Here is a 576,716-nt window from a genome sequence, read left to right as displayed (position 1 = left end):
AGCTGATGCGGTATCAGCTAACCTTTTCTCCATAATCGCTGCTTTGTAGCTGAATGTCATAAGCTTAATTTGAACATGGGGGAAGGGCGCGTACAGCAAAAGCTGACAATTAAAGATTCAACTTTGGAGCCGCTCCAACTCCCTTTTCTTAAGATACAATGTCCCGGGTACTGATAGGACAAGGGTTGGGCCGCTGGATGAATAATGTATGGATCGATGGTGCACTGAATCTGTGTGTGATTTCCGTACTGAACTTAAATGGAAGAATCCAGTGACTTGTAACAATAGGCTATAGAAAAACATGGACGTTGTGATGGATACGGACCTCATAAGGTTTTTAAAAGAGAAACTGTGGTGCCTTCTGCTCTGGGCCAAACAAAGTCCAAATTTGGGCAAAATCAGTGAATCTTTGTTGTTAACGAGGCGAGACAGCAGCACGGCTGAAGGCAAGCAGAAATGTGGCGTCAAACATGCATAACCCATATTTAATATTTCCTTAAAGGGACAATTATTCTCAAAGTTGCTACGAGAAACACCAACTAAAAACTTGCTATCAAAGCGGTAACATCATGAAAACTTCATCAATGTAAGTGTTGCATCTTACTTGAAAGAATCATTTTAATTTCCTAGAGAAGAGAAGCATTTGCACACAAAAAATTATGCTCAAATTGCTTCATATTTTATTCATACCTGTAAAAAAAAAAAAAGCTCACATTTCCCACGGCTTCTTAAATATGTGCCGGATTTGTCCCTACTGAATGCTTACCAGCACTGTTTTCTACTGGGAATATACCACAGAGTCTTAACTTGTTCAGCAGTTGTTTTTTTTTCTTACAGATTGCAAAGACTTTAAAAATGTATTATGTCTCCTCTGGGGAGGGGCTTCCTGGTGGTCTAAGATTTACGCTATGTGGTTGTCACATACCAAATTTTGGCTGGAGCTGCAGACTTTGGAACATTTTCTTTCTCATTCTGTAGTTCTTGAAGCTCTAGACTGGCTGTCTCTTAACACCAAAGTACCAAATATGTCTTGAAAATCTGCATTAAATAAAAAAATAGGTTATTTGCGACAATGGAACAAACCTTCACTACAGACGGTCGCTGGTATGGTCGGTGTTGGGGGTGACAGTCTTCTTCGGTATAAGCAGAAGGTCAGGATATTGCCTCGCCTGAACTTGTTAAAGGGGTTGGCCCTTTTTTTTCTTTTTGCGGTGTGGCTTTTCTCGGTGCCCCCTCTCTCTGCAGTCTAGGGAATCGCTGCCACCTTCAAGAGCAGCAAATCCTCAGACGTAAGTGTGTTAAGCCCCGTGTGCTTTGCCGAGGGTGGAAATGAAGACAGGCTACCCCTATGAAGAATGATGGCTCCTTCAAGAGGCAGCTGTCCTATTTTAAGCAGGCGACACTCACCACAATGTGCTGCCTAACTCTCCATTTCTCTTCCCTCTGTTTTTTCTTTTGTTCTTCTTCCTCTTTCCCCCCCCAAACTTCCGCCATCCCTGGCATGGCGAGGAAAGACCTCTGAGATCGGAGTGAATAAAAGTCCCAGGATTTATCTGTAGTCTGTGAGAAGATTATGTGTAGTCCTCCTCAAACATCTTCAAGGATGGAAATGTTATTGATGCATGTAAAGTCCTCGGGGGGTTTCACTCAAAGGACATTTGGGGCCTTTCATCCCTGACATGAAGGTGGAGGGAAACATTATTGAGGCTCCACAACATGACAGAGGTTTCTTCTTTCAGTGGGAGGCTTGAAAGGGAAGAGTCTTCTTCCTCCACCCTTTGAGAGAGAAACCACATAATTGGCTGAAATAGCTGCTCTTTTCTTCATCCCTGCTTCTTGAGGTAATTGGTATTTATGAAGTATTTATGGTCCATCTTTGCCGGTGTCAGCTCCACAAAGAGCCGCATATATGTTTTTTTTTCTTTATAGAAGGGAAGCTTTTCCTTAAACTTTTTTTTTTACCTTCCATACTAGAAAAGTGTCCCTTTTTGTTTTGCCCATTTTTACATATTCATAAATTCAGCAGAGTCACGCATTGTTGCACTTTTATAACAGCCTGAGCAGGACCAAGGGGCTGTTATTATCATGCGGCTTCGACCCAGGCTGCCGCCCCATCTGTGATGGTAACTAGAGGGATATGTAGACATCGCCTCTGCCAATGAGGAGATTTTATCATGCGATTGAACAATATAAAGTGATAAAAGTAAATTATCTGTAGCTTATGGAGCTTTCCAACACGGATTCAAAATCTATTGGATGGATTACCAGGATATTAAAAGGCAGCCGATGACTTTTGTGACTATTTATTTTATTACAGCGAAAGATTGACATTATTTCTTATTAGTAAAAGTACCATGAATTTAAACGTCCTAAAATCCTGTTTTTAACTGTTGTCCAGCACAACAATGCAATAAAGCTTCATATTCATATTGGAATTTGTAGAACCTCCATTGATCGATTGAAATGTAATGTATTTACCACCTGTTCAACTTAACTCGGCAGAAATCAGCAGAAAAAAGCTCTGAAGTCGGGGAATCGGCTCGTGGCTCTGCTCTCACTGGGCAAGTATAATCAGTCGTAGGACCAAAATTCATCCCACCAGTCGGGAGCCGTTGATCGGGTCGTGATCAGCTGTCATGACACTCTCTCTGCACTGCACGACAAACAGGGCTCGATTTGGCTGAAATTCGACTCGACTTCAGAATCAGTTGTGCGACTCAAAAATGGTGTCTAATTTAGCATGAAACCATACACTGTACAGTGTATAAAACCTGACATTCTTTATGATCTGACATTTTTTGCTCACAGTTTTGGTTAAATGTAAAATGGTTTGATAAACTTGGATGAATTCTGTTTAATTTCTAATGTATTTTCACAGTGCAGCACCAAAATGACTCCCTTTCCATCAGTTGAGTCCTACTCATAATTCATGGGATCCTAAAAATGGAAAGAAGGAAGTGAGTCATTGCTAATGTATTTTGGTAAGCTGGACGATATGACAGCGATGACAATGCACGCAGTCCAAAAACAAGTGTATCCCATCTTTGTCGGGTTCGGTGGGAACAAAAATGTAGTTTACTTTGTCAGCTCTGTCGCCTCTTTGTTCTGGAGCCCGTACAGTTAAGGCTTATCTCCCCTGCTTTCCTTTCCCTTTTTATTATTCTGTTTATCCTACTGTACGGCTATATCCACATTCTGAGTGACTGAGCTAATTGTTCCTGCTCATGCATTCTCTGCAGATTCAATTATACGCCACTCTGGGCACTCTGAAAAAAAAAAACGAGGGTGGGAAAAAAAAAAAAAAAAAGGGATGTGAGCTGAAAGTGTGGGAGAGTGAAAAAATTAAAAGGTAAAAAGTGAAAAGGAGCTTGAGAAGGTCGCAGATAAGAGAGGAGGAAGTTGAGAGAGAGAGAGAAAAAAAGGAGGATGAGAGCCAAGAAGTAGAAGCAGGAGGGATAAATTAGAGAGGGGAGTAGGAGCAGTCCCTTGAGTCATATATTTATGTAAGGGGAAAATCAGCTCACTGGAGTGTACACTGTAATGGCACCCCTCTGTATAATGATTGGCGCTGACCTCCCAAATAAGAGGATTAGTTTGTGCTTGAGCTGCCCAGAAATAATGGACCTCACCTTAGCTTAGCCGCAGTTTGACACAGCAGAAAATAGGAAGAGAAATAAGAATACCTCAGCAGCAGGAGGCTCGCCCCAAACCTCGTTCATCTGCATCACCATTGTGTCAAATTGGACATGCATTCCCCCGCATATCTGCCGGGTTCATGAACAGATGGCATAAACGTACTGGACCCCGTGTGCACTCATAAAATACTGCAGTAGACATCATGGAAATAAGGTGCAGTAATTTATTTCCTTTCCCCTGTAACAAGCTGTGCAATGAGTTACTGGTTCTGTTATTTACATGCTAGCTCGTCTGCAGGAAACAGGCTCTTGTTATTGCAGCTTTCAGTCAGGGCACAGTCTTCTGCTCGCAAGAATATTGTGGCTTAACAGTGAATGTTGTGGCTAATGTCTTACTGCAGGGCACGCTCTCCTTTTGTGTGCTCTGAACCAGCAGGATTAAAGCATCCATCTTGCTCTCCTGCTTCCCCTAATGGTATTAGGAAAAGGGTGGATAGGTTTCAGTATTCCGTTAAGGAATATCTGATATGGGGACTGGCTGATTCAATTAAGTAAAAAGCACGGTAGGAGGGAATGAGTACTCGTGTAATAGCCACTGAGCTCAAAGTGGGGCATTTTAATCTGGAAAACTCCTGCTTTACCAACCCCCACCTATAAAAAAACATATATATTATACAGTCATTACCAGAGGACAGTAAGGGGTCAGCATGCAATTTCTGCCTCAGTGCAAACCTAAGTCGTTCAGTGACATGAATAACAACAAATCGAAATAGGCACACACAACATTCAGCTTTTTATGGTGTATCCTGGGAAAGACTCCAGCCTCTCACTATTTAAAGTAGGAGAAACAGGTATAGGTTCTAAATGACTCTTGCAGTTAAAAACACAGCCCTTTTTTAACCCTTGTCAGACCTCAAAGGTGACATATTCTCCTCCTTTTCGACCAGTTTAAATGAATCAGAGCTCCGAAAAACATGCCTGTTGAGTTTCTTGTTCTAAATCCACTGTGATCCTGTATTTGATCATGCCTATAAACCCCTCTATTTCAGCCCTGCTCAGAACAGGCTGTTTCTGTGTCTGTATCTTTAAATGCAAATTAGCTGTGTCTGACCACGCCCCCTCTCCGGAAGGGCTTGGGTTGCCCTGGCTTCCTTGCACCATGCCCTTTTCTTTACCGTGAGAAGGCAGACTCAGAAGGCAGAACAAACACCTAGCTGTGGGAGTGTCACCCACTTGGAGGAGGGGTTACTGCCCTTTGTGATGTCACAAAGGGAAAATCGCCAAATGGCCTGTTTGAGCACATATTTTCTGAAAAGTTGAGCAGGCAAAAGACGGAAAGGATGGACTTTCCTATAATTAGGATAGTACTTTATTGATCCCCAGAGGGGAAATTCGGGGGGTTTATAGGCAGACTAGGGATATTTATTAATTTTTGAAAAACATACGTTGCATAATATGTGACCTTTTATAACAATCTTTCGCTTCCGTCAGGGTTTCAACATCTTGCATTTTACGTTTTTTTAACAGATTAATTAAAATATAGAGCTTAAATCATCCTTAAGAACATCTTAATGCCAGATTGCTCCAAATTACAGTAGAAAATCAATCAAGAGAATCAACTACAACTGAAACATAACAAAGGGTTTCAGGGTTAAATGCAAAGAACCTGAACACAAGTTAAGTAAAAAATAATAATAAACAAATGAAAACAGTGGAAATAGCATTTGGGATACTAGACTTTGACGCTATAATCAGCATTTTTAAAGTTATTTAGCAGCTACGTTCATGTAAAAATTGCCAACCAAATATAATGCTATAAAGTAACATAGACTAACTGTTCAGTGCTTAATAGTTCATTGGTTTATTGGTTTATCTTTTCAGTGAATGAATGAATAGAACCTTCTTGCCCAGATTGTAATTTGTCTTGCACCAAGAGCATTAAAACATAAAACATTAATATATTCATGACAAAAAGAGCAACAACCAAAAAGGACAACATACAACAAACGAGACTAAAATCAATATGACTGAGCATGGACAAAACATCACATCTACTGAACATGGACAAAACTTGTATCACTCTACATTCAAAAATAAGTGCTGTAGTTGTTCAGTTTGCAAGTTACAGTCACATCCAGCTTAAGAAGTCAGATCTGTGTTTCCTCTCTCCGCCAAATTGGAACGTTTGACTATACGACTTGTAAGCTGGCGATCAAAACAATACCTCAAAGGAGTTCCAAATAATAGCCTGTCTTATGGTGGCATATGGGAAATGTTTGACACTGTGAACATATTTTTCACTGCCTTTTTCACATTCACAGTTTGCAGGGTGTGAACAAGCTGCATGTGAAGTTGAAACAGGCATTACTGTTTCCTTGTATTGTTGGATCACAGAATAATAAAGCGAAATAGAACGTTTTTTGTTTTTTTTCACAGAATGAGACTGACAGTAGCATTTATGAACTCCACACTTCTCTGGTGCGTGAAAAACAATAGCACTATGTTTGGAGCTCCTTTGTCACAGGCTGTCTAAACACACCAATGTGAAGAGCTGGGTTTTGGTATCGCTTGAGAGATACCAGTAATCACATGTTCTCTATATCAAAACTCCTGACCTTTCCAGTGAAACATTCAAACTTTTAACCCTGAAAACTGCATTTGCTCTTTCCCGCCTTAGACTACTTTGGAAAGCAGTCGTTTCTGTGTTGACATATCAGGCTAAACTTAAGAGTCCCCATATCAGATGCTTTTTGACCAGTTTACTCGACATCTTCACGCTCCAATGCCCCCAAATAGATTTCTAATGCATTACATTTAAGTGTACCACAGTGTGCCTCTGGCAGAAAAAAAAAACCCAAATCAGTTTTCTCAACTTCTTCCACTTCATACAGTTGAGTGGTCAGGTTATCACACTGCCGTTTGGTGTCTTCACGCCACCAAGTCCCAAACCCGTCTGCAGCCGTTGGGTTTCCATTACCGCAAATCCATTTCACTCATTTAAAATTAATGGCTGTGGACCTTCCCTGACCCCAGAGATAAGGCAGGCCAAGTCTTTTTTCTTTGGAGCACCTCAGGGATAAGGCTCTCTCTCCATCTGCCTTTGAGTAGATGTATAGCTGGGGCATGACAATTTTTGGGGTAGTCACTTTGTATTTTGTAGATTCATTTCTCATATTTAACATTAGAAGAAGAAAACTAGTGGAGTTTAATACTGTTACAAGTATGGAAAGGGTTAAACTGCATTATACAAGGATTCAAATATTTTTGTCATTTTTGTATAATTCTATTATATAGGAATCAAACTGCCAACCTCCTGATTGAAAGATAACCAACTATGTTGGATACAAATGTGTGCTTGAGTTGTTCTATATTTCATTCCTGCCTTAGGTAAAAACTGTATGATGCTATATTTTCATGTAATACGGACACACTGGGCGCGTCCTTGGCTCGGTGTGCATTGAGCCATGGCTCCAGGTAATGGACTCAGTTGGGTGAATGTACAAACATGAGCGTGACACGGTGTTGGATTGTTTGAAAGGTTAGTTTAAGTTAATCTGTTTATGTTGAATCATTGTATTGGATCAGTGGTACTTCGATAATGTTGACCATTGGTATCCTTGTATATGTTGGGTTAATCAATGGATTGGTGTATCCAAAGTGGAGAAACAACTTTGGTTTATCGCTTCGTACAGGACAATAACCAATGAACTACTTCCTCAGTGGCTAACTTCAGTATGGATATTTGCAATTCATATCTTCTGTGAAGGACAACTCTGCCATCTTGCTGTATTGTCGTCTTGTCAGGGAAAAAAACACATTCATCAACAATCTTACAATGTTCTCCAATCTCTCCTCAGTCTGTTGAGCTCCAAGCTGAATGGTTTCAACTGAAGCGATGTGTACATTGACTGTAGGACAATATATAGAAGATCACCATTTAACTCCAGGTAATTTAATAGTAATGCAAGGCTTACTGTATGCAGCATATACAATGGTAGACTACAGCTTTTCAGCTGTGTTATAATTACATGAGATTACTCTCAGTATGAATAACCTGTGCTTTATCATTTTCCCTTTCATGGTAGTTGGGTTGAAATTGAGACAATAGAAGCTCTCAGGAAATGAAGCTTATCCACATTTGAGCACCTGCATTTGTCCTACATTTCCAGTGCTAAGTGTACACAATCTAGCAGATGGTACTGTAAACACACTCTTTAGAATGTAAAATATCGCTCATAAAAAGGGCCCTTGATGCATAATGTTACACTTTTATAGGCTGAGCTGTATTACCTTTGCTCATTTCTCTGGCTGCTCTTATCCACCATGAAAATTCAGGCCTATTAGTCGCACAAGGCACTGTATTCAGCCACCACCCATGACTCGGTGGATTGTAAGAAAGGGTGAGGATCAGGGTTGTTGGGGACATTACCCTGGGCTCTTTTTCCTCCTGCACCCTGAGGACTCAGCCATTGGTGGTTGGGGGAGGGAGGGAGGTTTCTCAGCCTTATCAGCAGGACAGCACCCAGCGCTCTAATCGCTGGGTCCCAGAGACAGCCAGAGGTAAAGGCAGAGTGGATGGCTGAGCAACATCCAAGGAGAGAGAAAAAAAAAATCAGCAGGAAAGGGAGAAGGAAAAGCAGCAATGTTTATACCGCTTAGGTTACATCAAATGACAGCTGCTTTACAGTTCAGTGCATAACTGAGTAGAAATCCTCTTGGTGAGACGAGACGAGACGAGAGTAGATTCTGTCCCCACGGCACATTGTTGGTGATGAAATATAGAGACTTTTCAGTTAGATCACAAGTCTCTTAGCAACCAGAGCAGGTGCCATCTTGAAAGCATCCTTAAGATGAGGCAATATGCCAAAAATCCTGAAAGGATAGTGTCCGCACTAAGTCCAGGTCAGTTCACAGAAGAGTCTTCAAACGAAAGTCATGGTGGGACTAAGTTGACTGTCCTACAATTGACCCTCACTTCTTCTTTTAGCTTAATTCCAATAAGGGATTTAGGGAGGTTAATACAAACTCCACATTTAACTCTTGGCACAATAAATGAAAAAATGCAAAGACAGAACACACTGAAGTACAATTTCAAGAGTTATTAATTAACCACCATTGGCAAAGGTGAAATGGTGCAAGGTCTTGTGTTGGAACTGACCTGGAAAAATCAGGTTCAGATGCTTAAACTAAAGTCCAACTAGTATAATTGCAAAATAAATGCACAGCATCCTATTATTTGCCATGTTAATCTGCTGCCTTCACAGAATCTGCTTTTCTGTACAGAGATGTGCTTGGTTCAATGTTTTGTCATGCTATTGATTGGCCTGTAGAAAAGCAGGCCAACATAAGACTGTGTGGGCTGATCTGCTGTGTTTGATTTTCATGTCCCAACTGATTATTGAGCTGCATAAAAATTTGAGAGTGATGCTAGACAAAGAAATAAAAAAACGTTATTTTTAAAGAGTAGAAAATATGTTTTCATTGAAGTTGTAGTAATTTCAGAAATCGAACTGGCAGACAACAGTTGAATTTGTAACTTTGACTAACCACTGGCTTCACTGGGAGCCTCGAACATTGGCGGTCGCTCACAGAGGTATATTGTCGTCAGAGGCAGATGAGTTCAGAAATGTTGTTTTGCCAACCAAACCAACCATGACCTTATTTGCTGTAAATGACCTTTTCGCATAAACCTTGTTTTCTAAAGGCTGATGACAGATGTTGACATTGTAGGGTGGGGGTGGGGGGTGTCATTTTATTTATTTGTAATGGCTTTTTGTGCCTTTATTGGCACAAAAAGTGGCCGCCCCGCTTGGAGGACTATGGCCTACGTACATGGGCATGCACACTAACCACTGCCCAACCTGCGCCCCTGTGTGTCAGTTTAAAAAAAAAAAATCTTGGCTCAGACCATCAACTCTATACAACATGGATTTACAAAGCCATATTATAGTGGCCATATTGGAAATGTATCTCCACCTAACTTTTGACCAAACTAGACACAGACAAAGTAGTGGAGGTGAGGCCGGCCTTAAGCCTCCTGGCAAACAGCTACTTCGCACCCACCTGTTAGTCAACTGAGTTATAATTATGCAAATGTGTGCATAACACTAAGCCTTCATAAAAGCAGAACATAATAATTATAAAAAGGTGACCACTGCATAGTTTTTCACTTGAAAAAAGAGTAACTCTCTTTTTAACCAGGCTGTAATCCTGACGATTTCTGATGTGAAAATGGGCATTTTATTACGTAATAGGCAGTCAGCCTTTTTTTGAGTGGTGGGGTGGGGGTTTCCCACATAGGCTTCATAATTTAACATTTGATGGAACCTGGAAACTAACACTTCAGTGTTGAGGTCAGTGTTTTGTTGACCCTGCTTTCCTTCACAGTTACTTAACCTAAGTTATTATTTTTTCAATATCTCAGAAAGTAAGACAAAAGGGAGATGACCTTAAAGTTGAATCAATAGTTTTCTTCAGGCATATGGAGAGGTTTGGCAAATAGAGAATGCTTGTTAAAAAAACAAACACTTTTCTTTAACAGTCCTACCTTAGCACATGTGAACGACACAATCCAAGAAAAACATTTCTCTTCATTTCCTCGTAAGCTGTGAAGCCTTGCAGGTAAAGCAGCTTCCCTACTGGCAGCATTTTTGTCAACCCTCCATGAGTGTGCAACGCAATAAGGAAGTGCTACAGGCAGTAAATAATAGATTAATATGTTATCAAAAAAGCCTTGAAGCAGCCACAATCCAGGTATGGTTGTAACCTCGGAGAAGGAGTGTGATGGAGCACATAGTGTTCCATTCTCCACACTTGATTTACCGCTGTGACTGCTTTAAAAGAAAGACAATAGGATTTGTGCTATTGATAATTAGTTTTTAATGTGCCACACTCATCATGTCCAATTTCATGCCCCTTAGGCAGCTGATCACAGATTTAATCAACACATTATTGCTTGCTATACTTAAACTGACTGCAGGGAGGGCTTCTCTGTTTGTGTGTGTGTGTGTGTGTGTGTGTGTGTGTGTGTGTGTGTGTGTGTGTGTGTGTGTGTGTGTGTGTGTGTGTGTGTGTGTGTGTGTGTGTGTGTGTGTGTGTGTGTGTGTGTGTGTGTGTGTGTGTGTGTGTGTGTGTGTGTGTGTGTGTGTGTGTGTGTGTGTGTGTGTGTTTGCTGTTAGGAGTGTGAAGGTGGGGGGGAACACAGTGTTAGTTGTGTTTGTGTGATCGAGGAGCGAGAGAGAGAGAGAGAGAGAGGTTGTCAGCATGTGCATCCATCCCAGCAACGTCCGTCTTTGATAGACATTGAATATGTGTTCCAGGCCATTAAGCAAGAGCTGCGTTTGAAGATGACGCGCTCGGGAGCGTGCGGTCCTGCTGTGTGGAGGGAAGCTATTGTTATTATTGTGTTTCTAGAGAAGAGGAGAGTGTCCAGGCCTCCCTCACCTGATGAATACAGATGAAAGCAGAGCTGTTATGTCTGTGGGCCTTGTTTTTTTTTTTTTCAGACCACTCTCATAACACCTGGGACTTGTTAGTTTTTTTGGTTACTATGTGAGGTTTGTCTCTTTTTTTAAATGTGGTTTTGGATGCTGCAGAGCAATTGACTAATGCTCAGGTTTTCAGTGAGGAGACATCACGGAGCATGTTGCTTTGGATCCATTGCAGCATATCAATATATTGTTTACTATAATACATCCTCTTTATGGTTTTGTCTCTGAGTTATGATTCCAAACTGTGCTGTCCATTACTCGTCTGTCTACCAACAGCTACTGCAGTGGTCTTTGTTTCTGATATTCGAGCCCCGCTCAGGTTGATTGGTAACATCTTTATTGACCTGATCGTTTGACTGCAGTCAAAACATTTTTTGACAAACACACATCTAAAGTGTCCATTAAATTGACTTGAGCTTGTGTTGCGCTTTAGTCTTCTGACTACTCAAAGCGCTTTTACACCGCAGGCCACATCTACACATTCACACACTGATGGTAGAGGATGACATGTAAAGTGTCCATCAGTATTAACTAATCCCATCCATACACACTTATCTGCCACCAATGAATCAGCGGGAGCAACTTAGTTTGAAGTGTCTTGCCCAGGGACACATCGGACATGTGGCTGCAGGAGTTTAGGATCAAGCCAAGACCATCGCCACCATGAATCGGGCGCGCGAACCAACCACTGCATGACTCTTACCAGTGTCTATGACTCTACCTGTATCATACACCTGTGATTTTCTCTGTGAAGGCTAGAATGATACCCTTCCTTCTGTCTTGGTTTAATTCACATGGAAGACGTAGAAGAGTCACATAGCTGATTATATATTGAGACGATACTGTTGAACAACCTGCGGGTTTATTTTTATATTTTTATTAATTTTTGGGCTTTTCGTGCATTTATAGGAGAGATAGGACAGTGGATAGAGCCATAAATCAGGGAGAGAGAGAGTAGGGAATGACATGCGGGAAAGGTGCCACAGGCTGGATTTGAACCTGGGCCGCTTCCATACATGGGGTTGGTGCGCGCCAACCACTGCCCCACCAGCACGCCACGGGGGTTTCAATGCAACTCAAAATAGACCACTGCCACAATTCTCGGCATACAAACTATGAATCAAACAGTGTTTTATAGATCTATGGAAGCCCTCAGAGGACATGCATCCATACATTAAATTTTACACCATTTTCAAACTTATTTATCTGATTTGAATGGATAGCAAGGCTGGTTTTCCCACGATAAAGAGTTGGCCTCGTAATGTATAGCTCTTGTCTCTCAGGTTTGATGGCCTTTACTCAGTCAGTTCAACTTGAAGATACATGTAAACATCTTCGCCCGGCGTTTGGAGAACAAATTGATCTTTCTTTTTTCTTCGCTTCATTTTTGACATTTCCTACCTCGAGTCCCTGACATCTCTGTGCTCGACTGCAGCTTGTTCTGTGTCTGACAAGATCTCCTCAAGTCAAGTCTTGACCAGTGCTCACCATGAACAGACTACACAACAAGTTTTCAAGCTTTAAAAGTGAGTGTATAGTGGAAGGAGGAGGAGGAGGAGGAAGAGGCAGAAATTCAGACGACTGGAGCCAGAAGCAGTAGTGGCTGTGTTTATCTTGAACCACTCAGCTCCCTGGCTGTGAGTCAAACGTGGAGGGAGAGAGAGAGACAGACATGGGGCGGTCGTGGAGGCCTTCATTAAATGCAGCTCAGGCTCTGGTGAAACCCTGGTTAATGTCCCTATCATCTCTGGAGTGGTCCAACGTCGAGCTCTCCGTCCAAATGACTCATGTTTAATGCATCTCCGCAGTCCTTGTCACTTAACCTCACCTCTGGAGGTTGTAGGTCGGAGGGTTTGGATAGCGCACACTCCCGCTAAAAACCCACGAGGGGGTTAAAGTTATTCTTCACCCAGCTCTCCATTTACTTAACATGGGGGGGAGCCTCTCCGCGTCTCGTCTATTGCTGTGTAATCTCCCACAAGCTAACCCACCCCCATCACCCCCATCACACTGCCTGAAACTGAACTGGAGGGTGGTCCGGGTTTGACTATGTGACTCTCTGAAGAACTTACTCTGCTTCCCGTGTGCCTCAGCTGAATGCTAACGCAGGGGACCAATGGTGCTATGTGGAGAGACTCTGAGATGTAGCTGTTAGCACTCCAGTCTGGAAACCAAAACCACAACAGCCTTCTAAGAAATGAATTTATATATAACTCCCAAGCATGAAGCGTGTTTCATTTACAGATGAGCCACGCCCACACAGTCTGTCCGGCATAATGAGCAGTATTTGTGGAGTATTTACACTGAATGGCCTTCTGCACTTCGATGTCATTATGCATGTTTTTACTTTTTGCAGTCTGATTTCCAGAGGCTTGATGAAAGTTTTAGCGGTGACGCTGAAGGCTGTCAAACTCCATCAAACTTTAATATTTTTCGTCGGAGCTGCCAGAGATTTGCTAAGATTGTATTCAGATTGCATGAAATTGAATTTGTCATGCTCATTAAACACTAAACAGGTTTAAAATGAATGCAGCAGCTTGGAAATGAATGTAAATTCCCCTATTTACGACGTGGTCGGACAACACATTATGCGACTGTTTTGAAGCCTTTTAAGCTGGCAGAGATACGTGTCCAGGGGGGGATTTGGAAGAAGCAAATCAGCGGTGATTCAACAAGATGTATCTCGACCACATATGGTGACTCTGTAAGAAGATGTAAAAAAAGAAGCTGATATTGTTCTCTTTGTTTCATTCGGTCGTCACGCATGCTTTCTCCTCAGATTTTCCCCGCTTATGTGCAAAGACTGCCTCCACTCTCTCACACACTCCTCTTCTCCCTCGCTCGCTCACACGCACCCACTCAATGCCTGTCTCTCTCTCTCTCTTTCTTTGCTCTGGATAATGGTAATTAGAATATCACCATGATTGAGATTTGGCAGAAGTTGAAGAGGAAATAGGTTTACTAATCAAAAACTGCCTCGTCGCTGGAATCCTGATGCTCACTTGGCTGGAAAAAAATCTTCTATGATGGGGGGCCGAAGTGGTTGCCAACTGTATACTGTGGGCCAACGCTGCTCGTTCCCGCCAATGATGGATTTCATGCAGATGTCCCAGTTCATACATTTGAGTCAGTTTTCACTCATTAATTTAGTTTTTGTGTCATTTTGTGTACTGTCTGCACCGATGGTAATATACAATGTACACAGATACACTGTACACTTCTTGATCTTTTGGTGTGCAGTGTTTGTGTCCGTCTAAAGGCTGCTTCACACATTTTTTCACTCTAAACAAACATCTTGGACGCCTCTTTGTAGAATTTTTAGCATACAAATGGTCAAATTCAGAATATTAAGACGAAGTATCAGCACTTTTGATTCACTGTTTTCAGCAGCGTTTCTACAAAAGAAGAACGTTGTTTGATATTTTGGGTAATTTTGTAAGTTGTTGTTTTTTTTCTAGTGCAGAAAAATAACCCCAAAATATCAAACAACATTCTTCTTCTACATAAATAGTGCTGAAAATATAACCAATAGTGCTGATATGTCAACACAGCTGAGACATTCGTTTCAGCTGATAGCAGGTTTCATGCTGTACCTGTTGCATTAAAGGAGATCTATTCTGCTCTTAAAGAGACAGTATCTGAAATGAAGCGTTTCAGGCAGAGGCTGAAATGAGGGATTTTAGAACGCCAGTATCAGATAAATAAGGAGGTTTTTGAGCTACACATCTCACAGTGCAACTCAATAAGTGTCCCAGACTGACACCATTAATGGTGAAAGAGAGTATAATTCATCTCCTTTAATACAGTACATTTACTATCCTGTTTCTGTTGACCTGATGCATTAAAGGTGATAGATAATTACTCTGTGCTCTAATGCATTTTGGTTTATCGCTGTCTGAGTGCAGCTTCTGTTATTGTTTTTCTGTGGACATGAAAGTAGCTGAATATAGCTCTAGATTTCCGCTCCTCTGAAGTTTCAAACCTCCACATTTTGGTATAAACCTCAGAAACATGCAGATCAAAGCCTTTTTCTTTTTCGGAGCCAACTGAATTTGCATTTAGTTCTAAACTTTATACTCTTAACTTTTGCAACTCTGTGTTTCTGAAATCAGCTGTGTTCCTTGGGTTGATTGTTTTCTTCTTGCAGAGGGGAGCAGCATGTGTGACTTTTCTTTGCATTTGAAACCTGCCTTCTCCTGTACTTTACACGCATGTTCCTCTATGCACACGCGCAGATGGGGGCCTTTTAATTTTTAAATGGGGCTTTAAATGCTAATCTCCCTTTCTGTTTTTTTTCTTCTCCCTCCCCAACCTATCCTCCTCCTCCTCCTCTTTCAACAACAGGAGCTGCACAAGAACCAGGTAAGCCTTTTCCCGTGTTCCTCCGCTTCTCCTCACCTCATCCTATCACCATTTTTCCAGCTTCTGTCTCTCTTTTTTTTCAGACATGCTTCCTCTCAGCATTTATAGTGTTTGTGTATTGGGACGTGCAATCTGCAATCTGCAATCTTTCTCCATTTCAGCTTCTCTCATTCTCTCATACATTGTGCTTCTATTTGCCTCTCTTGCATTCTCCACAGACCATTTCTCCCAAATCTCATGCGGCTGCTGTTGCTGCTGACTGATGCATCTTCAGTGTTGTGAAGAGAGCTGGTCGTAGCATTGTAGTGTGCCCTGCAGTTACCCAGATAGAGCTAGGATAGAAATCAATGATCTGAAGGCTTTTATTATAAAAAGCAAAAGCATTTTTTTTTACCTCAAAATAACTAAAACCATTTAGATGTAAAAATGACATTTTCATGTTTTGATATCTGTGTTTGCACTAATTAAGGTTATTTCAGGCTCCATCAGACTGATATAAAACACACAGTTATTTAAAACAAGCAGAGTATATGAAGAATTTACTGCTCAGGTTTTACTTTTCACTGCTTCTTCATTTTAATTGGCTTCGATGGAGAACATATTTCACAGTTGATGATGAGAATCTTGCTTTAGAAAAACACAATTATAATTTTTGTTAAGTAAACCTTTCTGCATTTTGAACAGGAGAAACAAAACTGCTTTGACAACCAATGACAGCCAAGATCCTCTCGATATCCCGCTCTGTTGATTTGAACTTGCAGCAGTTTGTCCATTGTGTTGTTTACAGTGATGACTTCATCAGAATGTCACACAGTCCTTTTTAACTGTCACTCCTGAATGTCACAGAAAAGCTCTGTCTGAGAAAGAGCTGGTCTCTTCTTATTGGCCAGGTAACTAGGTTTAAAAATGAATGTTCTTCTTGTTTATGTGGCTCATTAAGTTGCTCATTGTTTCACGTGTGTTAAGGTAATGTCTAGATTATTTTTTATATTTAAAGACTGCTTGGGTTGATCAATTTGGTTTCAAGGGTGGGGAGGTGGGGGGGGCATGAAACCCCATGCCACCCCTATGGACACGCCCCTGTATGTCAGAAAAAAAACACTTCCTGAACTAATGTTTCAAAGTGTTTTTTCATGGGGTTGCATGTGCACCCCTTGAAATCAAATTAATCACCCCAGGAGCCGCCCAAAATCCTAAACTATGATTGGCTGCTTTCCTTTTCAGAGGAAATCAACTTGTTGGGCTGCATGTCAGCGGGCTGCTAGTCGTTTTCTTTATATCTCAGTGTATCTTCTTTTTTTTGTGTTCGTACATGAAATGATAAATTAGTACTTTGCACATCCATTTCTTAATACAGGTACATAGGGAAGGATAAAAAATGAAACCATAGAAAATTGCAAGCAAACTTCTGCAGGCTGTCAATGAACTGAAACAAAATGTATTTTTGTGTGCAGGAAATCTTTAAAATAATTTAAATTGACACTTTGGACTTTGTTCTTTTTGAAGAAGATGTATGTGTTGCTATTCTCTTGCGTTACTTAAAAGTGGATATGATTTGTAGAGATAGCAAAGGTCAATAACTCAAGTGCATTTGTGTGTGTGGGTGCATGCACACAAATGGCATCCCTCCATAGGTCACAGCCCCTCTTGGACCATCTCACTGACTAAGACTCACCATTCCCCTGCTGACATAGATGATGACAGGGATTTCTCTGCCCTAATCAATTGAGGAAGTAGAAATGTCTACTGCAGGCAACAGGTTGCCTTGAAGGACTTATTGCATCAGCATGACTGGCAAACAGCATCAACAGAAAATTAGAAGTAGCCTTTGGAAGAAAGAGTAATACGGGAACATCTATCTTAAATATGTTAAAACTGATAATTATTCATTAATAATGGGGCAGTCGAGCTAAAATAAAGTCATGCCTGCATCATCCATCTTAAGTATGTTGGTTAACATACGTTAAAACACAATTGAGAAAAGTGAAACTTACTTAAAAAAGTACATTGTTTTGTCTGGGTCAGGATGTGAGGATGTACTTCCAGAGATATCCTCATAGAATAAATAAAATATCCTGTTGTAAATCAAGCTAGCTGCCTCTGTAGCCTCCTCCACTCCCTCCCTCTCTCTCCCTTGTCTCTCCTCCACCCAGCCTTTTAATCCAATTAGCAGAGCCACTGACAGTTATTTATATGTACATGAATTAGAATTGAGCAGTAAGAGATCCTCCCTCGGGGCCGATTGGACGGAGCCCAGTCCTTCACAGGTCTGTTTCTCGGTCACAAACTTATGCCGCTGCCACCGAGCAGCGGTGCTCTCTGCAGCCCGCTGCCAACACAAGCAGCAACGAAAAAGTCACACCAACATGCGCTGCCAATAACAATCATCATCTCGTCTGAATTTAATGTGGAACTTAAACCAAAGCAGGCTCTTTATCCTGGGTAGTGAAATAATTAAGAAAATAAAGTCCCTTTTCCTAAACTGCAAATTCTTAAGAAGCATTTGATGAAAATGAAGACACTTTATAAAGCTGTAATCTCAGAGTTCAGGTTAATCTCAGATCTATTGCATTAGACAGAAATAGTAGTTATGCCAAATGAGACTGTGAGCTGCCAAATATGGCTCTTTTACCTTTTTGAACTCTCTGCCAATGATAGCAGCACTTCAGAGGGTTTCGAAAAAAGCCATCGTTGGTTTTTGAAAGGTTTTGAATTACAATGTGTCTGAAATGTCTTTGACACAGATTTTTCCAAAGTTGGATTCATTATCGTTGCCCTGTTGAGCAGCATTCATGTTTAAAGTTCTCTGCAGAGTCACAGGCAAAATGTTACACTTTGAGTCCATTAAGAGGCAGTTTGATAAAAGCATCAGAAAGCATATTTTGGCTTAATGAATACAAACCAACTGAAGAATTGAATTAGCTTCTCATTAGTTTTAATGCATTGCTACTTTGGAATTAAAGCCCTACTGGTACAGGAATGACTTTTTCAGTAAAAGAAACCAAATCAACAGTGTGAATGTCTTGAAAGCATATTCAAGATTCAAGATTTGTTTTTGTCACATGCTCATACAGATGTGCAGTGAAATGTAAAGACTGTTCCGCAAGGTCATGCAATAAACACTCAAATTACTAATACACATAAATACAGTAATATAGAAATATAATGTAAAATTGAAAAAAAGAAATATTTGAATGCACAAAATATAAAGTGTCAAAGTGCATATGATGAGCTCCAGACCTCTATATATATATGACTTAAAGTAAAGTCAATGTTTCTCCTCATTATCAGTAAAAAACAGTCAGATGGGTTAGCAAGAGTCTCTGTGAGATCCACCACAAACCTTTCCAACAGCCCTACAAAGATATACTAAAGACCTGTAAAAGTCTCCTGCAGGGATTAACCGGCATTCCGTCCAAAAGAAATACCTGCAAATTTGGTGTTATTATGTGCTGCTGGAGATTGCTTTTTAACAAGTCTCTCCAAGAGAATCCCACAGGCAAGCCTGGATTAGCAATTCCCTGACACGCTTTAGACTAAAATATAAATATATGGATCAAGAAATGAACAGACAAAAGGGTTGCTAATTAAGAAAAAGGCTCAGGGGGTCAATTGGAAAAATGGTGCGTGGAACCACCTACCGAGTTAATCTGGCCATGCCCGGAAGGTGTTCGTGTTGGCTTCAGATGTAGTGACTCTGGAGGCCATAGCATAAGGTTCTCTTCATTTTCATGCATCAGCAGCAGCCCACTCAGCGTGCCCCCCTGTTCTCTGTGTGGAAGCATTATGTACATTTACCATGTTTACCGGCTTCTTTATTCAGGTTTTTTTTTACTCTCATTATTTTGCCTGTTTGTACTTTTGTGCTGTTCGACACAACCTTATGTAACATGCAGAGTGAATATGGCAAGGTTAAGCAATGCATTCCTGTACTTTGTGAGATTCTCAGTTTGTGTTTGGCCCTTTAGTATAAACTGAAAGAGAATATAAAACTATCTACAAATGATAGACTCAAACTAAATTAATGAATAGCAGTAGAAGAGGTGTTAACAATATCCGTACAGGAACAGGCATTACAAAGGTACAAGTTGTTTTTCTAGGAGTAGAAGGGGAAACAATGGGACTGTAAGAAGTGGTACAAGTGCTGCTTTATGTCCTTTTTAGTTGTTTCGCACCAATACGCCAAGTCAAATTCCTTGTATGTGTAAATGTACTTGGCAATAAACCCAGATTCTGATTCTGAAGTAGAAGAAGAAGTTAGAGGAGTAGTGAGCGTATTCCTACATTTAATAGTAGAAGTAGGAGTTATAATGGAGGGGTGTGGTGGTGGTAACAGTACTTTGAGAAGGTAGAGCATTAAGAGTCTTAAACCCCTTTTTCAGAGCTCACCACACACTAACAGATTCCAATCACTAACAATCAGAGTCCAGACCCTCAAAATCTCACAAAATCTCTTGCAGTCGGTCGTGACTTCAGCGTAAACAAACATGGTGGACAATGGGCAGGAATTTCAGAGTGTGATTCCACGACAGTGTAGTAACAAAGCTCAGCCGTCACCACATCTTTATACATTCATATTGATTCCAGAAGAGAGTAATATTGGCGCCCCACTCGGTGAATTCACATTGGGTTACGGTGTTGTGGAAGAACGACATGTAGAGGAACACTGGTAGCTCCACATACACACACTCTGTTCTTCCTGCTAGTTCCGCTGATCGAGGTCAAGTCCCTTAACGCCTCTGTTACCTCCCTCCGATGGCGGTACAGGGGTCAGATCACCTCCCCACAGACGTCGCAAGGCGTAAACATCAGGCCTTGAACTGACAGTCGTTAGTCAAGTGATAATTGTAGGAGTAGTAAGTGAAATGACAGTGGAGGTAGAAGCAGTCATAAGAGAAGTAGAATAGTAGTACTATGAGTAGAAGAAGAATAGAAGTAGAGCAGTAGTTGCCTCACAGAAGACTCTCCTGACTTATGCTGAACTTGACGTCTTCTGAATATGTTTTTCTTGTCCTCGCTGGAGTAAACCAGAGCGGAAAAACTGTAGGATTTTTCAGAAAGTATTTTCTTGTTGTCAAAGGTCACAGTGCTTTTTTAGCTGACCCACCACTACAGACATGACTCGAGCTCTGCTGTGTGGGTGACTGTGTGTGTTTGTTCTGTATGCCAATCAATAGAATAGAAGACATGAGCACATGGAGGTGGGCTGAGGGACGCAGCAGTTAAACACAGGGAGTCTTATCCATGTGTGCACAGAGAGAGAGGCCTCTTTAAACACACATTTATGTACGAGCGCAGGCACACACACACACACACACACACACACACACACACACACACACACACAGTACAACCCAGATTAATGACTAAATCAATCACACGCGGATGCTGTTTGCTTGTCATCCCGTGTGCTTTTCTTTTATAACACAGGTTCAATTTCCCAGGCTACTGAAGCTCTATCAGCGTTTCCCTTCCGAATATGTATTCAGCAAGGTCATCTCTCACTGCACCCAGAACATTTCCCCACCACCACAGGATGTGTCTCCGCTATTGCATTGTCAATAGTCCCCAGTCCAATGCATTGCAATCTACATTTGTCAATACGTGAGCTGCTTAGAGCGATAGTGTGAGCTGAGGATGCAGCTCGTTTATTAAAGAGACCTTGTCTTGACTCGCGGTGACTCATGGGTTCGTTCAGGTAATTACTGGACGGGTTCTGAAGGTGATTTAAAATAATCACTACTGATAGAAGTGGCTGAGGTCCAAATTTATAAACTAAACCAAAAACTATGTCATAAAAAAACGATCAAATCTATCTTATGATATATAGAGAGAGACAATACAAATCTAAAGAATAGCCAAGCTTCATGGTATTCTACTAACACTTTACAGGAGGCGGAGAGGTTGAACTCCATGCCCTCATCTGCAGTGAAGGGACTTGGAGAGCTCAGTTGAAGAGATTTAACGTAGGCAGCTCCATCTGCTCACAATGAACTACAAAGACGGAGTAAAAGCACATTATGAAGGAGCAAAGGGGCAACTGCAATTGTTTAAACCTTCTGTTGTTGTTGTTTTTTTGATTTATGTGATATTTTTTTTAAAAGAAAGCACCACATTTAGCTTTGTCTTCTACTGATATTTAGCATTTTAAATAAGTGTTTATATAATTACTACCAAAGATGGGAGGGCTTCACAAAAATCAAGTAATATCACTATTACTACATGGCTATTTAGTTAAAGAACCAATGTGTAAGATATCTACTGACTGAAATGATGAAGTGAGCTTACTCTCTGATCAGACATTAAGGAAACATGCTATGTTGAAGTGCTGGCTTCTCTGACAACAATGCAGCAGCCAGCATGTCCTCCTTCTAACTTTAGATTCTGCTCCTGAATGCTCTGGATTTGTTTGGACCAGAGAAGGTAGGCGGTTCTAAGGCAACCCCCGCCACACGGCCGTTTTGGACGCCCCTCAGTTTGTCAGATATGAGAGCAGTTATCAGGTCAACAGGTGTTGCAGCGATGGAAGCGGTCAAGAGAAGTGGTTCAGATAGAAGTGATTGTACCCGACCTAAAAAGCCTCTGCATGTTTCTAATAAGCTCCACGAGCAGAAACGTGCTCAAACTAGGATCAATATTGGAGATGCTTTTGAAAAATGGAGAGAGGTTAGAACACAGAAAGGTTTACAGACCCATGCAGAGCTGGATAAACACTGAAGCTTCAGAGTCCACCACATGGTGACCTGAGTGAGCATCAACTCTAGAGAGGAGGTGGGGGGGGGGGGGGGAGACAGCTCTCACAAATGGTTTAAAATATGGACTGCAGTACTACTTTTAAACACTAGGTGATTCAAAAGATTGATTTGTTAATAAAGTTAGGCCGATGTGTTGGAGTTTGTTCAGGGGCAAAGATTATTTTCCTAATTAACACAAATGACTGGCTGTTTCCAGGTAACCAGAGTCAGACTTACAGCAGAGCTGCCAAAACAAGTTAAGAAGGCGAATAATCTGTATATGTATATGAATTTAATTTAATTTAAAGAACCCCAGGATAATATCTTTGACAACATACAAAACAGCTTCAACTGCAGAAACCTTTTTAAAACATCTGTTTCCTAAACCTCTGCCCTCCTGCTTTAAAGACAAACTCCTCTCTGTCGGGGAGTGTTTGTGGTTTTATCTGCTGTTTTGAGAGTGTAATAAAATCTCAACGGTTGACCTTTGACCACAGTCACGTCTTCCTCATTTCAGCAAACGACACAGTTGTTTCAGCTATGATCATCGCTAATTAATGTGTCACAATGCAGGCGGTATCTAACGACAGAGCCAGTTTAAAGTGATTATCTTTGACATTTGGAGATGAATAAACTTTTTGTTTTTGCTGCTCGCTGTCACCTCCTGATGAGATAAAGCAGTGATTTAACTTAAATGTAGTCAATCAGTCGTGACCCCATCACTGTGAGCGACTCGGTGGTAAGATCCATCTTCGCCGACACGTTCGCAGTAATATGATTTGAAGGAAGGAAGGATGGAGGCGGTAAAGAAGCGAGTGTAGAAAATTTTCCTAAAAAAAAGCCTCTCACGTTGTGCTTCTGTCAAAAGAAAGGAGAATATGATTAATTATAATGAAATAAAATCAGGTTATAGGGCTATGCAATCATAGTTTGGGATAATTTAACATCAGCTGGATATTTACAGTACGGGGTGGCATTAAATATTCATTCTTTAATTAGGGAATTTAATAAAATGTGGTTTCTCAACAGAGGGTGACACTCAGTCATTTGAGGATGATTAAATCATTTGTTTTAATTAAACCATCTTAAAGTTATAAACCCCCGTGTGCAGCCCCTCGTTTGATAGTTAAGAGAAGTGTGTGCAGGTATCAAATGAAGCAGACCAGCCAATCAGAGTGCAGCAGGTACTGTACACACTGGGGGCGGCTGTGGCTCAGTTGGTAGAGATGTCATCTCTCAGGAAGGTCGAGGGTTCGAGCTCCTGCAGCAACATGTCCGATGTGTCCTTGGGCAAGACACTTAACCACACTTAACTTAAGTTGCTCCTGCAACTTTGAAGGCGGTGTATGAATGTGTATGAATGGATAATTTAAGACTGATGGTTTACTCTACATATCACCCTCTACCAACGGGTGTCAATGTGTCGTTGTGACCTGTGGTGTGAAAACGCTTTGAGTAGCCAGAAGACGGCAGGCGGCAGTAACTCAGTTCTTAGGGATTTGGGTTTGGTTACTAGCTGGTTCAAGTCCCGGTGCGGACCATAATATGGAAGTTGGTCTGGTAGCTGGAGAGGTGCCAGGGCACTTTTAGAGTTCAGTGCCCTTGAGCAAAGCACTGAACTCCCAACCGCTCTGGTGCGCTCCGCTCTTCACAGTAAATAAAGACTTTTATTTTGTTAAGTTCAGGAGGATTTAAGGTTAAGCTTTGACAAACAAAATGATTCTTACATTTATAAACATTTCGTAAACATCGACACAGTAACAACGTTTACTGTTTTTTTGGGGGGGTTTTTTGGAGCAGGAAACAGGAAGAATTAACTTTGCAACTTCAAAATAAAAGCTCTGTGTAGCAGCCCCACTTGAACATGTCCTGTTTGTGCATGTGTGTGATTTGGGCCTATGTGTGTGTGAGAAACATGTCTCTAAAATAACAGAGTGTAAAACCAGAACTTCCCCTCAGGGATTAGTAAAGTATAACAAATTCAATTCAAAACACTAGAAAAGGGCAATACAAGCTTTTTACTCCATTTACCATTTTCATTGTTAAAGGCCTCAAGTCATGTCCGTCCACCCTTATAATAAACTCTGACTTAATGTTCTAGTCAGCCTGGTTGAAGACTTTGATGGTTCTGCTCCACACATCTGGCTTCATGGTTAATTCCTTAGTGGACCTCTTGTAATAGAAAAGCCTGATCTGCTGGCCGATGTTCATCCCATTGTTACTAAACTCCACGGCTCGCTCCATTTGCACAGGAGTCCTGATTGCTGTTTTACTCAGTACCTCTGAGCACACGGGAATGTAAAACCAGCAATAAGATAAGACAACAGGCATGACTGTGTCTAAGCTATTAATTTTCAGAACGCATGTTTTTGCAGACAGACAAAACTCCCACCAGCGTTTCTCCCTCCATCATTAACATCGTCTCCTGAGATTGCCAAATGTCACTTTTTATTGTTCTGTTTTTCCCCGCCTGCCTGATGTCTTCCTGTGATAAATTGTGTCCCATTTTTATTCATAAACACAAAGGTTAGCATGCTCTCTTTCTAACACAAGTGTTTAAGAAAATACTCTATTTCTCAAAGACAATATTTCCACTATGTTTTCAAGTGTAGCTGCACAAATTAAGGCCCAAAAAAGAACCCATCAGTGATGGAGCTTTTCTACATGTCTTGGATACCTGCACTGCCTGCAGGCCTGGACGGGATGAAGGTTTGCTAGTTTACAAAAAAGCATCTGTTGCCTGAAGCTCTAACCAGTTAGCTCCTTCTTTTGCCATCCCTCTTTTAAATTGATCCACAAACAAACAAACAAACAAAAAAAACACCAAACATTCTTTTCTATCACGCTGTGCAGTTCACACTATGTTCTGTTGCTCCAACATCAAAAGACCTTTCTGCGGTTAGCCAGCAAAAAGCTCCATATGTGTGTAGGCTACTCTATATTAGATGGAAAAGACTGAAGGGATACAAAAGAAAGCAGAATGGGTTTTCAAAAATATCAGTGGACTAAGGCCAGACCCAGAATCCCTCCTCCCCTAATAACACAACAAATCGGCTAGTGGATGGCTGTGTCGCAAATTATGTGACGCCAACTTCTAAAGCCTAATCCACACTATTCAGGAGTCCAGTGTATCAGCCTGATGTTAACTTCAGTTCAGAGCTTTAGTGGATCCAAAACTGTGCAGACATCTCCTGGAGTTAAAGTCAACCTTCAAATAGAGTGACTCCAGCATGAGTGATATTACAATTGTTAAACTTGTGTCAACATGTTGTTGATTCATCGTCAACTTTCGAGTCAAGATCGGGAAATGTGTCTTCTACTGAGGATGAAGCAATAAGCACCTGGACACTGGTTAAAGAAAAAAGTAATGACGTGGTTTAATACATATAAATACCTCAAGTGACAACAGGAGTCCTGGATTATATAAAACTTTCATTTTAACCATCGCCAGCAATTAGTAGTGCATAAAAACTAACACACTGGTAGATTTCCCCAATAACCAACCAGAGTCCCGGCTCTCTAAACTGTTCTGTTGTTTCCTGTTGGAGTGTCACATCGCACCGTTTTCACCCCAACGCCCCGTTTCTATTTTCCTCGCTGTCACTCGCGTCAACGGTGAAAGGAAGGAGGGGGCTCTACAAGGCGTTGACACTCCCCTTCTCACTCAACAGAGCTTGGTAGCTCATCTTACAAAGTGGAGATAGAGGTGCATCGATAATATCCAAATCTGTTTGTTGAAATGTTTGTTGTCAACACCTGAAAATAAACTTTTTTGTCAGCTCACAGTGAGCCATTTACAGACGAGCCTTGTAGAAGAGTAAATGCTCTTCAGACAGAGACGTATGGCTTGTGAATCGAGGATCTGTTTATTTCTCTCGGAGCAGTTCTTTTATAACATCCCAATCATTCCGTTATGGGCGATCATCACACTGGGCAATTACAACATGTGTGCTATATAAAGACCATTTCCTACAAATTTCTTGGCCAGACAACTGGTGTATTACCAGGAAAGGGTGTGTGGATATTTGTGTACGAGTATCAGAAAATGACCTTATGACTTGGCTAAATTCAGAGGTCAGATAACTATTGGTTTGTGCCTGTTGCTGTCCGGATTGTGTGTTTCTGTTATGATTCAACCTTTCAAACTACAACAGCCTCTGCGTTGTGATTTGAGTCAGCTGCTCGTCGACACTTCCTGCTTGACATCATCACGGCAGATGTCAAGCAGGAAGTGTTTGCGGTAGTTTTTGGACTCCTTTTGAACCTGAGCTGTAAGAGAGTTAAAACTGATTTGTGACAGTTGTGTTTCATTCTTCAGTCAGCTCGCTTCCCAATTGGCTATCGCTTTGATTTTTGTGACTATCCATATAGTGTGGGCTTGGCTACCTTCGATGCCCCCCCCCCCCCAACACAACAACAGACAACAGTACAGTTAATCAATCTTTAATGTATCTTAATCAACCGACTCTAAGGAAGGACGAGGCGCTGTCTGAATAATTCAACTTATGTACGAGTTGCATATTCTTCAAGCCATCAAATACTTTATAGTCAAATGTGTGAATCACATGACACCATCGGGGGCTTTTTGTTTGACAAGGTAGACTGCATGGCTGTGAGCTTTTCATTCCTGGAAAGAACTTCTCCGTCATCAGTTGTCACTTGGCGAGGCCGCTGAAGAGTAAACCTGCTTTGCCCAGCGTGTGTCAGGAGATGATGGGAAGATATCCCCCCTTTTTCTGCTTTCTCACGCTGTTCTGCAGCTGCCTGACTCGACAGAATATACACACGACTTGCTGCACTGTTAAAACGGTTCAGTCAAGATACACAGGAGCCACCCTGAAGTTGTCTCCAGCTGCACTCCTTATTTTGGAGGTGACTTTACAGCAGTTAGCAAAGTCGCACATTTAGCATTATGTTCAGTTATTCAGCCTTACATGCTGCTTTCAAATGATCTTGGATGCTTATTGGTCAGAGATAACTCTCTCCTGGGTCTGTTTAGAGAAAGATGATTGTTCAAAGTACTATTTTGTTTAAGGTAGGTCATTCATTCTTTAAAGAAACATGTATCGACTATAATAATGAGCTGTATCTGACCGGGCGTCTGGTTACTGCAGCTGCAACGATGATTTCAACCTAGCTTTGCCAGGAACACGACTGCCAGTGAAGCCAAGTGCTCAAGTTTTCTCAGGAACTGACTAATTCAATCAAACGGCCAAACAGTTTTAAAAGAACTCTCATGGTACAAGCAGTCATCTGAAATCTGGTACTGACAGACCCAATTAATGATAACATCTCTTGCTTCTAACACAACATTTAATGAAACTGGCTATGACTTGATTGAAAAGAAAAACTGTTTTTAAATGTTTGTGATTGATCAACTGAAACTCAATGATGAAAACTTTATTCATGTAGCACTTTTCAAAAACAAGTTACAAAGTGCTCTGCAATTAACACAAACAAAAAATTACCAGACAAGAGTTTGAAAGAAGATAACTATTCCCCAATCAAAGGGAACAAGCGCCCAGTTAAGAAACCACCCATCCCAACCGCATCACAACCCAAACAGTCCCGCCATAATCAAGAGACCCACCCCTGAAAATGGCCCCCACCCCCCTCTTGATAAAGTGATCATATATACAATTGGGTGTCTGTACATTGTTTTATTTTGAAATTGATTTAATGCTCTATGCCAGTGCTTCCCAAAGTGTGGGCTGCGGCCCCCTGGTGGGCCATGTGGATACTACAGGTGGGTATTGAGGTTGTATATCAAAGTGGACCGCGGCAGTTTTAAGTTTGGGAAAGGCTGCTCTATGCGTTCCCTTGTCTGACTTCTGGTCTGGGTCAATCTGCTCATTTCAGCACGACGCCTGTATGCAGTGAGTTACCTCAAAATTAGACTTGGAGTGTATTTGGAGTGGAGTGGCGCTTCTGGCACGCGCCGGTGAGTGACTGCGTCGCATGTAGTGGAAACACAAGCGTTGACTAGACAGGACGCGTTCCCCCACCGAAGTGCAGGACTTGTACAGAACATATCTTGTGGAATCTGCCCATAAGAGTTACTCATAAATATACACAATTATTGAAGTGACTGAATGGACTGACATGTTTAAAAAACTTCTTCACATACCACTGGTGAAGTTAGTTAGACTACGTCCATGTTTTATACACATAGTCACATTTTGAAGCCAAGTTCCTCAGACCACATAGCCACGTTTGACACATTCAGAGAGAGAGAGAACTTGTGGACTTGACAATTTATACACATAAAAACTGGCCAAAGCTTGGCTACAATACCCGAGTTTTAATTAACCATAATTATCTTCTGAACACCTCCCAGTCATTGTTGTATTCATTATCTGAAAGCTCACAGTACATGGAGGGACTGAAGACACATTGATGCTTAAAGGAGACACTAATGAGTGTTGATATAATAGAGGACAGAAGGATGCTGCAGTGCCCTCTACCTCCCTCCTCTACTCTCTAATTCTCTTTCTCCTTCACTGCCCTGTTCGACCCCGGTAAAGGCTCTCGGCTTTTGTTTATCTGGCAGGGGATATAGAAGCAACTCCTCCTCCTCCTCCTCCTCCTCCCTACTATCTTCCTCCTGCTTTCTTTTTTGAAATATATTTCCAAATGAGTGAGCCCAGACCACAGCTGCCTCTCTGACGCATTAATCACTTGGCTGCCGAGCCCTCCGAGCCCCCCCCCCCCTGTACTTCTGTAACATGCACGTTCACAACCACACACACACACTCGCGGATAACCTGGTTTGACTCGGCATGCACCGTCATCGAGTAATATAAACACATGTCAACACACACGACCTGAGCGGGTGGACAGAGAACACGCGCGCACACACGCACACACACATATATAAAACATCCGCCCACCACTCAAGTGATTTTGACTCTTCATACCACACCAACTCCCTCTCTCTCCATCCAGCCATGGTTCCCACATGACCCTCCATTTTCCTCATCATTAGTGGCGCCGACCGGCAACCGCACACCATCCATCGTTCCCATCCTGCCTCCCTCGCCACTCCTCTGTTTACTTCCTCGATTTCTTTATTTGAATCCAGCTACAATACCCTCCCCTCTGTCTCCTCGGAGCAAAGAGGGGCATGAACGGTGGGGGGGGGGTTGTGAGTTAGAGAGGGGAGGACGGCCTGCTTTGGATGTTAATTTGTAGGAAGTGGTATGTAAAGTGATGCACGTGGTTTATGTAACGGCCCGGTGGGAGATGAGTGGAGGTTGTTACACATGCTGACAGTGAAACCTAATGAGGCCAATCATCAGAGGGGATACCCTGACTGATGTGGGCTGTTGAAGGTTAGAGCGATATAATTACTTCTGAATTAAGACTATCAATATCTGTAAGACATTGCGGTAATTTTCATAACACTGAAAGCTACACTTACAAAAGTTTGCAGTATAAACATTTGTACTTATGAGTCAATTAAATCAATGGATTATAAGGCTTCATGTAATGACATAACAGTGTTTTTTTAATCCTGAGCCCCCCCAAAACTTAACCCCTCTGTTGTTTTAGCCCATTGTGTTGGTTTTCCTGTCTGCCACCTTTTCTCTCTGAAACCTTGTTTTCAATATACATGGAGACTGCTGTTGTAAATTCATTCTTAAAAAAAAAAAAGCAGTCAGTGCCAGATATTGTTGTTGTTAAAGTTGGAGGTGAAACTAGAGTGAAATCTAGCCTGAAAGCATGAGTATAACTTTTTAAAGTTTTCCATTGTGTCTGCTGGACGTTTGTTTTTTTACAGTTTGTTGTTGACATTTTTTGTCATTAAACATTTACAGCTATAGGGCAAATTTCCCTGAACCCAGATATCTCAAAACAATCATTCACTGTAAACCAAGTAGTGACAACCTCTGGTCAATACAGAAGTGCACAAAAATAAGTTTCTCGATTGTCCACTTGAGGCAGGCTGCAAAAGACCCCAAAGTTCCAATAAGACCCAAATTAAAAGACACATTTTGACAGCATGTTTCCTGTCTGGTACAAACTGTACAGGGTGTAGTTTTTTTTATACAGTATATCTCATTTGTTTTCATTTCCAATATGGCGACTGCCACTGCTGGGCTTCAAATATAAAAAATATTTTTTCAGAGACTACGTCCATGTTTATACATGCTATGCTTCAAACACTTTAAATTGATGGTCAAGATGGAAAATATCAAAATTTGTTCCTATTTTTGTTTGAAGATTAAAAATAACGGGCTCTACCTTTTCATATTTTTTCTGAAGTTGAACAGGAGATTAGCTGTTCTTTTAAGACCACAGATGCGTACAGACGGATGTAAAACTGATCGATACACACAAAGTGGAAACCAAAATCCAAGAACAATATATTCCCATTATTTGTCAGAAACAAAAACATCCTTTATTTTATGTTACCTTTACTGACCTTTGCTTAAATCCATTAAATTGGAGTTTTCCTCCACACCTACAAAAGCAAAGAACTTCTGGCTCTGTTTAATTCCAACACTTTATTTCTGCACGCATGGCTGCAGCAAAATCAATCCCAGTCCTCGTTTAGTATCTTCCATTAAGTGAAGATGCAAATATGGAAAATTTCACCCTTTTATGAAGTTGTTCTCAAAGTAAAGCTAATTTCCGTGGAGTGTCACAAGTGACACGATCGTGACATTTCGCCTCTGTATCAGGAGACCTCATTGCAAAGCTTTTCTGAGCTGCAGTTGTGCCCTCTGTATTTCAAACAGCAGGCACTCTTCAAGTTAAGTGGCTTTTGGGGAGCAAGAGAGCATGTAAATGAATCTGAAAATGCAGCTGAAGCAGTGCCGGCTTAGACTTTATGGAAAACACAACGCACTGAATAAAATCAGTGTACGGCCACTGGGAAAGAGATCGCCTATTTTTATAAATATCCTCATCTTCATTATCACCTGTTAGGTTGTAACTACGAGGACTAAGTGATATAAGTAACCTCCAGGGTATTGTTTGTTTCCTGAGTCTTTGTTTGGTAACCATGGGGCAAAGCTCAAAATGAATGCTAACTAAGTTTTCTATTATCTGGCATTTAAGCACCTCATTTCAGATCAAGATATCTGTACATTAGTTATGGGATGAGGGATTGACATTGGTGGTATCCAGAGGACGACTTCACTTTAATTTGATGACTCTGACATTTTGTTTTTAAAGATGAAACTTCCCATTGGTCAATGCAGGTCCTGCATGTTGTAGCTTTGACATTTTGCTCAAATTTCGATGAAGATCAATGCAAATGGTAAATGGACTTGAGCTTGTATAGCACTTTTCTGGTCTTCTAGCATGTCACACCTACACATTAACACTGATGGCAGAGGTTGCTCTTTAAAGTGACCATCAGAAGTAATACATTCCAATCATAAAAAAACCTACACCCTGAAATTTGGGGTTAAGTGTCTTGCCCAAGGACACATCACACAGCCGCCACATTTGGCTATTCATGGTTCCATGCAGATATGTCTCACTGTATTTGGTATCCCTTGGTTGGCCTTGAATTTGGTGCCACTGTAAGGAAACGGTCTCTACTTGGAAGTTGTTGATGGAATTTAAAAACCATGATGATCATCCTTGTTCCTGTCCTCTAAATCTCCACATCCTTCAAACTCATATAAGTCTGGTGTTTGTCCCGTCGACCTCTGCGTCCTAAAGTTGGAACAACAAATCCACCAGTGAAAAACTTTACAGCCGGCCTAACAACAGGAAAATCTTCTGCAGCTAATTTAGAAGGAAAATAATTTATGGAAAGTATTGACAGGAAAGAAAAAAAAAAGCCATAAACATCGTTACAGGTTTTGTAAGTCAGCACACAGAAATTAATCAGGTTGTTTATTTCTTGTAGTAAAACAAAAAAAAAGCCCCAAGCAGCAGCTATTAAAACTTATATGTTGGCCGTGTCCTGCACAGATTGGTCCCTCACTGCTAATTGGATTTGGTATGAGAAAACAAAACAAACCCCTCCCGCACAGAAAAATGACTGTCCAACAATAGATGACAAAAAAATGGACATAATGGCATCTCAGTGTGATTGCTTAGTTAACTCTTTGGATTCAAACCTTTTCTTTGTGTTGCTCTCAGGATAAACATCACATTTCTAGATCTCTTACATCTGTGGATGTGATGAATTCCTCTAAGTTTTGGTGCAACCTTGTGGTAATTGTATTGAATTCTTCAGAAAATCCATTTAGCTGCATGTTTGAAACAACACTCTGACATCAGTCTTGTACCAGCTGTTGCATATTTATCAATAATTACTCCATAATTGCCTAATTTTTCAAAAGACTCATTTACATTATAAGAACACTGGACTAAACTGATGTGCATAGTTTGGCTCCGGGCGTTTGCAGCTTTGCTTATCTAATGAGATCATTTCCATGAAGCAGCAATGCTTGAAATAAATGTTTGTATTTCACTCGCAGGATTTCAGAAGCTACAAATTCTGGTGAGGGAAAAAAAAGAATCTGAATAGAAAGGGCAGGAAAGCAAACATACAGCACGGAGCTGTTTGACATAAAATGTAACAGAATGCAAACGAATAACAAAAAGACAAATCTTAACTCTGGCTGTTTTATATTACCGTAAACAATCCACATTGTTGCAGCACTGTAAAATCCTGCAGTGAGATCCCCTTTTTTTTTCTTTTTTTTTTCACTGGCATTGTTGAAATTAGCTTTGCGCTCATTAAAACCAAACAATGAGATAAAGGCGTTTTGTTCAGCATACAGCAGCAGTGGTAGCACAAAAGCCACTTACATGCTCACTGCAAGCATGTAACACCCTAAAAAAGCTCTTCACACCCCGGTCTTACATAATGTGTCACAAATCCACTGTTCCACCAAGCAGCAGAGGGAGAGGTACAGAGTGTGTGTGGTGGTGGGCTATTGGAATATAGCTGTGAGAACTATACTGAATAATTACTGTTGCTTTTTACTTAGAGTAAGACAAACCTATTACATTTTAATCAACTTTATTAACTATGTATAGGGGACTTCTCTGTCTGAATGTCAAGATAGACTGTGTATCAAGATGGACGCAACAGCCACCTGGGTGTGAAGCCAAAAATATGTAGAGCTCCCCCTGCTGACTGGCAGCAGTAAAGGTGTCCAAGTCTTCAGTTTTCTCAGAAGCTTTGTTTTAATCAGTTGTTTCATGCAACAACAAAAAAAGCGGCTGTAATGTCATGATTGACAGCTTCGTTGATAAATGCTGCGTTCTCATCCAGATTAGCAGAGTAGAGGAGCAAAGGGGAGAAGAAATGTATCTGACATCACTGAGGGTTACAAACAAATGTAGACTTATACTTTCAGGACTTCTTGTTGCTTTTTCCTGTTGTACTAAACATGTACCAAACCTTGAACTCTGTGAACCTTTACAACCCTTGTACATAATAAAATACATTATTCATAACATGAAAAAAGCTTTCTATATAATCTTTATAAACACTTTTTCTTGTCCTTCATTTAACAGCATACATTCAGGCTATAATGGTTTATTGTTCTTTCTGCAACAGAGGGAGCATATTCAATGTGACACTGACAATATATTCAGAAAATAAGCCTTTAAATCTTTTACAAATTCAAGGCCATGCCAATGTTTAAATATTCAATCACCTCTGTAATGGCCTCATTGCTGTAGGAATTAATTTACTGCACTCAGGATTATGAATTTGAAAAAAAAAAAAAAAAAAAAGCTGCAGCTGTTTATTTTCAGTAAATGACAAAAATGCTAAACAGTCATCGAGTATGATGCATTGTAATGTGCCACCCACCGGGGCTATATAAAACCATTCACTGCTCAGTAAAACTCATAAACACATTAAAAGATACACAACACATCAATAATAGAACAATGCAAATTTGTGAGCAGCTCTGTGGTGACTCAACAGAGAGGATGAGGAACGGATAAAATGCTGTGTCTGGGGTTTCCTGCAGTTCTGATTATCTTGTGCATCTCAAACCAAACCACAGTGCTATAATCTGCCATTTCATCTCCTTGTATCCTGATTGGAACTTTAGGTTTTTTTAGTACTGCATAAAGTATGCAAATATTGTTATAAAATGACAGATTTATCATGATATAATCACATATTAGTGCCATTATACTCCACCAGCATGCTGTATATTCAAAAAGAACCTTCTTCTGACACCATCAGTGACTTGTTTGTGCAGTCTGATCCCTGAACCGACCAATGGGATCATCTCCCACAAATTCTGTGTGCCATATCTTTGAGCCTCCTTCTGAACAGTCGTCTACACACAGATTAGCTGAGCTGCCTCCTTCAAATCCTCACCAAGAGGGATTCCGCTGTTTGAAGTGGTCAGGCCATACAAGGATCTTGACCTTTTTCCAGCTGCCTTTAGCTGTCAAGTCGCCTGCACTATAACACAGCTTTCACACGCCATTCACCAAGAGTTTTTTTTTTCTTCTTAAAGATTGTGGTTGAAAGAATGTAGTCCGAATGCAACTCTGCAGCCATTTACTGCATCAAGTTTGTATGGAAAAGCAACCTCAACTTTTTTATTAACCTATGAAGCCACACATTACTTAAATACATTAAACGATAGTTCAATCAATGAATCAATCATTATTTGTACAGCGCCAATTCATAACAACTGTTACCTCGAGATGCTTTACAAAGCCACACTTTCTTACCGCTGAGGTGGAGGTCAGAGCAGGACGTGCATGAATGAGGACGGTGGTGGTTGTGGGGAAAACTCAGTCTGATGGTGGAGCTCAGCCTTAGTTCTAATTTCTTCTGTGCAATAAGTCTTGTTTTCTTAGGTATAGAAAACTGTTCGGCTAACTGTCCTGACAGTTGAAATATGAATAAATTAGATAATGAAGTAGGGAAGCATCTCTAAACATTTAGATCACTACACATATTTTAGATTAACAACACTATACCGATCTTCTTTATTTGAATAAAGAGACAAGTAACCCCAAAAATGAGGCTCATAATCTCTTCCCACTGAAATGTAAGAGTACATGGATGTACAATGGATGTATCCTCTACTTTCAATCAAAGAGAAATTGCCTTTAACATAAATTCTTTCAAATGGCCAGCAGGGGGAGACTCGACCAGTTGAAAAAATAAACCCAATTGTACGAAATCAGACGTGAAAAGGAGCCCAGACTGTGACTCCCTTATTGATAACTCCAGAACCGTAAAGCATGATATCTATGGAACAGGGCGAGAGCAGTGCTGGGTGCTGAAACAAAACACCATCATGGCAAATTCCAGTTCAGTTCTTTTAATAAACCAACTCATAATTAACCTTTGATTGTGTTCTGGTCGGCCATCGAAATATTTTGGCCCGAGGCCATTCTTACTTGCCTGCCCCTGCCCTAGGGCCTTGGACCTTTATATTTAATGGGGCCTTGAACCCTGCACATTGTTGCATCTTAAATAAATGAAAGATTCTCATAAAATACAAAACATATTAAACAACAAGATCCATTAAAAAGTAATAAATACCCAATAAAAAAACAGAAACTCAGTCTTTAAACGGTAAGCCTCTCCAGGACTAGGTTGTATAGCCATGGCACACATTTCTTTCAGTCCAGACACTCCTTGTCTCTCTCTCTCTCTCTCTTAGGTCCTTTCACTGACAGAAAAGAAAGAAAGCGTTATTGTACACTTCTCATTTCACTCTTCAGGCAGAGCTGTTGTTCATCACGCTGTTAAAAGAAGCGGAATCACATCAGTGCAGGGGAAAAGAAACACAGAAATCTGATTTCCCATTTGCAGCTGATCACAGTGCAAGGTTGACCCGTGGACACTTTTATTTCTTCAGGATTCTGTTGCACATCTCTTCTGGTTGATTATCTCTATAGCCACTACTGTGTTACTGAAAGGCTCACAAAAGAGTTGGTTCTTTATGTAAGGGTTAGTGCTAATGGTGTCAATGTTAAGAGAGGGGAAAAGAAGCTGTTGACACAATATCAAAGCCTTGGAGGTTTCCATGACATCTGTGTTGCCATATCTGTCTGGCTCAGTTCAAGTTGACATCTTTAATGCCAATTGCGGAGCCTAAATTTACATCACTCCCACAGCACATGGATCATTGGCAGCGTGCAGAAGCTGAGCTGCCAATATTGCATGTTTTTCTCCATATTGACTTGGTATCTATAGATTTTCTAAATGTATGGATCCATTTTTACCACGGGTCTACAGACCATGTTGTACTGTGTGGCGCATTTTGCTCTGAGACATTTGCGAAATAGTTTGTCAGACTGGAAAACTTTTCAAGGCTCCAATAATATTCTCAAAACTGACAAGGCTTGAATGCTGCCAATCAAAGCTTGAATACTGTATGACGGATGTGGGTACAGACTTTGGCAGACAAGAATTGGGATTTCAGTAATTCCTCATCTATTCTCAAAATGTTTGTTGTCTGAATCTTGGTCTTGTTTTTCAGTTTCAGGACATTTTGTGCTGTAATTAGGTTTTCTATATGTGGATCTACTTGTTTGTAGTAAAAAAATAAAAAAAAGTTATCATAAGATCCTCGTCTTCCTTCTGCTTATCCGGGGCCTGGTCGAGGTTGCAGCAGGCTAAGCAAGTTGCCCCCAGACTTCCCTTTCCCCAGCAAAGTTTTTCCGGCTCCTCCTGGGGGATCACAAGGCGTTCCCAGGCCAGCAGGGATATGTTATCCCTCCAGGGAACTCTCAGTCTACCCGTTGAGGCTCCTCCAGTTGGACATGCCTGGAAGAACTCTAGAAAAGTAACCAGGATGCATCCTGATCAGACTGGCTCTTTCCGATGCAAAGGAGTAGCAGCTGTACTCCGAGCGCCCTCCACATGTCCGAGCTCCTCACCCTATCTTTAAGTCTGAGCCCACCCTGACTCCCTCCCCACCCGGAGGGGGACCAGATCTGGGAATACTGAGGCAGCAGTATCGATTCCTTTCCTCACAAAACAACAGTGACGTACAAATAATTTGCAAGAGAAAATATTTTTGAAGGAAATTAACACCATATTACAATTTTTACCCCCCGCCCCCAAAGAAAAGCTTGTTAGTGAAGCAGTTAGTGCATCTGAGAGGTCATTAATAAGGGTCCGTCTGAGAAATAATTTCACCTCTTAACATTGTTATCATTGGATTGTTCTGGAGCATCATGGTTTAAAATTGTCACCTTGAAGTTCTTCTGAGACGCTTCCTCGTACACAGCAACGTTGCGTTTTGTGTTCGGGCTCCATTATTATGGTAAAGAATGCCCTGCTGTGTAACAATAGTAAACTCTTACGCCTGTTGAGAAAGATTACTCAGAAATCAACTCCTTTGCGGTCAACACAGACATACAATCAGCCGTGCTCACACGCATCCGCGAAAACATGCAATCAGACGAGTCTGGGCTGCAATCAGACATTGGCAAAAACACAAACACGGTCACTGTGATTCACTGTTTCTCAAATACTTACACTCACATATACAATGAGACTGACCGGGTGCACAAAGATTTGATATTTTATCAGCAGGAGACCCACCAAGAAACAAGGAGAAAATGATTGCACAGTGTTCTCTAAGTGTGCACTCAGACGCACACGTTCTTTGAAATGTCAAAGAGATATTATCTTTTTTTCTTCTCCTGCATTAATGGGAAACAATGAGCAGATCAGTGTTGATGCAGAAAGCCAGGCACATGTAAAGTACATGTATTAAGAAAACAAACTGTGTGTACGATTGCTAATATGTTTCATCATGTTTCTGATTGAGACAGTTTGTGAATAAATGCACGTCTAACAGTAGAACTAATGCAAAATGCAACAGTGGTGCTATTACTCCTAATAACACTACTGGGAGAGCAGGGATTTACAGAATGAACAACGACAGACTGACGCCTGGATTCATATTTCTATTACTACACAATATCCAACCATCCTGCTTGTGACACGGCTACTTACTCAGGAAATGAATGAACAAAAAACAATCAATTGATCGGGAGATTGTTTTGTTTATTGGAAAAAAAAGTTCTCATCCGATGAACAGTCTGTTGGATCTACAGTTAGAGCTGCGTCCACTGCATAGACTGTAAATATTAAGCCTGAGTGACGTCAGACATCTGTTCCTGCAGGGGGCTCCGGAGGCTCATCGGCAGCAGCCGCCATGCTGGTGATTCTTTCTCAGCCTAACGACAGTCTGACAGCTGGAGCTGAGGCGGGTTGTAAGCCTCTTGATGAACCCTTACATGTTTGTCACAGTGTGTGCAAGTGATGACAATAACTATTCGGACCATATTTAGTTTTTTGTATGTGACTTCAGGTGTTCTTGGAGCCAGCCTCAAGTGGACACTCGAGGAACTGCAGGATTTTGCACTTCCCCATTGGCTTCATTTTTAGTTACTGTTCACTCTGTAGCCTTCATAAAAGGAGCTAACGTGCTGTTATTACTCACATTGAACTGAACAACTAATAGTGAAGAAGTGAGACAAGGTGAACAGATCTGCATGAATCAGCGCAGCGGCTGGTTAAGATTTTCTGCCTTGGGGCGCTGGTGGCCCGGTGGTTAGTGTCATTCCCTACTCTCTCTCGCACTGATTTCCTTGGAAATGTCGCGACGGCACGTTTCGAAACTTAGATTTGATTCTAGTAAAAATGAATACCTGTTTCATTTGATGATTTCCTTTGACTCTTTCCACTGTCCTATCTCTCCATTAAAGGGCACAAAAAGCCCCAAAAAAAAAATCTTAAAAACAAAAAAAAAAAATTCTGCCTTGTCATGTTGGAGTCCGGAAAATACTCTCAACGAAATACGAGATCTCTTTTTCAAGAGAGTTCTGCCCAAAGCAGTGGCATAAAAGTTTCAGACAGAGAACAAAGACAGACAAAAGCAGTTATGTGTTCGTGTTAACATCATGTGCCATCTTGAGTTTTATAGATTTCTCTGTCATAACCTGCAGCTTTTGAGCTCCTTTCTCTGTTGTTATCCTCTTTTCTCTTTCTCCCACAGTAAACAGACCAATATCAAATAAACCAGACTTCTGTCTTCTGATATGATTACAGTTAGTCCTCCAGAGTCTGTGATTATAGCCCTGTCCCTAGCAACCGTCAGCTTTTCCTTAGTAACGTTTCGTTCTCCTTAACAACGGTCTTCTATCGAGGGAGAGCAGACCGTTGCTATGCGTAGTTGAGCCAATCAGAATCAAGTATTTAACACAGCTGTTTAATTTGTATAAGATCAAATCTAAAACTTCTGCTAGCGAGTCATAGCAGTCTGATGTTAGCTCTACTGCAGGTTTGATTTCCTTATGAGGAGAGTTCTCACTGCCATGTTGCCCCCGCTGTGTGAGCAAATTTAATATGCATACACTTCCTACCGAATCAAATGGAAACATGCAGGTGCTACAACCGGGAAATGGAACATGGCTGTTTTATTTCCTGTCCGATGCAATGCAGTCTTAGTGAGTCTGGCCTCGGGCTAGCTTTGTACGCTGCAGTGTGGAGTGTCATTGTCTGACAACCTTAATCTGGGATTGGCTGCTTCCACTTTTGACATGGTTGGCCAAAGGGTGAAATGTAGCCCCCCCGTCCAGTGCCATGGGCCAAATTTGCTGCTGGATATAGGAAAAAACGTTGAAAATATCAGAGGTACATGACATTGGATAAAACTTAAAAAGATAAACTTTGACAATGTTGACCTTATCTATCTGTATAAATGCTAGCATAAAAAGGCTTAAATGCACAGTAGTGGACAATCGTATCATATCGTATTGTATGCAAGGCTCTTTTTTAAAGTACATGCAAAGTCACCCAATCACACCAAACTCCCACACCGGCTGAAGCAGAGGCTGCCATGTAAAGTCCCATCAGTATTACCTCATCCTGCTCATACACAATCACACGCTGCTGGTGTTGCCCAAGTACACTTTGACATGTGGCTCCACCACTGAGCCACAGTAGGTTGATGTCCGGTGTGGTCTTTGTTAAGAAACATTTTAAATCACTTGATGTAATGCATCTCTAATGACTGGCATGGTTTGATTTTTTTTGGGATACCGTTACAAATATAATGAGAGGCACAACACTTAATTAGGTACATATTTAAAAACATTGTCACAACTTAAAGGCTTTATATGCAATTTCTTGATCCAGCAGATGTCGCCCTTGAGCACCAGCATGAAACCAAAGCAACTCGCGCTGCATTGTTGTGTTAGCATGCTAATGCTAGCGATCTTTATTATGCTGGTATCTTCACACTGCATGTAAATTGACCTGAAATGAGCGTGATCTAGAAACACAGTTAAGCAGTGAGTACAGTATGTTATTCTTCTTTTCTCTAGTCCCTCAATTAAACAACTTTTATACACGAGGGGAGAAGTCAGCCGGCCGTCCCGGCGATGTAAACAAAGTGAAGATAGGACTCTGAAAGCATCACAGACAGTGGGACTTGGGTGTTACACCCATTGTAGACAGTCATGACTCACAGAGTTATTTTCAGAGGATATACTTGATTTCTATCACATTTAAGTGTGAAATCACATAGAAAGCCTTTAAACATTTACCATTTGTTTCCCAGAAAAGCTTATCCAGTGTATTTAAACAGTTAGCACCTGCAAGTATTAGCATTTTTAGTTGATGTGACCAAGAAGCGAACAACTACAACGAAGCGAAACGTCCCAGTTGTTAAAGTTTTCCTTTTATCTATAAAATGAAAGGACATTTCTAAAGAGCTGCTGTGGTTTTAGACTTCAGAGTTTGAGAATATCAGGCAGGGCAAGGAGGGTTTTTCTCCCCTTATCCTCGCCTTACAGTGGAGAGCCTCCTGGCCTAGAGTGATGCATATTATCAGACTTTTCCCACTCTGCAGGCAGTATATAAAGCTAGGAGAGATTGAAAAAGATGTTCCCTTCAAGGCTTTGCTTGTGCTAAATTTGCACCTCCGACTGGTCGGTATTGATAAACTGTATTTTTTAGTTAAATAATGTTTATTATGTTCCGAGTCTGCTGTCACATTGTTAGCGTCCTCGTCCGTCCATCAATGGGTGATTATGGTGCGTCGGTGTTTGTATGAATGCGCTCGTCCATTTGTGATGGAAAAACGACAAATTAAGAGATTGATTTACACAATTGGACGAAATACATTAAGAGTACCTCAGACGAGCGATCATATATTACTCCCGGCCTCTCTGATGTGTCATTATCATAATGTCTGTTTCAGTTATGACACTCTATCTTCTGCTGCTCTCATGCAGGACTGTCAGCTGTAACTAAATGCATCTCACTAAAAGCATCAGCGTCGAGTGTTTTTGTTGTTGGGTTGGAGAGTGTTGTTAGTCCCGTCCTCCTGCCCCTCAGACGGTAAACTTGATGCGCCGACACATATTGATGAGCTGTCGCATATGAAAAAGGCTTATAGGCAGCTTCCACAGAGCCTTCAGAGGTATTGAAGAAGAACACAGTGAATGTACCCAGCTCTGTTTGAAAACCTTAAAACAGAGCATCACATCTTACAAAGGCAGCAAGATGACATGTAGGTGGTTGTTTGTCATATTGTGTCTTCTGGCTCTCATGAAATATTCATGATACGTTCACAAGGATGCATTCTGACATCATTTGAGTGGAAACGAGTTGTCAGATTCATGGTTGGGAGTCTGCTGTGATGAAAACATACAACATTAAGTTGTATAAGTACAAGGAGCTATATGTATCTCTGACATGTAGCATTTTAAAACAAGTACTGCAGTCCAAATCAAAAAACATTGTAGAGAGCTGTCTCCATCCTCCCGAGAGCCGATGCACTCGTGGGTTGCCATGTGGTGGACACTGAAGCTTCAGTGTTTAGCCAGCTCTGCATCGCTCTGTAAACCTTTCTGCGTTCTAATCTCTCTACAGTTTTTCAAAAGCATCTCCAGTATAAATTCAAGTTTTGACGGTTCTGCTCGTGGAACTTATTAGAAAAATGCTGAAGCTTCTTAGCTCGGGTAGAATCAGTTCTATTTGAACCAGTTCGCTTGGCCGCTTCCATGGCTGCAACACCTGTTGGTTTGCCATGATCAACATCAACATTAACAATGCATACAGCAGCTTGTTTAAAAAAATACAACTGATGATGGAACTTTTTGTGCCTGTGAGTTGATAAGGTGATGGGACTTATGATAAGGAGCCTTTACGTGGTGTTTTACTTTGAAATTGGACTTGAACTCCATGCGTTCCGTTGTCTGACTTCCTGTCTGGGTCAGTCTGCTCTGATTAGCTTAATGTATGCTTGCAGAAGGCTCCGTCGACAATAGACTCGGCGTGTATTTTGACTGTGGAGTGGCGCTACTGGCAGGAAAAACTAGAGAGCATTGACTAGAGAGGACATGATCAGCCCCAAAGTGTGCAGCGCTGACAGAACGCAGCGTACACCGACACTGTGGAACCTGCCAGAAACAAGGCGGAACCAAAAGAGGACTTCAAAATAAAAATTAATGGATGGATGGATGGATTGAAACCTGCAGAAGGAAAACACTCACATTTCTTAAATATGCAGGCATGGTTCTGCTTTAGGAAAGGACTCTTTGTGAAGGTACTCATAGGTCATATTTAATAGACACGAGGTTACACAGTTAAAAGTGTGTCCAATAAGAAACAAGCTGCTCACAAGCTTTGGCTCTTGTTGTTGTCCTTTGGTTCGTAAAATTGGGACTCTGACACATCTAACCCTCCTGACTTTCATGTCAAAAAACTCTTTGAAATTAAAAATGAAAAAAAAGGCTTCATGTTGCAGCTTTAAACAAGCCTTTGCCCACCCAGATGTCAGTTGTGTTTTTTTCTGAAACACCTCTGACAGTGTCCTAGGAGGCCTTGGCACATGGTTGTTGTGGGCCATTAATTAGAGAAACCCCCCCCCCGCCCCTGCCTCCTCCACATAGCGTCCTCCAGTGTGTCAGAGTTGTTTATTTAGCACAACAGGAACAATTAAGCCGCTGACAAAGCAGCCACCGTTTGAAGTCCTTCCTACTATACGTCCACTGGCCTAAAACACAACTTAGCAGACACCTTGCAGCTGCCTTGTAACCTTCAGCGGATGCCTTGAAATGCATTTTGTAGTGTGTGTTAGCGCATTATCATAACCAGATGCCCACCCCACCGCCCACTCGGCACATGTTTGAAAAATGAGGCTCGCTCTTGAATATTAAAGATGCTGAGGTTCATTTATTTAGGGCTGTGTTTGGGCCGCCGAGGAATGCTGATTTGAATCTCGTTTGTTAAGCTGTCTTTCCTTATCTGTCAGCATCAGAGGATGCAATTTCTCTCTTCCCACCTCGTCCCCCTTGTCTCCTAAATGGCAGCAATATTTAGAGGTGCTTGACAACTGAGGCATGCAAATGAGCAGTTGATGTTTCCTGCGTTTCTGTAGTTTTCTTTCACTCCCCCCCACCCCTCTCCACCCCTGAGTTTGGGCCTTTTCGCCTCTCTGAGAGGATGATCTTATTTGTGATGCTATTTTTGTAGTTATGTAGGAGGAAAGTATAAGGGGGGGATTACAAAGACTCTATCCATAAGTTTTCTCTCAACATCGATTGAAAGCTCAGCTGAAGAGCAGCTTCTTCATATATGTGGTTTATACTTTTTCTCTGTAAGCCTGCACTTTGAACCAAAGGGCTTAAAGAGCAGCAACAATGGCATACAAACATTCCTCTGCTCAGTTTGTGTGTTCAGGTATGAACTCTTGTGCATGTGTTTTGTACGAGGTGCCAGGGCCTAATGCTCCTCCCATATAAAGCCAGCTTCTTGTGCCACACTATTTGTCACCCCCCATTTCCACAAAGTCTGTGTGTGCTGTGTTGTGCACTCTGCCCGACAGCGTCCATTTCTGGAGCGTGGATAAGTGGTCTCGAGTGCGTAAATACCCACCATTTCTTCCATTCTTGAAATATTTCTTATTATTACTACTTACTACATAAAAATAAGAGCGTTTCTAATACTAAGATATGAGAAAAATTCTGTCAGATTTTAAGAAACCCAGTTTGATTGGACATGACGCCTCTGACAGTCACTTCTGATGAAGAGTTTAAAGGGTAATCTGTGAATTAAAAGATTAAACAGGTAACTTTCCACAATCGTTAACCCTATTAGCAGGTTTAAGCTCCATATTGAACCACCTGGTTATAAATATTGACATATTCATAAGGTGGGAAGGTGGGATGCTGGTGCAATGTGATCTTTTGCCTAATGAAAACGAATGAAGAGCAGCAGAGAGTGAACTCACCGACTGTTCCGTCTATACTCAGAGCCAGGACTGTTTTTTTTTTAACACCGCTCTCAGGTAACACCGATTCAGACTGAAAAAGATCTGATCTGGAATAAATTACTAGACATTTTTATTTTGCATTATCATGCTTTAATATTCGCACATCAAGACCAGTATCATCCTCAATCAGTGGTTCTCAACTGGTGGGTCGGTAACCAAAAGTTGACCGCAAAGCTGTTTTTAGTGAATTTCTGCTTGGGGAAAAAAAATGGTGTCACAAAGTCTGCAGTGAGAAGCGTTTACTTTCTTTTTGTTCTGTCAGATGTTTTATACCATCTGAGATCAAAACTGTACCATTTTAAATTAAAATGAATTTGACTGATTGAAAAATATCAGACATTTTTGGGTGTCTCTGGAAGGTGATGATGTCCTGAGGTCCTGAGGCTATCCAGTTAAGAATCACTGACCTAAATGGATGGGACGTGAAGAACCTGATTTCTTGACATATCCAGTGAAAGACACTACATTACAAAACAACAACTCAAACACAGTGTCAAAACAAAACAGAGGAAACATTCTCCCTTTCAGATCAATATTCTCATCATCAGATTTGAACTTGATTTTATGTCTCAGTCTCACAAGTACGATGTGCCGTTCAGTCAGCTTGGCACAGAAACGGCGGAAACAGAAATGTCCTTCACAGGGCTCCTTTTGTACCTTGATACTCAGAGTTTTTAGAACCTATTATTTTTTCTCTTTAACATTAGAAAATCCATTGAATCACTACGTTTCCTTTCGCCACTCTTTTTTTTCCTGTATTTCTCTTTAGGTAAAGAATTTTGGTCATACTGTATTATTCCTCTGACAGTGAAACATAAGACCATAAACATTTCAGATAAAGTCAGCTGCTTTCCCAGACTGTTGATTTGATTTCCCACTTAGACTGCCTGCCTGTTTGTGTTCATCCATGGCTCCATAGCCTACAGCATGTCTGCGTATGTGTGTGTGTGTGTGTGTTTGTTGTGTATCACAATATATAAATGATTGCACTGGGGAGCGACATAACTAGCAGCCACCACTGGCAGCCTGCCATGCATCGGCTCTGTAGCGATCATTTTTAAACCAAAGCCACTCAACGTTTAACCATCAAACCTGAACAATGGAAGCAACCCTACAGCAAAGTCTGATATACTATTACTGCTGTTTTTCCATCTATCCAGCCATAAAGATTACATTTATCATGTTGCCAACAGAGATATTGTTTCTGAAAGTGCAGCAAGCGGCGTCTGATGACCGATGACAGTTAGTTTCAGCCCACAGGCTCGTTGAGCCCTTTCCCCGAGTCGCTCAGTTCCTGTTTATTCCCACAGACACATTAAGGAGTTTTTTGGTCAGCCACCTGCTGCTCTCATTACAGTTTCAACTAAAACACTTCCTCGAGAAAGGACAATTAGAGGACTTTAGTGCTCTTCATTGTGGTGGGAAAACAAAAACAAACAGAGGTTTTTTTTTTTTTTTAAGTAAGCTAACAAAGACACAACAGTCACAGAGCCGACTGCCATGTTTGTGTGTGTGCAAAAATGTGATTATACAAGATACAGAGAATCCAGAAATACATCAAACATGGTGTTAGAGGGCAAGAAACAGGGTTAGATGATCAGAAATAATCAAGTACAATCAGAAGTACTCTAATAATAATCAAAAAGAAAAATGTGAAGAAAATAAGCTCGCTAAGATTGACTTTGAGAATGTTGTGATTAAAATGTTGGTGGCTTAAAGGTACAATATGTAGACACTAAAATATCTAAATTAATTTAAAATCTAATAAACCCACGTTATATATACTTACATTATCTCAAATATTTCCAACAGTTATCAAAGCCAGAGAAATCCTTCATTTTTTAGTTGTAACGCGACATATCTTGTCTTGCCGGCCGCCATGACAGAGTTTATCGTTGCCATGGAAACACCAGATGTTAAGTCAAAGACAGCTACATAAGGAAGCTTTACTTGCTACTGAAAGCTGCGTCTTGCTGTATGTGCTGCTGTTATAAAAACGTCATGTAAATTATACTTGGATACATCGTCGATAAACATTTTCTCTTCCTCAGGTCGGTTTCGTCCGGTCGTCTTGACTCGGAGTCAACTCGGAGTATGTTTTCATCGGGGGTGGGTGGGGGAGTAGCAGAGAGAATCACTCCAAAAATTCCCGATCAGCCTCGACGTCATCTTTTGTTGTTGTTTTGATTGAGCGCCCTCTGGTGGCAGAATGTGCATACTGCAGGTTTAAGTGCCTTCATTTGCAGTTATGACTTGATGTCGATAGGGGTATTTTCACATATCTATTAAGATTACGAGCACCCTTCTGGTTTTTTTTTTCAGGCGTATTTAAATTCCTTCACAGATAATAATTATAGAAATCCTCAGAAAAAAATCAATGAGTCAGGAAACCTCTGAAGAAGTAAATGTACTTTGGTGTAGCACAAACGTTTGAGTGCTCTTCTGTTCTGTGAATCATTTTGGTGACATCTGTGACATTTATCTTGTGACCCCTCGAGAGGCCCTGACCTACAGGTTGATAAACACTTTGAAAAAAATTCCATCCCTGTTGAGTTATAGATTCTACCTTGTTGAGTCTAAGGCTCAGTCAAATAACCAAACTGTCAAAATGTTTTGAGTTTCTGTATTTTGAATATGACCCAGGAGTAACTGCAGTCCCTCTTGATTAGTTTGTGTAGTTTCTCTGTAAAGTCCGGCTGGTATTTATACTGTTCACTAACATTGAGATTTAGAAACAGTCTCTGTTGGGTTGACCTTCACCTTGTTTTGTCATTTCTTCTACGTTAGCTAATCATTTTTTTACCCTTCTGCTCTCAGGTTGTCAAAATGTTCAATACTTTTTGAAACCAGGTGTTTTTGGAACAATAGAATCTCCTTTTTTCAATGAGCGATAGTAATGAAAAGTACTGAAGCTTTAATAAAACAGGTGCATAGAAAATGATCAAACAATCAAAATGTATTTGTAAAGCCCCCAATTCATAACAAATGTTATCTTGAGACACTTTACAAAAGAGCAGGTGTAAGGCCTTACTCATTGTTATATTATCTATACATTAACCCTAATACTAATCCATCATGAGCACTAAAGACGTTAACCCTAACCCTAACCCTAAGTTACATTGACAAGAAAAAACCTCCTTTAAGAGGCAGAAACCTCGAACAGAACCAGGCTCTTGATGAACAGACATCTGCTGAGTCTGAGTTAGGCTTTGAAAAGTTGGATAGAGGGAGATGCAGGAAAAAGAAGGAGGATACTCTAACTGTCCAAATTTCACAAATCCATAGGCCACATCTCCTTAAATGTTGCCAATGTATTTGTGCAATTCAGACATTGTGCAGGAGTTTGCTTGCAATTTTTGATTCATGAAAACAAGAAACCACCCAATACTTGGTTAGTATTAGTTATTTTTATTCTTGTTGCCATGGTATCAAACAGGTATCCATATTGTTTGATTATAAGTAATAGTCATATTGAAGTTTAAAATTCTAGTAAGTGAAAACCTTACTGCGCTCGAAGAAATACACAAACAGATAATGATAGTGCTTTGTGGAAATCTCTGCTTTCTTTATTTTTGTACCTTCAAGAAGTTAACTAAATGTGTAGGTGTACTGACCAAAGGTATTAAGGCCTAAATGCTCTTTCATGTGAAAACCTGTGTATGTGTTAATCCACATGTTCTTCTCTCTGTCCCGTCTAGTGGTGAGTCAGAACCTGGTGACGGACAATGTGTCGGTGGTGGAGGGCGAGATGGCGATCATCAGCTGTCGGGTGAAGGACAACGACGACTCGGTCATCCAGCTGCTCAACCCCAACAGACAGACCATTTACTTCAGAGACATGAGACGTGAGTAACGCACCACTTTATGACTTTCATCAACAGTCGGCGGCTGTCGAGGTGCGATCAGGGGTTCTTACTGTACGAGTGCTAACGTAGGTACTTTGTTCACACACCTTGTTTTGACTGGAGAACAAAGACGTCGACATGGAACTCAAACGCCTCTCAACCACAGGCGCACATTTAATCACACGTTTCACTTAAAGCCGGGACTAAAGCTGCTGATTTTCACCTCAGTTTGAAGAGTTTGCTCATTCATATTGCAACAATGCAGCGTGCATCGAGGGTGTACTTTGGTACAGAATGAGACGTGAACTTCACATTGCTCAATGGGGGGACTCTTGTTTGTGTGCAGTGTATTCAGGCTTTGTTTCCCACGAGTACTTTTTATATCTGGTGGGTTTTGTTTGTTTGTTTGTTTGGTGTTGTTCTGTGCCAACACCTGAACAAAGGGTCAAGGTCCATTCAACTAGAAAAATATAACAAAGTTTGAAATGTTTTGGCATAATATGCTGTGTGGTTTTCCTCTGCGCTTATTATCTCGATTTAAGTTCCACAAACTCCAAGGTTATGTTGAAAATATTTATTTTTACTATTTTGCCCACACGGCTCGACTGCAGCAGTATAACTATAAACGATTTTACGATGAAAAATCTGATTTAAAGTCGAGTTGATTTATACGCATTTTATCATACAAATAGATTTAGATTATCTCAATGTTTTGTACAAACAGGATTCTTTTATTTTGAAAAAAAAAAGGTGAAAGCAACACAAAGGGACTCCAGGAAGAATAGCTGAGCTCTAATGGGGATCCTGACAAATAAACAGATAAACAAAGGCAAGACAATAACAAGAAAACAAAACATTGTGAAAGTAAAGACAACAGGGACAACAGTCAGACAACAGGGATTAAACAAAGTAAGAAACAAAATCTAAAAAAGAAATGGAGAAAAGAAAGAGGAGAAAAAGAAAGAAGGGAAGAAAAGGTTTATGTTTGATGGTCTTCAATAAGCTGACGAGATGGGGGATGGTTGAATAAACATGTATGTGTAGGTGTAGGTGTGTTGTAGTTGTTTGAAAGGTGATTGTTGTTGAGGAGGGGTAGCGTAGCGGTTAGTGCGATGCCCAATGTACAGAGGATGTGGTCCTCCAAGCGCGCAGTCTGGGTTCGAATCCAACCTGTGGGTCCTTTCCCACATGTCATTCCCCCGCTATCTCTCTCCCCGATTTCTGACCTATCAACCAGTCCTATCTCTCAAATAAAGGCACAAAAAGCCCCAAAATAAATCTTTTTTTTTTCAAGTTTTGAAGGGATGACACCTTCTAATATGAATATGAACTTTTATGAAAGAAGAATCTTTCCCATGCTCGTCTTAAAAGACCGTTTCAGACCTTAAATCGACATTAAAGTTTGCCCTGTAACTACAATTTAAAATGCCAGCTAACCGTCCTGCAGTGCAATGGACAATTTAAATCGATGAGACAAAAAATTATATTGATATGCCATTTTTGTACCAGCAGAGGGCGCTTTCTGCTCTGTGCTTCTCTTTTTATAAATATTAATTTTGGGGCTTTTGTGCTTTTACTCAGAAACAGGACAGTGGATAGAGTCAGAAATCAGAAATAGAGAGAGAGAAAGAGAGAGAGAGAGAGAGTAATGACATGCAGGAAAGGAGCCACAGGTTGGATTTGAACCCGGATGGCTTGCTTTTGGAGGAGCCGATAGCAAGCGAAGGTGTTGAAGTGGTGAAAGCGCCGCCTTGTTTCCAAGTGGGGTGACATGATGCTGGGAAGCGGATTTTGAAACCTGTTTTTGAAAAAAAAAAAGCAAATTTGAGGGGTAATAACATAGCTGTCAGTGGAGAATGTAGGCTGAAGCTGGAAACACACACACTCCTCTGAGAGAGAGAGAAATCAGTCAGCACTGCCGGGTCTCTGTGTGATTGATAGGGCACGTGTTTAATTAGAGTCTGAAGAAGTCTGATGTGATAGGCTGACGTGGAAATCAATCCCAGTGAGGCATTTATTTATGTCAGTTCATTTTGCAAGCCGATATAAAATGATACCGACCTCTGACACATCATTTACATTTTGTAAAAATTGTAGTCAACCTGCACTCGGGAGCAAGAACCTGATAAATGAACCCAAATGTCACACACTGTGTAGTCTCAACCGAAGCATGTGAGGCGGAGCCGGCAGAAAAAGTTGTATTACATTAATTAATATTCTCGTACATTACTTGCACTTGCAGGGGAGCTGCATTAAGTTTGACCCACATGTCTGCAGCAGGATTAATGCAGCATGAGGGTTAATACAATCAGCCAAACAAGCCCAGCTTTTCAGCATGTCTGATTTAATAAAAAGCTGCCTCATATCCCTAAACATTTAATGACCTGTTGTGTTTATTCTTATCCTGCCCAATTATCATGTCACAGCTCTAATTAGCTGTGTGCAGCCGGACACTCTGTTCTTTACTCCGTCTTGGCTTCATTTTGTTTTTTAAGGCCCTGTGTGTAAAAATGTTCACCCCAGTAGATTAAACTCTGAAGCTATAAAACTGCAGCATGACACAGGAAGTCCAATATGTGTAGAGATTTGTTTTTCATAAAACCTACAGGTATATAAAGTCTTGTAGTTTGTTGTTTATCGCCCTCCTTTCCTATCTCCTAAAAACTGTTATATCCACATACCTGTATGTATACAAATTTATTTTTCATGCTTTTTGTTGTTTGATTGCTATATTGAGTGTCTGATGTCCATCGGGGTTCGTGTTTAATTGATTGGATTTCTGTATCCTACTCATGACTGAAGAAACATTTCTTCATTCTTGTAATCAGGATAGGATAGAATTCGGGCGATGTAGCAACACAGACAAGTAAGGTCAAAATACAAAATACACATTAAATAGAATAGATTAGATAAGATAAATAGAAATGGGGGTATATACAAGTACAAAATGAATGAATGATGAATTAAACTGCAGGGAATTGAGACAGTATGTGCAGAGAATGGCAAGATAAAGTGACAAGTGATGAATCCTGTGTTTTCTAAAGAACATAGATCCATTTTTCTACATGCAGCGTTCTTTATCTCAGGATGCTACTGTGATTGCGGTAGCATAAACTCGCCAGCCGAATCGATGTCAATAATCCTTTGTCTTATGTAGTCAACGCTGTCGCACAAAGTAACGAGTAGCGGCTGCTTCGTAATGTCTGTAATTTTAACTGCGTTGTAGAATTTGAAAAGTAAATAAATACTCTACTTATCGCAAATAGTAACTCCCAACACTGTTCATAGCTAACCAAAGACTCCTCACAGGAGTATACATGTATGTATGTATGTACTCTACTTTTCTCCCTTTGAATAGATAATAGAACACATGCAGCACATTCACCATAATGAGCTTCATCTCTCTCTCAGATGTTCTGACATACATGAAGCTGTTGTGCCTCTATACATCTTTAATATGTTTATACATTTTTCTTGAATAGACTTCAGACATTGACATAAACACATACCGCACATGAACTCACCACTTACTTATTTCTACATTTCGATCCCCCGAGAGAGACTCTGCCTGCTGTGAGGTGAATGTCAGGCCCCCCCCCCCCCCCCCCCAGACATGTTCCCCGCCTCACAAACATATACCTTCTACATACGGTACGAGGGCACACTTAAAGAAATAAGCCCCGCATGTGTATGCTAAACAGAGCTCGGTGTTTATCTGCTGTTGTGCCAACTCCCACACGCTGGCTGTCAAGGGCGAGATGTTTTTTTTCTTTGACGGAGGTCTCCTTGATCTCCTGTGACACCTCACAGGCAATTCGCCGCAGCTGCCCTGCTTCATTATGACACGAACTCCACCAGGTAGCCTCAGAACAACATTGGCCTCTTTAAACTATCACGTTTGACATCTATGTCTGAATCCACTCTGGTGGATTATGTGAGATGAAGGACTAGAGAGGCTGAAGACATGAGGAGGTGATTGGGCTGAAGTTATGTCCGAAGAGTAACTTAACTACTGTCACTCTGGACATCCAACAAAAGTTGTTCTGTGGCATTGTTTAAAGAGATACTTCACCCGTTGAAACATGAATCTGTATTGACATTGGGTCATATATGTAGAAATGTGAAATGAATTTTGAAGTTGGAGCCTTCTTGGCCGAGAAAAGGCAGAAAGTGTCTTTTTGGCTCATGTGGATGAAAGACACCAAATCCCAGAATGCACAGCACCGCAGGCCACTCCCACTAAGGTCCTCTATTTCAGAATCAGAATCAGAAATATGTCAAAAATCGTCATTTTGCGTCACTGGAAGCTCCTTTTAAGATTTAGAAACACAAAGATTTCCCATCTCGGGAAAATAAGGGCGGGATGCACGACCATTCAAAAATACTACCAGGTTTCTAATGATACAAAGATTAATGCAAATGGGTGAAGTATCCCTTTAAGAAGGGCAATACCCTAAAGTGTAGCCAACTTTAAGAAAACAGATAGCATAAAAGAAAACATTTTATTTTCCAATCTGGGTTGTTGCAACGTATTTCCTTAAATCCTCCCTGCCTGCTTAAAAAAAACAAAAAAACACATTCAAAACTCCTTTGCTCACAACTGTTGTAAATTGGAGTTGTAGTGCTTGTAATGAAGTGCTCACTTATTCCCAGAGCCAAAACTGGGATAAGTGCTAATTCCATATTAAGCAGCCATTTAAGCAGACCTTGAGGAAGCATCTCCACAGCCACCGGAGAGACTATACAACAAGCTGACTAATACTCTGTTTTTTTAAAGTTGGCCGAGTTATCCTGTAACTTCTTACTTTGCTGCTGTTTGTCTCAGCGTTTAATGACCTTCAGTCCCTCGCGTTGCCTTGAATAAACAGCACTGTATGTTCCACAGATGTTCCAGCAGAGAAAAAATAAGTTCGATCCTGCTGGGTCGCCATGTTCACCCCACACTAAGAAGCAGCAGTGTACTGCTGTGACAAGACAAACATACGACGCTTCAGTAGGTTGTTGTTGACGCTATTGTTACTGGCAGAGTCTGCACAGATGGCGATGTTTCCATTGCACAATGACCTGTTTAATATGTGAATACGGTTGTTCTCTCAGAGTCAGAAAGAAGTAAATATACATCTGCTGTGTTTAAGCAAAGCTCTCAAGCTACCATATGTTTTACAGATTTGTCCTTAACCACAGCAACTGTTTGTCAGATTCCCACTTTTAGTTTTTTTCTGAATTAATTGTGAGTTATAAAACAGTTGATATATATGACAATCCATTCTTCCATCCTTTAGGTGACTGTCAATGAATATTTATGAAATTGCATTTTAATGTCATTTAGCAAAAAAAAACTACAACCTTGTAGGCTTGTTTGTAGACTCTTAAACTGTGGCTGATAAAACATGTGTTGTTATTTTCACAACTTACTGTGTCAAACGAGGGATGAAGCAAGCAAGCTAATTTGGATACCTTTAATCATGCTTGTGATTCGTTCGCCTTCATCAAATGAAAGATATTAGAGCCCACCCACTGAGACAGAAGATGTGATTGGTCCATTTTACCATCATTTGAAATTCTTCTCTCTTTGACTTAGAGGCTCTCTGTAAATTCATAGCGGGATCACCAATAACAGAGCTGGAGCTGTAGCATTGTTCTGCCTAGCGACAGCAGTGAGGGAAAATTCTGATAGGGTGACAAATTGGCCCTTTTTTCATTTAACCCTATACATGCCAACCAAATAAAACCGAACATGTTTAAGGGATTTATTTTACATTAAATGTTTTTTGTTTTTTTTTATGTGTTGGTTGTCAAATTATCAATTTATGAAATAAAATTTGGACCTGTAACTTTTTGAATAAAATCATACTCAGTCTTCTCTGAGGGCCTAGAGGGCCCTGATGGTTCCCCTCTGGTTTATAGCATTATCAAACATCTTGAAATCTGAACTACCTCTTAAAATTAGAAAAAAGGTTGACATAATATCCACTATTTCATTTTCGAATATCTTGTGTCACATCTTGTCCGTTTCCTTCACATGTGTTAAATGTTTGGCCTTGCAGCATGAATAGGTTGATGAACAAAGACACAGGAACATCATGTGACACTGCAGACTTCATTCTGGAGGCTTTAAGTAGATCTCTTCTGATTTCTGAAGTTAAAAAAAAAGTTTAAAAAAAATTGAGCACAGCTTTGTCGAAGTCGAAGGCCTGGTTTACACCTTGGGCTGCCTCATCCTCCTAATTCTTTTTAATACACTTTACTATTGACATGAGGAAAAATAGAAATACATGTTGTATTTGTTGGGTTGTTTAAAACGACTAAGAGGGGCGTTCAGGCACTTAAACACAGACACTGTCCTGGCGAGGAGGAGATGCAGCTTCCGGTGCCGTGGGTGATCCATCCACTGAAGGCTGGTGAGCTTCAGGGTAAAAGTTTATATGAAAACATATAAATGAAGAAGCTTTGAGAAAGAAACATTTTTATATGTTCCAAGATGAAGGACACAATTTGACTGATCAAGGACTTTAGCCAATTTTCTTTATTAAACTGAAAGTATGAGTGAAATATGTCTTCTCAGCCCAATCCCACCTGAGAATACCACATAGTGGTGCAGTAAACTGTCATGTCATGCGTCATTCAAAGCGTGAAGCAGGTTTTTTTTTAGCTCCATCTGGGTCTAAAGTGATCTATCTTCATGCATGACCCCTATCTATAACAAGAAGTTACTTGTTCTCAGATTCTCACTTGAAAAGGGTCGATGCTGTTTAGCATCAAGTCGAAACAGCGGGAGGGAGTCCAACTGGAACATGCCGGCTGAGATGAAGAAGTCATTAAATTCACTCTTGGTTTTGAATATTTTTTTCAAAACCAGCTCTTCATCATGTGGAAAGGTATTTGAGAGAGAATCATTTTGTTGGACTGATCACCCGGGTGCAAGACCCTCTAAGATATAGAGCCCTGATAGAACACTATCTTATGATTGTAGAGTTGGCCATCAGTTTTCTTCTTAGACATTCAGACAAAGAGAACATTTAGAAGGCTTTGAAGCAAAGACCCTCTGTGATAAAAGTGGGTCCAGAAGAGAAGCTAATGCTAAACAGCAATCCTTCAAGTGACCACCAGGGGGGCAACTGCAATGGTTGCAAAATAATTATTATAATTGTATGGAAGCAAATAAAAATGTTAGCCTATTTAAATATTTTCCTGATGAGGCCCTGGATGCAAAGGCCCTGGATGTCCCATTAACACTCATATTAAAATGGCCATTTTATCAGAAAAGGTGGTTTGCCTGCGTATCAACAATAATCTTCAAGACGTTTAAATGAATTAAAAACGTTTTTAAAAAAGGGCCGAATGTCTTCTTTAGAGCCAAACTCGTTGAATCAAACAGAGCATGTGATTGACACTGCCATGATGTGAACATGACTCTTGGAAGATTTTCACAACGATGCTTGATGTTAACGATCACTACAAGGAGCATGGTTGGTCGTGACCAACTTGGCCGTTAAGAAAAACACCTGTGAGTTTTAATGACGGCTAAACCTTTGAATGTTGTTGCCATACTTTTGGATTGCACTGCTGTATATGGAGCACGGTGAATCTGCAGCCTGGACTTCACCCTGAGTGGGGAGGAGGCTGGTTGTAAGAATGTAATTACCCTCGCCCCACCCCGTCTCACCCACTCTGACACCCAATAATAAAACTTTGATGTGCTCCTCTCAAAAAGTAGCGGCAGCCACTAATCACAATTGATTGCAGCCACTTAGGCGAGGCGCACTCATCATCTCCAGCTCTCTCTCTGGATGGTAGTCATCCTCTGCTGACGCTAGAGAGAACGAGAAAAAAGAAACATTCAAATGAAATGCAGAGAAAGAATGAAGATGAGACAAAGAGAGAAAGAAAGAAAAAAGCGAGATGAATTAAGTGGTGCAGTTAGGAGAGGTGAAAAGAGGGATGAAGAGCCATCAGGGAATATTCTGATCCCAATTCTCTTATGTTTGGTTTTCATCTGTATTTTCAACACAGGACTCTTTGCATCTTAATTTAGCTTCACTTTGTGCTATATTTGAATGGTGACATCATGGCGGCTTAATGTATGATAACTTGTGTTTGCACAGCCTTTTTCTCTGAGGACCATAACCAGAAATAAGTTATTTTTCTCATTAGAATTTAACATTTCAATAAAGAAATCAGGTAACCATGTCTAGACAGAACTGAGGGAGTAACAGCCTGTCCTGACAGCACGCGACACGAGCTAGCATCAGCCATCTATTGCTTGCTATAGGAGTGTCCTATCCGCGACGGTTTTTTTACCCCGACGCCCCGTTTCTATATTCCTCTCTGTCTCTCCCATAGACGGACGAAGAACGAGGAAGGAGGGTGCTCTACACGGCACTGACACTCGCTTTTCTCACTCAACAGAGCTTGTTAGCTTGTTGTACAAAGGGGAGATAACAGTGTATAAATAATACTCACATCTGGGATTGAAATGTTGAGCTTTGACTTGTGTCAACAACACCGGAGAAAAACTTTTATTTCACCGCGAGCCGTTTATTGTGTTGTGATCTGAGTGAACAGCTCCTAAATACAAAGCACCACACTTCAGTTTGTCCACCTTCAATACAAAAGCACTAGATTGTCTTTTTTGCAAGGGGAAACTGAAATTAACCGAGCAAGTGTGTGCTGGACATAAGAGAGAGCTTTAAATGTGAGAATAAATTGTAGTAATTTTTTTGCAATAAGAGCTCAAATGCTTAAATAAAGGGGTGTTGGGGTTCAAGTTTTCAAAGCCATTCATCATAAAATCACACACATCAACTAACTTTTAACTTTTTCCCTAAATAGTGACCTCTTTCTCGTCATGCAAATTTTTGAGTGATTCCAATTACCTGATCCTCTTTTTCCTCTATCTGGATGTCAAAGAGTCCTTGGGCTGAGGCACTACACCTCACATTGTCCGCTACGAGCAGGTGTATGGCAGCTGTGTGTGAGTCTGCGTGGGTGCGTGAGAGGGTTTTGGAAAGCACTTTGTCCAGCTCTACTTGAAAAGTGATACCTATATTCAGTCCTTTTAGTATTTAAAACTGTGAGTGCTGACAAGTAGGATGAGATGAGACTGGTGATTCTAGGCCGACAGGTTTGAATGGAGACGTTCTGGGACATGCAAGTGTATCTTGAAAAAAATCTGAGCATATTTTGTGTCTGTTAAAACACATGTTTGTTGCTGTAATACCTTCTGTCCATACTAGCGGGGGAGCTGTACCTGTGTAGATTCTCCACATTGTAAAATAGGGATGACAAAATCTACATTTTAGCAAGAAAAAAAAAAACACACAAAAGCTTTTATATGAAGGTTCACGACTCCGAGTTAGCCCAATCACAGACTGTGATGCCACATTGTTTTGCTGAAGCCACAGACCTTCATGCAAAGATGAACTAACAGCATAACTTTTGGAGATATCTGCTTGATTTGGCCCGGCTTGCTGAAATCTTAACACGTGTTTTCAGCAATGTGTCAATTTGCCGGTAAGTTTACCGCACTACTGTTACCCTCTTTATTACTCTTGGACTCAATGTTTAGACTTAACCGTTTTTTCATATCCATTTTTTTCCAGTTATCTCCCACTTGTAATGGGGATAAAAAAAATGTATCGATCAATCTGGCAATATATCGTGATTCTAACTCGTGATGCAGTTATTGGGTTGATTTACTCAGGAGCGATTGCATGAAGCTTATGTGGACAGAGAAAAGTGCTGCACGTCCGTCCTGTCTCTATGTCGGCAGTCTGTTGACAACTGGTCGCTGTATGGCTGACACTGCTCCGTAAATTTTTACTGCATGTTTTATATTTTTGATTGTTTATTTCCCGATCAGACACAGAGCAAAGAGGATGTGGGTACAAGACACGATCCCTAGGCGGCAAAGCTACGGGGAATATCAAACATTTGCAAGAGCGCCGGTGACTCAACAGCTTTCAGCGCCTTTCTGAAAAGTTAAAAGATTTTTAACTTGAGCGCTCGGAGCAGCCGCACAAAAAAGTCTGGACGCTCTGAGAAAAGATGCTGGGTGCTGCACTTTTTCTCTGAATGCAAATGTTCTCTCCTTATTGTTAACTATTGGATAATGATGCTGGAGCTCAGAATAAACGCTAGGTGACACGGGCCTAAAGCTAATATACTGTACTGCTGTATTCAGTATGACCAGTTACACCCCTCATCAGGACTCAAACAGAAAGTAAAAGTTGGATATTCACCTCCTTGTACTTCTTCTCTAAGTCTCCTTGGATGTACTTCAGGGCAGCTTATCACTATATTTAAATTAGCTCCATCAAACATCAGCTGTAAAAACGGACAGATCTGATAATTTACAGCCTTTCAGAGTTTAGATAGAGCTTTCTTTTTATCCCAGACACATGACTATCAATTACCTTTGTCAGACATCTGCGATGTCCTTCTTTATGCCATCAGATATAACAGAATAAGAGAAGAAGAAGCGGGCAAAAAGAGCATGAAGCTAAAGGTCGACCTCTTTCTTGAGCCAAACACACAAAGAGGACTGAAATATAACAATTACAAAGACGTCTGCAGTGTTACCCAGCTCACCTTCCCTTCTCTTTGCCAGGACTGACACTTTGTTGTGAGACGCACCGCTGTGTTCAACCCCGCTGTGTGAACCATCCTGTTGTCCATCCTCTGTCCTTGTATATCTGAGCTACAGTATTTTTGAGTTAATCTTCAGCTTGGAGAGCTTCGTCCTTGGCACAGTGTCTCTATGTTTCTTTTCCATGTGTATTAGAAAGTATTTATTTATTTATTCAGCTCATGCTTATACCACAATGCCGTATTTTGAAGTGATACATAAGAGGATTATGAGATCTCTGAGAAATGCTTTAGTGAAATGGATTATATTTGATTGGCAAGGATTTTGTTGAATTGTTGACACACCAAATATTTCCTTCAAATAGAAATGAAAGTTCATCAGTGCAAGGTTTAGGACTGGATATTGAGGGAAAAATGTAGTTCCTGATGCATTTTTGACTCGTCATGATATAGAATGGTTATCGCCATAATTGTTATCATCATAATGGTTATGGTCTTAATTGTTAACAATGGTTATGGTCATAATGGTTATGGTCATAATGGTTATTGTCTTAATGGTTATGGTCATAATGGTTATTGTCTTAATGGTTATGGTCATAATGGTTATGGTCATAATGGTTATTGTCTTAATGGTTATGGTCATAATGGTTATTGTCTTAATGGTTATCGTCTTAGTGGTTATCTTCTTAATGGTTATGGTCATAATGGTTATTGTCTTAATGGTTATGGTCATAATGGTTATCATCATAATGGTTATGGTCATAATGGTTATCATCATAATGGTTATGGTCTTAATGGTTATCATCATAATGGTTATGGTCATAATGGTTATCGTCTTAATGGTTATGGTTATAATGGTTATCATCATCATGGTTATGGTTGTTATGGTCATAATGGTTATCATCATAATGGTTATGGTCATAATGGTTATCATCATAATGGTTATGGTCATAATGGTTATCGTCTTAATGGTTATGGTTATAATGGTTATCGTCTTAATGGTTATGGTTATAATGGTTATCATCATAATGGTTATGGTTATAATGGTTATCATCATAATGGTTATGGTCATAATGGTTATCGTCTTAATGGTTATGGTCATAATGGTTATCGTCTTAATGGTTATGGTTATAATGGTTATCATCATCATGGTTATGGTTGTTATGGTCATAATGGTTATCATCATAATGGTTATGGTCATAATGGTTATGGTCTTAATGGTTATGGTTATAATGGTTATCATCATAATGGTTATCGTCTTAATGGTTATGGTTATAATGGTTATCATCATAATGGTTATCGTCTTAATGGTTATGGTTATAATGGTTATCATCATCATGGTTATGGTTGTTATGGTCATAATGGTTATCATCATCATGGTTATGGTTGTTATGGTCATAATGGTTATGGTCTTAATGGTTATGGTTGTTATGGTCATAATGGTAATGTATATGGTCATAATTACCAACTAGTCACTTCAGTAGAGCTGGTTACTTTTGTCTATTGTAGATTCCTTTAAAATATTTGGTTAACATTTGGCGACTTCCTCTCCTCGTACATTTTAGAATTTTAGACTTTGTCAAGGTTACGTATGGACATCCAACATCATTAACATTATTTATATGGGTAGCAGTAAAAAAAAGCCCCAAAGTCTTGTTTTCTACATAGATCAGAATGTTTTTTTTCTAGATCTTTATTATCATCTTTTAGCAGTGACAAAAGTCATCTCCGTTCAGCCTTATGGTGTCATTTAAAATGTGTCTGATGTTCTTGTTTAATGATGCACAAAATCAATTGTGGTGATAAGTATTCTTGTCTCTCGCTGAAGATCTCCCTCTCTTCCTATTGCCTCCGTTTCAATCACTCACTCCCTCTCTTGACATTAAAGGCAGATACCATTACTGCCCTCCAGAAGCCTCATCTTCCTTCTGTTCATCATCTGTGAAATCTTAATGTAGCCTGCTGGTTTTTCCTGTCTGTTTGGGAGTGTTGTATGTCAGAACTGTCCATGTTTAATGCGTTAAGCTTTTAGAAAAAACAACAACAACAACAACACAGAGCCAGCGGAAGAGTACACAGATCTATACTAAGAGAGTGCAGAGTGCAAAGAGCCTGGAGTTGCCGTCAATCAGAGCAGGATTTATCAGCACATCAAAGGAGGATGGAGATGGCTCGGCTTTCATCTTAACCACATGTTGTCATTCCACATTACGGCTGATAGAGCTAGCTTCGGTAGGTGGGCAAACAAGGTAAGCCAAGATGAAAGTGGGTGCAGATGAGGAGGAGGCAGGATTTATGGATTTGTCCTCAATACCGCTGTAGGCCGACTAAAGGACAGCCAAGGTTGAGGCCTCTGTTAACACCAACCATGTTGCAAGCATGTGTTGTCTGTTTTTAACATCACAGGAGTGAGTTATCAAAGGGGAAATTTGTATCTTGTGCTTCAGTTTTTCTCCTTTTTCTTACATCGCTCCATACCGTGTTGCATCATTTCTTTAGCTGTGATTGGTTGTTGACTAATAGAATTGATTTTTTTTTTTACTCCCTGGAAAGTTCTTTGAAGCATCCCTGAAAATGTGATGCACTCCCGGCGTCATATTTGTCCATAAAACTTAAATCAAGTGATGAAATATTACTTTTCACACAGCCAGGCATACACATGAAGGTGACGTGTTAAACGTCGTTTTAAGTCCAGAAGCGGACCAAATCTGTAAATTGGTCTGGTAGCTGGAGAGGTGCTAGTTCACTTTCTGACCACTGCCGAGATGACCTTGAGCAAGGCTCCTAACCCCCTCACCAGCTCAGGAGCGATCACTGTGGGCTGAGTTGAAACACATGGATTTCTATCAGCTAGCAGATTGCTATAAATTGGATTGAAAATGTGAACATCCTCTTCACACTAGAATCAGAAGAAAAGTCACAATATTGGGGGAAAAACAACTGATATGATAGCAAAGCGAGAGCTGTAAGGCAATACGAAATATCAACTTATCCTCAAAGCAGAGACTTCAGAACTCTTTCTGACAAACAGGAAGTGGCCAGAGAGGATACATCACTTGATAAAACTGATTCCTTGGACAAGAAAGGCCAAGGTATTGAATGGACCCTCTTGATCTCTTTTACTCTCCGCCATTGTTGTAGCAGCTCTCTGGTGTCTCCGATGTTGTCATTTCCTGGTCTTATCACCATACAACTCTACACTGCTCCTTGTGGTTATATGCATATTGCATCTTGCTGCGGGGGAAGCGTTAGTTTCTGATGACGTGCACAACCAGTGCTCCAAATCACCGCAGGATACGCAAGGCTGATGTCCTGCGTTTGAATGGTTAAAATCAAGTATCCTCAGGGCTTTACACACCTCACACAAGAAGGTTCTGGCTCTGCTAAGGTCTTCTGATGTATGTCAATTGTGAAACACAAAACAGTATTTTGCTGCGGTATTGAATACCAGCTATATGATATATGATTCATTTCAGTGAGCCAAATGGAGAATTAAAACGTCAAGAAAAAGATACAGAAAGTCTGAAATGGTTTACGTCACAGTGGAGGGAATTAAAAAAAGTGTTTATGAATAAAAGAGTAAGAGATATATGTGTGGATGTAATTGAAGTTGTAGCTTGAATAAGTGATTCTAGGCACATGTTTAGCGCCTGTACTGTATGTGTGAATATCATCTAAATAATGAATCCTGTCGTGTGTGTTTTTTTTTTTCTTCTCCTCAGCACTGAAAGACGCTCGCTTTCAGCTGGTGAACTTCTCAGACAACGAGCTGCGGGTGTCGCTGTCTAATGTCTCGCTGTCAGATGAGGGTCGATATGTTTGCCAGCTCTACACAGACCCCCCGCAGGAAGCCTACGCTGACATCACCGTGCTAAGTACATCCACAAAACAGACACACACACACACACACACACACACAAACACTCTATGTTATTAGAAGCAGGGAGGTAGAGACTATTAATCAACATTTAGACTGCAGAAGACATTCACATTCACATGGTGAACAACATTTTGACAGCTCCCCATGAAAGCTGCAGGAGTCTCTGACAGCAGCTACAGGGAAGAAAATCATGGATTTCATAGTTACTTAGGAAGTGTTGTCATGATGCCAGTGTGTTTAAAATAGCTAATGCACAGTGGCCCGGGTGAAAGGAAGGCAGAAGGATCATCATTCACACATCATCTGAAACATACAAGATGCTGATAAGTAGCACACATTTATTTTTGTTAATGCACAAAGTATTCCACATTTTTTTCAATTTTGTATGGTAAGGTTTTTCAGGTTTATGTTTCTCTGTTACATCAATATTTATGTGTTTATTTGTGTTAACTGCCAAAGAAATGATCTAAACTAGGTGTATAGTGGCCATCATACTTCCCTGTATTTAGGTGACTTCTTCTTTAAATCCAATTTTAGCATGCGATGCCTTTTTAAACTTTAAAAAAAAAAACCCTTCTCCTTTGTCACTTCCTTGTTTTTTTTTTCATGAAGTACTGCCGTAGGTGTAGAAGTATTATATTTCCCCGGTGTTTACAGAGTTCTGTTTGTGTGTCCTGTCACAGTTCCTCCAGGTAACCCCATCATCGAGCCGGCGCGGGATGAGGTCCTGAGCGAGGGCAACGAGACAGAGATGACCTGCACCGCCATGAGCAGCAAGCCCGCCGCTACCATCAGATGGATGAAGGGAGATAAAGAGCTTCCAGGTAGTTCTTCTCTGCACACAAACACACACACACACACACACACACACACACACACACACACACACAGAAAATCAAAATCATCCATCAAGTCATTTTTGCTCTAACCAAAATATGAACTTTGCAGTGCAGACAATCTGAGTTTGCATGTTTGTCCACTGTAGATTGAATTTCTGCACACAGGAGACCTCTGAGGGGTTCAGGAACATCACGTTCAATGAGCCTGAAACAACAAAGGAATATATTCATTTTAGTGTTTATACATAGCATGTGTAACCTCTTAGAAGTAAGGAAACTCTTCCTGTATATAATAATAATTGTTAATTAAACTATTGTTGCCTTTAAGTCATGGCTTAACCTGAGAGACAAGAACAGGAGAGCTAACACATCACATACACAAGAAGCAGTTATCTACAAAGTGAATGCCATATAATACAAGTGCCCTATAGTGACATCAGAGGAGCATGAGTCCTCTGCTAAGTCTCTGGTTGCAGAGTAAACTGATTTTACAGTAGTCTCTGCGCAGAGGGAAGAACCCGGTAAAGATCAAAACTGATAAAGGTAGAGGCATTAATGACACGTTTTAAGGGCAATTTATCATTCCACATATTGTTTTTTAAACTATCTGACAAAGACAACATGTCAGGCATTATCAGCTCAGGGAGAATGATCCTTTATTTCACATCTGGTGGTTGTCATTGTCTTTGTTTTGCATTTTTATGCGAGTTTCTGTGGGTTTGCACATCCTACTTTAAAGTGTATCTAATTCTAACTTTTGCACGTGCATGCATCTTATAAGCGCTTTTCCGATGCATATAAATGACCACATTTTAAGGCGGGTTTCTTTCTCTCCCTCTGCTCGCACACCGTATTTAGCTCGTGCATCAGTGATGTCGCTTTTTAAATGGAGCTCTGCTGCGACTTTGAATAGTTTCCATTAAAGCAGTGTGGATGTGCAGCGGTGGCCAGAGCCTGTTGGCACTGTGACAACTTTCATGCCTTCATCAAAGGTAGCTGAGCTTTAGAAGTCTGCGCAAGAGCTCAGGGGTGAACAGGCCTCCTGCCAGGCTGCTCCACCTCAGAACCCAGACAGCCGGCTTTGTAAAGACTTTGAAAACAAAGGTCCTAATCAGGAGCAGTGTAGAAGGCCCTGAGCGGCTTCACCCTGCACTGCACCACATTACACCCTTACTGGTCAGCTCAAATCTGACCATGTTCTAATAAGCCAAGGTCGGGGTTTCACTAACAACTTGCTGCTAGCAGCATAACAATTTTTTTTTTCTTTTAACAATGCTATATTTTACGCTGACCTGTGTGTGCATGCAAGTGTTGGCAATATATCTGTATTGTACAAATACTGTAGACTCCAGCTGTAGAACTGACTCTGTTTTCTCATTTTAAACATTCTTTCATTTAATTGTCCCGATCAAGCTTTGTATTATAACATTATGGACAGCAGAACCTAGAAAAAACCTGTTATAATATTCCCCATCCTTCTTCAGGACCATCCCTGCTTTGTGTTTTTCCCCATGCATACAGTATGTATACCTGCAAATGAACCATGTCAGAAACTTGCTTTTATTAATATCATGCCACGAAATGCAGCAGAAATGTAGCCAAGTTGATAATCTAATCCCTTTTAATGACAATTTAGTGATGTTTAAGACATTTCTTTATGCAGCAGTGGCACTGTCACTTACATGCATGTAAACGTAAGTATGAATGGTGTGTTGCAGCAGCATAAATGAACAATGCAACCAACCAGTGAGCTCTGTAGCTGTTAGTCACTGTGAAATACTGATCGGCTTCACTGTAAACATCGTCTCCTTAAAGTGGGATTGTCTGCATGCTTCTCAAGGTGCTCACCAGCTCTTTAAGTCAGCTCTCCAACAACGCTCATTTGTTTGTTTAACCACTCAGCCCCTCCTCTGTTCTGTGTTCTTACACTGGCTGAAAGGGAAATCCCACTTGCACAGCAGGCTTGGTGCCATTGAAGTTTTACAAGTTACAAATGCGATTTTATGCCACAAGGCGATACTCTGTAGTGATGTGAGGTCGGAGCGGGCCGTGCATGAATGAGGACAGTCGTGGTGGTTGGGACGGCGAAGTCCGATGGTAAATAAACATCGGCTACTGACCTCGGTGTGAGTCACATGGGCCTGGCTGATATCGGACGATTCACTGGTGCATCCCTGTTGTTGTCATAGTAACAATGTCACATGTTGACCATGTTGAGCTAATAATCTGCCTTTTGCATGCTAGCTCCTTATAAAACTGACTCCACAGTTCGTGTAATTGAAACTGAATCAATGATGCCAAATGAAACCTTGTGCTGCTCTGCTGACGCTGAAAAATATTAAGACAATGGAGTGCAAAGAAATGAACGATGGAAAAGAAAAAGGAATAGCTGAGGGTGCCAGAAATCTGACATTAGGGCAGAATTACTTAAATAGCCTTCGGCCGTGGCTCCTTGCCTGGCAGACGTATTTCTAATTAAACGTCCCACGAATTCAACTGAATTACCTCAAGGGGTAATCAGGGTGTCTTAAATATCATTTAAAGGTTGCAATTGTCATGCTTGCCAATGTAAATCATTATCTCACTATTATCTCATTCCCCTTCTTTCCTGTTGTTTAGTGATTTATTAACATTTTACCCTGCGCTAATATTTCCTGCTCTTCAGCTCAGACTGCAGCAGTGTAAGTCGTAGAAAACAAGGAGACACGGCAGTGCAGGTCATTTCTTTTTTTTTTTTTGTTCTTTTAGGATATAAGAGAGGAAGATGAGTGGAAAGAAAAGAAAAAGCAAGATAGGTATAGGGCACGTCACTGACTGACAGGGACCAGAACAGCCATTAGCCTGGAGCCTTATGAGACAACCACAGGGTGATTTCAATTACCCTGCTCCACCTCAGCAGGAAGACTCCACTATTGAATAAAAGAATATTTGGGGCAAAGCAAAGCGATGGTAGTGGAGAGACATATATTTTATTTAACTAGAACAAAGCGCTGCCTGCTCCACAAGACTGTGTTTAAATGGGAACGGTTAAAGACGTGGATATGTAGAGAAGAGGACAAATGAAGAGTGTGTGTTAAGAACTGAAAAACGCTGAAAGTTCCACTTTCAGCGTTTGACCTTCAGATGCCTTTCAGAGACGTTCACGTTGCCTCAGTGTTCTTTGAGCTTAACATGGTGTCCGGTTTTTGAAGGGGGAGCTACTGGATCATGCATCATTCCTACTCACTTCACTTGTTAAGGACCTTTTCATTGTGTTCCACTAGAGGCACATTAATGAAACCAGCTTCACAGTTTGGATGAAAGAGAATACGTCTAAGCAAAGGAATTGGGAACAAGAACCATTGGAAAGCAGTGCATATAAATAAAAGTGTGGGTCAGCACAAGGTTCTCTAACATTTGTTGCTACTCAAACCTACTAAAGCCCCGTTTCCACCAAGCAGTCGGGTTCAGTTCGGTATGGTACCCATTTATTGCTTTTTCCACCGTCAAAAGTTGAGAATGGTACCAAAATAAGGGACCAGTACCGTCCTACTTTTGGGTATCCTTCTGTTGGGGTTCCAAGGGTACTGATCTGACCCTAAATCAATCAATCAATCAATACATTTTTATTTGTATAGCGTCAACTCATAACAAGTGTTATCTCGAGACACCTTACTCTTTGTCTTTTAACATTACATAAGAGCAGGTAAAAAGACCATACTCATTGTTATGTTACAAAGATCCGGCCTATCTATCATGAGCACTTTAGCAAAGCAGCAAAAGTTACAGTGGTAAGAAAAAACTGCCTTATTAAAAGGCAGAAATCTTCAGCTGGATCCCCGGCTCATGACGAAACAGCCTTCACAGGCCGAGACTGCACCGGTGACCTAAAGCGTCCCTTTTGTTTTCTGCGTCCCTGCCACTTGAACGTTTAATTTAATTAATAGCGGGCTACACTGTGTTGATGCTGCTATGATGTCACACTATTACAAAGCTGACGCGGCTATCTCCATCTGGCTTACACTGCGCTTACCAAATAAGGATACAGTTGGATGTGGAAACACAAGCAAGTTCAGGGTTTACCTTACTGAACTGAATCAAACTGTACTGAATGAAACCCGACTGCTTGGTGGAAAGGGGGCTTAAGAAGATGCTTGTGCAAGTGAATGCATATCACATCACAAATGAACTAGATAAAATACTTAATTATTGTGTCTGCTAATGTGCTTCACAGTTCTACGGGTCCCACATATTCAGTATTCACATTCCAGCTCCCAATTTATAGAGGATATGACCATATAGCATATAAGCAGAATAGTTGACTGCTGAGGAAACTTAACGCAGACTGCATGGAGATCTGAAGACAACAAAAAGGGCGGGGGAAGCTGTATAAAAGGGCTAAAGGGTAACGCAAACTTTCTCTATCATATCACTGTACGAGCTAAGCTACAGCAGTTGGTTCCTTATAGCACACACTGCATGAGCTACACACAAAGAAAAGTGTGTGTAGGCACAGTCGCCTTGATGTGTCTAACCAGGAAGACATTGCTTCGTAGAGAATTGACTCTGGACGTTTATGATGATGTCTCAAGTGTATGTGCTTAAATTGAAAACCATCAGCCAGTGTTATGACGCATCTATTGTGCTACTCGAGAGCTACACATACACAAAGAAAAAAACACACATTTGTAGAACTGTCAGATGTCCATCTTAAGAGACAAGCCGTCTCCTCCTGTAATTCCTGGATGAATGGGGCACGAGTTGGTTCTGGCTCTGTGCAGTGCACAGCAGGGTGTCCTTCTTTTTTATCTTTCTCGGGCACATATGGAAGGTAAGCTAGCAGCAGCTCAGTGGTCATGTGTAGATTGCTCAGTCGATGTGAAAAAAACAAAAAACAAAGCCATTCCAGGATTATTAAAAAAGCCGTGCAGTAGTTCCCCTTTGTGTTAGAGTTTCACAAAAGGACGTAGCAGTAACATTCATCTTTCACATGCATGTTGTTAAGAAGTGTCAGCCATCGAACTTTGTTCAACATTGTGTTTCTAATGAGTTTTCTTTGGCAACAAACATGCACAGATATCTTAGAAAGTATGTAAAGACTGATATCTTCTCTGTGGTGATAGCCCGTTGATCATTTTCAACAAATTACCATTTATGGTAATCACAGATGTATTTTTATACCTGCTGTATAGGTTTCAAAGCCATGGGAACTTGTGTACATTTAAATATTTTTCCTCCTTCACAAAGACATCAATTGGTGCGAAGCGAGAGTTTCAGAAAACCCAGGACTTGAATAAAGACGTCTCTCTTCACCACTGTTTCATGCATCTCCAAAGACATTTTGATTCGAACAGACCCCCTTCAGGTTCCCTGTATCAGCTGCTTTCATGAATCCGAAGCCTCTAGTGGTATTTATTCATGAAAACCTGTTCCTTTACACCAGCCACATCACACAGGTTTTGCTTTCCCAGCATCCAAAGAGACAGCTGTCACCACAGTGGCTGAGCTGCAGAACAGCAGTGGGGAGAATGTGCACTTAGCGAATATTTTAAAGCCTGAATATGAACTGATGTATGCAACTCTTCACATTAAGACGGATTTTCTCCTGCGCCAGCGTTTCTCTTGGCAGACTCTTTCACTTTTTTTTTTTTTTTGCTTGCAGTGTTTGTTTTATTGATGCAACACACTGTTAGGAAGTAGGACAAAGAGATAAAACTAATCAATCTCTCTTTGCCACTCTGCCGTGCAGCACCGTCTGCAGCTATCCTTCTTATTTTGTATGACTGTGATGAGGTGTCCTCTTCATTGCTTTTGAGAACATATTGTCCGTGTGATATTACAGACCACACACTAATCAGAGGAGGGTTACTTTGCAGGGCTTCAGCTCTGGCGGTGCTGCGCAAAGAGGTGGCCATGCAATAAATCTGGCTTTATAAAACTTAATGAGTGATTCACAGTCGCACAGTAGCCCATGACAGCGGGCAATTGTTAGCTGATTCACCTTCTCTGACCACTTTCAAGGACACCCTCCGCAATTCACTCTGCATATTTTGCAAGGTCGATGGAAAATAGTCGTTCTACTTTCAGCTAAACAATGACTCTTTTTCAGGTTTTAACATTTTTAACACATCTTCTTTCAGCAGCCTTGAATGCGACGGTTTCAGCTTTGTTATCTTTGCAAGCGGAACATAGTGGACCGACTGTTAGATAGAACTCATTATTTAAGAAAAGCTAGCCAAAACGTGTTAGACTCTGTTGTTAGGTCCTATGAGTTAAGTGTAGAAACCCCTCTGAAGCTTCAAGCTAACCAACCAACAAGCTTCTACCCATAGACCGTATATTAAAGGTGACATATTATACTCCTTCTCAACCAGTTTAAATAAGTCTCAGAACTCCCCAAAACATGTCTGTAGAGTTTCTTGTTCTAAATCCACTCTGATCCTGTATTTGATCATGCCTATAAACCCCTCTATTTCAGCCCTGCTCAGAACAGGCTGTTTCTGTGTCTGTACCTTTAAATATGTAAATGAGCTGTGTCTGACCACGCCCCCTCTCTGGAAGGGCTTGGGTGTACTCGGTGCTTTCTCGCTCCATGTCCTATTGTTTACGTTGAGAAGGCAGACTCAGAGGGCAGACCAAACACCTAGCTGTGGGAGTGTCACCCACCTGGGGGAGGGGCTACTGCCCTTTGTGATGTCATGAAGGGAAAATCTCCAAACGGCCTGTTTGAGCACACATTTACTGAAAAGTGTTGCAGGATAAAGACGGAGAGGATGGACTTCTCTCATAATTGGGGGGTTTGTAAACAGACTAGAGACGCACATTAATGTTATAAAAACATGGTGAAGTGTATTTTGCATGATATGTGACCTTTAAGCTTGATAAGTAAGGTTCACTTTCAATATTGTTTATTGCTTTTGTCATTTATGTTTTATTAAAATGTTTGAAACAAAGACATCAATCAATCAATTTCTCTCTGAGGAATCTTGTTCTTGTCCTAAAAAGCACAAACGTTGTCCTGCCAGAGCACAGGGAGGATGAAGTGAAGGTTATTGATCTTTCTCTGGGAGGCTAATTCATAGTTTAACTGAATTCTAAAAAATGTACTCGTGTAGCTGTTATTTAATCGGCCTGTCTTTGATGTTTCCCATAGGCAAGCCCAAAGTTGAGCTGACCTACGACAAGATGTACACAGTAACCAGCCGGCTGACGTTCACCGTCAGTCGGGAGGATGACGGAGTGCCTGTGGTTTGCATCGTAGACCACCCTGCAGTCAAGGACTTCCAAGCACAGAAATACCTGGAGGTGCAGTGTAAGTACTTCTGCTCGATGATAAATTAAAAATCTGCAGGCTGCACTTTTTTTTTTTGTACTTTTTTTTTCCAAGTGTCTCATCAGTTTGACTGAGAAAATTGGACTGCAGTAGAGAAGAGGGTTCCATCCTCGCTAATTAAACGGCATAAATTTGCGACTTTTTTCCCCAACTGAAACTTTGGTGTGTGACATGTATGGCAGTGTCATTGAAGGAGAATCATCTCTATGCACAGGTTATAATGAATATAAGGGGGAAATTGGACTGCAATAGAGTGCACTTTTCCATCTCCACTAATTAAATGACATAAATTTCCCACATTTTTTCCTCTCGCTGAAACGTTGGTGCATGGCAGAGCCTGCCATCAGGGGGAAATGATCTCATCACATCAGGTATAAAAAGGCAAATAAATAAATGTAACCACTGAAACTACAAATACATATACTTAAGTTAGCACTATTGTAAGTAGACTAGTATTACTGTAAGGTATAATGTTACCTCTGCAGCTCTATCTGATGAAAATCACATCTTTTTAAATCGTTTTATCACATGTTAGTATTACAAACTGGGTTTTTGTCGCTGTAGATTTCACATTACAAGCTGTTTCTCTGTCTTTTATTTCACTCATGTTCTGCCTTGTGCCTCACAAGCGGCCAAACAGCATGGAAGCACAGAGCGAACACACTTTGTCTCCTCTTTCAACTATAGTTTATTTTCCCTGCAGCCAAGACGTTGTGCTTCATAACTCTGAATAACTGTGCTGACCCGGCGGAAAGAACTCTGTCGAGGGTCAGACTCAAAAAGTTTTGAGTCCAAACAAAGGGAGAAATTTCCATCCTTGAGTATGTTCTTCTTTACTTCCCCAGAATAGGCTGTACAAGTTGATGCCAACACATACTTTACGTTGGTGTAAACATAGGAAACATCTTGTTTCCTAGACTGCTGGTGTCTCAATGAAAATTAAAAATTAAAAACTTGTATTCATCCAAACAATTGTCGAGAATTGTAAAAATGTTATAAAGTCACAGCTGTAATGACTTCTGGCAACACTAATCAGCCAACACATTGCAATCATGATGATCAAATGTCAAAGGTACTTAGCAATAATGTGTTTATAGATCACAGAGAGTACAAGCTAATGCTGTTTATGATTCAAACATAAACATGGACGAATTAAATGTCAAATGTTCAACACTAAAAGCAGACTAAACACAAACACAGTCAAATAAAAAGTGTGTTTATGAATGTGCAGTTTGAAGGATAAAGGTTGAGGTGTTTAAAATCCAAAAAGTATACATAAAAAGAACAATGAAAACCTTCATCTGGGCAAGCAATGTTCAAAAAATGTTGTGTTGGTAATGTCAGCTCACTCTGTGTGATAGCTGAATGCAATCGGTACATTCAACACAATTGAAATTATACAAATGAAAACTAGAAGATCAGAGTCCTTAAAGTGGAATTAGAAAATAAATAAAAATCTGAGGTTTCTGTAAAGTTAGTTTACATCTTTTGCATTGATGCAAAATGATAGGATTTATGCATTTCATGCCTCGGTAACCTTGTGTCTTTGGCCCCAGCAGTGCACTAGCATTCTATTTAAAAAAATAAAATAAATAAATCCCTCTCTGAAGCTATCTGACCTTTCCCCGGGAGAGCGAGGAGAGGAGATCAGCTCATCTACAGAGGCAGCATTGGCATTTTGTTGGCCTCTGATAACAGGGAGCTCACATGGACCACCCGGCTCAGAGAGTCACACTGCTTCATGCAGAGGCTGCTGCTGTCATGCTCTGTGCATACTGTAATGGGCAACAAACAGGCATGGCTAGTCCTGCACTCCAGTGTCGCTGTGATCTCTCTGCCATAAAGCCAAACATTACATTCAGGAGCCTGTTGACTCAGAGTATTTCCATTTATGATTTCAAAATTCTTGGTCTGTGATTGAATGGCAGGATTCATGTAAAGCAGTTCCAGATATAACCTTTCAATGTGCACATACTGCACATATCAGTTATTTGGAATGACTTAATATTAAGTGTACTGTTGAACCCTCTAAGATGTATACGTCAGTTTGGAGTTCTTCATATAATCATACATTTTTAACACTTTATTTAAGACATACATTTATTAAGGGTTGGGACAAAATATCAATATGGCAATATATTGTTGTCCTGACTTTTGTAATACAATCATGGACAAGATGGTGCCAAACGTGGATATTATAATTGAAGAAATATGGTGCTGTATTCTGCTAGTTTCACTCATAAAGGCACTATTTTATGACTCCTTGTCGAATGTGGATTCCCAGGATTGTGGCTTATCCGTGTGCAAATACCAAACAATCAATACATTTTCAGCAGCACATTTCAAAAGGTAGCATTAGTCAATAGAACACCTACTGTAGTTACTGACATCGCAGCAGATATAAGATAAGATACGATATGATAATCCTTTATTTATCCCACAACGAGGAAATTTACAGTGTTACAGCAGCAAAGAGCAAAGATTGCAAACAAAAAGTGAACACAGTACAATTTAAATAAAGAAAGAAAAATTAAAAATACCACAAAATAGATTTATAAAAAAAATAGATCAGCAGAGAGCTGCATATGAGAGTAGCTATTACAGATAAAGTCATTCATACAGGTTTAAGTAAAAACTAGTTATTCTCCATTCTCTAGATGAAAATACTGCTAAACCTGTCTGCCATACGCAGTGCCATCCCTTCACTGTGCTGGTTCACGTGCGTGGCGTTCAGCATTAATGCAGTATGGCATTAGCCATTAATTGGAGCTACCGCCCCGGCTAGTTGTGTGACAGCTCACACTTGACATAAGATCGGCTGAATTACAAAAAAAAATATTCATTATCAGTTTCACTGACTTGTAATTCTTGAGCTGACAAGTAAAGGTGACGGCTTTAACGTTTAGTCGACTAATTAGTCGGCTATCGTTCACATCCCCAATTTTAACCATTATGGAACATTCATACTGCAGTGTTTATGTTCTCAACAGTCAAAGACGTTGACTTAATTAAAATGTTTCAAGCTAATTAAGCCAGAATCTTTCATTGTCCGCCCACACTGAAAGCCATGTTCTTAATGGTCGCCTCCCTTTTCTCTGTAATTAGTACAAAGATGTTACATGTTTTTTTTGTATCTGTGTAGGAATCTAGTTTTATATTACTTCAATTCTTGTCAATACAAAACAAAAAGAACCTCTAATTTTAAAAAAAGGACTTTTGCATTGACTACATACTGCCACACAAGTTTGTGTAGTGATTACTGAGATAGAGAAAGTGATTTACATTTCAATCGCTCTCTGTGTGGGCAATTTGTGAGTGGAATGGAGTCCATTGTGTCGAAGAAAAGAGCAAAGAAAGGCCATTGTCAGGGGACAGCATAATTAAATAAGCCTGTAATGTTTGTGTGCATAAGCAAAGCAAGCTGCTGTGCTCCGTTGTTTTTTTCCCTTAAGGTCAGCTGGCTGCTGAGAGATGTATAGTGCCGACTTGAGTGCTTATGAGGTGAGGCACACAATGAAGCAAATAATTCAGTTAGCATAATGATAACGGCCCTCTCGCATGCGCTAGACAGTATTTCATTTCCACTGAAGAGGCAGTATCCCGGTCTGGCCGTGCTGTGTGTTTTTCCATCACGCAGAGACAACAAAGCTCCATAACTACTTGAGGCTATCAAAACAACCTACAGATGCCTGGCGTCCTTCATGTTTATGGCTCCGAGATGACAAGGTCAGATGACGTTGTGAGCAAAAGAAGAAGTTGCTGGATGTCATGTAACGCCTGGAGTGGAAACAAAACCAAAGAGTTGCTGTCTAAAGCGGTGCATGCCCACTGAGCAGAAGACTTGGCTTTACGCCCGTCTGCTGTCCATCACCAAGACTGAGAACCAGCCGCTGACAGGGTGTGATTTAGACAGATGGATGGGCAGACACGTGTTGTTTGTTGCAGAGAAGGTCGGACGGCAGTGTGAAACTTCGCCCGCCGGCTTTGAAATCATAACTCAGGCTGCAGCCCCTTTGTCGGCGGGGCTGATTTAAAATGCAGGCACCAAACTGGGCATTCAGGCTATAAAGAAGAAGAATATACATCGCAATCAGAAAACTATAATTACACCATTGTGACTCAGCAAGAGATCTCGTATCAGACTAAACTCTACAAGTATTTATCTACAGCATACTTAAATACTCGCTCCTGAGGTCGACCAGGCCAGGACAGAGTGTGCTTAACATATTCAGGGAAAGGTAAAGTGCACTTCTATAGGACCTGAGGTGCTGCTTGTCAACAAGAAAAAGCAGGCAACAGATTGGAGCCAGTTGGTGGTCCCTGAGGGCTGACAAACGTAAAACTAAGGCAAGATTGCAAGGACAGTAGGGAACCTCCTTAAAGGGGGCCCCATCTCATAGCACATCATTTTGTTTGCTGCCAAGTATTATTCATGTGAAAACTTAAGCTGGTTAATGAAAGTCAGGAGGGTGGGGTCTTGAAGAGAAAAAGAAAGCATCACAGTGGTTAGTAGGGAAGGTAATGATGATTAAAGTAAATAACTAAATGCTGCTAGTCTAGACTTCACTATGCACGCTGTAAGGTTTGAATAAAGTGCAGCAAAAAATATCTTTATTCCAGCAAATAAAGACTCAGAAAAACTTCTGCATTATCTCCATAGACAACTGAATATTTTCCGTCCTAAACCAATCTTTTATGCACAAACGAACCCCTGCTATTGTTTATGATTGGAGGAACAAATTGCCCGCTCCGCAACAAATCTTTAACAAACAAACAAAGGGCCCCATGATGTCATCCAGAAGCTGTGACCACACCTATTGGAAGCTACCAAATACATCTTGTCCATTGAAAGTTAAAATGCAGACTCAGCAAAATCAATCTGGTCAAATTCTGTTTTTTAGAAACTTTTATTGCCCAGGTCATTCAGCGGTAATACCCCCCCCCCCCCCCTTCTCCCACTCTTCATTGGCTGCACAGGGAGGATGCACAGAGGAGGTCCTTCTAGTTTCACTCTAGAAGATTTACTGCACTTTTCATCATTCAACACCTTGGAAATGATAACAGGCAGATATCTTTCAAAAGGACACTTTGACATGGGGACTGGAGAAGCCTGGGAATCAACCGCTGATTTTCCTATCGGTTGTAAACCCGCTCTTCCTCCCGAGCAGCGGCCATTGTTCCAATAACACCTGGTGTTCCCAGGTGGTCTGTAAAGACCAGGCCTAACCCTGTTCAGCTGCAAAGATCAGATGTGTCTATGTTCTAGGAATGGCCTTATGTATGTCCTAAGATAATAAAATGGAAATTCACTTTACACATGCTATAATAAGAGCCTTTCTTGATGTTTTCATTACATTTGATGAAAATGGTTTATTCATGGTTTTAAAGTTGGATATACACAATATCAATTTAATGAACCTGAGACTCCATAAGTATTATAACTCAATCCAAGGTTTTTCATAACCATGTTTGGTGGGTTACGTCATTGTTTGTACAGAATGAATTATATCACCCAAAGATGAGAAAATGCTTTTCTAACACCAGCAACAGTAAACAGAATGGGAACAATAGAACCTCCATGGTGGCAGCGCGCCGACAGTCGATGCCCCCCCCGCTGATTTGTCCAAACAACAATATAGCATTTTCTCCCAGCTGCCTCATCCGCCTCAGCCCTGAAGAAGTGTTTGTGTTTTGTGTCACAACTTTATCCGATAATGTTGTAGGACAAACTCAGGACTGCTTGTGATCCTGCCGTGCAAGAGTTGTACCATTCCCCAAGAACTTTGACATTTGTTTTGGTGTTCAACTGATTTAAAATCCCATCGATACTGTGCCTGAGATAGAGCAGACAGATGGACGTCTGCTGAAGAGTTATGTAATGCAATGGAAGAGCAGGTGGAGGTTGAGGTAGTGATTACAGGCAGGTGGAAAATAACACCCACTGTTAAATAAAAAAAGAATCAGACTGAGCAAAGTTTGTTTAGAAGTTTAGCTTCATGGTTGCCTTTCAGGTACATGACCTGGCCTAGGGTTAGAGTTAGACACTTCTTGGGGATGCCGGGGGAAGGTCATGATAGTTATTGTTGCGTTTAATGCTTAAATATTACTATTACTGGGATATTTGTGAACAGAAGATACCTTGTAAAGGCACAATTGGGAAAAAAGTACCTAAATTAAAAACGCCATTGCCCAGATTAGTCTAAATAAATGTTAGAAAACTGGAACATAAAGTAACACTTGCAAACATCATTTTAAATAAATACCAATAAGAACATAAACACATTTTTATGAATAAATTATTGGTTGTTTTACAGGGTCAGAACACTTGACTCTAATGATGAACATCAGTGTTAAATATACAAGATGTTGAGGTGCAGATGGCCTAGCGGTTAGGTCGAGCCCCATGTACCGAGGCTATAGTCCCCCAAGTGGACGGCCCGGGTTCAAGTCCAGTCTGTGGCTCCTTTCCCCCGTGTCATACTCCACTCTGTCTCCCCTATTTCTAACTCTATCCACTGTCCTATCAAATAATGGCAAAAAGCCCAAACCTAAATCGAAAAAATTGAAGATGTTGGGGCGCAGATGGCGTAGCGGTTAGGTAGTGCCCCATGTACAGAGAGCGTCTCGGGTTCATGTCCGACCTGAGGCGACCTGTCCTGAATGTCATTCGCCAAATGCAAATATAGAAACAATAAACAAAAGGGATTGTACAACATGTCAAGTCAGATTTGATCAAACTTCTGATTTATAATCGGCCATTGTTTGAAATTGAAGTGGCAGATTTATGAAAATGTAAGAGAACCCTTTCTGACTTAGGCTATCAAAACATACTATTGAAACCAGACCAAGTATGTAGCTGTAAGATCTGCTCCAGCTCCTCTGAGCATGCATCATCAGTAAGTGGGAAACTGGAACGAGCCACATTCTAACATATGTGAGTCCACACACTCTTCACAGCCAACTTGTGAAAAATGTACCAAATTATAAGTTACAATTCATGAGTTTGTTTCTCTTCTTCTAAATATTAATATCCCTTCATTTTTATGGCTACTACATGAAACACGACTGCCTAGAGAAAAAGTCAAATCTGACAGAACTAAACTGCTTTATATCTGCTTACATGTCTCTGGAAAGCAGATGTTAAGTGAAGAAAAAAATGGCTTCCTGTGGTGTTGTCCCATATTTTAATTCTCTGCCTCTTTTTTTTCCCTTTCAGACAAACCAGAAGTGAAGATCGTTGTAGAGTTTCCTCAGGGTCTGACCAGGGAAGGAGAGAACCTGGAGCTGACGTGTCAGGCCAAAGGCAAACCCCAGTAAGACCCCGACAACATGAACACACAGACACACATGTTGGGAGCAATTTAGAATGTGCCATGGGCAGAGAAAGCACATGCACTTATATACTCATCAATATTTTTTGTTTTAATGGGAGTCTGGGTTGCAGTGGTGGTTTCTAGAACTGCTCTAATGTTTGGTCTTTGCAGTCAAAAACAGATTTCAGCTAGAAGTAGTGAGAATAAATGAGAATATAGATATAAAACACTTAGAATTCCAGATATCAGATATAAAGATACAAACCATTCAACGCCCACTGCACTGCCTTTTTAATTCTTGCATATGTAGAACTACTCAAACCTGCATGAATATACTGTAAACACTAATTATATTTACCAGTTGCATTGACCTTCTTTTTGATTACATACTGTATGTATTTTTAATCTAAATAATGTATAAGGCACAGAAGAGTATGCAGTTTAAACCTTATAAATGTGTGATCTCCCTTCACTTTAAAGTAGATTTATAGTCCCTATTGTGCTCAGAGTTAAATGCAAGGGTTTAACAGTCAAAAATGGTAATTCATTTTTAATTAAGGCTACAAAAAACAAATTGAGTCGAGCGTTTGATGGTTACTAAAAGCATACATAAAGCCCAGAATTAGTACGTAGCAGATATAATAAAAAATACAATAGTATGTATGAAATGAAAATGTTTATTCTATCAATGTGTAAATACAAACCAGGATATTAGGAGGGTGTTATATCGCAACTCAACCCAAACCTTCTGGGTTTGTGAGCTTGCTTCGCTTGTTGCCAGTGTGACCCGACCTCAGATAAGTGAAAGAAAATGGATGGATGGATCATAGTGTAGTATTTTATTACCATAGGAGTTTTAAGAGGATGGACCACCATAATGTCTTTGACAGACACACAGAACTTTAGGTTTCTCCAAATGGACAAGCCAGCATGGTAAAACACTTTCCAAGTAAAATTAGCAAAGCACTAAACAAGTGCAGCCCATTTCACTGTAATTTCCGTTTTGGCTGCTCTATTATTCATGAACTACACTTTACCTTTATTTGCTGTGAATAATTCCTATTAGACCTTGAAATCAAAGAAAATACATGAAAAGCAGAGAGAAAATAACAGCTCAATTTAGGGAAGTTTAAGTAAGAATGCTGGAGTGCAGTGTAATCGTTCAGCACAATGGTTAGCCAATCTTGACATGGTTGTAAAAAAGCTTCCCTCCCTGTTATGAGCTGTTCCTCTTCATAATGTCAGGGCTGAATTATTCTCTCTCAACTGAAAAAGGTTCAGAAGTTACTCGTTTTAACAGGAACCCTTTAAATTAATAAAAATAGCAGCTGCTCTTGGTGTATTTATTTTGTGACGTGCTAAAGCTTTTGGAGAAAAAAATGTAATTTATTTTTCTTGTTTCGTTGAGTTAGAGTGCACAGAACCTTAAAAACGTATTCTCGGCTTTCATAAGACAACAAACTATGTGTTCAAGACTGTAGTTAATTCAACCTAATGTTAACTCCTGGTCAAGCCCTCTTTTATTTTCGATCACAAATCAAGAATTTTGATATATTGTGATAAAATCATGTTAGTACTATTTTTGTGGTTTTTGTACTTGTGTAGAAAGAAACAGCCATTGTCAGAGATCTCTGATTATACTTTTGGTTGTGGTAGACTCGTTTTGGTTTTCTTCATATACGCATTTATTTTCATACTGAAGATGTATCCGTTTTTCTCAACCATTGAGATTCCTCCTGCTATTCGTTTACTTATATTTGTAATAAAGGCCCAATTCCAATCTCCACCTTGATGCCCAAACACTGAGCCCTTGTGGATTTTAATGGCTTAAGGTCTGCATTGCTTGAGTGCGTGAGGGCTTGAGAAGGTATGAAAAAGTGAGGAATATGATAAACTATCATGACATCACATGTTGCCTGGCAACAAGATGTGCCATATAGTACAATCAATTAAAAGCCCACCTCCTGTATGTATTTAATTTTCTTCTGTGTTTATATATTTGAGAACAATTTAAAAAGCTGTTCATCTCTGAGTAGTCTCTGGAGTCCCTCAGGGATCAACCCTTGGTCCTCTTTTGATTACAATTTATATTTTGGTGCTTGTTAAGTCAGTGAACTGTATAACATAATATCATCCAAATAACTATCCTGGTATCTCACAAATCACATTACTATTTAAAAAGAGTCTTGCCCAGAATCTACTGTAGATACTCAGGAGTCCTCCTGTAGCTAGATAAGTATTGGTGCTCCCACCCCAAAGTCTGTCATGGTCAATCTATCCCTAGTCAAAATGGAAAATGTGACTGACTCAATGCCTTGTGGGCTAAACAACTTCAAACATGATGGGCATGATATTTATTTGAAATAGGGATGAAAGTTGGCTTGAGGAATTTTTACTATTAATAAAGAAGCCAAATATAGGACATGAAGTTGACAGGTGTGAGACATGCTTGTGCTAACTGAGTGGCTGTGTAGCCTGGCTTCTCACTGTGAGTGTAGATCTCTTCTAATACAGGGTGGGAGTATATCTGATGGAAAAGAGGTAGCCTGTCTTAATCTTACAAAGGGACCTGAGGCCATATACTTCTAAATGACCACTGCTGGATACATCATCACCTAATTGAATGGCTGCTGTTCCATTTTTTATGTCGTTCAAAGGAGAGATTTGAAACTGGCCTGTAATTATGAAACACATCGGAATAACTGTGTGATAATTTAAGCAGGTACTTAATTAGCACTCCTTTCAAGGCAGAAGATGGAGCAGAAAGGAGCGATAGAGAGCAGAGTGCAGCCTAATATCTAGCAGGAAGAGAGCTGAATAGACGGGGTATATACATTTTTTTCTTTTGGTGATGAGTGCTAATTTTCTGAAGGTATCCGGGGAGATTTTGTGAGAACAATTTAGTATGTTGATGGACTTGAGGCATTGGATGTGCACAGTCAAAGTCAATTTAGTAATTAAAGTTAAAAGATTGTTTTTGGAACACTGAGTTGAGCGCAGGGAACAGTCCCCAAGTCATTCTGCTGTAATTTCAAATTGAACTTACTGTGACCTCTCTCTGTGTTTCTTTATCAGTGCTGTGAAATGCCAGGCTATAGCATCAGGCAGCTTGTGTTTGAAACTCATCGGGGTGGAATTCAACATGTATAATCCGTGAACCAAATTGTTGTCAAGTTTATATGACAGGTCTTTGTAATAATAGGTGTAATGGAGTGCAAATGAAGCAAATAGGGCACTCTGGGATGAGTCTTGGAACGAAAGCTTCAGGCAACAGACCTGCCGAACTATCCAAACACCAATGCAGTTGGTGCTGTTGGAATTAATCATAATTGGTTGTTGACAAGCTAGTTCAAATTTGAACAGAACAAAATAATCAGTAGATGAAGATGGAGTTATGAATATTGCATCAGACAGTTATGTGACTGACTTGCAGGTATACGACAGTACTGCAGGTCTTTGTCTGAGCAAAAACAATTAAACTGTGGCTTTTTCTGAAAGGAATTGGACGACTTCATTCAATCCCAATGTGAGTTTGGAACTCATCTTTAGGCTTGTAAGGGGTTAATGTTTAGCATCCTTTAGAGGGACAAAGACAACTGAAGTAAGCTTTGATTCACAGCTGTTTGCGATTGATTTCAACGTCAATCCTGTTTCATTGGAAAAAGTATCAAAGCATTCATAGACACTTTTCAAATCACTTCTACAGAGACAAAATATATATTTTTTTAAAGCTCAGTTTTCAGTGCTTATCTTACCAATGACAAACACATACTGCGTTTTGTGTCAGTGACAAAGAGATTCTGTAAACCTATTCGTTTTTTGGCAAAATGTGATTTTTTTTATGCCATTCTGAGCACATGAATGGAGAGAATTGGATTGTGTTGCACTAGTGGGATACAATACTTTTTCATAGTTTGATACTTTTGTCGGCCTTGGAAATGGGTAGCTGTTGGAAAGCTGGGTAGCTGTCCATTCTAAATGTTGTGAATGCGAGTTAAATACAGCTGCTGCCGTCGGCGAAGAAGCTTTCCAGGGCTATCGGGTCTGTTTGGACTTTTTTTTTTTTTTTTTTTAAGTAAAGTAAAAGTTTGTCTTCAAAATATTCCCTGTTGAGGGGAATAACAGGACTGTTAGAGTTAATAATGAGAGGCGGATGCTGTTGAAACTGAACCTTAGTTAGATCTGGAGAGTGCTGAGGCATATGAAAGATTTGTCAGAGCCAGGGGAAGCTCAAGTGAACATATTGTTGTGATAATGTAGATCATGCTATCAATTATCGACACCCTCTGCAGATCCCAGTGTAGTCCTTTCATTTATGCCCAACAACCTACAAGCAGCCTCTTCTTTGTGTATGCAGCCAGCTCTGTGCACATTTCTTTATAGTTTCAACACTGAGCTGTGGATTAGGTGTAATATTTTACATTCTTTACATTAATTTAGCAAAAACCTGGGAAAAAAAACAGACTGAAGCTAAACTCCCTCTAGGTTTGTTGTTCTTATCTCTGTGTTTGCAGCCTTCCTACCATGCACCCGGTCCCGATACACAGCTTTTTGATATGTCACTCAGAGGCTCAAAAATATTTCATGCATGATTTTCTTTTTCCGAAGAAACCCCTTCCTCTTCCAACAGTTAGCCCTGCCACCACATGGGGGAATAGAGACGTCCTTGCCCACTCAGGGACGTTGTTTCCAGAGGCAACAATGGCGCTGTGAAGTCGGAGCAGACTTTCCAAGTCAAAGAAACAGATTTCCTTTAATCAAAAAAAAAACCAAATAGATGACAACCAGATCAACCAGTGAGATGCATATTGTCACTTGAAATTGATCGCAGAAGCTAGTTTTCAGATGTCTATCAGCACTTCTCTGCTGCTTTTCTCCATCTCACAGACACTTGCTTGCGAAAACGGGATGAAGGCAGGAGGGGAGAGAAGGAGCTGAGGGATGAAGGGATGAATTTATTTTGGTCTGAAAAGCTGCAGATTTTTAGGGAAAATCTTCAATAGCAAAACTCTAAATCAGTCAGGATCAGTCAAACTGCCTGAACTACTCTTATTCTGAGGGTCTAAAACTGATTGATTCTCTGAAAGGTAGAAGAACAAGAACACCCACACACACACACACACACACACACACACACACACAGACAGAGACCCAAACAGTATGTCCTACGTAAACACTGCCTTTCCCCATCCAGCCCCCCTGCAGTTTTCATACTTGGCATAGAGACAAGCTCACAACCTGTATTCATTTTATAAAGATGAAAACACAATCAATACAGTGAGCCGGGAATTGGAAGTCATTTTCATTAGAGCTGTTGAGAGTTGTGAAGTCATTACCAGCAGATAGCACGGGGGGGGCCGTGGCTGCAGGCAGCCATTTGTATTCTACACGCCTGCCCTTCCTCTCTCCTTGCAGCCGCTTCTTACCTCTACGGTCTATCGCTGTCTATCTTCCCTCTCCGGTTACACTTTTCCCTTTCTCAGAACATCCCATCCACCTATAGAAACAACTTTTTTTCTGGGTCCTGACTCTCATTCCATCATAGGAAAAATACTTTTTTTATATTTCTCCTTTATTCACATCCATTTCATGTGGAGAACTCTTGTAATAGACACGGCACTCTCTGTTGAAAGTTGTCCACCACAGCCATCTAATGCACCATAGCGTGTTTGTTTTGCTCTCGCCATGGAGCTCCAACTGCTTTTTCATATTTTTCTTTTCCCCGGATTTTTTCGCCCTCCTATTTTGTTCCCCCTTCTTCCATTTGTGGTGCTCCCTCCACACCAGATGTTTTCAAATGGAGGGAAACAAGTTAAAACAGCACAACAAAGCGCGCAACAAGAGAGACCATCAGCACACGCTCGGGGGAAATAACAGTCGCTGGCAGCGGCCATTGGAAGTCGCGGCAACAAAATAGAGGTGTTTTGTCTCTTTCTTTTCTCCTCACCCTCGGTGGCTCTGAGAGCTCTGAGCTCATTGTCATAAAAATGGAATCTGTCACCCTGCTATAAACCTCTGTCAAGGTAGAAAAGAGAACAAATGCAGACGCTTTGGTAGGCGCCCACCTACACAGAAACACTCAGAAGTGTACCAGCGTGGAAAAGGCTGCAATTCGAGGACAAAGCTGCTGCAACATTAGTGGGTTTTCTTTCGGCTTTATTTGTTGTTTTTAATTTCCTAGCTCCCTTTCATTAGCCTTTGTTCTGGTAAAACAGTCGCTAGAAAATTAATTAAAAGAAAATCATTTTTGAGAATTGTTCCTTAAAGTGGGAACAGCTCGTTAAGTAATAAATCTCTAAAAGATGCGTAATGGAAATGGCCCCTTTTTCTGTTCGATTTATTGTTGTTGTTTTGTTCTTAGAGGTTGAAAAATGCTCAGATATAAAATCAGTCAAACTGCAAACACATTGTATGAACACTGAAAGAGAAACTCAAATCCAGATAAAAGAATACGACCGTTTCACTCTTTGAAAAGTTTTATGTTTGGTGGCTCAAGCCTCGGGGTCTCAGTTGTCAGATGAAGTCTTACAGCACGGTCTCCAGGGAGGCAGCAGAGCGGGGGTCACAAAGAAGAAGGTAATGTGCAAAAAACAACATATTGTGATGTTCAGAGGAGTCCCAGAAAAAGAAAAAAAAAAGTGGTTTCTGAAAAACACTGTTGTGTGCTATGTTGGCTGCAACAGAAGAGCGGAGTGAGCGTGGGCGGGGCCAGAGACGGCTTTTGAAAGGCCAGCAGACAAGATGCAAGGGATCAGGTATTGATGGTGGGAGGCGTTTAGGTCACCTGCTATGTACTGTACCAGGAGATTGCACTGAGCAGGACATTGGATATACATAGCACACTTTGATGTACAAACATTGTTTAACATTTAGCCTCAGTGTTCATATAGGAAAACTTCAGACCCAAAAATATTGATGAATCTAACCTAACCTATGACTCATTATGGCGTTGGATAAAACTGTCAGTATGATAAATTTAATGGATTTGTTTCACCCTCTAAAGCTACATTTCACAGTATAATACAATTAATTCAACTCTAAGGTCCATGAAAGACTTTAACAAAGAGCATTGTCGAGATGTCCGTGGAATTTAAATCCTCCATGTCATAGGCAAGATAAGTATTACTGTAATACAATGAAATTTGCTACGCATGTTCTCAGACCTAACAGCAGTGGCTCTAAAATTGGGTTACGAGCCCCCCACGAGTGGAGGCTTTCAGGGGGTGAGGAGGCTTTTGTCTTTTTGTTTTTTTTCTGTCCTGTGGTTGTTGTGAAACCAATCTGCCCTTCGGGACAAATAAAGTTGAAAGTTGATAAAGATGTAAAAAAAAAAAAAAAAAAAGTCAAGATCTCTAGAAAACAAGCAGAAAAATCCCCAGTTGGTGCTAAATTACTCATCACAGGAAAACAGCTGCAGAGTTAAATACAGTGTGTGGGTGAATGTCTGCTTCTGGCTTCCATGAATATCTGATTTTTAAAGAAGTGAAATCCAAACAAGAACTTTCAGATGGAAACTCGTCTGACAGAATAAAGGGTTAGAATAAAGAGATAATAGCATCTAAAGCACGGGATGGAAAGGTTTTTTAATCAAGTTTAAAATATGACAAACCTGGGAGCGTAGGTAGCCTAGCGGTTATGTTGCGTGCCCCATGTACAGAGGCTACAGTACGGTGGCTGGGAAGTGCAAAGCAAAATTACAAAGTGTGAAACACTATTGCAAAATTTGAGACAAATTTGCATTTTCAAAAACATTTTTACATTTCATAAAACAAAATTACAAAACCAAAACACTTTCACCGAGGAAAAAACACATTTATATTTTATAAAACAAATTTACAAGTGGCAAAACAAATTTACAAAAATACCAGACTCTTAACGGAAAGGGTAATTTGTTTCCTGTCTCTCTTCAGCTTAAGAAAAAGGCCCAAAAAATGTATGTACGACAAACCTCATGTACTCTAAACCTCACTACCAATGTAGCAGGAGAGCTTGGATTTCAACGGAGCCACAAACATCATCAGTGTGAGGATATATGCTCTGCAGTGTTGTGAAATGAACATTAAAGCTCCCAGGACGACTTACATTCGACTTTTGTTACCCAAAGTAAACTCATCATCTGTACTTTTCCCTCTCACAATCTCATCGTCGGATGTTTATCTGTCTCTCAGTGGGATACTTACTGGTTCTCTGCTGTTTTTAATTTCAGGCCACAGCAGGTAAACTGGGTCAAGGTGGACGACGACGTGCCCTCCCATGCTGTCATCACCGGCGGCGATCTGTACATTGAAAATCTAAACAAATCCTACAACGGGACCTACCGCTGTGTGGCCTCCAACTCAGTGGGGGAGTCTTTCGACGACTACATCCTCTACGTCTATGGTATGCACGTCTTAACACTCTCTTTCTATCTCTATCTTCCTTCCTTTTTTTTAATCTACCTGTTGTTTTTTCTCATTAATATTTGCTATATTTCAGCATTAAATCACATCACATTTCAAATAATGTAATATTTAACCTTAATTTACACAATAAGCTTTTTAAGGACGTTCCAAAGAGTTGACCCGTCCACCATATTGACTTTTGTCCTAACCTTAAATTAACTGAAGTTCAATCACTGCAAGCTTTTTAAAAATATATTTCATGAGCAAAAACACCAAAATCATTCACATATTTTGGAGCTAATCGCTAACACCTGTAGCATAGACGAAGGCCATTACACTTGTCCAAGATATGCACAAGCTTTAAACACGAGCTGTGTTTTAATACCCTTTAATGCTTCAAACTGCGCTGTGGAGAAAGTCAACTTCGCCACAGTCGCTCCACCTGACTGAACTTTCTGCCCTGCACCTGGATCCTGAAAAAAAAAAAAAAAACAAGTAGTCCTGAAGCGGCAAAGTGTTTTGACCTCTGATAAGCATGCAAACTCATTATCATTATAACTCAAACTGGATTGTATTTCATCTCCCCACTGGTGCCCGTAGCAACACACCCACACCAAAGCAGCTCCTTCACATTTCTTAAAGGCTGTACCATTTCCTCGAACGGCAGGGACAACGAGGTCATGTCCTCATTGTTGTTTCTACTCCTCTTCTGTCTCTCTCTCTCTCTCCCTTGGTATCCATTGCTTATTTTAATGACCTGAAGAGGAGTTTACATTCTGCTTTAACAAAGACATTTCCCACGGTGGATTTTAAAGAGGTTTCTGACTACTTTTGGCGAAAGATGTTAAATTAAAAATACAATAGAGGGGTTGGGTTTTATCCCAGCAGAGTGGAGAAGGCCTTGAAAACAACATTTAGACTGGAAAGAAGAGCACATATACAGAAATATATAATTGAACAGTTCAATTAAATAATAAAATAGGCTTAAAAATAACCGAAAATGTTTGCTTTTTCACTGTGGAAAACTCCTTAAGGGGTTTGGAATGGGCAATTTGAGCTTGTGACCTCAGCATTTCTAAAATCCCTGCTAGCAGCCCATAGAGACCGAGTCAGGTTTTAAACTAAGTTTGCTGTTCACACAGTGAAGGTAGCTGGTGATGAGGGACTGTGAGAGAGAGAGAGAGAAAAAAAAAAACTCATAACTCCGGAAATGCTGCGCTGTTTTCTCATCCCTCTTGAGAACCAGACCCCGTGTCTCAAAGGATTACCTGTCTAAGTAAATGTTGAGTAAAGTGAAATAAAAATGTGTACAGTGTGGTGGTTTAGTTCTTAAAGCTAACCTGACTCCATCAGCTCCATCCAGTTTCTGGATTGTCTTCTAATAGAGGGATTTCAAGGCTGAGTAATGGTTTTAATTCACTCTAAAGGAAGTCAAGAAATTTCAATTTGCCAACACTCTTAAAAGGAAGAATTTGCGACATTGTACACATACATATAGCAGATATCAAGTTTATCCTCCGTAAATGTCACTCTGAGTCATGACTGTCTACAATGAGTGAAAAGTGTGAGTCCCGCTGGCTGTGATGTTGTCCGAGCCATTTTTACATTCTGTTTATGTACTTGGCTCATTCCCATTTAAAAGCTGTTTAAGACTAGAAAAGAAGAATAACATACTGTACTCACTGCTTATTTGAATGTCAAGTAAACGTTTTTAGATCATTTACATGCAATGTGAAGCTACGAGCCAACTAAAGCGTGCTAACATTAGCATGCTAACTCAACAATTCAGGCTACAGGCAATTGCAGCTCGAGCCAAGAACAATTTCTGTCACCCTTGAGCACCAGCATGAAACCAAAACAACTCGTGGTGCATTGTGGGTTAGCATGCTAATGCTAGCGATCTTTATTATGCTGGTATCTTCACACTGCATGTAAATTTATCTGAAATGAGCGTGATCTAGAAACACAGTTAAGCAGTGAGTACAGTATGTTATTCTTCTTTTCTCTAGTCCCTCAATTAAACAACTTTTATACACGAGGGGAGGAGTCAGCCGGCCGTCCGGGCGATGTAAACAAAGTGAAGATAGGACTCTGAAAACTCTGAAAACATCACAGACAGTGGGACTCGGGTGTTACACCCATTGTAGACAGTCATGACTCACAGAGTTATTTTCAGAGGAGATACTTGATTTCTACATTTAAGTGTGAAAAATCGCATATAAAGACTTTAATTGTGCTTAATTATGGTGCCTTCCATTTTATAACTCCTTTGTGTAAATGCGAGGAGAGAGGGGTTGGAGGTGTGTCGCTGGAGGAGAGCCGAGGCGTGGCCTAACAGCAATTTGTTTTGGTTTCATGCTGGTGCTCAAGGGCGACATCTACTGGATCAAAAAGTCGCACATTCTTCCTTTAACTTAAGACTTCATATTAGGAAACTTTAATGATGCACTGCTAATATCTGTCATTCTGCATAGTGTAAAGCAGTTTTTTCTTTTAAAGTCTTTTGCATAGAGCGCTACAGGTATAACCCTGACAGTGGGTCAAGGGATGACTGTACTCTCCCTGTTCCTTTGACTACCAGATTTCTGTATTTCTTTGGCTTCCTGTCGGTGTAGGCTTCCCATTTTCGAAGTCATTCTGTCATCCTCATGCACATTATCTTGGCATGCTTTCACAATGTTGATACCAATAACATTTTCCCCCTGAGCAGGGCATTACTGTCTAATGGACTCATTTTCCCTGGCCAAAATTACTTTACTATCACTTTTGGTACACCCTGAGCCCGCAGAGAAATTATTTGGCTGCCATTTTCAGAGGGAATTAGCAGAGTGAAAAGCTTTCTTTTGTATGTAGAGGGGAAAAAAGGGACGCTCAGTGCCTGACGGACACCGGCTGAATGGATGTTATTTACAGCAGAGAGAGGTGCTGTGCTAATGATGAGTGCAATAAAACAACACAAGTACTGCTGATGATCAGGAAACAGCTTACTGCCCCCTGGTATATTATAGCTGTTAGTCTATGCTAGCTGTGCCTCGTTGGCCTCCCTGTGTGTATATTCTTCTGGTTTTATCTCTTTAAGAATCTGTTTGACAGCATACATCTTTGGAGGGAACACTTCTTCCACTCCTAACATCTTTAGATACTGGGAAAGCTATTAGAGATTGCAGACCTTTGCCAATAGTCCAGAGTACTGTAACAGGCAGATCTGCAAACACCACTAAGTCTGGATATATTAGTGAGATCTCATATGGTCCATTCCCATGGTCCTTTTCTTTTGCATAATCCTGCTGACAAATGGCACTAAAAAAAAAGTCAATGGCAGAGGGTTGTGGCAATGACCATGGTCCTAATCCAGAAAATGTTTTGGTTTCTGGGTTAAAGCAATCAGAACCAGGGTTGGTTCAAAGCTAATGGTGAACTCAGTGCTTTTGTGTAATAAAAGCTTAATTTCAGCTTTCTCTTTATCTGTTGTCAAAGGGAAACTGGTCGCCATCTGAGGATGGTGAGTGATTCCATTTTAGCAAGACAAAAGTTTGAGTTTTTGCATAGAAATGTGTTTTTAGTATCAGCTACAGCTTGCATACATTTAATCAATAACATAAACCCTTAAAACCATTCTTTACGCCATGCATCCATTAAGCAGAGCTTTGCATGAGGTACGAATGTCCTGGTAATTTTAGCAGGCGTTCTGTTTGTCTATCCTCCCTGGACCTACACAACAAAACACCCCATGGTCTCTTATCCACCAGCCCCTGAATCCTGAACCCCCTACAGCGAGAAAAAGACAAAGATAAACACGGTAATGCAACATGCGGACAACTAAAAGCCTTGTTCTTCAAAAAAAGAAAAGGAAAAAAACCACCAGCGGCCATTAAGTCCACAGAAGGCCTCCATCCTTTCAGAGCCAGTCTTTTGATCGCTTTGATGTGTCCATGGCCCCCCACGCTGCTAATATCTACTGTAATTCAACAGCAAATCATGCCGAACCTTCGCCTTGCTAATGGGAAGACAGAATGTTGTGGCTGAGCTGTCAGACGCTCTTTCTCACATTATGTTCCAGATCCCCATCTACCATGGCACACACACACACACACACAACTCCTGCTATTAAGCTACCACCACCACGAGCACCTAGGTACCAGGAATAATGATATATGTAGAGTTAATAGCCTTCTTTGTGCTCATATGGTGCTTTCATAAGATATGTGTTAGGTTCAGTAGAGATTGATAGTAGTTGTGATTGTTGTGATTGAACTCTAATAAAGGTTAAACAAAGCAGACCTCTGATGCCGTAAAATTGGTCTGTTACCAAGTAAACTTTTTGTGATGGTAAATATATAATAGAAGATTGTGGACAAAGAAAGCAATGTGTAGGCTAAGTAATTTAGTGAACGTGGTTACTTGCACATGTCTGTAACAGTAATTTAAGTTCCCATTAAATTCCTAGCAGAGTACTATTAGGTTCTACATGTTTCCCATTAAAACCATAGACTGTAAACATTAATAGTCGAAGCCTGAGTGACGTCATCCATCTGTTACTGCAGGGGGCTTTCAGAGGCTGTTGGTGGCGGTCGCCATGCTGGAAATGCTGTCTCAGCCGAACTTTCAGTCAAACTGACAACAGGCTAAGAGCTGAGGCGGGTTTTAAGGCCCTTAACAAGCCTTACTATGGATAACTCACGGCCTTCACGAAATCCAAAATGGATGAGTTATGAACAAATCAACCCTTTACAGTGTGTGCCGATTAAGACAATAACTAATCAGAACAAAATGATTTTTTTAAACCAGGCTGTAAACATGCTAACGTATACTGTAAAAACTGGCATTTTTTTGCCGGAATTGTGTGTGGATGTGACTTCTGGGTCTCTTGGAGACAGCCCCAAGTGGACACTCAAGCAACTGCAGTTTTTTTTTACTTCTGCATCAGCTTCATTTTTCAACAGCGGAGGTTGCCACTTAATGATAAGAGAATTCCCAAGAGGAATCAATTGTTGTTAATGCGTGGCAATAAGCAATAGTATAAAAGAAGTTAGTGAAACTTCTCAACTACACAGTGAAAGTCCTCCAGTATTGAGTGTAGTGTTTCAGTCTGTTTAGTACTATTTATAATATATGCAACCCAGTTAGAGTTATGACTCATAATGCTCACATTAGTTATTTCTGTGTGAGCTCCCACAAACACAAAAAATAAACTCATGAGAAGGAGACCAAGAGAGAAGTGTAGCACGCTCTGTCTCAAGAGTTTGATTTCCCCGTGGATGTTCATGAAGCGCCGATGATGCAGGATGGCACTCTTCAGAATTGTCAATAATGCATCTCTGGGTTGTTTGTGAAATGACAGTGTGTGATCAAAAACCTGGAGCTGAACTCACAGGTAATAATGTGTCTTTATACTCCTTGGTCAGGATCAAAGACTGATTGTTATTAGTGTAGGGAGCCACTGGTTTGGGAAAAAATCATTTAGAAACCCTGTGTCGGGCATTTTGGCCTTCTCTGTCTTGTTTTTTGGAGTTAGAAGTGACCATATTTCGTGGATATACATTTCTACACTTTTGCCTGGTCCAAAGGTCACCAATGAAATCAACTTGGCAATGCTAGGTTGCGACACAGTATAGAACAACCTGCATTATGAATCCAACAAACATCATGGTGTGTCGGAGAAGGCTTGAAACTGAAGATTGAGATCCTAAAATGGTTAAGACTAAGTCAAGAATAATATAAGAAGTAGGGTCATCTTCTCAAAGATTTCTTAAGATAATCAGACTTGTGTTTTGCAACTGGTGGAGTATCCCCCTGCTGGCCATTAGAGATAATGCAGGTTTAACGCACCTCCATATTGGCTTCACTTTTAAAAGGGGCCACCTCCACTTCTTCTTCATGGCCAGTACCAAAGGAACCAAGGTACAATGACTCAAAGATTTCTTAAGAGAATTAACGAGTTTCACAAAAAAGAAACTCATTTTGGTTCCATAAAGTTTATTCCCAGGCTACTTAGGAAAGATGAATCCACCCGTAGCCGGAAGGGGGAAGCCGACTCCTAATAATGATAAAGTCCACTCCACCAAGTCTGACAAATAGCACCATGTTTGAGAGTTTATAAAAAAAAAACCAGCCACAATATCAACACAAGTTTCCAAACTGTACATTAGAGTCACGTAATTGAATGACAAAGTCCACGAGGTGCCCCCGCCCACCCAAACACTCCCCCTGCTTGACAGCCAGAACAAATGCAGCCAGGGCCGGCATCTCCTCTAATACATCTGATTGCCGGGTATTGTGACCCTAAGTGATGGAGAGCACTGCGAGAGTGGCTGACACTAACAATGTTAACAGAGAAAACAATGCAGTCTGTTCTGCTCAAGCTCTCGCCACCGCTCTGACTTCATAGGGTAAGAAAACAGAAGCGTCGGGGTGTTCGCCTTTGCAGTGGAGTGAGACCCAGCACAGAGGTGTTTTATGTTGTTTACAGGCCGCCGCCTCTTACCCAATAACTGAGTTCCCTTCCTCCCTTCTCCTTTACCAGCACTGGCTTTTTATTGCACACCAGCACAATGTCTAGTGACCCACTTGCTCCAAGTCGTTTTCCTACTTACACTTCTCCGCCATTACAGCTCATGGGAGTTTCTTCACAAGTCGTTGTTGGGGTCTTTAAGTGGCTTTCAACATGTCTTTTTAAGGTGCAAAGTGTACCAAAACATCCTATTGAAGCTGCAGACGCTCTTAGTTTTGCTAAAATTGCACTTGAGTGGAAACGAAATTGCCTCCAAAACAAATCTGCAAAGAGGTTATGTTCTGAATCCTGTCAGTCTCTTATGAACTGCAGATATTTTAGATATTTCTCCGCCGTGTGTCATTACGGCATTACAGTGGTAATTTTGGGCAATTTTATGTAACTTAAGATCCTGTCAGTCATCTCGAAACCGCCGAGCGAAAAGATTAAGTCAAAGTGAAATTGATGTTGAATTTCACTGTTCATTTGATTAGACTCAGAGTTTCACATGGCAGAGCTTGCAGAAAAATACCAAGTATTTTTTGCTTAAAACATCCCACATGCATATTTGTGTCAAACTTATCCAGCAGAAAAAATACATACATATTCTTCTTAAACAATAATTCACAGTTGTCGCAGAAAAGTAGGTTTTTCTACACAGGTAATTGTTACGGAATTGTATAATCTACGATTACACTCTGGGATCCCTCTTGAGTTGAACCACCTGTTGTGTTGTTGTGTTTCTGCAACATATAGATGCCGAAATAACCCAGCTTTGTTAAAAATACCCTGCAGACTTTCCCCATGATGTAGTAGATTATGTTAAATCACTCCAAAGCTGACAGCCTGTTTACCTCAAATCTAAGGCCCCGTGTCCAGCTTGCGTTTCCGAGCAACAGCGTCTTTTTTCAATTGTTTCCAATGAGGAGAGAGCGTTTGCAGCAGCCGCTTCGCGTTCAAAATCTTCACATTTTTCAGAAAGGCGCTGTTGCTATTATACATAGACTACACTAATGTAAATACACTTTGAATTGTGTAACACAGTTAAAACCGAAGTACACAGTTGACAACTTGAGTTCCAGACGTCCTCTCCTGTTTGCGATCACTAACATGAGAGCTTTCTCTTGTTTTACTAACAAACCTTTCTGTACGACTGTACCCTTCTCAAAAAGCATTTTTCAACAATAAACCACATTTCACTGGACTTGAGCTTGTATCGCCCTTTTCTAGTCTTCTGACTACTTTACTCCGCTGGTCACGCCTACACATTCACACACTGATGGTAGAGGCTGCTTTGTAAAGAGTCCATCATAGGTCACTAATCCCATTTATACACATTCATAAGGCACAGATGAGAGCAACTTGGGGTTAAGTGTCTTGCCCATTGGACATGTGGCTGCAGGAGCTAGGGATCGAATCCTCGACCTTCTGGTTAAGAAACAACCGACTCTACCACTGAGCCACAGCCGCCCCAATTACAACCAAAGCATCGTCATTATATCGTGCATCTTAATATAGATAGACATATCCCCATCATGGATGACTCTGTGGTGGAGGTAGTTTTTGGGTGTGATTATCGACCCCGTGTAAACGTCTTTGCACGCCTGCTTTAGCGGGAATGATTCCTGTCAGGTTGTCTCTCAGCTTCCTGTTGTCCTGCTCTGTGCGCTCCGACCAGAAACACTGATTCATAAGCCTCATCGGTAAACAAGGCCCAGTGACTCAGCAGGAAGGAAAAAACACATTCTGCCTGTCACATTTGAAAGTCAATTAGCTCCACTGTTCTTTGATTCACTGCTCCCTATCTGGGAAGAAGAAGGAGGGGCGGGAAATGCAGCGTACATCCAGACGATCGCACATGTCTCTATTTTTAATCTTTGTTTATTTATTTTTCCTGCGCTAAGTTTTTAATGAGTTGTTGACACGGATGATCCCAAACATCTGCCGGACCCTCGCAGTTCATGATGGGATAAAACCAATTAGACAGCAACACCCACGAGCTGGAGGATTGTGGCTCTGAAGCATGTGAGAAAAGCTCATCATGCCCCGGTCTTCATCTGCCAGCCGACTTTCCCGATGGATCATTTTCTCCCCGCCTTTTGTCTGCAACGTGGGTCTCTGCAGCCCTTTTGTATTGTCAAGGTTGCCTTTAAAAGGAACAGAATTGTTGATGGATGAAAAACATATCGTACAATCGGGAAAAAAAAAAAAAAAGTTTTGAATACAGATCCAGATCACCTGAAGGCCTTCATTTGCATTTTTTTAAATTGCCTCAGGCGGAGTTCTGAGGGGGCTACACGGTCCTCGACGCCTTGTGTTTGAATTTCTTGATACTTTTTCCCTCAAGTACAAGAAAAAATAGATGATTTTCTAAACACACAGTGGTGAACAGATTTGAGTGGCCTCAGGGAAGACTTATGTAGGACAACAACCTCTGTACCCTCTTGGGGGGGAGGGGCATTACAAACAGCAGGGTGACTTTCATTATCTCTGTAATGTAACCTGGAGATGTGTTCATTTTCAATTTACTGTGCACATTCAGAAATGAAGTGACAGTATAATGTGGATTATTAGTGGAAATGCTGCAGATGAATCACGACGCCACTCCCTTTAATAAAGAGGAAACGACACAATTTTCTATCTACGCTTCCTGTGACGACTGAATTATTCATCAGTGAGAAATCAATAAAAAACATGAAAAGCTATAATAAACAATCAGTGATGAGATTATTTATATACTAAAATCAACTCTTAAGGCATGATGGAGTCTGTTCCTCTGAATGTCTTCTGTACAGTCTGTTTGTGCTGACAGAGAAAAAGTTGTCTTTTACAAATGATTCATCATCAGACTCAAATAAATCGACAAACCGATTGTTAAAGTCTGTCACGTTACCTTCAGGGTTTTTCTACTCAGCGGCTCAAAAGCCTGAAGCCCCCTTGTTGCTTCTGAAGGTTTATTAAAAAAGGACTAAATACAAAGACCTATTAGGAATAAGCTGTCGACACCATGCCTTCTTTATGGGGTGTCTTTGGCTCATCAGAGTCAGTAGTCGAGGTCGGTCGTTTCTTAAGGTCGAGGGTTTGATCCCCAGCTCCTGCTGCCACATATCCGATGTGTCCACACTACAAACACACACACAGATAGAACTCATCCCCGGACTACAATAATGGACTCTGTGCAATAATGGATTTTAGTAGTATTTATTACATTATTTTTTACAAATGTTTACGGGTATGAATGTGTATGTGGGTATGGGTAAGATGTGCTTGGATTGTGTTTGTGTTTGTGTACTTATCTTTTATTTTATATTTTATATGCTGAAAACAGGATTGCTTCAACTGAGTTTTGTTGTATATCATGCAATGACAATAAAGATAAATCTAATTAATCTAATCTTGGGCATTTAACCCAAAGTTGCTCCTGCTACTTTAAAGGCGGTGTATGAATGTGAATGAATGGATTAGTTAATACTGATTGACTCTTTGCATATCTGCCTCTACCATCAGTGTGTGAATGTGTAGGTGTGACCTGTGGTGTAAAAGCTCTCTGAGTAGTCAGAAGACTAGAAAAGAAATCTACAAGCTTAAGTCTATTTACTTAGCATCTTGTTCCACTCCCCTTGTTTTCTTTCATTTCTGATATTTTGGTCAAATCAGTCTCATGTTTCTAATATTTTGAAATGTTTATTGCAGCAGCAGAACACAGTTTGTGTTTTGGTGTCGAGACTCCGACCTCATCACTCCTCGCAGAGTCTAGCTGTCATGTAGAATAAGTGAAATCTTAATCATGCAAAGAAAAGCATTTAACTCCATGCTGGCTTCCTTTAATAACACTCAATGTTAAACATACGGCACTGTTTTTTCTTTTTTTTTTTTTTTTTAAATAGACACATTTTGATTGATGCTTAAGTAACTCAAACCAGGCCAAGAAAATATCATTCAATGGCAGATGATTTATGCAATCTTCTTTTTTTATACACATAAAGTAATCTTTAGGCACTGGAAGAAAGAAGACATTTTGATTAACTACAAATTGAAACAGAAATAAAAGAGCCCTTCTTACTGCTAAAAAAAAAAAAAAACAGCTCTTCTGTCTACTTGACGTCCCTCTCCACCCCGCCTCTGTCCCTACACATTTCCTTTCCTCACCTCCTTATAACACCTTATTTCATTAAGTGTGGACCAGCCTTCCTCCTTATCAACAGCCACAAATTACTTATTTTCTCGGCACCTTTTTTTTTTTTTTTCCAGTGTGTTCCCAGGCAATCAGAGCAGCACTGGGAGGTCTCTGAGCAAGCAGCGCTGTCAGTGACTTCATATCAGCGTGGCCATGCCACTTCAACGGGGGAAAATGTCACTTTTGATATCTCCCCCTGGTCATTGTCAGCGTGGGGAGTCTAGCCCGGCTAATGAAGTAAAAAGGGAAAAGCTGTGGGAGGGAAAATGGTCTCTGGCTGAACCCTGTGTCCTCAACAACCCTGCTTGATGTCCGTTTATTATTTTTTTCAACATCATTTTCCTTTTTTTTTGTTTCATGCACGCTCATTAAATGTGTCGTAATGTTATGTATTTTTATTTTTTTTTACATTTCATGCCTTTTTTTTTTCTCATTGCCAACGTCCTCACCAACTCAGTTCTCCTCTCTGTGGAAATTATTATGAATGCACCGACACGTTTGTTTGTCAAGAAAAGCTCGCTGCATAACAATGACAGCGTAAGTACAACGGCAGCATGTGTTACTCATTAGACGTTTAATCACTTCTAACAACCGCGCCCTCGCTCCCATTGTCAGCGTTTCATGTCGCGGTGTGTAGGCTGCGGGTAGACATAAAAGAGAAAGAGATCCCAACAAGATCTTTGATAAGGCTCAGGCGGCGTGAGACCAGCTGATGTCATCGCCGTGTGTGTACTGTATTTAATGCGCTGCCATAGCCAATTCATCAGAGAGTCTGCAGCAGGAGCTTTAACTCTGGCACGCATGGAGCTGCTGGTCATATATCAAGTTGTGATACCATCGTTTTCACTGTGACTTTATTTATCTCCATGCCTTTTATACTCATTTGTTTCCCCCCTTGTGTTTGTCATGTATTTGTTCCTCTCATCCAGATGCTCCCACCACTACCCCTATACCCACCACAGCCACCACCACCTCCACCACCATCACCACCACCATGTCCTACCTTGAAGGCAACCCAGGTACAGTACCACCCTCACACAACCTCTCTTTTTTTTTTTTTTCTCTTTGTTTGGTGTTGTGTGTATGTTGCGCTGCCTCATTCTCCCCCCGTACAGCCTTGAATCACTCCATACATGTCCATCATCATCATCATCATGCCACAGTGGAACATACATATTCATATGCATGTTCGACTCTCCAGTGGGTTAAGGTCGACTAGAGTCTGTGATCATTTACCAATTAGGAAATGCTTTGAAGGTTCATTATCAAATCCTCAACGTTATTTAACGGGATAAATTAACGGGAAAAAGACGTCAACTCGTTTAAGTTCTCATTTCCAGCAACTGCAATTGAAAACAATAATTGTGGAGGAGTTTCAACTCAAACCAGGATGGGGGGAACTTTTGGTCAGCTTATGTTTCTTCAGTTCACTGATGACAAAAATATTTAGTTTAAAGTCTTTATATATGATTTTTCACACTTAAATCTAATATAACTCAAGTATATCCTCTGAGTCATGACTGTCTACAATGGGTGTAACACCCGAGTCCCACTGTCTGTGATGTTTTCAGAGTTTTCAGAGTCCTATCTTCACTTTGTTTACATCGCCCGGACGGCCGGCTGACTCCTCCCCTCGTGTATAAAAGTTGTTTAATTGAGGGACTAGAGAAAAGAAGAATAACATACTGTACTCACTGCTTAACTGTGTTTCTAGATCACGCTCATTTCAGGTAAATTTACATGCAGTGTGAAGATACCAGCATAATAAAGATCGCTAGCATTAGCATGCTAACACAACAATGCAGCGCGAGTTGTTTTGGTTTCATGCTGGTGCTCAAGGGCGACATCTGCTGGATCAATATAACGCATATAAAGCCTTTAAACAGTGAGTCTAATCTAGTTGATGTGAGCATGTGGGCTTCTGCTTTGAATCTGACTTTTTTCACACATTTTTGGTTCAGCACAGCCTTTGTCAGGTTCATATTCATGATGTACAAATAAAAACACAAAAGTTCTTTGTGACGTTGGATAGCGTGGTAACATGTTCGCTAAAATTAGACTCCATATAATGTAAACAACCACCTGCTTCACAGTCATGAACTATATTTTACCACAGCACCAGGTCTTGTGCCTCATGTGTCCCCACAACTTTTTCTTTTTTTCTTGTGTTTGGATGTGTTTGGATGTGTTGGGTGAGTACGTACAGGCGGGTAAGGACTGAGAGCAGAAATAGTAGGCCGAGACTCAGCTCAGCTCCAGTCACTCGCTTGTTTGGTTTGTCAGTGCAACTTCTGGTGGAGCGAACCTGGTGACTGTCGGCACTGTTCATTCACGGCTTTGTTCCCCGTAATCCTTTCACAGCAGGAATTCATAGCAGCCTCGTTGCACAAAAGCATGCTGTGGGGAAAGATTTTGTTTTTTGTCCACCAAAAACTGAAGACTAGAAATACTTTGGTGACAGATGCAACCAGCGTGATATTACCTGAGCTGGCATGATGGTAAAGCTATGGCAAAAAAAAAACACTGCTAGAAAAAGCTGTAAAAGATGAACTATGGATTCAGGATTTTCAATGATAATTGTGTGTATTTAAAACGCGTTGAGGTTAGCAGTAGGGATGGACAATAGCTGAACATGAGCACTTGAAAATTAAGCCCCCCTTTTCAAAATAAGCTAATTTTTATCTGGCTGTTTCAGGAGCAGAACTGGGGGCTATTGTGAGTATAAATCTCCAAAGGGTGCAGATAGAAAACATCACTCTATGCCCCGACTCAGAAATCAGCCAGAGCTCCAAATGCAATCAAAGCCTCTCTGACAGACCGCTCAATTGGAACAAATCTCACGAGGCTGGCAGAAATCACAGGCATTGTGCTTGATTATGCCATCTGATTGGATTAAAGAGAATACCTTTCTTTGGAGGCTGATTGATGGCTCCTTTGCCTCAGATCAAGGAGCGCGGAGCCCTCACAGGCCTGGGCCTGATTATAGCTATCCCCGCTGATTCACCCTCAGATCTCGGCTGATTGTTTTTAATGCGCACGCTTGCGGTAATAGAAATACTTTATGGGTAAATAATGGCACTAAACATGTATATCGTCGTCTGTTTGCTGGAACAAACTGGTCAATGAATAAGAGAAAGGTGATTTTGTCTTGTATAAGTGAAAAAGAAAACACACATGAAGGAGTTGCAAAAGAAAACTTCCATTCATACGCAATAAGATGCAAATAAATAGGATTAAAAGTCTGTCACCTGTCTGATCAACACATTTTAAAGGCTTAATATGCGATTTTTCACACTTAAATGTAATATAAATCAAGTATATCCTCTGAAAATAACTCTGAGTCATGACTGTCTACAATGGGTGTAACACCCGAGTCCCACTGTCTGTGATGCTTTCAGAGTTTTCCGAGTTCTATCTTCACTTTGTTTACATCGCTAGGACGGCCGGCTGACTCCTCCCCTCGTGTATAAAAGTTGTTTAATTGAGGGACTAGAGAAAAGAAGAATAACATACTGTACTCACTGCTTAACTGTGTTTCTAGATCACGCTCATTTCAGCTAAATTTACATGCAGTGTGAAGATAATCAATCAACATGAATTTTTCCTTTTGCATGTTGGACAAAATGTTTTCGAAGTCAGAGTCCACTTGATTCCTTTCAGACGCCCTCTTTCACATCTCGTAGTCTTCATCAATGGTTGTCCTTCACGGTTTGTTCTAAAACGACCCTGACTTAACAACCGCCTCCACACTTCATGATGGAGTCACATCCAAATCCAAATGGCCACTACTCAATAAAAAGTAGAATTATAATCGCTGACATTTTCTGCGGTTATTAGAAATCTCTGTGCGGCGTATTGGCGAGTCATCTCAGCCCCCCTCCCGGGGAACAGGACTTGTGTCGAGCTGTGTGGGCTCCGCTTGACAAAGCAAACCTCACGTCTGCCGTGCCAATAATTTCAGGTTAGAACAACCCACTTACAGTTTTCTGCCAGATGTCGTCTCTTTGCTTTCAGCTGTCAGGGGGCCTTCCATTTATGACTGTGTGTATAGATTGAAGGCAGCACACTCATATGGCCATAACTCGCTCTGCCAGTTGATTTCATTTACCCGCCAGTGTGCTGCGCAGTTTAGAAAAAAACTAAACACTGCCAAATGAATCTATCAAAGTTGGATTTTTTCTTATCAGTTTCCCATTAGGGGGACAGAAAAGAGCACTTTAAAAAATCTATTAGAGCCCCAACACATGGCGCTTAAGTGCTTGGAAGGGTTCAAAAAACTGACAGGGGAAAATGATTTACAAAAAAAATAAAAAAAATGTAATTTCACTTTTAAATACATTTCAACATAAAATATCTCGATATCCTGCACTGAAAATTTGGACATTTTATTCCATCACTTTTTATAACCCTTCAGAAAAACCTTTCAGGGACTGACTGTTCTTCTTTCGGTGTGTCCTCTGTTTCTCTCCCCCTTGTGCCCAGCTGTCCATAATCTTTCGCTTTCCTGCCATTTCTGTGTCAGTGTGCAAGAAAGATTTTCTTTGAAAGCAACATTTTGTGCCGCACACTCACCTCGGGGGCCGCAGTCTATTATCTTTTTAGTGGTAGTCAGGGCCAACAGGAGGTCTTTTGTGCAACACGAGCCGACCCCAAAAAGAACAAATGCACCGCTGTTCTTCGCAGGGATTCAACATTCATCCGCCCACGTATTCTATTTTTCCCATCACCTCACCTCCACTCTCTCTCTCTCTCTCTCTCTCTCTCGCTCGCTCGCTCGCTCGCTCCTCATCAGCACAATAAGACTAATCATTCCCTAATTCAACACGCAGCCGACTGAACAATGCCACTTAATCCCCCGAAAGAAGGAAAGAGATAATAAATGTGTATTGTACCTTCCTTGTGCAAGTAAAACAATCAGGCGGAAGGCTAGCATTACTTTTAATTGATGAAAGACCGTAAACGGCTCTGACAGCCAATTCATTTAACCCACGCTATAGACAGGATAACAAACCAGACAATGGAAGAAAGAGAAACAAATATCCATTACATTTTGTCAGGGTCTTAAATTACAGAGACACCCTCCAAAGATGTGACTTTAAGATCTTCTTAAAGTAGGTGTTCCTCCACCTCACATTTCACCTGCACACATGCATAGGAAAGCTCAGTTTGTCCATTTCAAAACTGGAGCAGCTGGCTATAAGTACCACGTTTAAGGTCGATAGCCGCACAATAACTGCCATCACCTGACTTACAGTCCTAAGAGAGAGAGAGAGCATCAATGATATTATGGCCTTCAGAATCATGGAAAACACCAGTCCAGGGTCGAACACATCTTCTTAATGTGGAGCTTTTATTCTCTTTTTGAGGAACTGCTGCACACACAATGACCAGAAAGAGATGAAACTCATAAAGAAAGGCCGGGAGATGATCAGCTAGCCGCACCATATCTGAAAAGAAGCAACAATAAATACAGTTTTTCAATTATTCAGCTCAGTATTTACACATATAAAGAGACTGTATCACCGCTTTTAGACTACATGGAGTGTGTTTAATAACTGCTACAATGTGCTTATTAGTCTTTTTCTTGACACTTTCCATTATTGGGCTAACACATTATAGCTGGACGTCAATATAGACATCAAACTGTCCTTGGAGGAACACTTCTTGAAGAAAAGTTATGTAACAAAAACACAACACTCTACGTCTGACTTTGTCCAAGATATGGAGTTTTGGGATTGGTTTAAAGGTATAAAATGCAATATTTTAAACAATGATAATGATAACTATCTAAAAAATAAATCACTGGGTAACCATTTTCTAAAAAAAAAGAGTGAAGTCAAACCTTCTTAGGTTCGCTCTCAGCTCTGTGTTCAGTCTGAAGGGACGGCCCTTCCTTCATTTTTATTATGTGTCGCTCAGAGGCCCAAACGTGTTCCATGCTTGTGTTATTTTCATGTGAACACACTCGTCCAATCCTTGCACAGGGGGGTGAAAATTGATAACTTTGCCCTACATGCTATTTATTTCTAGGCTGCATTAACACACTCAAATGGAAATGACAGCTATGACAAAGGAGACACTAGATAAAGAGTGTTGCAGCGACAGAGGAACTTTTAGCAGGTCAAGCATGCATGCATGTTGACACCGTTTTGCTGTAGGCTAATTCTAACTTAAAGTAAGTTTGTGACTCATTAGCTATCCAGAATTTAATTTGTGAATAACCAAGTATATCTTCTAATCTGATGATTGATAGTGGTGCTATAGTTAAAAAAGTGAAGTATGATCCAAAGTGTGTAAGATCAAGCGGCAACCTCTGATGATGAAAAATAAAGCCAATTCGGAAGTGCAAAACCCTGTAGTTCGTCGAGGGTCCACTGGAGGCATCCTCCAGGAACCAAAAAATGTCCAGAATAACACGGCAATCCTTCACAAAGTTATTTACATGTTCCAAAAAAGGCAAAAATGTCAATCTTATTGCACCATCATAGGAAAGGTCAGGGCATAACCTAGTAAAGAAAAATGGTGTTACACTAGAAAATATAAATGTTCATCTCATGGTGTCACTGGGGGAAAGTCAAGGGACCACCAAGATCTGTAAATGTGTTCCTCTAGGGACCGTACATGTCTGTATAAAACATCAAAGCAATCCTTCCAGTATCTTTTTTAAAATATTTCTGTTGGGATCAAAGTTTTAAACTCTAAAAATGTCATATCTATAAAAGCATCAAACCAATATTGTAATGTGGTTCTCTGTCTTCAATTAAAGAACATATTTAGCTGTCTGTTTGATTTTGCCTCAGTCTCATGATGAAGTGGGAAAAATAAACAAGTGATCTACAACAGACTCCATAAATATTAACTTGCAGTGCATGCTGGTAGTTCCTTCAGGACTCGGAAAGTAGAAGTTGCATCCTAGATTCACTCTTTTCACAAACATTCAACAGTTCTTGGCGGGGGAAGTCTATTGTTCCAGAGAAAGTGATACCAGTTCCTCGATCAACAGAGCTCCGTGGGTGGTGGAAAAATGACAAAAATGTAGGAAATCACAAACTAAAGATGAGGCAGAGAAGCCAGGTCACGGAAAGTGGATCCAACAACAACAAAAAAGGTAATCTAGCTGCCAGCGGGGACACGAGGCAGCCTGTTGGCATTTTCAGTGCCACAGGGTTCCACCCCTAATGCATTTCTGCCAATATAATTATGATTGGCATGCAGTTATCTCTGCATGTTGAGCTGGATGTCACGTCACAGTGAGTCACCAAAGGGGCTCATGGGAAGCATGGCCGCCTGGTCATGGAGCCGATGTGTCCCCATCATGTCCGTGGATGTCGGCGAGGACACTGCTGATGTCTCATGTTGACCTGCGAAGTCAGAGACGGCGGATGAGAAGGATGCCGCTCAAAAATGGACAGGCAATCATTCAGCAGCAGACGTATTGAATGGTCCCGCAGGGCTGCCACCCACAGTGTAATGAGGGTTAGCGGGCCATGCTTGCCTTTCAGTTTGACAGAGGCCTGCAGGGACAGAAGCTTCATTGTGAGTTTTGATGCCGAAGAACACCGGGGCAGAGCCATCATCAAGTGGTGGCAGAGATGTAACAAAACGATGCCCTGTTTTGCTTCAGAGCAAGATTGGATTGTGGCTTCCAGACAGTTGTGTTGACATGTTAGAAGAGTCAGTTATATCACCGTTTTCAATCAATCGGACATTTGTTTTGTGTGAACTGAACATCATCAGTGATGGCCTGAATTAAACATGGACGAAGTCTCAGTTATCTAGCAATTGGTATCTGAGGAGATGTTTTGGTAACCACGTTGGGAATGCTATCTCCTGCTAATCTACTTACTGTGAATCTTACTGTGTAAAACAGAGTAATTTCCAGAAATCTACAGACTTAGTGCCGCCACATATCACTGAAACACAAGGCTTTTATCTGGATCATGTAATTAGGATCCAATATGTTGATTGAAAGTCAGGGGCTGTGATCACATGTTGTATTGACCCTCTGGACCGGACTTACTCCTGAGTTGATGAGCCTTGAGGCAAAGGTTACTAAGGTGATTTATCATTGTTTGAAATGGGTTATAAGTGCATCACCATTGGGCATGTGTAAAGGCTAAACCTAGAGGATACCATGGTCGAACTCAGAAGTCATCGCAATCTATGTACAATTGAACCAGCCACAATCATAGACAAATCAGTTCTGTAGATATTATTGAGGCACTGGCAGAATACTTTATCAAATAAGCAAATAAATAGTCTGTGTAATACCTGGCCCTGTGGTGTTTTTTTAAGCACTGACGTGTCTTAAGCAGTCATGGTCCTTGAAGAGGAATGGATCATCAAAGGCCTTGGCAATTCAAACATTCTGAGATGATTGTTCTCCGTTCCAAGAGCCTTTGGCAGAAAAAGCTCCGTTTTGGCTTTGGCCTGGTGATCTCGAAGAATTACACTTAGCGCTGAACACCGTTCTTTCTCTAACTCTAACATCTGTCAGCTTCTCGGTAGCTAAGAGGCACTTTCTCATGTCTCCACTTATACAAAAGGCCAAAGAAACATTCGGCTCACTTATCTACATTTGGTCTCCAGAAATCACATTTTGGCCTGTTGTATCATGGGGAATTGTCCCGGTCAAACATATGCTTTGTTTTCATACTTGCCCATATTCCTTAGCCGACCAAATGTTATTGTACATTTTCAGCAGATTTACTGAAAGATTTGACACTTTGATGCAGGCACACTTTAATACACACTTAGAAAGATATATTTTTAGACAAGCCCCATTTGTCAGTGGGCAAGCATCCCTCTCAGAAGTGTTGTTAACAGGCATATGTTTCCTTGCGCACAGCATCCCTGCGTTTTTTTCTTCCCTCAGTAACAGTATACTGGAGCGCAGCAGTGTGTGGTGTCATTTTTAAGTGCTGTGCTACATCACAGCTACACCTGGTCTGGCTGTGATTTATCTCTGTTTTTGTGCGTTGGTTAGATCTGATTCCAAATCAACTTGATCAAAGCAGCCAGTCTCGACTGTTACTTTGCTGCAAGCGGATGGGTCTCAAACAAAGGGAGAGCCTGAAATGCTAGCCTTTTTTTTTGGCAAATGGACTCAGGCATTGCATGGTTTTATACCTGCAACTATGCTATGTACCTAAAAACAAAAGTTCCCAAAAGTCTGCCATACCACGGATCACCTCATACTTTTAAAATGTGAAAGTTTTCCCTTCCCTTACGTGTTTTAGAAGGTGACAAATTGTATACAGAGGTTTTGAAGACGCTCTCCAGCAGAACACATAAAGCATCTATCTGCAGAGACATGGAGGTTTTAAGATGGAGCAAGGCGCACGCTTCAAGTGCTTGTCAGACCTCGTCAAACAGCATGTGAAACCCCTTTCAGACGCTGGAGTCAATGGGGTTCTCTGTCCGACAGTCTTTGTAATTTTCTAAAACACGCAATGCCACAATCATGTCCACTTTTCCAAAACACTCACATGTCTGGTGGACATCAGGACACTGGCTTCTCTTCTCTGGCAGCCGCCGCAGAGCATGTAAGAGGGGTTTCTGGTACTGTAGAGCTGCAATGTTAAGTCAAAACTGATAAGACATGCAAATAAAGTAAGTGGCGATTTCAACCCCTTGGCCCCGCTGCAAGATTTAACTGACCTTAACTTGGAAGAATTTGTGAATGAGATTCAATCAGAGCACCATTTTAAGTCTTCCTACCACTAAAGGGGCTTTCAATTCAAGTCAGTATCCACCCTTTCACTCATACATTTATACACTAATCAACTGCCATGCATGACCGCTAATCAGCTGTTCCCTTACACATTCATGCGCTGCATATTCATTCTACAGTCTTCTACAGAGGGCAGTCTTGGGTTCATTATCTTGCCCGGGACACCTCGACATGTAGCCAAGAGGAGCCAGGAATCAAATCACCATTCTTATTGATTGGGGTCACTCTTTTCAAATGGGGATTTTTCTATCCCCCCCTGAGCAAAAACCAGTATTTAAAGGTGTTGCCGACGAAGAGGGACACCACTGTATGTCAAATTTTTCAAACATTATACATGCCACATGGAATAAAACTGTCTTGGTGTTCATGAATAATCAAGTTCTAGTAGAAAGAAGAATGGCGACATTTCTGAAAGCATGCTCCAGTTACTGTACACATCCTTTTGCATCAACATGAAACAAATACATTTCATCTGAGGTTTTTGCACGATTACTTGCTGGATTATTTGCAGGTCCTGGCTTGGTAAAACACAGTTGGACTTCATTTCCCTCGTAGTTAAGTTGAGTGGTCCCCCTCACAACATTAGCATGAAAAAAATTATAATTATAATATGTATATACTGTATAGTTGCTGCAGTTAGTAATGTTTAGTATTTAGGTTCGACATAGAATTTGGTTATAATTGTTTAAATTTGGGATCGGCCATGTATGTGTTAGCCTCCATGGGCACATCTGTGAAGCCGGGCCTCAGAGAGCGTCCCCTTTTTCCCCCCCTTATGGGCAGCCTTGCCTGTAGTTTTGTTTCCTATTACACTGCCTCAGTTTTGGAGCACATCAGGGACCACCACTACATTTGGAGACCAATTAAGGAAGTTGGCTTACCCCTAACTCTCAATCCCTAAAATAGGGACACCTAATAACTCCTGCCCTCTGTGAGAGCTAACTAAAACAGAGGTGTATTGCCAAAATATAAAGGTTAAGTGGGAAAATTGGGATGCAGCCCAAACACTTGAAATACAAACTTTGTGAGTTTCAAGTCTTCAAGGTAAAGGACAAGAAACCGTGTTGGTGAATTTTTCATCCTAACCAACACACCAGAACCCTGTTCCTTGTACAACTTTCCTTGAGTTATGGCGATACAAAGCTGTCCCGTTGCAAACAGATGGTAAAATATTTTCCCTGTCACACACTACTGTGTTATGAAAGCTGCACAATATTTCCTCTTGATGTTCTGTCTATTCTCCACGCCGAATCTGCCTACTGCACATCGTAAACACTCTCAATCGTATCTCCTCAAACAGTGGCCACTCACCGCCTTTCGAGTGGAGTGTCCAGTGTGTGCAGTGGGAAAGTGTATTTGTATGTGTGTGTGTAAGCTTATGTTTATCTCTGCACTGCCTTCAGTTGCTTTTGATTTCCCTTTAGCCTTATGTCTTTTGTCATGTTCTGGTCTTCTGAATGCTTGCTTATGGGTGTCATTTGTTTTCTCCCCTCCTTGCCCCGCTCCCTCCCTCCCTTCCTCCCTCCCTCCTCCCCCATTTCTCCTTTATTTGCATGCCGTTCCTCCTGTTCCACACCTCCCTCCTCAACTGCCATGTCCTCTCCTTGTGTGCTCAGACACTGCGCCCAGCACTGAACCTGCAGCTCATGGTTGGTATCTTTACTTTCCTCTTAAGTCTGTTTTTTTTTTTTTTTTTTTTTACTTGTATCCTGTCTCTGCAGCATGCCGATGTTTGCACAGTAGACATCTTTGTGCCAGGCTGCCCAGTCTGGAAATGTCAGCTGTGTGCCTGGTTTCTGTTATTTATTGATTTGTGCTGACCTCTCTTTTAAGGCCTCTCTGCACCTGCCAGGTAACAGTCAGTCTACATTACATTCTGCTGCATCAATCCTGCCACAAAGATGTTTACATCACTTACTGTCACTGCAGAGAGCCCTGTGAAATGGTTAACCAATTAAAGTGTTTCCCTGAAGGTGCCACAGAGGAATTAAAGCCACTCTGAGGCCAGCACAGATTGTATCAACAGCATGAGATGATTTTGTGTGGAGGCTAAACAAGACCTATTTTACTCTTTCTCATTAGTTTCATGAAGATGATGTACTTTTTTTTTTTCATTTTAGCTAATTTGCCTACTTTAATAGCCTACTGGATTCATTAATTTGTGACTCCAGTTTCATAATTTGTATGGACAAGTTCACCAATGTAAGGTTAAAAGCTTTCTATTTTGATTTTGCTCACGTTCCCTTCATCAGTAACTTCTGAACTGACATCATTCATTTTGTGAAGAAGGTCAGAAATCATCCAAAATACACTTTACCATATTTTTCTAACACTAATATGTGTCTCTAGCCTGTTGAAACAAACCCCTAAATGATGAGAAAAGTCCATCCTCTCCATCTTTTGCCTGCTCCGCTTTTCAGAAAATGTTTGCTCAAACAGGCCATTTGGAGATGTTCCCTTCATGACATCACAAAGGGCAGTAGCCCCTCCCCCAGGTGGGTGACACTCCCACAGCTAGGTGTTTGTTCTGCCCCTCTGAGTCTGCCTTCTCACCGTAAACAATAGGACATGGAGCGAGATAGTCCCAGCCACAGCCTCCTTCCAGAGTGGGGCGTGGTCAGACACAGCTCATTTGCATTTAAAGGTACAGACACAGAAACAGCCTGTTCTGAGCAGGGCTGAAATAGAGGGGTTTATAGACATGATCAAATACAGGATCAGAGTGGATTTAGAACAAGAAACTTCACAGAAATGTTTTGGGGACCTCTGAGAGTTACACAATTAAATTTTTGTTGTTGATTTAATTGAATCACAAGGTCATAATACTAAACAGGTTTCTAGTACCTGTCACTTGTATGATTATTTATTCAGCTTCAGTTAACGGTAAATGTTACAGCAGCTGTGTTGCTTCAGTCCTCTACCATTACTGAATCTTTAAGTGGTCCACTGCCTGTACAAATGCCAAGTAAAACTAATAATGCCATGTGTATACATCTTTCTGTTTAAGACTCGAAATAATGAAAACATTGATATTCACAGACATCCATTGGCTCTCATGAAATACTTGTAAAGGGCAAATGAACATGAGCTAACACCAGACAAAGGATTGATGTAGATGGGATTTCATTAACATGTATACACAGTTTTGTGAATAAACAGTAGTGGTGGGTTCAGGTGGTTTATTGAATATTTGAATATCCTGAACACTTATTCATCTTGAAGGCTTATGTCGTTGTGAAATGTGGAGGTCAGTGAAAGTATAAGGAAAGTTTTAGTTTTCTGTACCACTTAAAGGCACGGTTGGTAATTCTCCGAAACTATTATGATTTTGAAAGTAGCATTCCCTCAGTTCTCCGTCTGCACCCGCCCCCTCCCCTCTGTGCTCCCTCAAAAGCCACGCCCCCCTCACTTACATGCACGAGCGCCATTGCTCCGGAAGCGGACCTCAGCTCATCTCTTGCATTGTGTAGAAACTACGTCACCTCATGTCTCATTCAGCGGTCAGTAAACTCTCAGTATAAACTCCGTCATCTGTGACGCGCTTTGAGTGTGGGCTAGAGCACGCAAGAGGTAGAGAAGGAGCAGGGAAACAGGGAGGCGTGTGATTGGTTCATCTGATTGGTACCTCGTGGCAGACATTGGTCGAAGTTTTTACAGACTTACAACTACTACAGATGACGGATATTCCTTGTTCCTTTTTCAGATAACCTGAGTTATTCGTTTCTATCAGGACCTAAAGACAATTTCAACCAAAATCTTAAAAAGTGGATCTGGAGAAAATTACCTAACCTGCCTTTAATGTCCTTGTTTATATAACATTTTTGTATTTTCTTGATAAGAATAGAACCCCTCCAACAAGCTCAAACCGTATTGATCCCATGTTCTCCATCAAACTAGGCTTGTTCATTTTTTCCTCAAGGTTTTAAACGGCTTTGTTCTGAGAATAGCACCGTGCATGTTCCCCTCCAGGAAATAAAATCATCAGTCCATCTGCTTTGCAGAGGGTTGTTTCCAAGTATAATCTTAAAGGAATGTGATGTTGACAGGACGCCATTTACTTCAGATGTTATCAAGGTCAACATTTAAACAGAAATTTATTCCGCATACAGGATAGTGTCAGTCCCTTTAATACAAGTCGTGCTCATTTTAACAGCCAGGAGGTGTAAACCCATCTTGAACTGATATCTCTGTCTTTGCAAAATGAGTTCTATCACACATGAGATTGCCTGCTCACTGGCTCTCCTTATGTAGCCTACAGCATGCTCTGTTCATGCCACTGTGATAATACAAACTTGGACCCAATCATTACCGTCACAATCTTTGTAGTACACACTTTAAAAACATCCTTTATCTAAAAAGTGGGCTGCATCCTGTATGCGGGCGTAACCAATATACAGTGGTAGAATAAAAATGCTGAGAGAGGTATTTTTATGGTGCTATAATCTATCATGCGTTGACCTGACGTTTAGCAGCTTTTTTCCCTCGTAAAGTCATAATCATGCATTTAAAGAAAACTTTGGAATGCTGTGATGTAAATGAACCTAATGGAGCGCTGGTTCGATTTAAAAGACTCCGCAATTAAAGACAACAAGAGTGACCAGCAGAGTGGGTGGTGCAACTCTTGGAAAATTGGTTGTAGTCTGTGGGCCCTCAGAACTATCAGTGTTAATGTAGGCTGAGAGCTCAACTACCATACTGGTGATAGCAGGGTTGCGAACTCCACATGGCAAAAACTGAAAATTAGAAATGCAGAAGGCATGAAGACACAACCATCCATTTCCTTGTTTGAGCACGGATGTGTTCACATCTCCTGCAGACTTTACTCGAGTACACATGAATCATGCCTGAGAGCACATCTTTAAGCAGACTCAGGCGCAGTACCCGAGTACGGTACATTTGTGTTCACACTGATCAAATGAACTGGACTTTGGGGTCAGTCATACCCCAATCCGGGCCTGGGTCCCTACCACCTTCAATGAAAGCTGAACAGTTGTATTTGTGATTTTAACCAGTTGAAGATTATAAATCCCTTTTGGTAATTTCCTTCCAAAGTTGTGAAATAATTTATGATTGCAACAGACAAAGATTGGCCATCTGATAAGACTACAACCTCTCTATAAACTATTCAAACCTGCCTTCCTTGATTTGATTTTATGCCGTCACCTGTGTCTGCCATCACATAACCCCACTTCCAAATCCGATCTTTCAGTGTGGGCATCCAGGTACTTGGTTGGACCCTGCAAGAACTCAATAACTTTTCTCCACCACTAGCTCTATGACTTCACATCACAAAATAAAGAAACTCAACTTTTGAGGGGGTTTTCTTTGAGATAAATTGATGCAGAAAACCAAGTGCATTTAATTTGGTGCTCCCTTCAAGCCGCATTTGAAATTTTGATTAATAATTTGGGTGCCAACAGGGCAAAAAAAAAAAAAACTCCCAATGCGTTTGAAAAAAATGCAAATTCATGACTATATTTCCATGGCCCAGTGTGTGACACCCAGTCAGAGCTTGTTCGGAAAAAAGCATCAGCACTGACCGCCTGGCTCTTCCATATCCACTCAAATGCTGTTGCCATGGCGATGCCCCGCTTGCCATGACTACAAGAGAGAGGAGGCTGAGACACTATTGAGCTTGAAGGCTCTTCCCCGAGATTGTCCATTTCCCGATAAAAAATAGGCCAGCAGGTAGAGGGGAATAGGCGTGGAGGGCAGGAGGGAACAAATTAAACATGCGGCACAGAAAAAGAAGAGGCTCTGAGATGAGCTGCCAGCAGACCGGAGAAGTGGGTGTTGAAACGTTTTGTTCTTATAAATTAAGCTTTAGCTGTGATGCTCAAATGAGAGCGAGAGAGAGACCCAGAAACTGGAAAAAACTCAGACATAATGGCTAAATTTATTATGCATGTGGATAAACTCCACTGCACTCCTGGCTCTCAGAAGCTCTTGTTGAACAAAGTCGTTTTCGCTTGTGAGACCCGCAGAGTAAAAGGCGCTCATTCAAAACAAAAAACTATTGAAAAAAAGAGTTCTAGCAATTCCACAAACAGTAGATGAGCACGGCTTCTTTGAACGACACCGTTTCATAAAACATAGAAAAGAACTGACAAGATGATTACAAAGTCTTTATTTTTTCTTTTTCCTTATTTTGCCAAAGCTGTCTATCGAAAAACAGAAGAAAAAAAAAAAATTTATTCACAAGCACCAAAGATTGGAGGATGAGGAGTCCATTACAGCACTTATACAGTGCTCTAATTGAAGTGAATTTTCAAATTTGACAACGATTTTTAAGATTTCAGAGATAAAGACAGAGGAAGGCATTTTTTTTCAGGGCAGAAAAGCGCTTGCTGTGCGATCTGGAGCGCTTGCATGAAGCGTTTGTGATCTGAGAAGAAAAGAGGCTACGCGTCCGTCCTGTCTCTATGACAACAGTCTGTTGACAACGACCGCCACATGACCGACACTACCCTGTTACTTTATACTGCATGTTTTATATTTCAGATCGTTTTTTTCACCCGATCAGCCACAGAGCGAGGAGGACGTTGGTACAAGACACGATCCGTAGGAGGCAAAAATGTAGGGAATATCATACATTTGGAAAAGAGTGCCGGTGACGTCAACAGCGCCGTTCTGGAAAAATTAACTTAATTGCTCGGAAAGTGCTCGGAAAAAAAGATGCCGGGCTATGAACACTCTCTCTTCATTTTAAAGAAACTTTTAAAAAGACTCTGGCGCTCAAATAAAAAGGTGGAAACGGGGCTTAAGTCAGCACACCAGAAGCTGCTCCAATTAACATTTAATGGGAACTATCACCAGATGTAACGTTTGTGCCCCTCGCCCTTCATCAGACATGTCTCTGTTAGTAAAAAAACGAGAAACATACGATGGTCTACAGGTGAGAGCCAGCTTTTCCTAGGGTTGGGTGTTCAAGACACATTTGCTCCCCTCATCTCCCTTCCCTCCCTTCTAATGAAAGGGCATGTTGGTGGAAGATGTCACTTGCTTTAGCTGATGGCTAGCTGCACTGACTAATTTCCCATCCGGCTAGGTGAGAGCATCTGGAAAGGACACACCTGCCAACACGGCTGTCAGCGAGCGTGTGAAGGTAGTGGAATAATTGAGCCGCGCTCTGAGATCTAATAGTGGAGAGGACATACAGCCAGTATAATGACCACTTTGCTCACAGCGGGATTGTGGCAGGTGAAGCACAGGACTTTTGCCTTTAATCCAAGGACTTAACTGTCACATTTGGATGTCATTAAAGAGACAAGGCAGGCACTAAGTGATAGGGCTAACTCTGTGCCAAGTCACCTGCAGGTATTGATGTACAAAGAGGGACGATTTGTCTTCACACTTTTGATTAATGCTGTGGAGTTTCTGTTTAGAGGAGAAGTAAAGTTGTCTGTTTCATCTTTAAAATATGGGGCTCGGTCCCGTCTTGAATACGGGGAGAATTGGCCCAATTCCAAATGCTGTCTTTCTGACCTGAAACAAGAAGAGTCCTTGCGGACCTCTGAGACAGCAGCGCACGGATGATCTTAGGACACCGGCGATCAAAGGGACAGATGGCATTGCCAGCATCATTTCTCCGAGACATATTGGTAGGTTAAAGGGACACGGTGGCAGGTTTGTGCCAGAAACCCGCAGAAGTTTGATTCTTCAGAAGGAGTAGTTAGTTTGAAGACGGTGATGAGACGGCGTCGGCCTTGGTTGAAACCCCTGAAGACCTCAACTTTGTGAACCCAATTTACAGAATCATCACTTTAAAAAAAGGACCCTTTTTCAGAGCCATGTCTGAACAAACAGACAGAGTAATAATGGAATCAATGCAGCCTAATTCTGCCAGAGGGGCCAAAAATATAACTTCATAAATCTGTGAAGAATTCCTCAGAAGTCAAACAGATCTTACTCTCTTATTATTCAATATACTATTTCTTCTATATCAAAACTATTTGTTACAGTGCAAAAGCAAACATCAGCTGTGTCCCAATTCAGGGTTAGCATCCTTTAAAGGACCCGGCCTTTGTAACCTGTGTAAACCGCTCAGGCTGAATGAAACTAGATGGTCTCGTCTACAGAAGGTTTCCTGTTTACATCACCAGAGTTCCAGTAACCTAGCAACCTCAACAGCTGCAGCAGAACTAGCTAACATGACTACCTACACATAACTTAAGATAAGTTAAAGTTTCAAGTCCCCTTTTTGTTTCCTACATTCGCATTGCTCGCCTTTTAACTGAGTTGAAACTAATTCTTTACATTTACAAAGTGTGATCCTCGGCTGCTTGGTCAGTCTAATCATTCCCATCCCGTTTGAATTGCTGCAGAATAAATCTTTGGGTATGTTTGGGAACAAAAAGATGCGTCCATTGTGGCCCTTTGGAAAGGCAACCTCGGACCTTATAGTTTTAGAGAAGACCGACTCTACCACTGAGCCACAGCCTTCATGAAGACGGCCTTAAAACATGCAAAGTACCTGGAAACACGAGAATGATATTTTCCAAGTAACTTATTCATAAAATAACACAAAGAACTCCAGTGACAAAGCCACAAACCTGTGAATAAAGAGAGTGAGAGTGAACGCAGCGAGTGCAGAAGAGGCTTTGAAAGGATTTCTATTTCAATGCATTTGTTTTGCGGCTCTTATTTCCCGGATCCCCCGCGGTCAACGTAGGATGTGTTTGAGAAAAAGGAAACAACATTTTGATGAATTCTTTTAGGAGGGCAGGGATGTCAAACAGGGTGATGCTGCTGGGTCAAGGCTGAAATATTACAAAAATGTAGATTTCAGCTTGTTTTCCTCTTTAGCTGTGTCGACTAGTTTCAGCTCTTTCAACGAGGAGAAATAAAGGATTTGTTCCAATGAAAAAACACTTTTTGATTTTTAAAGCTAGGTGCATCTCGAAGTAGATGTGTGTGTACCGTCAGACCAGCACTCCCTTGCTAAAACCGTGCTACAACAATTGAGGCACATATGTTGCATTAATTAATTTCAGACTCATGACAGAGTACGACAGCTGACAAACAGGGTCCCCCCCCCCCCCCCCTCTCTCTCATAACTCACCTCACCTCCTTCTAAAAGTCAGGCGAACCTCTTCAGGTTTCCGTCTGGTTTTTCACATGATGAAATACACAAGGCAGAGGTGAAATAGACAGGCAAGTGGAATAAGTTGTGTTTTTTTACTCCTCACCTGTGACTTTCCGAGAATCAGATGGTTTTTATAATCCGTCTGAGCAGCAAACACCCGCCTGGAGTGAGCACTTTTAAGCAGGTCAACAAGCGTGCAAAAGTTGTTAAATAGTGCTCCCTTTGAGGGGTCAGAGGTACTTAGCCTCACTACTGGAATTCAGTGCATCGTTGATATTCATATACTGTAGAGAAGATTAAAATGTCAGGGTCAACAGCTTTGGTTTTGAACCCCGTTGATGCTTATTTTTTTTTTACTTCCTTCCAGACATTAGAATATCCAAAAAGAAAATACATGCATTAGTTTAAAAAAAGAAAAACGAAGTTAGACAGAAAACTTATTTCTAAATCTTGGTAAAAGTGAAGTGCATTTCTTCCGATTTTTTTCTCGTCCCTGTGTTATCAAAACAGTAGCATTGGACCGCCAGATGCACAAAAATCCAGTGAGACAATTTCACATTAATCCAAACTGTCAATCCTCCCCATCTGGCGCCCAGGCTCTGCTACCTGCTGCAATGATAACACCTTCTTCATCAGAACAGCCTCTCACCAACTGCTGTCACATTATCCCTCACAATCCCTTTTTAAAACCGGCAGCTAACAATTTGGCATATTACCGACAGTAATTATAATCTATATCGAATACAACTGAAAACATCAGTGTTTTACCAACATTTAATCCTCTTGTATCCGTGGTAACCGTTTGGGTTATCTTGCTCCACATACAGGTAAAAAGATACGACTTTTCATTTGATCTCTAATGATCAGTGATCCCCAACCTTTTTCTGCCAGGACCCCCTTAAAGCACCCCCACCTCTTACCATTCACCTCAACAAATAAACATAAGGATGTGCATTAAACACAGTGTCAGTCACGCTCTTTGCTTAAAAATGACCATATATTACTAGGCAAGGCAAGTTTATTTATATAGCACATTTCAACAACAAGGCAATTCAAAGTGCTTCACACAAGACATCAAAATGCTTCATGTCAGAGGAAAGAAAAGAAACATTAAAATAGAAAATTAAAAAATCTGAAAATATGTTCAAATAAAAATAAATTCAAATGAAATTAATTGAAGTAAAAATACAAAAAGAGTTAAAAGTTACAGTGCAGAGTTAGAGTTTAAAATTGTATTCAAATTGTTTAATTAAAGACAGCTGTAAACAGGTGTGTCTTCAGCCTATTAGAATCTAAAAACGTCCATCCATTATCTAACTAACAAACGGCTTTTACACAGTAAGCAATTAAAAGTGAAACTGCAACAAATGGAAGTTTCAACATGTTTAAGCTGTATACAGTCATTGCTTTCAACTAATTTTTTTAAACCTGCCTCTGAAGATGAAAAACTCCTGAAAAAAGAAAAGATGAAAATTTTCATGTGAGATGTATACGTCCAGTCCTGCAGTAATTTCCATGACAGGTGTGGGCTTGTTTTGTGCTACAGATCTTCTCAAGTCTGAGGTGCAGCTGTGAGACTGACACTCCTTATTAATCTTCAGCGTCCAGCTTTGATCTGCATTCTGCGTTGATTGAGGTGACTGCAGAAGAAAAAAACAATCTCACAGAGTAAGGATGTAGCAAAAGGAAGGAGTGTGGCTCTCTTCATTACCCACCGTTGTGCAGTAAAAGATATGACTCGTCATATTCATAGTTTCTATAGTAATTTGACTTGTTGAGTTTTTTGTAGAATTGCAAAACATCTGATTGTGACTGAACTATTTGATCAGCTTCTGTTTAGGAAATGGACTCAAATTAATTTTGGTGCAATCAGCTACTAAAGCAAAAAAGACCATAAGCACAAAGACTTATCATTTCTAGTTATTTTTGATACCTAAAACCACTGCTTAGGTATCGGACTAAAGGTGATTAACTACGGTGGCTGGAAGGGATAAAAAACCCAGAACTATTGAAACTACGCACATATAAGCATATTCTGCTGAGCATTTGTTTTAAATGTGCATTGTTTCAGGGCTTTTGACCCCTACCGGCCACCGTAATTAACAGCCTGTGGCAAAAATACCCCTTTCCCCTCATTATCCACAGCAACGATTTGATTGTTATGAGCTAACAGGATGAGATTTATTTTTTCAAAATAGCATACACTACTTACACATGCTTTGTCCACAGGGAGCTTTCAGTATAAGTAAAAAAAAAAATGTTAATCAATAGCTCTGTAAAGTGTCCCTTGTTCCTTTTTTGACCTGTGCGACCTTTTTACAGTGTTGCATGTGTAATATGAACATTCACATATAATCACACTGCATGCAGAATTGAGAGAGACGAGAACTCTTAATAATGTGAATGCAAAATTCTCAAGATACTGAACTTAGAAACACATTGCATGTTAAACCCAAATGAAATTGGGGTCTCTGTGTGAGGAACAAGAAAAAATTGGCACCAGAAAAAGAAAAAAAAGAGTTATAACTTTTGTGGTAAAATGTATTTTTTTAGAGTTCAAAAGCTGTAACAAGTCGACCACATTAAGCTTTGTCATTTCTGAAACAATAACCATTTTCATAATTTTCTAAATACTTTAAGCTCTGAGCTGCCAGACGAAACAGGTGGTGAGCTTGAGGCTGGCGTTATTCTTCCCGAGACATGAGACGTGCGTGTCCCTTGTTTATGAATGCTCTTATTGTCATTTGCATTGAGGACCCACGTTGCCATGACAGCAGCTACGTCTTGCAACTTTTGTCTGACACAGTTGTACGGTTTATATGAGCTCTGCTAGGCCGCCGAGGAGAGACAATGAAAGACACATCTGACCAGAGGTTGTAAGGAAACACGTTTTATTAGCAGTGAGGGATATAAAATTAAAAAAAAAATGTGAACATTAAAAACAAAATCAGATCTGAGAGGAGGAAATTGATCGTTCATTACTTCTTTCCTGCTTCCTTCTCTAATGTGATCTTGCAGCTCCAGCCCCCTCAGCAAATGCTTGGTCGCTCTCTTGTGCCATTATCCTCCCTCATGTGCCATCAGTCTGCCTGTTGGCAAGACAAAGCCAGGGGAAAAGTTTTTCCAAGGCTACAACTGGGGAATCGTAATTGCATGGATATTCTTTTTTTTGCAAAAATATGAATGTAAGATAGACAGAAAACCCGTCGTGGAGATCATCCATTTTCTCTGATTTCACTCAGTTTTAGCAGCACTGATAAGTCTTCTGGCTTTAATGTGAGCAGGATATGGAATATAGTATATTTTTGCTTTCTCTCTCTCTCTCTCCCTTGACACCATCCATGCATGTAAGCTTGTCTGAGTTTCCTTTGAGGTGAGGCTTGGATTAGAGGCCGACATCATGCACTCAGCCCCGCTAAAGGATTTTATTATCACTGCAGGGTTTTTTTTTTTTCTCAGCGGTGCTACACCGAGCAGAGATTGTGCCACAACACCGCTCCTCAAAGACGGTCCAAATAGCACGACAAAGCACGCGTACAGGAGGCCAACGTGATAAGAAACTGAATATTCTGCTCAGCCTCCATCTTTGCATAATCGACAAGTCCTGTTTTATCCTGTTGAGTCTTGAGGCATTTATTCTACGTGTTAACAGCCACAAATCTGTGCGACAAAGGTCAACCGTCACAGAGTTCTTTTAAATAACGCCAATGTGAAGGCTCAATAGAAATTAATTACAATGCACACAGAGATAAACCCATTTCTAAGCTTCTTTTTTAAACACACATTGCGGTAGCTCTTACTTTCCAACTAGCAGTGATTAAGCAATCTTTTTAAAAATTCAATTATAACCGCCCTTCTGAGACTTTCTGACATTGTTTACATTCTTGTTTTCCCCTGGTGGCTGTCAAGGCTTTATGTACGGAACAATATGTTCAGCAGAGCAGCGACGTTTTAACAGTCGAGCACTTACCATAGAGAGTGCAAGGACAGAAAAAAAAAAAGAAAAAGTGCCACAGCTGAATTTATCTGCATGTCCTTGGAGAGGAAGTGTGTGTTGGAAGTATGTGTGAATGGGTGACAACTCGCAGGTCATTCATCAGCAATCACTCATCAGCAATCATTCACAGCAGCTAGGTTTTTCTTTAATTCATTTTTTTTGACTCTGCGTTTCCTCAGGTCCGGTCATCGACATCGACGTATACTCAGAAAACGATTGAATTGAAAGCTTGATAAGTCTATGACAGTTTTTCCTGTCCCTTATCCTGCGGATGTTTAATGTGTTCAGGCCGTTTCATTCACTATTGATACATTTAAGAAAAGTAAGGCTTTGGAAGGAGTATAACCCAGAAACTTTCAGCCTATTTGGAGGTTGTTTGTGAGGGGGAGGGAGCATGACCGATACAGTTTGTTTTAGTTGGTGGTTAGGAACCACTGATGGGTCAGAAAAGAAGGAGTTTCATCCCATCATCATCATTTCATCCTGTCTAGAACAAAAGTCAATACAACACAATTACCAAGTTGTTGTTTTTTCCAGTTAAACCAAACCAATCCAATTGTTAAAGAAAAGAAAACTGACAACACAGCTGCTTAGCAGATGGAACCATGTGCCTCTGTGTTAATAAGAAACTGGTCAGCATGGAAATGTGCTGTTTCTGTTCCTCTTCAGTTGAGCAGTTGAGCTCTGCTTTAGGGTGCGATTAATGCACTTGTTCTAGACTTCATATAGCTTCAAAAAAAGGGAGTGTGTGTTTGTGGAGGGGGGGGGGGTAGAATAGTTTGGAGTGCAGTGGAGTGCCCATAAAGTTTTTACAGAAGCTCCCGTCCCCCTCAGCAGGACTTGTAATATCTTTATTGTTCTCTTAATGTTTCCGCCTCCCTTTTTGACTCAGTATTTAAAGGTTAATACTCTTCTTCAAAAACCAAAGCCTCAAACTAATGACATTCTCTTCAACATCAACTGGGCTGGGATGGTTATTGTGGGAGACATTTTACATCTGCGACATCATCTCATTCACACTGTAAGCTCGTAGCTAGCTCAAAAAAAAGTGTTAAGCATTAAAATCACCATTGTGCCCGAGAGATGGTAGTTCCTGATTCATCCAACCGAACTCTATTCAGGACATGTTGGGGGTCATTAGGGGCTAAACAATATCCATGTAGTCACTAAAATACGGCCCAGAAGCGTACCATGGTTGACGCATGTTTTCCTTTTAAAGGGTACCATAGTTTAAGAATGAACATTAAGCCGTATACAGGATGACTTGAAACAAGAGATCGCAACATTTGACTCCTTTTGGAAATCAGTAAGAGGCAGGGCTGCAAACTCTCATGCAGTGAGCGTCAGAAGAACATCCTGGAGAACAAAAGACACAATGATCGTAGCGGCCACATGCGTACACTCCAGTCACGGTATACGTATAAACGTCACTCCCCCTCCTATTGGCTCGAGTTGAATTCTCCGGATAATATTCTGCTGATTTCTGACACCGGCTCACTTGTAAAGACTTGTAAAGACTTGTAAGACTAGTTTTTGCAACCAGTTGTGGTGCCCCCTGCTGGCCATTAGAAAGAATGACAGTTTAAGGCACTTAACTTTGAGTCTCTGCTGCTAAAAACATGAGTGTAGAGTGAGAAAATATCCCACAAAAAAAGTCTGAGGCTGCAAACAGTCACAATAGAAATGGGTATTGTCGTTGAGGTAAGCCGTAAAGAGTTCTAAACGGGTTCTCTGAGTGTACGACCTTGACCACAGACTGCACTACAGGCTGTTTACCGCCTGTATGTAAATGTAGCCATTGTCTCGGGCTCCTTTTCCAGGATTAGCCCCTCATTTCCTTGGCACACTTCCTTCACCCAGGGCCGTCCCTGCTGTGTACACAGATCTACACAAAGCCCCCGATGTCATTTCACTGATACTTTCCTGCCTCTCACACACACACACACACACACACACACACACACACACACACACACACACACACACACACACACACACACACACACACACACACACACACTGATCTCCTCTGTTGTTATTATCAATATAACAAGAGCAGCGGAGAAACGGGACTCGACTTGAGGGAGTCAATTTAATCAACGCCTTCCATTTCTGTCTCTTTGACCTTGACTAGATTTTTTTTTCTCTTTGGATCACTCAAGCACAGTTTTTACTTTTATGTGCGTTCTGCTTTTTTGATGATAAGTAGTGCCATGACATTTTTCTTTATAACGAACACATTAATTATCAGTCAGATGTTTTGACCTCATCTTTGTTCAAGCCAGCAGATTACATTATCTAACACAAGAGGCTCCTCAGATCTGTGATGTTTGGTTAAGAAGACAAATCATTTGCACACACACACACACACACACACACACACGTCCAGAAAAAGACACACACACGAAGCAGGCTTCTGGACACCTTTGACAACCATGAGAATACATTTTGAGTTTTTGTCGAAATGATCGGAGGCTGGCGGCGGCTCGGTGACAGCGGGATGTGATGGCAGTGTTAGGGGGTTGATAATCATGCATGAGAGGAGAAAAGGGCAGTCTGGTGGATGGAGAGAGGCTCCACTGGGGGTTTTCTTTTCCCTTTTTTTTATTCCAAACTGTGTGTCCCCATTAACAGGACTGATGTGCATCTCTGCAACAAACTCATTTGGCCTTGGGAGCCATAGAGAGTCCTCAATGCGTTAGGAGAAGTCACTCCGGAGACCACTAAAAGCCATTATTAGAAGGTGTTTATCGAGCTATAGCCGCGCCCTAGATACAGAGTAATATCCTGAGAACAGTTATAGCCCATAATTATATTAAGTTCTGGATGAGGACCGGCCGTGATTAGATAAATGATGAATGGATCCATTAGAAAAAGAAACAAGGATCCTTGGGAGATAATGTACTGTTTGTTCATTTGTACAAGTCGGCTGATGATTTGTTGAATAACCCTTTGACGCATGCATAGAAAGTCACAAAACTTTTTCTTCAAATCTTCGAGATGAGTTGCATGTGCTGATGACGCAATTGGCCGAGTTTTTCGACCCAACTTTTCTCAGAATTTTCCCTGCCAACCAGCTAGTGGCAGTTTCTTTGTGAAGTCGGGTGAGCCGATGTGTGAACGCAGCAGGAAATATTCAGGAAAATTCCCCACAAGTGTTTGTGAAGACAATGTTTGTATCATGTGACCGGAAATAGGCACCGTCCTAATACAGTAACTGTCATCATTGGGTTCTTTTGCTTTTTCCGCCATGCCCGTATCGTCCTTTTACAACATGTCTTGCCTCCATGCCGTCCGACATGGAAAGTCTCGCGCTCCGACATGCATGTGTTAACAGGCAAGACGATTTCAGGGCCAGCCTGTCCTGAAATGATTTTGGATATTATCAGGAGTGCATGTGTGGAAAAAGGCACAAAGCTTTTTCCAACACAAAGAACACAAGCTTTTTTTTTCTAAAAATGAAATCATTCTCATTCCTCTCTGTGTAAATGAGACAATATTGAATCTAATTTCCAACATTACCTGAGTTTCTTTTTTTCACAGTTTGTGCCCGAGCTAAAATTGAAAACCAGCAGTGTTTTATTTCCCCCAGACAGTCCCTCCGTTAAATGATAATTACAACTGTCAAAACTGCAAGAAAAAATTAAAAGAGCGAAAGAAAGAAATGAATTCATAATGAGCTGAAGTTTCCCCCTGTCCTCTTTGCTTTGTCTAATTGAATTACAGGAAGATGTGGTCAGAGCTGGCCTCAAATCACACAGCGTCTGATTGAAAGATAATTAGAGCCTCGCTGTTTTGTTTTCTTCTACTTCAAAACCATAAAAGTGCATCTGGCATGGCTCCTTCTTAACTACTACAAACATCTAAGATTATCATCGGCTATGATCTAAATTTTCATATCTTAGGGAGGGGCTGGAGGTAGGGAGTTTCTGATTATAAATACTTTGCTCTTAAGGAGAGTTTTTATGTACCTGTAAAATACTGTATACATTATTTATCGGACAACTTTTACTTTCAACTCCACCTACCCGGAGGACCACAGCCTCTGCTAAGGGGGCGGTGCACACCAACCACCAGGCAACCTAGCGCCTTAATTTCTGATATATTAATGTTTAAAATATCACACTCTATATCTTTAATGGCACTTAAATATAATAGAAATCAAGTATCTCCTCTGAAAATAACTCTGTGAGTCATGACTGTCTACAATGGGTGTAACACCCGAGTCCCACTGTCTGTGATGTTTTCAGAGTCCTATCTTCAGTTTGTTTACATCGCCAGGACGGCCGGCTGACTCCTCCCCTCGTGTATAAAAGTTGTTTAATTGAGGGACTAGAGAAAAGAAGAATAACATACTGTACTCACTGCTTAACTGTGTTTCTAGATCACGCTCATTTCAGGTAAATTTACATGCAGTGTGAAGATACCAGCATAATAAAGATCGCTAGCATTAGCATGCTAACACAACAATGCAGCACGAGTTGTTTTGGTTTCATGCTGGTGCTCAAGGGCGACATCTGCTGGATCAAAAATTCGCATATAAAGCCTTTAACGGATTTTGAATGCAGCCTTCCAAACTTTGAGGACAATGAAATCCTAAAATGATGGGACAGTAGCTCATAGTAAAGACCATTCCTTGGATTATATATTATTGCATATCATGCAAAACGGATGTAACATGACGCTAAAAGATACAAGAGCAGATCAAAACCAAACCAAACTCCACCTCTGAGAGAAGTTTATTGTTAAGTGGATGTCTGGGACTGAAGTGGAGGACTCGTCGCTGTTCAAAATGTTCAGGAATCAGGAAACTGTAAAAAGTGGAGGGAAATGTAAGGCCAAGACAAACCTAGGTTTAAATATTCCAGGCCCAGGCACTCAGGCTTTTTAATTCATTGGGCTAGAAACATTAAAATAAATATAGTTGTTTTGGTTTTAAATTTCCTTCCACTTCCCTTCCAGGAGCACCGCTTGTTTTAGGGATACCAGAAGAGCTCCTGTTGTCTCTCTTGTTCAGGGCACTGTGTTTGATATCAATTAGATTCAGAAGGATTTCAGTTTAATAATCTTCCAAATATGATGTGAGATTCAGTTAGCTTTGAGAAGTATTAGTAGAAATGTCCTTCAGAGAGCTTCTTCTTATGTTTATCCTGAGATTACATTTCAGAGGCTGTAGTTTGTCAATCTTACTTCAGTGAGGAAGTGAAATTGAACTACTTGAGTCCTTTTGTTGCACACACTCTTTACTCTTTTACAGAATAAGTGTCAGAGATTCCTTTAGATGCATTTTGGGAAATGTAGTTTCCATTGATTTAGGAGCTTAACCAATTGAGGAAGTGAGGAAATCATGGCCTATGTTACATCAGTTTTGACCATTTCTTTCTTCCATATACTTCTCTTGAGAGCCTTTCTAGTGCAGTTCTGATTCTGTGTAGCGCTGTTTTAACATCACATGTTGTCTGGCGGAGATCCTAAGTGTTTCTGTGGTTTTTCTTCCAGTTACTCACTCGGAATTGTAAAGTAATGAGGCCTTTTAATCCCAGACAAACACATCTCAGAAGCAGCTATCAAGCCGGGAAAAAAACAGAAATGTCTCTTAAATCAGAGTTTATGTCTGAAAATGTCACAAGATTGATTTTAATAGTTATATTTCAACTTAGTTTGACCTCGAGATACAGTGTTTTCAATGCCGCTGCTGCCGTCGTCTTTTGACGTTTTGAAAAAGACTCAATGAATCTCGTACGAGAGTGGATCTGTATGTACGAGGTGCGGCGCGTTCCCCGAGAGGCAAAAGATTTAACTGACATTTTTAAATAGGTTCAATGAATAGGTTCATTGGGACCTTAATTACATTCACTCTTTAACCGAGAGTGTTGTGGGCAATGGAAGTGGATCTTGACAAGCCAATGTGCTCTTATGACACCCCACCCACATCGCGCCGCCGTCTTCCTGATTGCCCCTCTATCTGCAGGCAGCGCGGGCTCACCACTGAAATCACTAATGCTTAATTAGCAGATTAGAAGATCCAATTAAGAGATCTTCTCCGTCTCAAATCAAGCCTCCGTCAACATGTCCTATGAAAATGAGATACTCAACGTTCCCATTTTTTTTAAGATGGTCGTTCAACCCAACCCCACTGCCAAAATGACCACCTTTGATTGACTGTTGTGTGCTTTGTTTACCCCCGTGGACACCGTGTTTGAAGCTCATTCCTGATTAATCATTTATATTTCAGATGCATTTCAAAGGGAGACTGAGCTGTATGGCAGATTGAAGATGTACTGAGAGCATGAACATAATAAAACAGAGAGTTCAGGTTGTGTTTTGCTTTAGCCTTACATTTTAAAATGTGTTTTTTTTATTAAGTGTCATTCAATATTCCAGAAACATGTGTAGACCTTTCTCCATATCCCTCTGCTTTACCTTTCTTAAAAACTAAAACCTCAGTGTTTAGTTTTATTTTACAGCCTTTCGCATGTTTTTGGAACGAAAAGTAGTACTGGTGCTGGAGTTATACGTCAGTAGAGGTTTGTTAATAAAGAGTGCTGGGACAGCTGAAACAATTTAAACATAAACGTATGCGTACAATGCGCCTGGTAGTCTTTAATTGCTCTCAGCATTCGTTAAAAATAGGTAATTTCTGTGTGAATACATATACTTCCTGGTTGAGGGATGCTGGCCTTGTAAGCAGGTGACCTATTGGGTTGACTCAAACTTCCCATTGAAGGCAGCTCTTTCAGACACTCCGTCTTTCATTGGTATGATTCTCATGTTTTTCCGCTTATGTGATTGGACAACTGACGCCGTCTTTCATGTTGTTTTTTCCAATAAACTAGATTAATGCACTGTTGTTAATGTAACTACAGATGCACAACCTTCACTCATACACCTTAGCTAACTGACTAGCCAATGACACAACTGTAACGTGATAGAATTGTAGAGAAGCGAGGAAGTAACTATTTAGGTCTCTAAACTTAAGAAAAGATGTATTCAACTTAAGCTAAATTTACAGTTTCCTAAGTTAAAATTACTGCCATTGTGCTGCTAATTCTGTTAGCCCGTTAAAGGCAATTGCCATTATGTGCTAGCATTAAGCTAACAAGCTAAGATGTTCATCCCAGTCCACTTCACACTGCACCATTATTTATATTCTGCTGTTTGAAAGAATACTTTAAACAAGTGATTAGTACCATAAACCCATCAGGAAAATATTTATACAGGTATGAAATCGACTCAGTGGAAGGTCATTTTCAGGCTTCTTTTTAGCAACCAGTGAAGTCGCCCCCTGTTGGCTGTTAGAAAGAATGCAGGTGTTTAAGGTGTTACGCTTTGTTTTGAAACAATGAGGCTACAGGATGTCAACGTCTACACAGGGCATAGTCAGGACGTAATGATAATCACTACAATTTTGCTCATATCCATCTTCTGGACATTTTCTTGTGTTTCCTTGTTTTGTTAAAATGCCAAGAGTTGCCATTTGTCCCATTGTGTTGTAGAAGTTAGAAGCCCTTATCTGAAAGTAGAAGTTACTTTGAAAGAAAGCCATTGATCTATGTGAGATAATAACACAAATATACTGTATTTCACTGGGTGACAGTAATTGCACATAAGTGATGCTCAGTGATACGACATGCAAATTGCTTTATATGGTGTCATTGGGACTGAGTGCTTTCAGAAAGTGACAGCACATGCTCTGCAGCTGTCATCCACACACTTCTATGGACTTGCAAACAGGCTCTTTAAATATGGGACCCAGAGAGGCTTTTTTTGTATCCTGGTTTGATGCTGACAGAAATCATGGGCATCATCATTCCAGCCTAAGATCTGAATGTTGCTGCCTCATTACGGACCTGCAGAGTTCCTCTTAAGAGAGATACAGATGTAATGACCGAATCAAAAATACCTGTTTGCATTCCTTTTTTTTTTTTTTTGCGTCAACTCCAACCTAGGTGTGGGAATGCATGGCTGGTGGTGCACATTCAGTAATGAAAAAAATTAAATCTCCTTCAGATAGCAGTGCTAACACACTGAATTAAAATCACACTTCCAAATCCTCCTGTGACAACAGTAAATATGAATTATTTTTGTTGTTGTTGTTAAAGGGTAGAGCATGCTATGCACTGTTTGAGGATTTGAGATGTTTGAATAAGAGCAGATGTATTCTTTCTTTGTTTTTCTCACGCTATTGTGTTTTGGAGAACAGAGATGAGGACAAAGGGTTTTTGTTTGTTTTTTTGTCATACTTCTGTCGACATGTTAATTATTGATATTGTTTGGTACAAAAAAGTGCTGCAAAATGAGAAGACAGAAACAAATGCATTAAGACAAGCTGTCAGATCCAATAAAGAGAAGAGTGGAATCGCTGGATTTGAAGGAGGGTTTAGGTTTCTCTTAATATGTTTCTTTTAATATGAAATCACAGCCAAAACATTAAGAAAGCAAAGTACCATTTGTGTTACTATTGCCTTAGAATGTTTCCAGACCCAGTTTGGTATCAGTCAGTCGGTCTGTTGGTTCTGTCCAGACCCCATTTACCACTGAAGCAATTAATAGTCTATTTATTGAACTAAGAAGATGACACTTTTTTTGTCCAAAGGTACCAAAAAAGTAGGATGTTACTGATCCCTAATCTACCATTCCCAACTTTTGACAGTGGAAACGATAATAAATGCACTGAAACGAACTAAACTGACAGCTTGGTGGCAACGGGGCTTTCCATACCACACCACTCCATACCATACCATACCATACCATACCATACCATACCATACCATACCACACCTTACCATACCACACCACACCACACCTTACCATACCACACCACACCACACCTTACCATACCATACCACACCACACCATACCACGCCTTACCATACCACACCACACCACGTCATACCTTACCATATCATACCACACCACACCACACCACACCACACCTTACCACACCACACCACACCACGTCATACCTTACCATTTCATACCACACCACACCACACCATACCTTACCACACCTTACCACATCATACCATACCATACCATACCATACCATACCACACCACACCATACCACACCACACCACACCATACCTTACCACATCATACCATACCATACCACACCTTACCACACCACACCACACCATACCTTACCACACCACACCACACCACATCACACCACACCTTACCATACCACACCATACCATACCACACCACACCACACCTTACCTTACCACACCACACCACACCACGCCTTACCATACCACACCACACCACGTCATACCTTACCATTTCATACCACACCACACCACACCATACCTTACCACACCACACCACACCACACCACACCACACCTTACCACATCATACCATACCATACCATACCACACCACACCACACCATACCACACCACACCACACCATACCTTACCACATCATACCATACCATACCTTACCACATCATACCATACCATACCATACCATACCATACCATACCATACCACACCACACCACACCATACCACACCACACCACACCATACCTTACCACATCATACCATACCACACCTTACCACACCACACCACACCATACCTTACCTTACCACACCACACCACACCACATCCTTCCTTACCACACCACACCACACCATACCTTACCACATCATACCATACCACACCACACCTTACCTTACCACACCACACCACACCACACTACACCACACCTTACCATACCACACCATACCATACCATACCACACCACACCACACCATACCTTACCACATCATACCATACCACACCATACCATACCATACCACACCACACCACACCTTACCTTACCTTACCTTACCTTACCTTACCTTACCTTACCTTACCTTACCTTACCATACCATACCATACCATACCTTACACTTTATTGTCACCTTGGGGAATTTAGCCTTGGACTCTATGTGCTGCATACATTTAGGTGCCTCCAAAGTTAAAACAAAAGGATAAAGGCAAACAACAATCTACATGAAAACAGAGAACCATGCACTCCGATGGGAAACATTTTTGGTGACCCCAAAATCTACCTTCCAACACTGCCAAGAAGCTAGACTTAGTATGTGAAGCTCCACTCGTTGTTAGGCAGGGCTTGTTTACTCTGATAACCCACAAAGAAGAGTCACCTGTGATATAATGTAAAGTATTGAGGAGAACTCTGATGTTCTCTTCTGCCCTCTTCCTTAAATTAATCGAAACCAGGGATGTTTGAGGAAGACAGCCAATAATGATTCTCTGCAGCCGTCCAAGCCGCCCCCATCACCCTGACCACCACACACACACACACACACACACACACACACACACACACACACACACCCCCCCCCCAAAGCCAAAGTCCACATTAACATCGTAATAGGAAAGTGTGTTAAAGCACAGCTTTAGCCGCCTGACAAGAGCGAATTGGATGTCAGAGGGATTCCTGCTCGCTTTAATTGAATCTGCCCAGCACTAAAGAAGAAAATCTGAAGTCAAAATAACCCATTAGATCTATCAGGTAATGTTTTGTTGGGTTTGACAGATGGCACTGCTCTTCCTCGCCCCCTCCTCCTCCACCCTCTTTTTATCCCTGCAGGGTTGGGTGACGCAGGAGAGCAGGGGGTGGGTGGCCGCTGATGTTATCCATGATGTTTCTCTCTCTGTTTCTGTTATTCGTTAATAAATTGCGGGCCTACTCTTCCTGTTTCCTGAAGCTCTCTCAGCAAATCCCCCGAGTTCAGAACCATGCTGGAGGAGCGTGTGGAGGGGTTTTAGTGAGTTACTCCACCTAATGGATGATGGGGGCCGCTCCACGTGACCTGACTGCTAACAACTGGCTCGTTTTTCTAGTGTCCAGACATCTTTTTTTTTTTGCGATCATTCCCTGTTTTCTGCAATATAAGTCTTTGTAGAAGACATTAGATAGAAAGTGGAGGTTAAGTGTTTGGCCTAATGGTATCTTAATACGCTAAGAGCATAAAAAACATTAGTAATGTGTAAATTATATCACAGAATTAATTCCAGGTCGAACCTTAATGCAACAATTAGCAACTTGAATCGTCTCTCCACCTCCGCCCCTCCCACTCACTCTCCTACAGCATAAACTCTGGGCTACCAATCAGCTTCCTCTTTGTGCTTTGATGGGCCAATCACAGCCACAAACAGATATTAACTTTGGGCTGTCGTGGATCTCTACATCCGATCGATAGCTTTCACATAGCATTACAGCCAAGTGCTTCAGGGGCTTGTTGTCGAGTCCCAGATGTTTTTTTCTTTCTTCTCTGAAAAGTTAAAAACATCCCTCTCCATGAGTCGTCTTTGAATGTTTTCTTTTTGTCTACAAATTAACTCGGAGATGTTACGTATCCCTAAGCATTCAACTCAAGGCTAATGCAAGAAGTGTGTCAAATACATTACTGAGGATGATTTCATGTACTGATGAACAGTCTTACTGAGGCTTTTGCGCCGGTTTTTCAAGCACTGATTTGATATATTCTGCACAGAATGTCTTTGGCATGCAGAGAAACCAAGCTGCCGAAGTGTGCATGTCTCTCTTCTCATTTTATATGCATTCAAGGGCACATATAATGAGATGAGACATGTCAACAGAGGTTGATTATGTACGTCTGAAAAGGAGGTTAAAACACAGGAGGGAGCTACAATAAAGAAGAGGCTTAGAAATGTTACGTGCATTAAATATAGGGCCTGTATATGACTCAGAGATTGAACAGTGGAAAGAGAAATGAAGGCAATGGGCTATTTAGAACCTCACGTTAACAGGTATCTGCATGTGAATGTAGAATCTGTACAGAAAAGAATGAAAACAGTCTATATGAATTTTTGAATTTGAATGAAAACCTACTGTCTAATGCAATACATGCATCCACATAACCTGCAGTTCTCAAACCCCTCAAAGAGCACAGTTAACAATCAGGCTGTGCATTTCGTGTCCTCACTCCAGCTTCATTTTTGCATCTTAAGTTGCTGCTCCGAGTGAGGCGACCTCCAGTGTTGAAAATGAAACCGATGCGCAAGTTTAACATATTGCAGTTCCGCAGGTGTCCACAAGAGGCAGGCTGCAAAAATCAGGGAATGCCCTTTACAGCCCATACTAACATGCTGAGGAATTCTTATTACAGCAGAAATAAAAATGTAACTATTAGGTATCAACAGCTAATTTCAAGGAGAAACTTACCCAGGAGTGACCTTAATGTATCCGCTTTGACTTTATAAAGCCTAACAGGAATGCATATATTTGCATAATTAGGGGTGTGTTTAAGTTGAATGGCAGGTGGACACAGCTGCATCTCTGTGTCTGTTTCTAATGACCTAGTGATCAAAAGTAAGGTTGAGATAGCTTTTCCAATATGGAGGCTGCCAATGTTGGGCTCCTTAATGCCTCATAGGGAACCAACTGAGACGACATCCATGTTTTATACAGTCTATGGTCAGACTAATCAGTGATCAAGGTTCAGTCACTTTATCCTGGATTTCTTTGATGCCTTATCTGAATAATAGCTGACTGTCCAGACTACCTCTTGTCCCTGTGGCTATCATCTTCAGGCAAAAGCCTACAGTATGGGTTGAGGGTTCAGAGGTAAGACTGTTATAGTTCACACATTTTATATGGCAGCACTGCACCCCTGGGTGGATGTTGTGGTTTGTGGCTTGAGCTAAAGTTGACAAACAACAGAGAACTTCTGTTTCAGCCTGTATAGATTTTAAAGTGACTTTTAAAGTGACTTTTGACTAGATTTTCCTCAGCATTTAAATCTATATCTTTACCTAATCCACCCCTACTCTCTCTCTCTCTATCTATCTCTCTCTCTCCCTCTCTCTCTCTCTCTCTCTCTCTCTCTCTCTCTCTCTCTCTCTCTCACTTCAATTAAATATACTGACTTTAATTATGGGACAGTTGCATGAGAAAACATTTAAACAAAACAGTTCAAGCAAAACTTAATCCAAAATTGTAATGCACATTTTCACCAACAATGACATAAAATGAAATGGACTGTTAATAATCCAATCTATGGAGAAACTCTAGTTTTAAAGGAGCATCATGTAGAAATCCATCAGCATGAACATATATCTTCTTTGTGTATGTTTGTTTGTACTTCACCCTGCATGTGTCCAGAATACAGATTATGATGTGAGTGTTACACTGTGAGTTACATGAACAGTTCTTCTCAGGTGGAGTTGGCCAGAGTAAATATTTAGTAATCATATCTTATCGGAGCTTAGTGATCTTATGGAAATCCCACCTCTGCACTGTGCTTAAGAGCTCTCCTGCACTCGCTCTCAGAGCGTCTGGAGGTTCAGCACCGCGAGCTGACTGCGTTATGAGCTGCAGCCTCGGGCGCTGAAAAGCAATGAAAACCACAACGTACATTCATGTGACATCGTTTTCTTAGTAACTGTTGTCCCTGAGTGATTCTTAGCGTTCAACCGGAGTATGCTAATTATTTTCCCTTCTCAATTCAATCAAAGCTTGATTTCAATCTTAACCGCTTGTGTTGTGGCAGTATTGTAAGGTGCTTATTAAAATATCAACCTGATAAAAAGGAGCTTAACTGGTTACTGGAGGATTGGTCCTTGTTACCTCTGGTTGGATGTAAACAAACAACACCAAATAACAAGAACAGCATTAGAAAGGTGTTACCCTTTAAAGACTGATGAAGTTAAGGAATGATACGTCAGAGGTTTGGTGTGATCAATTGATGGGGCGATCAAGGAGGGCTTTCACACTTGTAGAAAACTCCTGAAAACCCCCAATGGGAGGGGAGAGTGAGGTTTATATACTGTGACTAGAATAGAATAGAATTACTTTATTGATCCCAAACTGGGAAATTGTGCCGTTACAGCAGCAGGTTATCCAACACACAATATTAGGAAATAAATACAATATAATATCAAATACAAAGTAAATAAGCACTAAAAATATCAAAACTAAGAATGAGAATATAAACAACCAGAATTTAACTTATCTTAGTGTATACATGTGACCACTACGATCTCCGTGCACGTAATCAAACAGCAGGTTGATAGTGTGATTCTGCTGAACTAAATGTAGCATTGATATAAAGGTAATTATTCTCATTATAGCATTGTATTTGGACTCTGATGCTTCATCTGCTACCTCCTCCTCTTTTTTTTTTACTTCACGTCTTACCTCAGGCGCCATCCTGCACCCCCTCCCGTCTGACAGGGATAGTCTCCCGCTGTGGTTTGGTCAATGTTTGTCCGCAGAGGATAGTCAATAATTTTTCTTTAGCCCAAAAAAAAACTTAGGATTTCTTGCCAGAGGAGCTACTTTCAACAGATTCTAATACCATGAATGAATAAAGTCCCATTTGTTTCTGGGGAATATTCCTACGGTGGAAACCAACCGTTGCATTTGCAAGCGTTGAGAACCTCCATGTTTGACCAACAATCTCCAAGTTGTTTTAAAACAATCCTTTTTGCATTTTGTTCCTGAGTAAAGATAAATCACAAAGGCTCATGTATCTGTATCTAGGCACGGCAGCTCCTGAAATACAATCGGTGGTGCAGGAGCCCAGTAGATGAGTTATGACCCAAACAACAGTCAACAGCTGACCAAGTCAACTTTATGATCAACAAGCCTTTTAAACTATTTATCTATAAACCACATGTTCCACATGACATATAAAGTTAATCTCTATGACATATCAAATCTTATTGGCTGACTGCTTTTTCCTTCATTGTAAAACCATGTGCTGCTTTCAATCTGCGTTGATTTTTTTTATTTCTTTTTGCTTTCAGATTCTCGAGCTGGAGAAGGAGCGCCCAGAACAGTGGACCATGCAGTCATCGGAGGAGTGGTGGCCGTGGTCGTCTTTGCCATGCTGTGTTTACTCATCGTCTTGGGGCGCTACTTTGCAAGACACAAAGGTAGATGCCCTGGCTCCAAACAGCTTTGTAACAAAGTCGTTTATTAACTGTTGTAGAAAGTGTGAATAAAGTAAGGTCATTTGGATTTAAAAAAAAAAACCTATATAATTGTTAAGTGTTTGTAAGCAGCATACTGCCTCCCTATGAAACACATCTAATCCAAGAGGTCATGAAGTTCATCAGGTAAACTCATTTTACATCCATTCCAAAAAAAATAAAACGATGGCTATTAATGCTGCGGCTTACTGATGGTGAGTTAAATTACTTTTTTTTTTCATGCAGTCATGATGAATTGTACAGCACACCTTAGTCTGCTCGGCCTCTTATCCGAGAAATAATTATAATCTATAACAAATTTCACACGTTGATATTTCTCATATGAGAGGAAATGGAACTGGATCCATTAAGCACTTTAAAAAAGGAAATACTGTAAATGAGGCAATTTAAAGGTGTAAGACTTTTTTTTATGTTTAATGATCAAACTGAACTAATTGCTTCCTCTGCACAGGTAAAAAATAATTTCTGTGGTCTGCTAATAGATCTCAGAGGAAAGTTCAAGATTTCTGATCTAAAAAAAACACTTTGTATAGTGCTATGAGTACTGGTCTACTTAGAGAGCGCAATGGTGCAACGATGTTCAAATAATAATAATAATAAATCATCTGTTCCCCCCAAAGGGCCCTTCTAATGAAATCTTAATGTTCCCTTCTTAGGGCCCTTTAAGTTGAGAAAGTGGTCAAACGTACCCTCTTGTTCGTCCTGGTTTAGAAAACATTTTAAAGTCCTTCAAAGTGTCTTTCCATTGGAGAAAACATGACAAAATGACCTCCCAAGGTTCCCATGCAGTGGCCAGAAAGATAATGGGTGCTCTTTGAGAGGCGTTCCCAGTGGAGAAACCACATCAGTGTGTCCTTTAAAGTCTTTCTATGTGATTTTTCACACTTAAATATAATAGAAATCAAGTATCTCCTCTGATAATAACTCTGAGTCATGACTGTCTACAATGGGTGTAACACCCGAGTCCCACTGTCTGTGATGTTTTCAGAGTTTTCAGAGTCCTATCTTCAGTTTGTTTACATCGCCTGGACGGCCGGCTGACTCCTCCCCTCGTGTATAAAAGTTGTTTAATTGAGGGACTAGAGAAAAGAAGAATAACATACTGTACTCACTGCTTAACTGTGTTTCTAGATCACGCTCATTTCAGGTAAATTTACATGCAGTGTGAAGATACCAGCATAATAAAGATCGCTAGCATTAGCATGCTAACACAACAATGCAGCACGAGTTGTTTTGGTTTCATGCTGGTGCTCAAGGGCGACATCTGCTGGATCAAAAAATCACATATAAAGCCTTTAAATGGATAAAATACAAAAAAAGGTCTTGCTGGATGCCCTTCTAGTGGAGATACAAAGCTATAGAAAACCTTCTGCATGCTGTTGCACGCTGCATGTAAACACAAGTAGATGAGGAGTGTGCCGTTTTTCAACAGCAAAAACACATGATTATTGATACAGCTGACTGTTAAATGGAAGCAGGGTGAGATTTCCTCTTCAGAAAACTCTACATATGCATGTATGGCACAAGAAGACCAAAGAGATTAGATGTACATCTTTGTCCACAGGGGGCGCCAATTTCGACACAAATCTGAAAGTTTCTTAAAGAGCCCATATTCTGCCCTTTTTGGGGTTCATATATTTAATCTATGTTCCTACTTTTGTACGTTCACAATAGCTAAAGTCTGAAAAAAGTGTCTGTTTTCATGAACTGCTCCTCCTTGCTCCCTCTCCGCTCTGAGTCCGTCAGCTACACTCTGTTGAGCCCACACTGTTAGACCCCACGTGGGCCAAGTCTGCTCTGATTGGTCTGCCGATCCGCTCTGTCGTTATTGGTCAGTTGCTCAGCACGCGTCTTGTAAATTTCAACATGAGCTGCAGGGCTTGCCACAACGAGCCAATGGGCTTAGATCAGTGATCTCACACTGACAATGACGTCGCACTGACACATTTTTATCAAGGGGGGCTAGAACCGAGCGTTACATGCGGCTAATGCTACAGCTAACAGGAGGACGTAGGAGAAGCCACGTTTCTGCGGACTTTGAATTTTTGCACATAGATGTGCCTAAACATGCACAGGACACTTGGAAAACACACTAAAGAGCATATAAAACCAGAAAAAGCCTAAGATGGGACCTTTAAAGAAGATTTCCGCAAACCTTAACCCTAAAGCCAACTCAAGAGAAAGTTTTTTTTAATTGGCTTTGGGGGTCGTTAAATTACAGCATAAATCGACAATTACTGTTCAAACTCAGGCTGCTTTAAGACATGTAAAAAAAGTAGGCTATCACATATAGGATGATGGCTTACAAAATGTATCTTAAAGTGTCAGATTCATTTATTTTTGGATGTAATAAAAATCTGAAATCAAATAAGTAAAACAAGAAAGAAAAAAAAAATCAGTTATTTTGTTTTCTTACACGCAACCTTGACATTCCCATTCACAAACCTTTTCATCTCTTTTTTTTTTGTTATTTAAGAGCACCTCACCTCGTTCGATGTCGAGCACAGCCTCGGTTCTCAACCTCTCCTATGATAGGATGTGAATAAATCTTGTAAATTAAGTTTGAAGTGCTGGCTAGTTCCTTTTCGCCGAACTTGACAAGGTTAATTTGAAGGTGCGAGCCGTGCTCTTCCCCCGCACTCGAGATCATTTTTTTAAAAAATGCCTGATTTTCATGTGCCAATCTTGAATGAAGAAGAGGGAAAATGAGGTATAATCTGAATATTACAGCTTCCCAGCGTTCGGGTTGTGTAAATTGCCACATGGAGACGGATTTGCATAATTAGGTGCTGTGGGATGTAGAGGCACATTTTAATCTTTTGTACCATCTAAGCAGCAGGCCATTATCCAGTCCCTGACACTGTCCTTCATCTCCACCTCCTCCTCCTCCTCCCCCTCCTCCTCCTCCTCCTCAGGTACCTACTTCACACATGAAGCCAAAGGAGCGGATGACGCAGCGGACGCAGACACAGCCATCATTAACGCAGAGGGAGGCCACACCAACTCGGACGAAAAGAAGGAGTACTACATCTAATCAAAACAGGACCCTCCCCCCCCGCCCCTCACTATGGTGTCCTCTTTGGGACGCCGAGCTGTTTTTGGGGCTGGGGCATGGGGGGGAAAAAGGTTTGGGGGGGGGGGGGGGTTGTGATGGAGGGATACGAGTTGGATCAGGATCACCTTTAGCGCGAGTAGAGGGGTTTGGAAGAGAGAGACGGGGTTTTAAAGAAAGGCCTGGTTTTAAGCCGTTGTTTAGTCTAGTCTGCAGATGTAGATGGAATGTTTTGTGTGTAAAAAAAATAAAAAATTTAAAAAAGGACAAAAATTGGACGGTAAATTAAGAAGGGGGTTTTTGTGGGTGGGACGATGTGCCAGACGTCGCCAGAAATCACTGTAGAGAGCTTCACCATTCAACACCTCCCTAACTGCTGGTACGAATTTAATTTAGTTCAACCATTTGCAGAAAATTCTGTGCCTTGTTCTATCCATACTTTGGATTTGTGTTGATCCTCATTTGCATAACCTTGTTGCTTCTCCCTTTTTCTTTCCCCCCCGTTCCATCTTTCCCCCCCCACTCGTAATTATCGATGTGCTGTTGGCTTTTGTATGAGGGTAAAAATTACACAGCCACTTTATTCATTTCCCTAGATGTGTCTGCTGCACACGCGTCCTCTCCTGCATAACAAAAACTCTCTTTCCAGTATACTGTGATTTGTCTCAAGCCATTACTTCCCCTCTCTCTCTTATTTTCCCCTGAAGTTTTTGACAGCTCCAAAAAATGCATGGAATGCTTTACATATCATTGTACAAAGGACATAAATGAGAAACAGGTTTTGATGTGTACTGTACATGCCCTCCCTGCCCCCTCCTGAACACACAAAAAAAAACATAATCAAAAACAAAGGCAGCAAAATGATAATTTCAAACAATTTTATTGGGAAAATACATCCAATTCACATTTTGTTACCTCAATTTGTTCTTCAGAGCAGATCTCCTACTGCCTCTTAAACAATTACCTGTCTTAGTAAAGAGAAGTAATACATTATTTTTTCTCTCCACGCTGCCATTTCATTATTTGTTCCTCGGTTTCGGGTGCTGTTTTTCTTCTATTATGTTGAATGGAAGCATTGTTTTTCTTCCAGCTTTTATTGAGTTGTAGTGATGAGATTCAAATGATTTCCATCTGCTCTCACTCCAGAATATTTTGTCTTACAAATGGGAGAGTAGGAAAATGTAAATTGGTTTAAAAATGTTTTTTGGCAGACTCTCAGTCAAGATGCCTCAGTAATAAAAGCCTGTTGGGGGGGGGGAACATTTGGGATTAATGTTGGGCCACCAGCAGCTAAAAGACGCTGGTTTACTGTACATAACTCTACAAGAAGAAAAAGAGACACCCTTTACCAAACCCCAGTATGAAAACAGTCCAGTTTATATTAGGAACTCATCTGCTGCACAAACATTTAAAAAAAACAACAGGTCATTGAAGTCCAGGTTTTCCCCATCAGAAGGTTCATGTTATCTCATTCAAAACACAGTCCAATGTAAATCAAGCCAATGGAATCACTGCTGTATTGTACACTAATCCTTACTAAGAAATATTTTTTACAACTTACTAGAATTACAATGGAGTACCTTTGTGGATTTTATCGTATCACGCTCATTGTGAGTTTTTGTCAAAATGTAAAACAAGCAAATGTTGGAGAAAGTAAATGTCTTGAAACTGAAATGCTGAGAGACAGGCCAGGCTTCCCCACTTCCCATCACACCTTCTGAATTTTTTTGTTTTGCTTTGATGCAGCAGCTTGAGTGCTGAAACGTTCAATCATTTTTTTTTTTTTTTGCATGTGTGTATACGTGCTCAAACCCATTCCCTCTGCTTCTCTTGTCTCGCTTTATGTATCACCTGCCAAAACCGAATGGGGATCTGTTTTGCCGTGCCAGCTGGGGGAGCACTGAGGAATGCCAAAAGTAATTAATTGTTTGTAACTGAAGTTAATACACATGTTGTGCTCCGTGGTGGGTTGCATTAACGCCCTAGCTTCTTAACATGGCAATGAGGGTTCTGTTCATGGCATTGTTTGTCATTATTATGTGTTCACACAGCAAGCAGCTCGCTTAATGAGCCTCCATGTGACAGATGTGGGTGGATTAAGGTGGAGGTCTGGGGTTGCAGTTTAAACCTTTGACATTTTGGAGTTTAGATGTTTGAAAAGCTTAAAATGAATCAGGCAGACATGGACATGCCTTGGCAAGTTAAAATAGAGAAAGTGTAATCTTACTTTTATTGCAGTTTAAACCGCAAACATGCATTGTTTGTTATATTGTATTTTTAACTAAATACATCATGATGTAAAACTATAATTTTTCATAGAGCATTTAATAAAACCTATTTTATATCAATAATAGTTGAGTGTTTTAAAAATGAAACATTCCATATTTAAAGCAGATTAATGATGTTTCATACATTTCATTTATAAGATTAGACCATGTTTTAGCTAAGTTATAAAGATTACTGTTTAGTAATCATACCTTTTTTAAATAGTTACTTTGGTGTTAAGTGCAATGGATAGAGCTTCTTGAAAAGTTGCTGTCTTTTGGCAACAAAAATGTCACTTTTCTTGTAGTGATGGTTATTTCAATTGCTGGCAGTAATTCTGGATCCAGTAGTTTTATTTTGACTATGCCTTATGAAGTCAAATAAGTAAATGTTGGTAAAGAACATAGACTGTATTAAACATGGACGCTCAGTGAAGTCAGCCATTAAAGTGGAAGTTCTGAAGCCCAAAGAATACTGTCACTATATTGGAAATGCTGTCTGAGAATAAGAATAGATATGCATATCTCTTAGCCTCCATATAATCAAAAGATAAAATAATAAAATAGCAATTCAGATTCCAACCCTTTTTTGTACCACGCTGTAAAATGAATAATAAAATAAAAATAAAATAAATAAAAAATAAAATTGATTCGGCTGTTGAAATCTGGATTTTTAAATGGGTGTTTATGTGACTCCTGGGGCTTTTGCAGCAAGCCTCAAGTGGACACTTAAGGAACTGCAGTTTGTTGTATTTCTGCATTGGCTTCATTAAACATCAGAGTTTGCCCCTTGGGAAAAATACTTTTCTGTTACACTTAAACTGACGATTTAAACATACGTAAATCAATACCACATATTAAACAGGATTACCAATCATACAGTGATAAAAAAGTTAGATCAAATCTTCCATTGTTGTTAACCCTTTTATGCGACTCACTTAGTACCACTTTCACGCTGAACCATCTGGGAGATGATTGGATTCTTTGGGGCTTAGCGGAGTTACTTGCTGTGTGGACATTCATGTACAAGATTAAATACTTTGAATTGCCATGTTAATGCATTTTATTGGAATTTGTCAATGTGCACCTCAGATTGCAACACATAATCAATATGATAGCTTTAATATATCATAGTCATGCATGAAGACAGCATTCAGTCTGTCCATATTGAGACTTTCCGGAACATAACACATCTGTCGCTAAATATCTTTTTCTGCAGCTTTTGAAAACAGCAGATGGGCTGGGTGGAGGCTGTGGACATATGCTTTAGCTTTTCCATTGGATGTGGGAGTAGGTCGGATACAGGAGTGATTTTGCAGACAAAGATCAGAGAGACTGTGTCCAACTGTCTCTAACAGTTTATTCTTCTGTGGAAAAACTTGATTTTAATTTAAAAAGCTCTGTACTCACAAAGAAATTACCACTAGGTTAACACTGTATGCTGATGACACTGTTTTGTCTTTGTTACATGGACGGGTGGGGGAGGGGGGGGGGGGTTGGGGGAAGGGGTCTGATTAGGTTAGATGTTTTTCGGTCTGGTGTCTGATGAAACTATTAACTGACTTGTTATCGTTGCTTTATGAAATCACAGAGCAGATGTCACTTCATCTGTAAGACTGAGATTGTGTGATTTGTATTTTACAGTGAGCACTATTTCGCTTCAGTGACGTGGCAGCTTCCATTTAAACCAGACTTCAAAATATGTACTTGCAATAAAGGAACAGAACTGAATATTGTCTTCTCCCTTAAGGCTGATGCATTCATATTTTACTTGTGAATATTAAACCTTTTTTGGGGTTGGAACTGCCGGTGTGTTTCTCCAAATGTTTTTGCTCTCCAAAAGCTCGGATATAAAAAAGGAACACTAATAACACAAAGTGAAGGTATCATTTCTACAGGATTCATTATTGAGAAATGGTGGGGGCTCAATTTGAAGTAAGCATAAGTAAGATATTTTAGGCTATGTATGATTTTTTTTTTTTTTTTTTTCAATAAATGCCCACTAAAGTGAAAATAATTGATTTTTGTCTCACAGTGTATCTGATGTAGTTTTCGCCACATTAAATTCTTTTGATAATGTCGTGTCTCTGGTTCATGCGTTGCTGACCGATGTGACTGCACCTCAGGTAGAAAGCGAAGTTTAGGCCCCACCTTTTAATGACACACTAGCAAGTACAATGCATCCTCATCCAATCGAGTGCAACACATTATTTTAGATCCAAGAGGCAAAATTGGTGATATTTTGCATATATGTTGTACATGTTTTATGTATTTTTCTTAATATTTGGTGCACTGTAAACGATGTGTTGAGTATTGCTTTGTGTTGACATAGGTCATAAAAAAAAGTACACTGTTTATTGGAATGAAGCCGGATCAAGAAAACTTGTTGTGGCTGTACTGCTGTCACCGTTCAACACACCACCGCCTTTTTGGAAGCTTGTTTGATTCCCTGAAAAGTTTTGATTGTTTCACCAGTCGTTTGTTTTTAGATTGATTCTTTTGTCTCTCTGCTGTTCTTGGGAAATGTTAATGTGTATCAATGGAGAAAAAGGAGTTCCACATTCCCATACACATTTTGTATTGGTTCATAAATAGACATTTTTACAAAACAATGAAGAGTTCTTGTCTTAATAAAAAAGAAAAGATATTAATGTCCAAAATAATCAGTGTTGGTATTATTTCTTACTCCAAATATTAATGTAATTAGTTGAGGCAAAACAGGTAAAGGAACCCATAGAAACTTGTTACGCATTGTTATTTCTCATCTTCGTCACTATATATGTGCAGATTATGCAGACTCAAGATATTAAAAACCATTCTAATAGAGTATATTAACAGAAGTATACAGTCAAAAGAAGCTATCCTCAACAATGCAAGCATATAGTTTAACCCATTTTCAAGATTGTGATTAGGCCATTAGCTGTATTGGCCATAGTTATTAAGACCAAAGAGAAATACTGGAATACATTTGATTTAGTATGAGTGGGATACAGTCTGTCTGGGGTGATGGATGGTGGAGACATAAAGGATTTTCACCAATGACACTAAAGTCTGTGATAAAATGCCAATGTGACTGTTGGCATCTTTGACATTAGTGGTTCTGTAACTGCTCTAACTACTTAATGAAAAATTACATTTTTCATCCAACCAGATTTATTGAGTGAAAAATCTTGCTGTTTGAACCTCAGAAGGTCCAAAAGAATTAACTTAATATGAAATCAAGTTCAAGATCATGTTTTAAAAGTGAGTCATAGACTTTTTGAGGCAATTTTTTTCAAGGCTCACATTTATGACCCACTGAAAATGGATTACGCGACCCATTTTGGAATCCCATCCCAGCAATCATCAGAATCACTTTTGCAAAAATGTGTGTCGCAGCAACTGATAGGGAGGACTGACTGACTCCGATGTAAAGGGATTTATCAGTTTAGTGTAGTAGCTTAGTCTGTGCCGGCAGTAGCTCAGCCTGTAGGGACTTGGGTTGGAAACTGGAGGCTCGCTAGTCCAAGTCCCCGTGCGGACCAAGGCTTGGAAATTGGTCTGGTAGCTGGAGAGTTTCCAGTTCACTTCTACATCACCGCCGAAGTGCGCTGTAGAAAGGCACATAACAGCTCAAGAGCGCGCCCTCACTATGACATCTTTCCATTAGTGCATGTCCAGAGGATCCTGTTTGTGCATGTGTGTGCATTTCAGGCTAAGTGTGTGTAGCATGTTCAGCAACAGAGTGTAACATTTGTGGGGTTACTAAAGGATATCTTATATATAGATAAGATAAATGAATGGATGAGTTTTTCAATATCTTGTGATTTAGATATCGGAGTGTGTTGTCTGCCATCTTTAGGGGCATTATTCATATCAACTGTATAAAACATGGACAGTCTCAGTGATGTCACCCATTGGTCTATGAAGAGGCCTTATGAAGCTGGACGATGGGAGTCACAAAATTGGACCCCAACTAACTTTTAGCCAATCGAGAAGCAGGCAAGAGGTGGAGTTGGTGGGGGCTAAATGAATATCTTGGCTGCTAAAACATCCATCAAGCTTGTCGAGCATTAAGTCCAGCTAGTATAATGAAAATATTGAAAACAAGGTCGAAAAAGGGATTTTGCTGAAATAAAGCCTATAGCCTCAAACAGTTACTATGTGCACGCCTGTCTGTCAAATCAGCCATGCACCCTAATATGCCTCATCAGTCATTCATTCATTCATCCTCAGACAAGCCCTCCAGCAACTTTTCCTGTTATCCAGATCCTCCATGCACCTCTCCAGCTCGCCAGTGATTTCTGCATGTTTGATATCCTTGTGGTCGATGCTCATGTGTTGGCTCACACAGCACTGGCTTACTGGCTGGGAGCTCCTGATGTCTCTGGCTATGACCTTCCAGCCTCATCCTCCTGGAAGCTATTTTCTCACTCACCCCTTGGCAACCCCCGCATACAGGCCCCTTGATGGTGACATGTGCAGCCCTGCTGTGCTGTTCAGAACAACAGGCAGCTGTCTGGTGTAGCATCCATCTAGGGACTTCTGCAAGGTGATCTTCAGAGTCCAACATTCATGTCTGTAAAGGAAGACAGACTTAATGATTGCAGAGAAGAAGCTGGGCTATGTTGGGAGAGGTTGGACTTCCACACACTGGTCGTACCGTTCAAATCCTCCTACATTAGAGCTCTCCTCACTTTAATATCAAACTCTGACAAGCTGCTCCATGACCATGGGCTATAGAGACCAAAAACATTTTATAACAGGCTGTGAACATTTTGATTTCTGCTTTAAAAAAAATTGACATTTTAACATTGACTTGATGGGGATTCATTGGCTTTTGGAGTCAGCCTGAAGTGGTCATTCTAGGAACTACAGTTTTTTTTTTTGCGCTTTGCACTACATTGGCTTCATTTTTTAAAATCAGAGGTTGTCGCTTAGTCATTTTTGAAAAACTCCTTTAGGTCAGATTGTAGAGTACGAACAAATAACCTTAACAGTTTTATGGATTGGAGAACTTTTCAGGTCAAGATGTCAGATTTCGACTGAAAAACTGGCAAACTCAAATTTCTGAGGTCAACATTTTTACACCCTAACATCCTGTAACTTTTTAGTGGCTTTAAAACTGAATCAACTCTACTTCCTGTTGTGGTACTGAATGTGGATATCAGGCATTTTAAACTATTAAACTATTTTTTTTTTTTCAGGGATTTTAAAGTTTCACAAGGTGTTATCAAAATATTTTCTTGTACAATTATCCGGCCTCAAAATGAAGCCGCACTAATTAAATACTGATAAATAGTGCTGCTTCAGTCAGCCGGCTCTCATTGTGGATTATTACGTGAATATGTTTAGAGATTATATTTTTGGCTCTGACTTCATCACCCCTCTCAAGCAAACACCGAGCTCCCTGCAGCAGGGATCAGGGAATGACGATAATAACTTCCCCTCCTTGCAGACTCAGGCGGTGCATGTGAAATTTAAAGATTGCACCTGTTGCATCATCGCTTTCAGGTGAGCTGTAAGGCAGAAGAAGATCACTGACAGCTTAAGTACACCACTTTAATGTATAGGAGAATTTCAGATTATGGCTGCAGCAAGGAGAAGAGTTAAAAGATGGGGGCAGCATGTTGAAGTGAATGCTCTGGATTGGGGTATATAATGAAAATTGCGGCCTTTCACATAAAGTAATAGAAGTTATGTCATGTTGCTATTTGAACACGTACAGGTCAGTACAGGTATATTTGAAATGTTGTGCATTTCTCTGAAAGATGCACGCAAACTCCTGCACACTGTGTAACTTGCAAAATGTGTGCATTTTTGGCTGCAATGTTTTAATACCAAACCTTCATCAAGCAAACTGAAATACTCTGAAATATAAAATGGGCAACCAAAAATAAAAATAAAATGATCTTGCAGAGATACACACAAAGTTTACACTTCTTAAAAAAAGGAGGGCTGTCAACTTTTTTTTTAAAGTGAAATTAATCACTGAATATCACAATTTAGTGATTAATTGCATTTTATTTTATTTTGTATGTTGAAACAGTTTAAACAGTCCATATAAATCATGCAAAGAAAGTCTTACCAGTGTTTTGATTTGGGAATCAAAAAAATTTACTTTATGATCCTGAGATTTGGATTTAATATATAAATAAGTGCTGCACACCTGTGTTTCATCTGTAACCACGACATGGAGGTAGGAAAGAGCTTCAAAGTGCTTATTCTCTGATATACAGTATTTATTTTTATTGTTTGAAAACACCCTTTTACAATAAGAAATATTCGATACTGTTGACTTGCCTGCAGTCAGTTGCCACTCGTTCAGCACTCGCTGTCCAAGTTGAACCATGGCGGGGATGGAACGCTGCACGCATGGATCCTGTGGAAACAACCAGTAAGTTTCATCCCCCGCTCTGCAGACATTCACACACCTTAAACGGTGCTTTGCCGGTGATGCGGTTACCCACTGACATCAGTCTGAGAAGCTGCATCTGTATACTTCATTGATGGAATCTCAAACTATATACTTCAGTGATGTTTTAATTCCGTTTCTCACAAGGTGGATATTACTATTGACTTGTTGACTGAGCCGTCTGGCAATTTTTTGAAGGGCCTCTAAAAAAAAAACTGTAGCTCTGACTTTTAACTTTTGAATTCTTAGTTTGAAGTCAGAATTCTGAACTGTGTACGATTCAAAGGCACAGCAGTGGTTTTATTTTTAATCACAGCAGAACCAGGAAGACTCTCTGACCGCTTTACTACAGTGCACCTGAAGGGACAAAACAGCTCATGGTAAAGAAAAACAGTCTAACCTAAATCACATTGGGACCAATGCATTAACGCTGAAAGCCTTAAAAAAAATACATACTTAAGATCAAAATACACACTATAAAAAATGAAAAAATATGGTCTTGTTTCTGAAAAGTATTGCAAATGTAAAATCATTTGCACGTCAATTGTTGCTTGTGAAATTTATTGCTCATTACATAGTTTAACTTTTTTTTGCTCATATGTACTCAAAAAGCAGAGCAGGACTTTCCGGCACAGCTTCCCCAACTACCAAGGTGCATGAAGAGTGAAAGGCTTGAAGGCCACAAGCTGAAACGCGTCAGTCTTCTTTGTTAATAAAGTTGATCTTCATACAACAAGTGCTGTTGGAGATTTTGACCTCTGCTCATTGGTACTCGTGTTGCAGTGCTGAATAGCACAAGTGAGTGAGAAAAGAAATTTTAAGCAGAAAATAAAAAAACCCAAGTATCAACTCCAGCTTGGGTAAAAGTTGAAATCTCTTTTTAAAGTTTGAAGTGAACCTTGGCAGCCACAGATTCAGTCATGAAATCTTCATTGCATGCATAAAACAGTCTGAACATGCAGTAAAAAAACAAAACAAAAAAAAAGAAGAAGCGCTTCTAATTAAAACAAATACCGGGGTAATATGTCAAGGAGCGGCGCAAAAACCACTGAATAAATCCGACATGATTTATTCTCTGAAAATCAATGTGAGCTTTCCCTCGCTTGATGAGTGCAGTGAACCTTTTTTAACAAACATCTTAAATAAATGGAGATGGTGTTATTGATTCCAACACAGAGGACGGGATTGACGAGCGGCGGAGCTATCTGTCAGAGTGAAAATGAATCCCTCCATTTATTTTTAATGCGTTGCTTTACACACCTGTGATATTCAGCATTCAGCAGATGAGTTGAGTGGAGGAGAGATATTATCTTTTTAATTACATTTTCACCTCGGGGCTCTCATCATAGCTCAAGTGCGGTACATGATGAGCCAACATCTTAAATAAGTAAAGGTGATACCGCTATTGATTAGAAAACGTGTGGAGCAAGAGGAAAGCTATCAGTCATAGGACGAGTGCGTCTGAGTTCTGGTTTAATGCGAGCCAGTTGGTCTCTTATAGACTCATTAGTCAATATCCTAAAAATGAATTCTATTCATCACACTTTAAATGGCTCTATAGCTGCAAATGGCTGCACTTAATAAAGCCAGAGTGTAAACATTGTGTGTGTGCGTGTTTATGCGTGTGTGTGTGTGTGTGTGTGTGTGTGTGTGTGTGTGTGTGTGTGTGTGTGTGTGTGTGTGTGTGTGTGTGTGTGTGATGCTGTTATGTCTCTGGTAATGAAAAGGTCAGCGATGCTTCCTTGTCTCTATGTGTTAACCTTGAGAGCTTAAAAGGTTAAAGCTGCGTTATCCTGAAATAAATATATGATTTATCCATTACACGTGCATAGAAACTCAGTTTTTTATTTGTGTCTGTGAAGGCCACGCTGCGTTTTCCATTGTCATCAAATGAACTCTGTTGGAAAGTGTCAGCGTCACCGTTTCAATCTAAAGATAAAGAGGTCGCACAAAGCAAACATGTACAGCCTGACATCCCCAGGTGAAACAGCGTGATTATGAATGATTTATTGATTGTGAGATTATAAGGAGCGGGAAAGTGCAGACCTGTAACCTCTTGTGGTAATGGCGACCCTTACGTGCACTTGGGAAATTAGGCCACCTGTACACAACGCACAACAATTAAGCTACTTGTCCTTGCTCTGCAATCAGACCGGGTCCTCATCATGCCGTGAAACACTCCATATATCTTTTTTATACATGCAGTCGTTAAACACAAAGTTCCTCATCAGAGATTTTATGAATCTGCATTCAACCCTGTCACCCAAAAAATCACGGCCGTACTCTTGTTATTCACTGAGAGGATTATGTGCTGTGAGGAGGACATGGCAGGATTTGAACAGGTTTGCATCCTGATTCTGGACTCATGGGCCTCAGGTTCTTCAAACTGTCGGACTGAAGATGACATCTTTAACACTGCAGTGACATTTCATCAGTTTAGTCTAGATTTGTTTAGTACGGTGGCTGGGAAGTGCAAAACTAAATGACAAAACTAGAACAAATTTACAAGTGGCAGAACACTTTTACCAGTCCCCAAACAAGTTTACAAACGACAGAATCTTGACAGAAAGGGAATGTACCAAATGCTTGAAGTGTTTTTTCATTCACTACTCCTGCGTCGTTTTTTTTTACATCACGTCTTACCTCAGGAGACCCCCCCGCACTCCCCAGGGATAGTCTCCCGCTGTGAGGAGCATATGTGAACAGCCAGGTCAGGAGAGTACTCCTGAAGTTATCTAGATACTTTCAGGAGTGCATAATGTGAAAACAGCGTTAGTGATTTTGATTGTTTTTCCTTTCATTTTGTAATTCTTATCATCCTGCACATTTAACTTTCATCTGTTTCATATTCACTTTCCTTTATTGCAAACCCCAGTTTTTAGACTTTGTTTGTGTGCTCTGATTAAATGTCTGTAAATGAGGCTTCTCCGTCAATGTGTTCTCTGAGGATTTAAATGAGTAAAAGGATGAAAAATGACGCTAGTCAAGAAAAACACATACAGTGTGTTAATGCAGCCGTGTTCTTTTTATCAACAATTTGAACTTTCAATATTTATTTGAACAGCTGAGATCATATTGTTTAAGTTGGTATTAAGAGAATCAGTCAATGTTTTTGGACCAAATGGTTCCGGAGATTTTCTGGAGAGGAACTATCCACCAAGAATTTCCCTGAGAACTACACACCATGTTGAGCAGGAGCTAAAAAGGTTCCTCTAAACGGGGTTTAGACGGACAACATAACCACTAGGCTATCCGGCGCCCTGATGAGATATTTGTTTAAAGGCAGGGTTGGTCATTTTCTAAAACTAGCATGATTTTGAAAGTAACATTCCCTCAGTGCTCCGTCTGCACCCCCTCCCCTCTGTGCTCCCTCTAAAGCCACGCCCCCTCATTTACATGCACGAGCGCCTTTACTCCAGAAGGGGTAGAGAACGAGAGAGACAGGGAGGCGTGTGATTGGTTCATCAGATTGGTACCACGTGGCAGACATTGGTTGAAGTTTTTACAGGCTTACAAACTGCTACAGGTGACGGATTTTCTTTGTTCCTTTTTCAGAGAACATGAGTTATTAATTTCTGTCAGGACCTAAAGACAATTTACACCATAATCTTAAAAAGTGTATCTGGAGGAAATTACCAACTCTGCCTTTAAGTAAAACTTCACAAATCTAACTCATAATCCACTCTAGCCTGCTGCTCTTACTGGTTAAGAAATAGTAAACGTCATCCATTGGCCCTAAATGTCTCCCTGTAGTCACAATAGAGAGGAACAACGAACATTTCACTTTTTTATCAGACAATGTGATATCTCTCGTTTTTGTTCTTTAAACATAACTTGTACTCAGCCTCGACCCCTTCCTCTCGGGGTCGCTGTCATCGTGATTTGTGAAATCTTAGCAGCAGCCACTTACCCGTTAAAGCGGCGCCGAGACGTTTGTTTGTTTCACTCCAGCACAAAATTGCTCGGTGCCATTCAGCATTTGTTATGATTGTTTTTGTTCTGCAATTTGTGCACAGTGGGTCATTCTGATGTGTTTTTTTTTTATGTTGATGCTATCAGATTATACTCTGTTTCAAAAAGTCTAAGAGGAGGAGGAACTCAACTTAACATACTGTGACATATATTCACCTAGAAGACCTAAAAGAAGAGATGCAAAGAAAGAGACACAATCGAGAAACCTTTACGTGCAAAGATGAACAAGACAAAGAGTTTGCAGCCACACTCGGTTCTCTGTGAGGCGAGACGGCAGCACGGTGACCTACAATGACTACGCTAACAGCAGGAAGTAACTTTAGCATTTTCACATTTAAAGTAAAGCATACTGTAAAAACTTTTGATAACTTGGAAATATTCACAAATAACAGCTAGCACTGATGGGAATGGCATTCTTTCACAGGTACTTTTCTGTAAACTAAAGTATTATTCAAATTTAAAGGCACTAGATGAAAAGTGTATGGGATCATCCCAACTAAAATATGTGTAATTCATACTTAATATAATCATTTGAATTGTAGGCCACCACCATCCGACGTCCCCGACGCCCAGCCACCACCATCGGACTGTGTCACCCCCAAAACCACCGCCGTCCTCATTCATGCACGGCCTGCTCCGACCTCCACCTCAGCGGAGAGGAAGTGTGGACAACAGGAACGCTAGGAATACAAAGGAGAAACCCTTCCTGCATATTATCCCATATGTTCTTTTTAAAGTGTCTCAAGATAAAACATGTTATGAATTATATACAAATAATAATTGATTGATTGATTGATCATCTGTATTTTTAACATTTGATCCTCTTTGCAATTACTAAAATCCAAAAATGCCAATCTGCTTTTGTTTCAAACAATTAAAGGTTAAAGGCTTTCTATGCGATTTTTCACACTTAAATGTAATATAAATCAAGTATCTCCTCTGAAAATAACTCTGTGAGTCATGACTGTCTGTCTGTTTTCAGAGTTTTCAGAGTCCTATCTTCATCGTCGGGACGGCCGGCTGACTCCTCCCCTCACGTATAAAAGTTGTTTAATTGAGGGACTAGAGAAAAGAAGAATAACATACTGTACTCACTGCTTAACTGTGTTTCTAGATCACGCTCATTTCAGGTAAATTTACATGCAGTGTGAAGATACGAGCATAATAAAGATCGCTAGCATTAGCATGCTAACACAACAATGCACCGTGAGTTGTTTTGGTTTCATGCTGGTGCTCAAGGGCGACATCTAATGGATCAAAAAATCACATATAAAGCCTTTAACCAATGTCTTTAACATCCTTCAAAAGTCTCTGAAAGATCTTTGATAATCCAACCTAAAGTTGATGAGATGCTTCACAGGAACTCTTAAATGTTTGATGGTTAACAGCACTCTAGTATAAAGTTCAAGGATTGACAAAGTTAGGCATATTCATCCTTCATGGTTACGCAAAGTTTCATGGTCTTTTATCCAACAGTAAGGACTTTTTAAAGGACAAAACCTGTGGACCGATCCACCATGATTCGACCCGGAAACCCTGAACTGGTGATTAGGTAAGTGTGATGTCACTTCCTCCCTGTCTGCAGTGTCTTGCTCCCCCTGTTGGTCGGTTTGGTTCACTGCAGGTTCATTGAGTCTCCATGAGGAGCAGTGGATTGTTTGTCCTCCTCTGTCTTGATCAGGTAAGTTTGTGTTCCTCGTTGATTAAACTTCAACAGCTGGTTTAAGGACGGTAATCAAGATAAGAGAGTGAACAGAAACTCTGTGCTGTTTACTTTCAGTCTCTTGTTGTCAGGATGGATCTGGGCCTCGCGAGGAGCCTTATCTGGAGACACAGTGGGCTCAGGTAAGGACTCTTTCTCCAGCTATGGGAATTTTCAGCACTGACAAAGCGGCCCTTAAATCTTGTCAGGTTGTCCGCTGCTCTTCAGGCAGTAAGTGCTTGAGATGGTGTGGCTGAGGCGCCAGGATTTAGCTAAAAGCTTTGAAAGCTGGTGAAAAGTAACTGCTGAGATCGGGGGAAAACAGACACATTTTCACACGGTATCCCACAGGGAGCGAGGCGCAGGCAGTCAGATGATCTGTGTGGTCAAAGCAAGCGAACAGGTCAAGCAGATTATCAGAATCACATTCAAGGGGAACTACACACTGCTGAAATATCTCATAACTGAACAGGGAAACTGAACATTTGTGCAAGTAGGTTTATGTAAAAGTAAAAGATGGAGTCAGCAGCATTGCTTTTTTTGCAACTTGTAGACGTCACATTCAAACTGGGCCCCTCCTCCTGAGCTCATCGCCCCCAGAGGCTTGTACACACTGCAGGACGTAGTGTGTACGTTTACTGCTTGTTCCTCCACTGCAAGCTACCGCACGCTGTCATTAGCACAAGCTAACCCGTTGTTTGTCACCTGCCTGTCCAAAAGAAAGCAGGCCAACTCTGCGTCCGCACACAAGGTTCACCCTCATCCTGGAACGAGCTTCATCCACTTGGTGTTTCCCCTCGTACTGTGATTGTGTTTGTCTTTGCTGCTACGTCCCAGTCGGTCATATTCAATCCCTGATTTGTATCAACTCCTAAACTCACCTGTGCGCTGTCATTAGCAGCTCCACAACCCTGAAAACGTCTTGTGTTAACAAGCACAAAATTAAACATGAAAATCCAGTCAGAGGTCAAGGTGTCTGTAGAAACTGTCACCACCACACCTGTATGGAGGCCCATAAGTGATGCTTGAGCAGCAAGTCTATATTTTGTTCTCGGAAAAAAGCTGCTTACTCTACATTTTAAGGTGACGCAGGTGTGATGTGTCAAGAGGAACGTATATTTTATAGTGGTCCTTTTACAGATACAATTAAATACATTTGTCACACAGAAAACTGATATGGATGTATTCAAAGACAGTTTTGGTCTTAATTTAACTGTTTTCTTTTTGATGTTTCTGCTAAATAGAACTGATTTGGGCTCACATTATAAACAGGTCTGATTGACTAACTGTTGCTTTGTCAGCTTCAGAGAAATGTTTCACCCATGCTTTGTGAGATCTCAATAATTAAGATTAACATCAGAATCACCTTTAATTGGTCAGGTTTGTGTGCACTATAAACCCAAACCAGCTGAACATCCCCCATCCCCCCTATTCTTGCCGCCCTTCATTGTCTTTGAGTAAAATTCAGAATCCACTACAAAATCCTGTGACTCGCATACAAAGCCCTGCGTGACCTCAAAGGCAAAAGGTGCTGAAATAAACTTGAAATGATATGTTAGATTAAATTCTTGTAAACACTTTCCTGTACCAAAAAAAGTGAGAATTCTAAACCTTTTCTGACCTCTGTGCTTTCTTTTATTTTGCACATATATAATGAGCTGATTTCTGAAGTATTTGGTTAAACTTTGCTTGCTAAATCCAAAGACGCCATTGCCAACAAAGAGGCTCTTTTCCGCAGCTTTCACTCTTCTGTAGCTGCATTGTTTTCAACTGACTGCAGACTCCACTGCATACAAGATAATGAATGCAATCCCAGACTTTTAGATGACTTCTAAATTAAAGATTTGAGCATTGAGGGCTCCTTGGTAAATCTTTTCTTTTCTTTTCTTTTTTTTTAGCTACAAGCAATGGATGATGCCTTTTGTGCATTGGCATGACCCTTCACCTCCCTTCACTAAATATTATACATTTTTACCAAGTATCCACCACATTGAATTCCTCAAAAAGCCTTGCAGCAAATGTAACTTCTGATAAATATGGTTCAGAGTTTGCCATTTTTTTGGGCTAGAAATAGTGTTGTTTTTTAAACCCTGGATTTGAAATGGTTTGAGTGGGTGCAGCGGCAGAAACATTCATGCACACCTCACTATTAAATACAATTACTGTGTGTGTTGTGTTAGATTGAACATGTGCTGACCCCCCCTGAAGCTCTAAATAAACCTAAAGGGTCTCACTTTCTGATTAGTAGGGGAGAAATACAGCTGAGTTAATCTTTGGCCGCTGACATGGCGTTCAGGGCTTCACCATGTTTAATCCATGGCTTTCTCTCCCCTGTGGGTTTAATATATCTTTGCGCCTCTCAATGGGAATATAAATTATATGATTCCAAAGGCCAAGAAGAACCTTACACCTCCTTCTCGGGAAGTTAGCCCATTTGTTTTGCGTCATTAATAAGGGCAATGGGTGATACAACTGGAGCATGACCAGTCATGTAAGAAAGCATTTTTTTTGGTTGCTTTAGGGTGAAGGCAGGAAGCCCCAAGGCCATGCTCGTGGTGTTCAGGTAAGAGACTCGTAATGTCTCAACCTCAGGTCAAACTTAACCTCGACTCTAAGAGCGAGTGAGTCGTCAGCAAGTTGTCTCATGGGGTTGATGGGGAAAGAGATATGACGGCTGTTTCTGAGCTAATCTGACATCCACATTGAATATGTTTCAGTCAGGAACATTTTTTAAAATCTAGTTCTGCTTTGTGCTGATGGCTGTCTGCTACAGCAACACGGACAGAAAAGGAAGCACCCCCACTCGCTGAAGACTTCAGACCATTTGACTGTATGTAAGATGGTCAACGCGTCTCTGCCTCTATTTCACAAGTGAAGCTGAAATCCCCCCTACGATGAGAGCTGCCATGTTATGCATTTAGAGCCAGAGTCTGCACAGTATAAGGACTGGCTGGAAGTACCGCCCCCCAACTCATTTAACCTTTCCATAAAAACAGCAACGATCCCTCGGGTCAGTGCAGTCCAAAGCAGAGAAGATTCCTGTGTCAGTCTGAAGAAGACACTCACAGTTATGGAAAGTTTGAGTTTTGTGTTAACGTCTCGTCTCTCCGTTCCTCCTCCTTTTATGCTGATCAGGGCACCACAGGAGTCGCATTTTTCAACAGAGCTGTCAATCGTGGCATTACATCCTTTTTATAATATCAAATAACTAATTGGATCTAAACTTCTCAGAAAAGTGAACACTCGGCATGATGAGAACAAGTTATATAGCTTTTACTGAACTCGGTAAAACTGCATTTTCTTTTGATGCCCTCCAGGAAACTCTAAAAGATTAGAGTTCTTCCCTCTTACAGAGTTTAGGAATTTAATTTGTAGTCACTTTGTTTTGAATTGTAAGTGTTTTAATTGATCTCAGTGTTTTTAATAATTGGTTTGAAGTGTTTGTTGTTGTGTTTGCTGGTTTTATTGTGCTTATAATCACAACAGCATCGTGTATGAGTGAAACCTCAATGTCCTTACGAGAATAAATAAAAGTTTGAGTGATTGGTTGATGACATAAACCATGTTTTTATAGTTGACCCATGTTGCATTGTGTAAACATAGAGGAGGCGGGCTGTACATCCTTTACTGCAGCCAGCCAGTAGGGGGGGCTCCAGATGTTCTGGCTTCACTTTGGGAGGTGTCAGGTCGTCCATTTATTTACACAGCCTATGCATCACAATAGAAAGAGAGTGCTTATAGAGTGAAGGATTCGATCAGCGGGCTCCCAGCTGGGGAGTATGCATTCATTAATACAGAGCTTTTTTGATTTCACACTATTATTCCTAAAATAACAATATTCCAGTTACTTATATTAGTCATGAAAATAACATATTTAAGATGAAAACTCTGAATTGCCCTATTTTTGTATGTTGCATTTGACTGTAAAGGCATTCACATGTTATTCAGAGCTGAGCAGCATTCTTTGGTCTCGTAAACAGGAGGTTCAAAACACACGTCTCAGTGGGGGTTGTAGTGCAGTTGGTGATACGTGGTATGTTTTGCCTGTTTATAGTCGCTTCTGCTCGTTGTAAACAAACCAACAAGTCAACACTTTGCAGAGCGGGGGGTAGAGACACATGCACAAAAGAAAAGCCTGGATTTCTCATCGTATAAAGAGAAACAAACACCTAATTTTTAACATCACAAAAGACTTGAATAAAAGGCTTTTTTTGGTGCAAATATGGCAACCCAACTATTCAAACAAGTGGTTTAGTAAATGAAAGAGGGATTATAATAGCACATTTGTTGTAGCACAGCTGCAGGTGAACGGGAATATTAGGATTTAGTAAGAAGGACTTTTTTCTGGTTGGGTACGGGATAGATTTCACACACAAACGTGGTTATTGATTGCAGAGGAGTGATGTTTTAGCAGACAGATTTCCTCACATTTGCATGAGAGGCTGCGTGTGTTTCTGGACAGCATGCAGCACCATGACACCAAGGTCAATAACTTATCATCTTCAGACCGTTCATTTATCTCTCCCCATACATGAGCACATACAGCACATGTGCTGTAGGGTCAGGGCATTGATTTAATACTGACCTTTTGTTACACCACACACGGATGCTGATGCACAGATCCATATCGGATTTCTATTCTATGATATGGATGTTATTTCTTCTTCTTTGTTTGGTTTTCTGTGCAGTGAGGCTGCTTTCAGAATCAGGAAGAATATGCGACATTGTACACATAAATACAGCAGAAACGAAGTATCTCCTGTGTAAACGTGTCTCTGAGTCATGACTGTCTACAATGAGGGAGAAGCTCGAGTCCCGCTGGCTGTATTGTTGTCAGAGCCGTGTTTACATGGACGGGACGGCCGGCTTCTCCCCTTGTGTATAAAAGCTGTTTTAGTCAAGAACTAGAGAGAAGAAGAAGAACATACTCACTGATTATTTGGATGTCACATAAGTGTGTTTATATCACGCTCATTCTGTGTCAGTTTATGTGCAATATGAAGCTACGAGCTAACTAAAGAGCGCTAACATTAGCGTGCTAACACAACAATGCAGGACACAGGTGATTGCAGCTCGAGCAAAGGACATTTGGGCTTAATTATGGTGTGTTCTAATTCAAAACTCCTTTGTGTGAACATGAGGAGAGAGGGGGTTGGAGGTGTGTCGCTGGAGGAGAGCGGAGGCTTCAGAATGGAGGAGGCGTGGCCAAACAGCAGTTTGTTTTGGTTTCATGCTGGTGCTCAAGGGCGATATCTACTGGATCAAAAAAGTTAATTCCTTCTGTTTCCGGCTCAAGTTAATTGTTTATCTTTTGTCCAATTCAATTTTGTTGCCCTCTAAAAATGAATTGGCAACCATCTTGAAACAAAATAAATAATTCAGAGTTATAGCAGGCTGTGAAGATGAATCATGCTGTAAATGTTTATAATTAAAAGCGCTTTGTCTTCCTTCGAGAACAATTTAAACAATGCAACTCATTATTAATGGTATCACTCATGGAAAACTTAACAAAATGTTTTTGAAGCCCACTGAGGACCTTTCCCATCTTGTATTGATTTCTGCTACTGATCAAAATTTAAATGTGTATTCTTCTAATTTAATAGATTCCGATTTTTTTTCTCAGTTTCTTTGAGCCTACGCGAGTACAACACTGTTTCATATGCCTGTTGCTGAGCTCATATCGACCTTTTTATTAGTAGGACTGGTTACAACCGAGGAGAATTGCACTCATCAAATATTGTGTTAAAATTTAAATACAAGGTTCGAGCGAGTGTCAATCAGCCCGTCTTTTCTTCTCTACTTTATCTGATTAAATAGAAAAAGAAAAGAAAAAAAGGTTTTGGAAATTGAGTGTTGGAGTAGATGTTTTGTTTTGTGCAGCAGCTTTTTTTTCTTCTTCTTTTTTTTTTAGAAATGCAAATTCTGTTCAAATGTTGCATCCCTTCTCCTGCCTGTTAAACCTCCGTCTGAAGTGCCTCTCCCTCTGTGACACTCTGCAGTGGAGCTCTGAATCAGGTGCTAGAGTGCATTCTAGTGGTGGGATTAGGAAGTGCAGAAGAAAATGACATAAAAGTAGAAGGTCCCTGAAATAGTTAAAAAAATATATACATGAAAGTGACATATTAGTATACATCCATTACTTTATCACATTAGCATGACCTCTTAACTGGTCACTTTAACTTTACTTACTTGTCATGTCACATGTCTGACAGTCCTATGTTTTTTTTTATTTGGTTAATTGTGCAGTTAATTGGTGTATAGTTTAATTTATACAGATTATAGTTAAAAAATTGTATTTTTATTTCAATCTATTCTTATTTTATTTGCTCTCATGTGCACGCTCTTCTTTTTTTTTTACTGCTGCAACACTTGAATTCCCCCTCTTGGGTTCAATATGAGATTATTTTATATTATCAGCCACTCTTTCTTGAGTCTGAAAACGTAAAACATGACACTGAAATAAAAACGTCTCAGACAAGAGGACACAAAAATAGAAATAATGATAATTTAGAAAAATGAATTAAAGCTCCACAAATAATGTGGCCAAACATTTACCTCTTTCTTCTTTGTTGATTTTGTCCTGCACAAGCCCAACATTGTCATCCTGCTTTCTTTTAACAGTCAAACCATCACTCACCATGAATCTTTGTCGAAATGTAAATAAAGGCTGTTTAAGCAGATCCTTTAAATTGTGTTGTCTGACACCAACCAGTTAGCTGCAGTTTCATGCATTCAAACTAAATAATAATAATTGATTTTCTCTCTAATGGTCTTATTTTGCAGGTAATGCAGAGGCATCACTAATAACTGAAGTATCTTTCATAAGCAGCTAAAACCTCTCTCTCTGATTAAAAGCCAGAATACTTCAAGTTCTCATATTTTATAGTCATGAAATATTCAACAGAGCTCAGATTTACAGTTCTACTTCTTAGGAAACAGAGGGAGTAAGTGTTTAGACCACAGATTATACATTAAGATGGACGGAGAAAACAGCTGCCTGGGAGTGAAGCCAAAAGACTTAGAGCTCCCCCTGCTGACTGGCTGCAGTATAGGTCATAAACCCGCCTCCTCTATGTAATGACATGGCGCATGGGTCACACTATAAACACGTCAAATACATCTGTTGAGTCTATTATGCTCATTTTGTCAAAAGTGTTAGTTTTTTAATGCAAAAAGGGGCGGATGTAACGACATGATTGACAGCTCTGTTGACAAATGTGGATCGTTGCAGCGATCTCAACAGGATTAGCTGAGTAGAGAACATAGCCAAACTGATGAAATACAGTTGTCGAACTTTCCATAACTGTGAGCGTCTTCTTCACACCGACACAAGAATCTGTTCTGCTGTGGACCTGAGGGATCGCTGACATTTCATACGTAGCTTAGCAACAAGGGGAGTGCCGTCAATTCCCCAGTTTCCACCAGCCAGCTCCCTTCTGTGCGCGTCTACGCTCCAAATGACATCACCAGGGCAGTATGGCAGCGCCCGTCGCAGGGGGTAGTTTAGCTTCCCTTTTTCACAAAGACAGGAGATGGAGGCGTGCTGTTCATTTCTCATATAGAGTCAAAGCTCTAAAAGGAATCAATCGTTCCTCTATTCACAATGTGATTGATAGTTTTTTACAAACCGCACTCAAAAAGCCGACCTCTAAAGGATAATCACACTCTGCAAATGATTCTAATTTGAGTGGACCATTACTAATTGGTGTCACAAAATGCAAAGATTTTTCATAACCCCGGTGTACTTAATGATTTAGAATCATCCAGCTTGCTTTTTATTGTCATTTTTTACAATACAAGAGAATCCTGCATATCAAGCCTAATGGATCTTATTAACCACGTCCTCCAGACCAAGGTGAATTAATCAAAGCAGACTTGATTTATACACCCCGCCCCTTCCTCTCATCTTCCACCTCTCTCTCTCTCGCTCTCTCGTTGCTCGTGCTCTCTCTCGCATCGAGGCAGCCGCGGATTCATTCGTCTTCCTGATTAATGATGAGAACCATATCCTCCACAACAGCAGTAAATTAAAAGAGATCGGGGACAGAGAGAGAGAACATCAAGGTCCATTCATCCCAATCAAATTTCACACTGGGTTCAATTCATCCTGAGCTTTATTTGTATTGTCTGGATATACAAACACATGAAGAAGAAGAAGAGAAAAAAAAAAAAAACACACACTACTCATTCACTTTCTCCTCCCAGGCCCTCTCTGGCTGTCTGGGGGATTTCTCAGCTGGAAACTTTCCAGGTGCACGCTCATTTTTTTTCAGCCTTCAGGCGACAACCATTCCCACTGCTTCGCTGCTATGACAGCAGCATGTCTGGTTCAGATAACTGTAATTGTTCGTCAGCAGCAACCATAGCTCGCTGTTAGCAGCACAGGCCTCCCAAGTGTGCAGTGTTCATATAGTCTCATTGTCTGCTGTAGTGTCCCTCCAGTACAGAAATATGTATATGTGTTTATTAAAATCGCTGCTATAACAATCATACGTCCCCCCAGGCATAAATAAAGTCATCTCTATCTCCCTACCTCCCTACCTAGGCACCTTCTTACTTTCCTTCCTACCTATCTCCCTCCCAAACTACCTTTCTAGCTACCTTCCTACCACATACCCACCTATGTACCTCCTTACTTTCCTCCTTCCCTATCTACCTCCCTCACTCCCAAACTACCTTCCTACCTTCCTACCTACCTAGGCACCTCCTTACTTTCCTTCCTAGCTACCTACCTAACTACCTACCTACCTACCTACCTACCTGCTCACCTCCTTACTTTCCTCCCTCCCTATCTACCCACCCAACTACCTACCTACCTCCCTCCCTCCCTCCCGACCTACCTACCTACCTACCTAACTATGCACCTCCTTACTTTCCTCCCTCCCTATACCACCCACCTACCTACCTATACCTACCTGCCTCTTTACTGTCCTCCCTCCCTCCCAAACTACCTTCCTACCTACCTACCTACCTACCTGTGCACCTCCTTACTTTCCTCGCTCCCTATCTACCCACCCAACTACCTACCTACCTACCTACCTCTTTACTGTCCTCCCTCCCTCCCAAACTAGGCTACAAGTGTGGGCATAATGATCGATAAAAGCATAATTTCAGTAAACAAGTTTAATGTCTCACCTGTTTGTGATCTGTTGTTTTTTTTTGTGTGTTTATAGCCGTAATCTCATTCAGAGGTAGACTAATGTTTCCAGGCAGCTTTTATTTTCTCTCCCCGTTGAATCATATTACTGTAACTGCAGCAACAAAGTATTTCCCCACATTAGGAATCGATAGCGTTTCATCTTATTACATTTGTTGGATGTTCTGACAGCTCTACTCGCAGTGTGTGCTGGGTTTTTGCAAGTTGTTTAGGGACCCAATCAGGTCGTAAATTGTTCATGTATCCCCGCAGCGTTTGGCCATTTCCCAAAAGAAATTAAACATCTGAAGTGACTGGCGTCCAAAGGATATAGAAATGAGTTCTGAGAAGGGGCTCAGGTCACAAATCTTCCTAATTAATGCTGTCTCCTTCTGCTGTTCTAAAACCAGACTGTGGTTCCTGTCTTATCATTTCCTGTCGTGCTTTCATTTCTTCCATTTTACCTGCCACTGCTGTCACAGTCACTAGAGCATAATTGTGAGTCAAACAATGGAGTTACATGGAGGAGGGGAAAGTTTGAAATGTGGGTTTCTGCCAGAAGCCGAAGGAGCGATTATTAGTTGGGTCAGTGAGGTTACAATCAATATACATTCACCAATCCATCACACTACATAAAATGGACATTATTGAAAAAAGGCAGGGATGTGAGAAATATTGAATCAGTAATATGCAGAGTTAAAAAGCCTTGTGTAAAAGATATTGTGCATGTATCTTTCTTTAACAAGAATAAACCCGAACATTGCATTTTTGGCTGAAACTGCGTGACCTCCAATAGTTTGACTTGGCACCACATAAGGAGCATGTGCTGACCGAGACTGACAGGTGCCCTAAAAAAGACTTTGCTCCTACTTTGAAAACACTTCCAAGTCGGAGATTCTGCTTTCACTTGCTCCTTGAAATAAGTCGTATCTGCTTTTGGTAAACTTGATAAACAGTCCCAGAACTAACTGCACTCAGTAGGGGGATTTTTCTACTGAGATACTTTTTGGCTGAAAAGCTTCATTGAATATCTGGCCCTGACTGACGGTACACCACTGGTCGACCAAATGCTGCTTCACTACAGTGGGTTTCCCTTTTTAATATGGCCAACTTTTCAGTGTAACCGTTAGATACGTGACTTCGGGCCAAGGCTTCCTTGTCCATAATTGCAACTTGCAACTTGAGCGTATTGAATAGGCGATTCACTTCAGACTGTAGTGTAGAAGTTAACTGCTGAGGTTAACCTCTAGTGATATTCACCTTGGCAGCGTTCAGTTTCTATGCTCCTTTATATCTGGAACAAACTCCCAGAAAACTGCAGGTCTGCTGGTCTGCTTTGAAGATTTTTTTATTTTCAGATTCAAGAATAATTTCAGTGATTTTTTAAAATTTTCTATTTCAATGTTTCTTTTCTTTCCTCTGTCATGATGCTTTTTTTATCTTGTGTGAAGCACTTTGAATTGCCTTTTTCTTGAAATGTGCTATATAAATAAACTTGCCTTGCCTAGGTCTAACGGTAAGAACACACAAGGGGCTCCCGTGCAGTTAACTCTTCATGCACAAGCATGCACAGAATTGATCAGCTGGTGGATCTGCAAAAATTTAAGCCACACCCCTTCTGCTAACCAAAGCACGCATTAAACATACTGATAGAACTTCAAAGGTCTCTCGGTGGTACAGTCCACCGCAGATTAGGTTTTTGTATCGCTTAGAAGCAGACTCTGACGCCTATTAAAAGTTGAATGACTCTTGGTTGTCAGTATGTTTTCCCTTGTTGTCGCTCCTTTCCTGTAGCCCGATTCAGACTGCCGTTTCAAGCCTGGAAATTTACCCCACTGTGACGTTTTGCTTTCAATCTGAATATTGCAGAGGTGTAATGTAGCGTCTTCAGAGGTAGTAACAGAGGCATTACAGAGACGAGACAGTTTCAGCAGAGCCAGCAGGGGAGCGCAGCATTTTGTGTGCGTGTACACGTCTGACTGTGTGTATGTGGAGCTCCTGCTGTGCCGTGCTTCAGAAACGCAATTTGAATTCACAGACTGAGCCACCGATGTCACGGCGTTGCGGAATTAATATGAATGTACAAAGAAATTATAACAGTCGAGCTTCGTTACGGCACATCTGCAAAAAAAAAGGGCACTGCACAATAATAACTGTATATACTCTCTCACTGCACTATAACTTCACTTATTTGCACTATATCTCTATATATATATTTGTTTACCTAATCAGTCACTGCAAAAAATAACTATATATATTCTTTCAGTCACCACAACTGTCTATTTATTTATTTGAACAGCAATTTCCCTGGCCACTTTTTGCATATTTCTCTTTCATAGCACCACAAATATATATATATATTTTTTTGTTGTTGTTTTTGTAAACGTTGCTGTTTAGGATTGCTACTAATAAAGTTTCGTTGTGTTCTTGTATTCAATGATAATGAAGATTCTATCTATCTTCTATCTATCTACCAACCTGCCTCAGAACCCTGCAAGGAGCCGCATTCGTCAACAGAGCTGTCAGTCGCGAGGTTCTGCTTCCAGTATCGAATCACTAACAAAACAAAACTACTCAGAGAAATTAACAATGGGACATAAATTTGCATTATAATAACAAACCATCACCACAGAATCCAGGATTGACAAAAAAATTTATTTGAGGTGTTTTTTAACATTTTAGTTTGACCCATGTCCCATCTGGTAACATGGAGGACGCTGGGTTTCTGACATATACTGCAGCCAGTCAGCAGGTGGAGCTTTAAATATTTTGGCTTCACTCCCAGGCAGCTGTTGCGCCGTCCATCTTTATATACAGTCTTTTATATTTTGTGTTTTGATATATTAAGTTTTCCTGCTGTAATTTTGAGCTCTGTCAAATGATTTGATCACTTTTAATTTGCTTTTTAATTAATTTTGTTGTAACAATAATGCAATTAATGTTTTTAATTGGTCTGTATTTTTGAAAAGTAACACTTAGAGACACTTCATGTGCATTTATTTTTCAAATATTTTTTAAACGTGTTTATCTGTTCAGCCAGTAAGCTAAACAGCCCTTGAACCTAGCTGCCTCCTTTTCAAACATTTATCCAGTCTGCTGGAGGGTACAGCATTCATCAGCAAAATATCTATTGCAACTGCTTCAAAAAGACACTTTTCACTTATTTTTCTTTTAGTGTTGGACCCGGACTCACCTCTCCCTTTGGTTGTTTGGATGTTGATTTGACCTCTCTCGGCTCCGGCTCTTCTCTGTTTGGGGATTTTGATGAAAGTAATGTGAGGGATGTCAAGGAGAAAGAGAAGGGAACATTTTATTTTAGCAGCTCTGAAAAAGAAGTCTGCACCTCTCAGTTCTGACCTCAGGAAGTACTTTGAGTTTTGAAGGGCATCTCCGCTGCACTTCCTGCTAACCCAGGGTCACTGTGAAAAGGAAACAGAGAGAGTCGTAGTCCAGAATACCTCAATTTGTCCACAGAGGATGCCCTGATGCTTTCTCTGACAGCCGAACGTCCTTTCACCAAGAATAAATACAGACCACATGAATACAACTTTAATATTGGAAGCAAACAACATTGGGCCTCATTCACTGATATATTCATAGAAATGTTCTTACTTTGCGCATTAGATAAGTGCAAACACAAAATCACAGTCGGATTCATGACACATTTGTACCAGCCAGTTTTGTTCTCGCCACCTTGCTTTGAGTGTTAGCTTCTTTGGCAGCGAGCATGTCGCCTTCATACCTGAGCTTTTGCTCTTGTTGAAGGACCTTGTTTTTTTCTCCCTCTCACCCCAGAGCTCTTTGGTGAACTTCTCAGTGTACCACTTTGAGCTCCTCTTGGTCAGAATGAAGATGTTTCTTCTTCTGCTGGTTGGTGTCATTCACTTTCTGGGCGATCTTAAATGTGGAGACAGTCTCGTCCTTGCTGTACTTTTCCAACCTCTCGAGCTCTCTTCTGGTGTCATTTCCCCTGTTTATATTCCTGCTTTCCCAGATGTTCCTTTTTCTCCTCCAACTCTCGGCTGATCAGGAGTCTTTCATTCCCTCTCCTTGCAGCGTCGCCTCTCACTCTCCAGCAGTTCAGCGAGGTTGCTCACATCCTGGCGGAGTCTTTCTTTGTCCAAGTATACAAGCAGAGAATCCAATTATTGACATAACTATGTCTGACTCCACTAGGAAGAAATGGCCCCTTTAAAGGCTTTTTGATCCAGCAGATGTCGCCGTTGAGCACCAGCATGAAACCAAAATAACTCGCACTGCATTGTTGTGTTAGCATGCTAATGCTAGCGATCTTTATTATGCTCGTATCTTCACACTGCATGTAAATTTACCTGAAATGAGCGTGATCTAGAAACACAGTTAAGCAGTGAGTACAGTATGTTATTCTTCTTTTCTCTAGTTAAATTCTCAATTAAACAACTTTTATGCACGAGGGGAGGAGTCAGCCGGCCGTCCTGGCGATGTAAACAAACTGAAGATAGGACTCTGAAAACTCTGAAAACATCACAGACAGTGGGACTCGGGTGTTACACCCATTGTAGACAGTCATGACTCACAGAGTTATTTTCAGAGGATATACTTGATTTCTACATGTAAGACTTTAAGCTATAGTTACTATTGGACCTTCATCCGGTTGAGCCAGTTCGTCACATACCAAGCATCAACAAACAAGTTAGCAAGCAACAAACTGGTTTTAGCTTTACATCTCTTCCGCCGACACATCATATATCACCATGTTGTTTTCTTCCATGCATTTATTATGTTCAACCTGCGGGTCAAAGCCCGACTTTGGAGCTGTGAAGCATAAGAGACCTAAAGGCAGCTTGGAGCCGGTTGAGGTGACTCGGTGCGGTTTCAGTCAATAACAGAATAAACTTTTTTTTAACCTCGTGTAAACGTAGGCTACTGCTTGATCAAAGTGTTTTGCGGAATACAGATCCGATGAGCGATCAACCTTTATCCCTCGGCCCGTTTAGTTAGATATCCCAAAAACTCAGGATTCAGGAAAGGTTGCAAAACAGTGGCAAGACATGTCCATGAAACAAACGGCTTGGTATAAAAAAAGGCATGCTTGTAATGATCTCTTACTTGTCCATATTACTCTCCAAATTGCACTGATAGCTTGATAATCTTTGGTTTGTTATTTACCAAATTGATGCATGAAAGCCTTCCAAATAAACCCTTATGTGCCGGCCTGGTTCATTGCAGTTTGCTGCACTCTGTGTCAGACTGTTTCCGTTTATTGGCCCTGCTGCCTTGTCCCCCTGTCCTTTAACTTTGACATCGTGCTCATTTCATTAAATTTCTTGGACATACTCTCATCGGAGCAACTGGTGCGAGCAACTGGTGTCTGGGCTCGTGTTGCCACGGCGATATACCCTCAACTCAGACATGCAGTCAGTGAATCACTCATTATCAGATGTGTTCCTCGTTTGGTATCTGCTTCAAACTCCCGTATCGCAGCCAGAAACACTAATACCACAGATGATGGCGCAGCACTCAAAGCTCAGCAGTACAACAACAGGGTGTCGGGGGTTGCATGCTCCACAAACATTGGCTTCTTTCTACCGGCAGAACACACACACACATGGAAACACCGCCGCTGCCTCCAGCATGTGCTATTTTGCCAACTGCAACCCTGGGCTAGATAATAAGATAGCTAGCAGACATTTTGTCAATATTTCTGTCTTGGCTTGGAGTACGCCTGGCCGGCTGCTTACTGATAGATGTGTTGACTGAGTTCTTTTATTTTTTAATTTAATTTTTTTTTTACACAGGAGCTCTGCCCTGGTTTGCCAGACTGCGAGGAGAGCAAGTCGAGGCGAAGTGTACAGGGAGGAGAGAGGGGCTTACTAATGCAAAGCAGTTCATTAAATCCAGGCACAAAGCATCTATCAAGGGGGAGGGAAGCAGCTAATCAGTGCCTGTGGTTAGTCCAGCAATATGTAAAAAAGAAAACGGTGCACTCCTCTTGCTGTGATCTTGTCTGGGGAGCAGCGGAGTTAGTTGATGCTAAAGGAGCCAGTGCAGATGATTGATTTTTTCCAGAAGGATGCTCTGAGACTCTCTTTGCGCTTGCTCTCTGCCATCTGATTAACATACACGCCATTATTCATGTCATGAATATACAAGGAGGCCATGAACAAATAAATACTGACATGCATCCAGGAGCTGATAAATATTAAATGGAGCACACATGGTTTCAGATTTTACCATTTCATAATTTGTGCGTTCATGCTTTGAGGGCCCCGAGCCAACATCTAATCTCTGGGTTTAGACAGGTTGAGCAGCCATGTGTGGAGACCAAAAGTTCCTCATAAACATCATATTTGTGCTTTGGTTAGGTGTCATGAATACTGGATTCTGTTATAATCGTCTTATAATCGTCAAAGTTTGCAGTTTATACCGTCCCACAGAATTAAAAGACTGCCTTTGGTGGTCTTGGATGAATCTTGTATGACTCTGATTATGCTTTTAATGCAATTATTTCATGAAACAAAGAAGATTGCATTACAAACTCAAGAGTTTATTTTAAAGACAGTGTCTTGCAGAAACATACATGTTTACTTCTGACAGCGGCTGAGATCAAAAACAACATTTTATCTCTAGTGGCCATGTTTACAACTAGCATTAGCATTAGCATGCATTGCGATCTGATCACACGGGAACAGCTCTATATGCTGGTTCACCCCTTGTATCAGAATGCATTTCTACACTCATCGGCCTCTTATCAGATCTCCATGAAATCTCCTTGAAAATAAACATGTCGTGCATCAAGTGTGGCTGACTCTGTAGTAGGGGTGTGCGGTAAACCGATATCAACATTCTGCCATGGCGTTGGATTTTTGTCATCACTGGTTTAAACACACACGTTGGGTTGAAGTACACACGTCAATTGCTCAGCCAACCAGCTACCACCTTCTTTTTGTGTCAGACAGTAGGGTTACATGCATGTAAACATCTTAGTCCGACCTACATCGGACCAAAATCGGACCATAACAGACATCTCATAATCGGAAAAGAACACCTGGATAAGTCGTTAAATGGTATCGTAATCCGATTTCGCGTTCTGCGCATGCTCGAGAATTTCCACGTGGCTTTCACCCGGAAGTGGAAGGAGACGACGTAATAAATAGTAGTGTTGTTGCCGGAAACGGCGTCCTTCTGCTGTTATCGCCACAGCCAAAAGATCCGCTGTTCTTCTAATATGCATTATTAGAATGTAAATAACGCACGAAATGTACGTAGCTGTAGCGTCGTCCATCTTTGTTTGAATGCCGCCAGATAGTTTGTTGTTGCTGTGACGTAAAGGTCAACCGGAAGTGGCTCTATAACCACTTGTTGAAAGGGATACAGCGCCACATAGCGTAGCGGAGTCAGCCATGCTCCGGCCAAAAATATGATTCTCTGATCGACATATATACTCAGACAAGTGACAGCTGTCCGTTCGAGTAGCAAATCGGTATATGGCTTAATCCTATCAAGTTATTCCATGTAAACGCAGAGAGACACACAGCTTCAGGTTATCTTGTACCCTCCCTTCTCCAAGTTCCCTGGCTTCCATACTGTAACTTACTGATTGTACTTAAAGGTCGGACTTCAGTGCACTTCTGTAGACCCCAACTAAAATATACAAAAAATAATAGGATTAATAAGACTCTATAATTGCCTTCACGAGCGGGTCTTTCTCATTCATCCCTTTCACGTCGTCAATGTAAAGCAAGCTAACATTTCCAGTATACCTTCAGCCTTTCTCTCGATGTCAGGCATCTGCTATAGGGATCAAACGATGTGTGAGGTCGTCTGTTTGGACAAATAACAACCACACGGAGGAAACATATCCGTCTACAGGAAAGCAAAAACAAGTTGAGTCAGCATTTAATTGAGCCCAAGACAAGTCCAAAAAAAAAAGTTGATTTAAAAGAAGAAGGAGCTAGAAAAAAGTTTTATGGAAGCCCTGAATCTTGCTCTGATTCAAACTGCAGAGCGATGCTGAGAGTAGAAGTATTTCCTGCGCTTGCCGAGGTGTCTTGTGTATGCATCACAGAGGTTATTAGCCCTCAGTCTGGGGTTGTTGCCTTTGAATCGTTAAGTAAAGGGTGAGTGTTTGAAGCTCCTTGATATAATGATCCTTGGCAACTGTGAGAGTTCAAAGTAAATTGGCAGGAGTAAAAAAAAAGAAAAAAAAAGCCTTTGCTGCCAATGAACAAAATAGAGAAATCAGCCAACTATGTTTAATAGAATTTTCATCAGTGCTCAACCAGTCTCTCAAATGGGTTATCTAAGATAATGGCTGCACGGGTTCATTACCTCCTTGTCAAATTAAATTTCTCTTTCTCCTCCAGGGGGGATTGGATTGTGATTACAGATCTCACCAAAAGGAGCTTCTAACTTTCACCCGGTGAAACTGGGAAGAGGCCACAATGACTGCGTCATCTTTATGCCGTCTGCAGACGTTTGTAGCTGCAGAGATTACCATGAAAATTCAGAAATGTAACTTTTCTTAGTACGCAACCGATCATTCTGAAACCTCCGAGCATTTGAGCTTCTTCTGGGCATCGTCTTACAAAGGAATTTTCTCTGTTGGCCATCAGGATGTCGTCATGTTTTACCTGCTTGTACCAGTAATCACAAATTCTTGTGGAATCTTACATATTTTACACATAAATTTTTTACACATAAATACAGCAGAAATCAAGTTTATCCTGTGTAACTGTGTCTCTGAGTCATGACTGTTTACGATGAGTGAGAAGCTAGAGGCCCGCTGGCTGTGTTGTTGTCAGTACAGATGCAAATTATCTCAAGACAATTTACAAAAAGAGAAGGTCTAGACTCTACTCTTTTTAAAAAAAATCTTTTTATTACATTTTTGCATAGGAGTAAATCAGAGCAACTGCATAGAGTAAAACAAAAAGCCCCAATTAATATACTCTACTCTTTGCTGTATTATATTATTATAATGAAGTTTGGAAGTCCTCCAGCTCAAACATCAACCTTAGATTTGTGTAAATATAACAAGAAGACTGTAGTGGATAAAGGTTCATAACACAATGTCACAGTAGCACTGAATATTTTCTTAATTTGCTTTTCTGTTTTTCATTCCCCCCTTTCTTTGTGTGGTATTGGTCCAGCTTAAGTCGAAGTCTTTTGGGCAACAAGCAGCGTTCACTGAGAAAAAAAGACACTTTCAGAAGATGAGACGTCGCTGCAGGGCTTAATGGATTCTTATCATGCTTTTGTGAAATTAAAAAGTTAAATGAAGCATAAAAAACACAGAGACTCCAAACTGAACCGAAAAGACAATCCTGCAGAAAAAAAAAAAGCTGAAGTGAACAGCTGTATCTCTGAATGAGAGGAAGTAGAAAGTGCTCTTATGGTAATGTCCCAACGACCTTTAAACTGTTCTTTAAAGTTCTCCAAAACGGCGAGAGAAAGCTTTTTTTTTTTTTTTTTTTTGAGCATTTGGAGAGAATTTCAACAAATGCAACAAAAACACACAAATTGGAACGGGAACACTTTTCCATCGGCTTCTTTTAACATGTATTTTGTTGCTTAGACATCTAAAAGGCAGTAAAGAAAAGACTGAAGTCAGAGGCGAAGACCCTTTCCCTTCCCCGACAAAGGGAGGGGAAAAAAGGTTTTTATTACCTGGCTAGTTTCAAATTGGAGTGAAAATAAAAGGCAACATGTTTTTTGGCCAACAGACTGGCCTTCAGTATTGAGGAAGTACAAAGCCAAAGTGAACAAAGCGGCTATCTCTCTGCACCTGAAAAAAAGCTGCAGAGAACCTCCTCCCTTTAAAAGCATTTCCTTTTACCGTCTTTGAGGAAGAATTACATCAGGCAGGATGTGCAGGATCTACAGACAGACGGCTTCAAAGAGACCGAGGTGCCACCTGAGTGATGAGTGAACTTTAATCATCAAAGTGAGATGGGTGGAGCAGGTCGTGGCCGGGAGGCAATCTGCATTTTAATATCGTTAAAAGTCATTTGATTTGACGGCGTGTGGGGGTATTTTGAGGAGCCAAATATCATCACGGATCAATGATTGGGTGTCGAATTACGGCAAAATAAACACTAACAAGGGCTCGGGATTGGTTCAGTTGGGGTCGGGTTTACTTTAATGATCTTATGATACGAGTTTCTGTAATTTATGATGTGTAAGCCAATCTCATAAGAATATGAAATGATGCAGATCTCACCTTATTTTTCTCGATATCTCGGGATAAAAAAAGCTGGTTTCTCATAACAGGCTCTTTTTTGCTCATTTAGAAAACCAAATAATCACTCAGCACTGTGAAAGGCCAGACCGCACTGACCATACCATACGTCATGATATGATACTTGACGGTACGACTATTGCAATACGATACAGCACGATTCGATACGATTCAATATGACATGATATATACGATATATGAAACACTTATTGTCTCTTTGTGAAAAATGTATTGCATATTTCTCATATTGGACAAGATCTGCATGAAAGACAACATAAATAAGATTTAAGAAAATATATAAATAAAAATGAAGCCATTGTACAACTCATACCACCTTGAGAAACGTTTGAAATGTGGATCGAGTTGGGCACAAATGAGTTTCTAAAACGTCTCGGTTTACATTTGGGGGATTCTGTATCGTCTGCCAGGGGAGCTCTTGCTCAGAGAGGAGGATATGAGAGGGGTCTGACAACACAATCATAATAATAATGAGGTGATGAAGAGGGAGGCTACGCCTATTTGTGTGCTTGTTTCCTGCTTTTGCAACTCTGAGGATTGAAGATAAATAAATTGAGATCTGGAGAAACCACCTGAAATGACTCGTCGTTACCAGAAAATAAAGAGGAACAAAAAATGTATGGATGCATGTTCACTTAGAGCTGATGTCACCATGGAGTCACCATTTTTTTTCAAAAGGAAGGGAACAAGGCAATGTAGTGTACAATTGTGGATTAAAATGCGGATTAAACCTTTTGGATAAACAGGCCCATGTCGACTAAACTCAGTCTGCAGGTTTTAACCTCACAGCAGAGCGATAGAAAAACAGTTGGTTCGTTTAAAGTCTTTATATGTGATTTTTTACACTTAAATCTAATATAAATCAAGTATATCCTCTGAAAATAACTCTGTGAGTAATGACTGTCTACAGTGGGTGTAACACCCGAGTCCCACTGTCTGTGATGTTTTCAGAGTCCTATCTTCAGTTTGTTTACATCGCCAGGACGGCCGGCTGACTCCTCCCCTCGTGTATAAAAGTTGTTTAATTGAGGGACTAGAGAAAAGAAGAATAACATACTGTACTCACTGCTTAACTGTGTTTCTAGATCACGCTCATTTCAGGTAAATTTACATGCAGTGTGAAGATACCAGCATAATAAAGATCGCTAGCATTAGCATGCTAACACAACAATGCAGTGCGAGTTGTTTTGGTTTCATGCTGGTGCTCAACGGCGACATCTGCTGGATCAAAAAATCACATATAAAGCCTTTAAACCTTGTTTCATGTGTGATCCTCTCTGTCACTTTCTTCAAGACAGTCGGTGAAAGTGATTTTTTAAAAATAAAGTTCATGATGTGTTTTATAAATGTAAGAACGCTTAGAGGTGGTTAAAGGTTTCATGTCTTACCTGCTCAAGGGCGACATCTGCTGGATCAAAAAATTGCGTATTCTGCCTTAAAGGGTCATATAAAGAAGGTGGTGACGGACGCATGTGGTTGTTTTTCATGAAAGGCCCTCTTGTGTGTTTGAATACAGTTTTTAAAATGTTTGGGATTTTCCAATGCTGTGTTAATGTTGTCTTTTAATGTGTTTGTGATTGAGTTTGGCTGCTTCCTTCATCAGGTCTCAATTGATAAATATATATTTTTTAATCTCAACAAGACTTCCTGGTTAAATATAGGTTAAACAAAATAATAAACTCCTTGTAGAATTTCTAATAATCATAAATTATTCTGTCATTTATCTATGACTGATTACTCAGGCACACTTTTTCCAGCAGCTCCCTCCTTCACATTGAGAGTGTGCACAAACTTACTGACTTCCTCATATTTCATATCGACACATTATGAGCCCCACTTATGAGCAGCACAAGCTCAAGGCCAACATACACATCATACATTCATAGTTTATTGACAACAAATGGGAAAACCTCCAGACAAAGTTTTGAACTCATTTGATAAATGATCCTGTTGGTGCTAACTGAGCCGGATTCTGGGTCATCCATGGTCCAGAGACGGGTCAGTCTGAGGACCCTGAAGGCAGCTGGCCCTCAGTACCACGTCACCTCCTCTTTGGATGTGGACGGTGCGGTCACAGCTGCTGCTGTTTAGTGAGTTTTGGTGCTGCATCTGTTCATAAATAAAACAGTCTCATAAAATTTCATGAATTGAGAAATAGCTGCGATTTATGTCGTATGAATACTGCAAACATAATTTTCCCTTTACCAGGACTGGTTTTATTTGCAAACGGAACAAATTGGAAGCCAATTTTCTCTTGTCACATAGCTTTTCTGATATTTGTTTATAAGAGCACGTGTTCCAACTTTGGTTTAAAGCTGATTAAACAGACGCTCTCCACAATCAGACGACACAAAGACAAACCACTTCACTAAACTCTACGGCTTTTTAATCCTGTCAACTAAAAATTAAGTTTCTTTTTTGCCCTATAGTGCCCTCATTGTACAGAAATGTAATTTAAAAGCTACCTGGATAACGTTCAAAGATACTCCACTGAGTGCTCAGGTCAATGCAAAGTGCCTAGTAGACTTGCATTTTCCTAATGGCCACAAGGGGGCAACACAAAAGGTTGCAAAAGAAATTGGGATTGTAAAAGAGAAGGTGACCTTACTTCTCCTCAGATTTAGTATTTTATTAAAAAATGTCCTAATGATTGTATCGCCCCAAAGCTATTTTGATGTCTGCTTCAAAACGGTCTGTTTTTATTATTTTGTATTATGGTCCCATTTGAAGTGTTTATGCTAATATTGGCCGATATTAGCATTTGTCATTGTATTAGTTCTCTTTCACCAACAGAGGGCGCTATATGATTACAGCATCCTTTTTCAAGTGTCAAGCAGGGATGCATGTACATGAGCAGTTACTTTCCAGTTGAGTGACCATCGTATTTTTGATATATATCTTTTCCACAAGTTTGTTATAACTGCATTTGAGGGATCAACATAATAAATGTGTTTATCTATTTCTAACAGATCAATTATAGATCTAAGAAAGGTATCGCTATCGGATTTTTTTTCCTCTAGCCAATATAAATATTGGTATCGGCCACAAAATCCCATCGGTCAGGCCCTATAGTAGATTTTAGGGCGAGGCTACCTTATGGTTGACAAGTCTCTTCATCAGCGACCTCTCAATCAGGATGAAATATACATATTATGCCCCATGTGTGGAGGCTGTGATCCTCTGGGCAACGGACCTGGTTCAGGTAAAACCTGTGGCTACTTTCTTGGGTTTGTTCCTCTCTCTCTCTCTGCCTGATTTCCATGATCCTGTCTTTATAACAAAGGCACAGAAAATTCTCCTCTTGGGAGTGTTGGCCGCCCTGGTTGATAGTAAAGATAACAGTCATGTCATTCCAAATCTCAGTTATTCACTTGGTGAGTAAAAGGATTTCATTACATCAAATTTGATTCATCTTAGTCCCATCAACACAGTGACAAAATAATTAAATGAACGACGGTTTAAAAAGTTGAACAGTTTCTGTGTCTGTGTGGAAGCGACAGTTGTGACAAGTTTCCTCCGTTTTTGATTACATTCCCCCAAAGTGACACACCCACTGTGGAGGCCCACTGAGGAGATGATGAGCAGCAGGTTATCTGCAGCTCAGCGTGAGCGTTCCCTCTCTGCAGATATCCTGATTGGCTGATGTGTGTCTGCATGCACGCAGAGGGAGACGCCTTCACAGCCGGCTGCAAGACAACTCCGACTCTGTTCCAAACACCGACTTTGTTGTCAAGTGGAGACGATTGCTCTCTACCTTTCACAAAACAAAAGTGAATGTATTTAAAATCTCCTTTTTAACAGACATAAGTCAAGAAGTGCTTAACGAGAACATTAAAAGTAATAAACCTTCAGGTCGTCGTTTCAGAGCTCCTGTGAGGAAGACTAAAAGACTCCAGGTCTCATTTATAGAGTTTGCAATTAATATATGAAATAGTAATTAGCCCTCAGGTTGCTCTTCTGGCTCTTTAATTGCTCATTTGCACACCTCAGTATTGCACATTATATAACTTAGTAAAAATGTTCATTTTGGTATGAGCTCTTGTCTGATTGCACTGTGATGCACTGTTTGGATATATTCATATTTATATTGTGTTATCATATTTTTTAACTCTGTTTTAACTTTTATTCAGTCCTGATTTTACTGTTGATATTGTCCTTGTCTGTGTTGTCTTCTGTGTGCCCCTGCTGCAAAATGAATTTCCCATCTGAATATAAAAGCTATAAAAATGAGTTGATCACCTGAACCACACTCTAAAAACATGCAAAACTTACATAAAATACAAAAAGAGTGTGTTTCTTTAATCATTTGCAACTAGATATCTAGTTATACAGAAAGATATAACTGTTGCATTCAGTATTGAAATGAAACGCCATTTGAAATATTTCTGTAATCAATCAAAGCGGTGAGGTGCGTTCTGTTCGACTAATGTCATTAAACCTGTTATAAAGGCTTTTTAATTTCCTGCAAAGTGATGTAAATCTACCATTGACAATGGAAACTAAGTAATGGGAAACATTTTGTTTTTTAAGGACTGCAGCACATTGAATTAGTTACAAAGTTTAGTTGTTTTAATATCGTCTCAATTCAATAAAAAATAAACATATCAGTCAAAAAGAGCACACTCAAAGGATGGCAGTATATCATAACCCCATGCAGCTGACGGTGTCTCCTGCAGTTTGTCTTGCTCTTAACTTGGACCCGACTGCAGAAAAAGAATAAACAATCAAAAACCTTTTCATTTACATAGGCTTTAAATTCAATGAGGGTCCCTGAGGCAATTTAAGAAGTGTAGATTAAATTGTTTTTCAATCCCTGGTGAAGACGCAAACATCACGCTGAAAATTGATCAGAAGGAAAATTGGCAGTGGGTTTTTGTTTAGAAGAAAGAAGAGAGAGACCGAAAAATAAAGTGAATGAAGAAGAGAAAAAAACAATAAATATGAAAACAAAAAAAGAAGCTAAACTTTTAAGATAATAGCAGAACATTTTCCTACAGGAGGACCAATTAAATTTAAAGCCTCTGTTCTCTTATCAATGTATATAAAAGTTTATTAAAAGCACCGGCTGCATCCAACTGGAAAAAAGCAGAGTGCTCTTAATTAGGTGATGGAAAAAGCTTTCCAATATAAAAAAAAAAACTGTAGATTAAATGTTGTAAAGTGTATCCATTATCACACCTGCACTCTTTAATTTAATTTGTTATATTTTATATTCTGATTCTTTAACTTGGTTCTTTTCTGAACTTTTTGATATAGGATATAGGATCTCTGCAGTATATCTATATGCTGTATATCTATATATAGTATATCTATTTACAGTGTATCTACTGACAGTAAATCTATTTAGTGTATCTACAATATATCTACAGTATATTTATAGGATGCAAGGTGTCATTTCACTTCAATGTTTATAGGACTACATACTTTTTCAACATTTTAGGAGGGAGGGAATTTAATATTTTCATTGATGACTTGTGCACTTGACAATTACAGTAAGATCTTGAAACTGAACCCAAACCGATGAGCTTTAAAAATGATCCATTGAGCGCCATATCTGGAGGCGACAGTAGCTCATTGTGTAGGGACTTGGGTTGGGAACCAGAGGGTTGCCGGTTGAAGTCCTGGTGCAGACCAAAATACAGAAGTTGGTCTGGTAGCTGGAGAGGTGCCAGAGCACTTTCCGAGTACTGCTGAGGTGCCCTTGAGCAAGGCACCAAATTCCCAACCCCTCTGATACGCTCCCTGTGTAGCAGCCCCACTCTGACATCTCTCCACTAATGCATGTCCACAGGTCCTGTTTGTGCATGTGTGTGATTCAGGCCTATGTGTGTGTCTCTAAAAATAACAGAGGGTAAACCAGAGTTTCCCTCGGTGATTAATAAAGTCAAAATAATAATATTCAATTTAGTCTAAGGCGCTGCTACAACACCAAGTTTATCTTCATTAGATCTACTTCATTCATACCTTTTATTGATGGTTAGAGGGAGGAGCGAGGAGAATCCCTCTCTCTTTTACTGCAGTAGAAGTAATCCTAAAAAGCATTTGATACAGACTCTTATTGACGAGGTTTAAAATAACACATTAAACTGAATATGTTACATTAATAGTTTCATTTTGTCTTCATAACATGAAACATATACAAAGTTCATCATGCCTGAATTATCTCTTTGTTTTCATGTTTGTGGAGTCAACATCCACGTTTTAAAGCAACGGTGAGCTAAAACAAAAACAAAATTGCGACCATCTTTGTTTAAAAAAAAAAAAATGCACTGATTGTCTAACAGCTTCTGGTTGCCTTGCTCGTTTTGTTTTTATTTTTCAAACTTTATTTATACTTGACATGTCATTACATCCAAATATAAAGACTAAACATTCCAAAACATGACATAAGGAGGCGGGAACAGGAATCCAGAATTCATTATCTGTATACAGACAATATCAACCAGTTATGAACAAATCAAGCTGACTAGAAAGAATAAAAGGAGGTATACAGCTTTTAAATAACAAGCTATAAAAAGAGAAGAGACAAGAAAAACAAATAGAAAATGAAATTGTAGGGGGATTTTCAAAAAGTGCACATTTTTCTACTTAATTGGAAAGCCACGTTCTTCTCCAAAAATCTAATAATTGAAGAAACAATAAAAACAGATAAACCAATTAAGAACTGTTACAGTAATAAGAGATAAAAGCCATAAAGGAGGTTCAATCAGTAAAAACGAGCATACAAATAATAAGTAAATTAAACAGAGACGTGAGATAAAAGCATTTATAAAGAAACAGTGCAAACAACTAAAATGAATAAGAGCTGTAAAAGCAGCAGAAGGAAATCAGGGATAGAATAGAATCGAATAGAATAGAATTACTTTATTGATCCCAAACTGGGAAATTGTGGCGTTACAGCAGCAGGTTGTCCAAACACACAATATGAGTAAAAAACACAATATTAGCAAATTTAAACATAATATATTATTAAATACAAAGTAAATAAGCACTAAAAATATCAAAACTAAGAATGTGAATATATACAACCAGGATCTAACTGAGCATTGCTAGTCTTAAATATGAAAGATGAAATGTAAATGTGCACAAACAGAGTTGTAAATGGACAGTATTGACATAAGTTAGGATTAGTAAATGAATAATAATTAATAAGAAAACGTTTTTAATGTAGTCTACATCTATTCAGTAATACATTAGGTCCCTGCTGTGTCTATTTAAACGCTGGGAACATTGTACCTGTACCACCATGATCAGATACCAGACTTGGCCAATCGGAGATCACAACAAACCTGCCGTGATGACAGTCTGCGCGCTCATTGGATGTTCTTCTTGTGACGCGCTGCGGAAGTGAACACTGATTGGTGACACGCCAGACTTTATCTCAGTACACACCCCCTTCCACTCGCTGCTGTACCAGAAAACGGGCAACAAACGCAGGTACAGTGCGATTTTAATATCACAAATTCAACTTTAATCAGAACTGAGACAGAACTGTGAAGTTATTTAAAAGTATGACGATGTTAGGCTGTCATTTGAGTCTGTTAGTTTAACAAAACATCGAGCTTTTCGTGGAGTTATCAGCCCTAACGGAGGGTGAGGAGGTTACATAAACGCGACAGCTGGAGCTCTTTGACGTAACTGATGTACATGCGTTGTTTTTTAAAACCTTTTATATGTTTATTTTTATGCATTTCTGTCACCTCTAATTGGGGACGGTTTTTTTTTTGTGTGTAACTTAATTGATGAAGTCTGGAGTCAGGATTGAGTCACCTTGCAGGGATCAGAGGTTCTCTTTGTAGTCATTGATATTATGATACATTTTAACATCTTGTGTCACTGACTGTATCAGAGTGGAGTTATGATGGAGCAGTTCTGGGGGGATATGTGTCAAAAGAAATGTGTGTGCACCTTTTACAGAAGAGCAACGAAAATGATTTAATAACAGCATTAAATAAAGTGTCTTTAGATACAGAAATTGCTCATTCTCATACATTTATTTTAAATCGGCTATAAAGTCAGATATTGAGGAGAGCAGGCCTGACCTACTTCATGACACCAAATATATAGGAGGAGTCAATTAGATGATCTTTAATCAGAGGGCAGAGGAAGTTAAAGACAGACAAAAACAACAAACAAAGAGCTTTTTGTGTTAGTTATGATTTAAACTTGGTCACAATAAACATCAGCTCAAATCCTTTCATTGTGTTGCTAAGTATATTCACTGTTAGCATGCAGGAACAACCGCTTTACATGTTTGTTTCTAACATGTTGAGCTCTAATCAACGTTATTTCTCGATCTCAAAAACAGTCATTTCTAAAGGAAAAAAGAAAATCAATGAACAGGCCTACTTTGCAGGCTTACACAATAACAGACGTGTGAAACTGTGCTTTTAACGTCATGCACATGATAGTGTGTGAAAAACCTTTTATTTGTTCTTTTTACAGCTTTTAAATTTTTACAAACAACAGTCCTGTTTAAAAAGAAGAAGAATATTTGTTCTTTTTCTAGCAGGGAAAACACACTAAACGGTGTCTCTTGTCCAGCGGTGCCCTGCAGCAATACAGTAAAAGACAGAACAAAACAACATATAAAACAGTTCAAATAATTACAAATACAATCACAAACACACACACACACACACTGATTCTTAACTGAAGCGCTCCTTCTGTAATGTTCTTTCTGTGTTTCTCTTTACAGATTCAATCATGGATCTGGTGCTGAATGTTGCAGACTACCACGTCCTCACCCCGTACGTGTACCCCGCGTCGTGGCCCGAGGACGGGGCCCTGCGGCAGATCATCAGCCTGCTGGTGCTGACCAACCTCGGGGCTGCCGTCCTGTACCTGGGCCTCGGAGTCATCGCCTACTTCTTCGTCTTCGACCATAATCTGATGAAACACCCGCACTTCTTGGAGGTATTAAACCTTGTCTCTCCTTTTTATGATCCGGTGGAGTAATAAACTGAGAGTGCGAGGCGAACACTTCGCCAAACGCAAAGTAATCAATTGAACTTTGCATTTACAACCTGCAGAATAAAATGAAACCTTATTATGTAATCAGTAACAACGTTTTCAAGCATCTTCAGCTGACTGCTACAACAGTAACAACACTAAATCATAACAGCAAGAAGACACTTTTACATCACACAAAAAATCAAATACTTTAATAACACCAACAGTCCAGACAGCAGCCTGACTCAGCAATGATTATGAATCATATTGAAGTCAATTTTCAATGATCAATATCTTTAAATGCTCCGTTTTTCTTCCCTAGAATCAAGTCCAGAGGGAGATCAAATATGCAATGACCTCTCTTCCCTGGATCAGCATTCCCACGGTGGCCTTGTTTTTCGCTGAAGTTCGAGGATACAGCAAACTGTACGACAATGTCAGCGACTCTCCGCTGGGTAAGACTGAACAAACCTGCTCCGAGTTGTTCTGTAATGTTCTTTTTTTTTCCTGTGGATTTGTCCTCAGGCTTTAAACCCTGAGCACCCTCTTGTTCTTGTTGATGATGACAGTCTTGTGTGCTTTCAGGTTGGCCCGGCCTCTTCCTCAGTATGATGTCCTTCCTTTTTTTCACCGACATGTGTATCTACTGGATCCATCGCTTCCTGCATCATAAGCTGATCTACAAGGTGAGTGCAACTATACTTTCCTTAGGCCAGGCAGACAGTGTATGTTTATGTAGATGTGATCTACATGTCATCTCATGCTGCACAAATGAATCGTTTACGACGCACAACCAAAGCCAAACAGATCTAAGTGTGTTTCAGCTGTCTCGTATGCACGGCTTAAATACAAACATCTTCAAAAACACTCTCGTTCACATCACCAACAAACACAAGCTAGCCAACAAGCTAAGTGAAAACAAATATTCCTTGGTAGCTGGAAATCCGCTGCTTTTTCCTGCCATCTTTTCTCCTATTCATATCTTCAGTGATTCAGTAGGAGGAGGGAGGACAGAAGGGGAGGTGTAATCAGGTAATAAAAAGGCCTGAAGTTGGGGAATTGGATCGTGACCCCAAAATTTTTACATTTTTAAAAATGGAGTCCCTAGTTTACGGCATGTGCCCATTGTTTGTTGGCTATAGTCCTTGTTGCAGAGTGTGGGTTTGGGCCCTTTGCTGCGGTTCAATCCTGCACAAAAAGTTAGCTCTTAGCTCTGCAATTTGATCAGTAAAATATTTGTAAGAGGATACTACAATGTGACAGGTTTGCACACATACAATCCGGTTGGAAGCAACTGATCGGACTGTGGTCAGCCCTCGTGCCTTCCTGTACATATAAAATGATTTGTGATCGAGCTGGAATTCAGTCTGACTTCAAAATCAGTTGTGGGTTTCAAATATCCAGTTTATGATGGCGTTGGGGTCTGTCTTTCCTAAAAGTTAAGAAAATGTATGTGCATTTTAACTTCAAGACTTTGTTAATTTGACACTAAACTAGAAAAAGGTTTTCTTACCTTGTTGACTCTGTCAGTATCAAAGAATCCATCTTCAATATCTTAAGAAAACGAGCATGTTTCAAAGGTTTTAAGAGTTCATAACCCAGCTTACTAAAAACATATTTTTCTACTTTCATCTCGTCGTCTCTTGTCGTGCAAGTGATTTCGGTTCTATGTGTCCAGAGTTCATTTATGAACTGAAATGTGTTGTTTTTCAGAAGCCTGAAAACCAAATAGTATGAGTCACAGAAAATAATCTTTTTTTTTTAAAACACAACTTTCTCTTTTTCTGTCCGCTTTGGTCTTTAATCCTGAACAGTTATTCCACAAGCCGCACCACTTATGGAAGATCCCCACTCCCTTCGCCAGCCACGCCTTCCATCCAGTGGACGGCTTCATGCAGGGTCTCCCGTACCACATCTACCCGTTCCTCTTCCCCCTCCACAAGGTGCTCTACCTGGCCCTCTACGTTTTCGTCAACATCTGGACCATCTCCATCCACGACGGGGACTACCGCGTCCCCAGCGGTCTGACGGACGTCATCAACGGCTCCGCCCACCACACTGACCACCACCTGTTCTTCGACTACAACTACGGACAGTACTTCACTCTGTGGGACCGCCTGGGGGGCTCCTACAGGTACCCCTCCGCTCTGATGGGGAAGGGGCCTCATGATCTGATCCGGAAACTTCAAGCAGAGGGGAAGTTGGGGGATGACGGAGTGAAGGCGAACGGGCAGGGGAACGGACACGCTCAGAGATCTAAGGAGGAGTAAGAGTGGATCTTTTCTGAAAGTGATTTTTATTTTTGTAAGGACAATGAACTCTACAGATCCTCAGCCTGGAAACATGTCAGAACTTCACTTTAAATTCTTGCCAAATAAGATGATTTGAGATGTTACTGTGGGATAAAATGAACACACGTCTTACCTTTAGGTGATGTCAAGAGCAAGCTATGGATTTACATCAATCATGCCAATAGATACAGAGCACACTGACGTCTGGATTTTTGCATTATTGTCTTGCAGTGCATATATTCTGAGAGCTGGATGATTCAGTGAATCTCTGCTTATTCCACAGACGAGATTAGCACACAAACTTTTTTGCAAATTCATGCTGGACAGGAATCAGATTCGGGCCCTATAGCTGCTCTAATGTTCAGCACAGATTATGAGGTAATATGAGGATTTACAGATCCAATCTTAAAACCTCCTAAATGACTCGCTGATTCATCGATGCTGCCCAATTAATTTAGGATTCCACACTGGATGGATAATAATACTTTCTAAGCCTGACCATATCAGCAAATAACAAAGTTAGGTAGTTTATTGAAAGAAAACTAACAGAATGAAAATTACGACAGCAAATTGTTGTCAGTCTCTTCTCTGTTTGCATGAATTTGGTTCGGATGGAAGGCATTTTTTATACTCGTATTTTTGTTAATCAACTTCTGATAATTATGGTAAGCCTTGGAGCCTTGGGAATGCGTTCACAAAGGATCAGTTTCATGTAAATCTTGGATAAAACTTAGTTTGTCACTTTGAATAAAAATGTGTAAAACCCCACTGTTATTAACAATCTGGAGGTTTACTCACAGGACAAGGTGACAGAGTACTGTAGTTTACTTCCAGATGCTCAGCGTTGCTTCCTCAGGTAGAGATCTTAAGGCCTCTTGGTGCAGGTTAGAAGTTAAAAGGCTACTAAGGGGAAAATGTTGTGCAGCTAACAGCATCCAGTGGATGTGGACATGTAAGCATCGGCCATAAACAAGCGACATTTTTCATCCATTTTTAATCAGCTCAGTCATTTAATAGCTGCAGATTTTATCATTAAAAGCTGTAGTCAGGGTGCAGGTGGAGTAGTGGTTGGTGCCCTGACCAGTGTGCGGGGACTGTGGTCCTTCAAGTGGGCAGCCCAGGTTCGTGTCAGACCCCACCCCCCTGGTATCTGACTCTGTCCACTGTCCTATCTCTAAAGTAAAGGTGTAAAAAAAGCCCCCAAATAAACCTTAAAAAAACAAAAGCTGTAGTCAACATTAAGTGTCACAAACACTAAAATCATGAATTGTGAGTCAGACTTAAAGGATAAAACTCTACAAGTGCTGTAATTGTTTCCTGGAAAATGACTCTTGAATACTTTGCTCTTCTTGAACTCTTAAACTCAAATCGGTCTAGTCAACAGCGAAAAATCTGATTGGTGAACTAAACTTGGTGCCACTAATGGAGACAAAAACTTGCTTTGATTGGGCGACAAATGTATCATTTTAAGCTAAAAAAATGTGATGAGAAAACTTTGTTGGGTTTGTTTGTTGCACATTCTCCAAGCATTGTTCATGTACACTAATGCTAATTACAAGGCCCCGATCATAATTACAGAACAGATTTTAGCGGTGCAGGAATCAGTGATCTGGGAAATTCTGGAGTTAATTCCATTAACTTTAGTGTTTTGTAGTTTCTTATCAAAGTTTTCCAGTGGGTGAACATGGATGCAAACGGAGGAAGATAACATTATTTAGCTACATTTTAATTACACGCTTCATGTTTTCTTTCTTTCGATTGAAAAGTTTGCATTATTAACAGTTTGAGAACTTAAAAAAAAACCTCTGCTATCACTGTTCTTGAACAGAAAGAGTACTTAGAAGATGAAAATAAATGATTCATCCATTTTAAAATGACTCTGATGATTTTTTGTGTTCATACTTTCAAGGTTTAGAAATAGAAGTTTGACCCAAACTATGATAACTCAAGGTCCATATATTAGATTTATCAAAGGTTTAAAAGCTCCAGAAAGCTCATGAAAGTCTGTTTTATTCCGACTTCTCATCTGTTGTGCCTTAAAAAAGTAACAAGAATCCAACTCAAGGTCCACCTTCCACCAGTTTTTGGAGCTTTTAACTGTATTACACAGTCTCCATATGCAGAAAAGGTGAGATTTAGACCCAGAACACTTTAAAGGTCACATGTTATGCAAAAAACACTTCAAATGTGTCTCTAGTCTGTCTACAAACCCCCCAATGATGAGAAAAGTCCATCCTCTCCATCTTTTTCCTGATCCACTTTTCAGAAAATGTGTGCTTAAAAAGGCTGTTTTGGAGATTTCCCCTTCATGACATCACAAAGGGCAGTAGCCGCTCCCCCAGGTGGGTGACACTCCCACAGCGAGGTGTTTGTTCTGCCCTCTGAGTCTGCCTTCTCAACGTAAACAATAGGACATGGAGCGAGAAAGCACCGAGTACACCCAAGCCCTTCCAGAGAGGGGGCGTGGTCAGACACAACTCATTTACATATTTAAAGGTACAGACACAGAAACAGCCTGTTCTGAGCAGGGCTGAAATAGAGGGGTTTATAGACATGATCAAATACAGGATCAGAGTGGATTTAGAACAAGAAACTTCACACATGTTTTGAGGAGCTCTGAGACTTATTTAAACTGGTTGAAGAGGAGGAGAATATGTCACCTTTAAAACTTGACTCACAGCCCAAACAGAATGAATTCATACCAGTTACAAAGATATGTAATGCAATCAAAAGCTCTGAAGAAAAGCTGGACAGGTGTACTTTACATATAATTTTTATTGAATAAAAAGTTTGCAGTCCTAAAAATCATATTTACAGTTTATTCTTGCATGCAACTAAATGCTAATTTGAATAACTATTGCTAATGACCTTGTCTATCATTGTTTAAGCATGAAAACTGCACTTCAATCAAGTGTGAAAGTGTAAAATGGAGGCAGCAGACAAAATAACATGCAGTAACAAAATTGATTCTTTGACTTTTGTTAACAATCATGTATACATTCAATATGTTGTATACATGCAGGAAAAACATACATTTATAAAGCCAACTTTTCAGAATCTTGGGTCTTACATCCCAAAGAAACTGAAAAACCAGAAGAGCAGCAAACATGGTTTAAAGCGATAGTATCTAGAGGTAGATCTAGAAGAAAGAAAAGGCTTTCTACACATGCAGATGTCCCGGTACATCCAGTCCATGTGAACAGACAGACTTTGTGCAGCGTCATCATTTTCAGTGACTGACGATAATCTCAGCAGAAGAAAAAGGGCATCCAGAGGAAAGACCTCATGGCTGTCCCTGCTGCTACACCTGCCAGTAATCCCAGAGCGAGGTTCTCCATCACTCCATCAAACGGGTCCCTCTGCACGATCACCTGGTGGGTGCCTGAGAGGAAACACAACAGGGACGACACAAATAAATGCTTGCTGAATCATCCATGGTGGGCAAATCGGAGAAAAGGAGGAGCCAAGGTATGTCAACCACTGTTTGACTTGATCGACAGTCTGCTTCTTTATGTCCCTCATCAAATGTGGGCCACAAACCTTTTTAACTTGTGTTTGGATGGTCTCTTACATAATTATTCTTTACATCTTTATCCCCTAAAACACAAGTTTAGATGTTTTATAAGTTGATGGTTTTAATTGTTACTGATGTTAGGGGCTGCTGCAGCACCCTCAGCACCCCTACATCCTGCATCCCTGCTTTGTATTGAAGTTCCTATCTCTATCTATCTACGCTAACTAGCCTAAATAAATCAAGATGTATTTTTTGTATCATGCACAAACTGACACACAGCAAAAAATACCCTGAAACCTGACAATGGCCAAGGCCTCGGGTTCATGTGCAAAGTTTGATTCTGTCTACTCACTGTGGTTAGTGTTTAGCTCTATAAGCACCGCACGGCGAGCATGCAGTGTGGCTTAACTCAAACGCTCTACCTTTTAATCAGGCAGGCGCGTGGAGGTGAAAGTGCGCGCAAAGTCTGAGAAATGGAGGATAAAATAACACTCAAACTTTATTTAGTTTTCTGCATTTCACTGATTTATGTAGGATTTACACCATCGACAGCACAGAGGAGGAGGGATAGGGAGGCGGCTATAGGATCCGCAGCTTCTGAGGTAGCCCAAGTTTTTGTGCATGCATATGTGTGTTTGTTTACGTTGTTTGATTTGTGCTCCGTGTACGTCCGTTGATTGCATTTGATTAATGTATGCATGCATGCATACACCTCCTGCCGTGGTCTGAAAGTTTGCAAAGTTGTTGTAGTGATGAGTTTGTTGATTCTGGGAGATGACAGAAGTTCTGTGGGGATGCATGGCAATATGTTGTAAACAAATCTGTGATATGGGAACGAAATAGAAACATATGGAATACATAAATAAATAGCTCAATAATGTTGTTAAAAATGGAAAGTTATTGCTTCAAAGCCTTGTGTGCGGTAGTTTGAAAGCTTTCAAAGTGAGTCAGTCATGAAGGTGTAGTTTAGTCCTGGTTACAGCCGCTGGCTTCTGACTCAGTATTTCAAGTTTCATGAGGCTTAATGGTTAAATTACTGTTGCTTTGCTTGATCCCTTACAATGCATGATTTTTCTTGATCAGTGGTCACACGTTTTATATAACATGGATCTAAAAGTGATGAAGTAAAATCAAGAAGGGCATGAAATAGAAATACTTGAGCTGAAACACATGGGCCCAGATATTTAGAGTTTTGGGGTTTATAAAGCCTACTTTGTGACTTTCCACTACTGGGCAATGTTTTGAAGTTTGTGTAGCATCTATAGGCCTAGCTAACATGAGATACTCAAACTCAAACCAGATTGTAAGAAAGGTATTCTGTTGAACAAATAAACCATTGAATCAATAGAATTAAAAGCAAAAATTGATGGTATTTGGATTTTACATATTTGATTATTCGGTGATGTTGTTGGGGCGGCTGTGGCTCAGTTGGTAGAGTCAGTTGTCTCATAACTGGAAGATTGAGGGTTCGAGCCCCAGAGTGCAGCATGGGTTTGAATCAAACCTGTGGCTATGGCTCAGTTGGGTTGTCGACTAAGCAGAAGGTCTGGGGTTCGAGTCCATTTAGCTTTAGAGCACGTAGGTCTGAAGGTTTTTTTCAGCTGTATAACATCTGTTGGGGGATATTGAACCCTTTGTTCTGTTGGCCTGAAAGAGGTGAATAATGTATCATGTCTAGTGTGTTTTTTCCCCCAGTGGCTGAGAGGTTTCACTTTTGGGTTTCCTACATCACTAAGGTAACATACCAGGTCCTGCTCCAGGTGTGATGTAGACTGTGTGGTATCTGTTGATGGGGACTTCCTGGTAGGAGTCATCATACGGGTCATATGTGAACACCTTGAACGAGAAGAAAACAAAGATTTTCAACACAAGAGGTGGAAACATCAAACAGCAGTGAGAGTGAAGAGATCATGTTTGAGCTCACAAAGAGAACACGGATCACTCACCGGGTTTCTCCTGGTCTCGAGCAGAGACATTTTCCATGCTCTGAAAAAAAAAAAAAGATGAAGACATGAACAAGGATGAGGAGCTGATGGATGGGTTAGAGAGGAGGCCGAGCAGACGAGACGAGTGTGTGTAGAGAGAGAGAGAGAGAGAGAGAGAGAGAGAGTACTTACATGGATTCATCCTCGCTGTTGGCACACAGGTTCACATTTGAGCCGTCTCTGAGCTGAATCCCGATGCGGTTCTCCTTGGGATTACTCTCTGGTGGATTAACATCTAGAGCCCAAAAAACAAGTTAGAGAAGTTATCATGCCAGTTTCACCTCTTTTCATTTGGTCAAAACTTCTTTTTAGGAGAATTCTGTTTGGGTTATTTGGACTGTAGAGTTGTCATTTGAAAAATTTGAAGTTGTGAGACAAGTTTCATGATAATAAAGTACACTTTTAAATAATACGCTGACTCATGGATACATCTTGAATCCCTAATTTAAAAATGTTTTTGATCCATGCCACCTTTCCTTGCATCATTTAAAATATCTTATCACATTGGACATGCCAGAAAGCTTACAGGATATGAGTTTTACCTCCACATTCCAGTCCAGATCTCACATCCACACACGTTGTTTTGAGGCTGACGCGGTGCTCCAAATCTCGCCTGCTCTCAGATTTGTAGAAGCAGAGACTCCCGTCTATCCAAAGGTCACACCAGTTTAACTTCCAGCGTTTGAGGACAGAAGCTGGAGGAGAGACATCGCACAGTGTACTGTTAGAGGTTGTCCTGAAGGAGGAGCTGTAATAGTTATAATTGAGGGGTTATTAAAGTGTGTTTTTTAAATAATGAATTAGTTGGTTTTGTTTTGATGATGTGCTTTTGATGAAGTCCTTTTTCTAGAAGGTTCATCCTCGTTGATGGTCGAGGGTAAGCCACTTAAACTCAACAATTAACGAGATTATAAGTTACAAAGGTTAGAGTTTGGTTTTAGTTGTCTCTTTCTAGAAAATACTCTCTGCAGCATTGCATGAGAAGAAGAAAGTTCTACCATGGAGAAGCAGCACAAATATCTTTAAAAAAGCAAAGTAATCAGGGTGTAGGGAGCCTAGTGGTTGGTGCATGCTCCCCATGTACAGAGACTGAAGGCGTCCAAAGCAGACGGCCCAGGTTCAAAGAAAGACGTGCGGAAGATGTAAAAGTGCGGGAAAGACTTCTTTCCTGTATGTCATTCCCCGTTCTCCCTACCCAATGTCCTGTCTCTCCAATAAAGGCACAAAAAGCTAATCTTAAAAAATAAATCTTAAAAAAAAAGAAAAATGGAAGTAATCATCCAAAAGAACCTAAGATGTATGGTTAACTTGTTCAACACTAAACAAGTTCTTACTTTGATTTGACCATTCAGGTAAACAACATCAATATCAATGAGTTTTGATCCTTATCGCTCGGTAGGGCTGAGAGTTTTCAACAACCCCACGATACGATACATATCCTGATATACATTGATTTTGGATAATGACCATGTCCAACACAGAATTCACTACAACAGCTGTTCTTTATTGTTCAGAATAACAGCAGGCGTTAGGATCCTACAACTTTAAACATTTAAATTCAGGTCCTCAGATATCCTATAGGATAGAGATACATTAAAATCCCAGAGCTATGGCTAATGTGTTATCACAACACCAAAGGTCAATTGTCCCTCCAAACTGTCCTCACAGCTTTGCAGCCATTTCCATTCTGCATCAATACATGTATTTACAAAGAGCACATGACGATATATTGCCACATTGATTTTTTGAGCGCAGCCCTAGCACTGACACGTTTTGTGTATTATGATTTGATAAACATATAAAACATAATATTTTACAATGCAGATTGTGTCCAGCAGTGATTGAAATTGATCAAATCTTGACTTAGAGCTTCTCATCATAACAGCAGAAGATGTAAATGCAAAGGTAAACATCATATGAGTCCTGTTAGTACTCACTCTGTCTCCAAAGCCAGCCCGACTTCATGAGCGCCATGTTCCTCTGCTGTTGTCTTTGTCTGATAATGATGATAATCCAGAAGAAGCAAAAGGATGAATTCAAGAATTTAAGTGTTTTCTGGTAGATTGATTAGTTTGTTTTGGACTTCCTTGTCTCTGTTTATATCTCCTTCTAGTGAGGTAATGGTAGATTTATGTAGAAGGGACTAAGACTGACTCACAGGATCATTGTGGATTAACTCTGTTTAACCACGCCTCCTCCTCCTCTTCTTCTTCTCTCACCTTTCTGGCTCTTTCTTCATTGATTTCTCCCTCTGACTTTTACCACCATGTGTCGTGCAATGTTTATGTGTTTGAATAATCTTATTACATGCCCATCACATGACCTCATGTGAGCCGTGGGCCATTCAGTTCTGTGCACATTTATAGAAACGTGTACATTTTAATCCCGGCACTGAAATAACAGCATGAGGATTAGCCTAATTGTAACCGTGCTCAGGTCAGTTATGAGACTCTTCCTGGGATGTCTCATGACATCATTTCCTTTTTATAGCTCAGAGAAAACCCTGGACTGCTCTGTGTCAGTCACCTGGTTATATATTTACATTTCTAAATTTAGAACCAGAACTTTTGTCATTTTCTTCTGGAAAGTAAAAGACACAATCTGTGGTTTAGTGTTGGGGATGGGGGGTTGGCCGATTAGCCCCAAATCTCCCTCTTCACATCCTAATGTTGGCAGGAATGGGCTATGAAAGTTAATTTCAACTTCCCTCAGTAGTCAGAGGTGCTGCTTGTCAACAGACAAGGAAGAGGCAACTGCTTGGGGCCCCAGGCCAGTAGGGGGCCCCAAAGGGCTGATAAACTATAAACCACAGCAGTGACTCAAAATGTGCAAAGTTTGAAACCTCCCTAATGAGGCCCCATCTGAAAGCACTCACTCATAAATGACTGCCTCCTAAATATGGACAAGAGACACTTTAATAACATCACTTCCACTAAAAATGTTGTTGTTGTCACATTATTTTTAACGGGGATAAATTCCAGTTGGAGGGGCTCCTTGTGAATTTTTGCCTTTGGCCCCAACAGACTCCAGAATTGCTACTGTCGGTATCGAGCATTCGGTCTGTTTTAGGGGCGGTTGTTGGTGGAGTCGGTCGTCTCTCAACCGGGAAGTCTGGGGTTTGATCCCCAGCTCCTGCAGCCACATGTCCGACGTATCCTTGGGCAAGACACTTAAACTCAAGTGTGTGAATGTGTAGGTGTGACCTGCAGTTTAAAAGCACTTTGAGGAGTCAGAAGACTAAAAAAGTTTCTATATAAGCTCAAGTCCATTTATCATTTAAATAGCAAAGTGTGCTTATTATTTGGTTTTATTTAAGGAAACATCTTTCCCGCCCCTGCTTGATTCTGATTGGCCGGTGAGGGAGAAGTGACATTGAGGAGTGTGGTGGTGTTTCAGAAGTAGAACTGTGAGCAAAGACACCAGATGCTGAGGGTGTACTCGCAAACTTACCAATTCTGTGTCCTGAGAGGATAATGCTGTAATGAAGGTAGAAATGTGAGATCAACTGAGATCTTCACTGCTGCCTTTCTTCTTCTTTGGTTTTGCATTATTCTGACAGACATGGTCCGTTTCTGTGAAGCTGTCATATTGAGAGAATTGAGCCATGAACTTGTTGGCTGCATGGTGTGCAGTAAGTTATTAAAAATAAAATATTGCCTCTATTCAGTCAGTGGAGAGGTCTATATCAGAAAAACAAACCTTGTTTTTTTTTTTTAAAAAGAGTAAAATATGAAGTGTCAGTTATTTAAAATGAGCTTAGCCGCTCAATCAACATGTAGCTTAACTACTTAACTGTATTCTTTGATTTTATTTTGAAAGCTCAGTCCTTGGAATAAATGATCAAACTTAAAATAAATAAATAGGACTAGATAAGTTTATTTCACCTTATCCTACACACCTTTTCAAACATGGAGTAAATAAAGAGACATTAGAGAAAGACCAGGCTTTTGTATTTCGTACGCTGGCTCTCTGTCAGACTGCCGCGGCTCACCCTGACTGTTGTCATAACATTATCAGTAACACCTGTGCTTTACTTTCTGTCTAAGCGTCAGCTTCTAAAAGGTCTGTGGCACAAAATCAATCTGTGTTTTACACTCGGTGACCTGAAAACGAGACACCAATACTGGATGTAATGGAATCCTTCTGAGGAAGCTGCTATAAATCCTAACTACATGAGACATGCTGTGTTATTAGTCCATTTGGTGTTGACACAGAAGTTGACTCAAATAACATTTTTTAGCTCAAGTCAGTGATGGTTCTCTATTGGATTACTTTGTATTGAAGATAAAAAATGTAATGAAGAAACAGGTGAAGTAGTTCCTCTGGGTCTAATGTTTTGAGTATTTATGAGAAGTGAAGTTCTTAATTGTGGGTGTTTTTTTTTATTTCTAATTTAGCCTGCACACCATCATCAAGTCTTCACCCCAGACAGAACTATCTCGGGATGTCAGGAATTTGATTGTAGAGAATGTGATGTTAACGTTTTACACTTTTACAATCAGATTTTCGGCCGTGTTTACGACCCAGAGTATACAGTGGATGAAATTCAGATTTCTTGGCCAGTTTTGAAAGGAGGAATTGATTGAAATCTACACGGATTGGACATCCAATCAAACGTGGGAAGAGTAACCTCTTGTATTTTCTGTCCACAACAATTAAAGGAGGAAAAAATTTGGCAGAGCTTTGATTTTTGTCCACCAGATTATCATCTCAAAAACTGTGAGCTACATTCATTAGATTTTTTATCTACTTTGGATAGATATTTTTCTGGTATATTTTTGCACAATTAGTATAATTGGTTGGTTGGTATTTTGGTAACACTGTGGGCACCTGAGTTTGTAAGAAGGCAGGCAGAGAGCCAACATGCACCTGGCAGCAGGAGCCATTCTTTGTTCTTGTTTGCTTGCAGACCGTTTGCATGGACAATGGACTTCTTTTGCCTGTGTACACCACATCACAATGCTGCATCAGTGGCCATTGTTATGATGTTTAATATAGTACAAGCTTTATTTAGATTATTTTGGACAAAAGGCCCAATACCGACCAAACTGATAAAATGAGTTATTTAAAAAGATCTCTACCTCAGACAGTTACAACAGTAAAACTTTGCTCAGACATTTTCTACACAATGAGTACTACAGTTTGCCACTTATAGACCTGTACTCGAGTTTAACTTTTATTTGTAAATGAGCGTTTTTAATTTTTTTAACTGGTACTTCTTCAAACATTGCCTTTTTCAGGAATTTTCCCACACACAATAAAAAACTGTGTTACTCTGCAGTGGTAAAAGCAGAGACTTGGGTTTGATACGTGCAATATGACTGCCATCTGGTGGCTGTGCCTGATACACCAGCTCTATTTCTTTACAGCTTTTTAGAAAATATTTCTGAAGATTAAATCATTCTGGATTAAGAAATATATTTAACAAACTCAATTATACTGTTAAGTAAAATAAGAACTAAAATCACTTGGACAAGTAAGTGATATCTTTCAGAATTTGAAATTTCTATCCGAAAATATAGTTTATCAATCGACCTATAGCCTATAATTTTACATTTATTTCCCCCATATCAACCCATGAATAACTACTATTTATAAAAAGATCAAAACTGAATGCATGTTTCATATTGTGTGACACACTTTCTAATGAAAGGTATAAAGGAACAAACCATGTTTCATGAAATAGCCTACCGTTTTATATAAAGATAGACACGAGACAAAATTAAAATTTAGACAACAAAAGGAAATATAACATATAGTGACATTAAAAAATAAATATAAATCTGCATTAAATTATGTGGATAGGCCTGTTTCTGTCTTACAAGAGGAATGTTCACTAAAAGACGGAAAATAACAAGACTTTTAAACTACGTCATTTCCGGAACAGTGGGCGGGGCTTAGAGTGACAACTAACCGAAGAATAACAAAAACAAACACAACACGGACGGAGGGGGTTCCGGGGACGGTGAGTGTAATGGTCTTAAAATAAACCCTATCAGTTTCAAAATACAATATGAAAATGAAGATGTGGTAAAAATAACTGGAGCCGAGTGATTCTCCTGAGCTGAAGGTAAATGTAGCTGCGCTGCTGCTGCTGCACAATATTTGTGTTTCAAAACATGCTGCACACATTTCGAGCTTGACAGCACTTTTGTAAACTAGATCTGAATGTTAAAAAAAGTAAATATTATTTGACCCTTTGCCACTATTAAAATGTCGGTTTTCAATTTGATGTTTGGTCCGTTGTTATTGTGCACGAACGACGTTGAGTAACAAGGCCTCGCTCTTATCTCGCTGAACCCCGTTGAAAAATCTTCCAGTTTAAAGTGGCCTCGCTTGTTATGAAGTTTAAATAACCTGTAAAGTAACAACTTTGACCTTTTTTGAATCGTTATGGGTCGCTACTTAATTCGGCATCATTATACTATCTAATACTTTTTTCTTAAATGGTGAAATTTAAAATGTATTTCACAGTTTTGCTTCCACACAACACCGTGGAGGGCAGTAGCGAGTGTTTGTACAACTTCAAATAAATGAGGAAAAAAAGTGCTCTGTCTGTTCTATATGCCGAATTAAAGAAAGGAGTATATTTATGATATTTAGATTGAAAGAGATACAGGGAGTGTTAACAATATGCCCATATAAAGGTGATATCACATGGACAGGTTATGAATGGTTTCCTCTCCAAATGACTGTGGGTATATGATATCACCTCAGGGTAGCATATGTCAGAGCTTTTCAAAAGGTTTTAGTTGTTGGAGGTGTATTGTTGGAAGACTGAACCCCAGCAACTAAAATGCTTCCTTTATCCTGCAAGGATCCCAGCTGTCACCCTGCCTGCCCTTTGTCAGCCTCAAGCTTAACCACTCTTTAAGTGTTGTTTTTCTACTTTTCATAAACCTTACAGTGTTTTTATTTTTCATGCATGCAATTGAGTTTTCTCCGGTTTCCAATCTCCAGTTTAGTTGAGTTCCCACCAACGTTATCTCTCAGCGGTTGCAGAGGAAGGCATGTGATCTGAGGTGTTGTTGAAAACGGTCTGTCCTTTGGTCTCTGCTACATCAGAGCTATAAATCTCTGGATCTGTGAAACAAAAAACTACCTATGACAGAAACACATCAGACAGACACTCAGTCTGCAAACCTATCACCTCAGGTGGGCTGAGTTTAAGATGATCAGACCCCATCTGTGTGAAACTGATAGGCCTGATCCGGGTTAGAAGAGGGACTCTGAGTCCAGGACACCTGCGCGCTGTGTGGGGGCACACAAGGTCGAGGTTATATGTTCTGATGTAAAAGATTTAACCAGGAAATCGTACCTTCACTCGTTTTTAAAGTGTCTTAAATTCATGAAACATGCATTCAAGCTGATATAATACCAGCAGAAAGAGACTGAACTGAAGATAAAGATAAACTTTATTGATCCCCCATGGGGGAAAGTTTTGCGTTACAACAGCTCAAGAAACAGGAAACAGGAATAGAATTATTAAAAATAACAAGAAGTTAAAAAATCAAACATATTTACATCAGTTAAATAAAGGGTGAAAAAATACAATAATAGAATAACACAAGGTGTACAATATGTACTCTTACTACCTGTAATAATACACATGATTTTTTTCTGCTTTTTATAATATATTATAGTATTTCTAACCGTGCTGCTGCTATTTATTCTGCAGGACAGCAGTTTGGAAATGGTTGCCAGGCTGCCATCAGCTGTTAAGTTGCCTTATTTGGCTGGATGGTTCTGTGTGTTTCAAATATTTTTAGTTGGAGTGAAAATAGTCCTGTGTATTTTTGTTGTTGTCCTGTGTCTTAATAGCCATCATTGTCTCTGGACATCGTTGTAAATGAGGACGTAGCCTCAATGATTACTCGAGAATAACTAAAGTTTGAATGAATGAATGCAGTTACGGGTATTTCAATCAGCTCAGACTTTAAATGTTGTAACGTGTAGCATCTGTTGACATCACTACATACTCGTACCTTTACAAGTAAGAAATGTTTCCTTTGTGACAAAAGAACAATTTGGACTGAAGCGATCTCTTTGATATCTAGTGATCATACTTTACTTTATACTTTATTTCAGACCCATAGGTCATAGATATGATGCGTAGTTTGTAAATTCTTCAAAAGTTCTGAAAATGTCTATACTATTGACTTGGAAGAGGTCAAAGTGATGCTTTTGTCTTTTTTCCTTTTGTCTTTTTCTCTGTAGTTTTGGATAATCTTCTGCTTTTCTACACAAGGATGTGTCCATATGTAAATATCATCATGTTTGTATCCTGTATACTTTATTCATAAAACAGAACTGTGTCTTTTACAAAGACAAATATAGAATGTATGAATTTATATTTTTATATTAAGGATTGTATAATTAGTATGTTAAAGATCATTAGTATTTAGAAAGGTCAAGAGAATCAGAGTATAGGTGTTTGTATGGAGAGAGGACAGGATTAAATAAGTTTATACTTCCTCCCATGCCTTTTTCAGACGTGTAAATTATATTAACTAGTGTTTGAAACCTCTTTTTGTATTTTATATTTTCACTGTTTGTATATAACTTTATTTCTGTTTGCTTTTAAGTTTATTTTCTTCTCAAAATAAAAACCTTCAATTTATTTAGATTTAAATTGTTTCATTAAACCATCTAAAAGTAGAATCCCCAAAAACATCTGTTACAAAAATTATATTGAAGACGTTGAATAGGAAATGAACATGCTGCTAAAGCCACATATTGGACAAATATCTGTCTTCAACTGAGGATGAGATGTGAAGTCGTTACATCTGCAAACCACTTTTCTGTCATTATCACAAAACAGAATTATTCTATGAAAAAGGACTTTTTGCCAGAGATCAAATTGGTTTCCTCTTCTTTTGTCTGAAATCAAAGTAGTTGGCAGTGAATTTAAATTCACTCAAACAATGACTGCAGATTTGATGAATCCGTTTTACGACTAACACTTCCCGCTGCACTAAAATGCCTCTGAGCACGAACAGCTGCTTTGGCTTCAAGTGTAACGGTGTCAGCTGAGCACCTGCTCCCGTCACTGCCGCTCTGCCTCTCACGTTTCTGCGACTGCTCATTTTAAAGTTATTCTGTGATGTGATGGGATATTTTTAGACCTGATGGGATATTTTTAGAGCTCTTTATCCAACACCTACACAGACAATAAAAACTCAAAAGCAGAGGGGGGGGGGATGTGTGAAATTAGTAGCGTCAAGCGTAATATTTTGCATGTTGATTTAAGGTTAAGACACAAATATGAATTCAATATATTGATGTATTAACAACAATATATTACTGAATAAACTGCTGGTATTGGTACTGCTACCAATACCAGCAGTTTTTCATTGATTGTATTTTAAATGCTTGTGAATATTGAAGTGAGATAAAGGCTTGTTGACCTTCCTATGACCTAACCGTTGCATTCAAGCAAAATGGGTACTGCAGTCCAAATTCAAAACATTGTAGAGAGCTGTCTCCCCCCTCTCCTCTCTAGAGTCGATGCTCACACAGGTCACCATGTGGTGGACTCTGAAGCTTCAGTGTTTATCCAGCTCTGCATGGGTCTGTAAACCTTTCTGTGTTCTAACCTCTCTCCATTTTTCAAAAGCATCTCCAATATTGATCCTAGTTTGAGCACGTTTCTGCTCGTGGAGCTTATTAGAAACATGCAGAGGCTTTTTAGGTCGGGTACAATCACTTCTATCTGAACCACTTCTCTTGACCGCTTCCATCGCTGCAACACCTGTTGACCTGATAACTGCTCTCATATCTGGCAAACCGAGGGGCGTCCAGAACGGCCGTGTGGCGGGGGTCGCCTTAAAAGCGCCTACCTTCTCTGGTCCAAACAAATCCAGAGCATTCAGGACCAGAATCTAAAGTTAGAAGGAGGACATACTGGCTGCTGCATTGTTGTCAGAGAAGCCAGCACTTCAACACAGCATGTTTCCTTGATGTCTGATCAGATAGTAACGCATCAATTTAGCACAGAAAAGAACAAACGGGACGGGAAGTCAGACACCGATACAACATTAAAACATCCGGTTTATTTTCAGAATAACACCCTCCGTTTTGACGGTTCAGAAAAACCACCGTTTGTGTTTGTTTATGTGTTTATAAGGTTTTTATTGAGTTTTATACCACAAACATCGTATTATCTCGTGCTGTCGCGAGTGAATCTGTTAAATTACCGCGGAAACTCCTTTGTCTCTGTACTCCAGCTGTCCGGCTGTGCTCTCCGTGCTGCAGACTGAGATCACAGCCGGTGGGTGTTGACGGATGAGGACGCACGGAGCCGTAACGGACCGGAGCGGACACGCAATGCGCACATATCTGGTGGAAGTTTGCCGTTGTTGGGCACCGGTAGCTAGGGACGTAGGTTACTACTCATCCTGATTGGTCAGCTGTCAGAAAGGCGCTTGACGTCACCCAGCGCTTTTCTGAAAAGTTGAAATAATTCAACTGAAAAAGGCGTCATCCGTTTTCATTTTTCCATAGACTTGTATGTAAAAAAGGCGCTGGCAGTTGAAAAAAGAAGTCAAGTGTGAACACGGCCTTTTAAAAACCAGTGCATCCAGTCTATGGTGCATCCCCTGAAAAGATCAAAACCAGCAATCCATCATTCCCAAGTATTGTTAGTGCACACACTTTGTTCTGCTGGGTGATGTGCTCCTTCAGCACCATAAATACAGACACTGCATTTGATTTTGAGTTGATTTCAAATTTCATTCCTGCTGTCTCAAATGTTCACTAGAGCTGTGGTTCTCAAACTATGGTACGCGGGCTCCCTGTGGTGGTACGCAAAGAAATCTCCACAATATAAAACAAAAACCTGTTCAGCATAAAACCACATTTTTTATTTTTGTCATACTCTTATCTGTCTTGTATCTATTGGGTTGTATTAATATCAAATGTGTTTTCCCCTCTAAATTAATTTAGTTTTTGCAACAAACAACTTTAATCTGCTCAGTGTATGCTCGTGCGCACAGACATAAACAACAACAGGAGTACGCCTCACGTTTTGAAAAGTTCAGTCCTGAAACAACAGCAAGCAGCTGTAGGTCTACATTAACAGATATTCTGTTATTTATTGGAGTTCAGCACAATCGGCAGCAAGCAGCTGTACATAACGGAGCCAGGAGAAGCTTCAGTTTTTGATGCATGTCTCTCTCTCTCTCTCGCTCTCTCTCTCTCTCACTTGCTCTGAAGCTGATGTGATTCTGCTCTATTTTGCTGTCTTAACACTCGGACCACCAACAGTCTAGACCCCCCTCTAAGCGCTGCAGCCGTCTGTCAGACTTCATATGCAAATGAAATTGTTTGTGCTCAGAAGCACACAAATAATGCATTTTTTTGATGAAGTTAAATACAACTTACTTTTATCTACAAACCAAATAGGCTATCAGCATAAAGCAGGATTGGTAACCTTTTAAATGTTGCATGTTAATTTAAAATATCTGTCGGCTTTTTTAGTGCTCCGTTTTTTACTGCTGCTCCACGTCTCCCGTTTCTAAAACACATTCTACAAAAATGAAACAGACATAACTTTTAGTCTATTATATTGTTGGATATATTAGGCTATGCATTTTAATAAAAACACTGCAAAAAAAGAGATAAACACAGATGCTCCTTCTCCTCTCTGCAACTGGGTTTGTTTCCCTGACATCAATCAATCAATCAATCAATCAATTTTTATTTGTATAGCGTCAACTAATAACAAGTGTTATCTTGAGATACTTTACAAAAAGCAGGTAAAATACCTTACTCTTTGTCTGTTAACATTACAAAAGAGCAGGTAAAAGACTTTACTTATTGCTATATTACAAAGATCCGGCCTATCCATCATGAGCACTTTAGCAAAGCAACAAAAGTTACAGTGGTAAGAAAAAACGGTCTTATTAAAAGGCAGAAATCTTCGGCCGGATCCCCGGCTCATGACGAAACAGCCTTTACAGGCCTAGACTGCGCCGGGCTTGGAAAGAGATAGGGGGAGAGACGGGATAAGATGCAGGAAGAGGGATAGGGAGCAAGGGGGTGGGGGGAGGCAAGCCGTCCATCAACAATCCGGTGGGGGGGACATATAGGAAATTATTGACCAACACACGCACGCATGCCAAAAACAACAACAAAAACACGGCTATCTATGGGCATGACAAACTATATAGCCTACAAAAAGAACTGCAGAAATCCATAACAGATGCTGCTGCGAACAAACAAACAGATGAACAAATGAACAATCAAGCACCTCGGACAGCGCCGCGGCACGTGATGCACAAACCTGTGGTAAAAGTGCTCAACCTTTAAGGTGCACTTCCCACTCACAGGGTGCACTTCTCACTCACAGGGTGCCTGCACCCCTCGCAGGAGACAACGGTCATATTTTTCAAGATTTCAAGGTCATATTTAATCTTGTGTGTTTTATTTTAGTTTCACATAGACTTAAGAAAACATACAGGACACATATTTAAGAAAAGTCAAAGGTGAGAGGCCTGTAGTTTTTCAGGCACGCAGCAATTTTATGAATAAATGAAAAATTAAATAAGAACAGGTGGGATATATACTTTGGCCCATGTATCTTGTTTGTGTGGGAAACATTTGAGATTAAATATTCTAAAACAGGTTGTTGGTATAAAGTTGTCATTTTTATTGTTTTGCACTTTTTTTGATTTGGTCAAAAGTCAGAGTTGTGTTAGTTTAAGTGCCAGTTCTAGTGCTAGCCCTTAGTAAGCCTATAGTGTGGCTGCCAACAGTCAATAATAAATAATATTCTTTTTATGAATTTATTTGCCTCTTGCTTGAAATGTGTGTTGAAATAGGCCTACAGTGTATTTTAACATCTACCATAATGGTGGTACTTGGAGGGCCAAATATTGTCGGAGGTGGTACGCAGTCTAAAAAGTTTGAGAACCACTGACCTACAGAACTAAATCCCCAACAGATGCCTTTTGACTAAAAATGTAATATCTAGCTGTTAAGTTAATGGGAATGCGAGTGTGGCTGGTTGTTTGTCTCTCTATGTTAGTCCTGTGATTGGCTGGTGACCAGTCCAGGGTGTACCCAGCCTCTCGCCCAATGACAGCTGGGATCGCCCCAAATGGGAAAAGCGGTATAGATAATGGATAGTTGGATTGATAATGTAAAGAGCCTTAAAGCTAACATTGTGCCCTGGTTTTAGAGATTCACATCTTCAAAGGTACTTATGGGGGTCTGGGTTTCATGTAAGAAGTGAATAGTCATTTAATCAGGGATATAAAAGGCAGATTAGTCGCTCATAGAACTAGCCGTTAGTTGCAGTTTTTGTTTATTTGCTATAAATTTATTTTTTTTGTAAACTCACAGCTGTTCTCACCCTCTGCTTCTTTGTTTTTTCCACTCAGGGCATAAACCATGGAGTCTTCCTCTGATGAAGAGGAGGGGCGCACCTTCATCCGAGTGCTCAGCGAGAAATACCACCCTGAGAATTTCCCCTACGGCCAAGGAGTGGTGGTTATGCCCAGCCCACCAGGATCCCCCATCAAAGGTGAGAGATGAAGGAGGGGGATTATGTCAGGTTTAAGATTACTAGTATGATGGTCTTCCTAAGTGAGCACTTGCACCCCCTGTTGTTAGAAGTTCAACCCTGCATCCTTAACATTTTATGTCAGAAGGTGAATCTGTAAAGCCCCCCCCAAAAGTCTTTAAAGGTGAGTTAAGTTTCTTGTATTGACTCTTGTTTGTTTGCAGATCGCCTGTTCCTGCCCAGCATCCTCGTCCTGAATTACTGTGGGATCAGTAAAGCCGGCGAGCGGTCAGACATCGCAGCTTTCTGTGGCCATGTGGTGGAGCTGGACCTGTCCCACAATCAACTCAACGACTGGACAGAGGTGGGTGTCCTTCTGGCAGAGTGAGGGAGTGACCACAGGTATATTTCTGAAAAGGAATCCTCCTTTAGAGACAAAAAGGATCTCATGTATTTGTGCCGACTGGACCTGTTATAATCATGTTTTACTTTATTTCCAGGAGCTGCATAAACAGACTTGTTGCAATGATCCCATTGGTTAAAAACCTCGGGGCTTTAAGCTTTCTTTTTGCCATTCCTTTCTCTTGTTTGTTGTCAGATCTGCACCATTGTGTCCAGCATCCCCCACCTGGACTTCCTCAATCTGAGCATGAACCCTCTGAGCAGCACGCAGCTGGAGCCCAGCATGGCCGACGTTTTCTCCAGAGTCCGGCAGCTCATCCTCAACAACACACACGTCAGCTGGGACACGGTGCACACGCTCACTCAGCACACGCCAGAGTGAGTGACAGAGCATGTAAAGGTCGCCCAGGGCTGTCGTTGTTGATGAGTCACTGTGCAAAGTTATCATGAAAAATGTAGAAAATGTGCATTTGATGGAAGTAACATGTTTGTATTTTTAGAAACGTGTGCTTTAAAAATGCTGCAAATTCATATCCAATGACCAGCAACTGGTTTATATTTCTTTCTTATAACAAAAACACCAAAACAGATATTACTGTGTGTGTGTCCACAGCCTGATAAATCCTACTCCTCAGTGCCACAAAGCTCTATATGAGTGACCAATGCACACTAACCCCACTGCTGTCAAAACTCACTAAAGCACCAAATTCGTATCCATCCGCTACAGAAAATAGTCCCCAACAAATGCACATTTTACTCCTATTAAAGTAATGTTTGCTTACAACTACAGTGCTCAGTTGATTTGGCTTACACTGTATTATACAGTATACATTTACACACATTAATTTAACTCTATCTATGAAGCACTTTACACACAACAGTCGATCCAAAGTGCTGAACACCGCAGATAGAAAAATAAAGCATTAGAAAATATCAGACAAGAACAACAATCAAGAAGAAAGAACAGGTAGTAATTAAGTCTGATGTAACACAAGACTTACATAGTTAAGGATCTTGTGCTTCACGGGTTATTGAAATTAAAGGCATTTGAGTATAAATATGTTTTGAGGCAAGTTTTAAAAACACTTGAGAGACAGATGTTTTGAGGTAAAGAGGATGCAATGGAAAAACAACAGTCCCCATTACACTTTGACCTGGATCTAGGTATTGACAGAAGGTTTTGTTGAGGTGACCTTAGATCTCTTACAGGCTGATATGGGGACAGGAGTTCTGAGAGGTAAGCGGGGGGAAAGTCCATGATACCTTGAACACAGTCAGCAGTATTTTAAAATCAATCCTCAGCTTGACAATCAGTGTAAGTAGGAAAGAACTGGAGTGATGTGATCTCTTCTTTCTGACTGTGTTAAGGACAGCCATAATTAGGTGATACCAAAATAATGTGAATTACAGTAATCAATGCAAGTAGAGTAACATTTGTGACCTGTAATTACTGATGAATGTTTTAAGAAGCCAGTAAATCATACAGTAAGTTCCTGGCTTGGAAATTTCACCTGAGCACCCATTCAAGAAAAAGCAACAACTCAGAAAGTCAGAAAAAAAATGCATGATGATGAACTTCATGTCATATTATATAGAAAACAGTCTTCATTTTCAAATCTTTTCACAGTGAATCTGTTGTATCCGATTAGGTTGTAACCATGAAAACCCCATGGCTTTTAAATGATCAGCAGCCTAACTCTTAAAGTAGCATGAAAACACAAACCTTTATGTCAGGACTAAACAAAGAGGTTAAATGAACAAGTGCAATACATATATAAGATGACAAGGTGTTTTTTTTTTTTTTGGCACCTTCTCTGACATTACTCCAACTATTTCCCTGATCACCCAGATTAGAGGAGCTGTTCCTGTGCCTGAATGACTACAACACGGTGTCAGAATCCCAGACGTCCTGTCCGTCCCTGCGCCTCCTGCAGATCACGGACAACCAGCTGCAGGACTGGGCAGATGTGAGGAAGTTCGGGAGGATGTACCCGAGTCTGAGAACGCTCGTGCTGGCCAACAACAGTGTGGACTCTGTGAACGACACTCAGGAAACACTGCAGCGCCTGTTCCCCAACCTGCGCTGCATCAACCTCAACAACTCAGGTCAGATCGGGATAATGAATTCTGGGTACTTTTGCTTCCATCTGTGTAAAACGCTTAGTGCATGGTGTTAAAAAAAAAAAAGCCTTATATCTGTGTGATGTTGTGTTTTTCAGGGCTCACTAAGTGGGAGGACATTGCAAGACTCAATTTGTTCCCTAAGCTGGAGGAAGTCAAAGCAATGGGGATTCCTTTGTTGCAGCCTTACACCACCCACGAGAGACGCAGCCTCCTTTTAGCACAGTAAGTCTCATCACTTCACACATGTCAAATCCTTTTAGCCCTTTATGGCATGATGAGTATCTAATTGACCTGGTTGTTCCCATTACGTAAACACTTCAAAAATCTGAATCTGAATCTGAACCTAATTGTTATTAGAGCGTTGATGGCTAAAAACTCAAACAATATCTTAACAAAACTCTTCCTGTTTTGCCCCTAACCTTTTCCAGTGACATGTCCCAGTCCCTTTACCATTTGTCCGATGAACCAGTTGCTTATGCGGAATATCTTGACTAATATTAGGCAGACAGTTTAATTCTTCTGTCAGCTCAGAGTGAACGATCGGGACTTTTCTATCACTTCAAGATTAAGAAAGTGTCATGACGCCTCTTAGTTTCCTCTTGATCATTGCATCTCCTTGTCTTTTGGTATGAACCAGGCCCTTATAGATTGCCTAGAACTTGTTAAGAATGCAGCAGCTGGACTCCTATGAAGACAACTGATAATTTAACTCCTTTATTATCCTCCTGATGGCTTCCTGTGTGATTGTCTTTGTGTTTAGAGCTCTGCATGGTCTCACCCCAGCATAAGACAAAACTTCTATTCTCTCACAGTGCTGATAGGATTGATCCTCAGATTATAGTCTAAAAACACCCTCTCTGCAGGTCTACTACAACTCTGGAATAGTCTGCCTCTAAGTATAGAAACGGGTAAAACATTCGTTTCAAAGTTTTCTTAAAACCCAAATATACTCCCCTTTTTTTACCCCAGTGATGATTGCATTCATGGTTTGCATTTCTGCTGCATCAATATCTGCATGCATGTCACAATATCTCTGCATCCATTAATATATATGTGCATTCATTGTATCTTCTTACATGTTTGTTGTACAGACCTGCAGCACACTCTTGGATATGTTTTGGAGCAGTCTATAAATAATCATGCCCTTGACCATAATCTGTGTACTAATAACGGCCTCCTGTCTGCAGGCTGCCGTCCGTAGGGGTGTTAAATGGAGGTAAGGTGTCTGATGGAGAGAGGGAGGATGCAGAGAGGTTTTTCATCAGGTACTACCAGGGCTGCCCGGAACAGGAGCTCCCTGAGAGGTACTCACACATACATTCAAATGTATTTATCACTGTTTTTCTCATTTTAAAAGAAGGGACTTTAAGAAACATTTGATTTATTCTTCATGAGTTTGAACGTTCCTCAATGTTTCTCATAGCTCACGTCAGAAAAAGAACATCTATGATGGGAACCACTTCAGAATTGAATACATAACTTTCCATAATGCTTATAAATTCTTAAAAACAAAGTTTGGACCTACATTGCTTCCATCTTTATTGTCAGTGAGGTACAAATGCTTCTTCACAATTTTAACTATCCGGCAAGATTTGAAGTGTATTTGAAGTCCTAAGTTGTAGCTGCGATGCTGAAGAATCAAACTGCACAAACCTTTGATACTAACGGGTCAGGAATGTTTAGCTTGGACCCCGATATCTGTTAATTGGTGAAAACATATCAACAAAAATTAAACAGAATCCCCAAAAGGCACAAACAACAAAAAACTTGGCCCAGAGGTTAAGTGCAGTAACTTAATTACTGTCACTTAAATGCAAAAACAGGCCCCTTATTATTCTTATTATTCATGACTTTAAACTTTAGTTAAACTAAAATGTGTTCGATGTATAAAACCTCATTATCATCATTCAGAAGCAAACTTTAGAGAATAAATATCTGCCATGTAGCAGGTTGTAGGCTTATGGGGGTTGACTCACTTTTGGAGCCAGCCTCCAGTGGCCTTTTCAGGAACTGCCGTTTTTTTTACATTTTGGCATTGGCAGCATTTGTAGCTGAGTATCTACCAGGTAAGTAATACCATGATAAACATGACATCCTGCTGTGGAACAACTTAATCCAGGTAAAAAAGATAAACCTTCTATCGATAACTCTTTGATCCCAGTACTGGCTGGCAAGTTTTAGAGAGTCAGGTCCCCACATTCATCCATATTGTCAGTCTTTGATGAGACTCAATAGACTTTGAACACCTGTAAAATTTAACCTATAGCTACATCCAGCTCATTGTTCTGTAATTGTTACAGAATGTGGTTGAATAATTCGGACAGTCCTCCTCCTGGGCTGATGTCGCTCATATAATTGCGCACGCTCTTGACCGGCTGCATTCCACTTAACCTCAGCAGAATGTTGGAGAGGGATTTGTGAAGGAAGGTGTAGTCCCTGACTGGGGGAAACTAACCTTTGGGAGACAATGCCACCAGTCTCTGCCTGCTCAATGAGTCCTTTGTGCCGGGAATTCTCTGATTGGAAAAGTGATACACAAGGTAGCGGGTTGATTTTTTTTCTTCTTGTTTTTTATGTATACTCCTACACTGTCAACCTCAAACCTTACGCTGACAGATTGATTTGTTTTCTTGTGACACTTGAGCCTCGAGAGGTTATGAATTAGTCTTCACGAGAAATGGAAAAGACGTGGAGATCCAAGAACTATTTGCTAATTGTCCTGTGCACCATGTACTTTGTACTTTGCTGCAGTCGTCCCATCTGTTTCTTCATGTTCATGTCATGAGCTTGGTTTGCAGCCAGGTTTTCAGTGTAGGTCCGAGGTGAGGGATCACCATGACTGTGTGTGGGTGGGTGTTATGGTGGTGTAGGACACGCTTGGTAAGCGGTGAACGCACAGCTATCCTCTTTCCTAGCGACTCGAGCAGTGGCCCTCGCAACCCTGAGAGATGGCAGCACTGCAGGGAGGGGGCCACAGCCTCTCAGGTGAACACATCATATTCAGCCCAGCTTTGGGTAACTATAAACTCATGTCAAAACATAAATCAAGCTGATGAAGGCTGAGATCCTTGATTAATCTCTTTGAAAAAAAAAGATAACAGAGAAATGTGGATACTCTGGGAGATGGATTACGGGTCTTGGAGACAAGGAAACAGGCTCATAAAGGAAGAAATGTGTCGGCTGGCAGGAAGGATTAGCAGCAAGGAAAGAGTGAAAGAAAGAAAGAACTGGGTTGGAAATGAAATCCGAGAGTTACATCCAGTAGAATAAGTACAGAGGGACTCACAGAGGAGTGGACCTGAAGCAGTGGATATTGAGAGCCAGACTCGGAGGTAAGAAGGGAAATCAACATTTTCACTTTTAAAGGAGGTCATCTTTCAACAAGAGGACAGAAGAAATGAGAGAATGAGGTAGGATTAAACAAGAAAGAATCAGGAGGCTCAGGAAAAGGCAGGAAAAGCATCAGTTTTCAGTAATCCTGTTATTTATTTGGTGATTTATTGTCCTGTATGGAAGAAAGTTGGAAAAGACAACTGGAATGCTTAACCTGTGGCATCATTTGCCACGTTAAACCACGCTTAACCCGCCTTAAATGAAGCCTTCTAGCTAAATGGCTTCTCTTAAGAAAGGTACTTTGTGCACTGTGGCCTTAGAGGAGAATTCCCAGGGTGAGTCTGCAAGTTTTGGCCAGAAAGCCACAGTCAGGGGATTGGCTTTGTGGGGGGAGTTTTGGGGAGGGACGGGGAAATTGCTTTGATTGGCCCAGCTGTTACTGTAGCTTTGAAAGCACAGACCTTTTTTCTCCTTGGATTTTATTTAATCGTTCCTCCTTATCTCGAGCACGCATTCCCCTGAGGTGGGTGAGAGCTTTCTCACGGCAAAGCAAGAGGGAGAGAACTCTGTTTTTCTCTGCCTCTCCAACACAGTCATGGTGCATTTCAGTGTACCTGTTTTTTTGGCTTTTTTTTATTTACTTCTTGAGTGGGAATGTTTGAAAGTCCAGGAAAATAATTTTTGGCTGAAATGGATAAGTTGGTGCATTGAACAGAGACGATGCAGTTATAGTTGTAGTTGTTTAGAAGAGATATTTCTATAAGACCATGATGTTGCCTCTGCCTCTTTTTTGCTCGATAAAACTGATAATTCTTTGTGTTAGTGTTACTGGCCACTTCACCAAGAAAGAACAAGAGATTGCAAAACTACATTGTCCTTGGGTTGAGTCCAGGTTTGGGCATTTGTTGCATTGTACCATTTTTTTTTTCAGTCGACAAAAACACAAAATGAAGCTGGAACAGAAAGGACAAATGAAAAACTGGAAAGTATCAATGAAATACCAAAATGGATCAAAATGACTGGAATTCAATTCATAATTTTGTCACTTTATTCTGTAGATATTCAAAGATATAATATATTCAGACAACGATAGTGATTAAAAAAATATTTGGAGGCCAATGGTTTCCCTAAAAGAATAGGTCAGTAGGGTTTGTCCGTCTTCAGTCATAAAGCTCCTGAGAGCGGGGTGCAGACCCCTTGCCAGGAGCCTGTGGTCCTCCGTACGGGTAGCCCAGGTTCAGGTCTGGCCTGCGGCTCCTTCCCCGTGTGTCATTCCCCACTCTCTCCTGATTTCCTGCTCCACCGTCCTGAGAGAAGTATTTATCTGGTTATGAAACAAACTGAAGTTGATATTGATTCCTCTACGTGACCTTCAAAGGCAAACAAGACTGTCAGGGACAATATTGATAATGTCTATACAGAAAAGTACTGCCGCTGGGAAGGTGTCAGTCTGAGTCGTGTTTCAATATTAAGAAACAGCAGGATGAGATTTATCATCAGAAACGCTTCCGACAGGTGTACAGGACAAAGTACGCTACGAGGCAAGAGGAACGACTTTGTCCTCAAGGACAAACTGAAAGTTCCTCTCAGTATCTTTTGAAAAACCCTTCCAACAGCTTGTTGAGCTCGCTTTTCAATATTGCCATCCTCATTAACAAATCCAAACCAGGTATCCTAGAAGTATTACGCCATGTTTTCTGTCTGCTCAGCACTTTTGTGCAACGTCTAAGCAAAAGCCTTGGCGGACATATAGGGGTCAGGGTTACCCTTAACCTACCCTTAACCTTAACCTTAACCCTAACCACGCACCCTACCTCACCTAACCCTAACCCTGCCCTACAGGCTGTTTACATAACCTAACTGAAAATCACAGATCTTTAGAGATGGTGATAGGTGTGTTATTGGATGGTTTGGATTTGGGGAAGTGTTCTCCTTACTTCCTCTTCCGATGCTAAGCAAGGCTTATTGTCTCCTGGTCCAAACTATAAATACTAACTTATCATATTGAACTATTCCTTTAAAGTTTGTGAAAGTGTGACCCTCAAGTGAAATAATAAATGAGTTGTCTCCCCATGTCTGTCTGTTTTCAGGCTTTAGATGCTCCAAACAATAACAAAATAAAAACAGTAAACACACTCAGGGATCTGACATGAGCTCTGTTTTCTCCCAGGTACCACATCCTTGTGTCCAAGTATGGTCACCTGGCCCCGCTGGCAGAGGTGGACCTGAGCCCCCGCAGCACCTTGGTGGATGTTCGCTATGGAGACAGAGTGGAAGCCATCGGCCTCAGCCTGGAGCAGACGGTGGGCGACCTGAAGAAACACCTCAAAACTCTGCTGCAGCTGCCCACCAACGGGATCCGGCTCTTCTACATCACCCGGGAGATGTCTCAGGTCTTGGGACCTGAGGAGCTCAAGTGCGGTACACGGGCCCTCCATTCCTACAGAATCCAGGACGGGGATGAGATCTTAGTTGTGCTCAAAGTCAAAAGCCGCTGCAGCTCCTCAGATCATTAAGAATGAAGTGCTCTCTGCTGTTGGATGAAGGGGACATGAACTGAAGAAAAAAAACATCTATCACATACCAAGTTTTAACTGAAGCCTTTTTTTTTTTTAGATTAAAAAAGGTTGAGTTTTTTTTCCAGTCTTGAATGTAGACATGTTTGCTGTCAACCATATTGAACAAACTTATACAATAACATATTTGCACATGGTAGTTCCACAGTCAGTGTGTTTCAAGTGTGAGTCACAGATTTCTGGGCTGTAGTTGCTTGAGCCAAAACTGCAGTTTACATCTCATCTATGAAAAACGTCGATTGCCAATAGTCCCCTGAAAGAAAGAAAAATGCAGCCATGTAAAGCAATTTGAAATTGCAGATTGATTTTAAATCAAGAAACACTTCATAATTGGAGTGTTTGTCTAGTATATTCAGATAACTTCCCCCTGCTTGTCTGACATGCTGGTGACACTGACCTTGCACAGAATGTAAGAGTTTCTTTTAGTGAAAAGTGGTGTTAAAAAGAATTGGGGAAATTAATTTTAAGAGTACCAGCTAATGCGCATGACCTCTGTAGTTTCACTGTTCTTTGTGTTTTATGAATTGCCTTGGCTGGAGATAAGAAGCAGCTCCTCTAGGTTTTATCCCAAAGTTCTTCCTCTACTTTCTGCCAGTTGTAGATTTCTGATTGTAAACAGAAATCTGTAAACCGTGTCTTCCCAGCAGTCGTGAACAGTCCAACTTTTCATGCATGGGAGTAAACAGTTTAAGTGAAAATCTTTTGAAACCAAACTCTTTAAATTCCAACGCAATGGCAAACAATGAACCGTTATCAAGCGGCGGTAGCAGCCAAGCAGAACGAAGTCTTTCCATGACTTTATTAACCTCTGCCTGTTGGGATTGCTGCGGCTTTGTGAACTTGATGAAGTCTACATTTGAATATGTTGCATTTAACGACCATGTGGTGTTACATTTTTGGTTTACATTTAATCAACATTTTCTAACCACAACAGGACCTTTGGTAAAGCAGAAACACCTTCCTGTTGAGAAAGTTTCTTTTCGAGAAACACAAGTATAACACAAGTCTTCTCCAGCTTCTGCCTGTTTGCTCTCATTAGGCCGTGTTCACACTTGACTTTTTTCAGAAAAAAGCGCTGCTTTCAGCACCTTTTGAGCGCTTACGCACGAGTGTTCTGTAACCATAACAACAGGATCTAGTCTGCGGTGCAACCGCGCCGGAACACAACGCATCAATTTAGCACAAAAAAGAACAAACGGGACGGGAAGTCAGACACCGATACAACATTAAAACATCCGGTTTATTTTCAGAATAACACCCTCCGTTTTGACGGTTCAGAAAAACCACCGTTTGTGTTTGTTTATGTGTTTATAAGGTTTTTATTGAGTTTTATACCACGAACATCGTATTATCTCGTGCTGTCGCGAGTGAATCTGTTAAATTACCGCGGAAACTCCTCTGTCTCCGTACTCCAGCTGTCCGGCTGTGCTCTCCGTGCTGCAGACTGAGATCACAGTCGGTGGGTGTTGACGGATGAGGACGCACGAACCCGTAACGGACCGGAGCGCACACATCTGGTGGAAGTTTGCCGTTGTTGGGCACCGGTAGCTAGGGACGTAGGTTACTACTCATCCTGATTGGTCAGCTGTCAGAAAGGCGCTTGATGTCACCCAGCGCTTTTCTGAAAAGTTGAAATAATTCAACTGAAAAAGGCGTCATCCTTTTTCATTTTTCCATAGACTTGTATGTAAAAAAGGCGCTGGCAGTTGAAGAAAGAAGTCAAGTGTGAACACGGCCTTACTCGTTCTAGCAGGGAAATCTTGAGATAACCCCTGTGCTGAAAAACACAGATGCTGTGTGTTGGGAATAACGTAGAGCACATAGCTGCTGCTCAGTCACGACGCCCTGGCAGAAAGACTAGACAAGTCTGAGGTGAGCTTGGGTCTGGGACTGGGAAAAGGAGAAGTGTCGACGCTCGAGTTACTCCCACTCTCTCTCTGCAGTAGCAGCCGAGAAAACGCTGAGGCCCAGTCTGTATGGTAACCGCACACCAGGCGCTGTGTCACGGACACTTCCGCTGCATTTAGGTTAGAAAGGGTTCAGGCAACAGACTCCTGCCCCTCACCCTAAACTCTCCTTTACATCCGTCTTATAAACCCGACACTTCTTGCGTCTGCAGTTTCACAAGACCTACAATGGTGAACAACGGCTCACATTGGCTTTGACTTTTTTTTTTTTTTAAATCAAAGAATAGATTTGAAGATCACCAACTGGCATCAAACAGCCTTTTCCAATGCAGACTGCAACCTGGGGCTTCTCATATCCTGAACTTTCTAGAGCCTCGGGAGGCTTTGGCTTTCCCTTGGGTTCCCATATGTAACACTTTAACACATGTTGGACTTGCATACCCAACTAGCTGACTGCCAAACACATAAACGACACAATTTGCCATTTCTAAACCTATCAGCTGTTGTCTGATGAATATAGATCCTCTGTAAGCAACCGCCTTTTTTTCCTGGAGTTTGTGATGTAGCCATTGGTTATTCATATAGTTGATAAAGGATAGGTATTTGGTTTTGGGGATACTCAGACAGACATTGGGATAACTGGTAAACCCAACTCAAACAACCCTGCTAGCCAGCACATTAGAGCTAAGGATCTACTTGCTGAGGTGCTGCATTCATGGAAAGCTATGGAAAAAAAAAAACTTGCAGAAATACATCTCTTGTACAGCATCAGCAACATATTGGGTTTCTCAGCTTTGGCTCTTTGTGCAGAATATTCAATCTCATGATCCCAACAGAATTTCTAAATTGGAGTATATTTCCCACAGAAAATGTAGAAACTCAGAAGCTCTGGTTTTGGTGGCCAAGGATTTGTAGATACTGACTTGTCCATCGACTTTTAAAAAGAAACGTTTGTGCATAAAAACTTAGCTGTCCTTGTTCAGGTGGGACTGATGTAAACCTCTACATGACATATTTTACAGTTGATGTTCCCCTGACTTTCGCTAAGTGCATGCTGGGGTGTGTTTCAGCCTGCATGACTCTCAAAAGTTTAAATGTGGTCACCATATGTGTGTTGAATGTATGCAGTGTAAATCTGGCTCCTTTGTAGTCCATTTCATGAAGAAAAGAAAAAAATAGGGAAGGTCTTGCAAAAGCCTTTTTTTAATGGAGTGCCATGAATGCGAAGGAGTTGATCTTTGGAGGTTTGTTGGGTGAAGGGAGATCCCAGGGTTTCATGGACATGTGTGTTGCTGCAAAAGTGAAAATGTTTTAAGACGCTGCCGTTCTGCATCGTTCCTCTGACACAAACTTACTCTGTGTATTAGATAACTGGAGATCCTTTTGTAGGGAGGGTGACTGATCGGGCTCACACTTTATGCTATAATATAATTGAGATGCTGACATGGGGGGGGGGGGGTGAAGCATTTTGTTTCTAAGGTGCGTCATGGTAAGTTGGTGATTTGTATGTTCCTTATCTTTATTGATATGTTTGATGTAAAATGTGTAACAGATGTGTCATTTCAGGGAAACAATGTGTATGGGCATTTGTAATTTTGACATTTAAAAAAAAATATGATCTATGCTTCTATCACCCTCACCTTTATCCTTCATTAATACCAAATAAAAAGTCTATTTACAGATTTAAAAAATCTAAAAGAGGGTTTCTTAACTGTTCTACAGTTTGCCTTGTGCTGTTTAGAATATGGATTTTAATTTATATCACATTTGCTTTCTGTAGTTTCTTTAATGTATCTTGATATTTTTATTGTAAATCTTTTTTTCCTTTCTTCAGATCTTATTGCCATTTCTCCTCCTGTCAAGTGTAATGATGCTTACACTTCTATTAAAATAATTAATTCTACGTAATTAAGCTCATTCCTGTGTGACATTGTCTTAAATATAGTGAAACCTCCGAGCTAGTACAGATGGACAACTTGAGTCCGCTACAGTACGACATCCACCGTAATAAAACCATCACATCTGCTCCAGCTGGCTCTTGACTTCTTCACCTGCTAGTGTTCATAAAACTTCTTAAAAGTAGGATTACTGTTGGACCAAGATGCTAGCCTGTACGTGGAGGGACAGTGTTTAGCTTAAGGTAGTCGATGCTTGTGTGGGACAGGCATTGACATGCTCCAACCAAGTGCATCACAGATGTTCACTAAAACACCTCCTGCCTCACTTTCGCAACACTGTGACTCGGTGCTTCATCCAACAATTATTTTAAACTGGCAATCTGGTAAACTTGTCCAACAGGAATTGGCTGCGGGTGTGGAGGTGAAAAAGTAGCATTCCTCACCCCTCCTCTGTTTCCACTGCGTGAATGTGCACCACAATCCGCTGTAGGTTTGCTCTGCAGCTGAATCTGCAAGATCACGGGAGAACTTAAAGATCATTCAGAAATCGTGAGATCAGGAGATAAGAACAAACATCCAAGTTATTTTGCCTCTCTGGGTTTAATAATGTTCATCTGTACATGGTGTTTAAAGGCTTTATATGCAATTTCTGCATGCTAACACAACAATGCAGCGTGAGTTGTTTGTGTTGCATGCTGGTGCTCAAGGGCGACATCTGCTGGATCAAAAAAACGCATATAAAGCCTTTAAAATTGACCAGCTGCTCCATGGTTTCCTATACCTGCCTTCCTGTTTGGGTTGATCTGCTCTTTTCAGCTTGACATGTGTGGTGGATGCAGGCTCCGTTGAAAATAGATACATAGATAATAGATACAGAGCGGACAAACACTTCTGGAATGTACTGGAGACACATATGGACGTCAGTCTTGCAGTGCAATTTAGCGGTCAACCTCATGAAACTGATGGTAATGACGATGGTTTTTGTTTGATAACAAGGACTTTTAAGATGGTTTCTATCCTGATTAGAGCTCTCAAGAACTGCTGTCAATGTTGTGCTTTGCCTCTGGTCACTTCCTGTCAGCACCTGTGTGTCCAATCAGACTCAAAGCTGATCGTTTGCTCTTACTGACATTGTTCCCTTTTTTCTAGATCCTTGCTTGTGTTGTTCTTACTCTCTGGTCTACGTCGCTTTGGAGAAAAGCGTCTGCTAAGTGAATTGTAGAATTGTAGAAACTTCTGTCCCTTTTCATATTTCTAAACTGGTGCAACACTTTGAATGGCTTCAATGAAAGAAAGTCTACAGCCATCAAGATAATTTGAAGAAAACTAGGACTTTATCCGGACTTGCCCTTTCATACATCAGGCACACAGTCAGTAGTGGTCCATGACACTTTTTCAACTATTAGAAATACTCTGTGACTCTTCATACAGCTCACTCAGACATCACAGGGACCTCTTACAAGGGGGCTAGAAGGTTAGACCCTTTTAAGTTCCAGTTTACAATTCTGACATTTGAAGGGTCACTTGTAGATCCTTAAGTAATGTCGGGACATTTAAAGAGGTGCAGTGCATGTGTTAAAGTGGGTAGGGTACTTCTGTCTTTAGATGTTTTGAACTCGTTCATTAAGACTATACTCTGGCCTTTAACAACATCAGGCAGTATCAAGGCTCTCGTTGTTTAAAGGAATTGGCTCGCTTACCTGCTATCGACTGTAAAGCATTTTAAAGTCTTGATTGAAAGTCAAAGTATGGTGTGGTGCATTACTCATGTTACAGGCAGAATGTACACGTGCTCATTGTGTACTGCTCCGTTTCACAGTCTGAATAATTGGCTGTGTAGAAGAAGGGATTCTGCAGATCTTCTCTCTTTCTGGCAGGCGTGTTTTAGTCGCCCCGCAAAGAGTCCATTCCATACGTGTCAGGTGGTGTTGCGTTTCTGGGGCATTTCCCTCTATTTCCCCCTCCTCCTCTTCCAACAGCATTGCTCTAATCCTGTGTGGGATATCTATGCCACCTACCACCACCCACCCATCAACGCACCCTCACCAGTAGGACCACCCTCTCAGGGGTTTGCTAGCTGAGCAGGCGTTAGGAAAGTCAGTCACAAAGATTCTTCTTACATTAGATTGTATCATCGGTGCACCTGAACAGTGACATTTATACTCTTAATTTAAACAGTTGGGTATATTACATCGGTGACACTTGTGGTCCAGAACAATGGGAATTCCCTTTGAAGAAGATTTGATCTTATCTTACTTATATCTCATTATTCATTACTTACAATCAACTGCCAAATGCACTGACCTTATAACACCCATTTACTCATCTTCTGACCACCCAAAACGGGGTGTAGGCCTACATGTCGCATTCACAGACTGATGGTGGAGACTGCTTTACAAAGTGCCTGCTATTTAATCCTACTTGTACGCATTCATAAGTCTTTTTGTTCAGTGTCTTGCCCAAGGACACTTCAACATTTGGACTGAAGGAGCTTGGGATTAAACCACAAACCTTCAGACTGAGAGAAGACTGACTCCTCTACAGAACCACAGCCGTTTATTGGTCAATAACACCTGATAGTGATCCCCTGATTTCTTTTCATCTATTTCAACTCATGACTTGAGTTGGGTCCCATGAAATATTTGTACAACTATCAATTGGACCACAGGTATGTCTGTGATGCCTATAGAAACAATCTAACCTTGAAGATTCCATGTACTGACATCTGCCAAACAAACCCCCAAATCCCCCTTAATCAATCAAATGATTTAATTTGCCTAATGAATTGGTGTCTGACCGAACATGTTGTGATGGTTTCCCTGTAGCTTAATGCATGGGCATAAAAATCAATGGGTGTTCAATTTTTAGGTTCAACTTCTAGATTTACTTTAAATGATGGTTGAATTTATCCAATGAAACGAAAACAAATAATCCTACATTAGTGTCTCGTGCAGTTATTGGTCATGCAAACCAAGCCTTCCTCAAAAGTCACTATAAACCCAATTTAATTTCACAATGTAAGATTTTAAACATGGCCTTAAACAATCTGTTGCAGGTTGTTCCGACAATGCATGGTCAGACTTTGGTTGGTAGATGATTGCATTGTATCCACTGCACGTAGCGCCTTGTTGTGTAAACAGGACCTGTCTGAGCAGTTGGTATTCGGATCTGCCCTTGATCTGCCCCATTGCTTTATGAAGTGGGATTGAGGGCAGGAGGGCTGAACAGGGTCTATTGTGTGTCGAGGTGAAAGAGTCATTGGGGTAAGAAGGTTTGGGTTACTGGAAGGAGGGTTCACTCTTGTGAATGAAAAGGAAGGAGATGAGGGCAGGGCAGAGCCAACCGCTGGGCATAAGGTTGAATTAGAGTGGCCCACTCCACAGATTAGGTGACTGCCGAACAGAGCTCAGCGGGTATCCGGTCCAGGACCTTCTTTGTGAAAGTCAGGCTTGATGGATTCCCCAGAACTTGCGATGGTGGATACTTTGACCCTGTTCCCACACAATACCCTCCTTCTGCGTTGAAAACTGTAATGCAAATTCTGTCTCTTGCCAATAATTTGAAAAGTCAATCGCAAAATTCTTTCTGTTATGGATGTTGATGGACAGAAAGGCTCATGGTTGCTGGCTTCCGAAACATTTGAAAACAGAGCTGTGGTACCCTTTGACATTTCAAGCCACATTGATACCCTCAGCCACTCAACTTTCTAACAATGGAAGAACGTGCATTTATAAGCAGACTTGCAACACTTTCTTGACCTAAAAATGCATGCTACTTTTTATGACTCCCCTTGCTGCTGCTACTTTAGAGATTAAGGACCTATGGCCAACCCTTTGTGGACGTTCTTCTCTTAATATGTGCTTAATTGACATGTGTTAAGTGGAGTATCTTGATGATGAACTCTGAACATAGACACACCTTGTCTAAGGCCCTGGATTTTCCCATTTCCTTTAAAAGCTAATGCTCTCATCTCTTTTTTTTTTGTCAGTGTCAGCATCAAATGTGACATTGAGTTCTCTTGTTGCAAGCTGTTTGCACAGTCATGTACAACAAAGTTGGGCCTAGCCTTGTCCTTATTTGGCCTTTGTTCATATTGGTACTCCCAAAGCAGTCACTTGTATACATGAGCACTCCACAGTGCCCTCTCTCATCCATCAGTACATTAGACCAATAGCTGTGTTAATTGTGCATTCGAGAGATGTTTAAAAATGTGTTAGGTGCAGCAACTCCTGATTCAGTCGCTCTATGGGGTATTGAAGACACTTGCAGACATTGCAATAAGCATTCTGATGGAAGCATACTAGATCTGCCTGTACTTTTCCCTAATCCCATCCTATATATGACTGAAACTAAAACTTAGAACATGAGTTACCAACTCACCTGGAACCCATCGCCAACTTTTCAGGGCTTCTGTTGTGTCCTGTGGTTAACAAGAACCAAGATTTCCATTACTGTGGGTTGTCACTGTTTACGTCCAACTAGCAACTTATAGCGTGATTGGAGTTGTAGTTGAGAAACAACATATGACTATAACAGATTTACTAACCAAATTGTACATTTACTAATTGTAAATTGGCTTTACAATGATTCAGAGATTTCATTATGGCAGATTGCATTTCTCCCTTTTTGCTCTCTTCATCCACTGTTGTCCTACAACGAAAGCCCAGTGAAACTCTTGTGAACAATGCTCCTTGTACTACAACCCCAAACACAATGCACATTATCATTCAGTTCACTGGTGACATACAGATAACCATTGCTGCACTTTGTAAGTTGACCACCTACGTATAGAACAATTCTAATCGTTTCCTATCGTGTCATCTGTTTCTAATGAATTGTTTAGAGTGTAGGTGAATGGGAAAGGCAAGAGTGTTGATGCAAGCATTGGGGTTTATCAACCCATCTTGATCTTTTCCATCCGAGACATTTCCCAAACATAAACTCCAGGTAAAGAAGCATCCCTGGCCCAGTTGGTCATCTTGTAACTATTGATTCCCTTTGTCAGTCTTTGTGACAATCCCTTTCACAGGTCAGTTAAGAGTATGCGTCCATTTACACAACAAGACGTGGGAGGTATAAAAGACGCCTCCACAGAGAGCCTTGGTGCTGCTTAATGGGAGCACGGGGCCTGCCCTCAGTCCTGGTGCCTTTCACACATCTTGCTCCCTGCCTCTCCAGTTACTTCCACTGTCCTGCTGCAACAAAGACCCAACTGACTGCCCTCTCCTTCCCAGACCCTATCACTGTGGATCCACCTGAGATTTCTCTCCCCTATCTCTCCAGCATCTATGGAAATGAAGTGTCTTGTATACCCTTATAAATGAGGCTGTTCCTAATTAAAAAAGAAGGTACACAGAGTATCCAAAGTAACTGATGTTAATTCTGTAACTCTACCTAGGATAGAGCTTGAAAAGCAAGGTTTCAGACTGTGTGTGTGTGTTTCTGTTTTTTTGTCCATAAATGCCCCAGAGAAAAACTGTGCTACTTTGGTGAGTTTGTGTGCCCAGGTGCCCTGAGCCTTAAATGCACTGAGTGAACCCTGATAAGGTATTTACCACAATTAGGACCTAATCTTAAGAGGGGCCAAATGCCAACCAACCATGTTGTTTGGGCAAGAAATGGTACTGCCAATTTCTTTGAAATCACAACACTTAGGAAAGTTGTTTTCACACGTTCACACAAAATTTAGAAAATTTCCAGACAGCCTTGCCTCTGAAACTTCCCTGAACTGTTGTTTAAATATATCCCTCGCAGTGTGTAATTTTCCCTGTCAGACAGTAAAAGCATCGATATGGAAATCCAAGATGACAATAAAGCAACAGAGTCAGGCACTGTAATAATTGCAGTTTTGTTAGGAATTTATTCCAGCGCTGTAATTAACCGTAATTGGGCATATCCAACAGTATCAACAAACGCATGAAAAAGAACATGATAGCAGGCAGACAAGAGTATGAAGAAGCTTTAGAAACAAACAGAAATTGCAAAACTGAGCAGGCTGTGGCTCAGTTGGTAGAGTCATCGTCGCTCAACTGGATGGTCGAGGGTTCAATCCCCAGCTCCTGCAATAACATGTCTGATGTGTCTTTGGGCAAGGAACTTAACACCGAATTGCTCCCACTGTTTCTCACTACATAGCAACCACTGCCATCAGTGTGTGAATGGGTGTGACATGCAGTGAAAAAGCACTTTGAGTACTCAGAAGACTAGAAAAGCACTATACAAGCTCAAGTCCATTTACCATTTACAACTGGCTGTGCACAAGTCGCACATCGGTCGCATGATATAAATGTCATCAACCTCTCCTGCGCGCTCACTGTGAATTATCCTGATGAATTCAATGCTTTGTTCAAACACCACCTTCCCGACTTCACATTAGATTCAGATTCAGATTACTTTATTTGCACCCATAGGTAAATTTGGAGAGTCACGTAATACAACACAGACAATACATAAAAATACTAAGCGCAAATGCACAGTTCATGGGCAAAAGTTCACGGTCTAATTGTACAGTTTTCTCATCTGGAATTTTCCTCACATGGAAATTTCACTAGGGTGCTGGCTGGAAAAAGGCAGGGTAAAATTTGGTCAGTGTTTACATGCAGCTCACTCAAAATTTTCGGGAAAAGTTGCAAGACTTTTTAGGTACTCAAAAGTCAGTGTTCCAAAAGGGGAAAAAAGGCCACAGTGTCTATTCACGTTTTTCCCTGAAATACCTTTTTTATCATTGGCACATTGCAGGTGTCAGTGACAGATCCTGCCCCAAAGACATCGTCCTGTATGAAAGTCTCTTTGTGCAGAACATTCCTTTCCCCTTGCATTAAAAGCATGTCCAGATGCAATTATTCTATTTTCTCATTACACCATCATTTCCAGATCTCTGACCTCCCCTGTCAGCCTTCTAACATATTCCTCTGTTTCCACTCCCCTCTCCCTCAGATTCCTATGCTGTACCTCCCCTCAACTGCCCTCTCCCCCCCACCTTCCCCCTCTCCCCAAACACTGATCTCAGATTAAGTTGAACACTATCCCAGGTAAAGTTTGCACCTGCTGCTTTAGGCAAAGATACTTCCACAACTTCAATAGGTTCTTTTCACTTTTTTCTTCCAAGGACATCATTTAAACACCAAACAGAAACCTTTGGACCGTTGTTGCTTTTGCGGGTTATCCTGTGGAGCTTAAACTGGACAAGAGGGGCTCTTCTATTTGTACATCCAGCCCTTCTGTACTCCCTTTTCTCTGTTGAACACTTCAGCTACTGTCAATTCATCAGTGTCATTCAAGTCCCTCCATCACCACCACCACTCTGTGGATGGTCCTCAGCTGGATGGGATACGACTGTGTGGAGGTTGCCAGGTTAGACCGTTGAGGTGCTAGATGTCCATCTTCTGAAAGCAGGTGAGTGCATCGTTTCCTCCCTTATTTAATTTGTGGATTCCTAGTTTGTGATGTTTTATCGTCACTTGTTGATGGTACAAACTTTTGCTTGTGAGAAAGTTATTTAGCGCTTGTATGTTCAACAATTATTCTGCCATAGACTGCTTGCGGAAACGTCATTTTTGTATCGTGGTCTAATTTCAGATGAATGTATTCACACTTTTTTGTTTCATTTGAAGGTGTCACAAACTTCTTTTAAGGAAAGCAAAGTATACGTATTATGATCCCTCACTACAAATGTAGATACCAGAGCACCTCAAACAAATAACATCTTGTACATCTAACATTGCTTTATTTTCAAGATTTTAAGAAACATGGAGAATGAAAGTCATCCACATTTTTAAAAAGGCTTCTTGTTTATTTTTCTGAATAAGCGGTAGCCTAATATACCAACATTCGCAACAAGAACATTTTTTTCCCCTTCCTCATCATCTGCTTATCCAGTTTTGGGGTCCCCAACAGTAAAATACACGGGCCAACAGGTGCATATCCATTAATAACAGTATTTACTCTAAAAAAGACACAGATTAGATCATTTTTAAATATAAATATATAATATAATGTCGCCACAGCATGATTATGAATTGACATCTCATATTGGATTGGACTCAACTGTATATTTTAAATTAAATTCATGTGTTTCAGAGAGTTAAATATACTGATAAGATAGGTGACTTACTTGATGTAGTTAGAGATTTTTCTTTTTGGGGGTGACCTCAGAAATTTGCTCCTTAAAATGACTTGCTGATCTTTTATGTAGGAAATAAAGGAGAGGGGGTTATCTTAACTGTCCTGCTAAAAGGACAAAGTTACACCAGTCCGATAAGATGGTGAGCTGCAAGAGTCAAACGAGCAATTGTGTTAATCTTTCTGATGACAATGTTTGATGGGAGGCTGATGATATCAGAGCAGACCTCTCTCAGCGGTGCTCGCTAATCTTGGCACACCTGAACAAAATTTAACATCGGGCTGAATAGGATTCACACATTAGAGAAATTTGAGAGACATATCTAATTGACTTCACATACCTCATGTTTCAGCAGTCACACATCAACGTGTCGTTTCAGAACATACAAAATGTTGGTACTACAGGTAACTACAAATAGACTGGTTTACAGAGCAAAGTCCTGTTTTCAATCTCTAAAATAAATGGAAAAAGTTTGGACACGTCTCAACAACTACACACCTGTTGTGTGTAAGAATAATCCCAAATCAAATGGTCACTTACCAAATTTTTCTGAACTTATATTTTGTACACTCAACCAAAAGACAGCCCCATGACACAATGTGAACAGCTCAATTAAACCTTGACGTTGACCTAACCTTCTGCTAAGTGCCAGTTTGACCAGCACACCAGCCTACCGCCTCTCTGAGAACAAGTATTCAATTATAAGATGGTGTAGGGTCTGTTTATTTGTTCTTAAAATATAGTTTGGTATAGTTTAGTTTACTAATACTTTTACTAATATTGTTTTATTTTGCAAGTTATTTGTTTAGTAAATTTAGTGTTGCAGAATTAGTATTTTTTATTTTGTTGAGTATTTGGGTTACACTGTGGGCACCTGAGGTTTTAGAGATAAGAAGGCAGGTAGAGGACCACCATGCACCTGGGTGGGCCTTTGGTTTTTACCAGCGCTAAAGAAGCAGCAGGGGCCAGGATTTTCTTTACTCTTTTGCATGAACAATGGACTTTAGCCTGCTTACACCAAATCCCCATAGTTCATCAGTGGCCTTTTGATTATGTTTGATATATGTTTTATTTAGATTTTTTTCAGACAAATAGCCACTACATATGGAGAACATATCCAGTTGGAATTACTCCATAAATAGACAACATTTTTAAAGCTCAGCATTGAACGTCCTGCTAAAAATTCTCCAATGTCAATCTTGTGATGATTCAAATATTGTAGTATAAAAGTTGTATCAGCTATGGGATTGGCTCATGTCCACTTTCATCACTTCTAGTTTATGTGAAATGCATGGTGGTCAATTTAAAAATATCAGTTAAAGTATAAACTGCAGGATCTAGATTATGCAATGAGCCTCCTGTCATGCTTCCATTTATGGAGAAATTCTGCTGACCTCATGCTTTCTGCAAGGTAAAGTTTCCATAATCCCCAACACTACATGACAAGACCACAGTCTCCATGCTAGCAAACTACACCCCAAAAGTGGCAAGTCCAATAAATATTTGAATCATGTAACTAGGCAGACCTTGCCTTCAATCCGTAAACTCTAAATATCTTAAAACAGTATTATGTAGCGTTTCCTTTGGTGATTTAGCCGTTTCAGTGCCAGAGCTCCCCTCCATGTGAAGATGGTCCACCAAAGCAGATCCCTAATGGACACTTTTTAGCAAGGGCACCGTTGATGCATGCAATCTTTGGAGAGTATCACAAGTCCAAAATACCATAGTTACAGACACGAACGCTTATGAAGACAGGCAGAAGGTCTCTACTTTTGTAGCTGGAGTGGATCAGTGAGGCTGTTTATACCTGCATATTCATCCTTCCTGGCTGATCTGATAGCACCATACGTGAGGCAGCTTTGTTCTACCAGTTCTTAAGTTGGGAAGTAGTCTTTGATACTGCCCGGGAGGCATGAGCGTTTACACTACCAAATCAATGCTTGGACGAATGCTTGCCAGACCACCTCCATATGTGGTCTGAGTTGCCAGATCTCAATCTATCCTCAGGACGCATTGGGGTCTGTTCACACCTAGCTTTAAGGCTCCTAGTTTGTTATTGATCGGCCGGAACCGATGTCAATGCAAGGTGTAAACAGCAGTTTGGTCACACGGGTTAAAATTTAGATTGGTGAATTAATTCTTTGAATGTACAAATACTTGTTTTTCTTAATAAAGTTAAAATGCAATGTGGTGTAAAAAATTTTCACTTGGCTGAACACTCTACTTTGCCAATGGGAAACTTGCCAAGCCAGGCACTGAACAGCCCCAAAGGGCCATTGCAAGGACCTTGGCAATTGAAACCTACTCACTTAAAGCCATTAGTGTCCCAGTGTTTACCATCCTCTCCCTTCAGCCAACAAGGCATGGATTGCTCCCAAAAAGAAGTGGTAATGAGGTCCTAAGCCGCCTTGCGGCTTGAGACATAGAGACGCTGGAGCAGAGTGGGCCAGGTCTGACAGCTGCAGGGAACCCAGGTACAGAGAGGCCCGTACTCCACTGTTGCTGACTCACCTGGGACTGTAAGGCTAATGTGATCCTGTAACATTGTTCTGGCATGCATAATAGGGCCTTTTCAGGGCTCCTCAGGGGAGACCTGGGAGCCTGATCTTAAAGAAGTAACGTGACGTTGGTTTGATGGTGTTCCCTCCACTCTACATTTGCCTAACAGCCTTGTTTATGAGAAGTTGCCCTATGACTCATGCTTGCCTTAATTTTCTTTAACTTACGCTCTAAGAGCAAGATAGATAAAGTAACCATTGCTCAGCCAAAGTTGCTCAATACTAAAGGAAATGGAAACATAATGAGGGAATAGTCACCCTTTTGATGGGATCGCTCCCCTCCTTGTCTGTCTCTGTTTTGTAGAATGGTCAGGCCAGGCTGTCCAGTCATTCTGCTCCACCTCTTCAGCATCTTTGTACAGACGCGAGGTATGGGATTCAAAGATATTGATTAATTATTTCTAAGTCATACTCAATATCAAGTTCTTTTTCTTTTTTCAAAATTGTTGTGCTCTAATTCTTAATTCTCCTTTAGCTAGCACTAAGGATATCCTGTATCCATATGGACCTGGTACTAGAGATCTAGAGACCCCAAAGATGGATGATGGAAGTTCTCCTGAAGTTACTCTGCTCATTTCCTTCATTTTCTTCAATATCCCGTACCGTTCCATCTATGTAATTATTGAGCAAACCAATCAAACTCTGATTAGGTCATTCTTAATTCTTTTTTCCAATTGAAAACAATGTTGGATCTTTCCACAGATCAACAACAATGGTGTCATCTCCTTCAATGTGCAAGTAAGCCAGTTCACACCTGAGGCTTTCCCCCTGAGTGACAGCAGATCATTCATTGCTCCACTTTGGGCAGATGTGCACAATGGCATTCGAGGAGATGTTTACTACCGGGAGACCACCGAACCAGAAATACTGGAGAGGGCGACACAAGATGTACGAAAGTACTTTAAGACTCACCCCGGCTTTACAGCAACCTGGGCCTTTATTTCAACATGGCACCAAGTCACCTTCTACGGTGGAAGCCAGACAACCCCGGTAATAACCTGCATATAATATCCCACATGAAGGTCAACAACTTCCTTAAGAAACCACTTTTCTTTTCTTTTTTTAATTAAGCACTCTTCATTCAGTATAACATTTTGGAAAAACTGTCTGTTTCATAAGAGTTAATAAATTCTGTTTAAAAAAATCACAAATTAACATGAAAATAATTGGCCCACTTTGAGGAGTGATTAGGTGCAAATGTGACTGCACATTAGTAATAATATTCAGCCAAGAACCTTTAGTGAGTACCTCTCACTTATTTCACATTCAAAGTCATTGTGACAAGTATGCCTTTTTGTAACGGTATAACAAGACCCAAAAATGTCATTTTTATGTTTAAAATTATTTTCTGAACTGATCTGTTCAGTCTTATCAATTGTTGGGTAAAAAGGTTGATGACTATTCATCGCTGCTCATCAAGGCCAAGCTAGTACCAACATGTGTTAGACAAACTGTATATATTAAAAAATGCCCCACAACGCTTCATTAGCTGACTTATTTCTTGCTTGATTAATGAGAGAAAACCTCAAGGCCTCCTGCTCTTCTTACATGAGCATTTACTTGGTGAATGGCAGCGACACTTAGCTCTGTGTTTACTTAAAGCTAAGATACATGACTGTTGTTAGATCAGTAACACCGGTAACACTCTACAATACTGTTTAGCTAATAAGCATGTGTTAACGCTTAATTGATGCCCTAATAATCATGACTTCTTGTAGAACTAAGCCACACATTAATCAAAAGCTATATGATTTTCATACTGAGTCCTACGTGAATTACTTTAATTATATGAATAATTGCTACATTCATTTTAGATTTCCCTAATTAATTAATTTCCTCTATTAATTGAAATGTGTAATTAATGTGTTAATTAACACTATGAGCCAAAGCCATAGATTTCAACTGCGATCATCCAAGCAAGTCATGGCATGATTTTTGTAAATCACAAATTAATGATAAATTCAAACAGATGCTGATTAAGACAGTAGCCCTTGAGTTGGAAGCCTGAATGCCAGTCATGACTTTTAAAATAATTAAAAAAATATCATAAAATTGATGACCATAATGGCTAAGTGTATCTAGACATTAACTAAGAAAGTATACATGCAAATGAGTGCAACAGTATTGTAAAGTGTTTCCAAGATATCTTCAGTGTTTTCCATGAGCCCTGGCTGTTGACCAGATACCTGGACAGACAATCACACGTTTTAAATATATTTTACAATGGAGCAGGGTTTTCATAATCAGAGCTCCTGGACCTTGGATTTATAAAGAAACAAACTGGTCATAGTTATATGTAGGGCATTTGTTAATTGTTTCTAGGGTTCTTCTCCATTGTGGTATTTTTTCTAGATCTCTTTGTATTTTATATTATAAGAAATTGTCTTTCTTCTTTCTTTGTAAAACCAACTTAATCCTCTTGTTTGATTCAAAGGTGAACACGTTCCAAACTGTACTAATCTCAGATGGCGTGACGTCCTTCAGCATGTTTAACTATGGAGAAATCACATGGAGCACAGGAACAGCCAGTGGTGGAGATCCTTTAACAGGACTGGGTGGTACTACGGCTCAGGTATTCTGAAGTCTGATCATTTTGTATGAGGGGGAGGGGAAACGCTTATTTTCCATTGAAATGATACAATCAACTTTTCGGCTCATTCCCCTCACACCTTTCCCCTTTTCAGTCAGGTTTTAATGGAGGAGACATTGGTCACTTCTTCAATCTGCCGGGATCACGTTCCAATGATGTAGTGAACATTGAACAGACAACCAATGTAAATACCCCTGGACGCTGGTTCTTCCGTGTAGACACTGAACTGATAGATCCTGCCAATGGATGCAGCTTCAATGGCAAGTTCTATTGTCAGTAATTATAACCAGTTACCGCATGTTTAGTTCGGCAAGGACTGGGAGAAGTCAGTAAAAGAAATTCATACAATTCCTTAGTAAGGCTTGTAGGGTTTTACTTACTGTATCTTTGCTTCATCCTATCCAGGGCGTTTTTACAGACGAGGAGAGATCTTCTGGTTGTCTGACCAGTGTTCTCAGAAGTGTCGCTGTCTTGACATCGACAACGTGGTTCAGTGCCAAGAGGCTCCTTGCGGGCAGCTGGAGATCTGCGAGCAGCAAGATGGGGCATTTTACTGCCAGCCGACCCGCACTAGCACTTGTGTGGTATTTGGAGACCCTCATTACCACACCTTCGATGGTTTCCTTTATCACTTCCAGGGTACCTGCTCTTACCTGTTGGCTCGACCGTGTTGGGAGGTGGCGGGGCTGCCCTTCTTCAGTGTGGAAGCCAAAAATGAGAACCGTGGTATCACCTCTGTCTCTTGGCTTAGAGATGTCACGGTGGATGTGTATGGTCATCGAGTCATGTTACCCAAAGGCAGCTTTGGAAGAGTCCAGGTGAGAATCTGTGGACATCATTATTTCTGGACTTTCCAAAGTCAAAAGACTTGCCTTCTATGCAATTTTTGGTTGGGGTGATACAAAAGTGATTTAGGGTGTATTTGCAACATACAGCCCTAAACTTCTAACCTTCACAAATCTTTACATTTAAGTAGTTGGTTGTAAGTGTTGTAAGGTAAAAGGTGCTGCTATGACTCTGAGGTAGAGCAAGTTGTTAGATGATTGGAAGAAGTACACTTTGATCCCCAGCCCCTCCAGTTGGTATGTCCAAAGCCAATTTTTCACATATTCACTCCTGATAATTTCTAGAATATTTCAGGTAGGCTGTCCCTAAAATTGTCCTGAGCTGCTTGTTTAAACATGCACCTCACAACAGCAGACTATACCTGTTGTTTTTCTGGTTTTTGTTTGTGTAAAGCACTGTCTTGGTGTCCTGCACCAGAAACTGAATCCCAAATTGCATATGATTAAGGAGTTGGACAAAATTGATTCAAATTCTAAATAGAATCTGAGTTGGTTTCCTACCATTGTAAATTGTTCTTTTTCTAATATTTTCTCTGTTCTTCTGTCTAGGTGGATGGCTTGATGAAGACCTTGCCGGTCCAGCTCCAACTTGGCGCTATTAGGGTATACCAGTCTGGGCTTGCAGTTGCATTAGAAACCGACTTTGGACTCTTGGTATCCTATGACGGCCAACACTATGCATCCATCTCCCTACCCAGCTCTTACTTCAACAATACCTGTGGCCTTTGTGGTAACTACAACGATGACCCGGCTGATGACCCTGTTCTTCCTGATGGCTCTTTGGCAGAAAGTGTTGTGGAATTAGGGGGCGGCTGGAGGGCAGAAGACACAGACTGGAGGTGTACAGATGGTTGTGCTCAGAACTGCAGCATGTGTGACCCTACTACAGAAGCTTTCTACTTTCGCTCAGACTACTGTGGGCTCATCAACAAAACCGACGGACCTTTTAGGGACTGCAGAGCTGTGGTGGACCCGACAGCCTTTGTGTACAGCTGTGTATACGACATGTGCAACAACAGGGATAATATCACAACACTCTGCCAAGCCATTCAGGCTTACGCTTTGGCCTGCCAAGCCATTGGTGTCACAATACGACCCTGGAGATCTCGCACCTTCTGTGGTGAGATTCCGTTGGATAAAGTTTACACATAAGCTTAATGTTTATTTTGTATGTAATTTTTTGTAATTTTTTTCTCTTACTGTCTCCTAGCTTTGTCATGCCCCGAGTTCAGCAATTACCAAGTGTGCACAAGTGCCTGCCCAGCCTCGTGCTCAGACCTCACTGCCCCCTTGTATTGTGCTCACCCTTGCACTGAGGGATGCCAGTGTGACCAAGGCTACGTTCTAAGCGGCAGCCGTTGTGTACAGCGTGAAGACTGTGGCTGTGAGCATAACGGCCTCTATTACCCCCTCAATAACACTTTCTGGGCAGGCCCCAGTGGTGAAGAAGGTGAATGCACTCTCCGCTGCACCTGTGGACCTGCTGGAGAAGTCACCTGTTTCAATGAGTCTTGTAAGGACGGTGAGGTGTGTGTAGCAGAGGTTGGCTTACTTGGTTGCTACCCTCGAAGGGAGGGAGTGTGCTCAATCACCCAAAACTCTGTAACATCCTCCTTTGATGGCACCTTCCTGCTGTTCCCGGATGACAGCTCATACTACCTGTTGAAACTGTGTGCTGCAGTACCAGCCAATGGTTCAATGGTGGAGGTTAAGATAGGCAGGCGACTAGTGAACAAAGGACCTGCTTGGAAAAGGCCTGTTGTAGTAACAGTTGCTAACATGGAAGCACAGATGGGAGGGTTAGATTTTGATACAGTAAAGGTCAGTATTTTTTTTTTACTTTTTGTTGTATTTTTTCAGCTGCTGGATACCACTTACTGTGACAACTATTTGTGTTCCAGGTGAATGGAGAACTAGTTGCGCTCCCATATGTTCATCCATTGGAGACTATGATGATCTACAGAGCACCAGGCAATGCTACAGTGGTGGAGTCCCATGGTCTGCTTCGTGTCCACTACACACGCCAGGGATTTGTAAACATCTCCCTCTCCACCATCTTCTACAATGTTACTTGTGGTCTATGTGGCGTCTTCAATAGCAACTCCACTGATGACCTCCGCCTTCCAAATGGACGCCTGGCAGAGTCTACTGAGCAGTTCACAGATGGCTGGCGGGCCATTGCCGATGACCTTACCTGTAATGGTGACTGTGACGACCTGTATCGAATGTGCACAGACTTGCGTCTCTATCAGAGTCCTTGGATGTGTGGGAACATTAATGATCCTGGGAATAGTTCATTTCTGGCATGTCATGCAGTGGTCAACCCCTCACCGTTCTTCAGGAACTGCTTATATAACATGTGTGTGAAGCAAGGGAATCGCTCAGCCTTGTGTTCTTCACTGCAGGCTTATGCCAGCGCATGTCAGGATGCTCAAGTGGGTCTAGCCTCCTGGAGGAGTGCCGCTAACTGCCGTGAGTAGATATACCTATACTAAAAAGGAACAGGCTGATATTTGGGTTGTTGGGCATTAAACTCAATGATATCAGAATGTATCCATCTGTTTCCTAATCATAATTAAGAAGCTTAACTAGCTAAGCTAGCCAAAAAAAAGACATGTCTTTGTCTTGATGTCATAATTGTGACTTACAGTGACAAAGCTTGTATACAACACAACATCGAAAAATGTGGCTGAAAATTTTCCCTCTCCTTCCTTCTACTTTTTAAATTTCCTCTACCGCTGTGGTTTCTAAATCTTTCCTCTTTAAAGCAAAAAAGCCCCACTTAATTCAACCTAACATATCATTTTTTGATGTGGCTATCTTGAAACAATGATTAACATCAAATCACTCTTATTACATTGTTTTCCTTTTATTCTCCTCCAATATATAGAAGCCATTGTCCGTAATCACAGGAGCTATTTTGACTTGTTGAAAAAAATAAAGTGGAACTAATACCAATGATTATGGTTCTATTCCAACAATTATTAAAATGCAGTGTGGCAGGGCAGACAATGAGGTAATTGGTCACACATAAGTTAGACAAATTTCAAAGTATGCTGTAGAAACAATCTACTGGTGTTCTTTCTTTGAAACACTGCACCAGTGTGTTTGTACTAATGTCAAATTCTAATTTGATGATATATCAAATAGGACACCTGTTTTATCACTCAATCCTTTGAGGCTTGGAAAGTGGATCTGAAAATGTGTTCCTTTGCTTGGCTAAGCTTGGACTCAAAACAGTAAATCAAATTGTATTAACAACCATGTTTGCAAACTGAGGGGCTCGTTATCAGTATTGTCCTAAGGGAATTGCGATTCAGTAGCCGTGGTGGGGCTGAATTCATTAAAACAAATTACATTTTTGTAAAAAACAAATAGGGTTTTTTACAAATTTAGGGTTTGAGACATCGGCGATTTATACTTAGTGTCCCCAATGGGACTCCCATTCATCTGACAGAAACAAATGTTGTTGTTGTGAATTTGGCTGTAGTTTTTGCTTCTTTCTTTCTGTATCTCACCATGTTTTTCTCTCTCAGCTCTTCCATGTCCAGAGAACAGCCACTTTGATGAGTGCACCAGTGCCTGCCCTCTGACCTGTGCCAACTTGGATGAACCTGAAGAGCCATGTCCTCTGCCATGTCAGGAGGGCTGTCAGTGTGAGGAAGGGTTTGCACTGCGCGATGGCCAGTGTGTGGCACGCAGTGACTGTGGCTGTAGCAGCCACGGGCGCCAGTTGGCCACTAATCAGACTTTCTGGACGGATTGGGAGTGCCAGGAGCGCTGCTACTGTAACGGCTCTGACAATAGTGTATACTGTCAGCTCGCACCCTGTCACTCTGAGGAGTACTGTCAGGAGAACGACGGCCTATATTTCTGCCAGCCGCGCACCGAGGCCCTGTGTGTGGCAGCTGGTTACGGGCATTTTCTGCCATTTGCTGGTGTACCATTTGAGCTGCAGAGCTCTTGTACTCTTAGGATGGCTACAACCAACTGTGGGAGAGAAAGCAGGGACTCCACAACCATCAGTGGAACCTTTCCTCAATTTAAACTGGCAGCTCGTAATGAGGAGAGGGACACGGGGCAGGCAATTTGGGTGAGGGGTTTTGTCCTGGAGGTATACGACTTCGAGATCGAAGTGTCTCGAAGCTACAAGAACACTGTCACGGTGAGAGCTTGACAATAAAATCATCAAGATGCATGACTGTAAATTGTGGTCATTCAACCTAAGAAGCTAAGACCTAATGTGTTCATGATTATAATGCAAAAAATATTTATTCCGAAAAAAACCCCAGATTTAACTATTTTAGGAATATAATCGGAAGGCACATTTAATGTACAATTCAAGCACAATCAAATCCCTGTAATACTGATGGAAACCAAAAAATGCATAAAAACAATAACACCTCCTAAAAAGAGTTACAACCCAAATCATAGTCGACACAAGAGCAATCAGTAGAGGAGTATCACATTGCCTCAATGGAAAACCTTTTGGTAAGGAAAATGAATCTTTAAGTACTTTGTAAACTGTGGTATTGTGCTAGCTAGCAGCTGCCTGCCAGCTGTAGCTAACTTTAGCCTATAGCCTATGGCAGAGGTACCTCACTCTCAGCTCATGACACAAACTTACAACCCTCCTCATTCTCTTAATCCTTCATAAAGATAAAGATAAACTTTATTGATCCCCATAGGGGATTTTTTTTGTTACAACAGCTCAAGAAACAGAAATATAATTATCAAAAATAACAAAAAGTTAAAAATCGAACATCAGTGGCAACACAATGTCCCTTTCACCGTAATGCTTGAATTATCAGTGTATGATGGTTGTGAAAGATATCTTCCACTTTACCTTGTTTCTTAGCAGGGCAAAAGTGATGCAATTCATTTTCAGCTAATAAGCTTGAACACAATGAAATGCACCAACCTAATGTATTTCACTCAATCAGTTGTTGGAGCACAAAGATTGTTTATTTTGTCCAAACAATGCAATCAGACTTGTACAGATATAAAACCACCAATCAGATCGTACAACAAGCAGCAAAGGTCATTGATAGAGATCATGACGCTACCTAAATGTCCGTATGAAAATAAGTTAGTGTCTTATTGTTATAAACTGAAGGGAGTTGGATTGCTCTCTCTCTCTCTCTTTCATAAATGTTGTTTAATCATCACCTAGCTCAGACTTCTTAAGGGGAGCAGGCTGCTAGGTTTAGATCCTGGTAGCCTGCTCCTGTTGTGCTTGCTCGTTACAAGAATGTTATATCTCTCCTCCACTTTTATGCATGTCCCAAGAAGGTCATGGTTGTTGTATTTGTGAGGACATACTATTTCTAATCAAGCCGATAGAATATCCAGGCTGAGGGTGAATTCCTCTTTGATTGGCTTAAGGTGGATCTAATTTCAATGGGCATCTTTTATCAGGCTGGATTTGGCTCGGACAAAACCCCGACCCTGAGCGACATTTGGACCGGGTTCACAAACCAACTAAAAGATCTGAGGAGGAACAGAAGTGACACATAACCCACCTCACACACATTTTCATTCCCTTCTGTTGCTGTCTCGTTCTCGCTTATACAATTAGATTATATGAGAAACTCATAGTAGCTCTTTCAGTGAGTCTTAGTGCTATCCATTCATCACTGGGGTTTCCCCCTCATACTTTGGAAACACACAGCTCAGTTTGATTAGAAACTTTGACCTGGTGTTAAAATTGCCTCTTTAGGAATGTGTGTGTAACAGTTAATAGTGTTAAATCTAAAAAACACATTTGAATGAATTTCTCTTCACTCAGGTGAATAAGGAGCGTTTGTACCTTCCTCTGAAGCTGGGTCCAGGAAAAATCCATGTCTTCACCTTGGGCATGCAGCTCATCCTGGAGACAGATTTTGGCCTAAAGGTGGCCTTCGACTGGAACACTCTGCTCCTGTTGACTTTGCCCCGTGACCTCTACAACACCTGCTGTGGTATGTGCCAAGGCATGTCCTTATCCCCACCCACTTTTACCACCACTGACTTGGGCATGACCTGGGCAGAGCGGGACACCTTCTGCCAGGTGGGCTGTGGTGACTCCTGCCCCCGCTGCGGCCTCGGAGACAAAAGCGATTTAAACGACGCCCCTCTAATGGTGGCCGACGCCAACACGAACATGGACGAGGACAACGGGGCGAACGAGGTGAACACTGGCATGCGATTCCACATTGGAGATGGACTGTATGTGTTTGTGGAGCCCGAGGCGGTGATGCTGTGCGGGCTGATTGTGGATCGAGCCGGTGTGTTTGCACGTTGCCACAGCAAGGTGGCCCCAGCGTTCTTTTATCAGAACTGTCTGCAAGACACCTGTTTGGACCAGGGAGCTCAGGATACAATCTGTAACTGGCTGCAGATATATGCCAGCACATGTCAGACCCAAGGAGTGCCTGTTACCGGCTGGAGGAGTGACACACCGTGTGGTGAGTGCAAGTCTGAGCTCACCTTAAGTTCACGATTTACATCCAGGGTGAACAGTGATTAAAGTCTTAACATGTTTTCTTAGATGTATGTTTATCTACTCTGCTTTCTGTTGATTTTTTAAGATATCTGCCTCCTCAGGGTTACATTGTAGTTGACTCCTTTAAGATTTATTTCTTTAAAAAAATATATCAGCAACATCTCTGCAGGAAGAATATCCATGTTTCTCCAATTACTCGAGAGAAAACACCATCAACACCTTATTTTTAGGGACTATTTCTTCAATTGGAAGTAGATCCAGTAAAAAGTGCACAGCTAATGTCTATCAACAAAAAGTCACTCTGACAGACATTTAAAGCTTTGGGGAAGTTAGTTTCCAATGCTCTAAATCTCTATGCTAAGCTAGGCTAACAAGCCTTGGATTTAGTATTAAACAGATTTAATATTTATTCTTTGCTGCAGAGCAGGCCTTTTGTGTGGACAAACAACTCCACTCCAGCCAACTCTTGTCCACAATTATTTACCCCTGACACATGTTTATTCAGGAAAATATCCAACGTGTTCAATACAGTCAGAACAACCCTTAATAACCAAAAACCTTTGCCAACCTGCCTTCTCCCAGTCCAGAGCTGCCCACCTAACAGCCACTACTCCAGTTGTGTATCGGTTTGCCCGCCACAATGCGCCCCCGCCCGCGGACAGAGGGACTGCAGCCAGGACTGTGTGGAGGGCTGCCAGTGTGACCTGGGCTTCGTGCTCAACGGCAAGAGCTGCATCCTGCCACAAAACTGTGGCTGCTACACTGATGGCAAGTACTATGAGGTCAGTCTCACATCCAGCACTCCATGGAATAAACTCAGTGAACTATGCAGCCTGGCTTTTTAACTATAGTTCCAATTGGCCCGTCAACAACACATAATAGTGAATACAACATCTTTAACCTACAAAATCAGGCTGGAATTACACCAGAACAAATCTGGTGTGGATTTTTGCTTGTTTTTTTTTAGCTTTAAAATTATTGCCAGACATATTGTTTTGTATTTTTTACATTGTCTGGCTGATTTTGTGACATTTATTACCAGTGAAGTATATAAATTATATGGAAGGCCAAAACCAATAAAAAAAAAAATCTATAAAGCATCTATATAGTTCAATCAACTAATCATGAATACAGTCTTCAGCCCTGATTTTAACAGGAACCTCCCTTGTTTCAGCCCAAACAGCTGTTTTGGAACAGTGACTGCACCAAGCGCTGCCAGTGCATCGGACGAAACCTGGTCCAGTGTGACCCTCGCCGTTGTAAAGCAGAGGAGGAGTGCACCTTGCGGTACGGAGTAAGGGGCTGCTTTGCACGGCGGTCCCAGCACTGCGTGGCTTCTGGCGGTGGAGTTTTCAGGACCTTTGACGGGGCATCGCTGCGCCTCCCGGCCTCCTGCTCCTTCGTCCTGTCCACTAACTGTCACAAGCTGCCTGACCTCTCCTTCCAGCTGATCGCCAACTTTGACAAGTGGAGCACACCAAACCTCACCACCATCTCTCATGTCTACCTTTACATCAACGAGGAGAATATACTCATCTCTGGCAACACTGTCAAGGTGAGTGGCGTGTGACAGTAAAAAGTGTTAAACCAGTTTTGTAACATCTTTCAATAACTTGGTCATTAGCTTATTAAACAGCTTGAATTGTTCATTTGTGCCCTGAAATACCATTTTAGTGTCTTTAATGTCTTCAGCAGTTTAGCTAACTTTTGTTTATTCAATTGATTTTTATTGTTTTTATCCTTTAAAGCATTCCCGCATCTCACATTTCATTACTTCTAATTATTTCTTTAAATAAGGAATAGATCCTAAAATTAGGAGTTAAATCTTGAAATCTCCGATTTTTTCCCCTCTAAATGTGACCCTAATACTCCTTTATATTAGGACTTTATTTTTTTATATACTTGACGTACCGTACTTCCCTCTTTGTTCTGTTTTGGTCAAAGATTCCTTTCTTCAAAAAACTCAACGAACAGATCAGGTTTAAAATTCCCTCTTCTCTCCAGAATACTTGGATGAGTTCTTGTGGTCCAAATTACCAATTACCTCTAATAGCCTGGTCGAGCTCCTCTATTTCAGACTTGAGGCCATTTTATTCCACTCAGTGAACTCACAGAGGTAGTTAATGATTTGCTGATTGCCTTTAGCTTTGGCTCTCATTGAGTCTTTATTTGCTTTATCTGAGGGGGCCATTCATGGTCATATTTTTCTGAACTGCCTATCAGTGTTAATGAATTCAAGGAGTTAAGGTCATTTTCACAAGAACAGCAATTAGAGCTCCATCTCAGATCATCACAGTCTTTGCTGTGGGCTGCTTCCTGTCTTTCTGTTAAATAATACCCCTCATTTGAAAGGTTGTGCTTAAAAAAAAATCTTGTTATGCAGATGACACCCAAATCTACATTACTGCCCATGGTGATTGGGACATATGTTTAAGCCCAAAAAACAACTTTTCTGTTTTTAAATATCAGGACAAAAACCACAGTGATAGTTTTATCAAATATTTGTATTGTCATGTACCACTCTTCAACTTGGCAGAGTTATCATGAAGCTGGACTTAGATTAATGTTTAATACCTCCAACCTTCAACAACAGAACTGATGGTATGAATAAAGTCTTTTACATTACAATAGTTTTCCAATTATAAACACTGGCACGTGTCATAACTTGTTTTCATACATTTATAAGCTCAGACATTATTGATATGATCATCTTTAAAAAGTCCGCTGGTTAATTGTTTCAGTGCCAGAGCTTTATAACATTGTAAATCACAATGGTTTGTCATATCGTCCAATGCAGGGATTTGTGTTTATAGTACTGTTAGTAGAAAAGGCTTTTTATCTGCCAAGGAGAGATAACACTTTTACTTTCACAACAGTCTTTACAGCTTATAAATGCCAGTGCAGCCGAACAATACTTGTGGTTCAACCAACCACATTGAAAATAACTATATGTCACAAAAGCATGCCAAACTAATCACAGCATAACATGTTCTTTTCAACACAGCCTAATAACATCACACGAACGTAAACTTGGGTACAATACCTGACGGCTGAACCAACAAGCCAACCAGCCGGGATGCTATAGTACTTTTTTTTTTTTTTTTTAAGACATTTTCTGGGCTTTTTTTGCCTTCACTAGATAGGACAGCTGAAGAGAGACAGGAAATGTTGGGAGGAGAGAGTTGGGGATGACATGCATAAAAGGGCTGAGGTCAGATTTGAACCCATGGCCACTGCACTGAGGACTATTGCCTCTGAAGGGGCTCACGTCATAACCACTAGGCTATTGGTGCCCCACTACAATACTTTTTAAACAGCAGTACTTCCACTCCTGCATCAAAATTGTGTATATTTGGTAATAACATTCACTGTAGTTCATAAGACACCACACAAGGATCAGAACAATAAAATAACATATTTCATTAAATTTGCAGTTAGTGTGAAAGGGTTGGGACATCTTGTCATTTCTATTTGATTCCACCAAAGTATTTGGTGTTTTTATCTGTTGTTACTGATTTGATTTAACTTGCTTATTAAACATTCCCTTAATCTTGAAATGTTTAGGGATTTGTACTTATAATATAACGGTACATTTGAACATGTCATTAGATTTTACTCAATATTACCCTCCTCTTAATTACATAAATATGTCCTCCTGTATCTTCACAGGTCAATGGTACACCAGTATCAGTACCGTTTGTAACTGGGCTGATGACACGTCTGTCCACTAGTGAGGGTTTTATCGTCATCGACACACCACAGGACATCCAGGTGCGGTACAACCACTTTAACACCCTAAGCATCACAATGGGCCAGCGGCTTCAGAACAAGGTGTGCGGCCTCTGTGGGAACTACAACGGAGACCCCAGTGACGACTACATCACCTCCAGAGGCAAGCCGGCTGTGAGCGCCCTGGAGCTTGCCCAGAGCTGGAAGACCAACGGTATGCAGAACAGGTGGGTAAGGCTTACTGATATGGTGGAATATATGACAAGATGATAAGCTTTTAATTAAACACTTTATTTGTATAAATTCATCCATTACCCATTGCTGTCACTTTCTCAACATCTCCTATTATTTCCCCCAATGTGTATATTTAAATGATTTAATGGTCTCTATAGGGGCATAGCAGTACTGTATGTAGAGTGTTAGAAGGATGAAAACCAAAGTAGCATCAGATAAATGAATTACATTTTGAATTTAAACTTGATCTTTCTCTGTTAGCTGTGATGAAACCCAGTACGTGGCTCTGGCCCAGTCCTGTGATAACACGGCGGTGGCGGCCCTACAAGGTGAAGACGCCTGCCAGAAGCTCACCCAGCTGAAGGGTTTCTTCCAGCCGTGTCACGGCCTGCTGGATCCGCGGCCCTTCTACCAGTCCTGCTACCTGGACGGCTGCTACAATCACCACAGAGCTCAGGTCTGTGGCTCGCTGGCGGCCTACGCGGAGGCCTGCCGCTCCCTGGGGACCCTCACCACCAAGTGGATCACCCAGGAGAACTGCTGTAAGGGCACCACGAGGCACTAGTAGAAGAATAAATACCTTTCATACGATGATATTTTCTTTATAGAAACACTAAAATGCTAAAGTACGATGCCTTTATAAAGCAAATAGAGAAACTTAGTGATGTGACTTTCTTACATCCCACTGTCCAAATCCAACTTTTGGCCACTTGCGTAGGTGTTTGGACAAGTTTAAGTTTAAGTAAGTTAGCATTGTGTGTGACAGCTAACATTGTGTGTGGACCTGTCTTTAGCAGAATGGATCTACGACCCCTGTGCAGGAGAGATCTGCACAAACTTCACCTGTGAGCTGGAGAACGGAGGTGACCTGTGTGGCTGTCCCGAGTTACCTACCAGCAATGGTGAGCGCTTCATAGGGAATGACTGTGTGTTTTATATCATCGCAGAACTCTGACATCAACTTATAAGTTAGTTTTTACTGTTTCTTTATGCTCCATGGTTGTGCCCAGGTTCATGTTGAAATGTATTAAACAAAGCGATCTAACTGTGAAGAGATGTTCTGATACTGGATTCTTTGGGTGTTGTGTTAATTTCAGACCTAAAAACCTCTCAAAAAAATATTGATTATTACGATTAAAATACATAAATATCTCAATAACTTACATTTAACATTCACATTCTTTCACAAGAATCTCTTCAGTTTATCAAGATTAGTTATTCATGTACCTGTGGTTGTATCTTGCAGGTGATGACGATATACTCCAGGCGGAGGTGACCTGTAAGCATGCTAAGATGGAGGTTTCCATCTCAAAGTGTAAGCTCTTCCAGCTGGGCTTTGAGCGAGAGGACGTCAGGATCAACGATGAGCACTGCCCCGGCATCGAGGGAGAGGACTTCATCTCCTTCCACATCAACAACACAAAGGGACACTGCGGCTCCATCGTACAGGTCAGGCTGCACTCATATGTATTCGTACTTCTAGCTGGATAGCCCTGATTTAAACAACTCCAGCTTCCCTTTGATGACCAGCTTTAAACTCAACTTTTTCATCAGAATCCCTTTAACTTTTTTTTAACAGGGATGCTCGATAATCTCAGTAAATCAGCTGGATCTGCCACTATTAACGTCCTCCTGAACGAAAAGCTGCAACCTTTTTAAAAAAGGAATGCCACACAAACTTTAAACAGTTAACCTACAGGCTATATCAACCCAAAAAAGATGCTCATAAAAAGAAATTACAGTAGAAACTCATGGAACAAGTAGGGCCTGGAGACCCCGGCCACATTTTCAAAAAGCTGGAAAAAGGTGCCGTGCAAACCACGTACTGTACCGTTGCTTATATCACCTGTCCTTAAAGGAGCAATCTGTAAGATATCTACTGAATTTAATCATAAAATGACCTTAATGTCATCAGACATTTAGGAAACATGCTATGTTGAAGTGCTGGCTTCTCTGACAACAATGCAGCAGCCAGTATGTCCTCCTTCTAACTTTAGATTCTGCTCCTGAATGCTCTGGATTTGTTTGGACCAGAGATGGTAGGCGGTTTTAAGGCTGACCCCCACACGGCCGTTTTGGACGCCCCTCGGTTTGTCAGATATGAGAGCAGTTATCAGGTCAACAGGTGTTGCAGCGATGGAATCGGGCAAGAGAAGTGGTTCAGATAGAAGTGATTGTACCCGACCTAAAAAGCCTCTGCATGTTTCTAATAAGCTCCACGAGCAGAAACGTGCTCAAACTAGGATCAATATTGGAGATGCTTTTTGAAAAATGGAGAGAGGTTAGAACACAGAAAGGTTTACAGACCCATGCAGAGCTGGATAAACACTGAAGCTTCAGTGTCTGGGACATGGCAAGGAGGAGGGGGCGGGGTGATACTAATAGTATAAAATTAATAGTTTTCTTTTTCTCAAATTTTGTTGTTTCATGTTACATCTGTTTTGTCATAATGTATCATAACGGATGTCACCATCTCACTGGTTGTAAAATAAATCTACCTACAGGTACAAATAAAGTAACTAGAAACTAAAAAAATGACTAAGTTTACTTGTAATGTTTCTTGAGCTGAACCAAAACTCTCATTTCAACACACTTAAAAAAACGTGCTTGGAGCAGTTGATGTGATATCTTAAATGAAGAGCTTTATCTGGACTTGTCAGGTGAATGTTGCTTATATTAAGTGTAATGAGATATTTGTTTTACTGGAAATTAGACAGAAATACCCGTTAAGATTTGAGTTTTTGCAGTGCATATTTCCCAAATCTTCCTTTCTCTACAAACTCTTGTTATAAGAACACCTGACTTTTGTTCTCTCTGTTTTCTGAATGTTGATGTTTTAAAAGTACCTTCGTCTCTCTGACAGTCCAACAGCACACACATCATGTACAAGAACACGGTGTGGATAGAGAGCGTGAACAACACCGGGAACGTCATCACGAGAGACAAGACCATCAACGTGGAGTTTTCCTGCGCGTATGAACTGGACCTGAAGATTTCTCTGGAGACGGTCCTTAAGCCCATGCTCAGGTCAGAGAGCGAACATGGAGACAACACAGATTTAGCTTTAGAACGAATATGTGGACTTTAAAATCACACAACATGCTTCATGCCACCCTCCATTTCTCTTGCAGTGTGATAAACCTCACCTTGCCGACCCAGGAGGGAAACTTCATCACCAAGATGGCGCTCTATAAGAACAACTCGTACCGGAATCCATACAGGGAGGGGGAGGTGGTGCTCAGCACGCGGGACATCCTGTTTGTCGGGGTGTTTGTGGAGGGGGCGGATGAAAACCAGCTCATCCTCATAGTGAACATGTGCTGGGCCACGCCGTCTCGCTACAGCAGCGACCGACTCCGCTACATCATCATAGAGAGAGGGTAGGATTTCATACAAACACACAGTACAATATGACATGACATGAAAACATTCCTTGATTAAACTATCTACATCTCCAGGTGTCCAAACATTAAGGACAACACCATCGGCATGGCGGAAAACGGAGTCTCTCTCACCTGCCGCTTCCACGTCACCGTCTTTAAGTTCATCGGGGATTACGACGAGGTCCACCTCCACTGCGACGTCTCGCTGTGTGACTCAGAGAAAAACGCCTGCAAAGTGGTGAGAAAAAAAAGTTCATCTTCCTTTTAATAAAAAGGCCGACGATGGACACCTGCTGTGTTAGTTAATGTTGTTTTTTTTACTGTGCATCCAGAACTGTCCACACAAGAGGAGGATGTACTCAGAGGACAGCGACCATAAACAGCACATACTGAGCGTGGGGCCCATAAGAAGGAGAGGTAAGGAAGGGCTCTTTTTTAAGTTGTTTTGCCCTTCAGAGTAACTCTCCTCTGGACAGATGTTCAAACTATTTAGTGAGGTTCTTGGAAAATCTGCAGGCCAAATAGTTTTATCCAAAATCTTTCAAGCACTAAGTTTACAAAGATGTGTTCATGACTCACCTGTGATGTCCTCTTAGAGTCTGACTGGTGCGAGGAGGGCAACGGAGGCTGTGAGCAGATCTGCTCCAGTAAGATGTCTGGACCCATCTGCAGCTGTGTGACGGGGATGCTGCAACGAGACGGGAAGAGCTGCAGGGGTGAGAGCAACACACCGACACAAACTGACAGAATGTACACAAACACACAGACATGACGCACTGAGGTTTATGCCTCTTTCTGAATTTTAAGAAGGATAACCTTTACCCTAGATCAGTCCGTGATGGATGTAAGAAACATTTGTACTCGACTTAAACAAATGGTTGCTAACACTGCTGCAGAGTTGTTCAATTATGTGTCGCATGCAAGTTAGAACAGGAAACGGCAAGACCACTGGTTTACAACAAGAGTGAAGATGCTTAAAAAAGGTTTAAGATATTTGTTATGCAATAAAATTAATTATTTTCCTGAACAAAATGTGATAAATGAATGAACTTATTGTGACGTTATCGCTTTAAGGCACTTAAAAGGTTTGAGTGAGAGAGCGACCTCTTCTGGAGACCAAGCTGAATTACCTGTGTCTGCAGTAAACAGAAGAATGAGAATATAATCTCTACAAACATCAAAAGTACCAACAGTGGATTCTGTATAATTTATGTTTTCCTGTTTTTTTTTTGGTTTTGTTTTGACAGCTGTGAGTTCCAGCAGTAAATCCACACCTGCAGTTTTCCTGCTCGGCATCAGCGCTGCGATCTGCGTGCTCCTGACTCGTATTTATACTCCCTTCTCCTAACACCCTGTGAGCAAAGGAGGGGCAGCACAATTAAAGATACAACACACACACACACACACACACACACACACACATACACACACACAACAAAAAGACTTGAAGATGCACAAAGTTTCAGCAATGATTAACCCGTAGATCGGCTGTGTTCCAGTCCGACAGCTTAGACGGAATTCACTGTAAAACTTACAGATAGTCAAGTCCAGATTTTGATGCAGCTGAAGGTTATGTAAGTCTAAACTCTTCACTTTCGGCCCTCCATTTTTTTCATTGTGACATTCTTCACTTACATCTCATTACAGCAAGAACCATTACTATTCACTATATGACTTAAAACCAAACAAATGTAGATTTTTCTGCCATGATAACATCTTTCAAGTTACTCTGTTTTCTGAATGTAAAACAAAAGTTTCTGTCACAGTGTCTTTTTCCATAACGCCACCAGATGGTGCCAAAGAAAAGAAAAGAAGGTATTTGTTGCTGCACATGATGGGTTTGAGGTGTATTTATTATGAACTACTAGCATTCTCTTTACACTGATATTAAAGACAGATGCTCTGACCAACTTCACCAACTTATGACACGTTTTGTTTTGCATTGGGAGCAAATTGTTCCCACGTGATAATTGCAAATTAAAAAGTTTCACAATTACCACTCCCAGTCGTCTGGGATATGCAAATCTGCACGTGCAGCCGCTTTGTCTGGAAATATTACTCTACTCTGCTATTATGGCTCATTTAATGTGAGTCTGAGTCGGATGGTTATCGCTCGGCCGAAGCTGCAGCCCTCCAACATGTTTTATACAAATTGGGTCTTTAGGTTTTTTTTAATAAGCCTGCTAACAAGCAACCAACAAGGTTAAAATAAAGGTATGAAAAAGATAGTTCAACTGTGCTGGTAAAATTGGACACCTGCGGTAAAGTTATTTTTATTATAATCCAGTTCTGATCTACTTCCTGTGTGAGCACTGAACACCAGACCATCCACTGTAAGCAAAGTTTGTATCATCCTAAAGCAACAAAATCATTTTTCACCAGTGCAGTGGCAGAAAATGTAACCCTTTCAAAGAGTCCACAGAACTCTCAGTAAAAGGACGATTCGTGTCATCACATGAGCAGTGGTGAATGGAAGTTTATGAATGAAGTGAGTATTTATGTGTGAGAAGGGTTCCTTGTTTAAGTCATACTCTTTCACTTTTAAGTCAAATTCTGCTAATCTAGATTATCTTCCAGGTTTTGTTGCGTCTGTTCTTAGCTGTAATCTTTCATTTCTTAGTTAATCACTTATGTTGGCTTTATCCCTTTGATTCTGAACGACAGTTTGACTTTGAGGTCAGACTATTGACGACTGTTTTCCTGTCCTACTCCCAAGTATGGTTCTTTAAGATTGCTCTCATTGTTTTTTGTATTTTACACCGCTATAATGCGTTTTAATGTCCACTTGCGTCCACACACGTTCATGTAACCGTTCAGTGTTCTTAACAGGAGCCAACTGAAATGCCCCAATTTTCATTTAGATATGCAAGAAGCTGCTTTTCTCCTCATAGGTAGGCCTGTTTTGCTACTTTCTATGTACAAATGTACAGTCTTTGTCAGGTTGGTGGAATATGTCATGACTTTTTTTTAATACTCAGTATCTTTTTTTGATGTCTAAAAACATGACCAATAAAATGTTTTATTCTTTGGGAACAGAACCATCTCCACCTTTAATAATAAAAAAAAAAGTTTTTAAAGTCTTTTGAGTTGAGTGTATTTGATGCTAATAAGTCAGAAATGCCTAAGTGAGAAAGCCCATGCCACCCAAGCACTTCCAGAGAGGGGGCGTGGTCAGACACAGCTCATTAACATTTAAAGGTACAGACACAGAAACAGCCTGTTCTGAGCAGGGCTGAAATAGAGGGGTTTATAGGCATGATCAAATACAGGATCAGAGTGGATTTAGAACAAGAAACTTCACACACATGTTTTGAGGAGATCAGAGACTTGTATAGACTTGTTAAAAAGGAAAATAATAAGTGAGCTTTTATACAGTAAGTAATCGCTCACAAAACACATTTCATTGCCGCACATTTTTTTCAAAACTACATGTTAATTTATAACCCCCCTCCCCCTAAAAAAACTGTGTTTAAATCTTTTTTTTAAAAATGGGACCAACCTTATCCCCTGTTGCACAGTTTTAGTAGCCGACAGGAGGTAAACTTGAAACAATATGTCTGTCTCTTAGCAACGTAGTTCCAATTAAATGATCTGTCACATTCAGTCCACGCCTTGCAATTTTCTTCACTCATTTGGAAGTTGCTAAATCAGTGTAGGTGAATTCTTTCCACAGTGAAACGTTCAAGTAGCGTGGGTGCTGCCTTCAAGGCATTTATGTACACAAACGTCATCAGTCAAATATCGTTGACATTTACGTTGAATGAGGTGACATGGGGTTGGGTTGCACTGGTCAAACAGGGTGTACATAATTACTTTGTAAGTTGTCTGTTCTGTTATTGTGGAGTTGCCAGGATCCCTTTGAATGTGATTTAACCGTCAGGATTTTTTTACACAAAGCAATTGATGTGGCTAATTTTGAGAGAGAAAAAAAACATTAGAAAACAAATTTGGTGATAGTGATTACTTCATAAAAAGAAATGAGAGTTTAGAAATAAGAGTTAAACCAAAGGTTCCTTAGTAATGAGTTGGCAAAAATGTTGGCCAATATGATGAACATCTAAGATAAGGATTACATTATTAATTAAATGCTATCTCTAAGGTACATTACTGTTAAAAAAAATCAGATATCTTCATAGGAGCCTGATTCATCCAACATAAAATACACCGTGCTGTATTTGTAGTATCAGCTTCTTTAAATGTTCCCTAAGGTCTATTCTCTGGCTCTGCCAAATCCTGGTCAGATAAACAGTTATACCCGACCTTTGAACTGAAACCCAAACAATTTACTGAGTCCAGTATTCACTCAATCCAGATACAAGAGCAAACTCAGCAGACTGAGACTCAGTACTTCTAAGTACAACAAGTGACAACAGTCGCTGCTGTATGACTGACCCTACTCCGTTGTTTTTTACATTTTCATTTGAGATCTTTTTTCCCCGACCATATAAGGAGCAAACAGGATATAGTTACAAGACTGGATTGTATTCCTTGCACAAAATAGGAATGATCCTAAATTGAATTTTTGAGGATTAACATGTGAAGCCCATAGACTGTAAATATTAGATGAAGATGCAAAATGTAAAAATAACAAAATCATTTAGGCTACATTAAGATAAATCCTTTAGAAACCGTTAGCAGCCCTCTTAAATCTTTCATAACATCAATTTGATCAGAGATAGTATTATGTACTGACTATGAATAGAGACTTTTACCTTCCATCATGAGATTATGAAATTACTTCCTGTAAAGGTTGTGTTGACCGAGTATAAACTGAAAATAAAGAATAAAAAATATATTTTTTTCATTGATCATGGTATATTCAACACACATTCGAGTCTCATTTTCATGATTCTTACAGCTCTGCGTGTAACCCTGGAGTTGTTAGGATCTCACAAAGGTAATATTCAAACAAGGTAATAAAGAAATAAAGTGCAATAACATCCAATATAAAGAACAAACAAAGACGCAAGTTATAAAGTAATAAAATAAAAACCCATCTCCTACCCTCCCACCTCCCTCTGCCCACAGAGACCTCCCTAACCGTCTCAGCTGCTGTGTAGTGTTGGGATGACGACTGCTGTGCTGGATTTGTAGTTTCAAGATATGATGCAAGGGCTTTCCAGGTTTAGTATGAACTGTTGAATTCTGTCCTTTTAGAACATATCCCAAAAGGAATGTGTTGGTTAAATCCTCTAGCCAGATCTTACAGGTGATGTGGATTTCCTTGTTGTTGATATGTTTGATGATGAAGAAATTCGCCGTTGAGACTGACTTGCTTTCAAAGAGTATAATTTTATTTAAGCAAGAAACAGAGTCACTGGTCAGGTCTGACCAGGAGGATCAAGAAGCCAATAATGATCTCTGTCGAACACACAGAGACAATCGCTTATATGCATCTAAACATCTGCTTTTCGTCATGGGTCATAAAAACATCAAGTTACACATCCATATATGGCAATACTCCTATACAACACCTCAATGTAAACATTCCACCTGAGGGGACTCCTAAATCTCCTTCAGATACTATCTCCAGACGCGCCCATTGTAAACTTATATTATCTCTGTCCTAGTTACATCAGACACTTCATAGGCTGGGACAGTTGCGCTTTTCCATAAATTAAATACATTTATTCACAGTTATTAGGAAATAAGAGACAAACCCTCCAATGATGAGAAAAGTCCATCCTCTCCATCTTTTGCCTGCTACACTTTTCAGAAAATCTGTGCTCAAACAGGCCGTTTGGAGATTTTCCCTTCATGACATCACAAAGGGCAGTAACCCCTCCCCCAGGTGGGTGACACTCCCACAGCTAGATGTTTGTTCTGCCCTCTGAGTCTGCCTTCTCATCGTTAAAAAAAACGGTACAGTTCAAGAAAGCCTAAACCCCCCCAAACCCTTCCAGAGAGGGGGCGTGGTCAGACACAGCTCATTTGCATTTAAAGGTACAGACACAGAAACAGCCGGTTCTGAGCAGGGCTGAAATAGAGGGGTTTATAGACATGATCAAATACAAGATCAGAGTGGATTTAGAACAAGAAATGTCACACACATGTTTTGAGGAGCTCTGAGACTTATTTACACTTCTTGAAAAAGAGGATAATATGTGACCTTTAATATATCGTTTTAAGCCAAGTTTTTTTTCGGAAAAAGATTTCAATAAAAGAAAATTTATCAAAATGGGAATCTTCCTGGTGGAATTAAAGTTATTTTTTTACGATTGAGAGGCTGCTGAGATTTGTTTGACAATGTAATTAACCCATTTAAACTTTTCAGTAGTGTTATGTAACTCAGGACATTGAGGCCACTGGATTACTTAGTAGTCCTTAAGGCTTGTTCTGTTGACATGTTGGTAATGTAAACACTATTCAAGTGTGCTGCAGCGCTCTGCCCTTGTTTCCATCACTTTTTGAGGGATGTAGTGTTAGTTGTGCATTATGTAAGTTTGCAGGTTTGTGTATTTAAGGGTGTGTGTACTCTCTTGGTCATTGATGCTCATTCCCGCTCCAAAATATTTACACATCACCGCGACTGGTCTTCAGACTACCCAAATGAACACATGTTGAACTCTGCTGTTAATCTCCCTCCACTGGCTCCCAGTTACTTCCAAACTCCATTCAATCTGCAGTGTCCCTCTGCACCTTTAAGAAAAAGCTAAAGACCCAGCTCTTTATGAACACCTACGACTTTAATGATATTATGGATGAAGACGATGATGGTGATTTCAGGATGTTTTTGGATGTTTTTTAGAGCTCTCAAGAACAGCTGTCGATGTTGTGCTTTGCCTCTGGTCACTTCCTGTCAGCACCTGTGTGTCCGATCGGACTTAAAGCTGTTTGTTTGCACTTCCTGACCTTGTTTCCTCCTCTATCCTTGCTTGTGTTGTTCTTACTCTCTGATGTACGTTGCTTCATTGTCAGTTATTAAGAGTTATAATTAATAGCTTGAAACAATTTTAGCAGAAAACAAAAGCAAATAATGGCACCACGTATTTTCTGACGTTTGTCAAATAGATCAAAGGATCATCTGCAAAGAAGTTTACACCGAAGTTTGACCAATGACATCTATTACTTTCAGGCCTGAAAAATAATTTATTGTCAATACCAAATGAAGTCTGGAAAGAGGGTGACCTGCGTGTCGGGGGTCAGTAGTAAATACCGATGATCTCTCTTTTTAAAAAAACAATACAAAATATCTACAAAACATGATTTTCTTTCTTTATAAAACTGCAACAAATAGTTAAAATATGGCACATATTGGCAGAAATATAACCTTAATATGCAAATTTGCTCTATAAAGTAGATGGCATTCAACACTAATTATTATATAATGGTGCTGGTATTTGTTAAGGTGTAATTCAGCGTTCTTTTTAAGGCAGCGCAGTGAGTCACTCACTGTGAAGTTTAGGTCACCACGAAGTTTACAGAACAGAACAGGATTCCCTGCGTGTGTATTCCCTCATCGACACCTTGCCTGGGGGTGGAGGTGCAGAGTGGAAGTGTATGATCGCACATTTGAATGGAGGGATTGGCTTCGCTAATAAAGGAAACTGTGGTTTTGGACTTGTAATTATGATAATTATATAAGGGAGAGGATGAAAAGCAATGGCTAACTCAGCCCTGAATGTCAGAGGGGTTGATCATTTTTTATTGCATGCTTGTACTCTGTCCTTTTGCATAACATGACATTGGGAGGTGATTATTAACAGTTCTGTGCTGGACATGTCAGGACAAGTGTTTAAGTAATACAGTCTGATTTCTTTCCAAATTGGGGCTCAAAGAATCTTATTGATTGTGAAATAGGAAAATTAAATGGTTTGAACTTGTTGGGACAATGAATATTCACAATGTATTCAGCTACACCTGTCAGGTCTCTTAAATGTAAGCAGTTTTCTCACCTCCCCCTGACTGAAGGGCTGTTGTTACCTAAACTTAATGAGGGTGACATAACCTGGCTCAGGGGTCATGGCAAATATGTGAAGGACACAAGTTAACTGTAGATAAAAACTATTCATTGCTTGAAAGTAAACAATTGAAATGATAGCTGCAAACATGGAGTGTGTCTGTCAGTGGTGTGATTGTGGATGTGTGGGACAATGAAGTGTGGGGTGTGACACATTCGGGGGTGGGCTTTCATGCCCTGGGAGCAACAGGTGCTCTGAATCTGGCTCTGATTCCGGCTATAGGGCAGCGACCGTCACAAGGAATTGGGACTTCAGAGTGACTTTGTACACCTGCAAACCTCCCGAATTACATCAGTCAAACTCCTGTACGCTACATTAAATGTTGTGTTTTATACACTCTAAGAAATGCTGCAGTCCACGCACATAATCCAAGCAGTGATTGCTTTGTCACCACCACGGTGTGATTATGAAACAGTGTAGTAACACACAAACATAACGTCTAGGCAACGACGTTGTTAAATTTGATGTCCCAGTTGGCAGTAACTCATGAACTGTCATAAAGCAATTGGAGGTTAGTGTTCACAGTCTCTAGAGGATGGATCCTTATATATGACATATCATTGGTGGTCATCTGAACTTTCTATAAGCGCCACTAATAAGCCAGATATCACTGCTTGAATTGATTCAAAATGGAGTTTTCTGGTGTACATTTGGGCTTCAAAGTGAGTACATGGTTTAAAAATAACAGATTATCAATTGTGATAAAATATCACCAGTAACACCCCATGTCATTCCTCTGAGACCTTGATTCATATTTATAGTTCATTACACAACCTGCAGGTGTCCACGCTCTTTATAACACATCATATATATGAAAATAAAACCTGATTCATGAGCAGAGATGACGTGATACGTAATTCTCAAAGAACTGTATGTGACTTAAATATCCACCCTGTTACACCCCTACAGATCATGAATGTATTTTTACAAGGCAGCAATCAAAGCTCCTTATCAGACCCGGAGCTGTTTCTGTGTCAAGTCAGAGCCGCAGTCCAAAGATCAAGGTCAGCAAGTCTTTTCCACAAAAGGGCTGAGCCTCTGAGAGACATAAGGCTGATGGAGCTTTTATTTTATGCCAACATTGTATTTTCCTACAGAACAAAAAAACTGTTACCACTCACAGATTTAGTGTTTGACTCACACTGTAACAGAAATAACAAGCGAAGCTGCAGTTTAAACTTTGATATCGTCATAATATCACAAACGGCTGGCTTCTTCCTAATTAAGTATTGTATGATAAAAAGTGGAAATTTTAAATACTTTTTTTTTTAGTGCATGAATACATTCTTTATGTGATGTTGTAGATATGATTTCTTCTGCTTCCTCTGCTGTTTCATTATCAACATTTAAATACTGACAGTAGAGTTCAGTGAACTGAAACCTTGCACACTTCCCTTTTACAATAAACTAAAGATCTATTTCCATGAACACTACAGCTGTCAGTCTTTCCAGTTGTTTAATACTGTTATGACTTCAGACTACTTCAGATTGTCTTTAGTATAAACACTTGTAAATGATTCCCTTTAAAAAAAATATGAATCTATTTCTGACTGTCTTAACTTATTTATATAAATCCAATCCAACTTTATTTGTTAAGCACTTTAAAACAACCACAGTTGACCAAAGTGCTGTGCAGAAGAATAAACAGAAAACGTAACAGCTCACGAGATAAAAAAAAAACTACATGTGAAATACAGAATCAAGTTAAAAGACACAAAACAGAAGTAAAATAAATAGGCACGCAAAAAAGAAATGAAAGAAATAAAGAAATAAGTCGACGTCTAATGCTGACGTAAATGCTGAATGGAGGAGCCATGTGTGAATTTTTGCCAAGGGCCCCAACAGGGTTTCCACTGACTGCAGAGTGAGTATGTTAACGTCTGAGGCTAAGTTTGGTTTTGAATGCTTTTATTTGACTTGACTTTTTGTTTGTTTGTTTGTTTACATTGTGGCGTTTGTCATTTTACTAGTTTCCACCTAATATTTACAGTCCATGGTTTCCACCCAGTCCTGTTTTCACACTCTCTGTTTCTGTCGTCACACTGGATGCGCTGAGGTCTCAGCTTTCCGACAGCACTTGAAGACATCTCCAGTCTTCTCAGGTTGGGGAGGGAGGCGTTTACAGCACGCAGTAAAACTCCGACACACACCACCTCTGTGTTACTCCTGCACACACACACACAGAGGGATTGCGTACAGGTGCGAGGCAGAAAGAGAGTGACCAGCAGCACAAACAACAGGACAGAACAGGCGACTCGACTGTCGATTGATTTTCACCTGACCCTGGACTTCAGCCCCCTCACAAGAAAAACAGAACCAGCTGATTTAACTGTGTACCAGCTGCATTGTGTGACGCGACTCTCCTGGTTGTCGGTCAACATTCAACAGCGCTGCCATGCCGACTCTGCGACACTCATACACGGTGACAGCACTGGAGGAGCCGGCCCCTCTCCCCCTGGACAAACCCGACCGGCGGCGGAAGAGTCCCCCGTCGATATCCCGCTCCAAGCTGGTGTCCACATTCATGGGTCTGATCATCAACCAGGCCAAGGTGAGTCCACCTACCTACCTACTGTCTAAACTTTCCCCAAAGCACCTGAGACCCTTCTTTTGGTCTTTTAGAAATGGTCTCAGACTTTATAAAGTTGATACGCAGATACTGCAAGCAGGGGCGTCACTGCAAGTTTTATGTTGGGGGGGGGGCTCAGCCCTAATAAGGGGGGTTTCCAGTACCCCCCCCCAAAAAACAGATTTTTGTGAGGATTGTAAACGCTCTTGAATCTAATTCTGCTTCGACATGGACAGCAAGTCAGATTATGTTAAATAATGTTATGTAATCAAAGTTAAAATGGTATTTCCTCAAATTTAATTTAGTTTATTATGTCATTGGGTGAGAACGGATGGTCATTTATTGGATGCATGATTTGTTCAATCTCTAGCTAAGTTTCATGTAGGCCTGCAAATCACATAAAAATCAAGCCCAATATAATGTTCCTGCACAGATATCACAGTCGAACTATTCTAAATGAAATGGCATTTTTTTTAATGGAGAGAAGAGGCATAAAAAAAAGGGCTACTGTCACTTTAAGATGATAACTATTTGAAGTAAATTGAATATTTGTTGCAAAGACAGTCTATTTAAGTATGAAAACATAACTTGTGAGCTGAAATTGTGAAATGTAAGCACTCTTTAAGTCTCTTCTAAACATCTTATTCAACTCTGACTCCACCTTGAAGGCCACATAAATCTTTATGGAGGTCTAAATCGGACCCTTATCAGCCCCTAAGTGGAGGAATGGGCTGTAAGCACACTTAAAGAGAAAGCAGGCAGGAACACAGAGACAGGGATTGAAAGCACAGCTCCTGCCCGCCCGCAAGACAGCAACAATTTGAGAGCGTTACGTAACAGGACAAAGCTCTGTTGATAAGGAATGTGTCCAGACTGTCACCTTATCATCTGCACAGAACATTTTGTTAACTCACAGCTGCCCACAGGCCCCGCGGCGCATTATAGCGTCCATGTGGGTTTGATGTGTTTACGTCAATGTGACAGAGTTAACCGGCTTCAGTCCAAGGCCACACTTGAACTCTTTGTCCTTGTTAATACTGTAGGGGTATTTTTAGACTCCACAGAGGATTTGGGAGCTAAATGGTATGCATACTTGTGATTACACTGAACATAGACAGACCTGTTGTACTAACTCTTTTGTGATTTATGAGCTTTTGAAAGTCGTTTTTTCTGCAACTTTTTCTTTAGCTTTAGTGTGGCAGCTGGATTCCACTGTGATCGTTCCCTTTAATTAACAAATACTCCATCAAACTATTAATTACAGGGTCAAATCAAGGTGAAGGACATAACACTTCAAATGTAGTGCATGTCTAGACTTTACTTCTAATAGTTTTATTAAAATAGACTCAACAATTCCTCAATTAGCAATTGAAGAGCAGCAAGAAAAAAAAAAGTAAATTTAACAGGCACAAACCTGGAGAACGCTCGGACTCTTTTGGGTTACCGTCTGCGTTCACTGGTTACAAAGTCTTGTCTCCTCAAGTCAAAATTTTAAAGTTTAGAGCTGCAGTAAACACATTTTTTTTTTTTAACCAATGATTATTTGTCTGAATATCTAGATGAATCAGGAAAAGTCAACTGAAAATGCACCTTACAATTGCAAAAGGCCCGTAGTGAAACCTTCAACTTACTTGTTCGGTCAAACCCACAGTCCAACATCCTCATAGATTCTGTTTAACTTCCTGCAAGAAGGTGAAAATCAGCAAATCCTCACATTTGAGATGCTGGAGTCAGGGAACAATGGCAACTTTGGCTGAAACTTACATATCAGGGAGTTGCAGCTCTTTTTAATTTGTACCCATCTGTGTGCCAAATTCTCTGTTAATGATCAAAATCCTGGAAAACCAACAGGTAACCATTATACCTTTAAAGACATCTGCATGTGTTGTTGCATGCTGATATTTATGTAACGAGAGAAAAGAAAGATTATTTCTACACAATTCAAAACCTTACTCTGTGCTTGTAACTTTAAAATATTGTCACTTAAGTGTTTTTTCCCCCTCTGTATCATTTTCTTAACTCAGCTGTAGAGTTAGAGAAAGGTACACATGTTGTTCTCGAGCCTCGTTTTATGGCCCTGCAGCTCTGTGGCACAGATTCATGTTGATATTGTTAGAGAAGGGAGTGGCATGTGTTTGTCTGGCACCGTGTGCACGCAGGAGAGTATTGCTTCCCCCCTCATCACGTTACACGGCCCTTGACCAGGCATGCATAGCTGATTCAGGACGTTCAGTTCTCCAGCCTCTCTGATGTCATGCCAACCTGTGGAGAGTGTTCCTGTGTCAGAGCACAGAGATCACCTTAAGGCAACCGCTTTTTTTTTTTTGGACGGGCCTTTTTGAAATCACAAGCCGCCCTGCTGAGCGTTCCCCGAGCCCCGCTGGTCAGTATTCACAGCAGTGCAGCAGATTGAGACTCGAGACCATATGTTCACCTTCAAATACTGCAGAGAAGAAGAGGAAGACATGAGGAATCATGGAGCCAAGAAGGAAGCTGGTAGTAAAAAAAAAAAGAAAGAAAGATGAATTTCCTATAGTAGAAACAACATGCTGATGACCACAAAGCCCCAAACGTCTCCTTTAAGAGTCTCTAGAAGACAAACAGAACATTAGGATAATGAGCTCATATTTACTTAAACAGAAACACTCTTACCTGACATACAGGTGGCTGACATAGCTGCTTTTACACTTTGTACGTTCTCCCCTCATGCAGCTCCTCGCTCGTCAGCAAGCGTGACGGGGCTGACTCGCTCCGTGTCATCGTGTTACCATGTTCCTTCAGAAGGTCACAAGGCGACATGTCACCTGTAAACACTCAGAAACACGCCATCGCTACTGGTGGAAAAAAATAAAAGTCATGAGCACTTTACTGCAAATGATTCAGCTCGGTGTTCAGAGAGGAAAACTTTATTCCACAACTTTATTATACATGATATTTTAATGTTTCTAGCTCAGTGATTAACCATCCCGAGTGTGTCTGGACCTGGATTATTTATACCTGTTGTTGTTTATTTGGTCTTCAAGTTTTCCTCCACTTTTTTTTTTCCAACTTTGTTTGAAACGTCTGCTGTGAAAGTTCTCCAGAGCATGGGCGGTTCTAGGCAGGGGTCAACAGGGGCCAGTGCCCCTGTAACACTGAGCTTGGCCACCCCCTGTGGCCCCCCCTACCAAAAGGAAGAGCTCCCCTAGTATTTGACTCAACAACCGGACTCGGAACAAATATAAATCATGGTATTTTATGATGTGTGCTATTATTTTGCATAATATATATATATTAAAGCGATTATCTTTGTCTATTTTTCACCTGGGTTTAATTTTCTCCTCTGACAAAACAACTGGCCCCAGTTTGGCCCCCTCAGTAAAAGTGGTCTAGAACTGCCACTGCTCTAGTTTTTTCTTGGAAAAACCTGTTCCTAAGAAGGGACAGGAGGTCAGGAAACTGTGATGCCGCTTGATAAGAGACACTTTTGTGGTCTAAACTAACTGCTGATGAGTGGCTATGTGTCAGTGTGAACACACTCAGCGTTTCTGTATTTGTGCAGTTTGGACAGTATCACTTCCTTTGCTCTCTGTGTCATTCTGTCAGAGACATTAATGTAACTTTTACATCTTTATGAGACGCCAGCAGGACTTGAGAAACACCCTTGTGTGAATTCGCTGTTCACTCTCTTTCCTTTGCGGCAGTCTTTGGTTAAATCTATGACTTACGGATCTGTAACTAGTTTTAAAGCTTCAAGATTCAAAATGTTTATTGTCATGTGCACAGTAGGAAACATGTTTCCTGTACATTGAAATTCTTTCTTTGCTGTCCACAATGGATGCCAATATTAAAATTAAACAGCCAAATAAAATAATAATAATAATAATAAAAACAATAATAATATATACAAAAGGACTTCAGGACATTTTGGTGCTTTCAAATCATTAAAATAGCAGAGATAGTTTTGTTTTTAAAAACACCTGGTACCAGAAAGTATTGAACATTTTCACTTGACCTTACAAGTGGTCGTTGTTGGTTTAAACTTCCACTTTCATGAAGTGATAAAAAAAAAATGCAGATGTTTGTGACTGCTCTGGAATGTCAGCAGATCAGCAGAATAATCTGAAACGCCGCTATCAGCACATGCTCGCTGGCCTTCAGCATGTGCATCAGTTTAATTACATACGATTAAGAACAAACCAACCAGAGGCGCCGGATGTGTGAGCAAGTGGACTATCTGCTCCTGGCCTCGGGCGCTGATGTGAAACACTTCACACAAACAAAACTCAAACACACGGGGCTGTTCCTTCAAGATCCTTCAGCAGAGATCTTCTTTTTCTCATCGGCCTAGCATCACATGCTGCCGTGACTGGTGTTTCATTAAAGCATGTGCTAAACAGAGGCTGATACCCTGAGCACAGTGCTGTACTGATGCTGCCAACAATGTGACAGTCAGATGGTATGCACAGAGTGAATGCTACACTCGGTCATGCAGGCTTTTTGTCACACTTGAGGAATGTAGCAGGGCTGCTGTCAGACTGTGGTTTCGTCACACTGAGGCCATGTGCAAGCTGATCTGTTGGACTCCACAGCAGGATGCACACGAGATCAAGGACACAAATACCTGACGCCTCTGCAATTGAATTCATGTCAACACGTGCTGCTTGTGTCTTTTTTTTTAGAATCGCCTCGTATTCATCCAGAGTAAACGAGTCGACTGACACGACTTTTTAGTTTTAAATTTAAGCATTGGGCTTCAACCAATCAGGAGTCCAGTAGATCAGACATCAAAGCAAACTTGCACATCAAATAATTTAAGATAGCTGCTGCGATGGCGCCCATTGGTTCATTGGGAGCTCCTTGTAAAAAAAAAAAAAAAAAGCTTTTAAATCAGATTTTTGATCGTAGCCACCTTGGGGTTTTTTTTGGACCCAGTGGTGACCATATAACCGGATGGACAGTTCACCATCCTAAAGCTTTAAGTTTTAGTTCATCAGTCCTGAGCCCAAGGAAGTGGACAAGCAAACTTGTTCTTGGACTTCTAACCATAGATGATTCCCTTTTTCATCAACTTCTAATCTCAACCAACCAATCAATCAATCATTATTTGTATAGCGGCAATTCATAACTATTATCTTGAGACGTTTTACAAGAGAGCATATGGGATAAGAAGCAGGCGGTGGTTGAAGGACGACACAGTCTCCCAATAAATGCACAACAACCTAAACCCTCCTCTCTTTCTTTTTTGATCAGAACAAGAGTCCTCAAGGCCTGGTGGGACTGAGGAACCTGGGCAACACGGTGAGTCTAACTTATGACTATAGATTACAACGTTAAGAACTGCTTTCACCCTGTGAAACCATCAACCACGTCTGGAAGTTTGAGTATTGTTTTTGTGTTTCTGTTTCCAGTGTTTCATGAACTCCATCCTCCAGTGTCTGAGTAACACTCCCGAGCTGAGAGATTACTGCCTGAGGAACATCCACCGCACAGACCTCAACAACAACAGCAGGACAAACGCTGCCCTCATGGAAGGTGAGGACGAGACTCTGACCTGTCAAACAAACAAGCTAGCAGCTTTGTGGGGAAACATTATAGACCTTTGTCTAAGTTGAGTCACTCCATGGCCCGGCAGTAGGCCACATATTGTCGGGACATTGTGCAGCCCTGAACTTACATAATGCTGCGCTGCGCTGATTCACTACAGGAGCTCTGACACCACGGTGTTGCCTCGCGCGTATACTTTGTGAACTAATCCCAGCCTACTGCGATCAGAAAAACACAATCGAAATGTTCAGCTGAAGTTAATCTGTGCTGCACACACACCCTGTGTTTAGAGGGAGTGTTTGCACAGCGTGTTCACACAGGTCACAGTCTAATATAAACTCACTCCCAACTGAGGTAGTCATGACACCGGGTTTCTAAACTTCAGTTTGACTCTAGTTCAAATCAAACGATAGTGATACCTGTTTCCACGGCAACAAATATAGAAGTCTTAGGCACCCAATGTTGGCAAATTTCTTGTTTTGAATGACAAGAAAATAGCAGGCGATCTGCAGCACGCTGTGTAAATTGCACAAATACATTCTGCAACGTTTTTGCGCAATTAAGGCAGTCCTCTCTCTAACTGAAGATTTGTGTTTTTGAAAGCTTCTGTCCTTCTTCTGGAGTTTGTCGGGGTGCCATAGGCCTAGTTAAGTTGACTCGTTTATTTGATTTAGGGACAGGGTTCAATGATTAGTCTCACAAGACAAAAGATGCTCTGTAGCGGATTTAGCTTACTAGCTCATTTCCCATCTGTTGTCCTTGGGCGAGTGGATTTGCAGGCGCCCCATGTGCGGAGGATGTGGTCCTCCAGGCCGGATCTGGTCCACCCTGTGGCTCCTTTCTCGCATTGTTGTTCCCCACTTCCTCTCGCCCTGATTTCTGACTCTATCCACTGTCATGTCTCTACGGTTAATGCACAGAAGGCCCAAAAATGAATCTTAAAAAAAAAAGAAATTGTGTCCTTTGAAAAATTGTCAAAACTTAAAGAAGTTGCGAAGTATCACACAATTTGACAACCTTCCTCTCCACATTAAGAATCAAAGGCAAACATTTATGTATTCCTGTGTCTGTAAATAGTTTAAAAAGTCCTCATGCTGGACGTCTTAAAGCTTTAGTTCTTGTTTTTTTACGATACATTCATATTAACACAAAACACTGTCAACTTAAGGGCCACTCATTGACTCGTCCAGATCTGTGAACCACAACAGGGATGACTCATTAGTGCATGAACCAGGTAACCTGTATTATCCTGTGACTGTCCTGGAACAAATGTCAACACGCCACCGGCAACAGATGACATCAGAGCCTGCCTCACTCACACGTGTGTCATGTCATCACTGCCGCCGGTGACATGCGGTTACAAGCTCTGGAAAAACGACTCCCAAGTATGCAGATCATGAGTCGGAAGTATTTTATCACATGACTCAAACGCCCCAAAAGGAGTGATAGCCGTTAGCTTCGAGTCAGATTGTTAGTGTGATTATTATTGCAAAGGTCCTTCCTGTTCTTTATGAACATTGATTTTTTTTTTAAACATAATAATCCATTAATAATTACAAATATGTAATAGGTTAGGGCTGCTTTGCTCCACAGATGATTTGAGGAAATGTCTTAGTGAAGGTCAAAACTCTGCACCGTTAGCTTAGCCAAGACTGCCAGTCTGTGTCTTAACTTTATCAGCTAAAGGTTAAATTTAAAGGAGTTCTATGAAACTCACTTTCACCATGAGTAATGTCAGTCTGGGACATACTTGTGAGATGTGAAGCTCAAAAACCTCCTTATTTATCTGATACTGGGGGCCTTAAAACCCCTCATTTCAGCCTCTGCCTGAAACGCTTCATTTTCAGCTACTGTCTCTTTAAGACCCCCTCTCCCCCGATTGGCCGGCTCTGATTGCAGTCGTAAGGAAATATGAGTGAGCTTCTGAGTGGGCGTGTCCTTCAAATTTTGCTCCGTGCTTTGCTCTGATACGTTGGCGGCCAAGTCTCTAGAAGTTCTCGTAAAGTCTCGTTCAGAGCGGCAGGAAACCACGTCCGCGGATTACACCAACATCTGAGTATCTTGTGTTTAAAAAAAAAAATGTTCCTGAGGTTTAGTATGGACATCCAACATGGTAACATTACATGTTTGTGTTTAAATATGGTTCAGCAGAATATATCTCCTTTAATAGCATATATTTATCTTTATTCATTTAAGGTCTCATCATAATTTCTCTTTTCTTCTGCTGTCTCAGAGTTTGCAAAGCTGACTCAGAGTCTGTGGACTTCGGTGAACAACGAGGCCATCAGTCCCTCGGACTTCAGGAGTCAGATCCAGAGATTCGCTCCCAAATTTGTGGGCTGCAAGTGAGTCTTTCCTCCACCTGTTGTTTTTCTTTTTTTTCTGTTCTCCAAGTCAGTCGTCAAATTGAAACTCTTTCAGATGTGAGTCCAACGTTTAGTCAAAGTTTCTCTATCTCTCTTCAGTCAGCAGGACGCCCAGGAGTTTCTGCGCTTCCTATTGGACGGCCTCCACAACGAGGTGAACAGAGTGACGGCCCGCCCCAAGGTGTCTGTCGAGGACTTTGACCACCTTTCGTAAGTCAGCATTTAACCCCCCCTGCACCTCCACATCTCACCTCTGAGATGAGTCACTCATCATAACCGGCCCTGAGCCAAAGAAAACACACTGCTGCGTGCCTGAATGTGTCGTAACAGCTCTTTAAGTTGGAAACAAACACTTTGACTACTTACAATTTAACTGTGGTTAATAAATCATAGTTAAAATGTTTCTGAATCAAAACTAGATCACCAGACCTGAATATGACAACTTTTGTCTGATTTAATTTCTTAATCCAGCGTTTGTTTGTTTGAAACGAATATGAATCCACTGTTCTGACTTTCTTCTGTTTTTATTTCCAGGGATGAGGAAAAGGGAAAGTGGATGTGGAATATGTACCTGGAGAGAGAGGACAGCAAAGTCGTAGGTAAGACATGAAACCTTTAACCACCTCTAGGCGTTCTTACATTTATAAAACACATCATGAACTTTATTTTAAAAAATCACTTTCACCGACTGTCTTGAAGAAAGTGACAGAGAGGATCACACATGAAACAAGGTTTAAAGGCTTTATGTGTGATTTTTTTTGATCCAGCAGATCACCCTTGAGCACCAGCATGAAACCAAAACAACTCGCGCTGCATTGTTGTGTTAGCATGCTAATGCTAGCGATCTTTATTATGCTGGTATCTTCACACTGCATGTAAATTTACCTGAAATGAGCGTGATCTAGAAACACAGTTAAGCAGTGAGTACAGTATGTTATTCTTCTTTTCTCTAGTCCCTCAATTAAACAACTTTTATACACGAGGGGAGGAGTCAGCCGGCCGTCCTGACGATGTAAACAAACTGAAGATAGGACTCTGAAAACTCTGAAAACATCACAGACAGTGGGACTCGGGTGTTACACCCATTGTAGACAGTCATGACTCACAGAGTTATTTTCAGAGGATATACTTGATTTCTATTACATTTAAGTGTGAAAAACCGCATATAAAGTTTTTTAAGGGAAATTCAGTTATTATGAACGGAAGTGAAACAATGATTCAAGTCTGATAAGTCGTCATGAATGTAATGTATGAGTGTAGTGTTGTGGTGAAGGGGAACTACATGCTAGCATTTAATTAATTTGGCGCAACAAATAAACATCTGCTACCGACATCGGTTCATGCCAGGTTATTTGCGGTTTGTGCCGATGTCTGACAACAGGGCCGATATCAGCCGATTCCGATGTTGATCTTTTTTTGGGGCTTTTTGCCTGAATTTGTCTGCTAAAGAGAGACATGACAGTGCAGAGTGAGTTGGGGACAGGGGTCTCGATCCTGCTTCGAGAACTGTCACCTCTTGTTTCTGCATAGCTTGCTCCTCCAACTGATCTGAACCAGCACCGTTAACCTCTTGTATTAAATGTAATTCTCCATCTCTTGTTTCTCTCCTTGTTAGATTTATTCGTCGGCCAGCTGAAAAGCTCCGTGACCTGCACCGTCTGCGGCTTCCGCTCCACCGTGTTTGATCCGTTCTGGGACCTGTCCATACCTGTCGCACAGGTCAGCTCAAACACACCGACCGTATCACCAGTATCTGATCGTATTAAGACCGTCTTTCCTGTCTTTATTTTGCTCTTGTTTCTAAATGTATTGCTCTGTGTCTGTACAGAAGAGCTCCAGTGAAGTGACTCTCAAAGACTGCCTGAGACTCTTCACCAAAGAGGACGTGTTGGACGGAGAAGAGAGACCCGTAAGACGCCTCACACATAACCCTCCAACTCTCACTTTGTACACATGATATGAGCGGCGGTATCTTATTCCTTTTTTGTGTTTGTCTCCTTGTTCCCTGCAGACATGCAACAGATGCAAAACTAGGAGGAAATGCACCAAAAGATTCAGCATACAGAAGTTCCCCCAGATCCTCGTGCTTCGTATCCTTTCACCCTCGACTTTGAACGTGTTTGTTTAAGGCTATCTGCATGCTAGTGCTGCAAACGTGTTTGCGTACACTGAGCTAGCTTCAAGCTAGAAACATGCAGTCAATATTGATGTGCAAGATGCTTCAGTTTTGCAGGTACCAGTAACAAAAAGGACACTGGTGCAGATGTTAGACTCCTTCTACATCTACTTTAAATATCAGAGATTTAGTAGCACATTCTTAACAATTCTCCAAGCTAGGCTAATCTATACTGCATAAATAACTATAGATCTTAGGTGTGTACCCTGAGGCACCCCTGCAGAGAGTTTTAGCCTCTTTCATCTCAATCTTTTGTCTTTCTTGCCCCTGCCTGATCTCAGCTCTCATCAGCCTTCATAGCAGCTGTTTTTAGTTTCAAGATATACTACCTGTCCTGCACAGTTAACAGCTAGCATGTGCAGAAGCTTCACCCCGAGGCAGAGTCTTTCACTCAGGAGTCAGAGGAAGCCAAAACAAAGAATAAAAGAGAGGGAACATTGGATTTACTACATTCACCTGGCAACAAGAAGCATAGCTGTGAAAGAACAGCTAATGTGGCTCAGCCTGCTGCGGCTCAGCCTGCTGCAGGTGTAACAACAGTTTTATACGCTACATGCTGAGAAGTTGGCCCTGTTTCCGCTCCACACAAGTGGCAAAAGCAATCGAGCGTTGCAGCTTGATGTATGGAAAGTTAGGGGTTGCCATTATGAACCACCATTGTAAGGATAGTTCAGGTGTTACTGAGCTTTATACACTAGCAGGTCTGACGATCCGCAGCACATTTTTATGAGCTTTGTTGTAGATTACTTAAAATGTAAGAAAGTCAGGAGTTGATGTTAAAAAAAAGACTCTCTGGAGTTCTGCAGAGAAGAAATGAAAAGTATCACAAAAACTGAAATCCTGGCGTGTCGGCTCCTTGACTCAGCCTTCCTCTTAGATTTGAAACGTTTCTCAGACTCCAACAATCGAACCAGCAAGCTGTCCACTTACGTCAACTTCCCTCTGAAAGAGCTCGACCTGCGGGAGTTCTCCTCAGAGAGCAGTGGTGAGTACTTTCACCAGATGATGAGGAGGAGGATTCGTCCACTTTCTGTTCAAGGTCATCCGGGTTTGATGAGTACAAACTGACAGCCAGTGTCTGTCTTGTCCTTTTTTTTTTTTCTCACAGAGCGTCCCGTGTACAACCTGTACGCCGTGTCCAACCACTCGGGGAACGCTTTGGGAGGTCATTACACAGCGTACTGCAGGAACCAGGTGCTGGGGGAGTGGTACAGCTACAACGACTCCAGGTATGTACTCACTTTGGAGTGGATTTGGAAAGTCTTTATTATCCAGAGGGGCTATTTGGTTCCAGGCAATATGCATCATGAGAACAGCACAAAGAGACCAACAGTCCACAGTATAAGTGTATACTGACAGCTCATTTAGAAACCCGACTGGTGATGGGACAAACGACCTCGGATATATAAATGGCCAACCAACTATGTGCTAGCCATTAAGACCAAGAATTTTGGTTTTGTTTTAAAGGCTTGACAGAAAAGAGTTCAAAATGAATAAGAAAACATGTTTACTGTTGTGAAATATTTACCTAGCTTCATTTTTGTAGATTAATTTTCTTATTTTTTTTTTTAGTTTTATGAATTTGACATACTGTCGCTATCTTCCCAGGCTGTAATATTTGTGTTGTGAACACAAACGCCTTGTTATTTTTTAAGCCTATACGTTCTAAAGTGCAGACAGTTGCAGGTTCATACCATGAAAAATAAATCAAAACTCCCGTAGCACACTGAAATTAACTTTACTGTATTTTACCGTAATGGAACAATGCGTTTCACCTGTAGCTTCCTCAGGATCGCCTAGATATCTGTTAGATTTGTCCATCCTAACATAAGTAAACCTCCTCCCTGTCGGCACAAGTCTAAACTCTGAAGGGTCTTCCAGGATGGCCTCTGCCTTCCTGAGTGGCTCTTATTTGAAAAACATGTCCAGGATCATTCAAGTCAAAGCTGACAATCTTTTCTGCAAAGTTGAACTATACATATCAAAACAATGAGGAAATGCTCCACACCTCAATACTTTTTGCTACCACGTCTTTCAGAACGATAAAATCTCCATTATATTAAAGATTGAAAGTATACAAATGTCAAGCGCTTTTAAAAAAAAATACAGATCTGCAGACGTACCTTTAACCCAAAGCTGCCATGAAAGAAACAGAGCGAGCGCTGTCTTAATTTAAAATGTGTAGATGAAGACAGTGTGCAAGAGTTTGAGTGCAATTTTTGTTTGTTTAAAAATCAAGAAATGATCCATCATTAGGTGTCTATGACTTAGTTTGTTGCCGTGGTATCGGAACAGGTATCAGTGTTGGACTTGTTACTAGTATGGTATCGAAGATCCAAATTCTGATATCATGACAACCCTAAATCACATTACCTAACACACCAATGTTCTCTGACTATCAGAGAGCAGTGCTGTAAAGTGAAGCTGATCTCATTAAGGCTGTAAACAGGGTGCGTTCTCGTTGGCAGATTATAAATCCAGATTGGGTGCATGCAGGTGTTCATAATAAATATGTAAATGTTTTAAATCCCTGACTCTGAGCATGCTATGCTCACAGAAACAATCTCTGTGATATTCAGTGTAGTTTACTTTGTATGTTCTGCAGGGTGAGCCCGGTGTCCTCCAGCCAGGTCCGCAGCAGCAACGCCTACGTCCTCTTCTACGAGCTGACCCCCTCCTCGCACAGCAAACACCAGACGTGTCGGCTGTAGACGCTGCTGCAGGAGTGATCAGCTGATCCAAACTGGGCCTAAAAAAAAAAAACATGGAGTCAAGACACTGCCTGCTGTTAAGAGAGAGAGAGAAAGAGAGGGAGCTCCACCTAGTGGTGAATGAACGTACTGCCATTACAGACTGATGTGAGCGTGGAGCACAAAGACAACTCACTCTTGACCTTCCCTTCTGGGTGGGTTTGTTTGAGGGGACTGGCGTGAATGTGGAGCACATTTACACTCGGATGGATACTTTCATTGTAGACAAAAAGATTCAAGTAAAGACATCAATCAATGTTTTAGAAACGCCTCTTCAGATGAAGAAAAATTGTGATTTTTAGGTTTAATTTTGTACTTTACATCTGAGCTGAAACCTGAATCCATACCCTGTTATTTATTTTGTTATTGCACTTTTCACTTGGACCTGTTCATGTGTGGACACAAAAGGAGGACTCGAGGTGTAACTTATTCTATTTAACATGCAGCCTCCAGGTGAAAGTGTAAACTGTAGATGTCATATATAACAAGGCCTTATGATTTCCTCTTTGAAGAGTGGAAGTCCTCCAGCGGAGAGAGTTTTGTGGTGTTTATTTTTGTACAGTATTTATGGACAGCACAGTGAATGTAAGTGTACTGTGTTTAACGCCAGACAAAAACCAAAGCAGCTGTGTACAAACGCAACGAAACGATAAACTTCTTCCAGCAATAACGTTTGCTGACTTTGCCTCTTTAGTCAGTTTAGAGTCTATAAATGATTAAAACATCCATGTTAACTTACTCTGCGTCAGTTGTGTTTTTGTTTTATTTTGTCATGTGTCCGGTCAGACGAAGAGATGATGAGAGGAGGAGTTCATGAGGATTGTGTTGTTGTAGTCAAGACCAGACTAATTGAGACTAGAGTCATCTGAGACCGAGACAAGACCAAGACATTTAGGGATCGAGACGGAGTCAAGACCAAGACCAAGACTATAAATATCACTGAACAATCATCATTGTGTTTAGGAGGTGTGCCATTCACTTTGACTGTAACACCGGGAAGGTTGTGGCCGTAACCGGGGGGATAAAAATCAAACTATGAATGAATTTAAGTTATTTGTTTTTTTAATCAAAATAATGTCTTTGGTGCGTCGTTGGTGTTGTATGAATGATGGACTCTTTACTCAGCAGCCTCCATCGTCAGTGTGTGAATGTGTAGGTGTGTCCTGAGGTGTAAAAGAGCTTTGAGCAGTCAGTAGACTAGAAAATAAATATACAAAATCAAGTCTATTTATCATCCAATGATTGAGCATTTATTTGCTGACTACTGTAAAAGGTCTGTGATGTTAAATATGCTAAATCTGGTCATTCTTACTGTATTATATCAAAAGTAAAAAATGTGTCATGTTGATTCATTCCAGTACCACATGAAGGAATTTCCTCTCCGTAAACTGAACAAGCAGAGGTCAGGGAGTGTGCACCGCCCGCTGTGAATTTCCAGGCTAAATGAGCAGATTACCGTCACATTGGATTAAGTCAGAAACACCTTTGACCCACATTAACAAGACCACGTGACGACGGAGATGTAGTTTCACACTGCAGCCACCAGAGGGAGCTGTGCATAGTGCTGCATATTCTGGATTTGAGATTATTTTTCAGCATTAAATATGAAATACATCAAGCCAAAAAAAATCACACTTTGCTTGTTGATTCATTTCTATGATTTCTCAATTTAAAAGCTTTCTTGTTGAAGCCACTCCGAAACGTTCTTCATTATTTCCTTTGAGGAAACTCCTGAATGTTGACCATCTATTGAAAACTCTCTGACCCACTGAGCTTTGTTAATGCCCGAGGGAAAGGTGTGTGTGTGTGTGTGTGTGTGTGTGTGTGTGTGTGTGTGTGTGAGAGAGAGAGATTAGGTTACTGTTCTTTAGACAGATGATCTGTGTCCGAGGAGACCAATTTGTGAAGACAAAAGATGAAGTTATGTGAGCAGGGTCGAGTGTTGTTGCAGCTGTAACTGACTGTGCATCTTCCACAGATAGATTTTTATTTTTTTAAATATCAAACATCTTTCAAGCTCTTGTTATTTATTGACCTTTTTTACTCATTGGATTGGATTAATAATCATGGAATTTTAAAAAAAGGTGACTTCAAATCTGTTTTTATTTTTGAAGGAACATTTTGACACTGATTTTTGAGATCCTCATTTTTTTTTTCTCTCACTCCGTCGTTTGTCACTCCGTCGAGCAAATCATTATTTGGCCTAAAGCTGTATGTCTTATTTCTCTGACATAATTTAAATATGCAATGATAGTAAATTAATTACAGTCTGTTAATCTGTTACAGACGAAAACAGGAAACTCACATATTTAACCATATGGTAGCACTTTATAATAACCATCATCTATAAAGGGTAAATAGATTGTTAATTAGCCATGAGTTAATAGTTATTTACTGTTAACAAACAATGAAATGATAGTTAATAATGTTTGCTAATGATTTGTAATGCTATTATTTATGTAATGTTAACAGTTTATTGATGCACAAATTAAAACATTTTATACATTTTATAAAGTGTTTGTTAATGATGACCAAATGATTTATAAACCTTTAAGAGATGGTTTATAAAACATCTATAAACATTACAGAGACACACGGACCAGATATTTGTTCATGGTTTGTAAATATTTTATAAAGCGTCTATTAACATTATTAAGATGGTTATTATAAAGTTGGAACTGAAGACTGTAATCCCTTATTAATACTTTGTAAAGCATCTATAAATATCTGATCCATGTATCTCTGTAATGTTTATAGATGATGGTTATTATAAAGTGTTACCTAACATATATATAATATTTCAGATCAACTATTGGTATTAAACAGACCTTTTAAAAACTACACCTTTACAACCTTCAGAGAAGCTTTAACACTTTTCATTTGGACATTGCGTACTGTTCCTTCACGTTCATGTTTGACCCTCACTCTGCAGAATACCTCATGTGCAAAAGAAGAAAGCTGCAGGGATTTTTTTTTTTGGAGGGCGTTTTTCGCCTTTAGGACAGCTGAAGAGAGACGGGAAATGTTGGGTGGAGAGAGCAAGGACATTGAAAAGTTCAATTTTGTCAATTTGAACATAATTTACTCAAACATGGTCGTCACTGTGCAACAAAGATCTTTAAGTGTTAGTAAAAAGTACAAAATATCATCAAAATGTTCTCTTTGGACCATCGCTTTAATGTCATCTTTGCAGATACACACAGATAGGACATAACCCTCCCCCAACATGTACACACACACACACACACACACACACACACACACACACACACAGTCCCTCTGGCTCCCATGAACACCATATGGGCTGATCACACAGCTCAGGGTATTAACAGTAATTTGCCTGCATGGGAGCAGTGTTGCTGACGAGCCCTCCCTGTGTTGATACTTCCACAGCTAATGACCGTATCATCAATCTGTGAAGGCCTAATGAGGGGCCGAAGTCCACGACAAAGTGCCACCGTGATGTAACAGGAGGTTAACCCTAATGGTGACCTGGTTTGAAGAGATGTTGAAGCGCTTAAAAAAACAAAAAGTAGGTTTAAATTGTTTTCAATTAAATAAACACAAAGTAATGCCCCACATTGCTGCATTATGTTCCTGTTCTCCAGTATGTTCTTCTCCGCTCTTTTATTGATACTTTGATTACACAGAAGCGCCCTCTACTGACCAGCTGGTTTATATCAGCTGTCACAAACTATATAACACCCAAAAAATGGATTATTAGCCAACAAGTAAAAGTATACCTACTGTATGTCCTGAGACTTTTGAGTTGAATATTAATTACCTGTCCAGTATAACAGGTTGGTCCTGCATTAGATAACACAATATATCACTTTAATTATTAAACTGTTGGATATTCTCACATTCAAGAATCACTTTAGGCTCCACTAGATATTTTTTGATGCATTTATAAAGGACCAAACTCCTAATCCGCAGTGAGTTATCCTATTTTATTTCACTAACTCTTTCATGCATGACTTAGCCAGATTTTTTTTTATATGATTTGTTTTACTTCTTAGGACATGCAAAGTTACATTATTGTTTTTTTATTTGTTAAATATTCATAATTCTGAAGAGGTTACAGAAATGTCCATCAGAGTGGATGAGGCTCTACTATCATAACAGGATTTGTAAGATTCTCCTGAACCACACGGCATTTGTGAGTTACATCGGCCATCTTGATTTTTAGGACATTTTTTGATGGCCGACGGATGACAGTATACGGGCTTACTTGCTATACTCCACTGGAGAGGCTGATGTGAAACCATTCCATCAAAACCATTGCAATTAGGAGAAAATTTATTTTGAATAGCTGTCCATTGTAGTGACCAGTATGCATGAAAGGGTTAATCTGGTTTGGTTGCTTAATGCTGCCCCCTGCAGCAACACAACGGTGTTAAAGCATCCTGAAAAGGCAGTACCAAAAACAGTTAAAAAGCCAAAATTAACTGACGAAATAAACATCTTTACATGTAATTAAACATAACATTTCTGCTGTCAAGAATTCACGTTGGTGCTCCGGTCTATACAAACATGGGATGGACGCTCTGGGCTGAGCCTGGTCAGTCTATAATTAGAAGGGAAGTTTCTCTATCATATTCTGTAAACATTGATTTTAGACTCTAATCTGGAGGCTTATGCACATATTATACAAGAACATCATTATCTCATAAAATGAACAAACACCTCAAGTCAGCACAGCAGCAGTTATATAACCGACACCTGGACTTTACACACATAGCTTGAGCTACTATTATTATTTATTAAGGTTTATTTTTGGGCAGTGGACAGTGGATGGAGTCAGAAATCTGGGAGAAAGAGAGAGGGGGAAAGGAGCAAGAGGTCTGATTCTAACCTGGGCTACCCGCTTGAAGGAATATAGCCTCCATACATGGGGTGTGCACGCTTACCCCTATGCTCAGGGTTGCCAGGTCTGTGGTTTTCCCGAGCAATTGGGCTACTTTTTAGGTGCTGCTGCGGGTTATTTTCTTTTTATCGGCGGGTTGAGTGGCCCTACATTTGATATTAATTTTTGATGTAAATTAATAATAAAAATCAATATAATAAATAAACTACCCTGTTAACACAAAAAAACAAATCGACACAAAAGGTACACATGGAATATTTCCCACAACCAAATACACATGCAGTAACAAACACACACACACAGTCCCGCTGTCTTGCCAGATGTTTTAAGGTCTTATTTTGATTTCCGGCATTGGGCTGGTTTTTGGGCTTGTTTTGTCACACAGACCTGGCAACCCTGACTATGCTACTCAGCTATTATAATGAATATGGAAATGCTACAGTATGTTACAGGAGTCAAATTAAAATAAAATATTGTTATTTATTGAATGTATCCAGACATTTCAAAGCTTTTTTCTGCCAGAGAAAACAGAGTTCAGATTGAAAAACACAGAGGCATGATGTCATCAAATATCAAACTGATGACGGAGCGTAGGAATAATGTCTGAATGATTTACAAAAGATTTTATTGAAAAAGGACAAAGAAAATGGAGCTGTACATGCATCAAACACACTTGCTTCATTGCTTGCCATTATAGATAAATATGTATCCCAAAATCTTAGAATCACATTATTATTCAACTGAATCCAACTTACTTTTAAAATCCAAAGACAGCAGTTATCAGATGAGATAGACGTTAAAGTAAAACTAGTAATTAAAACCAAACACTGTTGGAATTAATGTCTATAATCAAAAATCAAAAAACATAAAAATATCTTAATATTTAATACAAAAATAACAGATGTGTGTATTCATCTGTTAGTGATTATTTCCCAAACTGAAGCAATGCAAACAATCATAATCGCCCAGCAGTCACACAGACTTTAGTGTTTTCTTATCGTCCCATAATATCACTTAAACATGTTCTTTTTATTTATTCTGATTTGAGTTAATAAGTCAAAAGGTGATTTTTCAATGTGCATTCAGGATGAAATCTGGTTTGCTGAAGATGGTTTGCACATGATGTGTGTTTCATGACTGGTCTCAAAGCCTCCCGGTTAACTTCAGAGCACCAAAGACACCACCACCTGAAAAACAAGATGAAGCCTTTTAATGTTCATCATCTTTAACGAGAGTTTGAGACCACTTCAGTTTCATCTGTTTGTTTGGTTTTAAAGTTCTAACATATATCCATCAAATCAGATTAAAATACATTTAATTTGAAGCCTCTTGCAGGCTTTTAAATTCACATTCTTCTTTAATCTCAACGCATAAGCACCTCAGAAATGTTTGTTAATTTTCCATTTAGTTTCTCTTTCCTTTTGCTTTATTATCGCTTTACCATTTGGTGAAGCCAGTTTAAAGGCAGGGTTGGTAATTTCCTTCAGATTTACTTTTTAAGATTTTGGTTGAAATTGACTTTAGGTCCTGACAGAAATTAATAACTCAGCTTCTCTGAAAATTGAACGAAGAAAATCCGACATCTGTAGCAGTTTGTAAGCCTGAAAAGACTTCAACCAATGTCTGCCACGTGGTACCAATCTGATGAACCAATCAGACGCCTCCCTGTCTCCCTGCTCGTTCTCTGCCCAATACGTGCACTATCCCACACTCTAAGCGTGTCACCGATGACAGAGTTTATACTGTGATTCTGTCGTTGGCTGTTTTGAGTAGTACAGTTGTCATGGTTGTTGTTTTTTTAACATGTATTAAGATAAAGTTTAGTGTTAACTTACCGCTGAATGAGACATGGGACAACGTAGTTTATACACAAGGAGCAACGGCACTCGTGCATGTAAGTGAGGGGGCGTGGCTTTTGAGGGACCACAGAGGGAATGCTACTTTCAAAATAATGCTAGTTTTTGAAAAGTTACCAACCCTGCCTTTAAATGGATTTGCTTAAAAAAGAAAAGTTTGGGATTTTTATTATTACCATCTTTTCACTGCTGTCTCACATTATCCCATTTTCTTCGTCTTCTTTTAGCCCGCTGTTAACGTCTTCTTTTGCCAATTCTTTCACATTACCCTCCTTTATGTCATAAGCGCCAGCGCAGTTAGCCACATTAGCAGGGAAATATCAATATTTGGCCCAAGTGCAATCAATATCTCTATCACACAAGTCAGGATGAGGAAATAAAATGCTGTATCGATATATTTTCCCAGCCCTTATCATGACAAATATATCTTTTAGAATTTCAAATTTCTACATATTTTCTCTCTTACTAGTGGAACGGGCTTCCAAGGTTTGAAAGGAATTTACTATCTTACACACCCATCGCTCCTACAAAGACCTTAGTTTATGAATCTCTCAGTTGGTTAGAATGGAGACACTGATCAGGAAGAAGTGGCGCAGTGTCAATATAAAATCATCCTTCTGAAGTCTTGTTTCAGATGCATTGAATTCTAGTCAATGAGTAACAGAAGAAACTTTAGCGTGTCCTCATTTTATACCCACCGACAGCGGCCACTCCAGCAATCGAGCCGATGGCAATGCCAGCTATGGCGCCATCTGAAAGTCCTTCTGGTGATCCTTGGTCAGCAGGCTTGGTGGTGATGGATGAAGGGTTTTCCGTTGTCATGGTTGAATCTGTCATTTCAGTAATGTTGGACGTTGTGATATTGAGTCCAGCTGAGGTGGGGGCAACAGAGGTGCCATTTGGTAGTAATTTGTTTGAGTTGGACGAAGTTGATGGGTCTGTGAGGTTTTGGGTGACTACCACTTTGTTGGAAAAAGGCAAAAAATTAAAAATGCAATTTTTTTAAATATGTAGATCCAAGCAAAGTCAGTTTGTAAAGATCTTTAAAAAACTTTAAAATAAAAACATTTCGATTAAGAATTCAACAACTACAGGACAGGTTAAGATACTCAAGGGCTCAAATCATCTCGGAGTTAAGTCACAGCCCAGATTTGAAGTTTCATTCAGGTCACCTAACGTCAATAATATGTCCAAATGTATTTTGTGTCTTGTAACTTGCCATGCTCAAGTCTTGTTATTCATAATCGTTAGTTTATGATGAGCTATTAAGGAAATTAGATTAAGGAAAGTAAACACACAGTTTAAGAATGACGTGTTGTATTATTACTGGGAACAATGGTTAAATATAATAAAGATAAACCAATGGCCCCATTCAAATATTTTAACATTATGCCCAACCTCTTTGACAAACAGTTTTGAAACCAACCATTAGATCACTGGTTAGCAACTGGTGGGTCGGGACCCAAAAGTGGTTTTTCAGTGGGTTACAGAAGTCTGTCAAAAAGAATCCCTTTTTTAACGTGTTTGTTTTGTTCTGTTTCTTCGTTCTGTAACGCCTTAAGGTCCAAACAGCACAATTATTCATTTTTTTCATTAATCAACTTCTTTTTTTTTTACTTCTGCACCTTTAAGTATCAACCAAAGTTGTTAAAAAAATGGAAAGTGGAAATCAAAGTCAATACAGCCATCAATTATTTTATCAAGTTTGCATTTATGAGTTGGATAGAAATGTAATTTACACGACCAAGAATCCAAGACGTTGTTCTTATTGATTGTGTTTTAGCACCAGACATGGATGTCTAACCTGTTCAAAGAAATGAGGCTGACTGAACTGACCTGAAGCACCACAGAAAATACAAGCTCGATCATTTGAAGAATTTTAATGGTAAGGTTTAAACTTTTAATACTTCAGAACATTTACTCTAAAGACAGAAACTTCTGGGTCATGACGACACTGAAACTCAAAGATAATTATGCTGGATGTACCTCAACCCAACCTCCACACACTGTTTATTCCCTCCTCCCTTTTTACTGCACAGCACACAAATCATTACATAAAAAAATGTTGGCTGTTTTATATTTATACATCTTAACAACATTGAATGTGCTTCCTTGTTTTACAAAGCTTTACTCGTCAGGACCCACTGATGTGATTTCCAAACTGACTTGATACGATTTTTTGCAACAAGGCAGTATGCATAAATGTGTAATGAATGTTTTAGAAGTAATGTATAAGCATTAATAAGAACAACTTTTGGTTTCTTGGTCATGTAAATTACATTTCTTTGACTGTTCAGTTTTTAAAAATCTGGAGCAAAATCCACAAAGCTTTAACTTATAAATGCAAATTAATGATTTAAACATTTAAAAATCACTCAATAACATTTATACCTGTTCTTAGAAAGAAAGGAAACATCTGGAAATGTATTTTAAGAATGAATAAACGTATTATTTATCACCTCATAATAATGACTTGTAACTGATCTATGAAGAATTGGTAAATTATTGATTGATCAAGCCATTAGAGACAGCATACAAACTAAGTACAAGGATCTTTATTAGAAGTTGATTTCTAGATTTCTTTGGTTGGACATTTTTCTTACCTGTGCCAAGGAGGCAAAGAGTAAGTGCAGGAAGATTCATATGCATCGCCTTGGAGTTGTAAACACGGGGAATAATTCAGTGTCTTAAAAAGCCTCTGTTTGGATCGTAGACCGTGCTGCTGGAAACAAAAAAGGCCCCACAGAGGGAGTTAATTTTACATGTAATATGTGTCCTGTCCCCTTATCTTACTCTCCAGACTCACACACAGGACATTCACTTGAAAACACTACAGCTGTATTGCATTACTTATTCTCTTTTCTGCATTGTCTTCCATCCATCCATCCATTATCTATACTGCTCATCCCAGGCGGGGTCAACGGGGGGGGGGGGGGGGGGGGGGGGGTGGCAGGAGCCCATCCCAGCTGTCATTGGGCGAGAGGCGGGGTACACCCTTGACTGGTCCCCAGTCAATCACAGGGCTGACACATAAGGAACGTCCACACTCAACATTCACACCTACGGGCTATTTAGAGTCACCAATTAACCTAAGAAGAATGACTTTGGACTGTGGGAGGAAGCCGCAGTATCCGGAGGCAACCCATGAATGATCGGGGAGAACATGCAAACTCCTAAGAGTTGCAGCATACAAACCAGGAACTTGCTGTGAAACAACAGCGCTAATGACTGCACCACCATGTGGCCTCTCTGCACCGTGTTGCTTAAAGAAAAAGACTTAAAAAGTCCCCTTAATTCCATTTTTTGCACCTTTTATCCTGAATGAAGAGTTTACAACCCCGTATCACCCCAAACATAGCATCAAATGAATTCAATGATACTTAAATAACATTTAAGGAGAAAAAACATGTTTTAAAAGAGCTGACCATTGTGTTCATATTGGTTACTGTTGGATGATCCTGTTATCTTTGCCGTCATGTCACTGTTTGTGATCAGTAAAACAAACCCAACACTTTGATTACTAATCAAACTGACTGATTTCACTCCCAAGATTATATGTCGTTGGTCACATATATAAAAACAATACAGACATTAACCCTGAGACTAAATGTGTTTTAAGTTTTCCATCAAATCATAAAGATACTTGTGTTTTCTGGATGTACAAATCTGTGCTCTTTGCTCATTTTATATAAAAGTTTGGATTTTTCCCGAACAGATCTGTGAGGGTGTTATGTAAAAAGCTGCGTTACTCACCTGCCAGGCTGCCAATAATGACTATCGTCCTTACAGTGAGACCAGCAGATTTTCTCAGACACCTGCTCCTTATGACCCTTTTATAACACCAACACCTCCCCATCATCTCCAGTCCTCCCATCTGTACATGAGTGTGTGTTTGCGTTTGTGTATTTGCGCTGTAGTTCATCACCACAATTCAGCCAGGGAGACATTGCATGTATTGATTTTGATAGGTTTATAAATGCTTTCCACAGAGCTATATAAGTTTTGTTTTATGGCTCACTCACTCACCGCTGCACATGTAGGAGACATTGATCAGGAAGTACATACTGTATGGTTCTTATAATGCACACAAACATTAGGAGCTTTCGATTGTGGGCGAACAAAGAAGCAGGAACAGCATGATGTGAGCTTACTATCCTTTCCCTGTAAGCAGTGGCTTTATTTGAAATGGAACAAAATCTTTATCAATAAAATCGTTTTTATATTTATTAGTCGTTTTCACACATTCCGGGGTGAGGTGTATGTGTGAACGCAAACAGCCGTCCTCAGACTTTAACCGGAGTTATACTCCTGCCGGCACCTTAGTCATTTTTTCTGCAGACAGTCCGAGTGAGAAGATGTGACGACTTGAGAACGCAGTAGGATACAGCGAGGAGATTTTACCTCGAGCGAGTGGGAGGGAGTAAACATGTTGATTTATGCTGTAAAAACGTATTTTTTGAAAGGGGTGTGTATGTGACTACCGGGGTTCCACGCAGACAGTCAAAGAATGCAGTTTTTTTGCCCTTTCGGCTTAATTTTTCAACACCGGAGGTTTTCTGCTTGAGCAGAGTGCAGGTCTGAAAACAGCTTGTGTCTATACAGAACTAAACCCTTACCATAGAAGCAGAAAAACATCTGGCACCTTCAAATGATCTTTTTATGTTTTGGGAACCACATCAGGTAAACTTGTAAAGATAGAGCTAACTAGCAATGACAAATGTATGTATTTAATTGAAACATTTTTATGACTGCTGGCAAATACGAAAGCAGTTCTCATCTCCTCAACAAAGGTCATAGGAGGGAAAATTCCAAAGGCTAAATAAGTTGTGCTATCGTTTACTAAGTAGCATATTCTGAAAAAATTATACTAAATTAAATATACAACACATTAGGGTCTGAAATTAAATAAATACTTACAGAGTGAATTGCTGTCTTGTTACATTTGGTGCACTTCTTTCTGTACCTGAATCAGCAGCACTAGCTAAACACTTGAAATTGCAAAAACAAAAACTGATCCAACAGGCAAAATATCCAGGTTAAACAAGGTTAATATCAGAGCTTCTGTTCTCAGCTCTGCTTGGTCGGCTATGCAGAACTCTGCATCTGAAAACACTGTCACCATAGTATTTCATTTACATGGAAACTGTGTGGATGACTTAGAGCGGCCAACTTTGTCCAGTGACCATCCTGCGACAAAAACAACCCCCTGCTGCCCGAAAACTTTTTTAAAAAGCGCAGAAAGCCTTTTCAGGCATGTTGTCAAGTATTGTAAAATCACCATGAAGAGGTGATGTGTGTGTGTAAAAATTATACATATAGAAAAAGATAATTTTTCTATATGTGCTCTGTGAGCAAGCTGTTTTCTAAAAAATAAACTTCAGTCCATTTTCATTCCGGTTAATCATGAAGGGAAAAGGCAGCATTTTGGGAAACATTTGTTTTTTACTCTCTTACCGAGGCATATATGAAAAGACGGCTACCCTTTATAAGTGAAAAGCAGCTAGTTGGCTTGGCATACCTCAAATTTGAAACTAGAGAAAAAAATATTTGGAACAGTGAGCTGATGCGAGAACGCAGCAGGATATTATTCGAGGAATTCACCTTCAATGAGTGAGAGGCAGCAGGGGCGTGTCCAGACTTTGTTTTGGACTGTGGTGGCCCAACTGGGGCGGTGACTTATACAAGGGTGGCCTGAAATGGATGTGTACAAAAACTCACATAAATATCAGTTATTTACCCTTTCTAACTTCACCAATCACATCTACTTTATAACACAAGATAATGGCAACATAGCTCCTTTTTTTGGTGATGCAAAATTTGAAAAAAGGCAGTGATTATGGAGACAGATCTGGATCCTCTATGTCCTAATGTTCAGTTGGAAAAACTACTGCATGACAGTCGGTCATAATGTGATAAGATATAATTAGTGAGCTGGTCAGAAATGTACTGGAAAGCCAAACCATTAAGTGCTTTATAGGCTTGACAGGATTTCTAAGTTGTTACTGTAATACACTGGGAACCTCGGAAGAAGTGCAAGTGCAAGGGAGTAACAGTGTGGGTGACTTGAGCTGAAGCCTTCAGAAACCAAGAACAACAGCAAAACTGAGCCTGACATAGAGGCACACAACTCTATTCTTCATAACCATTTAAACACACAACTCTATTCTTCATAACCATTTAAACACACAACTCTATTCTTCATAACCATTTAAACACACAACTCTATTCTTCATAACCATTTAAACACACAACTCTATTCTTCATAACCATTTAAACACACAAATCTTCTCTTGAAGTACGAATCATCTGGTGACATTGTGTCCCACTTTATCTTTTTGTGACCTTAGCTACACATCCATCCATCCAATCATCCATCAATCCAATCATCCATCCATCCAATCATCCATCAATCCAATCATCCATCCATCCAATCATCCATCCATCCAATCATCCATCAATCCAATCATCCATCCATCCATCCATCCAATCATCTATCCATCCATCCGTCCAATCATCTATCCATCCATCCGTCCATCCATCCATTATCCATCTGTCCATCAATCCATCCATCCATCCATCCATCCAATCATCCATCCATCCATCCATCCATCCAATCATCCATCATCCATCCATCCATCCATCCAATCATCCATCCATCAATCCATCCATCCATCCAATCATCCATCCATCCATCCATCCATCCATCCATCCGTCCATCCATCCATCCATCCATCCAATCATCCATCCATCCGTCCATCCATCCATCCATCCATCCAATCATCCATCCATCCATCCATCCAATCATCAGTCCATCCATCCATCCATCCATCCATCCATCCAATCATCCAACCATCCATCTATCCATCCATCCATCCATTCATCAGTCCATCCATCCACCCAATCATCCATCCATCCATCCATCCATCAATCCAATCATCCATCCATCCATCCATCCATCAGTCCATCCATCCATCCAATCATCCATCCATCCAATCATCCATCAATCCATCCACCCAATCATCCATCCATCCAATCATCCATTCATTCAATCATCCATCAATCCATCCATTCATCCATCCAATCATCCATCCATCCGTCCATCAATCCATCCATCCAATCATTTAAATCGTTTATAACATAATGATGATGAATGCTGGTTGGAGGGGCTTCCTGTGAATTTTGCCCAGGGCCTCAAAAGACTCCAGAATCACCCCCGCTGCAGCCTATCCCATCTGTCACGGGGCGAGGGGCAGGGTACACCCTAGACTGGTCGCCAGTCAATCACAGGGCTGACATAGAGAGACAAACAAACATTCTGAGTTACACAATGAGTTTAAAATGCAATAATCCAAGCTGTACTGTGTAGTTTATTAGGGTAATCAGGATGTCCTGTCACAGCTACAATATTGGATCATGGTGAATCTTGATGCCAGAGGCTCTTTAATAAGAAGCTACCAGACACGAGGCCAGTGAAGCCGGGTCAATTGACTTTAAAGGGAGCCTGAACTAGACGTCTGATAAAAAGCTTCTGACGTTTCAGTTACGCATCAGAGACTCTGTCAGAGGTAACAATTCAACGGTGAAGTCCTTAAGCTCTATGGCATGAGTGAGCATCAATGACCTTATTGTTTTGGTTTACAGCATGGTCACTAAATTTTACCACTTGTTAAGCTGCTCTATGCAACCTGAAAACAATCAGACAGCAAACAAACACATTTAGAAACCATCAGATGACAGAATATTTTTTCTCAGAGGCTTTTGAGAACAAAATCATAAATAAAGGCAGAAATAATATACAACTTGTCTCCAAATACTCTGAATTTTACTGTGTCTATTGGATGTCTTAATTATGGACTGTTTAAAAAATAAAAGTTGTCTTAGTGTTTTTCCCCTGTTGGCTCATAAAGAAGTGTTTTGAGCTTGAACGATGGCAGTCACCATATTAGGATAGAATAGGATAGGATAATACTTTATTGATCCCCAGAGGGGGAATTCGGACACTGCAGCAGCACAGACAAGAAAGCTCAAAATACACATTAAACTATGCATGGAATTGAGACAGTATTTGCAGAGAATGAAAAGATAAAGTGACAAGTGATGATTAAAGTGACTTGGTATGATAAATAGCAGCAAGTAATGTAAAACAGCAGAGAAGAGAGGCAGTGTTGTACCACAGTAATGCAGAGTGCAGTTATATAATATAATGTAGTATAATATAATATAATATAATATAGTGCAATATAGTGTAATATAATGAAATGTTATATAATATAGACTAATATAATAATATAATAAAATATATAGAATGTACAGTATATATGTATATATATATTGATGCTAAATAATAATAATAATAATAATAGTAATAATAATAATAATAATACAATGTTAGTAATGATAATAATAATAATAGTAATAATAATAATAATAATACAATGTTAGTAATGATAATAATAATAATAATAATAATAATAGTAATAATAATAATAATAATAATACAACGTTAGTAATGATAATAATAATAATAATAATAATAATAATAATAGTAGTAATAATAATAATACAACGTTAGTAATGATAATAATAATAATAATAATAATAATAATAATAATAATAATAATAGTAATAATAATAACACAATGTTAGTAATAATAATAATAATAATAATAATAATAATGATGATGATGATATTAATAGTGCTGTCTCCACTTTTGTTAATTAAATCAAGATTTAAATGAAAACTTTCGTATAGAAATAAACCAATCACTTAAAAACAGCACAGAAAAATGTTGTTTTTGTGGTTCAGTGTTTCTAAGTGTGTCCTTCAAAATAAAAGCGTGGTTTGTTTCGGCGCCGGGTCAAGACTTTTATTGTGAAGGTCGTCGTGGAAACTACCGTTAGTTTTCATCGTCTTCAGCTCGTCACAGTGGTGCTGCTGCTGAGCCTCAGCAGTGTGTATGTGTGTGTGTGTGTGTATGTGGATGGCGGACTGTTCCCGGTGAAAAAACACCGACAACCGGCCTCACAAAAAAATGCCTCAACGCCGCTGATAAACGGGAGAAACTCGCGGAGGGAGAGCGTCAGGTCGCCGGGCAGCTTCACGGGAACAGACAGGCAGGATGTTGCAAGTTTTAGCTTGTGGCGCCGTAGTTTTCCCCGGTCTCTTCTTCGCCTTCAGGAGGATCCTGCCGTGTGTGTTCAAACATTGGAGCGATGCCGACGTGGTGCTGGTCAGCGAAAGGTAAACTGGCTTTCACATTCATCACTTTACACCACAAAGCATCTTTAAACAACACGTATCACTCCGCCGTGCTGTAGCATTTGACCTTGTTGCTAAGTTGCTGAAAGCTAACATTTTCAGTTAGCTTGACGTGCTGCTGGTTTATCCCCAGTGTGTCCACTACGAATACCAGTATCCTCTCAAATCGACATTTTGCTGGTGTAAAGGGTGTTTTAGTGTGACACAGTGAGCACAGGAATCCTCTAAACATCCGTGTAGTGATGATTTAAAAATATAATATCAGTAGCGAAACTATGGGTCCCTGTAGGGAGATATGGAAGTGCGTTACCATAGAAAACTGAGAAATAGCGAAGCGTAAAGTGCATACATTAGGGTTGTTAATATGTGGTATTGTGTTTTAAGAACAAGTTAATCTCCCTTATTTTAATAATAGATAGTATCACAAAGAACTGAAGCTTAATAAGACAAAAATCTGAAGATATTCACTATTTTTTTTTTTTACCCAAAGATGCTATGGGAGAGAGAGAGAGAGAGAGAGAGAGAGAGAGAGAGAGAGCACTGTCTGCATTGGCAGCATTTCGCTAATGCTGTTGTTTGTTTTCCCAATTCAGGCAGAGCAAATGAGTTTGCATGCGATTCGTGTTTCTTAAAATCACAAGAATCTACCATGTGGGTGCCTATGACATCTAGTTTTTTTTTGTACTCGAGGTGTCAAGACAGGCAGCCTGTCAGTGTCTTGATTCTTACTAGTTTCACAAACCTAGTGCCCTCTTAAGTAGGGATGTAACGATTCACTCAACTCATGATACAATTCACGATGCTGGGTTCACGATACGATTTATTTTACAAAATGAGACACATTTATAGAATAGAATAGAATAGAATTTCTTTATTGATCCCAAACTGGGAAATTGTGGCGTTACAGCAGCAGGTTGTCCAAACACACAATATGAGCAAAAAACACAATATTATCAAATCTAAACATTATATATTATTAAATACAAAGTAAATAAGCACTAAGAATGAGAATATAAACAACCAGGATTTAACTAAGCATTACTAGTCTTAAATATGAAAGATTAAATGTAAATGTGCAAAAACAGAGTTGTAAATGGACAGTATTGACATAAGTTAAAGTGCATGAGTGTAGACATGTTATCAGCAGAGACTATTCAATGTAACGGCGAGTAGACAGACAAATGAAGTGAACTTGAGTGCAGGGATAATTTGTAAATTTAAACATGTGCAGAACAGGTTACAGTAAGGTGAGACAGATATTATCATGAAATCATGATTATGAATGAAAAAGATTCCTTCAGGGGCTGCTAACCCGCTTGTTAGTGTTAGTGTTTGGCCTTTTAAGGTTTTTCTTCTCTCAACAAGGGGAGGCGATTGGAGCTTCTCGCTGTGGTGTCGATTAAATGCTGCATCATGTTGGTCGTGCTATTTGTGTAGTTCTCTGTCTTCTTGCACTATTTGCACACAGTTTTTTGTCTCGTCTGTTATCTTCTCACCTCTTTCATTTTCTGTCTTGGGGAAGCGGAAATACATCCTCACCTTTCGATTTAAAAGACTCTACAGCTGCTGACGCTCACCATATTATTGCGATTCATTTTTCAGAGTACCAATGTGAATCTTGGCACCTTTTGAATCGATTTATCACGATTTTACAATGAATCTTGACATCCCTATTTACCCTACATCAGGTGCCTAGGACATCTAGTTTTTTTTTAGTCAGGTGTCATCATTTGATTCTTACTAGTTTCACATCAAAGTTTAAAATTAAATTCCTAGTGCACTCTTAAGTCTTGATAGAAAAGCTATTAAATGGTTATCTCTTGTTGTTTGTGTTATATAAGAAAAATGTGTCTATGAGAGCTCAAAAGTTCCCCTAGCATGCCTTTTTTCTTGATGGTTAACATCCAGTAAGTAGTCTTGGACTTTGCCTTACATCCACCCTCACATAGGGAATCAAGTTTCAAAACATAATGTCTGCAGCCTCTTCAGATGCTTTACATGTAATGGGTAGCATTGCAGTTATAATAGATATAGTTTGTGTATATGTGTGTCCCGCTGTGTGACACCCGCTTGTGATGTGCACAGCTCAGTTCAATGCTCATTTGTACGCTGTCACTCTTGTTAATCCTCCTCTGAGCTCCGGTCAGGACTGACTGCTGAGTTAGCTATGCACTGGAAAACACTGAACCGGACTCCTGAATAAAGCTCGTACTAATTTACTAATGCTCATCTAACAGGAAAATGTTGTTCTCACAAGCGTCCGAGCCTCCGGGGGATGTCACATTGCTTCCTGACCACTAAAACCAGCCCTTAAATTGCGCTGTATCTACGGTTCAGCATGAGTCACATGCTTTGATGATGCTAGTGTCTTCGATTTGGTTCACATTCATCAGAAATATGTGATATTTTAAAGCCCCTGTGCAAATGTCATGCATCTTCATGGTGATTCTTGGTTATGTCTCACAAAAGCATTATTTAATATTGAATCTGGCCTCTGCTACCCAATGCAAACATTTCATTATAAAATAAATTATTGGGTAATTTAAAGATATTATCTATATCACATATCTCTGAATGGTCGATAGTGATCAGTTTTCCATTGCACTTTGATGACAGTAGTTTGAAGATTATAGTATAGCAATGTTGCATTTAAAACGTTAGCAAACATTTTATACAACATAATTTAATCATGTAAAATAATGCAGTATTTTTAATGTAATTAAATTGATATTGTATAACACCTCAGAATGATCCAAAATAAAAATAAAAAACAGGTCAAAATATAATCAGCAGTGTCTGAGATGATATCATCTTGTCCTTTTAATTTCTGACATATTTGATCGTAAAATTCCCACTTTGTAACATAGCATCTCTTTTAAAAAAAAACCTTAGTCATCATAAGTGCTCCTGTCTTTTAGACTTTAAGGACCCCGTGTCTACCTAGTATTTTTTCTGCACAGAAAAGCGCTGGCTGTGCGCTCGGGAGTGTTTGCATGAAGCATTTGTTCGCTGAGAAGAAAACCGCTGCACGTCCGTCCTATCTCTGACATATTTTTACTTACTCGACTGACCTGACCTGAAGAACCAATGTAGCAACCGTGTGTTAGCTTCAAGCTAGCTAGCAAAAGATGCCCGGGCCAGTCGGTATGTTTACATGCACAGTCAAGTAGAGCTGCGGTTATAGCTTGATTAGGACATTTAATTGAACTACTTTCCTTAACCCAGTATACAAGCACTGAAGGAGAATCGAGAATTATTGACACAGAAGAATGTCCGACTGCGATAGTCACCCATTCCCTGGAATCCATCTACTTCAATATATCTGCGCGGAAATGCATGGTTCTCGTTCAAGTACTTTTCAGCTTTTCTCTACATATCTATGCTGTTCAACATCTTGGTCAAAGCACGGGAACTTTTTATCCCTGCATGGGTTATGTACATTTCTTGCATAAGTCTATTTTTAATTGCACAGTTTAAGTTTGATTCATCTAGGGGTATTCTTTAAATCTCTTTTTTCAGGTTAATATATATGTATGGGAAGGGGGGCGTCAGTTTTGCGGTTTAATTTGTAACAAATGTTTCATGTCATGTACGTCTTTGTAACCTGCTACTGGATGCTTTGAATTTCCCTCGGGATCAATAAAGTATCTATCTATCTATCTAACTGAGGCCCAAGCGTAGAACGCCTAGTGTTTGAGGCTGATTGAGGTGTATACTGTACATGCAAGAGTTGATCTCCAACCGCATTATCGATGGTGTCTTGGTCCAACATTGAGAAAGTATATTTAGAAACGTAGCTGCTACTGGTCATTGAAGCGATTCAGCTTCTTTTTTTGGCTCTCAACACTTCCCATGCACATTCACATGCAAGCTCAAATCATTGTAATGAGCTCCACTAACTGGATTCTTATTTAGAAAGGCTTCTTTGGTTTCTGTTGAGGGTTTATCACCAACTAATTGGGCTGATATGCAGTGACACGGTGGACTGTGCCACTTCTTTAACTTCCCAAAGGAAGGGCTGTAAATACAATGTTGAGATGATCAAACAAGGTAAAAAAAAAAAAAAAAGAGGTGAGGATAATCCTCAGTCTGCACAGAAAAAGATAATCCACTCACAAGCAGTTGTTTGGAGGCAGGGGGGGGAAAAGGCTTTCCTCCTGATTTGTTTATACCTCACAAAAAATGATCGTGAACTGTGAAAACAGGGTGGCGCTGAAACACAACAGTGATCAGTAGCTGAGTACCAACAATGCACCCAAATGTTTCAAATCAGCTGAAAGGCTTTCCTCTAGAACCAGGGGCAACTTTACCCTACTTTGAAGAACAACACTTGACTTCATAAGGGATTATAATGCTCAACATCGCCCGGCACACACTCTAAGCCTAAAAGTCTCGTGGCCACAGTTATTGTACGCCTTTAAAGGGTTCATATGGCAGCAGTGGTCTTAATGTTAGGACTTCAAGATTGATAAGAATCCTTTCTGTCTTTCTCTATGTACTTTCTCTACTGCTTGGTTTACACTGTGTCTTAAATGACCACCAGCCAAACACTTAGATAGTACTACACTACTTGTAGAACAGAGGAAACAGGATGTTAACTGTCAATTATGATTGAATGAACATTTTGAAATCCTGCCAATAATCCCCAGTTGCAATGTATGAATAAAGCACTGTTGTAAGGGTGAAATGGTGGGACAGAATCCTTCTGCAACGGTATAATGCAATGTGAAACTACACTGTGGCAGATGCAATGTATAAGTACAAAGGCATAGCGGTTTAGAATAGGTTTTCCAGGTGACTCGTCTCTTTGTTTCAACGTAAATAATATTCAGACCAACCAACTAGTCCAAAGTTTTTTTTAAAAGCACTCAGAAAAAGGTATTAATTGATCACAATGTATTTAGAATAGTCTGTAGGTAAACAATGTTCGCAGTGCTAGCGCCGCCCGCCTTTGGTCCGCCCTGTAGGTTAACGTCCACATGCTATATGTGGTTACACATTCATCTGGTCGATATGCCAGTTTAACCTGATACATGCAACATATAAAAATAATAATTAGTTTAACTGAGGAGTAATTCTGGTGCAGACTAAAGAGGGTGTTTAGTCGACTAAACGCACCCCTAGTTAAAAACAAATCCAAAGCCTTGTAATCACCAGAGCAGAATCACAGTTAATAGATTTAAATATCCTCATTATGATGGTTGTTTATTTTCAGTGATCACTGACTTCAGGCCAAGTGTACCCATCTTTCTGGCTGCCACTTAAAGTTTGTTTATCTCTGGATTTCCATACTCCAAAAAATGTCCATAAATGAGAAAATACTGTGAAAAGGAAGACCAGTGTCTAAGTGTCCAAATAATATGTGTTTTTAATTAAATTTTATCATGATAGATGAAAAGTTTACAAAGCTGCACCAGTTGAGAAGCTCTGGTTGGTTTTTACACATGGATCAGCAAAAGCATCACTATAATTTTCCATTGACTGTCAAATTGATTAACTGTTTATTAATGACCACCAAAGCGGTTAGAGAACAGTGCAGTTAGTGATGTAGCTGCATCCATTTGTGCGATTGAGCGGTTGTTAAGAGAGAGAGAGAGAGAGAGAGTGAGTTCCTTCATGCCACGAAATGCACTTTACCCCGTTTCCTTTTTTGCTTCTGCTGCTACTTTTTCTCCCTCGCTCTGCTGCAGCGCCAATGGATCTACCGATTGCGTAGGCCATTTACTGGAGGAGCAGAAAAACCCCACCTCTCCTAACTTGTCAGACACTGTGTGTGTGTGACAGGACACGAGAAGACCAAGCGGTCCGTGTATAACGAAACAGTCAGAAGGAAGACTTGGTTGTAGTGAAAGGGAAGCCGTGGTTGTTCTCTGGCCTGACACAGCAGGAAAAGAAAAGACAACATTGCCGAACAAGGCAGCAAGGCATTCTTCCCCTTTTCCACTCTGCACGCTCCTCACCCCATCAACCTCAACCTTTCATCAAGCACGGAGAGAGAGGGTTATTGGCGGACAAACAATGAACAGGCTGTGTAAAATCTGGGTCTTGTGATGGAGTATGCGGCCATACAGCCCTAGAAGGCAGCGAGGCGTGGGGGGGGGGGGGGGGGGGGGGGGGGAGGAGTGTGTGTGTGTGTGTGTGTGTGTGTGTGTGTATGTGCGGGAGTAAAGCAGGGAAAAGAGAGTCCAGTTAGTCTTTTCCTGCTCAGTTCTATCGTTTTGGCAGTTGCCGGTCACATGGCTTTCGTTGCCTTGCCGATGCCTTTATCGTGGCCACATTCCCATGGAGATTGGTGTGAGGTGGCAGCAGGTTCAAGCAGACAACCGCACAAATGCACTCTTTGTTTCACAATTTTGCGATTTGGAACGGACCATTTAAGGTGTTAGAAAAGAGAAAGCGGTCTTTATTAGACTTGTAAAACTTGTGCTTATTTAGAACCGCAGTTAAAGTCTTTAGCTTTTCTTGCACGAGGGGGAATTTGCGATCCAGTAAGTCAACGCTAACTAAGACCTGACCTGGCTCAAGCTCAGACTTGGTTCAAGCTGGAAATTGGAAAAAGCTGACAAACTCATGTTGAATGGCCCTCCTCCAATACGGAGAGACTCCGGGTCGTCTTTGCTAACACGAAGCTGATCTGAACCATTTTCCTCAACTGGACGGTGAATGACTGAAGGAGTGCTGTTGAGGGGTTTTCATCAATAAATCTATCACTTATAACTAAAGAGTTCCTTTTCCTTAACAAGCAGCTTCATCTAACGCTTTTGTTAGTATTTGCAAGAAGTTAGATTTAATAACGGGACATGGTGGCTCCTCATTTCAGTTGCTTGTACTTCTTTCCAATTACTTCATGAAACATTTTGAAGAGCATGAATTAATACGGTCCTTTTTTAAAAATAAAAATGACCTAGAAGTTCTAGACTATTTTGCATAATCCATAATCCTTTCTGTTCATGAAAGTGGAGCTCCAGTAGTAAAGTCATATTGGGGGATTTGTGCTAATATGATTAATATCTCTGAATTGGATAAACAATAGAGGTGGGCGATATATGACCCGAGTATCATATCACTGTATTTTATTTGCTTTCTGCGGTAACGGTATTATATCGTAGTACAGTATTAAAAGCATTTGAATGCATATTCAAACACAACGACTCCTCTACTTCCCCTCAAAGAAGCCTGCGATATGAAAATCAGTTCAGTTCTGTATGAGACCAAAGAAAGTTATTTTTATTTGTCACTGTGTGTGCAGTTCTCTGTGCATTGTAGCTGAATCTGTGCGTTTCTCTCCTGCAGAGGTCTATATGGCCCTTTCATGATAAAAGCATTCCCACTGCATGATAAGGGGGGGGGGATTTTATTGTGAAGGATTAGTCGGAAATAGAACGTTTTTATCAACAAACAAACAGAGCTTAAACAGAACTACAATTAGCGGAGAGTTTTCGTAACACGGTTTACAGTAGTATTTACAGCCTCTTCTTTGACCACGAGTCACAGGCACAGCTCGCTTCAATTGCTCATCTTTAGACAAGCGAGACATCAGTTAAAACACCCTTCCAGCACATAGAACTGTTGTAATGGACGTGCAAATCTGTTCTGCGCTGGGTTAAAGTGCCGCAGAGTCAAGTCATTCAAGCGAGCGAGCACACCCACTTAGTGTTGCCGTAATTTACTAAAACATGGAAAGTGGATTATTTAGTTTTACCTGATTGCTGTGCCTTGATTCACTCTGACACCCGCTCTGACACGAGGAGGAGGCGGTACCCTTTTTATCAGTGAGCGTGTGAAACCACTGGCTCTGCTCCGAGTCTCCAAGCGAAACAAGCAGAAGACAGGGGGACTCATTCTGAGCCGTCTTCAGTCACTCAAGATCAGTCACTCTGTTAAGTTTCTGTTATTTACCCGCCTCTGTGCCTGACAGGTTGAACAATCAGTGTTTCCTCGTGTGTGTACTACAACCAGCCGTGTGTATTTAAACCGGTGATCATGGTGTCGCAAAATCCAAGTCCTGAATGTAATACTGTCACAGTATTGATACCGCCCCCTTACTAATAACAGGGAACCAATCCTCTACTCTGATATGTGTAGTAGGCTCCTAGTCAGCTACAGATCCTATATGTTGCCAAAAAAGCAGAAGAAAATGTGCATATTTAAATTTAGTTTCCACCCCAGCCCACACAGGCCTCTCATCTGTAATGAATAAGGGCTGAGTAATCGTCGCACCAGACGCAATTTCTCAAGGTAGCCCGTGTTTCTCTCTTTTTATGGCTGTAGGTGGTGATGAGTAGGTGGAGATGTAAAGGGAGCCCAAAAGGTGCTGAAAGAAGTATTTAGTTTAAATGCAGTGCTGTTTTCGAGGGGCGACTGTCCCTAATGGCTGCAGCGAGCGTTGGGGAATGAATTACATGTTATTTTTTTTCTGATTTCAAAGCAGCTTACTGTCGGGGCTGCCAAGTTGGACGACAGCCAAGGAGAAAGCTTGTCTGTGCAAAAGCGGCCATTCATCGTTTGTACAAATTGGTGATATAATCCAATGTCCTGCTTTAAAAAAAAAAGGCCCAAAATTATCTCTTGTGAACCGAAATCTGCATCTGTCTCAGTGTTAACTATATATCAGTTTCCTTTAATAAAACCACAGATAATCAGTCTCACAAGTTATTTTAACAGTCAGAATATTGTTTATGTGCACAATAGACTATTCAACAGATGTCATAAATTCAGGACTTGAGTGTGCTTCTAAAATACAACACCTATGAATGTTGTGTGTGTCTTACTCCACTTCACGCGGTGACACTTCAAAATAGAGATGTACCAAGCTCTCCTATGTCACAGGTCTGTTTATAGACGAGGAAAGAGCGGGCCAAGCACTGCTAATCCCATGATGGTGCAATGAACTTGTAGGTCAGACTGCTGTAGTGGTTTCACCTGAGGGGACACTGCTTGAAACCTTGACCTGGATTTGTCTGAGTTTCCGCTGCTCATTAAACCATCAATCACGCAGATAGACCAATGAGGTGAAGGTTTGAATGCCCCATGGGGATGGAAATAAATACACAGACATAGTTGACAACACTTTCTAGGTTTACTTTCTAAGACCTTTCCGCACTTTTCATAAAGGGAAAGCCACACAAATGGTTACTTTTACTTATCCCACACATAGACGATACTACTGGCCAGGTTAATTTATGGCTGCCAAAGTATATTTCTGACCTATTCATATCAATATATAAAAATTGCCTCATGCTCCGCAAGAGAGAGAGGAAAGACAGCTGACTGTACGTCCCTCCCATAAATGCACCAGTAGAGATGAGACGTCTCATGTTAACACTGAAGCTCCTTCTGCCGTTGTTTAAATATTTTCCTGCAGCCGCTTGATGCTGATACTGTCCTGCGCTCCTCGTTTGAGATTATTGTCGGGATACACATAATCATAAATAAACTCGAATCACTTGATGCAATGGGCCAAATGTTATATTGAGTGAATCATTTCAGAATTGGAGAAATGTTATTTGAGTGTCTCTGTTGATGAATGTGTCGAAAGAGCAGAATCACCCCAAAAAAATAACAAAGCTACAGAATGAGGTAGGGAGGGTTAAGCTGCCGTTTGTAAGAGAGGTGAGGTGAAGGTGAAGGTGTGTGTAGATTAAAGTGAATGGAAGGGATGTCAAATGAGCAGATGAAGTTGTTTGTTGCACAAACAAAATAGTAACGCACAAATAAAAATCTAACAATCTAATAAGCACTTTGAATTGCGTTGTTGCCGAACTATATAAATACACTTGTCTTGCATAATATTAGAATATAACCTTTGCAAGTAAAAAGGTGACGACCCAAACTCCACCACCCAGGTACAGCATCAATGTGTGGGGAATACCGAAGTGCGTTCTGTCTTTTCTGCGTGTTATTGTTGTTTTTTGACATATGATGTGTCACTAATGGTGAGCTGTTGAGTGAATATGAAAACACAAACGTATTCTTAAAATCATAGATTTTCAAAATAGAAACATTTCAAGAAAACTGCATAGTCATCACTTATCTGTTTGAGAAATACCCAACATTTGTCAGATCAAAATAAAAGGAGGGATATTCAACATTCAAAAAACCCATTGACTTAGACTTGTTGTTTCTTGTTGCTATTTAAGACACATCTATCTTTTCACTAATTCTGATGCACATGTAGTTCTTTGTTTATTTTCACTTATCTTTGTTCAGCTTTCTGATCCTGTATTTACTCGATGTCTGCTTCTTTCCATCATCCTGAAAATTGTTTTCTGTGTTCGCTGTGTATGTCAAATGGGCAGGAAATAAAATCTCCCATCCCAGTAAAAACCTGGCTGCTTAAAAGGCTCGAGTATGTACGACCCATATGATAAAACCAGAGATGATAGTCAACAGACATACTCTCTTTACTAAAGGACAGCTGTTCTTTGATCTACATGCTGATGTCAGCATGCTAACATGCTCATAAAAACAATGCTAACATGTCATGTTCAGCATGCATAATGTTTACCATGACTGTGAACACAGAACAAGCCTCAGCCTCTTAGCCTGGAAGCGTTTAGGATAATCAGAGTTGCAATAACTCATTCTGAAAGGGAACATGGATGTCATTGCCAAAACTGGATCACAATCCATCCCATCGCTGTCAAGACACTCAAAACCACTTTGTCCTCCTTCTGTTGGCGCTCCAGGAGTCATGAAGCTCCGTCAACTGGGATTCATCATTGCAACTGTTTCAAATAGTGTGATTAATGAATGTTCATGAATGTACGCTGGGCCATTTTACATGATGTTTTTATGTGTGTGTCTCTTTCTCAGACTGGTGTCCTCCATCCATGCCATCATGGCAACCACGGCAGGAGTCATCGTTGTGTCATCATGCCGGGGAAGCGTCATTAACGACAGGTCAGATTTCACATTATTGATCACCTTCTTGAACCGTGTTAACTAAAGGGTCACCCCTGATGTCCCTCTTAAGCATTACATGCTCTCACCTGAACTGTTATGTTGTTAATGTGAATGTCAGAAGCTTGTGCGTTGCTGTCTGACACACAAAACTTGAAAAGGATGCCATTATTTGAGCTTTAATAGTTTTGCAATGGTTCTGTTTTGTGCAAATGATCCTCACCTGGCACCTTCCATCTTGACTTTATTGCCTTTTCCTGTGATATTACAACCCAATATACTGTATTTCTAAAAGCTATTCATAATCAGTGGGCTGCTTTTCCTCCATATTCTCCTCGATGATCGTCCAATCTGCCCTTTTACCCTGAGCATCTGCCATCCAAGCCGTGCATATCAAAGACATGATAGCAGGCTAGTGTTAGCTTACCATCAAGCGCCCCGCGCAGTTTAGGAAAGTGTAACGTTAAGCTAATGCTAGCTCTTAAACCCTACCGAGTCTGCGGCCAGAGCAAGGAAGGCCCAGTTGGAGGCTGCTAATCTCCGCCGCCCCTCCCCTTCGCACACAGAGCTTAATTCCTCCACCACGCTGCTCAGTTCTGCTGTCCTGTGACGTGCACAAGGCCTGCAGCTTATCTGACACATGCTCCAGAGTCAGGCCCATGAATACTCTAATACTCCATCACAATCTGTCACTTCATTCAGCCTACATAGCCCTGGTTGCGGGAACTCTTTACTTTATTGGGCAGTGCAAAAATAAGAGAGTCGGCTGCATCTTTTGGCTTCAGACTCCAGTATGTTACAGTTTTACCCCCCCCCCCCCCCCCATTCTAATACAAGAGTAATATTGGAGTTTGTACTTGATCAGTTCCACCCTAGACATTACTTTGGGTTTCCTCTCCAATTAAATTAGTTTGAAATAATATGTCTGAGCTGCAGGTTTGTTTATCTGGTAGTCGGACTGCTCGTGTTTTTGTCTCCGATGTTTCCAGATATTAGCAAGATGATTTAGTTTCATGATTGCGTCTTTAGTAGGAATGTGCATGATTGGTCGACTTAATGATTCAACTTTGTCACCTTCAGTAGTCTGCACCAAACACTTATTACCAATTATAAATATTTTTATTAATTCAGGCCCCCGTATTCAGTCAAATGTTGTGTGTAAGCTTTAAGCTTTTAACTGGGCTGTCTGCTGACAGCTGGTGCTGTAGCCCTAGCTAACAGCTACAGCCATACTGTCATAATGCTCTACTACCAAGATGTAAACCAGTTTTAAAACTAGATGGAATTTGGAGGTTAAGTTTTATGTAGGCTGTGTCAGGTTAATCTCTCATATATCCAGAATCAGCACAGGCATGTGGACGTTAACCTGCAGGGTTTACTGAAGGCTGATAGAGCTGGTGCTGCAATTTGACGTTGTGTACCCAAAGATTCTGTGATCCCGAGCTTCGGCATTTTCAATAAATTGTGCTCAATCGTGCCAGTTTTCAGAGTGTTTTATGACGTTGATACTAAACTATACTAAACGATACTCTAATGATTCAAAATGGGCATGTATCAGTCACTGAGAGTGGAACGAAGCTCATCTTATGCCAGTTGCAAAAACAGTTTAATTCACTCAACTGGATATTCATTGCTTCATGCATTATTCCGAACTGACACAGATATCAGTTTCAAGTGAATGAATGGTTCAAGGGTTACCTGAAGATATACCGGCAAAACTTGCTTCTAGCTCACTAGCTCGCTAGCTAGCCAATGAATCTTAGCACTGTGCCATGTAAATTGAGGATTATGCTGGATGTTACGATATTATTGGTATACATTGGCTTGCATATTCCAAAGTTTGTCTTGCAAATTGGAAAACATGACTAGGTTCTAATTTAAGATTAAATGGAATCAAAGCTACTGTTAAAAATCCAACTGAACAGTTTGGACGTTATTCCTGCTTTAGTAGTCTAAACAGTTCCAAGGGACAGAACAGAGGAAGAGTAGAGGATGGTCTATTTAAATAGGGACGCCTGGGGGTGTTTCACCTGTATTTTCCATTGCAAATGTACACACTGCAGCATTGACTCATGCAGCCTTCGTCCTACTCTGAGCTGTTTGTTGTGCCTTGCTGCTCTTAATCCCCCCCCTCCACTGACCTTAAGAGCCGAAGACTTGAGTCAGAGGTCAGAGGTCAGTAGCTCAGCTCTGCCCTGCAGCTTTACTCCATTCTGTCCACATAATTAACCATCACTGTAATCGCTGCTCATTAGAGCGCTGCAGCCATCCAAGCTGTTTGTTATACTGTACTTACATAAGCCTGCCTTAAAGCCTCTGCATGCTCAAGTTAGAGAAGAGACGTATAAGGGTTAAACGGGAATCTGTCTTCTTTTATTTCTACTCTGAACTTAAAGGTCGTTCAGTCTTTCATCTACTCCTGTGTCTCCTGGCTCTGAATTCTGTCATATTACTACTTCTTCAGTAACCAACACAACACAATAGGTGCACAACAATATCTTTTTACATATTTTTGATCTTACTTTCTGTCTTACATAAGTTATTTAAACTAACTACTGATTTATCGCTTATTCCTTCCATATTTATTTGCCGATACCAAGAACCCCCCAAGAACCAGCAGTATTTAAAACTTGTGGAAAAACACAGAATTGTTAAAGGCACATAATAATTTACTTGAAACCTTGAGGAGTGATAAGTGGAAGTTAATAGATAATGGTGTCAGATCAGTGCATTTACTGGTGTTCTCGCTGACACTGCATTTTTCAGATTCAGAATCAGCTTTATTGGCCAGGTATGCTTACACACACAAGGAATTTAACTTTGGTGAACTTTGCTCTCTATGTACAAAGATATAACATTAAATACACAAAATAAGCAAAGACTTATATGCACAAGACTAAATAAGAGTAGTTTTCTGAAGTATTGTAGGCTCATTCTTATACTGAGCATCAGGATGGGAACAACTCGTGTCCTAAATATGTTTTTTGTTGATGGTATGGATTTATTCCTTCACTGGAGTTATCATCATCTCTCAGATCATCTCTGTACATTTTATATTTGTAACCCTTGAGGGAATAATCGTGGCCCGTCTCTGCTTGACTCATGCCAGTTGATGGTGCTGCAAAGCTCAGCTTGTCAAGCCCCCAGCGTCTTGTTTAAGATCTTAAGGCACATCTCTCATCTCAAAAGCCAATCAGCTTCTCAAACCAGATGCAACATATTCATATGTTGTTTCAGTTGTATCAATACAAGGAATAAATACTCCTTGTTAAGATATCATTAACAAGTATCTGTATCTGCCTTTGATACTGCCTAAATGAACTTATCAAAGCTTGTAAAATAGCAGCAATCAGCTGTTTTTTGCTGATATTTTTTGTTACATCTCACTGGTATTGGAGAGGGAAACAGGTGTCAGACAATACTCAAGTCAAGGTACCATTGTTTTGTTGTTGTTAAAATGATGTCAGAACATCTCTATTAGAATCACAACCTTAAAAAGTACATATTTTAGGATTAAGCTTTAAAAATATGATGCGCCTCCACGTCCTCTCGCGGTACAAATCAAAGGTGGTGCCAAAAGAAACGATTTCACTAAAATTTTGCAGGCTAACATGTTGGAAGGAGATTTAAAGTTTCAATAGGAATCTTCGGTCTGAGCTGGCTCTCGGACATTGTTTTCTGTCAGAACACAACGCTCTGTTTCAATCATTCAGACAAATTTGGGTTTCTACCACTTTTGACCCTCGCTATCTCACACTCACTACAATTATAATGTACACATCTTCTCAAGTTAACTCATCATGAGTTAAGTACAAGGTTCCAGATCTCTACGCCATTACAAACACGCTCTGTAGCTGTATTCAGACTGCCGGTTCAAAGTGGGATATTTGTGTTCCTGTGATGTCTCGACTATAATATGAGTGTAACGGAGGTGAAACGGGCAGATGAAGTGATCCCACCTCTGTGCCACCATTGGCGTTTGATTCTAATATTCATGTCATTTGCATTGTTGTCTTCCTCAGGCACTGGCTGGCGACTGCCTTTGTCGTCTGGTATGGCGTGCCCTACATGACGTACGACATCTTCGCCATGTACCTCAGTCACTTCCACCGCTTCCGAGTCAAAGGGCACGAGGACTACAAGCAGCACTCCCTGAGGACAGTGCACTCGTTCATCCGCAGAGAGTTCCTGCTGGTGTTGCATCACATTGCTCTGCTCACCATCCTGCTGCCCGTCACACTGGTGAGGATGGGGGTGAGGGGGTGAGGAGGGGGGGTATATTCAAGCAGTGTTGATAAGGTCTTGTTGTCTGTATTCAAATCCGCTGATATAATGGATCACTTGTTTGCTGTATTTGTTGCTGGTTGGTATCACTGTCCAGCAGAAACGATTAGCACCACAGATCACAGTCTTCTTTCCTGTTGGATTACAGGCTGTTTACTAAACATGTCATGGATCTTATGAGGAACTTGAAACCAGACTTTCCATCGGGCAGATTTTGCACTTGCTGACCGAGTTAAGCAGTTTGCAGGACTGAAAACCATTTTGATTTGCAGCCCAAAGTCATTTTGGTTATTATTTCTTTGAAGTGTTTTAGACAGAACATAGTCCTTTTTTAGTTTTGTAAGTCTGATGAGTGGGCGGGGCTGTCTCTCTACCCCACGTGGTGTCAAGGCTAACGGTTAGAGAGGAAGGGGTTCACATCACACAATAACATGTATGACACATGTTTGAGCGTCTCAGCGACACATAAACAAACCTGACCTTTTTTTTACCGATTTTCTTTTAGACCAAAATAACAACAGATTAAGTGAAAAATAAACATTTAGCACCAGTATTATCCATTTATATGAATTCAGCTGTCTTAACTGTCCATTATGTTTTCTATCGAAGTGAACTGTTGTGATTTTTATCACCTTACTATTTTGTCCTTAATGCAGCTTTGGGTTTCGGTTTATTTCAGTGCAGCCAATAAAAGTCAACCAAAACGCAGCTGAACGCTCTTCGATGAGTGATAAGTTTTTTGTTCTTTGAGTACTGCCAGTAATGCATTATCACTGTGGGCTGTAATGCAGTGTGTTGTTTTCAAATCAATCTGTGCTTTAACCTACATTATCTCTTATTACATTAGACAGAACAAACTATAGACCTGTGCTCACTGACATGGATTGTCTGTAAAGTAAATTTTTAAGCGACTTGGAGTCAGGACTAATGATTCAACCTGTTCCACCAGGACTAGACCTGTACAGATGAAATTTGATGAAAAGTTGAGAAAAGTCATTACCTTTTTAAATGAATAATGTGTGGGCTTGTATGATAATATTAAGTAATACAAAAATGCTTCAACCTGGTCCTCTAAACATCTGTAATCTCACTGCCTTTGTTTGTGAACATCACATCAATGTATGTTCACAAAACTGGATTATCAACTCAACAGCCATGAGTACACATTCACTGAGGCTGCTTGTACTTTCTATATCATTTGTTAATCAAAGATATTCATGACATGCACCAAACTCTAAACCTTGCTGAACTGACTTGAGCTAATCATCAATGCTGCTTACTGAAGGTTTTTTTGTTGTTGTTCATTGGTGACTTCAAACTTCAATTTAAAGTAAATAGCTTTCTGTTTCAAAGCTTTTCTGAAAGACCGACAACACTCCCAAGGATTTAAGATCACAGTTTGCTCTGTCAGTGCCAGGCACAAACCCCCTACAGGGGTGCTGTGCTGGTTTAGACTACACAGAGTCTTTACACACTAAAACTTCTCCAATTGTAATTGAGATGCTTCAAACATAACTTTATGATGGATCCTGATTTGCTTATTTACCTATTTTCTTCAGATTTTTCTAATCGGCTACTAAAATTTGTGCATGGCGCAGTATTTGCCAATTGGCCAATGTCAGTCAACAGAACCAGAATCAGAGATACCAATGTCTAACCTTTAAGTTGGTGCATCACAGCTTTGTTCAACCTGTCATGTGTAAGTTAAGCCTGACCCTTAAGTTTTAGTTTCTAATCACTACTAAAAACTAGAGGCACCAACATCACTGGGGGCATAAAATGTAATTCCTTATTTGGACAGAAAGTTACACATTTGGAAAGTGTCCAATCAACTATGAAATACAGAGCCTCAGTTGTCATGGATTTCTTTGCTAATTACTTTTTGGCCAGCTGACCGCTTTGGCACTGTAACACTTCATAGTAAGCAAGACTGATATTGAAGTACAGTAATAGAAAATTAGGTCCTTACTAGATTGCTGTGTTGCACAAAAGCATGCAGTTAATTAAAAATGAGGCCGTGTGGTGGTTAAACTGCTGTTTTACAAGAAGTGAGTGTAATTCTTGGACATATTATTATTAACACCAACCCTATGTGTGCCACTGGTTTGGTCCAGGTAATGTTGTTATCTCCAAGGTGCAACTGCTTAACTTGAAGAACTGCATCACAACACAACTTATATATGATTGACCATATAAGCATGTTTGGTTTAACTTTTAACATCAGTTTTATAAAAGGTTCCTGGTCCTCCGGTTTACTTTCCAAGCATACCCACAGACTCAAAGTCCACGGTAATCTCAGAGAGGGTTGACACTTCTTTTTTAATTTAATCTCAGTACCTTGAAATGTAAAACTTAGTCAAACTTCTCGTGAACTTTTGCAGTCCATTACAGTCGAATATTTGGCCCATAATAACAAGTGTTCAGACTTCCAAGGAAGAAAATGGCAGGAAAAGAGAGAGCACAATAAACCAGTTAATATGAATTACCTTCTTTGAACAAATAGGAACAAATCATTCCTTGTTGTTAAGTTTGATGCCTTTTAATTGTAAGTTTTGCATAAATGGACACAACTACTAAGAATGGACATTAAACAGGAATGAAAGGTGCAGGTTGTTTCCTGCTGAAATGTGTTTTGCTTGAGTGTCAAGAGGAATAAAAATAGAGGCCAAACAAAGATATCAACGTTCATTAAAGCACCGAAGCTTAGAAAACCATTTGAATAGATGAATACACGGGCAGTTGTTTAGTGAGGGAAAGGGAGGAAGCGGCAACAAAGGAGTGGAGGGACTGTGGAGCATGATGACTTTTAGTGAAAGTATGACCAGCAAATTAGAAAACCTACTGAACTGTTAAACCAGAGTTCCCAGTGAACACTCTGTGAGCTGTTTATTAAGAAGTTTAAAAAGGTTATTAAGGTACTCTTTGTTCTGATTAATGAGATTTAACTAAAGCCTCCTTTTCTCTATTGAAATGTTATCACACTCATGAATTAAGACATTGAAGCGCTGCAGACTGATTCCAACCTGCAGATAGATAATTATGTCCCTTTAGAGATTATAAACCATGTAACACAACCACTCTCTTTCTCGAAGTCTATCGCAGGTCAGTGAGCCAGGTGCAGTTGAAACCCGGCCTTTTGTTTGCAGCGGCAGTCAGTTGCAATAAGAGATCACATTACCCTACATTATTCAGCTCCAGCTGCAGTCACCCTCTCTTCATTTCTCACCCCTCCCTCTGATCCTCCTCTTGTTCCCTCACTCATCAGCTTTGTGCAACCCGGGCTCACCTGGCTAACACATGAGCAGGTAGAGTTATCCAACAAGCTGTCAAAGGACAAGTCATCAGGTTTCCACCCAGAAGCAGTTCTGAGTGAGGGCATTGTACCTAGGACTTTCTCGGTTAAAGGAAGAAGGAGAGGATTTTAAGTTGTACTAAACATGTCATGTAATGGACGGGATCATCAGCCAGTTGAGGCAGATGGCTGTCCACCAATGTTTCTGGTTCTGCCCGAGGTTCCTTGTCATTGGTGATATAGTTTGGATCTCTTGAAAAAAATTAGAAACAGTACAGTCTTGATCACGCTATATGTTGTCATACTCGGTGCTATATCAGTAAATATGAAAAACATGTTCCACTTTGTCCACAAGGGCCACCAAAACGAACAAAGAGTGATACATCCTCACAGTTGCCTTCAAACTTAAGGGTTTTTTTTGGTAGATGTCATAGGTGTAAGGGTCACAGGTAGCAGTAGCATAGCTGAAGCATAGCCGAAGCTAATCTATTGCAAACACAGAAAAATCATTTGAAGACAAAAAATGACAAAGCAATGAACCCAGTGCTCTGGAGCAAGTTTGACATTGATCAGTAAATCTGTTTAGGTCGCCTTGTGCTCGTTTTCTCCAACTGGGAGTCGACATTGATTCATTTCCAGAACACACTAACCTAGGAACTAGAATAAACACAAACTAACTGAAAGAGAGCCAGGTTAAATATGTGCAGGGTAAAGTTTGAACCATGCCTAATAGAGCGTCTCAAACATAAAAACAAAGGTAACGTACACCCTGACAGGTGGTGGTGTGGTGTAGCCAGGTAGTTGTTCAGGTGTGGTGTAAAGTTCCTCCCTGTGGTCTCGCTCGTTCTTTGACAGGCAGATGGCAAAGCCACGTCTGAAGCCGCTCATCCTTTATTCATCGTGAGCACACAGCGAGCCATGCTACCAGACAGTGCCGGCCTTTTGTGTGGCGGTTTTTTTTATCCATCCAGGCTGATTCACCTATTCTAGGACGGCCTCTCCTCTCTCACTGCACAGCAACGAGCCGCTGGTCAATATTTGAAAGCTTCATTCATTACTTATGAACAGGACATCCCGCCCCTCCTCTGCTCGCGCTGCCGTGTTTAAGTTGTGGTAGAAGAAGACATGGCTTAGTGGTTTTGCTGTTTTAAAGTCCAAAGTAGAGATTATCTTTCTTATATCAGCAGCTTCTCCATGACAGTCCTAACTTAATTCAACCTTAAATTTATTCAGGATTGAAACACCCTGATTTTTGACATGCTTTTTACTGTTTTCATTATTATTTTGTTCCTTTTGACTTAAAATGTTTGATAAGATAATTGTTTTCCACTTTGGTTTCATTTTCAAATGTATGGACCCCAGTAAGAGAAGTGGCCATTGGGATCCAAATAAATTCATAAATACAATACAAGTGTTGCTAAAAATAGAGTACTAAACCATGACTCACTTTTAAATGTATTTAAAGCATTTCAAATAACCATCAATTTTGTTATTGAAGAATATGATGAAGAGGTGATCTAAACACCCTCTTACTTCAAAGAGAGAGTTTTCACATTTTCAACCTCCAGACGCTAACGTCTAAAGGACCTAAATCAAGAATATGACAGAAAACATTTCCTCTAAACAATACTTAAATAATAAGTTTCAAATAATTTAACAAATCCTGAAAATGTTGAAAATATCACGACTATTCTGGATGGTGATGTGATGTGTGCTTCAGTTGAGGAGACAAATCCAAAATGTAATTCAAAATGTCGTCTAAAAAGTTGTTTAAAATGTTATTTAAAAGGCTATTTAAAATACAACCCTTTTGAAAATGATAACCTGTAAACATTATGAACATCTGTCTGTGGTTTTGGACCATGTTTACAGTTTACACATGTTCAACACAGTAAATTGTGTTAAATTTGTACTTCTCTCTGAGTGTTTTTTAACCCTATAGCTAGTCGTGTTGTCTCATTGTCCCTCTCAGATGTGGTCTCTCAACTCCAACTCAATCCTCGCTTCACAAGTTGTTTGTTACTCTGTAAACAATCCAAAAAAAACTAAAAAGGAAGTCATGATCAGAAGTCCTTTAATGCTAACTGCTAGCTGCACTGGAAGCCACAAAGAAGAGGCTTTTATGATCTCTACAGTAAAGCTGATGGGTTTGGAGATTGTACTGAATATGACTTTTTGTGTTAATTTGATGAGAGCTTTTAATTGTGTTGTATTTCTAAAGGGCGGGTGCACGTTATTAACCTTCAGGGCCAAATGTAACAGAGTCACTGTTAACAAAACACACGTGGTTAATACCTGATATCATCCCAGCTGCTCATCACATTTCCAGTCAGATTGTTCCAGATCTTGTCCTTGAATTTCAGCTGTGAGTGTTTTTTTTTCTTCTTCTTCTCCATGCTCATGTTTGTTTGCTCACTCCGTGTGTTCTCTGTTTGTCTGTTCCACAGTTCTTCAGGAGGGAGCAGGGGGATTTCTTCATCGGCTGTTTGTTTTTAACGGAGCTCAGCACACCCTTCGTCTCCCTGGGGAAAATACTCATTCAGGTGAGGCTGCATGTGCGCACAGGTGCATTTACCTGACATGAACTGGGAATTCATACATCTGTCATGGTCTGTTTATGATAAGATTCACACAGCTGAAGGTGTTGACACTGTGCCGAGTCGAGGCTGCCTGTCGTTTTCGGACAGTTTAACTTCCACAGTGGCAGATTTTGGATTGTCCAATCATATCTTAGCAACTGGGCTGTAACTATGCCTGTCATGCTTTGGGTTTATTCACATGCTTAAACTGTATGCATGGGGTATAGATACCAGAAACACTATGTAGCTATTTTAAATTTTCAGACATCATGGCAAAGCAGAAGGGACCGATCAGCCTTGAGAGAAAAACAGCAGGCAGCTAGAGGCCTCACGGGAGTAGATCTCAGATTAGCTTCTACTTATTGGCATCAGAGTGTAAAGAGTCGATTAAACAGAGTTCCAATGTAAGCTGTAAACGTTCTCATGTCCGGCTAACAAGTCTACTTCCTTCAGGGGGTGATGGAGCACAGCTTTCAAGGCCAAGGATCGTACCTTTAACTTCATTAGTTTAATGGGACGTCCTGTTCACTGACAGCACATCCACTGTGTAGCATTTTCCATCTCTGTGCAGGCTAGTTTAGCATGCTAACATATCAAAAGGTTATGAGTAACCTGTGTAACCTGTGTCCCTCAAAAAAGTTCTAAAAAAGAAGTCACACCTGAACAGTGTGTGCTGATAAATAAATGACCTATTAAGCTCAAATGTCTTTTCTGTGATCCTGGCTGTAAACAGGCTTTTTTGAATGGCTGTGTATGTGGCTTCTGGGGCTATTGCAGCCAGCCTCCAGTGGACACTCGAGGGACTGCAGTTTTTGTTATTTAATTGCTCCAGCCACCATCTGGCAGTAGTACAGTAAATAAAATGTATTTTTTAAGATGAGATATATGTCGCATGAACACTTTAATGTTTTTCATAAACTAATGATTATTTGAATATTCTGAAATTGAGACCAATCCCTACTTTCAGTTGTGGAAAACATATTTTAAGCAAAGCACAAAAAACAAATACCACTCTCTGCCAAGTGTATTGTGATGCAATTAAGTGGAAAATGTCAAACTGACCTTTTAACCTAAAGTCAAGCTGACATGGACTTTAGTAAAACAAAGAAACCATCTGACAATGGGGATATGTGGAAAAGTCTGTCGTAAATTCATGAGTTTAAATACACTAGTAGACGCTTAAGATGTGTAGTCTTATATAGTCTAATATAGAGTTATACATACATTATACCTTCATGGTAAAACGTTTAAGGCCTCAGCTTTGTGGAAAAAAAGAAGATGCATGCATTCGTGGCATTTCAAACCATATTTAACACGTACTGTATAACAGGTGATATATGGTTTGTACTTTAGCAACGTAGCATCAGTTCTTTGACTCTCTCCCAGAACAGACAGAACAGAGAGTCATGCATCCTGTTTATGTTGCACACTCATCAGGTGATGTGCAGCTTCCTCCTTGCATCATCACAAACCTGATATCTGCATTTCACTTGGGATGTCCCTTGTCGCTGTATCATCAATAATTAAGGTGCATAGATCACCCAAAAAAAAACAAGAGAAAAAAAAAAAGCCTTAAGCCATGGTGCGTTCACAGGCACTGCCTCCTCTGAAGCCATCCATTCATAAGATCCATCCCACACACTGGGACTAACATCCCACACATACATCATGCTGCACAGTCAGAGACTATCTGATGTGGAGAAGCCGTTATCTAAGAATAGAGGAAGCCGTTCTGTGTGTCTCAGTGAAATCAGTGGACCGTGTGGACTTTCAGGTCTGTGCTGACATCTGGTGTCAGCAAAGAGAAAAAGAGCAAAGCAAAGCTCAATCTCTCCTGTCTGTCTTTAAAACGCTGCCCTCCTTTGGACTACATCAGCACTAACAGAAGACCCTCTTTTTTTTTTTTTACTGCTTTGTGCAGTTTGATTTCTGTTGTGTAGAGGGCTTCCCAATTCAATGAAGAAGAAGATTTTCTTAAAAAGAGCTCATTTTTACCCCTGGAGATTTCCCTGCACTGCACAGTACAACCACGACTGATCATAAACAGTATATGTATTAAAAAGTAAGCATATTTCTCTCTATGAACAAATGGAAAAACATTTTGTGAAGAAGTAGTGAACTATGTTTTGATATGATCAGGCCTTGTTACGCCTCAGCTTAAGCCTGTAGTCATGCATTTCTGTAAACATTATGTAACATTCATGTGATGGTCATGAATAGTTATCTTAAATCACAACCAATCAATCTTTGCCTTTTGCAATCCTTCAATCCCTTAAAAGTCAACATCTTGTAGCAAACAAGAGTACATGTATTCAGCTTTGGTGAAGTTGAACGAGCGATGAGATTTTTGTTTAAAATGCTGCCTATGAAATGTCCGGTATTCTCCAAAGTCTCTCATATTTATTCTCTAAGAATAACGAACGTCTTCAACCATTTTCTGGACTCTTCTTTGTTAACCACAGGAGTGGATCTCGTCTCGACTTCCGTATATCTATAATATGAAGTACAATCAAAGTAAACCAGAATATGAGGACAGATATCATTTCAACAGAGATTTAAACAAACCCTGTTGGTGAGAATCGAAAAAGACCAAGTACTTAGTACCCTAACCCACCCAGCTCAAAGAGTCGACTCTTTTGACTCCCAAACAGCTCTTTATTGGGAACCATTTTGCAATTTATTACATCAACTACATTTATCAACTTTGAGCTATGAACAATTAATCATTGTTATTATTACACTTAACTGTTTAATTCCCAGAATAACGCTGTCATGTGATTTTTTGGTATCCCTCAGCTCTCCTTGATGCTTTTATCATCACATCCAAATTGACGTGAGAGCACACACATTTGAACATTTAATCAGGGCGAGATATGCCATGTGGCCAATCCCTTTAGCTGTGTGTTAAATAAAATCAAAAAGAGGGGAAAAGGAAAACCAGTTCTGAAATTAGAGCCGGCTCCCATCTTTCACATTAACGTGCCGACTCATTCACAAACGGACACATCACTAAATCCTTTGGAGTTTGGATTGGATTACCCTGTATGAAAGATAGATGAGAGAATATGGAGGAATACTCAAGAGGAAGAAGACCTCCGCACCCTGTTGTAAAGCATGACTGTTTGATTACATTTTAAAATGTTTAGCTTCGTTTGAGCTGCCTGACATCCAAACTCCAAACAATTGAAATAATACACTACACATGGGAAGGCAAGCCAGAGGCCTGACATCTGATTTGATTGGACAGTTTACACCTCTGTGTTCAGGGCAGGTCATCAAAAACACTTAAACCCAACATTCTCGTTTACTGCACATAGTTCTGTTTACATCTGTTAGTCCGATCACTGTCCACTTATATCTACTCTTTTATATTTTGTATTTTTAAGTTAAGTTTAAGCTTTAAGTTGTATTTAAATTGACACTTTATATGTAGGTTAAAATGTTTTGTTTACTTGCACTGTTGTTAATTTACTGCTCTATGTGCCTTTGAATTGCCCCCCCGGGGACAAATAAAGTTTTTTGAATTTGAATTTAAGAAGAAGGGGAGAAAGCTAGTGTTTATTTATTTTTTCACAGAAACCTGAAACAGTAAAAATGTCAAACCGGGTCAAAACTTGTCAAAGTCCAGTTATATTTCAGTTTGTATTTAAGTACTTCATTAAAATCCTCTTTCTTCTACCCCCCCTCCCTTGTTATGTTTGTCTCCCCCCCCCCTCCAGCTCAGCCTCCAGGAATGCTGGCTGCACAAGGCCAACGGCGGCATGGTGCTGCTGACCTTCTTCATGTGCCGCATCGCCCTCTTCCCCTACATGTACTGGGTGTACGGGCAACACTACGGCATCCCGCTCTACAGCGTCCCCTTCCACCTGCCGCTCCTTACCAACCTGGGCAACTCGTGCATCCTGGCGCCGCAGGTCTACTGGTTCGTCCTGCTCTGCCGAAAGGGCTACCGTCTTTACAAGCGCAGCCGCAGTCAGGACTCGTCTCCTGTGGCCGCCGTCACTGACAATTCAAAGGATGATTGAAATCCGATTTCACGACTGCTCGCTCAAGCCGCACACTCTGCTACTAACGCAACTACTCCTGCAACAGGCACTACTTTGACTTATCACATTCGAAAAACCCCCCACCATCGTACTGTAGTACACCAGGACTGCCTGCTCTCGTCCCACAACTCCTGGGCATTTTCCGTACACTTTTACTCCTCCGTTTTCAAATCTGCTGCTGGAGCAGACTTCTCCTCCTCGGATAAAGTTCTACTACTGAAGTTTGAAGATTTGTTTTATTTTTTTTTGTGTTTTTTTTGTTTTTCTGGATTTGGCTCTTTCCTGGATCTATTTGAAGTGCTACTTCATATTTAACATTTACAACACTAAAGAAAAAAGTCATGTTTGCTTCACTGAGAGTAACATGTGGAGTAAAAGCTGCAGAACCAGAAGAAGAAGAAGCCTCCACGGAGAGACTTTATCTTATCTCTTAACTCCTACTGTGTTTACAGCCTCTGCTGACTCGGAAGGTCTGTTACAGCGTGAGTGTGTGTGAGTGGCTGATACGACGGGTTGTATTTATTTTTCATGGATTTGCTGTGACGTATCGGATAGTTGCGTTTTCCTCTCCCATCCATTCACTAATCACACTTGACGAGAAGGATAAGGAATAGTGGTGGGTGGGGATGCAAAAAATGAGGCAGTATTAGCTGAAAAAATAATTGTTGCTTCATCCATTTCAGAGCTTAAAAAAAAAAAACGACATTTGCTTGCAACCCTGTTAATGTGATAGGTTCTGACTTTTTTACCTCTGTTCATTTTGGTTATAGTTCTCACTTCAGTTTTTTTTTTAAAAACTGCAGCAACAAATCCCGTGTTCCTCACTGCAACCTCCTTCACACTTTTTCTGGCCCTGGTTCATTTGTATCCAGTGGCTGAACGTCAAAATAAGAGTGCTCGCTCTGTACGCAGGAATCAATGCTGCACAAAGACTTCAGTTTCTGCTGTCGTTTTGAATTCAGTTTTGGCAGTATCTTTGAATGTTTATGGCAACGACAGGGGATTACCTCAACTGCTGGATCCATCCCTCATTTACACATTCCCCCCCTCCCCCCCCGAAAAGCATGGCAGAAAACACGTGCATGCCGTATTTTATTTTTCTTAAAAAGTTCAGTCAAGACGACGAGGAAACTCCGTAAAAAAAAATTGCAGACCAAACTGCTTTGATTGTCTTAAAAATGAAAACATAAAGCCATGTGAGGATAACATATCTGATGTGTATTTGGATTGATGTACACCCAAGTGCATTGATTGGTGAAATTCAGCTTTTAAAATTTTTCCTCTAGACCTGTTTTATTTTTTTGCATGTGCGGGTTTTTACCGAGCAGATTATAATGCTACTGGAAAAAAAGTTTCATCTTTTAAATCCACAATCTGTTTCAGAAAACTATCGTCAGAAATATTTGGAAACTTGTCAGAAATGTTCAGAAGCTTCATTAAAAAAGTTTCAACACTATCGTCAGTCATTTTCGGAAATTTTCATCAGAATTTTTTTGAAAAATGTGTCGGAAATTTTGTCAAAAAATCCCTTCAGAAACGTTTGATCAAAACATGATAAGAAAACGTAATTGGAAAACATTTTGGAAACTTTCTTCAAATAATTTTAAGAAACGTTTGAAGGAAATTTTCTTAAACTTTCAGCGTCAAATGTTTTGAAACTTTGGACGTACCTTTTTCACAAACTGTAGTCAGAAATGTTTTTACACTTTCGGATAACATTGTCAAAAATCTGAAATTCTCTGATCTTTCATCTTAAATTTCCAGAAACTTTTATCAAAAATCTGAAAACTTTGTTGGAAAAGTTGAAATAGAGTCCCACCCTTTTTCGTTGGTAACTTGGAAAGAGTTGGCCACTGACAGCTTTTGTGTGATGTGGGGCAGCTCGGGACGACGGTCTTTAATAGTCACTTACAGTTTAATGTGGAGTTTGTTTTCACCTGTTATGGGTCAGCTTGTCCCACCACAGAGGAGTTTATGTGGACATGTGGGGGTTAATGCCCAATTTGAGACAAACTCAGGGCAGAGGTCAGAGCAATAAGGTGAGCAGCGACTCAACAGGTCAAAGTTAGATGAAGGAGTGACACTTCTGAGCCTTTCAGTATCGTCTTCATTTATCAGGAGGGATTCTTCCTGAATCCTGGTTTTATCAAACCGTCTCTCTTTAGAGGCTCCAGAGGTGAACATGCCCTTCACACAGGGCTGTGTATATACTCCATGTATCTACATCATGTTTTTATTTTCATCACAAGAAAATAGTTTTAAAATCATATATCTTAAACGTTTGACTTGAGAGGACCATTTTTTTTGATGCATTCACAGTTGCATAAAGACATTAGTCTACAAATCTGTTGCGAGACGAGAGAGGCTTCACTTTGTGGATCTGGAGAGTTTTAACTTATTCATATCAGAGAATTAAAAAAGAGACTATTATCATCCTTCTTAACCCTGATATTAGTTTAACTCCTCGGATAATATTCACTCAGTCATTTAAGCTTTATAATCGACGTATCGTGCATTAAATGGCCTTTTTTTTATATCCTGCAAATTTAATCTATGCAAAAAGAAAAAAAAACAGGTTGTGGTGCATGTACACACTATTAATGTCACGTCATGTCACCGTAACACGCTCTGTTCAGTTCAGATACTTTGGGACCGTTTATTTACACTCAGACTAGAAAATTCATCCTCTGATGTTTTTCTTTTTTTCTTTTTTAAAATCCTCCGCTTGTCTTTTAAAATATACCTCACTGGTGTTTCCACAGCTTGAAGTTGATTTAATGCTTAAAAGAAATATAAATATATATCTTTCTGTATTCACAACTTTTGTAGCAAACAAAGAGACAAGTTTACGACCGCCGCTCCGTCGACACATTTTTCCGTTTGGACGCTGATTTTGATAGAGGTGTCGCTTTTTTCAACAAATCAAGAAGAAGGTTGAATCAGAAGGAATTTAACTCGCTTAGTTGTAATCCCCACCTTCAGAGTAGAATATACTCGACTTTACAAGTTTTGTTTTCATGTTAGCGTTAATGTTACCTCTTTCATAATATTTGAGATGTTGCATACAGATCCAGAGCGTTAAAGTGAATGACTCCATCTGATGGTTTCCCCTCATGAAGGCCAGTTTCTTCTTCTTAGTGTAAAAGTGAGCTCGTGTGACTTTATCGGGACAGCAGCCACTGTGAAGTGCAGATCAATAAGTGCTTTTTGCATTCTCAAGAAGTCCTGGTTTTGATCTTCTTCCCTCTCTGATATTTACATGGAACACTTTAAACCTGGTTCTGTATTTCCTGGTAGACATGTTTCTGTCAGGATCCAGGTGTGTCATTATCTGTGGGCAGATGTGACCGGATCCCTCACCGTTTCAGTCGCTATGTTCCACACCAAAGGAGATAGTTTAGAATCCTGGAGAAGGTGTTTACATGCTTCAGTGTTCTGGTCTTTATCGGAGTACTCCAGGTTTCTTGTTCAAGTTTCTCTAAAACCAGGAAAAGATGTTTACATCAGGGATGTGTGCAGCAAGCCGACTAAACGTTCTCTAGTCAGCTCCAGAATTACTAGTCCTTTAAAATAATAATCAATATCTTCATACATTGGCCCTCAATAGAACTGTACCGGGGCTGTAGCCGTACACCGACTGTAGTCCTGGCTAATGGACTGTCTCTCCTCGCTCTACTGCCTGGATGTAAACCAGCACAGTAAGCAAACAGCATCTCATAGGAGCATTGTGATATGTAGGCTGTGTCAGGTTCAACTGTCTTATTGGCCAGATCAGTCACCACATAAGTGAGTTAAGTTATCACGTTTATCACAGGCATGTCGACGTTCACCAGGCTGGTAATGTTAGCCTCACCATGCTAACCAAATTGACATCATCTACAGAGATGCTGTGATCGTACTCCTTTCTGAAACATAGATCAACAAGACGCTAACTGCATAAGAAATGTGACTTCAGTTGTGCTCAATTTAGAAACTTTTCTAAGTGTTTTCTTACCTTGACACTGATTGGCTAATCTAAATTCATATTCCTGTTTAACCAGCTCATGAATGAGTCGCTTGGCACGTCCCTAGTTTACATGAAACGGCACATAACAGGGGACACTTCCAAACCTGATCCTAACCAGGATTATAGTGAGCATGTGGATGCACTTACTGTAAATGCTGAAAACAAAGTGTACCAGTGACTGAATCTGAAGTTTTGTAATATAACAGCGGTCATCATAAGCTAAAGCTCTTTCCAGACAAACTGAGGCGGTTGCAGTGAATCTTCTGAGAGAGTTTAATATTTTTCCATCCACATATAAGAAAAGTTTGCATACATATCATGCTTAAAGAGATAAAAACAAGAAGTTACAGCTTGTTTTTGTAACACAAAATGAAGGCATTGACCTATTTAACTCATCGTGTATATGCTGTGAATTTAACATTCTGATAAATCGTTTGACTTCAAACATTTACGCTTGTCTCAAATTTCTAATAAAGAAAAAAGTGAGCCGTGATCCGAGGGTTCATTTGAATCTCAAACCCACATTTTCAAGCTTCAAAAAACTGCTGAGAAAGCCCCAGGGTGCCGATGATGCATTGTGGGATATGTAGTGTCACTGGTGTGGAAAAGCTGATGAGTCGTCTTGCTGGTGGACAGACAGACTGTATGCTGACGAGCAGCGTGAGGATGAGGGCGGTCGGACGAGCCGAGCAGCTGAATGATGGGATTGTTTGTCGGGCTTGGCTGAGGTCCAGGAGAGTGCAGGCCTCTTGTTGTCCAGTGCTGACCGGGGCCGCTCTGACTGGGAAACATCCCAGGCTTTTTGTTCTGCTTTCAGTCCAACTTTTTTTTTTTTTTTTTCACTGTCCTGCTCACCAACCACCAAGACTTCATCTCCCATCAGTTTTATTGACTCATATGATGTCATGGCCATCATTCTTCTACTTACCTCACAGCTCTCTGTTACAGCTGCCACTTAAGTCAGCCATTTTTGTTTTGTTTCTAAGATTCCAAGCTGCAGGTCTCGCCGATAATCGCCCGTTTATTTACCAGTGTTTCCTCCCAGCCTCCCTCCCTCCTCTCATCATCTCTGCTCGTGTCTTTTCTTGGCTGGTGAACTCTGCAGTGATGTAAAAACTGCTGAGAGCAGACCAAGCACTCCCTCCTCTCTGCTGCCATCTGTCGTCAGGATTATCTGCTTGTCCACTCAGCACTTTACATACAGGGCCAGTTGGAATTAGCAGCACCAGTATAGGGCATTTCCTATTAAGCTGTGCATGTTTCCTATGTGGTCTGCTGCCGTCATATACATTTATTTACAGTTTTTCAGCCACAGTGACCTCACACAACTACACTTAATACACTAAAACCCTGACCTGAGGGATTGTTTGAATGCTCTAAGTTGGAATTCATTGGATGTTTTCAGTGATACTAATCAGATGAATGATTGGTTTTCTGAGTAGTTTAAATCTGACAGCAATGCCACCTGACGTGTGTTTATAAAGCTATCCTTCCTCTCTGACCTTGAGTTGAAGAAGCTGCATTTACACAATAAGGTCAAGTTTGCTGAGCGAGTTTGCGATTTATAGACGTGCGCCTTTATTTTGCCTTTGCTAGAATCAGTTTTTACATTTTAGGGTTGTCAGGATACAAAAATGTTAAACTCTAATAGGATACAAGAAAACATCTAAAAAAATATCATGACCTGTTTCAACACCACAGCAACCAAAATAGAAGTCTTAGGCACCCAATATTTGGTAGTTTTTTGTTTTTAATTGATTTACATCTGTCACACTGTCTGAATTGCACAAAAACATCGGCAACATTTCGGTATCAAAACTTTGCCGATGTGTTTCGTACAAGATGGCGCTCCGTGTCTTTCTCTTGCAGCAGCTTTGGGTTCAAATTCTACTAAAGTTTCTGAGCTTTTCAACACTAAAAAGTCATTTTAAAACACACAATATGAAAAGGTATTAAAGTATTCAACATTTTGATAACCTTAAGACATTTGAAACCTCCCGTTGCCCATTGCTCTGATTTTGACAGGTCACTTTGGAGCTAACGATTCAGAAGAAGAGGGTTTGAAGTTGATTGCAAAATTTTAACCGACATAAAAAGATAGCAACCATAACATTCCTCACTTCCCCTTGGTTTTATCATCCAATGTTCCCATTCTTTTTTCTTTTGATCGCAGTAGCTTTTCATTCAGGCAGTTTTTAAGAGTCCCTCCAGTGAATAAAAACTGAAAATATTTATTTGTGAGAATATGTGTCAAGAATTCAAATGTAATGTCCAGCCCTGCTCCATTAAACCCATAATGACTGAACACACTGGGGTTTGTTTTTGTGAGACAAAACTTTGCTAAACTACCTGCGAGGAAAGAAGAACCTTCAGAGGCTTTTTAAGCATTAGCCATTGAACAGCCAATAAGAGCGCTGAAGTGATGTTTGCCAATCTGCAGTTGTTATAGTAGCATCAAATACTTAAAAACAAGATGGAGGTCGCCATGGTTGAAACTCTGCGTCAGTTGTGACTTGGGTTTCAAGATCGTTTTAAGAGTCCCGAAGGAGCTGTGTGAACTTGAACCAAACTTATGATCCATCGTATTTGTTTGGATTCATTTATTAAGGCCTACATCGGAGCTGTTCCAGAGGTTATCAGATGGTGATTGCTGGTGATTTATCAGTGAGGGCGTTTTAACCTATTATTGTACTTTAAGTGTCTAAAGGTTCCTCTTGTGCTTTGAGAGTATCTTCTCCAAAGGAAGAGCTGAAATCGTTCCCTCAAAATGGTGTCAGAAGAACTACGATTGTTCCCAGTTTGTTGAAGATAAAACTCAAGAATAGAGTGACGGGGTGGGGCGGGATCATCAGACTGTTTTTGAAAGTACAGAAAAAGTTCAGACTGTCCAAAACACGGTACCTCGTTTTTGGTTAAATCAAATAATCAAATAACAATGTCATATTTTTTTTGGTTTGGCCTAAAGTTATCCCAGAGCTAAGCTAACCGACCTGACTACAGTTTTCAGTTCTTTGTTCCATAGTCGCACAAAGACGATAAACGTTATTTCCTCAGAGTCCCGATCACGGCCCCATGTGGTCATGTTAGACACAAAACATCTGATCCAGAACCTGAGAGCCCCTCAGTAAGAGTTATAAAAGGCTGAAGGCCAGCAGAGTGCACATATCATTTATTCTTCATCACGTGATCGTTTCTTAATGTAGAAAGTCTTAAGCTCGTCCTCTTCGCTCAGGGTTTGATGACGTTTGATGAAGTTGTTGTATGATGAGACTCTGAAGATGATTAACATCGAGTTTGGTATGCTGATTCTTTTCTATACAATGATTTTAAAGCATTTTATTGTTGATACTTTAACTTCTAAGGGTTGGTAAACCAAAGACTGTCCGATAAGTGAAATGCTGCGATGTGAAGAGAGATCCACTTAGATTTGTTTTACTTTTTTTTTAGATGCAATAATCCACCTCTCATTTAAAAACAAAACTACCCAGTAGTCTTGTTATGTTTTCATTGCGTCCCAGAGAGAGACACATTTTGTTGGATTTGTGATGGATGGAAGGAAGTAATAAAAACATTTAACAGCAGTTTATTTTTTCTGCTAGCACGTACACTAAACGCAGCTTACAGTCGAGGGACATCTTTCTCTAATTAAGGCACATATTGTGAACACATAGTCCAAGTCATGGCTGTGATTATAAACTTTACATGTTACAGAAAAACATTAACGTTCGAAAAAAATATACTGCTTTTCTTGAACTTGTTTGTGAGGCGAGAATTTGATGGGATGTAACGATACCTCGCAACACAATTAAAATCTGATACAAACATGAACAATTTAAATCGATGAGAGAAAAAATAATTGCAATACTTTTTTTTGACCAACAGAGGGTGGTATTTTTCCACATATTGAATTTGATCTCATTTCCCTATGAGAATGTAATTAATTGTGACAAAAACAAACGGATACATAGCATATCGCGGGTTGAGTGTATCGTTACATCCCTAACTTTAACTGTGACTCTCGCTGAATGGGAACATGGACACCAAAATTAGCATGTGTGTGTAGCATTAGCAGAGGCCTACACTACATGCAGCACTTGTCTGCCTCTTGCTTGCACTCATTTAAATAGAGCTCGTTCCTTTTATACTAATTGGTTGTAGGGTTCATGCTAACACTTTATCTTATATTGATGAGTCATATCTTGCTTCAAGCTAACACTAAATATTAAATATGTTGAGTCATGGTTGACTTTAACTTTAGCAAATGCCTGCAACATATTTACCTCAAGTAGATATAGCTTAGTCTCAATGTTTGATGCTTAAACTTTAGCCTTTTGCTAAGGCTACTTTGGGTGACTGTTCATCCCATGCTAAAACTTTAGCATTAATGTTTTAGGCTCCATTCAAATGCTTGAAGCTAAAGCATTAGCGCATAGTACTGCAACATTCAGACAATTGCTCAAACTGTTTTTTTGAATGCGAGTACCCTTCTTGTTAACTCTTCAGGACATAAAACAAAAGGCTAAGTGGTTGCAGATTTAATGCTAACATTTGCTCCCCTGAGTGCTAGCAAGCGCTAACCATACACTTTGTACATTTTAAGTCGTAATAAAACCCAAGGCAACGCCTCAACAGAAACAAGAGTGGCAAATGTCGGTGTCCATGTTCCCTTTATTGAATGTCCTGCTTGAGGAAGGCATGATTTTTCTTAAGTCATTTACATCCAAAGGTATACAAAAATAAAAACAAACTGATGTGCTAGCGCTGTGAAGCTAACACATGCATAGGTCACCCGGTGGTTGCAGTTCTGTGGATTTATGAGATGTGAATTTTAAGATTTATTTTTGGGCTTTTTGCCTTTATTGAATAGGACGGTGGATAGAGTAAGAAACCAGCGAGAGAGTGGGGGGGTGAAATGCGGGAAAGGAGCCACAGGCTGGACTAGAAGCCGGGCTGCCCGCTTGGAGGACTATATCCTCCTTACATGGGGTGTGACCCAGCCGCTAGGCCATCCACGCCCCTACTTTCTATGAGTTTGATGCTTCACACATAAATTCAGGGTGGGTCCTGCTTCCTCCAGGTGTCCTTTGACCTGGGAAAGAAAAAAATGTGATAAAGTCAGAACGGGTTTCTATAAATAGTAATCATTTGTTTCCTCTGTTATGATGTAAATGTGGAATTAGGCTCATGAACCGCACTCAAGTGACTCTAAAGAAAACTCGGCTACAAAGGCAGGCGGTGTTTACAGGTTGTGGCCGTATTTATCATCTTCATTATCATCACTTTCCTCATATCCTTAAAGAAGAATGACTGCTTCAGTCACTTTGGTGCCCACAGCGGTCATTAATAAACACTTTGATTTGATTTCATTCTTTATTTTTTTTAAATAAGTTACTATGCATTTACTGTTGGAATGAGAGAAAAAGTCGTCCTTTGATTCTGTTGCACTAAGGTCTTCATGTTAATAATCTGTAGTATTTCATTTGTTAGCATTTAATCTAAATATTCAAATTCTCAAGCAAATCCCACCATATTGTTTTCTTAATGAATATGCATCATTTAAGGTTCAAACCCTTTAAAGCAAAGATATATTGTCTTGATTTGTTGCCGTGTTTTGTTTTCAATCATTTTCTTTGTCACATAGGTGGATGTGTATATTTCTGGAGATTTTGGATTTGAATCTTAACCTGCTGTCCATATCACTCGCTGTTCTGCCATGGGGTGTTTAACTGACGTTAGCGCAGAACCTTTCACAGCCTTTACCACTCGCTGCCCCGCATTATTTTTGATAGCGTTCTAATTTTTCATATATAAATATCAGATGCATCTGTCCTTTTTTTGTAGCGTGACCTTTTTATTTTGAGGAAATTTCCGATCTGAAAAGAGAATGGACTGTTTTACGAAATAGCTTAAAAACAATGTTAATAAAAGAGGAGTTATGTACTGTAGCTGCAACTTGTGAATTCAGAGCACCCCTTTAAAAATTCAATAAATTTGATTTGATTAGACTGTTTTGTTTTTCCTTGTCTTGTCTGCATCTGCATCTACACACCATCAGCATCCAAGAGATGACATTTCACTAAAGTTTTATTTTAAAACCAGTAAAAACTTGGCTTCAAATCTACGTTATTTCCTCACATCTGTTCCTGCAGGGGGCTCCAGAGGCTCATCGGCAGCAGCCACTGTAAAAACAACTTTTTTTGGCTGTTGTGTGTATGTGACTTCCTGTGTTCCTGCAGCCAGCCTCTAGTGGACACTCGACAAACTGCAGGATTTGACATTTCTGCATTGGCTTCACTTTTCAAGGCCTTTGAAGGACTTTTTTTTATCTGTTTAAAAAAAAATTAATTGGAAGAATGGCGGCAACTTTCAATTAATCTGTTGATCATTTCCTTCCTTAATTGATATGATTGGTCTAAAAGTGGGAAAAGGTGAAATATATCTTTCAGTGATTCCCACTAGATTATGCCTTCAAATGTTTTGATCACAGCCAAAACTAATTCGAGTTTATTGTCAGATTGCTGTAAAGAAACTGGAGAATATTTACTCAATATGAAGCAGGTATCAGGTAAATTAAACATTTTGGCAAAAAAATACATGTATATGAATTGATTATGGAAATACTTGGCAATTTAGTAGTTGATGGCTAATCAGTGAATGAATTGTTGCTGCTTGCATCACAGTCTTTGCATTTCATATATGCATAGGTCTCCGGTCATAAGGTCATCTGTAATATCACATCACTGCCACCCAGAGGCACTGCTGGTTCAAGATGACAACTGAGACTCAGCTGCTCAGCTCCTGGATTGTAGACCGGCCAGTGATTCCAAAACTTTTGTGGGGACCTGGCGTTATGTCAGGGGAGCCGCGGGAAGGCTAAATCAATAACAATGTTCTCAGTTCCCCTTGTGAAAAAACTTAAAGATAATCATGATGTTTGTGATTAATCTTCATGAAATGTCACAAGTACTAAAACAAAGGAGGGTGATGAAGAGAGAGTACAGTGCAGTGTGGTGTGTCTCATGGTCTGAGATCATGACAGCATTAAGCTGTGTCAGTGGGTATGGGCAGGGGGCTTGAAAATGTTTATAGGAAAGGGGAGTCCTGCTGAAAAAGTTTGGAAACCACTGGTGTAGACGATCTTCTAAAAAACGACGTGGACTATGTGAAGTCGTCCTGCGTCTAGTGCTGTCGTTCAATCTTTCACAGAGGGAGAGCACACACATTTCATGAATGTATCTTTATCCTTTTTTACTAATTATATTTTGAGTTCCTCACTGATTCAGCCATTAGCCAATAACAAACGACAGGAAGTAAAGAGTGCTTCAATGCTGGACGATACTTATTTACAGGTGTTGGGATGAAACAAAGAGAATTGAACATCATGCAAGAAAATGAAGTCATGCCAAGGAGGACAACAATACTGCAAATTATACAAATTAAATACAAATAAAAAAATATATATATGGTAATTAATTATAAATACAAAAAAAGCTTAATTTGATGTGGTAAAAAATAGCAAACAAAGCATATATCCGATTTATCCCTCTGACTCAACGATACTTTATACCTTTATACCTTTTTTTCTGTTTGAAATAACTTTTGCTTTTCACTTTGTGTGTTCATAGAAAAGAGTATCTGAGATGTAAGGGTCTTGATATTTTTGTGCAATAAAAGCTTAACTATGACCCAAACTCTGCTATATTTTGGTCCCAGAAAAGTCCAAGTCTTAATATTGAAATTCTTCAAATCTCAGCTCCTTCAGTCATGGCCTTAATGTGTGATTTAGAGTTTAAACAGAGCACCCCCCACCCCCCCTTGAGTAATGGTATTGGACATTCTCCAGTTTGAGTCCTGTCCAGAAGGAAATTGGTCTTCATTTTGACATAGGCATCAAAAGTCTTGAAATTGACCCCCAGAAGTATCTCATATCGTAGTTTAACAAGGAGCAACAAGAGACAAAAACATTTGAATAATCCTCCCCCCACCCCACCCCCATTTGATCTTTTCCTGCCTCCCCCGTATGTCCCAAAATACAGAGGCGAACCTGTCGCTCCCAAGCACAGGCGCCACAGATAGCTCAGGCACCCTGGTCTGGGGCAGCGGGGGTAAACGTCTAGGAAACACATAGTAGGTGCAAGAGGAAGAGGGAACTGTTGATTCAACTGGATTCCCTTTGAAAGGTTAGTTTTTGACGATTCCTAAATTCTTGCATGAACCTGATCTGTCCACAGATCGTTTCCCTGGCACGTTGAGAAACGTCCTCCATGGAGGTTGATGGGAATAGTGAGATACTGCCAAGGAAGGATTCTCTCGGTAACCCGGGTCATCTTTTAAAACCCTTTTGAAATTGAACTGTATTGGAAACATTGGCATGGAAAACTGAAGACATCGAAGGATTTCTGATTGAAGGACTTAACTTGGAGTTCATCAGGACCTTGATCGAGATCAACCAATAAGAATAAAACAATTAAGGTTTGGATTCTGAGTTTGCTAACCACCCTATTACGCAGTCGACTCGAATCTCAGAGGGGCCGAGAGTCATTAAAGAAGCCATGAATGAAGCCACAATGAATGTTCGGGATGCGATGGTTAGCGAGGCTCTGGGTCAATTCCAGGCCACCTTGCAAGCCGCCGTCAGGGAAGTGCACGTGGACGTGAGCGCCTTCAAGCAGCGCATAGAGCACAGGATCGAGGAGCTGTGCATTTCACATGGACCCTTGGCCGGAGTGGTTACCCAGCTGCAGGAGGAGAACCTGCAGCTCAGGGCGAAGCTGGAGGCCCTCAGCCGCCTGGTGGAGGGCCTCGCCGGGGTCAAGATCGACAGAAGTCCCACGGAAGAGGAAGGAAAGAACGTGGAGGGTGGTATCGTGAACGGACATGCGACGATACAATCCAAGTTCCAAGACGACCAGCAACTCAACTCTGCGGGATCTGAGAACAGCCAGTCGAGCGAGTCCACCCCGACGTTTCCTGAACCATCAGGGTCGATTGGTGGATTAAACCACGCTTCTGCTGCTGCTGCTGCTGCAGCTACAGGCAGAGCCCCGGCCCTTCCTCCATGGAGGGCAAAGAGACATGCGGAAATCAACGTGAGTACTCATTGCTTTTCTACAATTAATACAGTTGATTGAGTGAAGATGAACTCAACCAACTCTGACCTAGAGTTGAACCAACATAAACAACATCATTCAGTTGTTATGTGTGCAACCTCGGCAGTAAAACCTGATGGGTGTTGAAGGGTAGTACCAAAGCAATAAACACCTCAAAATGGACCTGAGCACCAAAACATGACCAAAACATTATTTACAGGGTCGATGCTGTGAAGGACTCCCCGCTAAATTCCACTTTCAAACTTGCCACCGTCTAGAATAAGTTGAGCCCCCTGACAAACTGCGACACCACAACCGCTTGTAGACAAATCGGTCACACCTGTAATTATGCATAACTCGTATCCTTCAAGAAACCTAATGGGTGAGTTACAAAATAAAATCACATCCCGTACAGTGTGCCGATAACGACATCAAGCATTCAGACCAAAATAATTTTTGAACCAGGCTGTAAACATGTTCATTTCTGCTGTCCAAATGGGACATGCGGGTCTTTTGGAGCCAGCCCCAAGCAAACCCTCAAGGAGCTGAAGTTTTTTGGACTTCCACATTGGCTTCGTTTTTCAACACCAGAGGTTGCCAATTCATTTATATACAAAGTATTCCAGTAGCTATATCTAGAAAAACCCTGCAAATGGGTTAATAACACTGAGAAATACTTTGACAAATCTGCCAAGTTATGCTGCCTTGCTTCCAAGTAAAAGGCACATATTTTAAAGAGTTATGTTCCAGGAAATTATATATTTCATTATAACAAGCTCTAAGACTTTACAAATAATTCCACATTATGGCGTTACTGTGTTTACCTATCATGTAGGACTACCCTGTGTTTCATGTGGGGTGTCATGGAGAGTGTAGTTGTGTTTATTGGGCTGTGCTAATGACTGTCTGGAAACAAACTTATGTCACTGTACTATCAACATCCCACCATGCCAAGGAATCTCAGCAGCTCTGTCTTTGTTTTTAGAGGGTGGGGGGTGTGTGGGGGTTACTGCTCAGTGTTTGCCTCTTAACATGCAAACCTGACTCTCTCCAAACACCTTTCATTGGTTTATCTATCCGGACGAACTCTCATCTACTAACCCAGCCTGTTTATCAGAACACAAGTGGTACATCGTCCAATCCTGGGGCTTTACTGTTCATGAATAAATCCCCTTTGTCAGGCATGTTTATGCGACCAGCTTTCCTGATCTATAAAAACCTCCACGTGAAGCGGTGGATTAGAGTATGGGTTTAACTTTGGTGCAGAAAGGCCTATCTAGAATTGGAGGATTGCACACTATGATGATCCAAATGTATATTTAACCTCTGACTCCAGCTTCACACATTTATCCCGGAGCTTTTGTATAGGCTCTGCATCGCCTACAATTACTATTTTTAGACATCATCAAGTCCTAATCATCAACTTCTGACTAAGAGTTATTGACTTGGATATCCAGACGATCATTACAGTTAAAGGGATAATACCTTTACACTGAAATCCCCAACCACAAGAAAAAAAACACATGCTTACAAACTTTCAGCCTACCCCCCTCTTACGCTATGACCCGCTTTTATAACAGCAGGTTCTCCAAAAGGGCACATGTATTTTGGGGTCTGTGATTTGGGACTGAGCTGCAGCTCTTTGGAGCCTCTGCAGCTCTGCAATGTAATCCTCTGAACAAATGAATGGAGAAAGCCAGCATGGCAAGGAATACAAGTCCTAATCACCACTAAATGATTAGTTAAGTCCTGCAAATTTGGAAGTGAACTCACAGCCATGGTCGTAGTGGACTAGCTGACAAACAGGATCAGTGCCCCCACACTACGTGCTGCTAACAGTGCCTTGCGACGACCATATTGCGTTGCTTTTTTTATGACGTAACTCACACGCACACACTGAAAGACATGTACATAAATAAAGCTCTGTGCCCTAATCCCAAAGGAATCCCGCTCCCCAGCCAATCCAAGTCTCAAATCTCCAAATGGAAAGTTGAATTGCATCTACGTCCCTGTCAATAATACTCCCCCAGCCTACACCCCCCAAGAGGGACGACCAGCTGTCCCGTTGAAAACGCCGACATTCCTGTATGTTGAAATCAGCTGGTCTTTCCCACCGTCAGCGCCTCAGATGTACCAAAGATCAATCCCCCAGGACTGAAGACTAGTTCATAATTTGATGTTCAGCTCCATCATTTTTTTAAATTCCAATATCATCTTCCCTGAGTAGTTTTGAAATCTGTTGAGTTCAGCAGAAAAGGTGGGAATAGTGAAAAAGTGGACTTCTTCCTTAAGTTCTACTTTATATTCCTCACATCAGTCCGTCATTTTACACCTCTGCAAAAATGTGCAACCCAAAAATAAAAAGCCTTTTAGGACACACTTATCCTCATTTGGATTCGGGTTGTCACAATATAGATTCATATCAATACCCGTCTTTATACAAGGACAGTAACTATAAAAGTCCTAGGCACTGAATCTTTGGTAATTTCAGATTTTTAATCCCCGAAAAAGCAGGAAAACTCCTTGACACTGTCTAAAGTACCCAAAAGTATTTGTGTAAACTAGACCGGGCTATCTCTCTTGTGTTCCTGCCAGGTCTTGGTTGAACATATGACTAAATATCTGAAGTGTTTTTTTTAAAGCGTCGATACTGTTCGAGACTATCGATCATCAAAACAACAGATTGTTCTAAAAAGACAAAAATCTGAGTATTGAAAACATTCTGACAACATTAATTTGGGATTATTATTACATCTCTTCTTATGTTAGGAAAGCAAAACAAGATCCGCACACCAATACGTTTTTATGTTATAAGCATTTATTTAGTGATGTTTTGAGCATCTTTGTGTGCAAATCTTGTTTTGCTTTCCTTACCTATTTGTGTTATTTTTGATCCAGCACCCACTAAGTGATGTGCGTGTCTTTTTTGATTCTTCATCTCTTCTCTTGTTGCAAGCAAATTGAAACAAGTGTCTGAAGACATACTGTTGTTCCACTAATGACCACTAGAAGCGAGCTCCTGAAAATCTTTAACAGCTCAAGTCCTTCTCTGTTAACCATCAAAATATTCTTACAAAGGCTACTGTCCAACAAACACTTGATTTCCTCCACCAACTCATCAGTCACTTGGTCTGTTTACCAATGGGCCGTCAACAGGTTTTAAACACTGGGGTCAAAGCATTCCTAATAAATAAAGGTTAGAAAAAAGGTAGACGGAAGGCTAAATCAAAAGTAAACCCTGAAAGCTCCTTTGAGGAACTTTCAGTTTGTGTTATTTTTGGCAACCCCGCAAAGAAGAAGGTCATAAAGAAGACAGTATAATGCATGAGATCTTAACAATGTTGACACAGGTTGTGTTTCAGTTCTGTTGTAAGTGACAGGATCATCAGTGGTCGTTAAAACCATTTGGTCAGCTAAGTTTTTCTCGCCTTTTAAACGACACACATGCCTGTGTGATTGTGTTTGTTGGTATCCAACCAAAGTATTTTTGTGTGTTTCCAAGCGAGACCTAAAGTGACACAGAGGTAAAACCCAGATGGGCGTTAGCGGTATTAACAGGGTCAGACTGAGTCAGACTGTGATATCCTTCAGGAGCTAGCATGGAGCCCAAAGATCACGGTGGTGCTAATCTCCCTCCTGACGACCAGTTGACGGACTGGCTGAAATGGCTTTATTGCGTGGCTGACCAAATGCAGTTCTCTGGAAAGCAAAAGTCTAGGGGGGTTCGGGGAGGGGGCAAATACTGGCCAAAGCTTCAGGCTGATATACTTTGAACCACTCAGGGTAACTGCCTGATTTCCAAAGCATCCATTTGGGGCTATATTGGGATGTAAGAAGAGTGCTGCGGAAACTCTTGCAAAGGGGCTGATTGCAAAATCTAAAATAGCCTCTCAGTGGGAACACGGGTTTGTTGGCCACAGCTGTCATTAAAGAGGTTTTCAGCTGTTAACAGCTGAAGATCACACTTTCAGAGAAGTGAGTGCACACTCTCACACACACCGACTCACAGACAAATTTATCACCGATGATAAAAGGCCACAGATTATTTTTAGCTCCGCAGCGTGCAGAAGTCTGACAGACAATAGAACTAACTGTGTTTGTTGTGAATACACTCAAATGACTGATGTTGCTGAGGCAAAATGTACAAATAGATCCACACTGTTTGATGCAGGTGATGCACAAATCACTCACCTTCAAGAGGGTTGGGATTTCATTCAGAACTCTTCCTTTAGGCTTTTTGCATTTCACTATTATTTTTAGAGCTAATAGGTAAAGTTACAAGTGGATTTATATCCCTCAGCTCAGTGTTTTTCCAAATGGGGGGTCTGCACAGAGTGCTGGGAGGGGTTGGAAATTTGGGGGGAACAGAGATGAGAAGGGAATATTATTTTGGCATTAATATTTTATTATATCTTTGTAGTTCTTATTAATCACTGCATATTGAGATATATGTGTTTTGATGTGATTTAGAATAGAGTCACATTTAAAAAAAAAAAAATCATGACTACTGTTATTACTGTTGATTATTGTGAAGACTGGAATTATAAAAGACGGTTTACAAAACTGTTTCCCTTCATGACATCACAAAGGGCAGTAGCCCCTCCCCCAGGTGGGTGACACTCCCACAGCTAGGTGTTTGTTCTGCCCTCTGAGTCTTTCTTCTCACCGTAAACAACAGGACATGGAGCGAGAAAGTACCGAGTACACGCAAGCCCTTCCAGAGAGGGGGCGTGGTCAGACACAGCTCATTTACATATTTAAAGGTACAGACACAGAAACAGCCTGTTCTGAGCAGGGCTGAAATAGAGGGGTTTATAGACATGATCAAATACAGGATCAGAGTGGATTTAGAACAAGACTTATTGAGACTTATTTAAACTGGTTGAAGAGGAGGACAATATGTGACCTTTAAGTAAAGAAGTGCTAGTGCGATTTTGTGCTCAGGTACAGCGCTGAAGTAGATGTAGTTGTCATGCAGAATCAACGGGTCAAAGAGTTGATCAAACAAATTAGAAAATCCAAAATTACTCATTCAAAATCATCTAAATCATTTTTAATACATTAACATTTTTAACTGCAAACTGTAGATTTTATTTTCCTTCAAAGCAGCCTCCTCAAAATGGGAAATTCAGGCAATCAAGCATCCTGTGTTTCACAATCATAACGTAGAGCACCCATGAGGAGGAAACAACTTCACATGGATCAATTTTTTGACTTTAATTGGCTTTGATTTAAATTACTAGTTTACTGAAGCGTGCTAGATCACTTGCTATAGAGCTTGCTATGCTTTAACATAACTTTATTGAAACGTTTCATAGTTGGATGATATTGATGGTTTATAACAATGGTCCTGTTCGCCTGGTGTGTTCCGTTGAGACGACAAATGACTCCCCACCAGTGAGAGGATACAATTGGTTTAGTGTTGTGAAAAGACTCTACAGATATAATCAGCTTCTGTTTTTTTCCTGAACAGGGCACCGATGGGAAAAATGTTGCACAGCCTGCACAGGAGAACGGAAAGCAAGGTAGGTGAATAATCTGAGAAGCTCCACACAGGTAACCAGGATGAGCAGGCCTCATCTTTGGTTTTTGTGTCCTTCAACAGAGAGCTCAGCAGTGGACTCTGATGCTGCTCCCCAGTCCTACCGACTCCAAACCTCCATCACCAAACAAACGGCAGAGACGTCTGCCTTAACTTACTCTCTCCAGTCTGCAGTGGAAACCCCCAACAAGCCTGGTCAGTGGGTTTAAGAAGTTCACACCAAGTTTAATGATTTTATGCATTTTCTTGTCTTTATTGGTATTATGTGAATCGTCTGCAAGCAGTAGCATTCCTCAGAAGACTAGAAAAGCACTATACAAGCTCAAGTCCATTCACCATTTGATTTTTTCTCCCAGACCAAGAAGTATCAGGTCTTCTTACCAAACCTCATCAGCCGCTCACTTCAATGACAAGAGCCAGCTCCGACACTCCAGCTGTTCCTCACACTGCTGCCAACACACCTAAAGAACTTCCAGTGAAACCAGCAGAGTCTCCTGCTAAATGTGGTGAGTGTAAGAATGATATTTGTGTCGTTTAATTCAACGCTCTATACTCAAAATCTGAACTGCTACACGGGCTATGTAGATAATCAAACAACCGAATAAGTGTTTGATCACTTTAAAAGCATCCATATCATTTTGACTTTCATTCTGTATTCAGATTGTGCCTTTTTCTAGATAACCAACCCCTGCCCCATCTTCCCGTCACCGCCATGATGACAAAACCCGGCCCAGAGACGATCGCCAAACCTGCACAGTCAGCAGCACCGGCTCCAAAAACAGCAGAAGCTCCGCCATGCGACGAAGGAGGATTTCCTTTCACAAGAGGTCAGTTAACGGGTTTTTAATTTCATGTTGTTGTACACAGATACCGCCTAGTAACCGACTTTGGCGACACAGCATTGAGCAAATGTGTTGCTCAAAATGAAATGTTTGATGTAGGTATCTGTTTATAGGAAGAACAGATCGTCCTCAGGTCACTTCCAATTGGAGCCCAGGTGTTATTTTAGTGGATTGCATTCAGCCTGCTCTATTTTATTAAATACTAGTTTTAGTTTTAGATTAGATAGGACAGTTGAAGAGAGACAGTTAGTCTTGGGAGGAGAGAGTGGAGGATGACGTGCTGCAAAGGGCCAAGGTCGGATTCCAACCCCTCACCACTGCAACCAGGACTATAGCCTCTGTGCATGCTGCAGGCAACATGACCACTAGGCCATCCGGTGCCCCATTCCTCCTTGTTCATTCCTCCTTGGAAATGTTGTGTTTTCCATTCGTTGTATATTTGTAGTACAATCTGTATCGAGCACATAACATTATCAACAGGCTTTGGTATATGTCCATCATCGTCCATGGATGATCTGCACAGTACAGGAGATAGAGATTAGTAACCACCCGGCAATGCCCTAGCAACCACCATAGCAACTGACAACCTTACAACCTGATTTAGGTTTTAATTTTAATAGACCTTTAATTAGATAAAAAGTCTGAAAAAAGGGTTAGTTATGTGACGGATGTTTTTAATAACGAGGGTGAAATAATGATCTAATAACAGATCTGAGATGAACAGACAGGTTCCTCCTGTGAGAGACTACGATCAACCTCTCTCACCATTCTTTAATCCCATCTTTCCTCTTGCTTTAAAGTGATGTTTTTCTATTCTGTGTCTAAGGTTCAGGGGCATCTGGAGTAAAGGAGCAGAGGTCCCAGGTCTCCACAGAGCAGTCAGGCTCTGCATCTCATCTTCTGCTAACAGCTGTGAGCCGAGGCAGCGCCGAGACTTCAGCTCTGAGCCCTGCGTCTGCACTGAATCCCTCCGTACCAGAATCCCCGACCATGAAGAGAGGCGAATTTCTTTTCAAACGTGGTCAGTAGAAAGTTATTTTCCAAGTTTTATCTGCTCATGTTTGCCAAATAAAGAAAAAGAACATCAACACCTGTCACACTTGTATGAGTGCTGTGTCTTTTATCCACTGAGTTAAAATGTTTCTTCCACTTTTTCTCCTTTTCTCTAGACGTCTCACAACCCAAGTCACAGCTGCCTGTTTCTGCCACCATGACTACACTGAACACAGAGTCTACATTGTCCGCTACAACAGCTCACCATCTCACCAGCTCATCATCACAGGATCCTGCAGTCAAACCCGGAGAATATCCCTTTAAGAGGCGTGAGTTCTGTCAACAAAGTGACATGATTCATGCCCTTTTATCCAGTTCCTCAAATCATGTTCATGTGGTCGCCCCTTTTCAGACGGCTGTTCTCACAAAAGTGATGCAAACTAAGCTCAGTCGTCATCACGTCTTTGTACATTTGCACACACACGCAGCGCTGCGCTCACCTGCAGGCCTCGCTGAAACCATCTCACCTGTAACACCTCTGTTACTACCTCTAAAGACGGTAAAGAGGGGGGATTACTTCGTCCCCCTTTTGATGCCTCCACCACATTCAGATTGAAGGTGAAACAAACAGGGGCGTAAATATTGCAGCTTGAAACAGCAGTCTGAATCTGGCCAGTGGTACATAGTGTTTATTTATCTTTTTAAAGCTCCTGTGAAGAGTTATTGTCTGCTTATAAAACATATGAGATAAGCGAAGAGAGAAGAAGTACCGGTAACGCTTTGTCCACAAGGGGGCGCCAAAAATGACACAAACCAGATGTTCCTCACAGGAGCTTTACTTTCTTTATTTCTTAAATGTTTTTTTTTATTTTTATCGTTGCTCATTCTTGTCTTTGTCTTTCATCACTTTATTAATTCAGTACCAGTTCTCAAGACTCCCAGTCCCAGTCTGAAGAGAAGTGTGAGCTTCCCTCAGCCTGCAGGTAAAACACAGTAACACTTCATCTTTCACGTTTCTTAGAGTTCTTACAAACCCATCTAAAATCAAATGTTCAAATCTGAAAGTTTGCTTTTGAATGTATTTGAAACTTTCTTCTCTCATAGTCCTCCATTTATTTTTATTTTTCTGTTTCTGCAGAGAAACTCCTCCCCTCCAAATCAATCATAAAATCCAGTTTCTCACCAAACTTGGAGAAGTAAGTGTTAAACATGACTATCAGCATTTAGTAAACTGACTTTAATTTAATAACATACCTGCAGCTTCAGTTCAAATGTGTCTATGTGTGTTTTCCACCGTCTGTCACAGGAAAGCAAACAAGGCAGGTGTGGAGTTTAACCTGGACGGGATGAAAGCACAAACGCTTCCACGCGCCAACAGTGCTCAGGCCAAACGCGCTCTCTTTGAGAGGATGAACTCGGAGCCGACAAAGTGAGTGTTTTTAATAATACCTATAAGTCTCAGGTGCAGGGACACTTTATCGTTCACTGAGTTTTGTTTTTCCTGAACAGAGCAAAGGACCCCAAGCCCAAGCTGAAGCGCTCTCAGAGTTTTGGAGTGTCCAGCGCCAGCGGGATTAAACAGATTCTGTTGGAGTGGTGCCGCTCAAAAACCATCGGCTACCAGGTACGGAAATAAGATATACATGTTGTGTTAATTCTTAACTTTGAAAGCAGCAGCTATGACCTGCTGGGTTTGATCTCTCGATGAGTTTACATAATCCTGAAACCTTTGCAATCATAAAGACAGTATCTGTGTGGATCCCCCGTTGAAAAAAAAAACCACACACACCTGATGATGTCGTCATCGTCTCTCTCTCAGAACATAGATATCCAGAACTTCTCGTCCAGCTGGAGTGACGGCATGGCTTTCTGCGCCCTGGTTCATTCTTTCTTCCCTCTGGAGTTTGACTACAACGAGCTGAACCCGGCGAACCGAAGACAAAACCTCCAGCAGGCCTTCACCACCGCAGAGTAAGACGACTCACATGGACTGAGTGAGGCTGTGGGTGTGGGAACAAAGTGTTTTTATGCATTTCAACTACAGCTACAAACAATTCATAAAAATCTATAGAAGGACGCCCACACCCTCTCTCCAACTCTGATGAAAATGTGCACAAATGTCTTCATGCAAAAACTCCCCGCTAGATCCACTAGGGTGATTTCAGAGGAGCATTTCTGTTTTCTGTCTCTGCAGGGATCGTCCGGTGATGTAGTCCGAAACTTTGAAAAACGATCAAGTGGCCAAACAAACACTTTGATTGTTGTCAGGGCAACAAGGACTACAGCTGAAGCAGACTAATTCATAACAATATGTCAAAACAGGGCCCAATATATAAAAACATAAAATTATTTATCCTTTAGGACAGTGGTTCTCAACTGGTTGAGCCTCAGGACCCACCAACTACTCCTTCATGAAAAATCGCGACCGGAATTTCCGATATTTTTCAATCAATCAGATTTTATTTAAAAAAAAAACAGTGCAGCCTGGACCTCCGAAGGTACAAACTGTGATAAAACAAATAAACTGAATGAAACTAACTTGTTAAAAAAGCGCTTCATAGACTATTTGACAGCATTTTTCGTCCTGGCACACCTTCGCGACCCCCTGAAAACAGCTCCTTGGCCCTCTTTTGGGTCCCGACCCACCAGTTGAGAACCGCTGCTTTAGGAGAAATGGTTGCTGACTTTACTCAGAATTTTATGAACTTGAAGAAACCAAACAGAGACATATTTAGCAGAAGCTTGAAGCTCTTCTGGGACGGAGTAAATGAAGTCCAATCTCTCCTGGATGCTCAGCTTTTCCTTTTTTTTCATAGATATATTTTGCTCTTCTTTTCATTACTTCATCATCCTGTCTCACGTCCGTATGCTTTTCCCTCCAGGCAGCAGGCCGACTGTCTCCGTCTGATCGAGGTGGAGGACATGCTGAACATGGGGGACAAACCCGACCCCATGTGTGTGTTCACATACGTCCAGTCGCTCTACAACCACCTGAAGACGTTTGAGTAACTCTGTATCAGAGTCCATCACCGAGCCTATAGATGTCATGAAGCACAGTGTGTCACAAGCTCTTTGAATTAAACTAATATGAAACCAAAAACTCAGCAAGCATACAGATAGAAACCACTGCTGTTTGAAGCACATAAACAATGACGTTAGTGTTTGACAAATACAACCCTGTCTCCTAAAAAAAGTTTGGACGTTGTGTAAAGTGCATGAAGACAGAATGTGATGATTTGACACTGAAACTGAACATTTCAAGTGTTAAAACTGAGAAATTTAATAATTTGGGGGAAGATTAAAGGCCAATGTCTAAAGTAGAGTCAGTAGCTTTTACCTAAAAGAAAGGAATTTAGAATTTACAAAAGTAACGCTGTTCAATCATCACTTATGGGCCTCCATACATGTGTGCTGGTGACTCTGACCTCTGACTGGATTTTACTGTTTGGTTGGTTCGGGATGTTTCTTTTTTTTTATACTTTTTATTTGATGGTTTTGAAGACAAACAACATAAACTGTCAGAATGAGCATATATACATTTATATATGGTTTGTATAGAAGATCTACATATAAGTGCATCATCTATACAGGCATGGATAAATATTTCTGTATGCTCATTCTACGACAGAAAAGAAGAGTGAGCAAAAAGGAAGGGAAAAATAAAAGAATCCCGGTTGGTTCGGGATGTTTCTGGTTGGGGAGACACTGGCGTGTTTCCCCCCAGCTAATGACAGCGTGCAGTTCAGTTTTGAGGTGGATTAAATTCAGCGATTGAATGTGATTTAAAATGGCCAGATATGACAGATGTGGATGTAGCAGGGGTGAACGTTGGGTTGGCTTTGGAAGTGGAGTTGGCCTGTTTTCTGTTGGACAGGCAGGTGCTGAACAACAGGGTTTTTGTGTTAGCGTGCGGCAGCTTGCAGTGTAGGTACGAGCAGTGAACGTACACACTACGTCCTGCAGTGTGAGGGAGCCCAGGAGGAGGAGGGACCCAGTTTGAATGTTGTGTTTACAAGCTACTGACTCCACCTTCAAATTTGATAGCATCAACATGTTTCAAAAAAGTTGGGGCAGGGTCAAGTTTGTCGATCTGCTGCATCACTTTTCATTTTAACAACATTTTGGGAACTGAGGAGACGGATTTCCTGCTCAGTGTTTTCAACATTTCATCAGTTCATGGTCTTCTTTGTCGTATTTTACACGCCATAGTGCTCTAAATGTTTTAACAAGGTGTTAAGTTTAAAACTGTAGGAAGGTCAGCTCATCACCTGGACTCTTTCACTACGGAGCCATGCTGTTATAAAATGTCCAGAATGTGGTTTGAGATCGTCTTGATTGAGTTGTCTATTTGCTGCAGTGGTTGCCTAGCAGCAGGGAGGATCCCCTTCTGACATGATCCTCTCTGTGTGGAGTTTGCATGTTCTCCCAGTGCATGTGTGTGTGTTCCCTCCGGGTACTCCGGCTTCCTCCCACAGTCCAAACACAGTCCAGGGTGTACCCCCTGGTTCAGCCTTTAAATGTGCATACGGTCATGGATGATAAGAAGCCTGATGGTCCGTCTCCTCTTTAGTCCAGTTGACCTTATTCATTGTGAGATATTCCATCAGGTGGGTGTTTTTGCAACCTTTCCTTTTGTTGTCACTGTCCCAACTTTTCTTTTTTATACATGTTGCTGCCATCAAATTCCAAATGAATATATCATTTTCCAAAAACAACTGAATCTGTCAGTTTTGAACCTTTTAAATGTTGTCATTGTGCTATCTTAAATAAAACATATGGCTTTCAGTGTTATAGTCGGTGTACATTTCACAAAACGTCCCAACTTTTAAGGATGTGGGGTCGTATTTTTTTCTGCCAAATAATAGAAAAAGTGATCCGGTTTTCGACTGTGAGTGTGAATTCACCAGTGTTCCTCATTCTCTGAAGCCTCCGTAGCTGCCTGACTTTGATTCTTACACTACAGTTGAAGATGTTTTATGATGTGTGTGGATCAGATTTACAAAAGGAGGTTGTCTTTGTGGAGTTGTGAAATGAAAACTAGAGAGTGGAAGATTAGCTCTCCTTTAGAAAAATAAAAAAGATATGAACAGTTTGTAAAACCTGTTGTTGATCAGTCAGTGTTTGGAAACATCAGCGATGTTAAAAAAAACAAAAAGATTTATGGATGCTCCACTAATAATAAACTGGAGTCCTGCCTGAGACGAGTAAAATAAAGCACTTTTCTTATATTTTTGATTTCCAGTGTGACTGTTTCAGAAAGAATTAGTGTGGAAAAAGGAGGGGGAGGTAAGTATGTGATGTCAATCAATCAATCAATCAATCGATCATTATCTTATTTGTATAGCGTCAATTCATAACAAGTGTTAACTCGAGACGCTTTACAAAAGAGCATATCTGATAAGATGCAGGAAGGATTCCTCGCGTTCCTGTTGTCCACACTTCCTGTCGCTGAGGTGGAGGTCAGAACAGGCCAGGCATGAATGAGGACGGCGATGGTTTTGGGGACGACACGGTCCGATGGTAGAGGCTGGGCGTCAGGGACGTCGAATGCCAGTAGTATAAATATATACAATTCAACTTTCTACATTATGTATAAAGTTGTCATTTTCTATAGGTCAAATTCAGGAGATCAAACTTTAATGAAACTGATTATATTAAGTATGAATTACACATATTTTAGATACTACACTTAGCCTATATTAAATTAAAAACTGTTAATATGAATTAAAAATATGTATTATTGATAATAAGCATGCAATTATTATGCAGCACAGGCACTAAAAATGTCCCCACCGCTGATTAAAAAAACCACAGATTTAAAGACACATTGTTTTGGTTATTTGGTCTCTTCTTGTTATTTCTCCTGTTTGATCTTGTCTTTGGTCATTCAGGGGTTTTGTGTCTGATTCACTTTCGGTCTCCTTTGGGGTTTTGATGTGTGTCTCTTCTCCCATGGTCCCGATCAGTTATCCAAAAATGTCGTTTACACTGCCATCTAGTGGTGAAATGAATGTGGCGCAAAAGCCCGCCAGTCAAAGATATGTTTTCTTTTTAACTCTCCAAATCAAAATCAGAATCGATTTAATAACCAGGTAGTTTTACACTGACGGAGTATCTGTCTTTATGTTTTGATAAAAGCATAAACACAGTTGTAGAATAAAACAAAATCAAACTTTCACAAATAAATAAATCTAATTGGTTGAGAGAATCTGAAATTAGGGGAAAGATTTTATATTAAGGATTTGATGGTGGGTCCTGAGGCTAGAAAGGTTGAGGACCACAGCTTTAAATTGTCCAAACATTTAACTGATAAGACTTTAATAATTTAAATTAAGAAATACTTTAAAAACAGTACTTTAACTTTAAGAGTGCTGCATTTTCTCACTGTCTTTTTTTCACTTAAACTGCTCTCACCTGTTATGAACTTGTTTTTTTAAAATCACCATCTTGACCGTGAATACTTTTAGTGTTTAAAGTGAAGTAAAAACCAATAAAAAGCACACTTGTGCTCTTATTTGAGGGCACATTGGTAGAAACCGAAGTCAGAAAAAAAGCTTAATAATGGTGCATTCAGGGCCTCAAACCCGTTTGGACGTATTTCTCTTAGTCGTTACTTAGTTTGATATTTCCCTTCGCTTACTAAAGTATTATACTGATAATAGCTCGTTTGTATTTCTTACAACTTAGATAAAGTGTGTGTCCAATTAACAACGGGTCTTAAACAGGTAGAAATGTAGCTTCTTCATTTTAACAAGATTTTTTTAAGGGACCGTGAACGCCCCTTGACCAGGCATCCCTTCCGGTAGATGATGAGGTCAACTTTTCCCCCAGATCCGCCATTTCAGTCCCGGAGTTTCTTGTTGCACCTTAGTTTTGATTTTTTTAGTTTTAATTTGTTATTTTTAAACACCCACACGTTGGAGCGTTGGTGTCTGTTGTGAAACGGGAGTCCCGTCGACCTAAAAGCGTTGCCAATGACTCGTAGAAGTTGCTAGGGCAACGGTAGTCAACCAAAAGTTTTTTGTATGAGTCGCGGATAAGGGAGAGGCTGCAGGGGGGGAAAGGCCTCAAGCCTCGGACTGGATTTCGCAGCCATGGCGGGTAATTTCGATGCCGAAGACCGCGGGAGCTGGTACTGGGGACGGCTGAGTCGCCAGGAGACCGTTTCCCTTCTCCAGGGTCAGAGGCACGGCGTTTTCCTGGTGAGGGACTCGACGACCAGCCCTGGAGACTACGTGCTGTCCGTGTCAGAGAACTCCAAAGTGTCCCATTACATAATCAACAGCATCAGCAACAACCGGCAGTCCGGTTCAGGTAATGTCCAGTTCATTCACCTTTAACAGCTTCACACCTGGCTGAATCGGCTGCACACGGTCAACCAATTGCATGATCTGAAATGTGTGTTTTCATTTGATTCTGGATTGTTAGGAGTTAGCGCCGTTTCGTCTCCACTCGTGCCAAACCCCCTCGGATATTTTTCAAACTCTTACCTAGTCTTGATAAATTCGAGAAGTACCCGACTTTTATCGCACAAGTTTGAGTTTTCCCATGTTGCAGGATGTCTACCTAAAATTCGGCAAACATATCATGAGAAAATAATGACTCTGTTGGACATAAATGAAAACTTTTATGATGTACACCGCTCGCTACCGCCCATGTATCGTTAGCTAGCCGCTTAGCTTAGCCACGGTGGAGCCCAAAGTTTGAACACCTTTCACTGAAATATTACCTCACTATGGATACTCTTAATAAAGCCGATGTACACGTATAACCATTTAAAGTAAACCAGAAGTAACACCAATGTTGTAAAAACTATGTTTGTCTGTGAATAAGCAAGTTAAAGTTAAGTGTGCTACTTTTTGAATGGAGTTTGGTGTAAATCTAGCCACCAATCACCTTTCAGGCTAAACTCATCAAACCACCGTTCTGAGGATCATTTATTAATCTTTCCTGGGGGGGGGGGGGGGGTGGTATAGAGGTGGGCTGGGCTGCTGCTGCAGAGTTTGAATGGAGCTGCTGGGTAGACTGGGCTGTCATAACTGGTGGATGACTGGTTAGATTGGCGTTTCAGGAATGTCTGTGATCCTGCCCTGAACGCAAACAAAGTGCTGTTTCTTACAGGTCTGCTGCTGTTCTTGTTGCTCCTCGTCCTTTCTGGCTTTCATTAGGATTAAGCCACCTCATGTCTCCCTGTAGTCAAACTGATGTGTGGAAGCACTACCCAGTTTTGGGGGCTGATATGTGGACTCAACTTTTACTAAAGCGTGCTCACCGGTGACATTAAAGTAGACCTTATGTGGAAGCTATTAAAACAACTGCTTCTCTCCGTGCCTCAGTCAGGATACAAACCCAAAGTGACTCACTTAAAACTTGATTCATTGTGTGATTCATTCATTGGCCTAAAATCCCCAGCGTTCAGGTCGCTGCCACTCTTCATATTTTGATTGGATTGGGTGATACTAAGGCGTGGATTTGTCAAACTGCAGATTTTTTTAACTACCGGTATGCAACTGTAATGAGCTAACTATCTTTTTTAAATGTTTATTTTGGGGATTTTAATGCTTTTATAAGAGAGACAGGACAGTGGATAGAATTGGTAATCAGGGAGAGAGAGAGAGAGTGGGGATGCAGAGGAGACACAGGTAGGACTTGAACCCAGGTGGCCTGTTTTGAGGATTGTACATGGGGGTGCGCTAACTAACCACGAGGCTACCGGCATCACAAGCGAAGTATCTTTTTCATATCACTGGTCAGAGCTACCGAGGGGATTGTTGATCTCTGCAAGGACATTGGTTTTGATTGGTTTTCTTCTCACATGTTTGACTTTCTGCACACTAACAGAGTTACCTCTTTGTCCTCCAGGTTTGGTTCCCCCTCGGTTTCGGATCGGGGATCAGGAGTTTGAGGCGCTGCCGTCCCTGCTTGAGTTTTATAAGATCCACTACCTGGACACCACCACACTAATAGAGCCCATAAACAAGTCCAAGCACACAGGGTTCATCAGCTCCTGTGCTGGCATCCCACAGCAGACCGAGGAGGCTGAGTTTGTACGGGCGCTCTTTGACTTCCCCGGCACTGACGAGGAGGACCTCCCCTTCCGCAGGGGGGACATCCTGCGCGTCCTGGAGAAGCCCGAGGACCAGTGGTGGAACGCTGCTAACCAGGAGGGCCGAGCAGGGATGATCCCCGTCCCCTACGTGGAGAAATACCGGCCTTCCTCGCCCACTGCTGCTGGCGGAGGTCCCCCTGTTGCGGGGACTGGACAAGGGGCGCCTGTTGGAGGGGTAGTGGGCAGCCCAGATGGAACAGGGGCCCCATCAGCAAACCCACTGGGGGACCCGGGCCAGTACGCTCAGCCTGTGGTCAACGCTCAGCTCCCTAACCTACAGAACGGACCTGTCTACGCCCGGGCCATTCAGAAGAGGGTGCCGAACGCCTACGACAAGACGGCGCTCTCTCTGGAGGTAGCAACCTCCCCCCCCCCCCCCCACACTCTGCTTTTCTCCAAGAATATTCCTCCATTCACTGATGACCTTTGAGTTTCTTTCTTCTTCTTTTTCGTGTTCTGCCTCATCTGTAGCTGCATACATCGTCCCATTTGTTTACAGTTCACTCATGCATGTGAACATACACACAAAGTATCTTTACAAATGAAGACACTCACAGCAGAGATGGCTCTATAGAAAAAATAGACACAGATCCTTTACAGTGGCCTCTCTTTATGTTCACACCAGGGTCCATTGGATTAATGTGAGTGTAACATTGTACACTCATTACCACTGGAGCACAGTAGAACAAGGGGCGATGTTTGTAATCGTTTACTTGGAGTCGATAAATAAACAGTGTTTTCTCAGATTAGTACATAAAATGAAAACATTGTTAGGAGGTCATAAAGACTGTTTGACATCAACGGGTCTGTTGAGAGTCCTCTTAGGATTTCCAGCAGTGATCTGAGCTCACAGTGTTTGGACCACACTTTTCTTGGGACTCCCTTTAAGGAATCACCCATCGGAGCTCCCCAGAGAATATAACTGGGTTGGATCATGTGTTCAAGCTCAACCAAAACACACACACCAGCATCAGTCAAAAGCCCTCCTAAATTTTGAAGACATTTCAGGACAGTCTGTTCTTGAAATTTCTCAAAGTCATAAACACATGTCCCTCAGAGTGGGAAGTTTGCCTGTCGGACCGGATTAGGGATGCAAAGTCCAACGTTATATGACAGTGTTTGCCTTGATATTAATGCTTCATGTTGTTAGATGCATTCAAAGTATCGATGAAAGATTGGAAAAGAGCATACTGGAGAGCAGAATAGAGTATTTAGCTTCTTATTGTGTGTTCCACTGTGACTCACAGATACTGTCATATTTATTTATTCAACCTTTATGTGTACATGAGAGATCATCTGATGAGCAACCCTCATATGACATCGAGTCATTACAGAATCAATTAAAAAACAGACAACAAATCAATGAAAAGAACCAGAAGACAGACGAATACAAGGTCAGTCAAGTCAACCAACTGGGGGGTTTCTAAGATGCGATTAATTTTTAATACACTGCATCACCCCCTCCTGCTTGTTTTCAGATTTACATGTCCTAAATTTTACCAAAACATCAGCTCACCCGACTTCACATGGAAATTTTACTGGGGAACGTGCAGGAAAGAGTGAAAAATTGGGCAATTGACGTTCACGTGTGCAGATTTTTTTAGGAGTTTTGTGCAAGTTTGAAACACCAAAGTTTTCTCTTTTACAGGGAGTATCTACTCTGAAGACAGAGCTAAAACAACCTCTCTGAACAGAGCTTTAAGAACCACGATAGTCCCCAGTTCTTTCTAGGGTTAACTCAAGAAGCTGTGTGGAAATGCTGAATGTCTGTACATAGTTTAATGTTAAATATGTCAACAAACTGATGCTTCATGTGCCTATCCTTTTGGCTCACACCTTTAAAACCTGATAAACCACCTCTGCTAAAAAAGAGGTGTTAAATAGTTTGTCCAGAGGTACCAAAGGATGCTCGTCAACAACCATCATCTTATTTTTGGTGTGAACTTCAGCTGACCAGTAAAATAGCTGGTTGTAGCTCTCATTTGTACACTGGGTCTTTTGAAAAATCTGCTTAATCTAATAAACTGACACTCTACCTCACGTACTTAAAGTTGTTAGCCAGTTTTAAACACAGCTTCCTCTTAAATTCCTCAGCTGTCGGCTGTTTGGCCTCTTAGTGTTCTCTCTGTGCTGCTCAGTTTATTCAACTCTTTTTAAGACAGGCAGACGCCGACATTTAGTTTAAAATAACAAAAGTGGAGGACCGTGTAAATCCATGCGCCCGACACAGAGCAGACTGAATGACAAGACTGTGTTTATAAACCGCTGCTGGTGTTACAATATAAGGTCACAATATATTTCTTGAGCCTGCTGAGTGAAGTCATGCTTCACAGTGATGCACATAATGCTGTCACTGCAGATAAAGACTGTTTATTATTCTCTTAATTTACAGCTGCTGGCCGTGTTGTTTTAAAATGTAAGCGCATTTAAAGGCGACTGTCTGCAGCCAGACTTGCTGTAATTTACCGCTGTGAACCTGCTTCACCTGTTGCATACAGTTCACATTCGACCAGTGTGATCTGAGATCATGACCTGACTGCTCTTGGGTTTTAAAGCTGGGGATGAAGCCCCTCTAGTCTCTCTGGATGATGTTAGACTTCACCTCTCTAAACATTGCCCATTTGTTAAGCAATCGTTTTAAGTGGCAACATATTTGTGCTGAAACACTGCCAACATATTTGTGCAATTAGACAATGTGTATAGTTCTATATAGTGCGCTCATGCTTGCAGAAAACTCCTGAAAAACTACTCAATTGAATTTGAACATTTCAATTCAGCCAATGATGGACGTGGGCTAACTAAAACAATCCCCCTCCCCAAAACAGACATTGACTTTACATTTCAAGTCAAACATGGATGTCCATTTGTGTGTTTCCTGTCCTGCAGCTGATGGGTCAATCAATACTTTTCTTTCAGTGGACCTCAGCTCATATTGATAGTTTTGACTTGAATGAACTGATCGTACCAGTTCATACAGAGCAGAACTAGAAAACGAGTTCATTTGGATCCCGTCCCTGCATTTATATTCATATTTCTTTTGTCCTCGGCAGGTTGGAGACATGGTTAAAGTGACCAAGATCAACGTGAACGGCCAGTGGGAGGGTGAGTGCAAGGGCAAAAGAGGCCACTTTCCCTTCACTCACGTCCGACTGTTGGAACAGCAGCATCCTGACGACGAGAGCTGAGGAACACACCTGGCCTCGAGCAGGTCCCCCTTTCCTCTTTTGGTCATTTTGTCAAGCTCGGAGAGGAAAAGGTTGAAACAAGCACACCGTGTATATGGACCTATGAATCAGTCAGAAGCTCCTGACTGCTGATGCAAAGACATGTTGGATGATGTTATTTGAAGAGTTTACACTAAGGTCAGACTGATATCGGTTTGCCTCTATTAGCTCTCTCCCTAAAAATTAGTCTGTTTGTGATGAATTCAACTCGTGCTAAATCCATCTGCTGACCACCAGCAGCTGTTAAGGTGGTCTCCTGAGCGGTCTTTATACGTGGTAAATGTATGCAAAGTTGTTTGTTAACATTGGTAACACACACCGTCTGTTAAAGCCTTTGTGTCTAATGTCTAACTGATGGGCATCGTTTAAATTAAACCACTCTCATTTTAATCTCAATTAACACTGCCTATTAACCGAATAATAAATTCACAAGTTTTAAGAATCCCATGCACACCCTACGAACCAAACCAAAGTGTCAAAGTGACCGTAGGTAGAGTTAGGCTTGGTGTTTTTTACTTGACCAACAAGCAGTAAATTCAGTTATTTCACATAGCATCATGTAAAAATATTGACCGCAGTAATTTAATAAAATTAAGAGAATAATAGGCTGTGAGAGAAACAGTTTTAAAGGTCACACATTAACCTTGATTTTAACCAGTTTCAATAAGTCTCAGAGCTCCTCAAAACATGTGGGTTAAGTTTCTTGTTCTAAATCCACTCTGATCCTGCATTTGATCATGTCTATAAACCCCTCTATTTCAGCCCTGCTCAGAACAGGCTGTTTCTGTGTCTGTACCTTTAAATATGTAAATGAGCTGTGTCTGACCACGCCCCCTCTCTGGAAGGGCTTGAGTGGCTCTGGCTTTCTCGCTCCATGCCCTATTGTTTATGGTGAGAAGGCAGACTCAGAGGGCAGAACAAACACCTAGCTGTGGGAGTGTCACCCACTTGGGGGAGGGGCTTCTGCCCTTTGTGATGTCATGAAGGGAAAATCTCCAAACGGCCTGTTTGAGCACACATTTTCTGAAAAGTGAAGCAGGCAAAAGACAGAGAGGATGGACTTCTCTCATAATTGGGGGGTTTGTAGACAGACTAGAGACATATTAGTGTTAGAGAAACATGGTGAAGTGGATTTTGAATAATATGTGACCTTTAAGTGTAAATATTGGCCAAATGTCAGTATAAAGCCTAAATGAGCTGTATTTGGCGGCAGTAACCGATATCAGTCCAACCGTAGTTTACACGCCTCCAGACCAGTATTGAAGTCCACGCCAAACAGACAGCGCGGAGTCTACTCGTCTCTTCCTGTGGTATCTGTGTATCACCACCCACTACTCTTCATTCAAACACAGACGGGAAGAAAATCGATGACAGACAGGAGACAAAACACTCGGCTGCTCTCCCAGAAACCATGACTCAGTGAGTTTTGGGAGAGCCAGACTGCAGACAAGCAGAGAGGAGACTCTTCTTCATGGAGGGAAAGCTGCTCTTCTTCGCAGAGATGACATCACTGACTCATTACGTGCCACACTACAAACAGAGTCCTCTTTTTTTATTGTACCAAAAGTGGAAAATATTATGAAATTGACTTTATATATATATATATATATATATATATATATACACACACACCTTACATGCCAAGAACTGTAAACATTACCTTTTCCCGTATATTTGTTTTCCTTTTTTTGTGCCTGAGACTTTACGCTAAGTATTTTATGTTCCTCTTTTTTTAACACTACTCAGTGCCCAGTTGAACGACTTTAAATGCAGCGTTTGGCAAGAACAAAAAAAAAAAAAAAAAGCATCCGAACAAGGTAAACACAAAGATCCTCCGAGGCTGATTTTAGAAGATAAGAGGAGGATGAGAGAGAGGTTGAGAGATTTTATTTTTGGCTTCCAGCAGGTTATTTATGACACTTTTATCTGGAGATGCTTTCGAGATCATATCTGGACTTTAACACTAGAGCTACTGCCTTTGTCTTTTTAACAGGTAGAGCCAGTGTCATTTCTCAGTGCCAATAAGATGCCCTGTATGGATTGTATGTTTCTCATCATTTTTGCCTCGTATTTGAATACATGTTGATATTATTTCACACAGTGTTGTCATTAAAATACACATACCCACTGAGCATTAGGAACGGGCATTATTTTAAAGATTTATTATATAGTTACCTGTAAAATGATGCCTCTTAGCAACAGAGAACTTCATTCATTTCTCTTAAGTTCCCTTCTTAAGCTGACCACACACTAGACCTGATTTGAGGCTGTGTGTGTGTGGTGTCACTACGATTATTGTCCCTCTCCCGATCTGGAGTCATAAAAATCAAACATGTTTGATATTTATGATTCCTGGTCGGACTGCCTTCGACCAAATACCCGCAATGAGAGCAAGCAGACCTGGAAGTGTCACCAACCACATTTTGCGTACTCTGACAACTCGCCCTCAGCCCGCACAGCAAATTAAATAAAGCTGCACAAAATCCGTCTTCTCAGCCAGGATGTCATCTCTGTTGTTTTTTTTAATTTCCTGTTTATATTTCACAGTAAAACTAAACACACAGCAGGACAGCCAGCTGACTGTGTCGGCCGTCCTTATTTTTTTTTTTGATCAGACATTATGTTTGAGCACATGTTTTTGTGAGATCTTGTGTCTGTGAAACCGTTACTACAAACAGCAGCTGTGTGGTCTCATGGTCTGGCTGAGTCGTCTACCCTTATGTCTGTTTTCTCCCATATTTTTAAAAACTGGTTAAGATTTGAAAATCGTCTAGTATGTGTCCAGCTTTGGTTAATACTAAGCAATGAAAGCATGTAGCTGCCTATTGGTTGGCTGCAGCAACAACGGGCCAACCTCATGTCCTATGTAGAGGATCATGTAAGTCAGTGGGTTGTTATGGCACAGAGGGGTCTTTCTCACCCTGAAGATAACCCTCTCACTATAAATCATCCCGCTCATTACACGACTACTTACTTTTGAAACCAGTAACTTAACACAAACTAAAGATGTGGAAATTATTTTGTTGAGTTAAAAATGATTATTTCTTCTTCTAAACAAATGGTCACATGGAATCTATAGTTGGAGCTGTTTCCATAGCAACAGTTAACTCTGTAGCCCTCATACAAAGAGCTAACATAGCTGTTATTACTCACACTAAAGTGAACATTTCCACAGATGGTGAAGGCGATCAGATCTGCATGAATCAGTGCAGCACCTGATTTGAGTTTTTCTGCCTCGTCATGTTGGAGTCTGTTGACATTTTTCTTTCCCACTCAGCCGTTCTCTAACACAACTGTGGTCCTTCAACAACGTTCTCTCATGAGTTTACTTCATGTGCCATCTTTAGTTTAGCAGATTTCTCACTCACCGCCGGAGGTTTTTTACGCCTTTAATGCGCCGTTATCTGCTCATGTTTCTCTCACAAGTAAACAGACTGACAACAAACAACCTGGGCGTTTTTTTTACACAGATTGATATGATCACAGTTAGTCTCCAGAGCCTGTGATTACAGCCCGCTTCCATAGCAACCGTCTGCTTTTCTTAGTAACGTTGGTTGTGTTCTTTTTAACGACAGTGATCTATCGAGGGTAAGCAGGCTGTTGCCATGGCCAATCAGAATTGAGTATTTAACACAGCAATGTTATTCATCTCAACTATTTCTGCATTCATATCAATATTTGTAAATTGAAGAGCTGGGTACCAGAAAAGATCAAATGCAGGACCGTGATCTAAACACTCTTACCCGGTATGTGGCATCAGAATAAGCTGTGAGTATGTTCTACTTATTTTTCTCTAGTCCTTGACTAAACATGACGTAAACACAGCTCTCACAACAACAGAGTCATGTAAGAGTCACGCTTCTCACTCATTGTAGACAGTCATGACTCAGAGACATCCACAGAGGATAGACTTGATGTGTAAAATGTTGCACATTCTTCCTCAAAAGGCATAAAAGATTTTTTTATTAGGACCTTTAAAACTAAATTTGTCGTGAGGGAGATTTAGCTTTCTTAATTTAACACAAAAAACATGACAAACACACAAAGTTCAAAGGATGTCCATACAAAATATAAAACAAAACTTTAAATCCAGTCATGACAAAGCACTTCAACAGACGCCCAATTAAAAGTAAAAATATCCTTATGTGGTTGAAGTTGCATCATGTTGTGCCAGCTTTGTTAAGAAGTGCTACGTATAATAGCGGGTCCAGAAGTGTTTCTGTAGCGTTTAGTTCTCCCTCTAAGAGCGACGAAGCAGAAACTCACAATTTAAAGGAACAGTCATGAAGAAGAGCGCTCGCCTTCTGCTGTAAAGCACACAGATCTGACAGCTGGGGTCAAGCAAATACACCCAGCTCCTCACAGCTTTATGATGAAAGGAAACCAAACTATAAAACGTTTCATTACTGAAAGAATTGATCCGTTCATAGCCTCATTTATCCTGCTTCTGAGGCACAGACAGAAACCTTCCCCAAAGCAAGCAGAGCAATCATTAACTTGCTCCTTTATTTCATCCTTATATCTTCCTCAAACAACCTTGTGAACATCCAGTGGTCGTCTATTAATTCAAACTTAGATAAAAGTATTTAATAAAGCCTGATCTATTGACTTTCTTATGATACATAAATGTACAGAAATGCTTCTTGATACAGTCGAATCGCTTCGTTTAACAAACTCAAACTGCTCATGTGAGGTTCACTTAAGTGAATCTGCATCGTTGTGTCCTCTCGACCTCGAAGCTGCTGTTTGAAAACATGAAGAGATTTGAGACCTCGATCAGTCCCTCAGTGAGTTGGTATTGAAGTTAACTTGAACAAAACAGGCTGCACAATGGGGCAGTGGTTAGTCCTGTTTCAACACAGCAAGAAGGTTCCTGGTTCAAATCCCTGTTGGACTGGAGTCTTAAAGTTCTCCCCCTGCATGCGTGGGTTCTCTCCATGCACTCCGGCTTCCTCCCAAACTCCAAAGACATGCTTGTTGGGTTAATTGGTGACTCTAAATTGCCCGTAGGTGTGACTGTTAGTGCGACTGGTTGTCTGTATATGTCAGGATGTGATTGACTGGTGAACAACACAGACACGTTTTCCCTTGTCTTGGAGTTGAGGTTCATAAACAACACCTATGCATAAACATGATTCATTTTCACCTCCCACATTATGAGTGATATTTATGAGGAAGACAGTCTGCTGAGGAGATGTAGCGTATGTGTGGTGGTCTTCATTAAGCTGAGTGTGAAACATGCAGCATAGTCTGGTTATCTGAGAGTGCACACCTTCTGGGTTTATATATTAGATGAAATCAGAGGCATATTTTTTAATCGTAATTCCTTGAGGTGTTTATATGCATCAAAGGAAATAAAGTGCAAAAACTGAGCTCTACTTTGCTGCCCACACACTCTCAAACTGAGATTTATTAAACAGGAGTGAATGCTTTTTTTTTCTTTCATGCATTCATGAAAACTTTACAAATATTTTAATTCATCAGAACCCGGATATCTTAAAATGTTTTCTTACAATGTGTTTAAATTTTGAAAATTTCTCTCCATTTCTATTTTTCTATTAAATTTAAGGAAATTATTTTTTGGTTTGCTACATAAATGTCATGTTTGTATTACTTTGATATGTTTATTAAAAAATCTGAACCAAACCTGCAGCTAAAATACACTTTAGTTTATATATGCAACCTCTTTATGTCCCTACATATTCCACATGTCTCATTAAAAGTGTTTAAAATCCCTTCATGTTATTGTAGTCTTCATGTAATGACATTACAAGTAGAGCTCACAATGGAATATGTTTGGCCTGCAGCTATCAATTAATTTACCTTTTTTTTTTTTTTTTTTAATTTTGGGGCTTTTTATGCCTTTAGAGAGATAGGAAAGTGGATAGTTAGAAATCACAGAGAAGTGAATTCTGCGAATGTGCACAAAAATATGTTAAAAGTTTGAGTCTAAATATTTGATCACCGTGGTTCACTATTCTTCGGCAGAGATGGTGTACTTATGTGCACACATGTAGATCTGTGTTTCAAAAACCATTGTAAGATTTAAAAGTGAAGTAAATTCATATATTTGAGTTAATCCATGTATTTAAGTTTGAAGTTAAAAATAAGTTAACATTTATACAGTGAACTATTTACATATTTGAGTTTACTTAAGTTAATATTGATATATTTACATGTGTTAATGTTTGCAGTAGCACCTAGTAACTGTGACCAAATTATATTGAATCTACTTCTGTGTTTGCCATAATGTTTGCCTTGAGTTTAATCATCCTAACCTCTGATTGGCTAACGACGGGACATGTGATGAGTAACAAGGAAGTGTTGTTGTTGTGGAGGAGAACAATGTGGATGACAGTAAAGTGCTGCTGAGAAAGTTATCCGTCTCCATCCTTCTGTGATCCATCCACCACACATCGGACCCTCACGTTACACCATTAAAGTAGAATATCATCTCATTATTCAAGGGGCTTGCTCCTCGATCCCGTCGCCCCCGTGCTCCCACAACTCCCAGGTGGATCAAGCACAAGTAAAAAAAAACAGCATGTGGTTAAGGACTAATGGAAAGGAAGGAAATAGAGATCTTGAGGAGGAGCATCTCAATGCATCTGAGCACTTACATAAGCAGTGAAGGTCATCCCCTCAGCATTACTGACAGTAAACACATGCTTGTTGACATATATGGATGAGCCTTTTCAGTCGACGAGAGAGAGTGTGGAATCACATGCAGGAAAGGAGCTACAGGTCACGTTCGAACCCGGGCCCCCAGCTTGGAGGACTATGGCCTCCGTACGTGGGGCACACGCGCTAACCACATAAAGGGAACAAGATAATTACAGCATATTTAAGCACAATAACTTAAATATGATATAATTATTAATTATCCCTGCACTCAAGTTCACTTCATTTGTCTGTCTACTCGCCGTTATATTGAATAGTCTCTGCTGACAACATGTCTACACTCATGCACTTTAACATATGTCAGTACTGTCCATTTACCACTCTGTTTGTGCACATTTACATTTAATCTTTTCATATTTTAGACTAGTAATGCTTAATTAAATCCTGGTTGTATATATTCACATTCTTAGTTTTGATATTTTTAGTGCTTATTTACTTTGTAGTTAATATTATATTGTGTTTCGATTTGCTAATATTGTGTTTTTTACTCATATTGTGTGTTGGATAAGTCATTCTATTCTATTGTATTTTAGAGGACATATTATCCCCCTTTTCCAACTTTTCAAACAGTCCCTTGTGGTCTATGAAACACGCTGTGCTTTGGTCAAAAAGCACAGCATGTTATAAGGTTAAAAAATATTGTGAACTCATCAGCAATGAGGAAAGTGTGACTATGAGACATTTTGAAGTCCAAATATCAAAAATTAAACGCTGTTTGTTGTTTTATATAAACGTCGAATTAAAGAGCAACTACAACATTAACTAAACATTATTTTGGTTTCAAAAACTGAAAGTAAATCATGGTTATGCCATTGGTGATGTGTGTGTCACTTTTTTTGTTTTGGTCTGTTTTGTTTTGGGTTTGCGTGTGTGGGTTTTTTTATTTTTATTTTTATTTATTTATTTATTTTTTAATGTGGGTTGCTTGTTTTTTTGTTGTTATATTTTTCAAATAAATAAAAATAAATGAATGCAAAAAAAAAAAAAAAAGAGCAACTACAACTGAGCACAAATGTTTGAATAGGTTACCATTCACTCTTAATTTGCTGATATTAAAATTGAGTTTGTTGAGTGGTTTATTTCTGGATTGATTGGGGAGTGTGTGTAGGCGTAGAAGAAGAAGAAGAACACTGCTGCTGCCTGCGTGGAGTTCCCGGATGGAGTATCGACGCCATCTTTACGCCAGTGCTGCCGGTGGGTCTTCGGTTCAGCCGTAGTGTTGCTGATCCACCAACAGGACTCAAGCCGAGGAGCAGCAGCCCGATCCCGAGAATCTTTCCCTTTTCCACCGGGACGCTAGGAGCAGCAGTCCCCCCCCCCTCCCTCCTTACACACCATGACGGACCGAACGGACCTAGTTTACCAGGCGAAACTCGCCGAGCAAGCGGAGAGATACGACGGTAAGTGTCCACATTAAGTACCCGTCGTTGCAGAGAGCCTGGCCCCCTCTTCTCCCACCCCCCACCTCCCCCCACCACCTCAGCGCGGGGGGCTCAGGTAAAGCAGTTCACATGGAAATGCTGGGGCAGGAGACAAAATGGCGGAGATACAGCAGAACGTTAACACCCAAAAGGACACGTTTTTTCATCCTCTTTACTTCTAATGTGTTGAACTGAGCTTTAATCTGCGTGTCGTCCTGCTCGGCAGCAGCTTTATAAGCTAACGCACCGCTCCCACTTGACGACGAAGAAGAAGAAGAAGACCGGTGTTACGTTGAGAAATGCATCCCTGACGAATTGCACGCACCTCGCAGGACAATTCCCCCAAAAAATGTGGCAGACACCATTTTTCTACACTGCCGAAGTTTGTGTCCACCCCTTATGAAACGTGTTGGCATCGATTCTGCCAAATCATGCACCCACCCTTAAATTAACTCCACGGTCACTCTCTGTTTTTTTTTTTATAATATATCGTTTTCAAACACTTGGGCGACGTGCGAGCACATTCTCGACAGGGATGCATTTCTCCGCATAACACCGGTCCTGCCTTTGCAAACATAACAACGCCAATCGAAAGGTGACACATGATTTAAGTTTTAATGTATTAGACTAATTCAGTAATTTTATTGTTAATATCTGTTTGAGAGGGTCTATTTCGGGACAAAACGGCATTAAAGTTGATTTAAAAAAAAAAAAAAAAATGTTTTTAAACGGTAACCAGGGTGACACCATGATGTACGGTTGTAGCACCAATGATAAACCAGAAGAGGCGGGGCTTAGAGAATGGCTTCATGTGATTGTTTATTAAACAACAATCACGGTCAGAAGTTTTGCTTGAGCAAACTTTCCTTTACAGGCTAGAAGTCCTGTTACAGAAGTTTATATTAATTGAGGCTTTCTCAAGTAAATTTAGTTGTAAATTGAATTTCTTGTTTTGATTATTTAAAGAGGTCATATTCTGCTCTTTTTGGGGTTCGTATATTTAATCTGTGTTCCTACTTTTGTACGTTCACAATAGATAAAGTCCGAAAAAAGTGTCTGTTTTCATGTACTGCTCCTCCTTGCTCCCTCTACGCTCTGAGTCCGTCAGCTACACTCTGTTGAGCCCACACTGTTAGACCCCACGTGGGCCAAGTCTGCTCTGATTGGTCTGCCGATCCGCTCTGTCGTTATTGGTCAGTTGCTCAGCACGGTTCTCGGAAATTTCAACATGAGCTGCAGGGCCACAACGAGCCAATGGGCTTAGATCAGTGACATCACACTGACAATGACGTCACACTGACACATTTTTATCGAGGGGGGCTAGAACCGAGCGTTACATGCAGCTAATGCTTCAGCTAACAGGAGGACGTAGGAGAAGCCGCGTTTCCACAGACTTTGAATTTTTGCACATAGATGAGCCTAAACATGCACAGGACACTTGGAAAACACACTAAAGAGCAGATAAAACCAGAAAAAGCCTAAGATGGGACCTTTAATAAATCATTATTTCAAAGCTTGGGTTCTTTTTTGACACTATTTGTCATTAAAATGACAGCGATAGCATCCTTTTTAAAACACCTGTTAAGTGTTGAATTATTGAGAATTTTACAGCCATATTACAATCAATAATAATGTCTTCAACATATGACCTAAAAGCATGTTATAGCTAGCGGTGAAAGTCATAGACAGTATGGTTTTTTGATGGTGGAGCCAACATGGCATCTTAAAGTGGTCAAAACATGTGCATGCTTTTTTAGATTTTCAGCAAAGGACTCACAATTTCTTAAATGCCAAAAAAATATGTGAAATATTGCCAAGATTTGTCTTCTAGTCTCTTATATTTGTCAATGAAAATGGGGAAAAAAGAATCCATGTTTTTAAGTCCATTTGATTTCTTTTAATTCCTGTACGGTAAGTCCAAAAGGAAGTCCATATTCAGTTTATATATTATGACAGTCAAAGGAAACAGACAGTTTCTGCACTGAAGAGTTGGTGCTCTTTAGACTCTTGAATGTGAAATTGAGTTTTTAAGGAACTATCAATAATGGTTTGCTCTTTTTTTCCTGTCCATTAACTAGTCGTAGCATCTCTACTAAAGTGTGCACAGCTGCTCCCAGTGGCTCATCCTTTATTGTGTAACGTGTCAGAGCAAGACATTGACCAAACATGGCATCGCATCAATTTATGCCCATAAAACACATCGACTGTGTACACAAGGAGGCTACTGGTGAAGTACTGGGGAACAATATCTATAATAGGAAAAACAAATGGCAGGAGAGATGTTCTGCAGCCAAGTTTTAATATCAGGGCAATTTATCTCTCAGCACAAAGTCATTTTAACTCGGGTTGCCTTTTGTCTCTCGGTCATAGCAACACACCCTGCATACATGTGATTCCTCAATATCCTCTATTAGTAGTAAAGTTACCTTTTCAGAGAGTAGTCATAGACAATAGATTGATCAGTCACACAGCAGCATTTGTCAGTAAGCCCCAAAGGGAAATATCAGAAAAGAGAAACGTTGCTTTCAGACATTGAGAGGGTATAATAGGTTTCTTTTCAACAAGGACTGCTTCCTGTTTTGTCTGCAGACTCTCCCCCTAATTATGTTAAAATATAGCACTGACAGTTTACAAAATAGCAACATGGGTTGTTAACCTATCATTTGATTTAAGGAGTTCTCACATCTCCATTTGGCAGGGTGACTATAAGTTTTATAGTTGTATTTGGTCGATGATGCATGGTTCTGTTGTGTTATGAAGCTGTACACTGCACATAACTGCATTAGGTTTTGCTTGTGCTTCATCTGTAATCATTCTTTTCCAAGTGTCTGCAGACTACACGTGAAGCATGCTCTGGTTCGTTTAATGAAAATAATCCTATAAAATATGATCTGCCGTCATGATCTCTCCAGAGCTTTTAAATCCTCTCTTGGAGTCTTGCATAATTTGCAGCCTTTTGGAATCTAAAAAGTCTTTAATCTGTTTCTCAAACTGGACCTCCTGGATTTCATTTCATATCTCATCAAACCCATCTCCACCAATGCAGCCGTCTGGATTGTTGTATTGCAGGGCTGAACAGCTGCTCTTATATTAACCATGTTTGGACGCAAATCAGTAATAAAGGAGGTTTTGTTGCCATCCACTTGTTACGATGTGCTTTTTCATTTTGCGCAAAAACAACAAAAACCCCAAACCAGATGTAAACTATCTGTAAAGGACGTTTGACTGCTTGGCTGAGCTGGAAATGTTGTCCCATGGATAGAGAGAAAATATAATAAAGGCTGATTGTAGTATTAAGGACCAGCTTCTTTGTCCTAAAATACCCCTCCCCCACCCAAAAAACCCTCAACAACAGACATGTCATGGACAGTGTCCTGTATTGTAGGATCCAAAGCCATGTATTGTAACCTAGTTTAAGTGTGGTCAGAAACACCCTTTGCATGTTACATCCCCTTAGAAATGAGCTGCAAGCTGAATATGGGACATGGCTGCAAATTTACATCAAATACATTTTCACTTTGATTTGATTGCACACAAGTTTTCAGTAAGGATTCATTGGTTTGACCTACTGTTTTAAACTTCTATGCAGTTATCATCTGGTTATTTTTATTTTCCACGGCAGTGATTGAACATATTTGGGTTGTTTACAAAACATGACGTTCGAGAATGTTGTCTTTGGCTTTTGTAGACATGTATTAACATTTTTTTTTTTTTTTTACCAATATCAGTTTTAAGTAGATTAAACTACTCATCATGATAAACCAGTAATGACATATGGTTCAAAATCACAGCTCCAAGTGTAAGGAGATATGAAAATGTTAGTTATTGACTCTGATTTTATTGTGTTAAAGAGCAAAGCTTTTTATAGCATGGCCCACACAGAGAGCAGCTTTGAAGATTGACTGTAACATCCTTTTGTAGCAACCCTAGAAGTTGGTTTCCATATGGGGGTTAGAGAGTTGCAAAGTAGAAGGAGCTATTTTAGGGATTCCTGGTTCAGGAAGTAAAAGTCTCGTTTGTTTCTCCTGAAGACATTCTAACTGGATTCACAGTGAGAGCACTTTATCAGCGAAGGTCAGCAGGAAACTCTTTAATCGTCCATATAAAACATTAACAGCTCCCTTCTGGTTCTCTGATTAAAAAATGTGAGGGTTGAGGCCTGTGTGCGTAAAAACTACAACACCCAAAGTGCACCGAAAGAAGGGCAAGAAACATCCCATTACCAAGCCTTAAAAAAATGATACCTCCGTCACTAATGGTACTTAAGATAATGTTAAAGAGAGATGAAAACACTATCTGCAGCTTAAATCTATTTGATTTAACCTTTAAAATTTAGATCAGTTCAGTACTACACAACAATGAAAAGCCTAGTCTCCATGGTAACAGTAGCAAAGGGGCATGCATGTTGTAGTTTTAGCAACTCGTCCACCCATTGCCTCAATTACAGCCAAAACACATCTCAAACACAAAAAAAACTATTAGCAAGATATTAAACCTGTGTGTTATCTCTTCAGGTTTATATGTTTGGTAACACTGTCAGTGTTATTAAAAATAAAACATTTTACAACCATAAGCAGCTGCCACTCGTACCTCGAGACCCCTTTGAAGCCTAGAAAGGGCGCAACAATATTTGTTTCCCATATGCCAGTTGCAACCAGTTTTAAGAAATTGGCAACCAGTTGGTGTTGGAGCAGCTGTGGCTCAATTGTTAGAGTCGATCGTCGCTCATCCGGAACGTCGGGGGTTCGATCCCCAGCCCCTGCAGTAACATGTCCAATGTGTCCTTGTGCAAGACACTTAACCCCAAGTTGCTTCTTCTGCTTCATTAGCGGTGTATGAATGTGATTAGTTACTTCTCATGGTCACTTTACAAAGCAGCCTCTACCGTCAGTGTGTGAATGTGTAGGTGTGACATACTGTTCAAAAAGCCTTTTGAGTGATCAGAAGACTAGAAAAGCGCTATACAAGCTCAAATCTATTTACCATTTAGTGTAACATAAAAAATGGAAAACAAATGTATAGAATAATAACTTGAGTGATCAGGAACATATGAACGTAATCTGATTCAACAAGCAGCTACCTGTAACAACAACCACACTACAGATATTTAAAGAAGAGAAATTGAAAATATTTTGTTGCATTATTTTGAGTGTTAAAACATTCTTATGTTCTCATTAGTTTGTACATTATGTTTGTGTAAAATAGCATACAAGGCGACTGAAAGAGTATACCGTATTTCCAGCCTGTCATCCCGACTAAACGGTGAGTGTTAAGCTGTGCCGAGTTTCTTTCAGCCAGGCGCTGTCAGTTCATTCGCCAAACCTTAAAAAGCTGAGAAAGAGTTTAAAAAGCACCGCGAGGTCATTAGGGTTTATTTGAGAGCAGGTCGGGCTGCAGGGTTTAGTGATCAAAGCCAGCACAGTGCTCCTCCTGGCTTCCACCACTGTGTATCAGGTTTCTCCAGCATGCTGCATTGAGCCCTGCTATTGGCTTCTGCAGATAACACCACCCTGTCTGGGAAGTTAAAAAACCGAATGATTGACGCACTGCTCTTACCTCCAGGCTAGCAGCTTTAACATGAGAGGTGTGACATGTCTGCAGCTTACACCTCTGCTTGTTTTAACAACTAAAAATAAAGATAATAATAGCCTTTCATTTGCCCACCACACGTTATGTTATTATGCAATGTTGCATTTTCATATTCAGCTTATGAGTGTAATGTTTGGATTTATGTTTTGTCCAGGTTATCCATACATGACGTGAAATGTATCACTGACAGTTGCAGAACCAGTTAATTATATTCCATAGTTTCTGTTTCTGCATGTCTCCTTGAACTCCTCCTTGTTACTCGATAGAAGAGGCTCCATACTATGTCTTGTTTTATCTCAGTCTCCATGGCAACGGTTTGTTGTGCTGATTAGTCACTCCTTCATAGTGGTGAATTGTTGTCGTCGCCAATTGATCCCTTGATTCTATATTCATTCCTCACGCAGAGACAAAGCGTAAAAAAAGAGAGGTCTCATTAGTTCCATGTCAGCTCTGTGCTTTGTTAACCTTGAACACTTCCCCTCGTCTCACTACTCATGCCAATAAGAGGTGAATCTATGCATTAGAGGAGTTATTGTTTGGTGCAGAAGATCTAAAGCCTCGCTCACACTGCAGGAGTTTTAAAATCCTTCCTGATTTTGAAAGACGGTAGCATCATCCATATCAGGAGAATCTTTACAGATATTCTTCTCCATGAGCTCAAACATGCTCACACTGCAAGATATGAAAATAATGGCGCATCACAACACACCACCTCACATGACCTCACAAACAATGGAGCTGGCCGTTAAATTTTTGACTGTAATGCTCTGTGTAGAGAGGAAAGACATTTAAAAAACAAACCAGTTTTGTGGGGAGATAAGTCTGGAGAGACGCAGACAACATTGGTTGTGTATCCTTTAGCAAGAGCTGGAGGTCAGATTATAACTGTCAGATGCATACATGTGTCTGTCTGTGCATCTTGCCCCTGTTCCTCACTACTGTCCACTTATTACTGCCCTCCCTTGTCTCTCGTGGTTATTGTAGTCACACATGACTTCTGCCTGACCCTTTCATGATAACCGTCAAGATTTTAAATCCTAAATATCAAACATGTTTTGTATAACTCAGGGTGTTCCCAACGATCTCCGAGTAGATCAGAGATGTTAAGATTGGATCGTTATGCCACTCGCACTACGAGATAATCTGGGAAGATAATCGGTTCCGAGCAGCCTCGAGTCGGGACCACCCCTAATATCAGGGGCGGTCTGCCTGTAAATTTAGATTAATGTGAATACTGCATGTGTGAAAATGGCTTCTGAGAAGCTGGTAGCTCATGTCATTTGTTTCCCCGTCTCCCAGAAATGGTGGAGTCGATGAAGAACGTGGCCAGTATGGACGTGGAGCTGTCGGTGGAGGAGAGGAACCTGCTGTCTGTAGCGTACAAGAACGTGATCGGAGCCAGGAGAGCCTCCTGGAGGATAATCAGCAGCCTCGAACAGAAAGAAGAAAACAAAGGCGGAGAGGACAAACTAAAGATGATCCGAGAATACAGGAAAACGGTGAGAAGCTGATATTGTCCCAAATCTACAGAGCTGTTGCTAGAATAGATTTTAAGCAGTGTCCTCTGTTTCTTTATACTTTTCTGTGCACAACACATTCCTCTCTTTGTACCAATGTACTAATTCAGAGACTAGCTTTAATGCAAACTACAGAGAAACATTGATGATATTTAAATTTTCCTCAACACTTCAATTTGATGTTTTTTTTTACCACTTTAATGAAAAGTTGCAGAGAACCTAAAACCCTTTTTAGTCTTTTTCTGCACATTTGAGCCATGTTGAATTGAAGTAGTGAAACCACATTACACAGCTGCACTCCTTCTGTGGTGTCTGTAACAGATTCTGACAAAACATTAACAGTCATCTGTTATTTTAAGGCAATGTGTGGATTTTATCTGTGTTGGTTTGATTTATCTTTGGAGGGAAACTGGAGCAGGAAGTGGTCACTTTTAGTCCTGTTACAATCATGTTCCCAAAGTACAGCATATAAGTCGCACCTTTATAGAAGACGAGTCTGTTTTGGAGAGTTTCTGATCGAGAAAAAAGGTTTAAACTGTGTACCTGCATGACGATTTCTATTGGGTTCAGCGAAGTCCAAAACATGCAGTTATATATGTGCAGTAGTTCAGTTCAGGAGTCGCGCAGCCCACCTTTTGCTGGGCACTCGTAAACTTTCATATAGGAGTCTTCCAATCGAAAGAGCCCTCCACATGTTTTACTTACTGAACAATATACCATTGTTTGCTTTAAATGTATGATCATGACCTTGTGAGCAAGAAAAGATGTCAAAAGTGGCGCCGCCTGCCTGGTTTGCGTTGCTATGCTCGGTGTCCCAGCACAGCTTGCGATACACAATGAATGGGGATGATTTTTCAGTTGCGTCAGTGGGGGATGTTGGCGGCTGCATTTCGGTAATGACAGTGCCTGTGTCAGCATTTTTATACTGGTATGTTGGTCGCACCGGTACAAAGGACGCAGCCAACGTTTAAGATGAAAAATAGGTTCCTACAGTGAGTCGTATACACCAGATTTTACGTTAATCTTTCATTAATCAAATATCAGACAAAGTGGAGAATCTCCAGTGGATTGAAGTGAAACTATTTGAAGTTGCTACCCTCCTTGTTTCTTTCACGGACAGAGGTGAGGTTTGACCCTTTAGGAAATCTACTTTCCATATCCAGTAGGCGAGATGCCAGAGAAGCTTTAGTCTCTTTGGCAGCACTTTTTAAAACTCTCCTCCACTGACCTCTCCACTGTGAGACGGAGACACAGGGAGATTTCACATCCCACCAACACTCTTGTCCGAGGGAAATAATGAGGCAGGCAGCAACCATGAGTCAGCTTTTAATCAATTTTTCTCTACTTCTGCCGCAGACCAGCTACCAGGCACTGGTGGCACCACTGTGTTGATTCAGTGAGGGGAGAGATTTCTTATGTAGGATAATAGATGTTTCCTGCAGCTCAGTGTTTGAAGGTTGTTTTTTTTATACCCTAAATGACACCCACATATTGGAAGTGTTGCTGAGACTTTCTGCTTTCATTTCTTTGTTTCTCAAGGTTTGTCCAGAGACTTGGCACTTCGATTATTATATGCAAGAACTCCGTCATTGACCAGAAGATATTTATATCCCAGTTACTGTATATTAGGGCTGCACAATCAATCCCAAAGGCATTGTAATCGCAATATGAGCTTTCGCAATATATTTACATTGCAAGAGTTTGAATTTATCGGGGCACCAGTAGCCGAGTGATTAGGGTGTGCGCCCCATATGCTGAGGCTACAGTCCTCAAAGCGGGCAGCCCAGGTTTGCATCCAGCCTGTGGCTCCTTCACCGCATGTCGTTCCTCGCTCTCTCATCTTTGGTCATCTTTCAAACCAAAATCTATCCCCAGCCAAAGAGAGAGTTATTGTATTTGTGCAATTTGCAGGATGTATAGAAGTTTACCTGCAACTTAAATTCAAGAAGTTTCCCAATATTGGCTGCCTTGAGAATCTCTTGTTGTTGCTGCTGTATCAGAACAGTCATCAAAATCATCATATCGAAGTTTTAGATTCTGGTATCATGACAACCCTACTTCTACTAAGAAGACATTTGAACTCTTAATGACGTATTTTAAGATAGCTGTCTAATCGAACTTTTCCAAACGGCTCATTTCGATATGAAAATAAAGGTTCAGATGACTCCTCAGCTGGGTTAAGGCGGGATCCTTAGAGAGCTGGCGTCCACATTATGATGGTTGAAGTGTCCGATTTCGACTGCTGACATCGTCTGCCTCCTCTGTGATACAGTCTTCCATGGCGACTGCCAGCTTTTAAAATAATGTTTCCGTGGTGGTCGACAGGATATTAGAGAGTATGATCAATACTTGGAACAAAAGAAGAAGTATTGATGTTTTTTTAATTAGTGACTGTTAGTTTCAACACTTTGACTCTAATATTTGATGTTGAATGTAAGCTGAGTGCAGTGACGTGCAATGGCTTTGAACTGCATCCAAACTTTTATTTCTACTAAAATGTGGGCGTGCACATCACTTCTTCCGGTGCTGAGTCATAAACCACTGGATATGATGCACCAAGACTCGCATCACCAGGCCTCCCAAAGATATACTTATACATTAAAGAACACAACATTCAATCCCGACCAGGCTCTTCATCAGCTGCTGTATGACAGTCCAGTCTGGCTCCTTCATTTCTAATACCCATACTAAGTGAGACTCAGCCCCTTCAAGGTTATGTGTGACCCCCCCCACCCCCCAGACCACTGACGGCACTGTTTATGTTGTTTTCTTATCCCCCAGGTTGAGAAAGAGCTGAAATCAATCTGCAACGACATCCTGGATGTACTGGACAAGCACCTCATCTTAGCTGCAGTCACGGGAGAGTCTAAGGTTTTCTACTACAAAATGTAAGTATCTAACACTTCCTGTTTATTTGAATCACTGTTTGTACTCGTCATTAATTTTACAGGTCAATATTTAACGATTTTATTTAGACTCATCTAAAGCCTTTTACCATTTAAAAAAAAAAAAAAAAAAAAGGTATCAGTGAGGATTCAATATGGTGGCTTGAGAGTGAAAGCTGTTCCTTAAGCAGCTCCTTATGCACCGACAACGTAAAGGCCTTGAAGAGCAAAGATGCCTTTAGTGGTGCATTCATGTCTTCCTGGAAAATGTATTATCTACCGCACAGATTGACGCTACAGAAAATAAAGTGGCTGTGTCAACCAGGACTGCTTTAAAAAGAAATAATTCACATATTCCATCAACTTTCCACAAGGTGAAACGTCACTATCACTACACAAGAAACATTTGACCAACTATTGTTTGACTGTCAGTCCATCTGGGTGTCTTTGAAAAAGCTCCACACTACATGAACATTTAAAAAGAATAAACCCCCCTCCTCGCCCTGTGTTACCTTATTTCACTATGCTAAGTAGGCTTGGATGGCCAGTCAGATTTCAAGGGGGCCCAGGTCACCCATTCAGCCACGTCCCTGTGTCCCAGTGCTTCCACCATCAGATCTCAAGACTCAGGACTCTGGTCATCGTCCTAAGTGAGGGAAACCTTAATGATTTTAAGGATTAAATAAAGGTTGATGATGAAATAATGCTGACTAATGCCCACTGCAGTTTGAATAAAACTCAGTCTTTGTTGTTATCTCAGCTGAGTTCAGTCTGTGATTATTTCAATCTAAAACCTTCTTTTTATGTCTGATGCTCCAGACTTTTATTTTTATTCTCTCTCATAAAGCCCATCGTAGTCTTTTGTCTGCGCTTCCACAAATCACAGCGGGGATCTTTGTTCTCTCGGCTCACTGCTCTCTGAGCTGTAGATGCTGTTCTGCCTCCAAGAGTTGTTCGTGTGATGTATGATTCCTCTCCTCAGCAGGCTCCGTCTCTCTTCAGCTGTAAAAGACTGACTGTGCAGCGCGTAGTGAACAGCTTCCCTTTAGATTTTAATTTAACATTATATGAAGTTAAAGTCAGAACATTAAACACTTTTATATAGAGGTGTCATAGAGCAGGGGGTAACTGGTGTTTGTGTGTGTGTCCCTTTCTCTCTCCTTTCTCTGCCTGTCTCTCTCTCTTTGTGTGTATGTCTCTCTCTCTTTGTGTGTATGTGTCTCTCTCCCTGTCTCTCTCTTTATGTGTGTGTGTCTCTCACTCTCCCTGTCTTTCTCTCTCTCTCTCTCTTTGTGTGTGTCTCTCACTTTCCCTGTCTCTCTCTCTTTTTATGTGTGTGTGTCTCTCACTCTCTCTCTCTCTTTAAGTTGTGACAGATAGTTCAGCTAACCCTAACAAATAATGTCACACATTTATAATTGATCTTTGTTTGAGACTCTGAAAGATGCCGGGATTCAAACATTAAAAATATTAACATTATATTCGTTTTGTATGTCGATGCATTGTTCAGGTCTGATTTAACGTTTTGTTCCAGGCTCTAAACTCTCATCGTAAAGTTTGCACTGCACACGTGTTGAGCTTGACGCTGTGCTGTCTTTCCCTGTGCTCAGGAAGGGAGATTACCACCGGTACCTGGCAGAGTTTGCCACAGGCAACGACAGGAAGGAGGCAGCAGAGAACAGTTTGGTTGCGTACAAAGCTGCTAGCGACATCGCCATGATCGAACTCCCTCCAACGCACCCCATTCGCCTGGGACTGGCCCTTAACTTTTCAGTTTTCTATTATGAAATCCTCAACTCGCCAGATCGCGCCTGCGGGTAGGTGTGATCGTTGACTTGTTTAACTGGTATACGTTTGTGATGTCACTGCTGCAGACACTCCCCCAAAATGTTGTAGAAACACTCAAATGTACAAAAATCTCTTTTCTGACTTTAATTTGGTGAAGGCCGGGCTTTCCTTCCTTTGTATTGGGATGTTCTTCAGGGTATTCCCACATGTGCATTTGAGGTAATCAGTGTTAATCAGATCATAAAACAATGGGAGTAATGTAACAGGGTTTATTCATGTTGCCAGAATCCTGGAGATAAACTTCTTAACTCTTTTTTTAGCTCCTTTGAGCCTCGTCGTTTTTGTCCTTTTGCCTCCTCATTTTGTGTCATGAACCGTCAGCTGTTCTCAGAGGGAGGGAGAGAGAGAGAGAGCTCTGATAAAATGACTGTGCTCTTTTGCCCAGTGCCAAACAGGAGACAGAAAAGGTCAAACCAGTTGCAGGGGGACATAGTCAAGAATTTAGAAGGGGGGGGAGTATTTTCTTCTCAGCAGGCACTGGGAAGCAAACTGAAACTAAGAAGAGGATTACGATTAGACTCACCTGTTTTTTTTATTTTTAAGAAGAGGTCTTTTGGAACTCAATCGACCACTTCAACCCTCCTATAGAGCGCCACGTTAAGCTAGTTAATGGCGATCTACACGGGCTGGGTGAGGTGCTTTGAGTTTGACAAAAATCTACTTCAATGACTTGTGCACTAAGGAGGGGAGATTGATCAGGGGTTTGTTTCCGTTAATGCAATATGAGCATCGCAATGAACACATGGGGCAAGTCTGAAATTATCACAATAAATAAAAAAAACACTTATCTAGTCAAACAATGCTTTCTCACGCAGCAAGTTTACATTATAACTGTTTAACAGGGGCCTGTGTATAATGTTCTTGTGTTCACACTGTTTGGATGCAGTGCATGAAGATAAAGCGAAGTATCGGCTACTCTCAGATTAACAAATGCAAATTTAGTTGAGGGGAAAAGAACAGTTTATTCATTTTTGGATTAAGAGGGAAATGTTGCAAACAAACTTATTCTGTAAAACATGAAGAACAGCAGAAACTGTGAGGGAAAGATAATATGCATTTCTATTTTTTGTTGATTCATCACAATGCATCGTTAGAGCAATAAGTCACAATCTTATTGCATATTGCACATTTTTCTCATATCGTGCTGGCCTGTTAGGCACAACAGAAACTGATCAAGTATTTCAGACATTTAATAAATCTAAGAAATACTGAATAGAATAGATTATTAGATCAAGGTTAAATAAAAATGAGAACAGAAAACTGAATCAAATACAGGATACCTCTGAGAGTGGATATACATATAATTAAACCATACACTTATAAAAAGAAAACGTTGGACTAAATCATAATCATGACTGAAATGCGTTTCTGTCTAACCTAAAATGACAGCCACATGTTGAAACTTTTCCTTTGAACTTTAGCTTAAATCCCACATTAAAGGAAACTTTGTGTCCCAGCTGTTGGCTTAGATGCTGCAGGGTGTCTGTTACGTGATTCACAGGAACGCCACTTCTTAAAAAAGAAGGAACAGATGATTAATTTCTCTCCCGACACATTAACCCCACGGCCTCTGAGCTGGATTTTTATAACCGCATCAAAAACAGACTCATGAAAATCATTAAAAACTTCACTATGTTCTGCAGCGTTCGGTTACTTTATTCCCACCTGTTTGTAACTGTGTGGCTCTCTCTCTGCTCACAGCTTGGCCAAGGTGGCGTTTGACAACGCCATTGCAGAACTGGACACGCTGAGCGAGGAGAGCTATAAGGACTCAACACTTATCATGCAGTTGCTACGTGACAACTTGACACTATGGACCTCAGACGTGCAGGGAGACGGTGAGAGATCATTTCCTTTCTCTAACAGAAGCTTTGAGCATCAGGCCTGATTGAGTCTTTGTTGTTGGTACTCAGTGATGATTTGCTTTCTCACTATAGCTCTCATTTCTTTTCATCATCAACTTGCTTCTGACAGATCTTACAGCTGATTCGTTGCTTCAGGCCCTTGATTGGCCAAAGTTGCAGCATCTTGTCTGGTCAGCACAAAAAATAAACGTTGAAGGATTAGAGGCTTCAATAATATATTTTTCTTATCAATACACATTTTGTTATCCCTCGAAACTGAACCCTCAGATGTTCCAGCTTAAAAAAACTGCTGAATTTCCAACAGTGCTCGTTCTGACTGATGTTTCTCTCTCTACTAGCATCATGTTGTTGTTTGCCATTTTTAGGCGATAAATACCAAAATCAGACCTTTTTTTTTTTGCCGGTCTAAAACAACACTGCAGCCATAATTTATTCATGGTTTACTTTGATGCAGGATACGGTTTTGAAGCAGGAATAAAATATTACCAGACTTAAGAGATATGACACTAATTCAGGCCACAGATAGGTCTAAGGGCGTTTTCACACCTAGAGTTCTGGTCTGAATCATGGTCCAATTTGTAACCTTGTTGGATAATCACCTCAAGTTTGTCTGTGTTCACATGGGGACATTTAAAGGCGGACCAATATGAGTGATGCACATGGATAATGCTCTCTGATTGGTCCGAATTTCTTGCAGGAAAAATTAGGTAGATATAAACGACTTGTCGACTCCTGCCTGGCTGGAGCTGCTCCAAAGACACTTTACAATTTCTAAATGGACAGACAACTCTATGGATTAGTGTCGGCTCTGCTCACCGTTTTTATGATGTTTACATTTATCACTGTAGGTAAACAATGCAGATTGGAAACGCGGTGCAACTACTCTAAATATGTACTGGAGTGGCTAATCAAGACAGTTTAGAAGGCGGCGGCGCGGCTTAATCCAAGCGAGTAGATTTCTGTATTCTTGTGTTGAAATGTCTCTATGAGCAACTGCTCCTCCTCCACGAGTCAACATCTGTCCACGATGCATCATGCTGCTGTTGTAGTTAAAGGCTAATCCTACCCATAATGCACTGGGCAACTGGCTGCTGTTTTGCTTTTATTGGATAGGACAGCTGAAGAGAGACAGGAAATGTTGGCATGAGAGAGTGGGCGATGATGTGCAGCAAAGAGCAGAGGTCAGATTGGAGCTCACAGCCGCTGCCATGAGAACTGTAGCCTCTGCACATCGGGCGCGCATCATAACCACTAGGCCGTCCAGCACCCCAAAATAAAGTGGTCCCAGTACGGTTCTTTGGTGCACACCAGGGTTTGATGGACAGCTTTCACACCATCGCAAATGAATCACACTATCTTGGCAAACGGACTCCAGTTTGTTTTGACCGAACAAACAGGTTAGGTGTCATCGGATCCTGTGTTTCGAGCTGAACAAGTAGCATTTCTGACACGGGAGGGAAGAGGACCAACTCTTTGATAAATAGTCAAGAAGGTTTCAGAAATATTCTTTGTGTTTAGGATGATGCATAAGAAAGTGTTTCTAGAGTACCGTTTAGAAAAAGCTAACATCTTCTCTATCCTCTCCCATCATCACGGTGGTTTCTCTCTTTGGTTCCTCTCTCAGCCTCGGCTCTCACTCACTGCTCTAATCACCTCTCATCTCTCCCTCGCTCCTCTCCAGAGTCTTAAGGACCGCCCTCTTCCTTCACTCTTCCTCCATTGTAGAAGTGTATTTTGTAAGTCATTCCTCCTGTCTTTGGATTGTCCACCTCTAACTATCACTCCTGTCTCAGTCTCACCACCCTGACACTCCTCACTAACCTCCTCACATGACTGAATGAGTTTGTTTGAGAGATGTCGTTTGCTTTTTGCCCTCAAGCTCTGAAGGATAACTGAAATGTCTTTAAACGTTTTCTTCTACTTCTCACCTGATCTTCGCCTTCCTTTGCACATGTAGAAGTAGAGTGCTGAGCGATTTTAAAGTCGTCAGGGTGGTCGCAAGCTGGTCAAAGCATACATTTTGCACGGTTGTATTTATATTCCCCCAGAACTACAGGTTCTGAAATACTTTCATATGACGAGCTATGACAGAAGGACACTTTTACTTTACACGCGTTTCTGACAATTAGGGTTGTCATTTTTATGTCAAAGTTCAAACATTAATTTCTCAAACCTGGGGGAGAAAGTTCACATTCAAACGCTGATAGATTTACAGTCTCATCAGCGCATCAGGCCGTCTAAAGTAGTTTGCAGTTTGACCCAGCAGAGGGCGCTCTCAGCGTAACTTGAACACAGCACGCACTCTTGACCTCGGTAAATGTAGACCGTATTGTTGTGGCAAAAGCAACGGGGACGTTATTCAGGAGATGCAAACTCGTCTCTGCAGACTGCAGCCCACTGATTCAGTGGAGAGACACCGGATCGCTACATACCAACAAATATTTGTGTTTACCGCGATCGTCTGCACGCTCTGAGTGATCTCGTCAATGGATAATATTGTGAATAAAAACAGAGCTGCACTCGATCCCGATCACTTGTGTTCTATAATATGATTAAAGTCTTCCCCTTTAAACTCGTACCTTTAGCATGTAGCAGGTCTCAGTCTGCCGTTAACAAGAGGCTGTTGTGGTCAACAGAGATATTATATAATGATATTTCATTTTGTTAAATATTTACAGAACTTGTCCGCACAATTGTTTTTTTTATATATATATAGATTTTTGTTGATTTTTCACCATTACAAAGATCGTTTAACACCCTAGTGCTCTGACATTCACAGCAGTAGCAATAGGAATAAATTACAAATTAAATTAAATCAGGAACAGGCAAACAAACAACACAAAAAAAACAGCCATCATCTAATGTAACAGAAGCAGACAATTGTTAATCTTTAAAACATGTTGTCATCTTTTTAAGCGCGGTTGAGATCCAGGACCGACATTTATATATTTAGTATTTTTGATTCTTTCTTTTTTTGAGGGTTTTTTATCGATCTTGTAAAATAAATGGCAAAAGAAAGAAGGAATAACAGGGAACAAACGTCTGCTCCTTCATAAATTAAAAAAACCTTCACGTGAGTGAATGATTATAATGAAAATATTAGCAGAAATGTGTGAGAACTTTTTTCACCATGATTCATCTAGCTGTGATTGTTTTAGCCCCTGTGGCGGACTTGGACATCGTGCTAACACCCAGCTCCTCCTCGGTGCCCGTCAGTCCCTCCTCACCCAGCAGGTGGTGTCTGGGTGAAGCAGAGAGAGTTTTAAACGTGTGAACGTAGCTTGTTGAAGTGTGATTATGAACGGACAGAAGCAGCCTGTGACGCCGCCGCTGCTGCTGCGTCTCCTGTGGCTCCCCCCCTCTCCTTCCACATCCCAGTTAGCTGTGGTGCTAATGAGCACTGTTACGCTTTCTATTTTCATCATGACGGATTCTCAGCCTTTTGTTACCCGCGCCTCTTAATTCTTCATTACACGGATGGCTGTGCTGTCTCCGTGGTAACCTTTCCAAGCAACCAGCCGCACAGGTTTCACATTTTAGCCCTTCCACTAAATCTGTCCAGAGCTTGTTGTGAGTTGACTTGAGCTCACCGGACCGTATGTTGACTCAGTCTGTTTAAACACTGCAGCTTGTCTATGAATGTCGATGATATTTGTCATGTGATTCACTCACTAACGTGTTTGTGAGCTGAGCTTTACCACCTCTCAGACACACAGTCGTACACGCCTCGTTCAGCCATGTTTGTTCTGCAGAATTTAAGTTTACCTCTTTTTATGAAATTAGCATGAAAGCATGAAATGACGGCTCAGATCTTTATTTAAGTTCCTGTTCTCTAAACAAAGAAAGGGGACTTTCACATCCTGTGGTCTTCCTAATCTTAATAAGAACTCCCTCAGCACCTTTACCTTACCTTTGAGCTCAGTGTGGATTCTTTTTATTTCCTTCTCCTCACATTAACACTGTAGTACCATACATACTAATTCTAACTCTAAGGCTGCAGGATATGGTGAAATAACATGTTTGAGTTGAATTTCTTACAGGTATTAAAATGAGAGTAAAACTAACATCTGTCTTCTCGGAGAACTCGAGGGACAAACTCCTATCGTTGTCCTTTGCAGAGAGCAACACTGCACACTGCACACAGCGTCACATCATGTCAGGAAAACAAAGATGGATCTGATGTTTAGCATTCAAGACTTCTAGTGATGAAAGATAAAACAGACAACTCAGTCTCACATGTCTTTTTCGATTCTCTGGGTTTTTGAAATGTTCAAAATTCAAAACAAAAACAACCAGAATTAACATTTTTAGACATGAGCAAAATGACAATCTTTGCATTTTTTTTATTTTTTTTTTAATTCCTCTGACAACCCCTATGATAATGTGACTTTTCTTGTAGTTGGTGCCGAATTAAAAACACTGGAGAACTAGGATACATCATCAAATCTTCAGTACTTCATCATTATGCTGTTACATTTAAAGCTACAGACACAGAAACAGCCTGTTCTGAGCAGGGCTGAAATAGAGGGGTTTATAGCCATGATCAAACACAGGATCAGAGTGGGTTTAGAACAAGAAACTTCACACACATGTTTCGAGGAGCTCTGAGACTTATTTAAACTGGTTGAAAAGGAGAAGAACATGTGACCTTCAAAAGTCTAGTATCGGGACAAACCAAACTCAAATCAAACCAAACAGATAAAAAACCAAAAACTCTTAATTTCTTGTCATACATCTCAAAGAAAATCCTCCCTGTTTACATGCTACAAACCGCATCTGTGTGACGTTTGTATTTACAACAAGATAAATAATCGATTATCTGTCATTGCACTTTCCTGAATCATAACGAGCCCTCTTGTATTAGCCTGAAATAACTCACAGTTTGTTCTAACAGCAAGAGAAAGGCATCATGCTCATCTGTAACTGTTACTAAACTGTCTTTATAATCGACGTAGTTGAAGCCGGTTCATCTGTTCATCATGGTATGAAGATTCCTCCTGCATCCTCCATAACTGTTCCCTGTTCCTGTCGTTTCTCTCTCAGGTGAAGAACAGAACAAAGAAGTACTGCAAGATGCGGGGGAAGAGAACCAGTGAGACCGAACAACACGAGACAAGCCCTCCTCCTACTACTACTCCTCTTCTTCTTCTTCCTCCTCCATTATTTCTCTCCTCCCAGCACTAGCTCCTTTCCCCAGCCACACTTCTCTGCTGGGTTTATCCTGCAGCTCACTCTCTCCCGTTTCTTACCTTCTCCTTTTCGTATGCACGTCCTCTCCCGGGTCTCCATCTCCACTCCTCTCCGGGGTTTTACCTTTATTTTTTTGCAAGCCCCCTGTACCCTTTAAGGTTCCTGTCCTCTCTTTTTACGTTTTTTATTTTCGCTTTACTTTGCTGTGTCATCTGTTGCCAAGTACGTTCAGCCTGTATTTGTAACACACACATATGCAAGAGTTTATTTAAAGATGATTCTTTGCTTTTTTTCCCGTGTATGTGTGTTTATGAACGGTTTTCTTGTCCATTGCTTTAGTCGGTTTAAAACATTTCTGTTTTGCAAATTACGGAGGTCGAGCAGTGATGGGAGGTTCAAAAGGGATGCATTTAAAGCTTTTTAGGAAGAAACTAAGTGCCCTCTTTATCTTTACTTTGTGGTTACCGAAACCTGCTCCGTCGACACATCATCTGCGTTCTTTTTTTTTTATTATTAAAAACCTACAAAAAGCAGAATGTCCCCCCCCCGCCCCTCTCTCTCTCTTTCTCTCTTTCTCTCTCTCTCCGAGCTTAACTCTGACCTCTATTCTCGTCCACTCTCGGACCAAGTATTGTGCTGCGAGGCTGTAGAGCTTAAGCTAATTGCAGATAGTTAGGTAATGGCTTTTTAGCAGACAAACCGTGCGCGTGTGTGTGTGTGTGCGCGGGAGGGGAATGCTCAACACTCTTTGATTGTAACGTAATGCAGATTTGCATTGGCACTATATAAGTAAAAAAAAAAGAAAAAAAAAAAAAGGTTTGGGAAAAAGAGGCCTGCTGTATCTTTACTCCCCTGATTCTTTCAGGTTTTCCTCGTCTCAACTCTCCGTCTTCTCTCCGACTCCTCTCATGTCCTCTCTTCCTTCTGTTCAGTATGTGTAACGTGAATCTGATTTGTACTACTGGATGTTCTCACCGGAGCCACGAGTACCATCTGTATTCTTACTGAAACACAGCATGGAATTAACATTAAACTTCAAATTGAGAAATGTTAAATCATCGTGTGACATGTCGTCTTTATGCTGCAAGATGGGCTTTTTACCCCGTTTACTTTGACATGTTGAATCTGTTTTTAACCACCAGAGGGCAGTGCAGGTCTGCAGCAGGAGACTGCACTAAATCTCCGCTTCAGCATTTGTTATCCTCAAGAGATTTAAAGCTTTAATTAGCAGTTGTAGGAGAACTATTCAGATCCATGACTTAAATAAAAGTTCTGTTATGAAGGTGAACATAATCTGATCAGATTGTAAAAGTACAGAATAATTATAAACTCAATTTGCAGATGCATAATGAGGTATTTGTTACATTTAATCCACAGAACCTGAAAAACAGCTGATAAACAAATTCAGATTATTTAGACCTCACTCCAGTCTGTCTTTCACAGGCCACAGATTCAGATGAATATATTACTATTTACCAAGGCACACTGCATTAGATGGATGGATGATAGATATCAGAGTCAGAGATACTTTATTAATCCCAGATGGAAATTCGGTTGTTACAGTTGCTTTAAAACATGATATGAAGCAGTAGAAATAGTTATATACAATCAAAATGTTAACCATGTAGGAATGTAAGTAAAATGTCAAGTTATAAGGACGAGAATAAGAGTACAAATAATGCAGTTTGGTACCAAGTGCATCTTAATAATTAGTTTGTGCTGTATAAAAGCGCAGTGATGGAGGGATAGATTGATAGACGATGATACTTTATTGATCCCAAACATCCAAAATTAAACATTTGTTACATCTAACAACACCTGCTGTCCACCTCCCATATTGTATATTTGAACCTGAACCAGGATTTAAAGAAATCCATACATAGAGCTAATTAAACCAGGACAATAAAAATTAGACCTTTACCAAAAAAAGTACATAACTCATACAGGTATAAGAACAGAAACCTATGTACAATTTAATGAAACCTAGGTACTAGTATGATTAAACCTGTACAGGTGAGAGAAGACCTACAGCAGCATACAGCACCTACATACAGCATTTATATAAGGTTCAGCAGTGTCTGAGAGGAGGCAGTTCATTTTTAAAGGGTCTGTGCATACTTTAAGGTGCGGTTTTCCTAATGTTAATTTAGACGTTAGTGGCTTTTGTTACTTTACAAATAAAGATGTTTTACATTGAAGGGCCTTTAAAATATATTTTGTATTTAAAGTAATTAAACCCTGATGGAAAAATGAAGATAATAAGTTTTACTAATCCGACAAAGAGCAAACTAATTTGTAAAAGCAGATCTCAAAAAGAGCAAATCAACAGAGAAATTCAGCAGGGGAAAAAGAAGGAAACTGTAAAAAATATCAGAACTTGTCCAGCAAGTTGCAGGGAAATATGAATATATGTTAGAGTAAGAATGTAAGAACACATAAAATATGCATCCTTACTTATATTAGTAATGAAAAACACGCTCCGCTTCTTATCAGTGTAAAACAACTGGGTGCTGAATCCTGAATAAATAAAGGACGGCACTGAAGCTGAACTTTTAACTGTGGACAATTAAAAGTTCAATTCGGAGTGGTGGTCCTTATCTTTTTTCTGGTCCTTACTTCTATTCCCAAATGCATAAATGCACCAAATGTGTACTTATATTATCAGCTACGTTTTGGCATAAATGTTAATTAAAGTAGTAAATAAATAAATCAACTTTAAGGTAAATTCTTGTTTGAGCTGTCACGTTTAACCTTCCCTTATTGAAGGATTTTAAATGTGTTTTTAAACCTGTTGAGGTTTGGGCTGTTGGTTGAACCAAACATTGTTAAAATGTAAATATAATTTAAAGTTATAGTAACAATATTTGTCTAAAAATCGTCTTTAGTTTGCGTCGGTCCTTCCTGGCAGTTTGTCCAGGCAGTGATTTTTAAAGCTGAGGGGCACAGATGTTTGATCAGCGTACGTGTTTGCAGGTCATCTTGAACTGAGTCAGAAACCGACAGAAGGCCTCATCTCTTTATTCTCAACTCAAACAGTTTTACAGCATGTTATTTTTGGTGTCTTTTATTGAGTGTAACTTTTTACACACTGTCCCCTCCCTGGTTTACGGAGCTAAGTGCAGTTTGTATTTTGAGCATGCTGTGGTTTGACCTCGTCATGAAACAGATGCTGAAGGTTGAACTGCATTTCCTCCCTCATATCTCACCTGCATCTTGTTCAGAGATCGCCGGCCCAGTGAATCCATCTCCTCCTGCAGATAAACATTCTGCCATCACATCCATATTTCAGAGACTAGAACATTCCTGTCCTGGGCATTACAGGAACCACTTTAAGTTGGTTTAAATCATATTTATTTTTCGTTTTTACATGTTTACCATGTTTTTACAGTGGACCATGGAGTTCCACAAGGTCCTGTGCTTGGACCGATTATCTTCACCTCATGTATGCTTCCTCTGGGTAATATTATGAGGACATACGCCATACATTTTCATATTATGCAGACGATACTCAACTATATGTATCAATGAAGCCGGATTACATCAATCAGTTATGAAAACTAGAAGCATGTCTTTATAATATTAGGATCAGGATGACCAGAATTGTCTTGCTGCTTAACTCAGACAGGACTGAAGATATTGAACATGGCCCTAATAAGGAGACTTTTTCTAATGATATAGCTGTCCTAGAAAGCATCAGCCTGGCATCTATCGCCACTGTAAGGAATTTGGGAGTTCTATTCGATCAAGATGTCCTTTAACTCTCACATAAAACAAATTTCAAGAACAGCCTGTTTTCACCTTCGTAATATCTCTAAAATCAGGAATATCCTGTAACAAATACCATGCAGAAAAACCAGTTCATGCATTTGTTACCTCCAGGTTGGATTATTGTAATTCTCTTTTATCAGGGTGCTCTGGTAAGTCTCTAAAGACTCGTCAATGAGTCCAAACCACTGCAGCTCGTGTACTGAGTAGAACTAGGAAAAGGGACCCCATTACTCCAGCATTGGCTTCTCTGCACTGGCTCCCTATAAAATCTAGAATAGAATCTAAAATCCTTCTTCTAACTTTCAAAGCTGTGTGTATCGAGTCTCGGTTTATGTGTGTATCTGTTATCACAATCTGGAGCTAGTCGTAATTTAGCTTGAAGCCCATCAGCAGAAACATCATCTATGTACCTTTCTTATCTTCACAATGAATAAAGACACGGTACAGTGCAATTTGAAATTTGTTTTTACTTAAAAAAGATCAAAATAAAGATGTACAATTGAACGAAAAAAATAAGACGCCATATTACACTTCAGCTCTAGAGACAGATGACGGGACAAAAAAGGCATGACCTGAAATATTTCCCTGTTGAGAACAAACCTGTTGAGAACCGGGAACAAACAAACAAACAAACACATTTAGAACCAACCTCACCGTTGGCTGGTGTTTGCTGAAGATGTGGCGTCTCGTATGCTATTGCAGATTGTCCTTCAGTTTTTTTAAAAAGAGACGAGGACACTTTGGTCGGCAAGACCGAAGCAAATACATTTTCTGCTACAGCGTGTCCAGCCTCCCCGGAGGATCCACAGTGTTTCGAATCAAATTATTCAACATACAAACAGAGGGCTTCATCAGCTCAGGTTTTCGAAAACATGGACACGTTAAATAACATATAGTGAGAGAGAGAGAAATGGCATTTTTCAATTTCGTTTTGGACTCATGTCTCCACACACAAAATGGTCTAAAAGATCTACCCAGATAACACTCGACTGTCGACATTAAAACCAGGAGACGGACAGTTTATTTTTTTAAATTTTCAGTACAAAAAATAGATCAAAGAATGAAAAAAATATTATATTCTGACTGCAGAAACTTGATTTATAAAGCTCTACTCATGAGCGACTGTCTGGGTCTACATCTGCACAGTGAGGGGGTGTGGCTTAAGGATTGGGGGTGGAGCTACTTAACATTCATCATTGAATATATTAATGATTTTGTGTATGTAACAGGTATCAGAATATTTGGGCAGTCGATACCCCTTCACATTAAGAGTTTGAATGTTCCTATATAATACAGTTAAGTATTCAACACGTTACAAATTTTAACACTGCCGTCCACACGTCTCCTTCTTCAAGTGGCATCGTCTTTTTCATTATTGCGATGAATAAAATCTTTAAAGATGATTTATAAAAGAACCGTCGGTCTGTCCACTACAATATCTGCTATTTACATCTGTTTAAAAAGCAAGCATGTTACACAGTCGTCCCTATGTACAGCTAAATTTCTCACTTTGTTTTTTTACGGAATATACATATTTACTTATTTTCACAGTTTTCTATGTTTGCTCATATATTCAATATCAATAGATTTCCTTTTTCGTTATTATGAATACAAATATTTTCTGTCGTATCTTCATGGCACCAGGCTTCAACTCCTCCCAGTGTTGATATCTCGCGAGATTGTTGTCCTTGAACACAGCGCATGTCTGTGTAGCAAATACTGTTCAGTTTGAAAACAATCTTGATTGTGGTTCAGTTTTTTTTTTTTTGTTTTTTTTGCCAAATCACAGCAATCCCCCAAAAAACGCAGTTTTCAGTTTTCAGTTTACAGTTTTCTGGTCTTGGATGTTATCATAAATCATGATATTTCTCATGATTTTCCCCACTCTGGTCCTCTTCCGTCACCGGATTAGAAGGTTGAATATCTCCAGTGGTTCCCTATGACCCTTTGATTCAAACTTATGCTTCCCTGTGGCCACAAAATTACAAAAAATCTCGATTGTTCTGCCTCTGGTTTCCACAGATTTCAGAGAGAAATCATCGAGCCACAACAAGTCAGTGGGGGGTTGTTTTTAATGCGCCTCTTTCTGTCCCATCGCACCCACTGCAGATGACCTGTTGTGTGCGAATCCTGTTTTCTTTGTGGTTAGTTTCTGGTAGTTTCATGGGCGGAGTGGTTATTGTTTGTTCTCGTTATTGGAATAAGGCACTTGAGAGGTTTTTGGTTTTCACGGTAGCTCAGAGGAGACCAGGGCGAGGCCGGAGCTCTGTCGGAGTGGGGGTCCGGTGTGAACGGCCTTGGGACAGTCGGGCGTCAGCACCCGTCCGTTCTCCCCGACGCTGCCTGTGATGGACAGACGGGCCTTGTTCCTCATGGCTTCTGTAAATGTTAACTGAGGAGAAAAATAAAGAGAGAGGTTTGCGTGCAGAGCAGGGGACAAGAGGAACAATTATAAAGTTGCAGATTGGAGTTTTAGGAAGAAATCTGGTTTTTTTTTTCTTAATGAAGATAACTTAAGGTTCCTATTGATGGATTCACAACACAAAGGACTAATTTACACTTCTAGAATATTGCAAATGCTTTGGTTGAGACCATTTTTCTTTAAGCCAGTATCTTCTTGGTTGTTTTTGTTCATAAACCAGTTTGTTTGGTTTGGAAAGAAAAATGGCATCAAGCCAAACCTGCTGTAGGTCACCTTAACAGACATTAGTTAAGCGAATTTGCCTTTGAGTGATTGCTACAACAATCAGCCTATAGCGAATCAGCTGTCACATAACCGACATCAGCCTAGTAAACCAACCTTTGGTCACGGTTAAGAAGAGTAGTTTAGCATCTTTCAGGTCGGTGTTTTCAGGTTCTTGTTGATGTTTAGTAAACTCAGTCATCAGCTTAGCTAATCTGTTGTGGTCACTTTAACAGACCTTAGTTTAGCCTATGGTGACAATACTTCCCAATTTGACCGTGTTTTCAAGCTCTGTATCCTGAGACACCAGAAATATCTATAAAACACAAATATGTCCCAGTTCTGAACAGTTCTTGGCCTAGTTTTAAACAACCAAAACCATACAGCATGCTGGCAGCACTGGTTTGTCTGTAGCCTACATGTCAATCAATTCTGTTGCTTAGCTAGCCTAGTTTACCCTTCCAAAAGGACCTGCTGCGTAACGAGAGGTAAGCTAGCTGTCATGCCTAAAAAGGAAGTCAGGGTTTTTCAGAAGAAGTCCAGGAGCGTTACAGCTTTCTCTGAAAAGTACCAGGCGATAAATATGCTCTGTTTTGCACACATTGCTAGTGTCCATACAAAGCCATATTAAAACGAGCAAACACAAACGATGGGTACAGGAAGTACCACTGTTATGTTTTACTTCAGCGAGGCAAACGATGGTGACAACCAACGTATACAAACTGCTCTGGAATCTGTGGATTGATACGTGGGGGTTTGTTGTAAAATTAAAGTGTCCCAAATTGGAGGTCTGAAAATATGGTCACCCTAGCTTAGCCTGCGTCCCTGTTAAAAACAATAGCCAAGCGAAACAGCTGTCAATGATACATGTTTTAGTCAAGGTTATCAGTCTTTGTTACCTGTTATAGACATTAGCCTAGCCAATCCGCCTTAGGACACGGTGGACATTAGCTTACCATCTTCTTTAAGGTCAGTACTGTTAGCTGCTTGTTAATGTTTAGTCAATGTAACATTTCAGTTAGCCTCTCCCAGGATCTAAGAAGAACTAAAACTCCAATCTGCATCAACATTATCAGTAAAAAAGAACAGCTAGAGAAGCCTCACAATACAGATCAGCTGTAGAGTATGTATACAGTATACATAAATGTTGCAAACACAAAGTCAGAAAACAACCTTTCATAGCCATTCAGTACAGTATCAAGCCAGCCCCAAACTACAAGTAAGTCCATTAGCGACAGAATTGTTACACAGTGAGTGATAGTTGCAGGCGGAGGGACAGGGAAGCTGACTCAGCAACAGTGAAGCTAATGAAGAGATTGTGCTGAAGTGCTGATGGGGGACACATAACCACGCTGGACAGATACACACCGGGCGTGAGAGGAGATCTGAAAGTCTAATGGTCGAGTACCTGGGGGAAATATCCGGAGGAAGCAGCTCACATCAATAAAAATCCGCTCAGCTCGAGGGGAAACTTCACTGAAGTTTACTTTAGCTTCTCAATGTATAGACTTCAGATATAGTGTTATTATAGAGGGCTTCCTGAGTGCTCAGGGCGTTGGGTTCTCATTAAATTTGTTCTGTGGCTGTAGTTTGATGGTGTGTTGTTACTGACAGACTTGAGACAGTACAATCCCTGAGCTACAGCATGTACCATTCAGGTTTAAGTAAGAGTGAGAGTATTAAAGCCCTCCTCGCTAGGATGCAAAGAGCTTTAAAAATGGTTTGCTGTGGAACAACAAAGCAGTGGAGTGTTACTAGATGGACGAATGCACTGCAGTTTATGAAATGCCCTCACAAGTGTAGGCTACTGTGTACAAGTAAGACATTGGTCCTCATTTAACATGCAGTTCCTTCCTGTAAATATGCTTTTTGGAATTCAGAGACCTGTACTACAAAGCAGGATTTGTAGTTTGCAAGGAAACTTGGTGGTTTACTCCTCAGCTAAGGTTGTAACTCACGAGGAAAAGCTCAAGAGAAAAAAAAAAAACGGATCCAGAAGAGTGAAGGAAGTGAAGTCAAACTCCCTCTGGGTTTGTTTGTTGTTCTGAGCTCTGTGTTGACACTGGAGGGACTGTGCCTCCCTCAGAGATTAAAACATGTTGCATACATTTTGTTTTTCATGGAAGAGGGCCGTTGTTTGTAAAGGCATAAAGGTCATCGAAAGAGTAGAAACTGTTTTTTTTTACTTCAACTTAGCACTAAGAACTGATAATCTGAATGAAGGTCAGCCTTACAAACAGGTGCACTCAGTCTGGACTATAACGGAATCAGCAGTGGCGGTTCTAGACCACTGGCCAAACTGGGGCCAGTTGTTTTGTCAGAGGGGAACTTTAAACCCAGGTGAAAAATAGACAAAGATGATCGCTTTAAAAAATATGTATTTATGCCAAATAATAGCGCACATCATTAAATACCAAAACATAAAATACCATGATTTATATTTGTTTCAGTAAGAGTATTTAAGACTAGATTGTGAGTCCAGTTAAATACAAATAGGCCGGCTCTTCCTTTTGGATGGGGGGCCACAGGGGGGACCAAGCTCAGTGTTACAGGGGCACTGGCCCCTGCTGGCCCCTGCCTAGAACCGCCCATGGGAATAAGGGATGAGCTGGGGGGCCGAGGAGGTGAAGAAGAGTTTTGTTTTGGTCTAACAGACTGGCTCTTAAGAGCGGCATCTACTCTGAATGTTGCATATTATACCTTTAATATACACCAGTAATTATAGCACGGAACAGCCTTTACGCAGCGTGCACTGGTACATGTCTGCTATAAGTTACTTGCTGCAGAAAATATTCCTTTATGGAATTTTCCTTGATCACCATGTTGGGCTAAGTGAAGCCAGATAACAAAAAAAAAAGTTCCCCTGATTAGGTTCAAGTTGCTTTGTAATACAGGCCTCTGGTCTCAACAGTAACACATTCAAATGCTGAATATTTTAAAATCAGCATTTTGCATTCAAATGACTTTAGAAAGAATGCTAGGATCTGTATTTCTATGCCCATAAAACGACTTCATCTTACTTAATTTGTTACTTAATTCTCATATTTCAACCTCATGCCGATCCAAAACCTTCTTATCAAACAGCAGGTTTTAATAGCAGTGATAGGATTAATCATGCCTTTTCTACGTTATTGAGCTCCCATGAATACACCAGTTAAGAATATTATCTCCCCACTGTGTTCAGCGTGAGTAATACTTTTTTTTGATTATGGAAGTTAAAATGGGTCACACAGTTTGCTCGCTTGATAAATGAGGGCCAACGTCTGCAGCCACACAAGCTGCGAAGCATTAGCGGCGACGTCATGTCTGAGGATGACTCATCGCTTCCTGTCACATTGAGAAAAAAAAAAAAGCTCCAAACGCAGACCAGGACGTCACACGACCACATACTGAGCAGATCAGACAGGAGGAGTGGTGAAGCGTTTTTTGCAACTGGTCACGACAGTCACTCAGCACGGAGAAGCTAGCAGCGAGGGGTACGAGAGGTTTCACTTACAGTCTCTGTGCAGGGGGGCTAGTGGGGGAGGGGGGTGCAAAGGCTTGGACAGACCCTCTACGAAAACCCCCAGCTACATCTTATCAGCTTCCCCGTCGCTGCCATATGCATTGAAAACCTCGCTAAACTCGGCTAAGTTGGGGATGCTGGGTCTGGGGCTCTGGTTCTGGCTAGGCTCGGGGCTATGGCGGGGGCTGTTGGTGTGGCAGGGGTAGCAGGGGTGCTGGGGAAGGCGGTAATGCGGGTGTCGGGACTGGGATTGGACCTCCACCTTCATTCTCTTGGCCTCGTTGCGGGACTTGTAGCAGAATTCGATGAGGGCCACCAGCATGGCCAGGCCCAGGCCCCCGACGAGGATGTAGAAGACCCCCGCCACGTTGCTCAGACTGAGGGCCTGGGACGACTTGTCCTGTATAGCCGGCGGCGAAAAAAAAAAAAAAAAGAAAAGAAAAAAGTCAGCGCTGTTTTTTTTAGCAGAGGCAGAAAACAAACAACTCCACATTTACACAGAAAAATAAAGAACAGAAATACTTCAACATCCCACATCGACTTCACACCATGCAAACATAAACACACTCACACACTCACACACAACACTGAACATTTATCACTACTCCTCTAACACCTGAGTCTACTACTGCACAGCCGACGCCAGGGGAAACTATCTCCTGCAACCATCTCGCCTCAAATGTTTCAGAAAATTAGAAAGGGAAATTAAAGGGACAGTTCAACCTAACTCATCCTAAGTGCTAATAAACATGCAGATCATTTTGTCACTTGTATCTTTCAGGTTTGTGCTTTAGGATCAAATGAAGGTAAATAAGAAGATGTTGGCTGTTTAAACAACGTCAATATGAGGCTCATCCTAAACGCACACAGGACAGTCAGCAGCACTGCAGGTGGAGGAACACGTGTGCAGAAGCCGTGCTAAAACAAAGTCGCCTGCTGATGATACAGCGCTGAGATTTTTTTCAATAAAGCTAACCTTTACTCTGTGTTTTTTTTTTTTTACTCATTTTTTCTTGAAATCAGCTAAAATACTTTGTGCTGACGACTCCATCTGCATTGCCGGATAGCCTAGCCTGGTCTCTACTGAAAGGGGCCGAGCTGACCCCCTGTGGTTAATATAAATACTATCGACAAGTACCTCATACAACCCGACTTCATAAATACCAAACCATTCCTTTAAACTTTTATAAAAACAATATATTCATCAATTAATTGCACTAATTGCTTCATGACTGTAAGCACTTTTACGTTGCTTTACTTCATATACTGAACTTTTACTGTAATTAAAATCTCATTTGACATCTTGTTCTTAGTTTTGGGAAATGCTAGTTAGTATTTTTTAATTATTGTATCACATTTTATTGATCAGACGACTAATGGATACATTGAGAACATAACTAACTGACTTATCGACAATGAACTGAATGTTCAGTTGCAGCTGTGATGCACGGTGAATGAATGCTGCTAATCTCATCAGCAAACATCCACCATCTGCAGGGCCATTAGGTTTGAAAAATGCAGCAAATTAACTGTGAGGAACTTTTGGTTTACTTTGATTTCTGCGCCCTCTATAGACAGAGGGGTGCGTCTCGTAGCTTTGTGGCAGGTTTTTCTGTACACTTGTAAGTCTCATCTTGTTTTCTTTTTAACATTAAATAAATCAATGAGAGTCTTTGCCAAGGAGAATGTAAACATTGGCTTTTTGCAGTGTTGTTAACCATCTCACCTGACCCCTCACAGGGGCTTTAATAAATGTAAATTGTAGTAATTCTGCAACACAAATCCTGCTTAAATTTGCCTTTGTTGAGTTGAACTGTGTGTATGTTTTCTTACTTAAAGTTGCACCAACCAGTGTATTCTGTGTCACATCAAGGCATAACTCAACAAGATTTTTCCTCAAGACTGCTGAAAAAACATCATTCAAATTCTTGTTTGTTTAGCGCCAAGTCTCCAGAAAAGTAACCTCACGGCATTTAACATGAAGAGCCAAGTCAAGACAGATGTTGTAAAAACACCAACACTGTTCCTGAAAAGAGATGATCTCTAAAATGATCTGCATGGCTTCATTAGACAAGAGGTAATGAGAATATACGTTTTTTTTGTAATTTGGAAGAACTAGCCCCTTAATTCCCCTCCATATTTCTCAGCTGTGACATTCACCTTTTAGCCCCCTTTTATTCAAATATATGCAGCTAATCTCACTGCGCTGTGACTCCTGTTCCTTCCTGTCATTTATCTCCCCCCCCAGATAAATCACCTGAGTCCTTAAGGGGCGTTCAACTTATTACCTCGACACAGAAGAAAAAGTCTGCCTGTCATGCCTGGTCTCATTTGTAGGTGATGACTGTGTGTGTGTGTCCTGCACTTAGGGATCTGATTAAGAGGACATGACTGATGTGGAACTGAGCATGCTGCTTTATTTAAGAAGGTGGCAGCTCTCTCCCTGCTCCGCTGCATCAATAATGTGAATCAGTTCTTGAGTGTGTTACCACAGACTGAGGCTTACATTAGTGCTGACATGTAGTGTGGCGTACAGTAGCGTCTGAACGTGCCCCCTGTGACCCTCTGAGGTGACAAACCAATGTGAGTGTGAGCCCTCGTCTGAGTCTGCGGCGCCGCGCTTAGTTGCTGTGAAGCTGTCAGAGATGTTGCATGCCTTGTTTCTGTCATGCTGTATCCCTCAGGCTACGCCTCAAGTCTCTACCTGCATGTCTGTCAAAGTGTCAGGTGTGTGCGTCATGTCAGCCAGCCCGCTGTGACAACAGAACAGAACTGCCAGCGTCATAAAAAGTTATAAAAGACAAAGAGAGGAGGGGGAGGCTCCCGGGTCTGCTGGAGACTGACCTTACTTCCCGAGTCCTTGGGTCCACACTCCCCTTTATCGTACCACCATTTGTTTTTCAGTTTGTCTAAGACTCCTGCTTCACTCAGTTTCAATACGGCAAGGTTTACAGGCGTTCTTCAAATCACGAGGGACGGGGAAGGGTGGGTTGGGGGGGAAAATAACATAAATAACATCATAGGACATGTTATTTTATGTTATTCAATCAGAAGAAGCCCAACAAGAGCAGCTCAGTACTCTCTACAAAGTGACGAAGCCGGGGAGGGGGCCCCACTTTTTTGCTACATGTCTCTTTGCTCATTGGTTCGAGAAGCTTGTTAACAGGGATGGGGGTTTATTGGGAGCTATTCATGGGGAAGGGGCGGAGCTAACAGACACATAAATGTGGGGCCCCGGCTGCATCGCTTTTTCTGGAACGGGCGCATCCTGCCGGGACCTTTTTATAAAGAAATTCAGAAGGTCGTACTGTCAATGCAAAACTATTGGCTGAAGAAATGAACCCCAAAAATCTAACCCCAAGTTCAAATTCTAACATATCTGAATTAAGCTATCTGCTAATGATGCTAATAGCAACATTTTCCAATCCATCGCTATATAAGCAGTACAGTGAATATTTTTGCTTCGGCAGTACTCCCTCTCTTCTTGTGAGGTTAGCAGTAAAAATGTTTGATCGTCCCGGCAGATGCTCCTGTTACCAACAAAACACATTTCTCTTTTTTCACCGCATCAAGGTTCACATGGGCATAGCGTCATAGCGGCTAACCTTCTCGCCACCGCCTCCGCTGCCACACTCTCCTTTGTCGTACCACCACTTGTTTTTCAATTTGTCCAACAGGCCTTGTTCATTGAGTTTTAACACTGCCAGGTTAACTGCACTTCTTGAAAACGATAAAACATAATTGGTGAGAGGGGGTGAGTATGCCGTCCAATTTTGGGAGGGGGAGGGGGAGAGAGAGGGGGGGGGGAGAGGGGGAGGAGTAAGCAGTAAGAGAGGAACAAAGGTGGAAAAGTGCATTTTAAAAGGTTACATCCCATCCCAGGACCCGAACACACACTGAACACAAATCTCTCTCGTTTAACGTGGTGTGTTATGTAGAATAAAGATGGTTTAAAGCAGTGATACTCAACCCGAGGCTCTCCAGCCACATGTGGCTCACTAGACGTGGCTCTTTTAGGTCCTACTTGGAGAAAAAAATCCAAAGTAATTATTTAAAAAATGGAAACATTGTCAGCAGAAACTAATCTTTGCAAGTCATGTCACTGTGTTTCCCACACATATTTTAATTAATAAAGAGGTTTTTTTGACAATAACAAGGCGGAGTACCACTGGTTTAAAGGTTAAAATGCTAAATGTTAGCCTAAATTGAGCGGCTAAATTTTAATTTGTGTTTCAGTCAGTTTGTGTTATGCACGTCTAAAATGGGGGAAATGATCCTAAACAGATTTTATGTCAGCTAACTTTTACTAATTTTTAAACCTTTTACACAGTTTCCAACCATTTTATTAGCATTAGCTTGCACTAGCTAGCAAACTGGTGAAATTTTCCAGCTGCAACATATTTTTTTTGCCATTAAGATACAAATCCATAACGTCATTGATATGTTTTCGTTTTTTTTTGCCTCGTGAAACATTGCCGATCAGCACCTTCAGTCCTGCATTATTGCCATCAGCTGGCGCTTTGAGTAACAGCCTTTAAATAACCTGGTGCTGCTTTCACTCATGTGCATGTATAATGTCAGTCGATGTAAAGCTCACGGGATTTCTGAGCATTAAGCTGTTCTGGAAAATTGTGATTGACTTGAAAAGCTGTTTTTAAAATAAGTGCGCATTTTGATTTCACGGCTTCTTGTGAAGGCTGCTGTAGTGAGGCCTGATTACTAAGATTGAGAGATTTGTCTCAGGGTGCGTTTTGATCCTTTTCATTTATTTGCATTATTATGAAAAAAAAAAAAAAACAGTCAGAGATGGAGATGGATCAGATACAAAAAAGCAGCACAGCTAATATTTCTTTATATGCAGATGATGATGTGGTTTTCGGAGCCATTGGAAATGACAGCCCTGAACGACTGCGCTGCCTGCTCTTTGATGTTGCTGGTGTGTTTCCTCGCTGATATCTGGACAAGTGACTGACAGAAAATGATAATCCCCAAAAACAACAAGATGGAGGCCCGGAGATGGCGGAGGACTACCGTGATCTGTCAGGGACTCCTCCTGGTCAAAGCAGTGGCTGAAAACTGGCACCAGCCGGGCTGCGAAATAAACCAGCAGCCGCCTTGTCTGCTTCAGGCTTCATGTGCAGAAGAATTTACAGAAAACAGCTGGAAGGGTTTGATCTATTGGCTGTGTGGAGTAAAACATCGATATGTTACTGATCTGTTTATTTATTTGACAAATGTTCACCTACACCCTGATGCTTCAATATATCTTTACTTTTTAAACCTTAAACGTCTACGTCAAAATAGACAATTTACCTAAACTTTAATGTATTTGATTGGACTTATTGGTTATGTTTGTGCAAGAGGTGAATGCATTATTGCAGATTTGAGTTACTTTAATGTTGGTTATTTTGAAGATGCTGTTTTTGTTTTATTTTATTTGAAGTTAATGTTTACAAGTCTCCAAAAAGGACACGAGATTTAACGCTTTGCACACAAAACAGCCAGAAAAATGTTCTTATGTAGGTAACTTTTTAAACTTCTAGACTGTGAGAACACACTATAGTCTGTACTTCACTTTTATGTTTATGTTCAGGTTCAGGTTACTTCTTTTGTACCCGTAAATTTGGTTGAAGCCTCTACTTTTCCAGATTTCTTTCTCCACAGGTATTAGCATTTCTTCTATGTTTGTACTTTTGCCACCCGTAGTAAGAAGTGTAGAGAACTATCCTTGTAAATATCTATTCATAGTGAATAAAAAAACATGAACATTTGGCCATCGTTTCCCACACTCTCTAATTACAGATGATAAATGACAGCGGCGCTCCCCTTAAGTGGAGAGCCTTTATAACACTGGTCCTCCCTGGTGTGTTTTCTTACATGTGTGTTTTGTGCTACCTTGTTCACCACAGGCGGAAATTAAAGTACAAGCAATCATGGAGCTGTCCCACACTGTGTTGCAGACATATATACACCTGTGCAGTTTCGCCTTTAGTATATTTACCCATTCCCCTCAGCGGAGGCCTTGCTGCCGGGCTTTGATCGATGAGCCTGTGGATTGAAAGTGCGACCCCCCACAGTAATGACACTGTATTCTGTGGCAGGTCTGTAAATTCTATGTGCAGGAGGCAGTGACAGAGTCTGGCAGAGTCACACAGGGCTGCGCTTTTCCAACGGCTCCCAAACCGCTATTTCAGTCACTTTTAGTTGAGCAGAAAGAACCAGTCAGCCGTGAAGGAAAGCTGAAGTAGTAGCATTAGCGGGAAAAAAAATCTCTACTAATTACATCTGTTTATAAAAAATATGCACATTACCTAAAGAGCATTTCTTTCCAAATAAAGACATTTTCAGATGAGCTCTGTGAGCATGCCGTTCAAACAGCGAGCACGAGCACAAAGACTTACCTGGTGTGGAGAGCTGCAAAGACAAAGAATGAAATAACCACCGCTGCATCATCACACTGACCCCCACATGCATGCAACAAACACAGATGTGGAAAAAAAAGCAGCTACTTCTGCCCTAAAAGAAACACATAAAAACGCCCACCCGCCCCGAGCAGTAAATGGACACAGATAGAGAGAGAGAAAAGGCGGCACACCAGGGAAGGTGGAATACCATAACAACACGTAGCACATATTGTTACACTATTCCACCCACCTTAACTGTGAACCCTTGGGTGTAGCGACTCCGTAGCCTTTGGAGTCCAGGTTGCCGCCCACTTTCATCGTGTCGCAGGGTTTCCGCTGCTCTGTGTACTCGTTCATGGTGGACTCCAACAAGAAGGCGTATTTCCCTTTGGACTTTCGGACCCGCGCCACGCCCTCGGCCGTGGTCTTGGTGAAAACCGTGGGCTCGGCAGACTTCATGTAGCCCCACATCTTCTCGTAGACGGCGATTTTAGACCGCTGTGGGGGATTTCGAGGGAGGTGGAGGTTCAGAAGTAGATGTTGTATGAGAGGGGAGGACGGTGGAGAAAAAGCATATACACACACACAACAGCAGGCGGAGAAAAGGTGGAGCACCATTACTCCATTACTACATCATTACTTAAAATTGATCTCAGACTAATTTAAAACTGTGCTTACTTATGGAGCAGGTCATTAAGTGCCCTACATATACATGCACAGAACAATGTTCAGGCTCTTAAAGACACAGAGACCATTTTAGCCGCTTTCATTTCTTCACGCCTTAAATATCGCTAGTCGTTGTGATTTTATGTGTTTTATTGAATTCACCTGTTTTATCGGCCTTGTTTTTACGATCACTTCTCTTATTGGCTGCTTAATTGCATTGTGTGCTTTGTTTTATTAGTCTGAAGGAACCTTGTAAGTCGGGGAAATCTAAATTAAAACAGAACGTGATGATTTGAAAAGTAAAAACCTTTTTTTTTCTAACAATGGTTTTGGTTTATCCAGGGACGGCGCCAGGAATGTTTTTCTCTCCCGGTGATGAGGGGGAGCTCGACAAATATGCTCGGGTGTTATGAATAGTCGGTGTTCATGAGTTCATAGTTACTTTTTAAGCTCTTTCTTTGTTTTTCAAAATAAAAGCAGACATATGTGAGGGGGCTCAACCGGGGCTAGACAAGATTTGTGATGGGGCTATAGCGCCCCCTAGCCCCTAGAGTTATTTCTTGATAACTCCTTATACACAAATACTCTGCATTAAACTACTTATAGATCTAGAATAAAATATAGTTATTCTTGTATGTTATTATATTACTTTGCTCTGGCTTTTAATACAATTTGAGCTTGACATTTTTGAAATTTTATTCATGCTCCTAATTTAGTTTTGTTTTTATTGTGCGTCATTCTATATGTTATTTTATTTGTTGTTTTTACATTGTGTGTTTTTTATGCTTGTGCAGCACTTTTGTCAATCTAGGTTGTTTTAAATGTGCAATAGAAATAAAGATTGATTGATATTATTCTGCTTTGTCATGGTACTCCACTTAATTTCTATTATAGAGACAACAACAGTGACTTCATAGTAATGTATTGGACACATCCTGTCAGAGGGGAGTTTATTTTTCACACATATTTGACATCATTAACTTACTATATCTGCGGTATTTTATCTCTAAAGACTGTGGTTTTTTCTTCTTATTTGTTCAACAATCTGTGATTTTTTTTTATCCATCTACTTTATTCATAAGGTTCTTTATTGTTTTTTTTATCTCCAAGTCTGTCTCTGTGTGAATTTTCCCCCCTCTGGGATCAATAAAATGTTATCTTATCTTTTTTAACATCCACCCGGCTCACCTCCTAAACTACATTCATCGGTGCAGCAGTGTGTAACTTCCTGAACCTGATAAACCTTTGTGACTGAACATCGCCGTGGGCAGCGATTACGATTCATCCACAGGGTCGTTTCACAAAGCGTGGGAGGAATGCATGATTTTAATTTGGACTGCTCAGAGTTTTCATGAAAAAAAAAGTCTGTCAAGTTCCTGCAACTGCTAAGAAGATCAGCTTTTTTCTCAGGTGTGTAGAAGAGGTGGGATCAGTGGTTTCCTCCCTACCTGTCTGAGAAGAGCATGCCGTCGAACCCAGTGACCCCACTCACCTTGAAGAACTCCTTGGTGGACCCGGAGTCCAGAGTGCCGTAGGCGATGTCCGTCTGCTTGGCCAGATCCTCGGCGCTCTCGATGGGGGAGACCATCCTCTCGACGGTTAGGAAGGCGGCGAGGTTAGCCGTGTAGGACGAGATGATGATGAGGGTGAAGAACCACCACACTCCTCCCACGATGCGACCCGATAGCGATCTTTGAAAAGGGGGGGGGGGGGGGGCGGAGGGACGGAGGGAGGGAGGGAAGAATATTGAGGGGGGATGTTTCCAGGGTAGGAGAGGGATTATTGGAGTGGTGAAGGAGGTAAGAAGGAGAGATAAAAAAAAAAAACATTCAGTCAGTGTTTGGACATGCAGTCAGAGAACACAGATGATTAAACGGGATGAAATATGGCTTTGGAAGCATGAGGCGACACGCACCACCAGGTGGAGCTCTGACAACGCTCAACCCTCGCAGAGCTTTATTTACCCCTCATTAGTGCACACAAAAAACCTTTTTCTGACCAGCTTCGATAAAGACAAGGTTGGCTACTTGTGTCCCCTCTCCCTCACCTTCTCCCTGCCTCCAAGTTTTTTGTTAATTGGCTGAGTTGAAAAAGAGCTGCAGGTCCCCCCCCCCCCTCTAACTGGCATCGCGGCACCACTGTTCTTTTCTTGTTTGTTCGCTCAGGGGAGACAGATAACCCGCTGCTCCGGAGCAGCAGAAGGTCGTGAGGAGAATCTTAAAAGCATAAATGCTGCATTGAGGAGAACAAACAAGGCCTCCCCCTCGGTACGAATCAAACAAGAGAAGGGTACAAAACCCCTCAGGCCCTTCTTGTCAGATGGAGAGAGGGGATGGGGGTAAGAGAAGGGGAGGAGAGAGAGGCATCTTGCAGCAGTCAGAGGTTTTTCTAGGCGGGTATTGCCACTTTGTCTTATTGCAATCTGGATATTTTCCACAATTTCCACAATTCACACGACCTCTCAAGTCTGCAGCTGCATCCTTTGTTTTCACCTTTTTCCACATACAGTAAGAAATAAGTCCCATGTCAACGCTGCAGGACAACCTTTTTAAAGAAACTTTACTTTCAAAGGCTCCTAGCTAATAGAAATTCTCACACAGGACCATCAATCTAACCAAAGAATCGGCAAAAGGAAAACCTCTGTTTTTCCTGGTTGGTGCAGATCAAAAGTGCCTGCAGCAGCTCGGGCGACTTCCAGCAGAGGAGTGCTGCAGTCGAGCATGTCTCCTCTGCGCACACGGGAAGCTCTGCCCATGAAATAGACTTACTTGACGTATTAGCTCTGGATTTGAATACAAATGACTTCCCTCTCTCTTTCCTTCTTTTTTTTCCTCTCTCTCCGCACTCTCCATTTTCCTTCTCCTTGAGAGACGCCTGTGTATTTCAGAAAGAATTTAAGTGTAAAATAATGACAAAAAAAGGCGAGGGGGGGGGGGGGGGGGTTGTGAACGATAAGATGAGGATGCGTTCTATTCTCTGTCCTCTTCCATACCTGAAGAAAAATCCCTGCTTTCTCTCTCTCTCTCTCTCTCGCCATCGTTTCTCCCTTTTTGCATTTTCTTCTTCTATGGATGCAGCAGAGGATTGTGGGAGTGTAATAATGGGGACCAGAGGAGGAGCGTCTGTGTGCAGTGTGTTTGCCGGCTGATACCAGTGACTTTGATCCACAGTGACACACTGCTGTGTCTTCTTGATGGGCCTGCAGTAAACAGAGGGGGACGGGGGACGGGGGGAGGGGGGAGGGGGGGCTGAGGCCTTAGTGCTGGGAGTTTGGGTGTTTTTAAGGCAACGTCGAGCTATTCTCTCTGTTTAATTTACATTTATGATGCTGGCCAAGCACACTGATGGACTCTTCATAGATAAAGATAAGAAAGGGTCGACTCGGGTAGAGAAGGATGATTACACAGACCATAGGGTGACGTAGGGACTTGGGCTGGTATCTGGAGGGTTACTGGGTGAAGTCCAGGTCGAACCAAACTATGGAACGGGTTCCTGTTTGTGTGTTTAGCATGTTTGAAAAACATGTAAAAACTGAATTTCCCCTTGGTGGTTAAATGTTTTCTTCTTAAGCCCCCTTCACAGCCTGGATACATCAGGACTGATAATGATTGTGTTACATTTTGGTCTAATGACTTATTGGTTGAGGCAGATGGCTGCCCACCTCTGAGTCTGGTTCTGCCCCGGGTTCTCCAACTGCTTAGTCATGTTGGATTAAAGGAAGAAAGAAGAAAATACTCACTGCTTATTTGGATGTGACATAAGTGTCTTTAGATCACGGTCATTCTGTGTCAATTTATGTGCAACATAAGCTACGAGCTAACTTAAGTGTGCTAACATTAGCATGCAGGACACAGGGAATCGCAGCTCGATCTAAGAACAATTGTGTCCGCTGCTTGTGCTTAATTATGGTGCGTTCTAATTGATAACTCCCTCATGCGAACTCGAGTAGAGAGGAGTTGGAGGTGTGTCTCTGGAGGAGAGCGGAGGCTTCAGAATAGCGGAGCTGTTTCGCCAAACAGCAGTTTGTTTTGGTTTCATGCTGGTGCTCAAGGGCGACATCTATTGGATAAAAAAGTTGTGCACTCTTTCTTTAATGTTGGATCTGTGTAAAGACATGTTTATTTGTGAGGTGTCACTAAATAACTTTTGCTGCGACTTTGCAAGTTTTCTACAAACACGATTCTGTTCAAGTATCACCAAACACTTAACTTTCTGTGCAGACGTTGATCAAATAAGTCTCAGGTGTCAGGCCAGACAAATAAAGAAAGGAAATCCTTAAAATGAGGCCTTCAGATTGTATAATAAAGGGGAAGTGGCCCTCAGGACCCTCTTGTTTCCGTTCACATTGTGCTCAAGGGGCGCATGCTGAATCACAGGAGTACAATTTGTCCAATCATAACAAACTAATCAGCTCATGTTGAACAGGTAAAGCAGAGGTCTGATATCTTTGGTTAGTTATGAAGCTTTGCCTTAAATCAGCATCACTTTAACCTAAGATCTGCAGCCGTGTCCATCTGTCCAGAATCCTCTAAAAGTGACTAAACTGTCCGTCAAAACCCTCAAATATCAGAGAAAAGATTGTGAGTACAAGAGGTGTTAAAGTCAGAGTTGAGTATTTAAACTCTGACGGTTATGAAGACTGTCTAAGTGTTTTTGTCAGTTTGGATTCAGTGAAAAAGCGTTGGGGAGAACTTGACTGTAATGATGTACGAGCTCGGCGTTCCCGAGAGTGAAGGGAACAAGCTAAGCAGACGGGGAAGTATTAAAGGGAATGAAGTGGGAACAAAACTGAAATTGGCTCCAGCGTTGGAGGATTCTTCGCTGCAGTCCACGAAGCCTCGGGGTGTAAAAAATACTAAATGTAGAACACAGAAAGAGGAGAGCTTCGGCGATTACACAGCAATTAGTCAGCAGTTCCCCCCCACACACTGATTACATTGAATTAATTTTTTTTTTTTTCAGATTAGATGTGATCTTAAAAAGTTTGGTGTGATTATGATGTTGGCTGGGTGGCACTTCTTCACTCATCTACAACTACTGTTATTAATTTAATGTGAAAATGGGCGCTTAAGTTTCCAAATATACCAAAGAAGACAGACTATAGAAGGGACTGAAGTGAAGTGTTGCAGTACTCGAAGACCGGTCTCGAGACCAGGTCTTGGAATTGAAAACATTTTTACTCGGCCTTGATTCGGTCTCTGACTGGGCGGATTTGAAATCAAGAGCAGTCAAGACCACCACTGATCAGCTATTTTTGCACGTCATCACTGAGATTAGAAGGGAAACACCTCTTTCTAAAATAACAAATGCGGTCCTAGTTCCGGTCTTAGTGAATGACACGCCCCGCTGCAAACAAGATGATGATTTTTCAGAGATATTTATGGTCTTGGTCTTGTCACGATCTCGCCCTCCTGTTGGTCTGGATCCCTAAATGTCTTGGTCGGAGCACTCTGGTAGGTCTTGACAACAACACTACTAAAATGTGACAAAATGGGTAAAAATGATGTGCAATCAGGGATTTACCAAAATAAAAATGTGTTTAATTAAAAAAGAGTACGAGGATGAAGGTACGAGAGTACGAGGATGTAGAGCTAGTGTGAAATCTGGACTATAAGAAAGCTGCAGCGGTATATAAGACGCAGGGGGTCTCCAAGAAGAAATAAATTATCTGAGAATAACTTTAAATTCTCTCTTTTTTTTAATTAATTTATTTTTATTGGTGATAACAAAATGTAGACTATATAGACATTACATAGACAGATAATTTTTAATTCTCAATTAAATTTTAAAAGCCATTTTAAAAAGATTTGTCAAACGAAAGTACAGTTACTTAAAGGTTGAATTTAAAATATGACATTGATTTTAGGTATCTTCTTTAGAGATGCATACGCCCCCTTGGAGAGTTTAATGAGCAGGATCAGATCTTTTGAAACGAGACAGAGAGGATGTTCAACTTTTCGCTGTTACTGGAAAATCCTGACAGCATGCCAAGATCTCTAATATCTCTAGAGCGGATGATTCAACCAATTTCATGCTTTGATGTCAACGGATTGCATCATCAACCGAATCTAAGAAACTTCTGGTAAAAAGCAAAAAATTTAAAAAAAAAACAAGCCCTTTCTCCGGTCATCAAGATGATAACGTCCTCATGCACCTGAATGAGACTGTTAGAATATTCCTGTTTGATAGTACTGTGAAGACAAAGACAGACGTTTCAATATTTCACACCTATAGCTTCATATAGCTTCAAAGAACTGTTTGAACAAACAGCATATGGAAACACTGCACATCTGATACCTTTATACTGAGTTCATTTTCTCAATCTGAAGCGTCTAAAAAAGGTGAGGTAAAGTAAATCTCCTCTCAGGATTAAAACACAATATGGTTCATGTGAGCATCGACAACCAGCCTGAAGAAAACCTTTAGCCTCTCTGCGATGGGACGAAGTAAACTCTAAAGCGCTCACACTTCCTTCTTATATTTCCTTTGATGTGTCTGAAATATAAAGCTGCTGTCAGAGACGATTTGGTGCAGAATGTGTGTGTGTGTGTGTGTGTGTGTGTGTGTGTGTGTGTGTGTGTGTGTGTTTTTTTTTTTGCAGGATTTAAGGGAGTGTTTTTTGGGGACGCACGAAGAGAAAAATTGGGGACCAAGAAGCCTAGACAAAGTGTCGAAAGGTAAAGAAGTGAAGCACTCTGGGAGAAAGGGAAGAGCTCTGACCTTGAGCGGCATCTAAATAAATGAGTAGGTGCTCGTCTGCTCCCGGGGTGATACCTGGGGCGAGACCACACTTTTTCATTTATTCATAGCAGGAAAACTGCCACTCAAGATCCTTCCTCTTCCCTTTCCTGCCCCCTAGCCTTCTAGCTCCTCACCTCAGCTAAAGACCTGATACACCGATCGAATAAAAATTAATTAATTAAGAATTATCACAGATTAATCACACTCTGACGTCATACATCACTGCTCCATCATCACACGAGCAAAAACAAGTCACTGAAGGTTTTAAGTAATTCTATCCAGAGAGAGAGAGGGATGAATACCATCCAGGTTCAATTTATAAGTTGACAATCTGCCCTCAGTTTTTTGGGGAGACAGGACAGTGGATAGAGTCAACAAATCTGGGAGAATAAAGAGTGGTCAAGGACATGCAGGAAAGGAGCGACAGGCTGGATTTGAACCCGTGCTGCCCGCTCAGAGGTGCTGCTTGTCAACAGGCAAGGCAGGTAACAGCTTGGGGGCCCCATGCAGGACAGTAAGGGGCCTCCCTAAAGGGGGGCAGCACTAACTCTAAGCATCGCTTGCATTATTCCTGTGAATACAGAGTTTGTCATAGAAAGTCACAGACTGAAAATGAAGAGGAGTGATCTGTCTGGAAGTGAAAAAGTAAGAGGAAGAGTGTTGGGACACTGGCAGACATAACGGTGGTTGGAGGGGCTCCCAATTAACTTTTGCCAAGGGCCCCAACGGAGTCTAGAATCGCCATCGGTCCGCCTTGAGGACTACAGCCTTTGTGCATGGGAGTGCAAACTGTCTGTCCACCGACGCCGCTTTACATTTTTTTCATGAAAAGGAAAACTCAAAGATGCCGAGGAATAATCGCGACATGTCTATTGTTGAGAGGAGAGATGAGGGCTGAAAAAAGAAGGAGGTTTGCTGTCATCAATATGCTAAAAGGCTAAAGCCCATCAGTGATAAAAGGCTGTTTTGAATGAAGCCTGATGAGAAATAAAAGGCTCAGACCATGTGTTTGAGATTTGACATACTTGAAGCCTCCGTGATCCTTCATACTGAGTCTATCTGCCGGCTGAGAGCGCCTGATGTGTTCATATACCATCAAAGACAATACAGGCTCTTAAAGCTTGGATGTTCTGCAGAACCCATTGACTTGTGTGCCCCGTGATAACATCTCTCTATTAGCTCTGTGTGAGGCCTGTGACCCCCGAAGAAAGGTCTTCTAAATGGATCTGCCATTTAGCGCTCATACTTTAAAAATAGTTATAATATTCACTTTTAATTAACATGTTTAATAACTTCTAAATTCCCAATAAAATACATATAACGGCTGCAAATGGCTTCTTATTTTCAGGGCAGAAATTGCGTATCAGCATGACTATTAAAATTTAAATCTTCAAAAGAAGTTAAGAAAGTAAGAGCTACAATTCTACAATTAATTTAGCAGATGCTAAAGCGACGTACATCAGAGAGTAACTAGAACACAAGCAAGGATCTAGAGAGGAGGAACCAACGTCAGGAAGTGCAAACAAACAGCTTTAAGTCTGATCGGACACACAGGTGCTGACAGGAAGTGACCAGAGGTGCTGACAGGAAGTGACCAGAGGCAAAGCACAACATTGATGGCTTTTCTTTCGAGTTCTAATCAGCTTCAAAACCATCCTAAATATCATCATCATCATCATTAAGGTCGTATAGGTGTTCATGAAAGAGCTGGGTCTTTAGCTTTTTCTTAAAGGTGCAAAGAGGACTCTGTGGATCGAATGGAGTTTGGAGGTTCGTTCCACCACCGGGGGTCAAAGTCACACACTGATGGCAGAGGCTGTTAAGTAAAGAAGTAAATAATCCCTAATCCGGGGTTAAGTGTTTTACCCAAGGACACATCGGACATGTGGCTGCAGGAGCTGGGGATCAAACCCTCGACGTTCCGGTTGAGAGACGACCGACTCTACCAACTGAGCCACAGCCACCCTCAACAGTAATCATTCAAATCCTGTTTCAACCACGTAAAGTTACTTTTTAAAACATTTATACTGCATGTTGTTTACTGACTGACTGACTGAAACACACACTATAACGGACAGACAAGCAGATTCTGGTGTTTGTTTATGTGGTTATTTACAGTAATAACTGTCACTTATTGGGAAACAATAAGTGACAGTGTGACAGTACAGTAAAATATAGTCTATACTGTACATTAATCAACTCTTTAATTCACGATTTAGTCTTTAAATCTTTTATTACGAGTTTAGATACGGCTAAGTGGAAAGGTACAACCCTGTGTTCTCATAACATCTCCTCCGTGTGCCTCATTAACGTCATCTTCAGTTCAAAATGAGCATTGAATGTGCTGTTGGGATTCTCACAACGCACTGAGAGATAAAATAAGTTGCTGCAAGATAGAAGTTAGGACAGGGAATGTGTAATTTGCTGCTGAACATCACCTTTATTTCCCCCGTCTCGACTCCAATCTTTGATCTCGTCTTGTGAAACACCGCTAAGTTTTACCCCCCTCAGGCCTCGACGGAGGGTTGAAGTGAAGCAATCCTTAGTGCGGCTGCACACAGTACAGATGCACTTGTAGTATTAAGAGCTCACAAGGAGAGAGACGGGGCCGGACCGAGGAAACACAAACAAGTATTTGAATGTTCTGCTGGAGATGTTTGTTTTGGATGAAGGCTACACAGTCGGCAATCGCTACAGCAATATCAAAGCAGGAAACGGTAAATTGGCTCTTGACTTTGAAGCTGGAGCAACACTGTACACACAGAGGCAATCAGAGCCTCCAGCAATGCTTATCATTTGTAGGAATGGTGGGACGAATCAGCCGAGTGTGACGAAGGACAAGCCCTGCTGACATAAGCAATAAGCTGTGCGGGCAGAAACCGCCGTGTGTCAGCTGGATAACAAAAGCTAATTGGCATTGAATAAATTAATAGAATAATCGGAATCTTGCAGATAGAGACGACTTGAAAAGTCCTTCCTCCTTTCAAAACTCCGGCTTTTGCTGGCCCAAATCCACGACTCAAATTAAAAGTAACGCGCCGTCTGTAGCCGACAGGAAATTCTCCCATCAGCGTTCAGGCTCTCTGGGCTTAATCAGGACTAATCGGGACCAATCACTGCACTTTCATTAGCTCGCCGGTGAGGCAGCGACCATGACTCGGCAGAAGAGACAAAGATAATCCATCGGAAGCGAGATGAGATGGAAATGACTGACAACACCTGCAACAGCCGTGACCGATTAAGAAACCTCCAGACGGCAGCTGTGATATTTATATTGATATTTTTTGGAGGTGCAGCGATGTGACATCCTGCCGTCTCCGGAGAAATAAACCTGAGCTGCATTCATTTGGGATTTGTAGTCAATTAAAAATGACTATCATGTCACCATTTCATTTAAGCTCCTCTCTTCTCCTGTTTCCACGGAGACATTGCCATCGGAGACCCGGGATATTAATCACTGAATTAATTATTATGGGGCCGCCTCGAGGGAGCAAAAGGGGGTATTAACCCTTATTAACAGAATGAGAGAGGGCGGGGGGGGGGAGCTATTTCCACCTCTCTGCGCTTCCTGTTGGATCTGTGTCTTGAAAATGAGTTCAAAAGTTATAATAGGAAAAGCAGGAGAAAAGAGAAAAGAGGATTCAATGAGTGAAAATTAAAAATTGGAGGATCAGGCGGACGGATAGACATGAAACCATTTTTTTCATCCTCAGACAACAAACTCATTTCAGGCTTTAATTAAGACACAGACCAATCAGAAAACTAATTATAAAAACAGAAATCAGTTTGGGGAGCATTAATATTAATAGTGATATTGAGGGACTAAGTTCGGTTAAGCTAAAATAACCACCTGTGATTTTATTTTTGGGCTTTTTGTGCCTTTTTTGCAGAGCTAGGGCATTGGATAGAGTCGGAAACCAGGGAGAGGGAGAGTGGGGAATGAAACAAAACAAGACGACGCTTGTCAACTTAGCTAGCATCTAAACTACAAAACCTTCAAACACTCAAATACATCCTGCTTATATTCCAACCTTAGCTTTTTTACAGTTGTAGCAAACAGATAACTTGTTTTTTCTCCGGTTATGTTCAGCAAGACAAGGAAGTAGTTCTCAAGTTCCCAAATGTTTATTCAGTAGCTCATCAAAGCTCTGCTGGTCTGGGATGCACATACAGGTAATACAAATACAAAGCTCCTTCACGGGACCTTTTGTGTTTCTTTGCTTGACACTTTATCTGATCTAAAATGACCTCCAGTCAAACCAAATCAAACCAGTAACACTCTGAACACACCCCTGCAAAAACTAGGGGTTTTCTCGATCAGCTGACTAAACGATTAAATGTCTTCACACTCACAAGTCGGCAACAGAATTACCAGTTTGTTAAACTAGTTTGTTCATTTTCGTCACTTCAGGCCCGCAGTGCAGGTCAAACGTTGGGTCTAAACTGTTCCCACTAGCCAGGGCTGTGGCTCAGGTTAATGGCTACAGCTATCCTGCCATCATGCTCTACTACCCGGATATAAACCAGCACAGTGGATGGATGGCATCTCGTTGGAGCAGTGAGGTTTGTCAGTATTTTCATCTAGAAAATGAAGATTAAGTTGTGTTCAGTCCCAGCACAAGCATGTGGACATTAATCTGCAAGGTTAACGGGGCTAACGCTGCTAACATTAGCCACACTCTTGAAATCGATTCGATATCGGTTACCCACTGATGCTGTGATCCCTGTGCTCAACTTTCTGAGTATTCTCTTAACTTGAGACTGTAGTCGACTCGTCTTCATTTTAATTTGTGATAATGAACCCTGAAACTATAGTCGCTAGGAACGTCCTGTTCACATGAAGCTACGTACAAGAGCTTCATGCATCAAGCACTGGAAGGTTTTTTGTTCTCATTTTGCAATCCTTCCTCAGAGGATGTTGCTCTCTCAAAAGTTCCTCGAGACTGTCTTTGCACTCGGATTGATTTTCTCGACAGTCTGGTCGTCTTGGGACTGTAACACATGATCGAGCACCGCAAGCCCTCGGCCCGATTCGGCCCCCATTCACCTCTGCCCTCACCCGCTCCCTCTCTGCCGTCTAATCTCCCCTGTGTGCGGGGATTTGCATGTTGCCCTGTCAGGCTAAACTGGAGTGGAAGAGCCTCCGAGCTCCGGGGCCGTGTGCTGATGGATCGGGAGAGGCCTGTGAGATTAGCAGTGACAGGTGGAACCACAGGCGGGGAGACAGAGAGCGAGGGGCTGAAATGTAGACTTTTTCCTTTCGGATGCAGACATTGTTGTGCGGCTCTAAAGTCCTTATCTGCAGTACACAGGCGGAGATGTGGCAGGCAGGGGTGGTTATTATGGTGGTGAGTGTGAACAAAGCGAGTCTACTCCTTAAATGAGTGGCCTTAAAAAAAACAGACACAGGCGCTCTATAGTCTCCTCTATAGGTTGCTTACGTGACGCCGGGCTATTATTGTACCTCGGGATCCTCCATCTTGTGTGTGTTTCTCTGCTTTCCTCTGCAGGGAGGGAGGCTGAAAGATACAGGCGTGTTTTGATCCTCCTTTCATCTCCAGGAAATCTTAACCAACTCTATTACACTCTTAAGATCCATAAGGGTTTAAAGCAGAGTATTATATGAAAGACTTTAAATAACTATAGGAGGCGTTTGAGCAGTAATCTTAAAATAACTGAAACAAACTTTAAGCTTGACAGATCCATTCATAGAGCTGCTGAGAAAAGGCTTTTAGAGACATGAGAAACCATTAAGAAATACAGGCTTTACTAGTTTTCATGTTGTCAGCAGAGAGAAAGCGAGAGTGTGATGACGGACAGGGAGCTGATCTTTGATTGGAAAAACAAAGACAATCTTAAAAGCTGGAGAAGAAGAACACAGGAATGAGCCCCACTTTCTCCACCCTTCCACCAAAGCACACCATGCTCGCTGGACTACAGCTTGCCTTGCGGGTCTGAAAACCCAAGGGATTCTGGGTTAATGAGTCCAGTACATTTGGCCAAGGGGGGAGAGAGAAAGTAACAGATAACGGTGAAAGACAAACACCTGGACAACAGTGTGTGTTCTCAGTGAAGCACGCGGGTTTCAGACTTGACTCATGTAGATGCAGCTCAAACACACACACAGGCATGAGGCGCAGAGCGACAACCGCTGGAGATGAGCGACGCAGAGAGATCCTTATTCTCTAACAAGCAGACGACATTGTGTATGCAAGTCAGACAGAGAAGAGCAATGTGGCTGAAGAAAGAGAGAGGGAGAGAGAAAATCAATACACACACACAAACACACTCTCGCTCTCTCTCTCACACACACACACACACACACACACACACCACACACACAAACTCAACAGGTTTACAATAAGTACAGATTAGGGCTACATGATAAAGCGTAAAAAAATAATTGCGACCTCGATTCACACGTACATGCAATCTAATTTCTGAGTCATGACGATTTACTTGCTCCTATTTCCCTTTGCATTCAGAGCAGATTTCCACCCTCACAAAAGTGAGCAAGACTTAGAAGTCTGCTCTCCGTTTGTCCCTCCCATTATTGCACCAAATTGAGGTGCAATGCTCCTGTTTTTAACCCAAAACTGCAGCTTCTCATGCCTCCGTTTTAATATTTTTTCTTCCAGCTGCCCGTGTGATTCGGCTACCTCTTGGTTTTGATAACAAACCTCCCCCACATGAGGCTCACCTGTTGTGATAATTGAGACACAAGTCAAATGTTTTTAAAACTGGAGTTTTAGTTGAGCCCCCCGGAGGACCAGTCGAGAAGAAAATAAAGGGATGTTTTCAAATCTGTACCCACGATTCACAAGTCCGTGTAGCAAAGGCATAAATTGGTACATAAAAATTGATCAGATCACTTAAATTTTTTAAAATAAAGGAGAATCTCAATTCTCAAATCGTGATTTACGTTTTAACAAGAATTGTGCGGCCCTTGTAGGAATGTAACGATAGCTCAAATGGACCTTAATTTCCCTTATTTGCAACTTAAAAATAAATAAAAATAAGGGCAATTTAAATCAATTTGACAAAAATATATGTTGCAATACATGTTTTAACCCGTAGAGGGCAATATCTGCTTTAAGTCTCTCAATGATTTTCTAAACTACTTTTTCATCAATAACTTTTCTGCACTCTTGTAAAGCACTTTGAACTACAATTTAATTTGTCTGAAAGGTGCTTTATAAATAAAGTTTGATTGATTGAAGTGTCTCTTGTTCTCGTTAATGTTAGACACAAGGTCATCACGAAAACAGACAATACAAAAACAGTGTGCAAAAACGGCAAGAGAACATTGAACGACACAAATAGCAACAAACAACATGATGCAGCACGTAAAATGACGCCACGCTGCGAAGCCCGAGACACCAAGACAAATTAATATCATACTGTTAAAGGCAGATTTAAGACCCTATTCACCCAAACCAGAGCTGTTCAGAAACAAACATCAATCTCATGTCTTTAGGAAAGTCATATAAAATCTTGATAACCCAATAAAGTGACACATATCCTATAATGAGTGGAGTGTTGGATGTACAGGTACACATACAGTATGAGTAGCAGACACTTTATAGCAACATTTGAGACATTAGCTTTGATATTTAACGTCCTCTAAGTTAGCTTTGGAACTAAAGTCTTCATGCACGCTATATCTCACATATGCAGCTGTACATGTGTAATAACTTACATACACTTAAAGAGCAAACAAAAAGGCTGCGATTATTAGGATGACTTCATGTCAGCCATAAGAGATACTTTAAAGGATCAACAACATCACCTCAGGAAGAAACTAGCTCAAACTATTCATTCTAATGTGTTGAAGCCTTTTTGTTTTCATCTTCATGCTAATAAAATCTTCTAAATCAAAAACAGAATTATGTTATTCCAAATCTTACGTCAGGACTTCGATCAGATTGACCAGCAATAACTCATGCAATTTTAACATAGTTAAAGTAACGCATAAAAATGAGATAATACAATACATAGCAATCTTATTGATTAAATGTTAAGAGATTAAAGAAGAACTGTATCTTATCTCAATTCTAGTTTTGGTCCATAAATTGTTTAAGTTCAACAACATGGAAACTAAAAGTCAATAAAAACTTAAAGGTCACATATTATCCTCTTTTTCAAGAAGTGTAAATAAATCTCAGAACTCCCCAAAACATGTGTGTGAAGTTTCTTGTTCTAAATCCACTCTGATCCTGTATTTGATCATGTCTATAAACCCCTCTATTTCAGCCCTGCTCAGAACAGGCTGTTTCTGTGTCTGTACCTTTAAATATGTAAATGAGCTGTGTCTGACCACGCCCCCTCTCTGGAAGGGCTTGGGTGTACTCGGTGCTTTCTCGCTCCATATCCTATTGTTTACGGTGAGAAGGCAGACTCAGAGGGCAGAACAAACACCTAGCTGTTGGAGTGTCACCCACCTGGGGGAGGGGCTACTGCCCTTTGTGATGTCATTAAGGGAAAATCTACAAACGGCCTGTTTGAGCACACATTTTCTGAAAAGTGGAGCAGGAAAAAGACGGCGAGGATGGACTTTTCTCATAATTGGGGGTTTGTAGACGGATTAGAGACACATATTAGTGTTCTAAACCATCGTAAAGGGTGTTTAGAATAATATGTGACCTTTAAACTGGGAAAAAAATCATTTTATAACAAGCTGCGGCTTCTTTGTTAAGGTCAGTTGTGACTCAGGCTCGAGATGAATATACAGCCAGCTGTCAGGAGTGGTCAAATATTTAAACTCTGTTCATAGCAACAATCATTTGTCAACTTTTTTTTCCCATCTCCTGTCACACACATAAGCCAAACTAAATATTTAGCATCTTTTGATTTTTAGCGCTAAAGGAAAGAGAACACCAACTCTGAAAAACAGACTGAGGGGTGTTTCTGCTCATCACAGGAAGCCGTCGATACTTGCTCGGCTTTCATTTATGTCAATCAAACAACCCTGGAATAATAATGACGGGACCAGATTGACAGGCGAGACATTAAAGCTCTTGCTCAGACTAACACAGACACAATCCAATTAGAGGTGACGGCACATTGTGATTATAATCAACCTGAAAGTTGTGTGATGTGTCCACAAGCCTGAGGAACAAATAGCTAACATTTTATAAACTACAGTGCTTTTTTAAAAATAACTTTGAGCTTTGAGAATGTCTTACCGAGGGGAGATGTCACAGCCCTGCTGCATGAAGGCGCCCAGGGAGAACCAGAGGGAGTTGAAGATACCAAATTCATTGGGGGGCTGGTCACTTGGCACACCGTCGGTGCCTTCCTCAGGCTCCTCGGTGTGCCACTCGTACGGGCTGAAGCGGCTGACCAGGAAGAGCACCACGCTCACGCCGATATAGGCGAACACGATGCACATCCAGATCTCGTAGGCCAACGGGTCCAGGAAGGAGAACACCCCCGGTTTGGATTTCTGGGGCTTCTTGATCATGATGGAAATGCCCAGCGACATGAAGGGCTTCGAGAAGTCGATCACTTCCTCCCGGACCAACGTGATAGTCAAAGGGGCCACAGCGATTTCCGCTTTCTGTGGAGGAAGGAAAAAAGGAATTTGATTAGCCCCTCCCTGAGAGCAACTCTGAATTCCAAATGATGACAGATAAACAAATGCAATGATGGATCATCTCTCCAAAAGCCGGGGCGGTGCAACAATCACACATCACTTAGTCACAGACACGACATGCTGGAGGCCAATAGCCAGCCAGCCAGCAGAAAAACAAAAACAACAACAATTACCCTTTTATTCTTTTTCTCCTCAGCTGTCATTTCTCCCTTGACTGAGCAAATCTCGAGTTTATACGCTTGATGAATTCATCTCAGAGTGATCAAGTTAAGACAGAGGAAGAAAGAAAAGAAATTGAAAAAGTAAATCTACACCTCCCCCCGCCCAAAAAAAAAAAAAAAAGCTGAAAGCTGGCTTAGCTGAAACTGCAGGAGGAATCAGCAAGAAGGATAAAATAATGTGTCCGAGAAATATGCTTACAGCACAGGAAGGTGAAAATGGGATACAGCAGCCATCTCTGAGGTCTGCAGCTGAGGCAAAAAGTGCACAATTGCTCGGTTGAAAATCCACAAACCTGATTACAGTTAGTGACTTAGCAACAGTTGTGACCTTGTCGGGTCTGGCGTGGGAGCACAGGGGGCTTAATATCAGCAAGAATTTAAAGTTTCATTACGGCCATCTGACGCTGAAGGAGGCAGGGGAAAGGAGGAGAAAAAAAAAAACAGGGACGAGGGAGAGAAAATGAAAGAGATTTAAGTTCTTTCATTCTCAGCAGAATGCTAAGATGACAGCCTCGGGGCGTTCAGTGCGTGCTCAGATACACAGCAGGTTAAAAGGAGGCAGGGCTTTTGTGGAAGCGCGGCTTTTCAGGGAGAAAACGGGCAGAAATGAATGGTCTAAGATGGGGGGGGGAAAGTGCTGACAGCTCCCGTGTCCTCAGACGTTCCCTGAGAATGCTTTGCCAGTGCCCCAAATCACTCACGAGATACTGGATGGTACACAGTGGTGCACAAGTCTAGTTGTCTAGTTTGACTGTTTCTTTGAAGGCTTTCCACTGACACTGTTCCTCCTCTATGTTTTTATTTTCCATCTAAAGCTGCAACACTTTTCCCCAGTTGTCTTCAACACATTTTTTAACCTGTTGAAATTCTCTTTATACGTTCTGTGATACGCTCGTATACTTATGTTCACCCAGAATGAGATAAATCTGTCATGTTTGTTTTGATGTATCTGGGGGGAACAGATGAGAGTGCATAATATGGTCCACATCTCGACACTTAAAAATCTCAACATCTGGGAAACACATTCAATATTAACCTAGCTCATAAAAAAACACCAATTACAGCCAGTAGCACCTGGCACGTGTTTGTTTTCCAAGGCTATGTTTACATCACAGCTGCTGTTTGTCTGTTTACTAATGAAGGTGTGAGGACTGAAGTGTAATAATGCATAAACATGTCGTCAACAGTGAATTCATCTTTACAAGTAAAAGCTGTCTGGATGTCTTTGGTATTCATTTATGGAGGAAATGGGTGAGTTGTGTTTAGAACATTAGATATTTTAACCTCAGCATTTTACCATCAACATTTATTTTTTAAAGGTCTCATATTATGCAAAATACTCTTCACCATGTTTTTCTAACACTAATGTGTCCCTAGTCTGTCTACAAACCCCCCAATTATGAGAAAAGTCCATCCTCTCCCTCTTTTGCCTGCTCCACTTTTCAGAAAATGTGTGCTCAAACAGGCCGTTTGTAGAGTTTCCCTTCATGACATCACAAAGGGCAGTAGCCCCTCCCCCAGGTGGGTGACACTCCCACAGCTAGGTGTTTGTTCTGCCCTCTGAGTCTGCCTTCTCACCGTAAACAATAGGACATGGAGCGAGAAAGCACTGAGTACACCCGAGCCCTTCCAGAGAGGGGGCGTGGTCAGACACAGCTCATTTACATATTTAAAGGTATAGACACAGAAACAGCCTGTTCTGAGAAGAGCTGAAATAGAGGGGTTTATAGACATGATCAAATACAGGATCAGAGTGGATTTAGAACAAGAAACTTCACCGACATGTTTTGGGGAGCTCTGAGACTTAAACTGGTTAGAAAGGAGTATTAATATATGCCCTTTAAATCTGAAAAAAAAAATGAATGAACATTCGGCTTATCAGAGACTTCAAAAGGCAGATAAACCAGTTAGGAATAAGAAAACACAATTTGTGCTCTTGAACTGACAGGTTGTTACAGTCGGGGTTTCTTTCCTGTTGGGTCATCTATATGTAAGGGTCTTTACCCATCATTTCCTCTGCTCCGAGAAAATCTTCCAGACAGGAAGTGTTTCACAGCTTTCACTGCTTGTTATGAAGTTGAAAATAGACTGCACTCTTTACTCCTGCATGTGCTTTCGACCATCCTGGTTAGTCTTTACAGCTACAGTGCATTGTACTGCCTGATCAGTCCTGACACTTCCCCGAACCATATACCTCTCCTCGCTCACAGCTCGCCGCAGTCGACTTCTCAGTGAGTCACTGCAGCACAAAGGAGACGCAGGCGTGACAAAATGCCTCTTTGTGGAAAATGCCACTTAACTCACAGCAAAAAAGAGGACAGGAAAAATGTATCCCCCAACCCTCCCCCCCCCTTTTGTCTCAATTTATCTGAAACAAATTGCTCTGCTACTTCTGTGAATACTAAACACACCATTTTCTGCAGATCTAAAGTGTAGCAAACTTGAAAACTTGATAAATAACGATTGTTCTGGGGCGCTGGTTTTTGCTCCGTTTGTTAATCAGGTGCTTCATGTACAGAGGTCACTGGTTTTGATTTCCAACAGGGACCATTTTGTACTGTTGTAGCACTCAAGACCGGATCTCCAGACCACTTTTTGAAAGTCTCGTCTCGGAATCAAAAAGCATTTTCACTCGGCCTTGTCTCAAGCTCAGACTGGGCGCACTCTGGATTTTAAATCAAATCCACCGCTGACAGGCTTTTTTCTCAAGTCGTTACTGTGATTAGAAGGAAAACGCCTCTGTCTAAAATAACTCACAACTTCATTTCATTCATTATTTGATTCTTATCCCCCGGTTACGGCTGCAACTTTCCCCGTGTTACGGTCGAAGTGAGTGACTTGCTGATGATTTTTCTTTGATATTTATGGTCTTAATCTCTTCTTGGTCTCGCCCTGCCTTGGTCTTGACACAGTCTAGATCTGTAAATGTCTTGGTCTTGTCTTGGCCTCGGAGCACTCTGGTCTCAGGTATGTCTTGGTCTCAGTTAGTGTGATCTTGACTACAACACTACCGTTTGGTGTGTGGTGGAAATCTGAAAACTAAAGATCGTACAATGACAACGCTGGCTTTTGTATTTATTGGAAGACTTTTTGCAAAAAGGATCAACACAGAGATCTGCACGAGACACAACCCAGAGTGTTGATAAGATACTAAACTGTTTCCCAGCACTCTTACCCGTCTGCTAGATTCAGATGGTAGTGAAAGGGAGGGAGCATCAAAGACGGAACAAACTAACAAACTCCATTCAATCTGCAGAGTCTTTGCACCTTTAAGAAAAAGCTAAAGACACAGCTCTTTATGAACACCTTCACACTTAATGATGTTGTCAACATCTGTGTGTCCAATCAGACTTTTTAAAGCTGTTGGTTTGAACTTCCTGACGTTGTTTCCTCCTTTAGATCCTTGATTGTGCTGTACTTACTCTCTGATGTACGTCGCTTTGGATTAAAGCACCAATGAATTGAAGAATTGTGGAATTGTAGCTCTTACTTTCTTAACATTATTTGAAGATTAACTTTATAATACACTTACTGATACACAATTAGTAATGCCCTGCAAATAAGAAGGGATTTGCACAATGAATTGTAGAATTTTACAATTCTCTTTGTATCCTTTTTCTTTTCTTCAAAAACATCAAGTGTGAGAATCTGTTCATGCATATCTCCTTTCTATCTCTACCTAACAAGCATGAACCTCTCCTTCCTCACTAGTCATGTCTCTCCAGGCCATAACATCCAAACAGCATCACATACCACAAGCTTGCATCCACTTTGATCCCCACAACAAGGTAAGCAGCAGAAAGACCCCTCACCGCCCAAATCAAATCTTCACCTCAGAGATTCTTTAACGATCTCCACACCTACACTCCTCCTCTTCAACTCCTCCTAAAGCTCGGACCTAATACCCCTACTAATTCCTTTTCTTCCTGCGAGCATTAATACCCTGAAGAGATTGATAGTGTGTTTACAGTTAGATTTCAGATGGGTTTAATTATCTGCACAGCAAACAACACACACACTCAGCTGTGTTTCAAAGATTCAGGGATTAAATCAAACTCTGCAGATGAAGAAGTGTTTGGGTAGAGATGTATCGTCCATTTAATCCTTACAGCTACACTCTGTTTGTAACAAAGTATGGAAAGGGATTTAGGTAGTATGGATTCTTTTAAACTTACTGTCAATTATTAAACGGGGCTCTAACACACTCCATCAGCAGGAAGAACAAGCCTTCATATCATTATGTTACAGAGGGTATCTACCTGCTCCTCTCCTAAACTGAACACACACGTCTTTGTATGTGTTGGTTCTTTGATACCGTTTCCACCAACAGCAGTATTTCCACCAACTGTTTACTAATGAACATGATCTCTAATGTTATGATTTAGCTGTCAACCTGTCAACCACCCCCCCGTACAGAGTGTGCCAGTGATGACAATAACTAATTAGACCGATTTCTTTTTTGTACCAGGCTGTAAACATGTTTATTTATGTTGTAAAAACGGCTTTTTTGCCAGTGGTGCGTATGTGACTTCCTGTGTTCTTGGAGCCAGCCTCTAGTGGACACTCGAGTAACTGCAGGATTTTGCACTTCCGCATTGGCTTCATTTTTGACTGGAGGTTTCCGCTTGGTAAAAACCAAAGTGCTCCAAAGTTTGTTCAGAGGTTGTCTGAAATAAGAAAGAGCTCCTTCAAAAATACAAAGTTCAGAACAGAACTTGTCTATCTGATAAAGGAGTCAAGCGGTGGAAGAAAAAGATTTGAAAATATGTTGTTCACTTAGTGCATTAAAATAAAGTTAAACAATAAGGTGATAAACAAAGTGAAGATGATACATGACCATCAGTATTTTTGAAAAAGATTGGGATTTATGGTTGTGGGTTGTTGTGATTCTTGTTTAGTATGAAATACTCTCAACTTCAGTTTGTGTCCCCCTTCTTATACGATGTTTGAAACTCTGTTGTTTTGTTCAGGTCTGGGAGCTCTCGTCTCCTAGGTTACTGTGGATCATTGGAGGGGACGGCCTGCTGCTATGGACCGTCTTTTTAACTGGAAGGATATGCTGCATGAGCGCAACCGGTGATTCAGATTAAGTCTCTACTATCAAGAGAATATTTTGCCACAATTTGGGCAATACATCCCTCCTTTGTTAACTTTTCTCTGCCTGGCTCCAAAGGCGTAAAGAAGCATTTACTTCCTGTCAAAAAGACGGACATGGTGTTCGTCCAATCAGCGACGATTATTGTCAACCACAGGTACCTACCTTTTCTGTGAGAAGTTAATGTCGTTGTGTGTTTTGTGATTTGTCGGTGTGCACTTCAGGGCCACCGTACAAATTAGTATCAGTATGAAAATTACATCTATGTTCATAAAATAAACTCGTAGCAGCAGATTAGAGAGTATGACAGAACTCAGTTGTTGTTCTGATCAAATTTAATGTATCCTCTGAGCTATGTTTCTTACCCAGATTTTTATGGGGACCACTATTACTTTATTATTAATGTGGGACCGCAGGAAGTAAAGCTGCGCTCTCGGGTACAGCTAATGGGCATCCTAACAAATCAACAAATCACTTTATATGTTCTGGCCGAGGTTTTTTATTTGAGAATTGATTGAAAGTTGTTTTCCATTCAGAAATCCAATAACCGCTTTTTAAGCAGCACAGATGTAAGTCACATTTTTTATGACTTTATTGTGATAATCATAAAGTAATCAGGGTGACTAATGGGGGACAAAATGTTCCATTTGAAATATCTCGCTGTCACGGACGCTCTGCTTAAACTTTGAATGAAACTCGACTCCAGTGACTGATTTTCATTTTCAGCTCTGAAGATGATGAAAGCCAAGCCGTCTCACAGTTTTATTTTCATTTAAAGATTTGACAGAGACACATCATTGTCTCTAATTATCACCATTAATCTCAGTGACAGCTTGAAAAAGTGTAAATGAGATAATGAAGCATGGATAAAAAGTTAATGTCTGTCCAAAGAGTAAAAACCAAAGCTCTTACCCCGTACACCAGCTCCCCGACCATCCCGTTCCAGATCTTCGTCTCCGAGTCCCTGGCGCCGTATTTTCCATCCGGGACGATGGAGATTTTGTACTTGATGCCGATGTGTTTTGCGATCTCAGAGGCCAGGTCCACGCAGTATCCCTCGTACTGGTCGTTTCCCTCGTACATCTCCCAGTTCTTCTTAAGCATCACATAGGGACCCTCCTACACAAGGGGACCATAACCAGTGAACCAGACCGTCAGACAGACAGACACACGGACATGACGCCTCGCACAGCAACAGACAACAAGATGACAAACAGGAACGGCAGCTCATTGGTACCAACTAGGGCTGAAGTTAAAGGCAGCCTGTGGAGTTTTCCACCACTAGGAGTGCTATGGAGCAATGTTTACATGAGCAGGCCCCTGTTGTGTTTGTGTCTAGTGTACGTGCATGCAGGTGATGCAATGTACATTCATATTGATGGTTTCAGGTAATTCGTTAACATTTAATGGCAGACAAACTCTTAAAACATCTAATGGATTGCTAGCTCGCAAACAGGGATTTAAATCCTAACGGTTAAAATGTTCCGTACAGCAGGGAACAACTTTAATGGTTATGCAATTCCTTAACAAGTGCTTTCACTCTTATGCGAAAATCCTGAAAATGAAGGGGTGAGCTGGTGAGGTGATGATCGGATGACTTCTATATGTCTGATGTGATAGCTTTGTTGTTGTAGTTGGTAATAAACATGGTGCAATATTAGCTAAATTAATTTAAAAAACCATACAACTTTTCTAAGTTGGAGATTTTAAAATAATGATTGGCGTCATTCATTGTTACCTGCCCCCATAACAGAGTTTTAAAGGTCACATATTATTCAAAATCCACTTCACCATGTTCCTCTAACACTAATATGTGTCTCTAGTCCATCTACAAACCCCCCAATTATGAGAAAAGTCCATCCTCTCCATCTTTTGCCTGCTCCACTTTTCAGAAAATGTGTGCTCAAACATGCTGTTTGGAGATTTTCACCTCATGACATCACAAAGGGCAGTAACCCCTCCCCCAGGTGGGTGACACTCCCACAGCTAGGTGTTTGTTCTGCCCTCTGAGTTTGCCTTCTCACCGTAAACAATAGGACATGGAGCGAGAAAGACACCCGAGCCCTTCCAGAGAGGGGGCGTGGTCAGACACAGCTCATTTACATATTTAAAGGTACAGACACTTAAACAGCCTGTTCTGAGCAGGGCTGAAATAGAGGGGTTTATAGACATGATCAAATACAGGATCAGAGTGGATTTAGAACAAGAAACTTCACAGACTTCATTTTGGGGAGCTCTGAGACTTATTGAAACTGGTTGAGAAGAAGGATAATATGTGACCTTTAAGCTTCAATCAGAAATATGCTGCATCTTATTGATATGCACATTGGCAGTAGGTGACTTATATCAATATATTTCTTAAGAACTAGAACACTTCAAACACAGTTGTCATATTTTGTCATGATGATACAACCAAGAAAATGTTTCTTAGTATCTGCAGAAATGATTCAAGTGTTCTGTCATCTCACATTTTCTGTCGAAAATGTCGAAATGATTTTTCTCTTTTGAAACTTTTAAACATCTACTTTCCACTACCACCTGGGCGTATCAAAGGGGGAGAAAAGCATGTCTCAGCTTTAAATGTGACTATAGGCCTGATCCCCACTGCTGTGAGATACTTCTTTTTTTTTTTTGTTCTGCTGAAGATAATTTAGAGTAAAATAGAAAGAGATGCATGTGTAATCATAATGACAGCTTGTGCTTCATATGCACAGCTCAGACTGGGATTCAGACAGGAAGCTGAAAAAAAAATCTTCAAAGAATTAACATGATGCATGATACACAGAGACTCGAAGTGAAAAAAAAGTGAGAGTAAAGTATGACTAAGCAGAAAAGGAGGCAGACATAAAGCTGAAGGGAAGTGAGGAATGAGCTGCAGTCAGACTGAATGGCTTAATATCTAAAAACGAGTGTGACTCGACTTGAACACTTTGGGTAATCGGCCGCCGCTACATCAGTTGTGACCGTGGCAGGTTATAGATCATTAGCCCCACCGGGGAGGGAAGAGAGTGATTTGAATGTAAACCTCGCCTGGTTTTCGGGGGTCATATTTCTAAATAAATTATGTTTGTCATGGAAGGCAGCATATTGCGTATTGATAACAGGAGCTATTTATTCGAGAGATGTGATTGCTTGACTTTGCCCTGGGCCAAAGCAAAGGTAACAAAAACTCAACAGTGAGGGGAGAATGATAATGCACGGCTTAGCCTGCGGCAGAAACAAAAACATTAATGTATAGCATAACGATAGCACAATGGAACTGTTGCATGTCGAAATTCATAATCAGAAATATATCTTTTGAAATGTTTGCATTAAAACTTCCAATCTTAGTTAGTGTGAACGATTTATTATTTAGCAAACATGTGCCTTGCAGAAAAGCCACAAAACACAAAAGATCCTAAAGAGGGTTATTATGCATCACAATGAATTCATAATAAGTCATTACAACAACTTAGGAAAACCGATTAAGTATCCATGATTTTGTCATTTTGAACACTGAGGTTAATAATGATGAACATAAATGTATTAAAATCTAAATTCTTCAAAGCTAGGTCCAGATGAATCTGCTTCAGGAGGCCCGGGGCTAAACGGAGCTCTCTCCCGCAACAGAATGCACATGCAACCTTTATCAGTTTTTGATCATAGCCCAAGAAACCAGCCAGCAAACATCATAACCAGGAGGATCCTGTTGAGGTTTGTGGTATTTGGATTACATTTCAAAAAAGTAATTAGGAGTATGCAGCAGGGCGTGAACTAAACAAACATACAGCACTGCCCACTGATAGTGGATTATCAAAGTCTATTACTTGATTGACTCTCAGACAATGTGTCAGAATGATTCCATGTGGGATGGGTCGTGTAAATGACTTGACACCAAAATAAATAAAAAAATTAATTGATTCATATGAGTTTAAAATTATGGTAAATGACAGTAGGTGACAGAAAACCCCAAACTGTTCTTCTTATTTTCTCTGAAACTGTCTTTAAAGTTGACCTATTATGCAGATCCACATTTAAAAACTCGACCATAGTCTTACAATGCCGGATACCCAAACTTAATGTGGGAAAAGTTTCAGCTCATGATGTAAACGTATGTTGAAGGTATCCTAGGATAAATCTGCAGAGGGCGCGAAACGGCTTTTCTTGTGTTTCTCGATATGAAACTATATTATCACGAGACGGCTTTAAGCTCCTACATCAGCCGTTGAAACCTCTTACAATGGCTCTCTCTTCTCCAAGCACTGCCCTCCCCTGGCAGCCCTGCAGCATTCTGCCCCCTGCAGGCCTCTTGTTACAAGTGCAGCCTGTTGCTTTTGCTCGACAGTCTACGGCAAGTACCCTCAATGTCCACAAAAAACAGACATGAGAGACACCAAATTGAACTTCGTTAGGTGGATACTAATCACTTTTAATGTAAGCAGATGCATAACAAAGCTAACTAAATCTAGACCTGCCCACTTCTAGCACATTCACAGCTTACGAGAGACGTCTCAGTCCTGAGCATGCATAAACATCACATCCTTTGGATCTCCCAGGACAAATAGTCAAGAGTCATTTACATAGAAATAAATCCACAGGCTTTTAGAGGACACAGAGAAAGATGGAGAAAGTCCCATTTTTTAAGATAATTGATAACCCGTCACACAGAAATGAATACATGTAAATGTTGCACATAATATCTTTAATGAATCTCAACCATATCAATAATGGAACTTAATTTACAAAGTTGATCTTCGCAGATGTTTGGGATGATATGAGAGCCCTGACACAGCTTCCATCTTTATGATTTATGAAAGCAGGGTGCATGACGGTGCTGGCAGCCCGGAGGAGCAGAGGGGGAGTGGCGGGGGGATAAAGGACGCCAGTCAGTGTTTCAGGCACGAGAAGACAGCAGTGTTTCAGAGGTCATTGTGGAAAAGCCCAGCGTGGCTGACAAGGCTGGTCAATAATCCCGGCCTCACTGCCTCAATCATCGCCTAATGAGACTAATTAACATGCCATTTAAAGCACACACGCACACACACACACACACACACACACACACACACACACACACACACTACAGGCTCACTCGATGTCTAAGAAGCATGTGTTCACACATAAACACACACAGGTCGAACGCTGCGAGACCGAGCTTCCTAAAAAACTGCCTGTTCGCTTCTGTTTGTGAGTGTTTTGTGTATTATGTAAGATAAACAATCTGCGGCTCATTCTGTTTGAACATGAGCGCTAATAGGCAGCAAAACGGTTGTCCATATTGTATAATAGCTCGACCACAAAAAAAACATTTCATGAAGCCAACACACAACTCTGCTTCTCAGTAAGTGACTCATTTTGTGAGTCTCAGTCATCGGCAGCCATTCGAGGCACTAATTACATTTTTATTTGATTCAATTTGGTCGCATGACATTGAAAACGGGTGCAACACATTTAAAGCACAATTTAGAAATAATATTCGCAAATGACCACTGTCCCCTTTTTTTTTCTCTACGATGAAGTGCACTCGACATGGCTGCTGCAGCCTTGTTAAAGGTTTTTAGATTGTTGCAGTGCTTCAATCAAAGCAGACACAGTGTTACATCCTGAGCTTTAACCTTAGTCTCTAAAAAAGGCTGAACACAAGCAGTCAGTCGTGAGTGCTTCTGCAAGACAATTATAAAGTAAGTGAGTGGCGCCGGTACTAGTGGTTTAGTGTGTGCAGCCCATGTGCAGAGCCTTAAGTCTTCAAGAGCGTGCCTGCACTGCTCAATTGATTATCTGCCTAAATTATTATATCACACTGAGTTTACAGTCTTAATTACCAGGTCTTATTCAAGACAGCATGAAGTTCACTTTATAAACTGTGGGAATGTTTTAAGGTAGAAACAGGCGCTGAAACTGGGTTCTGTTTGGGCCGTGGCTTCTGATTGACAAGTCGCTTTTTTGTGGGAACAAATCGCTTCAGTGTTTGTTTTTAACTCGATGTCACTCTAAGAGTCAACTGTTCATTTTTTTATTTGCACCTTTTTCATTAGCTTAAAAAACTAGTTTCCCACAGTTGTCTGAATTTAGAGGCGTCTTGCCTATTAGCCATTGTTTTTGATTCAACCATCGTTCCTCTCCAGCTTCATCCTCTTGTGTTAATATGTTACCATAAAATCCTGAATGTAAGCGTCAAAGGCATTTAAGACACTTTTCTTTATCTTGGGGGGGGGGGCTGTCTAAACTCTAAACTGTCTTCCTGATAGCGATTTCCATTGCACTCTGCAAAGACCGCAGAGTGCAGCTTGTTCTGCAACTCTGAAGCTCTCTCCAGTATCATCATTTTTATTTATTTTTTGCCATGTGAGTTTACAATCTTCTAAGATACTGGGTGCGATAGCTGAGCTCTCAGCCTACGGTAACATAGATGGTTGTTAAGTACTAGACCAACAGCCCAAAAAACAATTCACCAAGAGGCACGCTGCACACTTCTGCTGGCTCTTCTCGATGTCATTAAATAAAGAGTCAATTCAATCAAACCAGCGTTTCAATCCCATTATAAATATTACACAGCAAAGCGACCGGCTTGCAATACATGGGGGGCAAAATTTTCATTGAGTGAGGTCGCTTGCAGTAGCTGATTGTTGCTGCTGCACTTGGGTTGTATACTGGTTGCAGCCCACTTTTTAGATGAAAAAATTGGCACAACAAGTAGCGTCTTCTACATCACATTTTAATGTACTCAAAAAAGAGTATCAACCAATAACACTTAAAAGTTACTTAGATCTCTGGACACCATTGTGGGAAATCAACAGCACATCAACGTATAACTTATGTTCCAGAAAAGATGAAAACAAAAAGTTAACCATCTCATCTCTGCTTCCTCTTTAGTCTTTTCCTCGTATGAGAGCTGCAGAGGGTTCACCAAAGCTTACGTTAATCGTTGCCTCCTGGTTCTGGTTAGTTAACTTTTTGAGCTAATATCTGTGTTGTGCAATCGGCAGCATGATGACTTGTTTACAAGCTTCTCTCTGCACATATTGAACATGTCCTTTATCACAGCTGCTCAGACGTTTTCCTATAAGACACAGAGGCAGCTGTGAAGAGAGACAATGCTGAGACACTTCATTAAGTTTCTGCTAAACAAACGTTACTTTCATGAACATTAAAAGTGTGTGTGTGAAACGCAGCCGTCATAATGAAACTATAATATCATGCCGCATAAAAAGCTTGATGGATATGAACTGGGATGATTATGAGCGCATTAGTCTTTCTAAGCTGTGTTAAAGCTTACAGGAAGCGCCTCGGAGTGTGTAATGTATCGAGCGGTAGAGCAAGGTAGTCGGAGGAAAGTGACAGATTTAGAGCATTCAGTGAGACATAATGTATAATCACATTCTGGCGGCGCTTCACTTTTATAGTTCGGGGTCCATAGATCTTCTTCTCCTCCAAAAAAATTACAAATTCAAATCAAGGAGGGGATTGAAGCCACACAAAACACAGCGGGGAGCATGACGATGCATGAAGCTAACACACACACACACACGCACACACACACACACACACACACACACACACAAACAGGTGTAGTGGGAGCTTGTTTATGCTAGTAAACAGACGCTGTGCGGGTTAGGAGCTGGGGACCCATTAAAGCCTCAACGGGTGTCCGTCCGCAAGCAGCGTCCTTAAAAAAAGAGAGACAGTGTCTTTCTCCCCCTTCCATTTGCATTTCATTTTCCTCTCGAGGGGCTCCATTACGGCTCTGAGTGGCTCCATTTCTCGTTCAGTGTTTCTGTCCATTAACATAGTTGCCGAGTCTCTCTCTCTGTCTCTCTGTCTCTCCACTCGCCCAGTGTGTCTTTAGGGCTTCATTTTTGGCTCGGGGCTGCTGTGTCCATCACTCTCCCATTAAAGGGGCTTTCATATCCTGCTTGCGTCCAACTGGGGCTCAGTTTCTTAAAATGGGGTTCGTCATCAGGGGCTGAAAAGAGGGAGGATTGTGCTGAGCTGTGACTCTCCATTCCCACCCTCCTTCCCTCCTCCTCCTCCTCCTCCTCCTCCTCCTCCTCCTCTCAGCTGTTTTTACTGTAGTCAGCCATGTCAGAGTCGCTGCTACAGCCAGAGATTCACATGCCATGCAAAGGCCATTCATTCAATCATGTGTAAAATGATCTAGTAGCTCTGTTGAACTCTTTTTTTTTTTTGTCCCTGTGAAATTCTGATACAAAAGCCTCGGTAACAGCAGCTGGTAATTGAGCTGTTCGACTGCGTTTTGAGATGTTTATGGTGCAATAAAAAGACACTCCCAGTGACGGTAGTTGATTTCTGGAGTTGTCTGATGTTTTATCAAAGTTTCTAAAGGCGTAATAAAAACAAATCCCCCTTTCCTTAAGCGTCTCTTTTACTGTTAATGTTGCACCGCTTGTTGCAATGCAAAGCTACTGTGTGTGTGATCCCTGACCTCTGAGAAAGTCGTCATAAGAGCCTCCAAGGGGGCAAAGTGCTGAAATCTGATCCTCGCACGGGGACTATGCATCCTCTCAAATCCCTCAGGAAATAAGCCGGATAGATCGTGTCATATGTGTGGAAGATTTAAGGAAACGTGTGGTAGAGAAAGAGCTGAAATCAATTTGGCTAATCTTGATGCCACTCCCGTAGTCTGGTCTGTTGAGGCCGGTGTAATTGGATAATCGGTATCTCTAACTTTTATATATGAGGGGTCTCCCGCAAGAGTGTGTTAATGTCTGCCCAAAATAACAAAGAAGTCCTTTAACTCAGCTCTAAAGGCCAGTAATAAAACTTTACGATAGCGATGCTTTACACTGCTATAAAAAAAAGGAAGTGTAATGTAGATTCTGCACACAGCATGTCTATATTTAGCCTCTGTCGTTGATTAAATACAGCGCCAAATAAGACAAATTTTGCGGGTCTGCAGGTTATCCACAAATTGCTTGTACAGTAGAGATGCTTGTAGAGTACCTTGGAAAGAGCTGAGGTACTTTACAAGAGAAGGATTTTGTAGGGAAACGGCACAGCTGACATCTTTATTGAAATGTAAAAGCAGATTTTATGTCTGAGATTTTTGTGTAGCTACTGAACCATCGGCTCCTGACTTTGCAAAAAACCCTGAAGGTGTTCTGCAGCAGCACTTCATAAACAAAGTCTCCTGCCTTCACAGCTTGTTCACAATACGACTGCATGCAAATGTGTGTGCATGTTGGTGTGTGTGTTGGTGAGCACATGCAATGTCCTCTTACCATGATGGTGGTGACCACGACGGTGCGGTTCTCGATGCCGGACGTGTCGTTCGGAAGCAGCGGAGAGTCCTGGATCAGCACCAGTTTGTCTGCGTCGTTCCAGTATCCGATCTGCCCGACAAAACAAAACATCTCACACTGTGCTTTGTGCTCACCTGTACGTTCTTATAAACATGCTCAAAATACATCTGCTTTTAAAGGCTTTATATGTGATTTTTTGATCCAGCAGATGTCGCCCTTGAGCACCAGCATGAAACCAAAACAACTCGCGCTGCATTGTTGTGTTAGCATGCTAATGTTAGCGATCTTTATTATGCTGGTATCTTCACACTGCATGTAAATTTACCTGAAATGAGCGTGATCTAGAAACACAGTTAAGCAGTGAGTACAGTATGTTATTCTTCTTTTCTCTAGTCCCTCAATTAAACAACTTTTATACACGAGGGGAGGAGTCAGCCGGCCGTCCAGGCGATGTAAACAAAGTGAAGATAGGACTCTGAAAACTCTGAAAACATCACAGACAGTGGGACTCGGGTGTTACACCCATTGTAGACAGTCATGACTCACAGAGTTATTTTCAGAGGAGATACTTGATTTATATTATATTTAAGTGTGAAAAATCACATACAAAGACTTTAAACATTCATAAAACTGTCAGATAAAAAGTGAATGTCAACATCCGGGCTAATTTAGCATGTTGTTGTATATATTTAGAGGTTGTGTTAGTCTAGTTTGAAGCTTCATAGATGCACTGCAGTCGCACATTTGCCAGACTAACACAGCAGAACCAGCTTTATATTAGAAAAAGGTTGCTATGCATGTAAAAGTTGAATAAGCAGTGATATTAGCCTAAATGACCAGTAGGAGGGCTTTGTGTTTAAGAATCATCTTCATCATCTTTATCTTTTTGATAAAGTGTGTTGGAGCAGGAGTCTGCAGGTGAAGAGGCGCAGCAGCCTCCCGTGATCAAGTGTCATTTGATTGTGATGAGTTCTGCTTGGACAGTGGTTTTTTAAATTCCCTGAGTATTCAATTTCGTGTTCTGCAACTGCAAGAACACTGCAGCTTTTGTGCGGGAAATCTGGATAACTGGTTGCTATACGTCTTCATTTTTGAGCTTCAAAAATTGGCGGGGGAAGAAGAAAGGGAAAAATCAAAGCAGTTCGACGTGTCTAATAAAGTTTGTGTCGCCCTTTAAGCTTTTTAAAACAAAAGGTGTAAGTCAAATGTTGCTTCAGATTAAGGTGTTAAAATCTTCTCCCTGACGGTCTCATTTACTGTTTTCATTCAGAAAGAGTCATCTTTATGAATTTGAGTGTTTTTTACATGAGCAGATAAAATCTTCAGACAGGAGATTTAGGGTGTCAAGGTAAGCGGTGGTGATTATCACTTTTTGACTTTATTTCATCCTGTTTTGTCACTCACAGTTTTTGATTCAGCGATCTCATGACTGACAAACATTTCTGACTTTAGGTCGACTTGAACCTCCTCTCACATTTACCCATGAACCTGACATGGAGCCGAAAAGTCTGACTGGAAAAGTAAGTTCAGTCAAGAATATTTGATCAAACTAGTATTTACAAAGTCTTATATAAATGTTCAGACTTATAATACTTCATGTAATTCATTTATTTGATATCTAGCACTGTTTATTTATCGAAGAAGTCCAGAAATACTTTATGTATTTAAATAAAGTTTGGCACATTTTGTTCTTTGTTGTTGGGTTGATCGTCAATTACTGTGCACAACTTTGCAGGGACACTGAATCACTGCAGCTGAGACGCCCTCATGCAGGATTCTTAAAGGACTTCTTTTTTCTCGAAAGCTATTTCATGTTTGTGTGACGTTACTGTCGCCATCTTGAGCTCATTCAGGGTCAAACTGAGCGGGCAGAACGGGACCAACATGACGTGTAGTGGTCATAAATGTTTGCACTGTTTGGTCTTTATGAGATTTTTATCAAACATCTAATCAAACCTGCAAACTAATATGATATCAATGAGGTGTATTGATCCTTTAACAGGCCGGAGCTGTGATGACAAACATTAGCAGCTATACATCAGTGAGAGCAGGCGAGCCAGCCCGCTGCTTCAACGGAGAGCTGTGATTGGCTGGTACCTCCTGTGTGCTGGGGCATCAGGATGATTGAGGAACATGGAAAACACAGGAGCAGGCGCACACACACACACACACACACACACACATACACACACACACACACAAACACACCCTGTCCTGATAGGACCCTCGCTGTGTGCAGGACGACAGGCTAAAGCAGGTTTTGATTGATGGGAACTCCTCTCTGCCTCCTCCCCTCCTCCCCTCCTCCCCTCCTCCCCTCCTCCCCCTCCTCTCCTCCTCCATGATTGCTCTCTATTTCATTCCATCCTCGCTCTCTCTCTCACTCTCACAAGTGTTCATCTCTCTCTTTTTTCACATTTTCATTCTTTTTTTCTCCTCAGAAATCAATCCTCTCTTTCCTGAGGTAAAAAAATTCTGCCAGAAATTGAACCTTTTTTTTTTTACAGCCTATACGTGCGATACAAAAAAATGTCCTTAGACTTACTGTGTTAGCAGCTGGTTCAGATGTTATCAGATCATTAAATGGCTTTTGGCTTTCACACAAGGTGATAAGACCTGGATTACCTCCTCGTTGTTCTGTATTATTACATGTTTCATGCTGTTATATATACCTCACATAGTCCTGAATGTATGAATCTGAAGTACGGCTGTTTATTTGATTTTTATTGCAAGAAAACTCCTTGTAAGGTTAAACCATCTGGTAATAAAATGGTCTCTAACTCTGAGAAGACTGTAAACATGTATTTGTCAGATATTGACATTACAGTGTGACCGTTTCACAAAACACGTCTCAATTCAGTGCCTGCATCTAGTCGAAGGCTGTCCCATTTTTGAAGACCTATAAGCTTTTCCAGAAGGATCCATCTGGTGCATCCTTCTTGGCCGAACATTTCCCGATGTTCATGGTGCGCCAACTCAAAAGGCAATGGCGGGTTTTCAAGCAGCCGACGATTACTCAGTAATTGGTTTCATCTCGTTTTTAAATAAAGCTAGCATCAGGAGTGTTGAAAAACACCTGAGTTATGTGATGTTGATCATGTTAGCTAGTTCCAGTGCAGCTGTTGAGGTTGCTAGGCAACGGGAGCAATGCTTATAGTTACGATTGTAACTTTTGTAGTCCAGACCTTCTTGATATCTGTTCGGTCTGAGCAGGCGGCCTGCACAGGGTCATTCGAACGATGTCATCACTTAACTGTGACACTGCTAGTATTTTATTGCAGTTTCCATGACAACAAAGGTCAGGTGGAGTTCAGCCTGCTTGATGCAGACTTTCTGATGTTCAGGCGCCTCCTGCTCTACCGGCATGGTTACGATAGATATTCATACTGACAACAAGGCCATTAACGCTCTGATAACACCTGAAGGGGGCGTCGTCCTCAAACCTCAGAGTAAATATCTGAGCTCACGTATTAGAAACATGATGTAGGCTAGAAAGAAGCAGTGAGTTAAACTGGACAAATATGAACACAAAATGAAAGTTGTGTTGTGTGATGTGATTACCCGTCTGGGTCCATTATTCTTCAGCTCAAACACGTCCATTGTGTAGTTGACCCTTCGGCCATAGTGGTCAAACTGGACATTACCTGTTAATCCCTGCAGCCGGACCTGCACACAGACGAGAACACACAAATAACAAATGTAAAAAAAATACAAATCAATACAAGTTAAAGTAAAAAGGTCAGAGTTAAGGATTTATAGGTGTCTTTTTAAATATAACAGAAATGTTGCTTCTCATATTTTGTGGAAAGAAAAACTTATAAAAAGGTGGATAGAGATGACTGCCACAGAAGTTAAAGTTAAAGTTAAATTATTGTACTTTCTTTTCTCAAAAACACACATGTGGACTTCACCTCCAGCTGTTTTAGGGGCATTAAAGGAATATTTCCACATTTCTCAAAATCAGTAGCTCCCAAAAACTGAAGCTACATGTTGAACTCATTGTTAAGGTCTTACATGTATATTGTTTATTGTGTAAAGTTGAACGAGGAAGAAGATAAGCCTGAACACTTGCAGGCTTAATTACAAGAAGATTAATTAAAGTTTTAATTCATTACAATCACAACATTTTGACCACAGACTGTAAGTATTAATGACGTCAGCCATCTGTTCCTGCAGGGGGCGCCAGAGGCACATCGCCAGCAGCCGCCACGTTGGAAATCCTGTCTCAGTCTAACTTTCAGTCAACCTAACGACAGGCTGAGAGCTGGAGCTGAGGCGGGTTTTAAAACTCTTGACAAACCGTTACACCGCGCCCACCTGTCAATCATGTCAGCGACAGGCCTAACTATGGAAAACACATATCGTTCATAAAATCAAATCAAATGCATCTTGGAAAAATTCACAGAGTACAGAGTGTGCCAGTGAAGACAGTAACTAATCAGACCTGTTTAGTTTTTTGTACCAGGCTGTAAACATGTTAATTTATGCTGTAAAAACTGGATTGCTGTGTGTATGTGACTTCCTGTGTTCCTGGAGCCAGCCTCTAGTGGACACTCGAGGAACGGCAGGATTTTGCACTTCTTCATTTTTCAAGACCGGAGGTTGCAGCTTGGTTTTGACCAGTCGTCTTCTTCAGGTAAAAACTAAAAAAATGATCACCTGAAGAAGACCTCTGGTCCAAACGTTGTGATTGCGATGGTATTTAAGCGAGTGTGCGAGCGTACCTTCTTCCTCAGTCTGCTGTTTTTGCACTGCCCTGCTCCTACACGATGTGTGTATAACAACCTCCTTTTAATCAGCCCCATTGCTTACATAAACTTCCTTCAAAAGTTTTTGGATAGTAATGAGGGGGAAATGAGGATCTTGAATGGATATGTATGTAAAATGTTTCTGTGTTTACTTGGGTCTTTGCAGTAGTATAGCAAACAAATTTGCATGTTTTTCTCGGTCCAAAAGATGACATCACATCAGTTTAACGTCCTATCCTAGAAGCCTGCATCACGTTGCATTCCTCCCCCGCCTCACCTGTTTGAGAGTGCGCTCCATGTCGATGCCCTGGTTCCACGGGGCTGCGGGGTTGGCGAGACAGTCGCCTGCGTTCCCCCGTCTGGAAATGTCCACCTTCTGCCGCCGCAGGTTCCTGAAGGCCTCAGCCATCACCATCACCCCGTCATACGTCAATGCCGAGGTGTACTGGAAGAGAGGAAGAGAGAGCTATAGACGTTATGGTTGCAGGAAAAAAAAACACCTTAAATTTCAATAAAAACGCTGCTGTAGAAATTTTAACTCCAGCCTGTTAGATTCAATTCAATTCACTAAAAACAGAAGCTGTGATTTGTAAATTGCAGTCTTTGTTGTTAGGAGTCCGCCCTGCTGTTTTGTCTGTTTTGGGCCAATTTAAAGCTGATTTAGCCGGACAGGCCAAATGTTCTGCTATATTTGCTGGTTAGACCTCCTTTAACAATTCCTAAAACAATCTGCCTCAGAGAGCACGCTGAGTTTCTGCCGGGGCCGAGCAGCGCATCATAACGGCTGCAGAGAGAGAGGCCGCTTTACTTTGCTCATTATTTTTCTAGAAATGGAAAGTCGGAGAGGGAGAGATGGGAGGAGTATATTCCCCACCGTGTAAGCTCCCCCAATTTCCCCTAATCTATCTCTGACCTGAAGACTCCATGTTCCCTTCCGAGTATTTACGTCCACAGACATCACTCGCTCTGTCATGGGCCATATATTTGCCTAAACCTCACCTCCAAGCGCTGCAGAAACTAATTGACTGAAAGAAGAAGAGGGAGTAAGATGGAGGGTGAGCGGTTGGGGAGAAAAAAAAAAGAAGAGGGAGAAGAAGAGGATGTTTTGTCCAGCCGGGGTAGCAGTCTGGCATTAATTATCCTGGCTAGCAGGAGTTCATTAACTTCGCCTCCGGCCGACGGTGACTCCTATTCATTAGCCCACTGCTCACTGTGACATTACGGCTCTCTGCGGAGGCTGCTGCACTCTCTCTACCCCTGTTTCTCTTTGACAAGCTGCCCAAAGTAACGTACACACACAAATAACAGAGGTGCAAGATGAACTGTCAGGAGCATCTCTGCCTGCAGCTAAAAGCAGCACAGGGACGTGGATGGGGGGGGGCAGGGGGGGAAACGAGGGACGATGCTGGATTAGTTCTTTAGTTTCAGACATTTAAGACAAGATAAGATAACAAAAAGACCAAAATGTATCCCAACTGTAAAATGCATCCCTACAATAAGACAACATCTGTCCATGCAGTCTGACATGTTGTTCCTGTTTGCTCATTTCTGTTTCCTGATTCACTAAGTCATCTTTAGATTTCTTCACTATACCGTAAAATTTACGGTTGCCCAAACAATATACCGTAATTTCTTATACATTGTCACCGTCGTTTTTATGGTAAAATTCTGGCAACCACAGCTGACAGTATTTTACCGTAAATTATAAGTTTGTTTTTTTTTGTTTTTTTTTACAGTGTAAGTTAAGTTGTGCCCCTCTCATTCACACTGTTGATGTTGTCACCTCTATACTTCAAGGGATTGTTCCCTCACTTAGGGATTGAACAGGGTGATTTGTCAGGTTTGAATTTGTCAAAACAAAAAGGTCATTGGACATTAAGAAAGCAGTTTGGATATTAACAATCAGATTTAATGAAATGTATCACCGCGTGTGTTGTTTCAGGCCCTTTAGCCTTTCATCAGTCAGTCTGATGAAGTCTAATAAAGACACTATCCTTCAAAAACCTGCTGGTAAACTCTGGCACACTGTCAAACATACATATAGTGGCAACGTTTCAGTTCTAGTCCTCTATCAGGCAAACAGTTTGATATTAAGAGCAGGACGTCTTAAACAGGAAGTGGCTACAAGTGTGGAACCAATCTTCATCACAACGTCAGATATGAAAAACCAAATCTTCCTGATTGAGAACACCCATACCAAGAAGGAAATATTATAGACACACTTCTCTGAGCATTTCTTCCATCTTGGTTGTATTTGTGGGGACATTTTCTTAACTAAGTATGGAAAAATTGATTTTTGGACTTTAGATTTGACTGTAGTGTTTCTAACCCCATGTGTGGAGGACTTGGTCCTCCTGGTGGGCGGCCCGGGTTCAGGTCCGTCCTGTGGCTCTCTCTCCACCCCTGATTTCTGGCTCTACCTACTGTCCTCTCTTTCAAATTTAAGGTGTAAAAAAGCCCAAAAATAAACCTTTGAAGAAGGACAAAACAATAATGACATGCCCTGTCTGATTATACTTCAGTTCCTGTGTTTAATTTTTTTCTGCAGGATTCAAAGATAAATGTTTGGAAAGTGTAAAGTTTTAAGGAAGCTTAAAGACTCACACTTTCTGCCCTGATCGATATCGTATTGACAGAGTCAGTCAGTCAGTGTTTCTCTGATTCCTCCTGCAGAGAGGATGATTATCATGACGAAGAAAGATTAACCTTATAAAGAGATGTAAAGCTGAAATTATTGAGATCTGAATCTGATATCATGAAGGCAAAAAAATACTAGGGGTGCAAACCGATCTGAATGGGTAACCGATTTTAACGTTAAAGATCTGAGTGAATCCGTCCTCAGAGGCCCATTATCGGTGGAAAAATACTATAAACTGGTCAGTGGCCCGGTTTTAAAGTTGTGATGGACTGCCGACCAGTTCAGGGTGTGTACCCCCGCCTCTCGTCCAATGACAGCTGGGTCCGGCTCAAGCCCCCTGCGACCCTGAACGGGGAAAGCGATGTAGAAAATGGATGGATTGATGGACTTTTTTTTCACATCCATAGAGTAAAAACAAATACTTTGGATCCGATAATCCACTGGTATGAAATCGTTCTTTATTATAATGAATCCTCCCTGAATTGGACCGTAGCCGTAGAGAATTTAATCGGATCGAATCGTCTTGTGAAGGCGTGATGCACGACCTCTAGGAGATACTCAGAGAAATGACATCAATACAAACAGATCTACAAACCCGTCATTAGAGCAGAGATCTTTGGGTTAAAAGACAGAAACAGATTCAAGTATCTCATCATTAGTCCCTGTCATGACAAAGCTCGCCGTCATAAAGACACACTGTACACTGAGTGTGTCATTACATCACTACCTGCAGATTCCTGTAACTCTTAACACAAAGGCATTTTGATTTGTCTTTTGCAAAAAAGGAGTAAACATGCCAGAAGAAGACCCAACTCAGCGCCAGTGTAAATATATTAGAAGAAAGAAGGGCCGGCTGTGACTCAGGCTGTGGACAAACTTAATGGCGAGCAGAGTTATTTAGTCTGAGTGGATTTCCAGGAGAGAGAGCAATCTATCAAGAAATGGAGAGGGAGATAAACACACACACACACACACACACACACACACACACACACACACACAGATAACACAAACAGCCCTGCGCACACACACACTCAATAATATCATGTGACATCACCCCATGGTGTAAACTTTTAATTTGAACCGCCCAAATCCATCAGACACACATCCCACACTCTCTCTCTCTCTCTCTCTCTCTCTCTCTCTCTCTCTCTCTCGCTCTCTCTCTCTCTCCTCTTGACTCACACCGTTTCCGCTCGGCTGCATCTGGTTTTTTAAATAGAAATCTTTGTTGGCGCACAGATTTGCTCGGGGGCAGGAGGAGGTTCGCTGACCACCATGGCGTGATGCCTTCTTGCCCCAGTGCCATTTGCAATCTGTGTGCCTGAAAAGAATGCAAAGTGGGTCAGTCTGTCACATCGCTGCAGATTCCTGCTGCAGCTGCTTGTTTGTGTGCACGCTCATGAATGTGTTTTTATTATGTTGTTGTTTTCGTTTGCATCTCTGTCTCTGAGTGCTCGGATGCTGTTTCTCTGCACGCCTGGCAACACGCTGCTTTGTATTCATACACATTTCATCTTATCCGACACTGACCTCTCCTCTCTGTCTCTGCTGTATGCACTATTTGTTCCCCGGCTCTGATTTTTTTTTCAAGTTTAGCCCAATGACTAAAGAAGCATACATTTAACATGACTTTCTACAAGTGTTGCAGTCAAGACGACTCAAATCAAAACCAAGTCGTGACCAACACCAGAGTGCATCCAAAACCATGGCGAGCCCCGGGCTTTGAGGTGTTAAGATGGAGTCAAGACCAAGATAAAGACTGGGCAAGACCAAGTCACGCCCCAAAGCTTTGAGGGATTAAGAGCCAGTTAAGACCACAATTAAAGCAAGGGCAAGACTGAGTAAACAGAGACTTTGATGAATAACATCAAGTCAAAAGCCTTTTTCAAACATTCACTCCTGAAACTTTCTGGAAGATTTTCAGAAAGGCAGTCCTTGGAATCTTCCTGATGCACATCTTCCTTTAAAGTCTTTATATGTGATGAAGTCTATCCTCTGAAAATAACTCTGTGAGTCATGACTGTCTACAATGGGTGTAACACCCGAGTCCCACTGTCTGTGATGTTTTCAGAGTTTTCAGAGTCCTATCTTCACTTTGTTTACATCGCCCGGACAGCCGGCTGACTCCTCCCCTCGTGTATAAAAGTTGTTTAATTGATGGACTAGAGAAAAGAAGAATAACATACTGTACTCACTGCTTAACTGTGTTTCTAGATCACGCTCATTTCAGGTAAATTTACATGCAGTGTGAAGATACCAGCATAATAAAGATCGCTAGCATTAGCATGCTAACACAACAATGCAGCGTGAGTTGTTTTGGTTTCATGCTGGTGCTCAAGGGCGACATCTACTGGATCAAAAAATCACATATAAAGCCTTTAAAAGGAAGACTGAGTCCGCTCACCAAAAGCTGCTCCACATTTCATGAAGTCTATCACCGCATGTGACATTTCAGGACCCAGACTTTCATCAGACCGGATAAATACCCCATAATTTTTTAATTTCCCTCGGGATCAATAAAGTATCTATCTATCTATCTATCTATAACTAATGAATACCCAGCCCCAACACCAAGACTTAAGCTATGTGAAACTGAGTAAAACCAAGCCCAGATCAGTGCCTGTACCTGCAGTATATGCATACGTACAAAAACATTTTGTTCATGCAAAAAACAAAAGGCGGTCCTTAGATTGATCTGAAAGATCCATATTTCCACTAAAACAAATGAATATGTCTAAATGTCTTCTTCATTCACCTCTTTCATTTTTAAACATATTGGTCAATGAGTAAAGTTATCGGTTGCAGTTGAAGCAGGGAGTTTAGCATCCAATCTGAGTAATGACAGAATAAAGAGAAAATAATGCACTGACAGTGAAGTCGTCTCCCAGCAGTTACGGGTTTGACTGCTCTTTATATGTTTGTCTTTGTCTGACTCCAAGACAAGACCAAGTGAGAATGTGTCCAATTACAAAAAGCGGAGCAAATCTTTAGAAAGTGGTCTTGAGAGTCCTTGATAGATCTTGAGTACTTGAACACTAATGTCTGCACAAACACTCCACAGGTAGCTGTTGTTTTCAGTTACTTTCAACAGTCTAAAATATAACCAGAGATTTGAAAGCTCACAGCAGAAGTTTTTAACTTTTTGGATGCAAGAAGGGGCTGAACTCCTCTGATGTTTGCAGAATATGAAGGCTAACTAAAGTCTCTTAAAGGGAGTTTTCTTTTAAACTGATCTCTACTTGATGCCACAGAACCAAACTACTGATTTGACCATTTGATACCTTTGGTGGGGCGTCGGATCCCGGGTACTCCCTCTGATCCAGCTTGTTCCAGCGCTGCATCAGCTTGATGACCATGGGGTTGCTGAAGTCGACCAGCTGGAAGCCTGTGACGTTGGCTCCACCGTGCATGAAGCGCTCCAGGTTGATGTCCTTAAAACCCTTCAGGGGGGGAAACAGAAAGAGGAGAGAGCGGTCATGGGCTGAGTCAGACGATGGAAAGAGAGAAAAAACAAGTCAATGACTGTAACAATAAAATAGAGAAAGCACTCTTTAAGAGCTTCAGCACTGACCCAGAACCATCATATCAAACTGCAAGTCCGTCCTGTTGCTATGACAACAGTCTGTTGACAACGGCCGCTCCTGTATGACCCACACTGCTCCGTTACTTCTTACTGCATATTTCTTATTTTAGATATTTTATTTTCCTGATCCGACACAGAGGATGTGTCGGATCAGGCGGATAAATTACGGGGAATATCTTACCTTTAGAAATAGAGTGCCGGTGACGTCAACAGCACCGTTCTAAAAAATAGTTACAAGATTTTCCACTTGAGCGCTCAGAGCAGCCGCACAATAAAAGGCGGAGCGATTGGGAAACAAATATGCTGGGCCCTGCGCTTTCTCTCCAGGCGACCGCCTGCTGCTGCAACCGTCTCGACTCATCTTTAAAAGAGATGCTGGCGCTCAGAAAAAAAACGCTAGGTGGACACGGGGCCTAAATGTTTCAGTGGTCCTGATTAAAACCGATGGTGATGTGAGTGAAATAGAAATGTTCTGAAAGTCTTTTCACGCTAAATATTTCCTCTTTTTTGGGTTCAGTATGTTCATCGAGACGTTATGTTTCTGGCTGGTTCTTTAAATAAAACCAGCGTGAGAGTTTAAGCAGTGGAGCAAGTGAGCAAATGCATCCATGTTATTCAAGCAGAGCGTTCACAGAGTTAGGGTTTCATGTGTTTTGAGAATATACCTAAGGGAACGCCTTGGTAGGTTTCTCATTAAAGTGCCTTTCACATGTAACGAGGCTGAGTTCAGCCCCCTCCCTTCCTCCTCCCTTCAATTCCTAACTTTGTCTTCACTTCCTTTCTCATTAAAGTGAAAAGCGGAAATAATTATCCTTTTTTTTTGTTTCATGAAATAAACTGAATCAGCCTGGAGCAGTGATGGTTTTGTTATTTTCAGCGATGTACAGAAGAGGTCAAATCCATCATAAATCAACCAATCCTTATTTACTGTGCAGAATCAAACACAAACTCTTAAATAACATTTCACATTCAGAGAAGTGCTCGTCTATCATCTTTGTGATATTCCCGCTCGTGTAGAAAACGCAGGGTTCTGGTTCTGAATTTTTTTTTATCCATCGGATGCATAATTCATGCGTCTAAATCATATTTTTCAAAAGTTTTAACCCCCATCTTAAAAAATAACGAGGCGTTCGTGGATACTTAGGACTAAGTTTTGCATTTAAACACCACAACAAACAGATTGAATCTACAGAGCAGAATTGGTAGGAAGCAGAGATGAGAAATCAGGAGGGAGGTGAGGTGAAGAATACATGAAGAGAAAGAACACACAGGAAGCATCAGAAGTCATTTTTTCCTCTCACCAGGTTGGCCATGATGTAATGGTAGCCTTTGACATGTTTCCCCACGCTGACGATCTGTAAGGAGGCGGAGAAAAGAACTCAACGTTAATCCGACTGGATGACAGCGTAGCGTACGTTAATTACAGTTAATGACGCGTGTGACAGGCGTGTGTGTGCAGCTCGACACGAGAGGGACCAATCGGGTTTAATTCTCGGAAGCTCAGACGTCTGAACGAATGAGCAGGCGGTCGTCTCGGCGAGGAAGTCAACACTTCACGCTTTCAGAGACACAACAATGCATGTCAACACACACACACTCACACACACACACACACACACACACAAGCACGACCACATGGCTGCCTCCCGTTTGATAAAAACTGATCTTGAAAGCTGACATCTGCTGGGAAATCCCACCGGACGTCCGGGTTAATAATGGCCGTGATTTGAGCTGAAAGGGAAACGCTTTGATGAAACCAGTGCTGTTAAGAGCGGAGCATCAGGTGGTGGGAAAGATTCAAACATATAATACACAACTGTTAAATCAATCGGAGTCACGACAGGGACCTGCAGGAGAGATCAGCATCCAAACGAAACGGCAAATAAATCAGTCATCATATGAGAGAAGAGGTTTTGTTCTTATTAGAGATTAAAGTGGGAATTGTGATGGAATTTATGTATCTCTGTTTACAGACATTTAGCTCATTCTTTGCCACCTGATTTCAGTCGTGTCTATGTCAACCAAGGTCACTTTGTGTCTCCCCTCATATCTGGATTGTTTTGGCAGATTAAGTGTCTGCTCTCCATTAACTTAAATGACAAGTGTTCAAGTTTTATGTAGAGTGCTTGAGGTAAGGTAGTTTGGGTTTTGGGTCTCAGTTGGTAGAGTCGTCGTTTCTCAGCTCCTGCAGCCACATGTCCGATGGGGGGCAAGACACTTAACCCTGAGTTGCCGAAAGGTAATAATGGATTTGAAGTGTCTAAAAATTTAAATTCTGGTTGGCGTTTTTTGTTTTGGATTTTCAAAATTTCAAAAAAAAACAGAGAATCAAAAAAGACCAAGTACTTTGAGTTTTGTGTTGTATATTTCATCACAAGAAGTACCATGATTTACACAAGTCTTCATTGGCAGCGTATGAATGGAATTACATAGCAGCCTCAACCTTCAGTGTGTGAATGTTTGGTCTGACCTGCGGTGTAAAAGCACTTTGAGTAGTCAGAAGAGCAGAAAAGTGCTAAACAAGCTCAAGTCCATTTACCATTTACTGTCTGTGTCTGTGTTACACTGAATATTCTGACTACATTTTTGTCAAAACTGCAGCTCGGCTGATCTATTTTTTTTTAAATCTATTTTTTAAAATCTATATTGTGGTATCGATCTAGTTTTTGTACATTTTTAATTTTTCTTTTTTTATTTAAATTGTACTGTGTTCACTTTTTGTTTGCAATCTTTGCTCTTTGCTGCTGTAAACACTGTACATTTCCCCGTTGTGAGATAAATAAAGGATTGTCTTATCTTATCTTTTCTTATCTCTCTCTCATTTAGATGGTATGTTTATTTTTTTTGGGCCGGTGCGCTCCCTGAGGTTGATTAATTTTGTGTTTATTGTTAATAAATATCTGTACTGTAAATTAATCTGATTGTGGATCATCATTGTGAGTGATGAAGGAGAGGGTCACTTTCCCCTATAGCTGGTCGTAACAGTGTTGTTATTTAACTCAATTCAAGTTGATTGACAGGAGATTTCTTATTCAGTTTTTAACCTTACCATAATGTGTAAATCAAACTGAGACATACGTTTGGCATTAAGTTGATTCTGATTGCTTGATACTTTGTAACATGAATCACCTTCTAAATCTCTTATTGCATTAAAATACCCTGCCTGTTTTGTTATGTCCCACAGTGCAAACAACTACACTGATGAGAGGATACGTTGTTATTGTCTTTATATTCCTGTGTGCTAACTCACTGTGATTTTATGATTATTTAAAATTTCATCCATGCAGTTACAGATATTTGGCTCCTGGTGCGACGGAGAGCGACGTCCCTGCAGAAGAACAGCTGTGAGCTGGAAAATGATATGCAGGGAGGGACGACTAATTCTGCCTCGTATACGACCTAATTAATGACGGCCGCTCGCATGAAAAGCACAAGCACTCACTTTTATAATAAATCAACATCAACTGAATGTTTTCAATTTGCCTCACTTGCATTAATGTATCGTATTTATTCATCATTAATCAGAAAGTAAAACACAACATGCATACTGTATGTGATTATGTTGAGTGCTGGAGAATACAGTGCAAAGAGGATGCATTGGTTCTTGTCTGATTATTATTCCTCTTAATGCAGAATCTTCTCATGTTTTCTTTTCTCCCTGACCTCACAATATAACAGCCTTTTAAAAGACTTCAATTCGGATGTGAGAAGACCCTTTTCAACAACTTTACAGAGACTCTGAGTTTATAAAGCGGAATTTTTGTGTGCAAAAAAGGTGATAATTAAAGGAGCGATATGTAACTCTGACACCTAGTGTTTAAAATGGGTACTGCAGTCTAAATTCTAAAGATCATAGAGAGCTGTCTCCCCCCCTCCTCCTCTCTAGAGTGGATGTTCACTCAGGTCACCATGTGGTGGACTCTGAAGCTTCAGTGTTTATCCAGCTCTGCATGGGTCTGTAAACCTTTCTGTGTTCTAACCTCTCTCCATTTTTCAAAAGCATCTCCAATATTGATCCTAGTTTGAGCACGTTTCTGCTCGTGGAGCTTATTAGAAACATGCAGAGGCTTTTTAGGTCGGGTACAATCACTTCTATCTGAACCACTTCTCTTGACCGCTTCCATCGCTGCAACACCTGTTGACCTGATAACTGCTCTCATATCTGGCAAACTGAGGGGCGTCCAAAACGGCCGTGTGGAGGGTGCCTTAAAACCTTCTCTGGTCCAAACAAATCAAGAGCATTCAGGACCAGAATCTTCTGCAAAACTTTGCTTAAAAAAATATATTTAACGACATCTATAAGTCAGTGTCATCTGTTTTTAATTTGGCAACTATAGTTCAGTTTGTACAGCTTGAAAATGTGCTTCCATTAGATCGTCTTTCTGTCTCTAACAGTCGTGTATTTAGAGATTTAATGGTCTTAAATCCAGAGTCACATCTGGTTGCATATAAGCCCCGATGTTTACTGACCGTGCTGTTAACAAGCAGCTAATGAGGCCCAATTATGTATTCAAATCCTCGTCCCGGATCTGGAGAATTTGAAGAGATACTTACTGAACACGATGCTAATAAAAGCCTTAAATACAAGTTGATGTGTTTCGAGGTGACTCTGACCACCGCTGCACAAACCGTGCATCATCCCACAAGCTCAGAATCTGACAGAGTCCATCACATCTACGCATGGAGCGGGACGTCTGCTGCGCACACACACACACACACTCATCTGCAGAGTAAATTGTTAGAACTATGACAGATGTCAGGAGTGGAGATTTCCTGAATAATTGAACAACAAACTGAGACACCAGGTGCCTCGGGGAAGGCGATGCAGGGACGAAGGTACACTTTATATTCTGAGTGTGTGTATGCCAAAAAAACACCAGCGGAGATCTGAACAGGCTGTTTTCAGGCTTCAAACTTTGTCAAAGAAAATAGTAAAATAAACACAGAGTAAGTTCTGTTCTGTACTTATGTTTAGTTTGTGGGATCATGTCATGGCATGTCAGAGAATAAGAAATAAATCCAGATGTTCAGATTCAAAGTTTCAAGTTTCAGTTTGTAAGTACTTGCTGGTGTGGACATTGTTAAATCTTTATTTATAAAGCTATTCTGGGAAAGATCCTGCACTACCTTTACTCATTTTAATCCTGAAGGTTGGGATCCACAACCTTCATTCGTTGAACATTATTACATTTTGTCGTTCCTAAATTCTAAACTGTGTCGGGAAAGAAAGCGTTTAGGTTTTTTACACCTTTGGAACAATCCTCAGTCTGATTTGAAATTGAAAGCTGAGTTACGCTGATTTTTTTAAAACCTCAGAGAAAAGTCTTCGATCCAAACTTTCAATGCAACATTGATGATTTTATCTTCAGTTTTCTTATGATGAAATGTGATCTGAAGGAGTTTGAGTGTTTTGTTGTTGAAACTGTGTTTCTGATTTCTTGGCCACGTCTCCCTAAAAAAGAAATCTGTGATCGGAATAGGACAATTCAATTAGGCTTTATACATAACATTTCTAGAGTCAAAAACAACTGGAGCCGTATGTCAAAGATTTTTTGAAGATAACATCGTTTACTTAGTTAATTGCAGAGATTTTGAAAATCTGGTCATTTAAACATTTAGTCAGGCAGGGTGCAAACAGTTTATGCCCTTCATGTAATTTAGAGGTTAATATTTGGTCTCCTTTGCAAAGTGTCAGTAACTTAAAGCAGGAGGGTCAGAGGGTGAGCGGTTAAGTTTCAAAGCTGCAGAAATGTGTCAAGACATCTCACACTTCAAGTATAACTCGCTGTATTATTATTTTTTAAGTATGAAAATGTAATATTCATAAATGAGATTTTTTGGGGCCGATGCCGATATCTATATCAGGAAGAGAAAAAAATCTGATGGATACATTTTCAGATATTGTTGTTTGATCCACCTTCAATCCATAGTTATAGATTGAAATAGAGCGCCACAGGAATGAGTCCTATAACCCGGAAGTAAGTTAGCATTTGAGCGCCATGGGGTCTAATGTCTAAAAGTCAATGTGGATTTTGAATGTGTTTGTGGTTAGACTCCTGAAATAAGGTCTGTGGTTAACACAAGCTGAAGAGATGTTGGTGTTTTGTTAGAGCACATAAACTACGTTAGGTAATACCTCCACTTGTGAAGTTTGAAGTTTTTACTCGTCTTTAAAAAGGCGGTTGCTAACAAGCGGCTAAATGTGACTACAGCGGTTGTCGGGTACATTAAAGGTCATCACGCCGGACACAGAGGGCGGGAACTCTCTCACTAGTCGGAGATGTCTCCTGTAGGTTTAATCTTTAGGTTCAGGTGAATATTATGTTAGTAAACTATTTATTAAGCTTCAGGGTCGACCTACAAAAATATGTCATATGGTTTGTTCTCTATATGGTGAAGTAGCCTCAATGAATGCACCTGATTGGATAGACGCGCGGCTAGTTGCTGGAGTCATTTGCATAGAATAGACCTCTGGTGGGTCACAAAGATCCCATAATGCATTGCGCAACTTCCTCTCTGGCTCTCCATAGAAAATGAATAGAAAGCGTCGCTTCACTATACGAACAGTTTCTTAGTCTCTTTGTTGTCTCAGTTTTTATACATTGCATTCTTTTAAAAGTCTGACTGCTTGTTCTTCTTTCCTCATCTCATTTTTTTCTCTGATGCTTTGAGTCATATTATTTAACATGGTTATTAAATTGTTGTTTCGGCGAGCGCCAGAAGTACAAAATAATGATGACGTTCAACTCAGATGAGGGAAACAGGGGACATTTTCCAGATCTGACAGCCAATGCTTTACATTTAAAATGCCTGGGCTTTTATCTATATGCAAATCTAAATGGGCCACTTCTCAAAGAAAATGTATGTGCAAAAATCGGGCGGCTCGGAGCGAATGTGCTTAATTAGCATAACAAGAAAACACACAGGAATAGACCTGCCCCTCAGGTAATATTAATCTGCTTAGTCAGAGGTGTTCCTGTGTGGAAATACAGCGCACACATCTCAGGTGTTATTTGTATATTTGGGATTTATTTCCCGTTATAAAATAGTTAAGAATTATCTGCTTTATTGTGTTACAGAACATTCCGATGCAGAGACACTGATTCAAACTTTCATAACCTGCAGGATTTACTTCTGCAATGCTCCACTTTCGTGCTCTTCCTAAAAAAGAATATTTTTCCGAGCTGCAGCAGCTGCTGATTTAAAATTCAGCTGCACGACTGCTGACGGAGACCAGAAGGAGAGCGAACGTCACCCTGATTCTAAAGTCTCTGCATCGCCTACCTGTTTGTCTGAGAAGCTTCTTTATTGGTTTATGGAGTTCTTAATGGTCTCGCTCCTAGCTATCTATCAAATTAGCTTCTAAATGTTAAGCCCTTAGAGGTCGTTTGCAGGGGTACGTCCAGACTTTTTTAGGTTGGGGGGCCACACTGGGGGGCTGACTCCCACACACACACACACACACACACACACACACACACACAAATAAATATCCATTAATTGTCTTATTTTCACATCTTGAATTTTAACATTTTAATCTTACCATCTGTTTTTCCCCTGTCTGTCAGTACTTGTATTTATCGGGTTCTTTATCCATGACGTGTGTGTGAGTGTGTGTGTGTGTGTGTGTGTGTGTGTGTGTGTGTGTGTGTGTGTGAGAGAGAGTGTGAGTATGTGGTTATATTGTTGCTTATTGATTTGTTTATTTGTTTGTATGTGAAGCACTTTTTCTTACATTATTTAATTTTATGAAAAGTGCTACACAAATAAAGTTTGATTGCTTGATAGAAGCGTGTTGCAAAAAGCTTTTATTTTGAAAGGAACCTTCACAATAAAGGTGAAGTTATTAATTCTGATCAGAATATGCCACATCTTGTAGATATATTTTTCTCTAAATTAGAGTATAGTGATTTCATTTCACCTTCTGTGTTTGAAAGCCAACATTATTACTAACATCTTGGCTGATCTCGCTTCCTGTTTGTGTCACCGTTCATCATGAAAACGACATTCAAAGCACGGCTGTCGCACGTCACGTCACGCACGTCTTTCTCTCAGGTAAACAAGGATGAAGTGATAAAAAGTGAAGGCTGACGTCACCTGTTCCAGCATGTTCTGCAGCCTCTCCGCCTCGAGGTCGATTACAAACTTCTTCTCCTGTCTCCGGTCCAGATCCTCCAGCAGCCGTCTGTAGCTGGCGTCGTTGAAGTTCTCCACGCAGATGGCGCTGATCTGCCAGTTGTTTTGTCCCGCCTTCTCCATGATGGACTGCAGGATGGCATATCCTGAAACAGACAGACACACAAGAGGAGACACATGTGAGGAAAACACAGGAAAGCTTCTTGAAACTACCCACAAGACAAGAGTACCTGAACAGGATGTGGCGCTAATGCACAGTCAGGCTGAGCTACAGTTATAGCTCCATCAGGCTGTTTAATTGACTACTGTCCTTGTCCCAGTACACAAGCACTGGGCGAGAATGGATTTATTGACAGAAGTACGTCTGACTCCACTACACTAGGTGACGATAAGCCCCTTTCAGCTAGTTTGACCTTCATCCTGTTGACCATAAACGTCACACACCAAACAATCGACAAATAAGTTAGAAATCCCCAAACTGATATGACTCCATCTATGGAGTTCTTTATGTTTAACTCTATCAGCTGACACATCAGAAATTGTGTCTCCTCTGTCCAATAATGCGTGGCTCTCGCTCTAGCGTCATCTCATTGGCTCCAACCTCCCCTCCATGGACACACTGTACACACAGCGCTGCAGGGGAAAAGCACAGAGCGTCCTCAGGGACAAACAGCACCCAGCTCATGCTCTGTTCAGGTGGAAGAACTCGGGCTATAACCTACGACATCACAGGCCAGAGAGCATCTCCACCCACACGGCCCGCTACCACAACAGCTTTTTCCCTGCTGCCGTGAGACTTGTAGCACAGGACATTAAGATGGGAAGGAAGTACCTCACCCCACACCTCACAGACTAAATGGACAGCTGACCACCTCACAGTGCAACACAAGTGTGCAATATTAACCTTAAGAACAAAAAACAGTGTAATGATATAATGTGAAAAATATGTGTGCAATAACCTCAGGTGCAATAAGAGATGTAGAAAGTAGAGATTTAAATTTTCATTTCATTGTACAATGTTCCCCTTTGTTATTTTTTGTATTATATCTTTGCTTTAACTTAGATTCCAACCGCAATATTGAGGTGTTTATTCGACTTATAGGGCTTTCACACTTGCAGAAATCTGCTGAAAAACTCAGGATTTCTCCTGACAGGCCGCTAGTAATTTTGCCGCAGGAAAAGGAGTCCAAGTGGGCTGATGTGAGGACATCACCGGCGCTCTTTTCCAAATGTTTGATATTCCCCGTAGTTTTGTCGCCTGCCGATAAAACATGCAGTGAAAAGTAACAGAGCAGTGTTGGTCATACAGCAGCCAGTTGTCAACAGACTGTTGCAGCACAAAAGCTTCAAGCGAGCTCTCCCAACCAGCGCTTTTCTGTCGGGGAAAAAAACGCAAGGTGGACTCTATGCTTTACAAAATACTCATTTTTGAAGAAGTACTCCAATAGTAGAAATGGTTAACAGTGTTACTGTATTTTATCGTCGATCTGAATCCTGCCTCTTAACTTTCTGCTCATTTATTACAATCAACATGCCGTGTGACTTGCTCCCTAAAAGACTGAGTGTAACAGCTTCTGAATATGTTTACTGAAGAACATTCAGCTGATGAACTTCTTGGCTGCAGTGTGGCTCATTGGACCTTGTGAAGGGATAAAACACAAGCTGATAATTGCTGCTTTGAGCAAACACTGGCTTCAGTTGACACAACACCCCTGGCACGAAAACACCCTTCCTTTTTAAAAAGAAAGCAAACTCCTTTTCGAAGCTATTCATTTTTGTCCAACCAGAAAAAAATCCTGTCTTCTGGACCGTTCAAGGACGCGGACTCGCTTCTTGTGAAGACCCAGTAGGGGATGTAGGGCTCGCTCCTCGCTGTCATGTTTGTGTCTGAAGAAGATGAGTGTCAGGGAGGAAGCTCGGGAGCTGTGAGGGCGGCTGTTCTCCAGCAGGAACAGATGTCCCCCTTAAACGGCCCCTCCTGGTGGCCATCACAATCTGGCAACCCGGCTCCCTTTGCTCCCAATTAGTGGATTAACCTGTGCTCTGGCAACCCGGCTCCATCTCCACCTTCTACCATCCCCTCCCTCACCCCCTGCTCCCCATTAGAGGGATGTCGGTGCCAGGAGGGACCCACACACAGGCACACAACCACACACACACACTCACTAGTGCTTGTATCATCGCAGACTGTCCTCAGATGCTCCTAAAGGAGGTGGGGGGGGGGGGGGGGGGAGAGTTCATGACATTTTGGATACAGCTGCAGAAGCGTTGGGAAGCAAAATCCCCAAAGAGACCCAATCACTGTTCGTTTTCTCAGTTATGACAAAAGACAAGAGGGGATGCATGTTTAAGGGCGCCAAAGGGGCAAAAAATGCTTCAATAAAGACTTTACGTCAGGCACATATTTTGCTGATTTATGCCTTTGTTTTTTAAATGCTCTGACAGATAAGAGGAGTTGCAGATAAATGTCGTAGTTCATGGTCAACAAAAACTAGTTCTCTTCTTTTATTGAGTTTGAAGCTTATATTTTTACCAACAAAGAAACAAATAGACAAAGAAAAGAGCGGGGGGGGGGGGGGGGGGGGAGGTTTATCACCTCCAGATTAGACTATTGCAACAGTCTCCTCTACGGATCACCATCACACTCACTCAAAAAACTTCAATACATCCAGAACTCCGCAGCCCGTCTCCTCACACACTCCCGCACCAGAGACCACATCACCCCCGTCCTTCATGACCTCCACTGGCTCCCCATCCCCCCAGCGTATCAACTTCAAGCTCCTCATCATCCCCTTCAAAGCCTTTCACAACCTGTCTCCCCTCTACCTGTCTCACCTCCTCCACCGACACTCTCCCACCCGCACTCTCAGGTCTGCGGATGCAAACCTCCTGTCCCCCCCCCCCCCCCCTGCAGGACAAACCTTCAGTCCTGGGTTACAGGGCTTTCTCTGTTGCTGCTCCCACCCTCTGGAACTCTCTCCCAAAAAACATCAGAGACTCCCCCACACTCAGCTCCTTCAAGAAATCCCTCAAAACTCACCTCTTCAACATTGCCTACAACCACTGACTCCCCCCCTCCCCCTACATTACTTCTTCATTGTACTGTCCTCGTCGTTTTTTGTTTTGTTTTTATGGTTTTATATTTTGTCAAAGCCGTTGGGTTCCTAGAAAAGCGCTATAAAAAAAACAATATATTATTATTATCATTATTATTATTATTATAATTACAATTCCACCAAATACTGAGGTGCACAGAGAGTGAAAAGCTTTAATCCCTCTGGCTTTCCTCTGTGAGTGTAAATCAAACCCTCATCATGAGACTCGTCACCTTGCAGCGTGCAGAACTCCTCTGCTGCTCTTACATTAGCTTTCTCGTTGTTTTTGCCAACGTAGCCGTCCACATCACACAACCTTTGCCTTGCAGGTCTTAATGGTCCCTTGAGGACTTAAAGGCTTTGAGCTACATGCTAACGTCAACACTGCAGCATGCTGACGATGACACTTCTAACGCGCAGATGTTCAGCAGGTGACCCATGCTCACCCTGTTAGCTTAGTGTGTCAGCATGCCTGTATTTGTTAATTAGCGCTGAACATTAAAGCACAGCTGAGGCTGATGGGAATTTAAGCCCTCCTTGTTTTGACCTGATAGTGGTGTTTAATTACTGCGGCTGTATCTCCAAACTGCAGTTACCTTACAGTTACAGTGACCTTTTGCTGTATCAGAATTCACACTTGCACACGTATGACCTTTGCACTCAAGATGAATGTTATCATTAGGGCTTTCAGTTGTTAATTACATTTAATCCAATTTTTATTGTGTTTAAAATTCCATTATTTTGCACCTTTCGTCCGACCGATATGAGATTTTTGGGGCCGATGTCGATACTGACATAGGAGAGAAAAGAAAATCTGATGTATCTTCCAATGTTTTTCTAAGATCTATGTTCAATCCGTAGAGATAGATAGATAGATATATAACTACTTATTGCATTGATCCATAAAATGCAGTTATCAAAGACTTGTGGAAAAGATATGTTACGTAGACAAGATGGTCACTCAACTGGAAAGTAACTACGCTTGTACGTGTAATCGTTGTAATCCATATAGCGCCCTCTGCTGGTGAAAGGGAAACTCAATGAAATGCTGTTTGACTGGTGACTGAATATAGGCGCATATCTGCGATTAAATTAGTCGATATCGATAGTCACTGGATATGATAATATCAGCCGATATTATCGCCGGGAAAATTCCCGACATGTTCTTTCACTTTGACCATGAAATCAACTCAGTTTGTCCAACAGGTGATTTCTTCTGCCCAATAAAAGAACCTCTTCTCTGAATCAACAGTTATGTAAACTTGCTTTCCAGCATTAAATTGATACAACACAACAAATACACATTACCTATAATGTCACATTATTTGCCGATATCTGTCATCAGGGCAGAGATCAGCCGATAACGATAATCAACGGATACATCAGTGCATCTCATATATTTTCTCCTTTTTGTCTGTTTACGTGATCATTTTTATACAACACAAAGAAAAAGCTGTGTTGATTTATATGTGGAGCTCTCTCTGTGGGGATACTGATTTATTTGATATATTTTCACAAACAGAACTTTCCAAAACTTGCGGATCCATTTTCTTGCAGCGTTTTGTCTCTCCAAGGAGGAAAACTCAAAAAAAGAAAAACGACTTAAACTGCTTTAAAGACGTTGAAAGTCTCCAGCCCCCCCCTGGTTTTGAACAAACTTAAGATCCTTATTTCAACATTTACTTTGTGGCGTTCCTGTCCAGGGACTGCACACAGACAGTAGCTGCTAGCTAAATCGGATACAGAGTGTTCTTTGTTTTGGTTGGAAATGAAGGCTTTTGTTTTTTTTTTGGTACATTGTCCCTGACAAATAAAGATAACACAAAGGCCGAGCTGTGTGCCACAGACTGGGCTAAAAATGACTCCCTGTGGTCTCTGCAGTTACTTTGCTGCTATCGACTCCATCGACTGATGCTGTTTCAGCTACAAATGAGCAGCTGCTCGGGCCGACTGTTGGTGTGTTGTGGTGTGAAACAAGAGTTTAAGTCATTACACTGCAGTTAACACGAGTTTCTCTTTGGTCTGATATAGAGACGTTCATTTTGGTAACACAACAGTTGGATTCAAACCAACAAACCACAAACATAGGTTCTGAAAATGCCCTTTATGCTTTTAACTACTATTCCCAATTTTTTTTTTCAGACAGCAGAGAGTTATGAGGAGTGTAGAAAGTTAGAAAAACCTTCTCTGTGTCTGTTCTCCTTCGGCACAAATGTACCAGTAGGTAGAATCTGTGTTGAAATGTCAAGGTTTGGATGCTACACTTCTTCAATTAGGTACTACTGATATGGACCTACAGGTCCGAAATAAAGAATAAAGTATGACTAACCAACAAGGTACCTCGTGCACAGCCAACCTGGCTTCTCAGGTGCCGCTCGGTTGCAGGAACAAACAACGAAAAATAAATCAATAATCTGGGGCACATTGAAAATATGGCTAACCTAACGCACGGTTCATTTATTAGATCTTCGTTTATACTGTCTTCATCAGCACAGAGTTTTAATGCAGATGTACAAGCTCACTAATGACAATAAACATATACATTTTCTTTCAATCATCACATTCAACTTGTCTTTGTTCTCTTATAAAAAGTCTTTGTAATTAAATTATTTGTTGGAAATGTTTCCATTTTCAGAGTCCAATTGAAGATTGAAGATTCAAAATGTTTATTGTCATGTGCACAGTAGGAAACATGTTTCCTTGTACAATGAAATTCTTTCTTTGCTGTCCACAATAAATGCCAACAATAAAATCTTAAAATTAAACATAGCCAAATAAAAACAATAATAATATATCCAAATATACAAAATATACAAAAAATAAGGCAATTTGAAGACAGTAGAGTTCAAATAGAAAATTCAAACTGTGCAAAAAAATGAGTGTAATATTTGCAAACTGAGCATGAGGTAGTTTGTGATTGTTACACAGTTGTTTAGGAGTCGGACGGCAGTGGGAAAGAAAGAGTTCTTTAGTCTGGAGGTAATACTGCATTTCACACTTCTAGGTAACCAGCATTTAGTGGTAAAGAAACGTTCTGATACGAGTGTCACTCATAGCGGCTGCTTGATTCTGACTGGCTCAAGTGGTGCGCTTTATTTATTCAAATTGACACAAAAGAGATTTTCATATGTAGATATTAATAACATCTAAAAAAAAAACATGTTAAAATGTTATTCATTGATTTCCCCCCTCTTCCCTCCACGTTTCTGCAGCCCCCCTAGTTCCCGCCCTGATGAACCCTCCTGGGAGGTCTGGATCCCCACTTTGATAAACAGTACTCTACGTTACAATAAGCCCCATCGTATCCCACTGAGCTGCACGGTGGTCACAGCATATGGACAGAAAGCCGCAGTGAAGGCAGTCCAGCCAACCAAAGCATGCAGTGGGCCGGCTGATTACCAGCTGATAAATGTGCAGCCCTGAGGCAGTGCGTGGAGCAGCAGCCAGCCGCAATCAGCATCAGCGTCAGAGACACAGCCACACAGGCCGCCGGGTACGTCGACGCTGCAGCGGGTTTGTGGTGATTGGAGCGGAGCCGGACGCTAGATGGAGGCAGCAGCAGCAGCACTAAGAGAGGAGAAGATATCTGAGTTTTATGTCTGTCTTTCCTTCTATTAGATCTTTTCCTTCTTTATGTTTTCAAATTCTTCTTCTACTTCTTTTATCTTTACCTGTCATGTTTATATTTCTATCCATTATTGTTTTCTTCTTCTTCTATCTTTTTTAATAGACTGCCTTATAAACCTGGACATATACTCAGTGATGTCACCTATTGGTTCCTGAAATGGACTTTTGAAGAGGCAACGATGGCAGCCGCCATATTGAAAATATTCTCTCAAAGTAACTTTCAATCCAGTGCTGCAGCTGAGGCGGGTTTCAAGCATCCGGACAAACAGCTACAACACACACACACACCCGATAGCCAGATTAGCCACGCCCCTTATTATGATTAACTCTTATCCTTCATAAAATCAAAACGGATTAAAAACATTCAACCCCCGTACGGTGTGTGCCAATAAAGACATGAGCTATTCAGACTGGATTTGCTTTTTGAAGCAGACTGTAAACATGTTTAAGTTTGTGGTAAATATTGGCTTTCTTGAATGACTGTTAATGTGACTTCTAGGGCCTTGGGAACAAGCCTCAAGTGGACACTCCAGGAACTGCAGTTTTTCCACTTCTACATTTGCTTCATTTTTGCGTCTTGATCTTTTATTCGCACATGTTTTTAATTCCCTCTTCTTTCTTTTGCTCTCTTATTGTTTTCCATTTTCCTCTTCTTCTTCTATTTTTTTCTCCTTACTGTTTTGGATTTCTTCTTCTTCTTCTCTATTTCCCTTTTCCTCCGTGTTGTCGTCCTGTCTTTTACCCTCCGGTGTGATAAATGTCAGAGTCTGTGTTGGGACTGAATCCTTCTTCCTCCTCATTGAGTCAATCTTTTCCTCTCAGAGTACACAAAGTCTTTTTCTTTTAAACAGACTCATTCATCATGGCCTGCAAACACCGCTGCTTCCAGCCCGCTTGTTTCCTTCTCTTCTTTTTTTATTAACCATCCTCTTGAATCCTCTCATCTTGTTTTGCTTCCTCTCTCTCCTCCCTTTTAGCTCGCAGTCTTCACCTTTCCTCCCTTTCTTGTCTCCTTTGGTTGGGTTCCCTGTCATTCTTTTTTATAATCCCTTGTTGTATTTCCTCCCTCCTTCATTTCTTTTCTCTCTCCTTTCCTCTCCTGTAGTTTCACTTCACCCCCCTTCCTTCCATCATTGTTTCCTTTTCTAAACGTCTTTCTTATTTTTTGTACATTTTGTCTTTCTCTCCTCGCCGGTTTCTCCTTTCCTCGTCTTTTGACTCCTCCTTCACTCTCTCCTCTCTTTTATTCTTACCTTTCCTTCCCTTGTTCTCTCACCCTCTCGTCTTTTCTCCTTTTGTTTCCCCCATCCTTTATTTATTCCCCTCTTGAGTTATATTCACCTTCCTGATTTCCATTTCTTTCCTCCCCTCCTTACCCTCCACTTACCTTCCCATTCCTCCTCTTGTTTTATCACCTTTCCTTTCATTTCATTTCTCTCCCCCTTGTCCTCTTTCCTTTCATTACCTCTCCTCTCGTCACCTAATCTTTACTCTTCTGTTCTCGTCTCCTTTCGTTTACTTCTTTGCTTTATTTTCTTGTTTCCTCTTTCCTTTGATGCCGCCTCGTTTCATCTCTTTTCTTCTATATTTCTTCTCCTCTGTAATGTTTTTTCTTTGTCTCTTCTTTCCCCTTTTATTTCCTCTCTGATGTATTAACTACCTTTTTAATATTTACGTTATTTACATAACAATTATTTTTGCTTATGATTTTGCATGTTTATGTGTTAATTCTAGGGGAGCTAATACAAAAAGCTCTACACACTTTCTCTCTCTTTCTCTGTTTCTCCCTTACTCACTCACACCCATGCACGCTCGCACGCTCGCACGCACGCACGCTCGCACGCCTACCACACGCTCACGCACGCTCACACTACAGTAACAGCCTCTTGTATCTCTGGAGCTTTGATTCAGGGAATCAGACTGGCGCTCATTGACTGAGCTCAGCCATGCGTGGGCTGATTCTACATTACAGTCAATACTGGATGAATGCCTGGCCCTGTGTGCGAGAAAAAAAATCCTCAGGCCAGAGTGCTGCAGCCTGCACCCAAAAGCCTTCTGAAAAGCACACGCATGCGCACACAGAACACACACACACACACGTATACAGTGAGGCACATTCATACCCTCGTCTTACAAAATCTCATGAGGTAAATAAACAAGTGTGCCTCTTATTCACTCTTTCATAGAGAGAGCGTGCAGTGCAGTATCAAATGAAATACACAGAAATTAAAACCAGAGGGACGCTGACTTTCTCTGCTTTTACAGCAGCGTGCAGATAAGAACGGCTCGTGATTTTTTTTTTTAAGGATTGCGTAAACTGCAATGAAAGCAGGAGTTTTGCTTTCATGCTTTGCCAGGCGGTGAAACAGATTTGAGTGATCAGCTAAAGCTGCTGGTCAAAAAATAAATGAATAAGGGACACTGAGGGGGGGAGGAAAAAAAGTGCAGAAATAAGCAGCTCCGTCTCATTCTCAAGTCATCAAAATATTGTTATAGGCTCGAGGCATCAAAGTGATGACGATGCTTTAGGAACCTCAAAGCGTCATTTTCTGGATGCTGTTTTCTAGCGTACAGTTTTGCTGTGGTTTGAAGGTCAGATTCATCGTATCAGCAGTTCCCAAGTCTGCATGGTGAGTCAGTAAGGTGTGGCCTATTAGTAAAAAAAAAAACTACACTATACCGGTCCCAGTAAAAATAGTCAGTGATGACTTCTTTCAAAAAGCCCTCTTTAAAGGATTTATATGCGATTTTTTTGATCCAGCAGATGTCGCCCTTGAGCACCAGCATGAAACCAAAACAACTTGCGGTGCATTGTTGTGTTAGCATGCTAATGCTAGTGATCTTTATTATGCTCGTATCTTCACACTGCATGTAAATTTACCTGAAATGAGCGTGATCTAGAAACACAGTTAAGCAGTGAGTACAGTATGTTATTCTTCTTTTCTCTAGTCCCTGAATTAAACAACTTTTATACACGAGGGGAGGAGTCAGCGGGCCGTCCTGGCGATGTAAACAAAGTGAAGATAGGACTCTGAAAACTCTGAAAGCATCACAGACAGTGGGACTCGGGTGTTACACCCATTGTAGACAGTCATGACTCACAGAGTTATTTTCAGAGGATATACTTGATTTCTACATTTAAGTGTTAAAAATCACATAGAAAGACTTTAAGTCAGTTACATCATGTAGGGCTTATTTTGTTTTGCCACATAAGTTAGGTATGTAACAATTATACTCATGTTTGTACTTATGTCATGACCTCTATCTGAACACATTGTGACCTCCTGCCCTCTCTGCCTGTATGTGGTTGGTTTAGTTTAACTTCCTGGCTCAGCAGCCAATAGGCGTCAGGAAGTAGTGAACGCCTGAGTTCAACTGGCCTCAGCTTATCTGTGTATCACCTCTGTGTCCTCTCGCCCTCTCAGGCCTCCACCATCTTGTTTGCACTTCACAACATTACACTCGCTCATACATCCCATTCATGACTGATTTAGGCTATCAGACTTACATAATAATGATTGTTTTGACTTTAGTATATAATACAATAGAAACAGCAACTAGTAAACTTCTTTAAAGTTCTTTCAGGGTACTTTGACAGAAATATGATGTGAAGAACTCCACCAGCACTGGCTGTAACAACAGCAGGTCATCAGTACGTTTCATTGAACAGCAGCTAGAAGCAGAAGCACCCACAGAGAGCCGGTGGTGTTTCTCATATCTGCAGCTTTACATCCAGAACATCAGATTCCCTGACAGCCAAGAATTTCACATCGTTAGGATGACAACAGAAAAGGCAGAGCCCAAACATCAGTCAGAGGGAATGTGCTGACTGGTTTCAGCACCATGGACAGAACCATCAGCAGGACTGACACTCTAAATCAAACTTCAGCAAACACAACAAATACAGCATCGTTCTCATTAATACAGAAAACACAGAGCTAATGGAGTTTGCTGTGGTGGCATCACATCTCTCCCCTGTTCTCCATCATGACAATTATTTAAAAGAGCTAATGGACATGAAATTTACTGAAAAATCTACGAGGAAACACAAAGTCACCAAGATCAAATTGCTCCTGACAAGAACAAATTGTCAGCAAACAGGCAGCCATAGCGGCGTAAAAAGCTTCACTGTTTATATAAAGTGTTAAAGGGATACTTCACCTGTTGAAACATGAATCTGTATTGACTTTGGGTCATATATGTAGAAATGTGAAATACATTTTGAAGTTGGTGCCTTCTTGGCCGAGAAAAGGCAGAAAGTGTCTTTTTGGCTCATGTGGATGAAAGACATCAAATCCCAGAATGCACAGCACCGCAGGCCACTCCCACTAAGGTCAGGTTTACAGACATGTTTACTTCAACACATACGGCCGTTTCCTCAACTGATTCCAAGATTCTGGCAGACCCGGCTGCCAGCGGCTGCAGCAGCCTAAATATGAGACCGGCCTGTCGGCAGCAGCCGTCTCGCCACTATATTTATATTTTTCTGCCATTATCAGTTCTCTCCATAGAGCCTGTTAGCATAGCTTCCAAGCAATATGGCGGACGTTAAGTTTCGATTCTGGGCGTGAGTTCCCACCCACTGATCTGTGATTGGTCCGTAGCTTCAGTGGTTGAAAATATGAGGAACTAGCGTTGTAGTTTCACCCCGCTAACCGCAACAGCTCCTTTTCAGACTTAGAAACACAAAGACTTCCTATCTCAGGGGAAAATGAGGGCGGGATGCACGACCATTCAAAAATACTACCAGGTTTCTAATGATACTAAGCTTAATGCAAATGGGTGAAGTATCCCTTTCAACGTTTAATTCAAAATCTGTATTTGTGTAAAATAAAAAAATAAAATAGAGGGAACCCTTTGAGCTGCACAAGCGTCCTTCTCCACAATCACCTGACAAAAGCAATCCTTCAAAACGTTCTATTTAAACTGCAACATTTTTCCAGGATTAAAAATATCCATATAAGGATTTTATGAAATGTCAGTGGAGGCTTTGAATGGGAAAATTTACTTCTGGAACCAGGGACTCCGAACAAGATGGCGGTCTCTGTTGAGCTTTATTGACCTCTCATTCAGTAAAGTATAATATCTGATATCACTGTTCATGTAAATTAAGGATTAAAGATTGTGAAATAGTTTGCTCAATTTAAGAAAATAGCCATTTTAAGTAGATTGGACTCTGCATGCCTGCTCTAAACTCTATGATTATCAAAATTAAGTGTATTAACCGTCCAAACTGCAAACTGTTCACCTGGATGAAACACTACATTTCATTGCTTCACTTCCACACAGAGCCTCGGTGCATCGCAATCCACAATCTAAGGTTAACGTCAGGAAGTTGAGTTTTTACAAAGTCAGTGAACAACCTTCCCTCCATCCATTAAGGTAAAGGCGAGGAGACACAGAGAGGATTATCGCTTCACGATGAAAAAAAAAATGGACGAGGGGTTGCGGGTCTGATGGAAAGTGCTTTTAAGGAACACCCTCTGCTGGAGTATAAGTCAAGGACACGTGTGCTTCAACGCAGAGAGGTGAATTAACACAAAACCTCTGAGCACCTCGAAAAGGATAATGCACCTCTTACTGTGCTGCCAAGCAATAACATTCAGGTGCACTGCAGCTGTTTGCACCTGCTTAAATTAAAGTGTGAGGCATACGTGTGATGAAGACGTTTACCCCTCTCTTTATGCAAATGAGCCTAATTGCAAAAAGTATTAAAAGAAACAAGCACCAGTGTGAAACTATCCACGTCTTCAGAGAGTTTGTGACAAATTTGCATATTTAAAGATGGAGTCAGTAACTTTGTTTGTTGCAGTTTGTTAACACAACATTTAAACTGGACCTGGGCTCTTCTCCCACTGCAGGATGTTGTGTGTACATTTACTGCTTGTACCTTCACTGCAAGCTACTTCAAGCTAGCACAAGCTAACCACCGTTGGTTTGCAACTGCCTGTCCAACAGAAAGCACACCAACTCCTGGTCCGAGGAGAACGCCAACACAAGGTTCATTTCGCGTTTTGCCTCACTAATGTTTCTACTTTCTCTTCTTTGCAGCTACGTCCACATAGATCATATTCACAGGGTTGAATCGTGTCCTATTGCTACAATGTCCCCACAATTAAATGCATCTGCACGCTGTCATTGGCGGGGGGGAAACACACCAGCTCTCCGCCCGGAAACATCCCGCTCAACCAAGACAAAGCAAACAATAAAAAAACAGGACGGTGACAGAGTCTCTGCACACACTGTCACCACCGCACATGTATTGAAGCCCAAAAGTGATGATTGAGCGGCATTACTTTTCTATATTTTATTTTTTAGGAAAAAGCTACTTGGTGTCACACCCAGAGTTTCCACTGATCATTATGGCAGTGACAGTAAGTCAGGTAAACATATCATCGTGATGAGTGTGCTCATAGTCCACTGCACAGCTCCTACATTGCACCTTTTGTACATTTTGTGTTTTGTATTTTAATTTTTAATTTTTTTATAAATACTTTAAATTCTATTTTATACAGAATATTATAATAGCTTCTAATACTGTATTATTTATTTTTTCTGCTTTATTTCCTTGTTAATTGTTTAGCACCAATACACCAAGTCAAATTCCTTGTATGTGTAAATGTACTTGGCACTAAAACCCAGATTCTGATTCTGATTCTGAGAAGATATTTCATGGAGAATAAAACTTTAACAGTTAACTGCCTTTGTCTTGCCTTGTTTTTTCTTTGCACAAAAAAAACCCATCTGCACTTTATCACACAGATAAATGCAATCAGATTCATACCAACGGCAAATTTTTGCTCGTCTGCAAAACTTCACGGGCATGTGCGCGCGGTAATAGCATCTTTCATGAATGGGATCTTGAGACAAGGCCAGATGAAATTGCGAGCGATTTCAATTTATGCTTCTATCAAAACCCACAATCCATTTCTTTCTGTTCTTGCCCCTGTGAGAAGTTCACATCTGAACACATCATCACAGATCAAATAGTCATTTTTCGCACCACTTCTGAGTGTTAGTTCAGATTTGAAATGAAGAGAGACAGAAGAGAAGCCGTGTCTCTCAGCAACACAGTCAGACTGCGGAGTAAAGGCCAACATGTACTGACACAACTTTAAGAGCGTTTCTGAGCCGAGTTTTAGTCATCCATCAGTCATCTGTCTCCTTTAACAGATGTGCTTGTATTTCCACAAAATCTATCACTCACCATCAGCTCTGACAAGCCTGCATGTGTCGCTCGTCAACGCTCCAACGCCTCTGATTCTTTTTCATTTTAACACTTCTCTCTCGCCACTATTTTCTAGATGTTATGAACTCGTCTTGTGAAATAAATATCTGGAGTGCTGAATCAAAGTTCCAAGTGTATCTGCACCGTAGCTGAATGCTTTACCATGCTTCCTCTTTCATCAGACAGAGGTCATTGCTTTTTTATTTTGTCAGAGTTGATTTGAAACACCTGACAGATCGTCGATCGTTTACGTTTAAAATAGTTATAGCTGACCCTTTTGAAAGAGGGGGGCAGGAAAAAATATGAAATATGACTGTGTAAGGTCATCTGTTCACGGTCACAAACTAAGGCTGGGTTCACATGGATGTCATTTTCGAGGATGAGAAAAAAAACAATAAGTTAGCACATCAATTTATCATTAGCATCGAATTAACAAGAATCAATTGAGGAGTCCTCCAACCGACGTTCTTCACCATCATGTCTGCCAGTGTCCCGATGCTCACTCCTCTTCTCCTTTTTTCCTGTTTCTTTTCCCTCTCCTATAGACAGATCATTTCTCTTTATTTTTCTTTTTTTTTACTTTCATTGACAAACTTTGGATTCAAATTTTGGTCCACTGCTTTGGTTTCAAGTTGTCAGCGCTCAGGGGGCCCCCCCTACTGGTCTGGGAGCCCCCGAGCAGTTGCCTACCTTGCCTGTTGACAAGCAGCGCCTCTGACTGCATCGGTGGTTGGCAGCTGTCATTCCCTAGGTGTCAGTTTGGGACATTTGTTACAGCACTTCATGAAGCTTCTCATACAGATGCAAAAAAATAAGTCTTTTGTAAATTTAAAATTTGCACCAGGATATACCTGTGTGTAAAATATCCCTGACTGCTGTTAAAGACGAAGTAGAAATACAAAGAAAGTCTGCTCGGGGCTAAGGTTTGGGGATATGGATGATCCAATCCATTACTCGAAAAACAAACAGCACAGCTCTTTAACCCTGTGACAAACTGATTAAAAACATTGACTTTACATCCCCTTTCACACGGGCACTGCACTCCAGAAAATATCCTGAAATTGTCACGTCAAGCTTATCGGTGAATGTAAACAGTCACATTTTTTACCCCATCTCCTCAGCTTTTTCCTGCTAGCCCCCTATTGAAGTTCAGGGTGAGCCAGTGAGTAGAATTGATGTGCAGCTGCAGGTATCTGTCGGGTAAACTCATGGGAAAGCTGCCATGAATTTTCTAGAAGTTCTCGGAACCGAATGTGTGAAAGAGGGTAAATTATCTCTCTCTCTTTCTTTCTGCTTGCCCCTCTATCACTTCCTCCTCACATCCTGCAGCAGCAGCAGCAGATGGCTGCTCACCTGCAGTCGGGTTCTGCTTGAGGTTTCTGCCTTTTGCCAAATGTTTCCAAGTGTTTGCTCTTGGGTGAATTCCTGTTGTGTCTATCTGACAATATTACAAAGAGTACGGCCCAGACCTGTTGCTTGCAAAGTCTCCTTAGACAGCATTTATTATGATTTGGCTTTGATTTAACTTTAGATCTTTTCCCTAACCTCAGCTGTGTTGTTGTTTTGTTTTGCATGAACCTGACCTGGCTGTTTGATTCCAAACACAACAAACACTACAGACACTACCTTGTGAACATGAGTCATAACAGCATCGGCGATCGATGACCTGGGGTGAGGAAGCGTTGTCATTGGGGATAATAAAATGTTTGACCTTATCCCAGTTCTGTGCAACAGAATTTACAACAAAGAGGGACGATGGACAGGTGACATTAAGACTCTGATAAATGAGTGATACACCAACCACAGTTTAACCTTGTGATTATTTTTGAGGGATTATTTCATGCATAGGAAGAGAATCATTCTTTTTATGCATGACAGGAATGATGACTTGACCACAACAACATGTCTTGTTTTGTGCTTTTCTTTCAGTGGTCTTGTTTTTTCAAATTCTTTCAGACGTTGTAGTCTATCTTCCGTCTGAATCCATGTGAATGCAGTATGATGCTGATCTTGAATCAGGTGCAATGCTGGATCGAGGCACAGAGCAACCTAAAAGTCAAGTTGTGTGTCCTCTGCTGGTGCGTCTCGCAGCGAGGACCCTCTGTTGTGTCTTTTGAGAACCCTTGATCAGATACTTGTGGGTTTTTGTACAGAGGGAGAGAGGAGGCTCTTTACCCAGTCGAGCGTGTTCGACCTGAGATAAGAGGCAGGGAATGAGTCGTTGTGAGGGGAGGCCATGCTGATACGCTTCTCACTCCGCGGCTCGCTGACACACACACACACACACACACACACACACACACACGGTCTGCTCGCACACTCACCGCGGTCCCCAACAGACGCACACACACAGAATGAAACCCCTGACTAGCTTCTGGAAAATGTATGAAAAGCGAGATGTGGAGATGTGATCCAAGCAGTAGCCCATATCCATTCTGTCTTGTAATGGAAATGTGACACGGGGGAAAAGGCTGAATAACTACAAACCTATTGACTCTGTGAGTGATTGTATGTGTGTGTGTGTGTGTGTGTGTGTGTGTGTGTGTGTGTGTGTGTGTGTATGGAGGGAGAGAGGGGAGGGACTGAGATTTGGTGAGGGACAGAAAAAAGACCCCAAAAAAAGAAAGAGTGAGAGTGACAGGGCAAAAGAAAAAAACAAGGTCCTGTGACTCGGGAGGGGGAATTGAGCCTGAAACAGAGAGAGAGAGAAAAAGGTCCAATGCTATCACACCTCTACGAGCGGCTGCACTGTGATATTGATCGCTCCGTGGCCCCAAGACATGTTGTGGACAAAACAGCCATTATTCTAAAGCCACATCCATTCATTCACACCTCAGTGTTGGCCATGCAGCAGGAGCAAAAAAAAAAAAAAAAACACCTTACGGCTCTTTTTGTGCAAAGCAATGACAGTATTTTAAATGAGTATGTCGAATTTATGAAGAAGGCGGGTTGATATGATATTAATCAGGAAGGATTTTATGGTAAAAAACACAAAAGCACAAAAGAGGCCAGAAGAGTGTTTGGAGAGCTTTTAGAAAAATGTAATCAACAGGATGCTGAGTTGGTTTAATTTAGTGTCTGCACTGATGTTATTATGTGCATGTGTGTACATGGTTTATAAATACATTAGCAGTTTTTTTTTTTTTTTGCTCGGGTACAAAGATTGACTCACGCTCTTCTGCTTCGTTATAGTGCTTCAGTACTTCTACTTTAAGCTGCTGCTTAAGCTTAATAATTTATTTTATTCAATAAATACAAAAAAGTAAAGGCTTTATATGTGATTTTTTCATCCAGCAGATGTCGCCCTTGAGCACCAGCGTGAAACCAAAACAACTTGCGCTGCATTGTTGTGTTAGCATGCTAATGCTAGCGATCTTTATTATGCTGGTATCTTCACACTGCATGTAAATTTACCTGAAATGAGCGTGATCTAGAAACACAGTTAAGCAGTGAGTACAGTATGTTATTCTTCTTTTCTCTAGTCCCTCAATTAAACAACTTTTATACACGAGGGGAGGAGTCAGCCGGCTGTCCTGGCGATGTAAACAAAGTGAAGATAGGACTCTGAAAACTCTGAAAACATCACAGACAGTGGGACTCGGGTGTTACACCCATTGTAGACAGTCATGACTCACAGAGTTATTTTCAGAGGAGATACTTGATTTCTACATTTAAGTGTGAAAAGAAATGTGCCCTCAAAAAAAAAACGAGTGGGATTAGTTTCCAATCCGCCATTGTTGTTGACACGGTTAATATCTGAAGTCCCGCTCCTTCTTTGTTGTGATTGGAAGAGAATTGACACTGATGAGAATGCTGGTGTTCCATAAGTTGAGATATTTTTCAACTGAAGGTGCTGTGAGAGCGGTGACAAGAAACATCCTGTGGCTCAGTTGGTAGAGTCGTCACCTCTTGCCCAAAAGGTCGAGGTAGGGAAAGCAATATGCTCAACGTGTTCTTGGGCAAGAGGCTTATCCCCCACATTGCTGGGTGTTGTTCTTACTCTCTGATGTTTGGTTTGCTTTGGATAAAAGTGTCTGCTAAGTGAATTGTAACATTTAATGTTCAGGACGCTGAGGGCTGAAAACACTGAGCTGCATTGGCTTTCTATAGAAAATGGCCGCTGCCTAAGTGGACTGTGCACACTTGCTGACAGAGTAAATATTAAACTTTAACATGTGTCTCCAAAGAAAAGACGAAAGTGGATCATCATCGCTCACCTCGGTCGGTGTCGTACAGGAAGACAAACTTGTTCCAGTCGTAGTGGTCGAGCAGAGACAGGAGGGCGCCCCGGATGGACGGTCGGAGCTGCAGGGTGAACTGGCTCTCGCCCTCGGTGGGGAAGCTGGGGGTGATGAGGGAGATGTGCAGGGCGCTGCAGAAGGACGTCAACGTGTGGACGGAGCGCTTGTCGTACAGGCCGAAGATGGCGAAGACACCACGGGAGTACTGGGAGCAAACTGGAGGAAGAAAAGAAGGACAGAAATGATTACTTCATAAATAAAAAGAAAGAGATAAGGTGAGAGGGAGTGTCTGTTTCACTCATTCTGAAAGTAGTCCAAAGAAGCCTATAGCATCATACAGCTGTTGTGATGATTAGTGGAGAAAAGTGGCCTTTCATTACGACAGAAAACACAAACAAACATTATTACTTTATTCCAACTTTGAATCTTAACTGAATAAAGTTTAATTTTCCCCTGGAGTCTGACTTGAACATATGGCTTAAAGACAGTAAATGCTCAGCTGGTGATGTGCAGGAAGCGTGCAGCTGGACTATTTGACCCTCTGCTACGTAACAGCTGCCTGCTGCTGTTAATTAAAAAAAAGACAGAAGAGAAGTTTGTCGTCCGGAAACTAAAACATTGTGCTAATACATTGTAAAAGTTTTTTGTACAGCTGAGAGAAAGAGATGGTTGAGCTCTGTGGATTGGAATAACACAAACTTATTTGATCTTCTGTTTACAGTGGAACATTTAAGAACAGCTTTTAACTTGGTAATACAAATATGTGTACGTCTTTTTGCTCCCTCCTGTTTGCACAGAAAGGAATTTCTATTCTCAAATCCTGCATGCACACGCTTACACATCAAGACTTTGACAGTTGATGTATCTTTTATGAAGCTCTTTTCCTCTGTGATCATTTCACTGTGCTGGAGCCAAACAACCTCACAAGGAACGAGGCCTCCTCTTCAGAGAAGCGCGTCGTCGTTAGCGACACAAAAATCTCAGCACAAAGTGACATTTCCAGTTTTGTTCACAAATAAAAGCTGCCGTTAGCATCGGTCACCATCATATTGTTTTTTCTTTTCATGTATTCATTTGAACAGTTAATCAAGAGAAAACAAACGCTCGCTGCTTTGAATGATAATTGATTATGGAGAAACGCAGTGAAAAAAAAAAATCACCACAGCGGTGAGTGCTTGGGAAAAGAAAATAACAAAACCATTACCGTGCTGATTACCACTTTAAGTCCTTTCAGGAGCCGCCGCCGAACGCCGTAAACAGAGATCAAAACCAAACGTTTCCTCTGACGCTTTCGTCTCCAAAAGCTTTTTCCCTTTTCCCTTCATTCTAAACACCGACAACAGTAGCAACATTTCCTCGAAGCAAAACTGAATCATTCCCCTCGCCGCCGTGTACGTTTATTCTAGAGGAACGTATTCCCCCATTAACAAAACACATTCTCACTGCGTGACATCAAAAAACAGCTCAAACTCAAACCTGCGTCTGTTGCGATTCGTCGGTCAGACTTTGAATTAAAAAGGAAACTTTTCATTTCCATAAAGTCGACACAATGTGTTCTGAACACACACAAAAAACACACACTCAGTGTTTCCTGCTTAAGGAGATCTCCTCATTATAGAAAGGTTTTGGCTCTCTACAAGAGAAAGTGCTATAATTGCCCATATTTTACACACACACACACACACACACACACACACACACACACACACACACACACACACACACACACACACACACACACGCAGAACAACAACAGAAAAGGGGGGAAGATAATGAGCGTCCTCTGCCAGCTTCTTGGTGCGAGGAGAATCAGAGCGAGCCTCGAGATGTGGCTCTTGTTAAAGGAGAAAATGGGGGGGGGGGGGGGGGGGGGGGGGGGAAGCAAACAAAAGGGGCTGCTTTACTGACAAACCCCACTGTTTCAATCCAAGAGTGCACAACTCTACTGTACAGACAAACAAGAGAGAGGGTCTGAGTCTTTTCTGATCCGCCTGCAGCTTCCTCTTCTTTACCGAGACAAACAAGAACAACAGAGGGAGAAAGAGGAAAAGCTCCTCGTGTTGTTCTCATAATTAAGGTGCATGGAGGTGCTGCGAAATGCTGCACAGTAAATCAGGAAGAAGGCTGCAAGTCGAGTCCTCGCTGTAGTGCGTTTTATTTGTTAATTCACAGCTTATGTTTGCTCCTCCTGAAGTCTTGACTCATGTTAAATCAGAATCAGGGTCGGGATACCAATACATACAACATGGCAGCACAGATATTTTCTCTATGTAGAGAATTTGACTTGAAGTCGAGGACGAGCTGTGAGTTATGCACATAGAGTCTGCTTTCAGTGCCAACCCTGAAACTGAAAAAATATGTTCTCTCTTTTTTTCCGCTGAGAAAATTCATGATGTTAAATGGTGAATGGGCTTAAGCTTGTATATTTCTTTTCTAGTCTTCTGACTACTCAAAGTGCTTTTACACCACAGGTCACACCTACACATTCACACACTGATGGTAGAGGCTGCTGAGTAAAGAGTCCATCAGAAGTAACTAATCCCATTGATACACAGGTGACAAAGCAGAGGGATCAACTAGGGGTTAAGTGTTTTTCTAACTGACACATTGGACATGTAGCTGCAGGAGCTGGGGATTGAACCCCCGACCTTCTGGTTGTGTGATGACAGACTCTACCTCTTAGCCACAGCCGCTCCATGATTTGTTTTGGTCAATGTATTACTTAAGTCAACCTTTAACTCAACTTTATTTCAAAAACATTTGTACTTGAACAACAAGAAAACAATATTACACAAAACATCCACGGCTCCTGCAAAGACTCCATTAAACCCGTGTTTTTAATCACATCCAGGATCGGTCGATTGATTGGTTGCCCTCAGCGCTCTAGCTTTAAGTATGAACATGGAGGAGTTAAAGCTAGGTAAGGCCATGCCAAGCAATCATGAGCTTTAAAGGCGACAACACAATTTTTAAAATCAATCAGGAGGCAGGTGGAGGGAGAGCAACAGCGGTGCGTTATGGGTCCTTCTTTTTCCTTTACAGTCGGGTTGCGAGCGGCAAGATATGTGACCTTGCCCCACTTGAAATCTGATTGGACACCCCAGATGCCGATTGCAATGTCATATACCTGCATTTTTCATGTATGGACACATGTGTGTTTATGTGTGTGTGTGTGTGTGTGTGTGTGTGTGTGTGTGTGTGTGTGTGTGTGTGTGTGTGCGCGCGTATAGATAGAGAGAGAGACGGCTAGAAGGAGTCGTTTCAGAGGGCGTTCACTCAACCAAGAGAGCACTCCAGAGGTTGGAAAATCCCCACAGCCCACTGATGTTGCCTCCAGGGATGGGATGACCCACACACGCACGCACGCACGCACGCACGCACGCACGCACGCACGCACGCACGCACGCACGCACGCACGCACGCACGCACGCACGCACGCACGCACGCGCGCACACACACACACACACACACACACACACACACACACACACACACACACACAGGCTACACATCTCTGGATTCCTATATGTCAGCCTGTATCCTCGCTTCAGAACATTGCTTTAATGCAGAAATTCCAGTTCCTAAGACGCACATGTATGAGAGCTGCTGGCCTGAGATCAGGACCTCTCAAACTTTGTCTCCCCCTGCTGTGTTTGCCTCTAATTACTGCCTGAATCAAAACACTAATCTGTTCATACTGGACTTCAAATTACATTCGAAACCAACGACAGTTCATTACAAGCACAGCTGAACAAAACCTTAAAAAATACCACGAGTACCAAAACTCAAATCCCTCATTCTGCAGAATGTAAATGTATGATACTATGACATCATAACTATTGCTTCAATAATGTGTTCATCACTCTAAAACTGTAATTTGGTAGAAGTGGAGCGGATTTCTTTTTTTTTACTGCTGGATAGTTATTGATCCATCCCTGAGAATCAATAGAGTCTGAACTTCAAATAATACACTGAACCTCAGATCCCTTTCCTATTGACGGACGGAGATGATCACCATGACAACTCTCTGTTTGTGGTCAGACGATGGACATGGGGTGTGTGTAATTGTCGTGTGATAACAGTTATTACACACACACACTGCCGCTGGCAAGTAAAGGGAAGAAAAAACAAAGAACGACATTTTTTTACCTTCTTCCTCATTTTTTGTGGTTTGATTATTAAGACTGAAATGGATGTAAAAAATACAGAAGAAAAACATAGTGATGTATTTTTTTATCAGGTTGCCCTTTTTTTTTTTTAAAGGGTGCAGCAGTAGCTCGGTCCGTAGGGACTTGGGGTCGCCGGTTTAAGTCCAGATGCGGATGAAATCTGGAAATTGGCCTGGTTGCTGGAGAGGTGCCAGATCAGTTCCTGAGCACTGCTAAGGGGCTCCAGTGCAAGGCATCGGACCCCCCAACTGATCGTGCAGCCCCCCTCACTCTGACATCTCTCCATTAGTACATGTCCATATGATCCGGTTCAGCCTATGTTTGTAGCATGTCTCCATTACAAAGTGTTAAAGTGAATTTCCCCTCCAGGGATTCATAAAGTATATCTTAAAAAAGCTACAGTCTTCAAAAAACGGGCAGGCCGGGTTCCTTTGCCACAAGTCATTCCCCACTCTCTCTCTTCCTCTCTCTCCCTGATTTCTGATTTCTGAGGACGTCCACTTCCCTGTCTCTCAATGAAGACATTAAAAAGTCCTCTATCCACAAAAAAAGTCAAATAATCATCAAAAACAAAAGCGCACGGATTGGAAATCCTGCAGCAGCTGTCCTGTTGGCTGCCGTTCAGCGTTGGCAACTCTGACGCTGGAATATCCCATAAAGTTTTTCACCAAACTGTGAGTGTAACAAAGGATTCCTTCAAGGTCACATTCATTGGGCTGCCAATGAGCACGCTCTGCACAGAGAGGGCTTTGGCACGGCGCACCGTGTACAGTTACAGAGATACAGTTCGGGCCAAATGGCTGATGATGAGCGGTCTCCATTTCATCAAGAGAGAAGCAATCCATCAGAACCATTAACAGCTAACAGCTCGGCCCCGGACTGCCAAACCCCACTGAGTCTGTTTGAATCTGTCTTACCCAGATCATACACGCCACGATCACTTTCTGAATTTCCATCCAGTCAATAACGGCGCTTTCAGAACCACAGGGGGTCCTGTTTGACATGGAGGCAGGACACTTCCTCCTTATACAACACATGAATGTCAACAAGGAGAGGGGATAAAGCCAAGTGTGTCATCCTGTCACAGAATTACTTGAGGACTACTAAAACATCACAACGCTGGATAATATATTTTATTCTTCTAAATAAATCCTTAACTCCTGACTTAGAGGTAGAGCCGATCATCACTCATTGGAAGGTCAGGGGTTAAATCCCCGGCTCCTGCAGTCACATGTCGAGGTGTCCTTGGGCAAGAACACTGAACCCAAAATTGCACCAGCTGCTGCCATCAGTGTGTGAATGTGGGTGACATGTGACCGCCGGTGTAAGAAGCGCTTTGAGTCATGCAATACGAGCTCAAATCGAATTACCATTAACCTGACAGAATGTGTGCTTGTTCACAGGCCACGATACATATCACCCTCCCTCCAAATCCTGAGAAATGTCAGATTTAGTTTACACTGAAATCCATCAGTAAGATGCTCGCTTTCAGAAAACAAGAGACTCTTGGAGACAGGTGACTTCTGAAACTGCAGGCATCAAATGCTCTTTACACTTTTAATTTAGAATAAGTCATTCATACCTCGGTCTGAAAAATGAATTTGAAATTCCTTAAAGGCTTTATATGTAATATAAATCAAGTATATCCTCTGAAAATAACTCTGTGAGTCATGACTGTCTACAATGGGTGTAACACCCGAGTCCCACTGTCTGTGATGCTTTCAGAGTTTTCAGAGTCCTATCTTCACTTTGTTTACATCGCCCGGACGGCCGGCTGACTCCTCCCCTCGTGTATAAAAGTTGTTTAATTGAGGGACTAGAGAAAAGAAGAATAACATACTGTACTCACTGCTTAACTGTGTTTCTAGATCACGATCATTTCAGGTAAATTTACATGCAGTGTGAAGATACCAGCATAATAAAGATCGCTAGCATTAGCATGCTAACACAACAATGCAGCGCAAGTTTTTTTGGTTTCATGCCGGTGCTCAAGGGCGACATCTGCTGGATCAAAAAATCACATATAAAGCCTTTAAGGGAGTCTTGATGAGAAACTAAATCTGTCAGAAGGAAAAAGTTATATTAAAATGATAAATGCAACAAACAAAAAAAGCAGCAATCTAGTGCAACTCAAAGTGAAACCAACGCGGTTCATTATATGAAATCTGTCCTCTCTGACACTTCCTGAAATGTTTGTTGGGAATGCAGCTCTGGTTGTTTTTGTACCTTCTGGGCTTCCCACTTTCTGGTGAGTTAAAAAAAACCAAGAATAAAACGTCAAGAGAAGTGTCAGTGCAAAAACTGAACTCAGCCTGAGACGTGTTCTGAGACAAACATCACAAGAGAAGCTCCGGGTCAGGATCTCTGCGGTGCAACGAGACAGGAGGAGGGCCAATAGCAGCGATCCATCAGAGTCAAGCAGTATATCAACAGTTTGCTCACATATGACCCGGTGCTGCTGATGTGACAGCAGTGTGGGGGCGGCCCCCCTGTGCGTACAAGGCCCGGCCTCCTGGACTGGTCCATTTAGTCCTACACCAGCAGTGACCCTGAAACTGCATCCGCTAACCTCACACTCCACTGCACAAACAGGTCAGAGCGCACGCACGCTCACTGCGGCTGGCTGTGATCAATGGGCCAGACGCAGTGCGTGTGACACACTAACAGAAGCTCTCCTGTCATTTTACATAACACTCGTCTGAAAGCAACTCACTGCCTCGCTTTTAACACAAAAAAATAGACCCTTAAGTGAGGTTGTTTTGGCGGCTTGAATCCTCTAAAACTTACCCAACCATCAGGCTGAGCGATGCTACGCTAAAGTTTAGCTTTGCTGGTTTAATTGACGAGCAGGACTTTTGGCGGCTAAACTGCTTTGTCATCAGTGCTCGGTGTAAATCAGTGGATCTGGTCTGGTGCCAGTGACACACTTTCCCCACCCCTGGTCCCCCCCCCCCCCCCCCCCCCCCAGGTGTCAGGCCCCGCCCACAGCGAAGGGCGAGCTTGATGATGATGACTGCCCCCGACCTCTGCCCCGTCGATACATCGATCTCAGCCGCACAGAACAAACCTCCATTATTTACTGCTTGTTTTACAGCAAAAAAAAAAAAACATCCCGGGCCTGAGAGTCTGTGTGCTGAAGTTTTTGAGTGATGGAGAATTCTTTGCATCTTAAATCATCAAATCGTATTCAAATCAATCAGATTTCAAGGGGAAAGTGAAGTAAAGACTGATGAGGAACTATTTTTAGCCTGATTTATTTATGGCTTCCTGCGTGGTTCCTACTGTAACTCATGGAGATCAATCAGCCTTTTGAATGTTGATATGCTCAATTATTTGTTTGTTTAATCACTAAAACAATGACTATGAAGGAAACACAAGACTTCAGACTGTTCATTGCACGACTCTGCATTTAACAAAATATCAGCGATACTGTACATATAGAGAACTGAACACACTTATAAGAATCAAAGTGGGCTTTGGAATAAAATATGTTCCCACAGATGTCAGATACGAGAAGAAATCAGTGTGAACTTATGCAGTGAAAAGGTTAATTAATTAATGAAGTCTTAATTGCCCCCTGTGGGAAATCACCTTTCCTCAACAGCATGAAAACATAAATAAGGGGGTGCTGGTGGCGCAGTGGTTAGTGCGCCATGTATGGAGGCTGTAGTCCTCCAAGCGGGCGGAACCAGGTTTAAATCCAGCCTGTGGCTTCCTTCCCACATGTCATTCCCCACTCTCTCTCTCCCTGATTTCCAACTCTATCCACTGTCCTATCTCTCCATTAAAGGCACAAAAAATCTTGGAAGAAATAACTAATCCCATTCATACACATAACAGTGTTTCCCCTACCATTATATTAGGGGGCGCCCCCCCCCCCCTCCCCCAACAGCGGGGGCCTTGAAGGTCAAGCTAATAAAAAAAAAAAAAGTTTATTATTATTATGATATAATATGATTTATTTTTGTGCTTTTTGTGCTTTTATTGTAGAGATAGGATAGTGGACAGAGTCGGAAATCAGGGAAAGAAGTCATTTAAGGATACGTTTCTGATAGAACAGGACAGCTGTCATTAAAAGTAACGCATGAACACCAAGATTCCTTCAAGTGTTTGTGTCGGCGTCCGTCTGCCCGCACCCTCCCCCCAAAAAAACTGTAAACCTGTAAAAGGGGAAACACTGCATAAACATACTGCTGACAAAGAGCAACTTGGGGTTAAGTGTCTTGCCCAAGGACACATCAGACATGTAGCTGCAGGAGCTGGGGATCGAACCCCCGACGCCTTTACTTTGTTCGATCCCAAGCCCGGTCGCCTGAATACCTCAGCTAGGAATAATGGAATAGGACCCGGTTTTATTTTGTGTAGAGACGACCGACTCTATCAACTGAGGCACAGCTGCCCCTGAGCCGTATAGCAAACACTTTTAAATATATATGTGTATCATATATTTGTGGATTTCTATGACATATCTAGGAGGTTTGCGTCTGTAGATTTGAGAGTACAGGTGGGAGTGTGCCGGTGGAGGAGCACCGACAGGTACGGGGGGAGCCAGGTGATGATGAGGAGTTTGAAGTGGAATGAGATATTTTAAAGGACAAATTAGACAGTGTGATTCTTGTGTTCTTGTTTTATAAACTTACTTTAAAGGAAGAAATGGGATGCTGCTTTCAGATTTAGCGGGCACATTTTGTCCAGCACAGAAACTACTACTTTGTGCAGGAAACTTCTCAAGTGAGATCCGGTGACTGGAGTTGTTACAAAAGACCAGTGATGATGATATTTTCTATCATCATGAGCTCTTTTCGCGTTTGTAATCGCAGTAAGACATCTTTATTGACTCACAAAGGAGCGAGCAACACGAGTGGAGGCCTTTTATGAAAGAAAAAAAAAAAAGGATGGAGGAGGAGAATGGAGCCCCTTTGTGTCTGTAATAGTTTCAACAGGGCTGAAAATCAATGCGGACCTCTGTCTGAGCAGTCCGCATGAAAAGAAAACCATCAGTACTTCACAGGGCGCACGCCGGGCAGGCGGCCATTTTGAACCGAATCACAGCAGAAAGCAATCGCTCAGATCCCTCTCTCTCGTTCTAACACCTCTATCGACACGACTGCTATCACACACAATGGAGCGGCCTCGCTGAAGCTCACTTTTCCTTCGTTTAAGCTTTAATCACAGAGTTGAACGGGTTCCCATTGTGTCAGCTGGACGGCGGAGAGTGGAGAGTCATCATGACTGAAGCTGACTGACCCCACAGACAACAGAAGAAACAGCCTCATGGCTTCGGTCATGGCATTAACAGTAAGTGACAAACAGATCGACACCTCGACTGTTCCAGTGAAATCACTCAGAGTTTGTCTAATGAACTGGCTCACGACTAAATACCTGACGACTCTTATCTGTTTGCTGCTAATTAGCTCATTATATTGCACAAATGAAGGAAAAGTAATCTAGTTCTGGGAACAGTCTTTGTCGTAAAGACACAGAGTTTGTCTCTTGTAGGGATTGAAAAAACGTCCCATGAAGAAATCCCAAATAAAAAACTGAAGTAAAGTAAGACATTTATAGAATCAATACAAACTGTTCAACAGAGCTGGTGCTTCTCTTTTCAGTAAAACACAGAACATTATCCAAAATGAGCTTAAACTTGACCTGAGCAAGACTTCAGGAAGTGTGGGAAAATGCAGGAAGTAAGACACGGCAGCAAGAGTGATTTATTTAAAAATGCATGTCCCTTCTGAAAGAAAAATCTTTGCCTAAACCTTTAAAGGATGATGTGCAGCTTTCTGATCCAGTAGATGTCGCCCCTTGAGCATCAGCAGCGACTCTCCCGAAATCATTAAAGGTCTATCAGCACGCTTTGAAAAATGAAGCCAAGATTTCTTCCCTTTTTTGCTACTGCGAATGAAACGTTTTTGATAAAATAAGGGGCGTGGCTGATCTGACTGACAGGTGGGCTCTTGTCGTAGCTGCTTCAAAAACCGTCACTGACACTACGTCCATGTTTCATACAGTCTATGTTTTAAACCAACGTTAAACAACTGACTACTCATTCTTTGACTTTCCCCCAAATGTCAGGCTTATATCAAACCCTGATTTCAAGACTGAAATTGTGATAGTTTTCTTTATCTGGCATTAAACTGAATCATTTAGTGTTAAACAAGCAGCAGAGCAGCATCACAGACATGTACAATTACGCTCCAACTCTGCATGAAGCACAACACATAGTGTGCATGTCCCTGCCGTCAGCTGCCTTTCACTTACACCGTGCTACGCTGCCTCTTTCATTTCTTGTGTGTGTGTGAAAGAGTGTGTGTCAGATTGAATAAGGCATTTACACCATGTGCTTGTGTGCATTCAAGTGCATGTTGCATGCATGTACGCATTTGTGCGCATGACTTTTCCTTTGGCGAGAGACGGAGAGAGAGAGAGAGAGAGAGAGAGAGAGTCCCACTGGGCATCACTGCAGCCCATTCCCACATAATGCATGAGTGCCACTGGCCGTCAATGTCTCACTACACACACACACACACACACACACACACACACACACACACACATGTACACATGATCACACACATGCACCGTGCAGCACCACATTCTGTATGCTTGGCCTTTTTTCTCCCACCATGCCCGAGGTGAAAGAGCGGTGGTGTAGGCCCAGAGGGAGAGAAGATGAAGCTCTGGTCTGCAAATCATTTACACACTCCTCCTACTCCCTCCTCCCTCCTCCTCTACCTCCTCTCTCCTCTCCCTCCTCCTTCCTGCCTCCTCCTCTACCTCCTCCCTCCTCTACCTCCTCTCTCCTCCTCCCTCCTCCTCCCTCCTCCTCCCTCCTCCTCTCCCTCCTCCTCCTCTTTGCCTCCAGTGTGTCATACAGTCAGGGAGAGGTTGAATGCTAGGAGAACTGAAGAAAGCCTTTTGGCTACAATTTTAGTATGAGAATTAATTAAATAAATAATACAATGAGAAATGATGATGATACAACATGATACATAAGAAAATTATACAGCGCTATACCGTAAGGTGCACTGCAAAACAACATGATTTGATGAGATACTGTATGAAATAATAAAATACTGATACAACACAGTACAATACACTTTGATAAGATACTCTAAAACACTACACTGTAGGATAATAAATGATGCAAAATGCTACAGAAAGATGCTGCATGATACATTATGATTGAATACAATTCGTACAATTTGATGTGATACTAACGAGTCAATAGGATACAATAAAATGAAATCTGAGACGACTTGATAAGATGTGATACCATAAAATAAGATAAGATACAATACGATAAGAAACGATGCGGTGTGAAAAGGTTTGAAAGGATGTCGTTTGACCAAAACAGCATATACGACAGGATTCAATAAGATGTGAGACTATTTTGACGAAGCAGCAGGAGCAATTCAGGGGATAAGTGTCTCGCGCAAGGACACATCGGACATCGAAAACAATATAATATGAGGACATACTGTTTGATACGATACTAAACAATAAGATATAATGTGATTCCATCCTATTGGATATGATATGACACGATACAAGATGATGCGATACGATACTAAAAAGTATGATAAACTTCATTTTCGGGTGGAGGAATATGTCTGGGACATATATATATATATATATATATATATATATATATATATATATATATATATATATATATAAAGTGGTTCAATTCTTGTCATTATAGTTATAACAAGTATTTATTATTGGACCCATAAAAAGGACGGATGTCTAACCGTACATTCAGATAAACAAACCTGGAGAGAAAAATACTGAGAAACACAAATCAAAACATATTTATTCATAGAATCGATTCAGAGAGCCTCATTACAACGCTGCAGTAAAAACATTTAATTAAACAAACGGCCTCCTCTCCATCATATTTAAAACCGTCCGCCTGAAATATTGGCTTAAACGTACATTTGTACTGGTGACACACATAAAATCACGCCATCAGAAACTGAACCGGAGCAACACAATTTCATTAAGTGCACGCTTGCAGCCCGTGGCTTCCTATGGGAAATAGCATATGACAGACGGGTAAAATACAACTCTGACCGTAAGTCAGCCATACAGCAAGCCACCAGCCCAGCTGCAGGCCCACTGCCCTTTACATGCCAGCTATATTTTTATGGAGAGGGAGGGGGGGAGTTGGTAAAGCATGGCGTACATATCCAAGTCAAAAACATAAAAACACAACAAATATAAAAGCTAATAATGTAGCTGAGATCCACAGAGGGATCGCTTAGAGGCACAAAACGCTCAAAACTGTGAATATTTTAAGCGCAACCGCCGAGGGATGAGTGAACTAAACTCCTCGTAAATCCTTTACCACTTAGCATCCATAAAACATGAGCCAACCAGAGGGGGGAGGAAGAGAGAGGGGGAGGAGACGGAGGGGAGGAAAAGTTATGAGATAATGGATTACAGCCAATCAAACTTGCTAGGCCTCTTGCTAAGATTGTCTGCTCCTGGAGAGAGAAAGCTGTGGTGTAAAGAAGGATTTCTTTGGGAGATCTTTGATATTCTCACATGTCCCAGAGCTTCAAACTGGTGTCCTCGCTCCTCCCAGTGTGGTGTGTCAGCGGTTTGAAGAATTGAATTTCAAGAATTGAGGAGCCAAAGCTGCCAAAGAAATATTTGGTTTCACAGCATCAGTGAAAGATACGTCTCTCTTAAGACATAATTCACAGCTCTATACAACCTCAACCTCACATAGATACATGTGGATCTCTTATAGGCCTTTTTTAACATGATAAGTAATATTTATGTTTCTGTATTAAATTATGATTTTAGATATGTTTCATGGATTTGTGTTTTTTTCATGATTACATCGAGGTGTTTTTTCTTCATATTAAAACAGGTTTTTCCCACCTTGGGGTCCCGATTCAATGTGAGTTCGCATGGAATATAAATGGAGTCGCCTGACATTTGTATTTATTGATCAATAAAAGATATATTGTATATCAAAATATATTGAACAAAGGCTACTGTGGGACATAAAACTTGTAGAGTCCCTGTCTGTCTCTCAGCCGTTGTGCAGAAATGTCATCCCAGCTGTTCTTTCTGTGTCCACAATAAACTATATGAAAAATCCTAAATGTGGTCTAAGATGAACATTTACTTGCAACACAGTAGAAAAAAAGATTGCATGATAAAAAATACAGTATTTTGACCAATCAGCTGTACTGTATGTGTTTTGGATGTCTGGGGTTACCAGAGTTTTTTTTAAGTAAAAGTGGGGTCACAAGCTAGACCTACAGATTTAATAAAATACATAGTTGAGTGATGCCGTGACACTTTTGCAACTAAATAAATATTCCAAACGGGGGCGTATCCAGTCTATTTCGATTGGGGTGGCCTAACTGGGGCTCTGACTTCTGCAGGGGTGGCCTGAAGTATATACGTGCACACACAGGACGAATGAATAGCATTTATTTACCCTTTCTATCCCAGCTAACATCGACATATTATAAATGTCATATATTGTTTTACTTTAAAACTGAAGAATAAAAATCAAACATGATATTTAAAAGAAAAATTAAAGCCAGTTTGTTGAATAAATATGTGGAAATTTGTCAGTGAGATACTGTTTTGTTCCGTGATGCTGTAACAAAAAATGATTGTGATATGCTTTGTACGGTGCATAATGAATTGGTAAGGAGGACTTACAATGGGGCTGCCAGTGGTTGTGTTTGCACAAAGTGTTAGATTGATCACACACGAGGTGATGGTGCGTCTCTACATGTAACTGTGGCTTAAGATGCTTAACAGTAACGAGCTGTAAATGTAAATGGTGTACATAAAGAATAATTGATTTCGAGGAGCGGCGTTTAAAAGCAGACAAGACGTCGTTTGATATCAGACGTCTGTGAGTTTTCCTCTTCAGGCTCTTCACAGGCCTTTTAACTCCTTGTTCCTCGACTCCTAAAGGATTTGAAGTTCATTTTAGATGGTGGAGGAGATGATGGCGGAAGGGGAATCATTTCCAGGTCAGAGAGGATGGGAGAAGAAATATGTAAAAGGTAAAGAAAAGCACCGTGCGAGTGCAGGATTATGGAGTAGCAGCTCTAAATGACATTACAACCCTTTAACATCACGTGTGGCTATAAGCTCCTGTCACAGAACATATTCTCACATGTCAAGGTAAGAAAGCACAGGTGTGTGTATAATAACCGTGGAAATGGCTGCCTCCATTAACTGCTTTAGTTAAAGGTCTCGTCACACCTTCACGGCTTACTAGGACTCTTGAAAAGAACACAGCCATTGTCAATGTTGTTAGTAACACCTGAGCGTTTTCTCACTATGACAAACTAAATTATCTGCTGAAAAAGAAGAAGAAAAAAAAAAAGGCCTGAAGTCACAGCTTCTGCTTTTATTTCAAAGAAGGGTAAAAAAAAAAAGTTCTTGGAACTAAATCTCAGCACTGCTCCGGGGGGAGGGGGGGGGGGGGGGGGGGGGAGTAAACCTGAGCTGCTTTTGATCAAGATTGGTTGAGCAGATATCACAACATGCAAACGGCTACTGAAAACTTTTAGGCAATTTCAGGAGGACTGCCCCAGAAATGCTCCTGATCCCGTTGTTTAGACAACGGGATCTCCTGAGGCTCCTGAGGCAAGACATGTTGTAACAAGCAAATGTCGCCATATGACGCTATAATGAGAATATTTGCCTTTGTGTCAATGCTATGTTTAGTTAGATAGAATCACAATATCAACAAAAAAAAGGTGAAAAAGAACAGACTGGTGACCAGAAAACATAATGCAGCAGTTTAATTACGTGCATGAAGATTGCAATAGAGGCGTGCACACAGTCAATGGTCGTGAATCACAGAGAATAAACGTCACCACTCCCCCTCCCACTCACTCGAGGTGAATTCTCCTGATTCTCGCATCAGCTCACTCGGACTTTCAGCAGAAAAAATACCAAAAAGGCTGGCATGAGGAACTCCAGATTCGTGACACATTTTGCTGATTGTGTTCACACATGCAGCTCACCCTCGAAAACTTCAAGAGTTTTTCAGGAGTTATGTGCGAGTGTGAAAACGGCTCTATACTCAAGGCAATAAATAACAAACCCAAACTCTGTTGAAATTGAGTTTTAAGCACACAGATGAACAAGCTAGACGACAATACAGAGTACTTTGGTGATCTGGACTTTGTTCGGGGTTGTGTGGCAGCTCCAGCGGGGCTCTGAATTCCCCCTCGGTGTTTAACCTTGCATATCACGTTCTTGTAAATGTGAAGGAAAATCAATAACAATGTCAGCAGCACTCTCCTTATAGTGCCTGTTCCACAAAGGCTTACTTTACTGCCGCCTATTAATTGATATATTATCGGTTAGCTGGATAATTTAACAGTCTCTATCTTCCAAACAAACTCCATCCACCAGGTGAGCTATGATAACAACCTGTTCGATCCCCAGCTCCTGCAGCAACATGTCTGATGTGTCTTTGGGCAAGAAACTTAACCCTGAATTGCTCCCATTGCTTTGTCTGCGGCATATGAATGTGTATGAATGGGATTAGTTACTTCTGATGGACTCTTTACTCAGCAGCCTCTACCATCAGTGTGTGAATGTGTAGGTGTGACCTGTGGAGTAAAACTAGAGGAGTCAGAAGACTAGAAAAGTGGTAAACAAGCTCAAGTCCATTTCCAATTTGTACCTTATAGTTAGCACAGATTGATGGTTAAATTTGCACTACCTCTCTATACGGACATTTTCCGTTTTGCAAAGTTTCAGTTATAATTTTTCACAGGACTAATTAGAATTTCTTACAGGTTATAACTATTACTTATAACTGTAGGGGTTTAATTTAAACTTTTGTATGGATGAACGTATACAAACAAGGCGGCTTCTGGTAGATGTGAGATGTTCCTTGTCATGTGTCTTGTATGCTGCTACCTGATGCCTGAATTTTCGCTTGGGATCAATAAAATTCTACCCGTCTATCTGCTAGCTTTTATGTCTTATTGAGGAGTAACAAAATTGTTAAAAGTTCTTTTGAAATCATGCTTGTGTTCATCTGATTAATACAACGTACAACATCCACTTTTAGCTCCACTTTTGGTCTCCTCCAACTCTTGAAAAATGGCTCTTTAGCGGCTGAATGTTTCACTAAGTTCCCTTAATTGTTTCAATCTTTGCCAAGCAGCTGGTTAGTGTTGAGCAGATAACATATGGGGTTAAAACAGATAACTGTTGTAGCAGAAAAATATGTTATGATTCGGAGGAGTGTGAACCAGAAGAGCAAAGTTTTTGAGCAGCTAAATAATGTGCTAACATTTGTCAAACAGCCTAAGAAGCTGCATATCATGGGGGTTAATTCCTTGTTTAGTCCCTTACGCATAATGCATTATTATAAAAATGATCCATCAAAGCTGCTGTAAAGGACCGTCTTTTATTGGACCAACATCGATGCAGTTGACGAGTTGTTGTTGAATCGGGGGTTATATTAATCTGTGCTGTCACATCATTAACATGCAGTCAAAGTAAACTGTCTGATCTTTTTTAAGAAAACAACATTTCATCAGAGCAGAATTTGATAGACAGATTGTTGCCAAATATTGACAAAGTGTGAAAAATAGACCATTATGTACAGCGCAGTGAGCTGCTGGCGTCCCACAGAGGCTTTACACTGATTCATAAAACAGCAAAGGAACATTGATATTAAATACTGAGACTTTTACAAAGTCAATATTTGGATTTTAATGGTTTTATTTTGTATTTTTCACTCACTGCCTGTAATGCCAGGATGTGCTTTAGAGATGGACAAGATTCACACAGTCTGAGGTCTTTGAAACTGTCTGACAAAAAGTCAAGTGTAGGTCCAGGCCAAGTCTTGAAAAATGAAGCAAATGGAAGTGCAAAATCCTGCAGTTCATCGAGTGTCCACTTGAGGCTGGCTCCAGGAACACAGGAAATCACATACACACAACACATCGTTTTTAAAGCATAAAAAAACATGTTTACAGCCTGGTACAAAAACCCAAATAGTTTAACTTACAAAAAGGGAAGAGCTGGAGTTGAGGTAGGCTTTGAACCCTCCTAATGGCAACAATCTGCCCAACTGAGATAAGCCCCTCCCCTAATTATGCAAATGTAGGAGTTTTAAAAAATGTAACCGCTCTCACAGTGTGTGCCGATAAAGAAATGAGCTATTCAGACTGAAATTTAAATTTGAGAGAGGCTGTAAACATGCTTACTTCTGCTTTCAAAATGAGCAATATAACATGGATGTGTATAGGACTTGCTGCGCTTTTGCAGCAAGCATCAAGTGGACACTCGAGGAACTGCAGTTTTTGCACTTCCTTATTTTCTTCATTTTTCTTCATATGTATCGATGCTTTGTCACACTGCTTTAGCAAGTTATTAGTGGACATAAGGTAGCTTATATGCACAACTGATCATATATTTTCTTCCTTCATAGCACATGATTAATGTTAAGCAGTTTATGTGTTTCTATTTAGGCACGTAAACGACATGGTTAAGGTTAATAAAGCCATCATGATGTCGCTGAAAACAATACCACAACTATTTCTCTGGGTTTCACAAACTCCCCTCTCCTGGATGAAGGTCCTGCTTTGTTTCATTGATCACACAAAACAGCCACTCAGGCAGACTTTCCCGCTCTTCTCCTCAAACATTATAGTTTCCCTGAGTGTCTGTTTAGCTGTTAAGGTTAATACAACAATTATTAGAAAGGTTTGACTAAAGCAGGCACTGAAGGGGACCTTGTGAATCTATATGTGCTGCGGAAAGCTGTGGAAAAGTGTCAGTATTTGTCTTTGAGATGGGATGAGGAAAAGCTGCTTAAACATATTATAAATATATTCAGTGTATGTGTTTGTGTCCTTCCCCATCTATCCAGCAGAGGTTGTTTGGGGAACCAGTCTCGTATTTGTTTCCCTGAAGAGGAACTATCTCTGGTGACTGTTTATTCTAGTTTTGGCCTTCATTCCTAATCGTGATAATTTCATTGTTCTCACTGATTAATTGCAGCTGATGGCTGAGTTTGAGTCATTGAGAAAAGGTCGTTTATTTTCGGGGTGTTGCCATTTGATAATATCAGCCATTCTCTCTATGATGGATAATTCCCGTCACTGAAGGCCGTTGTTTCTTGTTTTAAGCCTGAGAATAAAGTTTTCACATTTTTTTTTCCAAACGTTCCCCTCCGGAGGGAATCCATGTTTAGTTTTTAATTATATATTTCATCATCTCGAGGCATGTTGTTGTCTTTATTTACAGCCCTCCCTTCTCATCTGTACATGTCCCTCCTGCCTCGTTTTTCTTCCCACAAACCCTCACTGAACATTTTTTTTATTTGAAATATGACGCTTTATCAAGCCAAAAGGGTCGCATGAAGCTGCACACACACACACACACACACACACACACACACACACACACACACACACACACACACACGTGAACAAACACACATTAATCTGAACATGCGAGCACATCAGGGAGAAAACCAATAATCTGCAGCAGCACCCCTGACAATCACGGCTGCTGCTTCATATCTGTACGCTCTGATTTACAGCAGCTGCTGGACGCTGCTCTGCTCCACAGGTGACTTGGCCGATACAGACATGTTCCTCCAATACAGACATCAGCAGTGACAGCAAACAGCTGCTGCACACTCTACCGCACATGGATCCATCCAGACGTAAAACAAACGGATAAAAGTAAATACCTTTAAACTAACAGAGAATAGGAAAGGTTTGACAATGAGAGAGAATATATTGGCTAACTATAGTGCACCAGATACGTCATTTTGTAGTGGTGTCTGATTTATGAGCGAGTTTTATCATTCCCCCAATCATACACTGAATATATTAATTGACGGAGCCTGAGTGATGTCAGCTCATCAGCAGCAGCCGCCATGCTGCTAATGCTGTCTCAACAGCTGTCTCCCTATGTCAATACTGTCCATTTACAACTCTGTTTTTGCACATTTACATTTAATCTTTCATATTTAAGACTAGTAATGCTAAGTTAAATCCTGGTTGTATATATACATTCTTAGTTTTGATATTTTTAGTGTTTATTTACTTTGTATTTAATATTATATTGTGTTTAGATTTGATAATATTGTGTGTTTGAATAACCTGCTGCTGTAACGCCACAATTTCCCAGTTTGGGATCAATAAAGTAATTCTATTCTATTCTATTCTATTCTATTCTATTCTATTCTATTCTATTCTATTCAAGCTAAGTTTGACTGTCGACAATGAAGTAAAATAAAGCTTAATAATATAGGTTAAAAAACGTCGGTCGTAGCCCATAACTAAAGGCTGAATCGGTTAATGATGAAGCTTAGTTTGGTGAATCCTATGAATTTTCATCAAACGCCACCAGCAGGTCAAAAACATGTTTTTAAGATAAGAATTAGAGCTGACATTAAGCTTCCCTAGATGATGAGTCTTTGTGACTTGTTTCTCTTATTTTTATTCATCCTCGCTAAAAGCTATTTTGAGGTCAGATTAGAAATTATAACTTCTGAATAGACCGCCATGAAGTCTTCTAAATGTGTTTATTGTTTTTTTATTCTTTAGAATAATGGGTAGGTTATTGGATACGTGCTTTAACATTGTTATGTCTGCTCAATGCTGCTCCATGTCTGTCCTGCATGAGATACATTTTTTATATTAACCAAATGCTGCTTTACGTGTATCCTGCATGGTTTATGTATTTTCTCCTGTGGCTGCTTAATTATGTCATGATATTTCTATTTTTGTAGCTTTTAGCGATGCTTGAATTTGTTTTTTTCAGGGAGCCTTTTAAAAAATCTGGCCAGGGACAACAGATGAAAATTAGCCTTTTTGCCGAAATGTTTATTAATATGCAATGTCCCTGTAAAATACAATTAAAAAAAAAAAAAAATAAATATAAGGGATTTTCTCATTTGACAGAATTCACTTCAAATTGTCCAACAAGCTGTATTTCTGTTTCAAGGCAGGGTTGATCATTTTCTAAAACTAGCATGATTTTTAAAGTAGTATTCCCTCTGTGCTCCCTCACAAGCCACGCCCCCTCACTTACATGCACGAGCGCCATTTCTATCGTTTATTTTCTATCTGTATCAATACCGTTTGATTTTACTAGAATCAAATCAAAGTTTAAAGATCTTGTTTTCGGACAATGCTACCTGTGAGTGTCCGAAACTTGAATGACCATCACTGACAGAATCTGTAAGTGAACAATCACATTGTGTCTTGAATCAAACAGCAGCAGTCTGCAGCACTGTGTGGGGGGGGGGGGGGGGGGGGCACGCTGCCTCACTTGTCACACACTAACACCCGCAGGTGCAGAAATGTCATCGTACATGCTGACAGAGGGAACAATGGGTGGAAGAAGCTGAGCGAGGTGCCCAGTCTGTCGTAAATAAGCAATGCACACACAGCCAGACACAACAACTGACACCAGGTGCTGCAGTGTGTGTCAGCGATGTTTTTGTGTGATCCAGTTAGGTGTGTTAATGTTTGAGCATGTGCAGTGGTGCAGCAGGGACTTGGTGCACATTTTCATTTTTTTCTAATTTCATCTGATTCTTCTATCATGAGGTCATTTTAATAAAAACATCAGCATGGCACCCTGTGGGGAATGGTAAGTTTCATGTCTAATTAAAAAAAAAGGCCTATTACAGGCTCTTATTGTGTCACTGTATCCAGTGGTGGGGGATGGGACGCTGCTAGCATGTTAGCTAATGGGTTCTGACTCACTGGACGGTCAGAGAGCACAGCCTGGGCCTGGGGGAGGAGCTGCACCACGAGGCTCCAACCTGCTCAGCTCAGTCAGGTGGCTGCTGGTTTTACTGTCAGGCCAGGGCCCCAGCTCGGAGCTGCGCCCTGGGGCCCTGCAAAGCTTCCCTCGGAGGAATATGATCGCTAAAAGGATCTGTTTTCTAGCACACATGAGGAGACACACATGAGGAGACACACATGAGCAGACACACATGTGCACACACACACTGAGACATCATGAGGAAGGGCGCTCAAAGTGAGGAAGCACACTGCTTCACTGATCTTTGAGACAGCGTATCCTCCTGCACTTACACACACACACACACACACGCAGGAAGATAAACACACACACCAACATGCATGCACACGCGCTAACAGAGCTGGGAGATTCTCGGTCTGAGGACAACAGTTCTTTTTCGGCGGATGCTGTCAGATCGGCTCATCCTCAGAGGTGCATGGAGATCACTGGGAACACACACACACAATCACACACACACGCACACACACACACACACACACACACACACACACACACACACACACACACACACACACACACACACATTCTGCGAAAATGGAGTGAACAGTGATAGAATCAGAAACAGAATCTGTCTGCAAACAAACAGATTAATATTTATGGAATGCAGTGTGAGCACATGTTTTCATGTGAGGTGAATCACAGCTCAGTGGTAAATAAAAAAGAGGGACGCGGGGTTGAAAGGGTTAAGGGCAAAGAGAGGACAGGACAGAGATAGCGGGGCAGGACAGAGAGCGATATCTCTGTAGCCAAAACGCCACAACCCAGACACACTTGTTAACATCTCTCTGTGTCGCTGCAGATCTGACCCCCTCCTCCATTCATTCAGTTAATCCGCTGAAGTGGCTCCTCTTTTTTTTATTACAGATTCAGATTTGCCCTCATCTCTAAAAGGTAAAAAAAAAGAGACCGCGATTGTAGTGATGAAAACATTTTTCACCTTCCCTGCAGTATAGTGTCTTATTATGGCGATGTGTCCTTCCAATGCTCGATCCGTCTAGCTCTGCTTCCAGAGAACACTTTGATAAAAGAGACAGGCGGACGGACATTCATGTGCCCCTGAGGATGATTCAATAACCAAATGTGTCCAATGTTTTCCATTATTCAACACCTTTTCTCCACCAGGGTAACTGGGAAATTGACAGAGATCAATGTCGCCCCCCGACCTTTTTGCGTTCAGTAATCTCCTGAACAATTTCTATTAGTGTTGTGCTCCAATTTGCATTTGAAGACTAACAAAGAAAAGCTCAAAGTAAAGTGAAATGATCAGCCTTAGTTGAGTTAAATCCTGCAGCCTCTAGAGAGTCCGGCTCCGCATCTGTACTCTGAGTGTTAATATTGAGTTTTTTGTTCAAACACACTGGCAGCCAATATTTAGGTTACAATTTTTCAGACCTGCGCTAATTAATTAATATCTTCACACTTCTAATAGATCAAATGACGACGTGTCATGTGACAGGTGTTGCTTGGAGTGCCAAACCCTCGAGGGAATTAACGCCAGCTCTGCCATTTTTAGCATCATTAGGCCTGTTTCCAGGTTTCCAGCAGCAGCTGAGTGATGAATGGAATAAATGATGATGTTATTATCTGAGTGCCGTGTGTGTCAAGATGTTAAGCAGTCAAGGAATGTTTGAAATCAAATAATACAGCAGTAGAAATAGTCCAGTGTGTCTGTAAATCTAATATCCTGCAGCTTTAAGGATGTGAGAACGATGGGAAAATAATCCTTTCAAAATCAATAATGACCTACAGCCAAATGTATTTACATCAGTCTGACAACATTTAAGATTCACAAAGGTCAAACGTACTGCATCACTGTTCTGCTGGACTGCATTACTTTGTGCAGACTGGTACCCTACAGGGAACTTATCAGGAATCTCTGCAACACTGAAAAATAACATTATTCATGAAAAATCGTGTTTCATCTATATTCCTTGGAGCGTGGTTCCGGTCACACTGCTGACATGTTCCGTCCTGCTGCTACCTTGCACTAACCGCTGCACTGATATTTGTCCTATTTTTAGAAAGCGCTGAAAGCCGCTCAGACAAGCAGAAAATATCAAAAAAAGCACACAATATATTTGCACAGGGATAGGACAGGGAGGAGGAGGGGAGGGCAGGCAGTTATTTAACTTAAAGCAAGCGTCAACTTGGATTGCCAGGGAATGCCAGGAGGAGCTTCCATCTCCATCCCTCTGCTGCTGCTTTTTCATCAAAACGAGGAAACGAGAATGCGGCAGAGGCTTTATGTAAATTCTGCATATATTAGTGATGCATGTAAATCTGCAGAGGATGCTTATGGATTTACATTACAGCTACTAACAAGCTCTCTCGCTTTTCTCATAAGATATGAGAGAGCCAATACATTCCCGTAACAAGGTCATCATCTCAATGACAACAATAACAGCCCGAGCAGAGTCACCCTGCTGCTGGCTGAGTGCTAAATACAGGCTTGTACTACACCACGCAATCCTATCGTTTTCCCGTTTGTGACGTCTGTCTCGGCTTGTGTCAAACAAACGGGTTTCAAATGTTTGACTTCCTCTCCGTCCCTTTTGAAGGGAAATAAGCCCGTCCACATGAGACTTTAGACAATCGTCGAAAAAGGAAAACACAACCAGCACAGGAATATCTGAAGAAGGGGGGGGGGGATATGTGTTTACAAGAGTGTACGAGATATCACAGACTGAAATGTAGCCAATAACGTGAATGTGCAAGAAAAGTGATTAATCTAGTAATGAGATGTTTTCCCCCGTGGGTGGTGAACATAGAAGGTCATGGGGTAGATAAAAAAAAAGATGCAAAGCAACAATGACCTTCAGGCAGTGCAGCTCAAACACAGACACACATATATTATGCGCACACATAAAAACAACCTGTGTGTATGAAGGAGAAAGAGAGCTTATGTAAAGGCACATAATGGAAAGATGGAAGGGTTGGAAAAGTCATGCAGGTTATTTGTGAAAGCAACTCACTGCAACCAATATTTACAACTGTTTTTATGAAGTAGCACTACAGGCAGATGAAAGAGGCAAAGAGGTGAGGTAACATATGGTTGTAACTTAATTAAAGGTCACATATTCTCCTCCTTTTCAACAATAAGTCTCAGAGCTCCCGAAAACGTGTGTGAAGTGTCTTGTTCTAAATCCACTCTGATCCTGTATTTGATCATGTCTATAAACCCCTCTATTTCAGCCCTGCTCAGAACAGGCTGTTTCTGTGTCTGTACCTTTAAATATGTAAATGAGCTGTGTCTGACCACGCCCCCTCTCTGGAAGGGCTTGGGTGGCTCAGGCTTTCTCTCTCCATGTCCTGTTGTTTATGTTGAGAAGGCAGACTCAGGGCAGAACAAACACCTAGCTGGGGGAGGGGCTACTGCCCTTTGTGATGTCATGAAGAGAAAATCTCCAAACGGCCTGTATGAGCACACGTTTTCTGAAAAGTGGAGCAGGCAAAAGACGGAGAGGATGGACTTTTCTCATCATTGGGGGGTTTGTAGACAAACCAGAGACACATATTAGAGTTAAAAACATGATGAAGTGTATTTTGCATTAATATGTGAACTATACCAAAAGCCAACACTGGAGCTGATCCCAGCTGTCACTGGGGGAGAGTCAGACAGAGTACACCCTAGACTGACTGCCAGTCAATCACAGGGCTGACATATAGAGACAAATAACCATTGACACTCACAGCCACACAGGCAATTTAGAGGCCGCAATTAAACTAACGAGCATGTCTTTGGACTATAGGAGGAAGTCAGAGTCCTCGGAGAGCACCCATGCATGCACGGGGAGAACATGCAAAACCCTACACAGAAAGACCCCTGTCTGACCGGGGATTTGAACCAGGAACCTTTTTGGTATCTAACCACTGCACCGCCATAGAGCCTTTAACTAATGGACTTATTTAACCACACATTTGGCATGATTGCTTGGAATATGGATGTATGTTCAAAATTTCAAAGCATGCAGAAGCTGTTGATGTAAAACGTTCAGTCAAGTAGAATGACTTATTTATCAATAGGGATGTAATGGTAAACTCGATATGTATCACGAGACTGTGTTTACATCAGGTTTTTTTTATACTGATTTCAACCATTTAAAGAGACATGTATAATTTTTCTTCCAAAATTTCTTGTAAAAAAAACATGACATAAGCGGATAAGCGTTACTGCTTCAGGTAATGATGTCAAACAAGAGAAGCCAAAAGCAGAAACCCTCTGCTGGTTGAAAAAAAGAGTTCATGTAATACATATCTACATATTTTGCAACACTGCAAGGTATCGTCACATCCCTACTTACCAACATTATCAACATTAACCATACATCAACAAACCTTTGCAGGTTGTAAACATGTTTAAATCTGCTGTGAAAATGGCTGCTTTAATTAAGGATGTTGATGGGACTGTTGCAGCCAGCCTCAAGTGGACACTCGAGGAACTGCAGGCTTTTTGTTTGGACTTTCAAATCTTTTTCAACATCGTTGCTGCTTGAATTTATTCGGAGATATAGGACCGGTTTTGAAGGTTTCAAATATAAATCATACTTGTCGGGATATTCAGTCCAGATTAAAGTGCTGAATCACGCTAATGGAGTCCCTGAAAATTGAGGATTAAAAACTGGTAATGTGGTTCATATTTGTACTAATGATAGCTCATAACTGTGACTGAGTCATTTCAGAGAGAGAGGACTGACTGAACCTCTACTCGAGTTAAATAAAACATCAACAATCAGCTTCAAATATCAGTCTGACCCTTTCGAGAAGAACTGATCCTGAGAGGTTAAAGGAGAGATGGAGCCAAGGGATCGCACAAGAGAGCAACCAAGAGCCAGTAAGAATGAGAAGGAGAGAGAGAGAGGGAGAAGAAATGGTGATTGAGTGACAGTGCCTGGAAAGCATGCCTCTATTTAAACACCGCCACAACTCACAACCAGATGGGAGGGTTAATGAGGAGAGAGTCATGCCTGAACACGACGCCACGGTGTTGGACTGCACCAACAGGGAGCCCTGAAAGACCCAACAGGGAGTGTGTGTGTGTGTGTGTGTGTGTGTGTGTGTGTGTGTGGAGGTTTTACAGTATGCAATGTGTGTGAAGAAGGATTGAAGATTGGAGCAAAGAAAAAAACTGCGTCACTGGCAAACACCATCTGTGTGTTCAGAGGAGCGTGGACTACCAATCTCTTTCTCACGCACACACACACATACCAACATATAGACACACTGTTACCGGGTCTTTAAGGGTAATTGTTGAAGACTTTCCCCATTTCCCCCCCCCTCGATTCCCACCCTCTCCGGGGTTTGCAACTGTCGAACTGAAAACTCCATTTCAACCCTCACCGATACGTCGTGAAATATGCAACAAATGTAAAGTAAAACAGCATGCATTATTAAAAAAGGAGTCCATGAATAATCCAGTCGCCGTGTTGCATTTACATGCCTCACGACACAACATGGATTGTTTTCTTTGACCAGACTGCTGCACAATCAGAAGCTAAGCGTTCGATCTGACACCATCACATTGTTTCTGTCTGAGACACTGCAGTGTGAATATGACTGACTGAGAACATACATATAAAGTGCCTCACAGAATTTAAAACTTTTATTCTTAGCTTTGATCATCTTTAACTTAACCTCTCAAAAAGCTAATTTCTTACTTACAATAATCTGCTCTAATGTTTGAGAGCTGTGGTCATTTACTGTTTAATAACCAAAGGGGAAGGGCATAGAAAATAAACCACTTTTTATTCTGGACTGTTTCACACAGTAAGGTTGCCTTACATTTGACGGTTTTTGATTCCTTTCCTGTGAGTTTAGACTTTACACCAAGTCCTAACAGCACACGAGCGTTATCCTATTGGGGGTCAGCCCAATGGTCCCACAGCCCAATGTTCCCACAGCCCTATGTTCCCACAGCCCTATGTTCCCACAGCCCTATGTTCCCACAGCCCTATGTTCCCACAGCCCTATGTTCCCACAGCCCAATGGTCCCACAGCCCTATGTTCCCACAGCCCAATGGTCCCACAGCCCTATGTTCCTACATTTCTAAGATTTTTCTTAAAATTCCTTTCTCAAAATTGAACCCTACGTTCCCACATTTCCAGGAGATTTTCAAAATTAGGTTTTGTGTTCCTACATTTCCCTTCAATTAAAGCCCTATCCTCTCACAAGATTATTTGGAAGCACTTTATAGTAAATGAATGAATGAATGAGTTATTTTAGTTCGATCAGCAGTAGCAGAAATCGTCACAATCACAATAATTACAAGCAAAAATAAAAACAGGCTGATCAAAAAAGGTTTCAGCTGAAGCAGAGCTTAAAGATGCCGAACCCTTGTTTTCATAAAATCTTAGAAATGTGGGAACATATGGCTGTGTGAACATAAGCTCTCATATATTGTGGCCCCTAGTGCATGATCGCATGCTTTCTGTCCACACTGCAGCCGTTAAATATTGAATTCTCTGCTCTGTGAATTTCAGATTTTGTCGCTGACGCTCGCTCGCGTTGCGTGCTGTTAGGACAGTTGTTAGTCTCTGCAGGAATCTCTGATTATGCTACCAACTATACTTTGGGTCATCTTTATTTGAATACAGAAACTGTAAACACACGCCCAGATGGTATGTTTGTATGTTATATGAATAATATCATCCATTAGTGTTTAAGTGGACATTTGCTGTACTCAGGGGGACTGTCCATGACGAGAGCAGACAGGTGGAATGCAATCTGCTGTGAAGCAAATCCTGGATATTTGACGACAATTTAACGTTGATAAAATAATAAGACAGACATGTGCATGCAGGTGAAACCAGCAATCCAATCTAAGCCGTCGCCTCTCAACAACCAACTCCTCTCTGTACTCAAGTTGCCAGTCAGGCGGTAAACATTTGCAATGCACAGAATATGAAGATGCATGAAAAGGACACCCTGGATAAGCTTCCAAAAGCTTTTAGGAGGAAGCCAGGATATAGAACAAAGAGCACAACACACATTGAAACACCAGAAGCTCCCCAAAGTTGGCAGTCTTTACCAAAGGATATATCGTCAGAAGAGATCCCATGAGTTCCAGGATTGCACTTTGGGTAATGCATACAGAATCTTTTATGTTGCCGTGAAGCCAATTTCAATAATTTCAGAGCCTGATACACAACAGAAGGCACTCAGGACCGCACACATGCACAACAGCAGCCTATAAACAGAAATGTCCTCACATGTGCCAACGGTGCATAAAGTCCACATACTTATAGAAGTACACTTTCAGGAGTTCTGCAATTCATGCAGTCATACATTTCAGATTAATCTCAGAAGCCTGCACAGAGGTTTGCACACACACAAACGCACTCTTGTTTTGCAGAGTCCTTCGCTGCTCCGCTCTGCTCCGCTCTGCTCTGCTCTGCTCTGCTCTGCACTCACAGAACAAAACATTTCAGTTTTAGCTTTGGGGCAACAGCTGAGACCTGAAATCCTGTTATTTTGTATTTTGTATTTACTGTTTGCTCTGTAACCATGGATGTACGGATACAAAAAATCAACTGGATTACTACTGATAGTGGAGAAAATGTCTCAGTTTGAGGACTATGTGGAGAGATCTTAAAACTTCCTTTTAAATGAATGTGTTGTTGTGTTTGTTTATCACCGATTAACTCAGATAAATTACTTCTAAGCTGTGCAGTTTGACTGAGCAGGCGGGCTAGGATTATTGATGTTGAATGCAGGTGGTGAATGTAAGAAAATGCACCAATTCTTCCTTAATGTGATGCAATTTGTGCCAAAACAGGACGCTGGGAAAGGACATCATGACAGCGTGAAGAATAGTTTATTCCTCTAATAGGATATTAGAGTTTTTGTTTGTATCTAATCAAGCAGGATAAGGTCAATATCACAGGGGTTTGTTTTCCTGAATGACAATTTACCAGCAAGTCTCCTGAAAACTGCTCTGTTGGTAATAAGAAGATTTAACGTCAGGATGTTTTCAAGGTTGGAAAAAAGCACATTGATCCACTGCAGAGGCAATTTAAGATACACACTGGTAGTAGACCTGCAGGGGCTGAGCTGTGTGAAGGATCTTGTTGTGTCCTACCATATTTCACTGAGACAGAGTTGGTAGCTTTGAGGATAACATTACTTATTCCACAGGACGGTCTCGGAGAACACTTTGTACCTGTGGAAGGGGGCACCTGGTAAGCTGTCACCTTCAATCCACGCGGGAATATTCGGCTCAGCTCCAAACCAGATACTGTACCAACCTCCAAACTCCATCTGTTCTCCCCTGGTGTTTTCTCTTTCTCTCCAGCTTCCTGTCCTCCCCCCGTTGACTGTAAATGCGTCTTTTTTCCCAGCAGCCCATTCCTTTTCTTTGCTCCGTATTTGTTCTTCCACTAATGTAGTCTCTTTCTCACTGTGGAGAGGAGATGACATGGCGGAGGGAAACTCGGCCGCGTCGCCTCCGTTTCTGTTACAGCTCAGTACAGTGCATTGTTTAAGCCTGTGTTTAATTGCTTTTCTCTTCCAAGAAGCCTCCCTGCTGGCCAACACTGAGAGATTCATACATCAGATGATTAGGATGAGACTAATAAAGAGCCACTGTGGTATTCTGCGCTGCACTTTCACACACACAAAAAAAATAGCCTGCTCATAAAATCATCTGAAGCTAATGATGGCACTGGACTGATGCCAGAAGCAAAAAGGCAAGTCATAACTTTCCAAAAAGAGATAATAATGACGGAGCTTGTGTCCAAAAAGCAAACAATAGGGAAAGGTCGAGGCTGTGCAAAGTTGTGCAAAGATTCATCTACAAGACGACTTGAAATTCTTTCAGCTCAAGGCAAATCTCAACATCCACACTGAGCAGAAAAGAGCAGAAAAGTGGATAAAGGAACATTTCCTGCATCGTTCATTTCCCATCATCAACAACCTTCCTGAGGGTCTGAGAGGAGCCGAGAATATTGAGATTTTTCAACGCAGTCTTAAAACTCATTTATTCAGTCTGGCTTTTATATAGTGCTTTATATAAATTCAAATCTTAACATTATTGTATTGTCTTTTTTTTTTTTATCCAACTACAATTTTAAATATTCTTCTCCTATGTATTCATTTTAATATCGTATTGCTTTTATGTGTCATATTTTATTTTTTCATTTGTATACATATTTTTGAATTGTTATTGGTGTGCATTAGTCTCTCAATGATTTTATAAACTACTTTTTCGTCAATAACTTTTCTGCATTCTTGTAAAGCACTTTGAACTGTAATTTAATTTGTCTGAAAGTGCTATAAAAATAAAGTTTGATTGATGTCCTCCCTCATGAGTCATGATTTGCCTGTTTAAAAATGTGTAGACAAACTCCAACATGGATTAAATCAAACATCTCCAACAGCCGGCTCGCTGCTGGTCAGACATGAGCGACAAATTATCTAAATTCTCGATGTGAGGGCACAGTTTGGTGTTAAATGGACAATCATCAAAAAACAATGGCAGTTGACTGAGATCGTTGTTCCTCATTTCACTTTCCCCCTCCTCTCCACAATCTGAAATACACTGCAATGTTTGTCTCACCCCCATATCTGACCACCGGCCTTCTTTATATCATTCCCCGTCACCCTTCATGCTCCCAGCTACTCGAGTAGATCTATCTTTATTGGCGTGTGCTGAGGAAGACAGCTGGACCTCTTCATTTCTGTATAAATCTCCATCTGAGCCCGACAGCGGCGACTCTGACCTCATTACAGCCGGTAACAAGCGTTATCAACACCACTCGGACGCAGGATTTATCTTCTCATTCCCCTGCTACTCCCCACGTTCCTGTTGCCACACAGCTCGACAACAGCACTGACGCTGGCGGCCTGAAGAGCTTATTGTTTTCAGAGAAGAGTTCAGACCAGGTTAAATGAAAGCCTGTGAGTTTTGCAGACACAACAGAAGTCTCCTCATAGCTCATATTTATGCAGATATATGTTCAATTTTAATACAAATTCGATTCCAGAAAAAGGAAGCTGCCAAATTCAGTGTTTTCTTTGGAAATTGGAAAATGGAAGAACTAAGATTTGAGCATTTTTTGGGCCATGCAAGCCTCTGTTTGTTAGCCAGTGACAACTTTGGTGCCGGAATAAACATCTTTAAATCTTTTTCATTCTTTGCCATGAAAGTTGGTGCTGACATTCATGGTTCTGAGAAGATGAATCCTCATGACTTTGGTTAACCTCTGCAATCTGTGGTCTTCTCCTTTAGCATTATCTGTGGTTTTTATTGGGTTATCTGCTCATTAGTGGAGCATATCAATACTCATGGGGCTCTATGATGCCTGTGTGCTCATGTTCAATTTAAAGGGTTTTTATGCAATGTCAGCAATCTGTGCCCCTTGGTCAAATCTCCAGTGAATGTTTCCCTCGGTCAATATGTTTAAATTACCCGCCCACAGGTTACAGCCTTCTGATTTTATACTCATTGAAGCTTATGCCAAAAGGTTTGCAGAAGAGGCATTTTCTTGACTTTAGACACTGATAATTCTCCAGTTACTGAACACATTTTTACCAATCACGCTAGATTTGAAATGTCTACATCCCTTCAACAATCAAGATATCTCCTGGGGAGCACAAGAGACTACAAACAAAGGGACGACCCAAAAATTCAGACTCAAATCCCCTACACATTTTTAAAAAATCAGCCCTTGTAGCACATTCAACCTAGCATTATGAAATTGGGTGATCATGTGTATCTTCTCCAAGCCTACAAGAAAGCTTCTTGGACCTATATAGTTAGCGCTAAAGGAAGTCCACCATTTTATTATTTTTTGATGGGAAACAATTCGGTAAAATTATCAAGTTCCAGCATTCCTTCTTGGATTAATTTCTGCCAGAACGTAAATCCGATCAACGTTGAATTGGGTGTAGAGCTTAAAGAGCTTTAAAAAAAAAAAATTGTTCCATTCATTAAATACAGTGGATTATATATTTTTTTCTAAGGGTCACACTTCGATTAACTTCTCCTGGGGGGTTCATCTGATTCACTTCAAATTTGGTATACAGGTAGAAGAGAGCTTAATAAAGAACATTTGTGCAGCTCATGGACAAAACTGAAAAGACATAGCCATAGCTGTGTGTCAAAATGTGATGTCATGACATGACATTGGAAGTTTCTGTAGCTCAAGGAGTCCAAACAGGTTCAAACTTTACATGTTTTCTTAAAGTCGCAGACCTACTCCACTTCTCTTTGCTGATATTGCATTTTTGCCATAGTGCCAACTAATGGTAAGATACAGTAAATCAGGCATGACGTGCTTTAGTCTGTCACTGACACTGTGAGATCTGATTTCTTGCTGTCTAGGAAACATGACATCTCTGAGCTGTTTCACTGATAAAGCTAACGCGGCAAAAACATGCCCGACACCCCGACGTGCACAAAGGTGTGAGGGCTCTTTCAATGCTGCTTGCACCTTTAATGTTAAAGCTAGTAAGTATGTGAGTTTCTATATATATGTATGCTTCACTGTAGACTCTTTAGGATCCAGGATTAGGATTTGATATACTGCCACTTGTCACAAAACATAGGGTATGTAAAACTGCCTTTTCATCACAACGTTTCATAAAAACGTCATTCAGAGCCATTTACCATTCCACTCTTTAGTACGTTTTTAAACCATATCAGATCAAAAGCAGATGTTTTGGAGAAGTCATATTTCATTTTTCCACATTGCTCTGCTATTTGAAATAAATGACTTTTAAGTACAAAGGGAACTACGTAGGCAAGCAGGAGACCATGTCACAGCCTGAACTCACTTACAGTATTTAATGTTCCTGACACCAATATATCTGCAGCCCTGCTATTAACCTCTGGCTTTCTACTATATATTACTGTGTCACGTTGATTTAGCTGGCTGTAATTTCTGCTTTTTTTTTTCTCTCCTGGAGTTCTAAGCAGAGGTTTACTGTGCGGCACAAAATGTGAGGAACTTGTTCTATAAGCTCTGTTTAGAAACCATTTATTACCTGAACAAAAGCTGTGTACAATAACAACTACATGATTCTATCACCGACGTCTTGGTCAAGATTTAGGTCAAGATACTACATAGAAACGGTCTCGACCTAAAGTTTCCCTCCTGACTTCTTATTTAACATGTGCAGACGCTTTTTGAGTTTACAAAGGGGATCTTCAAATCCAGATCAAAGCTGTGTGTAGTTTGCAGGAAACCTTTGAGCCTCCCTTCACAACAGAGCAGGGATAACAATGAACACAGGAGAAAAGATAATGGGCCGTTAGCAACAAAGGCAATAAAGGTTTGCCTCCAAGTACGGTATGTTTGTTGATACATCTCATGCATGGAGGATGAATGAGGCAGTAGGTAAGACAATAAATAACGTCTTGGAGGTTTTCTCCTGGCAGATGATGACCTGGCCAGTCAAAAACCACAAGACATGTTCAGATAGTATCTTATGTCTCAAGCCTGACACATACTAAAATAATTTAATGAATTTGAAGCGGCCGTTGTGCTTCCTACTTAACTCAGCTTGCTACCAAATTGGCTTTCATTTTACATGACAAAAGTGCGTACCCTGCTTTGGTGTCAACCCAATGAAAGAAGGAACTGTTTGTGCCAATCTGTTGTGGCACCTTTTTTTTGTTTTTTCAAATTTTATCAGCACTGTGAACAAACCACTGCAGTTCAGCAGTCTCTTAGAGGTGTGATGCAGCTGCAAACTGTCAACGAGATGGAGACAAAAGAGTCTATTGAGTCTTAAGAGTCGGCGGATAAGATCTCTGTCAGTGTGGATATCAATAATTAAAACCGCTGCTGTTTGTTTGTTTGTTTGCTTAGTTCTGCTGTTCGCTTCCTCTGAGTGCGGCTAAACAGGTTTAACTGTGAGTGTTACTGACAGCGTGTGGAAGTGTCGGAAGCAGAGCTACACGCAGAGGATGCAGAAACAGATCAGGAAAATAGTGTAGCTGTCCGGTTTAGATTTACATGATCAGGTTTGATTTAGATCTAAACAGGTTTGGGATAACTCGCATCCAACTTTTACAATTTGCATTATTGAATTCATGTTATAAAGCATCTGTTCTCATTGTCTCAATTTATGTTGTCGTAAGAGTAATTCATAGATAGTGAGGTTTTTTTTTTTCCTCTGTTGCTGTAAAAACCATTTTCCCTTCAGAGCTCATTACAGTTTCCCATTTTCTGAAGGTCTGGAATCCATAGGAAGTGCCAGAGGAGTACACCTGACTGGATTTGGTCCAACACTGAGCTCTTCTTTCCTATGCAGTAATAAAAACACAACTCTGTTTCCCCCATTGCAACCTCTCCACATCAATGAGAGGTCCCGTGTGTGTGTGTGTGTGTGTGTGTTTACCTTGTATATTAGGCCGATGTCAGATCACATCAGAGAATCTCTCCTACCTATCTCCTCCATCCCCCCGGAGCACACGTTCTCGTTACATTCAGTGTTACTCCTTCTCTCTTTCCGTGCATTTTTATCTTTTTAGTCCCCATCAGTTACCAGAACAGACGTGAAACCTCTACCTGAACTATCTCACGAGGACGTGAGTCATCAGAGTTTACTGCATTGAGTCTACAAAGAGAGTCTTTTATGGAGTCTAACCAATATGGAGGATTGTAAAGTATGTTGGAATTTACAAGAAGACCTATATCTTTTTTATGCACAAACACATTTTTGTTTAACATGCCTCACACTGAATATCTCAACAAATGTGGATGGAGGGGCACCTCTGGCAGAGAGGTCAGTGAGGAGGCTGTAGCCCTCCAATCGGGCGGCCCGGGTTCTAATCCGACCTGTGGCTCCTTTCCCGCATGTCTTTCCCCTCACGCTCTCTCTCTCTCCCTGATTTCTGACTCGATCCACTGTTATATCTCTAAAAAAAGGCATAACCATATAATTATATATAGTGGATTAACATGAGATCTTTGTGTATGTAACGCAACATGGCATTGGTCACCTTAGCGCATAGTCTCTAGAGCAGGGGTCTCCAACCTTTCTTCATCTGAGAGCTACTTGCATCAAATCGCCTGCATTTATTTACACAGCGCACATCAGCTGGATTAAGCTGCTGTTTGTACACGTGTGAAATTGCAAAAGGCCAATGCTTATCAATAATCTTAAATTCACATCAAGGTCCAAGAAAACATTACTACTTTACACTTGTTTTTATGGGCCAAATATATGGATAGTGGGAAGAGGTGCATTTACTTTTGTCAGATATATACTTCTTTTTTTTTAACACAGTCGGTCAACCTATAGGCGAGCTACTTAAAACCTGCCCGTGAGCTACTGGTAGCTCACAAGCTACCTGTTGGAGACCCCTGCACTCGAGAAAGAACAAAAGTTTGGAAAGAAAACATTCATCAGAAATAACTACCATGAACTGGGCCAGAAGCCGGGGACTTCTGCAGCTTTTTTAAAATATGTCCAGCTGAATGTGACCACAACAAAAAAAAAATCAGCCCTGAATGTTTTCACCACTACAGACGGTATGGCCAACAGTAAAGCATAACGGATCGACTTCACGGTCATGTTTTTTGATGCTAAATTCACGTCAGCGAAAAAATATTAAACCAAACCTCCATGTTTTGGTTGGTTTCTGTTAAATTGAGGTCTAAAAAAAATGTCATAGTGTTTCCAAAGGGAACAAGAATATGACACTGGCTGCCAGGTACTGAGATGCATACAGGAACGTTTCTGTTCAGACCCTCGCTTTTAAAAAATGTATAGCATAGTAGCTGAAAAAGGCAGTCATATAAGCAGCTTCAACCAGCTTTAATGTCACGCTGTCATGCCTTTTCTCTGTTAGACGGGGGTGTTGCATAATGCAGGTTGAAGACTTTGGATGTTCTCCACCAGGAGGAGCATCATCTGGCCTGTCTGCCTCATTAACCCACCCTCAGCTTCCCCGCCGAGACAGGAAATAACACGGGGAGGAGGGCTGGATCCACCGAGTCGTTTGAGTGATGTGTGTGTGTGTGTGTGTGTGTGTTTGTGTGCTTGTGTTTTGTGTGTGTGTGTGCGTGTGTGTGTGTTTGGGGTACAGATAGAAAAATGGGGCAAAAGGAGCTCAGGGAAAACATAGAAGAGATGACGTACAGAGAGAGGGAACAGCAAGAAGACAGCAACCGAGGGGATTACTGCAGGTTTTGATATGACACCAAGTCTAAAATTACATTTATATAATACTCTACAATTCAAAACGCACAGTTTGTCACATAACAAGAACTTTTGCCTGTGTTAAATTAAGAAAAAAGAAGAGAACATGCATCGCCTCGCAGACACTTTGGAGAAAACAAAAGTTGCAATGCATTTTGGCAACATATGGACAAGAAGTTCCAAGACAATTTAGAAGGAAAAATGACATGTCTAAAACGAAAACTTAAAGAATTTATCGTCAACGCTGCAGCTCTGTCTATCTGCAGTGTACCATGAGAGTCGTTTGATGCAGGACACAAAAGGGGCATGAACGTGCACATCTTACAGAATGTTGCAGACAAATGCAGATGGTGTTTCTTCAAAAGTCTCAATTCAAAAAGCAAACCCCGTCGCATAGAAATTAGTTGTATTAACCTTATGCTTACACGGGTTATCGCTGGATGACAGACAGTTTTCTTTATGAAACGATGAAGGCAGCGTTGAGGCAGTCAGGATGAAGTGTACGTGTCGGACACATAAGAAAAGAGTTTGCATCCTGATTTCCATGTGGTTAAATTTAGGAAAAAATAACTCTTTAAGTAAAGTAAGATACAACTCTTAAAGGGAGGAGAACATTCTGGTTTCGCATAAATGTTGATTAAAACATTAACTTGTGTGTCTTACAGTAAGCAACAGACTCTCTGCATCAAACCGGACCCTCTATCTTTTTCTAACTTTCTAAGATGATTTTATATTTCCGTACCTTTGTCGTCTCATCTCTCATGCTTTGTTTTTTTTTGCAGATCTTGTGCAATATGGGAAATGTGCAATATATGTTGTGTTGTTTTGATGTTTTTTTCTATTGTTTTTTTATTTATTTATTGATTCTAATGGAAGCAGCTGAATGTTTGGCAGAACTTTGAGTTCGAGACAGATTTCCCCAAGGGGACAATCGAGTATATCGCATGTAGTCACACTTTCCACTAAAGCTCCTTCGGGCGTGTTGTAGGCATTTTGCAGAGCTGCTCCGGGACTCTTGCTAAGCAGTTGAGAATATATACTATATATATTTAAATTGATCTCAAACTGAGTACAGATATAAAACCTATTCACATGTACTTTTACAGGCAGAAAACACTCAGCGACCGGAGGAGTGCTGGGAGGAAAGGTGTGAGCGATGAGGAGAAAAGAAGATGCTATATAGGCATGATCAGTGTCCAAATAGCAGAGGCAAAAAAACAGATTTAAATCTAGGATTACTTTTAGGAGGGTGTTGATACAGTAGACTATTTCTCAGAGATAGAGAGAGAGGCCGAGGCAGACTGACGCATACAGTATGACACGATGCAGTGATCACTTTAGCGTCCATAATCACTGCTCCTCCTGATGGATAGATTAACGGTTGCAACTAGTTTCCACAAGGGGTGTTACAAGTCCGCCCACGGATCTCATTACAGTCACTGAATCTGCACGCTCCTCGCATGGACCCAGCACGTCACGGTCGAGGTCCCACCATGGAAACGAGGGACATTTTTGACGGCTTCATCTGTATATTCTCCAACAAGCAGTAAATGTATCATTACTAGTCCGACATCCAGCAGCTTTAAATGATGTCAAAACTGCTTGTTTGCAGCCACACAGCTCTGCACCACCCTCTGATATTTAATACTCAAACTAAACAAAAACTTTTCTTCACCAGAAAGTGTCCATTTTTTAAAACTGGGAAAAGAATCATACCACCAGGGCACGGCCAACGAAGCCCAGATATAATTCATATTTAATCAATCCTGTAAGAGGCAGCCCAGCAGAAAGGGTTGATTCACTTTTTAAACATCTCATCAGAAAAAAAATCCAGAAATCCACCCGTCTGCACTGCAGCGGTCGTCTTTTGACACACCCGTCTTGAAATTTTTAAATCTCAGAGTTGCATAACAAAAATCATTTCTCACCTTGTTTTCTCCTGACAGCCGACAACAAAGTTTGAACTTTTTTTTTCAAACAACAGCTCCGGGCAAACTAACAGAGCGGCGGTACAGTGGGGACCGAGGTACTCCTGCATGTGTACAATATGTGTTCTATTACTTTTAATGGGCACATAAATCCTGCACTTCAGTTCTTAAAGGACCCTTATCCCCCCTCTTTCTATCTGCAATCATCTACATTGTTAGTGTTATTGCTCATCAAAGGCTCCCTACCCCTCCTCTTTTCTTCCATCCTACCTTTTATCCCCTTTCCCTTTCCCTCCTCCATCTCCTTCTTTGTTTCTCTTACAAATCAAACATCTCATTGGTCCCTGTCGTGCAGCATCGGGGGGGGGGGGAGAAATGTCTCTTTTCTCAGAGCCATTAATGTGCATCATCATGCAGTCTGTTCCCACAGGATCGGGACAAGTCAGCGGATTTACTCTGAGAGAGAGAGAGAGGAGGGGGTTTTAAGATCCCCAGTCAGGATTCAAGGACAATTCATTATCACTGTCAGGGTGCGGCAGGGCATGAGGAAGAGGAGAAGGAGGAGGAGGAGGGGGTTGGTGGTGGATGGATGTAGTGGTGGGCTGTAGTGGTGGGCTGTAGGGAAAGCGGTTCAATAATTCCCGTTTTTGATTCTCTGACTGAGCCGAAGTGAGGAGCTGGGAAAATGTCAAGGGCACCGCATAAACAAGCCGCTTCCCCTGCTCGCTCTCCAAATCCACTGCAAGCTGTCTCAGAGAATAAGCCCTGACGTCAGCTGTGTGAATGTGCATCCACACACACAGAGAGAGAGAGAGGGAGAAGAGAAGCAGAATAAAGTACAGCTACAAATCTGATCAGGGCTGAAACATGTTTTTTATATCAACATTTATTTAACAGCAAAGGCAACAGTACAGCTGGAACAAGTACTGTGGAGTGACACTGCTACAAAACAGATGCTAGTGCAACTGAATCCATCATATATGAACAACTTCAAATGATAGTTAGGAGCATCAAATGTTTGTTTTACATGAATGAAGCACAGAAACTCTTACAGTCTTCTATCTAAATGTCTCTATAACTACCATTTTACGATCTGACGTCCAATGGACTCTGCAGGGATCGACCTGCGCTGATACTTTAAACCAGTCATTCATCACACCTGTGCTTTACTTATTCAGTTTAGAGAAAACTAGTGTGCACACACAGGCAGGATGCATACATCCCCTTTTTTCTACTACCTGCAGAAAAAAGGAGAAAAGGCCTGCACACTGTTCAGCTCCCAATGGACAAATTTATTTCACCAGGGCAATGTTTCGATCTGTAAGATCTTCCTCAGACATGGAAGCGTCTGTGGCATTAAATGCATCTGACTTTTTTTATTTATTTAAGGGATGCAGAGCAGGTCAGGACACGAGAGAGACATGACAAAAGCAATGCCAAATGGGAGATGTAACAATATGTGTTCACACTTCAGACAGCACAGAACAAGACTCAACTGAAGAGAGCAGGAACTAATGACATAAGCTTTTGTAACATTGCATGTTGACTATCAATGGCGCTTCGTGCAGCCATACAACCTCAGTTTCAGAGCGCTTATCACCGGCGCTAATTGTTACTAGCTTAAAAATCCCTTAGGTAGTGGATGGTTTTAGATCAATATTTTCCTTCAGCTACAGTAAGTAAATGTCATCATGAAAACATGACAATCATGTAAAGGAATCGTGCCCTGGCATCAGCAGAAGCTCTAGACTTGGGCATCGTTCCCTCGAAAAGACGAGTCAGGTTCGAGTCAGTTTCTCCTCCACCGTTGATTTTGACAAAGCTCAGATCTGAAGTCCCGCCCTTCTTCATTTTGATTGGCCAGTGAGCGTTTCTTAAAATGTTTTCCAACAAAGTACAGTGAGCGCAGCGGCTAAAACCAGCTTATTGTTACGCTCAGAGTGCTGAAAATGCTGAACTGCATCGGTTTTGTATTCAAAACAGGCGCTGCCAGCACTAAATACGGCCGATGTGGACACATGCCCAAATGCTCAAACAACAAAGATGCATGAATTTAAACTGTTTTGTGTTAAAAAAGGGGTTTTTGTGTTGTTCAGTTTGGATTGTTGGCTGCTTGGAATAGAGATGTGTTGATACGTTTTTTGTTTTGACAACAAAATGTAATTTGGGATTTGCAGGAGCGGCTTCATAACATATTTAAACTGTTCTGTCAGAGCAGTCATGTCAGATTTCTAGCAGCCTCTTGATCACTCAGCCTCATCAGCCTTCTCTGCGCACTCTTCTTTCCTTTTCAGCAGCATCCTGAACCCCCAACCACAGTCATCAGCCCCAGTCGTTCCGCTGATTTTCTATGTGGTTATCAAGCAGCCATTCACGGCAGTAAAAAAAAAAATGCCAAACTTCTCCTAATCAGCTCATCCACTCGCTCCCCCTCTGTCCACCGGCCAATCAGAGGGAGGATCTGCTGGGATGAAAGTGTAATAATCTGCCAATCACGGCGCAATCAGGGGGCTCTTCTCTGCTCGCACGCTGGAGTTTGAAACGCTGAGGTCGTCCAACAGAAAAGCACACACACACACACACACACACACACACACACACACACACACACACAACCACACAAAAGAACACGGTGGCTTACAGAGGATGAATGGCCGGCGGAGAACTGAGAACTAGTAATGATCGGCTCTAATAATAGTCTCATCATTAGACAGGGTACTAGTAGCACAGGTCGAACGGTCTGTGTGTGTGTGAGTGAGAGAGAGAGAGACAGGGAAAGAAGAGAGAGAGGAGTGTGTGTAGGTGTGTTTTCATCACCGCCTCTATAGAGACATATGTACAGCGGCTGTTGCAGGAAAGCAGACTGTAAAGAGTGCAGGAGTACAAACTAGCGACTCCCACTGAGTTGATGAATCAATGCCGACTGATGTAACACTGCCGCTTGAAATGTGTCACACCACAGTCACGGGAAATACTCGCTTCTGATTGGCTGGTAGTTTTAAAATCTGATTTAAAGGGGACCCTGCAGACGAGAACTACACAAGTTCTGTGATGCTTTCATTTGATAATAACAAAATACTAAAGGATTGCATAAAATATCAACACATGGGTGACCTATACCTGCCGAGATGTGCGACCTTTCTCTGACATTTTGAGCTATTGTTGAGATGTGCGCAGAAGATCAGCCGTTGCACACACACTTTTCATGAGGCCGTGGGTTTTGCGATGATAAATGGGTTGAGATGTTGCTTTGTGTGGACTGTGTCCCGTAGACTGTCTCACTACCACGCTGACATCTGACAAACACACACATAGCCTATGCATTATTGATCTGTGTGTCATACTGTAATTATGCATACTAGGTCTGAGGGCCCTTGCAGACAAAAAGAGATGCAACAAAACAAGAGGTTTCTGGATTAAAAAGAGGGGGAAAACATCTTAAAAATAGGACTTTCAGCAGATTTTGGCCAACATATTAAACATTCCTCCTGCTGGTTTTTAATGCAACTCCTCTGATTGACAGCTGGCAGTAATAATGAGGTGATAAATATGATAATCCAACAAAGAAAAAAAGAACTGATGTGGATGTAAACACTTCACATTTTTTGAAATATTATCGAAAACCCTCAAAACGTTCAATGAGGAAGAGATTTAAAACTTCCTTCAAATATACAGAGAAATACCAGGAAAGCGATAAGACACTCATTTATCAGTAAATTTGATGCAGAGGTGGAACAAAGCGAACGTCACTAACCATGTTTTTTGTGACATCAATGCACACAAATGAAAAGTTGGGACTGTGATATGTATGAGTAAAATACATTGCATCATATCTCTGTCTGATCATGTTGGATAAGTGCGCCAATATCAATGCAAACTAAGAGTCCCTCACAGGAGTTTTAGGGTCGTTTCACCTGGGCCTCCATCTGAGTACGCTTGACCTCAAACTCCGGGTTCCTTTGAGCAGTGTGAACCCAAATCTATTGTACTCGTACCGTACTCAGGTGCCATGCCCGAGTCGGCTTCAACAGTTTTTAAAAAGTTAGGACAGGGTGATGTTTTCTGCTCCGTTTCTTTAAGAACACTTTGAAAATGTTTCTGGAATTTTGGAGATAATTTTCTGTCAATTTAAAAATGTGACAAATGTTTTACCAATCTGGCCTTATGTAGAATTTCAGCTGTTCAGCAGTTCAGGGTCTCCTTTGTGTATTTTACACTTCGTAATGCTCCAAATGTTTTCAATGGAAGACGAGTTTGGGTTGCAGGAAGGGACAGCATCAAAAATGTTTCGCCATCAAATTTCCAATTGGACTTTCCCAAAACAATAATCAGTCTCAGTTGGAACAAGGCCTGACCGATGTGGTATTTATGGGCGGATAATTATATTCCTGAGGAATAGTTGTGAAATCAATATTATTGAGATTAATCCGTCGGGCTCTAGTTTCAACTTTAGATATATTGTCTCTTTTGATTTTCAATCAGATATGTGGTTTCAATGTTGTGTAAATCACATTCTTCTTTTATTTTAATTGTATACAACGTCCCAGCTTTTTAGGAATTTGGTTTAAAAAATGTGATGCTCTGATTATGAGTCTGGTTTTGTTTCCAAACTAAAATCTAGATGTTTAAAATATCATTTTTGATCAAAGCCTGGCGCCTTTGAAAAGGATGAGGGTGAAAGAATGGACCTACATTCAGAGAAACCATCTGGCCACCTTCCATGTTTTTTATCTCAAGGAGAAGGGGTCAAGAGGTCATGATAGCTGAGGGCCAGGGACACTCGAGTCACTGTTCACTCCCTCCGGAGGCCCCTTCAGTGGGCGTTTGACCCTTTGACCCCTAACTAATGAACACAGCAGCTAATGAACAAAGTCCTCCAAGGGGGTTTCTCCATCAAAGCGTCTCAAACCACGTGGATAAATAATGACCATTAAACCACAACGGCTAATTGTCTGGTCACACCTACTCATTTAACGAACGAATATGGCCACTCGTTTGTCTTCATGGAGTTCAAAGCAGCTCGGAGCTTTTCCTAATAACAGGTCGAGTGTGTGAGAGCAAACTCCTGTGAGAGCTTCGTGTGTAATTTGGAAAGTGATTCAGGCTCATAACGCTGAAACTACCTCATTAAAAATCAAGTCAAATCACTTTGTTATTCTGTGCTGAGTCATCACAGTTTCCCTTCTTCTGCTCGGGTTGTTTTAACAAGACAGCCACAAGTGCATGCAGTGTAGAAAAAACAAATGGGAACATCATTGTTGTAGAATTGATTATCAATATTGAGAATAATTACCTATTATAGTTATGATTGCAACAAGGAATTGCAGCAATTTATACGCCCATATCCTAACAGCACATTCAATTTTCTTTAAGCTGTTTGCCTGAAAGCTTCATTATTTCATCTTTGTCGTTGTTTTCTGCGAGTGGAACAATCAAAACACAAACATGTCATGTTTCAAACCTTTATTTAAGCCTTCGAAAATCATTGAGGTTTCCCTCATTTACAATGATGTTGAGATACAGATAAAAAAAAATTAAAAAAAAGGGCACAAATAAAACAACAAAGACAGGTCAAGATGATTCTCATTACAAACAGTTGCACACTGTGTTGAAGTGGTTTGAGATCATTGTCTTAATCTGCTCAAGAGAAACAAGAGTGTTGTTCCACATTTTTGGAGTTAAAAAGCTAAAAGAGGATTTCCCCAGTTCAGAGTAAAATATACTGCTAGCTTAAAGGCAGGGTTGGTAATTTTCTCCAGATCCACTTTTTAAAGATTTTGGTTGAAATTGTCTTTAGGTCCTGACAGGAATTAATAACTCATGCTCTCTGAAAAAGAGACAAAGAAAATCCGTCATCTGTATCAGTTTGTAAGTCTGTAAAAACCACGAGGTACCAATCAGATGAACCAATCACACGCCTCCCTGTCTCCCTGATCCTTCTCTACCCAATGCATGCACAAGCCCACACTCAAAGCGTGAGCTGAGGTCCGCTTCTGGAGCAACAGCGCTCGTGCATGTAAGTGAGGGGGCGTGGCTTCAGAGGGAGCACAGAGGGGAGGGGGGCGGGTGCAGACGGAGCCCTGAGGGAATGCTACTTTCAAAATCATGCTAGTTTTGGAGAATTAGCAACCCTGCCTTTAACAAGTGTTTTTAACACATTCACATCCTTTACCCTCAGTGTCCACATACTCATGCATGCTGCGTTCAGTCAGCGCCACGTATTACGCCATAGTTCGCTGCCACTCTAGTCAGTCATTGTGTTTCCACAGCGAGCGCCACGGTCCGTCTCTGGAGCGTACCACCAGCGCCACTACGCTCAGCTATCTTTCAAATACGCTGTGAGTCTTTTTTTCGACGAGTACCCGGCTTCAACAAAGAGCTTGACACATAAATCAGCAGATTATCGGAGGTGTTTTAGCTGCTAAATGCTTCAGTGGGTAAGACAGCGTAGGGCTGACACCGCTACAGTTTTGTAGTGTGCATGTAGTAGTTACTTCGATACTTAGTGGAGACAATCAAAGTTGTTTAGGTTGCTTGGCAACGGTCAAGTTTCAGTTAAGTGTTTGAACTAGTTGAGTTGATGCTGATTCTTTCCTTTTGAATACTTTAAGTGTACGTAGTCTTCAGCGGCAAAACCCTTGAGTGAATTGAATCAGGCTTAGTGACTTTTGTGTCTAATGACTTCACCTTTTTGTCAGTTTGAGAAAGTCATGGTTAAATCCTCTTCAGGCTATAACACGGAGAGACACGGTTAGAAATATTGATTTTAACAACATAATTATGAAGCAGCTTTTATGTATTTTTCATATTTTAGCCTCCTGTTGTGTTGAACATGAGCCTCTTCTCTTCAGCCTTGTCCAGGCGTACCCTTAGCTATCTTTCTAAATCTGAGGACTGCAGCGTCATTGTCGCTTTCTGTAATTTCCTAAACATGTGATGCACAGCTCAGGCGTTGCCGTATGTATGAGTATGTGTGTGTGCGCGAGCTGTAACATCATCCTCCAGCGTGTGAGAACAACTCCCCTGGCCAGAGTGTGTTCCTGTTAAAAACCCATCTGTGAATTCACACGACTTATTCACTGGGATCGGAGAGCAGACCTGCTGCTATTTCCTCCCACTCCCCTCGCTCTCTCTGAATCTGTCTTTAAATATTCCAGGCATCTCTGTCTCGCAAAGCAATTCACTGCAATCCGTTAAGCTTTCATTAGTGCTAATGCTGCATGAACAATGTTGATATTAGCAAGTGACTGACGCGGTTATTTGAAGGTCGACATGGGTTGAACCACATTAGGTGCATGTATTCTGTGTATTTGATGGTGATTCCTCCAATTTGGTGCAAATGAGAAAGTATCTAAGCAATTTAAACTCTTTACAGGACTGTGTTAAATGTAGAACAAACATTTCAAAGCATATAATTGCATACTTCTATTTGTCAGAGGGGGATCAAGGGGGATTACAAAGAACAAACAGTGTAGTGTTGATCCAGCATATAAAACACATTGTTCTTTAAATAAAGGTATTAAAGGTATTAAATCAATATAGAAAACAAGATTAGTTAGAGTCCAAATTTGACCAAAGGATCATGGTTGCCAAATTATTTCTTTTCTGATGAGCAATAGAACAGATTGGATTAAAATCTGTTTTAGACATTCATTGGATTGATAAAGATTTTAAGGGATCTAGAACCAGTTTCAGGTCACATCTACAACCTTGAACAACACATAGAAGCCTAACGTGTTATATCAAAATATTTTCACTTTAATGTCTTAAATATACTGTGGATATGATCACCGGAGGATGAATTCTAACAATTTTCTTGACCCTGTGAACGGTCTTAAGGTGCTACGACCTGAAAATACCCCTAGAAGAAGAGAAGAAAGAGCTCTTGAATACTGAATGGCCTGGCGTTTTGGTCGTGTGCCCCATGTTTGGAGGCTATAGTCCCCGTCGCAGAAGCTGTGGGTTAGAATCTGACCTCTGAACCTTTGCTGCATGTCATCCCCCACTCTCTCCTGCCAATGTTTCCTGTCTCTCTTCAGCTGTTCTATCCAATAAAGAGAAAAACGGGGGATTAACCATTTAACTGGAAACACCTTTCCTCTTGGATCAGCATAAGAATCAAATCTGTATGCTGACCAAGTATCATGTAATTTAGAGGTTCATCCTCCTAACAAACCAAGTTTGCATTACGCCTCTAAAAAATCAACCCTTGTGTTTTGCGTCTTTACACACATATTTCTGTCAATTTCATAAAAACAGATGAGATAAACAGGAGAGACCTCTGGCAAATGTGCCCCATAATTCTGTTTTGAAATGACTCTAAAATCTTTCACACATGCACTGCACTTGTCCAAGGAGGCTACATGTGTAAACATTGTTTGTGTGCACACATGTGACCTCCAACTTTATGCAGACTTCTTCCTTTACAGGCCCCCTTGTACTGTTAGACACTGATGATCTCCGGCTGATCTCCCACTGTGAGGTATTAGGCATGCCATGAGAAGTTTAAGGCCTGAACGTCCTGAAATTATCCAGAAAATGTTCGTCCATGAGTCGAGATGTTATACAGTACGTTCACGTTCTGTAACCAGCCTGCTTTTGACTCTAAACAGCGACGCTTGGAACAAAAAGCAGCAACATAAACACTTTCTACAAGGTCGGAAAACCCATGAGAATAATTCAACACCCTGAACACCCTTCATCCTGTGCATACGACTTTGAACGTCTTTGGTCTGTTGGTCAATCTAATTCTTCAGACATCAGAATGTGATTACTGTACACCAAGGGGAGCACGCTGGACTTTTTGACCCTGACTAAAAACAGAGCACTTCACCCGATATGTTTTTATTAAGACTGATTCGTTTTGAGCGAGGTGCTTAAAAATCACCCAGGCTTGTCATTGACAGGACTTTGAAATACTTAGCAGGTACATCCTGGTGAGAGTTATTAGCACAAAAGACACTGCTGGCTTCTTAGCCCCTTTCACATTTGCCCTTGAATGATGTGAAAAAGGACAATGTAGAGGCTGTGTAATGTTTACAACATATTCAAGATGGAGGACGAGCAACAGCATCCGACGCTATGGTTACAGTTTTTTTTTGCCATTCTAATTGGATGTATTCACATTATCTATGTATGAGTGAAAAAGAACATACCAGCAATCAGAACGGTATGAAGCGACTTTATTATGTGCACAAAGATCCCAACAGTCGCAGGATATAAACTTCATCACCCCTGCCAACCCTTTTCCTGCTGCATTCACACATCAGCTAACCCCGACTTCTTGCAGATGTTTTAAGAGAATGCTGTCAAACAACAGAAATGTCTTTATGCATTCACACCTGCATCACACCCCCAAATATCCCATGTGTGAAAGGGGCTTTTGTTCCATTATTCCAAAAACATTTAAACATTTCTACCACATAAGCTCTCCCTAAGACAAAGGTTACGGCGCTGACTCCATCGAAAATAGACTGAGCGTAATTGAAATGAAGAAGAGCGTAGTGGCACGCTCCGGAGACAGACCGCGACCTTGCTTTTGAAACACTATCATTGATTATAGAGTCAGCAAATGGCGCACTGATGGACCGCAAGGAGTACGTGGAAATTGGCAGTCAGAAGTACCAACAAGACCCACCAACCCATGAGAAGCTGCAGATTCTAAACTCGTCTTGTCACAAATAAAAATTGATAACGGCACAAACTCCTCTTCAAATAAACACTTTGTCTCCTCCTGAGAGTTGCACAAACACACAGTTCAATTATTTAATCATCATCAATCATCCGTTCTAAGATGACACATAAACTAGATAACTGATGAAGCACAGAGGACATCCCGTTTTCAAAGAGGTCATTTAAGGCCACTATGCTTAATTCATGACAATCGTGTTTACTTCCAAATCGACGCAAATGCAAAGTGATGCTTTGAAAATGAAACAGAAAGCTCAAAGACGCTCGATTCTGAACGGAGCTCTCTGAGTGATTAACACAAAATAACTGGCACGACTTCCTGTCCCAGTTTGGAGCGAATCCATCCCAACATCCTCACTTCCCAAAATAGATTTTCTAATTGAGTAAGAAGGTGACGAGGCAGCTACACAGCACTGATGGCTTCTGAATGTTCAGCTATTCCTTTAAAATACAGACATAACTAATCAAACTCTGCCTGTTTTCTTTGTTATGTCCACGTTGGCCTGCTGACACACTTCAGCTGTTCGTCTCAAAGAGCATAACTAATCATCACATTTATTCTACACACAAAAACAATCACATTATTTACTGCTTAAAACCTGTTTCCAACAATCTGCATAAACTAACACCTGGCTCTCAGGTTCTCCTAAACAGTTTAATGAGTCTTATGAAACTATAAATGTTTATATTTAGAAATGTATCTTCTCTTCTGGTTGAGTTTCATAAAGTTAATGTTGATTTTGAGAATGGTAGACCCGTTTTCTCTTCCAATAACGCGCTGTAATTACAGTCAAAAAAGAGTCCTTTAAAGGAGCAGTATGTAACTCTGACACCTAGTGTTTAAAATGGGTACTGCAGTCTAAATTCTAAACATTGTAGAGAACTGTCTCCCCCCTCTCCTCTCTAGAGTCAATGCTCTTGCAGGTCACCATGTGGTGGACTCTGAAGCTTCAGTGTTTATCCAGCTCTGCATGGGTCTGTAAACCTTTCTGTGTTCTAACCTCTCTCCATTTTTCAAAAGCATCTCCAATATTGATCCTAGTTTGAGCACGTTTCTGCTCGTGGAGCTTATTAGAAACATGCAGAGGCTTTTTAGGTCGGGTACAATCACTTCTATCTGAACCACTTCTCTTGACCGCTTCCATCGCTGCAACACCTGTTGACCTGATAACTGCTCTCATATCTGACAAACAGAGGGGCGTTTATTTTTACATTTTAGATTTTTAATATCTAACAACACTGGCAGTTGGAAGCATATAGACTGTATATGAACAACCCACCCGCCTGTCAGTCAGATCAGCCACGCCCCTAATTATGAATAACTCGTATCCTTCATAGAATCCAAATGGATAAGTTAAGCTAGTTTTAGGATGTCAAGGATGTGCAGCCAGCCTCAAGTGGACACTGGAGGAACTGCACTTTTCCCACTTCTGCATTGGCTTTATTTTTAAACAGTGAACGCTTTCGCTTGGTTTTAGTACTTCCATGTTAAATCTTAAATTCACTAAATTAAATATTTCCCTCTAATAACCAGTTTTGATAAAAATCTGTTTTCTTCAACAGTTTTTGTCTCAGTGTTTTTTCCTTTACTGTACTTCTGCTTTTAAAACTTGGCAGCTGATGCCAGAGCTCTTTGGACAGACTATTGATTTCACGAGTTAGAGAGAGAGAGAGAGAGAGAGAGAGAGAGAGAGAGAGAGCGCGAGAGAGAGAGAGAGAGAGAGAGAGAGCGAGAGAGAGAGCGAGAGAGAGAACATCTGTTTAATCAAATTAACTGTTTACAACTTCTCAGTGCAAGTTGTTTGTTGTTTCCTCAGAGTTCTTCCTCAAACTTCCACACATATATACGACTACACCCACAAACAAAAAACACTAACTACACAAATGCAAACACACCCACCTCAGGGGGCACTTACATAACCAACTCGCAGATCAGGAGGGGGGAGGTGCAGTGGGAGAGAGGGGAGGAGACCGAGTTGTATGAAAGGAAATGACATGATGAATATTCTGCATTAAGTTTGTTATTCGTTTTATGCTGGAAAATACTGACAGGATAGATTTTATAAATTGTTTTTTTTTTCCGTTAAGAACTTCTGGGGTTTCAAAATCATGAAATCCCAGTGTCGACATTTTAAGGTTGTTGAGTTTGTGAGGAATCAAAAATTGTGTATTTCTCTCTTCTTTTTGTTGTGCATCTATTTAAACTCTGTTTTAAAGTGTCTGTGCGTTGGTTGTTACAGTGTGTTATGCAAAAGTGTTATGACTTTGTGCTGTCATAAGTCAATTTTTCTTCACTGCCCTTGATCGCTTTTTGGATGCCCTTGCATTATACCGGCCTCGCAAACTGTTATGCAGGGCACGTTTTATCCAAGTGTCCAAAGTAAATCTACAAACTTACAGATAACACACTTTGCACGGACGGTGTGTTCAATGCCAATCCAGCTAAGACATGAAAATAGCTCCAGCTGTGATGCACAGGAGCTGGCTTATTTCCTTATTTCGAGGCTTACATTTTACCTTTTACCAGCCTAATGAACGCCTTCTTTTATAAAAATCCCCTCTCCCTTATAACCTCCACTTCCTCTCACCCTCCGCGTCCTCCATCTTCCTCCCTGCTCCGCCACATTAATCTCTCATTAGCAGCCCCCCTCCCCCTCTCTTTTTTTCTTCTTCCTCTTCTTTCTTCTACACAGCCATTATACACACACACTCTTGCATTTATCGCCCTAAGGCCTGCAAATACTTTCACCCACGCATCAGAACAATCCTCAGACAAATGTGGGGCCACAGACGGCCATCTAAAAGGGGCGGCACTACAGAGCAGAGGAGTCGCTCTGAATGGAGCCCACACGGGAATGGATAATGGATTTAAATCGAGCTAACATGCTGCAAACACACATTATTTGTGTGCATACTCGCAGATACACTCACAAAAACACATATGTGAGCTGTGTTCCCTCCTCGAGGACTTACAGGAGAGGTGTGTGCTGAGCAGCAGCAGCAGCAGCACAGCTGTATATGTGAGGTCTCCTCTGCTGCATGAGTGCATACAGGAGTGCAGTCTGCTCCCTATCTGGATCTGGAGTGAGTCAGAGGCGCCTCGTTGAATGTAAATGACTCAATGCAGATTAAGATGTCACTGTTTCAATGGAGGCGAAAGGCAGGGGCACCATGTAGGAGGTCAAATTAACCCCTTCCACCCCCGCACTGCTGTCGTCTGGCGACGCGGTGAAGAGGTTACCGTCAAACACACAACAAGGATCAGCCTGGTGAGAGAGGTAACACACGCCTGGGAGGAATAATGATTCGCGTTTGAGTTTATTTACATGCTCATTTACATTTAATGCTCACACGCAATCTTCCCCTGCTATATAGCCTAGACTATATAATTACAAGCAAAGAGATGAAATGTTCACTTTCACCTTTACACTGTGTGCCGCCCTGACACACAGCCCTCTAAAATCCTCTTTTTTAATCCTCAAGAAGCGATATCTTTATTAAATATCATTGTTTCTTGTGTTTTCATATTTCCTTTACACCCTACACAAATGCTGGTTTGAAAATAAAATAAAAGGTATTGAAAAATGATGCGGAAGTGCAAAAACCTGCAGTTCCTCGAGTGTCCACTTGAGGCTTGCTCCACAAGCCCCGAGGTCACATACACACCCAATCATAAAAGCCAGTGATTACAGAAGAAATTAACATGTTTACAGCCTGGTACAAAAAACTAAATTGGTCTGATTAGATTGTGTCTCGATCAGCACACACCGTATGAGGGGTACAATTTTTGATAACTTGTCCGTTTTGATTTTATGAACGGTATGTGTTATCCATAGTTAGGTGTGTAGCTGAGATGATTGACAGGCGTGCACTGTGTAACGGTTTGTCAGTAGGCTTAAAACCCGCCTCAGCTCCAGCTCTCAGCCTGTCGTTAGGTTGACTGAAAGGTAGTATGACACTGGATTTCCAGCATAGCAACCGCCTTCAGCTGTCATTAAAAGTCCCCTTCAGTAACCAATGGGTGACGTCCCTCAGGCTTCGTCCATGTTTATTTACAGTCTATGGTTTGGACTTTTGCATCACGTTGATGTAAAGAGTCATTTATTCAAATCTTATTTTTTCATTTTTACTTTAAGGTCACTTTGATTTTCAAACTTGAACTTAATTTTGAACTGAAACTCATAATCAGGAAGTTGATAATCAGACATTAAAAGATTTGATCAAGTTCTGTTCAAACAGATTAGATGTCTTTCCTTTTGAGTTGTCATTTCAATGAGACAATCAAACATGAGGATACATATTTTTTTTTTGAGATGTAAAACTATGCTGGACAGTGACTTTGTCCTACAGCTTACTTTAGCTGGGATACATCCGTAGCAAATTGTTACTGTCTGTCTCAGTGACCTCCATTGGTTGTAAAAAGATAAGGTTAAAAATGGAGTGGGTGGAGCCTGCCTGCAGTCTCAACCTCACACTGACACAGAAGACTTCTCCTTTCAATTATTCGCCTCACGTACCCTCCTCATTTTCATTCCTCTTCAAGGCGGAGAATCTGAGCTTAAAGAATTATCCCGCTGAGTATTGTTGAGGTGAAATCTCCTCGCCTAGGTATTTCTCTCAAGTGTATCAGCTGCATTGTACCTGAAATAGACTGGATATCCCCACTTCTTAAGCATTAATCCAGTACCACGGTCGCAGTGCCAAAATGTTCTGTCTATTTTCTACTTTTTTCTTTCCCTGAGACATTTCACTTGTGATTTTGATAACAGGCTTTCTCCAACACAGGCCGCTGTCAGAAACACCTGGACGTTTTCTCGTCGACTTTCAGTCCCCGGAGGAGTTATGTGCTCGCATCTGAAGCACAAAACTGTCGAGAAGCCATTCGAGGTTCAAGGACTCACCAGCAATCGCTCTGACTGTCCTGAACTTCAGCACATTAGCAGCAATGGCAACCTTGACAGCGAAAGGCACAGATCCATGAAATGATGGCGCTGCTGGCTCAGAGTTTCATAATAAAGCAGACAGGCTGTTGTGTGGTTGATTCCACACATGTGAAGAGACGAGGATTTTCTGTTTTTAAGACCCCAAAAAGCACAGACGGGTTCGGAATCTGCTGCCAGAGTGTGCATGCATTCCTTACTTTAGTGCACTGTGGGCGGACCTGACAGACGGGTGGTGCGCGTTGTAGCTGTTTGTCAGGAGGCTTAAGACCCGCCTCCGCTCTAGCGCTCCACCATAATCAACCTAGTAACTTCTGGTTTCAGGGAAACGTAATGTACGGTAAAGTGATGCATCATGCAGCATTTGAAGGCGACATCAGGCACCATTAAACATTTCACCCCGCAACATCATGTTCCTCCAGGCGGGTCAGTAAAATCTGTGTCACTGCTATGACCTCATATCCTCTTTTTTTTTTTTTTTTTAACAGCCCGACTGCTGAACGCTGCTGAACGCTGCTCACACTGACTCTTTCAATCAGTGCTTCAAAGAGACAAAGACGATGGTGTGGGGTAGAAAGAATGTGTATACACGACTTGCATTCCAGAGAAAAAGAGAAATTGGAAATCAGGTCTTATCAGCAGCTCATACAGACGTGTGTGACCTGAGGCTGCTGGGAAAGACAGTTCCTCAACATATTCAGTGAATCAGATTCAGAATCAGATCTTGGACATTTGGGCTTTAAAATTGCTCCTCGAAGATAAGCCTAAGATATAAGGTATAAGGAAGATATATATACAATTATATGTACGTCATATATGTCTGTGCATATAAAAATACAATCTATCCATGTAAAGTTATACCCTCCAAGTGAACCCTTCAGAGTAAATGTCAGCTTCTCTATTTGAAGACACATCATGACTTCCTTGATCTTCTGTATAAACGAGGGGGGGACAGGTTGCCTTCAGTCTAATAGGAAAGAGGTACCCAATGAGTGGTGCCTATTTTCAGCTGAGGATAAATTAACATTTGTTGCTTTCTTGTGAAATTACCAGGACTTCAGTGTTCATGTTGAAGGAGGAACCTGTCACCCTCTGCAAACCGATCTGACTCTTTAACGTGTTGGCTTTCTGAGGATTAGTCTTCCTAGCTAATGGTGACGTAACACCCTGGGTGGTTAGAGGTACGCCAAAGAGTGCTTTAAATGGTTCAGGATGTTTTGTTTTCTTGAAATATACTTTAAATATAGAGGTCCAGAAGTTACCCAATGACTTGAAATCCAACATAAAGTTCTGAGAGGCTTGCACTTTTATCTGTGGAAAAATGAACAGTTGGTGCTTTACTGTGAAATAACCAGGACTGCAGTGTTCATGTTGAAGGAGGAATATGTCACCATCTGCAAACCGACTGACTCATTAACATGTTTTAATGGCTTCCTGTCGACAATAGAGCTCTATGGCACCGTCAATATGAATGTCTATAACATCATGAGCCATATCGTTTAACATCACTGTGTCTGGGATTTAAAACTGTGATGCAGGGTGATGAATGTACAAAAAGAAAAGAGGAGAAAGGAAAGCTCAAAGCCACAGAAACAGATTGTTATGCTCGACTGAGGTGGCAAAGCTGGTGTATTTATAAGAACAAAATGCAACAAAGTGCAATGCAAACAGACTTTATGAATAAATCATGACGGGCATGAAGCTTTTTTTGTCGCCGCTCAAGCTTCACTGGAGAGACCAAAACATCACATCAGTGTTGAAGCGAAGAGGAGACTCTGACTTTCCTCAAATCCATCCATGAAACAAACAGACACGCTACATTTACATGATCGTTACTTCATGGATCTCCGTAGCTTGAGGTGGGACTGGTGCCATTTTTAATTGTGAAGTTTCAGCTACTTCTTCTTCTTCTTCTTCTTCTTCTTCTTCTCTGTGATGTTTTTAAGTTAATTGAGCAGAAAATGAGCTCCAGCAGCTGCTGTACTGAACGTGCTCGACTCCAGCAGTGGATTGAAACACCGATTCACATTTTTATTTGAGCCGCATCGTTGGAAGAACGCAACCTTTGAACGAAATGCTGACTGGTTGAACTCGTTTAAAAGAAGAAGACTTTGAAGAAAAACTTGTGGAGAGGGACAAGGAATGTTATTCCTGTTTTTATATATTCACACCATAATCCAGACTTCTTAATGATCCAAGCTCTTATCGATACCACTACTAATACTTTTCTATTATCAAGTGGGAAGATGAGACAACAACATACCGATACATGATTTTATTTTCATTGCAAAATATGCTTTCAAAATGAGTGTCCTGCAGCAGCAGAGTTCAGCGAGTTTTCGGACTTGAAGACGGTCAGTGATGCATTTTGGATTACTTTGACACTGCATGAACAACCAGATTATCGACCCCATAAACGCCAGTGAATCGCCAGGGATGTCTTAAATCCCCAGCAGTTAATCACAGTTTTTAGAGATGTTTGCCTATGATGTTAATTGTCGTGAAGGCATGGGGGGGGGCTTAAGCCACAGGGGGTTTAAATGGCTGTCATTAGCATTTCAATGTCACTGGTGTCTAGCCTGCCTTACCTCGCCTTGACTCGCATTACTGCAGTGCTTGACCGTTGAGGTTCCCCCTACTTTCATCAATTGCATGTCACTTCCTCCTTGTCTTTTACTTCATTTAAGTGTAGCCAAACTTAAGACCTTTTTGATCGGAAACTTTTTTAGACAATTACTGTTTGTACCAGTGATTAAAATGAGGTGACTCAACTGGATATATCCCGTCAAATTAAAAGACCTACGAGACTCAACAGCAGCATCGATAAGATCAAACGTTTTTTAATTTATCAGGTTTCGAAAAAAAAATCAGGAACTGGATCCTATTAGGTGACCTCCGGCTTCTCTGATTGGCTGGTTTCAATTGGAGAGTCTAAGAAGACGGGTCAGAACATGACGTCAGGCTCTGGAGAACAGCCCCATCCCCTGGAAACGTTCAAGGACACGCCCACCCTGGAAAGCTTCTAGAGAACTGGCCAATGAGAAGAAAGCGGGTGTTTAGGGAGGGGGGCCTTAAAGAGACAGTAGCTGAAATTAACTGTTCCAGATAGACGCTGGTATGGATCTGTATCCCTATACATGTGGTGCTCTAACACCTTAAAAGTCAAATACTACTTCTTTGTTAATCTTTTTATAACCAAAAGGAATGAATGCAATGAAATTTCCTGAACTCATTTCTTTTCTGGAAGACAAACTATTGTCATTTGTCCATTTTTGGCAGAATCCTAATTTGCCCAGAGAGTTAATCACCAGAAATTAATCTCAGTCCGTGGGAGGCGCTGAATACCTCCTCTGTGACTGGAGAATAACAAATGTCTCGCCCATTGTCTCATCTGTTAATAGTAATTATACCGAGGTGTCACAATTATCTCGATTGCCGATGTATTATGTATATCTGAGTGTGTACTGCAAAAGAGTCAGAGCTTTGAAAGTTGAGAAAACCAATGAAATCATAAATCATTAGGAGCTTTAAATCACAGCAATTCATTGGCTTTAAAACTGGTGACCTACTGGCTAGTCATATGGAGACTTTACAGTTAATCAAACATGTGAAACAGAATCTATCAGAGTGTCTTGGGTGACAGAAAGATTGTCGATGGGACAAAGGGAACATACAATAACATTTGTCCCCGTCCTCCCACCAATTATCCCCATCAGCCGTCCCGACAGCAGCGCTCCGAGCCGCTGAATGGCCTAATCTCTCTTCACAAATTAGCTCCCTCTCTCATCTCCCCTTCCCAAATGTATGCTATGCCCTTAAACGTCACATGCTAACGCTGCCTATTCATAACCATTATCTCAGGGGCCGATGACAATGGAGCGAAACAAGAAGGCCGAGAAGAGGGGGAAAAAAAGAGGCATAAAGAGCCTGGGAAATGCAAAACGTGGGGGTGAATACGAGCGATGTGGTTCGATCTCAGATTCCCTGCTGGCCCTGAGCTATCAGAGCCATTGATTGGCTCATGTAATTCTGCTCTGATTTGGCTTTGGCCAATCAATGCACTGCAGACTCACTTCCTGTGACTGTGCAGCCATTAGACTAGGAGGTAAAAAATCCCCACAGTTTTCTGAAACATACAGTTTACGCCCAGCCAGGCCTCTTTAGTGAAAGACCACTGCTGTCACTGAGGGCTCCTCTAAACAGCCGCTTACTGCCTCTCCGCCTCATTTCAGAATCGGTATTGACCCGCAGAATACAAAATGCCTTTTTTAGAAGATGTTGCAACCTTGCAAGTGAAAGATACATTCAAAATGGGTTATTGAATGAAGATGCTTCTGACTCTGCGAGAGGACTCTCTTATTACATCAGAAAATCCTCTTTTGTGCAAATTATTTAGAAAAGTAACTCACAAGAAACACTCGAGGATCTAGAGCAGCATGGCTATGTGTATGTTTCTTTTAAATAATCAAACAAACTGGATAATTATGATGATTTTTCCTACAAAACATAAATATTCATGCTTTTTCCCCAACAGTCCGCTTTAAAGTTTCTGCAGCTGTCAATGATTATGCATGTGCGCACGTCTAATGTATATGTTGCCCTGAAATTGTTTTAATTCCTCATTTACCATTCCTATCTCGTGCTCATTTTTTTTTTTCATCCCACTTTTCTTTGCCATGTTCTGCATGCTGCAGGCACAACCCATTTCCCCACAGAGATCAATACAACTTCATCTACGGTAATTTCATCTTAGAGGTCAATAACAGGCCAAACCTTTACAGATACATTGGTTTCAGCAATAAAAATGTAACAGTGGAAAAAAAGGTGCTTACATCAGCATTGTTTCAAGGTTTCCAATAATCCTGACGGAGAAGAAAAACACCAAAGTACAGAAGAACTATATCGCTGTGATGGTGCAAGGGAGATTTTACTGAGTGTGCTGTGATGCAATTTAAATAAAGTACCAAAACCAGACTGTGAAAATACAAATGTTTTCAGTGTCAATTAAGAGATTTTAGTCCAACAAGGGTTGAAAACTCAAAAAAAACGTCTGTCTGTAGCCCTTTTCAGACTACTAACTAAGCTCAGCCGACATGACGTCTTTCTACATTCATTTCGATTCCACAATGGTGTAATATCGGTGTTCCGGCTGTGCTTCCACAATGTGAATTCACAGCCGGAGCTTCACACAGTCAGACATGCACACACACACACACACACACACACACACACACAGCGCTGTGCTCCCCCGCTTGCTCCGCTGATCCCATCTCACCTCTGTAACGCGTCTATTACTACCTATGAGACGGTAGAGAGGGGGGGGGACACTTCTTCCCTCTTCCCTCCGCTACATTCAGATTGAGGGTGAAAACGTCACAGGGGCGTAAATATTGTGGCTTGAAACAGCAGCAAATATTTCACGCTGAAGAAGAGCGTCTGCTCAAAACCTTCGTCCTAATCGTTTTTTTTGTTTAAACATGTTTGGGGATTAAGAACCCAGTTGTTTTACATTGAAAGGGAGTTGAGCGTGGTTTTGTCTATCATTAAACCATACTTAAACCTGCTTAAATCTCTTAATTCTTCATATTTTTTTTAGTGAGCGTAATATGCCTTATGGTAGCTATGGAAACCAATGGTTCACAGTTAAGGTTCATTAGGTCGTCGTTAGGGTAAATATGGGGTCATATGTTGTTACACACACAGTGTCATTCAAACTCCAACACACAACCTTGCACAACCCCCCTCATACACACAACCACACACCCATACACACACACATGCACACACTTTACACCCCCCCCCCCCCCCTCCCTACACACACTGACCAAACAAACATAACAGCACTTCATTCTCTGCTTAATTTAGCCATTGATTTTTCTAACACCAGATCACACCACAGATAGTAGAAGACATCAGGTTGCAGCGTTTTATGGTCTTTCAGGAACCCCCACACACACACACGCCCACACACACAAACACACGACCACACACACACAAATACAAACCGAAAACAAGAAAAAGAAGACAATGTTTCCCCCGGGATCATCACCAAAAAGAATCACTGCCTACTACTGTTAAGAGATCTAACAGAGGCAGAGTGTGTGATGGTTGTGTGTGTGTGTTTACAGCTGCCGTCCCCTTCAGCGTTTGTGACTGTGCTCTCAGATCAGATGTGAACCAGCAGAGATACACACACACACAGCTGTATAGTAACACATCATCACACACACACATACATGTACAATCATGCAGCCTAAAACACATAAAAACACACATAAACACACAATGAGCTGTTTTACTGGCAGCGTATGTCTGGCCTATATATGGGTCATGCATGCCTCATTTACAACATTTCCACTTGTTCACTGAGGATAAGCTATTATATGACTATGATATTTATCTTTCTCTTAAACTTTAATCCTAAAATTACTCTAAACTGTCTAAACAATGAAATGCATTTTGAACATAACACCAAAGATTGCCCAAAATCTAAAGGATAGGACGGGTTTGTTACTACGCGGGTCTTCATTTCAAAGTTCTGGACCATATTTACATCCTTTTTAGTTTTATGTCTTTTAAGTTTTAAGTATTAACATAGTGTTAATCTCACAAAAATAACTACTGAGATCTAAATAAAACAATTCAATGGATTAAAAAATAGCTCCAATGGGGCTACAAACATGAAGCATATTGGGAAAATTGGGTAAATACAGCTTTCCAACCAGAGTGACAATCTGTCAAGGATTTGTACAACGGATATTTGGGGACATTCTCTCTCTTTTCCAAGTAAGTCTGACAATATGAATGTCTAATACTTTTGTAATACACTTCTTTATAGCCATGCTCTCTGAACCCAGAACACAGCAAAAATATATATATATATATGAAATGGATGCATTAAGAACTAACAAACACACTCCATCTAAAAAGAATAGGATACACACTTTAGACACATTTACATATTTTGAGGTATGGTCACCGCAGTATCTCACATCAAGGAACTTAAAACTGAGCTGGCTTTAACTGACAACTCTGTAGTGACAGACGGTTGGGGGGAGGGGGGGGGAGGGGGGTATTTATGGAGGATTTTTGTCTTCTCAGTTGGTTTCTTCTTATGTGTTAAAATGTGAAAGAGCATATTGTAACCCATGAGCACCTGTCTCATATTTGCATTCATTCACTGATGTACAATTGCATTCTATGAATTGCTCTCGTGTCAAACTGCACGTCTAGCTATTTCTTTTACTTTGTGAGTACTATGTTGTTCCTATGAAACTGATGGTAAATGATGTGCCTGAGCTATCCTTCAATATAAAGCCAGTTTTGTCCATGCTCTGCTCTGCTGCCCTCACAGGGCCGCGAGCTTTACATCAGATCGCCGTGGAAAGTCTTACTTTCTTTCTTTGACTCTGATCATGAACTCCCCAAAACCGCACAAACACAACATGAAGCGGGGTTGCTGACTTACAGGCGTTGGTGACAGCGAAGCTGTTGGCCGTCTCGATGTTGTCCACGTGAGGCACCAGGTTGAACGGGGCTTCCGAGGCGTTCGGGCTGGTGTTGTGCAGGAAGATCGCCAACCGAAAGGCAGTGTACTCCTGATCAGTGTTTCTGATGAACAGACCACCTGAACAGAAAGCGAGGAGAAACACAGCTGTGATGAGGGGCAAAGGGAAACAAGAAGCACCTGAGACGAATCCACAACCTTACCAAAGAGAGTTCAATTACTGCGCAAGGGAGAAGAGGCACGAAGCAAGTTAAATAAAGACGGAAACAGATGAAACAATCACCACTCTACCTGCAAATTTTCAAAGGTTAGACACAAACATCTGAAAAAGAACAGCAGCCAGTGGGGTTGTCAATACTTTTTGATACCATGTGTTTAAAAAATATATATACTCTCCATGGTTGTTATGATCAACTGTTTGAAAAGTACCAAACTTTAAAAAAAAACTTGGTCTTATTTCTAACCAAAAGCTGCTTCGGGTGAAAGAGAGCACTGTTGTTTGAATTGCACAAATACATCGGCAACATATTTGTGCAACTTGGACAGTGTGCAGGAATTTTCTTACAACTTGTGGTAATAATAAAAACAAGAAACGACCCAATATTGGGAGCCTAGGACTTCCATGTAGTATGTTGCCATGGTAACGAAACAGGTATCGATAATATCGTGTGATTTTCACTAGAATCGTTTGCAGTTTTAAAATCTGGTTATTGTGACAACAATTTTAGAGATACTAAAAAACGTAATGTGTCAATTGATTAACTTTAATGTCAGAAAACCCCGTTTGTTGGGTTTGATGTCCTTACTCATCCTTACGAATACGATGTTTATACAATATTTACGAGTTAGGATCAACCTTTTTTCACTTTGAACCGAAACCAAGTGTATTTTGTTGTGCTGTAGGAGAGTTAGAAAAAAGTTTAAAGAGTTTAAAAAAAATTCTTCCCTCCTTTGCAAAGGGAAGTTTGATCCTGATCGTAAAAGTAGAACTTGACCATTATGGGCAAGTCCAGCACACTACGAGTTAAATCAGCTGTTTGTTATTTCTTCTGTAAATGATCTGAGTGTTTCTGCTCTGACTCCACTTTAAAGACAAAATTACTTGTTAAGGGGTTATGAACCTTTCCTCCATTTACTATTTATGTTAAGTTCTGCACTTGACCGCGGAGCAACATTAAATTGCTGAAGAAAGTCGTTGGAGACGGTTGTAAAGCAAATTTTCAAAGTTAAGAAAGAGTCTCCACACTTAGATGATCTGAACTTCTTTCACTGTTATTTTTCTGCCACTGCTTATGCATGTTAAGCTTGATGTGCACAAAATACATCATTAACTTGAGGGGAAGGTTGTGGTTTGAATTAAAGCAAGAGTCTGCAGTCATTAGATCTGTGAGATTGTTCATTTGAAGAGTAGCCAAATGCTAATGGGGAAAAAGCTTGTATGCTAACCACGTTCAACATCTAAACATAGCCCTTTAGCATGCTGATGATGCTAATAAGCATCAACCATAAAGTACATCAAAGGGTGATGAAAATGTCATTAATCTAAAGGTGTTGAGTCATTAACGAAAGTATCGGAAACACTGATCTGATGATGATGTGTTTGGAAGAGAGCCAGGGGTCTACCCAAGTGATTACAATCCACCCTTTGGGGACCATACATATCTGTATTAAATGTCATGGCAATCCATCCAATTGTTGTCGAGACATTTCTCTATGGAGGAAAATGTCAACATGCTGGTGGCAATAGAGGAAAAGGCAGGGGATCAAAGTCTGGGAAATGTTTTTGCACTGAAATACCCGATAGATATTTTCACTCAAAAATGAAAACTTTGACCGGCTTGTGGCGCTCGAGAAGCGTCAGGGGATTACCAAAGTCATTAGTATTCATCCTGAGGGGATCATAAATGGATGCACCAAATTTCATGGCCATTAATGAAATCGTTCTTGAGAAGATCTGTTGTTGCATAAATTTTAGGAGTATGTGTATCATACTCTAATTGCTGGATTAGTGGACCAGCCTGAACCTAAAACTCAGACAAAAAAGATTTAGAATTTTTATCACAAAAATATTCTCGCAGATGGACCTGGATGTATATCTTAGTTTTTTAGCTTGAGGCCAAAACATAGTGGAATCGCCATTAACTGGCTAACAGAATTAGCGTCATGATCGCGGTAGTTTTAACTAAAGACACAACATGGTACGATACACTTCATTCTTCCCTTTGGGGAAGTTTGTATTATTCTGACCAATGTTAAATAATAGGGAGGTGCTATGTTGGTTTCTTAGCATCTATACAGTCTGTAACGCTACAGCTGCATCACTGGTCAAAATTAAGCATCTACCTTTATTCCAGTTAAATGTTTAAATAAAGATATCAATCAATATCATTCAATCTTTTTCAGTCTGGACCAAATTAAGTGACATTGCAATCCGTAGAGAAAGAAAAATCCTAAATGTTGACTGTCAGCGGATTCATTTGGGATTGGGGTAAAAAAAAAAAAAAACACAAGGTCAAAGGTTAAGAAACTTTTTTTATGGTTTTTAATATAATGTCCAGTATACAAGTATGGGGGCAGAATCAGTTCATCATATGTAGAACTCTGTTACGGTAGGTGGCGACATGCCCCATTTCAGCTAGTTACTCTTAGACCTTCTTCTGGTTGATCATTAGGCCATTTACCAAACAATCACCATTTTGCGTCCATTGATGTACTTTAATACGTTTAAGTCCCTCAGCAGATACAACATACCTCTACGCATGATTTCTACTTCTGAGTTAAATGAGGGAACTGTAGTTCATGTGCATAACACCAGTTTGACGTGTATGAATGAAAGAGTAAGTCAACCCCCAACCACATTATCTAAGTGTGTTAATCCACCTTTGAGAAATTTGACTCGGTATGATTTCAGTCAGATTAACATGCCTACATGCAGTTTAAAAAGTCCAGATTTAGTCGGACTAACACAATAAATCACACAAACTTTTCAAGATTGGGAAGGGGCAAGATCATGGTAACAAGAAACCAAGACCTTTGAAATGAAAACGGCTGAATGAGGGTTTTTAAACCTCCATTTTTTTAAAGCGTTGAAAACGTTAAAAGGGGATTCACAGACAGTTTTAGTAGCTGTGGTCAGAGAGGGATCCTAGATCATATTAGTGGCAGACTCAACTGGCTGGACTATATATGAAATGCAATAAAAGGCCAATATTGTTCTGCTAAATCACTCTGCCAATATCCTATCACCCGCAATTCTGAGTTAATCTTGCAGCATAGCAACTCATGACTCTCAGTATCATTAGGGCTTTGTGACAGCGTACGATGCAGTCGGATTCGTATATTTATCTCCTTTGTTTGATATTAATGCAGGAGAAAGAATGATATCAATCTCTAAATATCTGTCTGGATCAGCTCAGCTTTTTCATTCAGGTTTTTACGCATGAGCCGCTCCAGTGTCAAAGATCAGTTTGGCATCAGAGATAAGACTTCACTCCTGGTTTCTCTTTCTTTCTTTCTTTCTTTTAAAACCCAGCAGCGTCCATCTCAACGATGCAGTTCACGATTATGCAAATGTCAGCATTGTGTTTAAGGTTGGCAGCAGTTTGTTTCACTTTCGAATATCGTCCTTCAGGCTGTATTTTCTTGCGACGAGATTGTGCAAATGTCATTTAAAGCAAAATGCCAGTCTGTGCTTTTTTACGGCTGACCTCTTTAAAAGGTAAACTTTAGAATAATTCATGTAAATCCTTTTCATCTCTTTGTATAAATGGAACAGAAATAGTTGTTTGAATCACTGGAGCTTTTTTTTATATGATTTCCACTGTGATGGTCTAACGTCTCTCAGGAGGTGTTAATTCCTGCTTCTTCAACAGAAAACAAACACGGTCTGAATAGTTCAAGTTGCGTAGTGATCAGTAGGAATGCCCTCTACACATTTCAGATTTGAGAACTTTATCTTCACTGCTAATTAAAACAGGATAGAAATCCAGCTTTGACCTAAATCCCACTTACTCAGCTATGACTTCCCCTTCTGCTCGCTGTTACACAAAATGAGGTTCAAAAATTACACACCGAAGGCGCCCCACTCTTTGAAGTTTCATAAATGCCATATGGTTTGCCAAAAAAACAAGACTCTTGTGGCTCCAAAGCGCCTGTTTGTTTTTGACCCCATTTCCACCTGGCATATTCTGCCAAGAAGATGACATCTGGCTTTTAAAATTTAAAGGAATTATGAGTGTTAGCTAAATTCTGCTTGCATTTAAATCACATCTACAAATGCAAATTGATGGAAGAAAGCTTGCTGATTGATCAACTGTCTCTGGTCGAAGGGAAACAATGCAGGATACTCTTGAGTGGGGACGGCTGCACTGTGCAGGTCACAGGACAGATGGAACTAACCATTGGTATGCTAAGGCTACTTATCGATAGCCTGGCTAACTTGAAACATGCTATTTATTTGGGCGGCTGTGGCTCAGTTGGTAGAGTTTTTGCCAAATGGGGACGCTTACTAGCATAATGCTAGTGTAGCTATCTAGGAAGTTCCTGTGATTCTCATGTGGCATTGGGCTGCAGTCCCTCCAGAGTCCTATGCTAGCTAATTCCTAAATGCAACGCACCAGTGTGACCCATAAATCAGTCAGAAATGCTGCTCCGTCATGACCGCAAGCGCAACTTCCCCCCGTCACCCTCTGCAGAGGACCTGAGGTGATTGAAAATTCGCTTCCATTCATTATGTATAACATGCAGCCGCTCTATGCAACACGTGCCAGGATGCAGGACAACGCATACCAAGCTAGCGGCGCCACTTTTTTTAAACAGCTTTTCTCCATCATTAGGTCAAATTCATGCATTTAAATAAATATGTGGTTTACTGTTCAGTGAATAAACCTTGTGGAGTGGCGGTTTCATAAAAAAAAAAAAAACTCAATTACAGACAACAAGTGAATAGAGGAGGTAGGCAGTGCTACTTGCCTGTGATATGACTTTCCCTTTTACTCGCGGTCCCTATTTTATATATATTATATTCCGGATATATTGAAGATTGAACCCTTATTTCCATCGTTGGAATAAAAAGCGTTTGGCCGCTATGTTCTTATTCGGTGTAGTTTTTTAAAACTCAGTCATAACGATTTAAATCCCCCTTTCTCGTATTGGCGTTCAAAAAACAATAAAACATGATTAAAATTTGAGGATTTTTGTAGTCTTGGCTCTGACAAATACTGAACTCACTCACTGCAGCCATAAACAGGAGGCAGCGTCCAGGTACAGAGCAAACATTAAGGAGGATCTGGTGAGGCACAAACACCTAAACAAGACTTGGCTCCTGTCAGTCGGGGTCTATGTCATATTTTGCACGATTTAAGAACAAACTGCTGCACACAAAAAGGTCTGCGTCATGTTTGTTTTGGATCAAATTCCAGCAGGACCAGGATCAGAAATGAATTCAGACATGATCTAGTTGTAGTCTTGTAAGAAACAGTTCTCCTTCAGGATCCTCTGTCTTGTAAAATGTCTCTTTATTTTTGGATGTGAGAGGAAGTCTTTAGAGACCCGAGTCTTCCAAAAGTCTTCTGTGTTGGAAGGCATTAGGAGGAACTGATGCGGCATGGGCTCAATTTATTTTTTTCCTTTCCTGAGGAGTGAGTATCTGCAGCCTTTTGATGAGCGGCTCTAGACAGATGGAAGAGATGGAGTAATGATGAACATTTCTATCCTCACATGAGGTCTTGTCGATGCTAATTGCAATGTATTCGGCATGCATTAAAACCTACAGTAACACGAGTTATTCATTATCATTATCATAGTAAGTCAGATATCAGATCCTTGATATGGATCCAGATGGACATTTTTTGATACTTCTTATTCTGAAACAATACAACAGTATCAGAAAAGTACAGAAGCTTTAAAACATGCAGATCTTCAGAGATATTTGTAGCCAGAAGCTGCAGCAAGCGAAAGAGAGAGAGCAGGGGTGGTCGACTCAAACTCAAAGGTCTGCAAATACTGACGTTACTTAAGTCCATTTGGGGTCTTATAAAGATGCAAAAATTACGTTTACGTCTCTAAAAAATAGAGAAAGAGCAGAGGAGGTGACACATTGGTGCAACTTCGACATTGTGCAGGAGTTTGCTTGAAATCTTTAGTCATTTAACACAAAAAAATAACAAATACTAGGCATCTAGGACTTCTATTTAAAAATAATATATAATGTTTCTTTGTTCTGAAGCGGTATCGCAACAGGTACTAATATTTGATTTTCATTAGTATGGTATCAAGGAGTAATATTCTTGTATCCTGAACACACTATCAGACAAACACTTCATGTTAAATCAGGTGGATTTGAGGTCTCCATGATGTAACTGGTCACAGTGTGTAAGAATTTGACCACATCAGTTACACCTTAGTGAATAACCTCTGCAGACATGCTCCCTTCCACACACAGCCTGGCTGCTCAGATGATGTAAAGTCATTCTTCAGAAGTGACACAAGCTTTGAAATCTTTAGATGAGGACCAATGAATGCTTACAGAGCTCTTGAAGATCTTTTTATGTGATGCTCGCGCCAAAAGAAAACCTGGCTCACTTTGAAGGTAAATGTGAATCAGTTTGCGCCTTTGTCTTTTTTTTTTTACGATTTTACTACTTCTTTCTCATTTTGCCAACGGATTGACTTCCTGTCAACGTTGGCCCCCTCCGCCCTCCACAGACTGTCTAAAGCAGAAAGAGAGACGCATGGGGCATGAGTCAAAGCGGGATCTATAATCCTCCAGATCTGTCTTTAAATGTGTGACTGTCAGAATGTATCTGTGGCACTAGCACGTTTGCCACGACTCTATTTGTGCACACGTTGCTGTGCTGCATGCATGTGTACACAGCCAGTTCCCCCCTGCTAATAAGTGTTGATTTTCCAGTGATAATTATTTGAAACTGATGAGTGTTGCAAAGAGGGATGTTTGCACTCTGATGTGATGTGATGCTACAAACTACAGAAGGTGTTAAATGCAGAAAGCATCCACGTCTGTGAGGAGACACTGGCACTTTCAGAGGTCAGTTTCAGTGCTGATGGAGAAATATGATGACACAGGTATTATATCAAGATGTGTGCAATTACTGGCAGCAAAAGAAGATCAAAGAAAGTGGATATCATTTGAGAAATATGAGTCTGAGGAAAGCGCAGAAACTGTAAAGGCAAAATTCAGTCGTTTTGCTTCAACCAGCAGGATGCATGACTTTAGCATGATGGCACAGCAGAAGCACAGATGCAGGTTAAAACCACCCCCCACCCCGGATCAAGCGTCCCCTGTTGCAGGGGTGCTGTTCTGTAACAGACCCTGACCTCTGACCTCACACCTCCCTGGAGGGGGGCCGGGGGGGATTCGAGTATCACGTTGATATAAAAGGACAAGGAGAATCATTTGAACAGCTTGTCATTTTTCATCAGCCTCAGCGTTTCTGATGTGCCTCGACTAACTCTGCAAGCAAGCAGGCATGCAGGGAACGGAAAAGCATTTAAAAAAAAAGTCACTCGGACTGCAGAAATTAGCTCCGGAATTAAGACTCTTACACCTTCTTTGGGCTATCAAAAAAAAATCTGAGGGAGTGGGATTTATAAAGGCAAAAAAAGCATGAATGACTGCTTTTCTGATAATTGATTTTTTTTGGGGAGGGTTGTGATGATCAACAACTGGAGGTCACAGTTTGCCCTTCTTTTCATTCCCTGCCTTTAAATCAAACCAGTCAATCTGCCTGCTAGTGAAATTAAAAACCATGAATCCTTCATCTTTTATTCCCCTCCTGTGGAGTTTTTGAATACAAGCATGCAAAGTGTTTATTTTAAAAAGAGTCCAACTGGGGGGGGAAATAAGAGGAAATAAGAGGAGCTGTGAGGCCTGTGGGACCGAGGCACAGAGAGTGGGGACCGGGGGTCTGCGAGAGTGTTAACAGCAGTCAATGCACAGGCAGCCTGCATAGGGAATACACACACACACACACACACACACACACACACACTTTGCTGCTCTGATCTGCTGCAGTGGCGGAGTGCACCGGGATACACACACTGTTAGCCTGCAGATACAAAGCGCATTAGGTGTGTGTTTTTAAACATGCACAGCATCAACAGAGGCAACAACGCGGTGTGCATGTGGAGAATAAAGAAAAAGAAAAAAAGACTGCGGAAGAAAATCTCCACTTTGAGTAGTGCTGAGGTGTTAAATGGCAGCATGCAGGACGTCCACAGATTCATCCACATGATTCATCCCCCCTGCTCGGGATTCAACATTAAGGGCTCACACACTTACCGATCTGAACGCTGCTCGGGAAAGCACCCATTGTCAGTCCCCAAAAGCCCGAGAACATCAACAGAAACCAGTCGCGAGAAGAAATCCTCATTTTGGTCTCGGTTATAAACTGATGAGAGACATCGAGCAGGTTTTAATTAACAACCCCGGGGCAAAAGCAACATCACGGGGGGAGAAGAAAAAAAAACCAAATAGATAGGAAAAATAATTCAAATGTCCCTTAAATATCCATGGTCTGATGTGGATGTCCTTCTTTTTTCTTGGATATTTCCCCCTCCGCAGAGCCGCGCGTTTGTGCCGTCAAACTGCGTCCGTCCGTCCGGCGCTGGAGATTTTTGCGCACAACACCACCAAGAGGAGATGAGAGGAGAGAGGAGAGGAGAGAGAGAGGGGGGGGAGGTGGAGGAGAGGGCAGCATCAGCCAGCGGCGGCCAGTGCGTCTGGATGTGGCTCAACTCACATCACAGCACTAACACACACATGCGCCTTTTACCAGACCGACCGAGCGGGGCAGCAGGCAGGAGGGGAGGCGGTGTCAGTCAGCCCGCTCACAAAAGTCTCCTATAGCTCATTTAATACCAAAACTTCCAGAGCTGCAGCTGCTGGTCCGGAAATACACAGAATATCTGCGATGGCTGATGGCAGACAGGAGGAATGTGATTTACTATCACAGATCTAAACTCTTAATAAAGGCTCTGTTCTCTGAGTAACCTTCATGCTCAAATCATTCCGCACACTGGCTTTGAAAGGTGCCATTTAAAATGCATTAATTGCCAATTAAGAGGATTATTCTCAGCGAGCTACATTCTATAGCCCATTGTCTGTGAAATTATATTTTCCTTCCTTTTGAGGGATTAAAATGGCTCCACGCTGGAGACTAATATCTTAATATATCTTTCATTTCCCTTATACCCATAATAGCAGGGTGCAGTGTGTCATTAGGCTCCAAGTACATGTTGAGAACACAACCCAGAGAATAAATAAATCACTGCTGCATTATTTCAGTGTGCTTATTAAACTGTTGTATTGCACACAAATAATTACACGCAGGTTATCTTTTCTTTAGTTGGAGCACAGCAGCATTCTTAATTTTTGCATATTTATTTTAAAAAGTATTGTAATGTTTCTGCAAAAACAACCAGGTGGTCCGATAAATTGCTTTTGGAAAAGCAAACGGTATTGATGCAAAACCGACACGTCATCATACAAAGTTTCAGCTAACTGTAAAGGTCCAATCTAGATATTTACTGAAATGATGAAGTGAGCTTACTATCTGATAAGACATTAAGGAAACATGCTATGTTGAAGTGCTGGCTTCTCTGACAACAATGCAGCAGCCAGTATGTCCTCCTTCTAACTTTAGATTCTGCTCCTGAATGCTCTGGATTGGTTTGGACCAGAGAGGTCCCCTGGTCCCCCCTTAAGGCGACCCCACACGGCCGTTTTGGACGCCCCCCGGTTTGTCAGATATGAGAGCAGTTATCAGGTCAACAGGTGTCGCAGTGATGGAAGCGGTCAAGAGAAGTGGTTCAGATAGAAGTGATTGTACCCGACCTAAAAAGCCTCTGCATGTTTCTAATAAGCTCCACGAGCAGAAACGTGCTCAAACTAGGATCAATATTGGAGATGCTTTTGAAAAATGGAGAGAGGTTAGAACACAGAAAGGTTTACAGACCCATGCAGAGCTGGATAAACACTGAAGCTTCAGAGTCCACCACATGGTGACCTGCATAAACCTCAACTCTAGGGAGGCAGGGGCGGGGGAGACGGCTCTCTACATTGTAGAATTTGGACTGCAGTACCCATTTTAAACACTAGGCGTCAGAGTTACATATTGTGTGTATCTCTATGCTAACTACAATGGTATAGGAGGTTAGCATAGCTGATCTTGTGTTGCATAATTACAGCAAAAGGAAAACAGCTATAGCCTATTTCTGTGTATAACCATAACTTTGATCCTCGTACCTTCATCCAGGATCTTTGCTTCAGTTGCATCCTCTAAAACATGTGTTCACATTGGTACACTGCTCTACAATGCTCTCTGTTGCAACGTTTGGTGCATATCCATATTGCTTCCATGAAAACATGAAGAAATATGTAAGTAATGAACGCAGAATATGGACAGCAGAAGGCTCTGTTTGTCTCTGTATTGGCCTGAGAGCATAAATGAGCCTTCAGTTAATGTTCTTCGCTGCTGCTTCTTAACACATGTGAAACCAGTGGGACGTTTAGCAGGTATGTAATCTGCATTTAGCTCAAGATGTCCTCATTTTAATGTTTGTAGCTGCTTCCAATAGACCTGTTTGAAAATGAGTAATCATGCGCGAGACACTGTTGGACAAAGCGCTGTATGGTTTTTGAATATGTGAAAGGCTGGGTCCCATTTATCCTTCAGCATTCGAGTGTGCTGAATCTCTTTAAAGAACAGATAAAAGTGGAACATGTTCATCCTTGAGAACAAATCTCCAGCAGATGAGCTGCAATCTCATTGTCAATAAACGGAAGGTTAAACACTCAACTCTGATTAAAAGAAAACCTTGCACATCAAAACCAACATATAGATATTAGATTTTAAAAGGAGCTTCAAAGGCAGAACATTTCTGCAGCTGTTCTCTCTGTGGGTTTAAACTCTAAAGCAGTTTGAACTTTTGACAACTATCAAACACAATTTTTTAAAACATAATTCTGTTCAGTGTTCAACCAATCGGTGCCTTGTTCCCAATGGTCAGTTTCAAATCATGGTTACATACCACTCACTGAAAAAACTCTTTCTTAAAAGCTCAGTTTTCTTTCTGCGTCTTTTCTTGTTAAATATAATTGAATTAAATTCTGTGAGGTGTTAAGACCATAGCCAATATAAACAAATGGACAACATGCTTCAATCTTCTCCCGTTGGGTAAAGATGAAGCCAGAATATCCCAGTGACTGGTGCTGACATATTGAGAATGTGTAACCAGAGTCTGCACAGCAGGGATTGGCTGGAAGAGCTACAGCACAGATCCCTCAGCGGAACAGATCAATGACACTGTTAGCATTCGTTACATTTCCTTTCGCTATTTCTGCCACACTCAGCTAATCTAATCAGCTAGTCTTATCAAAAGATTCAACAACAGCGTATACCAATCGAGACATTAGCTAATCAGACTGTTTTTTGTTTTTTAACCAGGCTGTAAACATGGTAATTTCTGTTGTAAAAATAGGCTTATTTGAATGGGTGTGTATGTGACTTCTGGACACTTGAAGAACTGCAGGATTTTGCACTTGCACATTTGCTTTGTTTTTTAAACACGTTGTTTTTTTAGGTTCCTTCTTGAATTTGACCCATGAAGGTTTGCAGTGTTAACGTATGGTCTTTGTCATGCTGTTCCCCTGAGGTCAGACATAGACCTCCACCCTCCTCAGGGTTTGTTTTCTTTCTAAACTCCATTATATTAGCTGCTTCAGAGGTCTGACTTCCCCACAGGGATCGATAAAGATTCATTTTATTTTCACCTTTTGATAAACTGCTGCCGGCGTTCAGAGAGAATCTCATTTGATTCCAGTGAATATGCTCAGCCGTCTGTCAATACTTTATCATAAAGTCATATAGAAGGTTTTTTCTCCTTCATATATTCCATGCAGGCTAAAATGATCACCAGTACACAAAATCTGCAAAAAGGAAAAAAGTCCTTCATGGTCTTTTATGTAAAGTACTTCTCTCCTTGATGCAGTTCTTGAGATCTAATGCACAGCTCTGTAAAAATATTTACTCATAGCTCTGAAGGAAGATGAGTAAAAAGCTCAAGGTGTGACATCGCACGATACAATGTGGTATACAGATTCATTCAAATCTCTAGTGGATCTCACATGTCCCAAACATTCTGCTTCATTTTTATTAGCCTCTGACCGAACAAAAAACCTTTTTAACCAGAAATCCATCCATTTTCTTTTGCTTCCCTCTCCCTAGTTATGTTTTCCAGATCCTTCTGGAGGATTCTGAGGCGTTCCTAGGCCAGCAGGAATAAATGCTGGGTCTACCTCTGGGTCTCCTCCCAGTTGGGTGTGCCCGGAAGACCTCAAAAGAGAGGTGTTCAGGAGGCATCCCAAGCGGCTCTAGTCCGAGATCCCCCCTGAATGTCAGAGTTCCTCACCCTATCTCTAAGGCCGAGCCCAGCCACTCTCAGGAGGAAAATCATTTTGGCTGCTTGTGTCCCCGATCTCATTCTTTCAGTCATTACCCAGAGCTCATGACCACAGGTAAGGGTTGGAAGGAAGATTGACTGGTAAATTAGGAGATTTGCCTTCAGGCTCAGCTCCCTCTTTGCAACTACAGTACTGAACAACGCCTGCATTACTGCCAACACCGAGCCAATCCACCTGTCAATCTCATGGTCCATCCTATACCCTCACTGGGGAACAAGACCCCAAGATACTTAAACTCTTTCACTTGGGGCAAGGACTCACTCCCCACCCAGAGAGAGCGATCCATTGCAAAGAAGCATGGCCTCGGACCTGGAGGTGCTGACCAGAAGTAGTTTTATTTATATGACTTTCATGACCCTAAAAAGGCTACTCTATCAGGTAATAAATAAAATGTGTCTTAAAGTGAGAAACCATTTGTTAATTATAAACTAAATGCAGAGGATTAAGTTGTCTTTTTTTCTCGCTTAAGTTAATTAAAACATCGTTAAAGAGGAATTTGTGTAACTTCTGACGCCCCCCTGTGGACAAAGCTGTACTTCCTTTGTCTTTGTTGCTCGCGACCTGAACATGCATAGACACTGTAGTGTTAACTGACTTAAACTTCATCCTGCTTTCCTGTAACAGTTTGCATTTGTCACTTATTGTGAATTTTTGTTGAAGAAGAAAAAAGTGTCTCTTCAGCATGCTGTGAATCATCCCGTCTGACACCTACCTCATGGCAGCTGTTACAGACTTGAAAAACTACAATATAGAGATAGCCAGACTTGTCACTGATGGTCTTGTTTGCTTTGAAGGTCATAAAGAATGATTCATATCAATCTGTTTTATAACCAGTAAAAACTCACGAGCCATTGAGAGCAGACATCTTCCAGGAAGCGTGTCTTGTTAGTGGAGCTGACAGTTCATTCTTAGAGGCGGCATCCTGGAAACATTTAAATGAAAAAGTTTGCTGTATGTTGAAGAAGTTGATGAGTGCCTTCAGAGAAATCTTGAATAGGAAGAAGTCATCCAGTGGAAGTCAGCGGCTGTGACTTTATGAGCGCTTCCTTCGAGACATTAGCTTCATGTCAGCCAATGTCAAAAAGTCGTAAAAGATCTCAGAAAAAGGAAGTTTTCGGGAGGCTGAGAAGAGCAGACAAGAGCTGAGGGAAGTGAGAGGCCATGTAGTGGAACCATCTGACTTTATGAATCACGCAGCAGAGAGCGACATGGAGGAATCTCTGACCACGGCCACATCCTCTTAAAGTGCTCTGGGATTAAAGGGGACAAAATCTAAATAAAGAATGGCTCCCGGCTGAAGACCCTGCAGATAGACTAACAAAAGAAGTAGATACAGCCTCTGAATTTGAAACGTGAAGCCAATGCAGAAATGCCCGAAACCTGTATTCTCTCTAATGGCCAGCAGGGGGCGCCTCCTCTGGATGCAGAAAAAAAGTCAGATTGTTTTTAAGTCTTGAAAAATGACCCTACTTTGGACCTGATTGGGTATCTGCCTGATTAGCAGGTTTAAAAAAAATACATTCGGCAGCTTCCCCTGTTAGAACCAGATTTACAAGTTTGTTTAGATAATTATTATTGTTTTTTTTAATGATTTCAGGACCGCTTTGCTGGTCAAATGCTATGCCTAAACTGTTTTGCAGATGCCCGCTACTTGCCTAGACTCTACCTCAGGTTAATGTCTACTGCCATACTGCCATAATGCTCACCACCCATCTCATAGGAGCAGCGGGGTTTGGCAGTATTTTGAGATAAAGTTATATGTAGGCGGTGTCAGGTTACATTTGCAACAGGTGAAAAAATTAGCAGCAGGTGTTAGTTTTTTTGCATTAAGGTGAAATATTTGTGTTTCGTTCAATATTTTTGTTTTAAAAAAAAAAAAAATTTGCCGTCCAGTGAAATGTTTTTTTTGCAATCATGAAATATTGGTGCAGTTGACCTTCAGGGCCACCGTATTTTCCATTCCATAATGCATGTTTTGTTTATGTTTTGGGTCCAGACAAATTCAGTTAAAGGCAGAAAAGCTGTAAATATGTTGGATTCCTGTGATAGCCAACAGCAATTGACCAGTAGCATTAAAGATAGTATATGTCAAAGAATGTAAAAATGCAGGATTAGGTCGCACCCCATGTACAGTACAGAGGATGATGTCCTCCAAGCGGGCGGCCTGGGTTCAAGTCTGACCTGCAACTCCTTTCCCACATGTCAGTCCTTCTCTCTTATTTCTGATACTATTCACTGTCCTGACTAAATAAAGGCAAAAGACTGAAATCCTTAAAAAACAAGAATCCCAAAGGAATCAAACTTTGAATTAAAACTTGCAATATTCTTTAACTCCCCTTCAATCTGAAATCTTTCCTTTCCAGTCCAAAATGTTTCTCATTAAAGGCTTTCTATGTGATTTTTTGATCCAACAGATGTCGCCCTTGAGCACCAGCATGAAACCAAAACAACTCACGCTGCATTGTTGTGTTAGCATGCTAATGCTAGTGATCTTTATTATGCTGGTATCTTCACACTGCATGTAAATTTACCTGAAATGATCGTGATCTAGAAACACAGTTAAGCAGTGAGTACAGTATGTTATTCTTCTTTTCTCTAGTCCCTCAATTAAACAACTTTTATACACGAGGGGAGGAGTCAGCCGGCCGTCCTGGCGATGTAAACAAACTGAAGATAGGACTCTGAAAACTCTGAAAACATCACAGACAGTGGGACTCGGGTGTTACACCCATTGTAGACAGTCATTACTCACAGAGTTATTTTCAGAGGATATACTTGATTTATATTATATTTAAATGTGAAAAATCACATACAAAGCCTTTAAGGACGTTTTTGCCAATTCTTCAAGATAACTACTCGTATGATCAGAAAGGAATCTGCTGTACGGTGCAGGTCCTGAAAGTGAGGCTTGTGTGATCAGAAATCATTTTAATTCATTCAGTAATCTTCCAAAAACGAAGGCCGTGCATGTTTCCCTTGAAAGTGTGACCCTGTAAGAAACAGTCTGCTTTTCTTGAGGACTGCAAATGTACGTTTCTGTTAAATGGTAATGCGGTTGTCAGGACAGATTTGGAGGTCGACTCTTTCTTTAAAAAAATGCGCCAACATGACACCAGAAGTCCAGGTTTGATTCAAGTCTCACCGGTTTGATTTTAATGCGTAACGAGATGTCTGACCCGCGTTTTTAAAACATGAAAAGCGTTAAAGAGGCTTGTGTTGGATAATGGATGGCAGCAATGTGACACAAACATAAAAAAACAGTGTTTCAAGTGCACTTTAACAAGTGTATGATGCTGTGGAGCATCTATTTTTATCCAGACTGTACTTCTCTGCATAAAGGCAGCTGCTGTAAACACTTCCCCCTTCACCACAAATCAGTTTTTAAGTATACTTAACTGCAATCTCCTTCCAGCCCCATGCATCACACTGCTCCTTCTCCATTATCCAATTTACTGCGGAGCCCTTTGCCAGTAGAGACGACATCATATAGATGAGACATCAGTGTGATGTATGTCAGCCGTTTGCATCAGTCTCGCTGGGGCTGAGTCTTTAAATTCAGTTAATTGTGGTTTTTTTTCTCCCTCTGCGTATTAAGCAGAGGTTCAGAGTCTTTCCTAAATTAGTCTTTGTCTTTATAATAAAACAAAATAATCCAGAGATTTATCCTGACGCACACAGCAAGGATCATGACGCTAACGGGCTAAATGTGAACAAATGACGACAAGTTAGTGGACGCCGACAAAATTACACACTAGTACACAAACATGTGAGATCAAGGAGTAGTCATGATGGAAGTGTTTGTGCTGCTTTGTCTGTTTGTGTGATTTCTCTAGGAGGATAAAAATGAATCTTACTACAGAGGGAAACTCAGCTGACACAACGCCTGGGCGATAAAACGATAACGATAATTATCGCGATATCATTTTTCTCATTATAAATACAACAAATGTTTGTTTTTTTAAGATGTATTTTTGGGCTTTTTGTGCCTTTAATGGAGGGATAGGACAGTGGATAGAGTTGGAAATCAGGGAGAGAGAGTGGGGAATGACATGCGGGAAAGGAGCCACATATGGGATTCGAATCTCGGCCGTACGCTTTGGGCGACCACTAACCACTGCACCACCAGTGCCCAAATGTAACAAATGTTACATAAAAGTTTGATAGATTTAAACCTGTAATTACACCATTCAAACACTGGGGAAAAGGGGGCGTTAATGCGCCTTAAACGCTAGTTGCCACCCGACATCTAGGATAGGATAAGACTTTATTGATCCCCAGAGGAGAAATTCTGGCATTACAGCAGCAAGACAGAGAAAGAAGTAATACAAAATTCACAGGATAGATAAGATAAGTACAGATAGAAACAACAATAGGATGTATATACAAAAGAATATAAATAGTTAAACAATACAGGACAATTACGAATTATGTGTAGTGGATGGCAAGTTAAAGTGACTATTGATGATATAAAGTGACTTGTGTGATCAAAACGTTTAGGGTTATGTAAACAGCAGTAAAAGAGCTAAGATCTAAGAGAAAAAAGATCAAGTTAACTAACAGCCAATCATGTTGCAGGGATATAGGAAGGCGGGCTTACAGACATTTTAAGTGGAATGGAAACACAGCTGAAATGAACGATAGCAGATGAGTCTACCAGCTCGAAGCAGGGAGAAAACATCTTTGACAAGAAAGACTTGTTCACTTCAGGAGCTTGGAGATATTTAAGACATTTACAGACAGACAAAAAACAGAGTAATGTGCTCTGTAAGACAAGTGCAGCTTGTCACCACAAACCTCTTCCACCATTTGAGACAATATTACTTGTTAGAACACAGAGAGCAAAAAATTACCAAAAATCAGTTGTAGCCTACTCTTTGTATTTTCATTTTATGGTACTTATTTCAGTATAGAAATTAGATATTCAGAAATATGTAATCGTATGCTCAAAGTAGTCCGTTATATATCGCTCCTCCTGGGACTCACTTCAGCTGGCATTAGCATCCTTCAGCAGATTTAAAGGACACACAACCAGCCAGCAATGACCCTCCTCTCCTGTTGTTTTATCCACTGCTTCTTCTGTTCTTTCAAGAAAAGGGGACATTTGGCTTCACCTTTGGCTCAGGAACTTCCTGGATAAATCAAGAAAATGCAAATAAACATGTTTATAGTTTTCACACACTTCAGACACCGTCCACCTGGTGGGGGAAAAAAAAAAGCTTCCTAATGATGCAGAGAAGCTTCTGGACTCTGTGTCCACCTTTGTGACAGCTGCTGTTCATTGGATGCACTAACCAACGAGGAGACAGGGTGCTCCACTCTCCCAGTGAGGGAACAAAAGAACAGACTCCTCCAAATCCTGCCATAAAATGTCATGTTAACTTACATCTAAGTATTCAGTGTCACTTGAATATGTGGAAACGGATTTAGTTGTTTTGTTCACAGGTGTGTTTTTTTTCTTGGTCCCCTGTGATCCGGGTTTATAATACATTTAGAGGACATAAAAGTTTGTCTGTGAGCAGTCAGGAAGCGGCTCACGTTGTGCATCACGGTGGAGTCTCAGAGTAAAAGCTCTAAACGGCTCAGTGTGTTCAAACTAGACTTCACAGGAGTTTCTCTAACACTGCTGCTGCTCTGACACACAGTCTGCTCCCACAGGACTCCGGGTCTGAATCTGACCGACTTTGTGGATGAGGTTTGGTGTGTTTGTGTGTGTGTGTGTGTGTTTGTGTTTGTCTTTCTGTGTGTGTGTGTGTGTGTGTGTGTGTGTGTGATGGATCTCTGCCATAGCTCTGGAGCTGAACAGATGGGAAGCCTGCAGTAGGTTTTTCCTGCTCACATCAGGGGTGACTGAGAGTGTTGTTCAACCGCTGTCAGGGAATCCCGGACACACATGGTCAGTGTCTATGTGCTTGTGTGTGTGTGTGTGTGTGTGTGTGTGTGTGTGTGTGTGTGTGTATGTGTGTGTGTGAGAGAGAGAGAGAGAGAGAGACACATCAAGTTTTCAGCTCAGCAGGATTCATCCTCCCTCCGTCTCCTGGACTTGAGATTTCAATTTCCAGTTCTTGACACTCGATTTTTTCTAAGTGCCAGAAAAATGAAAGAATTCTTTTGACGATTACAAGAAGTGTAAAAAAAAAAAAAAAAAAAAAAAAAAAAAGGAAAAGCCAGGATGGAAAAGAAAAAGGTTTGTTAAAGTAGAAAAGGGCTAAAAGAAAATCACAGTTCTCTTTTTTTCTGTTTAAGAGTCTTTTCAATAAAAGCAGATGATGAATCTGAATGGGACTTCAGAGACTTTATTCGGGTATTAAAGCACTCAGATGGTGCCGTGTTCGGTGTAACATCTTCAGACTCCCACAAGTGGATATCATTGAAATGTTAACTTTAATTTGTTATCAAGAGAAGCTGATTAGCTCTTTGAAAAGTCTGGCTCATGAGAGTCAATTAAACAAAACTGAATTTGTGGACTTTGCCGACTCTGTGGAGAACACGGTCGTTGCAAATTGTCTTATATCAGCTGTTAGATCAAAGATTTGCACCGTTGGAACTGCGGGGCGCACGGAGTAAGTCGAAATTTATCAGAATTTAAAATGCCAGCCCACCTCGGTGAATTTCTGCAGAAAGTCAGAGTGAGCTGATGTGAGAACGCAGCAGGAAATAATCAGGAGAATTCCCCTGGAGTGAGTGAGAGGGGGTGGTGACGTTTAGTACCTGGTGGACAACCATAGATTGTATACATGCGACCATTGCAATCTCTGTGCACGTAATTAAACTGCTTCATTAGGTTTCCTGTTCTCCAGTGTGTTCTTCTGCACTCTTTTGTTGATATTGAAATTCTGTTGAACTACACGTAGCACTGATATGAAGGAAAATATTCTCATTAAAGCGTTGTATAGTCAGTGGACTCTGTTGCTTCATCCACCACTTCCTCAGGAGACACCCCCAAAAGATGGATTTATTTGTTTGTATGCAAACCTTAGACATAGCTTTAGTCAGATGACTTTCTGCACCCGCTGGCGGAGCTTATTTCGCTTGAAGCCTTTGGCTTGATCTTAAAAGATAAAATACGCGAGACAATTGGACAGAGCCTGATGTGTTTCTGAATCAAGATGGTCAAGATTCTGGTCAAGATTCTGCACTTTATCTGTAAATCAATTTGCACATTGTAAATTGTTGTTCTCTCCTAACTTATTGTTTGTAAACTGTCTCTATCATGTAATGCTTTTTATGATGTGTGCTGCTGCCTCCTTGGCCAGGTTCACCCTTGTGAAAGAGATCCTGATCTCAATGGGTTATTTATCTGGTTAAATAAAGGTTAAATAAATAAATAAATAAAATGAAGCTGCTAAACATGAGACAATAAAAACACAAAAAATGATACAACCTAACATTACATCGCATTCTGTTATGAATAATATCTGCTTTTTGTTCGCTCATGCTCTCTTTTCCTCTATTTAGCTTCCTCCGTCACCGTCCTCCTCTGTCTCTTGGCCTCAGACGTTGTATCTAACAGTATTGAGACTTCTCACAAGAGAACCGCAGCCCGCTGCCAAACTTACTTAGCGCTATAAGCAGAGGACGAGGGCGATATGTGAACATGGAAGGGAGGATATTCTCTCTGTTGAAAGTAGTTTAACTATTAGATCGACTTTGGTATGACTATTTTAAGGTGGAAAAGTTACATATTGTTGCTTTAAAACTCTCCATCTACTCCCGTCTGCAACCACAAACTGCTCGATTAAAGAAGTCGCCTTCGCTGCATTTTACACAGTGTGTCACCTGATTAAATGTAGAGACGAGTCTCCTGGACGTCTTTATGGCCCAACGAGGAGGACGGAGCTGTCCAGTGATTTTGGTACAGGTATCGACTGTGTTTGTTAGAAAAATAATATTAAATCTAAGTGCTGCACAAACCGTCCTCTGAAGCGGACTCTGTGCAGCAGCAGCGGCGGTGGTGGTGATTAGTCCCTGCATGAAATTCAATTTCCACAGGAGGAAGCTTCATTAAAAATGTATCTATTCAGACACTGTGAGGCATTTCCACTGCTCTGACCACATTTACTGGAGATTTGTCTCTTGGGATGAATGGAAAAAAAAAACAGTTTTTGACTCATCTTTATATATTAGGTTTCTGGCATCCACTCATTAGGCTGATTATCCCGTCAGAGTTTTGTTCAACAAATATTTGTGTTTTTTGCAAAGATGGTTTTATTTCTGATTTTCTGTTGAATATTCAAGAGATTAAGAAAATTAAATATGAATAAGTTCATACTCGTTTATTTACAGTCTTATGAGAAGATCACTAAAATAGGACACTTTTTTTTAGTAGTAGGTAATCAATGACATTTTATAGATTGAGATGTTTATGCTGGTGGTGACCTCATCAGAGCCTCACCCCCAATCCCCCCACACATTCAGCGCCACGGTTTTGCTCCATCGGACGGCGCACGCCCTGCAAAACTGGAGCCGTTTCTGGAACGTGAGCGCAGCCATGAGCAGCTGTACTCACATCTCATGAGAACTCCAAGATCACGCGGGAATAGAGAGAAAAACGTGCAAAGACCTTGCTTTGTCGTTCTGAGGGTGATTTTTTTGTTAATTTGGTGCCTGTTTTGACGTTATGTTGATGAAGTGATGAAAAATACGAGATATTGTGTTTTATTTTGAAATTGACAGGATGCTCTAATAATAATAAAAATAATAATAATAACTTTATTTATATAGCACCTTTAAAAACACAGGTTTACAAAGTGCTTTGACAAACAGCAAAAACAAGAACAAACTAAACCAAACACAGAAGAACATAAACAACAGCAAGAACATAACAAATGTAAAATACTAAAAATAATTAAATACAATTCAACAGAAAAGAACCCAAAGTGCACGATACCCAACAGACATATAGAACCAGACCATCACAAGAACCATCACGAGAACCATCATAAGAACCATCATAAGAACCATCACAAGAACCATCACAAGAACCATCAGAAGAACCATCATAAGAGCACGAGCTGAGACCAAGAGGACCAAAGATTTAAAAAAATAAAATAAAAGAGCTAAAAGCAAATAAAAAGAGAAAACAGCAATAAGAAGGGAAGAGCAGAAAAAGACAAAGAAACAAGTGATTAAATGATCAAAATAGTAATAATACTACTACTACTACTAATACTGGGTGTTTCCTTGTCTGACTTCCTGTCCGGGTTGTCATATTCTCTCCAGCTTGACGCGTGCATGCAGCGCACTCATTGGAAAATAGACTCTCAGCGTATTTGAAAACGGAGGAGAGCATAGTGGCGCGGGTAGCGGGTAGTTCTCATAGTCGAGCACTTGGATCATTCAATGTCAAACATATAGGGAACAGCTGCAGCTCGAGAAAAACAGATACACTTAGTGCATCGAGATTTGAAAAAAGTGGCTCATTTAGTAAAATATTTCTGAAGTCGGAAAAACAACTGTTGTGAGAAAAGTGGAGAAAATGTTCAGTACATGTTTGTAATCCAGTTTATGTAAAGCCACATTATCCAATCTGTGTTGTGACGTTCTTATTGTGCCCCGGAGTATTTGTTCTTATCATATCAATGTCGTGCTGTTATATCATGGAGGTACATAGAAGAAAAGGTTAGCAGGAAGACTGCTCCTTTTCCTAATTTAATTCACTTTGTCTGCTTTATATAACCAAGAACATCAGACCCGAGCGTGCACAACCATAAACCATCGTTACCCAAATACAGTCATTCAGATTACAGGTGAGGCCTTAACTTAGTCTTAGCTAACAGAGACACCACAACTGCATGAGGACCCATCCAAATTGTCAATTGCCTTACGTGGTCTATAGTGCCAGATGTATATGACTAGCCATGCAAGATATTAGTCATGCGGCACAGGCAGGGACTCGCCAGCATCACCATTCTCTGTAAATGGGGTCCCTGTGGGCATTACTACACAGTGTATCAAGGAAGCTTACATAAGCACGCTTCCACTGGAGATGGTTTTTTATCTCCAGAGCGAAAAGGGGGGACAAAGACCAGAACAGAAGTGGGCTGGGGAGAAAGAATTCATTTGTCTCTCCTCCACATAAATAACCCAGGACTGGATCAAATGTCAAATTAAATGGCTGAGGTCTGGAGAAGGCAGCGTTATTGATTTCCACAGCCGGGCGGTTAAATGGGGAGAAAATAAGAAGAGAATTAAGGATGATTTTGGCTGCACTGGTCCCAGACAATAGGCAGTCCCAGTGCCCAGACGAGACAACAGGGAAGGACGGACGGAGGGGAGGGGAGGGTGAAGAGGGTGAGGAGTAGGAAATGAAGGAAATAGAAAGCGACAGAGGGGATACGAGGCCCTGCAGCAGCCCCGGAGAAAAGCTCACAGAGGCGAGGTGTGACTCATAGGATGCTTCACGGGGGGATTCACAGCGATTTCCACTTCCATGTCAGAGCCAGCAAGACAGTCACCCCGACTCAGCGTCTTCTCTTTTCATCTGCTCTGTACAAGAATTCCCGCATCAGAATGTTTGCAACAGGTGCAACAAGTTTAAAAAAAAAATACATGTTGTTGAAGTTAAGCTGCTGGGACATTTCTGATCTAAGCTGTGTGCTTAAAATACCAAGACGGTCTTTGTGGCTGTTCATACGTTTTGCAATGTCGTCATTTGTTGAAATATAACTCATGTAACTATCTGACCCAGAATAGTTTGCTGAATGTTTTTATACTTTGAGGGGCAGATCCAAGAGGATGGCCGGAGCCACCAATGAAATCTGATTGGCCCACCCAGTGGTGGCCACGCCCACATTCTCAACAGTGATTGGTCCGGGCCAAGATTGAGGTGAAATGTAACTGTTTTGACCGTGTTTCACAGTGGTGGACGAAGCCTAAGTGATGTCACCCCATTGGTTTCTGACAGGATGTTCTTGAAGCCTATGGATGGCGGCGGCCATATTGGAATATGCTGACTATCAAACTTTCGTTCAACCTAAGAGGAAAAGAGCAGCAGCTGAGACAGGCTTTAAGCCTCCAAACAAATTGCAAATACACAACCACTTGCAGTCAGTTCTGTCACATCCCTAATTATGAATAATTTGTATTCTTCATTAAAGGCAAAATCTGACCAATCAGGATTCGACAATGTAAATCCTTAGTAGGGGACAGGCCTACAAAATACATAGTGGGGACGTTTTTCCAGATTAATGTGTCATAAGGCTGGTCTCCAACTCGTTGATCTCGTAAATTTACGACTTTAATCTCGAAATAAAAAAAACAGACATTTTTAACGTGGCCTCCGTCGTACATAAAACCCCGATAGAATCTAAGTGGATTAATATAAATACATTGATTGATTGTTTTATTTGTCCATATGTATAAGGTATACCTAGCACATATGGACTTACAAGACAGTGACATTAAAGAGCCCATATTATGCCCTTTTTGGGGTTCATATATTTAATCTATGTTCCTACTAAAGTATGTTCACAACAGCTAAAGTTTTAAAAAAGTGTCTGTTTTCATGAACTGCCGCTCCATGTACCGGCTCTCTTCTGACTCTCTCTAAGGCTCTGAAGTGCCCACGTTCAGAGTCCCCACGTGTGCCAAGTCTGATCTGATTGGTCGGCCTTTCGGCTCTGCCGTAATTGGTCAGTCGCTCAGCACGGTTCTCAGAAATGTCCCGCCCCTTTTACCATATTGGGAATGCAGCCACTTTGGCTCCAAGGGGAGCAAAAACATTAGCACCTTAGCACTACTGTGCTACCGCAGGCTGCGGCATATCATGGGCATGCTACAGAAGTTAATGGGCGAGCAACATGAGCTGCTGGCCTTGCCACAACGAGCCAATGGGCTTAGATCAGTGATCTCACTCTGACAAGACGTCACACTGGCAAACATTTTTCAAGGGGGGCTAGAACCGAGCGTTAGATGCGGCTAATGCTACAGCTAACAGGAGGACGTAGGAGAAGCCGCGTTTCCGCGGACTTTGTATTTTTGCACATAGATGTGCCTAAACATGCACAGGACACTTGGAAAACACACTAAAGAGCAAATAAAACCAGAAAAAGCAGAATATGGGACCTTTAAATTGCGGAGCTGGAGAGTTTTTGTTTTTGTTGTAAACTTTATTCTCTTTGTTCCACTTCACCTCAGCTCTCAGGTCACAAACAAACGTCTGGGAACCTGGTGTTCACAGACGACCCTGATGAGTCACATCCATCCTGAATTATCCTCCGTTCCGGGGATCACCTGGAGGCAAGTGTAGGAAACAGTCTATTCATCTCACATAAACCCATCGTAATAGGTTTCATCATCAGAATAATTTTAGGGACTATACTTGCGAAAGCCTTCAAGGCAAGACATGAATCCACACAGTCATTTATTCAGTGCCTTTAAATTTGGGACACTGAGTCTGTGAATGTTCCCAAATAAGCACATTTTTTTACCCCAGATTGCCTCAGATTTATCTGCAAGGCACGCCGGCATGGCGTCACAGCTGAAATACAATATTGATTGCTAGATTTTTGGTTTCTGTTGCACGGTTTATTAGACAATTGATGATTCCCGACTGGAGGTGGAAAGACCCAAGAGTAGCTCTGTTTATTTGTGAAAATAAACAGAACTAATAATTTAGTTTAAAAAAAATCTTTGTAAGGAGAAATATGTAGTCAAATTGGATAAGAAGTTGATGTGAGGTTGAACTTTATTAAGGATTGCAGCCATGACAGCACAGATGAGGAGAGGCTGAAACAGAAAAGTCTTAACTCATGGAGATCTGGCCAAAAAAAAAGGGTTTCTGCTGCACAAAAGGGTGGAAGAATAAATGCAAAGTTTGTATAAATAATTAAAAATGCAAAGTAGTCAATGCAATCCAAGTGCAGGATCTTTTAAAATCTCTGCAGAAAAAGAACTGAATAACTCCATGAAGTCTGTTCAAGGATACAGACTCATCATGGGAGTCCATTTAAGAGGAATGTGAGGGCATGTTGGACAGGACTGAGACCACAGCAGCAGTCCAATGTTTTTAAAAGTGCATCGTTAAAGAAAAAAACACGGCAGTTGTTGGACCTCGTATGGTTCAACGTTGACTGTCCTCAGACTCCTAATGGTATTTTCAGGGATCACCAGAGACTCTGGAAAACACATTCTTTTTTTCTATCTGACGAGAATTCCTTAAGGTTACATTTTTGATGTATTTAGGGCAATGCCTCCACGTCAGAGTGTTGGCAGCGTGGGTACATGGGTACTGCATGTGGGCAATAAGATAAGAAGATAAGATATACTTTATTGCCCCCAAAACGAAATTTGTCTTGTTCTCTGTCCTGTATTTGCAAGAGAACTATAGAAAGAACATAAATAGAGAATATGACTTTGTCGAATACTTAGACAACCTTAGTATCCGCTGTGAGAAAACTCTACGTGCAGACGACAGGTGTTCTCAGCCTGCTGCTACAGTCGATGAAATGAACTATAGTGTCCACATGCAGCGACTGTCCTTCATCCTTCATCGTCCTACAGAACACCTCAGACAGCCGGCCGTCACATAACATCCACATGCAAGGACCATCTGACGGGCTGCGCCCATCGGTGCTCACTGAGGACACGCTGACAGTCCATCAGTCATCAGGACGGCTTTTAAACATTTATACATGGATTCACTCTCAAGGTTTATGTCTCCAGCCATTAACTCACTCGTCCATTTATTCCCATAATGTGAATGCTGCATTATTCTTATTTAAAGGTGCACAGGAAGCCTATTTACAACAGCTCAAAGAGCCACATAATGAACTCAACCAACAAATTCAGGTTCCAACAAGACAGCCTGGTAAACACTTTCTGTGTGTTTGGGGGCTTTGTTATTCCATTTAGGAATTCCCACAATGCAACTTGAATATGTTAGCAATAAAGGCTAATGAAAAAAAGGCCTTGAGGGAAACTTTGCAAGGATATTACAACGAAAGAAACACCATTCACTTGGGTTTGCACAGAGAGGCACCTTCATGCATTAATACCATGTTAATATGACCATTTTATTTATTTATTTATTTGTTTAAGTGGACATGAAGCAGCTCTTGTTAGGAAAGTCTCTGATTTAGATTTTCTTTGGTGTTTTTTCCAATAAAAAGAACTCTGGGTGGAATAACACTGATAGTCTTAAATTCCCGAGTGTGCATTGAGCTGTAATATTACTTTTACTCTCAATCTCACATTGTCACCAGCAGCCAATCAGAGAGCATGCTTTGTTTTTAAAGCTGGAAGCCATCGTAGTGAAAGACGGGCTCAAGCAGATATCAGAGTAGGAGAACTGCTCTAAACTCTCAAACTGTTGTAAACTACGGAGCCCCTTAAGGGACATGGAGGATCATTTTTTGGGGGCGAGGTTAATCCCAAGGAAGTTTTGTGAGATTTAGCTCCATGACTTTGCAAAATATGGTGGAAAATGCCCATCAATATTTGACAATCTGATATATGATCAGACATTAGGGAAACATGCTATGTTGAAGTGCTGGCTTCTCTGACAACAATGCAGCAGCCAGTATGTCCTCCTTCTAACTTTAGATTCTGCTCCTGAATGCTCTGGATTTGTTTGGACCAGAGAAGGTAGGCGCTTTTTAAGGCGACCCCCCCACACGGCCGTTTTGGACGCCTCTCGGTTTGTCAGATATGAGAGCAGTTATCAGGTCAACAGGTGTTGCAGCGATGGAAGCGGGCAAGAGAAGTGGTTCAGATAGAAGTGATTGTACCCGACCTAAAAAGCCTCTGCATGTTTCTAATAAGCTCCACGAGCAGAAACGTGCTCAAACTAGGATCAATATTGGAGATGCTTTTGAAAAATGGAGAGAGGTTAGAACACAGAAAGGTTTACAGACCCATGCAGAGCTGGATAAACACTGAAGCTTCAGAGTCCACCACATGGTGACCTGAGTGAACATCCACTCTAGAGAGGAGGGGGGGGGAGACAGCTCTCTATGATGTTTAGAATTTGGACTGTGGTACCCATTTTAAACACTAGGTGTCAGAGCTACATATTGCTCCTTTAAACAAAACAGATTCTGCAAATCCTGAGATTTCAGAAGCTTCAATCAATTGCTGAAATCAATTCGATGAATCAGTTTTGAGTATGAGTAGTTTCATTCTTATTATTTGTGAGATCCTTTCCTAAATCTTTCCGTCAAATCTCACAGTATTCAGACCCTTATTTCAACAGGCTCACTTTTGAGTTGCTGAGAGCTCTGAAACAAAGTATTATGTTGAATTTAATTTAGATAATTTTGTCAAATTTAGCCCAGAGCAGAACGTTGGATACACAGACGGGGTGATACGGCCTTCTTTATGATATGAGAAGACACGTATTCCCTAGGCTTTTCTTACTTACAAGATACCTAATCAGCTCGGAGCTTATCGACAGCGTTTTTTATTTGATTTGGGAATTCTTTCAAAGTGCTGCAGTTGAACTTTAACACATCAGCTGCGGAACATGAGCGTTCTGCTTGTCGAGCACAGAGCTGCAGAGGGACTATATCTTTCCCCTCAATAAGTGGCGAGAAAAAAGCCCCAAACATCATTACGCTCTCAGAAAAAAGATGAATAAGCACTTAAAGTTTTTTAATCTTTAACGAGTTGCCCTGTTTTTCTGCAGCAGCAGCGTGCCCCTCGGAGGTGTACATTAAACTGTTTTAATGGAGACAATTTTTGTGCCTTGTGTTTGGTTTTTTCCTCTGTGGAAAACGATTTAACATGCACCTCCTCGGGTTACATCTCTTACTACTTCTAGCCTGCTGTGAACCTGTTTTCATCATCAGTGAAGAGGAGTTCAGAGGCAAGTTAAGCAGTCCCTAATAAAAGAGGCTGCTGGATCATTCTCTTATTGATCTGTGCCTTCCTAATGTACCCACAGTTACACTCAACTCAAAAGACTGAACCTGTTTTTACCTCTGCAGGCTGCACAGCAAGAACGTAAATCAATTAGTCTCACCCAACAGAAAATATATTTAGTGGTTACACTGCAGCAGGAACAGTGGAGCAGTATTAGCCACATCTGTATGTTGCTTTAGCGTCAGGCTGACAGTTTCCTACAGCCGGCGGCCATCTCTTACTGTGCGGACCAAGTGGAACCATTGCAGCAGCACTCCCCCTACCCCCGGGATGCTGTATACATGTATCATTTGTGCCCGTGTGCATATGTGTATGTGAGAGAGGGTGAGCGGTATGTGACTGCCTGTGTGTTGCCCCGTGTTATTTGTAAGCTCAGCAGCAGCTCCAGGCAGGATTACTCCGTGTTGTAAGTAGAAAACAGTCCTGGTGTTTTATGATAAATACATTATACAAACACATGCGCACACACACACACACACATGTTAAGCTCTGAGCCATGCATGCAGGTTGGCCTCCTCTGTGATCTCACACTCGTGACAATTTCTGCAGTGGATTCATTTGTTTTCTGCAGAGCTGCAGCCTGAGATCTCACGGACATGCACTCGTCTGCTGAAGGCTGCGGGGCAACGCCAACCCCCGGAAATCTGGGGGTCGGCCTGCCAGGAGGGACAGTTATTTAATTCTAAGCAGGCGTTTAGTCGGAACAAGAGTTTATAAAGGATTAAAGGAAAAGACTGTGCTGATGATGGCGGGTTTTCTTGGATACTAATGAAACAACAAACCTGTGTGACCTAAAAAAATACTGATTTCCTTCTTTTCCCATGTAGTGCTATTTGTGTGTACTGTAGCAGACCTGTGATGCACATGCCTTCAGTTACGTCAAGCTTACATACTATATCATATGTAAGTATTTAGAATAAAAGATCATTTTCTTATTAAATGTATTATACTTAAAGGCTTTATATTCGATTTTTGGATCCAGCAGATGTCGCCCTTGAGCACCAACATGAAACCAAAACAACTGGCGCTGCATTGTTGTGTTAGCATGCTAATGCTAGTGATCTTTATTATGCTGGTATCTTCACACTGCATGTAAATTTACCTGAAATGAGCGTGATCTAGAAACACAGTTAAGCAGTGAGTACAGTATGTTATTCTTCTTTTCTCTAGTCCCTCAATTAAACAACTTTTATACACGAGGGGAGGAGTCAGCCGGCCGTCCCGGCGATGTAAACAAACTGAAGATAGGACTCTGAAAACTCTGAAAACATCACAGACAGTGGGACTCGGGTGTTACACCCATTGTAGACAGTCATGACTCAGAGTTATTTTCAGAGGATATACTTGATTTCTACATTTAAGTGTGAAGAATCACATATAAAGACTTTAAAGGATGAAGAAGAATGTGCGTCTTTTTGATCTGGAAGATGTCGCCCTTGAGCACCAGCATTAAACCAAATTCTTCTCAGCCACACTGAATACAAAATCGACAGGGTACAGCCTTGCGTTTGCTCGAAGGAATTATCAAATTGGAACGCTCCATAATTAAGCGCTAAACGCAAGCGGCACACAAAGTTGTCCTTGTCTCGAGCTGCTTTGTTGTGTTAGCAGGCTCAGCTAGGCGGGGCACAGATACGATCTTGCACAGAGTAACACATAGACAATGAATTGGCTTTACAGCAACGCGCAGTGACCACCGCGTCCTATCTGAAAGGCCCTTAAGTCTGAAGCTGTTTTCATATATATACTACAGAATTCTTCAAGAAAATGTGAGGCCAACCTGCCACATAAATAATCTTGAGTTGCTCATTCACACATGTCCCTCTCAGCGAGGAGTGTTTCCTGTCAGACAGAGAGAGAGAGAGAAGAAGAGAGAAGAAGAGAGAGAGAGAGAGCAAGAGAGAGAGAAGGAGGGATCTGAAGCAAGGCATGACTTTAAAAAAAGGCGAGTCCAACACTGATGACAGTTTTTTGCCCTTGATATTAAGGTAATTGAACAAGTAAAAAAGATCATACTGGCAAACTGAAAAAAGTATGAAGCAGCTTCGTTATGTGAATGAAGATCGACCCGTTGGCAGGATATAAACACCCACCACCCCCACCCATCCTGGCTAATTTCTGCTTCGTTCACACATCAGCTCATCCCACCATCACAGGGACATTTTACAAAGGGGCTGGTAGTAAAAAGAGCGGGAAAAGTCTGGGTGAAAAAAGCAACCGTTTGTGTTCGATCATGAAAATCTTTGGGAAATTCCATAAATTTTAGTGCATGAGTGAAAACACAATCAAACAATTCTTTAAATAAATTACGAGGAGTGTTCATTGTCATGTATTAGAAAGTATTGTCCTGTCGCTTACCACTGCTGGTGTGTCAAAACGTTACGCTATCTTCAAATGCTATAACATGTACGTTCCACTGCCCCATTCATAGATTCATTTTGAAGCCTTTCACTGAGACTAAAAAACCTTTGTGGAAACCAATGTAGCCGAGTCAGCCATAATTAAACAGCCAACAGAAGATCCCAGCTGCTCGAGAAAACAGCATGCGCTCTTTCAAATTGAAATGTTTCAAAAGCTCGGATCATTTCCAGGATTCTTTTGTCTGCTCTCGCTCCGTCAGCTTCTTTCCTGCAGTCACACGACGTGGTGAAGAACCTGCCGTGTAACCGCTCCACGATGGAACTTAAATTATGAGGAAGAAAAATGGAGTTGAGGCTTTTTTATTATTATTATTTAAAATACTCGCCATCTTGACTTTGAAGAGTGATGGATGAAAAAAATCTGAGGAAACCAGAGTGTTTCTACTTATTTCAGGTCGTTAAAAATAAGCCTCAAGACATGAAAAACTTAAGGCGCCACTTCCGAAACATGACTGCAGGAACATATTGATTGGCACAATAGGACACCCCCCAGGCACCAAAGCCCCCCGAGCTCTTCTTCTTCACTTCTATACAACATTCGACAGCTTTTAAGTGATCTGCTGGTTCATTGATCTGCACCCCCCCCCACCCTGAGCAGATAGCTACACTTTCAATGGAACTGGAGGCTTCTCGAGGCGTGAATGGGAGGGAGTTCAGTCCCTTATTCTCAGCAGTGTTTTCTCCCCCTCTCTGTCATTCTCTCCATCTCGCTTTCTTCTCCGTCTTTTGCTCGTCTCATGAATATATAAAATGTGGAGTCCCTGCAATGCGCTACTGCAGAAGGTCTGAACCATTAGTGGGAATAATCCAAGCCAAGAACTCCTGTTCTTTCTTTTTGCACTCGTCTGGAAGCTCCTTTGTTGAACTCTGCGACTGGCAGAGGTGGGCTGAAAAGCCACCATTATGGGCTGTTAGACTGAGTGTGACTCAGAGCGTGAGTCATTATGAGCTGTAGAGGATCTGACCTATAAAAAAAACAAGAGACTTTTGTAAATAGGTTAACCTATTTGTATGCTATACCACCTTCTCCGATGTCTCCGGAGTCAACAAGACTCGACTCAGCTGAACTTTTACTCCTGAAGTCACGTCTGTTGCTGCTGCTGCTCCGCTTTAAAAAACACAAACAGCAAAGATCTGGTGATAACATTAATCAAGATTGAAATTGGGGCCCGACTAATACAGGATTTTTGGGGGCCGATATCGATATTAGGAAGAGAGAAATCCAATATATCTTTCTTAAGGCCCCGACACACCAAGGAGATCGTCGGTGAGCGGTCGTCGCCCTAGTTTTTGCAGTGTGTAGCACCTGTCGGCCCTCCGCTGTTCAGAGGTTTCATTTAGCTCCAGCTCTAGACACAGGTTGACCCCTTGAGCATGTCTCTGTAGTCTCCATGCTTCCACCCATTAGTGTGGTTTCTCCTTATTTGTCTCCTCCTCCTCTTCGTTTCTTTTTCCACTAAAAGACCAAGAACTGACAACGCCAGCACCATTTTCTACTTTTCATCAGACATTATTCTCCATTAGTAGACGACCTGTAATACAAGTGGTGACCGACAGTGGTGTGAAAATGGTCTTCTCGTATCATAACAATGGACTACCGCCCCCTGCTGGCATGGAGAGTTATTTCCTCTCTCGCATGAGCAGAACGTACGTGGTGGTTGGCCGTCAGCTGTAGTCTTTGCGGTGTGTTCAAGTGCAACTTTTTGGCCAAGACATGAGGCGACGTCACCACTAGTTCTTGGTGCTTGATGTGTCAGGGTCTTTAGATCTATATGTTTGATCTTAAGAGGTATATATATATATATATATATATATATATATATATACACACACACACACACACACACACACACACACACACACACACACACACACACACACACACACACACACACACACACACACACACATCTTTTGCTCAAATACTGTTATCAAACACTTTTGGAAAAGATTTATAACGACAGATAAGATGGTCTCTCAGCTGAAAAGTAACTGCGCATGTACCTACATCGGCGGCTGACGCTCTGGAGAGTGATGATGCTTGTTGTAATCCACAAAGCGCCCCCTGCTGGTGAAAGAGAACTGCTACTGTGATACAATGATACTCGAATAAAATGCTTTTTTTTACCAGTGAATAAATCTAATTAAATTGGCTAATATCTGCAATAAAATTAGCCGATACAGATAGTCACTGGATTTTATTAGCATCACATTTGGTAAAGACATTCATGGTGCCAAGAGGATGACTTATAATGACTTGGATTGGATTGGATTGGACTTTACTGTATTAACGACATCAGGGTTACAATTGTAGCTGTCAATAAAACCTATTGACATCTGTTACAGGAATTAGCATACAAATTAGTACACGGATTCATGACTCCGCAAATGGGACTGACTCTTCACCAGGCAGCGTCATTAATATTCAATACTTTAGTTGGTCTTTGTTTCAAAAACCTGCTAAACAGTCGACTTCACGCCTCACCAGGGATTTGTGTTTAGTGCTAATAACCAAATGCTAATGTGAAAATCTAAGTACATTTTTCATGCCAATTTTTTTTTGTTGTTGTTTTATTTGCGGGGCTTTTATGTCTTTATTAGAGAGACAGGAAACCAGTGAGAGAGAGAGAGTGGGGATGATGTGCAGGTTTGGAGCCACAGGTCGGTTTTGAGGAGCACAAACTCTGCACATGTGCGAGCAAACTATAACTACGAGGCCATCAGCGCCCCCTGCCACTTTTTTACTCTAACAAGAGTACATAATTATTATGTAGACTATGGACGGCTGGTCTCAGTCTCTTCCCCTTTAACAGGATGAACCAAGAACTTCCCCATGGCTGGCACTGACATATTGAAAATTTGCAACTTCATTGGGGCAGTAAGAGATCGGGTGAAAGAGCCGCAGTATTAGCCGTGGAGATACTTCAGCTTACAAAAAGCATACATTTAATTCACCAATAAAACTGCATGAATTCCTCAGGTCGGTACAGTCCACGGCAGAACCGATTCTAATGAGCAGACACTCACAGTTACAGAAATTGAATGACTCTTATGTCTGTGTTTGTTTTCTTAAGCGGTTTTTGCTGTACTCTGGGATTTTGATCAATTTGATCAATATTCTTACATGTTGATGAAGGAATAAAGTGGATTTACCTCCTTAAAAACACAACTATTTCCAAGTTTGTAGAAATTTTTAAGACAGTTATAGAACCCTGATTTGAGGAAATAATATTTTTAAAAGCATCTTTAGGTAATGACATCAGCTCTAACCTCGTTAAGTGGCTTATGTTAAGGCGATTATTTTTATATAGATACAATGTTCAAAAGATAGGCAAATATTTCTGAGCAACTTCTTCTATTTTTCTATAAGCATGAATGTGCAGACATATGTCAGGCTCTGACCTTCCCCCTCAGTTTAACAGCTGGATGAAAGCCATGCAGTGATTTAAACCCCGCAGTGATATACAACACAAGGCTCCACTCTTCCTCCCCACTCTGTTTTCTGCGCGATTGTGAGAGAAACAGCAGCCGGGGGAGCCTGAGAGGTCGACCCTGCATCCATCAGGATCCTGCACCAGGTGTGAGTGATTGCCACCAATTGTGGCAAAAGTCTCAGGAAGCAGCGTGAGACGGATGTGAGGATGAGGATGGAGGTGAAGAGTTTGAGCCAAGACTCCCCCCGTGTGAGGGTTTATCCACAGGGACGAGGGTGAGATAAATCCTCACCTTTGTCCCCAGTGCTGCATGAGCCTGGACCGCCTTTCACTGCAGTGTGTCTCCCCTTAACAACACACACACACACACACACACACACACACACACACACACACACGCTCGCCTTCATATCAGCCTCGTTCTGAACACACGCTTCACTGTCACGCTCTCTTTTCTGCTGACAGAACAAATGCCTGCGCTCTGGTGATTAAAGCTGCTGTCACTGAGTTTTCTTCAGAGGCCTCTCTTTCTCTGTTCTGCTGCTCTTTCTAATTTTTTCAGCTGTAGGACGCAGCTACATCGCCGAAGGCTGGATGCTGCTCCAGGAGAGAACATGGAGGACCTCAAGAGGACAGAAACTGGGAACGGGTTGTGAGAGAAGAGGGAAGGGAAGCTAAACGTTATAAAAAAGCGTAGAATATGATGTTTGTGTGTGTGACCAAGACAAGACGGCTCATGTGAAAATCTGGGTGTTATGATAATGCGTTATGAGGATTCACTTCAGTGGTAGGCGTGGTTGGTAGGAGGAGAAGCAGGGTCAGTACTGATGACACACCTGAGGGGGGGGTGGCTCTGTCTCTGTAATCTTCATTAGCAGCACCTGCGAGGAGCCGGAGGCAATTGGTTTTGGGTCGAACAGACAGGACAGTTGCACACACACTTTCAGGTAAGGCAAAGATACACACTCACGTTTACACAACACGTAAGGAGAGGCATTAAGTTACGGGCTCACTGGCCTTAGCGTTAGGCGCAAAGCAGCATTAGCATTTAGCTGTGGGGTTGTGTAGCGGCGTAACACTGGGACTCTTTCTTTCTTTCCCGTCTCCCTCTATCCCCCCTTTACGGCCTGTGCAGTCCCATCAGGTGGCTGTTCATGATCTATCGGGTTCCCCCTGGAGGTTGTTTTTTTTTTTGCCTGTCACTGGTGGTTCTCTTTTGGACTTTACTTGCTATGCCTGGCTGCCAACACAATCAGACTCATCCAAAGAAAACGGTTTGCTGGGAAAGGAATCTCATTAAACGATCAGAACAAGGGGATAAATAAATCAACAAAATAACAGGAACACCTGCTCCACAGCTCAATAACACCAAAAACATGAAAATTGAAATAAAGAGTTGAAATAGACTTTTTTTATGACAACCACAACAACAAAAGCAATACTGATGTTTTACTGTACGACTCTGGAGGAGGAGGAGGAGGAGGAAGAGGAGGGAGAGGAGGGAGAGGAGGGAGAGGAGGGAGAGGAGGAGGAGGAGGAGGAAGAGGAGGAGGAAGAGGAGGGAGAGGAGGGAGAGGAGGAGGAGGAGGAAAACGAAGAGGAGGAGGAGGGGGAGGAGGAGGAAGAGGAGGAGGAGGGAGAGGTGGGAGAGGAGGAGGAGGAAGAGGAGGGAGATGACGAGGAGGAGGAAGAGGAGGAGGAGGAGGAAGAGGAGGGAGAGGACAAGGAGGAAGAGGAGGACGAGGAGGACGAGGAGGAGAGGAAGAGGAGGAGGTGAGGATGAGGAGGAGGAGGAGGAAGAGGAGGAGGAGGAGGAGGAAGAGGAGGAGGAGGACGAAGAGGAGGAGGAGGACGATGAAGAGGAGGAGGAAGAGGAGGAGGAGGAAGAGGAGGAGGAGGAGGACGAAGAGGAGGAGGAGGACGATGAAGAGGAGGAGGAAGAGGAGGAGGAGGAAGAGGAGGACGAGGAGGAAGAGGAGGATGAGGAGGAAGAGGAGGAAGAGGAGGAGGAGGACGATGAAGAGGAGGAGGAGGAGGAGGACGATGAAGAGGAGGAGGAGGAAGAGGAGGACGAGGAGGAAGAGGAGGATGAGGAGGAAGACGAAGAGGAGGAGGAGGGGGAGGAGGAGGAGGACGAAGAGGAGGAGGACGAAGAGGAGGAGGAGGACGATGAAGAGGAGGAGGAAGAGGAGGATGAGGAAGAGGAGGACGATGAAGAGGAGGAGGGAGAGGACGAGGAGGAAGAGGAGGATGAGGAGGAAGAGGAGGAGGAGGAAGAGGAGGAGGAGGACGATGAAGAGGAGGACGAGGAGGAAGAGGAGGAGGACGATGAAGAGGAGGAGGAGGAAGAGGAGGAGGACGAGGAGGAGGAGGAGGAGGAGGAAGAGGAGGAGGAGGAAGAAGAGGACGAGGAAGAGGAGGAGAAGGAGGAGGAGGAAGAGGAGGAGGACGAGGAGGAGGAGGAGGAGGAGGAAGAGGAGGAGGAGGAAGAAGAGGAGGAGGAAGAGGAGGAGGAGGAGGAGGAGGAAGAGGAGGAGGAGGAGGAGGAGGATGAAGTGGAGGAGGAAGAGGAGGAGGAAGAGGAGGAGGATGATGATATCGTGACGCTTACATACAAACTTCTGGATCTGATGGATTTTGATGGCGTCGTCTTTTTTTGAAGTCCAAAGTTTTGAGATCATAAACGTGTTGAAGTCGACTGTTCAGTGAGCTCACTCAGAATCACTCTGAACACAGTGAAAACAGCAGGAAGCAGATCTGCACAAACAACACAAACAGGTATCATTATTCTTATAAGGGGAAAGCAATATGTTCCCTGAAAGCAGCAGATACAACACGGCTGCGGTCAATAGATTACATTGTGCGACAGGCCCGGCTGTGTCGCGTGATGAATTGTTTCTCATTACATTTCCAGTTTAGGTTTATCGGAGTTGTTAGTCCCATTACACAGAGCCGAGCCGCACAGTGCCGAACGCCAAACAAAGCGGGACGAGCCACCGGAATCCAAATGTAGACAAATATAACGTTGCTTTATTCAATTATTCAAATGCAAGATTTAAATATTCCCATTCGTTTGTCCATTTGAGTAATATTGACTAATGGCACTTTTCAGGAAATAAAACGGGGGGAGATATGATTTTGGGCTGCAGCTTTTATTACAATATTTTGTGGGGGTTTTTTTTCCCATAGTGCTTTGGGATTCTTGTGTCCATTAGGAACAGTGAGGCAAAAAGATATCCAAGTAAACAGAACCTTTTAATGCATATAAAGTCAACATTTTAATTGTTTTTTTTCAAGTTATTTCCTGCAGCTGTGGGTTCTTACATCAGCCGCTGACAGGAAATAAAGCCAGGCTATTTTCCTATAGTGATGTAATTCTAATTAAATGATCTGTGTAAGAACAGCTTTCGTAATCACAGGTCTCACGCTCAGCACTACAATCTGCACGTATACAGTCTAGACCGCTCCATAATTAAACCGTAAACTATAATGGATATAAAGAGCAGCAGTAAACACTGTAACTCTGGTTTGTATGGAAAACGACTGGGCTAATAACAGGGCTCTGCGGGCTGAGACACCAATCTCTCTCGCTCTCTCTCTCTCTCTCTCTCTCTCTCTCTCTCTCTCTCTCTCTCTCTGCACGGTGAGCATTTCTATGAATACTTGTGTTGACTTGACTGACAGACGCCACCCTCACATGTCATCTGCTGCAGCACGCCATCTTCACTTTACAATGAATGTGCATTCAGAGTATGTAAATGTAAAATGTCAGTGATTAATGTCAAGTGTCCTCAAAGTGAACGACTAGTGAAGAATATGTCTAATCCGCCTTGGAGCGGGCCGTTAGCTGCACCTGCATGCAGATATCTCATTATAGCACACAGCTGGCCGAGGACGCAGAGCAACGGTCCACTATCCCCTCAATAGATCACTGTCATTAAGGAGAACACATCGTTATTATGAAAAGCAGACAGTTGCAAGGGATGCAGATATAAGACTCTAGAGGCCTTGCTCATTGTGATCTTATCAACATGCAGAAAGAAGTCCAGATAATTAAAGATTGGTCTGTGTGCTGTCAGAGGAAGAGGAAGGAGAGGAGAAGTGATAAAATATATTAAAACTGGACGCAATGACAGAGGAATCTACAATTCTACAATTCACTTAGCAGACGCTTTTATCCAAAGCGACGTACATCAGAGAGTAAGAACAACACAAGCAAGGATCTAGAAAAAAGGGAACAATGTGAGTAAGAGCAAACGATCAGCTTTGAGTCTGATTGGACACACAGGTGCTGACAGGAAGTGACCAGAGGCAAAGCACAACATTGAGGGCAGTTCTTGAGAGCTCTAATCAGTATAGAAACCATCTTATAAGTCGTCGTTATCAAACAAAAACCATCGTCATTACCATCATCATCATCAATAATATCGAGACCATCATCATTAATGTGTGTGTGTGTGTGTGTGTGTGTGTGTGTGTGTGTGTGTGTGTGTGTGGTGGGGGGGGGGGGGGGATGAGGTCCTTGGCATGGCACAGTTTGGGAACACCTGATCCAGATACAGTCTAACCTGCCCCCCTTGCAGCCTTCCCTTCAGGCGGTGTGATGGGCAGCAGAGCTGACACATGCAGATCAGTGCTAACACGCTCACGAACAGGAGGCCGAGTCGTGATCACATCAGACAGTCAGGAGGAATGTACCACGAGCAGCAGCACCGCACGGTTATCAAAGTCAGGTCAACAGCACTCGCTTACAAGTGAAGTTTAAGTGTTTGAACACAGCTCAGTTTTTAACCAGGCGACATAATGAAGAGTCCAGAATGAGAGAACACAGCTCAGTGGAAGAAGATGAGAACAGCAATCCAATTGGAGCGTCTAATAAATATAATTTGTTCCTATATTGTCCCCAGCTGAGCACCAACCCGGTTCACTTCTAGCTGTAAAACCTGAAGTCCCTGACTACATCTTAACATCCATCACTGCAGAACTAGTTCCTATAAAGCCAAATGAATCAGATTCATTTCACACATTTTGAGACCTCTGCATCCTCAGTGAGATCATTTTTTTCACTAAACCTCTTGAATATGGCCTATAGGGCGGTGACATGTTATTTGGGTTTTTTAACGCATGCAAGCTTTCCATTTCACACGTTTTAGTTTTTTTTTTTTTTATTATTATTGTGACATACATACATCCATATACATGACACCATAAATTAAAAAAACGCTCCCGGATCAGAGCGCACTAAGGTAAGCTATATTCATTCTCAAGAAACAAAAAGAGAAAGCAAGAAGTCACAACTAATTAAACAGAATATCCTGTCTTCTTTTCCAAGCTTTTGAAACAAAATTAACATCAAACTTAAACAGCCATTCCAGTTTCTGCACATCTGTCCGCCCCAGTATTTCTGATTTTACTTCATGACACAATAATTACCTTGCCTTCATTAAAACGCGTGTGCAATTTAGTAATTTGCCTGTGCGTTTTATTCTTATTTTAAACACCTGTTTTAAAGATTTATTTTTGGGTCTTTTTGTGCCTTTAATGGAGAGATAGGACAGTGGATAGAGTTGGAAATCAGGGAGAGAGTGGGGAATGACATGCGGGAAAGGAGCCACAGGTTGGATTCAAACCCGGGCCGCCTGCTTGGAGGACCTGGTCTCCAAACGTGGGGCGCTCGCACCAACCACTGCACCACCAGCGCCCCACACCTGATCAGGATCACAAATCAGGATACTCCTTAATAACTGTTAAGAGGACAAAGTTTGTGAAACAGATGAAAACGTGCAACAACTTTGTGGCAAAGAGTCAAAAAAAAGAAACGCGTGTGCATCATCTCCTCATTTTCCAGCTCTGTTCTCTGACTCGGGTCAAACACTTCAACCAATCTACGGTTATTTTCTCAATTATTACTCAGCAGAAGAGGAGTGGGAGGACACTCATCGGGTCTGCTGCCAACACAGCATCCACTCAGCAGGCAGACAGAAAGACACCTCCCCTCTCTCTCTCTCTCTCTCTCTCTCTCTCTCTCTCTCGCTCTCTCTCTGATGGGGAAACGATAACAGGAGTCTTAAGATGTCCTTCTGAACTGATCAGTTTGTCCCACCCTCCTTGACTTTTAGTGGAGCTGTATATCAAAGTGACGCCTCGGATTAAAGCATTTAAAAAAACACTAAACTAGGAGCCTCTTGTCGACAGTATCCCTCGTGTCTGAGTTGACTTTGGGTCCTTTAATCTGCCAGACTCGACGCTTGTTAAAGAGAGGGAACATTAATAAGTACAAAATAATTGACAGAGGACGCAGCTATGTTGTAAAACAGCCAGAAATGAATTCCAAAGTAGTAAAAAGAAGAGTGGTGAATTATATCTTCTTCAAGTAGTCTAAGTTGGCCATTAGATGGAGGAGAACTGATGGAGAAAACTGGAGGATATAACCTTCACTCTGTGTTTTTTGTACTAAATTCATTAGCACAGATTTAAAGAGCCCATTCAGTTTTTCAAAGAGGGCGAGTCGAGGGCGTGCTGTAAACACATCACGTTTCTGTTTACCACATTTAACCGCCTCCTAAAGGTTTTTTTATGGTGTATTTTAGGCATTAAAAAAATCATACATCCGCTGGGACACAATGTGTCTAAACACATGAAGTATAAATAAATCTAAGTAGTTTCTCAGTGGTAACCATGGATACAAACAAAGTACCAGACAGACATCTTACATTTTGAAAAAAGAGCGCCGGTGACATCAACAGCGCCTTTCTGAAAAGTTGAATGATTTTAAACTTGAGCGCTGAGAGCGGCCGCACAAAAAAAGACAAAGTGCTTAAAAATAAAGGCTCTGAGCTTGGCTTGGCTGGGCGGCCCCCTGCTGCTGCCAACGCTCTCTACTCATTTAAAAGAATTGACAAAAGATGCTGACGCTCGAAAAAGAATGCGGGACCCAACTTAGTAACCATGTCAATTAATCATCAACCAATCTTTATTTGTACAGACACTTTACAAAAAGAGTACTCTTTGTTATTTGATAATTATTATTACTATTTACAAAGACCAGCATTAATCCACCATGAGCACTAAGTCAGAGTGGCTGTGAAAAACTGCCTCATTAATAAGCGGGATAATGTATATATGAGAGTGGGTTGTCACCGCCGAGGAACCCCTTCAGGGTGAGACAAGACTCCCACGCTTCACCTCAGAGTCCTACACACCCTGTTGAGGGTCCTTACCGCAATAACAACCCCCTCACTGTACACGGTCCCTTAGGTAATAAATAGATAGATGAAGAAAAGGTCAGGCAGAATCGTCCATGACGTAAATAAATCTACGCTTCCAGCCCAAATAAAAAAAAGTGGCTCCACCTCAAGATAATTCAGCTTGAGCATTGAGCCATGAGTTTTCACAGTCACACTTTTTTTACTTTAGTAAAGAAACAGAATACTTCCCTCAGCCGTGCTGCAGCGCTGAGCCGATGTCAGGTATATAAATAGAACCATTAAAGAGGTATCTCCATGTTTAAATCAACACAAATAATCAATGAGAAGTGCCTCACTGACTCATTATGGTTTCAATAATGCACAACAAGACATTTAAATATTAAGTGGCGTTTTATTAAGTGTTTATTCATTAAGTGGAGGAGAAGCATCTGCATGCATTTTTAATCAGGACTTAATTGCTGCAGGAGCCCAAGAGAGGGAAAAACAGCCTTCACAGGGATTCTTCTTTTCAATGCAAGCAAACGTTTTTCGACCTTCATTACTTTATATTCCATGTCTTTTTCTTAAGTTCAGGGTGTTGCCCGGGCTCTCGCCCAATGACAGCTCGGATCGGCTCCAGCAACCCCAAAGAAGAAGATGTATAGATAATGGATGGTAAGAACAGTTTCTTCCTCCAGGCTGTCACTCTGATGAACACTGAACAGTCACAGAGTGTCAGACCTGTCGCGGTGAAATAACTCTAAACCAACCGTCACTGTGAATACACATATCTGTATATATATATATTATTTGATTTAAATGATCAATATACGCACACTTATTTATGTAAATACTGTAACTGACATCTTAATTGAGCCAACTGTCACATAACTGCATTTTACTCATCATGTTACTTCAACATCTTTTGCATTATTCACCACTGCACTGTTTCATATTTAGTCATGTAAATATTAGTCTTTTCTTATTATGTTTATTGTTGATATTTAATGTTGTACCTGTTCATAAGAGAGCACAGTTCACTGAAGATAAATTCCTTGTGTGTGTGTGAGCATACCTGGACAATAAATCTGATTCCGATTCTTTTGATTCTGGACGCAAGATATTAACAAGCGTGCACAAGAGATTTTTGTTTTTCCTTTTTGGGACTTCAGGGGCACCGTAGTTTATAGCTTCATATGAGAAAAGAGTTTTAGTCTCTCTTGGTAACTTTTTGAAGAACTGACTGCTTTAAATTGCATTTAGGTTAGGAGTTTTTCTATTTAACATCTTCAATGAGTGCAAGCTGTAATTTAGGCTGTTAACTAATCCAAGCTCTTAGGTATAAACTCTCTCTTTCAGAAAGTAGGGCTACGATAAATTATGACTTTTGCGATATAATTAGTGCTCATGCTCAAATCGTGATGATGATGAGATTGTGCTTAATTGCACTGTCCTTTATTACATGTTCACATGCTGAAAACAGAAGTATCAAGTACGTCTGAGGTTGACTGAAAAGTGAGATTTTCAGGTATTTTATTGAAGAGACAAAGAGATTTGTTTTATGGCTTTATATTTTGTTAAAGCGTCTTTGAGTTCTTAGAAAAGCGCTATAAAAAAATAATGTATTATTATTATAGATAAAAATCTTGACCCGATCACAATGTTCATCAGATTCAGCAAAGTTTTTGAGATTTTCAGCATATTTTATGTCAATCAATCTTTTCTCCTTTCCAAGACATTTCACAACAAACCCAAGAAATCAACCTGATGCTTGAACTCGAAGAAAACTCAAGTCAGTATGATTCATTCTTATGGATCAGATCTTTCTAGACAAACTAAGGGCAGCAATCCAAATCATAGTTGTAGGGAAATTCTAGACCGGACTAAAAAGGTGGACAATCAGACATGAAACACCTTTAAAACCTTTAAGCTCATTTATTAACAAACTGTATCTCAGAAACATCGACATGACAGTTGTTTTTGTTTTTTTAAGTCGAGGAGATCTATCACCAAGTCTTGTGTGGCTGGAGTATCACAGTAATGACTTCATGAAATTGGTAAATAAATCATGTTTCAAATCATTTCTTCCTGGTCAGTTATTATAACCGACCATGGATGGATTCATTAAGATCACACACACTGCCTAATAAGAGCAGCTGCTCCCACACGCCTGCTCTGAACCTCACGTTTGCTTCAGTTACAGAATCTAGATGTCACGTTCACAGAAAAAAAGAAGGAACTGGACCCACGTGCAGAATTAACTAAAGATATTTAAGAAACAAAAAGGCCAAAGGCAAACAAAAACTTACTCTCTAAAGCAAACACACTTGAACATAAAGAGACACTAGGATACAAAGTTACAAAATAACACATGAACCTAGAAAACACACAAGGGAAACAACACCATCAGGGAAGAATGAGAACTAAATACAACAAGAAAATCTAAACTCTGAAAATCTACAAAATAAGAAACCAAATCATGACACTAGACCCTCGAAGCTTTGATTCTGACATGAAAAACTGATACAAAAGATCATGTTTGTGTTTGTATTTCATTTTAACATGTGTAAGGTTACAGCTGCCCTCTCTATTCTAAAAGTTTTCGATCTCTCAGTCTGCTCTCCTGAACTGATGCATGAATATATTTTCAGTATTAGTGTTGGTAGGATAAATGGCTATCAGGAGAAAACAGCTTAATGTAATATAGATGCTACTTCAGCTTGCATAAGTTGGATGTCTTCTTTATGCAGAAGACTGGAAAGCGTCAACCAGTCGGGATCCAAACTGAATGGGAAATCGAGTAAAAAGCTATTCACTCATCCACAAATATTCAACTATTAATAGAAAATAGGCAACATGCCATTCCTGTCAGAACTGCTCTGCTCAGACTCTCTACATCTCTCCGTCTTCTGCACCCTCTTTCACCGCCACCCCTCCTCTCCCCTCCCCTCCCTCCTGCGAGCACAGCTGGTGTGTAATTGGTCAATCTGCATCTATAGCGTTGGTGTGATTGGTGGATATGACACCCGGCCCCTGGGCCCTGATGCTCTCGGTGACACCTGCACTTCACACAAGACGACAGTGAAAGACACAAACACAGCATGGTACCAATTAATGAATAAAATGATTAGGCATGGAGACACATGGAAAAGAGACATTTTCTCATACCATCAGTGAATCCCTAAAAATAGTTTGGGGAATCTGACATGGGGGGGGGGGGGGGTTCTTAGTATGTAGAATCCTGCACCAGTATTCTTGGAAAATCTCTTTTTCCTCCCTGAAGTGCTGAATTAATGAGACAAACATGTTTGAGGGGAGTGAAATACATACTGCATGGAGCTCCTTTTATGCCCATATGTAATTGTGCCGCAGTATTTCTTTCAAAAACAGGGCCAAGACTCCAGTGAATGCCTGCAAGACACCAAGCTTGAGTTTATGCGGCTCATGCCATAAATAGAAACATGCCACCCCCTGTAGGCTAAAATTCATCCCCACCCCTTTAAAATTCAAGGCCGGCCTAATCCCTCAGCTGAGCCGAGAGTTGCACAGCACTGAAATCTCACTGGAAGGAAGCGCAGTGGCAAAGAAGCTTTGATTTCACCGTGACAACAGTGACTAAACGGAGCCTATGAAGCGTGGCATATGGCCCGTGCTTTCCGCTCTCCGCACACTCTTGTCGATGCGTCTGAATGTATCGTATTTGTCTCTTCTGCAGAGCCGCTGTGTGTGAGTTTTTTTTGGGTGTCCTCCAATGTGCACTCGCCTCACAGTCATTTGACTTTGTGCGCACTGTGACAGGAGAGATAATGTGCATTAGGCTGTGTGTATGAAGACACAATTAGATCCACTATTTAACACCAGACAGACAGGCCAAACCGTGCATAATCCGCCCTTCTTCACACTGAGAGCACATTTCATTTGAAACGGCATAAAAGAGAAGTAAACAATGCCAGAATCAATCACTATACTCTGAAGGATTATCTCTACGTATATGCCAGGTTATCGTGGAGTGTCAGCGATGTGCACAGCTGGTGGCATAATGTACTGAAAAAGGGGCAAAGTTTAAGACAGGCTTATTCTCATTAATGCATGTCATGAAGATCTCTGCAATGACTGACATATCAGAATACCCTCGTATAAAAAAGTAAACAAAATCTTACAATGCATTTATTAAAATTGTTAAATTAAAAGGCAGGTGTGATCAGGTGAGTCTTCAAAACCTCGATTTTAAAGAACTGAGAGTTGCAGCAGCAGACCTGCAGTTTTCTGGGAGCTGGTGGTCGCTGCACCAATTAAAAAGCCATTTGAGGCAATTGAGTGTGTTTTATAAAAAGGAAAAGACTTGACAAATACCTGCTGACACGGTGCATTGTAAATGCCACATGAGCAGAGCCAATGGCTGCGATGAATGGGACAATGTGCTGTTGTGGTTTTTGGCTTCATTTAATAGAAGCTGGACAGGAAACAAATGTTTTCTTCTTCTTCTTCCTCTTTCTTTGTTTAAAACACAACTGCAGATTTTAACAATGACTGAGCACTTAATCATACCAATGGTTTTTTTATAGGGAGGTTTAGTATTTTTTTCATTTTTGCAGTCTTTTGAAACTTTTTAGTGAAAAGCAAGAGTAAATTAATTCTAAATGTGGTTAGTGTTTGAATCTCTGTCCTGCCAAAAAAAACACTGAGTGCGCATTAGTACACAGTGATGTTAGTAAAAGTAGTTTATTTATTCTATCACTGATGCTAATTCTGTGCAAACGGGTCTGTATTTGAAAACTTATTCAGGGGTCGTATATCCATTTACAAAGTGCAACATATTCACACTTGGTGACACCCACTGCACAAGGACATCCGTTCATTTTGGAGAAGCCGGTTTACACTCCGTCTGTGTGGGCTGAGCAGCTGTCAAAAGAGAGCAGAAAAAAGCTGATTCATTCTATCTTAAAAGGCGTTTAGTAAACATTTATCCTATGAAATGGTCACTGTGTCAATCTTCAGTTACACTTGGAGACACTAATACTTCATGATGCTATGCTAATGTGATGTAGCATGCCTGTTTTTTTAAGCATCTCAGTTCAGTTCTAAAGTCACAATAAAAGGGAACTCCCCTGACGTTGTACATGAAGGTCCATTAAAGGGGACGTATTATGAAAAATAGTCTTTGACAATGTTTTTGAACATTTGTTTGGGTAACCTGAGTTTCTACTGACCCACAACATGTGAAATAAACCCATCCAGTCCTTTGTTTGTGGTTTGCATAAGTCTTAAAACACACAGAAAAATGTTCTGTTTCAAATTTGCTCTTCTTGTGATGTCACAGTGGGATTCTGGTAAAAAAAAATAAAAACCCTCCCCTCCCCTGGTATCTCCACCCATGGACTTCACCCCCAGCCTAGAACAAAAGTTTTGTGCAGGTCCGCCATTTTTATTCTCGCTACAAAGGAGTGATGTCTACGGGGAAAACTCAGGGGGGCGGGTCATTGCATTTAAAGAGACACACACACCAAAACGGAGCGTTCTGAGAGAGCTGGTTTATACAGGGTCACAAACCTCCTCTGGTGCTTGCAGTCCTCCTGAAATTATCAAGGTATTTTCAGGAGTGCAAGATGTGAAAACAGCTTTTGTAACTTCTGGGGCTTTTGCAGCCAGCCTCAAGTGGACACTCTGCATGGGCTTCGTTTTCAGCACAGGGGGTTTCTGCTGGATCTGCACTAGTTACACCCAGCACAGTCACTGTGTGTGTGTGTGTGTGTGTGTGTGTGTGTGTGTGTGTGTGTGTGTGTGTGTATTCTGTACTGTAATATTGTTACCATTAAAGGCTTTATATGTGATTTTTTGATCCAGCAGATGTCGCCCTTGAGCACCAGCATGAAACCAAAACAACTCGCGCTGCATTGTTGTGTTAGCATGCTAATGCTAGCGATCTTTATTATGCTGGTATCTTCACACTGCATGTAAATTTACCTGAAATGAGCGTGATCTAGAAACACAGTTAAGCAGTGAGTACAGTATGTTATTCTTCTTTTCTCTAGTCCCTCAATTAAACAACTTTTATACACGAGGGGAGGAGTCAGCCGGCCGTCCTGGCGATGTAAACAAAGTGAAGATAGGACTCTGAAAACTCTGAAAACATCACAGACAGTGGGACTCGGGTGTTACACCCATTGTAGACAGTCATGACTCAGAGTTATTTTCAGAGGAGATGCTTGATTTCTACATTTAAGTGTGAAAAATCACAGATAAAGACTTTAAGGTCACCTGAATGCTTAATGAGTGAGAAGAACGATGACTCGAGTCTTTCCATAGAATACATTTTTATTCCAAGTCGAGAAGATAAATAGTGTATAATGATGGATCAATGAGCACAAAAACGACAACAACAGTCCATGGGCAAAATCTGACGTATCAGGTCTAACTATGTAAATTCTTAGTCAGGGACAGACCAAACATCAGGACACACTGTGATGTACTTTACTGTAACTGTCCTAACATCAGTTCTTTCCAAACAGTGAAATCTCTTCTGTGAACACCAGTAAATAAAAAATATCTCCGAACAAAACAAGAAGGCTTGACAGGTTTTAGAAATGAAATATAAACGCCCTGTCCTCTTCTTCCAGTGACCCGACATCATTGTGAAACCAGCGCTGTTATTTTTTGTGTCTGGGTTTTTTTAAATCACAGAGTAGTGCTTTCCATAAATACAGCCTTTCCACTGACAGATTGTTAGCTCTCTTGACTGTAAATTCACGTATCCACTGCCCCCAATCCTGCAGCTCCGGGAACCCAAAAACTCGCCAGTCACTCGACGCGTGGCTGACACGAGCTTAAAGCATGAATGGTTTCTCATTGCTCTTCTGTCACACTTTAACATGAACACTTCATCTCATCTCCAGTCATCTGCAGTCGACCCCAAAAGCAACGTGAAGGGAGGAGACTGCAGAGAGACAGATATGGAGTCTCGGTGTCAAGTGGTCCTCGGCTGCTTTAATCTGGGCCCGGCGTCCTCTTGCCTCGGCTCCTCTCTGCGTGTTTGCTCATATATATTACAGTTTGTGTTCACTGATCGCTGCGCCGTGTTACATATTAAATATTAAACATTCAGCCATCATGCGAGATGTGTTCGACCGAGGCAGAAATACTTTGAGCCCTTCAAACTTCATTTGAATCAGAATGTGCTCGGCTTAATGATATACGCTGCAGCAGCATGGATACTCGTGTTTAATGCATTAGATGGACAGATACTGAGGACAGAAGATCTGATGAGTGAAGCGCTCGGATTTTGGTGTGTTATCATCTTGGTGTGTTATTTTTTTTTTGGCAATCTCAGCACTGAATGTGATTACCCATCAGCTCTATTTATGAAAATCATCGTGGCTTATGGCAAAAATCTTTGCAGTTACTTTTTGCCTCGGTGGATAAAAGTTGAGCAATAGATCAGACAGATCATTTATTAAAACGTTGATTAATTTTTGGATGATCCATACTGGCAGGGTGCTGCCGCAGCTCAAAACCATTACCCTGATTGGGTTGACGGGGGTGTTGTCATTAAAAATCCATTTGAAGACCTTGAAAGGCCACGAGTGCTGCACAGCATGTTGATCTGACGACAACTGGGGAGGACCATATCCAAAAGATATGACACGAGCAGAGGGCCGATCATCCGTCAGAGATGAGATGTTCCTCTTAAGTGAGTGATGTAGTTAATCCCTTTAACGATTCCAGTAAGTAAAAGGAAATTTGAGAAAATTACATCAGTTTTTCCTGGATTCCTTTGGGCATGAACATGAATCAAACTTTATTTGTACAGCAACTCTTGTGCATGAAATGTTTTAAAAGTAAGAGAATTACACATTCTGAGTGCTTAACATGACAAAGCAAGAAAAAAAACACAAGATAGGGACAAAATAATAATAATAATAATAATAATAGCATATGTCGGTCATACAGAGGCTGTTGTCAACAGACTATTGTCATAGAGACATGACGGTGGTGCAGCACTTTTTTTCTCAGCTCAGAGTGGCAGTAGCTCAGTCTGTATAGGGACTTGGGTTGGGAATCGGAGGGTCGCTGGTTCAAGTCCCATGGACCAAAATCCAAAATCTAAATTACAACATAAATCTTTGTTTCCTAATTTTCTTTACCCGTCCTTCATGTTATTGCCAGTCTTTATTCGGTAAACTGTTGTGTTGAAAATATATTTTTTAGCTGACAATGTGACAGAAACAAAGCAAAACTTTGGTGGCTTTGCACCATGGCTGCCATTTAGGCACCAAGGCACCAAACTCCAGAAACTGCTCTGGAGTGCTCGCTGTGGGCAGCCCCCTCACTATGACACTCCATTAATGGAGTGTCACAGGCTGCTGTCCACAGCAGCCTGTGTTAGTGTAGCATGTTCATTAGACAGAGTGTGAAACCAAATTTCCCCTTTCAGGATTAATATGTTTTTTATTTTTCTGTCCTTTATGGATCACATGATTTGTTGTAGTTGTCTGGGTGTAAAGAGCATTTTAAAGAACAACAAAACGTGTAAACTGGATCAAAATGAACAACTTAAAATGGAACCTGAAGCTTAGGGTGACTTTCTGACAGTTACATCCTGAACGTGAAAAGTCTGTTTCTTAAAGCTGCAGTAAACACTCAGGATTTGATTGGTGGGTTAACATCCATCAAGTGTGTGGTAGGGAAGGCTCAATCATGTCGATCATTAAATCACCGCACAGCAGGGATGTGGCTTCATTTAAGGTGCAGGGCGGTGTTGTGTTGTTGCCTTCTCTCTTTTCTGACCACAGCCATGCGGTGTGACAACAACTGAAGCCTCAATTACACGAGCAAGGTGAGAGAACGAGACAGCGTCATCCATCACGGCGTCGAGGCGAGGCGGTCTGAGTTGGCAGCTGTCTCCTCCGAGGCTCTGAAGACTCGGGAGGCTTGTTTTGAAATTACGATGCAAAGCCGGCCTCGATGCCAACTTTCTCAATGACAGCCAGATCTGTAACGTTCATGATCGCAGAGGTCTTTCTTTCTTCTTCACTGTTGACAAGTAAACTGAACGGGGCTCGTCTCAGCTTTTACAGAGCGGTTCTGGTTTATCTTCCATGAACGACTGTGACGACCAACTTCAGTACAGACACTTTAACTTCAGTCATCAGTTTACAGGCTGCTCATAAACCCTAACACGGACCCTGATTCTTATTTTACAAAAAACACGTTTAACTTTTACGAGTCTGAGTTCAAAAACGGCATCTGAACAGAAACGCTGCGGCTTTACCATTTAATTATTATTGTGATGGGAACGTTGGATCTCTCTAAATAACATAAAGCCAATGTGCATATGAATTAAATATGAATTAAGATGTATGCAGTGGTCTGCACAGGTTTGTCTCCTGAATGTAGACACATTAATTTATGATGCAATGGTTGCCATGGATACACTGATAACACTGTATCCCTCTGCCATAAAAGTATCAGACATTAAAGTCCCTGTGAAACTGAACTTTGAGAGAATCTAAACTGCCCTGTTTTGATGCATTTCCTACTGAAACAGGATAGAACCAATCACTAGAAAGGGGGCGGGACATACGGTAAAAAAAACGCTGGATTAAAACCAGGAAAAATAATGTTTAATTTCATGTGGACTTTAATCATCTACTAGATCTCAGATTTAAAACATCAGCTAATTAATATCTTGTTTTGATGTTTTCTCCTTCTGTGCTTTAGTTTCCTCTTTATGCTTTTTAACTGTCAGCATTTCTTAAAACTAAACAAAGGAGAAAATAAATAGTGTTTCTTTTGATTTGATGATCTTCATGTGCTGAGCAGGGTTTAATATTAATGCCTCCTGAGACGTGAGAACGGTTTCTAATTTAAGATCCTGCTCATTTGTTCAGGTCACAGAAAGCCTGCAGACAAAAATTAGATCCTTCCTGAGACTGTCTCTTCTAATTAAAGACTTGTTGTAGGGAAGCCTGTTCATTAAAACCTCTGATGGGCTTCAGAAGAAAGAGACTATAAACCCTACTCTTTACCTTTTTCCAACACAAAGCAGCGTTTCTCTCAAATGTGAGACACAACTTACATATTTTTGTGAATCCCCTGATGGAGAGCACTTCTTCTATGGAGAGATTATCCCTCCATCTGTCAGGTGTTGTGAATAAAGAAGCTGAGTAAACACAGGTGTATCTGTGTGGCACTAAAATGAGCAGCTGTACAGGCGGCTGCTCTCAGACGATTCCTGCAGGTGAAGAAGCGACACGTGGGGGGTCAGGGGCTTGAGAGGTGTCGTCTGACCTGCAGTTGTGAGGCTGGTTGAATGTCTCAGAAACATCTTTGGAGATTAGGGCTGGTTTAAAATATCGATTCCTCAATGCATTGCAATTATTATTTTCCCAATTTAATTTCTATTCAGGGAAATCCGAGGATCGATTTTCTTCGTTGTAATGATGCCCCTCTCCACTGGGGGTGCTGTTAATTCAGGTCAGGCACAATAGAGAACAAACCACATCACGTATTTTTGTAGGCCGACCCTGAAGTAACATCTCCATGGAGGTCTAACTAGAATTCTCCTCTGGGATGTTTTTATTGGATTTTGGATCATTGCAGAAAATAATCTCTGTGTCAAACGCACGTTTCTGAAGCGTAGGCGTTTTGTTCAGCAGGATAATCTTCACAGATGAACGCCATTTTTAGGATGTTTGAAGAGTTAATGCGGCCGACAGAAGTAAAAAGCTAACGTTATGCTACAAGCTAACTACACCACGGTGGGATGATTGTGACGTCACTAGCGTTATGCTTCAGACGATCTCCGATAAACTAATCCACGTAGCTTAATAAATAGTTTACTAACATAATCTTCACCTGAACCTAAAGATTAAACCTACAGGAGACATCTCCAACTAGTGAGAGAGTTCCCGCCCTCTGTGTCCGGCGTGATGACCTTTAATGACCCCGACAACCACTGTAGTCACATTTAGCCGCTTGTTAGCAACCGCCTTTTTAAAGACGAGTAAAAACTTCAAACTTCACAAGTGGAGGTATTACCTAACGTAGTTTATGTGCTCTAACAGAACACCAACATCTCTTCAGCTTGTGTTAACCACAGACCTTATTTCAGGAGTCTAACCACAAACACATTCAAAATCCACGTTGACTTTTAGACGTTAGACCCCATGGCGCTCAAATGCTAACTTACTTCAGGGTTATAGGACTCATTCCTGTGGCGCTCTATTGTGCACTTTACATATAGTGTTTGTCCATGCCATCACAGCACTGTTAACTTTATAATAATTTTGCAGCAAATTCAGCTTCTTTGCTGGCTTTGCACCATCTGATTGTAAACAAATGCACGTTGTAGTAAACGTACAATATGTAGACTTTTATTAGAACGTTTACATTGAAACATCAAAATTCATTAAAAATGGACTACACCTATGTTACATATTTTTTCTGTTGAGTACTAACATTACCTCAAATACTTCAAAGTATCAAAGCCAGAGAAATCTATAATTTTATAGTTGTAATGGGACGTGTCTTGTCATGGCAATGCACTGTCCTCGGAGAAATCTATAAAGTCAAAATCAAATCTAGAAAACCAAAATCCTTCTTTAAACTAGAAGTACAATCTTCATGACTGACTGGATCTGTCACTCTTTATAGTAATGTCATGATTGTTGTTGTATGTTTCATGAAAAAACTGTCTTTCAAAACTGGCAACTTCAGTCAAATAACTCTTGCTGTGTCTATGCTGTGCTCTTAACCAGAAGAGCTGCACAAAGTCAGAGTGCTGTGTGTGTGTTCGAGCGCAGCATATGGCTTTGTTTAGAAAATGCCTTTTTTGTTTGAGATGGCCAGACGGAGAGATGTAACCCTGAAAACAAAGCCAAGTCCTCCGAGGCAAACAAACAGGAAATGTGGGTCAGCACAAACACACTTCAATATAGAGGAGAGCAGCACTTCAGATTCATTACGACTGATGTATTCCTTCTCTTAAATCCTCGCATCTCCCCCCCACCCCCAATCCCAAGCATTTTCCCATCCCGCTCCACCATTAGTTCCATCATTTTAAAATTCCAGCCTCATTTTCCCTCCATGATTGAGAAAAATCTTCATGTCAAATCATCGTATCTGTGGCGGTAATTGCCCTGGCAGGCAACAGATGTGCTTTAAAGTGCTAATGCAGGAGCGCAGAGGGCTGAGTTGTTACATGAGTGAAGTGAGCTGGAGTCAGCACATCCAGGCCCCGATAATAAGCCCGCTGCAAAGTCGTTTAAAAGTCAATCAATGCTGTTCAAGGCGAACTTCGACAACTTTCAAATGAGAGGCAGAAGAGGCTCATGTGTCCCTCGTGTGCAGAGGAGGAAGAGCTCTCACAGCTCGTGTTTGCTCTGCAGCTGATCAAATGCAAAGAGTATGAATAACGGACGGCGCATTTTTAGGCCATCGTCATGTACAGTGTGTGCCCATAGTGACCATATATGGACAAAAAGGTGGAGCTAGAAAGAAATGAGGGGTGTGAAAAGTTATCAAAGCTAAAGGTTAGTGTGTGTGGCTAATTGATTAGCTTGTGAATGAGGATGTAAACCATTCTGTATCCCACAGGATGAGTTGGTGGGATAGAAAAGATGCAGATGTAACAGCATTGTTGTGTTTGTAAGTAACTATATAAACTTGTTACCACAGATATTAGTGGAGTCACATTAATGTGTTACCTAGCAGCTAACTAACACAGGTTATGACATAAAGTTAGCTTTGTGATTATTTTATTTATACAACATTGCAAAAAAAAAAGTTTTCATGAATGTGGAAGTGTGTACATTTTGTTTTTTTTGTAGTAGACTGGAATTTTTTTTTTTTTAATGGTGCCTAATGGGGATTGGCTCACTCATTAAGTCAGCCTCTAGTGGCCACTTGAGGAAATGCAGTTTTTGGCACTTCTGCACCAGCTTAGCCGCAGGTCTTGTGGCTTCATCCAAAATCACTTCATTTTAAAGGCAAGCATTAAAAAAAAAAAAAAAAAAGGAAGAGGGGGAATTCTTTGGCCTTGACTGAAGAAATGTAACATAAAGCACCTTCTGGTCAAAGCGCTCAACCTTTCCACGACACCCTGGAGACTTGCTCTTTTCCGAAGCTTTTATATCACTTCCCCTATTGAAAAGAAAAAAAAAGCCTTCACCTCCGCCATCCATCATGCAATCCGGTCATGGGCTTAAGCTCAAAGCGAGCTATTTATAGACCGTCCAACTTAAGTGCTGCATGTGTCTAAACCTGTATTGATCCCTTAGCCAGGAGAAACACAAGCTCCTGCATTAATGATCAGCCAATCAGAAAAAGGCCTGTTAGTGTCCAACAGTGTTTACTTGTTTGTGAGTATTTGTGTTCTGCACGATGCAAATTAGTTTACAATATATTGACATCCAAACAGCCGGTGTTTCACTCCCTCGCTCACCTTCAGTGATGCCTCTCTATCCTCATTCCTCTTGTCGTGGACATCAGGAGAAATGCATCATGGTTAATTAAGATTGGTGACAGGTGAACACGTTGTGCCTGACAGAGGCAGATGGAGCCAAAAAAAAGGTAACAGCTTTTCAGAGGCAAATATTTCCCCTCATGTTAGTGCATCACCTGTAGTGTGATTCAAACTGATCTGAGCAGCCTGGATCACAGAAACATGTCCGGTACGTTCTCACTGAGACCCTGTGAGCCCACGTTAAAGCCTGATGTCGATATGAGCAGTGATGGGGAATCCTAACATGAACACAAATATGAAAAGATGAAAAAAAAGACCAATTAAGAAGTTTGGTTTAATTTTTTGAATGAGCTCTTTCATGTCATCATTCTTCTCTTTGATCAAACTAATATTTTGTGTGTGGGCAGGTTGTCCTGCAGAAATGTCTGGATCCCTGATAGAGAAAGTGCCCTCTCAGGATATGTAAATCAATGTATGCGCATCTGATCAGTGCAGTAAGCGCTAACTCCCTCGCTAACATTAGCTCCCTCTGCCTGGCTCCCATCAGCCTTCGGAGCCGACTGAAATAAGTTTGTTAACAGGTTCTTGTTGGGGTCAAATAACCCAACCAGCTCCGCCCCTTTTCTTCTTCCTTCTCTCCTGGCATCCTCACATTGTGCAGGTCCTGGAATGGCTGTATTTTTTCTACATAATAACAATTATGCTCTTGGGTTAGGGTTAGGGTAAAAAATATATCCTTTTAAGAAAGGGGACGGCTGTTGGGCCCAATTCCCTCCTTTTAACAATCCTAAGCAAAGTTCATATTTTTTGATGGTTCCAAAGATTATTTTGCCGAACAAGTACCACCCATATGTTTCATTTCATCCATAGTTGAACTTTTTCTGAGTTTTCGTATAAAAGCAGTCCAAAACAGAATCTTCCTGCCCGTCTTCCGCCATTTTTGTGTTCTCTAAAGTCACATCTGAGTGCGAGAAACAAACTAATTAAATTGTATTGTTTGATTAATCGTCGTCAAGTCTGGAGGGTCTCTCATATTGTTTAAAGCAAACCCAAAGAAGCTACAGTCACCCACATCATTTTAGTCCTCCTTTGGCCTTTTGGCTCCGTTTTCATATAAAGCAACATGGCCGCCTCACTTGGTAAACATGAGGAGACTTGTGATGCAAACTTCAAGTCTCACAGGCTTAGCTGTTCTGCCACAGGAGTTTCAACCGAGGAAAAAAAATCACTGAGTATTAAGCTTGACCAAAAACAGCAAACTTACAGGAGAAATGCAGAAGATTAATGGACTCCTGAAGCCTTGAAAATAACGTGCTTGTGCAGAAATGAAGATGGCTAAAAATACAGAACGAGCCCCCCCGCCTTCTAGTGAAATGTACTTCTTATATTTAAAGAGGGATTGAGCTGAAGGTACACACTCTTCAGGTTAAATAAGGAACTTCTACCCAAAGTAATTACTTCTATCTTTGCCTCGCAGCACCCTCGATGTGTTCAATATTTTAAATGGACACCGGCGACTTCACCGTCGTAATACATCAGCACCACATTTCATGAAGTCCATCCAATAAGTGTCAAAATATTTCAGTCAAATGACACGGCGCCCGAGTGAAGGTCAGGGGGGTCACGGAGGATTCAGGAGGACTCGTCCTCTGGGGAACAGGAACGTTTGTAAGAAATGTCACAGCACTCAATTCAATAGATACTGGGGAAAGAAGTGGACCAATCAGAAGACAGAGTGATAGAGACACTCTGCTAGCTTGGCTCAAATAATGAAACTTCTTCCTCCAATTCATCATCTTCTTTTTATAATGTCAAAATGTACTCAGCAGATATTTCATGTTCATGTGATGAACAATAAAAAGAAAGATGGGGCGCAGATAGCCTCGGGTTAGGTCACGCCCCATGTACGGAGGCTATCGTCCTCCAGGCTGGTGACCGGGGTTCAAATCCGACCTGCGACTCCTTACCCGCATGTTATTCCCCTCTCTCTCCCTCTATCCCAGCTGCTTTCCTTCTCTCTACACTGCCCTTTCAATTAAAGGCATAAAAGCCTAAAAAAATATTTATCTTATTACAGTGGTTTCTCAAGTGGTGGGCCGGGACCCGAAAGTGGATCTCGGAGCTGTTTTCAATGGGTCGTTAAAGGCTTTATATCAAGTATCTCCTCTGAAAATAACTCTTTGAGTCATGACTGTCTACAATGGGTGTAACACCCGAGTCCCACTGTCTGTGATGTTTTCAGAGTTTTCTGAGTCCTATCTTCAGTTTGTTTACATCGCCAGGACGGCCGGCTGACTCCTCCCCTCACGTATAAAAGTTGTTTAATTGAGGGACTAGAGAAAAGAAGAATAACATACTGTACTCACTGCTTAACTGTGTTTCTAGATCACGCTCATTTCAGGTAAATTTACATGCAGTGTGAAGATACCAGCATAATAAAGATCGCAAGCATTAGCATGCTAACACAACAATGCAGCGAGAGTTATTTTGGTTTCATGCTGGTGCTCAAGGGCGACATCTGCTGGATCAAAAAATCACATATAAAGCCTTTAAGGTGTGCATGGAATTAAAATTGCTTGAAAAATGCTACGCTTTTTTAACAAGACTGTTCCTTTGTTCCATAACGCTTTGTACCGTCTGAAGGAGACACTTAGTCAAGACATCCATTTTCAACAGCTGTTGTCACCATGGCAACCACAGACACGTTTGGCTGGATTGTTGTCAGTAAACAGGGTCACAAGATGAACCGGAACCCCCCGGGGAATTAAAACAGACAAACTTCTGATTAGAAGACCACGCACCCGCTCAGCCACAGCCCCGACATGCCGGATATCTTACAGGAATGAAACAATGATCCACGTTCATGATTAAATGTGACTTCAACTGAGTCCATCACACATGACAAACTGTATTAAAAAAATCACAGACATGAGCCCCTTAAATCATTATTCAGCGGAGGATTGCAACATAAATTCTAACAGTAATCACTCTCACAACATGAGCCACAGCGACACCTCAGCACAGAGCTCACCTGGTTTCTTATAAAAGTCAGCAGACCAAACCACAACTAAAAAAACACATTACACAACAGCATGTCTCACTAATGAGCTTTCAGCCTTATCTGTTAATCCAGAGAAGAAGCTGTGATTCTGATGGATGCAGCAGGTCGTTAAAAAGTGAACTTTAATAAAGTTTTAGAGTTTTTCATGGAGGAACAAACACCTTTGTGGCATCAACACTGAATGAAAATCAGGGGAGGAACTTCTTATTCTTCCTCTTCTTTAAGTTTGATGACAGGTTTGCAAACCAGCTTGCAGGTTCATTAGCGCCCCCTACTGGCCTGGACAGTGAAACCGTAAATCAATAGATAAACATAAATCCTTTCTTTAAAGATAAGACAATCCTTTATTTATCCCAAGAGGGGGAAGTCATGACGAGATGAGATCGTTTACAAGTTGAAGTAACAAAGAAGTTAAAGTGGTGGTATGATGAACCTGTCAAGTACTTTTTTTTTTTTTTTTAGATGAGTGTAAGACTGTTCATTCCCCTTATTGTTTTTTTATCTGCTAGAAAAACTTCTTGAAGTGATGCTAAGCTTTAAAATAATCCAGCAGATCATTTGTCCACTTGTTAGTGTGAGTAAAAGGGAAGAATTTTAAATATTATATTCTACAATTCACTTAGCAGACGCTTTTATCCAAAGCGACGTTCATCAGAGAGTAAGAACAACACAAGCAAGGATCTAGAAAAAAGGGAACAATGTGAGTAAGAGCAAATGATCAGCTTTGAGTCTGATTGGACACACAGGTGCTGACAGGAAGTGACCAGAGGCAAAGCACAACATTGAGGGCAGTTCTTGAGAGCTCTAATCAGTATAGAAACCATCTTATAAGTCGTCGTTATCAAACAAAAACCATCGTCATTACCATCATCATCATCAATAATATGGAGACCATCATCATTAAGTTAGTAGGTATTCATGAAAGAGCTGGCTCTTTAGCTTTTTCTTAAAGGTGCAGAGGGACTCTGCAGATCACATGGAGTTTGAGAGTTCATTCCACCACCGGGGGGCGACAGAGGAGAAGAGTCTCGTCAGCGTCTTAGGACCCTGTTGTGAAGGTTGGATCAGATGCCTTTCATTGGCATTATATATGACAAGTGAGAAAATGAGAGCCAAAACCATGATTCATAACGGATTGTATTGTAATCAGTGTCATCGTTGTGTCTTGTTTAGCAGCTTCACCGGTTGCAGAAGGTCATCTAACCCAGGTTATGTCTCAGGCTTCATACAACAACAACAAAAAAATCCATCTTACACCAAAAGTTCTCTCTACAACGGGCTGAAGACGCTTGCAGTCATGTTGTAATATCACTGTACCCTGTCAATCGACACAGGGTCTTCTTTGCCTTCTATCAACACCCCCCCCCCCCCACTCAGCTTTACCAGCTGTGTGTGTTTACAGAACAGTTGCACTCAAAGACCTTTGGTGGGCGCCAAAAATCACCAAACTGATCTCCTACATAATGTAGCTTTAAAGACACTTCCTCTCCTTTGTGCGTAAAGACTAGGTGTCTCCAGTGTTAATCTTCACACCATTTTCTAATTTAGTCATAGTCACAGTCTCCTGACGAAAATGTCCTTTATATTTAGTCAGATATTAGTCATTTGTTATTGATTTAATTTAGTCAATTAGTCACCGACTAAAATGATTTTAGAGCAGCTGAGTGGGTTTAACACTTCTTTATCAAGTGATAATCCTCACTTGTAATGTAGTTTCCGTTTCGTCACATTTTCGTCAATTAGATGATGAATTAATATTATTCATCAAATCGTCAAATAGCGGAGATTCGTCTCGTCATCGTCATAGTTGACTAAGTTGACGAATATTTTCGTCAACTTAGTTGACAAGATTAACTCTGGGTGTCTCATCAAACTTCCAGTCCTACACAGAGTATCTCGTTTTTCTTGCACTCGTCTTCCAAAACAATCAATCTCGTCTCGTTTCTGTCAAAGCCTCTCACCTCTTCATCTGCTTTTTTCTGCAAACACCTTGGAGAAGCGTCCCTCGGAGGAACGACACAGACGCGGGCTAATTAGCAGATAATTAGTCCAAAAACTACTGGACTGAAGATGTTAACAGCGTGTTTAACCACCATGCTGTGTCCCCCAAATAATAAACACCAAGATAAAAAGTAGGAGCACCTGAACTCAACACAAAGCCTCACATGAAGGCTTTTTTGTGTCTGCACACATTTCTGTCTCACTTTTCACACCTCAGCCTGAACTCATCCTCCCTCCCTCCCTCCCTCCCTCCCCTCCCCTCTCGACCTGCGTGGACACCGGCAGAATTAATGACCAGCTAAAATTTATGAGGGGAAAGTTATGAATAATGTTTACGTATTAATCATTCATGGTGGCCGGCCAAGCACCAGAGGCTCCGGCTCCCCTGGAAATTACAGGCTCACCTCCACAACATAAATTATCCATCAGATTTCAATCAGGTCTCTCTCTGAGCGGTAAGCCGACGGCAAACTATCTCTGTTCAAATACAGACGCTGCAAAAGTCCAGCGTCAGTGAGCAGCAGGGAGGATGCAGCATTAATGGATCAATCAATCATCGATGTTTTTGTTTCTAAGTGAACGTGCACAATGCATCACCGTCACGTCCGATGTGATCTTTTGCTGCAGTTAATCTGCTATTAATGGTGTTATTATTAGGGATAATATGTCCCTGAATAAACACAGCATTTCCCATAAATCCCCTCCCTGGCGGTCCTGGATGAAGAGATAAATACGATGGAAGAGTTTTATCTGATTCATGTCTAACTCGTTCTGTTATTTCCAGAGACTCTGTGTGCCGCCCTGTTCTGATCCTCTATACTGCACAATGTTTCCCCGAGGTAAAAACGAGACAAAGAAAAACTTTTTGACCTTCAGTTTTACACAAGAGATTTCACAGACTCCCTCATATCAAGAGTAGAATTTGTCTGTGATGTTTTACAAGAATCATACTGGAGGTATGTAGATGAATCAGAGACAGTTTATTTTCTTTTTGTTAACTTTCACTCAAAAGATCCAGTTTCAATAGTTTCAGCTGCTCCCTTAAGGCCCTGACACACCAAGCAGACGGCAAAGAACTGGGTGGCGATGAAGGCCGACTGAGGCGTCACCTCACGTCCCCTCTTGTCTCGGCCAAAAAAGTTGCACTTGAACACACCTTTAAACATTTCCCTTCATAAAACAGCCGATTACTTGAACATATAATCCTTCATTATTTATTCATCATTATGTATATTTTGTGTTTGTCAATGGGGTAGAAAAGAAAATGTTTATCTGAAAAGCTAAATCTTTGTAAAGATTGGTGTTTAAGTAAATTATAATAATATTTAATATTAATAATTCAATTTAAAAAACTTTGAGATTAATATCCTCTCGTCCTTTTTTCACAACACACGAGAGATGCGTTTTTAAAAAAGTAACTAAGTAACTTTTACTTAAAGTGCATGTTAAACAAGTTACTTTTTACTTTTACTTTGAGTACATTTTTAAACTGGTACTTTTACTTGTACTTAAGTAAAATTTGATCAAAGTAACAGTACTTTTACTTGAGTAGAATATATTAGTACTCTTTACACCTCTGGTGGTCACACCTTTTTCTCCATTTTATAGATCAAACTGCTAAACTGCGTAGCGCTATCGGATGCCCTTCTTCCACTGTGCTGTTGTTTACTTTCAGGTCATAGCGCAGCATTAGGCCAGACTGCAGTATATCCACTGACTCAGGCAAGACTGATTCAATAAAGAATCAGTCTTTTTTCTTTGGTGTCAAGGTTTGGTCGACACATCTTTAAAAGACAGAAACTCCTTAAACCAAAGTGTTAAATGGTAAGGTTGGCTGATTGGTGACTCACAGCTCTACCCAGCATCCCTGTTTACTGGACAGTCAGTTTCTCTCTCTCTCTCTCTCTCTCTCTCTCTCTCTCTCTCTCTCTCTCTCTCTCTTTCTCTCTCTCTCTCTGTCTCTCTCTCTCTCTCTCTCTCTCTCTCTCTGTCTCTTTCTGTCTCTCTCGCTCTCTCTCTTTCTGTCTCTTTACAAATCGATCTTTGTTTGTTGCCGCTTCAAAGTGGTTGATGAGAAAGAAGGGTGATACTTGTCTTAAAGACACAGAGGTGTACCGCCTCAGAAAACTGGTGCAGAAGGTAAAGACACTAATTACTAATGAAGCAAAAAAGTAAAGGGCAGGAAACAGTATGTTCTGTATATTTTTCCATTCTGTTCAGTGTGTGTTTAATTATGAGTAGTTTCAACATTTCATCTTTAAATCTTAACGGAGCAAGAGATGTTAAAAAGAGAACTATGTATTCTGAACTTTTAAAAACTAAGTGCATTGATATTGCTTTTGCTCAAGAAACTCACAGTAATAATGATAATGAAGTTGCGTGGAAGAGAGAATGGGATGGTCCTGTGATCACCTCTTCTGCTTCTGTGATCATTTCTGAGGGATGGAACTAGATCAGTTCATCGTGTGATGTGCTCTGTGTTGTGAATCACTTAGCTTTACACAGATACTGACAAAAGAATTATCAAACATGTATATAAGGCAAGTTTGACTTTTTGTTTAACATTTGCTGTTCTCCACTCCAGCGGAAACACTTCTAAATACAATCTGCAGTCCATCCTTAAAAAGGGCCATTCCAACAGCTTGAAGCACAGTTAACAAATGCAGTGAGTAAAACACTCCCTTTTCTTGGGCTGACACGAGGACACCAAAAATACAAAAGGACAGACCTTGGAGTGCATCTTCAAACACAATCAGTTGAAATGTAGAACACTTCATTTTCTGCAGCATGAGAAGTTCACAGCAGGATGAAGGTGATTACAAGGACTGGGAAAGATAAAACAGTACTGTAAAAAAACCCAACTAGTTATGACTTTAAAAAGTTAGTGTCTGGGTTGCCTTAAAATGTTAAGTTACCTGAACTTAAAAAAGATAAGTTGAGATAAATGTCTGATTATTCCAAAGAAATAATATTTTCTACAGTCAAATAAACTTGACATCAAGTCAGTTTTATTTAAATCTTTAAGTTCACAAAACCTTTGAGCACAACTCAGTTCCTGTGAGATTATCTCATTATCTAGTTGAGGCAAAATGCTCTTTCAGTTTCTTTTGACTTGAAATCCAAAGTTAAAATACTTTATCAAAAGTTGAATCCATCTAAAATATTGAGTTAAATGAACTAATCAATTTAAATTGAATAAATATATTTATATTTTAGTCAACTTAAATCAGTTCAGCGTATACATTTTTTAGTGAGTCGCTTTTGTGGAAACTTTCAACTTCCTTTCAAATACAAATTTAAAAAAAGGTATAATCTCTCCAGGTTATTCATTTTATCATAGAAACCAACCAACTTTAGTTCTTCAACCTCAGCAGATCAGATCAAATAGCACATCTAAACATTTACAAATGTTTTTACCGCTTGTTAGTAAAAACATTTCCACCCAAGAATGTGCAAAAAATCAGTTATCTTTCTTTTGCTGCATTTATCATTTATCGGTCACTTTCCGCTGTATTTTCAGATGCAATAAACGTATAAAATCAGGTAATTTACACATTTAATGAGGTGATCTTACTGTGGTAACACAAACATTTCAGAAAAGATCTGTGAGACAATGTCCAAATATTTCTTGGAGTTGGAGACCACACCTGGGAAGTCTCGGAAAACCCGCAGACAGAGAAGGCACAAGAAATTCCAAAAGACAGTGATGACACCACCAACCAGCACTGAGCCAGAGTTACCACTAGGGTTTCAAGTCCCAGGTAATATAAGTGATACGCAGAAAACTGATCCGTCTTTGGTCTCTCTTTTCCAGAAAGCAAAGGAGAAGGAGCCGGAAGCTGAGTTGGACATCATAAGAATAAAAATGGCATCCTCCATCGTCAACAAGAGTCAGCGTTGCAGCTAGTGGTTCCCCAAGCAGCTAGAAACGCCATACTTGCCTTGGGGCACTCAGTTCCCTCGGCTGGCCACCTGGGCCCACAAAACCACAGCTCGCATTAAAAACCATTTCCACTGGCCTGGCCTGCGCAGACATGTTGCTCATGTTTGTGAAAGTTGCCCTCAGTGCCAAATAACATCTGCTAAAACACCCCCCAGAGCTCCACTTCAAACACTACCCATTATTGGCACCCCATTTGAGAGCCTTGGGATGGACGTCCTGTAGAGAGAAGCAAAGCAGGGAACCGTTATATGCTGGTTATAACAGACTTTGCTACCAAGTATCCAGAAGTCTTTCCACTAAAATCCATCCATGCTTTCTGTTTGGTACAGTTCTTTTCAAGGGTGGGCTTCCCTTGTGAAATATTAACTGATCAGGGAACTAACTTTGTCTACTCTGCTGAAACAGGTGTACCAGTTACTGGGTATCAGAAGCCTCAGGACTACACCATATGTTCCTCAAACGGATGAGCTAACAGAGCACTTTAACCAGACCCTGAAACAGATGCTCCGGAAGTTGGTAAACAACACTAGTACAGACTGGGATCAATGGCTGCCATACCTCCTTTTTTGGATACAGAGAAGTACCCCAATCCTCCACTGGTTTCTCTCCTTTTGAACTTTTGTATAGACATGAAGTTTGGGGGTCGTTGGCACTGTTGAGAGAGATCTTGGAGGGGGCAAGGGGAGGGTGGGATCTGTTAATGTTGTACCTATGTCATCCAGATGAGAGAGCGACTGGAGAAAATGGGTGAGCTGGCCCAATCGCACGTGGCGGACGCCCAGCAGCAACAGAAGTCCTGGTACGACAAGCCAGCCAGGCAGAGATTCTTCAACCCTGGACAGAAAGTGCTGGTGCTAACAAACTGTTGGCTAAATGGCAAGGAGCGTTCAAAATCCTAAAGAAACTTGGGCCAACCAGTTACCAGGTATCAACACCAAGGCACTCACGCTCCA

General features: G+C 41.0%; 11 protein-coding genes and 1 non-coding gene across 23 annotated transcripts in view; 9 read left to right on the top strand and 3 right to left on the bottom strand.

Annotated features, from left to right (window-relative positions):
- Positions 1-143,072, top strand: part of cadm1a (cell adhesion molecule 1a) — a 407,268-nt gene extending 264,196 nt beyond the window's left edge. The window contains exons 2-13 of one of the 6 annotated variants that reach the window (XR_010668650.1): positions 15,470-15,487; positions 48,179-48,325; positions 62,635-62,787; positions 63,476-63,616; positions 70,764-70,922; positions 78,160-78,256; positions 86,463-86,635; positions 98,234-98,323; positions 108,654-108,686; positions 134,908-135,036; positions 138,009-141,248; positions 141,303-143,072. Coding sequence is in view for 1 of the 6 variants with exons in the window: in XM_065962782.1 (XP_065818854.1) it covers positions 15,470-15,487; positions 48,179-48,325; positions 62,635-62,787; positions 63,476-63,616; positions 70,764-70,922; positions 78,160-78,256; positions 86,463-86,635; positions 98,234-98,323; positions 108,654-108,686; positions 134,908-135,036; positions 138,009-138,127 (1,259 nt within the window). In the remaining 5 variants the exon portion in view is untranslated. Of the gene's footprint in view, positions 1-15,469; positions 15,488-48,178; positions 48,326-62,634; positions 62,788-63,475; positions 63,617-70,763; positions 70,923-78,159; positions 78,257-86,462; positions 86,636-98,233; positions 98,324-108,653; positions 108,687-134,907; positions 135,037-138,008 lie in introns of all 6 variants that reach the window. The other 5 variants (XR_010668653.1, XR_010668652.1, XR_010668651.1 and 2 more) reach the window with 5 other exon arrangements.
- Positions 143,073-179,165: 36,093 nt separating this feature from the next.
- On the top strand, positions 179,166-184,970 carry sc5d (sterol-C5-desaturase). Of its 2 annotated transcripts, none has more exons than XM_020654726.3 (5): positions 179,166-179,287; positions 180,549-180,766; positions 181,125-181,257; positions 181,388-181,488; positions 182,617-184,970. In XM_020654726.3, exons 2-5 carry the CDS (start codon positions 180,557-180,559, stop codon positions 183,070-183,072), a joined length of 900 nt encoding a protein of 299 aa, XP_020510382.1. In that variant the 5' UTR covers positions 179,166-179,287; positions 180,549-180,556; the 3' UTR covers positions 183,073-184,970. The 2 variants fall into 2 exon arrangements, with proteins under 2 accessions (XP_020510382.1, XP_029137193.1); XM_029281360.2 differs by lacking the exon at positions 179,166-179,287 and adding an exon at positions 179,351-179,493.
- Positions 184,971-185,624: 654 nt separating this feature from the next.
- plekhb1 (pleckstrin homology domain containing B1) lies at positions 185,625-190,825 on the bottom strand. The gene is made up of 6 exons (XM_020654721.3): positions 190,530-190,825; positions 189,135-189,287; positions 188,725-188,827; positions 188,554-188,593; positions 188,353-188,443; positions 185,625-186,475 (listed from the first exon to the last, which is right to left on the bottom strand). Exons 1-6 carry the CDS (start codon positions 190,564-190,566, stop codon positions 186,342-186,344), a joined length of 558 nt encoding a protein of 185 aa, XP_020510377.1. The 5' UTR covers positions 190,567-190,825; the 3' UTR covers positions 185,625-186,341.
- Positions 190,826-194,472: 3,647 nt separating this feature from the next.
- LOC109999644 (tubulin-specific chaperone cofactor E-like protein) lies at positions 194,473-214,355 on the top strand. Of its 3 annotated transcripts, XM_065962829.1 has the most exons (9): positions 194,498-194,557; positions 196,810-196,853; positions 201,975-202,117; positions 202,321-202,460; positions 202,695-202,876; positions 204,348-204,604; positions 204,718-204,844; positions 205,810-205,926; positions 210,126-214,355. In XM_065962829.1, exons 3-9 carry the CDS (start codon positions 201,985-201,987, stop codon positions 210,469-210,471), a joined length of 1,302 nt encoding a protein of 433 aa, XP_065818901.1. In that variant the 5' UTR covers positions 194,498-194,557; positions 196,810-196,853; positions 201,975-201,984; the 3' UTR covers positions 210,472-214,355. The 3 variants fall into 3 exon arrangements, with proteins under 3 accessions (XP_020510378.2, XP_065818901.1, XP_020510380.2); XM_020654722.3 differs by lacking the exon at positions 196,810-196,853 and having other exon boundaries at positions 194,473-194,557; XM_020654724.3 differs by lacking the exon at positions 196,810-196,853 and having other exon boundaries at positions 194,540-194,662.
- Positions 214,356-225,321: 10,966 nt separating this feature from the next.
- On the top strand, positions 225,322-245,342 carry tecta (tectorin alpha). The gene is made up of 23 exons (XM_065962826.1): positions 225,322-225,385; positions 225,492-225,631; positions 225,719-226,006; positions 227,451-227,588; positions 227,701-227,866; positions 228,012-228,424; positions 229,001-229,571; positions 229,662-230,272; positions 230,353-230,886; positions 232,095-232,616; positions 234,240-234,897; positions 235,518-235,717; positions 236,110-236,490; positions 238,605-238,891; positions 239,160-239,440; positions 239,693-239,800; positions 240,145-240,347; positions 241,762-241,925; positions 242,030-242,278; positions 242,357-242,519; positions 242,614-242,698; positions 242,878-242,997; positions 243,529-245,342. The coding sequence occupies exons 1-23, from the start codon at positions 225,322-225,324 to the stop codon at positions 243,627-243,629; spliced, it is 6,447 nt and encodes a 2,148-aa protein (XP_065818898.1). The 3' UTR covers positions 243,630-245,342.
- A 6,918-nt stretch (positions 245,343-252,260) lies between these two features.
- On the top strand, positions 252,261-266,367 carry LOC109998955 (ubiquitin carboxyl-terminal hydrolase 2). The gene is made up of 12 exons (XM_020653906.3): positions 252,261-252,793; positions 258,044-258,091; positions 258,202-258,325; positions 260,571-260,682; positions 260,803-260,913; positions 261,238-261,302; positions 262,319-262,422; positions 262,532-262,612; positions 262,715-262,793; positions 263,757-263,864; positions 263,988-264,108; positions 265,485-266,367. Exons 1-12 carry the CDS (start codon positions 252,638-252,640, stop codon positions 265,588-265,590), a joined length of 1,215 nt encoding a protein of 404 aa, XP_020509562.1. The 5' UTR covers positions 252,261-252,637; the 3' UTR covers positions 265,591-266,367.
- A 4,737-nt stretch (positions 266,368-271,104) lies between these two features.
- On the bottom strand, positions 271,105-276,263 carry LOC109998949 (uncharacterized). The gene is made up of 4 exons (XR_010668708.1): positions 276,106-276,263; positions 274,956-275,074; positions 273,051-273,314; positions 271,105-271,683 (listed from the first exon to the last, which is right to left on the bottom strand). It is a non-coding gene; the product is annotated as an uncharacterized protein (transcript).
- Positions 276,264-281,243: 4,980 nt separating this feature from the next.
- Positions 281,244-316,725, top strand: LOC109998951 (ceramide synthase). Its single transcript, XM_020653897.3, has 5 exons — positions 281,244-281,593; positions 292,427-292,513; positions 296,536-296,755; positions 302,537-302,632; positions 306,388-316,725. Exons 1-5 carry the CDS (start codon positions 281,472-281,474, stop codon positions 306,691-306,693), a joined length of 831 nt encoding a protein of 276 aa, XP_020509553.1. The 5' UTR covers positions 281,244-281,471; the 3' UTR covers positions 306,694-316,725.
- Positions 316,726-318,752: 2,027 nt separating this feature from the next.
- LOC109998956 (smoothelin-like protein 2) lies at positions 318,753-332,414 on the top strand. Of its 2 annotated transcripts, none has more exons than XM_065963175.1 (13): positions 318,753-319,809; positions 325,283-325,334; positions 325,415-325,546; positions 325,708-325,857; positions 326,029-326,178; positions 327,020-327,214; positions 327,363-327,515; positions 328,107-328,169; positions 328,325-328,382; positions 328,493-328,615; positions 328,696-328,810; positions 329,006-329,157; positions 330,069-332,414. In XM_065963175.1, the coding sequence occupies exons 1-13, from the start codon at positions 319,273-319,275 to the stop codon at positions 330,193-330,195; spliced, it is 2,007 nt and encodes a 668-aa protein (XP_065819247.1). In that variant the 5' UTR covers positions 318,753-319,272; the 3' UTR covers positions 330,196-332,414. The 2 variants fall into 2 exon arrangements, with proteins under 2 accessions (XP_065819247.1, XP_065819248.1); XM_065963176.1 differs by lacking the exon at positions 330,069-332,414 and adding an exon at positions 329,381-330,062.
- A 1,583-nt stretch (positions 332,415-333,997) lies between these two features.
- Positions 333,998-341,650, top strand: LOC109998954 (adapter molecule crk). The gene is made up of 3 exons (XM_020653905.3): positions 333,998-334,500; positions 336,049-336,650; positions 339,346-341,650. Exons 1-3 carry the CDS (start codon positions 334,281-334,283, stop codon positions 339,478-339,480), a joined length of 957 nt encoding a protein of 318 aa, XP_020509561.1. The 5' UTR covers positions 333,998-334,280; the 3' UTR covers positions 339,481-341,650.
- A 5,705-nt stretch (positions 341,651-347,355) lies between these two features.
- LOC109998952 (14-3-3 protein epsilon) lies at positions 347,356-367,570 on the top strand. 2 transcript variants are annotated; one of them, XM_065962895.1, is made up of 7 exons: positions 347,356-347,600; positions 354,510-354,709; positions 357,509-357,615; positions 359,223-359,429; positions 361,162-361,298; positions 363,007-363,061; positions 366,369-367,570. In XM_065962895.1, exons 1-6 carry the CDS (start codon positions 347,537-347,539, stop codon positions 363,012-363,014), a joined length of 723 nt encoding a protein of 240 aa, XP_065818967.1. In that variant the 5' UTR covers positions 347,356-347,536; the 3' UTR covers positions 363,015-363,061; positions 366,369-367,570. The 2 variants fall into 2 exon arrangements, with proteins under 2 accessions (XP_065818967.1, XP_020509554.1); XM_020653898.3 differs by lacking the exon at positions 363,007-363,061 and having other exon boundaries at positions 347,357-347,600.
- Positions 367,571-370,730: 3,160 nt separating this feature from the next.
- On the bottom strand, positions 370,731-520,747 carry gria4b (glutamate receptor, ionotropic, AMPA 4b). Of its 2 annotated transcripts, none has more exons than XM_065962893.1 (16): positions 520,216-520,747; positions 511,878-512,036; positions 451,708-451,947; positions 433,502-433,686; positions 426,706-426,759; positions 425,103-425,261; positions 419,458-419,625; positions 417,994-418,098; positions 414,412-414,522; positions 406,106-406,312; positions 399,468-399,841; positions 385,034-385,232; positions 383,126-383,373; positions 379,316-379,430; positions 376,734-376,871; positions 370,731-372,675 (listed from the first exon to the last, which is right to left on the bottom strand). In XM_065962893.1, exons 1-16 carry the CDS (start codon positions 520,304-520,306, stop codon positions 372,511-372,513), a joined length of 2,718 nt encoding a protein of 905 aa, XP_065818965.1. In that variant the 5' UTR covers positions 520,307-520,747; the 3' UTR covers positions 370,731-372,510. The 2 variants fall into 2 exon arrangements, with proteins under 2 accessions (XP_065818965.1, XP_020509560.1); XM_020653904.2 differs by lacking the exon at positions 379,316-379,430 and adding an exon at positions 380,077-380,191 and having other exon boundaries at positions 520,216-520,739.
- Between the last annotated feature and the right edge of the window lie 55,969 nt (positions 520,748-576,716).

Source organism: Labrus bergylta, chromosome 14 (assembly GCF_963930695.1).
Source record: "Labrus bergylta chromosome 14, fLabBer1.1, whole genome shotgun sequence".
Lineage (NCBI taxonomy): Eukaryota > Metazoa > Chordata > Actinopteri > Labriformes > Labridae > Labrus > Labrus bergylta.
This window is presented reverse-complemented; position numbering and strand designations above follow the sequence as displayed.

What these genes read in the sequence shown, in the direction of transcription:
- sc5d (XM_020654726.3), top strand. Translation starts at nt 180,557, where the DNA reads ATGGATCTGGTGCTGAATGTTGCAGACTACCACGTCCTCACCCCGTAC. An exon ending in AACACCCGCACTTCTTGGAG is followed by an intron (nt 180,767 to 181,124) that starts GTATTAAACCTT and finishes TTTCTTCCCTAG; the next exon opens with AATCAAGTCCAGAGGGAGAT. An exon ending in TGTCAGCGACTCTCCGCTGG is followed by an intron (nt 181,258 to 181,387) that starts GTAAGACTGAAC and finishes GTGTGCTTTCAG; the next exon opens with GTTGGCCCGGCCTCTTCCTC.
- plekhb1 (XM_020654721.3), bottom strand. Translation starts at nt 190,566, where the DNA reads ATGGCGCTCATGAAGTCGGGCTGGCTTTGGAGACAGA. An exon ending in AACAGCGAGGATGAATCCAT is followed by an intron (nt 188,594 to 188,724) that starts GTAAGTACTCTC and finishes TTTTTTTTTCAG; the next exon opens with AGCATGGAAAATGTCTCTGC. An exon ending in TCGAGACCAGGAGAAACCCG is followed by an intron (nt 188,444 to 188,553) that starts GTGAGTGATCCG and finishes TTCTCGTTCAAG; the next exon opens with GTGTTCACATATGACCCGTA.
- LOC109999644 (XM_020654722.3), top strand. Translation starts at nt 201,985, where the DNA reads ATGGAGTCTTCCTCTGATGAAGAGGAGGGGCGCACCTTCATCCGAGTG. An exon ending in CTCACTCAGCACACGCCAGA is followed by an intron (nt 202,877 to 204,347) that starts GTGAGTGACAGA and finishes CTGATCACCCAG; the next exon opens with ATTAGAGGAGCTGTTCCTGT. An exon ending in CATCAACCTCAACAACTCAG is followed by an intron (nt 204,605 to 204,717) that starts GTCAGATCGGGA and finishes TGTGTTTTTCAG; the next exon opens with GGCTCACTAAGTGGGAGGAC.
- tecta (XM_065962826.1), top strand. Translation starts at nt 225,322, where the DNA reads ATGGTCAGGCCAGGCTGTCCAGTCATTCTGCTCCACCTCTTCAGCATC. An exon ending in GCAGCTTTGGAAGAGTCCAG is followed by an intron (nt 228,425 to 229,000) that starts GTGAGAATCTGT and finishes TCTTCTGTCTAG; the next exon opens with GTGGATGGCTTGATGAAGAC. An exon ending in AGAAAAACGCCTGCAAAGTG is followed by an intron (nt 242,520 to 242,613) that starts GTGAGAAAAAAA and finishes CTGTGCATCCAG; the next exon opens with AACTGTCCACACAAGAGGAG.
- LOC109998955 (XM_020653906.3), top strand. Translation starts at nt 252,638, where the DNA reads ATGCCGACTCTGCGACACTCATACACGGTGACAGCACTGGAGGAGCCG. An exon ending in AAACGCTGCCCTCATGGAAG is followed by an intron (nt 258,326 to 260,570) that starts GTGAGGACGAGA and finishes CTGCTGTCTCAG; the next exon opens with AGTTTGCAAAGCTGACTCAG. An exon ending in TACAGCTACAACGACTCCAG is followed by an intron (nt 264,109 to 265,484) that starts GTATGTACTCAC and finishes TATGTTCTGCAG; the next exon opens with GGTGAGCCCGGTGTCCTCCA.
- LOC109998951 (XM_020653897.3), top strand. Translation starts at nt 281,472, where the DNA reads ATGTTGCAAGTTTTAGCTTGTGGCGCCGTAGTTTTCCCCGGTCTCTTC. An exon ending in GTGGTGCTGGTCAGCGAAAG is followed by an intron (nt 281,594 to 292,426) that starts GTAAACTGGCTT and finishes TCTCTTTCTCAG; the next exon opens with ACTGGTGTCCTCCATCCATG. An exon ending in GGAAGCGTCATTAACGACAG is followed by an intron (nt 292,514 to 296,535) that starts GTCAGATTTCAC and finishes TGTCTTCCTCAG; the next exon opens with GCACTGGCTGGCGACTGCCT.
- LOC109998956 (XM_065963175.1), top strand. Translation starts at nt 319,273, where the DNA reads ATGAATGAAGCCACAATGAATGTTCGGGATGCGATGGTTAGCGAGGCT. An exon ending in AGAATATCCCTTTAAGAGGC is followed by an intron (nt 327,516 to 328,106) that starts GTGAGTTCTGTC and finishes TTATTAATTCAG; the next exon opens with TACCAGTTCTCAAGACTCCC. An exon ending in GAGCTTCCCTCAGCCTGCAG is followed by an intron (nt 328,170 to 328,324) that starts GTAAAACACAGT and finishes CTGTTTCTGCAG; the next exon opens with AGAAACTCCTCCCCTCCAAA.
- LOC109998954 (XM_020653905.3), top strand. Translation starts at nt 334,281, where the DNA reads ATGGCGGGTAATTTCGATGCCGAAGACCGCGGGAGCTGGTACTGGGGA. An exon ending in CAACCGGCAGTCCGGTTCAG is followed by an intron (nt 334,501 to 336,048) that starts GTAATGTCCAGT and finishes TTTGTCCTCCAG; the next exon opens with GTTTGGTTCCCCCTCGGTTT. An exon ending in AGACGGCGCTCTCTCTGGAG is followed by an intron (nt 336,651 to 339,345) that starts GTAGCAACCTCC and finishes TGTCCTCGGCAG; the next exon opens with GTTGGAGACATGGTTAAAGT.
- LOC109998952 (XM_020653898.3), top strand. Translation starts at nt 347,537, where the DNA reads ATGACGGACCGAACGGACCTAGTTTACCAGGCGAAACTCGCCGAGCAA. An exon ending in GCAAGCGGAGAGATACGACG is followed by an intron (nt 347,601 to 354,509) that starts GTAAGTGTCCAC and finishes CCCGTCTCCCAG; the next exon opens with AAATGGTGGAGTCGATGAAG. An exon ending in TCGCCAGATCGCGCCTGCGG is followed by an intron (nt 359,430 to 361,161) that starts GTAGGTGTGATC and finishes CTCTGCTCACAG; the next exon opens with CTTGGCCAAGGTGGCGTTTG.
- gria4b (XM_065962893.1), bottom strand. Translation starts at nt 520,306, where the DNA reads ATGAGGATTTCTTCTCGCGACTGGTTTCTGTTGATGTTCTCGGGCTTT. An exon ending in TCGTGGTCACCACCATCATG is followed by an intron (nt 406,313 to 414,411) that starts GTAAGAGGACAT and finishes CCCCTTGTGTAG; the next exon opens with GAGGGTCCCTATGTGATGCT. An exon ending in CCACCAAGGAGTTCTTCAAG is followed by an intron (nt 383,374 to 385,033) that starts GTGAGTGGGGTC and finishes AATCCCCCACAG; the next exon opens with CGGTCTAAAATCGCCGTCTA.